The sequence below is a fragment of the Heterodontus francisci genome, chromosome 3 (assembly GCF_036365525.1).
Source record: "Heterodontus francisci isolate sHetFra1 chromosome 3, sHetFra1.hap1, whole genome shotgun sequence".
Classification (NCBI taxonomy): domain Eukaryota; kingdom Metazoa; phylum Chordata; class Chondrichthyes; order Heterodontiformes; family Heterodontidae; genus Heterodontus; species Heterodontus francisci.
Window position 1 is genome coordinate 111,102,644 of NC_090373.1, and position 544,233 is coordinate 111,646,876.

Here is a 544,233-nt window from a genome sequence, read left to right on the forward strand (position 1 = left end):
GGGCAGGTTGTTCAACCTTGCCCGTCTAAGAGCGAAGTCCAAAGTACGGAAAGTCCTCATCAGAGAACTCCTCTTTGCTGACGATGCTGCTTTAACATCTCACACTGAAGAATGCCTGCAGAGTCTCATCGACAGGTTTGCGTCTGCCTGCAATGAATTTGGCCTAACCATCAGCCTCAAGAAAACGAACATCATGGGGCAGGATGTCAGAAATGCTCCATCCATCAATATTGGCGACCACGCTCTGGAAGTGGTTCAAGAGTTCACCTACCTAGGCTCAACTATCACCAGTAACCTGTCTCTAGATGCAGAAATCAACAAGCGCATGGGTAAGGCTTCCACTGCTATGTTCAGACTGGCCAAGAGAGTGTGGGAAAATGGCGCACTGACACGGAACACAAAAGTCCGAGTGTATCAGGCCTGTGTCCTCAGTACCTTGCTCTACGGCAGCGAGGCCTGGACAACGTATGCCAGCCAAGAGCGACGTCTCAATTCATTCCATCTTCGCTGCCTTCGGAGAATACTTGGCATCAGGTGGCAGGACTATATCTCCAACACAGAAGTCCTTGAAGCGGCCAACATCCCCAGCTTATACACACTACTGAGTCAGCGGCGCTTGAGATGGCTTGGCCATGTGAGCCGCATGGAAGATGGCAGGATCCCCAAAGACACATTGTACAGCGAGCTCGCCACTGGTATCAGACCCACCGGCCGTCCATGTCTCCGTTATAAAGACGTCTGCAAACGCGACATGAAATCGTGTGACATTGATCACAAGTCATGGGAGTCAGTTGCCAGCATTCGCCAGAGCTGGCGGGCAGCCATAAAGACAGGGTTAAATTGTGGCGAGTCGAAGAGACTTAGTAGTTGGCAGGAAAAAAGACAGAGGCGCAAGGGGAGAGCCAACTGTGCAACAGCCCCAACAAACAAATTTCTCTGCAGCACCTGTGGAAGAGCCTGTTACTCCAGAATTGGCCTTTATAGCCACTCCAGGCGCTGCTTCACAAACCACTGACCACCTCCAGGCGCGTATCCATTGTCTCTCGAGATAAGGAGGCCCAAAAGAGAAAGAGAGATCTTCTCTCGAGTCCCTTTTAATGAAATGCTCTCTAAAAAAAAAATTGCATTTCCTTCTGCTGGGCGTGGAGGAGTCATGAAGACCGCCACCTGCCTAGAATGAGGCATATTAATTTCAATGGGCTGAATGGCCTACTTCTGCTCCTAATTCGTGTGGTCATATGGTCATATGAACATTAATTTTAAACTGTTGCTGGAGTGAAGAAATGACTTGTTTTACAAGAGAGCACCAGACACTTGGTTGGAAGGATATTTGCATACTAAGAGACAGTGCTTGGTCCCTGGTATTCCCTGGTCCAATTGACCCAAATGGATTTTGATCACCAGACATTGAAGGTGTAAGGAAACTCGTATTCCAGGATCTGCTGAAATGATAGACTCCACAAATGCAGCAGTGGTTAAACTAGCTGGTCACATAACTAACCGGTTGGTCCAGACTTTTTCAATTAGACACAGGACAGTGTGAAGACACAGACTGCAGATTGTAACTGAACCTGGAACAAGGCAGCCTCTCTCCTGGCTGGCTCTCTCTCACTTTCTCACAAGCCTCCGGACCCACTGAAGACATGTAAACCTCAAAAGAGAAAAGACACCTACATCGAAACAAGTTAAAGCATGCACTGGGCCCCAATGAACAGCAAGACTTACCGGCAACCAAAGACTCAACATCAAACCCAAAGAACTGTAACTACCAGATATTGCCTCAAAATGTTTCCCTTTATTCCTTCTACTTTTTCTGTCTCTATCTGTGTGTGTGTTTATTGTGTGTGCATACTAGCGTGGTCATGTCGCGTACTTGTAGTCGTTAGCCGAATTAGAGTTTAAAATTAATAAACTTCCATGTTTCTTGTTTAAATCTAAGAAAACCTATCTGATTTCTTTGCCTTACAAGTGGTGAACAAAGAATCACTGAGGGGGAGCAAAAACATGGTGTTTTAAAAATTAAACCCCGTTATGGTTAGACCAGGCAGAGGCTGAGAGGGAACTCCTAGACCCCTTCTCACCTGGTCGTAACAGACAGTAATAGTCGAGGATTTTAGCTACCCCAATATTAACTGGGATCGTTTTAGTGTGAATGGAATTGAGGGAGCAGAATTCTTGAGGTGCATTCAGGAGAACATTTTTGGCCAGTATGTAGCAAGTCCAACAAAGAGAGGGCACAATTTTAGACTTAATTTTAGAAAATGATGATGGGCAAGTGGAAGGAGTGGCAGTGGGACAGCATTTTGGTGGTGGTGATCATAATTCAGTCAGTTTTAACTTAATTATGGAAAAGGACAAGGATAGAACAGGAGTTAGAGTTCTCAATTGGGGCAAGGCAATTGTATTAAGCTGAGGAGTGATTTAACACAAGTGGACTGGAAACAGCAACTTGAAGGTAAATCAGTGTCAAAGCAATGGGAGGCATTCAAAAGGAAGATTCAAGGGGTTCAGAGTAAACATGTTCCTACAAAGAAAAAGGGTGGGACGGTCAAATCTATGGCCCCATGGGTGTCAAGGAGCTTACAGGGTAAGATAAGGCAGAAAAGGAAAGCTTGTATCCGACACCAAGAACTCAATACTATCGAAAGCCAAAAAGAGTACAAAGAGTGGAGGGGTGAAATCAAAAAGGAAATTACGAAAGCTAAGAGAGGGCATGAAAGAATATTGGCAAGCAAAATCAAGGTGAACCCAAAGATGTTTTATCAATAAATTAAGAGTAAGAGGATAACTAAGGAAAGAGTCGGGCCCAAAAAAGACCAAAAAGGTAACCTATGTGTAGGGGCGGAGGATTCTGGTGTTGTTCTTAATGAATACTTTGCATCTGTCTTCACAAAAGAGGGGATCTATGCAGGTATTGTCGTTAGGAAGAGGGATGTGAAGTATAGGATGTAATAAACATAGGGAGAGAGGACGTATTAATGGAATTAGCATCCTTGAAAGTTGATAAATCACCAGGGCTGGATGAAATGTATCTCAGGCTGTTAAAAGAAGCAAGAGAGGAAATAGCGGAAGGTCTGACCATCATTTTCCAGTCCTCATTGGATACAGGTTTGGTGCCAGAGGATTGGAGAACTGCTAACATTGTACCTTTTTTTAAAAAGGGAGCGAGGGAAAGACCAAATAATTACAGGCCAGTCAGTCTAATCTCAGTAGTGGGAGACGAGGAAAAATGTTTTCACCCAGAGGGTGGTGGGGTCTGGAAGTCACTGCCTGAAAGGATAGTTGAGGCAGAAACCCTCATCGCATTCAAAAGGAGTCTGGATATGCACCTCAAGTGCCTTAATCTGCAGGGCTACGGACAAAATGCTGGAAGGTGGGATTAGAATAGGTGGATTGTTTTTCGGCCAGCACAGACACGATGGGCCAAATGGCCTCTTTCTGTGCCATAAACATTCTATGATTCTATGATAATTAATGAGCTCATTGAGAGCTCATAGAGGATCAGTTTGGGATTTTGGTGTGGATGCATGGGTTGCACACTGGATCAGGGAAGACGAGGTGCATGAAAGCGGTAACATGGTGGGGAGTCAGTCATGCTCACTTATTCAACCTAGGTGGGAAGCATGGCTGAGACGGACTCTCAGCCATTGGCACACAGGTTCCATCAGTTGTGCACAGGTTGCGGGGAGAGTGTTCTGTACATGCTTGGGTAGTGTGGTCACACGGGGGCATAAGAGGAGGGGTAAGGCTTCCAGACATTATAGGGAGTCCAGCTGAGCACAAGGAAGGCAAAGTTGGCAATGGGAACACAACTCTCAGATGTTGATTCTCGCGGAGATGAGGAGAAACACCTTCAGCAGGAGAGGCAGAAACCCAGGCTTAAGGAGGGCAGCAGGGAGGGACAAGGGGCAGGAAGGCAATGGAGGCCACACCCTCAGCACAGGATCTACCACCGAAGATGGAGCTGCCTGGAGATATCAGAGAACCAGTGCCGCAGGAGAATGCGCCTATCCAGGCAGATAGTCAATGAGATTTGTGCCCTTGTCATGGAAGGTCTCACAGCTCACAGGCACTGGTCACCATGCCCTGCCAGTAGCCGTCAAAGTCACTGTGGCCTTCAGCTTCCTTGCCACTGGGTCCTTCCAAAATCAGCAGCAGATCTGGCTGGGCCTGGCACAGGACTCGAGAGTCTTGTCAGGATGCCGTCAGTGTCAGGGATCATCTGATCCAGGTATGTTTCAGCTGAGCCCTTGTAACCCAGGAGGATGCCATGGGCTGGAACTCACTTCCATCTGTCTGTGAGAGCACTTCCATTGAAGATGCAGCCTGGAATAGATCCAGTCTAACCACTCATGAATGATGCACATCTATCCAGAGGTTTCACTGTCCACATTCAAGAACCCTTGTTCCCCTTCACCATTTCATCCCTCTATTCTTGTTCCACCACTAAAAAACATGAAAATTCACATGTCTGGCGTTATGTGCCGATATTTACATTGTGTTGAAGAATAGGAAAAGTGCTCAGTTACTGTTGAAACAAACCCCAGTAAACCACTCAGTGCTCTGTCCAACACAGTGGCCTCCGCTCTCGGATACTTCTACAAGGTGCTGTTCTTGTGGCCTCAGATGAGATGGTGCCAGCTTGCTTACTTGTCTCGGTTTGCAACTGAGATGCACATGGCAGTTATCCTCATAGTGGAGGTGCAAATACGACACCTCGAGCGGCTGCTTCACCATGTCATTGCACAGGCAGCCTCTGTCGCTGAGCCCTGCTGCACAGATACTCCCTCAGTCAGAGGGGCCAAGGAGGCTGTTGATGGTGATAGCTGCCTGTGAGAACATTTCCACTGAAGAAGCAGCCTGGAATAGATCCACTGTCACCACCAATGAATGATGTCCAGAGGTTTCACAGCCCCATTTCAAGGACCCTTGCTTCCCCTCACTGCCTCTTCCCTCTTTTCCACTGTTGCCATTAAAGAATGGAAGCTCACATGTCTGGTGTCATGTGTCAATATTTACAAAATGTTGAAAGAGAGAGCGAGCATGCACATTTACAGGTGGGGCAAATCCCAGTGAAACATTCAGTGCTCTGTCCGATGCCGTGGTCTCTGCTCTCGGCCACTTCTGCATGGTGCTCCCCCTCGTGGACCCGGATGAGATGGAGGCAGCCTGCTCACTTGTCTCTGCTTGTGGCCGAGATGCACATGGTGGTCATCCTCGTCGTGGAGGTGCCAGAGATGTAGTGCTGAGGCTTCCCACTGTAGCTGAGTCTTTGGCATGTTGGCGGATGGAGAGAAGTGCACTCCACCCTTTCCTCTACAGATTGCAATATATTTCTACCCTCTCCACCAGCAATGCCCATCTTGCCTTCCCTGATTTGCTCCTGGGGCGCTGGTGGGGGTGGGGTGGGGGGGGGGGCGGTGGGGAAGGGGAGGGTCACCCTGGCAATCTCCATGGCTCCCTCCTCCATGCAATGCCCTTTCTCCTGAAAGGACAAAAGAGAGAGAGAGAGAGAGATAAGGCGCTGCTGACCTCTATGGCCTATGCCAGTGGTTCATTGACATAGGAAACTGCTGGCAGGTCCTCAGTAGTGCTATGGCTCTGAGCCTTGCTGAGGGGTCAGTACGTATCCTGGGAACACATTCCTCCCATTTCCAGGAGCAGCATGTGCCCTGAGGCTCCTCAGCTGGAGTGTCTGCTGGAGGTTGAATGCCCAGAGGCCTGTCATGAGGATTTGGCATTGCACTGACCTTGCCAGACTAAAGTCATTGAACCTTGTGCGGCATTGAACCCAGTTCATCCAGATCAGACTTCAACTGCTGATGTTCTCATAAACATCAATCCATGCCAGCTTGGTTTTGGAGGGTGCCCTTCTCCTGCCACGCAAGGAAAGAAGATTTCCTTCCTCGCCCTCACTGCCTCAACGAGGACCTCCAGGCCAGTGTTGGAGAAGCAAGAGGCAGCCCTGCCCCATATTCTAGCCCTATGCCTTTCTTCTTCCATCACTGGTGCATCTATTCCTTCAGTCAAAAGGTAGCCACAGTAATAGCTGCCATAATGTATTTAAATTGGTCCAGCACTTCTTCAGTCCCACCTCCATTCCCAACTGCGTTGCCACAAATTAGCTACACAACCTGCCCTTCAGCCAATTAGCAGCCTGTCCCTGTGAAAATTGAGAGCTATAACTGCTTCCTCCCAAGTGATGTCGGGACCAAGAAATGGTCTCGACATCGGTTTCCTGACCCCGGAAGGAACAGCAGGCCTCTGGTCTTTGCCATTTATCTGCCAGTTGTGGTGGAAGGCTGATGGAAGCCCCCTCCCCTGAGAAATTATGTGATGACTAGCAATAATATTTTCTTATCAAAGGTAAGGTTTGAAGGGATATTGCTGCATGAAATGGTATTTAGCAAATCTTACTTTGTTTGAGGAGAAACTTAGTATGAATGAGGTTGAATGGCATTGAAAAAGTAGGACCCATTTAATAAAAAACAACTTAGCTCTAAAGAAGTCCACCAACAATGCAGGGCCCCCTTAAATTATAACCAAAAAAATTACCTTCGCTGAGGCTATTGAGGAGAAGGGCTGAAATCTATGTTAAAAAAATTATTCTAATCCCTGAGACTCTGGAACAGTGAGATTGGATTTTAGGCCAGTGGGAGGATTTACAATTCGGAGCTTGGGTGCAGGGAGATTCAGCAGCTATTGGATATATATTACAGCACAATCAATGACAGTACAGCAGGCTGAAGAGAGAAAGAGGTGTTACAGCATCACCACTACTGGCAGCTAGGATTACAGCATGACAAGCTTGCATTGGCAAAGCCCACTAAAAAGGGTAAAAATAAATTTATAATGAGAAAGTGCTCACATAAATATATGACAATAAAAGACAAAAAGGCATCAAGTGTATGGACTGGAAGGTCTTACTTACACTTAAAAGGGCAATAATTCCTTACTTATACTTAAGGGGGGGGTGTGGCATCCATGGAAGGTCCATGGGGGGAGGAGATAGAATTTGGGGTGGAGTTCAAATTGTCTGGTTTCCACACTGTGTAATAACCAACATAAATTCTAGACAAGGAAAGGAGTGGGATAGTCTTTTATCCATTCCTACCACATTTAGAGACTGTTTTGGAAACAGGTGGCCTTTCTTCCCAAGTTACCTTGGGAATTCTGCAAATTATGCTCTCCCGAGGCCCAATGGAACTCATATCTGTAGAGATCCAGCATCTGTTGTGGGGATAGCAAGACTGTACTAGAGAAATGGAACAGTGTCTATGAGATCTCTTCCTCTATTTCCCCTCAGTTCATCCTACCCAGCTGATTACAATCATACTCTCCTCTTCCTGCACCTGTGCTTTGCTCTGAGGTGTGACTGGAGAAAGCTATCTAGAATTCCTCCCCCTCTCTTATGTGTCAATGTGTCTGTAAATACTCACACTCCAGGTCAAAGACTCTGAGCTGGATTTTACATTTCAGCAGTGGATGTAAACAATAGTGGTCTGCCTGTCCGGACTGCACACCATGGAGTCGCCGTGATATTAAACTCATTTAAATGGCCGGGGCAGACTACACCCCCCCACAATGATGGGGAGGGGGTGGGCGGTTCGTCCCCAGCAATGGCGTCAGCCGCCTTTGTGGAGGCACTGACGCCATTTTCAAAGGGCCTAGAGCCCTACATTTCAATTTAAGTATTTAAAAGTATACTGAATTTTAAAAATGAAATAAAGTGATCATGACCCTATCCCACACCCCCAATAAGCATCGGAGTAATTACCTGCCCTCTCGCCCCCCTCCCAAAACACTTACCTTGCACTCCGCATTATCCCCCCCAAAAGTTCATCAACTATAAACTTTACTCCTTCCCACCACCAATGAAATGACTCTGACTCCACTCACCCGTCTCCCGCACTGAGAAGCTTACCTGCTTCCGCCTCCTCACCAGTGTTCCTCCTCAGATCCCTGGACAGGGATCCAAGGGTGCGGGAGTGCCGGCCACCAGCACCAACATCGTGCCGGGATGGACAGTGGGAGCGGGTAAGTAATCAATTTGTTTATTTAAATACATTTAAATAATTAAATTGGGCTTCAATCGCTGAGTGGCAGCTCACAGCAGGCCTCTGCCGGAGGCATTTTCCGGCCCCCTCCTCCATGACCCTTGATGTCAGGGGGGCCGTAAAATTCAGCCCTCTGAGTGGAGTGTCTCAAGGGAGAGACATTTCCTGCAGATGTGGCAATCCAGAATAGTCTCATTGTCCACAAACAGCATAGTACAGTCACGACACTGCTTTTTCTAGTTCTTTTTTTATTTGTCAGTAGTAATTTAATTCTAGATATAATAGAATTACTTGAGACCTAGATTATATTTAGTAGAAGGATTTAGCTTGATTTCAGATTAATTCCTAACAATTGGAAGAGCTAAAAATCTTATTATGAGCCTTTGACTAAACATTTAAACACAGTTTTGAGTATGTTTAATCCATCACTAGTAATCCCTGTTATAAGTAAATCACATTATCCAATGGTAATTATTAGGCTTTTATCAGGCTTTTTGTAGGAGGACAATGGAAAAACAATAGCGTCTTTACCAGCCCATACAGTTTGGGGGCTTTCTCAGATGAAGATAGATGCCTACTGGTGGAAAATGTTTTGTCAAAGAATAGACGACACTGCTTAAAATGACTGAAAATTGCAAAGCTCTATTCGTAAATTATGTTGATAGGATTATATGAGCAAAGAAAAGCACTATCTCAATCCTAAGCATCACCCAACAAGGTTTGAAATGTTTACACTTCCCAAGCTTGATAGAAAATAAGCATTCCTGGCATGCAAAATTAAATTATCTGTTCTCAGACATGTAGAAAGGGATCAGTTTTACAACGACACCTAAGTCGATATGACAGTGGTTGCTATCAGTGCTCTTCAGCATGGTTAAGAATGCTTTTTATGGTCAACTTACTCATGCATGGAGAGACTGTTAATAACCAGCAGATGTTAGTGGCGTCAGTAAATGGAATTAAAGAACAAAATAAGGCACAAATAAGGCTTGAAATTATGTGAATATTAGTATTTCAATGCTGAAAGCATTCATATGAAATTCCTCTGTCTGTTATTTTGAAGAAGGCTTTAAACAAGTTAACTTCACATTTGACTAATTTCAAGGTCTTAAAAGGATGAAAGATACGAAAAAATGTCAAGAAATCTTAAGCATGTATGATGTTGTGTAGGTATTTTAAAATTAGTTTCAAGACCGAACTACCATCTCTGAGCTTCACAATGGCTTTGCTTATGCCTAAGGTATTTATTATATCTCCCATCTTTCTTTAAACCAATTCAGGATAGACCTCTTGCTCAATCTTTATAAACAAAGATGCTTAAAGTATTTCTCCAACTCACATTTTGCTTTACTAATTCACTATCGGCTCCTTTCAAGGACCCCACCTCACACTTAATAATTCTCTCTTTGTAGAATACTGTACTGTTCTTTTAAAAAAAAAATTCAGATTTCTCCTCATACTCCTTCCTTTCTTTATCCCTCTCTGATGTGCTCGTCTAATTTTCTCACATTCTCTCTTACTTGAATTATTTTTAATCATACTCACATGCTCCATATACCCTTCACCTCAACTTTAGTTTGTTTCTATCTATTTAAGCTCTATTTATCCACAATATCCAGAAACTTGAAGTAGTCTCATTTTTGGTGGTATATATTTACTCTGCACCCTTGCAATCTCAATTTTAATAATATCCTATTATTAATCTAATTCTTTACCCTTAATTTCTTTTTATACAAGTGAACACCTTATTCATTTACAAAAGTAAAATACTGGAAATCTGAAATGAAAACAGCAAATACTCAGCAGTCAGGCAGCATCTATGGAGAGAGAAACAGAGTTAACCTTTCAGGCCAAAGTTCTTCTGTCTGTAAAAGGGGCACAAACCGTAGCAATTTAATAGAACAGCCAGTGTCTAATCTGTTCAGGTGTTGGTTTACTGCTACACTCATGGGGCCTTTTTTTAGATGCTCCCATGGTTGCCAACTCTAGGTAATTAACAAAATTATTTAGAAAACAATCATTCTGCAGAGCCAGGAGCAGCAGCAGTATTTTTCTAACTCCATAAGTGTCATGATCATCCCCCACTTTAATTCATTCCAATTACTCATACTGGGACTTACCTCAGGGCTGCTGTTTTCAAGGCTTCCAACCCAACATTGCTGTCTTTGCTTGTGTGAGCTGCCTGTGGAGCTCAAAATCTATTCTCCAGTTTGCCTCTCTATTGAGTTTTGGCATGCACACCGGAAGTGTGATGATACAAATTATGGACTAACACCGAAGAGTTATGAAAAACTGATATTGTCTTTTAAAAATGAACCTTTATTTTAGAAAATGAAGAATGGTCCAAAGTGGCTGCCTTTGTGCATTTAAACTGTGTGACAAGAACAAAGGACAAATCTTCAAAGCTAAGAGGTGTCAATTGTACTCCATCCTAAAACATTCCAGAATTGAATGTCTTATTCGGAAACACAGAAGGTGTGGTGTAGCCATGTCCTGAGCCATTCTGCAATCACCCATGGGGAAGAGATCAGAATGTCTCCTACTAGGAGTGAGAAGTAACACAGCTTTATCTTAAAAAAAAAGACAGCCTAAAGAGAGAGACGCCAGAGAGAAAGAGAGAGAAGCAACATCCAGCGGTGTGTTTTCCAACAAGCCAGAAGGCACGTGCCCTGCTGTAGAATCCGACATCTACATTAGACAGAAGTGAACTAGAAGTGATCCATAATCTTCAACTGAGCTTTCAATTAAGAGAAATCTAAAATCAACTCAGGCTTGCACCTATCGAGAACTTGATTTCCAAGAGAATGCAACAGGTTTATTGTGACCTCGCACCCCCCCACTAAAAAATCACTTTCCTTTTTTCCCTCTCTCTCTGTCTCTTGTGTGTGTGTGCAAGCGAATGCATGAGTGAATGCTATTGTGACAATTTCGGGATAAGGCGTATTGATAAATAAACAATTGATTTTCTGTTTTTCTAAACCTACAAGAAAACCTGTCATTGTTTATTTGAAAAATAAAACACAGAGGGGTTAACCCCTAATAACAAAAACACTTGCTGTGGTCAGGTGGGGAGTTGAACAGTGGGAACCACCCACATCGCACCATGTGGGCATAACAGTTTCCTATTACTGCTACATTCCTTCTGAATTGCTAATCCCCCACACCCACCTTAAGCCATCTGTTTTTTTTTGGTGCCATTATAGTCCATTTGATGGGACTGCCAGGAGTCATCATTGCCCCCACAGAAAGCCAATGTTTCGAACTCATTGGAGAGGATAATTCTTTCTAGATAATCCTGTGCTAGCCTGTGCTTCTTCACTTTCCCTCACCAGTGGAGTGTCACCACTCTTTTCTTTATCACTTCAACTCCCAATCTTAGAAGGGTGAATACTCTGTGAAACTCTGGCTCCAGAAACCTCTCTTCCATTTATCTCCAAAGGCACCTGAAGTTCTGAGATCAGTTGGAGTTACTTCCTTCAAATATGTTTGACCAAATCAATATCTGCTAATCAAAACTTTCACATTCTGCAGGAACCACTGGCCATCACTTTGTGTGCTATTATTACTACAAAAGCTATTTAAATGATTGTTAAGATTACGTTTATATCCTGCATCCACTAATCACTTCAACTAACTACTCTGCTTTTTCTTCATTGCAGATATCAATGCAGCATTTAACAGCCTTCACTAGCTATTGTTCACTTTGAGCTTTATAATAATAAAATAAAATATGCATTCCTGGTTTTGTGATTCACAGAAATTAGAGTCTAACAGGAAAGGGTCCATTTATTTGATGCTAACTTATTCAATTAAAAAAGGAAATTGCATTTACATAGTGCCTTTCAGAACCTCAGGACATCCCAAAGATCTTTACTGTCAGTGAGGTACTTTTGAAGTATAGTCACTGTTATAAATAAATTAGGTGATGGTTATTGCCACAGTCATATAGGGGCAAGAAAGGCTCATATGTTGTCATGTTCTAGGATAGACACTGGATTGAGAGATTATTCCTTTATTTGAAGAAGGGATTGAAGGAAATAAGGGAGCAGTATCAAAGATAGATTGTGTTAAACAGAAGAGAGACTTCAGTGATATGATGTTCTCTGATGCCCTTTGCAGCAGTCACTGAGGAATCTTCTGAGCAAAGGTCAGCATACATTCCACTTCACATACTTCTGCCCAAAAAGCAGCTAGGCTCTTTTGTGTGGCAAAGCTTTTTTTTATTCTTACACGGAATGTGGGCATCGCTAGGCCAGCATTTATTGCCCATCCCTAATTGCCCTTGAGAAGGTGGTGGTGAGCTGCCTTCTTGAACCACTGCAGTCCATGTGGGGTAGGTACACCCTCAGCACTGTTAGGGAGAGAGTTCCAGGATTCCAAGACCCAGCAACAGTGAAGGAACGGCAATATAGTTCCAAGTCAGGATGGTGTGTGGCTTGGAGGGGAACTTATAGATGGTGGTATTCCCATGCATCTGCTTCCCTTGTCCTTCTAGGGGGTAGAGATCACGGGTTTGAAAGGTGCCATTGAAGGAGCCGTGGTGAGTTGCTGCAGTGCATCTTGTAGATGGTACACACTGTTGCCACTGTAGATCGGTGGTGGAGGGAATGAATGTTGAAGGTGGTGGATGGGATGCCAATCAAGTGGGCACAGCAGGCTACCATTGAGCATGACATATGAGCTGGAGTACAATCCTTCATGATAATGACATACAAGGTATATCCACAGGGAATGCCATACCCACTGCCTGAGAATCCCTCACTGTGGATTGGAGGCTGGAAGTGGGGCGGGTGGTGTGGTGGGAGTGGGATATCTCCTGATTGCATCACACTGCAAATATTATAATCATTCACAGGAAGGGATCAAAGCCAGCAAGAAACCACCACCCCACACCGCCCTATAGGTGAGACTTCTTCTTTTATCGAGACTTTCTCACTTATAACTCTTGTCCCGACAAGACTATGACCAATATGGTAACAGGATACTACATGTAGTAATTCTGGAAAACTTTATTCAGAAATAACAAGTCATACTTAATAAAATTTCAGGTAGTGACTTTACAGCTCTCATGGTTGCGCTTTCTGATTGAGTTTTGGTTGCAGATGATGGGAAGACCCTTTCAGTTCTTCTGTGCTTTCTTTGCCATGTGCTGCAATTTTTCTACTCTGTGCATCCTCTTGGGAGTCTATGCAATGAGGCATTGTGGACCCTGGCTTTTAACCCTTTTTGACTCTCAGGCCACCTTGTGCTTGGCCTGATGTTGGTTCAGACCCTGTGATGTCAGTTGCTAGCCTACTCTAATTAGGACTTAAGTGATAGGATACCCGTCAATAATTATGAAAAAAAACTATGAAGGGCTCTATTCATTTTAGTTATTATCTTCTTATGCTGACAATGTGGAATTTGTACAAAAACAGATTCTTTGTTAACTTTAAGCTGTTGAATGTTATCAGTCCACAATGCCTTTTTGTTGACATTTGTGTTACAATGAGTTATAGAAAATGATTTTTAAAATATTTTCATTATTAAAACTACGTAATTAAATCAGACATAATTTAATACATGTAAAACTCATATAACTCAATCAAGATTCTAGGATTAATTGTGCCTGACTGATCACTTTTAATGGATTAGCGTAAAATATAAAATATCCTGTCACAGTCAGGTGAGGAAGGGGTCTCAGACTCCCCTCTTGCCCTTTCTCTTATTTGACCACAATAGGGTTTATTCCTCTGTAAATGGTGGTTGTGATTACCACCTCAATAAGTGTTTTACCTTTTACTTTTAATGTAAAAGAACCAATTGGACAGGTTTTCTTGAGTTTAAACAAGAAAGTGGTGCGTTTATTACACTTAACCAACTAAACCCGATCTAAAAAAATTAATAAAAATACACTACACATTCACTCAGACATTCTCACGAGTATCATACACACACAAATAGATTACAGAGTGAAAAATAGATTTTGTGGTTGGATTAAAGTCCAGACTAAATGGAAATTAAACACACAGTCTGTGATGTTGGATGATTCGGTGGTCTTCCGGCTGAAGTTGTGTTCTTGAAGTCTTTGGCTGGTCAGAGTGTACTGGCCCACTTGGCTCAGAATTTTCTTGGAGGCAGACTTGTAGGTGGCTCTCTTCCCCTGGTTTCTAGTCTGTAGCAATCTGTAGACTTGGAGGATCTAAATTCGCAGATGGTTTTCAGACTTGTAGTGTTATCTGGAGAGAGAGAGAGAGAGAGAGAGAGAGAGAGAGCGGGGAGGCACACAACCTCTCTGCTGCTGCACAGTCTGAGTTACTGGATTAACTCCTTGTTCAAGGAAACTCCCAGCTTTCATAGAGAGGGACAGATGGTCAAATGACTGCCTCAGGGTATTCTCTGGAAACTTCTAATGAGATTCAAGGTTCAGAATTGGCACCCCAGGTCTCAGAATGCCAATATTTGCACTTGAAGGGGTTTGCTCCTTCAAAGTCAAGGTTTTAGGATTGCCTTGAATGCCATGCTAATGAAGCAATTTTAAGTAATTCAATCACTTAGAGCAAGCCATTGTTCTGGGTCCATGTTCCTCAGACCTCTGTCTCCGGTTGGCACCTTCGAATGTGAAAAGGTGTTTCAGATGTAAATAGTGGTGGCCATCTTGGCTGTCAGTTTTTTTAAAAGTTAACTGCAGGATTTTTTCCATTAAAAGTTTAATGTAAGTTTCCAAATGATGAATTAATATTCCTTATTTGGCATGTTGTTTTTCCTGACAATCCATTAACTAATGCGCTAGTATCAGATGACAGGATGAAGTAAAGCTAATTCTACCTACCCCAAAACTAGCTATAGCTACCCCACCCACCTACAATAATTATTTACTAGTTTCTTTGTTTCCCATCATATTAATTTCTAATGATCTGTCCAAATCTCAATATTGTTGCAAAATCTCAATCGCAACAACCTGCCATCTGACGAAAGGAAGCAAATAGTGGAACTCATATTAGCACATCTGGCAGCTTTATTTTTCACCATCATAGGCTTAATGGATGCTATCAAAAATTATATTCTTTTGTTAATGATATCACCCTTTATAGACCAGTTAATTCCCCCATCTGAAAAGCAACCAGCATACACGTCATTTCATTCAGATTGTTACGAAAGTGCATCCAATATATAATTTTTTTTGAGGACTTGTGTTAAAACTGAAAAGATTCCATGGATGTGGTTTTTTTTCACCAAGTTCACTGAAAGGACACTTGAGATGTTGTTTGAAAACAACCTGTGCTGGAAATCATGTGGTTTAAGCTCAATAAACATCAGAAATCTTGGTCACCTGGGGAAGACGTTTACAGAGAAGCCACATGTCAAGATTTATGAGGCTGACTTTCTGTTTGGGGAAGGTATTGTTTTCAAGTCTGCTGGAGTGTGAACTGGTTAGAAACAGTATGTGTTTTGCTTGTGAAGGAAAAAGAAACCACCCAGCTCACGTCTTTCTCTCTTCCTTTGAAGAAACCCTGCAAATATCCAGTGTGGGAGAGGTAAAATCCCTGATGCTGCATCTCTCCTGAGAAGCTGGAAAAACCTGCCAGATTAATTCTCAATGCCGCCTGAAAAGAACTGCTTTAGAAAATATCCCAGTGACTCATCTCCGTATACCCAGACACCAGAATAAAAGGGCCAACTGACTTCCTTCCATATCTTCCTTTTCTTCTTCAAGAATTAGCAAGTATTTGGCCAAATACTTTTTGTCTTTTTTTTTGTAACAGATCGCTGCAGAGAGAATTTCTGTATTTTTTCAAAGCATGTTTGTGTGTGCATGTGGTGGGGGGAGGAATTTTAAAAAGGGAACTTTCATATTTCAATCTGTGTGTTAATGCTTTGCTTTATCACTGGATAAGTCTTGTTTGATAATAAACTGATAATTTTGTTTTTCATTAAAGAGACCTGGTTGGTGTATTCTATTCTGGGATAAAGAGTAGAGTATATGATTGACCAAATCGGTAACTGGCTAAACATTTTTAAAATATATGTTGTGACCTGCGGAAAAGCGGGACTAGAAAAGACAGTGCACTCCTCCCACCTCAGTCATAAAATATAATTGGGGGCTTTGTGTGGGATAACCCAAAAGCCGATGACATGCAATTGTAAGTGGGGGAATAATAATTGCACAGAGGAAAAGTGAAAAACCAGGTTTCTTGTGCATTAGAGTAACGTTTACACTACCAGAATGTCTTTGTCACAATCATGGGATTCATCATATGACTCATCAGATGGTGAGTCAGGTGATTGCTTTGTTTTTTTCTCTCTCCTGTGTGTGTGATCCAATAAGCAGCAAGACATACACAGCTCCTGAAACTTCTGCAAATTAATTTATTTTATATATGTAAATAAAACGATGATACTCTTTATACCAACTTGTGGCTATCCCTTCCATGTAAAGAGGTAGTGACATTAAGTGGCAGCTGTGGTAGTGATTGTTTAAAGCAACTTTTAATATTTTGGTTGTCAACTTGGTGGCTGGCAAGGTTTTTAAATTTACATAAAAACTAAAGTGTGTACACAATGGCATCGGGACGTGCTCTACCACAATCTCAGGCTCTCGAAATCCACAATGCGAATGTTGCAGAGAACTGGAAATGATTCAAGTGAGCCTGGAAATGTTTCTCTTTTGTGATGAAACTTGATCAGGAGATGCAACGAGCATTGGTGTTGACAGTTCTCACAGTGCCAACTCCACAAGAATGTTCCTTTCAGGAGATATAAATTCAACAGGAGAATAGTACTGGATGCTTGTCAACTGTATGACCAGTATCATACAACAGTGTGAAAGGTTACTGAGGGGTGATACCCAGAGACTGACTTTTATTTGGAATTACCGACTTGAGGGTATGAGAAAGATTACTTTGAAAAGTTAATCGAACCGTAAGACAGAAGAGATCTATCCTGTGGTTGTAAAACATGTTTGAAGCAACTTAAAGTTATCGGGAAGTTGAAATATCAGAATGTGAGTGTGATACTTAAAACCAGGGAAACTCCAAAGCATGACAGAGGGAAAATTCGGGTCAATGCTGGAGAATTCCCAAGGAATTGTGAGTGTTGGAACTGTGGAAAAAAACATGAGTTGCAGAAGACAAAGCTTTGCCCAACCTTTGGAAAGTTGTGCAACAAGTGCGGAAAGAACAAAATGCCTTGGAAAAGAATCACCTGTACACAGATAGCTAGAGCAATAGATGAAAAACCAAGATCAAAAGAAATCTTTGTCATCCTATTTGCTTTGGGTGACTTGGAGTGCATTGCACTTAAGCTGGAGTCAGGAAACTACCTAAGATTTCAAATTGACATGGGTGCACAATGTAATGTAATTCTGCATCACCTAAGCAAAAAAAGCAACAAGAGATTTAAAGCTTGCAAAGGTGGAACCACCTAAGTCTTCAATTATAGCTTATGGTGGGACAAGTCTCCCCATTAGAGAATAAGTATAAATTCTGATCCAACATGTTGACTATGGGCTGAATTTTATGGGCCTCCCTGAGATGAGTTCAGAGGCAGCAGACCCATAGAATTGCAATGGGTGGTGGTGGGGGGGCGGGGGGAAGTGGGTGGAGGGGGGCTGGGCGGAGGGCCCATCGCCCCCTGTTGCAATGCAATTTTGTTGGCAGCAGGTTAGGGCGACAATGGCCTTCCCACTCAGAGGCCAATTGAAGCCCTTAAGAGGCTTATTAACAGAGAAACAAGGCAGCCTCCCTGTGGGTTTGGGGGGGCCCTCCGTTGAGGGCAATTCCTCTCGGCACTCCCTCTGTACTCAATGCCCACCCTCCCCCTTTCCAGCTCCCATTGCCAGGGCCTTCTGCACTGACACCAGCAACCCCACATTACTTACCTGAGGTTCACATTTCCAGCACTGGGCTTGGGTCCGAATCCTCTGCAGTACTGGCAGTGGCCACCGCTCCCGGTGGTGCTGCCAAAACAACTGAGCTGACAGCCCTCTGATTGGCCAGCAGCTCTTGGAGGCGGAATCCCCATCTTTAAAGGGAGGGAGATCCCGGTGCCAGACTCTTAATTGGACCCACGCTGTAGAATTGCTCTGGGGGGGTGGGGGTGCTGCAGCTGGCCGAGGCGGGACTCCCCCCACCTTTTTGGCCCAGTGCCAGGAGTCGTGCCGTGGGCAGAAAATTCCATGCTATAAATGTAAGCTGGACTGTAGGCTCATTGAGAGCATGACTGTATGATCTTTGGTGGGTAGAAAGCCCTTCATAGGCATGAACATCATTAAATACAATGATAATGATGAAATTAGCAGAACAACAACTACTGGAATAATGCTATATGCAATCAATGATTGCAAGCCACTAATCAAGGAGTGTTAAATACTGAATCATCCTCAGCTATTCGGTGATGGAATAGGACAAGGTGAGAGAGAATGCTGAATCAGACTCAATAATGCAGTAGATCCAGCCTAGTGTGTCCTGTGATGTGTACCAGTGCTTTAAGGAATAAACTGGAGGAACCCGAGATAGTCTGGTCAGTCCATTGGTAGTCATATCTAAGAAGGATGTCACTCTATGCATCTGCTTAAATCCTAAAGACTGAAACAAGGCTATTAAACATTACCATTGTCTTCTACTTACTGTTGAAGATGTAACTGCACGCCTAGACAGTTGTTACAACCAGGTGAGCTAGGGGTGTGTCTAGGGGTCATTTGCTATCTTTACCTGGTCTTATTGTAACAGGGTTTAATTGTAAACACACTGTGTTTTGCACTCCCCTTTTTGTGAATCCTTGTTCACAGTTTCCACTTATAAGGCAAAGAAATGAGCACACACAGACTTTCTTTGGTTTAAAGCAGAAAGAGGAAATTTATTAAAACCTTAAACTCAAACTCTAATACGGTGCACGCCTATGGATATACGACATGCTCACGCTAGCATGTAGACGTGATATAAGCATGCAGATAGGAATAGAAAAGAGCAGAAGAAAAGATAAGTAGAACAGTTTGAGGCAATATCTTGTTACTGATTCTGGAGCTCGCTGCAGTGCTTGATTGAAGATATGGTCTTGCGATTCGGTGGGGCCCAATAATCTTCTTACAACTTTGTTCACGTGGCAAACCCTTCTCTCTTTGGGTTTCACATGTTTTCACAAGATTCAGTTCTGTGGGAAGAGACAAAAGCAGGCAGACAGGACAGGCAGGAGAGGAGATGCTCTCAGGCCCAGGAGAAGGTGGTCACTCCATGAGCACATGACTTGACTGGCAATTCCTTTGTTTGGGAGTTCAAAAACTCTGCAACAGCCAGTCAGTCATGTGATCAAAACTGGTCTGACCACTTCTGTGATTTGGAGGAACAGGGATTGGCTTCCTTTGTTTCCACATTGTCTGGTACTACGCAAATATTCTTCCAGTCAGAGATTACAATTTTTAAAGTTTTAATGTTCATGTGACAAAATAATGTGTACCTCAATCTTGGCAGGTGGGGTTTGCCTGACACCTCCACACCCAGGGGAATGAAATGCAAGTTGAAGAAAATGGTGCATTTCATTACAGAGTTTGAGAGAAATATAAGAAAACAATTCTCTCATTCATTTCCATTCATTCACCAGTCTTGAAACTCATTAAGGTGGTCTGTTCTGGGAGGGGCCAGGGCTGCTTTAATTTTCCTCTTTTTCTTCCTCCAGGATAGTTAGTGGGGGTGGGCGGCTCTATCCTGAACTCCCTGATTCTTGCAAAGACGTTTGGCTTCAGGGGATGGATGGTTCCCTTTCCCTCTGACTGTGGGGAGGAGTCTCTGCTACTCTCACCTTTGTTCTCTGGGACACACCCACCTGCAGGTATTTGTGCCGACTTAACTACATTCTCCGGTGACTCTTTGACTAGCTGAGGCATCGCCCTCATGGTTTCTCTGCCCCCTAGGGTTTCTCTTTGTCTCTGCAGGTTCTTGTAAATGCTGTTAGAAACTCTGGTGGGGTGCTCCTAGAGTCCGCATTTACATAGGAGGGTGTGGAGTCTAACTTTTCACCTTTTTCGGGGTCGGTTGACCGGGCGGTAAGGGTTTTCATCCGGGATTCTTCTCGGACTTCCTTTAACCTGCCCTCTGGGTCATTTTTTCCCTTTCTCTTTCTAAACTTTTGCCAGCCTTGTGCCTGCCTGTCCCCATTTGCTCTTAGCGGGGGTCCCTTACAGTTCACCAGCCCTCTGCTGGAGGGTCCTCCTAACACCGGTACAGGACTTAGGGGTGCAGGTTTCACTGTAGGTTGGGATTTCCCCGCAACCTGGCACATGTGGCAACTCCTACAGTACTCCACCACATCCTTCTGGAGTTTTGACCAGTCAAACTGCTGCCTTATGCGAGTTTTGGTCTTTCGTAAACCAGCATGTACAGCTACTCTAGTCTCATAGGCCCTTCTTAATATTTCTCCCCAGTGCCACTGTGGCACCACTAACTGGTGAACTACTGTCCACTCCTTGCTCTCAGATCAGTGAGGAGAACTCCATTTCCTCATCAGTACCTCATTCTTTAAAAAGTAGCAATCAGGGACTCCCTCTGCTTCACTTTCAGGTTGAGCAGCCTGTGCTAACCCTCACAATACTGGGTCGACTCGCTGAGCCACATCTAGGGAAAATCCATTTAATTCATTCCCTGGGTCTTCTAACTTTCCAAAGAAAGTCTCAGACAGACGAACCTCGTGGTTATCTGCCTGCAGTGCCAATGCAGTCTCCTGTGAGGAAGCTGGTTTGATCATGGCCAACCCCCTACACATTCAGGGACTCTGCAGGAGACTGTCTCCCGCCACTGCCCTATCTCTGTGACCTCCTGCAGTCTTTCTTTCACTACTAGGGGAGCTACCACTTTCCCCCCATCAGATCATTTCCTAGGAGCAAGTCAACCCTGTCCACAGGCAAACTAGGGACAATCTCTACAGTCACCGGTCTTGAAACGAGGTCGCACTCCAGGTGCACCCTGTGTACAGGTACAGGCATACACTGCCCTCCAATACCATTCACCACCATTTTGGTGTCCACTGCACTCTCTGGAGGAAAGGTCAGGCCTTTTCCCAGTGAAAAGGATCTAGTGGCCCCTGTGTCCCTGAGATTTACTATGGGCTTGCTTGCCCCACTTGAGGGGTATGGGGTTACTCTCCCTTCAGACACAAAACCCTGATAACCCTCAAGAACCCTATTAAATTTTCCTGCACTTGCAGCATAGACTTCCTGGGTCTCACTCTTACTGCAGTTAAAGCCACAACTTGTTCTGCTGTGATTTCCATCAAGTTTGCTTCTTCACAGTGTGTGTGTGCCCTGATTAACCCTACAGGGTTTCCCTTTAGTTTCCAGCAGTCAGCTCTTAAATGTCCTGCTTTATTACAATGGAAGCACACAGGTCTCTGAGTCTCACTCTTGCTCACAGCACCTTCCTTTTTGGCTAGAGGAGAGCTCCCTGTGTCTCTTGCTTTCCTTTCTCTCCCAGGACTATTTAGGCTCCTATCATCTTTGTCCCTTTCAGATTTGTGGGGATGACTAGGAAAGGTTCTTTCCTGGGAAACCGACTTACAAATTAAAGCAAACTCATCGGTCAGGACAGCTGCTTACCGGGCTCTCTGGACCCGCTATATGGGTCTTTATGGAGAGTGGGAGAGAGTATTTAAATTCCTCTAGCAAAATTACTTCTCTGAGATTCTCATAGCTGAGCTGTATTTTAAGAGCCTTCAGCCACTGGTCAAAAGCCAGCTGCTTACTTCTTTCAAACTCCAGATGTTTGATTAGCTTGCTTCTTGAGGGTTCTAAACTTTTGACAATAGGCTTCAGGTGCTAATTCATATGCCCCGAGGATAGAATTTTTGGTCAGTTCATAATGTGATGAACTCTCATCTGGCAACAGAGAATAAACCTCATGGGCTTTTCCTGTTAGCTTGCTCTGTAGTAAAAGAGGCCAGGTCTCAGCTGGGCATTTTAGCTGCCTTGCCAGTTTCTTAAAGGACACAGAAATTCTTATACATCCTCCTCATTGAATTTTGGAATTAATTGAGCTAGTTTTAACAATTTTGTACCCAGCCCTGAATTATGCTCCTCCATATTGGCCATGCTTTCACTGGGATTACTCTGATGCCCCCTAGTTAACTCAAGCTGCTTCATCTCTCTCTCTTTGCATTCCTTCCAGAATTTTCTTTCTCTCTCCCTCTCCTCAAATTCAACTTTCCTCTGCTCCAATCATATCTTTGCTAACAATACCCTGTCGGAATTTGCTTCTAACCCTGTTTCTGCTTCTTCAGATTCAAGGGAAAAATGGTTGGCCACAAGTCTTAGGAGTTCTGACTTCTTAGTCTTGCCACATACAGTGACCCCACACTGCTTAGCCATTTTCCTCAACTCCTCCATAGACAGTGCTTTTAACTTATCCCATTATACTTCATCCTGGCTTGGAGAGCTACTAGCTTCAGTCGCAGACATGTTAGTATTCTAGCACACACAACCACAAGAAAACCTGTATTGAAGTCTTGATTTTTTTTGCTTGGGAACAATTTGGCTTCCTGCTTCCAATTTCTCTCATTTATCTGTGGGTAAAATCCAGGACAGTACACCCAAACTTCTGTTAAAACCTGGTGAGAGAGAGATCTTGGGTTCCCTTTCAGCCTTCACCTGGTCTGACTGTAACAGGGTTTAATTTTAAACACATCGTGTTTTTAGCTGCCTTTTGGTGAATTCTTGATCACTGCTTTCCAATTATAAAGCCAAGAAACCAGCACAAACAGGGTTTCTTAGGTTTAAAGAAGAAAAGTTGAAATTTATTAAACTTAAACTCTAATTCAGTTGATGCCTACAGATACATGACGTGCCCATGCTAGCATGCATATACGATACACACATGCAAATAGAGACAGAAAAGAGCAGAAGAAAAATAGAGTGGAAAGATTTGAGGCAATATCTGAAGAGTTTTTTGTTATGGTTCTTCTAGCTCACTGTAGAGTCCTTGATTTTAGGTAGATCTTTCTTTTCGTTGGGGCCCAGTGTTCTTCTTAAACCTTGTTCACTGTAGGACACTTTTCTCTCTTGGGGTTCATGTGTCTTCAGTGGATTCAAAAGCTTGTGAGAAAGGGAGATGGGAGCAGACAGGGGAGAAATCTTCTCAGTCCAGGAGCAAACAGCTTTCTTCCCAAATTGTAAGTACAAATTCAAAAAAACTCAGGTTGCCTAGCAGGTTAGTCATGTGACTAGCTGGTTTGACCATGTCCATTTGTGTATTCGGCCATCTTAGTAGTCAACCTGGAATGCGAGCGCCCCTACCTTCAATGTCTAGTGATCAAAAGTCCATTGTGGGTTGAATGTGTTAGGGAATGGCTGCTTTGTCCTTCCAAACACTGTCTGTTAATATGCAAATATCTTTCCATCCACGGCTGATCTGTTTAACAAGTCCTTTCTTAACTCCAGTAACAGTTTCAAATCAATGTTCATGACAAAATTAATGTGCCTCATTCTTGGCAGGTGGGGGACTAGCATGACAATATATGCAATTCTCAAACAAATGCAGAGGTTTGGAGCTTACTTTTACAGCCTGTGGGTTCTCTTTAATCTCTGATCTATTTATTTTTGTTCCTACACACCACATACTGTAACTGTTATTTGAATTACCCCTGAGGATTCAACTTACGGATAAAAACTGCACCGAAAATTTCAAGGTTTTGGACCAGAATTAGTAAAAGACTGGGCTTAAGTTACATTTTTAATCGTTCAGCATATTCGTAATAATACAAAAAGGATACATTTTTTAAGATTAGTCAAATCATGTTTGTTGGAGATCAGCAAAGGCTTTAGTTTTTGATACTGGTGTTTGATTCCTGCAAAGCCCCAAAGTATCCCAGCTGCATGCTACATCAACTCCAACTCATCCTCAGCTTGTGTCCCATCCCAGGGATAATCCCTACAGGTTCCTTCCTCCGTAGTGCATCAATTTTGAAATCCTAGATCCCATTTTAACTTGCTCCTTTTGGGAGAACGGGGCAGTAGTGCACTGAAAATCACAGTGCTGTACTTACCAAACTGTTCCTGCCCCAATCATGCCCACTGTTACTTTTCTCTTTTCTAGGATTGACCAGGTATTGCCTGAAGCAGGCAGGAGCCTCATTTAAGTGCTTAAATCAGGGTCTAACTATGATAACAATATGACCCTGATGCCATTTTCACTTGTGTTATGAATGCTGGACTTTTTAACATAACTATGTTTTAAAATTGTGTTTTTTAAAAAGTTTAAGATGGAGGTTGGTCGGTCAAGTTACTTCACATTCACTCTGCGAAAGAACAAGACAGAAGTCTTGATTACCAGGACAACAAAGAACACAGATCAAAGATCTTTTTTTGAAAAAAAACAGAGACTGCAGGGTTAATACCTGAAAAACAGTGGGTTTCACCCTCCCAAACCTTTGGGTCATAAAACTAAGATGCAAATGTACCAAGCAGCTGTTAACACCTGGGAACAATGGAAGGCCCACGTGGCTCAATGAAACCAGACTTCTGGATTTTGCATATTGGAACAGATAATAAACTATTGACTTTTGAGTCCAGATAAATTTAACAGATTTTCTGAAGGCAGACTAGAGAAGAAGCCAAGGCAGGCTGTAAGAAGGGAACCCAGTGGTTGCAGCCTACAAACAGGCTGTAAGGAATACAACCAGCAGTTGCAGCCTAAAGAGGAAGAGAAAGGGGACACCCTACTAAGGTGCTGTTACCTGTAACATGTTGCAATCTAGAAATGTCCCTGTAGCAGCAAAGATGTATAGTTATTGATTAAATGGATGGCTGGCTCACCAGAAAATTTTTCCTGTGAGTAGGTGGCGCTGTCTGTCACTGCTGGAAACATGGCCAGCCTGCCCATCAAAAGGGTACTTGCCTTAGGCTGATGACATGGACGGCAGACTCAATGCCCGAAAGCCACTTACTGTAAAAATCAGTCTATCTTACTCTAGTCTTCAAATTTCCTCATAGCATCGGTCTACCCTTCACATACCGTACCACCTATACTCCATTCTTCCAGCTCTGGCTTGCTATGTATTCTCTTCCCTACCCTGGCTACAGGACCACAAAGGCAAAGACATTAGTCATCATGCCCTTGCACTCTGTATTGCTCCTCTAAATCTCTCTGCCTTCCGACCATCCTTCAGCTCCCTCAAAACATTCCTCTCACCATTCTTTTGGGCACCTCCCCTAACTTTTTCCCTATTTTCTACTCAATATGCATCATTCCACTTGGAAAATGTTGTTACATGAAAGCATACATTACTAGCTGCATCTGAAATATTTTTATATCGTTTTCTTTCCTGAAATTGTTGACTCCTGCCGTGGTATGATCTACAGGTGCTAACAGCTCTCAGGTACCTCACTTCATGCCAATTCTCCATTCATAAGTTTGACAGTGAATATTGTTAGCATATTCGACCCTGGGCAATATCACAGTTGAATCAAATTGTGCCCTGACCCAAGGTCTACACACTTATATACTTCCTGTGGTAAGTGTCACTAGAGTAAATATCACTCCCGCCCATGCATGGATAGATATTTCAGCATTAACACGGTGTACTATCTTTCCATCTGAAGCAATCTTTCAAGGGATGTGTTATTGCAAATCTTGTAAATTTCTTCTGCTCCTCTAGGTGCTTAAGGGTTTTGTTGAGAAGTCACTGTTGTTATGTAGGCAAAAACAATAGTAAATACTCTCACAGCAATGTCCCACTAACAGCAGATGAGTGAATAACTGGATCATTTCTTTTTGATAGTATTAGTTGAGAAAGACATGTTGAATTGGACACCAAGAAAATTCTCTGCCCTTTTTATATAGTTTCGTCGGATCCTTTATATTCACATCAGCAGACCGATGGGGCCTTGATTTAGCATCTTGCCTGAAAGACAACACCTCTGACAATATGGCATTTCTTCAGCATTGAGTTGGAATCTTGACCTAGATTTTGTTTGTAGTGGAGTTTGATGCCATCACCTTCTGGGATCGATTCTGACTTTGTACAATAGTGTAAAATGGGTTCTAGCAAATAATTAAATAATTCAATAATAATTACTGTTCAATTCAGCATCAAGCAACACTTTCGAGAAAAATCATCACAATTCAACATCTTTAGGCAGAAATACAGAGCAGAGTACAGGATCTATTCAGTTCATTCTGACCAAGAAGATCATACAAGTCCACATAGATGATCCTGTATCTTGGTCAGAATGAACTGAATAGATCTTGTACTCTGCTCTGTATTTCTGCCTAAAGATGTTGAATTATGATGATTTTTCACCAAAGTGTTACTTGATTGCTAATTGAATAGTAATTATTATTTAATTATTTGCTATAACCCATTTTACACTATTGTACAAGGTCAGAATCGATCCCAGAAGGTGCTGGCATCAAACTCCACTACAGCCTGTTTAACATCTCTCCTGATTTAAACCATGGATGTATTTCGACACTTCTTAATGCAATCACTGGCCTATAGTGCTAGTTCCACATTTCTGAACAATATTAAAATGGATGTTATAGGTTGTGTTGTCTTACAAGATATCAGTTACAGATTTAATAATTCATATTACATCTGTGAAGCAGTACTAAATTATTACTAGAGTTGGATAGTGTTGACAAATTCAACAGTGAATGATGAATGTTTGGCAGAGAGAACAATTAAATCGGATATGAACTTTGGGACTGACCAGATGGTCTCCATTGGCAACTTTTGGACCTGCACATTCCTGCTGCTGGGCTAAGCCAGCTTCATTGACTTAATAGCTTATCTCACTCCTTGAGGAATTTTCAAGCTTACAATCTGTCAATGAACATATCAGACCAGAGAAAATTATTCTTTTGCGAAGTAATACAGTGTCTTGTGTTCCCATAAAACTCCATTTCATTAATAGAAAAAAATTAAATTATAGAGTCAACCAGCATGTTAAAATTTGAATGATCTTTGAGGAACTGTGCTTTATTAATATTTCTGGTTGTATCTTCAGTACTTGTGAGTTACCTATTCAGTTCATTCTGATCAAGAAGATCATACAAGTCCATGTCGATGATCCTGTACTCTGCTTCTGTATTTCTGCCTAAAGATGTTGAATTATGATGTGTTGCTTGATGGCAAATTGAACAGTAATTATTTAAGTATGATGACCTACACTGCAGTCATTTATTTTTAAATTTGATGAGATACTAGAAAATGGCTCCAATTACATATGTCAGTAATTGCAATACTCTTGAAGTGACTACAAATCACTAAGTTTTAGGTTTGGTGTATTCAGTTAGGTTGGGGCATGCTCAAAGAATACAATATAGCTTTAAAACTACAGACTGAAATTGTATTCTTTTGATAATAGGATCACAGACTCAATGGCAGCACTCGCAAACCTGAGTCGAAGGATTGTGGGTGTAAGCACCATACCAGGGACCTGAGCCCATAATTCAGGCTAATAGCTCAGTGTAGTACTGAAGGAGGGCTTCACTGTTGGAGGCACCATCCATTGGTTGAGATATTAAACAAAGAACCCTGTTTGTCTTCTCTGATGGATTTTTAAAAAATTCATTCATGGGATGTGGGCATCGCTGGCCAGGCCAGCATTTATTGCCCATCCCTAATTGCCCTTGAGAAGGAAGTGGTGAGCTGCCTTCTTGAACCGCTGCAGTCCATGTGGGGCAGGTACACCAACAGTGCTATTAGGAAGGGAGTTCCAGGATTTTGACCCAGCAATAGTGAAGGAATGGTGATATAGTTTCAAATCAGGATGGTGTGTGACTTGGAGGGGAACTTGCAGGTGGTGGTGTTCCCATGCATTTGCTGCCCTTGTCCTTCTAGTTGGTAGAGGTCGCAGGTTTGGAAGGTGCTGTCGAAGGAGCCTTGGTGCATTGCTGCAGTGCATCTTGCAGATAGATCACACTGCTGCCACTGTGTCTTGGTGATGGAGGGAGTAAATGTTTGTAGATGGGGTGCCAATCAAGCGGGCCGCTTTATGCTGGATGGTGTCAAGCTGCACCCATCCAGCCAAGTGCAGAGTATTCCATCAAACTCCTGACTTGTGCCTTGTAGATGGTGGACCGGCTTTGGGGAGTCAGGAGGTGAGTTACTTGCTGCAGGATTCCTAGCCTCTGACCTGCTCTTGTAGCCACGGTATTTATATGGCTACTCCAGTTCAGTTTCTGGTCAATGGTAACCCCCAGGATGTTGATAGTGGGGGATTCAGCAATGGTAATGCCACTGAATGTCAAGGGGAGATGGTTAGATTCTCTCTTGTTGGAGATGGTCATTGCCTGGCACTTGTGTGGCGTGAATGTTACATGCCACTTATCAGCCCAAGCCTGGATATTGTCCAAGTCTTGCTGCATTTCTACACGGACTGCTTCAGTATCTGAGGAGTCACGAATGGTGCTGAACATTGTGCAATCATCAGCGAACATCCCCACTTCTGACCTTATGATTGAAGGAAGGTCATTGATGAAGCAACTGAAGATGGTTGAGCCAAGGACACTACCCTGGGGTACTCCTGCAGTGATGTCCTGGAGCTCAGCCGATTGACCTCCAACAACCATAACCATCTTCCTTTGCGCTAGGTATGACTCCAACCAGCGGAGGGTTTTCCCCCTGATTCCCATTGACCTCAGTTTTGTTAGGGTTCCTTGATGCCATACTCGGTCAAATGCTGCCTTGATGTCAAGAGCAGTCACTCTCACCTCACCTCTTGAGTCCAGCTCTTTTGTCCATGTGTGAGCCAAGGCTGTAATGAGGTCAGGAGCTGAGTGGCCCTGCCAGAACCCAAACTGAGTGTCACTGAGCAGGTTATTGCTAAGCAAGTGCCGCTTGATGGCTCTGTTGATGACACCTTCCATCATTTTACTGATGATTGAGAGTAGGCTGATGGGGTGGTTATTGGCCGGGTTGGACTTGTCCTGCTTTTTGTGTACAGGTCAGACCTGGGCAATTGTCCACGTTGTCAGGTAGATGCCAGTGTTGTAGCTGTACCGGAACAGCTTAGCTAGGGGCACAACAAGTTCTGGAGAACAGATCTTCAGTACTATTGCCGGAATGTTGTCAGGGCCCATAGCCTTTGCAGCATCCAGTGCCTTCAGTCATTTCTTGATAGCACGCGGAGTGAATCGAATTGGCTGAAGTCTGGCATCTGTGATGCTGGGAACTTCAGGAGGAGGCCGAGATGGATCATCAACTTGGCACTTCTGGCTCAAGACTGTTGCAAATGCCTTATCTTTCGCACTGATGTGCTGGGGTCCCCCATCATTGAGGATGGGGACATTTGTGGAGCCACCTCCTCCAGTTAGTTGTTTAATTGTCCACCACCATTCACGACTGGATGTGGCAGGACTGCAGAGCTTAGATCTGATCCATTGGTTATGGGATCGCTTAGCTCTGTCTATTGCATGCTGCTTATGCTGTTTCGCACGCAGATAATCCTTTGTTGTAGCTTCACCAGGTTGACACCTCATTTTGAGGTATGCCTGGTGCTGCTCCTGGCATGCTCTCCTGTGCTCTTCATTGAACCAGGGTTGGTCTCCTGTCTTGATGGTAATGTTAGAGTGGGGGATATGCCAGGCCATGAGGTTACAGATTGTGGTTGAGTGCAATTCTAATGCTGCTGATGGCCCACAGCGCCTCATGGATGCCCAGTTTTGCATTGCTAGATCTGTTTGAAATCTATCCCATTCAGCACGGTGACAGTGCCACACAACACGATGGACAGTATCCTCAATGTGAAGGCGGGACTTCGTCTCCACAACGACTGTGCACTGGCCACTCCTACCAATACTGTCATGGACAGATGCATCTGCGGCAGGCAGATTGGTGAGGACGAGGTCAAGTATGTTTTCCCCTCTTGTTGGTTCCCTCACCACCTGCCGCATACCCAGTCTAGCAGATAGGTCCTTTAGGACTCGGCCACCTTGGTCAGTCGTGGTGCCAGCAAGCCACTCTTGGTGACGGACATTGAAGTCCCCCACCCAGTGTACATTTTGTGCCCTTGCCACCCTGAGTGCTTCCTCCAAGTGCTGCCGGTGGGACAGGACAAACCCGGGATTGTGATGGTAAAGTCTGGGACATTGTCTGTCAGGTATGATTCCATGAGTATGACTATGTCAGGCTGTTGCTTGACTAGTCTGTGGGACAGCTCTCCCAACTTTGACACAAGCCCCAAGATGTTAGTAAGGAGGACTTTGCAGGGTCGGCAGGGCTGGGTTTGCCATTGTTGCTTCCGGTGCCTAGGCCGATGCTGGGTGGTCCGTCCGGTTTCATTCCTTTTTATTAACTTCGTAGCGGTTAGGTACAACTGAGTGGCTTGTTAGGCCATTTCAGAGGGCATGTAAGAGTCAACCACAATGCTGTGGATCTGGAGTCACATGTAGGCCAGACCAGATAAGGACAGCAGTTTTTCTTCCCTAAAGGACATTAGTGAACCAGATGGGTTTTTACAACAATCAACAGTGGTTTCATGGCCATCATTAGACTAGCTTTTTTTAATTTCCAGATTTTTTTTTTAATTAATTGAATTCAATTCTGCTGTGGTGGGATTTGAAACCATGTCCCCAGAGCAATACCCTGGGTCTCTGGTTACTAGTCCAGTGACAATACCACTACGCCAATGCCTCCCCCAAAACAGTTCCCATATAAAAGATCCCATGATACTATTCAAGGATTAGTTGGGGAGTTCTCCTGGTGTCCCTGCCAATAATTATCGTTCAACCAACATCATTAAAATAAAACAGATTATCATGTCATTATCTCTTTGCTGTCTGTCTTATGATGGTCAAATTGGCTGCTGCATTTCCTACATTACACTAGTGACCTGACTTCTAAAGTACTTCATTGACTGTAAAGCGTTTTGGGACAATCTGATGTCATGAAGGGCACTATATAACTGCTAGTTCATTCCTTCCTTCTTTCAAAGGATGGAATTGTTGGGTATCTGCATATAATAGATTACAGGACAATATAGATGGGCTGGAAAGATGGGCAGAGCAGTGGCAAATGGAACTTAATCCTGAGAAATGTAAGGAAATGCAATTTGGGAGGACAACAAGGCAAGGGAATATATAATAGATGATAAGATCTTCGGAGGTACAGAGGGTCAGAGGGACCTTGGTGTACTTGTCCATAGATCACTGAAGGTAGCAGCACAGGTAGATAAGGTGGTTAGGAAGGCATATGAGATACTTGCCTTTATTAGCCGAGGCATAGAATATAAGAGCAGGGAGGTTATGATGGAGCTGCATAAAATGCTAGTTAGGCCACAGCTGGAGTACTGTGTACAGTTCTGTCACCACACTACAGGAAGGATGTGATTGCACTGGAGAGAGTGCAGAGGAGGTTCACCAGGATGTTGCCTGGGCTGGAGCATTTCGGCTATGAAGAGAGACTGGATAGGCTAGGGTTGTTTTCCCTACAGCAGAGAAGGCTGAGTGGGGCGGGGGACCTGATTGAGGTGTACAAAATTCTGAGGGGCATAGTTAGGGTAGATAGGAAGAAACTTTTCCCTTAGCGGAGGAGTCAATAACCAGGGGGCATAGAATTAAGGTAAGGGGCAGGATGTTTAGAGCGGATTTGAGGAAAAGAAATTTCACCCAGTGGGTGGTTGGAATCTGGAACGCACTGCCTGAAGGGATGGTAGAGGCAGAAACCCTCACAACATTTAAGAAGTATTTAGATGAGCATTTGAAATGCCATAGCATACAAGGCTACAGGCCAAGTGCTGGGAAATGGGTTTAGAATAGATATGCTTGATGGCTGGCACGGACACGGTGGGCCGAAGGGCCTGTTTCTGTGCTGTATAACTCTATGACTCTATAATAGGCTTGCCGGCGAAGTTGAAGCCCATGGAATAAAAGGGACAGTAGCAGCATAGATATGGGCGGCACAGTGGCGCAGTGGTTAGCACCGCAGTCTCACAGCTCCAGGGACCCGGGTTCGATTCTGGGTACTGCCTGTGCGGAGTTTGCAAGTTCTCCCTGTGTCTGTGTGGGTTTCCTCCGGGTGCTCCGGTTTCCTCCCACATGCCAAAGACTTGCAGGTTGATAGGTTAATTTGCCATTATAAATTGCCCCTAGTATAGGTAGGTGGTAGGGAAATATATAGGGACCGGTGGGGATGTGGTAGGAACGTGGGATTGGTGTAGGATTAGTATAAATGGGTGGTTGATGGTCGGCGCAGACTCGGTGGGCCGAAGGGCCTGTTTCAGTGCTGTATCTCTAAACTATGAAGTTGGCTGAGTGACAGGAAACAGAGAGTAGTTGTGAAGTTGTTTTTCAGACTGGAGGAAGGTATACAGTGGGGCACCCCAGGGGTTGGTACTAAGACCACTGCTTTTCATGATATATATTAATGACCTAGACCTGGGTATACCTGGGTATACAAACTTTTCAAAGTTTGCAGATGACACAAAACAATTGTCATGAAAACCCGATATGCCAAATGGGAAATATTAATTTCATTGGTTGGAACCTTAGACTTTTAATAGAAATATCCTACAAGTAATGTGCTTATAAAACTGGCAGACAAGATGACCACTGCAATTTACATTTGAAACACTAAAATATTAAACTGAAGATGAAAAGTCTCACCCAGCTGAGCCAGAACAATGATTGGCTCTCAGTGATTGAATTACCTAGAATAGCCTTATCAACACGGTCGTCAATGCCATCTACACCCATTGACTTTGAAAGAGCCAACCCCCTCCAAGTCAGACTGGACATATTGAGGCATGTAGCACCTTGAATCTCAGAGAAGTTTCCAGAAAAAGCCTAATTAAAAAACAAAGGGGCTTGATAGAGTCATGTGACTGCCTGCACAACTCTGGAGAAACTTTAAGCTTTGTCACACAGGCATGCAGGCATTAACTGAAAAGCCATCAACGAAACTGGTCTCTCTCTCTCTCTCTTTCTCTCCCCAGAAAGTATCAAGAGAAGCTCCGGCTGTGGCAGGCAACCTCCTCAAGCCTACAGACCACCACAGCCAGCAACCAGGGGACGTGTATCACCCCCTTTTCTGCCTTCAGAAGCTCTGAGCAAAGCAAGCCTACCACCGTGCACGTGGCCGTGCGAGGATGTCAGGAATACAATTGCAGGTGAGAACTATTGGACTCTCAAACTGTATTTAAATTCTATTTATTCCAGACTTTAATCCAACCACCAAATCTATTTCCCTCTGTAATCTATCTGTGTGTGTGTGAATCTCATGTGAATGTGTGTGTGAATGAGTCGTGTATTTTTAGTATTTTAAACCGGGTTACAGTGTTAAGTGTAATAAACTTACCTCTTTCTTGTTCAAACTCAAGAAAACCTGTCTGATTGTTTCTTTTGCAATTACATTAAAGGAACAGGAGCAAGCGCTCACTGAGGTGGTAAGCCCAACCACTGTGTTAAAAAAGGATTAAACCCTATTGCGGTCAAGCAAGAGATGGGATGAAAGGGGAGTTTGTGACCCCCTCCTCACTTGGCCATAAGACTATTCTGAATTGTGGAGGATAGTGATAAACTTCAAGAGGACATAGACTGGCTGGTGGAATGAGCGGATACATGGCAGATGAAATTTAATGCAGAATAGTGTGAACTGATACATTTTTGAAGGAAGAATGAGGAGAGGCAATATAAACTAAAGGGTACACTTCTGCAGGGGGTACAGGAACAAAGAGACTTGGAGATATATATATGTACATGTTGTTGAAAGTGGCAGCATGGTTAAAAAGGCATATGGGATTCTGGACTTTATAAGGGGCATAGAGTACAAAAGCAAGGAATCTATAATGAATCTTTTCAAAACACTGGTTCAGCCTCAACTGGAGTATTGTGTCCAATTCTGAGCAGCACACATTAGAAAGGATATAAAGGCTTTAGAGAGGTAGCAGAAATTCCAGAATGAGGGACTTCAGTTACCTGGATAGGTTGGAGAAGCTGGGGTTGTTATCCTTGGAGAAGAGAAGGTTGAGGGGAGATTTCATAGAGGCGTTCAAAATCATGAGCGGTCTAGATAGATAGAGAGAAACATCCCATTGGCGGAATGGTCGAGAACCACAGGACACAGGTTTAAAATGATTGACAAAAGAACCAAAGGCAGCATGAGGAAAAGCTTTTTACGTAGTGAATGATTATGACCTGGAATGCACTGCTTGAGAGTGTGGTGGAGGCAGATTCAATCTTGGCTTTCAAAAAGGAATTGGATAAGCACCTGAAGGGAAAAAAAATAGCAGGGCTATGGGGCAAGGGCGGGGGAAAGGGACTAGTTAAATTGCTTTTGCAGAGAGTTGGCATGTACATGATGGGCTGAATAGCCCCCTTGTGTGCTGTAACCATTCAATGATTCTATATTCCAGTTCCTAAAATTTACCTGTTAAGATGGGCAGGTAAATAATTTGCTTCTTAAAATTATTGCAGTTGGTAACACTACCCACGATGCATTAAAGAGAAAGTAATGTACAAAAGGCTTTAAAACATTTCCTGGTATATCTGTTTAAGAGGGATCTAGGCCACAGTTCAAAACTAGCGAGCAGTGATTAAACTATATGCATCATTTCTTAAAATAAAATCCTTTAATTTTCTGACTAATCTATGGTTTAATCTGGTTTGCATCAAATCTTTGTTGATTAATTCCACTTGAATATCTTCCAATAATGCTGCAACTAGGATTTATAGAACATTTTGTATTTTATTTTTAGTAATTGTAATTTTGTTTCTTCCTTTCCCCTGTTTTATATATTCATGGTCGTAGCTATTTGTCTGCATACATTTTTATTTAACTCGAGTAAATAGTCCTCCTTCTACAAATTGCCCTTGTTGCTCTGTGTTTCAGCTAACAGAGTTGCATTTATTATGGATGAAAGAATTCCATTTACATGTGGTTGGTAGACTCAAGTGTTAGCTGTCATTGGAGATTGAATCTATAAAGGCAATGATGTTCAGTGAGAACCTCAACTGTAAAAGTGATACTATTCTGAGGCTGTTAACAACGAGTAACAAATCATTCGATTAACCAAAAATATAGCTAAGTGCTCACATTTTACACAGATAAACACATTAGCCAAAAATGCACACGGACGGCAGCGCCCTTTGAACTCAGCAGAGCGCCCTCCCCATATTACATGGGGTGAGGCGAGACATTTGGTGCAGTGAGAGAGTTTTTGACAGTTGTGCAGCAGGTGCTGGGGTCCTATTTAAGGCGCCCCAGCACCTGCTTCCTGACAGCTCTCAAAGAATACTTACCTGACTGCTGAAGAGTGGGGCTGCTGTCAGATCTGGCAGCAAAGCAGAAAGTCCTGCAGAAATCCAGAAGGTCAAGCAGCATCTGTGGAGAGAGAAGCAGAGTTAACTTTTCCAAGTTCACAGACCTGAAAGATAACGCTGTTTCTCTCTCCATAAATGCTGCTTAACCTGCTGAGTTACCCCAGCACTTTCCGCTTTTCTGCCACATACTTACCCTGCTGTATCCCAGTGTCCTGTGAAGTTGCAATCCTCTTCTACCACTCAAGTGGGGCGGCACAGTGGTGCAGTGGTTAGCACCGCAGCCTCACAGCGCCAGGGACCCGGGTTCAATTCTGGGTACTGCCTGTACAGAGTTTGCAAGTTCTCCCTGTGACCGCGTGGGCTTTAGCCGGGTGCTCCGGTTTCCTCCCACAGCCAAAGACTTGCAGGTGATAGGTAAATTGGCCATTGTAAATTGCCCCTAGTGTAGATAGGTGGTAGGGAATATGGGATTACTGTAGGGTTAGTATAAATGGGTGGCTTGTGGTCAGCACAGACTCAAAGGGCCTGTTTCAGTGCTGTATCTCTCTAAAAAAAAGTGTAACATTCCTTCTTGTAGGTGTGCCACACCTGGGTGAATAATCTTAATTTTGTACATTCCAGGACATGAGACTTAAATAAACCATAAAAGGTGTTATATATGTATAGTGTTATACTATCGTTAAAGTGTTAGGAACTAATTTGCTCGGAACTAGTTGTTATGTGTAAGTGTTCCAGTAGGGAGCCACATTCACAGTTGCACTGAGGAGTCATGTTATGTGTAACACAAGAATCAGGCTCTATAGCACAAAGCATGGTACCGTAATAAACCAGATTAACACCAGCCTTTTCCAAATTTTAAAGTTGGATTCTTTACAATGTCTGGGAACCAGAAACAGCATAAAGATGAAACATGGTGGCAGCAGTGGGATTTACCATATTTGTTGAAGTGTTGCTCTCCTCTTACCTGTGCTTCAGTGAGTTGCCGTCTCACTTCCTCCTGGTCACTTGAAGGATGTATTTTGCTTTGCAGCGTTGTCTTATATTTTCTTCCATTCAACAGCTCTGCAGGTGATTTAATGTCAGCCTTGAGAGGTGTGAATTGGAGTGACAATAAGGTGTGGGTCTTCCTTCATCTCTTGGCATTTCACAAGTGTTCTTTTGACCGTCTGGACGTGTCTTTCTATAAACTCAGGTCCCCATGGGTAGTGTGGTGATTAGGTGATGGTGTTGAACCCATACTGGTCAGCGAATTCCTTAAATTTTCTGGATGTAAATTGCATGCCATCTCACCATTGAGAGCAACAAATGCCAAATCTACAAGATGGAGGAACAACATCTTACCACCCAAGCGAGACCATGAATAATATTTTTTAAAAATTCATGCTATAAAAGACTCTAAAAAGGGGTTCAGATTATTTCCACAAGTCGGATGATAAACTTTTTTATTGATATTGACAGTTATATTGATATAGGGGCATTATGTTTTAAAGAAAGAGGGATGTTATATATGTACATAGTGTTATACTATCGGTAAAGTGTTAGGAACTAATTAGCTAGGAACTAGTTGTTATGTGTAAGTGTTCCAGCAGGAGGCCACATTCACAGATGCACTGGGGAGTCATGTTATGTGTAACACAAGAATCAGGCTCGACAGCACAAAGCATGGTACTGTAATAAGCGAGACTGACACCAGCCTTTTCCAAGTTTTAAAGTATGATTCTTTCCAACATCTGGGAACCAGAAACAACATGAAGACAAAACAAAAGGTATTACAGATGTTTACAGAGAACACACTAGCACAAATGGGAATGCACGGGTGTCACAGCAATGTAAATACATCTTTCACTAAATGTTCCTAAAGAACATGTGTCCTTTTCCCTGTGTAAATGATGTGTGCCAGCATGTAGTGCCAATGTCACATCCCTTTGCACTGTTGGCCCTTCAGGAGAGCCAACTTAGGCAATAACAGCATTGCCATGCCACCATTACACATGAGCGTCTCCATGGACTCAGTGACATGGACATTGGCTCAGTCAGCTGCACAGGGATGCTGTAGATGTGGACTGGTGCACAGCAGGTGAGCAAGGGTGATGTGTGGCTTTCAGAGCTCATGTCGGTTCCTATGGAGCAGAAAGCCTTTGGCTGATAAGCTACTGCCATACATCCCTAGCTCACTGCTAGCCCTGCGTGCAGAGCCTGGGTGTCATCTGCCCTCCCATGCGTCTTTCATGTTGTAGGTCCTCAGCGTCCTCATAGTCCGAGGAGAAATCCTGTTGTCATCTCGCCTCATCATGCCAGGCCTGGCCCCTATTGGGTGCATAGCTGTGCAGAGCAGCAAAGAAAGGAGCTGGCCTTTTTGGCCCGTAGTACAGGGCATCATCCTATCCATACAGACATTGGAGGCGCTCTTACAGCATGCTGATCTCCTGCTCAATGGTGGCTCATGTAGCTCAGTGGCTGGCGCTGTATCTCTCCTCTGCAGCAGTGGTGGAGTCTCTCACTGGTGTCGGGAGCCATGTCTGCAAAGGATAGCCCTTATCTCCAGGAAGCCACCCTTCCGTCTGAGCCAGTTCAGTGAACAGCGGTGACAGCCGGGACTGGGGCAAGACCCAGGTGTCATGGCAGCTGCCTGAGAAGCAGTCATACATTCGCTGCAAACATCTGCAGTGTTCACATACTAGCTTCACCTAGATTGAGAGGGCTGCTTTAATGGTGACGTCTGCAGGTGGTAGCCTGGTAGTAGGCCTGATGGACACATGAGTGCAGTCTATGAACATTACAATCTATGGTTCTCCAGCAATGGTGCCAGAACCAATGGCCCTCTGGGCCTGGCTGTGAGAGTCCGTCCTGAAGCGGACATCCTCACTGGTCCTCCGGTGCAGGGCACTGGTGACCTCCCTGATGCAGCTGTGCACTGCTGACTTTGTGACCCCACAAAGGTCTCTGGTGGGCCCCTAAAAGGCTGCAGAGGCATCAGGCTTGAGAACCACTGCCTCAATGAGGAACAAAGGCATGGGATGTCGGCCGGAGCCCATGGGCTGCAGGTCATCCTCGAGCAGGGCACAGAGACATAGCACCACCCTCTTAATAGGCGCAATCTCCTTTGACACTGGTGCTCTGACATCAGATGGCATGTCATGTGGGGCCTGTAGATGCATGGCAACCGTAATGGGGAGCTCCCCTTGGGGGCTGCTGCTCACGACCGGGGGCCTCTACGTGAATTGCACCTACTTGTTGGTATTGCCTCTGGTGCATACGGATCCTCATGTGCAGAGGATCACACAATATAGGATGAGCCATACCTATTTCCATGTGATAAATAAAGTTTAACTCTGCATGTATTCGAAGGGTCCTAACAGGGCAGGGATTGGTGTTGAGAGGTACATCAGCTGCTTTCCTGGATCAACTATGTGGCGTGCCTTGGCATTGCCCATCTTGGTCAACACTTAGAAAGGCACAGCATGACCACATCAAGATCTTACCAGTTGAATCGATTGCCCCCACCATCCATAAAACCTTAATGCTCTTGTCCTTTCTGGCAACCTCCCCTCACACAGGGTGCCTTTTGTGCCATTGGTCCCTCACAAACGCAGAGCATACACTGTTAACCGAGATGGTAATGGTACCTCCCTTCATGCCAGCACCGCTTTCTCTCCAGTACTCCCAGACCCCCTCCCTTTCAGAATGCAGAGTGCAACCCCTGTGTATCCCCCCTCCCTCATTCCTTTAAGGATGCAGAGTGAGACCCCTGCATATCCACCTTCCCTCCTCCCTTCCAGAATGCAGTGAGACCCCTGCATATCCACCTTCCCTCCTCCCTTCCAGAATGCAGTGAGACTCCTGCATATTCCCCCTCCCTCTTCCCTTCCGTAATGCAGAGTCAGATTCCTGAATTATACAACTTACCTTCGCTGGGGACAACGTCTACCTCTGTAGACCCGCCAGCTTTTCAGATCGTGAACGGGACGGCACGTGACGGCCGTCCGCTGTACGAAAATCCAGCAGTGTCGTTGGAGAGGCAGTGGGCTGCAAAATCAGCAAGGTTAAGTAATCATTACCATATGCTGATTGTGGTGCCACCGCCGTGCGGGGGGGGGAGGGGGGGTGGCGGCATGTCCCAAGGTCCCGCCGCCGCCGGTAAAATGCAGCAGACCCTTCTCGACATCACGGGTCAAAGTGGGCCTCTCCCTGCAGCATTTTACTGGCCCCCGCACCACGACCCGTGGCGTCGAGGGGCCAATAAAATTCAGCCCCATGTATATTCACACTAACATTTTGTCAAATTAGCAATTGTCCATAAAATCCAATCATGAATCATGGTAATTTCTATTGTTTAGTTGATGTAAATTACTGTCAGTTGCAGTTTTAATAAGTAAACACTGAAAAATAATGCCCACTGCCTATTTTCCTAAAACAGATTTGTTGATTGATCATTGCAAGTACTGGACAGGAGCCTGTGTTGTGATATTATATTTCATAAAGCATTTATTTGAAAACATCATACAGGCATTACATTGCCACAGCCAGTCCATAAAGAGCATGCAGATATCAAAAAGATAAAGGGCTTCTTTCAGTTGAACTGTGCAGTTTTTGGTTTGTTTTCTTGTAATGGTGTTGAGTTTAACTGTATTACATTATTATCTTTTCTTTATTTATTTAACAGTAGAATTCTACCCATGGGGTACAGTCCATACTTATTGTAATCTAACTGTGAAGAAGACTAATTGTTAAAGCAACACAAAGGTACTACACAACTTGTCAAAATGTTAACAGCACAAGTTAGCAAATTCTAAACTATACAATAGCCCATCCTAGAATGACACAGGTTCAGAGGTCATATAATGGCATTTCATATAGAAAGATAGCATCACCCTTTAAATGACTTCTTAGGTGGCCTTAACATGGATACATTTATGTGCAAAAAGATGGGAATGACTGAAAATGAGAAAAAATACAGTGCATATTTAAACTCGGTTAAAATCCCCTTATTCCCATACAGTGGTAGTGATATATAGACTATATTATAAAAATGTTTTAGATGGCACTTTTTAAACCATCAATTGATTGCAATCCACTTAAAAACTCTTAGTCAGTGAACTGACACATTAAACCCAATTGTTTCAAATAACAATTTACTAAACTCTACAATTAGTAAAAAGAATTCTAGAAATTTGGCTTGAAAAATAAATATTAAAATGTAGTCAACCAAAAGTAGGGGGAATGAGGTGAAGTAAACAAAAAAAAATCCAGGAATGCAAAATAAAGCCCACTGAAGTGCCAAGGAGCATCTTCAATGCCTCCTCATGAAACTCGGACATGAGCCTCCTCCTCAGTCTCCTGTCCTAGGCTGGAATATGTGACCGATGGCTCCAGTTGTCCAGTGGTTGGTATCTCTACAATAGGACCTGTTGGGTTACGAAACTGCTTGTATACACGTGGATCTTGGGCCACGTATGTCGAAGTGGAAGAGTAGAAGATTAATCCAAGAATGATTGTGAAAAAAGACAGAAGGTAGAGTCCTGAAAACTAAACAAAGAGAAAATATTAGATCATTAATAGTTAATACTAGGATGTGTGCACTATAAGCATTGAGAAAATAGCAAGCAGCTCACTCGACTAGAAGATTTACAATGTCTTAGCGTAACTGTGTTGCAGTACAGAATGAGCTTAGTATCTCAACAATATATCTTGTAATAGATTTTAAATTGTGTTCTGTAAGACACATAGTCACAGAAGTTTAACCATATATCTACAGCCAAATTCACAATATATTTGGTTATTTGCACCAGTAAAAATGCCAACTGGATTTCAAATTTATCATTTTGAATCAACTGAATGTTAAACTCACCTTTGTTGCCCTTGTGAATGTTTTGTCAAGAAGACTGTGAACCACTTACATTGGCTGCAAATCTTATTCATTCTCTTTACGATGGAGCCCAGCAAGATCCAATCATCTTTCAAAATTGCAAAATCCTCATTTTGTATTACCTGTTTATCTGAGCTTTTGTTCAACTTACACTGAAAAGTTATCCAATATATTTTAGGGATTTAGTTTACCAACCATTTTCCAGTCCACAAAGAATCGGAAATAGATCAACTGATTTCCACATCTCCTGTTACAGGCCTCACAACTCTGTGGCAGTTCACTGAATGCAATTGCAATATTACTTTCCAGCTGTTGTTGACCCAGAACAAAATCTCCATCATTTAGATTGCATGCCTGCAGAATCATGAAAATTTCATTAGAGGTAAAGTGTTGGCCTGAGTGGTACAACTTGAAACCTCAAGATCGTTTCTTTCTCCAGATGTTGTACATCTATACAACATTTTCTATTTTTATTTCTAACATAGATCAGAGTAGTGCAAATCCTTAGCCTCAATTTATACCTAATCCGATCGGGTGAATTTAATCAGTACTCCTCTGGCCACATAAATGAGTCTATCTCAGGACAACAAAATCTGGCCTTATCGTAAACCTAACTGATGGATGCTTGCTTTTTCCAATAGGACACTGAAGAGCAGCACTGCTAAAAGTCATGGAAGGATCTGTGACACACTCTATCTTGCCCTACTAGGAAGGGGAAAGATCATGCTACTAGGAGGCAACAATTTAAACTTAAAGATGAAAATAAAGGGAAGATTTTATAGGATCATAGAATGGTTGCAGCACAGAAGAAGGCCACTCAGCTCTTCGTCTCTGTGCTAGCACACTGCAAGAGCAACTCAGCTAGTCCCTTGACCTCGTCCAATCCCTGTAGCCCTGAAAATATTCTATCTTGAGATAACTATCCAATTCCCTTTTCAAAACCATGATTGAATCTGCCTCCACCTTAAAGTCACCTTAAATAGGTGCCCTCTAGTTCTTGATCCTTCTGCCAATGGGAACAGTTTTTCTCTGTCCACTCTGTCCAGATCACTCATCATTTTGAATGCCTCTATCAAATTTCCTCTCAACCTTTTCTTCTCTAAGGAGGACAGCCCAACTTCTCCAATCTATCCACGAAACGAAAGTCCCTCATCCCTGGAACAATTCTCGTGTATCTTTTCTGCACCTTCTCCAAAACCTTCACATTGTTCCTATTGGATACAATGGCCGGGATTTAACCCTGGGCGGACGGGAGTCGGCAACCGACTGAAAAGTCGTCGGCGAACCCACTTCCGCCTCGCCTGGGGATCCAACCTGTATTTTGCGGGTCGCCGGGCTTTAATTGGTGTGAGGTGGGATTTCCGCCCGCTTGACGTAGGAAGTCCCGCCTGATGAAGCTGCTGGGAGCAGTGGGCACTGCTGGGAATACAGCCCAGCTTCACAAAGAAGATGTCGGGGACCCCGGAACGCAGGTAAGTTTTGGTTGCTTGGCTGGGGGTAATCGGGCGGGCCCCGGTGAGGCACGGGGGTTCGATTGGGGGGATGGGGGATGTGTTGGCTGTTGGGGGTGGTTGGGGGATCGGGGGCAGCCCTCTGTCAGGCACAGGGTGCCCGATCATGAGGGCCCCCCCCCACCCCCAGGAGGTCAGAGAGCCGCCGGCTTTTAACAGGCGGCTTCTCTTGGCCCTCGGCCGCCCGACATGCCACAAATAAAATCCCCGTGGAGATGGGTGAAGGCCCTTAAGTGGCTGTTAAGTGGCCACTTAAGGGCTTTAATTGGTCTGGGGCGGGCTGCCCGTTTTTCACCGCCGCTGCCTTGCATAAAGTGGTGGCGGAGGCGGGAGCGGTTCAGGAAGGGCTCCCAGATCGTCCCACTCCATTTTACACCACCACCCCACACTCCCCACCCACCGCCGCCACTATCCTGCTCTGTTGGGTCCGGTGTAAAATTCAGCCCGATATTGCAGTTAAGGTAGAACCAGTGTTTTATAAAGGTTCACCATAACTTCCTTGCTTTTGTACTCTATGCCATTATTTACAAAGCTCAGGATCCTGTGTGCCTTACTAACTGTTTTCTCAACCTGCCCTGTCACCTTCAACGAATTGTGCACATAGAACCCCCAGGTTTTTCTGCTCCTGCACCTTTTTACCACTGTATCCTTTGCTTTATATTGCATCTCATTCTTCCTACCAACATGTATCAGTTCACACTTCTCTGCATTAAATTTCATCTGCCAGGTGTTAGCCCATACCACCAGCCTGTCTATGTCCTCTTGAAATCTATCGCTATCCTCCTCACAGTTCACAATTCTTACCAGTTTGGTGTCATCCATAAATTTTGAAATTGTGCCCTGCACCCCCAAGTCTAGGTCATTAATACAGATCAAGAAAAGTAGTGGCCCTGGCACAGATCTCGGAGGAACCCCACTGTGTACCTTCCTCCAGTCTGAAAAACAACTGTTCACCGCTTCTCTCTATTTCCTGTCACTCAGCCTACTTTGTATCAAAGCTGCCATTGTCTCCTTTATTGCATGAGCTTTGACTTTGCTGACAAGCCTGTTATGTGGCACTTTATCAAATGCATTTTGGAAATCCATGTACACCACGTTAACCGCATTACCCTCTCTGCTACCTCAATAAAAAAACTCAATCATTTAGTTAAACATGATTTGGCTTTAACAAATCCATGCTGGTTTTCCTTAATTAATCTACACTTATCCAAGTGACTGTTAATTTTGACCTGGATTATTGTTTCTAAAAGCTTTCCCACCAATGAGGGTTAATTGACTGGCCTGTAGTTGCTGGCATAATCCTTACACCCTTTTTGAACAAGGGTGTAACATTTGCAATTCTCTAGTCCTCTAGCACCACCCTTGTATCTAAGGAGGATTGAAAGATTATTGCCAGCGCTTCTGCAATTTCCACCCTTACTTTCCTCAGTATCCTCGGATGTATCTCATCTGGTCCTGGTGACTTATCAACATTTAAGTACAGCCAGTCTTTCTTATACCTCCTTTTTTTAATGTTTAGCCCATCCAGTGTTTCAACTGCCTCATCTCTCACTATGACCTTGGCAGCATCTTCTTCCTTGGTAAAGACAGATGCAAAGTAATCATTTAGTACCTCAGCCATGATGCCTGCCTTCGTGCATAAATCTCATTTTTGGTCCCTAATTAGCCCCACCTCTCCTTTTACTACCCTTTTTACTATTTATATGCCTATAAAATACATCAGAATTTCCTTTGATGTTAACTGCTAGTCTCTTCTCATACTCTCACTTTGCTTCCCTTAGTTTTTTCACTTCGCCTCTGAACCTTCAATATTCAGCCTGGTTCCTACTTGTATTATCAATCTGACACCTGTCATAGGCACCTTTTATCTTTATCTTAGTCTCTATCTCCTTCGTCATCCTCGTCATCCAGGGAGCTCTGGCTTTGTTTGTCCTATTTTTCCCCCTCATGGGAATACACCTCAATGATACCCAAATCATCTCCTCTTTAAAGGCAGCCCATTTTTCAGTTGTAGTTTTGCCTGCCAATCTTGATCCCAATTTACCTGGGCCAGATTTGTTCTCATCCCACTGAAATTGGCGCTCCCCCAATTAGTTGTTCTTACTCTGGATTGTTACTTGTCCTTTTCCATATGTCATGCAGGCCTCCACCTGCCAAGAATGAGGCACACTTATTTTGCCACATGAACATTAAAATTTAAAATTGCTGCTGGAAAGAAAAGCGGGCCTATCACAAGAAATTGCCAGGCCCCTTGCCGGAAAGACCTTTTTTGCATACTACCAGACAGTGTTGGAACAAAAGACCCAGTCTCTGCTTCAACAACGCACAGAAGACCTGGTCAGACCAATTTAGTCACATGACTAACTGGCGGCTGGAGATTTTTGAATTTGAACTTGCCACAGAGAATTTGAATTCAGAAAGCTGTTTGCTCCTGGACTGAAAAGATCTCTCTCCTGTCTGCTCCCATCTCTTTCTCACAGAACTGAAGACCCATTGAAGACACATGAACCCCAAGAGAGAAAAGTCTCTTCCAGTGAACAAGGTTTAAGAAGAATACTGGGCCCAAACAAAAGCAAGACTACCTACAAAAGGACTACAGTGAGCTCGAAGCACAGTAACAAGAAACTCTTCTGATATTGCCTCAAACCTCTCTATTTTTCTTCTGCTCTTTTCTGTCTCTATTTGCATGTGCGTATCATGCATGCATGTTAGCGTGGGGCATGGTGTGTATCCCTAGGCATTAACCGGATTAGACTTTAAGTTTACGTTTTAATACATTTCACCTTTCTTCGTTTAAACCTAAGGAAGCCTGTTTGTGCTCATTTCTTTGCCTTAGAATTGGAAAGTGGTGAACAAGGATTCACCAAGGGGGAGCTCAAAACACAGTGTTTAAAATTAAATCCTGTTACAATAAGACCAGGTGAAAGCTGAAAAGACCCCTAGACACCTTTCTCATGTGGTCGTAACACATAGCTCACCTAACCTTATGATACGATGATCACTGTCCCCTAAATATTACCTGACTGACACTTAATCCATTTGACCCAGCTCATTCCAGATCTAGCAATGCCTCTGTCCTTTTTGGGCCTGAAATATACTGTTCTAGAAAATTCTGAACACACTTTAGAAACTCTTACCCATCACTGACCTTTACACTATTACTATCCCAGTATATTAGGATAAGTAAAGTTCCCCCATTTTAACTATTCTATTACTTTTGCACCTCTCTGTTACTTCCTTGCAAATTTGTTCCTCTATATCTGTCCCACTGATATAGGTGGCCTATAGAATACATCCAGTAGTGTAATGATACCTCTATTATATCTTATTTCAAACCAAATAGATTCTGTCCTTGACCCATCTAGAATATTTTCTCTCTCCAGCACTGTAATATTCTCCTTAATCAACACTGCTACCCCTCCTTCTTTATTTCTTTCCCTCTCTTTCCTGAACATCCTGATTCCAGGAATATTTTGCATCCAGTCCAGCCCTTTTTGAGCCAGGTCGCCATTATCGCCACAACATTATATTCCCTGGTGTCTATCTGCACCTGGAGTGCACCAACCTTATATACCACGCTCTGTGTATTCACACACATGCACTGTATATCTAATTTAGACATTATTGCTTTCCCTCTTACTCTGACCCACCTCATGCCTTACTGATTCTTACTCTAGTGCTATCTGCCTTTACCAATCCTTTGTGCATCTTGTTTCTCCTTGCTTATGTTGCAACCTGGTTCCCGTTCCCGTGCCAAGTTAGTTTAAACCTTCCCCACTAGCACTAGCAAACCACCTCACATGGACATTGGTCCTGGACATTGTTTGTGTAATCGATCCAATCTTGTTCCCTCCCCTCCTGAAGGCATTAATTCATGCAGAGGTACAGTCCCACAAACACTATCATCCCTCCAGCTTCTTAACTAAGTGTCCATTCTTCATATGTTCGTCTAGTCAGTGAGTGCAGTTGGACTACTGAACCGTGGGTCGCTTCAACCAAGTGTGATCCTGTCCTTATCCCACATCAATACACAAAACTGGCAGTGGTTGATCGGCTACCCATTATACACCCCACCCAATTATCCTCTCCACTGACTTTCAAATCGCATTCACAGGGTTTACGTCCCCACCATAGCTGAATGTTATTTTCCCCATGCACTTCCCAGCAGTCACTGGAAAGCAAACAAGAGCAGGAATATTGGCTGATTTGAACTCTTTCTGGCTTGGAGTGGCTGGGAACCAACTGTGGCACTTCAACCAATACACTGGTTGGGATCAGCTAATTAAGCATGGACCAGAGATCAAACCTGTCATTGTCCTGGCCTGTAAGGCTCTGTTCACTCACCCACTTACTGGGCAGTGCACTTACCCAATAAGCTATTGAGGGAACTCAGCATAAAAGAATTAAAACCAATAACATATGATAAAGACAAGTAACAAACTTGTTAACCAAATAAATAAATAATAGTCTGTGTTCAATAGTTATATCTAAATATTTGCAGTTTTTTCTTACACTCAATGTGAACAACAATACTTTTCCATCTATTCAGTTTAAAATACTGCAAAAACTAGAGATTTTTGTTTAATTTTCAAGAACAAATTACAAATACCATGGAGGGCTTCATATTCCAAATAATGAAAGGAGCTTTGTTCAAAATTTTGTTTAATGTATTGCAAGTATGCGAGCTCTCCACTCCCACAGAGTGCGTTTCACTGATAATTCATCTAGGTAATTGAAGCTGAACGGGGCTCTCTTCATCTAGTTAATCTCTATAAACCACATGCTTCATTCCACCTTGAGTTTTTCTTTGTTCTGAATTGGAATAAATTGAAGAAAGAATGTATTAAATGAAAAGTGCTGCCCTCAGGCCATTTTGAACTGAAAGTTGTTTAATCAATCATTACCTTTGTGCTTCAAGCCAATGCATTTTCCTACTTATTCTACAAGTACTCATCTCATTATCGGTCAGGTACGCTACTTCTAATTAATCCTTGTGTATCACTTTGGCCTCTAACTTTCTCTTAGTTGAATATTCTGCTGGTAATTCAGCTTTTTACCCAAACACCCATTCTTTACATAGGCAATGAGTATCAGTAGATTATTTGACAATGCGGTATCACAATCGAGACAGTGGCCCTGATTTTAAATGCCCCCACTTGGGAAAGTTAAAATAATGGGTGTTAGTTACCCGCATTGATCTCACTTCCTTCCTAGTGTATCCGCCTATGAACCTGCTGCTTCAGCAGGCGAGCAGGATACCCGCAGGTAGGAAGCGGTGTCCTGTTTTAAATATGCATACAGGGTCTAGTGATGTCACAAGGATCCGATCTGCAATATTAACTAGTGGATTGAGCGGTATCGGGGGGTCGGGGGGGTGCAGGGAGTGGGGTGCAGGGGAGTAGGGTGCGGGGTATGGGGCAGGAGGGTGCAGGCTGGGATGGGGGGGGTGTAGGGTTGTTGTTGGCATCACAACAGGTAAAACCTTGAGTCAAGTTTAAAATTTATTTTTCGGGCTTTCTTGTGGACCAGGGTCACAGGCAGACACCCACAATCCCCACCGTCTACCACCACCAATTGCAAACAGACATCATCCCTGGCCCCGACTGCACACACACAGTACCATCCCCCCAGTGCCTGATCACGCAGACAGACATCCCAACCACCCTCCCGACCCAGATACAGACAGATACCAGCACCCCTGCCTCCCCCACCAGCTCCAATCACAAATGGACATACCCTTGGCACTGATCACAGATCTCCACAAAAGTACATTTTTCAGCAAGTCACGGGACAGCAATCAGAGATGAGAATCTGGGCTGGTCATTTTCCTTTGAATCACAGAGATTCTGAGGCTAATAATAATGTCCATTTACTTCTCAAGCTGTAATCAGTTATCTCAGACAGATCCCGGATTGAACCTGACACTTTTAGCTCAGTACCAAACCATATGGTTTATTTACCACAGAGCCATCAGCAACATTTTCCCTTTCCCCATTCTCTCCGATTGTAGGTCATGTTCAGTGCCAGTTGGAAATGCAAGAAAACCTTCATTAAAAAACAGCTAAAGGAATCACATGGATTTGGTAACTGCTTCCCTCTCCCTTTAACTCACAGATGCCATGTCTCAACTCCATTTGCCAGATTAAAAATACATCTGAGTCTTATGCACATGGCAGGCCAACCCTAAGACTCAAATCTCACAAACACTTGGATGGAATTCCAGTGTTAAACAATTTGACTACCATGTTCCCCCAGTATGCCATATTGACATATTTTCTCTGTGCAGTGGAAGAATTGTAATTGGAAGTGCAATATTGGGGTGGTTGTGTACAGTACATTGAAGTAGGTCAATATTGTGGCATCTGAGGTCAAACATTTTATTCAGTAGGCATATCCCACAGATAAGAGATGAAAAAACTAGACTCACAATACACTTTATTCATACTTAATCAGCATTTGTCATGTCAATTTAAAGTGATTTGAATGGGTTTAGTAAAATCTAATTTGACTTTAAATTACATGGACCTTTATGCAATAGAAAAATTCAGATTAACTGGAATTATTAGATTTTTCTTTCGGGACAGAGTAGCAGCAGGGGAGACTTCCATTTGCCCTTCTAACTTTGCCCTCAGCTAACCCATTTCTCCAGGTTTGGAATTATCACTGATTACTATCACTATCCAGCAGGATGCCTACTGCCAAGAGGGAGTCGGGCAGCACTCAACTTCAAACTTCCAGCAGTATTGCAGTGGGATCACTGCTACAGCACCAGTAAAGGAGACTAGAGCTTGAAAGGGGCAGAAGAGCTGTGAAAGGGAAATAATGTTTAACCAATTTATTGGAGTTCTTTGAAGAAGTAACATATGCTGTGGATAAAGGGGAGCTGGTAGATGTACTGTACTTAGATTTCCAGAAGGCATTTGATAAGGTGCCACATCAAAAGTTATTGCAGACATAAAAGCTCATGGTATACGACCATATGAATTAGGAGCAGAAGCCTGTCGAGCCTGCTTTGCCATTAAATAAGATCATGGCTAATATGTTTGTGTCTCGAATTCCACACTCCCAACTATCCCCAGTCTACTCTCAAGGCACTGGATTCACCTCCCTCCCCATTCCCAGTTCTCCCTGCATTTATTCCCAGCCCAGTTCCCCCTGTATTTATTCCCCTGGTTCCCCTGTATTTATTTCCCCACCCCCCCAGGTTCCCCTGTATTTATTTCCCCACCCCCAGGTTCCCCTGTATTTATTTCCCCGCCCCACTGTTCCCCCTGTATTTATTCCCCATGCCCCATGTTCCCCCTGTATTTATTCCCCCCTCCCGTTCCTCCTATCCTCCTGTATTTATTTTCCACCGGTTCCCCCTGTATTTATTCCCTCCTGGTTCCCCCTGTATTTATTTCCCCCTCTCAGTTCCCCCTGTATTTATTCACCCCAGTTCCCTCTGTATATATTTCACCCCCCACTGGTTCCTCCTGTATTGATTTACCCCTCCACCCGGGTTCTCCCTATATTTAATTCCCCCTAGACCCAGTTCCCCTGTATTTATTCCCCACCCACCCCCCAGTTCCCCCTGTATTTATTTCCCACCCACCCCCCAGTTCCCCCGGTATTTATTTCCACCCCCCAGTTCCCCCTGTATTTATTTCCCACCCACCCCCCAGTTCCCCCTGTATTTATTTCCACCCCCCAGTTCCCCCTGCATTTATTTCCACCCCCCACCCCCCTGTATTTATTTCCACCACCCCTCCTCACCCAGTTCCCCCTATATAGGGGATAACATATTGGCATGGATAGGAGATTGGCTAGTTGACAGGAAACAGCAGTAGGCATAAATGAGTCATTTTCTGATTGGCCAAATGTAACGAGTGGTGTGTGCAAGGTTCAGTGCTGGTGCCTCAACCTTTTACAATTTATTTCAATGACTTGGATGAAGGCACCGAAGGTATGGTTGCTAAATTTGCTGATAACACAATGATAGGTAGGAAAATAAGTTGTGAAGAGGACATAAGGAGGCTACAAAGGGATATAGATAGATTAAGTGAATGGGCAAAGATCTGGCAAATGGAGTATAATGTGGGAAAATGTGAAATTGTCCATTTTGGCAGGAAGAATAAAAAAGAAGCATATTATCTAAATGGTGAGTGATTGCAGAGCTCTGAGATGCAGAGGGATCTGGATGTCCTAGTGCATGAACTGCAGAAGGTTAGTATGGAGGTTCAGCAAGTAATTAGGAAAGCTAATAGAATGTTACCATTTATTGCAAGGGGAATTGAATACAAAAGGAGGCAGGTTATACCATGCAGGGCATTGGTGAGACCACATCTGGAGTACTGTGTACAGAATTGGTCTCCTTATTTAAGGAAGGATGTAAATGCATTGGAAGCAGTTCAGAGAAGGTTCACTGGACTAATACCTGGAATGGTGGGTTGTCTTATGAGGAAAGGTTGGACAGGCTAGGCTTGAATCCACTGGAGTTTAGAAGAGTAAGAGGCACTTGACTGAAACATATAAGATCCTGAGGGGTCTTGAGAGGGTGGATGTGGAAAGGATGTTTCCTCTTGTAGGAGAATCTAGAACTAGGGGTCACTGCTTAAAAATAAGGAGTCTCCCATTTCAGACAGAGATTTGGGAAGAAGCTACCTGTTTGGTGAGTATCTTGTAAGTGACTAAAGCAAGTAAAGTAAGTAAAGTGGGTTCGCAACTAAAGGAAAGAGAAAGTTAAGGTCTACAGTTTTTTTTATATATAGTAAGTAGTGTTTTTTTAGGGAATCAAGGTACCTAGTGTAAATAATCTCTAATTTTTCAGTAATTTAAGGGAGTAAATTAAGGGTAAGTCATAGCAGGGCAGCTCGGCAGCATGGAGTGCTCCTCCTGTGCAATGTGAGAAGTCAGGGACACTTCCAGTGTCCAGGGCGAACGTGTGCAGGAAGTGTCGCCAGTTGCAGCTACTCAAAATCAGCGTTTCAGATCTGGAGCAGCAGCTGGAGACACAGTGGAACATCCGCAAGGCTGAGATCCTTGTGGATAGCATGTACAGGGAGGTGGTCACACCACAGGTAAAGACTGCTTAGGCAGAAAGGAAATGGGTGACGGCCAGGCAGCGTAGAAGAACTAGGCAGGTAGTGCAGGAGTCCCCTGGGTCCATCTCCCCCTCTAGCAGATTTTCCGCTTTGGATACTTTTGGGGGAGATAGCTTCTGAGGGGAATGCAGCAAGAGCCAAGTCTGTGGCACCACGGGTAGCTCAGCTGCACAGAAGGAGAGGAAAAAGAGCTATAGTGATAGGGGATTCTTTTGTAAGGGGTACAGATAGGCATTTCTGTGGCTGCAAATGTAACTCCAGGATGGTATGTTGCCTCCCTGGTGCTCCGGTCAAGGATGTCACGGAGCGGCTGCAGGACATTCTGAAGGGGGAGGGTGAACAGTCAGAGGTCGTGGTTCACATTGGTACCAATGGTGTAGTTAGAAAGAGGGATGAGGCCCTGTAACAAGAATTTAGGGAGATAGGCAGCAGATTAAAAAGCAAGACCTCAAAGGTTGTAACCTCTGGATTACTCCTGGTGCCACATGCTAGTGAGTATAGGAATAGGAGGGTAGAGCAGATGAATGCGTGGCTGAAGAGATGTACAGGAGGGAGGGCTTTAGTTTCCTGCATCATTGGGTCTGTTTCTGATGAAGGTGAGACCTGTACAAGTCGGACGGGTTGCACCTGAACTGGAATGGGACCAACATCCTTGCAGGGAGGTTTGTTTAGTGCTGTTGCGGGGGTGGTGGTGGCGGGGAGGGGAGGGAGGGTTTAAACTAATCAGGCAGGTGGATGGGATACAGAGTGGAGGTACAGTATGGGGTGATGCACAGCCAAATATAGAAGAGAAACTGAGTCAGTCTGGAAGGCAGAGCAAATATAGACCTGTTTAGGCACAAAGAAATAATGCAAGGCTGGATTGCATCTATTTTAACACAAGGAATCTTACAAGCAAGGCAGATGAATTGAGGGCGGTGGATTAACACATGGGAATATGATATTATTGCTATCACAGAGACATGGTTGAGGGAAGGGCAGCACTAGCAGCTTAATATTCCAGGGTATAGAATCTTCAGGCGTGACTGGGGGCTGGGGGGTGGGGGGGGGTGTAAAACAGGAGATGGCATTACTCTATTGATCAAGGAGTCAATTACTGCAGTAAGGAGGGATGATATTGAAGGTTCCTCAAATGAGGCCATACGGGCAGAAGATAAAAACAAAAAGGGGGCAATCACTTTGCTGGGAATGTACTATAGGCCTCCAAACAGTCAGGGAGAGATAGAGGAGCAGATATGTATGTAAATCTCAGAGAGGTGTAAAAAATAATAGGGTAATAATATTAGGGGATTTCAAGTTGCCCAATATTAACTGGATAGTCTTAGTGCAAAAGGCTTAAAGGGGGCAAAATTCTTAAAGTGCATCGAGGAGAGTTTTTTGAGCCAGCACGTAGAAAATCCTACAAGAGAAGGGGCGGTACTGGATCTAATCTTAGGGAATTAAACCAGACAAGTTGTAGGAGTGTCAGTGGGGAAGCATTTCGGTGATAGTGACCATAACTCTAAGATTTAAGGTAGTTCTGGAAAAGGACAAAGAGGGACCGGAAATCAAGGTACTGAATTGGGGGAAAGCTGATTTCAATATGATAAAACAGGATCTAACCAAAGTGGACTGGGAGCAGCTACTTGTAGGAAAGTCTACATCAGACCAGTGGGAGTCATTCAAAGAGGAAATAGTGAGAATTCAGAGCCAACATGTTCCCGGTAAAGGTGAAGGGTAGAACCAACAAGACCAGGAAACCCTGGATGTCAAGGGATATAGAGGATTGGGTAAAGTAAAAAAAGGAGGCTTATGGCAGATTCAGAGGGCTGAAAACAGCAGAGGCCCTAGAGGAGTACAGAAAGTGTAGGGGGGGGGGGGGGTACTTAAAAAAGTAATTAGGACAGCAAAGAGGTGGCATGAGAAAACACTGGCAGGCAAGATAAAAGGAAAATCCCGAGGCATTTTATAAGTATATTAAGGGCAAGAGGAGAACCAGGGAAAGAGTAGGGCCCATTAGGGACCTAAGTGGCAATCTGTGTGTGGAGCTGGAGGACGTTGGTGAGATTTTAAATGATTACTTTTCATCTGGGTTCACTATGGAGAAGGACAATGTAGCTGTAGAGATCAGGGAGGGGGATTGTGATATACTTGAACAAATCAGCATTGAAAGGGAGGAGGTATTAGCGGTTTTAGTGGGCTTAATAGTGGATAAATCTCCAGGCCCAGATGAGATGTATCCCAGGCTATTATGTGAGGCAAGGGAGGAGATTGCAGGGGCTCTGACACAAATTTTCAAATCCTCTCTGGCCACAGGAGAGGGGCCAGAGGACTGGAGGGCAGCGAATGTGGTACCATTGTTCAAGAAGGGTAGTAGGGATAAACCAGGTAATTGCAGGCAAGTGAGCCCAGCATCAGTGGTAGGGAAAATATTGGAAAAAAATTTGGAGGGTACAGGATTAATCCCCACTTGGAGAGGCAGGGATTAACATAAGAACATAAGAACTCGGAGCAGGAGTAGGCAATTCAGTCCCTCAAGCCTGCTCCGCCATTCAATACGATCATGGCTGATCTCATCTTGGCCTCAACTCCAATCAAGGATAGTCAGCACGGCTTTGTCAGGGGGAGATCATGTCTAACAAATTTGATTGAATTTTTTGAGGAGATGACTAGGTGTGTAGATGAGGGCAAAGCAGTTGATGTAGTCTACATGGACGTCAGTAAGGCTTTTGATGAGACGCATGGGATATTGGTCAAGAAGGTAAGAGCCCATGAGATCCTGTGTAATTTGGCAAATTGGATCCAAGTTGGCTTAGTGGCAGGAGGCAGAGAGTGATGGTCGAGGGTTGTTTTTGCGATTGGAAACCTGTGATCAGCGGTGTACTGCAGGGATTGATGCTGGGACCTTTGCTGTTTGTAGTGTACATTAATGATTTAGACATGAATATAGGAGGTATGATCAGTAAGTTCGCAGATGACACGAAAATTGGTGGTGTTGTAGCTAGTGAGGAGGATAGTCTTAGATTACAGGACGATATAGATGGGCTGGTAAGATGGGCGGAGAAGTGGCAATTGGAACTTAATCCTGAGAAGTGTGACGTGATGCATTTTGGGAGGACTAACAAGGCAACAGAATATACAATGGATGGTAAGACCCTAGGAAGTACAGAGGGCCAGAGGGACCTTGGTGTACTTATCCACAGATCACTGAAGGCAGCAGCACAGGTAGATAAGGTGGTTAGGAAGGCATATGGGATACTTGCCTTTATTAGCCGAGGCACAGAATATAAGAGCAGGGAGGTTATGATGGAGCGGTATAAAACGCTAGTTATGCCACAGCTGGAGTACTGTGTATAGTTCTGGTCGCCACACTATAGGAAGGATGTGATTGCACTGGAGAGGGTGCAGAGGAGATTCACCAGGATGTTGCCTGGGCTGGAGCATTTGAGCTGTGAAGAGAGACTGGATAGGCTAGGGTTGTTTTTCTTAGAGCAGAGAAAGATGAAGGGGGACATGATTGAGGTGTACAAAATTATGAGGGGCATAGATAGGGTAGATAGGAAAAAACTTTTTCCCTTAGCAGAGGTGTCAATAACCAGGGGGCATAGATTAAAGGTAAGGGGAAGAAGGTTTAGAGGGGATTTGAGGGAAAAAAATTTCACCAGGAGGGTGGTTGGAATCTGGAACACACTGCTTGTAGGGGTGGTAGAGGCAGGAACCCTCACAACATTTAAGAAGTATCTAGATGTGCACTTGAAATGCCATAGCACACAAGGCTACGGGCCAAGTGCTGGAAAATGGGATTAGAATAGATAGGTGCTTAATGGCCGGACAGACACGATGGGCCAAAAGGCCTGATTCTGTGCTGTATAACTCTATGACTCTATGAGATGAGGATAAATGTTTTTTCTCAGAGGGTCATGAGTCTTTGGAACTCTCTTCCTCAAAAGGCGATGGAAGCAGAGTCTTTGACTATTTTTAAGGCAGAGGTACATAGATTCTTGATAAGTAAGGGGGTGAAAGGTTATCAGGGGTAGGTGGGAATGTGGAGTCAAGGTTACAATCTGATCAGCCATGATCTTGCTGAATAGCGGAGCAGGCTCAAGGGGCCGAGCGGCCTCCTCCTGCTTCTAATTCGTATGTTCATATGAGCTCCGGAGATCAAGAGAGAAGCAGTCTTGTAGGCCTTGGCAGATACTAAGGCCGAAACAGGTAACTGAGTCGGAGTCTATACTGCAGATATCGGAGTAGGTCCTGATTCTCCGATCTACACTCCCATTAAGTCTAATTCTGCACCAGAAATGCAGTTTCCAAAACAGTCACCTGTATCAGTTTGCAGACCACCACCCACCACTTCTCAGGACTGCCACCACCCTTCCTGACCACTACTACCATCACTTCCACATGATGGTTCTGGTTACAGGAAAAAATTAGGGTCAATGGGTGAGAAGTAGGCCCCCCCACTTCACCAGCATTTTCATGCAATGGGTGAGAAGGGACAGCCAGCAGCAGTCTTGACGGGGGCACAGAAGGGAAATTGAGGCTGACGAGATTTGGTGATAGTTGGCTTCACAGCCTGCTTTTGCCTCATTCTCAGCCATTATTGCATGATATACAGGTTATTGGCATAACTGGTCTATGCCTTTTCCTACTGTAATTACCTCTTCCACCCTGTCCCCATATGATTCCCTTCCCTTTTCCTTCATATATACATTAAGCCTCCCCATAAATGTGTGAATGCAATCTATTGCAACCTCTCCATCTGGCAGCAAGTTGCACATTCTCACCTCTGTGCAAAGAAATTCCTCTGTTAATGAATATCATCTATATCAAGCGATTGTTGCAAAAACCCATCTGGTTCACTCATGTCCTTTAGGCTGCTGTCCATACCTGGTCTGTCCTACATGTGACTCCACATCCACAGCAATGTAGTTGACCCTTAAATGCCCTCTGAAATGGACTTGCAAGCCACTCAGTCACATCAAACTGCTACAAAGTCTAAGAGAAGGAATGAAACAAGATGGACCACCCGGCATCGGCCTAAGCACCGGAAACGACAACAGCACACCCAGCCCTGTTGACTCTGCAAAGTCCTCCTTACTAACATCTGGGGGCTTGTGCCAGTCATAGAATCAGTCATAGAACAGGACCTTTGGCCCATCGTGTTTGTGCCGGCCATCAAGCACCTACCTATTCTAATCCCATTTACCAGCACTTGGCCCATAGCCTTGTATGCTATGGCGTTTCAAGTGCTCATCTAAATCTTCTTAAATGTTGTGATGGTTCCTGCCTCAACCACCTCTTCAGGCAGTGCATTCCAGATTCCAACCACCCTCTGGGTGAAATAATTTTTCCTCAAATCCCCTTTAAACCTCCTGCCCCTTACTTTAAATTGGGAGAGCTGTCCCACAGACTAGTCAAGCAACCGCCTAATATAGTCATACTCACGGAATCATACCTTACAGACAATGTCCCAGACACTGCCATCATCATCCCTGGTTATGTCCTGTCCCACCCCAGGACAGATCCTGGTATACAGTCAGGAGGGAGTTGCCCTGGGAATGCTCAACATTGACTCCGGACCCCATGAAGTCTCATGGCATCAGGTCAAATATGGGCAAGGAAATCTGATGATTACCATCTACCGACCCCCGCCTCCCCCCGCATCCCCCCAGCCCCTCCCCTCGGCTGATGAATCAGGGATTCTCCATGTAGAACACCAATTGGAAAAAGTACTGAGGGTAGCAAGGGCACAAAATGCACTCTAGGTGGGGGACTTTAATGTCCATCACCAAGAGTGGCTCGGTAGCACACTACTGACCCAGCTGACCGAGTTCTAAAGGACATAGCTGCTAGACTGGGTCTGCGGCAGGTGGTGAGGGAACGAATAAGCAGGAAAAACCACCTGACATCATCCTCACCAATTTACCTGTCGCAGATGCATCCGTCCATGACAGTATTGGTAGGAGTGAGCAGCGCACAGTCCTTGTGGAGACAAAGTCCCATCTTCACACTGAGGGTACCCATCATCATGTTGTGTGGCACTACCATCATACTAAATGGGATAGATTTCGAACAGATCTAGCAACTCAAAACTGGGCATCCATGAGGCACTGTGGGCCATCAGCAGCAGCAGAATTGTATTCAACCACAATCTGTAACCTCATGGCCGGGCATATTCCCCACTCTGCCATTACCATCAAGCCAGGGGATCAACCCTGGTTCAATGAAGAGTGCAGAAGGGCATGCCAAGAGGAGCACCAGGCATACCTAAAAATGAGGTGTCAACTTGGTGAAGCTACAACAGAGGACTACTTGCATGCCAAACTACGTAAGCAGTAGGCAATAGACATAGAGAGATACAGCACTGAAACAGGCCCTTCGGCCCACCAAGTCTGTGCTGACCAACAACCACCCATTTATACTAATCCTACATTAACCCCGGATTCCCTATCACATCCCCACCTTCCCTCAATTCTCCTACCACCTGCCTACACAGGGGCAATTTATCATGGCCAATTTACCTATCAACCTGCAAGTCTTTGGCTGTGGGAGGAAACTGGAGCACCCGACGCAAACCCACGCAGTCACAGGGAGAACTTGCAAACGCCGCACAGCCAGTACCCAGAACTGAACCCAGGTCACAGCTGGAGCTGTGAGGCTGCGGTGCTAACCACTGCGCCAGTGTGCCGCCCAATAGACAGAGCTAAGCGATCCCATAACCAACGGATCAGATCTAAGCTCTGCAGTTCTGCCACATCCAGTTGTGAGTGGTGGTGGACAATTAAAACAACCAACAGGAGGAGGAGGCTCCACAAATATCCCCATCCTCACCGATGGGGGAGCCCAGCACATCAGTACAAAAGACAAGGCTGAAACATTTGCATTCATCTTCAGCCAGAAGTGCCGAGTGGATGATCCATCTCAGCCTCCTCCTGAGGTCCCCAGCATCACAGCTGCCAGTCTTCAGCCAATTCGATTCACTCCATATGATATCAAGAAACGGCTGAAGGCACTGGATATTGCAAAGGCTACGGGCCTTGACAACATTCCATCAATAGCACTGAAGATTTGTGCTCCAGAATTAGCCATGCCCCTAGCCAAGCTGTTCTAGTACAGCTACAACACTGGCATCTACCTGGCAATGTGGAAAATTGCCAAGGTATGTCCCCTGTACAAAAAGCACAACAAATCCAACCCGGCCAATTATCGCCCCATCAGTCTACTCCCGATCATCAGCAAAGTGATGGAAGTGGTTGTCAACAGTGCTATCAAGCGGCTCTTGCTCAGCAACAGCCTGCTTACCGAAGCTCAGTTTGGGTTCCGCCAGGGTCACTCAGCTCCTGACCTCATTACAGCCTTTGTCCAAACATAGATAAAAGAGCTGAACTCCAGAGGTGAGGTGAGAGTGACTGTCCTGACATCAAGACAACATTTGATTGAGTATGGCATCAAGGAGCCCTAGCAAAACTGGAGTCAATGGGAATCAGGGGGAAAACTCTCTGCTGGTTGAAGTCAAACCTAGCACAAAGGAAGAGAGTTGTGGTTGTTGGAGGTCAATCATCTCAGTCCCAGGACATCACAGTAGGAGTTCCTCAGGGTACTGTCCTAGGCCCAACCATCTTCAGCTACTTCATCAATGACCTTCTCTCCATCATAAGTTCAGAGGTGGGATGTTCGCTGATGATTGCACAATATTCAGTACCATTCGCGACTCCTCAGATACTGAAGCAGCCCATGTCCATATGCAGCAAGACCTGGACAACATCCAGGCTTGGGCTGATGAGTGGCAAGTAACATTCATGCCATACAAATGTCAGGCAATGACGAGTTCCAACAAGAGAGAATCTAACCATCTCCCCTTGATGTTCAATGGCATTACGATCACTGAATCCCCCACTATCAACATCATGGGGGTCACCATTCATCAGAAACTGAACTGGACCAGCCACATAAATGCTGTGGCTACAAGAGTAGGTCAGAAGCTAGGAATTCTGCTACGAGTAACTTACTTCCTGACTTCCCAGTGCCTGCCCACCATCTACAAGGCACAAGTCAGGAGAGTGATGGAATACTCTCTACTTGCCTGGATGGGTGCAGCTCCAGCAACACTCAAGAAGCTCGACACCATCCAGGACAAAGCAGCCTGCTTGATTGGCACCCCATCCACCACCTTCACTCCCTCCACCACAGACACGCACAGTTGCAGCAGTGTGTACCATCTACAAGATGCACTGCAGCAACTCACCAAGGCTCCTTAGACAGCACCTTCCAAACCCGCAACCTCTACCACCGAGAAGGACAAGAGCAGCAGATGCATGGGAATGCCACTACCTGCAAGTTCCCCTCCAAGCCACACACCATCCTGACTTGGAACTAGATCATGGTTCCTTCACTGTCACTGGGTCAAGATCCTGGAACTCCCCTCCTAACAGCACTGTTGGCGTACCTACATAGAAACATAGAAATTAGGAGCAGGAATAGGCCATTCGGCCCTTCGAGCCTGCTCCACCATTCATTATGATCATGGCTGATCATCCAACTCAGTAACCTGTTCCCGCTTTCACCACATACCCTTTTATCCCTTTAGCCCCAAGAGCTATATCTAACTCCTTTTTGAAAACATACAATGTTTTGGCCTCAACTGCTTTCTGTGGTAGCAAATTCCACAGGCTCACCACTCTCTGGGTGAAGTAATTTCTCCTCATCTCAGTCCTGAAAGGTTTACCCCGTATCATTAGACTATGACCCCTGGTTCTGGACTCCCCCACCATCGGGAACATCCTTTCTGCATCTACCCTATTAAGTCCTGTTAGAATTTTATAGGTTTCTATGAGATCCCCCCTCACTCTTCTGAACTCCAGTGAATATAATCCTAACCGACTCAATCTCTCCTCATGCGTCAGTCCCGCCATCCCAGTAATCAGTCTGGTAAACCTTCGCTGCACTCCCTCTGTAGCAAGACCATCCTTCCTCAGATAAGGAGACCAAAACTGCATACAATATTCCAGGTGTGGCCTCACCAAGGGCCTTTATAATTGAAGCAAAACATCCCTGCTCCTGTACTCGAATCCTCTCGTCATGAAGGCCAACATACCATTTGCCTTTTTTACCGCCTGTTGCACCTGCAGGCTTACCTTCAGCGATTGGTGTATGAGAACACCCAGGTCTCATTGCATATTACCCTCTCTCAGTTTATAGCCATTCAGATAATAATCTGCCTTCCTGTTTTTGATACCAAAGTGGATAACCTAACACTTATTCACATTATACTGCATCTGCCATGCATTTTCCCACTCACTTAACTCATCCAAATCACCCTGAAGCCTCTCTGCAACATCTCTACACCCAAAGACTGCAGCCGTTCAAGAAGGCAGCTCAGTACCACCTTCTCAAGGGCAATTATGGATGAGCAATAAATGCTGGCCTAGCCAGTGATGCCCACATGCCCTGAACAAATAAAAAATAACATCCCATTGTTCTGGACTCACCCATCCAATCCACCCTAGCAAATCACTACAAAATTTTGAAGATTTTAAATAACTTAAAGATCGCCATTCCTCTCAGCTCAGACAAGTGTAGATTAACAGAGGAAAGCCAGCACAGGTTTGTTTAAGTTAAATTGTGTTTTACTAATTTGATTGAGTTTTTTCAAAAAGTAACAGAGGGGTTTGATGAGGGTAATGCAGTTGATGTGGTGTACATGGACTTCCAAAAGGCATTTGATAAAGTGCCACATATTAGGCTTGTCAGCAAAGTTGAGGCTCATGGAATAAACGGAACAGTGGCAGCATGCATATGAAGTTGGCTGAGTGACAGCAAACAGTAGTAGTGAATGGTTGTTTTTCGGATTGGAAGAAGGTATAGAGTGGGGTTCCCCAGGGATCAGTACTGGGACCATTGCTTTTCTTGATATATATTAATGATTTTGACTTGGGTGTACGGGGCACAGTTTCAAAATCTGCCAATGACAAAAAGCTTGGAAGTATTGTGAACAGTGAAGGAGAATAGTGATCGACTTCAAGAGGACATAGACAAGCTGGTGGAATGGGCGGACAAGTGGCAGATGAAATTTAATGCAGAGAAGTATGGTGGTACATTTTGGTAGGAAGAACGATGAGGGACAATATAGGTGCTAATAGAAATGTTCAAAGTCATGAGGGGTCTGGACAGAGAAGATAGAGAGAAACTGTTTCCATTGGCAGAGAAATTGAGAACTAGTGGACATAGATTTAAGGTGATTGGCAAAAGAACCAAAGATGACATGAGAAAACATTTGTTAGGCAGCGAGTGGTTCGGATCTGGAATTCAATCAAAAGTGAATTGGATAAGCACCTGAAGATAAAAAAATGTGCAGGGTTATGGGGAAAGGGCGGGGGAGTGTTACTAGCTGAATCGCTCTTGCAGAGAGATGGTGCAGACTTGACAGGTTGAATGGCCTACTGTAACCATTCTATGATTCTATCAAAGATTCTCTTTTCCAGTGAAAAGAGATCCAGCCTGCTTAATCTTACCTGATAGCTGCAGCATCTCAATTCTCATCCCTGTAAATATTTTTCCAGTCTGAGAAACATCCCATTAATTCCCTCTGTCTGATATTTTGCAGCCATCTTTCAATTACTCTGGTCCCTGACTCCATAGACCCTGACCTTTATTCTGAATCTCATATGGCACTTTATGGAAGGCCTGCAGAAAATCCTTGTATACCACATCCACTACATTGCCCTTGATCACTGCTATTTCTTCAAAGAATTCAATAAGATTGATTAAACATTACCTTCCTTTTAGAAATCCATAGTAACTTTTTTTATTATACTCTCCAGCTCTAGATTTTTTGCTGCCTGATCTTGAAGGTTCTAGGATCTTTCCTACCACTGACATTAAGCTAACTGATCTACTGTTCCCAAGGTTAGTTCCAATTCCTTTTCTGAAGATAGGAATTACAGTCCTCTGGTACAATTCCTGTTTCTATTGATTTTTATATATGGATACTAACTACAGCTTCTGCATCTCCTGCCTAGTTTATTTCATATCCACTGCTGCAAAACACATAGATCTTGTCCTCAACTTTTTTGCCTTCTACTGATACTTCCTCTCTGGTAGCCTCTTCAATGAAAACCTGAGGCAACATTCAATATCTTTGCCATTTTTGTATCATTTCCTGTGACTTTATCATTTCTTTTATTCAATCACAGGATGTGGGCAGTGCTGGCAAGGTCAGCATTTATTTTCCATCCCTAATTGCCTTTGCAGTGGTTTTGATACAACTGAGTAGCTTACTAGACCATTTACGGAGGGCAGTTAAGATTCAACCACATTGCTATGCTTCTGGAGTCATATGGAAGACAGACCAGCTAAGGATGGCAGATTTCCTTCTATAAAGGACATCAATGGATTTTTACAACAATTCAATCGTTTCATGATCAATATTACTGATACAAGCCTTTTAATTACAAATTTATTGAATTAACTGAATGTAAATTCCCTAACTGCGGTGGTGGGATTTGAACTCATGTCTCCAGATCAGTATTCCAGGCCTCTGGATAACTAGTCTAGTAACATAACCACTATGCTACATTATCCCTGATCTCCAGTCTATATCATGCTCATCCTTCAGTGGCCCTATTGTAAGACCACTGTGCTTTGATATTCCAGAAAATATGTGCCAAGTTTTCAGGTGAATCCTTGCTGACCTTCTCACTAAGGAACCGTCTGGAATTTTACAACACAATTTTAGGTCTAGGAGTAAATGATGCCTTTGTTGGCTTGTCGAACTGTTACATTACTTAGTTTGGATTGAACTGAGTTCAGCTTACCAACATGCAATGAGGATACCCACAGCTACTGAGTGAATGAATTAAACCTTTCTGGCCAAATCGTCAAAAAAGTCAGATCATGTCAAATTAAGTAGCAATGGTTGTAAAGGCAAATTAATCATGAGACTAATTCAGCACGAATGGAATCACTGACTATTAAGACATAATTAAGATCAGTGTCTGACACTATTGCAAATTGGTGATATTACTCTAAGAGTAGCTCAATAGACAGCTGACAAGTTAAAGCCATGGACAGCCAGTCTACTGGATAAATTAACACCTAGATTCTGGTGGTTAGCAATGGTCTAGAGCTTATACAATTTTATCCATATGAGCAGCATGGTTGAGTAAATCTATTTCCTTATCTGGGATGCCAGCATTCTGGAGTGTTGAATTAATGAGCTACTTTAGCAGTGAGGTTTCAGTTCCAGTTGATTGATACTTCAACTGGATCACAGTCTTATGGCTAAAAATTTGATAGCTCCCCTTTTCAGGCACAGGGGTCTTGTTTTGTGAGCAGCCCACACACAGTCCCATTGAGGCAAACAGCATGCAAACTTCATGCTGCCTCCTCATTTCAGTGGTTGTAGTATTCAGCCGAGTGTGACCCACACACCTGGGTGGCTGAATGCTCAGCAGAGAATTAGCAGTATGCCCGATGGCCAGCCTGCATTCCAGCTAGCCTGCATCACTTCAAGGCAACCTGCACCATTTCAAGGATGCTGCTGCTACTGACTGTCTGTAGTGCAAGTGGCTGCAAGCAGCAGCTAATCAAAAGGAGCACCAGGTAAGAGAGAGGCTCTGAGGTTCACAGATGCAGCACTGCAGGCCTTATGACAGAGGTCAACAAGAGGAGAGAGACCATGTTTCCAAGTGGAGCCAAGAGACTCTGAAGGAGCAGCACGAGAAGGGAATGGGATCAGGTGGCAAGGAAGGTCAACTCTGGGAGTCTGGCACCAAGGACCTAGCAGGAATGCAGCAAGAAGTTCAATGACCTCATAAGGGTGGTCAAGGTCAGTGAATACATCTTCAAAGGATGCTGCATACCAACTGCACTACCAACCTCTCCTGCTGCTCAATGCACCACAACTCCATCACTCACCCCTCAGCAATCTCCACAGTCAGGACTCAGGCAGAACATTCAGATGCTCCACCTCACGCTCACATCCACTTCTCGCTGCCTCTGCATACGTGCAACTAGCTGTTCAGCTATGGCAGGCACATCCCCAAACACAGTGCAACACAATCACTGACTTTCTTCCCTCTCTCTCGCAGGACAAGATCACACAAAATACAAGACAGCAATACAAGGCTAGCAGGGCAACAGCCATGCCTGCAGCTCCTGAGCTCTATGGAGGAGATGGTGCTCTGCATCATGGGGCAGAGTGCAATAGAGCCTGTTGCTTCCAGCATCACTGAGAACATTGAGGATGATGGTATGTTAATGCCTGATGTCCCTTCTCAACTCCCACATTATCCTCATCCTGCTCTCTGGCATGAAGCGTAAGCTGCAGATGGTGTGGCCATGGATCTCTTGCATTCAATCTCTCCGTGCAAACTCTCCTCTTCCAACTTTCTGCTTTCAGACATGCAGGAACAGCCACGTGCTCAGTTACAGAAACTTCAGGAGGAAGGGCGAGAACAACACCAGGCCTCTGATGAAGAAGCACTATCAATTGATCTGACACTGGCAGCCACCAGCTCAGATATTGGCACTGAGTGTATTTTAGAGGGTAGTTTAGAGTCAGGATCAGCACAACTGGTGAGACACTGAGCACAAGAGGACTGCGGTTAAGCCAGAGGGTAAAGGATAGTTTGTGTGCCAGCATCTCAGAGGATGAGATCTCAGATGGGTTCTAATACAGGGGACTCAGATGAGGGCCTCAATAGGGAGGCATACAGGAAAACACTGATGAGTATGCACACTTGGATGCTGAGTACATTGGCAGGTCTGCCAGACAGCCTCTTGTCACTGTCAAGGAGTATGGAGGAGTATGGCTCCAATGTGCCACAGAGCATCGCTCAGAATTCGGAGCTCATCCTTTCCAGCGTGGAGGTGTTGGCTGACTCCATGACAATAGTTGTGGATCCACCCATGATGCAGCACCTGGTGACCGCTGTCTCAGCTTCCATTGCAGCACAGATGGAAGACACTCAACATCTCAGTGCCTGCAGTGGAAGCTCAGACTGAGGCCATGAGATCCATCCTTGCTGCCATGAAGGCTCAGACTGCTGCCATCATGGCTGCGAGATCTTAGTGCTCAAAGAGGCTTGCAGGCTTAAGAGCAGTCCAGCAATCTCCAGTAGTTTATGCGTATTGCTGAGGCGCGTTCCAGTAGGAGTGGCAGTGGTTCCGTGGTGCACAAACCTGCCGTCCTCTCTCAGGATGACAGCATTCTTGCTCCCACCACTGGCACTCCGTCAGTGCCCCTGCTATTGGTCATCAGCCAGTCTCGACTGCTGCCACCCTTGTCAAGGTGATGCGGTCCAAAGCTGGGCCCTTATGGCCCAGAGCTACTCGTGGGTGTTCACCAAGGTCATCTTCAGTCTCCCCCACTGAAAGTCAGCAGCCATGGGGTGGCACGGCATAGGAGCACTAGGCTAGATAAAGACTCCCACAAGACACACACTAAGGGAATGCATAAGAGTGAATAGTTCATTTATGTTTGTATAATTGGATCTGTTGTTGGATAAAGGTGCTCTGGAAAGTTTTTCGTTGGTGGTTTTTATTGCAGGACTTTGGCCAGGGGATGCTGTGATGGGTTGTTGATGATGGATGGGAAGGTGAGGAATAGTGGAGCAATGGTGATGAAGCAATGACAGCCCAAGGGAACTGGAGTCTCAGTAGCCACACACAGACAGCCCATCCAAAGTGAAGGGGTCCCTATGCCTTTTCCCTGCCTCCTCCTCTTCCTCCTTCTCTACCTCTTGAAGAAGCCTCCAAAGGCCTGCTGGCAAGGGATGTGCCCTCACTGAGGATGCAGCAGACCATCATGAATTTGGAGACATGCTCTGGAGAGTATTATAATGCTCCCCCTGAGCAGTCCAGGCAATGGAACAGTTGCTTAAAAATGCAGATGGTTTGCTCCACAATGTTTCTGGTGGCAGCATGGCTCTTGTTATAGGTGTGTTGTCATTGCCTGGTTGGGTGGCAGTGAGGGGTGTTCATCAGCCATATGTGCAAGGGGGTATCCCTTGTCTCAAAACAGCCAGCCTCTGGTTCTTTATGCCGGCGTGAATCCAGTGGGTAGGGCCGACTACCTCAGTATGAAGGCATTGTGGTTGCTGCCAGGATAGCGGGTATTCACCAACATCACAGTGCGCTCATATTTGCACACCAATTGCACGTTAATTGTGTAACCTTTTGTGGTTTGTGTGCCACTCTTCATTGACATGTGGGGCCACAGAGTCAAGTGTGTGCAGTTGATGGCTCCCTGCACTGTTGAGAATCTTACTAACCTGACAAAGCCACATGCCTGCTTCATCTGTTTCTCTCTGGTTCGAGAGAAAATGATGAACTCACCTCTCCTGGCGTACAGGGCTTCCATTACCTCTCAGATGCAGCGATGGACAGAGAACTAGGATATGTTTGCAATGTCGCCTGCTCCCATGTGGAAGGATCCGTTTGCATAGAAGTTGAGAGTGATGGTGACTTTGACAGCCACTGGCAGGGCCATCCTCACCCTGCTGTGAGGCTGCAGGTCCTGTTGAAGGAGGTGGCACAGTCCTGTGACCACCTCCTTGGTGAATCTCGGGTGCCTCAGGCATTGCTCCTGGCTGAAGTTGAGATAGAAGTGCTCCCTGAAAACCCTTAGTGGATATGGCCTTCAGTGGAGAACTACTCCTCCACTTCCCTCTGTGCAAAGATTCCCCTCTCTGCAGCCTCAGCTCCATTACCGTACCTTATTGCAGACCTAGAGACACAGCAACTACATCCCTCATAACTGTTGCAGCCTTTCTGTGGGCAGGTTAAAAAAACTCCTCTGTACTCCCTGTGAGGATCCAGCACATGCCCTGTCAAATCCAGCAATTCACCACAACACTTCCAAAAACACTCCACAATACTTCCACAAACTTTGCCAAAGCAGAAGTAGCTCAAAATTACCTCAACTGCAAATTGGACGACTGGCCCTTTAAATAGTGCGAGTGGAGGGATTCCTCGCTTGTTTGGCTGAGAGTGACCAGCACTGGATCTGCACAGTCCAAGTTTCCAGAAGATGCTTCAACTTAGCTGGAACTCCTGTTTGAAGTCATGATCTTCCGACTGCGAAAACTTCCGGCGTATGCATGGCATGCCCACACTGGCACCTTTCCCAGCATGGGGTGTTGTGCAGGCAGTGCGGGAAGTGTAGAGAAGCGTGGTGCCCACCATTTTTTCCCACTGGGGCCTCTGTAGTACCAGCACCAGCAGTGCTATGGTTCTCAATTTCATGGCCTCAATTCTTTAACGAGAGTACTGTCAGTACTTTTTGAGTGATTTTGGCTGTACCTTTCTATTGGATTACAGACCATACATTGTAGGCAGTCATTAAGGATTACTATAATACAATGTACAGATTATGACTTTTTGTTATTTTAATAAGTAGCATTGATGACAGCTGGCATGTTAGATGTTGCCTGTCATGAACGCTAGACTTTGTAGTAGGGTTCTGTTTTAAAAACTGTGATCTTTAATGCCATGTAAAACAGACAATCGGAGGAACCATGTGACCTTACACAAAATCTTCTCAGAGACAAGTCAGGGGTCTTGATTACCATGAGAAGAAGGAATCCAGATCAAACACCCTTTTGAAAACAGGGTGCAAGTTTGTAACACCTAAAGGACATGGGTTTCGCTCTCCCAGACTCTTGGATCATAAACAGGGAGCCAGGGGCTATAAAATGCAAATTCGAGTTGCAATTTTTAACACCTGGAAACAAAGTAAGGCCCACGTGGCTTTGTTTTGGTTGGACATATGGTCTGTGAGAATTGTCAAAGGCAAACGACTATTGACTTTTGATCTGGATAAATTCGAGAGGCTTTTCTAGGTCTGGAGGCTGAAAGGAAGAAAGGAAGACCAGCAGAACTGTGCAGCCAAAGAGAGAGAGAGAGAGAGAGAGCGAGCACTGAGCCATTTCTGGGGAGGCAGCTGTTCTCAGATCACAGATACAGTGAAAGGCTGCTAAGAATTGAACCCAGTTCGAAGACTTGAGGTTTGCGGAGGAGAAAAGACCAACAGGGTCACCAGAGATTGTTTTATTAACAGAAGACCAATAGAATGCGCTCAGAAAAAGTGAGCAATGAGGACACTGGCTTTGAGAAGGACACAGGGCGGTCCAACCAATTGCAGCTGGGAGGAGTTTGGGACTTTTAACTGCAAGGATACCTTTTCGATGAGAACACTGTAAAGTATGAATGTGGTGGGGTTTTTGAGTGTGTTAATAAGTTAATGGGTCATACCTTTCTCTGTAATTTAATGTGTTAGCTACCTACTGATTACTGTTCAGTTAATGCTGATTTTTTTTAGTTTAGTCATTACAGTAAAAGTTTTAAAATGTGAAATCTTGTCTGGGATGGTCATATCTCTTGTTTTAAAGTGAGCGGTCTCTACTGAGGTTGTAGCATTGCCAGATGGCTTAAGTAAAGTCACATCACTGATGTAGGAGCTTACAGATGTGACTTTCATGACGTAGGTGTTCACAGAACACTTGCTTATTATAGACACTGAATTATACAAATTGCTGTCTGTCAACTAAAGGAGCTATTATTAGATTTGATGACAGAGACACCTTTATTGTTCACATGTTTGAAAAGCAGAATCTATGTTACTGTTGGCTGGTGCAAAGCATCAAATTATAGACTTCAAGGGCTAAACATTGGTTATGGCACATTTTCAGGCACGGAGTCGCAGTTTGCAGTCTTCCCGTTGCCGTTATCATGAGGCAGGCAGCAGACAAATTTGGTGCTGTCTTCTCATTGACCTGATTGTAGCATTGCTCCAAGCGGGGCCTGTGCTGCTGGCAGACTGAGTGCTTGACAGCGGGCCGAGCAGCATGTGCAGATAGCATGTGGTGCAGCTGGCCTGGTCCTCTTAAAGGAAAATTGCACTCAGTGGAAGGGAGCTGTTGCTGAATACCTGTTCTGACACTAGCTGCATGTAGGAGCTGCAAAATGGAGCACCAGGGAAGAGAGAGGGTCCTAGGTTCATGACTGCGGCACTGGAAGTCATTGTGGTGGAGGTGGACAAGAGAAGAGCCACCATGGGCGGTATTTAACGTAGACGACGGCGATCTCACTCACCGGCTAGAGAGCTGGCGAGAGCACTACGTCACCTCCTTTTAGGAAGGCCCGCCGAATTAAGTGCCAATCAGGCACTTAAGTGGACAACGGCAGGAATTTCCTGAGATCAAGGGCCCTGGGGCAGAAGTCCTGCCCACCGAGAGCTGCTGGCCAATTAGAGGCCAGCACCTCTTTTGCTCAGCAGTACCACCAGGGAAGCAGTGGCTATTGTGAGAAGGACACCCACCAGAGGCCCTGGTTGGCGGTGGATCCCAGACTCAGGTGAGTAACGGCGGGATGGGTTTTGCGGGTTGGAGGTCGCAGGATAGTGGGGGTGGATCTCAGTGGGCCCCCCTTCCTGATGTTGGGACCCTCAATCAGGCACTAAGTGCCTTTGAACGAGGGACCCCCCCGTCCCCCGCCCCTGGGAGCCAGCAAGCAACCCCGCACAGATTTGCATGTCGTGCTCCTCGTTTGGCGATAGGCCTGCCTGCCATTGGATTAATACCAGTCGCAGCAGGAAGAAGCCCTTAATTGGGCAATAATTGTTCCTTAAGGCCTTCAATTGGCAGTGAGGTGGGAAGGCCGTCCATGGGCCTTCTGGCAACAGACTTAATTGGGGTGGAGATGGGAAGCTGGGAGGGTCCCTATCCGCCGCCCACCACCATCTCACCTGATTAAATACCCTCTCTGCTTCCAAAACTCACCACAAGGGAGAGCATAAAATCCAGCCCCATGTTTCTGTCTGTGGGGGAGGTGGTCAGGAGGCCCTCCAGGACCACCATCTGAAGGGAATGGGGGCAGGATCTCATTCTGTACAGAGTTAGCACTCAAGTGTTCCAGCGTATGTTGGTTTCAGCACTTCTGAGTTAGGGAGGAAAAAGAAATTGGCCAGGGTCTGTCTGACTGTTGTCCACTAAGCCATGCTAAAAATGCATGCCTGTGACCACCAGGTGATGTAACACATGAGTGAACAACATGTCAAGTTTTCACTGACTATTCTCACAAAGAATGGTAAATGTGGATGACGTACCAAAGGTAAAAGTTTCAACAAAGCTATAATCCAAGAATCAATTAAGTCACAAAAGGAGGACAGTAGAAATAAAGAATGATAAAAAGATAAAGGGGGAAAAATTTGATCAGACCCGATACTAAGTGTGGGAATCACGATGCACAAGTCCCATTGGGGCAGACAGCGTGCAAAGTTAGTATTGCCTGTTCATCAACATGATGGTAGTGTGCAGCCAAGAGCGAATGCGCTGCTGACAGGCTGCATGCTCAGCAGGGGTCCCAGCAGCGTGCATGATTAGCATTGCACACAACTAGCCTGCACAACTTTAAGGCAGCCTACCCCTCTTAAAGGGCAGGTGCACTCAGGCTGCAGCAGCTGCTGGAAACGTATCAGGGAGGCTTTTGTGAAATGAAGAAGACAGGTAATGAAGCAGCAAAACAGAGAGTTCTCAGGTTCTCAGATGCAGCGCTGGAGGCCTTAGTGACAGAGGCAATAGGAGATAAACCATGCTTCCAAACGGAGCCAGGAGGTCCTAAAGACACATCCTGTGAAGGAAATGGGAGCAGATAGTCAAGGGTGTTCCTGCCTTATGCTCCTTCACAAATTGTACTTCACCCTCATCCTACTATCAGGCCTGAAGTGCAAACAGCAGATAGTGTGACTGTGGACCTCTTGCTTTCCACCCTTCCCACTACCTTCACCCTAACCCAAGATTTACCTCCTGCCCAGCCAGTGCAGCCTCACTATGTAGGTCAACAGTAACACCAGACCTCTGATAAAGAAGCACCCTCCCTTGATCTGACAATCGGAGCTACCAAGTCAGATACTGGCACTGCACATACCTTAGAGGGCAGTATAGAGTTGTGATCAGCATGTGGTGAGTCGCTAGGCATGAGTGGGATGCAGCTAGGCCGGGGGAAAGGACAGTCCGTGTACCAGCTCATCAGTGGGCAAGACCGCAGACGAGTTATGCTGCAGAGGACACAGATGAATGCTTCAATGGGGGCAGCGTACAGGAGAATGCTGATAGGCTCGCACACCAAGATGCTTGGTGCATTGGCAGAGGGCTTCTTGCAGAGCTTGGAGCTCATCCTTTCCAGCGTGGAAGTGGTGGCCAACTCAGAGACATGGATCCACCCATGATACAGTGTCTGGTGGCCAATGTCTGAACGTCCACTGCAGCACAAGCAGAAGCCATCCAACATCTCTGTGATGCAGTGGAAGCTCAGACTGCGGTAATGGGATCCATGCTTGCTGCCAACATTGCTGCAGATCGCAGTGCTCAAAGTGACCTGCAGGGTATCATAGCAGTCCAGGAATCTATCTTCCAGCAGGTTATTAAGATTGCTGAGCCACTGCCCTGGGAGAATGGCAGTGGCTCCATGGAGCATGAACCTGCTGCCCTCTTTCAGGATGACAGCATTTGTCACACTGCCAGTGCCCTGACTGATGACTCTCAGCTAGTCAGCGCAGTCTGCTGCCACCCATACTGAGGTCTTGCAGTCTGAAGCCTGGACCCAAGACCCAGAGCTGCTCGAGGGCGTCCTGCAAGGCCACCTGCAGTTTTCCCCATTGAAAGTCAGCAACCTTCCAGCAGCCATGCTGCAGTGACTGGGGTAACACTGCGTAGGAGCACTAGGCCAGGTAAAGCACCACAAGACAGGCACTTAGGAAAAGAACAAAAGTGAATAGTACAATTTTGTATGTATTATTGGAAATGTTGTTGAATAAAACTGTTCTTGAACAGTTTGTTGGTGGTGGCTTTTATTTCAGGTTTTTGGTCGAGTGATGGTATGCATGTATGGGATGGTATGCAGCAGATAGATTGAAAGATGGAGAATTATGGATCAACAGTGATGTGGCGATGAGATCTCAGGGAAACTGGTATCTGAGAATCTGCTCATGGGCAGCCTGTCTGGAATGAAGGGATCCTGGATGCCTCCTCTCTTTCTCCTCCTCCTGAGGTGACCTCCTGAGGTCCTATGGCAAGGGATGTGCCCTCATGAGAGTGAGGCTATGGAGGACACAACAGACCATGACGATCTTGGACTCATGCTCCAGCAAGTATGGACGGCTCCCCCAAGTGGTCTAGGCAGTGGAACATTGGTTGAGAACACTGATGGTTTGGTCCACAATGTTCCTGGTTGCATATGGCTCTCATTGTGGGTGCACTGTTCATGTGTGGTCAGGTAGTGGAGGGGAGTCATGAGTCAGGTGTCAATCAGATATCCCTTATCACCCAATAGCCAGCCTCTGGTTCTGCGTGGGGGACCAAAGATGGCAGAAATGCCTGCCTGGTACAGGATAAATGTATTGTGAATGCTGTCAGGATAACAGGCATTCACCGATTCTGGGTATGATTGCACACAAGTGGCATGTTAATGGAGTGGTAGCCCTTGTGGTTGCGGAACATCCCTTGTTGATATCTGGGGCCCGCAGAGCCATGCGCATGCAGTCGATGGCACCCGGAACCATTGGGAATCCCACCAACTTGGGAAAGCCACATGTTTATTCCTCCTGCTTCACTCTAATAGGAGACAAGACAATGAAATCTCCTCTCCTTCTGTACAGGGCTTCTGCCACTCTGAAATGTTGCTAAAATTGCCTGCTTCTGCATGGCGTGATCCAGGAAGGTGTAGAAACCATTCCCGCCCCGCTGTACGGTTCGAGCTCTGATCGTAGGAGGTGGCACAGTTCAGTCGTCACCTACTTGAAATGTAGGCACCTCGGACACTGCTTCCGGCTGTGGTGTCGGTAGGAGAAGTGCTCCCTAAAGACCCAGTTGAAAGCCTTCCTCTTCTTCCTCTGCACATAGCTTCTCCTCTGACTGTGCTCCATCACCAAGTCATGTTGGCAGCCCAAGAAGACTGCAACCATAGCCATTACTGAAGCAGGCTTTCTCCTGGGAAGCTTTCCAACTTCTCTGACCTCATTGTCAGAATCCAGCACCACTCCCTCATGAATCCCAAAACTTCTGTCCACTCCTCCAATAACAGTGAACATAGTACTTCCACCAACTGTGCAGCAGCAACAGGAAGTCAAAAGCACCTCACCTGAAAGTTGACTGGTAATCCCTTTAAGTAGCGCTGGTGTTGGGGGTTGTGGGAGGTCCCTTGTGCAGCTGAATGCAGCTGGAAGTAATTAAGAGAGGGCATTAACAGGACCTGTGAAGCCCAAAATGGTAGATTGGGTGCCAAGTCAGCATTAAACGCACTCTAGAAGGCATGTCTGCACTAGCCCCCTTCCAGTCAGGGTGCGATGTGGGCCACGAATGGAAGTAGCCGGAAGTATTTCAGCTAACAGTTTCCGAGTTTCGGGCTTCGCTACAGAGTGGAATTTCCCAGCCTAAAATTGAACTGCTGGCTTGTAGAATTTAAATTCCTTTTACTGTCAGCTATAGTACTCTCACACAGACTGAGATGTTCCCCTCTGAGAACTCTTTAAAACACAAATATTCCCAGCAAGACAATGAAAATATATGGGTCATATCTCAGGGTAATTACTTGCCATTCAGAGTACTCACCTCTCGAGCTACCTTCCCTTTTAAGGAGCTGAGGATATATTATTGACACGGGCTGACATCCAGTACTGTACTTGGATGAATAATTAACAGATTAACATTTAAAATAATGAGAACAGGTGTAAAGATTGGAATCAGAAGGCAGACTGGAGATTTAAACCACTGAATAACCTCTGTAACCAGTGTATGCATTTCTCATTTAAAATAGAGAATGCAGTATTTATTTATTTATTGGGTTAAATATGTATTTCAGTAAATTAAAATACACTTCAAAATTCTAGAGTGTTACCGCATAAAAAAACAGGCCATTTAGCCCATTCGAGGTCAAATGAGCCACCTAATCTAAAAGCACTTTTCTTCTTGCTTCACATACCTTTTAATAGTCCTCTTTCCAAACAACCTTCCATTTTATTTTTAAAAGGATTTATCGACTGTACTTAAACAAATTTATGGTTGAAAATTCCACAATATTACCACCCCCTATGTAACTTTACCTTTATTTATTTTCTAAAAAATGTTTAGATTTACGCAGTTTCATCATTGTCTTGCCAAACCAGCAGAAGCAGTCTGCTGTTTACCTCATTATAACCCTTTACAATCAGAAAGGCCTCTATCACACCCTCCAAAAATATCAGCCCCAATGAGTTTAGACACAAAACCAATTTATCTACGTGCAATGCGACTTTTTAACAACAAACTGTGTCTGCACAATTAATACTTTACTCCATTTTACTTTATTCCATTTAAGGTGCGTTTTGTTTTGCTATTCGTTCTTGTCAAATGTATTACATCACACTTTTGGAATCTCAACTGCCATTTGCCTACCCATTCTGCTAGCTTATTTTTGTCCTCCTGCTGTCTTTCACAATCCTCATTACAATTTGTCATACTCCCAAATTTGACACACCTCTCCTCGCCATAATAAAGACTTCCACTTCTATTACATCACTATTTCCGCCCCTACCTCAGCCCAGATTCTGCTGAAATTTTCATCTATGCCTTTATTGCTGATATCCTATCCTTGCTTTCCTATCCTCTCTGACCTACATAGGCTCCAGGCCATCCAACACCTTATGTTCAAATCTCTCCATCGTTCTTCCCTATCTCTTTACCCTCCTCCAGACCAATACTCTCCACGACCCCCTGCTGCCACCCTCCTACCCCAACATATTCTCTGTTCCTCTGACTCTGGCCTCTTATGCATCCAGCCTCCTTTTACCCCACCATTGGCAGTTATACTTTCAGCTGCTAAGTCCCACTGTCTGCAAATCCCTCTTTAATCTATCCATCTTGCTTTTCTCCTTCACGACCCTACCAAAACCCTTCCCTCTTAGCAAGCTTTATGGTCATCCCTCGTAAGCTTTCCTTTTTTGGCTTAGTATCCATTTCCTCTACACCTCTGAAGTGCCTTGGGGGGTATTTTTCTACATTAAATGTACAATGTAATGTTGAAATCATTTCAATTTTTGTTTCTTTAAATCATTCATATATATAATTAATGCAGACTTCTGTGGGGCACCATCACCAGATGCTTCATATTCAAGCAACTTCTATTTACTCCTCAGCTTTGCTTCCTGCCCTCTAACCGTCCCTCTATCCATGTGACCACGTCTTGAATTCCATTATCTTTGGCCTAAGTCTCCTTTGAGGTATCCTCTTGAAAGCTTTTTGAAAATCCTTATAAAACATATCCACTGTATTTCCTCTCTGCTAGTTCATCCAAGAAATCGATAAGTTTGGTCCAGCACAATGTGCTTTTCAGCATTCTATGCCATCTGGATTTGATTAAATCCTGTTTCTCCAAGTGCATTATTATTTCATGCAGTAGTATAGACCAAGGGGACAAATTTTCATGTATTGTTGTAAGCACATCTGGTTGTTTTTGTTCCACATCATTTTGGAAAATTGTCAGAGCCTTTGCTGTTTCTTCCCTAAGTTCTGTCAAGACCCAATGATTTATCTATCTTATATTTGAGTAATTTCATTAATACTATCTCTTCCTGAATAATAAACTCCACTAACTATTTTTTGTCCTTCTTGGATGGTTCCATAATCTTAATATATACATTTTCTGTGACAGTATTACTGGATATCCCTCATCTTGACTGTAAGATTTTCTCCTTCATCTGTTAGCAGGCCTACACCGACCGTGACTATCTTCTTACTACCAATGTACCAATAGAAAGCCTTTTCATTGCTCTACTTAGCTTTTATTAATTCTTCCCTTGGCCTTTCTAATATCAGATTTTCTTACTTTTGTATAAATTTTCTGTTTGTCCACTATGGTGAAAGGCAACACAGAGAGAGGCCAATGTAAGAATGCCTACATTATTGTGGAAAAAAATGAAAGAAGGATAGAATCCTTTCTTTCTTTGGCCTCCTTATCTCGAGAGACAATGGGTAAGCGCCTGGAGGTGGTCAGTGGTGTGTGGAGCAGTGCCTGGAGTGGCTATAAAGGCCAATTCTAGAGTGACAGGCTCTTCCACAGGTGCTGCAGAAAAATTTGTTTGTCGGGGCTGTTACATAGTTGGCTCTCCCCTTACGCTTTTGTCTTTTTTCCTGCCAACTGCTAAGTCTCTTCGACTCGCCACACTTTAGCCCCGCCTTTATGGCTGCCTGCCAGCTCTGGCGAACGCTGGCAACTGACTCCCACGAATTGTGATCAATGTCACAGGACTTCATGTTGCATTTGCAGATGTCTTTAAAGCATGGACATGGACGGCCGGTGGGTTTGATACCAGTGGCGAGCTCGCTGTACAATGTGTCTTTAGGGATCCTGCCATCTTCCATGCGGCTCACATGGCCAAGCCATCTCAAGCGCCGCTGACTCAGTAGTGTGTATAAGCTGGGGATGTTGGCTGCCTCGAGGACTTCTGTGTTGGAGATACGGTCCTGCCACCTGATGCCAAGTATTCTCCGGAGGCAGCAAAGATGGAATGAATTGAGACGTCGCTCTTGGCTGACATACGTTGTCCAGGCCTCGCTGCCATAGAGCAAGGTACTGAGGACACAGGCTTGATACAGGATAGAATATGTGAAACAAATGCACATAATCTTCATGTATAGCACAATTCAGCATGGTAAACTGAAAAATATACATTGATCACTGCAGCCCTTACATCGTGTACAGATTAGTTTTCTCACTATTGGAGAGGCTGTGGACAAAAGATTACACTTCTTTGCAAGTCCTAGTCATGCTCCAGGAACTTTGGGGAGCAAGCTGGAGATGACAAAAAGCACCACGAGCTTCGTAATCCCCACACCCCATGCTTACACCCCACCACACCACCCCATCCCAAAACCTACTCATAGGTTTGCTGGGCACACTTGCCACAGACTATGAACCCATGATCACAGTAGAGAAGCACAGTTCTCATTGTTGGGAATGCAAAGATGTATCTTTATGATAAGTAAAGTACAACTGGTCCCACAACAAGCAACAGCCTTTACTTACTGCTAACTTCTCTTGTGCCAGTCATATGTGGATAAAGCACCTGTGGGATATATGGCAATCGGAAGTTGAAGCTGGGAATATACTGGGTAAGCTGATTATTCTTAAAGAATCTTGGAATAGTTGCAGCACAGAAGGACGCTATTCAGCCCGTCATGTTCGTGTCAGCTCTCTGTAAGAGCAAATCAGCTAGTTCCACTTCCCAGCCCTCTCCCTGTAACCTTGCAAATATTTACTTTTCAGGTACTTATCTAATTCCCTTTGAAAGCCACCCTCTCAGGCTGTGCATTCCAGATCCTAACCACTCACTACATAAAAAAATCTTCATATCGTCGTTGCTTCCTTTGCCATTCACCTTATATCGGTGTCTTCTGGTTCGTGACCCTTCTGCCAATGGGAACAGTTTCTCCCTATCTACACTGTCCAGACCCCTCAAGATTTTGAACACCTGGGTGGCGCAGTGGTTAGCACTGCAGCCTCACAGCTCCAGTGACCCGCGTTCAGTTCTGGGTACTGCCTGTGTGGAGTTTGCAAGTTCTCCCTGTGACCACCATGGTTTCTGCCGGGTTCTCTGGTTTCCTCACACAGCCAACGACTTGCATGTTGATAGGTAAATTGACATTGTAAATTTCCCCTAGTGTAGGTAGGTGGTAAGACAATGGTGGGGATGTGGTAGGAAATATGGGATTAATGTAGGATTAGTATAATTGGGTGGTTGTTGGTCAGCACAGACTCAGTGGGCCGAAGGGCCTGTTCCAATCATCCATGTAACTGAAGTTCCTCATCCCTGGAACCATTCTCATAAATCTTTTTACACCCTCTCTAAAGGTTTCACATCCTTCTAAAGTGTAGTACCCAAATTGGACACAATATTCCAGTTGAGGCTGAAACAATGTTTTCTTAAGGTTCATCATAACTTCCTTGCTTTTGTACTCTTTGGCCAGGTTCTTGTGGAGGTGGCGGGGCTCCCGGCACCGGGCCGAAAAGCAGGGGGGACCCCGCCTCAGCCTTTTTGCGCCTCCTGGCATGATCCTCTGTTGTTCCAGAGGCTAAGTTTCTGGCGCTGGGATCTCCATCCTTTTAAAAATGGGGATCCTGCCTCTAATTGCTGCCAGCCAACCAGAGGGTCAACAGCTCAGCAGTATCGGCATCACCACTGGGAGATTGTGGAGATTGAGTCAATCAGGGATATTGAGCTAACAAGCACATACTCCCTCCACAGTGTGATAGTCAGCAATATATTCAGCAATCTCAAGCACAATGCCAATAATGCAGACAAAGTCTTGTCGATACACTTAATGTGGTTTTGGAAGGTATTGTTGAAGTACTCAGTAAACACAATACAAACTGGATGCGCTTGATAGGTAAATGTATGTTTAAAAAAGTTAATGATTTTTTCTCTGCCTGTATTTTTCAAAAACCTATGATCATAATTGTAATGGTGCAGTGAACTGACAGTATCATCAGGATCCAATATGTAATTTCAATCAGAGGCCTGAGTGGGGAACAGTGGAACAGTGTTAGCTTCATGTCAGGGAAAACTTGCCAGGAGATGGATCTTGGGCCACAAAAGACCCAGCACATTAAATTTTGAATTTATTTTGAAGCCCTGGGCTCCCTTGAATTAGGTTACCCACCCTCTACCTCCCTTGATAGAGGCCAGATGCCCTCCCAACCCCACCAATTACGGTCAGACCCATTCCCTCCAACTCCTTTGATTAAGGCCAGTGTTTCCCCATCCCTTGATCATGGGCAGACTCCTCATTAACTGCTGGGGATCATTCCCATAGGTTTCTTGTTGTAATTTCCCTGGTACAGACTGCCAGCCAGGCTGTGAATCTGGCCAGTTTTGGTGCAGTTTCTGCATTCCTTTATTTAAATGACATCTTGCTTGATGGTCAGCAAGCCCTTCTCTGCCAATGGGCTCCAACACACCTTCCCCATCTCTCCATTATCAGGACCATGATGTTAGGTTCCACATGCATGCTAATGACAGCCAGCTCTCCCTCACTATTTCCTCTTTATACACCTCCATTGCCACTGTGTTGTTGGCCTCCTTGTCCAACATCCAGCTCTGTTTGAGCAACAATTTCAAATAAACATTAGGAAGACCAAAGTCATTGGAGCAAATTTTACAGACCTCCTGATGTCAGGGGTTGTGGTGGGGGGGGGGGGGGGAAGCTGGAAAATGCCTATGGCACAGGCCCATTACAGGCCTCGACGCTGGGAAGGCCTGGCCCAATATTGCCGGCGGCAGCAAGACCTCGTGGCGGCCCAGCCCACCCCCGCCGTTCTGTGGTGAGAGCAAAATTTAAATATGTAAATAAATTTAAATGAAGGAATAAGTTACCTTCTTGCTTTCGCCATCCATCTCGTTGCAATATTGGTGCGGATGGCTGGCACTCCCATGCCTTCGGATCCCCGTCTGCGGATCCGGGGCGGAACACTGGTGGGGAGGGGGAGCAAGTAAGTTTTTCAGTGCGGGAGGGGTGGAGCGGTGTCAGAGTCATTTCATTGGTGTAGGGGGTGATGGGAAGAGGTAAAGTTTAAAGTTTATGAACTTTGAGAGGGCAAGGTCAGGTGCACGAGGTCAATATTTTGTGTGGAGGAGAGGGCAAGGAATTAAATCTATGGTTGTTGGGAGAGGAGGTGGAAGAGGGACAAGATCAATTAATTTCATTTTTTAAATCCATTCCCCTTTAAATATTTAAATGTAATGATGAGGCTCAAAGCCATTTAGAAATGGCATCAATGCCTGCACAAAGGCAACTGACGCCATTGCCGAGGATGGATAACCCACCACCTCCATGTATTACCCGGCCATTTAAATAAGCTCCACGACATGCAGGCGGACAGCCATTGTTTACATCCGCCACCATAATAGGCGGCGGCACCATAGATTTCAGCCGATTGTCTTCAGTCCCCAATCACAAACTTCCTTCCCTAACCACCAATTTAATTCCTTCCTCCTGGTCACAGTTTCAGGCTGAACCAGACTGTTTGCAACCTCTGTGCCCTATCGGACCCTGATCTAAGCTTCAGACCCCATATTCTCTCCATCCCAAAGACCACCTACTTCTCTTTCCATAGCGTCACCCATTTCTGCCCCTGCCTCAGTTCATCAGCTGCTGAATCCTGATGCACGCTTTAGTTATCTCAAACGTAGCTATTTCAACACTGTCCTGCCCTCCCATTTTTTATCATACACGAACTAGAGCTCATCCAAAGCTCTGCTACCCATATCTTAGCCTGCACCTTCACATTCACTCATCACCCCTCTGTTTGCTGACTTACTTTGCCTCCTGATCCACCGATGCCTCAAATTTAAAATCTCACCTATATGTTGTAATCCCTCCATGGCCTTGCCCGTCCCAATCTTTGCAACTTCTCCAGTCCTATAACCCTCTGAGAACTCTGTGTTCCCCCACGGCATCTTACAAATTCACCCACTCTATCTGCACCATCATTGTTAGTCATGCCTTCAGCTTTCTAGGCACTAGGCTCTCCACCCCTTCACCCTTCTCTCGTTCTCAAAACCTACCTTTTTGAACAAGCATCTACTCAATTCTAAAATTCCCTTCTTTGGCTCAATGCCAATTTTTGACTGCATGCACTCCTGTGAAGCCTTTTGGGACGTTTCTCTACATTAGAGGCACGATAAATGCAAGTTGTTGTTATTGTTGAATCATAATTTAATGATATTCTCCAGAACAAAAGTATAGATAGAACCACAGATATTACTGCTACCAGCAGGAAAGGCCGCCTGACATCTTAAGACGAGCAAATAGATTACATCGGGTTCTATTTTCTCTAATCACTGATCTTAAAAAAAAATAAACCTGAATATAAAGTAAAAGGGCAAAATACTGTGGATGCTGGAAATCTGAAAAAGGAACAAAAAATGCTGGAAATACTCAGCTGATCAGGCAGCATCTGTGGTGAGAGAAGCACAGTTAACGTTTCAGGTCTGTGACCTTTCATCAGAAGGGAAGATTTGTGATAGGGTGGAAGACAGAAGAGATTAAAGGACAAAAGGGATGATGGTGAAAGGCAAAAGGAGATGATAATGGAACAAGTAAAGAAACAGAAGATGGGTCTAAAGGGAAACAGGTAAATGGAAATAGCAGAATCATTAACAACAGCTGCTGTCGGGAAAAAGAGGCACAGAGTGTGTGATTCAAAGTTGTTGAATTCAATTTTGAGTCTGGAAAGCTGTAAAGTGCCTAATCAAAAGATGATGCCCTGTTCCTCAAGCTTATGTTGTGTTTCATTGGAACAGTGCTGGAGGCCAAGAACAGTGAGATCAGCCTGGGAATGGGGCAGAGCCTGTCATTTTAATCCTCTGCCAATTAAAAGAATTTTGTGATTGAAGTACAACAGTCTGGTTGCATGTACTAGAGTTGAATGCCTTAGTGCGAAGAAATTTCCTATAGGAAACCACTAGCTCAAATTCACAAGCTGAGATTCCTAAATCCTGGGCATCTGGTCTAAACGATTTTCAAACATTAATGGCTGAATTTTATTCGGGCGCCGCACTGCGCAGCGGCGCCCTTTCAACTCAGCGCGGCACCCGCATTTAGTGGCCGCCACACAGCCCCCGCGATATTATGCACGGGGGCTCATTAGCATCACTGCACTGAGCCACCCACTTCCCCCCCGACATTACATTGGGAGAGGCGGGACATTCGGCGCAGTGAGGAACCCTTTGACAGCTGTGCAGCAGGTGCTGGGGCCCTATTTTAAGCGCCCCAGCACCTGCTTCCTGACAGCTCTCAAAGAAATACCTGACTGCTGAAGAGTGGGGCTGCTGTCAATCTGTCAGCAAAGCAGGAAGTGCTGCAGAGATCCAACAGGTCAGGCAGCATCTGTGGAGAGAGAAGCAGAGTTAACTTGTCCAAGTTCACAGACCTGAAAGTTAACTCTGCTTCTCTCTCCACAGATGCTGCCTGACCTGCTGAGTGACCCCAGCACTTTCTGCTTTGCTGCCACATACTTACCCTGCTGTGTCCCAGTGTCCTGTGACTCTGTTGCGATCTTCTTCTCCCACGCAAATGTAACATTCCTTCTTATAGGTATGCCATACCTGGGTGAATATTCTTAATTTTGCACATTCCAGGACATGAGACTTAAATAGACTATTAAAGATATTACAGAGGTTTACAGAGAACACACTGACACAAATGGGAATGCACGGGTGTCACAGCAACGTAAATACGTCTTTCACTAAATGTTCCTCACCAACATGTGTGTCCTTTTCTCTGTGTGAATGATGTGTGCCAGCATGTAGCGCCAATGTCACATCCCTTTGCACCGTTGGCCCTTCAGAACAGCCAACGTATGCAATAACATCATTGCCATGCCACCATTACACATGAGCATCTCCACGGATGCAGTGACATGGACATTGGCTCAGTCAGCTGCTGTCTCTAATGGTTTACACAGGGATGCTGCAGATGTGGACTGGTGCACAGCAGGTGAGCGAGGGTGATTTGTGGCTTTCAGAGCTCATGTCGGTTCCTATGGAGCAGAAAGCCTTTGTCTGATAAACCACTTCCATACATCCCTAGCTCACTGCTAGCCCTGTGTGCAGAGCCTGGGTGCCATCTGCCCTCCCATGTGTCTGTCATGTTGTAGGTCCTTAGCATCATCATAGTCCGAGGAGGAATCCTGTTGATGTCTCTCCTCATCATGCCAGGCCTGACCCCTATTGGGTGCGTAGTTGTGCTGAGCAGCAAAGAAAGGAGCTGGCCTTTTAGGCCCGTAGTACAGGGCATCACCCTATCCATACAGGCATTGGAGGCGCTCTTTCAGCATGCCGATCTCCTGCTCAATGGTGGCTCATGTAGCTCAGTGGCTGGTGTTGTATCTCTCCTCAGCAGCAATGGTGGGGGCTCTCACTGGTGTCGGCAGCCATGTCTGCAAAGGATAGCCCTTATCTCCAAGATGCCACCCCTCCATCTGAGCCAATTCAGTGAACAGCGGTGGCAGCCGGGACTGGCGCAAGACCCAGGTGTCAATGCAGCTGACTTAGAAACAGTCATACATTCGCTGCAAGCATCTGCGGTGATCACATACCAGCTTCACCTAGAGTGAGAGGGCTCCTTTAATGGTGACGTCTGCAGGTGGTAGCCTGGCAGTAGGCCTGATAGCCACATAATTGCAGTCTATGAACATTACAACCTATGGTTCTCCGGCAATGGTGCCAGAACCAATGGCCCTCTGGGCCTGGCTGTGAGAGTCCGCCCTGAAGTGGACATCCTCACTGGCTCTCTGGTGCAGTGCACTGGTGACCTCCCTGATGCAGCAGTGCACTGCTGACTGTGTGACCCCACAAAGATATCTGGTGAGCCCCTAAAAGGCTTCAGAGGCATCAGGCTTGAGAACTGCTGCCACTATGAGGACCAAAGGCATGGGATGTCCACCAGAGCCCATGGGCTGCAGGTCATCCTCGAGCAGGGCACAGAGACGTGTCACCACCCTCTCTATATGCGTAATTGCCTCTGACACTGGTGCTCTGACATTTGATGGCATATCATGTGGGGCCTGTAGATGCACGGCAAACGTAGTGACGAGCTCCCCTTGGGGGCTGCTGCTAACGACTGGGGGCCTCTACGTGGATCGCACCTGCCTGTTGGTATTGCCTCTGGTGCATACGGATCCTCATGTGCAGAGGATCACACAATGTAGGATGAGCCATACCTATTTCCATGTGATAAATAAAGTTGAACCCTACATGTATTCAAAGGTTCCTATCGGAGCAGGGATTGGTGATGATGGGTACATCAGCTGCTTTCCTGGATCAACTATGTGGCATGCCATGGCATTGCCCATCTTGGCCAACACTCAGAGTGGCACAGCATGACCACATCAATATCTTACCAGTTGAATTGATTGCCCCCACCATCCATAACCCCTTAATGTTCTTGTCCTTTCTGGCACCCTCCCTTCACACAGGGTGCCTAGTGTGCCATTGCCCCCTCACAAACACAGAGTGTACACTGTTAACTGAGAGATGATACACGGTTGCTCCCTTCATGCCAGCACAGCTTTCCCTCCAGTAATCCCAGACCCCCTTCCTTTTAGAATGCAGAGTGAGACGCCTGCACATCTCCCCTTCCCTCCTCTCTTCCAGAATGCAGAGTTAGACCCCTGTGTATCCCCCCTCCCTCCTCCCGTCCATAATGCAGAGTGAGGACCCGCTGGCTTTTCAAATCGTGAACGGGACGGCATGTGACGGCTGCCCCTTCAACAAAAAATCCGGCAGTTTCGGTGGAGAGGCGGCGGGCTGCATAATCAGTATAGGTAAGTAATCATTACCATAGGTTGATTGTGGTGCTGCCACTGTGTGGCGGGTGGGCCGCACCAAGGTCCCCCCACCGCTGGTAATATGCGGCGGGCACTTCTCGAAATCGTGGGTTGAGGCAGGCCTCTCCCCGCAACATTTTACTGACCCCCACACCACGATGCGCCACGACCCATAGCGTCAAGGAGCCAGTAAAATTCAACCCCAAGTTCAAAAGCACTGGCTTTACATTATTGAAGTAACTAAGGCTTGATGCTACGTTATCTTTTAACTATCAGTCACAGAAAGCTTTGTTAGTTTCTTCTATTTATTGTAATTAGTAATATGTAGGATGTTTTAATTGTTGGTCTAAAGCAAATGATAATCAGTCCCCTATATTCCTGTGAACCTTATCTTATTTATACTTCCCAGAAAAACAAAAGCTACACCAATCATAAAATTCAATCTGTGTCTCCACACAAATGTAATCTGTATATCTGAAATATTAGAAAACCATTACTATGTCATTTAAGTGACTCCTTTAATCTGAGTGAAATATACTGCTGTCAAGAACAGAAAAGCAATTGATTGTGCATCATCTGATTTAATTTATGTACCACTGTAATTGCCAAAAAATTACAGCAGTCACTCTTGCACAAATAAAAGTAGCCCTTGATGGCTTGAATCTGAAATTTTGAATCCATATTCTGGGCATGTAGCAGGAAAACTGACAGAAGACATTACATCTCCCAGGTAATGACTGAAAGAGCTTTGTTATCTACCTTTTTTCCCTCAATACTTGGTTCATGCTTGTTTTCAGCCTAGGCAGCTTATAGAGTTTGCTTTATTACAACAGCCATTTTGTTTCAAAATAATGGGTCAAATCTTGTTAAACAAATAAAAGCATATTAACGACACACTCCATTATTAATTCACAAATCGGCCAGCAAGTTCAAGGGTCTATGAAATACACCATTAATTGCAAATCTCCATAACTTGTTGGTCAATTTATCCTGCTCTGCCATTTGCCTCGCACAAATGATATCTTGTGCTTAACTGCTCCATCATTTTTACGAACCTGCTGGATTTGCACATTAATTGACCATTAAATTCACCACAGAATGTTCGGGCTCATAATTAGTAGAGTAAGTACTTTGTTAGCAATATGATAATTAGTCATTTGGTAGTACAGAACTTGAGTATAGCTGAAAATAGAGACATGTTGTCGAAACTTTTCATCTTGCACTCATCAGAAAAAGTTTCAGCTAAACAAAATAAGTGACAGCCATTCGCTGGTTCATTCCTTAGGGCAATGCCTTGACCAATTAGAATCAAGCTGCCTGGTTTAAATTTCAAACAAAGCTTGGCAGTTAACTGTCACTGTAAACTGGTGCATTCTCCATGGCAACGCCTCTACCAATCAGAGTTCACTTGCCAACCAATCAGCACTCTCTTCTCATACAGTATAAAGTTGTTGTTTCCCTTACATTGGTATTCTTGCAGATTGTCCTGATGAGTGCAAGACGAAAAGCTTCGACAACATGTCTCTATTTTCAGCAAAACTCAATATGATAATTGTTAATCCAATGCCAATCAATCTCACTGGCCCAGAAAGGAAATGATTTAAACTTTTGGGTCTCATGTAGTAAACTGTTGTTAGAGATTTTTAAAAATATATAAATTTATACTATTGGAGGACAGCCATAAAGGCGGGGCTAAAGAGTGGTGAGTCGCAGAGGCTTAGCTGTTGGCAGGAAAAAAGACAGAAGCGCTAGGAGAGAGCCAACTGTGTAACAGCCCCGACAACCAATTTTATCTGCAGCGCCTGTGGAAGAGTCTGTCACTCTAGAATTGGTCTTTATAGCCACTCCAAGCACTGCTTCACAAACCACTGACCACCTCCAGGCGCTTACCCATTGTCGCTCAAGACAAGGAGGCCAAAGAAGAAGACGATAAATTTAAAATTTAAAGAAACTTATTTTTTCTTTGTGTCTTTTTTTCTCTCTCTCCTAGTCCAATATTTCCTTGTCTTCATTTCTCATTCTGTACCTGATTTGACTTTAATTCACTCTCCTTCTCCATCATTCGTGTTTTGTTCTCAAACCTTAAATCTCATTGCTTAAGGAGATAGACTGTTGGTCCCACTGTTCAAAAGACCCCAGAAACCCCCTTACCAGCTCACACTTCCAGGAAGTTATGGTGGGAAAGATTTTCAAGCTGAAGGGTGCAGGAGAAATTCTGACTAATGAATGCAGGATGGGTGAAGTCCCACTCCAACAAGATTTGACCCAAGGTCTGTGATCATGCCAAAATATAAAGTCTTGCAGAAGTACTTATATTCTATAGGTAGCATAGTGCTTTTCTGAATGGAGGGATGTGACCAGTGGTGTTCCGCAGGGATCAGTGCTGGGACCTTTGCTCTTTGTAGTATATATAAATGATTTGGAGGAAAATGTAGCTGGTCTGATTAGTAAGTTTGCGGACGACACAAAGGTTGGTGGAGTTGCGGATAGTGTTGAGGATTGTCAGAGGATACAGCAGGATATAGATTGGTTGGAAACTTGGGCGGAGAAATGGCAGATGGAGTTTAATCCGGACAAATGTGAGGTAATGCATTTTGGAAGATCTAATGAAGGTGGGAAGTATACAGTAAATGGCAGAACCCTTAGGAGTATTGAAAGGCAGAGAGATCTGGGCGTACAGGTCCACAGGTCACTGAAAGTGGCAATGCAGGTGGATAAGGTAGTCAAGAAGGCATACGGCATGCTTGCCTTCATCAGTCGGGGCATAGAGTATAAGAATTGGCAAGTCATGCTGCAGCTGTACAGAACTTTAGTTAGGCCACACTGAGAATATTGCGTGCAATTCTGGTCGCCACACTACCAGAAGGATGTGGAGGCTTTGGAGAAGGTACAGAACAGGTTTACCAGGATGCTGCCTGGTCTGGAGGGCATTAGCTATGAGGAGAGGTTGGATAAACTCGGATTGTTTTCACTGGAACGACGGAGGTGGAGGGGCGACATGATAGAGGTTTACAAAGTTATGAGCGGCATGGACAGAGTGGATAGTCAGAAGCTTTTTCCCATGGTGGAAGAGTCAGTTACTAGGGGACATAGGTTTAAGGTGAGAGGGGCAAAGTTTAGAGGGGATGTGCGAGGCAAGTTTTTTTACACAGATGGTGGTGAATGCCTGGAACTTGCTGCCGGGGGAGATGGTGGAAGCAGGTACGATAGCGACATTTAAGAGGCATCTTGACAAATACATGAATAGGATGGGAATAGAGGGATGTGGTCCCCGGACGTGCAGAAGGTTTTAGTCTAGGCAGGCATCAAGATTGGCGCAGGCTTTGAGGGCCGAATGGCCTGTTCCTGTGCTGTACTGTTCTTTGTTCCTTGCTTAAGTTCCTTTCTAATGTCTTTATATTCCTCAAGGGATTTGTCTGTTCCTCGCTTCCAGCCCTTACGAATGCTTCCTTTTTCTTTTTGACTAGGCTCACAATATCCCGCATTATCCAAGGTTCCCGAAACTTGCCAAACTTAACCTTCTTCCTCACAGGAACATGCTGGTCCTGGATTCTAATCAACTGACATTTGAAAGACTCCCACATGTCAGATGTTGATTTACCCTCAAACAGCTGCCCCCAATCTAAATTCTTCAGTTCCTGCCTAATATTGTTATAATTAGCCTTCCCCCAATTTAGCACCTTCACCCGAGGACTACTCTTATCCTTATCCACAAGTACCTTAAAACTTATGGAATTATGGTCACTGTTCCCAAAATGCTCCCTTACTGAAACTTCGACCACCTGGCCGGGCTCATTCCCCAATACCAGGTCCAGTACGGCCCCTTCCCTAGTTGGACTATCTACATATTGTTTCAAGAAGCCCTCCTGGATGCTCCTTAAAATTTCTACCCCATCTAAGCCCCTAGCACTAAGTGAGTCCCAGTCAATATAGGGGAAGTTAAAATCACCCACCACTACAACCCTTTACCTTTACATCTTTCCAAAATCTGTCTACATATCTGCTCCTCTACCTCCCGCTGGCTGTTGGGAGGCCTGTCGTAAACCCCCAACATCGTGATTGCACCCTTCCTATTCCTGAGCTCCACCCATATTGCCTCACTCACGACCCCTCCGAGGTGTCTTCCCGCAGTACAGCTGTGATATTCTCCTTAACAAGTAATGCAACTCCCCCACCCCTTTTAAGTCCCCCTCTATCCCGCCTGAAGCTTCTCAATCCTGGAACATTTAGCTGCCAATCCTGTCCTTCCCTCAACCAAGTCTTTGTAATAGCAACAACTCTCTTCCCTATTGCTCCATTTGTGCAGCTCTTGCTTGTAGTCAATGTCAGTAGAGGCAGTCAGCAGCAGCTCCCTTCCAGGAGTGAATCCCTTTTATTGAAAGCGGCTTCAATGCTCTAAGATGAGGCAAGCCCTTCACCACAGGGGCTTGTCAGAGGCATGCCTCTGACCTTCTTTTAACCCTTTAGAAAGAAGAACCCTGCTTTTATTTATTTAATTCCTAATTCATAGGAAAATAATTTTAAACGTGTAACCCCTTATTAGAAACGGATTCCTTCACAATGAAAAGCTATTTCTGAAAGATATGTATATCCAGATCATTACAAGTGAAACAAATCTATGTTGCAGGAAATAAATAAATAAAAGAAAAACTTGCATTTCTATAACATGTTTCACGACGTCAGGACATCCCAAAGTGCTTCTCCGCCAATTTGCACACAGCAAGCTCTCACGAGCAGAAATGTGATAATGGCCAGATAATTTGTTTTGTGATGGCAATTGAGGGATAAATATTGGTCAGGACACCAGGGAAAACTCCCCTGATCCTCTTCAAAATAGTGCCATGGGATCTTTAACATCCATCTGAGAGGGCAAACGGAGGCTCGAATTAATTTCGCTCTTTGCCCCTCTTATTTCCTTTCTCACTTCCCCTCTGAACTTTCTATATTCAGTCTAGTTCTCACTTGTATTTTCAACCTAACATCTATCATATGCAATAATATAAAAGTAAATGTAAAATACTGCGGATGCTGGAAATCTGAAATAAATACAGGAAGTGCTGGAAAAACTCAGCAGGAGAGAGAAGCAGAGTTAATGTTTCAGGTCAGTAACCTTTCATCAGAATGTACTTCAGTTGTACCCAAAGCATATGTCTTTAAAGGGATGGTTCAGGTACAGTCGAGGTACATTCCCATGAGGGGGAAAGGTAAGACAAACAAAACCAAAGCTCCCTCGTTGATGAAAGAGAGAGAAAGTGAGATGAAGCAGAAAAAGAGTGTGTATAACAGATCTCAGGTTGATAATACAAGTGAGAAGCAGGCTGAATATAAAAAGTTCAGAGGAGAAGTGAAAAAGGTAATAAGAGGGGCAAAGAGAGAGTATGAGAAGAGACTGGAAGCTGATACAAAAGGGAATCCCAAAGTCTTCTATAGGCATATAAATAGTAAAAGGATAGTAAGAGGAGGGGTGGGGCTAATTAGAGACCAAAAAGGAGACCTACAGATGGAAGCAGACGGCTGGCTGAGGTACTAAATAAATATTTTGCATTTGTCTTTAATAAAAAAGATGCTGCCAAAGTCATAGTGAAAGAGGAGATAGTTGAGACACTGGATGGGCAAAGAATTGATAAAGAGGAGGTACTACAAAGGGTGTACTTAAAGCTGATAAATGCATGGGATGCATCTGAGGATACTGAGCGAAGTAAGGGGGGAAATTGTGGAGGTTCTAGCCATTATCTTCCGGTCCTCCTTAGATATGGGGATGGTGCCAAAAATGGAAGAATTACAAACAGTGGCGCAGTGGTTAGCACCGTAGCCTCACAGCTCCAGCGACCCGGGTTCAATTCTGGGTACTGCCTGTGTGGAGTTTGCAAGTTCTCCCTGTGTCTGCGTGGGTTTCCTCCGGGTACTCCGGTTTCCTCCCACATGCCAAAGACTTGCAGGTTGATAGGTAAATTGGCTATTAGCAATTGTCCCTAGTATAGGTAGGTGGTAGGGAAATATAGGGACAGGTGGGGATGTGGTAAGAATATGGAATTAGAGTAGGATTAGTATAAATGGGTGGTTGATGGTCGGCACAGACTCAGTGGGCCGAAGGGCCTGTTTCAGTGCTGTATCTCTAAACGAAACAAATGTTACATTCTTGTTCAAAAAGGGATGTAAGAATAAATGGAAGAACTACAGGCCAGTCAGTTTAACCTTGGTGGTGGGACGGCTTTTAGAAATGATAATCCAGGACAAAATTAATAGCCACTTGGATAAGTGTAGATTAATTAAGGAAAGCTGGCACAGATTTGTGAAAGGCAAATTGTGTTTCACTAACGTAATTGAGTTTTTGATGAGGTAACAGAGAGGGCTGATGAGGGTAATGTGTTTGATGTGGTGTATATGGACTACCAAAGGTGTTTGATAAAGTGCCACATAATAGACTTGCCAGCTAAGTTGAAGCCCATGGAATAAAAGGGACAGTGGTGACATGGATATGAAGTTGGCTGAGTGACAGGAAACAGACAGTAGTGGTGAATGATTGCTTTTCAGACTGGAGGAAAGTGTACAGTGTTGTTCCCCAGGGGTCAGTATTTGGGCCATTGCTTTTCTTGAAATATATTAATGACTGGGTGTACAAGGTACAATTTCAAAATTTGCAGATGACACAAAACTTGGATGTATAGGGAACTGTATGGACGATAGATTTCAAGAGAACAGAAGCTGATGGAATGAGCGGACGTGTGGCAGATGAAATTTAATGCAGGGAAGTGTGAAGTGATACATTTTGGTAGGAAAGGCAAAACAAACTAAAGGGTACACTTCTAAAGTGAACACAGGAACAGAGAGACCTGGGGGTATATGTGCACAAATCATTGCGGGTGGCAGAGCAGGTTGAGAAAGTGGTTTAGAAGGAAAGTAGGATCTTGGGCTTTATAAATAGAGGCATAGAGTACAAAATCAAAGAAGTTACGACAAATCTTTATAAAATACTGCTTGGCCTCAGTTGGAGGACTGTGACCAATTCTGGACACCACACTTTAGGAAGGATGTGAAGGCATTAGAGAGGGTGCATTAAAGATTAACAAGAATGGTTCCAGGGATGGGGGGCTTCAGTTACGTGGATAGATTGGAGAATCTGGGGTTGTCCTCCTTAGAGAAGGTTGAGAGGAGATTTGATAAAGGTTTTCAAAACAATGAGGGGTCTAGACTGAGTAGAAAGAGAGAAATTGTTATCATTGGTGGAAGGGTCGAGAACCAGAGGACACCGATTTAAGATGATCGCAAACAAACCAAAGGCGACATGAGGAAAACACTTTTACACAGCGAGTGGTTAGGATCTGGAATGCACTGCCTGAGGAGGTGCTAGAGGCATACTCAATCGTGGCTTTTAAGAGAATTAAATAAGCATCTGATTGGAAAAAAAATTGCAAGGCTATGGGAAAAGGGCAGGGGAGTGGGAATAGCTAAATTGTTCTTGCCGAGAGCTTAACAGGCTCGACAGGCCGAATATCCTCCTTCTGTTCTGTAACCATTCTATGATTTATGATTCTCACATCTCATCTAAATGACAGCACCTTTAACAGTGTTGTACTCCCTCAGTAATACACTGAAGTATGAGCCTAGATTTTTGTGTTCTTGTCCCTGGAATGGGACTTGGATCCACAAACTTCTAATGTAGAGGCGAAAGTGCTACCAACCGAGCCATGACTAGCACCAACAGGAAAATAAAGTGTGAAACCAGATAACTCGCAGGAAATGTGTTGGCACAATATGACGTGCACGAACACAGTGTGCCACAGAGTTGTTCGATGCAGTCCCGATGCCTTATACAGCTGAGATTATTGTCTCATTAGCAGCAGGGCTTAGAATAGCCTAGCACATCCCTACAGAATAGACTGAACCAGAGTTCAAGTTATTGTTAGGCTGCTCTTGCACAAAGCTCTGAAATACACCTCTGGGCTTTCAATACCTTTACATACATTTTTTTTTAGATTAGAGATACAGCACTGAAACAGGCCCTTCGGCCCACCGAGTCTGTGCCGAACATCAACCACCCATTTATACTAATCCTACACTAATCCCATATTCCTACCACATCCCCTCCTGTCCCTATATTTCCCAACCACCTACCTATACTAGTGACAATTTATAATGGCCAATTTACCTATCAACCTGCAAGTCTTTTGGCTTGTGGGAGGAAACCGGAGCACCCGGAGAAAACCCACGCAGACACAGGGAGAACTTGCAAACTCCACACAGGCAGTACCAGGAATTCAGAAATAAAACATAATACAGTGTCTCTCTGAAGCAATAACTGCAGAGTACACTGAATAGTTTAATTCCTGATATTGTGCTGCTGAAAAGCTTCTCAACACTTGCAGTAGTTGTCACGGAATATCATATACCTTTAAGCACTGTGTAACTATCACCATTCATCTTTCTTAAACATCTGGGGTGTCCAAGCTATTTGCATGGGGGGGGCCATATTACAATTTTTGTCTTACATAGTGTGCCGGTGAGACAATTTTGGAAAGATAAAAGCATTAAAAATTTATCTTAGTATTCATCAAAACAACAACAAATGTGCATTTTTGTGAAGCAGCTTTAAATGAGAAGATTAATTTATTGATCTATTTTCTCGCCACTATGTTGGACAAGTAGTCAATGCCTGCCTGCATACTCGTTGTAGCAATGTGGAGTATTCCAGATTGGAGTGACTCGTGACAATGCAGAGCATGCGCAGAGCAATCGCAAACGTCATCAGTGCGTGCAAATATTGCCAGCTTGTCAGTACGAATGCGCACATGCACGTGCTGATGTCACCACGCAATGACATTCTCATCCCTCGATAGCCGTCATAGCCACCTCAATTCCCCCAAACAATACCCCGCTCCCTCCCATCATCCCAGCCTCATTAGCCACTTTCAATTTCCTGCTCCCGACTACTCACCACTCCATCCCGCCTCGCTGATCGCCCCCGTCAGCTGCTCACTCCCCGCCTCGCAGCTTCCCCCTTGGCCATTTCCTCAACTCTTCCCCCCCCCCTCGACCGCTCGCTCCAGGCCTTGCCACTTCCTCCCCTCTGCCGCTCGCTTCAGGCCTCGTCGCTTACCCCCCCACCCCCCACCCAGTTGATCGTTTCCCACCACGCCACCCGAAGAAGCAGCGGGGGGATGGGGGGGGGGCAGGAATGAGGAACGAGCCACTGAGGCTCAAGGTGAGGAGTGAGCAGCTGAGGGGTAACGGGGCATCATGGGAGGGAGTGGCCGAAAGGAGGGAAGTGGCAAGGCCTGGATCGAGTGGCCAGGGAGTGGGGGGAAAGCTGGAAGCGAGCAGCTGAGGTGGGGAAGTAGCGAGGCGGGGAGTGAATGCCTGAGGGGAGGCAGCAGCGAGGCGGGGAGCGAGCGGCAAGCAGACGGGTGAGGGTGGGAGCAGCGAAGAGAAGCATGATGGCAGGAGGGAGCGGGATACTGTTGGGGACGGGATGGAGATGGCGCTCGCAGCCATTAAGGGAATTTAGGTTTAATTTGTTTTTTGTGTCAAATTGAGCAGCGCCATCTTTATTACTGGCAGCTGACTGAGACATCGCAGATGGTGATGTTTCAATCAATGAGGCTGCACTTACGCATGTGCCAGTACTGAGCCACCTAGTGGTTGCGTTGTCAGCAAATGCAGCCATTCCGGATAGATTCCATCTGTCAGGAGTGATCTTGATCGCTCTTTCTCCTTCCTTTTTCTTTGTGTGTCTCTCTCTCCCTCTCTCTCTGTGTCCCTATTCTCTGTATTCCCCCCTCTCTGTATTCTCCCCTTCTCTGTGTCCCCCCCCACCTCTGTATTGTTCCCGCCCCCTCTGTGTCATTTCCCCCTTCTGTGTGTCACCCCCCCTCTCTGTGACCCCAGTCTCTCTGACCCCCTTTCTCTCTCTCTCAGCCCTCCCTTTCTCTCTCTCTCTCTTCCCCTCTCTCTCTGCCCCCCTCCCTCTCTGCCCCCTCTCTCTCTGCCCTCCTCTTTCTGGGCAGCCCCCCTCCCCCCACTGACAAGTGCTGAGAGCAGGAACAGCGGTTTCCAAACTTTGGACAGATACTTGGTTTTCCGGCGGGCTTTAAAAGAAATATCAGAACCCATCGGAAAACCCTGACAACTTGCTGGGAATGGGAACAGCAGTTTCCGAATTCGGACAGATTCAGGATTTACAGCGGTTCCAATTTTTTTTTAATGCCCACCGGAGAACTCCAAATCTGTCCAAAGTTCAGAAACTACTGTTCCTGCTCCCAGCACCTGTCAGTTGTGAATATGGAGAGGAGTGTTCTTTCTGAGCTTAGAAATTCCAATTCAGCTGTGAAACGGACAATGCATTTTTTTTTTTTAAAACAGTCTGGACAGAAAGAAGAGGCCAATGGGAGATGTCTCATCTTTGAAATTACCAGTCACGGACCCCTGGCGAGGATGAGGAATGGCCAAGTACAGTTTACATCTGCGGGCTAGATAGAAAACTTTGGCACACTGGATCCTGGCAAGTGGGCCGTATGTGGACAACCCTGTTGTACACTATGCTGCTCTGCTGCATACAATACGTCCATTGCATAACAAACATTTTAATATATATGAATAATAAACAGCTGTCAGTGAATTTAATATAATAGCACAACTCCTGGGGTCTTCTTGACATTCACAGAGCTTGAATAATCTAAATATTATTGGAGCTGTGTAAATTATCGGCACATATTTAGGTTCAATGAATAAAAACTGTACATTCAGACGAAACATTCTGCTTCTTTTCATTACACCTCAATTCTGATTATAAACAATGGGCTCAATTTTGTGGTCAGTGGTAAAGCAACAACACTCGCCACTGACCTCGTAGAAAGTCGTCTGCAAAGATCTAGCGATCTCTGTGGCGTGGTTTCTTGCTTCCCAACTGCAGCTTGAATCTGGCACTATAGTCAAGGGGATCTCCAGACATCCAGCAGTGATGTTAGCAATCAGGAGAAGTAGCCAATCATATTGAAGTATTCTCATCAACAGCAAACTAGGAAGTTAAAAGCACTCAATCCCTTCACTTTTAATTTAAATATTTCAGATAGTGAAATAAATGATTAACATTGGATTAAGATAGAAGTTAATAAGATAAAAAAACATTAAAATGTTTGTATCATACTGGAGAAATTTGACAAATATAAACTTAGCTTTTCAGGGCTAGTTGATTGCTCAGCAGCAATTATGAGCTTAGCACTTTGTTAAAAACCCAGTCACACCTCATTCAACAAGGTGCAACTTTTTCAAGGATTTGTACAGACAGAATAGAATTTCTCATCATTTCAATGATTTTTAATTGATTGTGGACTGGGAGATCTTCAACCATGCACCCTCTGGAGAAGCTTAATCTCACCGACAGCAACTTCTGGATTTCTATGCTATTTTGCACATGTGCGGACCCCCAAAATTGCTGTCACTTTCACTGGAGTAATGACAGACAATGCTTACAGTTTTGCCGTCGTTACCACCACAAAATCCAGGCAGAACAAAACAGTAAGTTTATAAACTTGTCTAATACAATACCATTTTGTTTTGCATGGATTGCAACGTATAGATGGTGAATCTCTGCGACATTTATCCCAATATCCTAACGTTCACTGGCAAATCAGCAGAAATCCTGGAGAAAAGCTGTAAAAGGGTGTTTTCAGTCATCAATCCAGTTTCTCAGGGGGTGCCATGACTTCTTGCCAAAGTTAAGGCAAGAGATAAAGAGAAACCTGGCAAAATTCAAAGCCATATTATTAAACTTTTTTTCAACCATTTGGTGTTGATGACAAGAAGCCAGAAATCCTTGCCTTTGGCCACGAAAACAGACAAAGATTACATTTCCATGGAGGTTCTCCTGATCTCCTGCCACAACTTCAACAGAAGATTGGTGCAAGCCTTGTAGAAGTGGCCTAAGCAGTCATTTATGCCATTTCTCTGTGGTTGCTGTCAATCTTCCACTGAGGCTAAGGCAGTTTGAGAGAAGCCCCACAGAAATTCTATCTCAAAAAGACAAAGGACGTTTCTTACAAGTCAAAAGTGCTCAATTTTAGGTTATCTGAATATATAGATAAAGAATGGAAAATATTTTGATTTTGAGAGTCCACTAACTTGCCAAGAAGAACAGCACAGATTTAAAACAGGGCTGAGGCAGAAGATGAAGAGTAGCAGTGAACAGACATGCGGAAGAGATGGGAAAGGAGAAACCTTGCATAATTAGGACAGGGCACAGTTTGGAGGGGGAAAGCACAGACCTAACAACTGAGCCAAAACAGCAGAAGCAGTGTGGATCAGAGATAAGACACAGGCAGCATATGAAGGTTGAAAAAACAGAAAATGTTAGAAATACTCAGCAGGACTGACAGCATCTGTGGAGAGAGGACTGTAACCTTTGATCAGGAGGATATTGTTCACCCAAGACAGGGCAAGAAAGGGCAGCATGAATCTGAGACAGAACCGAGATAGGAAACGAGAGAGAATGGGGAGTAGAAATAAAAAAGAGCCCAACTAGTAAATAATAATGAAGATTTTTGATATAATAAAATATCAAATACTAGCCAGAAGTGAAAAAGATACTAAAAAAATTAATGAGCTTCAGATAATGTATAAAAACTACTGATTTTTGCCAACTCACCCTCCATCACATTTTCATCTATCGTGAACATATAGATCACAAGATAATTACAATGAGGAAATTATTTGACCCATCTTCGTTCATCCATCTAATTCATGTGAAGTCCCCTCACTGCAACATCCAAATGGCTGTCAGCTAATTCTGGGATTTTCACCTCCACTACTCTATCTCAGAATGTAGTCTAACTCCTGGGTGTAGGAGAACCTCATGAAATCAGTCTTAAATTTGTCTTTTACTGGTTTGAACCTGCCAGCCCTGGGAACACAATTAAAACCATTTTCTGGATTTACTTTTCCATAATGTTTGCAATCTTATATACCTCTATAATGTCACCTTTCAAGGAGGAAAGCCCAAATGTTTGTATTTCCAAAATTGCTAACTAGTCTATTAATCTACTCCTTGAGGAGCATAGTGTTTAATAATTGCAAAATTATACTGATAGATGAAAACTGCACGGACGGCACAATGGCGCAGTGGTTAGCACCGCAGCCTCACAGCTCCAGCGACCTGGGTTCAATTCTGGGTACTGCCTGTGTGGAGTTTGCAAGTTCTCCCTGTGTCTGCGTGGGTTTCCTCTGGGTGCTCCGGTTTCCTCCCACATGCCAAAGACTTGCAGGTTGATAGGTAAATTGGCCATTAGCAATTGCCCCTAGTATAGGTAGGTGGTAGGGAAATATAGGGACACATGGGGATGTGGTAGGAATATGGAATTAGTGTAGGATTAGTATAAATGGGTGGTTAATGGTTGGCACAGACTCGGTGGGCCGAAGGGCCTGTTTCAGTGCTGTATCTCTAAACTAAACTGGATTTTTTTTAACACACAATGGTCTGCTCTGAGAATGTTTTCACCAGTCTTCATCCTACAGTCCAGAACTGCCAGACATTATTCTTGGGCACAGTTGGTGGTGGAAATGTGATATTAATGATACTACTGTCAACAATGACCATTAAAGCTGGCAGGTCCTCAAAACTATACAATTTAAAAGGAGTAAAGTGGATTAATCTAACAAAGATGAAAAAAGGTAGAGCAACAGTAATGCATCCTACAGCTATGCAGCAGCAAAAGAATTTGCATCAACGGATTAAAGCGCATCCTTATATGGGGGATGGTAACATAGGGGTAATGTTGTTAGACTAATACTATGGAAGCTGGAACTAATACTCCAGAGCCATGAGTTCAAATCTCAACATGATAGTTTTTTTTAATTCATTCATGGGATGCTGGCGTCACTGGCAAGTCCAGCATTTATTGCCCCATCTCTAAATGCCTTTGAGAAGGTGTGAACCGCTGCAGTCCATGTGGAGTAGGTACACTCACAGTGCTGTTAGGAAGGGAGTTCCAGGATTTTGACCCAGTGACATGAAAGAACGGCGATATAGTTCCAAGTCAGGATGGTGTGAGGCTTGGAGGGCAACTCACAGGTGGTGGTGTTCCCAAGCATCTGCTGCCTTCTAGTAGGTAGAGGTCGCGGGTTTGGAAGGTGCTGTCTCTGGAGCCTTGGTGCATTGCTGCAGTGCATCTTGTAGATGGTACACACTGCTGTCACTGTGTATCAGTGGTGGAGGGAGTGAATCTTTGCGGATGGGTTGCCAATTAGGTGGGCTGCTTTGTCCTGGATGGTGTCGAGCTTCTTGAGTGTTGTTGGAGCTGCACACTCCCAGGCAAGTGGAGAGTATTCTATCACGCTACTGACTTGTTCCTTGTAGATGGTGGACAGGATTTGGGGAGTCAGGACGTGAGTTACTCGCCACAGGATTCTTAGCCTCTGACCTGTTCATGTAGCCACGGTATTTATATGGCTACTCCAGTTCAGTTTCTGTTCAATGGTAACCCCCAGGATGTTGATAGTGGGGGATTCAGTGATCGTAATGCCATTGAATGTCAAGGAGAGATGGTTATATTCTCTCTTGTTTGAGATTGTCATTGCCTGGCACTTGTGTGGCATGAATTTTACTTGCCACTTATCAGCCCAAGCCTGGATATTGTCCAGCTCTTGCTGCATTTCTACATGGACTGTTTCAGTGTCTGAGGAGTCACGAATGGTGCTGTGCAATCCTCAGGGAACATCCCCAATTCTGACCTTATGATTGAAGGAAGGTCATTGATGAAGCAGCTGAAGATGGTTGGGTCTAGGATACTACCCTAAGGAACTCCTGCAGTGATGTCCTGAAGCTGAGATGATTGACCTCCAACAATCTCAACCATCTACTTTTGCACTGGGTATGACTCCAACCAGCGGAGAGTTTTCCCCTGATTCCTATTGACTCCAGTTTTGCAAGGACTCCTTGATGCTGTACTCAGTCAAATGCTGCCTTGATGTTAAGGGCAGTCACTCTCACCTCACCTCTTGAGTTCAGCTCTTTTGTCCATTTTTGAACCAAGTCTGTAATGAGGTCAGGCACAGAGTGACCTTGGCGGAACCCAAACTGCGCATCATTGAGCAGGTTATTGCTAAGCAAGTGCCACTTGATAGCACTGCCCAAGACACCTTCTATCACTTTGCTGATGATTGAGAGTATACTGATGGGACGGTAATTGGCTGGGTTGGATTTGTCCTGCTTTTTGTGTACAGGACATACCTGGGCAATTTTCAACATTGCCGGGTAGATGCCAGTGTTGTAGCTGTACTGATACAGCTTGGCTAGGGGCGAGGCTAGTTCTGAAGCACAAGTCCTCAGTACTATTGCCGGAATGTTGTCAGGGCCCATAGCCCAAATCCAGTGCCTTCAGTCATTTCTTGATATCACATGGAGTGAATTGAATTGGCTGAAGACTGGCATCTATGATGCTGGGGGCTTCAGGAGGAGGCCGAGATGGATCATCCACTCGGCACTTCTGGCTGAAGGTTGTTGCAAATATTTCAGCCTTGTCATTTGCATTGATGTGCTGGGCTCCCCCATTGTTGAGGATGGAGATATTTGAGGAGAAACCTCCTCCAGTTAGTTGTTTAATTATCCACCACCATTCATGACTGGATGTGGCAGGACTGCAGAGCTTTGATCTGATCTGTTGGTTGTGTAATCGCTTAGCTGTGTCTATCGCATGCTGCTTACGCAGTTTGGCATGCAGATAGTCCTGGGTTGTAGCTTCACCAGGTTGACACCTCATTTTGAGGTATGCCTCGTGCTGCTCCTGGCATACCCTCCTGCACTCTTCATTGAAGCAGGGTTGGTCTCCTGGCTTAATGGTAATGGTAGAGTGGGGGATATGCCGGGCCATGAGTTTACAGATTGTGGTTGAATACAATTCTGCTGCTGCTGATGGCCCACAGCACCTCATGGATGCCCAGTTTTGCATTGCTAAATCTGTCTGAAATCTATCCCATTTAGAACTGTGGTAGTGCCACACAACACGATGTTGGGTATCCTCAGTGTGAAGATGGGACTTCGTCTCCAGAAGGACCGTGTGGTGGTCACTCCTACCAATACTGTCATGGACAGATGCATCTGCAACAGGTAGATTGGTGAGGACGTGGTCAACTATATTTTTCCCTCTTGTTGGTTCCCTCACCACCTGCCGCAGACCCAGTCTAGCAGCTATGTCCTTTAGGACTCGGCCAGCTCGGTCAGTAGTGGTGCTACTGAGCCGCTCTTAGTGATGGACATTGAAGTCCCCCACCCAGAGTACATTCTGTGCCCTTGCCACCCTCAGTGCTTCCTCTAAGTGGTGTTCAACATGGACGAGAACTGATTCATCAACTGAGGGAGGGGGGTGGGGCGATGGTTGGTGATGAGGGAATCAACAAGAGGGAAAAACCAAGAGGACACCCAGGATAACTGCCTCCCGACTGTATACCACTGTGCCGCCACCTCTGCTGTGTCTGTCCGGCCGATAGGACAGGACAAACCCAGGGATGATGATGGTGGTGCCTGGGACTTTGTCTGTTACTTTGGTACAAGCCCCCAGATGTTAGTAATGAGGACTTTGCAGGGTCGACAGGGCTGGGTTTGCCATTGGCATTTCCAGTGCCTAGGTCGATGCCAGGTGGTCTGTCCGGTTTCATTCCTTAGTGACTTTGTAGCAGTTTGATACAACTGAGAGGCTTGCTAGGCTATTTCAGGAGGGCATTTAAGAGTCAACCACTTTGCTGTGGGTCTGGAGTCACATATAGGTCAGACCAGGTAAGGACAGAAGATTTCCTTCCCTAAAGGACATCAGTGAACCAGATGGGTTTTTATAACAATCGACAATGGTTTCACGGCCATCATTAGACTAGCTTTTAATTCCAGATTTATTAATTGAATTGAAATTCCACCTTCTGCTGTGGTGGGATTCAAACCCATGTCCCCCGACCAATATCCTGGGTCTCTGGATTACTTGTCCAGTGACAATATCACTACACCACCAACACCCCCATGGGAATTTAAATTCAATTAATAAACCTGGAATAATAAAAAAAACTACTGGATTGTTGTAAAAACCTAAGCAAACTAATGCCCTTCAGGGGAGGAAATCTGCCATCCTTACCTGGTCTGGCCTACATGTGACTCCAGATCCACAGCAATTTGGTTGCCTCCTAACTGTGCCACACAGTTGTATCAAGTTGCAACAGGGGAGAAAAAAACACTGTTGATGTACATACAACACTTGGACTGCAGTGGTTCAAGAAGTTGGCTCAACACCACCTTTTCAAGGACAATTAAGGGTGGGCAACAAATGATGGCCTTGCCAGCGATGCTCACATCCGAAGAACAAATATTTTTAAAAATTCTATTTTCATGACATGCTTATGTGAGGCATACAGCATTTTCCAAACATTTCTCATATTAAAAGCATATTATTAAATAATAAAGGGATTTTAATTGTGTTCAATTTTCCAATTCATGTCCTTGTTTTTTCCATTATAAATGCTAATATGTACAGTAATGGATGCTTGTATAAATGACATAGTTTAAGTTTCTTAAAAAGTGAAGGAAATTCTGTCTGAGTAATTATTAAGTAATTACCCAGAGCTGTGGATCATGTATCTATTTATTCATTAGATTGTTTTAAATGTAAAAATAAATTGCATTTAAGAGCTCCTGTGACCATGTTAGCCATTTCTCCAGTCAAACAGCAAACAAAGCAAAAACTCAGCAGTGACTGGGATAATTAAATATTGAATAAATAACTTGCAATTAGTTTCTAAGCAAATTTGAGACACTGGTACAATTTTCCTTCAGCTGCTATTTGCTAGGAAAAAAAATGACAAAGCAAGGAACACCTCTGTCACAATAACGTCATATTGCAATTCGAAAAGTATTGTTTTTTTAATAATTATTTGGAAGATTTTAGTGGTAACTTTAATTTGTTACTAATGACTGAACACACTCTGCCTAAATGGAACATATAAATCATCTGAATCCAGATTCTGACCATCAGTGCTCATTACTAAATCAATAGAGCACTGCAATTTCTTTTTCTCTGATACAGGCAATTGCAGTCCATGGGGATATGTAAAATGAGAACACGTTACAGGAGAAACGTTAGTGCCTTAGTGGTCAACAAGCTTTTTGTACTAGGTCATTCCTTACTTTTGATCTGGAGGGAAGGTAGCTCACAGTGTAAACAACATTGTAGGGATAGATTATTTCCAGAACGATCAAATACCCCAATTTTGCAGGTAAATTTCAATCTTCCCCACTGTTCAAACCATGCTGTATTTTTAAATCTATGCAGCAGCTAAAATTATTTCTGCAGCTATTGGATTTTGGGAGATTCACCAAGTTTGAAATGCAAAATTTGATTTGTTGACACTTCTGAGGTATTAAGGGCCCGATTTTTAAAGCCAGCTGGGGGCAGGACCGATGCATGTGTGATTTGAAGATTGTGTTCTTGGAGGTTGGCACTGGGTCCCGCTGCCTCTGGAATGCTAAGCCATTTTTAAAGGGATGCGGGAGGGAGTGAACAGCAAGCATGCACGCCTGCAATTAAGTGCCTCATTATGGAGTTCATTAACAGGCTTGTCAGCAGCAGTTTGGGATTTTCAAAGGAAGAGCACAGGGAAAATACCATGTCTGGACCATGGCAGGGTTTGGAAGACATGAACAATGCTGAGGGCCATGAAGGCTATGGGAAGGGATGATTAAAATAATGAGATGCCCAAAATAAAGCTCAGCTGCTCCAAAGGTGCCATGGTGTAGCCATTACTGGAGCTGTAAGACTTGCTTTTCTCAGTGTTGAGTGTTAGGAATCTGGAGAGGGTCATGAGCCCATTGGCATAAATGGGGCAGCTGGGATTGGCGGGGGAAGGTCTTGTGAATGTACAAAGCACAGCTGAGGGATCAGATAGGAACAGGCTACTCTGATATTGGACAGAGCAGCCAGGATGAGCTTCAGCAATGCAGCCTCCTGGACAGCAGGAGACCAGAGAAGCACAGCAGGGGGCTGCAAGGGGAGGAAGGCACTACCCAAAACATTGGATCTACTGCCCAAGAGTCAGCTAGCTGCAAATGACAGAGCGCCAGTGCCATAGGAGCCTGCGCTTATCCAGGCAAATGGTCATGGACCTTTGTGCTCTGATCCACAATGACCTAAGGCCTTGCAGCTCCCTACCTGTAATTACCAAAGTCACCGTCGCGTTGAATTTCTATGCAACTAGGTCGTTCTAGGGATTAGCTCGGACCTAGGTGGCATCTCGCAGTTGGCAGCTCATCAGGCCATAAGGCAGATCACGGATGCCATATTCAGGAGAGCAGGGACCACATCCAATTTGACACAGGTGGGCCTGCGCTGGCACAGAGGGCACTGGGTTTCATCGATGGATTCCCCCAGGTGCAGGGCATCATTGATTGCGCCCATGTGGCCATCAATGCACCGAGTGACTGGCCAGTGAGATCCATCAACAGGAAGAGCTTCCACTCCCTCTATGTCTAACTGGTCCGCGGCCACAACAAGTACTTCCTCCGTGTGTGCGCTTGCTTTCCTGGCAGCTGCCATGACTTCTTCATCCTGCGCCAGTCCAGGCTGCCTCGGTACTTCACTCCATCCCCCAAAGTGCATGGATGGATCGGGTGACACCCTCCAATACCCTCCTGCAAGGTCCTTCTGGTGGTCTGCTGCATTATCCAGGGCCCTCCAGAGAGGTGTGGACCTTGAGGACAGTGAGTCCCTGGAAGGAGGCAGCTCATTGGGGGTGGATCAGGAGGTAAGAGAGGAGAAGGAAGAGGAGGTGGAGGGGCTAACACTGAACAGAGAGGTGCCCCTGCTGCACAATGAAGTGGCCTCCTCCTGCCGCCCTCCGTGAAGAGGATCTCCTTCCTCTCCCTCATGGCTTTCAGTATTAGATCCAGGTTCACATTGATGAAGCAAGGGTCTGCCATGCCCCTGGTGCTGGGCCTCCAGCTGCCCTGTGACATCTCACTTCCCTGTTGTGAAGTGGAAGGCTTTGGCACAAAACACAGATCTCTCCCTCAGGACAACCAGCAGCCTCAGTGATGGCTGCTGTGGGGTGTCTTCCTGAGTCCCACACATCATCTGACCCACCTCCATTCCTGGCTCCAAGAGGGCAGGAAAGCCATCTCCATACCAATTAAGGGCCTACCCATTTGAAAATCTGAACCTGAATCAGTTTCCCACCAGAGGCAGATTTCTAACCCAAAACCAGACCTGGCTCCTGTTTCACACCTCCATGGTGAAAATACAGTCCTATGTCTTTAAAGAATTCTAAAAGTGCCTTGTAACTCATAGCATAGGTGTAATTTGCCCTCTGCATTGGCACATTAGAGAAGGCAAAACTGGCACAGGTATAATGTTCTTAACAGCTTCCTTCTGTCCAGCAAATTCTGTTTCAGTAAAGCAATGGACTATTGCAATGAAGATTTTGTGCATATCTAACACATATTGTTCTAACTTACTATTCAAACAGATTACTAAGCCGTATTTAATATTTTATCCATTTTCATTTTCTGCTATTTAAAAGATTTTTTTTTGTCCTGTGCCAGCAGACTGCATTCTTGGACTAAAATAAAAATGGATAAGGGCTTCCAAGTCTCACCAATGCACTCTATAACAAAACATTGAGATTTGTGTGAAAATATTTGGAACTTTCAACATCAGGTCAACAGCAACAGAAACCTGCATTTATATCAATTAGATCAGATCAACTCACGTCTTCCAGGAAAACAACCTAAACTGTGCCAACTGAATCAAAATCATGAATTTGTGATTTGGAAAATCATAGATAAACTTGCCATCCCCACTGTGCCCATCATTGCATGTCACCAAACAATTCCATGACCAATAGCTATTTCAAAATCATCCTGGTATCCTTTTACATTTCACCAATGTGTGTACAATCACTTCATTCAAATTTATAAAATAGCTTTTAAAATGATTAACATTTATTGCATAAAATTTAAGGGTACAAATTAGATTGGGCCTGATATCCAACACCGATCATTAAGTGCGATTATGCTATGTCCGATCCCATTGAGGCAGACAACACACAAACTTTGTGCTGCCTGCTCATCAATATAATTGCAACATGCAGTTCACCATGGAGCGAGCTGCTGGCTGACTGCACGCTCAACAATGGACCCTGCAAATGTGCATGGCTAGCACAATGCACAACTAGCTAGGACCTCTTAGAGGCAGCCTGCCCCACTGATTGGGGGGCTGCATTCATGTTACAGGAGCTGCTGCAATAGTGTCTGGAAGGAAGAGGATAGCAAATGGATGTGTCGCTGGAGGCCTTAGTGACAGAGGTGGAAAAGAGGAGAGATGCTATGTTTGCACAGAGAACCAGGAGGCCTGCAATGAACACCCTGCAAAGGGAATGGGAGCAAGTGGTCATAAGAGGCCAATTCCCAGACTCTGGCCCCAAGGACCTGGCTGCAGTGCCAGAAAAAGTTCAAAGACTTCACACAGGTGGTCAAATTCAGTGAATGCAATTTCAAAGGATATTTCCTATCCAATGCACCACCAACCTGACACTCTGCTCAATACACCACTACACAGCCTCATCATTCACCCATCAGGACTCATGCCTAACCTTCAGAGACTCCACCTCATCTTCACACACTTGCCAATGCTGCCAGCCACACACCTGTCTCTTTCTGCTTCCACATACTTCCACCTATTCAGCTGTGGTAGGCACATCACCTAAACACATTGCAACACACTCACTGACATTCTTCCCTCTCTCTTGCAGGACTAGGTTGCCTACAACCGCAGGGAGCAGCAGAGAATCAGCGGGGGACAGGCATGGATGCATCACCTGAGCCCTTTGGAGGAGATGGTGCGAGGCATTATGGACTGTGATTGAGGCCTTTGCATCTGGTGTCATTGTGAACATTCAGGATGAAGGTCTGCTCCTGCCTTATGTGCATCCTCAAATCCTGCTTCACCCTCATCCTGCTATCTGGCATGAAGTGCAAGCTGCACATGGTGTGACCATGGGCCTCTTGCTTTTTACCCAACCCCCACTTCCCTCACAGCAACCCTCCCTTCTGCATTTCTGCTTTCAGATACACAAGACCTGCTGCCTGCCCAGTCAGTGCAGCCTCACTATGAAGGGCAAGAGCAACACCAGACCTCTGATGATGAAGCAGTCACTTAATTTGACAAACACAGCCACTAGCTCAGATACTGGCACTGTGCCAGTTGCAATCAGCATGTGGTGAGTCATCAGGCATGAGTGGGCTGCTGGGGGAACCAATAGTTCATGTGCCAGCTCAACAGAGGACGAGGTCGCTCACGAGTTCTGGGGCAGAGGATACAGATGAGGACATTAATGGAGCAGTGTACAGGATAATGCTGTTAAGTATGCACACAGAGATGCTTGGTGCATTGGCAGGCCTGCCAGACAGTCTGTTACCACTGTCTAGGAGTATGGAGGGGTCCAGCTCCATTTTGGCATAAGGCTTCATGCAGAGCTTGGAGTCCATCCTTTCTCACATGGAAGTGGTAGCCAACTCCACAATAGCATTTGTGGACCCATCTGTGATGTAGCATCTGCCGCCAATGTCTCAGCTTCCATTGCAACACAGGGAGAAGCCACCCAATGTCTCAGGGTTACAGTGGAATCTCATACTGAGGTCATAAAATCTCTGCTTATTGCCATGTAAGCCCCACGTGGTGCCATGCAGGCTCAGACTGTTGCCATCATGGCTGTAGATCTCAGTGCTCAAAGGGGCTTTCAGGATCTCACAGCAGTCCAGCAATCGGTCTTCCATCAGATTATTAGGATTGGTGAGACACTGCCCCAGGAGAGTGGCAATGGCTCCATGGTGCATAAAACTGCTGTCCTCTCTCAGGATGACTGCATCCATGCTTCCACCATTGTCACTCCTCCAGTGCCCTTGCTGTTGCCTTTCAGTGAGGCAGCCCAGAATGCTGCCACCCATGCCAAGGTGGTGCAATCCGAAGCTGGGCCCTCAAGGCACAGAGCCACTCAAGTGCATTCTGCAAAGCCATATGCAGTCTCCTCCACTGAAAGTCAGCAGCCTTCCACCAGCCACTGGGTTAGCACTGCATAGGAGCACTAGGCCAAAGACACTTGCAAGACAGGCACTAAGGATTTGCACAAGAGTGAATTCAATTTTGTTTGTATTATTGGAAATGTTGTTGGATAATGTTGCTACAGAATTTTTTTTGTTGGTGGCTTTTGTTTCAGGATTTTGACTAAGAAGATGCAGTGATAGTACGGAGTAGAGGGATTGAAAAGTGTGAAACAGTGGAGCAACTGTGAAGTGGGATGAGATCTCAGAGAAACTGGAGTCTGAGTATGCACTCACCAACAGCCCAGATGCTGCCTCCTCTTCCTCCTCCTCTTCTGTCTCTTCCTTCTATTCTTCTGCCTCTTCCTCCTCCTCTTCTGCCTCTTCCTCAACCTCCCAAGATGCCCTGTAAAGGCCTGGTGGCAAGGGCTCATGTATAATAGCAAGATTGTGGAGGATCCAGCAGACCATTACGAACTTGGACACGCTCTGGCAAGTACTGGAGAGCTCCCCCCTTGCGGTCCAGGCCGTGGAACAGTTGGTTCAGGATGCCGATCATTTGTTCCATAATGTTCCTGCTTGCAGCGCGGTTCCCGTTGTAGATACACTGTGCATGTATGGTCAGGTGGCAAAAGGTAGTCATGAGTCAGGTGTACAGTGGGTATCCCTTGTCACCCAGCAGCCAACCTCTGGTTCTTTGTGGTGGGCCAAAGATGGCAGGAATGCCTGACTGGCACAGGATGAAGGTGCCGTGGCTGCTCCCAGGATAACGGGCATCAAACAACAGGATCTTCTGGGCATGGTTACACACCAAATGCACTTTCATGGAGTGGTAGCCCTTGTATTGTGGAACATTTCCCTGTTATAACTGGGGTCCGCAGAGCGATGTGCGTGTAGTTGATTACATTTGGAATCTCACTAGCTTGGCAAAGCCAGCTGCTCACTCCTCCTGCTCCTCTCTGGCAAGTGAGAAGGCGATGAAGTCCCCTCTCCTTCTCTACAGGGTCTCTGTCAGCCCCATGATGCAGCAATGCCTGGTGTTACGGACAGGTGGGAAATGATAGGGGTGGTGTCCTTTTTCACTTCTCAACTGACCAAAGAGTTTTTTGTGAAATCTTGGTTGTTCCCCTAGGACGAATATTTAAAGTGGTGCAGGTCTGTTTTCCTTTTTCTGATTCACTGACGTCAGACGTTGGAAAGTTTCTGGTGGACGGATGCTCTGCTGCAGACTTCTTTGCTTAAATCTCAGTCACAATTCAACGGCAGAAATCCTTTTACAATTTCTCAGGTAGGGAGATTCAAGGTCACCTTTCGTCTCTGCCTCTAGGTCATTTAAAGATGGTATTCTGGCAGAGTCCTTCTTCTTGCTGGGATGGGCCTCTCTTTCTTCCGGCTTTCTGACTTTTCACAGAAAATGTGTCTTATTAAAAACTCCTTATCAGGGACTTGGCTTCTATCAGGTGACCCAAGTTTCTCTCCCATTGTGTTTTCATAAATGGTGTTTGCTGGTGTGGCCATTGTCAGACAATGGAATTGGATGTTGCCCATCTCCATGCCATCTTGATAAAATGGTGTTTTTCCACACCCATTATTCTGAGTTTGAGTCTGGACACTCTGGGCTGGATTTTACCAGCCCCCCAACATCGAGGGTCATGGCAGGGGGGCCCAGAAAATACCTCAGGAGAGGCCCGTCACGGGCCTCGACACCAGGAAGGCCCTGCCCCATTTTACCGGTGGCGGCGCAGCCTCGTGGCAGCCACCCCGCCGCTTGGCAACGTAACCTTTATTAAAATATTTAAATGTATTCAAATTAATGAATTAATACTTACCTCATCGTGATGGCCGTCCCGTTGTGATATTCCAGTCAGTTCGGAGATCTGAGGCAGAACGCTGGTTGGGAGGAGGCAGCAGGTACGTTTGCAGGGCGGGTGGGGGGGAGTGGGGAAAACCCGGAGGAGGGGAGGGTGGGAAGGGGTTGAAGGTTAAAGTGAAGAAAGTTTGGGGGGTGGGAAGGTCAGGATTGCAAGTTTACTTTTTTGAGGGGGAGAGGGCAATTAATAAAGTGGGTAGTCATTGGGGGTGTGGAGAAGGGACTGAAACTTTTAATAAACTTTTCCTTTTAATTTTTCAAATCAGGTAATTTTAAATATTTAAATTTAAATGAAGGGCTGGAAGCCCTTTAAAAATGTCACTGGCATACGTGCAGTGGCACCTGACACCGTTGCCGGGGGCGGAGGGCCTGCCCCCTCCATGTCATCAGGGGCGGGCATTCCAACCCCTCCATGTAAATGAGCTGCCGCAATACTGCAGAGCGAATCCCACGCATGTGCACCGCTGCTTTTGAAACTCTGGAAAAGTTCCAGCCTCAATGCCAAGCCATTGTTATCCCAACTTGTTGAAGACGGGTAGCCATTAACATTGAATGGGCCATTTACATTTCTAATGCTTTCTTCAACACTTAACCAGACATGACGATTTGTTCAGGGTTCCAGCAGTTACCATGTGTATTCGCAGTACAGGAGAGGTCACCTGACCTCTTACTCCATCCTGTTTTGCAGCAAAATGTGTCCATTTTGAGTTCAATTCCTCAGTTCATTTTATAGTTCATAATTTCTCCGTGAATGAGCGTGACAATGGCAAAGTGTGAAATGTTGGCAGTGTCACTGGCTCCCACCTGCTAGGATCAGCTGGTATAGAAATTGAAGGCCACAGTGATCTTGATGGCCACAGGCAGTGCCGTTCTCGGCCTGCCAAATGGCTACAGGTCTGATTGTAGGAGGTGGCACAGCTCAGTCACCACCTCCTTAGTGAAACGTAACCACCTCAAACAGTGCTCCTGGCTGAGGTGGAGGGAGGAGAAGTGCTCCCTAAAGACCCTTGGTTGGTGGGGTCTTCTATTCAGAGCCCTCCTCCTCCTCCCTCTGCATACTGCTTCTCCTCTCTGCTGACTGTGCTCCATCTCCAAGTCATGCTGCAGCTCAAGAAGACTGTAACTATAGCCTCCAGTACTGAAGCAGGCTTTCTCCTGAAAGGCCTTGCAACTCCTTTGACCACCTTGTCAAAATCCAGCACCACTCCCTTGTGAATCCAAAAAAATTACGAAACTCTTCCAATAACACTCAACACAGTAGGTCCACTGACAGTGTACCAGCAAAAGAAAGTCAAAAGCACCTCACCTGAAAGTTGAATGGTTGGCACCTAAAGCAGTGCTAGGTGGTGTTCAGTTGTAAGTATTTATGAGGGGGCATTAACAGGACCATGTGCAGTCCAAAATAGCAGATCGAGCACCAACTCAGTATTAGTGCTGTTTGACATCATGATCCACCCACTCTGAATGTTTCTAACGCACACACGGCATACCTGCTCTAGTATCATGGGGGCCCCGTTGAAAGTGTCCCGAAGAGTTCTGCCTGACTTCTTCTCAGTTTCAGGGCTTCTGTAGCACCTACAACAGTGTCACTAGGAGCTGTACTGTGCAGCCTAGGACTCAATATATGGAAACGCGATAAAAACTTGTTACATTGAACTTTATCTATCTCTCCAGAAAATGTTATTGAACAATGGGATTGATATGTGTGTTAAACAATGGTAAAACTAAATAAGGATTAAGATTGGAGCTCAGAAAATATGATTTCACAAGAAAAGAATTTTTGCGCATTTGTGCACAGTAAATGCATAGTTTAATAAGCTTGTTTTGACAGAGAGCAATATTGCTGAATATTATCTTCAGTTTGATGGATGGCATGGTGATGTCACTGCTTGCAAGTCCATCATCTATTTCAATGACAAGCAGAGCCCATTGAAAAATTCTACCTTTGACCAAATGGAAGCCAGCAGCATTGCTTTATTTATTTAGGTACTTCTAATGTCCATTCACACTAGACGATTTTTCTTCCAAGGTTTAAGAGAAATGTAATGACAAGTGAATCTGAAAATTGTTTTTCAATACTCCTACGAGAAATTGCAAGGATGGCAGAAATTCTAAGGATGGACTTAAAGGCCAAGATCTTCTGCTTGACTGTAATGCTGGTGGAAGTGTGTTGGGGTTGCATTTCTGCATATTGTAAGGATGTGCACTGCACCAGCAGTGTTTCTTCATCTCCACTCGACAGCCACCTTCAACAGTTGGCGAATATTTGCAGCAAACATACACCCTTGCAATGGTGCAAATCAGGATTGCACCAATCTTCCTTGTGCCCTGTGTTTCTAAGCCACATAGGTATAAAATCACATAGGTATTATAAGATGTATCCCTGTCAGTGTTAGTCTTGTGTGGTACTCCTGGGCAGAAGATAAGGCATGGAACCTCCCCCTCCCCCTCCTACTCACATATTGAAATACTTGTGCCACTGCATAGCCTAGAGGTCTCTGTCCTCATGGCCTGGGGCCATGGGCAATTTCCCCAGTTGCTTTCCACTAAAGTTGGTACAGTCTGCATCTAACTAATATATTTGCCAATAATCTTTTGGACAAATTATACATCAGATGTTGCTTCTTGTGGAAACTACAGAAAATGGTGGAGCAAGGAGGGAGCTGGCAGAGCAGCTCTGAAAAATTTACTTGCACACTCTGCTCAACTTCTGCTTTAGAGTTGATTTAAGTCAAGGTCACGGATTATATTAACAAACTGCACCCCTATACCAGATTGTGTTCAAATGTAAGAAGGTTGGGAATTTTTTTTTTCAACACTTTTCAGTGTTCTCAGGTATGCAGTGATCCAGATTTTATGGTTAGCCGCAAAGTGATGGTACTTGTCATTGACCTTGGAGAAAGCCTCCACAAAGACCTAACTAGGTATGTGGTGAGGCTTTCACCTTTCCTGATATTAATTGCATTCTGGTGCCATTTATAGGGCATCTCTGGCGTCTGGCAACAGTGATCTCATCAAGCAGGCTAAGCAGGCAATCATGTTGAAGAATTCTCAGACGCAAACCAGGAAGTAAAAAGTACAGATTATCCTTCACTCTTTAAACATTTTATACATAGCAAAATAAAGATTGAGTTTACACATGAGATTAAGGTAGAAGCTGACTAATTTCAAAAGAATACATTTTTTTTTATTAATTTTAAATATCGATGGAATGTTTATCATACTGGAGAAATTTGACATTCCACTGAAATAAAATTAGTTTTTCAGGGCTAGAGATGTTGTTCAGCAGTAATTATGACTTACTACATCATTAAAAACCCAGTTACACCTCATTCAACAAGGCATAGCTTTTTCAAGGGTTTTTACAGGGAGACTAGTAGTGTAAAAACTGGAAGTTCACATCAATTCAAGCAATTTCTATGATTTCTAGCCATGAGGACTTCAACAGTGCACCCTGGAGGAGTGGAGGAGCAAGGAATCACTGACATAAACTTCTGCAGTTCTGCATTTATTTGTGCACGGGCAGACACCAGGGCCAGAATGTAGCGTGAATGATGAAGGCCTTGATGGTAGCAGCGGAAGTGGGTGCCATTGCCGTATCAGTGAAATGCAGCCGGCTGGTTATGATCATGCGGCGGCCAGCCAATTAAGGAAGGGGATGCGTGGTGCCCATGCAATCGAACACCAGAGGTGGGAAACAAGGAGCTGATGGCAGTGTCATCTGACTCAACAGCAGGTGCTGGCGCCATATTTTAAGCGCTGCCTGCCCTGCATTCACTCCTGCCTGCTTTAAAGGAGTTCCTTCCTGAGTATCCTGAAGAAGCCTTCTGCTGCCTGTGCTCCCCTAAGAAGCCTGCTGCTACCTCTACTCCCTCAAGAAGCCTGCTGCTGCCTCTGCTCCCTCAAGAAGCCTGCTGCTGCCTCTGCTCCTTGATAGGCAAGAAGCTGATCACAAGCCTGCAGTGACCATGGCTGAAGGAAGACCCCTGGTGGCCCCTTGTTTTAGTGATGCATCCCTGAAGATTCTGCTCCAGGTTGCAAGGGAAAGTCGGGAGGTTCTTTTTCCCAGGGACAGGAGGAGGATATCTTCCTGCCTGACAAAGCACGCCTGGTTAGAGATAGAGGAGGAGATCAGCAGCTGTGGGGTCACTCCCAAGACATGGATCCAGTGGAGGAAGCAGGTCAACGGTCTGATCCACCTGCTAACGTGAGAATTCCAAACACTTTAGACCCTTTGGGCATTGCATGTGACTAGGCGAGATGGAGTGTTTGGTGGAAAGGGAGAAGACCACCCAGTCGTGTGTTTTGGGGAAGTGCAGGAGGACATGCTGCCTGAGCCTTGGCTGCATCTTGGTGAGAAGTGCATGTCAGTCACTATATAATGCACACAGTTCCTTGGGAAGGACCACATGCAGGAGGCATATGTGTGCCCCCATCATGGATCGCTAGACTATCACTATCATACTTATTGAGCTTGTCCCCACTGGGAGACTAACTTTGTTCATCATTGTGACTGAAGGAGAAGACAGCCCACAATCAGAAAGAGTGTGCCAAAACTAACGGTGGAGTGCCTTATCTCCATGTCTTGAGCCTGATAGAGGAGGAGGCCATGGAACTGACAGGGCAGTAAGGTGGCCGCTCCATGACTGATGGCGAGACAGGGTGCCTACCAAGAGAGTGAGTGAGCATCTCCTGGGCAAGTTATGCTGATCCTTTATAAAGCTCTGGGGTTTGGCCCCAACTAGAGAATTGCATCCAGTTCTGGTCACTACACTTTAGGAAAGATGTGAAGGTCCTTGAGAGGGTGCAGAGGAGACTTATCAGAATGGTTCCAGGGATGGAGGATTTTAGTTACAAGGTTAGGTTGGAAAAGCTGGGGTTTTTCTCCGTAGAACAAAGGAGATTGAGGGGAGATTTAATAGAGGTATACAAGATTATGACCGCTTAGATAAGTTAGACAAGGAAAACCTGTTACCATTAACTAATGGTACAAGGACTAGGGGATACAGACTGAAAGTTTTGGGTAAGAGAGGCAGATGGAATATGATGAAGCACCTTTTTACGCAGTGGGTGGTAATGACCTGGAACTCACTGCCAACATGGATGGGGGAAGCAGAGATGATCAATGACTTCAAGATGAAGTTGGATGGGCGCCTGGGAGAAATAGACTTGCAGGGCTATGGGGATCGAGCCGGGCAGTAGGACTGACTGGATAGCTCCACAGAGAGACGGCATGGACTTGATGGGCCAAATGGCCTCCTTCTGTGCCGTAAATGATTCTATGACAAGGATGCATCTGCTACAAACGAGCCATGCTGCTCATCTGTTCACCACTGCATCAATGGAGCTGCAAAGTAGGGTTGGCTGGAATGTCGCGATGGGCAGCTCTTAACCCTTCAATGTCTCTGTTCTCTCATGCAGGTTAAGCTGAACAACAGGAACAAAGAGCTGGAAAGACTGCGGGACAGCCGACCACCTCTGAGGAGGAGGAGGAGGAGGAGGAGGAGGGAGACTCAGAAGGTGCACTGTCCCATCATTACCCCACACCCTACACTAGCTCCGATATTCTCATGTCGCTGGATATCCGGTGACAGTTAGATTCCGTCACACAACCTAGTGAGCACATCACAGTCGTGTCTGAGCAGCAGATGGAGGCTGTGGCAGCCAAGACCACTGACAGCCTCTGCTGAGCTCCAGGCTGATGGTGTGCCTCTGCTGTCATTGGCAACACGGGAAATACTGCAGCTGCAGCGAGAAGTTAAACAACATCTGGCAGAGGTGCCAGAGGCTATGATCACCCAAGTGCGGACCATAGCGTCATACAGTTATACAGCACAGAAACAGGCCCTTTGGCCCATCATGTCTGAGCCGGCCATCAAGCACCTAACTATTCTAATCCCATTTTCCAGCACTTGGCCCGTAGCTTTGTATGTTATGGCATTTCAAGTACTTCTTAAATGTTGTGAGGGTTCCTGCCTCTACCACCTCTTCAGGCATAAAGGTACAATTTTATTTTGGCAGCCACCAAAGGTCATAAGAAACATGAAAGTATAAGGGCATCCTGAGCCTCCTTTGTGCATATCTCATGGCGCCTTTCTTGCTGTCCCTCAAGGCCTTCATCTGGCAGTGCATGGGCAGTGTCCTCCTCCGCATCCTCATCATTAGAGGAGGCACTGCGATCCACAATCTGGACAATGTATTCTCCCCTTCTACTGCACCATGTTGTGCAGTGCACAGCAGGCCACCAGAATACGCGAAACCCTTGCTGAGGCATACTGAAGGGATCCACCGAATCGATTCAAGCAATGGAATCTCATCTTCAGGAGACCAATGGCCTTGATGGTGGCTTAGGATGTCCTGTGGCAGGTGTTGTACCTCTCCTCTCCATCCGTGCATGAGTTCCTCACAGGTGTTAGTAGCCATGTCATCAGTGGGTAGCCCTTGTCTTCCATTATCCATCCCTGAAGGCGCATGTGGGGATGGAAACATTCTGGCACCTTAGACTGGCCAAGTATGTACATATCGTCACTGCTTCCTGTGAACCGTGCACAGAACTGTATGATCCTTTTGCAGTGGTCATAGACCAGTTGCATATTGAGCGAATGAAAGCCTTTCCTGTTGATGAAGGCTGTTGGCTGGTTTGTGGGAGCCTTGATGGTCATATAGAACCATAGAACCATCGAACAATTATGGTACAGAAAGAGGCCATTCAGCCCATTGTGTCCGTGCCGGCCGAATAAACTATCCGCCAAAGCTAATGCCACCTTCCACCACCTGGTCCGTAGCCTTGCAGGTTACAGCGCTTCAGGTGCATGTCCAGGTACCTTTTAAAAGAATTGAGGATTTCTTCCTCCATCACCATTCCTAGCAACGAATTCCAGACACCCACCACCCTCTGGGTGAAAAAGTCTTTCCTCATGTCCCCTCTAATCCTTCTACCAATCACCTTAAATCTCTGTCCCCTAGTAACTGACCTCCTCGCCAAGGGAAACAGGTCTTTCCTGTCCACTCTATCTAGGCACCTCATAATTTTTTACACCTCAATTAAGTCTCCCTCAGCCTCCTCTGTTCTAAGGAAAACAACACTAGCCTATCCAATCTTTCCTCATATCTGTAACCTTCAAGCCCTGGCAACGTTCTTGTAAATCTTCTCTGTACTCTCTCCAGAGCAATTATGTCCTTTCTGTAATGTGGTGACCAGAACTGTACGTAATACTCCAGCTGTGGCCTAATCGGCGTTTTATACAGCTCCAGCATCACATTCCTGCTTTTGTATTCTATACCTCGGCCAATAAAGGAAAGCAATCCATATATCTTCTTCACGACTCTATCTACCTATCCTGCCACCTTCAAGGACCTATGGACACGCACTCCAAGGTCTCTCACTTCTTCTACCCCTCTCAATATCCTCCCGTTTATTGTGTATTCCCTTGTTATATTTGCCCTCTCCAAGTGCATGACCTCACACTTCTTTGGATTGAATTCCATTTGCCACTTTCCCGCCCACTCAACGAAACCAGTGATATCATTCTGGAGTTTACAGCTATCCTCTTCACTATCAACTACATGGCCAATTTTTGTGTCATCAGCAAATTTCCCAATAATGCCTCCCACATTTAAGTTCATAGCATTAATAAATACCACAAACAGCAATGGACCCAACACTGAGCCCTGTGGAACACCACTGGAAACAGCTTTCCATTCACAAAAACATCAGCTGACTACTACCCTTTGTTTCCTGTCCCTAACCGAATTCTGGATCCAAGCTGCCACATTCCCCTGTATCCTATGGGCTTTCATTTTACGGACAAGGCTGCCATGCAGGACCTTGTCAAATGCCTTACTAAAATCCATGTAGACCACAACCACTGCACTACCCTCATCAATCCTCCCTGTCACTTCTTCAAAAAACTCCATCAAATTAATAAGACATGACCTTCCCTTAACAAATCAATGCTGACTATCCATGATTAATCCATGCCTTTCTAAGTGGCAGTTTATCCTGTCATTCAGAATTTTTTCTAACAATTTACCCACCACCGAGGTCAAACTGACTGGCCTATAACTATTTGGCCTATCCTTCGCACCCTTTTTAAACAATGGTACAATGTTTGCAGACCTCCAATCGTCTGGTACCTCTGCTGTATATAGTGAGGATTTGAAGATGATCCTCAACACGTCTGCTATTTCCTCCTTGACGTTCATGTGTGTAGTTGATCACACACTGTACCTGGGGAACTCCAGTGATGGCCCCGAACTCTATAGCCCTTTTGGCTTGACTGTTCGGACTGATGCAGTCACCTGCGCTCTTGAAAAGTGTATTGTTGGCATTCTTGAAGCATTGCAGACCACGAGATCCCACACATACCTCCAGTGCCATGGTGACCACCAAGACCCATGGGGCTCAGCTTGTCCTGCATCATGGTGCACAGAGCAGTGATGGCCTCCCTGGAGAGGTGGAGTCGTCATAGGCACTGCTGCTCTGAAATATGCAGGTCATTGAGCCTTGATCAGTAGACCCTGTCTGGAGAGTAGCTTCTTCTGTGTGCAGGACACTGTTGGCTTGTCCCTCTACACCCTTCCCCAGCATCTCGACCACAAAATTGGCTCTTCTGGGGGCCCCGAGGATGCTGATGTCCTGCTGCTGGTGCCCAGACTTCCCTCCCTCTCTGCTGCTGCTCCTCATCGATAGGGGTCTTCAAACCAGGATGAATGAAGCCCATGACAGGTTGCCTCTTCCTGAGTGCAAGGCCTTCATAGCCAATGACCCCACTTCTTCCCCTCAGTTGTTGCCCCGGAGGACGGTGCACTTGCCTGATGGCACCCTAGTATGCCACTCCCGCAGTGCTGGAACCTTTGCCCCCACTCCTCAGACTGATTCCTGATGTCCTCCCTCCTCCACCCTTCCTGGCTGCCTCACCCGATGACTTCCCTTTGCAGCCAAAACTGAGCTCCCACCTCCTTATCACCTTCTTTAAGTAGCTCAGTCTCCAAAGGCCCTGGGTTGCCATGTGCCATTAACTAAATGCAAAACAGAGAATAAAATTGCTGCCAATTGGGCTCTTAACTACCTTAATTATCTTCCCACTGTGTGGTTGTACGAAGTCTGCCCTCCATGTTGGCTGCTGATAGTAAGATACGAATGGGTGTCCCGATCTGTGGCGCCCCCCCCCCCCACCCCACCGGACTCCGTTCCCAACGTTCCCATAAAATGCAGCCCCAGAAGTTGCTATCAGTTACACAGAGTAATGACGGTGAACACTGACAGTTTCACCATCATTACAATTACAAAATCTTTTATTTCTGTCTTTTAATATCATTACTAATCCAAATGCAGACAGGGGAAAATAAAAATAAATTCCTTTGAAACCAAAAACTTCATTTGTATGTCGATGAAACGTATAAAGATGTGGAAGATAATGAATATCTAATTCTTTAATAGAGAAAGGCAGAGAGATACATACCCCATTTATTGGGATATTTCTGTGATGCTGTACTCCCAGTGGAGATGCAAGAGACTCAGAAAAATAAGCAGGGAAAACACGTGCACCCTGGAGACTGACTGAGGAGACTGATCCTGAGCTTGATGGCAGGCCGTGCACCTCCAATGCAGAATGAGCACACGTGCAAGATCCTGAGGCATCTGTTTTCTACATATGCATGTGCGACATGATCAGATTTCTAAGCCCGTATCTTCTTATGCTCTCCTGACTTGTGTTAGAGTATAACTCAGATGGGAGCTTTTTGGTATTCTGCTCTGGTAGTCACTTTTCATCTATGTTGGCAGACTATTCAACTGTGGAATTCATAACAGTTGAGCCCCGTCATCTGACATCCAGAGATGTGCATTTCCAACACAAGTCAAAGGTTAGCCATCAGAAACAGGGTCCCTTGCTAATTAAGTTCCCACCCTAGTCAAGGGGCCCCTTAGTGACTTCATTGTTTCCCAAACTAGGACTTTCATGAGTTGTACGGCTTATTGTTACAGCACAGAATATAATTCCTTCAGGAAATCTCAAGTCTACATTATTAACATGAAGGCAGATCTGTGGAATTAAGCACCGAGAACTCAGTTCTTAAATCTCTGGCGTCTCCTTAGGTTATTCATGGTCTCAGAACAGTGTAAGGTCTCTTTTTAGCTGCAATAGGCACTGATATCAGACAGATCCCAGAAGCTTACATTACTACAATATGTGTTCAGTAAACTCACAATTAACACAGCCCAGTTGCTTTAATCATTAATGTGGATTTCCCCCTGGATTATTTTCCATCCTTTTGCAGTCGTTCTATGCTACAAGAGTGGGGAGTGATCTGCTGGTAGACACCTCTCAGTGCTACTCTTAAACTAGTCACTTGGGATGAAATTTCTCTTTTTACCCCCACAAAAAAGAGAAGTCAGTTTGCTTTGTAACTAATGATCCGCTAATGAATTCACATGGAGGTGCAGTTTGGAAACATGTTGTTTTGAAATGTGCAATTTCTAGAAAACAATTTCATTCCAATAAATACAGAAAAAAATCAGATATTGTTCAGCTTACATTCAAGTGTTTTACTCCACTGAGCAAGAGTGACTTATCTAATGCTTTCTCTTTTTGCCCTCTGAGAAGCTGCTGATTTCAGCAGAGAATCACAAGGCACAAAGCCATATCCCACCACTTGGTTTGCACGATGTGTTGGAGTGGCAGTTTCTTTTTTCCCCACTGGATTTCTTTTTTTCCTTTCTGAAGACAGTGAGTCACACGAAGGGACAGTATTACAGGCTCTGGCTGTTCTACAGTGCCCTGTCCAATTTATGAGCTTAGATGTTAAGTGTCACAGATTATTTGACAGCATGAGGCATCATGGTTGTATCTTATCCTTCCTCATCTGTCACAAGTATGTAGGCACTTTTCAGCAATTTGTTGCAGCAGCGATTAACTGATTTTCGCTCTCATTCAGCTAATGCTGAGGCTAATTGCACTGCCCTAACCACTGCCTCGGCTGAGATCAGCAGTTAACTCAGCATCAAGCCGAGATCATAATTTGGATCTTGGAATATTTAAAAATATAATGAGTCAATTACTAAACTTGAGAACACTTGATCTGACAGCAACAATGAGAAATGGATTCGCAATATTGCATAATGTAAGTCATGTTTCACACAATAGAATCTCCTGCATCTTCCAGTAAAACAAAGTTGACAGTGTATCAATGTTCAATTTTGTGCAGAAAAATAACCTTTTGTATTTTTAACAAAGCTATCAAACACACAGTTCACAAACACTTTTCAGTAAAAGTTCAGATTATCTCCTGTTACACCTCCCAAGATAATGTGGCCTCATAACATTTTAAATTTGATTAACATACCTTGTATTGGAAAAGGAATAACCCACAAAACAGACTGTAAATATCTGCTGTTAATAGGGAGAGGTTGACAGCGGTGGCACTGCTTCGTTTAATGACTACAGGCATGAAGCTGTACAGACCGAACATACAGGCACTGAAACCAACATAGAGCAGCCCTGGAGAAAAGAGCAGAAAAGGCATTAGGAAGTTTTCCAAAAGAAAAGGAAACACAATTGGTACAGTTTCAAAGCTCTTTGAAGGCAGCTAAAGCTGTCAGTTTCAATAGCCTATTCAGTAGGGTGTTCTCAGACTATTCAGTTCCAATCTGAATGATTATAATCATCAAACAAGGCCATGTGGGTGGAGCTCAGAAATAAAAAGGGGGCAACTACATTACTGGGAGTGTACTATAGACCCCCAAATAGTGAAAGAGAGATTGAAGAACAAATATGTAGGCAGATTTCTGAGTGCAAAAACTTTAGGTCAATAATAGTTGGGGATTTCAAGTACCCCAATATCAACTGGATACAAACAGTGTGAAGGACACAGAGGGGACAAAATTCATGAACTGCATTCAAGAGAACTTTTTTAGCGAGCACGTAACAAGCCCAACAAGAGGGGGCGCAAATCTAGATTTAGTCGTCGGTAATGAAGCTGGGCAAGTGGATGAAGTAACAGTGAGTGACCATTTTGGAGATAGTGACCATAATACAATTAGTTTTAGCATAATCACGGAAAAGGACAAAGATAAAATAGAAGCAAAGGTTCTAAATTGGGGGAAAGCAAATTTTACAAAACTGAGAGGTGACCTGGCGAAAGTGGACTGGATACAGCTCCTTGAAGGAAAATCAGTGGCAAACCAGTGGGAGGCATTCAAGAGCGAGATACTACAGGCACAGTGTAGGCATGTCCCCACAAAGACAAAGGGTGGTACTGCCAAATCTAGTGCCCCCTGGTTAATTAAAAGCTTACAGGGTAAGTTAAAGCAAAACAAGAAAGCTTATGACAGTCACAAATACCTTAATACTTAAGAACGCCAAGAGGAGTATAGAAAGTGCAGGGTGTAGTAAAAAAGGAAATTAGAAAAGCAAAGAGAGGACATGAAAAATTATTGGTAGGCAAAATCAAGGAAAACCCGAAGATATCATCTTCAAATCCTCACTAGTTACAGGCGAGGTGTCAGATGATTGGAGGTGTGCAAACGTTGTACCATTGTTTAAAAAAGGTGCGAGGGATAGGACAAATTATTATAGGCCAGTCAGTCTGACCACGGTGGTGGGTAAATTGTTAGAATCTATTCTGAGTGACAGGATAAACTGTCACTTAGAAAGGCACGGATTAATCAGGGATAGTCAGCATGGATTTATTAGGGGAAGGTCATGTCTTATTAACTTGATTGCGTTTTTTGAGGAAGTGACAAGGATTGATGAGGGTAGTGCAGTGGATGTGGTTTACATGGATCTTAGTAAGGCATTTGACAAGGTCCCGCATGGCAGACTTGTCAGTAAAATGAAAGCCCATGGGCTACAGTGGAAGGTGGCAGGTTGGATCCAGAATTGGCTCAGTGACAGAAAACAAAGGGTAGGAGTGGACAGATGTTTTTGTGAATGGAAAGCTATTTCCAGTGGTGTTCCACAGGTTTCAGTGTTGGGTCCCTTGCTGTTTGTGGTATATATTAATGATTTGGACTTAAATGTGGGTGGTATGATTGGGAAATTGCTGATGATACAAAAATTGGCTGTGTTGTTGATAGTGAAGAGGATAGCTGTGGACTCCAGAATTATATCAATGGTTTTGCTGAATGCGCAGAAAAGTGGCAAATGATATTCAGTCCAGAGAAGTGCGAGGTATTGCATTTGGAGAGGGCAAATAAAGTGAGGGAATATGCAATAAATGGGAGGATATTGAGAGGGGTAAAAGAAGTGAGAGATCTTGGAGTGCATGTCCACAGGTCCCTGAAGGTGGCAGGACAGGTAGATAGAGTCGTGAAGAAGATATATGGATTGCTTTCCTTTATTGGCCGAGGTATAGAATACAAAAGCAGGAATGTGATGCTGGAGCTGTATAAAACGCCGATTAGGCCACAGCTGGAGTATTGTGTGCAGTTCTGGTCACCACATTACAGAAAAGACATAATTGCTCTGGAGAGAGTACATAGGAAATTTACAAGAATGTTGCCAGGGCATGAAGGGTGCAGCTATGAGAAAAGATTGGAGAGGCTAGTGTTGTTTTCCTTAGAACAGAGGAGGCTGAGTGGTGACTTGATTGAGGTGTACAAAATTATGAGGGGTCTAGATAGAGTAGACAGGAAGGACCTGTTTCCCTTGTTGGGGAGGTTAAGTTATCATGGGTCACAGATTTACGGTGATTGGTAGAAGGATTAGAGGGGAAACTTTTTCACCCAGAGGGTGGTGGGTGTCTGGAATTCGCTGCCAGGAATGGTAGTGGAGGCAATGACCCTCAATTCTTTTAAAAGGTACCTGGACATGTACCTGAGGTGCTGTAACCTGCAGGGCTATGGACCAGGTGCTGGAAGGTGGCATTAGCTTTGGCGGATAGTTTATTAGGCCGGCGCAGACACGATGGGCTGAATGGCCTCCTTCTGTGCTGTAATTTTTCTATGGTTCTAATCCAAAGGACATAACCAGTATAACAACTCAGAAAAATATCTCAAGTCCTGAATCCATATTGTGGATTGCAATGGGACTATTTCAATTTTAATGAGGGAAGAATCGCAAAGAAAAATTGTTTAATTTTGCTTTTAAAAGTTAGAGAATTTTTCCCATAACATTTTGCATGCTTGGATAATTAATGCCATGACTCATTATTCAGAGTCACTTTTGGAACATATTGCCTCCCAAATGTTTCCAGCTTTATTCTATCTGTTAGCTTTCCCTTGTTTAACAGAAGAACTGGCACAGCATTTCACAAATAGTGTTTGCTACTGGGAAGGCAAAAGCACAGATGGAAGGTAAATAGGTCATTTGCTCATTTATTTTCATAGAAATGGATGACAAACTGACATCAACATTAAAATTTACACTCTTGTATCAGTGTTCATATTTATGTATGACTGTGCTTGCAAGGAATGCATATAAAGCACTTCTATTGTGAGAGGTAAAACTTAGAAATAGAAAAGAATCTGAAATAAATAATTTCTTCCATTTCTAATTTTTAATTTTGAGAAATGAAATTTCTTAGAAATTTACATACATGATGATGACTATCAAAGAATACACCAAGGCTGTTTATGTGCTCAATATTATTTGGATCCAGTCAGTAAAACAGGGAGAATTATGACTTCTTTGCAGCTCTATTAAGTTACTGTAGGAGAACAGTCAATTTTTAAACAAGAGATCCGAACAACATTTTCAGACAGAGGAGAGGTGACCCTCTTGGTACCTTAAAGAAATTTCCATCACTTTAGTTTGTAATAACAAGAGACTTGGAAACTGTGTGGCACAATGGGTTTTCACTTCTGGGACATGACCTTGTAGAATCATAGAGTCATCGAATGGTTATAGCACAGCAGGAGGCCATTCAGCCTGTCATGTCCATGCCAGCTCTCTGCAAGAGCAACTCACCCAGTCCCTTTCCCCCACCTTTTCCCCATAGCCCAGCAAATTTTTTCTCTTCAGATAATTATCCAATTTTTTTTGAAAGCCACGATAGAAATCTGCCTCCATCACACTCCTGCAGTGCATTCTGGATCCATCCATTTGCTGCATAAAAAGGTTTTTCCTCATGTCGCCTTTGCTTCTTTTGCCAATCACCTTAAATCAGTGTCCTCTCTGGCTCTCGATCCTTCTGCCAATGGGAACAGTTTCTCCCCATCTACTCTGACCAGACCCCTCATGATTTTGAGCACCTCCACCAAATCTCCTCTTAATCTTTTCTTCTCCAAGGTGAGCACACCCAACTTCTCTAATCTATCCACATAACTGAAGCTTCTCACTCCTGGAAGCATTCTCATGAATCTTTTCTGCACCCTCTTTAATGGCTTCATATCCTTCCGAAAGTGTGGTGCCAGAACCGGACACAATACTCCAGTTAAGGCCAAACCAGTATTTTATACAGGTTTATCATAACTTGCTTGCTTTTGTACTCTGTCCTTCTATTTATAAAGTCCAGGATCCCATATGCTTTATTAACTGTTTTCTCAACCTGCTTTACACCTGCCAGTGCACCTGATCACCGGGGCCTGCCTGCCTGGCCCAGGCTTCCCCCAACCAAACTCACTACTCTTTGAGGGTGCTTCGCCATTGAGGTACCCTCATCCTGGAGCTGCAACCTCAGCACTGGCCACCAATAGCGGTGGAGGTACTGAGGCTGTTGTGCTGGCCTCCCTCTGATTGGGCCGTCAGCTCTTCGGGATAGGCCACAGTCTTCAATCGGATGGCAGCCCCAGCAACAGCCTGTTAATTGGCTGCTGCTGGCAATATGCCACCCCATGGTCCCGCCAACTGCCGAAGCAGGGTCGCCTCCCACTTTTGTCCCCGGTGGCAAGACTTTCAGGTAAGCCAAGAAATTCAGCCCTCTGTCATAGTAAGCATGGACCCACAAAACAGTGCAATTTCTAATTTGGTAATCTTATTTGGGATGTGATATGTTGGAAAATGAGGAACTGTCATTTTGGTACAGAAGGGAGAGCCTTCCTGAGACAGAGTTGAACATGATGCACATTGTTGCAACAGGAGTATATGTTTTTCATCCAATTGTTTTATACCTGAGCTGAGAGCGCTTGATGCTTGACACAGCCGGTAGGATTTTCCCTGCGGGCTTCTGAACCCCACTGCCACGCTGAAATGTGGGTCAGAAGCCGCACTGTGTGGGAAACAGTCACTCATTGTGATTTTGCCAGGGCAACCAATTAATGGCCATAGGGCGGGTTCGCTGTCCAATTTAGGATGGTGGGTGGTCTCTCAAAGCTGAAGGGCCAATCAAAAGCCTTCCAGGTTGAAAGCAGCAGCAAGCTAGCTGCATTGACAGCTAAGTAAGCGATAGGGCACTTCAAAATAAAGGTGTCCTCTCTCCAACTTTTAAAAATTTATGTTAAAAAATGGCATTTGCAACCAGGCCACCATTGTGGGGTGGCGGGGGGGGGGGGGTCAGGTGGGGAGAGGGGTGGACCCTCTACAGGGTGGCCTGTGGTTTCTGCAGCACCTATGCAGGCTGTGAGAGCCTCTAGGCCTGCCCAGAGCATTGTTCCCCATCCACCCCCATCCCACCTCCACAAAAAGGGGTGGGATGGGAGCCAGGGAACCTGCAGGCGTCCGATCCCGACGCTGACAGGGCGAAAAATCAAGAGTACTTGAAATTCCCTACATTTACAAAGCACAGTTTTTACTTCTTTTAAAATCCAATCCTGATTTATAATGATTTTGTAGTTATTGTCCTCCCTTGGGTTTAGCATGTGAAAGAAGTGCTCAGACTGTAATTCAAAACAGAAAATGCTGAATATGCACCGCAAACTGATCAGCATTTGAACGAGAAACACAGGCTAGCATGGGGCCTTTCATGCGAACTCACCTGAAATGTTACCCTGGTTTCCCTTTCAGGTAGTGCCTGACCTACTGTGCATTTCTAACATTTTCAGTTTTAGTTTCAATAATTAGTTTTCCTTAGTATCTCTGCTCAAATTGTGGGCTGGCAGAATGGCTTATGGGCTCTTCGCACAATAAAAATTAAGTAGGATACGTAAGGGTAAATTGTCATCTTCAGCACTCAGGAAGAGCATATAAAGATTCAGGGGGCATGGTCCCATGGTTGTCCTTCAATTTGGCAGATAGCGGAAGAAATTAGTTCCGGCTCATTTTTGGGTCTGAAATGGCCAGCGCACTCACAGCATGCGGCAGAAAATGGAGGCCTGAGGCTTGGCTGAAAACTGACCTCTAGCCTCAGCTGCCCTGCAGCCTGCAGCAATCTACAAGTATCTGTCGGGTGCCCTGAAGCAGCTCAACTGTTTCTACTGGACTAATTTGGGCCAGCTTGATGGAAGTTTTGGTCCTCATGGGGAGTGAGACAAACAGCAGAGGATGAAAGTGGGCCGGTAGGGACCAGCAGTAGTGCTGTTGAGCCAAAAGGAACAGTGACTGGTAAGGTAAGTTAAAAAAAAGAGAAAAACCTACCTTTCTGTCGTTGGAGTCAGCTTTTTGGTCAGCCCCTTTTTGTTTGACCTTTTTTAAGGATTGTTAATTAGACCACAGAAGGAACAAGAAAAACTGAGCAGGGCATGTCCTGGATATGTTCTGCTCAGCTTCTGACCAATTTTGGAGTGGGGTCCTTAAATGGGTACAGGGCCCCAGTATAGCATATTCAAGGGCCTAACAACTTGTAAAGATGACAGCCAGGTACACCTGTATATTGCCCAAGCCAATATGGCATTGGACAAATTTCAGCTGCCCTTGGAGTATGGGACATAGCCCTGTGAAATTGATATTTTTGTCCTGACAGATGGATAAAGCGAGATTCTAATTTCTCTGTACTACTAAGAAAGAAAATTTACCTCACAATATTTTATAAACACATGTTGTTCTCCCTTTTTTCTCTCTTTTGTGTGATTTCTTATACACTCTGAGATCTCACTCAGCTTCACATTGTTCTTCCATGAGGGGTTGGCAGGCAGACAGGCAAACTGGTCCCAAATATCCGCCAGTTCAGCTCTTGATCTGATGGCTTGGATGTGCATGAGACCTGCCTGCAGTGACTTGCCTTACACGTTTCTCATCCTTCCCTATGAAGAACTGCTTGGCCTACAATTGGTGTCTCCTCCTGACAACACTGCTGACATTGGAAATGTGCTTTGTGGGCAACAGTGGACAAAATCCCACATTCTGCCACTTGGTGGCACAGGGTATTAATGCCCTTAGTATACTGCATCACTGCACTGTGATGCCTCGGTTTCATTCATCACCTCATAAGTATCTGAATGCAGCAGATTTTTGTCAGCCGTCAGGGAAGGTGAAGTAGTTCATATGTTATTGCACTGAATGATAAATTCAGTGTCACATTGAAGTTTAACATCGTCAATTTGACTGGTAGAATTTATCAAAACACCTGTTATATAAAGATGGTCACTGAGTATTAGTTTCCATTAGTTATCATGTCACCTTGATGATGTGGCAATTGACATAATCCACTGCACTGCCAAAACGTAATCATGATCTTATCTTACTAACATTATTCAAGGGCATTCGTAACACACCAGTTATGTGCTATTTTCACATGAAAATCAGAATAGGGAATGTGAAATTAATTTTCAAAGCTGTTCTTTACATTTTATAAAATTACTGCACATAATCACTAATATGCATTGGCACAACCAAAGGTAACACACTAATAACTTGTACTAGTTTGACTTAGATATGTAATAAAGGAACATGCAAGATTTTTTTTCACTAGACTTGAGATGGGAATTGAACGCTAAATTAATAATGGCCAAACCATCACTTTTAAGTGATAGTGGATTATGAGGTACCAAAAAATAGATATTTTCATGATGCTAACAGTCAGAAAGACACAGTCAACCGTCACACTGCAGTGAATTTGGAATACCAATATTATTTTGTAGCCTTGAATAATCCATCTGCGCAGTGCTCTCTGGGCAGGCTCCATTTGCTGGATGCTACACTACCTTGAACTAAATACTTTACATTTTTCATATTCATATTCTCCCTTCTGTTTACACACTTGGGACTTCATGGTGAGGGAAGGGTTCTAAGTGGCATATCACTGGAATAACAGATAGTACTGTGTGATACTGTTTCAGCCTCTGATATACTTCACTTTTCTGTCTTGTTTTATGTTATGAATTTTACTTTAGAGATATAAAGCTCAGTGGGTTGAAGAACTAATATGACCACTGAAAAAATTATGTTACATGTGATTGCTTCTGTTTGTCATACAATGTGAAATTTTTAAGAGGTAGTGAAGTGCACTCACTGTTTGCATTTTCTGTTTATGAATTGATTGCTGTTTAGTGATTTTGAAATTTGAGGCAATCAGCATACTTCATGCCCTACAGACATGTCATTCTATGGACAGGTGCCGGACACAAATCTTTTGCTATCAACGTAAAAAAAAGATACGACAACACACTCTCTGGACTGAAAATTCGCCTGCAACTATTTTCGGATGTGGGGTTCAAGATCCGCCCACGCCCTGTCCCGTTCAAGCAGGCAGCACCCAAATTTCATGCTGCCTCCTCATTTGCCTGATTGTAGCATTGAGGTGCAAGGTCTAGTATGTGAGGAGTAGTCCCTTTGTTTCCTTGTCAGTCACACATCCATGACAGCATGGGTGTGGACAAGGATCACTGGTCTCCCACTGCTATGCAACTCTTACATATGCCTCCAAGGAGCTGGTAGTGCACACCAGCGGGCACACCCTGGGACCTCACCTTGGTTGGCGTGCAAGACTAAGTAAGGGGCAACAGCAACTTCACAAGATTCTGTACAAGGGGTATCACCCTTTTCAAGTGCAGAGTAACAGTGGCAGAAGAACTCACTACTCTGAGTCAATGGCTCAGATGGCGCAACAGCAAAATGTGCGACAAATCTAGGGCAGAGTCATGATGCTTAAGGACAAATGGCCAGTCACCTTGGAAGAGTCAGGGTACTCACCAGGTATTTACTTATAGTTAGTCATGGAATCTAGTTTAAACAGTGGTAGTGATATAGGTGGACCTGGGCCCTCTGCGGAGACATCTACTGTAAATAGGAACAGGGAAGAAGAGGACTTGCTAGGAAGTAGAAATAGCCAGGTGAATGACGAGGGCAGCCCAAACTTGGAAGAAAGGCTACCATCTGATGATACTGCACTCAAACCCAGACAAAACTCTTGAAAATCAGAACATGGATTGTGAGGGCACTCTACAAAAGTGGTAAAATAGACTACTGCATGAAAGAGATGTTAGGACTCAACATTGACATTTTAGGATTGGCAGAAGTTAGATGGATGGAATCTGGGAAAATAGATAAAGGTAAGCAGGTGATGATCTTCTCAGGTGGTAGAGAACATAAGAATGGAGTTGAAATAATGATGACAAAGAAGGTAGCAAGAACCATGCAGGGATACTGGCCAATATCAGAGAGACTGATCATGGCAAAATTTAAAGGGAAACCAATGGACATTGTGTGTTTACAACTGTATGGGCCCACGCAGAGTCACAGTGATGAAGAAGTGGAAGTATTCTATGAGGAGGTGGAAAAAGCATTGAAGCACGTGAAGAGTGGAGACATCTTGACACTCATGGGTGATTTAAACGCAAAATTTGGCGGAGAGAAGCATGGAAGTGTAGTAGGAGCTTATGGACTGGGAATGAAGAACAGCAGAGTGAACACCTGATACAGTTCTGTGAGGAAAACTACTTGGTCATCATGAATACACTCTTTAAACAACATCCAAGAAGAATGTACACCTGGAAGAGTCCAGGGGATGTTCACAAAAATCAAACAGATTTTCTGATAATCAATGAAAGATACAAGAACAGCATCAAGAATGCCTTCACTTACCCAGGTGCAGACATCAGTTCAGGTCACTGCCTGCTTCTAATGAAGATGAAGATCAGGCTGAAAATCCCAAAAAAGGAATCCCATGAAAGATCAAGCCAACTCAGACAGACTGAGAGAGGAAGATGTGATGAAGAAGTATGCTGCAGCGGGGGTTACTATCAAGTATGAAGTTTTACTTCAGGAAGGGACAGTGCAAGATCTTAGTGAGAAGGAAACAACAGAAAGGCATTGGGAAAGGTTGAAACGGAGCAGGAAATACGTAGTAACTGAGACGGTCCCGAAGAGAGGAGGAAACATCAAGACTGAATGACTGATGAAATACTAGATATGATGGAGAAAAGGAGACAGAATAAGAACAACAAAGAAAAACATGACAAAATAGAAAAGCAGATAAGAAAAGCATGTAGGGCGGCCAAGGTAAGGTGATATGAAGACTGCTGCAAGGAAATAGAAGAACTGGAGAAAAGGCATAATATGAGAGCATTGCATGAGAAAGTTAAAGAACTGACAGACAAGAAGAAAATAACCACAAATAGTGGTTGTATAAGGAGCAAGGAAGGTGAACATCTCTTCGAAAAAGAAAGGGTAGAGAAATGATGGGCGGAGTACATTAGTGAGCTGTATGACGATAAAGACAGAAATGAATTGGTGTCACCAGAGGGAAGAGAAGGATCAGAGATAATAGATGTAGAAGTCAGTGCAGTGAACAATAAGATGAAAGCAAAGAAAGCACCTGGAGAATGGCTGAAAGCCCTGAATGATGTTAGCATTGGGAAACTGACTGAGCTCTGCAACAAAATTTACAGAACAGGATTCATCTTATGCAGTCAGTGTTCATTGAGCTCCAAAGGAAACCAAAAGCCCAAGAGTGTTCAGAGCACAGGACAATAAGCCTCATGAGCTATGTGATGGAAATGATTTTAATAATCATTTTGGAAAGAAATGACCAGTCTATAGAAGCAGAGATAGATGACAGTCAGGATTCAGACCAAAGAAAGAAACAAGAGAGGGCATCTTTAACTTGAGAGTAGAGATCAAAAGAAGTACAAAAGATCAAAGGAGGTACAAAAACCTGTGCATATATGCTTTATAGACTGTGAGAAGGCATTTGGTCGAATCAACCATCAGAAAATAATGGAATGCTTAAACAAACTAGAAATTGACAAATGATAAAAGGATAATTCAGAATCTATATTGAAAGCAATCAGCGGTGATGAGACCTTATAGCGGCTTGTCAGTCAGTTTCCCAATCAAAAGAGGAATGTGTCAGGGTTGGGTTATGTCCCCAGAACTGTTCAACCTGTACACTGAAACTATCTTCAGAGACATAGAACATTTACCTGGTTGCAATATTGGTGGGGTGAACATCAACAACTTGAGATATGCAGATGACATTGCACTGATTGCAGAGTCAGAAGAGACACTAAAGGAAATTGTGAACAAAGTGAACGCAAGGAGTGTGGAATATGGATTAAGGATGAATGTGAAGAAAACCAAGACAATGGTGACAATCAGAGACCTAACCCCAGAAGTGAAAATTGAAGTAAATGGACAAATCCTGGAACAAGTGAAAAGGTTTACATACCTTGGGCAGGTTATCACAGATGATGGGAGATCCGAGTGTGAGATCTGAAGAATTAAGATAGCCAAGACCAGCTTTGTCAGAATGAAGGACTTGTTAACATCAAAGAAACAGACTGTGAATCTTAGGGAAAGAATGCTGAGTTGCTACATTTTGTCATCCACGTTATATGCCTCAGAGACATGGACAACAAAGAGACTATTGATAAGCTGAATCCATTCAGGATATGGACATATTGGAGGATATTCTGCATATTCTTCACAGACAGAAAGACTAAAGAGGAAGTGCTGGAAATGGTTGGAGGAAAGAAGAAATTAGTGCATAATATCAAAGAGAGAAAAATACAATACTTCGGTCACATCATTAGAGCAGAAGGTAGGCAGAAACAATTATTGGAAGGAAAGATCGACGGAAAACATAGGAGAGGGAAGCAGAGAAGGAAATGAATGACAGATATAAGGGCTGGATGTAGTTGACCTATGCAAAGTGTGTAAGGACAGCACAGGACAGACAGAAGTGGAGATCCATGACAGTAACCTTCTGGAAAGAAGATGATACCAAGAAACGAATGAATAAAGCATTCAGTCAAGCGCAACCAATGCTGCAACAGGAGGCCTAACAGCATGTGAGGCCAGCATGTGTTGCATCTAGCCTCCAGCTCTTAAAGACAGTATGTCGCTCTTAAAGGGAAGCTACACTGAATGAAAGGAAGCTGTGCTGCTTACTGCTAGTTTTGCAATTGTCTGATACTGGAAATGAAACAAATGGAGCACAAGGACAGAGACAGTACTCTCAGGTTCAGATGTGGTGCTGGAGGCCTTAGTCATAGAGGTAGCTAGGAGAGAGGCCATGTTTCCGTGGAAGTCAGGAGGTCATCAAAGAATCTCCTCCTAAGGGACTGGGAGCAGATGGCCAGGGAGATGCAAGGAGTCTGTCTCTGAGGACCTGGTAGCAGTGCCGGGAAAAGTTCAATGACCTCACATTGGGCGGTCAAGGTCAGTGAATGCATCTTCAAAGGACATCTCACACTCACCACACCACCAACCTCTCACGCTGCTCATTGCACCACACCCCCATCACTCACACGTGAGAAGTCCATAGTGTACAGGACACTGGTATTCAGTTACTCCACCTCATCTTCACATATCTTCCAATGCCCCACACCAATCTCTCACTGCCTTCACATACCTTCAGATATTCATCTATGGCAGGCACATTACCCAAACACAGTGCAACACAATCAGTGATGTTATTCCCTCCCTCTTGCAGAACAAGATGGCACACAATAGAAGGCACTAATGCAGAAAAGGTAGGGAATAAGGAAGCCTGTATCTCCTGATCCCTATGGAGGAGATGGGTTCTCCGTATCATAGATCCAGCTAAGACAGAACCCATTGCATCCAGCGTTGCTGAGAACATTGAGGATGATGGTACGTTACTGCCTTATGCCCTTTCTCAATCCCAACCTTCCCCTTCTGATTTTTTGCTTTCAGAAACCTAAGAACTGCTGCCTGCCCAAGCCACAGCAGCCCCAGAAGGAAGAGAGAGCTGCACCATCTCTTGATCTGACACTTGCAGCCACCAGCTTAGATATTAGCACTACACAAACCTATGAGGCTAATATAGAGTCAGGATCAGCAGCTGGTGAGACACTGGGCATGAGTGGGCCGCTGTAAACCTCGGGGGAAAGATAGCATGTGTGCCAGATCATTGGATATCGACATTAATTCTTGGTTTGAGAGGAATGGAAGGTGAAAGCAGACGGAATGGAGTGGTACAATCCTAATCACATCCTGCAACCCAAAAACATTTTTTGTTGTTCAATCGTCATGTTTTAGAAGCCTGGTTGGCAAAAACAAATGAATTACTACTCCTGGGTAAAACTATATGAAATATAAACTCTCACCTATCTGCCAATCCCATGGTACCTTTAACAGTTCCTTATGTTCCATTATAGCCCTGTAATAAAAATAAAATTAAAATGATTCATGTTTTTGCACTTCACTCAAAAGGAAAATTGGTGCATACCTGCCCCTGGAAGAGTAATTCAGAAGCATAAACATTCAACAAATAGTTCCATGAGCAATAGTTAGGTAATTATGCCACAGCGTCCTAGAACATCAGCACTTGTGGTAATTAAGCAGTACTTGACATGTTATCCATCATTTAGCAAATGTACGATTCCAGTGTCATCAATGCATCAGGTAGTAGAATTGCTTCAGAATTAATTAGGAATTCTATGTAGACCCACATAACACATTTTACAATTACTTTTCATAAGTAACTTTGCTATATTGTATATTGTGTAATGTACATTCTGTAACCACACACTGCAAATAATTTTCTGAATAATGTACAGTAAATATATCCCTATAGGCAATGGTAACTTTCTGTTAAAATCATATAACACTGAAGTGGAGCTTTTGAAATGACAAAAACTAGACAGTGTTCACAAAATCTTGGCAGGTGAACAGAGAAATTAACTTAAAATAATGAAAAGAATGAAATTACAGGAAATAAATTGAAAGCTGTATTCTAATCCTAGGGTTCATGTGCTTTTTACTGACTATTTCAGTTTCATTCTAGTATCATTTAGCCCCGATTAGGTTGCAATATTTATTTTTCTATACTTAGCTCATCAGTGGAAATTCAAGTTCCTCCATACATACTTACTCCAGCTCAAGGAAACTGTACAATAAACATTATGGGCTGGATTTTGTGTAGAGGCGGGACTCCCGACGCCAGGCCAAAAAGGCGAGTGAACACTGCCACTGCATTTTCGCAGCCCTCTGGCGCGATCCTCCAGTCTTTTTAAATGAAAGTTTCAGGGGATCCCGCCTCCAAGAGCTGCTGGCCAATCAGAGGGCTGGCCGCTCAGCAGTATTGGCAGCGCCACTGGGAGTGATGGCCACTGCCAGTACTGCAGAGGTTTCAGACCCAGACCCAGACCCAGCGGTGGAGACCCCAGACAAGAGGTAGGTGAGGCGGGGTCGCTGGGACCAGCATGGAAGGCCCTGGCAATGGGCGGCTGGGGGGTGGTCATGCGGTCCAGGGGGCGGGGGGTGGGAGGGGGGTCCCAGGGGGTGAATTGGTACCTGGTGGGGGTCCTCCATGGGCCACAAATTGCCCATGGAAGAGGAATCCCCCCCCAAAACACGCACGGAGGGCATCTTGTTTTACAAGGCATCCCCCCTGCCGCTGGTAGAAAGAGGCCCCTAATTGGCAGTTAATAGGCCACGTAAGGACCTCAATTTGCCTCTGGGTGAGAAGGCCATCAATGGACTCTCCTGCCCTGGGAAGATGTTATGTAAATACAAATTGTTGTTGTATAGTACTGGACATCATTAAGCTGCTTTTGTCAGTATTTTCACTATAAGGGCGGCACAGTGGCGCAGTGGTTAGCACCGCAGCCTCACAGCTCCAGGGACCCGGGTTCGATTCTGGGTACTGCCTGTGTGGAGTTTGCAAGTTCTCCCTGTGTCTGCGTGGGTTTTCTCCGGGTGCTCCGGTTTCCTCCCACAAGCCAAAAGACTTGCAGGTTGGTAGGTAAATTGGCCATTATAAATTGTCACTAGAATAGGTAGGTGGTAGGGAAATACAGGGGCAGGTGGGGATGTTTGGAAGGAATATGGGATTAGTGTAGGATTAGTATAAATGGGTGGTTGATGGTCGGCACAGACTCGGTGGGCCGAAGGGCCTGTTTCAGTGCTGTATCTCTAATCTAATCTAATCTAATCTTTCTAGTACCTGCACTGCAAAGGCACAAATAATGGGAAATATAATGTATGATGCATTCCTGCCATTTACATCTTATTATAATATACCTGCCTGTATTTGGACACACTTATTGTATATCTGATGTCACTTTCAGTGGAAAATGCCAGATGAGATGGAAGCAAACAGGAGATGATGGCACGGCTCCTTAAGAATTTTGTTCGGGAGCCAGCATATCTCAAGTGTAAAATTCTGCCCAGTTTCTTTTTCTGTATTTGATAGACAGTGTATAAAATTTGGGACAAGTTGAAAATGTTTTCCAAGGGTCTTTTTTATATGTTGCTATGGCTCCTCTGGGCGCTGCAAGGAAAGCTTAAGCCTCCACTGTTAGTGGGTGGCCTCCAGATTTGATGATGTCCTCGTGCCCATTGTGGGTGGGACATTGGCTGTTGCGATTTAAATGAGGTCCAGCCGTTAACATTAACCGAACCGCATTCTGCTGTGAGCAGGGGAGAAATTAACTCTCTGGCATGGATTCTTGCCAGAAACCTGCTGGCAGATAAAATCCAGTTCCCTGACACATTTATGTGAGCAGTATAGCCAGCCACTTCAATATAGACTTCAATATGTATCTGATTATTTTAATATGGCATCAGTCATAATTTTTTGTTGCTTTTTCTCATTGACTTAGTACTTTGACCTAAACTAGGTAAAACTAATCTGTTCTTCTTACCAGCCAACTTTGGACACAAGACGCAGCATAATGAGTAGTAGCATATAATGTACCATAAACAGCTTTCAATGCCTACACACAAGTGCATATGGACGGACACACTGCCAATGGTGAAGTAGTGTACACGGAAAAGAAACTAATTGGATTATCTTGGAACAGCTTATAAAATGTTTAATTATATATTTATTACTTACATATAAATTGGCATATAATATTTACAGGCTGTACTATTCACCTGCTTTATGTAGTTGAATAAAACCTAATCTAATTCCATTTTACATCATTTAATATTCTACCACTTCAATTCAAATCACATGATTCAATCACTGAAGCCTATAATCCATCAATGTCTTCCATGAGGGTGGGAAAGAAGAAGGAAAATGAAATAAAGACTTGTTGAACTGCATGCATTAACCTTTTATCGAAGGTCACAATCCCCACTATTATTTTGCTCAAGGATCACTTGAAGGAAGGCTGCACGATAGATTAATGGGACACTGGACTGTGCCTGTAATGCCTCATTTGGTGAGATTCATCTATCAGTCATGCCACTGTGGTAGTTGCCAACTGAAGGCCAAGGGCTTCATCACAGGAACCTCCAAGACAAAAATTGTATTAAGCAACTTTACTTTAAATAGGAAATTTCATTTGCTGTATAACAGCAGGAGTAACTCTGCCTCCTAATCGCATTATTCTGGATTATTTTATGGGAGATCAAGAAAGGAGGGAGCTGTATTAAATCCTAGCTCTGACAACATCCCAGAGCCATGCAGATTATGAATTAAAGCCCAGAGGCACACATAACAACAAATCTTCTACGATCTACCAATGAATTAGGGAGAAGCAGGAAAGGTGCAATGGCCTGCAGGTCATATTACAACTCGTACAATTTTAAGTTAAAAACAGAAAACATTAATAACACTGAGCAGGTTAGGCAGCATCGATGAAAAGAACTGAAGTCAATATTTTGGGTATATATTGCCTCAGAACTGATAACATGGGTTAGATTATATTATATGGCGGTGCAGAATCACAGGAGTAGGATTATATTATAAAGCTAGTTTCACTATCGAAGTCTGTGACATCTTTTATCCCTTCACTGTTTTACTCTCTTGTAGCACTGAAGTATATATTTGACCAGCATATATTTTTGCCAAATCTAAAAATGTTACAACTGCATATAGATTTGCATTTGAATAAATTCAGTCCACTTCATGGGAAATGCATAATTTAGATCATTGTACTTTATAGTAATCTGTTATTTTCAATGTAAAAGAGCATGCCTTTTTTCTGTGCAATAAATAACAGCTCATGGCTGGAAGTGTATGGTGCTAATCAACTAAATCGACTACTCTTGCAAGTATCCTTAGCCCCTTTTCTAGTATAAACCTATATTTAGCTTTAAACAAGCCACATGCCTCCTGGATAGAATGAACGTGTATCTCTCTTTCTGTCAGTACTGTTCAGTAATGTTAATACTGTGGAATTTTGGAAACAACTGAGAGAAACCAGCTTTACTCTTTCCAGTTTCTGTCCTGTGCAATGGGTCCTGCATAAAACAACAATAACCATACATTGCCTTTAACATTAAGGGCTAAAAATTTGATAGCCTCGGGAAACGGGTGCAGGGATCGTGATATGCGATTAAGTCGTGCCCGTTCAAAGTAATGCAGGCAGCATGAAACTTTTGCTGCCTGCTAATTTAAATGATAGTGGTGTGAAACCTACTGTGGAACATGTTGTTAAGTCGCTGCACATCTAAATAGGGGGTCCAAATTCATGTGAGGCTAGCACCACTTAAAGGTAGACTGCACCTCTTAAAATTGAGGTACATTCTGGGTGCAGCAGCTACTGGAAGTCAGTGGAGACGAGTGTCTGACCTACAGAAGAGTAAAGATGATGCATCATGACCAGAGCAGGTTCCAGATTTTCTGATGCAATAATCAAGGACCTTGTGCAGGAGGTTTACAGGAGGGGAGAGATGCTCTTCCCTCAGGGGCCAGGTGGCCCTCCAGATAAGTGATGAGAAGGGAATGGGAGAAGATAGCCACGGAAGTCAATGCAAACAATATCGTTTGAGGACCTGGATGCAGTGCTAACAGATATAATGACTTCACATACATGGTCATGGTCAGTGAATTCATCTTCAAATGCCATATCCTTACAACTGAGCCAGTAGATGCACACACTACTCAATGCACCACACCCCCCCTCACTCACCTACCAACATTTTCTATCAAGCACAACTCATATCTTACATTCACAGCACCATTTCCCTCTCTTACACTGAGTACTGCTGCAAGCTTCACACCTACATCTCACACCTCACACACAGTGCCACCTCTTTAACTATGATAGTCACATCCCCCAAATGCATTTCTCCACACTCGCTGGCATGCTTCAACCTCTCTTGTAGGACGAGGTTGTACACAACCAGAGGCAGCAGCATCTAACTGACAGAGGACAGGCATGGCTGGATGTCCTCACCCCCATGGAGGAAACACAGAATGAAAGCATCATGATGCTGCCAGGATAGCGGGCATTCAACAGCATTCCCTCGGCGAGCAACCTGCCCTCTTATTTGCTGTCTCTGCACCATCTCCTTTTCATGCTGCACCTGAAGGGGAATTGCAACTACAGACCCATGACTGGGAGCAAGTGGTGTGCCCAGATACCGCATTAAATAGCACTGGTGGGTGGGTTCTTCCTGCTGCTGAATGCATGTTTAGCTGTGTATGTTTAAGAGAGGACATTAACCAGAGTGGCAAGGTCGAAATGGCAGCACTCGCATCAAATCAGCTTTACACACTGACTGACATCACAATCTGCCTGCTCGGCACTCTTCTGGCATATGCTCATAATGCCTGCACTAACACCTTCACCAAGATGGTGTTTGGCGAGGGCCACGCTGGAAGTGTGTTCATGCAGTGCAGCCACCATTTCCATAACAACATGGCACCCATAGCACTGAAAACTGAACCCTCCCCTCAGATCTTTCCTGCACACCTGGAATCTCACCACCTCCGCACACTGTCCTTGAGGTGGCTGTGGTGGGGAAGAAACAGTTGCCCACCTCCTCTGGAATGCGCCTTTGCCAAGCAGGTGTGGAAAGAGATGCAGTGGTTTTTGTCAAGGTTCATCCCGAGCAGCTCTGTAACACAGGAGTCTGTGCTCTCCGGATGTTCCCAGGGATCCACACCTAGATAAACATCAATTGCTGCTGGAGGAGCATCAACTCGGTGAAAGACGCTCTTTGGTCTGTCCGAAACTTGCTGGTCTTCCAGTGCAAAGAGTTGTTCACGACTGAGTGTTGCAGACTGGCACATTCCAAGGTCCAGGACTGAGAGACGTACTGAAGCTTGGCGCTGCCGCCGCAAAGGCTCAATGGGGAAAGGCCACTGTATAAGGTCCTCCTGCCATAGTGAACCGAGGCGCTGGAACCCGTGTAAAACTCCTTGGGCTGTATGCAGCAAACTGTTTTTTACTATGTAATGCCAATGTACATTGCATTCAAAATGGAATGGCAAGGATTGTGAGGCACTTCATGTTTTTCTGTATGGAAGAAATCTGATCTCTACTGTACTTTCGGGAATGAGAAATATGAACTGTTTTGAACTGTTTGGTAATGTATTTTTGCAAATTTTTATGAATAACGTATATTTTTTGAAAAATAATCTACGGTTGCTATGGAGCCCAATCATGTGGCCTAAATCTTTATATGGTGCCTGTATATCAGCGCACAGATGCCAAGGGGGAGTAGAATCTAATGCACAGTTCAGAAAGGTAGCTTTTGAGGAATCTTTTAAAGGCAGGCAGGGAAGTGTAGGTGAAGATACTTAGATGGGAGTTCCAGACCAGAGGACTTAGATAATTGAAGGCATAAGATTAAGAGCTGAATTAACATCAGTAGAGCTAGTATTTAAAAGAATAGTTTAGAATTATGCTTGAATATTCATGTAGAAAAAGGTGTCTTCCTCCTACCTAATTAAAACTTGAATTAGAAATAAGTAATTCATTAAATTTACCAAATAAAATCTTATAATGCAGCAGCTGCCTTCTTTGTACAAAAGCAAAATACTGCAGTTGCTGGAAATCTGTTGAAAGGTCACAGACCTGAAACATTAACTCAGTTTCTCTCTCCACAGATGCTGCCAGACCTGCTGAGTGTTTCCAGCATTTTCTGTTTTTATTCCAGCCTTCCTTGTGTTGTTTGTGATGCTAGATAAAAAAAAAAGAAACAATTTGCATTTCTATTGCGCCTTTCAAAACCTCAGGATACCCCAAAGTGTTTCACAACAAATCAAGTACTGTTGAAGCGTAGTCACTGTAGTAATATGGGAAACAAATGATGTGGCCTGAACACTTGTGAGCTCACTCTGCTGCTGGGATTTTGGTGGAGTGGGACTTATGATTCGCTGTGACATCCAAACTTTACTCGAGATGACTCCCAAGATCATGCAATATGCATATTTTGGAAGTTTCCCATATCATTATTGGAACCTCTGGAATACAAACCGGTTGGGGGTATGGTGGGAGAGAGAGAAACAGAAAGGGAAATACAGTGTTGACCAGCCACTTGTCTCAAAGACAGCAAGCCTGACTGGAAGCTTTGAATACACTTCAAATTGGCCACTTTACAAGAAGACCTATTTCCATAGGACCAACTGTGCATGTTTTAAATGTTACAGCTCATGATGCAGCTAGTAGTTATAGTCATAACGGCACAGAAGGAGGCCATTTGGCCCATTCAGTCCATGCCAGCTCTCTGCAGAGCGATCCAATCAGTTCCATTCCCCACCTCTATCCCCGTAGCCCTGTAAGGTTATTTCCCTCATGTTTAAATTCCAGAAAGCTTGTTGTGGAAGTATGATACTGGAGGAGCATGCTTGTGGGACCCACTTCTGCCCGCATTTTATTGGCATACAATTCTTTAGGGCCACTAGAGACAGGACTACAGGGTATTCCTCTTTTATTGGCACTAATTTTATTGTGAGCAGCAAAGGAATGACTTTCGCCATTCATTTCACGTACAGTTGCCCACAAACCTTTAGTGGGCTTGTCAGTAGGGACTTCCAGTCATCTGGTGTATGTTTGAATTCAGCGCCCTTTACCAGGGATCTGTGGCATCTGTGAGCAGGTCAAATAGCAGCAAGGCTTTTCAACCAACCAGATTGAAGAATACTCACTGATACATGCAGACTGCAAAGCAGGAAGTAAAAGAAACAGGAAATGTAAATTACATTTAAGTCATTGAACAGGAAGCGAAATAAAGATTAGAGCATACACATGGAATTAAGGGAGAGATATAAGAGAGATAAACAGAAAAACTATTTTAAAAAATTCATTTTAAAACCCTGCAACCTCAATTTTCTTCTGAGGAAGTGTGACTCCACTGATGTAAAATTAATTTTTCAGTGCCAGAAAGGTTATTCAGCAGTAATTGTCACTTACTATGCCATTAAAAACTCAGTTACTCATGATTGTACAAAGCCTAACTTTTCATCTGTCTTTAGAGCAAGACTAGTGGGTAATTAACCTAAGTTCCTGCTATTACAGTGATCTCTATGCAGATTCCATTGGTGAAGTCTGCAAACGCACAGGCTGTGAAAAGTAAGGTATCTCTAACAGCAACTTCTGGATTTCCGCATTTAACTATCACGTGTGGATGCCATTTGTTGCTGTCAGGTTTATCCTGTAATAACAGCAAGTACCATCGGCCTTGCCATTATTTGCAAAGCAAATTCTGGGCCTGTCTGACATCCAGGCATGGGTTCACTTATAACCCATCCCCACAGGAAATGCTGGTGTTCATTTCTATGGGGCAGAGACCCAGAATTACCAGACCCCTCCCCACTGCCCCAACTACACGGACAGTCAGACCTCAATGTTAAGAAAATTTGGAGCTGTGTGCTTATCTTTTCCTCCCTTTGCCTTTCAATGCTCCATCAAAAGCAGCACTCAGCATCTTATATTGGGAGCTGCATCTTAGTTTCAAATTCCAATTTCCTAGCCAAAAGACCTATGGAAAAATGGCTGCCCAGTTCTAGAAGTCAATTGCTTATTTGAAAATATTTATTTTAATTAGAAATAAGCTTTTTCATTTCAGTTACATTTAAAATCAACTTTTTGCATAAATACTTGAGGCTGCATACGTTGTAATGCCATATTCTACAATATTTCTTAATGTCAACCTAATCCAGTGATTGCCTCATTTCAACACTGCATGCTAATTGAGTTCCTCTGATTTTCCAGGCTTGGAGCGGGAATTTACCAGCCCTCTGGAAACGGGTTTGGAGGTGGGAGGTCACGTAAAATGATGACGGAAGACACTGGGAGAGGAGCCACCACGGGATTCTCTCAGCAGCACGACCACCCACCGACCAGAGCAGGCAGCCAATTAAAACAATGAATTGCCCAATTACCGGCCACTTCCTGCCCCTTGGGAGGGTCTGCTGCCATGTGGGAAGACCGCCAGGTAAACCGTGGCGGCCTCCCAGCGGGTTCCCGGGGGAGGAGGGTCCCTCCTTTATGGCTGCTCCATGCCATGGAGGAACCTCTCGGCAGCAATGCCAGCTCCCACGGTTACGGTGCTGCCACTGGAGGATGCACCCCACCAATCGCTGCTGCCTGGCATCTTAAATTAAAAATATTACCTCGCCTTCGAGGGCGCCTCAATATGGAGGCGCCATCGTCTTCTTTATGCAACCTCAGCAGCGGCTACATTTACTGGCTGCTCTGGAAGGTGAGCCACCTTCCTCAAATGGAGTGTGGTCCCGGCAGCAGCCTCTTAATTAGCTTCCACCAGTAAAATGCCACCCGGATCCCGCTTTCGGTCCCGGAAAATTGTGCACCTCGCATGACCAAAATTCTGATATGAACTTTGGACAGGCATGTGCCCCTGTCAGGTGTGTAATGTCAGCAAATTGCCCTTATATCTTTTAAAGTCAACAAAAATAGATTAAATATAAAAACAATGCTAAAGATAACCTTAAAAAAATGTAATCCATATAGTTGCTAATAATTACAAGCATCACCATCTGTACCCCTTTTAAAGGGAGAGTGACTAATAAGTCAGCTAGTATTCCCCATAATATAACCTATAATCAAAGAGTCCAACCTCCTCTGAGAACATGTGGACCGTAAATCTTTTAAGATTACTTCTAGATCTCTTCACTCCCCAAAGAAAGGATTTAATTTTTCTCTCTATCTTTTGAAAATATGTTTCAGCTACTGAAAATCATATGGAGTCCCATAGTAATTTAGTCTGGAAAGCTCATTCGTTGTAGTTGCCTTAAGTCTTTCCCCAGAGGGGCAGTGAGAGGGAATTAACGTGGCACAAGTCACTTGGTATTTCCATCTGAACAGATTCTAAATTGTCATCTACAATTGAATTTACAGCAGGATAACAAAAAAGATATCATGTGCTTACAGGTTTTGGAAAAGGTAAGTTTGTCTGATTTTGCAAGGTATGAGGGCCCATGAAAACTGTGCTCAGAAGGAGACCTGTGACTTTGAAGTGTCATTCTCTCCTTTTACTGTCCCTGTGTGTGTCCAGTCCCTGTTGGAGGACCAACAAAAAAAGGCACTTGCTATCCTGAACTGATGCTCTCAGGCCACACCAAAAGTTGAGTTCCATGCACCATGCCAACTAGTTCTCTTCATGTTATATTGTGCTGTCCGTGGGAGGAGCACTGTGTTTCTGCACTGCTGGTATATAATCAATTCAAATGTACCTTTGGAGTACATAATCTTGACAAAGGTAATGCTTCAGACCTTCTCCACTTGGTAGTCTGATAACCGTCACAAATAGACTACTATTCTAACAGACACGAATGGAAATAATAAACAGAATACCTTGTGCATGCAGTGGCTAATTTTAACGCCACCCCCCGCCCCCCCCCCCCCCCCAACAAAATGGGTGGGTTTGAGCTTGGTGAGGTTAAAGGGCTAAAAATTGGATAAGGTCTGTTCATGGGCACAGGGATCGCGATGCGCAATTACCCCGCGCCTGCTCAAGGTGATGGAGGCAGTACGCAAACGTTATGCTGCCCACTCATCTCTATGATTGTGGCATTCAGCCCAGCACTAAATGCAACTGCTGACTAGCTGGGCAATCAGCAGGGGGCCCAGGTTCGTGTGAGGCTAGCATGGGTTAAAGCTAGCCTGCATGTCCTAAAGCCAGCCTGCACTTCTGAAAGGAGAGGCGAATTCTGGCTCTAGCAGGGGTTGGAAGAGACCTTATGAGCAGGAAGAAAGCTGAGAAATGGTGCAGCAAGGCAGAGAAAGGGCTTTCAGTTTCACCGATACAGTGGTGGAGGCTTTAGTGATGAAAATGGAAAGGAGGAGAGAATTCACCTTTCCACATTGGGCCAGGAGACCCTCCTGACATACACTTCGAAGGGAATGGGACCATGGTGGTCAAGACTAGGAGTCTGGCTCAGAGGACCTGGTTACTGTGCCAGAAAATGTTCAGTGACCTCACATGAGTGGTCAAGGACATCTTGTCATCTTCCACCCACCAACTTGACACACTGCTCAATGCACCCACCCCATCACTCATCCATCAATAATCTCTAGCATCTGGGTCTCATGCCTAACATTCATGTGTTCCACCTCATCCTCACACATTTACCACTGCTGATAGCCTCACTCCCACATCTCACACTTTCCACATACTTTCAACTATGAGAGGCATATCACCCAAACACATTTTAACATACTCATTGACACTCTCCTGGCTCTCTTACAGGACATGATGGCATATAACTGGAGGGAGCAGCAAAGAACTGGATGATAAAAGGCATGGAGGAGACAGTGTTCCAAATTATTGACATGGCAATCACTGAGGCCACTGCAACCTGTGTTGCTAAAATCCTCTTATGCACCTTCTCAAATCTCATTTAATCCTCTTCCTGCAATCCGGTATGAAGTACCAGCTGCAACTGGTGTGATCATGCACCTCTTGCTTTCCACTCACTCTATTTTCCCCTCAATTCTGCATTTATGTTTTTATGTTTTCAGATTTCTAAAAAGGAGCACCTAGCCGGTCAGTGCAGCCTGACTATGATGGGAGTGAGCGAGAGCACAGGTCTTATGAAGAAGCACTGTAACAGTAACCTGATCTGACACATGCAGCCACCAGCTCAGAAACGGGCACTGTGCATACGTTGGAGGGTAGTGTAGAGTTGGGATTTGCACGTGGTGAGTCATCAGGCACAGGTGGGCTGCAGCAAGGCCAGGCGAAAGGATAGCATGGGTGCCAGCTCCCTGGAGGCCGTGCTCGCAGAAGGGTTCTGCTGCAGAGGACTCAGATGAGGACTTTGATGGGACGGCATGCAGGAAAAGGCTGAAGGGCATGCACACTGAGATGCTCGGTGCATTGGCAGGCCTGCCACAGAGCCTCTTGCCACTGTCAAGGAGCACGAAGGAGTCTGGATCCAACTTGGCACAGGGTTTCGCACAAAGTTTGGAGCCCGTCCTTTCCACTGCGGCAGTGGTGGCCAACTCCATGACAGCACTTGCAGACCCACCTGTGATGCAGTGTCTGATGGCCAATGTGTCAGCTTCCATTGCAGCATAGGGAGGTGCTACAGTGGAAGCTGAAACTGAAGTCATGAGATCTTTACTTGTTGCCATGCAGGCTCAGACTGCTGCCATCATGATTGTGGATACCAGTGCTCAAAGGGGCTTGTAGGCTCTCACAGCAGCCCGGCAATCTGTGCTGCAGCAGATTACTAGGATTGTTGAAGGATCACCCGGGAATGCCTCTGTGGTGCACAAACCTGCTGTCCTCTTTCAGTGCCCTTGTTACCTATCAATCAGCTATCCCAGAGTGCTGCCACCCATGCAAAGGTGGTGCAGTCTGAAGCTGGGCCCTTAAGGCCCAGAGCTGCTCGAGGACATCCTGCAAGACCATCTGCAATCTGCTTCACTGAAAGTCAACAGCCTTCCATGATCCATTAGGGTAGCACTGCATAGGAGCACTAGGACAGGCAAAGGCACCCGCAAGACACGCACTAAAGGAAAGCATAAGGGTGATTAATTAAATATTGCTTGTATTATTGGAAGTGCTGTTGGATAAAGCTGTTGTGGAATATTTCGTTTGTTGTGGCTTTTATTTAAGGATTTTGGCCAAGAGGACACTGTGATTGTTCCGAACAGAGGGATCATAAGCTGGGGTAATGTGAAAGGTGATCTAGGGATTTTTTCATGCGTACTGGAGCCTTATGAGATGCTCATGGACAGCCCATCCGGAGCAATGATGGCCTGAATGCTTCCTCCCTTCTTTTTCATGAAGTGGTAGCTAAAGCCCTGATGGCAAGGACTGCACCCTCACGATTGCCAGGTTGTGGAGGATGCAGCAGACCACTACAAATCACGGGACATGCTCTGGCAAGTACTGGAGGGCTGCCCCTGAGCACTCAAGACAATGGCACCTTCACTTGAGGACACCGATGGTCTGCTCCATGGCATTCCAAGTTGTCACTTGGATCTCATTGTAAGAGCACTGGGCACATGTAGTCAAATGGCAGAGGGAAGTCATCAGCCATGTGTAGAGTGTATAACCCTTGTTGCCGAGCAGCCAGCCTCTGGTTCACCATGGTAACTTGAAGATGGCAGGAATGACTGACGGGCACAGGATTGTGACTTTTTCCAGGATTTCAGGCATTCACTGGCATGATGTTCTGTGCACGGTCGCACATCAACTGCACATTCAAGGAGTGGAACTCTTTGCAGTTCCGGTGAACCCCCGCATTGAAATGTGGAACCCGCAGCGCCATGTGTGTGGAATCAAAGGCTGCCTGCACCATTGGGAAGCCCACTACCCTGGCAAAGCGACAAGCTATCTCCTGCTTTTCTCTGCTTAAAGAAAGGACAATGAAGTCCCCTCTCCTTGCGTATAAGGCCTCGGTTATCTCCCTGATGCAGTGATGTATAGTGAACTGAACAACATTAGTGATGTCAATGGGTCCGGTTTGGAAGGATCCTGAAGCATAGAAATTGAGGGCAACAGTAAACTTGATGGCCAATGGCAGCGCCATCCTCATCCTGCAGTGAGGTTGCAGGATCGGTTGCAGGAGCAGACACAGTTCAGTCACCACCCCCTTGTTGAAGTGTAGCTGCCACAGACACTGCTCTGAGCTGAGGCAGAGGCAGGAGAAGTGCTCTCTGAAGACCCTTGTTGGGTATGCCCTTCTGCTGAGAGTCCTCTTCCTCCTCCCTCTGCTAGCAGCTTCTCCTTTCTGCTTCCTCTACTCCATCTTCCTGTCATGCTGCAGCCCATGAGGGACTACAACTATTGCTACATGACTGGCTGCAAGTTTTCTGCTCAGAGGTCTTTCAAATCCACAGCAGTCCTTGCAAAGGTCCAGCACCACTCCCTTCCAGCTGAAAGAACTTATGTGAGCTCCTCCAACAACAAAATACATAGTACTCCCACTAACTCTGCAACAGCAAAAGATTTTGGCCTCAAAGTTGCATGATGATCCCTTTAAATAGCACTGGTGGAGGCAGAGGTGGGGGTGGGGGTGGGGGGGGGGGTGCATGCAGCTGAATTAATGTTTAGCTGTGTGTGTTTAGGGCAGGGTGTTGACAGGACCTGCAAAGTGCAAAATGGCATGTCGCGCATAAATTAGCGTTCGAGACTGAATGACATCACAATCTGCCCACTCTGCTTCTGGCTCATGCATGCACGGGACGCTCGCACTATCTCCCTTTCTAACATGGTGATGGCGTGGGCCAATGCCATTTTTTGCAACTACAGGTTCCTGGAGCACCAAAACCAGAGGCCACTGCAAGAAAACTGAAGGACTTCCAGGAAACACGTATTTCAGGGTTTCTCATCTAGCCTTACCCTCAGCACCAAATCCATGACCCCGTAGGCACTGGATTCATATGATTCAGAGCAAACATAGGCCCCTGAATTTATGAATGTTTGTTTATAAAGATTCCAAAATAACATACATAGCAAAAGGGACAAGGATCAAGCATGTGAAGTCTTTCTGGTAAGTTATACTGAAGTTGACAGTCAGCCACCAAGATTCTGATCTCCATATTCAAGATATAAACCTATTTAAGAAATCTTTCCCCAAATCAAAATTTTTGAACCATACAACTGTCATAGGCTTGTTGCACATACTAAAAAGCATTTCCATGTGCTGTGCATGTTAAAATTAAAGTTAATTCAACATATTGTTAATCTACCCAAACAAACCTCACCTGGAAATTAAACAGGGCTAGTCTAACAGTCAGCATCTTTCAGACTGTACTTATCTAAAATAGGGGTCTGTAAACTTTGGTGCAGGCTAGATCCTTACCGTCCTTAAGAAGGATACTGTTAGTGTGACCTAAGATCTTTAGGTAACATCTATCTCTCTAATGCTTCTTTATACACATTCAAGAAAATGGAGACAATCAGTGCTGCACACAATTTATCAAATTCTCCAGACACCTATCTGGTCCAGGGACTGTCATCAGAGGCAGTGATCAGATTGCCTCCAGGATCTCTTTAATCATCAGAAGATATTCTATTTGTGTGAGTGCATCACATACCCTTACTCACTTTGGACCGAATTTAGGGTAAAATTAAATAGGAGGTAAAACCAGCGGGTCCTCTCTCCTCTCCAAATTTTAGCCCCTCCCATGAAAGAGATCCACTCCATTTGCATGCTACCAATTCACTGGAATTTTAGGGTCATTTGTTGCAGCATTCAAATACTTCGATTTGTTAAATTTAAGTTGCATATGAATTTTTTTTTTCTGTGAGTAAATTGCAATATTATCACTTTACTCTTCCACAGAGATTTGACTTGACACGTTCCAAATTAATTTGTCTCGTTTGATCTGTTCTATCCAAATCTGCATGTATGAATTGCATAATTACTGAAAATAAACTCGCCTTCCAAATGTGTGACAAGTCATCCAACCATCTGTTCTTGTTTAGAATTGCTCAAAATGGTAGTTCTTTAATATGCATTATGTAATGACATCATTAAATACATGCTCCACGATTAATATACCACATTACCAATATCTAAGCCTATAATTTGTAATTTTAACATGCAGACATTTTTGGGATGAAGTGCGAATTTTCACTCTGTTCAGCAAGAAATGGAGTGGGCAAGTAGTAAAAATAAGGAGACTCTATTTCCCACTCAGTTCCTGACTATTTCTGATTTTACCACTGCTGCTTTGGTGACAGATGAGGCACCTTCCAGTCTCAGTCTGGTGCTTCATGAATTAATGCAAATCAGGACATCAATGGAATCTGACCACATTTTAACCCAGGCCTGAGCATGAAAGGCATTACAGCTTTCCCACCAGGTAAAACCAGATCACCAGCCATCGGGAGAATGAAATGTGGGGCGGCACAGTGGCGCAGTGGTTAGCATCGCAGCCTCACAGCTCCAGCAACCTGGGTTCAGTTCTGGGTACTGCCTGTGCGGAGTTTGCAAGTTCTCCCTGTGACCACATGGGTTTCTGCTGGGTGCTTCAGTTTCCTCCCACAGCCAAAGACTTGCACGTTGATAGGTAAATTGGCCATTGTAAATTGCCCCTAGTGTAGGTAGGTGGTAGGAGAATTGTGGGGATGTGGTAGGGAATATGGGATTAATGTAGGATTAGTATAAGTGGGTGGTTGTTGGTCAGCACAGACTCAGTGGGCTGAAGGGCCTGTTTCAGTGCTGTATGACTCTATGCCCTCCAAGCAAAGTTAAAAACTTTCCTTTGTCAAGCCAGGAGGAGCAGGAGTGCCCTTCCAGGGCCCACAAGGGTTTCATGCCCTCCCCTGACCTGGACTCCCCCACTACCTTCCCTCCCACAAGATCCTTCAACAACCCCCTTCCTGCTGCTTGCTGGCGAGCCTTTCTTTGGTGCTGACTGTAGTATAATGTGATGTAGCTTGTTGCTAGGTAGACATGTAAATAGACTGTAAGGATCATTACAGGATGTGATGTCACAGATTGCACAGAGCCTTGCATGAGGGGTATTGTCGTGGCAGCCATAGATGCTAGATATTTGTAAATAAATTCCAGTTACCTTAACCCTACCTTTATTTGGTACAAAGAGTATAGTACACAGATATTACATGGTGGCAGCGGAAAAGTGGTCATAGAAGAGAAGAAATGATAACATCAAAAGGAACATTGAGAAAACAGAAGAAGATGAAAAAGTCATTGTCATTGCCCTTGCCAGAGGCCTTTGAGCGAGTAACAGGTACGAAGCAAGCCGAAGTGTTGCCGAAATGGGTCCAGAAGTTCAAGAGGTACTGTTCTGCATTGGGTTTAGCTTAGAGGCAGACTAAAAGCAGGACAGTACATTGTTATATGCCATGGGGGAGTGTGCAGATGACATTCTCATAACCCAAGAAATCAATGAGAAGCAGACTATTCATGCTGAAGTCATGAAAGCTACAGAAGATAGAATCCGATCTCAAAGACATCAGAGTCAGTTGATGTTGTGAATAAAATGGAACGGAAAGTTGCCAAAAAGCCTGAAAGGTGGGAAAGGCATTCAAAGGCGAGAACACTGAATTGTAGAAGGTGTGGCTGAGAGAGACATTGGTGGGATACTTTCCCAGCCAGGGAGGTAAAATGTTTCCTATGTAAAAGAAAGGGATATTACTGATTGATGGGCTGAATTTTATGCTCTCTGGAATGCGAGCTTTTAGGTCAGGGGCAGAGAATATTCCGGCAATGATGCTGAAGACCTGTGCTCCAGAATTTGCCGCGTCCCTAGCCAAGCTGTTCCAGTACAGCTACAACACTGGCATTGACCTGGCAATGTAGAAAATTATCCAGGTATGTCCTGTACACAAAAAGCAGGACAAGTCCAACACGGCCAATTACCGCCCCATCAGTCTACTCTCAATAGAGTGACGGAAGGTGTCGTCGACAGTGCTATCAAGCGACACTTGCTTAGTAATAGCCTACTCAGTGATGCTCAGTTTGGGTTCCGCCAGGGCCACTCAGCTCCTGACCTCATTACAGCCTTGGTTCAAATGTGGACAAAAGATTTGAACTCAAGAGGTGTGGTGAGAGTGACTGCCCTTGACAAGGAGGCAGCATTTGACCAAGTATGGCATCAAGGAGCCCTAGCAAAACTGGAGTCAATGGGAATCAGGGGGAAAACTCTCTGCTGATTGGAGTCATACCTAGCGCAAAGGAAGATGGTTGTGGTTGTTGGAAGTCAGTCATCTCAGCTTCAGGGCATCACTGCAGGAGTTCCTCAGAGTAGAGTCCTGGGCCCAACCATCTTCAGCTGCTTCATCAATGACATTCCTTCAATCATAAGGTCAGAATTGGGGATGTTAGCTGACGATTGCACAATGTTTAGCACCATTCGCGACTGCTCAGATACTGAAGCAGTCCGTGTAGAAATGCAGTAAGACCTGGACAATATCCAGGCATGGGCTGATAAGTGACACGTAACATTCGCGCCATACAAATGCCAGGCAATGACCATCTTCAATAAGAGAGAATCTAACCATCTCCCCTTGACATTCAATGGCATTACGATCACTGAATCCCTCACTATCAACATCCTGGGGGTTACCATTGACCAGAAACTGAACTGGAGTGGCCATGTAAATACCATCAGAGCAGGTCAGAGACTAGGAATCCTGCGGCAAGTAACTCACCTCCTGACTCCCCAAAGCCTGTCCACCATCTACAATGCACAAGTCAGGAGTGTGATGGAATACGCTTCACTTGCAAATCCAACAACACTCAAGAAGCTCGACACCATCCAGGACAAAGCAGCCCGCTTGATTGGCACCCCATCCACAAACATTCACTCCCTCCACCATCGACACACAGTGGCAGCAGTGTGTACCGTCTACAAGATGCACTGCAGCAATGCACCAAGGCTCCTTAAACAGCATCTTCCAAACCAGCGACCTCTACCACCTAGAAGGACAAGGACAGCAAATGCATGGGAACATCACCACCTGCAAGTTCCCCTCCAAGTCACACACCATCCTGACTTAGAACTGTATCGCCATTCTTTCACTGTCGCTGGGTCAAAATCCTGGAACTCACTTCCTAACAGCACTGTGGGTGTACCGACCCCACATGGACTGCAGCGGTTCAAGAAGGCAGCTCACCACCACCTTCTCAAGGGCAATTAGGGATGGGCAATAAATGCTGGTCTAGCCAGCGATGCCCGCATCCCATGAATGAATAAAAAAAAGAATTGGCATGGAGTCATCTGCCACAGAACTTGAGGCTGTAATACTGTGTTTTGATTCTGTCAGAGGTGGCAAAGTGCTGTGGCAGCACTTTCGCACTACCATGACGGCATTGGCATTTATGTATGTTAAACACTCTTTAGCATACGTCTGAGTGTAATTAATAGCAAGCTTACCAGGCATTTGCAATTCTGTGTTGAGCATGTGGCACTCACGTGCCTTCAGATTCACATCTTTATAAAGCTTGCAGCATTGAGGTGAGTGGAAAGGGTAATTTACTTTACCGCTGCTATCTAGGGGTAGTGGTTGGTTGGAAGAACTCAGCAACTGCATTGTCTGTCGGTGGTGCGGCTGGGGGAGAGGGATGCTATTAATAGAACTCTGCAAGTGTAGAGATAGTTTTCTTTCAGAAGGCCAGTGCAGGGCACTGAAATGTTGTTGGTTTGCTCATGATGGCTTGCACTTTTGGAAATGTTACGGGTCTAACATCAATCCAAACAATGGAGCTAATGTAGGCTTCCCGTAAACAAAATTCTAACATTTCTTTGCACAGATAGGTAAATTTAACCTTTGAAAGAAGCCGAAAGTCCAAGGAGGGTAGAGATGGGTATGATTCATCCTGTTTTCTTGGATCCCCGTGCTGTGCTTCAGCGAATCCGCCGAAGGCTGGCCGAAGAGGCAGCTGCAGCGGAAGAGGAGCCTCCCAAATGTGAGTAGCAGTAGCCAAGAATGTAACAAAGAGCACAGAAAAAGCAGTAAGTATATAGAACTCGTGTGACATACCTGCAGATGTCTGAGCGGAACTGCCAGCTGTCCAGAGAGGCTGTCACAGACCTCTGCGCACTGCTCAGTGACAAGTTGCAACAATGGGTTTTGACGGTCACCCTATGCCTGTGGCCCTGAAGATTACCATGGCCCTAAATTTTTATGTCTCTGCATCATTCCAGGGATCCACCGGGGACATAAGTGGGGTCTTTCACTCCGCAGCGCACCATTGCATCAAGGAGGTCACCAATGCTCTGTTCAGGAGGGCTACGAGGATTATGTGCACTACAGGACAGATCCTGAGAGTCAGGCCAAGAGAGCCATTGGATTTGGGGCCATTGTGAAATTCCCACAAGTCCAAGGTGTGGTCGATTGCATGCATATGGCCATCAAGGCTCCCACAGACCAACTAGCTGCCTTCATCAATAGGAAGGGTTTTCATTCCATTAATGTGAAACTTGTATATGACCACACAAAGCACTTCCTACAAGTGAGTGTCTGCTTCCCGGGATGCTGGCATGATTCAATCATACTTCGGCAGTCCCAGAAGCCACAGCTTTTCACTCCCCCCGCTCGCCTTCAAGGGTGGATTCACGGGGATAGGGGCTACCCATTGAGGACATGGCTTCTGATGCCTGTATGGAACTTCAGCAATGATGCAGGAGAGCATTACAACACCTGTCACGGCTTCACCAGAGCGACCAGTGAGCAGGCCATTGGTATGCTGAAGATGTGGTTCCGCTACCTTGATAGAACTGGTGGAGCCCTTCAGTATGCACCACAGAAGGTTGAGCATTTCATTGTGGTCTGCTGCGTTCTATATAACATAGCACTACAGAGGGGAGAGGCTTTGCAAGAGGAAGACATGTGGGAGTATGAAACTTCCTCTAATGAGCAGGACACAGAGGGCACACAAGGTTAAGCAGCCATGGAAGATCCTAGCAGAGTGATGGAGGGCAGACATCTTGAGCAGCGTGCAAGGGAGGTAAGGCAGAGCCTTATCATGGAGTGTTTCCAAAATTAATGACTTGCAATAAATATACTTCTGCCCAAATCTCACTCTGATGCATGTAGTCAAGTTTTCTGCCTCCATACTATCTTGCCCTCTAGCATGAAAGGCAACAAGCAATTCAGCCAGTGCCCATGTAACATCATTTGAGTACTGAAACAATCATGCTCAGTGGCATGTTATTGACGTCAGTGGTCACTTTGCCAATGCAGTAAAGCTTTTGAATGGTGGAATGCGGTTATCCATCAATAAAGTCTGAAGATTTGCACCAATGAACTTTTAATTATGATAAACATGAGATATCTGTTTCACCTGTGAATACCCATGTGTGTCAAGCTGTCTTTTTTATACGTTTGTGTGTGCTCTTGCATGGTACAACCCCTGCGACAGCAGCTGGACTGGAGGCAGGCAGCTGACCATGATGCCCCTTGGCTTGGCATGATTTCGGCGGCTGTCCTCTGGGTGCCTGAGGCCTGGGGGCCCCGGCTGCCTAAAGGATTCCTGCACTGGTGCAGGAGGGCTCTCAGGAGTCGCAGCTGCTGGAACTTGGCTCACTGGCAGAGGGGATGAGAAGTCAGTGTGCACACGAATTGCCCTGAAGGGAGACCCAAGATGTGGAGTGCATCTTCTCCTCCTCTCTCTCGTTGGAGCCTCCCTGCTCACCAGAGAAGGACTAGGAGCTGGAACATTCTCTGGCCTCCTGGTCCTTCTCTCGTCCTGTCACTGTTGAGTGGACCTCATGGCCAAGGAAGGGTCTGCAGGTCACTGTGCATCTGTGAAATGTGGCATTCCAAGAGGGTCGCCATCCTCTCGATGGATGAATCCATGCGTCACATGCCTGGGACATGGCAGCAGTCATGGCACAGATGGACCCCCACACTGTCCGCTTAAGGCTATGCATGGCCTCTGGCATCTCTGCCAGAAGTTTCCTTATCTCCCTCTGCAACTCCAGCATGTCCTGTGCTGCCAAAACCAGAGGCTCATCATCAGCCTGGGGCTCAGCATGGGCCTGGCCACCCATAGTCCTCTGACTGTCAGAGGCCTCGGCTGTCTCAGCCAGCCTCTCAGGTGCGTGTGTTGTGCTCGCACCAGATTGTGACCCTGATTGTAAAGCTGAGTGGATTCCTACCAAGGTGAAAGCATCTGCACTGGTCAAAGGTGCAGGAAAATCGTGGGATGGTGCATCCTCTGTGTGCTCCTCATCCTCAGAGGATGTCATTGGTTTCTTGGGGTCTGCGGTCTCCTGCGAATGGCGACCTGCAAGATACAATGAAAGCAACATTGGCTGGATTGTGTGCTGGAGGTGGGGCACCTGGCACCAGGTTGAAAAGGCTTTAAAGGGATGGGGATCCTGCCTCCAAGAGCTACCAGCCAATCAGAGGGCTGGCAGCTCAGAAGTAGCGGCCGCCACCAGGAGCGGTGACCGCTGCTGGTACTGCAGAGGCCTCGGTCCCAGGCCCTGTGCTGGAACCCCGGAACAGAGGTAAGTGAGGCGTGGTTGCCGGGACCAGTCTGAAAGGCCCCTGTGAGGTGGGGTGGGAGGGTGGTTGTGCAGTCCAGGGGAGGGGGTTGTCCAGGGGTAAAGTTGTCCTGGTGGGGGTCCTCCGTTGGGCCACAAATTACCTATGAAGGAGAGACCCCCTCCCAAGCCCGCAGGGAGGGCACCTTGTTTTACAAGGTGTCTTCCCCTCGCGGTGGAGGCCCTTCCCCCCCCCCCCCCCCCCCCCCCCGACGCCACTGTTAAAATCCCAGAGGCAACGGGAAGAGGCCCTCAACTGGCCATTAATTGGCCATTTAAGGGCCTCAATTGGCCTCTGGGCAGGAAGACCATCGTTGGCCTATCCCGCCCCAGGAAGATCGCCGGGTAACAGGCACTCCGCCCCGCAGCACCACCCCCCCCCACCCCCACCACCACCGCTACCCGTTGCAATACTCTGTGACATCCCTCACCTCTGACCCTGCCTCCCGGAGCCTCACAAAATCCCAGGGACAAATCATTTAAACAAGAGAATAAATAAGTTACAAGATGAGCAAACGATTGAAACTCCTTTCTTAGGAGAAATACAAGGAGCAAATGAAAATTGCTAGTCAGCAGATATCATGATAGGAGAAAATAGAATTAGCTTTAAGTTAGACACAGGAGCAGCGGTTTCTGTTCTATCAGATAAGGAACCATGGCTAAAAAAGGGAAGCTTTAGAACAACAAACAAGAAGCTATATGGGCCTAGAGGCATAGAGCTGAAACTTATAGGGGAACTGAGAACGACTTTAAGATACAAGAATAAAGAGATTCCCAAACACTGTATATTATTAAGAATCAGAGTTGTTCATTACTCAGGAGGAGGGCGTGTGTTGACCTACAACTGATATGTCGGGTAGAAGAAATTAAGGGACAAGAGAATCAAATGAGAGATTATAGGGAAGAATTCCCGAAGCTATTCAGAGGATTGGGAAAATTAAAGACAGCATATCACATCACTCTGAGAAAAGAGGCAGTGCCTGTGTGTTTACTCACAGTGAGAAAGGTCCCGCACTCACTCCTGGAAAAGGTTAAAAAAAATAGAAGCAATGGAGAACCAACGAGTCATATCTGCAGTAACTAAACCAATCAGATGGTGTTCTGGTATGGTTCCAGTAAAGAAACCAAATGGATCCATAAGAATCTGTGTAGACCTCATTCAACTTAATAAAGCAGTGGAGAGAGAGATCCACCCAATGGCATCAGTGGCTGAAAGTTTAGCAAAACTGGAAAAAAGCTCCAGATTTATGAAATTAAATTCAAACAGTGGATTCTGGCAGTTACAGTTGGACAAAGTCTAAATTGTTGACAACATATATAACACCATTTGGGAGATTCTGTTTCAACAAGTTACCATTTGGTATTACATTGGCACAGGAGATCTTTCAGAGAACAATGTCAAGAATCCTAGAAGGCTTAGAGGATATAGTCTGTCACATGGACAATCCTCATTCACAGAGCAAACCAGAAAGAACACGACACAAGGGTAAGAGCTGTATTACAAAGACTAGAAGAAGCAGGTCTCACGTTAAATGAGAAATGTGTATATTCACAGACAGCAGTGAGGTTCCTTGGTCACATAATTGATGGGTCAGACATCAAGCCAGATCCACAGAAGATGAAGGCAATAAAAGATTTCCCAGAACTGAAGACCATAACAGAACTACAAACATTCATGGGAATGGTGAATCAGGTAGGGAAATTCTTACCAAATTTAGCTACTATAAATGAGCAGTAATATCTGATGTTAGGGGGAAAGCCAGAAAAAATCCTTTGAGAAAATTCAAAGAAATGTTAACTTTGTTAGAGGTGTTAGCACACTATGATCCAGAGCTAATGACCATAATTGTGGAAGATGCATCAGCAACAGGATTAGGTGTAGACTTGTTTCAAGTCCAGAAGAATGGAAGATGTAGGCCTGTGTATTTCGCTTCTCGTTCGTTAACTGGAACCTAACAGAGATATGCAGTTATTGAGAAGGAAGCATTGACAGCAACATGGGCATGCAAAAACTTTTTGGATTACATATTGGGTCTTAAGTTCAAGATTGAAACCAACCACAAACACCACTCGTGACGTTGTTGAATTTGAAAGAGCAAAGTTACCTCCAGAGTTACAGAGGCTTTGACTAAGACTAATGACGTAGCATACAATGACTGAATATGTTCCAGGGAAACAGCAGATGCAATATCAACAGCAACAACTGAAAGACCTGAAGAAAGAGATGTCTTATTTCTGGAGTAAGTAGAAATCTTTGCTTTAACAATAAAAGAGAATTTACTGGCAACTGCTAAAAAATTGAGTGAAATCAAAAACTTGCAGCAAGAAAATGAGGTATGCGATAGAATAACAGAATGTTGTCAAAATGGTTGGCCAGCATATATGCCGCATAACCCAGTTTTAAGGAAATATCATCTGAGTATTTTGGATGATTTTCTAGTCTACGACAAAAGATTGGTCATCCCAAGCGTTTGGGATAGCTTGGAGAAATTACACCAAGGTCATTTAGGAATCACTAAATGTAGAGCAAGAGCCAGAAACTTAGTATAGTGGTCTGGTATATCAAAAGATATCAAAGAAATGGTATCCAGAGGCATCACATGTGGTACTACCAGACAAGAGGTGAGAGAGCCACTCATGTCATCTTGTTTCCATCCAGACTATGGGAGCATCTAGGAATGGATTTCTTTGAGCATAAAGGGAAGATGTTCCTTATTGTCATTGACTATTACTTGAGATGGGTTAAAGTTAAGCTACTACATGGCCAGACTTCAGAGGCTGTGATCAAATCTTTAAGAGAACTTTTTTTCGACACACAGCATTCCAGGTATTATGAAATAAAAACAAGAAATGCTGGAAATACTCAGCAGGTCTGGCTGCATCTGTGGAGAGAGAAGCAGAGTTAACATTTCAGGGGTATTGTGATATCTGACAATGGGCCGCAATTTGTGAACGAAAGTTTCAAAGAGTTTACTGAAACATACGATATGTTCATGTCACCAGTTCACCGAGGTACCCGCAGGCCAATGGAGAAGCAGAAAGATGTGAAGATGTTATTGCAGAGAAATGAAGATTTTCAGCTGGCACTGTTAAGCTACCAATCTACGCCACTTCAAATGGGTTAGCCCATGTGAATTATTAATGGGAAGAAGATTGAAGACACAACTTCCTATTCTCTCAAGTACACTAAAGCCACAAATTAGTGCAGAAAACTTGAAAAAAGTGAGGGAGAGAGAGGATAGAGAGCAGTCAGTTCAAGCTATGAGTTATGATAGACACTACAGAATGAGAAATCTGTCAGTCATCCAACCTGGAGAATTGGTTTGGGTTAAAGACCAGAATAGATACCGAGAAGTGATTGAGAAACCACCATATCCAAGATCATAATTTGGCCAGACTGACTAGGGGATGATAAGAAGGAACATAAGATTATTGGTATCAGTTCCACAGAAGAAACAAATGGAAGAAATGCAAGAGAATCAGTCACTAGAGAGAGTTGGTGAACTGATGATATGAAAATCAGCAGACAACCCAGAGGACAACCTAGAGAACTAGAGTCATTGAACAGTTCCACTCAAAATCAAGAAAGTGAAGAAGAAAAACTAAGAGACTCTAAAGCCCAAACTTCTTCAAGTGAAAGGAGAACGCATTGTGGTGGAATCGTGAAAACACCACGACATTACTTAACCTGATCAGTGAAGTCATAGACTTGATGGGGGGAGATGTAGTATCATGTGATGTAGATTGTTGCTAGGTAGATATGTAAATAGACTGGAAGCATCATTACAGGATGTGATGACACGGATTGTACAGAGCCTCGGGTGAGGAGTATTATAGTGGCAACCTTAGATGATAGACATTTGTAAATAAACTCCAGTTACCTTAATCCACAGACTACGCTCTATATTCAGTGCAAAGAGTATAGTAACCCAAATATTACACTGACCACTGGCCTCTGATAGCCGAAACATTCACATCTGCCTGCCAGACAGCTGCCAGAATTTGCTGACAAAAACACATTTTACGATGATGTGTGGAGTGAGGAGAGGCTTGGTAATGCAAGGTAAGAAGGGTTGGAGGCATGGAGCTGTTTGTGGCAAAGTAAAGAGTGTTATGAAAGTACTTCAATTTTTTTAATATTTTGTGAGGACTCATGTTTTAAAATTGTGGAAATGGATTCCTTTGGAAGGCTGCAAAGATTACATAGATGCTGGACTTTTTTTAAAAAACAGGTCACTGGAGGGATGTTGGGACTTGGTTTAGAAATACACTTACTGGAAGTCACATTTCTTCAGCTAAGTAAACAGCAAGCACCTTGGTGACTAGGGAGAGTTGTTTACAGAGAAGTGACATGTCAAGAGTTGGTTTCGTTTTGGATATTGTTTTGAGTCAGTTGGAGGTCAGCCTGCTAAGAGAGAAGACACCAGCTCATCCTTTCTCCAGAATCCAGTGTGATAGCTGAAACCCCTGATGCTACATTACTCCTGGAAATCCTGCCAGACTAAGCCTCGGCATCACCTGAATAGAACTGCTCCAAAAAGATCCCAGTGACTGCCGTCTACGCGTATGTAGACACCAGAATTATGGGACAACTGACGTCATCCATAGCTTATCCATTTCCTTCAAGAATTAACGTATTTGGCCAAAGTATTTTTTTGTCGTTTTTGTAAAGAGAGCTCTGCAGAGAAAACCTTTTTTTTTTTAACTGGTTTGTGTGTGTGTTTGTTGGGCTAATTTTAGAAGGGAACTTTTATATTTCAATCTGTGTGTTAAAGCTTTGCATCTTTACTGAATAATTTCTGTTTTATAATAAATTAATAATTTTATTGTATATTAAAGAAACCTGGTTGGTGAATTTTATTCTGAAATAAAAATAGAGTATATAATTGACTGTATTGGTAACTAGGTAAATATTTAAATATATGTTGTGACCTGTGGAGAAGTAGAACTAGAGAAAGACATTGCACTCCTCCTACCTCAGTCATAACAAGAATCAATAAAGTTGTCTATTAACTTTATAAATCTGCCCTACATATAAAGCAACTAAAAATGTAGCAATGCAAAGTCTTTTATACGAACATATGAATTAGGAGCAGGAGTAGGCCACTCGTGTCTAATCTGCCATTCAATAAGTTCATGGCTGAACTTATTACTACACATTTCCACTTACCCCCAATAACCTTTCACCCCCTTGCTTATCAAGAATCTATCTATCTCTGCCTTAAAAATATTCAAAGATTCTGCTTCCACTGCCTTTTGAGGAAGAGAATTCCAAAGATTCACGACCCTCTGATAGATTCTCCCACAAGGGGAAACATCCTTTCCACATCCACCCTATCAAGACCCCTCAGGATCTTATGTTTCAATCAAGTCACCTCTTACTCTTCTAAACTCCAGTGGATACAAGCCTAGCCTGTCCAATCTTTCCTTGTAAGACAGGCCGTCCATTCCAGGTATTCGTCTTGTAAACCTTCTCTGTACTGCCTCCAATGCATTTACATCCTTCCTTACATAAGCAGACCAGTACTGTACATAGTACTCTCGATGTGATCTCACCAATGCCCTGTATAGCTGAAGCATAACCTCCCAACTTTTGTATTCCATACCCCTCGCGATAAACAATAACATTCTATTAGCTTTCCTAATTACGTGCTGTACCTGCATACTAGCCTTTTGCGATTCATGGAGTAGGACACCCAAATCCCTCTGCATCTCAGAGCTCTGCAATCTCTCACCATTTAGATAATATGCTGCTTTTTTATTCTTCCTGCCAAAGTGGACAGTTTCACATTTTCACACATTACACTCCATTTGCCAGGTCTTTGTCCACTCACTTAACCTATCTATATTCCTTTGTTGCCCCCCTTATGTCCTCTTCACAAGTTACTTTCCTGCTATCTTTGTGTCATCAGCAAATTTAGCAACCATACTTTTGGTCCCTTCATCTAAGTCATTTATATAAATTATAAAAAGTTGAGGCCCCAGCACTGATCCCTGCGGCACACCATTCATTACATCTTGCCAACCAGAAAATGACCCATTTATGCCTACTGTCTGTTTCCTGTTAGCTAGCCAATCTTCTACCCATGCCAATATGTTACCCCATACACCGTGAGCTTTTATTTTCTGCAATAACCTTTGATGTGGCACCTTATCAAATGCCTTCTGGAAATCTGAGTACAATACATACACCAGTTCCCCTTTATCGACAAGACATGCAACTCCCTCAAAGAACCATGCTAAAAAAAAAACTGAATGCTTTACAAAACAACTGCATTATCACTCTTGCATTCTATCAGCAGTAGTATTTTATTATGTTTAAACATTCTTGTAAATTGTTTAAATTATATTTAGCTAAACTTTGTACTAATGGATGAATCAATCCATAGGTACAGATAATTCACTCTATTAACAAGAGCTAATAATCTCGAGTAAAACTAGTAAATGTGCTTGTTAGAAGAGGAATCTTACCTCCTGAACGTAACTAGATAATATATTTTTAGTGATGTTGGTTGAGGGATAAATAATGGCCAACACATTGAATTTCAAGTTCACCTGAGGACACTTTGTTTAACATTGCATTTGAAAGACAACACCTCTAATTAATGTAGCATTCCCTCAGTATTTTACCGGAGCATCAGCCTAGGTTATGTAATGACATCACTGGAGTAGAGCTTGAATTTGTGACCTTATGATTCAGAGATGACAGTGTTACCACTGAGCCAAGTGAGTGGAAGCAGCTTTAATCTGTATCAAGCCCACGATTTTAAATTGAAAATAAAGTCTCAGGTATACATTCTGATAGTGTACTATTTGCAAAGGAAAAATCTATATACAAAATAAAATGTTATGTATGAAGTTGCACATTAGGTGCCTATTATGGAAATAGTTATAGCACTTGACATGTGAGTGTCTGATTTGGGACACTGGGTGACAAGAGTTGAAAAACATTGTTGCAGCACAAAATCAATCAACTTAATGAACACTAAAATAATATAAAACTAAAAATGCAACAAAAGTAATTTTCTATCCATTTGCTTCAGGCAGGAGGCCTTGGCTGCTGGGAGCGCATATCAGAAATTCAAATGCGTCATGCACTATTTTACATAAAGTCAGAAAATTAACCCCTCGTGTGTATAAAAGCAAATTTCCTGAACTGTTTTCCAAACAAAGAATAACTTGCATTTATATAGCGCTTTATCACATCTCTGCACAGCATCTCAATGCAGTTTGCACAGTGAATTACTTTGAAATGCAGTGACTGTTATATAGGAAAAAGTCCTGCAGTTACATTGCTATAAAAATAAATTGAATCTGGCTCCGAGTTAATTGGGTAGCCACACATTATAAAGTGGGGAAAAGAACTCACAACTGTATGCCACTGAAGAAAGAGCCAAACAGTCCAATCATTCCTAGAAACTCCACCCGACTTAAGTTCTTCACAATGAATTCCTCACAGACGTTGGAAATTCCATATAATGTAGCTCCTGCCAACACTAGCAAGTCTCCAAGCAGCTTATTATCACCTGGCCAAAAGGGGACAAAAAAAATCAATTATAGTATTAGTTTTAGACATATGTTAGAAAGCTTTCTGAATACTTATTGTCATCAGCCCACAACTTTGGCAATCAATTTTTCTTTCACATATAAAACTGCATTGGAAATTATTAATGTTAATTTTCTCACTGGCCTGACACATTAATATGTATATCATTTGTTCAGAAAATACTGTTATGTTATAAGAATAGCATTGAAATTTAAAACCAGAAGAAAACTGTTAAAAAGGAATTTTATTCAAGCCGATATACAGTTGAGTTTTGTACTGAACTTTAGGTCCTCAATGGAATTTTTGCCAGCTGAGAGCTTGAGAGAGTTCTGTTGGGCTGAATGGGGACATGTGGAGGAATAGTGATCTGGAATGCATCACCAGAAAAGGTGGTGGAAGCAGATTCAATAGTAACTTTCAAAAGGGAATTAGATATGTACTTGAAAAAAAGAAATATGCAGGGCTATGGGCAAAAAGCAAGAAATTGAAACTAATGGATAATTTTTTCAAAGACCTGGCATAGACAGGATGGGCAGAATGGCCTCCTTCTGTGCTGTATGATTTGATGAACCTTTGAATTCAACGGGTAGCCCTGGAACACTACCAGACACACCTCCTTTACATTGGTGCTCCTCCCATCAACTGAAATTTCCAACGCTTTTGGTTTGGGCAGAAACCCAGTAGGCCAAGGTTCCATCCCAAATTTGAGACAGTTGACAAGACTTTAGGGACCTTTATGCCTTGCAATGCTACATTTCATCTGGCAGCAGTGGCCCCAGTTTCTCAGGATAGTTGGCAAGTCCCAACCACCATTTAGCCCAGGTGAGCTATATGGGTCAGTGTATGATGTGAACCATGCCGGTTACACCCCTGCCTAGGAGATTTGAAGCAGGAAATGGGTGTTAGAAGTGTAAAGGAAGTGCTCCATTCTGCATCATTACATCTCCAATCTTCATGAGCACAGGAAAAAAAGCACACTTTAATTTGGCTTGATGGCAAAGAGGTTACATTTTATATTATGGAATCAATTATGAAATTATACTGCTTGTGGGTACTTTCCTGCCATGATCATATAAAGAAAATTAAGATGCATATCCTCCATAACTTTTAGTCATTATAATTAATGGACAGAAAATCATGGAGAGAAGTGCCTGAATATCCCAATATTTACTTGGCGCCCATTAAGAGCACACTTCATAAACTTGGTCCCGATAACAATAATGTAGAAGAAATTAATAAAAATGTGTGTGTGTATGTATATAGTTATATCTGTTTAGACAATAATGAGGAGCAGGCAGCAGGCATTACTGTATTTGCTGATTAACCACACTGTATATCGTTTTGGCACAAAACACAGCTGAGAACTAAAAGGGTGCTAAAAACCTGATTATACAGAACAGTTTGGAATTCATTATCACTATGAGATCCCATACTGAACAAAGGCTGGGTGCTTTTCAAACCTAATAAACCACAGATGAGTTAAATGAGCATCAAACAGAGGCAGGATCTTTATTCAGAGGATTCACATACATTTTTAAAAGCGACATTCTGACACTTAATACTACATGCTTTACAGTGGTGTGTCAACCAATCCAATCTCAGCCCCAATTTCATGTTAATTAGTGCATATTAGCTCCAATTGAGATCGGTCGTAGCGGCGAGGCAAGGGTAGTCGTTTGGGGGGGTGGGCGTCTTGGGTCCCGGGGGTGGGTTGAGAGGCAGGGACAGCCCTCAATCGGGCACCCTGTGCCCGACTGCCATGGCACCCCCCTCCCCCCCTCCCGGTGCACAGAAAGGCCAGCAGCTATTGCTGGGCTGCCTTTCATGTCCCCAGCATGCCTGCTTGCCACGGGTAAAATACCTGTGGAGGCGGGCAAGGGCCCTTAAGTGGCCATTAAGTAGCCACTTAAGGGCCTTGATTGGCCTCGAGCGGGCCGTTTTCCCCTGCCGTCCGACTGCCGGAAAGCTGGCCAGAGGCGGGAGCCAGGCGGGAAGGCCTCCCGGAGCCTTCCGCTCAATTTCACGCCACCCCCACGCCACCATCCGACTCTCTGGGTGGCATAAAATTCAGCCCCACGTGTTTGATTTCACCATGAAGTACATATACATATATGTGCTTTTCAATATCATTTTTATCATTGTATAGTGACTTAAAACATAAAATGTTCATATATGACCAACAGCAATCAGACATGGTCTAATGTCTGCACTCTTTTATTCGAGTATATGATTCAGAGTATAATTCACATCATCAGATATTGAGTAACACCAATTATTGAACTGACATGATGGGGCTTTTTATGAATCGTAAAAGAGTAAGCCAGTGCTAATGCAGTGCAATGTATTAATTCTATATGGGTTTTATTTTGTATTGAGATAGTACTGATCTTTGAAGTGAATGTAATTTTAATATATTGACTTGGTTTGTCCATTTATTATTTTTAATATGTATAAATATCATATTTTTATCCAGGTGCATTTTAACAGCCAAGTCGGATGGGAGAGTCACCCAATAGATGTTGATTCTCCCTGTCTAATTTTGAGGCGTGCACAATGTTTACATCTACTCACAGCCATCCAGTACCATAGCAATTCAGGTGTAATGTATTGCAAATTCTGGTGCAGTTTTAATACAATGATAAATATTTGTGTCGTGGATATAAACTTAAACAGGAAAGATTTGCAGGGCTACATGGAAAGAGCAGAGGAGTGGGACAAATTAGACAGCTCTTTCAAAGAGCCAATGGCCTCCTTCTTAGATTTAGATTAGAGATACAGCACTGAAACAGGCCCTTCGGCCCACCGAGTCTGTGCCGAACATCAACCACCCATTTATACTAATCCTACACTAATCCCATATTCCTACCAAACATCCCCACCTGTCCCTATATTTCCCTACCACCTACCTACACTAGTGACAATTTATTATGGCCAATTTACCTATCAACCTGCAAGTCTTTTGGCTTGTGGGAGGAAACCGGAGCACCCGGAGAAAACCCACGCAGACACAGGGAGAACTTGCAAACTCCACACAGGCAGTACCTGGAATCGAACCCGGGTCCCTGGAGCTGTGAGGCTGCGGTGCTAACCACTGCGCCACTGTGCCGCCCTATCTGTGCTGTATGATTCTATGATTTAGCACTGAAAGACTAAACAACCCAATTGGCAATGGGGGGGTGGGAGGGGTGTGTGGAGCTATTGGTGGGGGTAGATGTAATTAGCCTAAAGCATGAAGTCAAGTAAGTTTAGTAAAGTCACAACTTCCACTAAATGGCACGTGGACCAGACCTTAGTAATGTTAAGCTTACTGGTGCATAATTATCTAGAGTGCCTTATTCTCCCAAGTTTGAAAGCTGTATGAAAGCGCAAAGTCTGTTAACATGCTGTGTTTCACCTTTCTGATGGTTTGGACACATATTACAAAGTGGTTCATTGTATTTTCTGATGATGGAAGTAATGAGTAACTCACCAGTTCCTTGATGTCTCCCAACAAGAACATCAGCCCCCACCATACATCCCATCCCCAGCAGACACACCCCGACTCCAATGAAGTGAAGAGCCTTGTATCTCACCAGCAGGAAGAACCAGGACAGCAACAGTACCACTGGGATAACAAAACAATCTAACAGCTGCAACACAAAAAAGAAAGGGCAAAATAAACCATTACTGCCATATAAACAACTTCAGGGGGCAACAAATCAAAAAACATTAAATGTGTGATGCACAGCTCTTTTAGTTTTGACATAGGATGCCTTAAAAAAAAACCACTTCATTGCAGACACACTGGCCTCACTGATTTTGTCCTGGGTGATTCAAACAGGGACCTGTGAACTTCTGTGCACTGTTCAATCTAATTTACTTTACGATCTGCTGCTGTCAATGGGATGCTTACTGGAAGCCAGCTGATCAGAGGTTCAGGGTGTGCCTGACAATAATCATATCAAAGCAAACAGAGTGGGCCTGGCAATCAATCTAAATTTTGCTTTCTACATCTGCACGCTTGCATCACCATATGAAATCACATTGCAAACCAAGAACTCAGACACACACAATACGTTCTGCATCGATTCGTCAGCCCACTATTTGGCAGCAGCAGGATTCAACTTTAGAAACTATGAATTTAGATTTTTTTAATGCAAGGTTACTGTAGAACCATATTCATGTTCCCTGTTAATGTCCAAAATATTACTTTCCTTCCAAAAATGGGCAAAAAAACATTTAATTCCATTTTAAAATTAATGGGCTCTTTGCCTTTTGGACATCGCTCACCAGCACCCACAACAAAGAAGTGGCCACGATTTACATCAGGCAAATAGGCTTTGATGAGCCAAATGGATGCCCCATGCAATTTGCCAGGTTAAGGCTGGCCGTTATAGAATCATACAGCATAGTCATACCTGTGCCAGTTCTTTGCAAGTGCTGTCCAAATAGTCCCACCCCCTGCTCTTTCCCCATAGAGCTGCAAATTTTCCATTTCAGAGGCCCCCCTCCATGCTCTCAGGTGGATATAAAAGATCCCATGAAACTATTCTGAAGAAGAGCGGGGGAGTTATCCCCAATGTCCTGGCCAATATTTATCCCTCAAGCAACATCACTAAAACAGATTATCTGGTCACATTGCTTCTGTGGAGTTTGCCATGTGCAAATCGGCTGCCTCATTTCCACATTACAATAGTGATTACACTTCAAAAATACTTCATTGGATGTAAAATGTGGAATGTTCTGAGATGTCATGAAAGGTGCTATATAAATACAAGTCTTTATTTCTTTCTTTTAAGTATTTATCCAATTACCTTTTGAAGGTTACTATTAAATATGCTTCCACCACCCTTTCAGGCAGTGCATTACAAAACAATGTGCAAAGAAAATTTCTCCTCATCTCTCTCCCTGGTGCTATCATCATGTTGGACTGCTGTAGCTGCCAGCAAGGTAATTAAGTGGGAGAGAGGTGGTGGGGGGAGGTGGAGGTTGTTAGGGGTCAGAAAGAGTGACAATTCCTTGAGCTTTGGAGGCCCAGATTATTTTCCCGCAGCCCAGAAGAGCACTCATTAGCACATTAATCAGTTCCAATATAAAATTGTAAACAGGATCCGAGGACTCCAATTTTGATATTAACAAGGGCATACCACCTGAAACAGACAGGATCTTTGGGTGCCTAGCAGTAGGTACTTTTCAAATGTCGCCTGCTGCATTGTCAGAGTTAATGAGCTAGTGAGACTATCCACTCCATTTTGAGGTTATTATCATTCCATTAATGTCAGGCAAAACAAGTTAAAATCAACTCAAATCACCTCAACTGTCTTTCTGAAATAACTGAGTAAACCAGTAGAGTTTCAAAAATAATTACATTTGGGATTTGTATGGATTGAGTGACAGTTGAGATAATTGATTTTTACAGTAACTTCCCCAAAACACTTTTCAGCATAAAAATAATTTCGACTCTCTCTTTTAAAGATGTTGAAAGCTATGAATGATCTTTTAGTAAACAGAATTTATATATGCTGAATTCTGTAGTATTGATTTTGTTCAGGAGTCAAACTTGAACTTCAATCAAACTGAGAAGATCAAATAATGCTCTGCTTCAAAAATATCAAGGACTTTCCTAGGATTAAAAACTGGGAATGTATAAATAATTCATCCCAGCAGGACTTTAGAGACACTACCTTCCCTAACCTGCAATTCACAGATGAACCATATATCAGTCTAATAATGTGTTTAGAATTTAATTTTAGTTTTAGATAAAGACATCTTAGGGGTAATTTTGACTTTCAGTGATAATGTAAAAAGAGTGGCATCAATTCAGCCATCCTTAATTTATCTTTCTCAATTTTCATTTACACGGAAGTCAAAATTACTCCCCCCAACTTATTACAATTAGTTTATGCTTAAAGGCAGAGCTGGGAATCAATGGAGAGCTGGTTCAGTATAAATATGTGGATGTGTCATGTTGCAAAAGACTAAATTAAGTAGTTAAATGAATTTCAACAAATCAATTCATTAATACATTTTATTAATATCGCATAGCAAAATTTCACCCCAATTCTGAAAATGTAAAATCTAGATTTCTTACTAAATTAGAACACCGTGTCCCATATGCAATGCTAAGGTCTCACCTGATCCATTTGAGGAAAAATGCAGAAGGTTCAATTAATTTCCATCAAATATTTTTCCAAGATTTGTAACAATGAACAGCAGTATTCAATCCCAAGGAGACCCTGAGAAGAACTTCCGAGCACATATTCTGAGCATAGGGCTCAGGCAGCTGAAGGCATGGTAAATAATGGTGGAGTGATTAAACTGGGAAGATGCCAGAATTAGAGAAGTGCAACCATCTTGGAGAGTTATGGGGCTGGCATTGATTACAGAGAAAGGGAAGGGTGAAGCCATGGAGAGATTTGAAAACAAAGATGTGAATTGTAAAATTGAGGTGTTGTTTAATCAGGAGCCAAGCACAGGGGTGATGGGTGAACAGCACTTAGTGCAAGTTGGGACATGGACAGCAGAGTTTTGGATGACCTCAGGTTTACAGAGGGTAGAATTTGGGAGACCAGACAGGAGTGATTTGGAATAGTGAAGTCTAGAGGTAACAAATGAAGGAAGGATTCTTCAATCTGTTTGCTTAACAAGATGCACAGTTGTTTGCCCTGTTCACACAGGTTCCATATCCCCTGTAGAGGGCACCACACTGTTTTGGATTTATAGGGCTGAATTTGTCCTGCTGTCGGGACTGCAAGCAGGAGCTGACCCCGCTTCGTCGATGGTAGGACCTTGGTTGGCATATTGCTGGGGTGGCAGCCAATTAAGATAGTCACCATGGCTGCCATCCAATTAAGGACAGCAGCCTGCGTGAAAAGCTGCTGGTCCTCCTCAGCAGTGCCACCACTAGCGGTGGCCATTGCTGAGACTGCAACTCCAGGATGAGCGCGCTTCAATGCTGGGATGCCCTCAAAGACAGGTCAGTGTGTTTGGGAGAAGCCGGGGCCTGGCAGGCAGGCTCTGGCGATCTTGGGGTGGTTTGTTCGGGGTTGTGGAACACTGCCGGCGCTATTGCTATGAGCATGGTCATTGCACTGGGGGGCTCCTTCCCTCCATGGGACATGGAGCATCCATCAAGGAGGGCCCACCCACCCCCGGGTTTACCTGGCAGTCTCCCCACTCAGCGGCAGCCTCTCCTAATGTGGGCAAAATGCCACTGAAATGGCTCAATTGGCTGCCCAGCGGGTGATCAAGCTGCCAAGTTTCACGCCACTGGACATTGAGCTCCCCTCCCAATGCCAGCCCTCCCGTCTTCCAGCCTGTCACCAATGGGCAGAAAATTCAGCCCATAATAACTGCAAGTCTGTGGGCATGAGTAAGTGTAATGAAAGTCTAGCGCTGTTTGTTCGTTGCTGGCCCACAAAATCCGGGCCAAAAGAGAATCAATTGATTGCATTGCTGAGATCACCTTTTAAATGTTAAATTCCTCCTGAAAGCCCACAACAACTTTGGATTCCAGGAGTGCACATAAGGCCCACTCTGACCCGAATATCTGACTGGCAAAAAAGGGGGTGTTGACTTGGTATAACTGGGTAGCACCCTGAAATCTGCCCCAGCCACCCCGAAAGTGCTCCACCTACAGCACCCGGGCAACAGAATTTCAGATTTTGGAGCCAGGATATTTATCTTTTGCATCAAACAGCTCAAGGGAAGCAAAAATATATTTTGTCATTTGTGATTGTTTCGAACCTGATTATTATAGACTTGGTATTGACTCAGTCTGGAATGCTTCCTATTAGTTTTGTTGTTTGTTGGCAGGACTCTGCAGACTTAGATCAATTTATACCTTCAGGAAAATGTTTATTTCCTATGTCACCTATCAGTTTATGAGTATAGTTCGGTGTCGATTTTGAATTTTGGATGGTCAGTCACCAAAAAGTTGAGTTTTTTCTTTTGTTTACAGCATTTTCCATTTTCATTTGAGATTTTGACTGGGAATTTCCTCAGAGTGCTCCCACTCCAGTGCCATATCTTCACATCGGAAGTGTGGTGGGATCCCAGAGGGTAAATTGAGTTGTGGTACAGATGAACCATGATCTCATTGAATGGCAGAACAGGCTCAAAGGGCTGAATGGCCTAGTTCCTCCTGTTCCTATATTCCCATTTATGCATAATTGGAGCTTCTGCTGCACTTCCAACTTTGGAGCAGGAGCAGCTCCCAGGAAATTCCCAGCTTTCTTTTCTATCTTCATCAAAGGGTTAATTGAACCTTCTGCATAATCAATAAATTACCCAAAGCATAGAAATGAAATCACTCAATTGCTTTCAGTTAACATCCTGGACTTACGGCACCACATACACTTAACAGGAATCATTCAAAATCTCTTTTAGAGTTGATCCTGTTTCAATAACTGACTTTTAAGAAAGATAAGAAGTTTACCGCATTTTCTCAATTTCAGTGTGACACATAACATCCGAACAGACAGGAGCTTTATAGTGGCACCATTATTTGCAAAAAGTTACACCTCAGATTAGTATCAGTTACATTTTGCCATGGGCATAGCGACATGCTACTGTGATGCATCCTGCTTACATGTCAATTGCCTTTGAATCATCATCATGTTTTTTTGCATTCGTACACTGGGATTGTGGTGGACCTCGGAGAAGGGAATTACCTCACGTAACACAACAAAATAACAACATTCTACTTGAGCTAGGGAACCTACAAGGAATATACATTAAAAAAAATTACCCAGCACCACAGCTCTTGATCCACTAAGGATCAGAAAAATGGAAACTGAAAAAATAAATTAAAATAAAATCATTTATATGGGCTTAGGAGAGTCTCCCTCTGAATTTACATGAGCAGGGGTGAAAAATGCATGAGCCTCTAATGATCATTAGAACCACAGCAATGCTGGACTGAGGAATGCCTGTATAGAACAAGTGATCTGTGTGGCTTGGTCCAGTAGAGGCCTTTTAAAAATTAAAAGGCTCACCACAGGGAGTTCATTTGATCAATGGGTGATTAAACTCGCATTCCTGTCCTAACTCTTCACACGGGATCTGCCAGAAACCAGATTCTCAGTCTGGAGGAAGACAGCCCCTTTAGTCTGCTGCAGCGTCAGACTGCTTCAGCATTTTCTGCTCTCCTAGCCCCGCTTCCCCCAGCAGGCCTCCTTACAAAGACAGAAATCCCACTGGGAGCCTGCCAAATAAATTTTAAATTCTGACGGAAACAGTGTGGGCGGGAAGTTATCATTAGGGCAGCAATTTAGCATGTGATTCCACTGCCTTCCTTCTGGCTCCTGATATTAACCTGCTCTTTTCAGCATGTGAGAAGGACAGCCGCAGAAAGGAAGGTGTACCATGGGGCATGAGAGGTGAATGCAAGAAAGATTTATAAACATTTTAGAAGATTTTCCTATGAGCCAGGATGATCAGGAGTGCTCCTCAGTGCCTCACATAGAAACAATGCTACCTTGCTTCCCTCCTGTCCCATAATCATGATGACCACTCAACTGATTGCCAGGAACAGTTCCCTTGGCTGCAGCTTTCTCCCTCTCACTTGCCGGCCAGGTAGCAGGTAGGTGTTAGAGGAAATTTATTGAAATTAGGCCTGAATATTAAACTCAGCTGGGCCTTGACGTTTCAATTTTACCAGGTATGCCACCTACTTCAAGGCTTAAATGGCTTATTTTCACTCGGACGTGGGTTGCTGCAAAGTGTTTTTATTTTAAAGTAGGTGCTGCTTAGCTTGGTGACTACATGTCAAAAATGGAAGATCTTAAAAATGTGTTACTTGCCATTCTTCAGAGCTTATATTTAATATTCTGTAAAATGCTGTGCTGTTTCACAAATACACATAAAGCATATTCTTCAAAGCAACTTATTCCATTTAATCCACAACTTAAAGCAGGCTATTGTTCTTCTTTTGGGCCTCCTTATCTCGAGAGACAATGGATACGCGCCTGGAGGTGGTCAGTGGTTTGTGAAGCAGCGCCTGGAGTGGCTATAAAGGCCAATTCTGGAGTGACAGGCTCTTCCACAGGTGCTGCAGAGAAATTTGTTTGTTGGGGCTGTTGCACAGTTGGCTCTCCCCTTGCGCCTCTGTCTTTTTTCCTGCCAACTACTAAGTCTCTTCGACTCGCCACAATTTAGCCCTGTCTTTATGGCTGCCCGCCAGCTCTGGCGAATGCTGGCAACTGACTCCCACGACTTGTGATCAATGTCACACGATTTCATGTCGCGTTTGCAGACGTCTTTATAACGGAGACATGGACGGCCGGTGGGTCTGATACCAGTGGCGAGCTCGCTGTACAATGTGTCTTTGGGGATCCTGCCATCTTCCATGCGGCTCACATGGCCAAGCCATCTCAAGCGCCGCTGACTCAGTAGTGTGTATAAGCTGGGGGTGTTGGCCGCTTCAACGACTTCTGTGTTGGAGATATAGTCCTGCCACCTGATGCCTATTGTTCTACCTATTGTTCTACAGTGCAGATATAGGACACACATAATGATTTTCTATTTGGATATGGTTGCTTAACATAAAAGTGTGCATTACTAAATACAGCAGCAATGACTAGAATAAATAGGGTGGTGCGACAGTGATGAAAGATGAGTGGACAGTAAAGATGCTATTTAATCAACAGGGTGTTTAAAAACATGGCTAAGTAAATATATATTTTGTAGTAGAGAAAGAAACATTACTGAGCAAACACCGGAGGCTAAACATTGGATAAGATCCATTAGCGGGTGCAGATACGTGATGTGCGATTACTTTGTGCCCGATCAAGGTGATGCAGGCAGCATGCAAATTTTGTGCTGCCAGCTCATCTCCATGTTTATTGCATGCAGCCGGCACAAAATGCATTGCTGAGAGGTGACACGCTCAGCAGGGGGCTCAGGTACTTGTGTGGATAGCACCAATTAAAGCAAGCCTGCACTTCTTAAAGGGAGCCTGCAGCTCTTATAGGAGAAGCATATTCTGGCTGCAGCAGGGGCTGAAACAGACTATGAGCAGTAAGAAAGCTGAGAACTGGAACAGCAGGCCAGAGAGAGAGGGCTCCTAGGTTTTCTGATGCAGCACAAGAGGCCTTAGTGGTAGAGGTGGAAAAGAGGGGAGAGCTCATCTTTCCACAGGGCCCTCCAGACATCGAAGGTGGCGTCAACCGTGCTATCAAGTGGCACTTACTCACCGATGCTCAGTTTGGGTTCCATCAGGACCACTCGACTCCAGACCTCATTACATCCTTGGTCCAAAAATAGACAAAACAGTTGAACTCCAGAGGTGAGGTGAGAGTGAAGGCCCTCAACGTCAAGGTAGCATTTGACTGAGTATGGCATCAAGGAGCCCTAGCAAAATTGAAGTCAATGGGAATCGGGGAAAAACTCTCCCATAGTTGGAGTCATACCTAACACAAAGGAAGATGGTTCTGGTTGGTGGAGGCCAAACATCTCAGCGCCAGGACATCACTGCAGGAGATCCTCAGGGTAGTCTCCTATGCCCAACCATCTTCAACTGCTCTATCAATGATCTTCCCTCCATCATAAGGTCAGAAGTGGGGACATTTGACCGAGGACAAGTTTTCCGCTCAGAGGCCTTTCAAATCCACACCATTCACTTCTGACTGAAAGAACTTGTGTGAGCTCCTCCAACAACACAGTAATTCTATTAACTCTGCAGCAACAAAAGAAAGTCAGAAACCTCTCACCTAAAAATTGCACCGTGATCTCGTTAAACAGTGCACGTGGGGGTTGGGGGGAGGGTCCCTTTGCAGCTCAACATGCATGTTTAATAGGATCTGCAAGGTCCAAAGTGACAGATCAGGCGCCAAATCAGCATTAGACACTGACTGACACCACGATCTGCCCCCTCTGCATTGTTCGGCGCACATATGGGACGCCCGCACTATAGCCCTTCCTAACATGGCTCGTAAACCAGCGGCGCTACGGAACCAGATTTCACTGCATAGTTCTTTCTGTAATGCAATAAGACATCTCTAAGTAATGTCAACAAAAAACAGAAAACATCAAATTTGAGGGAGTAACTCATGCCTTTCTAATCTACTGTAATTCACAGAGGAGGTAACAAAATTATTGAACAAGGGTTCTCTGGTGGTTAAGATATTATGGAGTTATCAGGAAACATTTGATAAAGTTCTTGTTTTGCAATTGGTGAAACGGATGCAAATTGTGCCTAAAATTGTGGCCATTTTTGAAAAGTATTTTTTCTGGAGTTTCTGCTCAAACTCATTTGCATATCACCAGCACAAAGTCTACTAATGAACCAGTGCAATCAGGCTGCGTTTTTACATGTACTTTCCTGAAAATAAAGTTCCTTTAAAAAATATTCCTTGATATATTTAAGAGTGGTAAACTTGGTGAAGTTTGATTAGTACGGCTAAAAATGGGTTCATCATGAAAAAAGCATTTTAAATTACCATGTAAATCCACCACCTATGCTTGACCTGATTTTTAAATGACTGAAAATTACCCTTAAAAATATACCGAACCATTGACTAGCTATAGTGGGGTACAGTAGTCAGTGTTTTAGTGTATGAAAACAATTCAATAGCATTGAAAAACTCCAATTAGCGTCCTTGTACCCAAAAGAACCAACTTAATTGTGAGTCTCCATGGAGACTTGCAGACGGGTGCAATTAGCAGAAACTCCCATTGGTGATTAATTCGATCTGCGAGTATGGCCAGTTTTGTGGGGGGAGTCTGCTTCTTGTGCAAAGTTTTTAAACTAGTGTAAAAGATTGCAGAAACTCAATTTCTGCTGAATGTAATTTGCACCAAAAATTCCACAATCCTTTATGCTGATTCTGCCAATTTCACTTAGAGCTTGGATTAGTACTTGGAAATATGATGTTGTTGCTATTACAGAGACTTGGTTGAGGGAAGGGCAGGATTGGCAGCTAAATGTTCCAGGCTTTAGAAGCTTCAGGCGGGATAGAGGGGGATGTAAAAGGGGTGGGGGAGTTGCATTACTGGTTAAGGAGAATATCACAGCTGTACTGCCGGAGGACACTTCAGAGGGGTCATGCAGTGAGGCAATATGGGTGGAGCTCAGGAATAGGAAGGGTGCAGTCACGATGTTGGGGGTTTACTACAGGCCTCCCAACAGCCAGCAGGAGGTAGAGGAGCAGATATGTAGACAGATTTTGGAAAGATGTAAAAGGTAACAGGGTAACTTCCCCAATATTGACTGGGACTCACTTAGTGCGAGGGGCTTGGATGGGGCAGAATTTGTAAGGAGCATCCAGGAGGGCTTCTTGAAACAGTATGTAGATAGTCCAACTAGGGATGGGGCCATTCTGGACCTGGTATTGGGGAATGAGCTCGGCCAGGTGGTCGAAGTTTCAGTGGGGGAGCATTTCGGGAGCAGTGACCATAATTCCATAAGTTTTAAGGTACTTGTGGATAAGGATAAGAGTAGTCCTCGGGTGAAGGTGCTAAATTGGGGGAAGGCTAATTATAACAATATTAGGCAGGAACTGAAGAATTTAGATTGGGGGCGGCTATTTGAGGGTAAATCAACATCTGACATGTGGGAGTCTGTTAAACGTCAACTGATTAAAATCCAGGTCCAGCATGTTCCTGTGAGGAAGAAAGACAAGTTTGGCAAGTTTTGGGAAGCTTGGATAACACGGGATATTGTGAGCCTAGTCAAAAAGAAAAAGGAAGCATTTGTAAGGGCTGGAAGGCTAGGAACAGATGAAGCACTTGAGGAATATAAAGACAGTAGGAAGGAACTTAAGCAAGGAGTTAGGAGGGCTAAAAGGGGTCATGAAAAGTCATTGGCAAACAGGATTAAGGAAAATCCCAAGGCTTTTTATACATATATAAAGAGCAAGAGGGTAACCAGGGAAAGGGTTGGCCCACTCAAGGACAGAGATGGAAATCTATGCGTGGAGCCAGAGGAAATGGGCGAGGTGCTAAATGAGTACTTTGCATCAGTATTCACCAAGGAGAAGGATTTGGTGGATGATGAGCCTAAGGAAGGGAGTGCAGATAGTCTCAGTCATCTCATTATCAAAACGGAGGAGGTGTTGGGTGTCTTGCAAAGCATTAAGGTAGATAAGTCCCCAGGGCCTGATGGGATCTACCCTAGAATACTAAGGGAGGCAAGGGAAGAAATTGCTGGGGCCTTGACAGAAATCTTTGCATCCTCATTGGCTACAGGTGAGGTCCCAGAGGACTGGAGAATAGCCAATGTTGTTCCTTTGTTTAAGAAGGGTGGTAAGGATAATCCAGGAAATTATAGGCCGGTGAGCCTTACGTCAGTGGTAGGGAAACTATTAGAGAGGATTCTTCGGGACAGGATTTACTCCCACTTGGAAACAAACAAACTTATTAGCGAGAGACAGCATGGTTTTGTGAAGGGGAGGTCGTGTCTTACTAATTTGATTGAGCTTTTTGAGGAAGTGACGAAGATGATTGATGAGGGAAGGGCGGTGGATGTTGTCTATATGGACTTTAGTAAAGCCTTTGACAAGGTCCCGCATGGCAGACTGGTACAAAAGGTGAAGTCACACGGGATCAGAGGTGAGCTGGCAAGATGGATATAGAACTGGCTCGGTCATAGAAGACAGAGGGTATCAGTGGATGGGTGTTTTTCTGAATGGAGGATGTGACTAGTGGTGTTCCGCAGGGATCAGTGCTGGGACCTTTGCTGTTTGTAGTATATATAAATGATTTGGAGGAAAATGTAGCTGGTCTGATTAGTAAGTTTGCGGACGACACAAAGGTTGGTGGAGTTGCGGATAATGATGAGGATTGTCAGAGGATACAGCAGGATATAGATCGGTTGGAGACTTGGGCGGAGAAATGGCAGATGGACTTTAATCTGGACAAATGTGAGGTAATGCATTTTGGAAGGTCTAATGCAGGTGGGAGGTATACAGTAAATGGCAGAACCCTTAGGAGTATTGACAGGCAGAGAGATCTGGGCGTACAGGCCCACAGGTCACTGAAAGTAGCAACGCAGGTGGATAAGGTAGTCAAGAAGGCATACGGCATGCTTGCCTTCATCGGTCGGGGCATAGAGTATAAAAATTGGCAAGTCATGTTGCAGCTGTACAGAACTTTAGTTAGGCCACACTTATAATATTGCGTGCAATTCTGGTCGCCACACTACCAGAAGGACGTGGAGGCTTTGGAGAGGGTACAGAGGAGGTTTACCAGGATGTTGCCTGGTCTGGAGGGCATTAGCTATGAGGAGAGGTTGGAAAAACTCGGATTGTTTTCACTGGAACGACGGAGGTGGAGGGGCGACATGATAGAGGTTTATAAAGTTATGAGCGGCATGGACAGAGTGGATAGTCAGAAGCTTTTTCCCAGGGTGAAAGAGTCAGTTAGTAGGCGACATAGGTTTAAGGTGCGAGGGGCAAAGTTTAGAGGGGATGTGCGAGGCAAGTTTTTTATACAGAGGGTGGTGAGTGCCTGGAACTTGCTGCCAGGGGAGGTGGTGGAAGCAGATACGATAGCGAGGTTTAAGAGACATCTTGACAAATATATGAATAGGAAGGGAATAGAGGGATATGGGCCCCGGAAGTGCAGAAGGTGTTAGTTTCGGCAGGCATCAAGATCGGGGCAGGCTTGGAGGGCCGAATGGCCTGTTCCTGTGCTGTACTGTTCTTTGTTCTGGCAAAATGCACTGAATCAAATAATGCAACCAAGCAGAAACTCCAGGACTTTATGTGAACGACTGAAAAAAAAAATTCTCCCATAAAATATTGCCAAATTTGCCAGCTGGGTTAAAAACTGAGGCAGCAATAGGAATAAAGAGATGAATAAAGAGGAATAAAGTGATTCATGAATTCTGAAGGCGCCTATTTGAGGTTCGCAACACTAATAAACAATATGGAAAATTATTCTCAAACACTTTTTTTAAGGATAGCTGAATGTTGCTAGGGTGTAGGAATGACAGATAAAATTTATCAGGATATATGTGTCCAGGGATCGGCAATAAATGCTGACCTTGCTAGCGATGTCTAAATCCCAGAATGAATTATAAAATTATATATGTAAAATAATGCACATTGGGAAAAGTAAATGAAACACATTTATACAACGAATAGTTATTCATTCTGAAAGAGGTGGAGAAAAGATTTGAAGATAATTATTAATCATTGACAGTATTAATCCAAGTTGAAGGTAACACAAGGATGTTGTCAACAATGCCAATCATGCAATGGGCTGTATCAAGGTAATCTGCCGGCATGTAGGGACCAAATCACCACCTCTTTTCCAGCACACTCCTGGGTCCTCGCCCACAAGGGTGGGGGACAATTTTATACTCACCGCCGCAGCAACTTTGGAGGTAGAGAGAGCATATAATTGGGAGTGATGGTGGCCATGGGACACCGCCACCTTCCCGCCTCCAGCCAAGTTAAGTCCAGGGCAGGGAGGCCTGTGAACAGCCAATTGAGGCCATTAAGTGAGGAATTACTGCCCAATTAAGGGCCTCATCCCAAGACTATCAGAATTAGCCCAGCGACAGACAGGCCTGTGTGCAGATTGGTTTACCGGCCACAGGGAGTCCCTTGTTAAAAGGCGCCTAGTGCATGAACAGGGTTCCAGCATCGGAAAGGGGAAGCCAGCTGACAGCCAACCCCCTACAACCCCTCTCTCATGACCCCACCCGGTGAAACCCTTCCCGCCCTGACTTACCTGTGGCCTGGTTCCAGTGCCTCTGGTGAGCCCAGTACCAGCAGCAGCCATCACCTCTGCAGTGGCCCTGCTCAGTTAAAGAGATGCCAGCCTCTGATTGGCCAACAGCTCTCAGAGAGCAGGACGTCTGTCACCAGGGTCCTTGATCCCATGGGAAGGCCTTTTGCTGTCCACTTACATGCCTAATTGGTACTTGATTTGGCAGGTCTTCCCCAGAGAGGTGACACAGGGCTCTAGGCGGTGCTTTAGCCGGTGGCCGAGACCCCGGTTGCCCAAATAAAATCTTGGCCACCGTGAATGGCCTTGTATGGGACAAAGCATCTAACCACTCTTTACACAGCCAATGATATGGAGGAGACCAAGCTGGGGCAGGGAATCCTTATGTTGGGAGTTCCTGTGACCTCAAATGATCAAGGAATCTTTAGAGATTGTTACATCAAAAGGAAGAGGTGTTATGACTTTTTCCTAGGTGGACGAGGCAGACGACGGAGTTCACCTGGAACGCTCAAAATTAAAATGTAATGTATTTGGGGTGGGGGGGAGGGGGTACAATAGAGGTGATTCCCCTCCCTGGGCCTGGGCAGTGAAGCCTTAAGTTAGAAGGACAAGAACAACTAGATCAGCAAATCACCTGCAGTTTTAGTCTCCCTAGAGCCAAGGGAAAGCCATCTATAAAATGCAACCAGTTTGACATTTAATAATTCATATATGAACTTTTGATCTGTGGACAGGAGAAATCTAAATTAAGTTATTGTAGGAGCAATAAATGAGAAGAAAGGGGTAAATAAACATTACAGCTGCAGACCAATGTTGTAAGAAAAGGTCAGTTTGATTTGCCTGAACCAACTCTTGAAGACTACCATCTTTGCCTTTCAGAATGCCTATAATTATAATTAAACAACTACTAAATCCATTTCAAGAGGCCTGTTATCCTGATTGTGAGAGGATTGTAAATTTGACAAGAGACATTTTTCTAATGAAGAAGATAATGGAGCTGCTGACTAATCGCAGTAACCAGAACACATAATTTGCACATAAGGGCAATTTTATGGACTTTAATGGCCAGAAAATCCTAAGGGGCCTGTTGAGCTCTGCATCCAAATTCTCTGTACATTCTCTAGTGAGGAAAACCTCACCAGGAGCTCACATTTATACAATTTACCTCCTAAAATAAATCCAATTAACTCCAGCGGTTAATTTTGGGACTGTAATTGCCGAATAAACAGTTTGATCAGCATTAAATGGTAAAATTGATCTTTAAATAGGAAATTGTCACAGATGAAATTTATTAACGTGGTTGATTACATTTCCCAAACTGAGGACTGCACTTTATGTCCTATCTTTGCCAATGACAGTAGGGCTGATGCCGACAGCAACAATGTAACGAAAATGAGGTAGTACTGTTGTCTTCCAACCCACACAAATTGACTTAAAGCAATGGTTGATGTTTTAGCCAATAGTTCAGGGGGCAGCAGCATGATGATAACAATATAAATATTATAAATCTTGCCTACAGTGATGCAAGATGTCATTTTTGTCTCTGTCCAAATGGCAGGCTGAGTAACTGTCCCTGACTGAACAGACCAGCAATGTGATTTCCTGATTGCTTCCCTGTGTGAGGATTCCTCGGCCACGAGGGAAGATAAAATGGGCAAAAGATAAAATTGAAAACTACGTGCACGTATAAGTTGCTTGCCTAATTCTGTGCTATTATACATCGAGAGGATTTAATGGTAGTAGGAGCTTGTGGTGTTATCAGAAGATGATATTGTACATATTACATGCCAAACACAACCACAAAACACTGAATTTTGATCACTCACAAACAGAACAATCTAACATTTAATTGTCAAAGGCTAATACTGATTGAGAGCATTCCTTTCAACTTGTGGGTCATTATCAATCTCCAGTTCTCGGGGTCCATACCCTGAAGCATGACGTTGAACAGGGAAATGAGGTGGAAGGCTGAAATGCCCCATCTCATCCCATCAATATAGCTCCATCGGGCCTGTACCGACTACAGACAAGACCACACTTCACCTTCCTGGAAAAGCCCCAGAAATCCCAGGTAATGTAGCGATGCAAAAATCCAAATTGCATCCAAAAAAACTGACTGCTAAGGAATCAAATAAAATGGCAAGATGGTGAGCCTCAAAATTGTTATATGATTTATGTTTCTGAAAATTATTGGAAATCATTTTCAGATCCAAGTGTGTCATCCCTTGCACTTTCTTCCCTTACATCGCCCATGGCTCTTTCTCTCTCCTCAAAGCACTACCATTGGATCTTCCCTCTAGTTTCAGCTTTTCTTTTTCTTTTCATTTGTTAGACTCAGAGTTCACTTTACTGTTGTTTCAACAACGATTTCCATTTGTATAAGCACTGTCATGCTTGGCCCTAACCTGCCAAGAATGAGGCACATTAATTTTGTCATGAACATTGATTTTAAACTGTTACTGGAGTGAAGAAAGGACTTGTTAAACATATCAGCCGTGGCTGGATTATACATTTGCATATTAACAGACAGTGTTTGGAAGGACAAAGCAGCCATTCCATGACATTCAACCTACAATGGACTTTAGATCACCAGACGTTGAAGGTGGGGGAACTCACATTCCACGTTGACTGTTAAGATGGCCGAATGCACAAACAGACATGGTCAAACCAGCTAGTCACATGACTAAGCTGCTAGGCAACCTGAGTTTTTTGAATTTGTACAAACACTTTGGTTTGCTCTTGGACTGAGAAGATCTCTCTCCTGTCTGCTCCCATCTGTTTCTCACAAGCCTCTGAATCCACTGAAGACACATGAACCCCTAGAGAGAAAAGTGTCCTACAGTGAACAAGGCTTAAGAAGAATACTGGGCCCCAATGAAAAGCAAGATCTACCTACAATCAAGGACTCTACAGTGAACGCAAAGAAACATAACAGCAACTCTTCAGATATTGCCTCAAGCATTTCCACTTTATTTCTTCTGCTCTGTTCTGTCTCTATCTCCATGTGTGTATCGCGTATGCATGCTAGCATGGGCGCGTCGTGTATCCGTAGGCATCAACTGAATTAGAGTTTAAGTTTAATAAATGTCTACTTTTCATCTTTAAACCTAAGAAAGCCAGTGTGCTGGCTCTTTTGCCTTATAATTGGAAAGTGCTGAACAAGGCTTCACATAGGGGGAGCTAAAAACACAGTGTGTTTAAAATTAAACCCAGTTACAATAAGACCAGGTGAAGGCTGAAAAGGAACCCTAGACCTCTTTCTCACCTAGTTGTAACAGCACCTTTAACACAGGTTAAAGAGGATCTTAAAGGAAGAAAGGGATGTGGAGGTTAGTTGTTAGTTGTTTGTGTAGCGTGTCGAGGGGGTTTTAGAGAATGTCGGAGACTCCAGTAAAGGTTAACTAACAACTCTATTATTTACATTTACTATATACACACTCCACAAGCCACCTAAGTGAGCATCATACGTTCTGCTCCTTGTTCTCCTCCAGCCTATCTCATGTGACTGTGACACCATCGCTCACACAGTGGGAAGGGTCTCTCTCACTAGCTTCAATATTAACTATATTATTCATTATAAGCCTACCGACTCCCACAGCTGACTCGACTACACTTCTTCACACCCTGCCTCCTGTAAGGACTCCATTCCATTCTTCCAGTTTCTCTGTCTCCGATGCATCTGCTCTGATGATGCTACCTTCCATGACAGTGCTTCTGATTTATCTTCCTTTTTCCTCAATCAAGGCTTCCCCCCCACTGTGGTTGACAGGGCCCTCAACCGTGTCCGGCCCATTTCCTGCACCTCTACCCTCACCTCTTCCCCTCCCTCCCAGAACTGTGACAGGTCTCCCCTTGTCCTCATTTTCCACCCCACCAGCCTCCACATCCAAAGGATCATCCTCCGCCATTTCCGCCACCTCCAACGTGATGCCACTACCAAACGCATCTTCCCCTCCCTTCCCCTGTCAGCATTCCGAAGGGATTGTTCCCTCCGTGACACCCTGGTCCACTCCTCTGTTACCCCCACCACCTCGTCCTCTTCCCACGGCACCTTCCCCTGCAATTGCAGGAGGTGTAATACCTGCCATTTTACCTCCTCTCTCCTCACTATCCAAAGCCCAAAACTCTCCTTTCAGGTGAAGCAGTGATTTACTTGTACTTCTTTCAATTTAGTACGCTGCATTCGTTGCTCACAATGTGATCTCCTCGACATTGGTGAGACCCAACGCAGAGTGGGTGACCACTTTGCAGAACACCTCCACTCAGTCCGAAAGCATGACCCCGAGCTTCCGGTTGCTTGCCATTTCAACACACCCCGCTACTCTCATGCTCACATCTCTGTCCTGGGATTGCTGCAGTGTTCCAGTGAACATCAACACAAGCTCAAGGAACAGCACCTCATTTACCGATTAGGCACACGACAGCCTGCCGGACTGAACATTGAGTTCAATAATTTCAGAGCATGACGGGCCCCCCTTTTTATTTTTATTTTGTTATTTTTTTTCTGTTTTCTTTTTTGTGTTTATTTTATTTTAGTTTGTTTAGTTTGTTTCTGCTATGCCTACCCACTGTTTTTTTCATGTTTGTGCTTGGGGCCAGGCTGCTCAGTTTTTTGTCCATTCACACCCTCTCTGTACTAATGCTTTGTCTTTCACCACACCATTAACATACCGTTTGCCTTTGCTCCATGACCTTCTGGTCAGTTATTCTCTGTTACCTTGTCCAATCAACACCGTCTCTTTTGTTATCTCTCGCCCCATCCCAGCTTTACTTGCTTAAAACCTTTTACATTTCTAATATCTGCCAGTTCTGATAAAGGGTCACTGACCTGAAATGTTAACTCTGCTTCTCTCTCCACAGATGCTGCCAGACCTACTGAGTATTTCCAGCATTTCTTGTTTGTGTTTCAGATTTCCAGAATCTGCAGTATCTTACTTTTATTAACCCTTTACATTAGTTTCACTGTTGGTCTGTCGAATAGTTTTCTCCATTACTTCTGTTCAGCTTGGCTGAATTCATTCAATTAATCTAGTTTTACCCTTTTATTTTGCTTTGCCAACTCTTTCACCGCAAGAGAAAAGTTGGATGATCAAGAGCCAAACATAAAATATAATATAGATTGATGATGATGATGAATTGAAACAGCAACTTTGCTTCAGGAATGCATTTCATATGGATATGCAAATCAGAAGCAAGGTTGCAGTTCCAATTCATCAGATCAGATCATCACAATCACAAAAATTGTTGAAAGATTTGTGATTGTTATTGCAGTTAGATTTCTGGCTGATGGATAAGACAAGAAGGTATTAACTAACTTGCAGAATGGCATGTAAATGGCTAATGAATTTCAATATAGATACATGGTAGGAAGGATTTGGATTCTGGAAAGTAAATCTGGATTATACCGTGGGCTTCAGGACCCCGACGTTGGGATGAAATGTGGGTCCCGAGCCCATATTTGCCAGCAGTGGGACCGGCTCTCTGATTTTACTGCAGGTGGCCTCCAAATTGGCTGCCTGCAGGCTTACTATCGAAGTAAGGATGGTGGGCAGGTCCTCGATGCTGCCAGCCGAATTAATGCCACCAGGAGAAATGGACGCTGCTGAGGCAGTTCAGAGCCCTTGAGGGGCACCTCAAAGTAGAGGTAATTACAAATTAAAATTCAAGAAGGCCGAGGGGGAAGGCCCTTCAATCGCATTGTTGGGGCCATGGGGGTTGCCTTTCCTGCTGGTGGCCCCCTCTGTGGGCCATGGAGCCTCAGGCTCCGATGGTCCCCGGACTGCCATAGGGAGGCTGCCTCCCTGAAGCTGGCAGCCTCCTCATGTAGCATGGGACCACCCTGCCAGCGGCAAAATGCCGTCGGCCCCAAATCCTTGGAGTGGGAAGGTGACCTGCCTCGACTCCCATTGCTGGGAAACTTTCCTGGTGACGAGACTGCATGGGGGAACCATTCTGATACAGCTCCCTGCTATTTTACCTGTCCCACCTCCATTCCTGCCAATTGGCAAACAGTAAAATTCTGCCTTTAAAAGTCTAAATATGATAAGTGCACAAAGGGAGCAAGGAGTATTGTTTCACAAATCATTAAAAGTAACAACACAGGTTAATAAAGCCATAAAAAGTGCAACCAAAGCATTAGGATTCATTTCTAGAGGAACAGAATTAAAAAGCAGAGAAGTTATGTTAAACTCATTTGGAACCTTGGTTAGACGACACTTATAGTACTATGCACAGTTCTGGTCACATTACAAAAAGTATACAGAAACACTGAAGAAAGTGCAAAAAAACTTACAAGGATGATATCAGAATGGAGATTGTATAATTATTGGGAAATACTGGACAAGCTTGGGCTCTTTAGAAAAAAGAAGACTAGGAGGTGACCTGATAAAATATTTTAAAACTATGAAGTATTTTCATAGGGCAGACATAAAGAAGATGTTTCCACTTGTGAGGGGGTCCAAAACCATGAGGCCAGGAATATAAGATAGTCACCAATAAATCCAATAAGGAATCCAGGAGAAATGTCTTTACCCAGAGACTAACAGAGTCATTTGAGACCTCAGGGGGGTGGTCATCCCTGCTCTTTTATGAGTTGCCCTAGGAGGCCCCGGTAATGGTCCCATGCTTTGGGTTACGAGCCATGGCCAATGGTGGAAACAGCAAATTTTCACTGGTGATGGTAGAAGAGCTAGAATCTCGAGGGACAACAGCTGCTTACCGGCTTAGGATCGTTCAGGATGAGGACTTGTTAAAGCACACACGAAGAAGGCAACAAGAAGCCATATCATGTGTTTTTTTCCTAGTCATATTGCTCACTTCTCATGGAAGTTAAAATAAGGCTCTTATTAGCAACTGAAGAGGAAAGTGGAAGACTATGAGGCATGGAGAAGTGAGTAGAGGACCTACCTTTGGGCAGATCACCAGTAATACTGGTTAGAATGTAGAATTCACGATCACATGGGATGAAGCAAATAGCATAGATGCATTCAAGGGGAAGATAGATATGTTAAAGAGGGAGAATGGAATAGAAGGATATGTTGATAGGGTGAAATGAAGCAAGGTGAAAGGAGGCCTATGTGAAGAATAAATCTCCTAGACTGAATGTCCTGTTTGTGTGCTGTACAAAAAAGGAAATAATTGAATATTAATCTGCATATATCTTTGATAGGTAAAATATGTATTGGATCAGTTAAATCACACTGAGCTATCAATCCAGCAATAAACAGCTATCCAGTTTCCTTTCAAAGAGCTTTATAGACACAGTGTTCCATTAATTAAATGGTAACTTATTCTAAAATGGCACATGAGGGCATTCAAGAAGAAAGTAAAATGGAAGAAATTTAAAGAGCAAAGAAGGCAATCCAGGAACATACTAAAAAGAGACAGTGTTAGTAAACAGACAGTGGACATACTTGCTCTCAGGATATGTGCAATAGTGGCCTATAAACAGGAAAAGAAACATAATTCATTGTAAGAGAAGCAAGACGAAAAATAGAAAACTATGGAAAGGAAGATACAGAAAATTATAAAAACAATTTTTTAAAAATCTGTTTGGTATCTGGAAAAGCAAAAGAGCAAGGGTAGGCACCGCAGGCATTTGACAAAATTATTGACTCAGCCATGGACATGGGGGCACTTAATCTATATATAAAATATATAGCCAATCTAATGCCATCAAAACACAGTCCGATTTAAAACACATTTCTACCCATAAATAAAGTAGCTAAGCATACAAACATCAATGGAGAGCAGCACAACTATATTAGCAAGCTAGCAAACAAAATAGTATGCAATGCCAACACAAATTACTTTTGTTGACAGACTACAGCTAGCTACACCATGTCATAGGGTGGTAAATGGACCTTATCAGATCACCTCTGTGGATTTACACCATGCCAGGAGTACATATTCATCGAATAAACCATAAATCTCAAGGAGAAGATTGTTATTGTGGTCATTGAGGTGAGGCAGGAGAAAAACCAGCAATAGGAAAACGGACTATTTCTCACACTGCTGTTGTCACAAGAAAATTTAACCCATGACGGTCAATGTTTATGCAACTTTTCCACCTGCTTGTAATATGTGTCTGAAGACAGGGCAGCCAACAAAAAGGCAGTGATCTCCAAATCAGGAGAATTTTATAGATGGAGCAGATAGTACTTCAGAAGAGTCATGTAAAACAGTAAAGCAGAGAGGGACAGGAAGGGACAGAGATTAACAATAGGTAGCCAAGACTAGGTCCTGGATTCTAAAATACAGAATTTTGTCTTCCCCGACAGTTTTTAAAAGTGCAAGTGCAGCATGGATTTTGTTAAGGAATCATAGGCAGTTCGTCATAGATTAAGGTTTATTAAAGCTATCTGTTACATTGCATGTACTAACTATTGTATATGGGTCAGCAGCATCCTGTTTTTGCCAATATCACTCGGCCCCATTATGCCATACTCTTGTATTCATGAGAAACCTACAGTGCTGACCTTTGGAGATTCCTTGGATTTTCTTGCCTGTTTTCCCCTCAATACAAATTCTGGAACAATGTGATTCCAAATCAATAGCAGTGAACATTTATATAGAAGTAAAAGTCCAGCAATTTTCAACATGTCACTGAGCATGTCTCCCATGTGAAAGTAATGCATGACAGAGAGTAAAAAGTAAGACATTCCGTAAGTGACTTGTGCCTAATTTTAAAATTAGGTTACGCTACATAAGCCTTTAAACTTGTGTTTGAAAATAACCAAGCTGTTAGGTTATTTTAAAGCACAAGGTTAAAGGTTAGGAGCAGGGGTGTTCAAACTTTTCATGTGGGGGTGCCACATTACAATATTTGTCTTACATAGGGAGATGGTGAGGCAATTTCAGAAAGATGAAGGCATTAAAAATGTATCTTACTATTAAGCGAAACAACAATAAATGTGTAACTTTGTGAAGACACTTTAAATGAGAAGACTAATTTATTGACTTACTTTCTCATCACTGTGTTGAACACTGATTTAGTGAAATACCTGGCATTTTTTTTTGCTTGCACAAGTAGTCAATGTCTGCCCACACACTTGTAGCAATGCTCGATGTCCATCTGTCAGGAGTGATCTTGATTGCTCTCTCTCCTTCCTCTCTCTGTGCCTGTCTCTCTCCCTCTCCCTCTCTGTGCCCCCCTTCTCTGTGCTCCCCCCCCCCCGTGTCATCCTCCCCCTCTGTATTGTTTTTTCCCCTCTCTCTGTCATTCCCCCTCTCTCTGTCGTTGTCCCCTCTGTGTGTCATCCCCCTCTCTCTGTGATCCCCCCCAATCCTCCTCTCTCTCTGTCCCCTCTCTCTCTGTCCTCTTTCTCTCTTCGCCCTCTCTCTCTGCCCCTTCTCTTTCTCCATTTCCCCTCTCTCTCCCTCCACATCTTTCTCTGCCCTTCTCTCTCTGCCCTTCTCTCTGTCCCCCTCTCTCTCTATCCCCTCTCTCTTTCTGTTCCCCCTCTCTCTCTATCCCCTGTCTCTTTCTGTTCCCCCCTCTCTCTCTCTGCCCCCTCTCTCTCTGTGTCCCCATCTCTGCCCCCTTCTCTGCCCTGTCTCTCTCTGCCCCCTCTCTCTCTGCCCCCTTCTATCTCTGCCCCCTTCTATCTCTCTATCCCCCCTCTCTCTCTCTCTCTGTGCCCCCTCTCTCTCCATCTCTTGCTGCCCTCTCTCTCTCTGCACCCCCCTCCGCCCCACTCTCTCTCTGCCCTCCCTCTCTCACCATTGCTGAGAATGGGAACAGCGGCTTCTGACCTTCATACAGATTCAGGGTTTTCCGGCGGGCTTTTAAAAAAAAATCGGAACCCACCGGAGAACCACAAATCTGTCCAAAGTTCGGAAACCGCTGCCCCCGCTCTCAGCACCTGTCAGTTGTGAATATGAAAAGGAGTGTTAATGAGCATTAGATAAAGATCTCAGCTTAGAAATTCAAATTCAGCTGTGAAACTGACACTTGCAATTTTTTTTTAAAACCAGTCCGGTCGAAAAGAAGAAACCAATGGGAAACTTCTCATCCACGAAATTCCCAATCACACACCTCAAACTTTTTTTACCACAGACACCGGTGTCTGTGCATGGATATGTTGCCGACCCCGACTAAAGAGCTGATTCCTCTGACAGTAGCTCCAATTTACAGGGAGCAAAAATTAGGAATAGAAGGATCATTGACTGTAATGTTCAAGCGGTACATTTTAAAGCATCTTTATGTGATAGAATGGGGCCCAGGACTTATCCTCCTTTGCTCACTGCGAATGCCAGCCCATTCTGATAGTGTCCAAGCACAGCAGCAATGCTATAATGAAATGAACTGAAAGGAGAGCAGGAAAAGACGAGGTAAATTACACACTGAGAAAAGTAGAAAAATAATTTCAGCTAGCTCAAACAACAGCATCAATAATTTCCATTAACGTAGCATTTACATATTCCCCCTACATTTCTGAGTTAATTCTTGAATAATTGAGTAAAAATGTTATCTTAGAGGGAAAAAAGGCACCGCTTGGTAATTAATTACAATATTGCTTCTGGATGTGAATAGTGATAATGAACTAACAACAGACCCTGTTGCAACATGCAAAAATCCTAATTAAAAGCTCCATCAAACAAGAAAACATCTATTTGGCTGTATTAGGTGATAACTGTCTATTGTCCAAGTTATCTTGACAGAAACAAGTTGAGGCATGATCATATATTAATATTCTAAAAATGACTAATGTTAAATGAAAACTAGTAAAAGGATCATCTTTGACTAGAAATTCTTCTGCAAACAAAATATCTTGATGGGTGCTTTATGAACTTATAACAAAAACAGAAAATGTGAGAGTTTGGATGCACATGACCTTTTTTTTATTCGTTCTTGGGATGTGAGCGTCGCTGGCAAGGCCAGCATTTATTGCCATCCTTAATTGCCCTTGAGAAGGTGATGATGAGTCACCTTCTTGAACTGCTGCAGTCCATGTGGTATAGGTACACCCACAGCACTGATGGGGTGCCGATCAAACGGGCTGATTTCTCTTGGATGGTGCCATGCTTCTTGAGTGTTGTTGGAAATGCAAGTGGAGAATATTCCACCACATTCTTGACTTGTGCCTTGTAGAGGGTGGACAGGCTTTGGGCAATCAGGAGGTGAGTTACTTGCACAGAACTTCCAGCCGCTGACCTGCTCTCAGAGGGTTGTGCGACTTTGGAATTCTCTGCCTCAGAATGTGGTCAAGGTGGGCTCATTGAATATTTTTAAGGCGGAGGTAGATAGATTCCTGTTAGGCAAGGGATTCAAAAATTATCAGGGGTAGATGGGAGTGTGGAATTCGAGACACAAACAGATCAGCCAGGATCTTATTAAATGGCAGAGCAGTCTCAACGGCCTGACACGCCGACTTCTGATCCTAATTCGTATGGTTGTATAGTCATGGTATTTATATGGCTGCTCCAGTTATGTTTCTGGTCAATGGTAGCCTCCACGATGTTGACAGTGGGGGAGTCAATCATTGTGATGGCATTGAATGTCAAGGGGAGATGGTTAAATTCTCTCTTGTTGGAAATACTCATTGCCTTGCACTTGTGTGGCATGAATGTTACTTGCCACTTATTAGCCCAAGCCTGAACGGTGTCTAGTTCTTGCTGCACGCGGGCATGGACTGATTTAGTATATGAGGAGTTGAGCAGAACTGAACACTGTGCAATCATCAGTGAACATTCCCACTTCTGACATTATGATAGAGGCAAGGTCATAAAAATATCAATCAATGGAAACTATATAATCCCTAACTATATAATTAATCAAGTCTTAATGACACTTGCACGCTAACAAGAATCTTTTTTTTTATTCGTTCCTGGGATGTAGGCATCGCTGGCTGGGTCAGCATTTATTGCCTATCCCTAATTGCCCTCGAGAAGGTGGCAGTGAGCTGCCTTCTTGAACCGCTGAAGTCCATGTGTGGTAGGTATACCAACAGTGCTGGTAGGAAGTAAGCTCCAGGATTTTGACCCAGTGACAGTGAAGGAACGGCGATATAGTTCCAAGTCAGGATGGTGTGTGGCTTGAAGGGGAACTGGCAGGTGGTGGTATTCCCATGCATTTGCTGCCCTTGTCCTTCTAGTTGGTAGAGGTCGCGGATTTGGAAGGTGATGCCTAAGGAGCCTTGATGCAGTGCATCTTGTAGATGGTACACGCTGCTGCCACTGTGTGTCAGTGGTGGAGGGAGTGAATGTTTGTAGATGGGGTGACAATCAAGTGGGCTGCTTTATCCTGGAAGGTGTCGAGCTTCGTAAGTGTTGTTGGGGCTGCACCCATCCAGGCAAGTGGAGAGTATTTCATCACACTCCTGAATATGCCTTGTAGATGGTAGACAGGTTTTGGGGAGTCAGGAGGTGAGTTATTTGCTGCAGGATTCCTAGCCTCTGATCTGCTCTTGTAGCCACAGTATTTATAAGGCTACTCCAGTTCAGTTTCTGGTCAATGGTAACCACCAGGATGTTGATAGTGGGGGATTCAGCGATGGTAATGCTATTGAATGTCAAGGGAAAATGGTTAGATTCTTTCTTGTTGGAGGTGGTCATTGTTTGGCGTGAATGTTACTTGCCATTTATCAGCCCAAGCCTGGATATTGTCCAGGTCTTGCTGCATTTCTACACGGACTGCTTCAGTATCTGAGGAGTCACGAATGGTGCTGAACATTGTGCAATCATCAGCGAACATCTCCACTTCTGACCTTATGATTGAAGGAAGGCCATTGATGAAGCAGCTGAAGATGGTTGGGCCTAGGACACTAACATGAGAAACTCCTGCAGTGATGTCTTAGAGCTGAGATGCTTGACCTCCAATGACCACAATCATCTTCCTTTGTTCTGGGTAAGACTCCAACCAGTGGAGTTTTTTCCATGATTACCACTGACTCCAGTTTTGCTAGGTCTCCTTGATGCCATTCTCAGTCAAATGTTGCCTTGATGTCAAGGGCAGTCAGTCTCAACTCACCTCGAGTTCAGATCTTTTGTCCATGTTTGAACCAAGGCTGTAATGAGGTCTTGGTGGAACCCAAACTGAGTGTCAGTGAGCAGGTTATTGCTAAGCAAGTGCCACTTGATAGCACTGTCAACGACACCTTCCATCACTTTACTGATGATTGAGAGTAGACTGATTTTATTTTTTATTTTATTTAGAGATACAGCACTGAAACAGGCCTGTTGGCCCACTGAGTCTGTGCCGACCATCAACCACCCATTTATACTAATCCTACATTAATCCCATATTCCTACCACATCCCCACCTTCCCCTACCACCTACCTATACTAGGGGCAATTTAGAATGGCCAATTTACCTATCAACCTGCAAGTCTTTGGCTGTGGGAGGAAACCGGAGCACCTGGCGAAAACCCATGCAGTCACAGGGAGAACTTGCAAACTCCGCACAGGCAGTACCCAGAATTGAACCCGGGTCGCTGGAGCTGTGAGGCTGCGGTGCTAACCACTGCACCACTGTGCTGCCCACTGATGGGGCAGTAATTCATCTGGTTGGACTTATCCTGCTTTTTGTGTACAGGACATACCTGGACAATTTTCCACATTGCTGGGTAGATGCCAATGTTGTAGCTGGACTAGAACAACTTAGCTAGGGACGTGGCAAGTTCGGGAGCACAGGTCTTCAGTACTATTGCCGGAATTTTGTCAGGGCCCATAGCCCTTGCAGTATTCACTACCTTCAGTCATTTCTTGACATCATGTGGAGTGAATCGAATTGGCTGAAGTCTTGCATCTGTGACGCTGAGGACTTCAGGAAGAGGCTGAGATGGATCATCAACTCGGCACTTTTGGCTGAAGATTGTTGCAAATGCTTCAGCCTTGTCTTTTACATTGATGTACTGGGCTCCTTCATCACTGAGAATGGGGATATTTGCGGAGCCACCTCCTCCAGTTAGTTGTTTTATTGTCCACCACCATACTAAACTGGGTGTGGCAAGACTGCAGAGCTTAGATCTGACCCGTTGGCTATGGGATTGCTTAACTTTGTCTATCCCATGTTGCTTCTGCTGCTTGGCATGCAAGTAGTCCTGTGTTGTAGCTTCACCAGGCTGATATCTAATTTTTAGGTATGCCTGGTGTTTCACCTGGCATGCCCTCCTGCACTCTTCTTTGAACCAGGGTTGGTTCTCCCGGCTTAATGGTAATGGTAGAGTGGGGAATATGCCTGGCCATGAGGTTACAGATTGTGGTGGAGTACAATTCTGCTGCTGCTGATGGCTCACAGCGCCTCATGGATGCCCAGTTTTACATCGCTAGATCTGTTCGAAATCTATCCCATTTAGCACGGTGGTCATGCCACACAACACGGTGGAGGATATCCCCAGTGTGAAGATGGGACTTTGTCTCCACAAGGTCTGTGCAGTGGTCACTCCTACCAACGGTATCATGGACAGATGCATCTGTGGCATGCAAATTGGTGAGGGCAAGGTCGACAATTTTTTTTCCTCTTGTTGGTTCCCTCAACAACTGCCGCATATCCAGTCTAGCAGCTATGTCCTTTAGGACTCGGCCAACTCAGTCAGTAGTGGTGCTACCGAGACAGTCGTGGTGATGGGCATTGAAGACCCCAACCAGAGTACATTCTGCTCCCTTTTCACCCTCAGTGCTTCCTCCAAGTGGTGTTCAACATGGAGGAGTACTGATTCACCAGCTGAGAGGGGGGGGGGTGGGTGGTGGTAGGTGGTAATCAGCAGGAGGTTTCCTTGCCCACGTTTGACCTGCTCCCATGAGATTTCATGGGGTCTGGAGTCTGGAGGCAACTCCCTCCTGACGGTATCCCATTGTGCCATCACCTCTGCTGGGTCTGTCCTGCTGGTGGGACAGGACATACCTGGGGATAGTGATGGCAGTGTCTGGGACAATCTTTTCTCAACTGTAATTTTTGTTATTCATTCATGGGATGCAGGCATCACTAGTAAGGGCAGAAATTATTGTCCATTCCCAAATGCCCTTGAGAAGGTGGTGGTTAGCCTCCTTCTTGAACCGCTGTAATGCATGTGATGTAGGGACACCCACAGTGCTGTTAGGTGGGGAGTTCCAGGATCTTGACCCAACGATGATGAAGGAATGGCGATATTTTTCCAAGTCAGACTCAAGTGTGACTTAGAGGGGTTCTTGCAGGTGGTGGTGTTCCCATGTGCCTGCTGCCCTTGTCCTTTTCGGTGTTAGCAGTCACGAATTTGAAACGTGCTGTCAAGGGACCCTTGGTGAGTTGCTGTAGTGCACCTTGTTGATGGTACACACTGCTGCCACTGTGCGTCGGTGGTGGAGGTAGTGAATGTTTAAGGTGGTGGTTGGGATGCCAGTCAAGTGATCTGCTTTGTCCTGGATTGTATTGGACTTCTTGAGTGTTCTTGGAGCTGCACTCATCCAGGCAAGTGGAAAGTATTCTGTCATATTCCTGACTTATGCCTTGTGGATGTAGACAGGCTTTGGGGAGTCAGGAAGTGCGTCATTTGCCACAGAATACCCAGCCTTTGACCTGCTCTTCTAAACATGGCATTTTTATGACTACTCCAGTGAACTTTCTGATCAATAGTAAAACCCATTATGTTGATGGTGGGGGATTCAGTGATGGTAATGCTATTGAATGTCAAGGGGAGATGATTAGACTCACTCTTGTTGGAGATGGTCATTGCCTGGTTCTTTTGTGGCACAAATGTTACTTGCCATTTATCAGCCCAAGCTCGGATGTTGTCCAGTTCTTGCTGCATGTGGGCATGACTGCTTCATTATCTGAGGAATTGTGAATGGAACTGAACACTGCAATCATTGGCACACATTCCCACTTCTGACCTTATGATGGAGGTAATATCAGGTTAACACTGTAATCTTCATCGACCACAAGGAATTACATGGAAAATTCCATCCCTTTCCAACAACATATTGGATTAATACAGTTGACAGCAAGGTCCACTTCTGTCGAAACTGTTTTGAGTCTCTTATATTCCACCTTGATCATTTTAAACAACTTCATTTCCGGAATGTCATGTATTTGTTTATTCATTACAATCCCACTCCTACATCATTGATGTGCAGTATACAAGCTTCCTTACAACTAGATTTTTAAAACACGTCAACTTAATTTCTACAGGTCTACTAATTCTGCGCCATTTATAAGATTGGGATCTCAGGCACCACCCCCCACCCCCCACCTCCAAATACACGAGGATGATATAATTCTGAATCTGGTGATCATGATATTAATTCACAACATTTCTCTTACTTTTTCATGCTGGATGATTACTGGAATGACCTAGCTTTAACAACAATAGTGAAAGTCCACTATTAAAATTATAGCTTCTCGGGTCACAGGAATAGGCCATTTAACCCCTCAAGCCTATTACACCATCCAATGAGACAGAACATAGAACTAGGACATAGAACAGTACAGCACAGTACAGGCCCTTCGGCCCACGATGTTGTGCCGAACCTTTAACCTACTCTAAGATCAAACTAACTACCTACCCTTCATTCTACTATCATCCATGTACCTATCCAAGAGTCGCTTAAATGCCCCTAATGTATCTGCTTCTACTACCACCGCTGGCAGCGCATTCCACGCACCCATCACTCTCTGTGTAAAGAACCTACCTCTGACATCTCCCCGAAACCTTCCTCCAATCACCTTAAAATTATGCCCCCTGGTGATAGCCCCTTCCACCCTGGGAAAAAGTCTCTGGCTATCCACTCTATCTATGCCTCTCATCATCTTGTACCCCTCTATCAAGTCACCTCTCATCCTTCTTCGCTCCAGTGAGAAAAGCCCCAGCTCCCTCAATCTTTCTTCGTAGGACATGCCCTCCAGTCCAGGCAGCATCCTGGTAAATCTCCTCTGCACCCTCTCTAAAGCTTCCACATCCTTCCTATAATGAGGCGACCAGGACTGAACACAATATTCCAAGTGTGGTCGAACCAGGGCCTTATAGAGCTGCAGCATAACCTCGCGGCTCTTAAACTCAATCCCCCTGTTAATGAAAGCCAACACACCATACACCTTCTGAACAACCCTATCAACTTGGGTGGCAACTTTGAGCGATCTATGGACATGGACCCCAAGATCCCTCTGTTCCTCCACACAACCAAGAATCCTGTCTTTAAGCCTGTATTCTGCATTCAAATTCGACCTTCCAAAATGAATCACTTCACACTTTTCCAGGTTGAACTCCATCTGCCACTTCTCAGCCCAGCTCTGCATCCTGTCAATGTCCCGTTGCAACCTACAACAGCCTTCCACACTATCCACAACTCCAGCAACCTTCGTGTCATCGGCAAACTTGCTAACCCAGCCTTCCACTTCCTCATCCAAGTCATTTATAAAAATCACAAAGAGCAGAGGTCCCAGAACAGATCCTTGTGGAACACCACTGGTCACCGAGCTCCATGCTGAATACTTTCCATCTACTACCACCCTCTGACTTCTATGGGCCAGCCAATTTTGTATCCAGACAGCCAACTTTCCCTGAATCCCAAGCCTCCTTACTTTCTGAATGAGCCTACCATGGGGAACCTTATCAAACGCCTTGCTAAAATCCATATACACCACATCCACCGCTCTTCCTTCATCAATGTGTTTTGTCACATCTTCAAAGAATTCAATAAGGCTTGTGAGGCATGACCTGCCCCTCACAAAGCCATGCTGACTGTCTCTAATCAAACTATGCTTTTCCAAATAATCATAAATCCTGTCTCTCAGAATCCTCTCCAATAATTTGCCCACTACCGACGTAAGATTGACTGGTCTGTAATTCCCAGGGTTCTCCCTTTTCCCTTTCTTGAACAAAGGAACAACATTTGCCACCCTCCAATCATCCGGCACTACTCCAGTGGACAGTGAAGATGCAAAGATCATCGCCAAAGGGGCAGCAATCTCTTCCCTCGCTTCCCGTAATATCCTTGGGTATATCCCGTCTGGCCCCGGGGACTTATCTGTCCTCGTATCATTCAAAATTTCCAGCACATCCTCCCTCTTAACCTCAACCTGTTCAAGCATATCAGCCCGTTCCACGCTGTCCTCACAAACGACCAGGTCCCTCTCACTAGTGAATACTGAAGCAAAGTATTCATTTAGGACCTCCCCTACCTCCTCCGACCCCAAGCACAAGTTCCCTCCACTATCCCTGATCGGCCCTACCCTCACTCTGGCCATCCTCTTGTTCCTCACATAAGTGTAGAACGCCTTGGGATTTTCCTTAATCCTACCCGCCAAGACTTTTTCATGTCCCCTTCTAGCTCTCCTAACTCCATTCTTCAGTTCCTTCCTGGCTACCTTGTAACCCTCTAGAACCCTGTCTGATCCTTGCTTCCTCAACCTTAAGTAAGCTTCCTTCTTCCTCTTGACTAGCTGTTCCACATCTCTTGTCATCCAAGGTTCCTTCACCCTACCATCCCTTCCCTGCCTCATCGGGACAAACCTATCCAGCAGTCGCAGCAAGTGCTCCCTAAACAACCTCCACATTTCTGTCGTGCATTTCCCTGAGAACATCTGTTCCCAATTTATGCTCCCCAGTTCCTGCCTAATAGCATTGTAATTCCCCCTCCCCCAATTAAATATTTTCCCATCCCGTCTGCTCCTGTCCCTCTCCATGACTATAGTAAAGGTCAGGGAGTTGTGATCACTATCACCGAAATGCTCTCCCACCGATAGATCTGCCACCTGGCCTGGTTCGTTGCCAAGCACCAAGTCCAACATAGTCTCCCCTCTAGTCGGCCTATCTACATATTGAGTCAGGAAACCTTCCTGGACACACCTGACAAAAACTGCTCCATCCAAACTATTTGCACTAAGGAGGTTCCAATCAATATTAGGGAAGTGGAAGTCACCCATGACAACAACCCTGTTACTTCTGCACCTTTCCAAAATCTGCCTCCCAATCTGTTCCTCCATGTTTCTGTTGCTATTGGGGGGTCTATAGAAAACTCCCAACAAAGTGACTGCTCCTTTCCTGTTTCTGACTTCCACCCATAATGACTCAGTAGACAAAGCCTCCTCGACGACCTCCCTTTCTGCAGCTGTGATACTATCCCTGATTAGCAATGCCACTCCCCCACTTCTTTTACCTCCCTCCCTATTCCTTTTGAAACATCTAAACCCCGGAACATCCAACATTCATTCCTGCCCCTGTGATATCCACATCTCCGTAATGGCTAATTTTTGATCTAACTCCATATACCCACCTTTCCCCCATATTCTGTAATACCTTTGGTTAACAAAAATCTATCAGTCTCAATTTAAAATTTAACAACTGATCTAGCATCAATTGCAGTTTGCAGAAAAGTGTTCCAAACTCGTAGCACTTCTTTGCATTTAGAAGTGTTTCGTAATTTCACTCCTGAAAGGTCTGTCTTTAATTTTTAGATTATGCCCCCTAGTCCTAGACTCCCCAACCAGTGGAAATAGTTTCTCTCCATCTACCCTATCTGTTCCCCTTAATATCTTGAAAACTTGGATCAAATCAGCTCTTAAACTTCGAAATTCTAGGTAATACACCACGATGCTGAGGCTCAAAATGTCCCCTAAGTGGGGTCTTAATTTGGGCTAATTTTCTGCCTGCCTCCAGGGAGCGGGCAGCCAATCCAGTTCCCAGCTCACCCCTCGGAAGGTCCCCAAGAGGAGGGAAGGCATCAGGGAGCCTTCCCAATGCAGCTCCCCACTATTTTCCTAGTCCCTGCTCCTCCACCCTGTTTCTACAGGGCTGGGAAAATCTAGCTCAGTGTATGCAGTTTCGGTCTCCTTACCTAAGAAGGGCTCTACAGGATTGCAACAAAGGTTCAGTAGACTGGTTCCTGGGATGAATAGGTGGTCCAATGAGGAGAAATTGAGTAAAGTAAGAGAATATTCCCTGGAGTTCAAAAAAATGAGAGGTGATCTAATCGAAATGTACACAATTCTTAAGGGGACTGACAGGATAGATGCTGAGAAAATGCTTCCCCTGGCTGCAGAATCTAGAACATGGGGTTACTGTCTCAGAATAAGGGTTGGTTAAGACTGAGATGAAGAGAAATTTCTTCACTCAAAGGGTTGTGAATCTTTGGAATTCTCTACTCTAGAGAGTTGTGGATGCTCAGACATTGAGTGTATTCAAGACAGAAATCGATAGATTTTTGGGTACTAAGGGAATTAAGGGATATAGGGATAGTGCAGGAAGGTGCAGTTAAGACAGAAGATCAGCCATGACATTGTTGAATATTGAGAATGCTCAAATTGTCTCATGGCCGATTCCAGCTCCTATTTCTTAAGCTCTTATGAGTCCGGGTATCATTGTGGTAAATCTGCACTGCACTCTCTCCAAGGCCAATGTGCCCAGAAATGCTCACAGTGCTCCAGATGTGATCTAACCAGGGCTTTGTACAGCTAAAGCATGACTTTTACCCCTTGTATTCTAATCCTCTTGATATAAAGGCCAGCATTCCATTAGCTTTTTTGATTATTTTCTGTACATGTTCATGGCATTTTAATGATCTATCTACCTGGACTCCCAAGTCTCTTTGGACCTCCAATGTTTCTAACTTTTCACCATTTAGAAAGTGAATAACCTCACATTCACCTACATTGAAATCCATTTGCTACAGGTTTGCCCATTCACTTAATCTAATAATATATCTTTGTAATTTTATGCTTCCATCTACACAGCTTAAATGTTGCCTATTTTTGTATCATTGGTAAACTTGGATATGTGGCTTCCTATCCCATCATCTAAATCATTAATAAATATGGTGAATAGTTGAGGCCTCAACACAGATCCTTATGGGATACCATTTGTCACACCCTGCCAATTAGAATACCTGCCCATTATCCCTACTTAGCCAACTCCCTAACCAGCTCAATAATTTGCCCTCAATTCCATGGGCTTCAGCTTCAGTTAACAGTCTCTTGTGAGGGACTTTATCAAATGCCTTCTGGAATCCCATATAAATAACATCCATATTCATTCCCCTGCCCACTATTTTAGTCACTGCTTCAAAAAGTGTAAAAACCCTTTTACAAATCCATGCTGGCTCTCTCAGATCAGCTGAAAATTTTTGAGGCGTTCAGTCACTCTATCTTTAATTATAAATTCTAATAATTATCTGACAACATGTTAAGCTAATAATTGGTTTAAAATTCCCTGGTTTCCCTTTGTCACCTTTCGTAAATAGTGGGGTGACTTACAAAATTTTCCATACTAAGGGAACAGTTCCTGACTTAAGAGAACCTTGGAAGATTATAGTTAACGCATCTGCAATGTTCTCACCTGCTTCCTTTAAGACCCTGGATGGAAACCATCTGGCCCTGGGGATTTGTCACTCTGTCGTGCCATTATTTTCTTTGTTACTGTTACTTTGCTTATGTTAATTTTGCTGAGTCTCTGGTTTTACACTGCCATGACAGAAAGTCACACGAGAACCAGTGGTGTAAACAGGGTGGGGTTGCAGTGGTTTATTAAAGCTTCACCTTAAATTTCTTTTTTTTATTGGACCACTCCCTTTTTCAAAAGAACGTGGCTTTGATCAGTTGATAGAATACGGAAACAATGAGTGTTCTTCCAGAGCTAGTCAGTTCCACAACTCAACCAGTGAAAATCGATTAATTGGGTGGTGCTAAATATTCACTGGGATATTATCGTGACTTGTAGTGAAGTTATTGAAAGGAAAGTAATGCATAACTGGTGCTGTAAAGTTATGGGGATTGATATTAACCCCCTCATGGTGGGCTGCGGAGAGTCAGGGGGTATTAAAAATTACATAATGCGACTCTAATCCTCTCAATGATATTTCAAAGCAGGTAAATTTCCAGCATTTGACAGTTTGCAAATTCTGGAGAGGTGGGACAAATCTGATCAATTCTGTTTTGCCTCCATGATTTAATTTGTTCCCCAAATTTCTTTCCTCCTTTCCCTAATGTTGAATACATTTAAGGCTCGGATAGACAGATTTTTGGTCTCTCAGGGAATCAAGGGGTATGGTAAGCGGGCAGGATAGTGGAGTTGAATCCGAAGATCAACCATGATCGCTTTGAATGGCGGAGCAGGCTTGATGGACCATATGGTCTACTGCTGCTCTTATTTCTTGTGTTCTTGTGTGTAATATGCTGGCTTTTGCTCGTGAACAATTTCATAGGCAGAAAGTGCTGGAAATACTAAGCAGGTCTGGCAGCATCTGTGGAGAGAGAAGCAGAGTTAACGGGCTGAATTTTACCAGCCCCTTGACATCGGGGGTCGTGGCGGGGGGCTGTAAGATACTTGCGGGAGAGGCCCGCCACGACCCCTGAGGCTGAGAAGGCCCCATCGCATTTTACCAGCGGCAGCGAGGCCTCGGGGCCTTCATTTACATATTTAAATACATTCAAACAAGATGATAATTACCTTTCCTGCTCCCAGCAGCCGACCCACACTGATATTACGGGTGCCGGCTGCAACTCGCGCGCCTTTGGAACTCTGTTTGGACTTGCGAGGCGACACATTGGTGGGGAGGGGGGAAGGAATGCAATTATCAGGGATGGGGTGGGGAGCAGGGAAAACTATTCCTATTGGTTGTGGAGATGGTGGGAAGCGATTGAGGGTCAAAGGTGCTGAAGTTCGGGAGCATAGTTTGGAATATCAAAAAGTGTTTTTTTGGGGGATAGGTCAATTTGTTTATTGAGTACTCAGTGGGAGTGTGGGAGAGGGGATTCAAAGTTAAATTAAACTTTTATTGACATTTTTATCAAAGTGGAACCTTTAAAGATGGAAAAGTGACTGAAGGGCTTGATGCCCTTTAAAAATGGCACCGGCGCCTATATGATGACGCCAAACGCTGCTGCCTGGGACACAGCGACCACCCCCTCTACGTCGTCGGGGGCGGCCGTTCCACCCCCTCCATTTAAATGAACCCCCACGCGTAATATCGTGAGGGCTCAGGGACGGTGTATCCACGTGGGATACACGCTGCAATCAGAGTGTGCCGCCACAAACTGCGGCGCACTCGTAAAGTTCAGCCCAACGTTTTAGTTCTGTTGAAAGATCACAGCCCTGAAATGTTAACTCTGTTTCTCTCTTCAGAGATGCTGCCAGGCCTGCTGAGTATTTCCAGCACTTTGTTTTTATTCCAGATTTCCAGGATCTGCGGTATTTTGCTTTTAATTTGATAGGCAGTCTGTGACATTACACAAACCATGATGCAAGCACAGACAGTGGGCTGAATTTTGTTTTCCCGCTGCCGGGGACAACGGTGAGTGAACAAAATGGCACCCCACACGCACGGGCTTTGTGCCGCCACGCCGTCATGATCCTGAGCGTGGTGGCTCATTTAAATTTGCAGGGCAGCCGCCCCCACTCCCCAATTCTGTGGCAGGGCAACCTCGGCAACACCATGAACAGCATCAGCTGGCTCTGTGCAGGTGCTGGCACCATTTTTAAATGTTTGTCCTATTCCCTGACCCCCCACTGCACTACCATTGCAGAGTGACTCCTTCTGCCCCCAACTGCACAAAGTGCAGAATTCACCCCTTCCCCACCACACACTAAAAATGCAGAGTTGACCCTGTTCCCCCACCACCACCCCACCACCCCTCCTCCCACCCCACTACACTAAAAATTCTGGGTTCCCCCTTTCCTACCCTGGTGGTGCCAGCTTTCCCTGGACTGGAAAGTGAAGGCGCACGAGTGCCACCGTCGCACTGTAGACCTGGATCTGCCGGTATGATCACTGCGGGTTAGGTTTTAATGCATGCAAACACCCCATTTAAATATTTAAAGTCAGGTCCCATTGCTGAGCAGCAGAGGGGCTGCCATGGAGCCTCGGTGCCACCGGGAAGATCGTGTCCAGCAATCCTGGCACTGGGCTCCGTGACGGGCCTCTGCCACTCCAATCTTCCAACCCCCCCGACCACCGCCACCGAGACCACATTGGGAGCTGAACAAAATTCAGCCCAGCATATGCTGGCAAATTTATTTTATCATGCAGGGCATCACAGCAGAGCCTGGTACTGTTCTCATCTGACAGCTACAAGCATGCACATTCAGCAGACAGCCCTGGGATACAGTTAGGAATGGTACTCCAAGACTGCTGAGGTCAAATATAGCTTTCCTGAAATTAGCTAACAGCGCAGACCAGGGATCAAACCTTGGACCATCTGGTTTACATAACTAAGTGCTACACTGTTCAATGCTTTTGTCTAATAAGTCAATAAACTTCAGAATTTTAAAATCTTTATTGAGGTAGTGAAACAGACTTTTATTTTGTGGCTTGTGCTTACCAGCTATAAAATTCAGTGTAGATGTGCAGAATCAGAATTTCAAAGCCTTGAAAGTTAAAGTCTGAATTAATCCAAATTCTCTTTCATTTAGTTTTTAATGACATTGACTAAAAGCTGCCGATCTCTTTATTTTCAAAGCAAACACTGTAGCTGATACAAACCATTTATTTATAGGACAAACTCGAAATTAATGAAGGGATAATGCTTATAAATTGATTAACAGAAAGAAGTTATCATAATAGAAACTGTACTAAAGTACCTTTTTAAGTAACATTGAAGTTTGAAACCTCACCAACTGAAGTTTACAGAATAGTGTCAATTCCCTCAATTTCCTCACCCTCCCTATCTTTGTAACTTTCTCCAGCTCTACAACCTTCCAAGAAGTGTCCATTCGACCAACCCTGGACTCTTGTACATCCCTCACTCTCTTCGCCCCAATTCCTCTATCCGAATTTTAACAGAATCATTAATTAATTTTGAAAAAAGAATCAGGTGATTATTTCCATTAACTAACAGTCAGAGGAATTTCATATGAATATGCAAATGAATCTGCACACTAATATTACACAGTGATTTCACCCAAAGGAAACAAATGGAAGTATGATTTTCCAATAACTTAGAAGAAGTATAGAGACTGAAGCTTGAATCTTAAAGCAGCCCACCCAGTGTGAACACAGAGGAAGGAGTGTTAAAATGGCAACTGGGTTCCTCTGAATTCCTGACACATTTCTGTCCCCACCATCTTAAAACAGACAGGGGATGGCTGCCTAGCCCTGGGCAGGTGGAGGCCAACTTTACATTCTTACCTTTTGATGTATTCAGCGTTGTGATGCAACTCAACTGAAAAATTTGGAAGGGTTGAGTGGGTCTGAAACCCACAGCCAAGAGCGGTGGGAATCAGCGGAGTGGCCGAAAGAGGCCAGGGTAAGTATTTTAACTTTTCCGATGATTCCCTTGGTCCAGGAGGACAGGAAGTGCAGGAATCCTTGCCCCACCCCCACCTTATCATCCCCCGCTCCCCCCACCACCCACTACCCCACCTGACCCCACCTTGTCTCTCCCTCTCAGTTCCTCCTTTTGCCCGTTGGCCATAATGTCACTCCCTCTGGTTTTGGGAGAGAGACAGCTCTGCCACATGCTAATGAGGTATGTGAGTTAAAATCAGGGCTTCAGTTATCAGCTTTATTTACTACATTGCTTTTCCTGAGCTAGGGGATTAAATGTAACATTTCCAAGTTGGCAGATGACACAAAACTAGGCGAAAGTGTGAGTTGTGAGGAGGATACAAAGATGCTTCAAGGAGATTTGGAAAGGCTAAGCGAGTGTGAAAAAAATCTGACAGATGGAATACAATGTGGAGAAATTGGTAGGAAAAACAGAAATACAGAGTATATCTTAAATGGTGAGAGTCTGGAAAGTGTTGAACTTCAAAGGGACTTGGGTGACCTTGTTCACGAGTCACTGAAAGCTAACATGCAGGTACAGCAAGCGATTAAGAAGGAAAGTGGTATGTTGGCCTTTATTACAACTGGTGCACAGGGAATGCTAACATGGCAATCAACCCAAACCCAAGAAGCTGAAAGCTTTGCGACAAAGAACTAATTTGTGACAATGTTTTTTTTATATCCTTGCTGTTTGAATTTTGTGAACAGTAGGAGAGATTTTCATCTTCACAGTATTTTCAGTTAATAGATTGAAAATCCGTCAGGTTCTATAAAGTGCTTGCAATCTGCCCTGCCAGATTACTGCCTGGGCAGTAAACATAGAAATCAACCCCAGTGCATTTACATGCCAACAAAACCAATAGAACCAGAATAGATGTGATAGTATATCTAGCAACATTATATTCTGCATCTACATTTCAGCTGAAAGTGTAGTTCATAGCAAACCTTTGTGCACTTACCTGCACACTAGTCAGGGTTGTATACTGGTAAGCTTTTATTACAAGGTAGTTGGCTTCTATATCTATTACTCCCAAGATCATGTACTTCCACCATCTTCTTTTTAGTATTGCCAATAGATTCTCTTCCCCTGTGCAAAGAAAAGACAATCAGGTTACAAGTCACAATGAAGAAATTGTTGTGGAAGTGAAACATTGTATTAAACAGATTATATATATATATATAAATAATAGCATAAAATGAAAATATTAAACTATTTGAACATTCATGGCACTCAGCAGTATCAAATGTCACTGATTTGGGATACTTGTCCCTGCTCTTCTGAGCCCAAGGCCGTAACTTTACAGCCCCCCAACACAAGCAGGTTGCTGGTGGGCGGGGGAGCATAAAATTGAGTCGGAGGCGGGGTGTGCTGTTCCTGCACCTTCCTGCCCCCGCTGCAATTTTACACAGGGCAGTGGCAGCGAGAAACGGCCCACCCGCCCCAGGCCAACCAAGACCCTTAAATGGCCAATTAACTGCCACTTAAGGGTCTTCTCCTGTCGGCGTTGGTATTTTACCAGTGGCGGCTGGAGACAAAAGCCCCCAAAATGCTGTCTTTCTTGCAGGCTGTAAAGGGCCCTCAGGCACCCTGTGCCCCATGGACGGCTCCCCCCTTGGCCCAACCACCTGACTGGACAACACTTTCCCCCCTCCCCCCACTCCTAAGCAATCCCCCCCCCCCCCCCCTTGCCTGGGTGGGGCCCAGCTGACTGTTCCCAGTGAGGCCTCAAAAACTTACCTTGGTTCCAGGGCCATCGTTCCTCTTGCTTCTGTTGTCTGGGTGCAGTCCTAACAGTGGCCAGCGCTTCCGGTGGGGATTCTGGGAATAACAGTTTCCAGCCAACTGACTGGCCAGTCACTCTATTAGGCGGGACTTCCTGCCTCAAGGAGGTGGAAGTCCTGTCCAAGGCCAATTAAACGCCTGGGGAGCAAAAAATCCCGCCGTGGCTCCCCAGGCCTGGCGGAGGCAGGCTCACCCCTGACTTTTTGGCCGATAGGCGGAGCCACCCAGGCAACGTAAAATTCCGGCCCAAGACTCTAATTTTGCAGTATGAGCCTATGCAAGTCATCAGGATCAGAAGAAGAGGAGAAAGAGAGAAAATTGAAAAGAAACATACCCATTGAGGAAATTCTAAACACAATTGTTTTTATTTATTTGTATAAAATTCAGTTAGCCCTCAAAATGTAATTTTTAATTTAGAACTGCAGAATTTAGTCTGGCAATGAAGGTACATCATCTTGGAGATTTAAGATGTTGCACTCTGTTGCCTGTACATGCAATAAGTCCCAAGTTTTTGATGTTATTGTTCAGCTTGATTTTTATCTAATCCTCACGTATTTCTTTCTTTTGGATCCGACATTGATTGGTTTAAAGTGTCGGCATTTCACTTGCTCTCAGTCGACCTGTTCAACTTCAGGTCAATTTCATGACGTCAGAATCAACCAGCCAATGGCCTCTGCATCAACTAAATCGCTCCTTCTGTAAATACACATTGCTATGAAATTTGGATAACCTTTCAAATAAAAAGTTGGAAATAATGATAGAAATTCTAATAAGATCAAAGTAGCTTTAAATGCTTTCTCCTGTGCAAAAATACATCATGGGAAATAATTCCAAAACTATATGTTGATGTTGAAACATTTTTATGTAGAAAATACTTTTTTCAATAAAATACTTTTATATTTGTAAAAGCATGATTGTTATCTACTGGCTTTAAGTTGTACTTACATTTTTTAAAAGTTTTTACGATGATCTAAGTAATCTTAAAAATGTATGTAATTAAAATTGAAAACCAGGTTATATTTTAAAGACATATTAATGGAAAAACAGAAAGTGCACATTGTAAACTCAATGCAGCAGAAATTGAAGGCTTTGTTATCAGCACGGAGCCTTGTCAGATATGAGAGCAGGTAGGAAATATGTCGACGACAATGCAGTCAAAAAGTCTGCATCCCATGATTCTGTCTAACAAGGCTCTGCATTGGCAAGGAAACCTCACAATTTCTACCCTAATGGACCAGCATTTATACCTAAAATGGTAGCAGATCATAATTTAACCACAATCACTTCAATAAAAGACCTGAGTTCATGAAGCATCTTATGATGCCTTGGAGCAACATTTCCTCTCAAAGCAGTTCATTTAATATTGATTATTTTTAAGTGCAAAGAATGCTGTTATGTAGCCAATTACCATATAGACCAACCAGGAATACTAACAAAGGCTGACCAACAGCTTGAGTTGACACAGCCCCTAAAAGCTAACACCCCAAGAATTGCCAGACTAATATGGTGTGTTAAGACAAAGGGGATACTTTTTACTTTGGACGCAGACAGAAAGCTGGTGTGATGGATCAGCCGCCCAGTATACACCCTGCCCGGATTTCCTTTCTATTACCGTCAATATGCACTACTACCCTGCCAGTTTTTCACCACCGCTGAAAATGAAAATGACTCCAGAACAGTTTATGGCCTTTGTAACTTAAACTGTCGGTAATGGCAACATTCCTTTGCTTGAATTGAAGTGAAAACTGTTGCGGGTACAACATTGGTGATGTTTTTCTGGGTGCATTTTCCACAAGAAGAGTTTGATTCCTTGAATTAAATGTAGTCTGGTTCATTTTAAGCAATTTTTATTGTACAATTTGTAACCTAAAAGGTAAAAACAAACAGAAATTTAAGAGGAACCTGCAAGGCTACGGACCAGCTGCTGGAAGGTGGGATTAGATTGGGAGGCTAGATTTTTCGGCCGGCGCAGACAAGATGGGCTGAATGGCATCCTTTTGTGCCATAATTTTTCTATGGCTCTATTTTTAACAGACCAATCAAACTATCACTTCCCCAAAAGTTTTATCAACAATCGCTTCCATAACCAACTTCCGTACCCAATTCACTGCCATTCTGCTCCCTCCAGACCCAGTTTACAGTGAGAGTATACTCTGTCCAACTCCCCATCATTTCACTGGGACACTCCTCTAATCTTCCCAGTTCCAAGAGCTACTCTTCACTTTCTCACAATTCAGTTTGGCATTCCTTTTCCTCTCCAACCCAGTTCACGGTGACACTTCTGCCCCTGTTTATGTTAAAACTTTTGCCACCTCCATTAATGCTGTAATTTTCTCTCCCAATTCCCCTCTGCTAATGCTGGCATTTTTTTCCCTCACCCCAACCCAATGTTAGTGTTTGCTTCCTTCCCCCTTCAGCCTCAGCCGTCTAGGGCCTATGCTCTGGATTTCCCTCGGTAAACCTCTCCAACTTGCTACCTCTCTTTCCTCCTTTAAGACGCTGCTTGAAACCTATCTCTTTGACCAAGCATTTGGTCACCTGTCCAAATATTTCCTTATGTGGCTGAGTGTCAAATCTGTTTCTTAGTTGCTGCTGTGAAGCTCCTTGCGATGTTTTACTATGTTAAAGGCACTATATGGGCTGAATTTTCTGGCAAAGGTGGGACTCCTAGCATTGGGCCGAAAAGGTGTACGCCGCCCAGGTAATTAACAGCCCAGCACAGGGATACCCCTTTTAAAGATAGGAATCCTGCCTCCAAGAGCTGCCAGCCAATCAGAGGGCTGGCAGCCCAGTAGCACCATTGAGAGCAGTGACCACAGCTGGTACAGCAGAGGCCTTGGACCCAGGCTCAGCACTAGGGTCCCAGACCTCAGGTAAGTGAGGCAGGGTCACTGGGACCAGTCTGGCAGGCTCCAGTGAGGTTGGGGGGAGGGTGGGAGTTGAGTACAGGGGGAAGAAGGGTCCAGGGATGTGGGTTGATTGCAGGCAGGGGTCTTCTGTGGGACACAGATTGCTCATGGAGGAGGGCACGTATCACCTCTCCCCCACCCCCCACGACTAAAGCCAGCAGGGAGGTTACCTCATTTTACTGGGCAACCTTCCCGCATGGCAGAGGCTCCACCACCCTGCTGCAGGCATTAAGCCACCGGCAGGGGAAAGAGGCTCTTAAGTGGCTGTTAATAGGCCTCTTAAGGGCCTCAAGTGGCCTCTGGGTGGGAAGGCCGTCTTGGGCCTATCCCACCATCGACAAAATTGCGTTGCGACGAGACGACAATGGGCCCTCTGCCCCTGCCTCCGAGTGCAATTCTATAGGCCCCTGCCTCATAAAATTCAGCCCTATAAATGCAAGTTGTTGTTGCTGCAATCAACCAGATAACTCTTGAGTAGTTCCGATTGATGTTTGCCAGGGTAAAGCTTTCAGGACTAAGATGAGGAGAAATTTCTTCACCCAGAGAGTGGTGAGCCTGTGGAATTCGCTACCACAGAAAGTAGTTGAGGCCAAAACATTGTATGTTTTCAAGAAGGAGTTAGATATAGCTCTTGGGTTTAAAGAGTTCAAAGGGTATGGGGCGAAAGCCGGAACAGGTTACTGAGTTGGATGATCAGCGACGATCATAATGAATGGCGGAGCAGGCTCGAGGGGCCGAATGGCCTACTTCTGCTCCTATTTTCTATGTTTCTATGTTTTGCCATGAGGATACTCATTCAGATTCAAAATTACTTAAAATGATGTAGCATAGTCGTATCATCGTGTTGGACACTTCCTATGGACAAATGCTTAGGACATTGGAAAAATGTTAGCAGATAGCGATTCATGAATGGAGCGTCAGTCTGTTCTCAAACCCAACTCTATTTAAGCTTAAATACTGCAGATGCTGAAAATCCGAAATAAAAACAGAAAGTGCTGGAAATACTCAGCAGGTCTGGCAGCATCTATGACGAAAGAAGCAGAGTTAACGTTTCAGGTCTGTGACCTTTCATCAGAACTGACAAAGGTTAGAAATGTAATAGGTTTTAAGCAAGTGAAGGGGTTGGGTGGGGAAGAGAACAAAAGGAAAGGTGTGTGATAGGACAGAGGGCTGGAGAGATTAACTGAAAAGGAGGTCGTGGGCAAAGGCAAAGAGAGTGTGCTAATGGTGTGGTGAAAGACAAAGTATTAGTGCAGAGAGAGTGTTAATGATAGAATGATGAACAGACATAACCAAAAGCACAAACATGAAAAACCCAGTTTAAGGCAGGCACATGGTAAAAAAATGATAAAGCAAAATAAAATAAAATGATAATAAAAAAGGAGCCAGTCATGCTCTGAAATTATTGAATTCAATGTTCAGTCCGGAAGGCTGTAGCATGCCTAATTGGTAAATGAGGTGTTGTTCTTCGAGCTTGCATTGATGGTCACTGGAACACTGCAGTAGGCCAAGGACAGACATGTGGGCATGAGAGCAGGGGAGTGTGTTGAAATGTCAAGCAACTAGAAGCTCGGGATCATGCTTGTGGACTGAGCAAAGGTGTTCCGTAAAGCGGTCACCCAATCTGTGTTTGGTCTCCCTAATGTAGAGGAGACCACATTGTGAGCAGCGAGTACAACATACTAAATTGAAAGAAGTACAAATCACTGCTTCACCTGAAAGGAGTGTTTAGGGCCTTGGACAGTGAGGAGAGAGGAAGCAAAAAGGCAGGGATTATACCTCCTGTGCTTGCCTGGGAAGATGTCATGGGAAGGGGACGAGGTGTCGAGGGTGATGGAGCAGTGCACCAGGGTGTTGCGGCGGGAACAATCCCTTCAGATTGCTGACAGGGGAGGGGAAGAGAAGATGTATTTGGTGGTGGCATCACGCTGGAGATGGCAGAAATGGTGGAGGATGATCCGTTGGATGTGGAGGCTGATGGGGTGGAAACTGAGGACAAGAGGAACCCTGTCGTGGTTCTGGAAGGGAGGGGAAGGGGTGAGGGCAGAAGTGCTGGAAATAGGTCGGATATGGTTGAGGGCCCTGTCACCCACAGTGGGGGGGGGGGGGTGGAATCCTCGGTTTAGGATAAAGGAAGAGATATCAGAAGCTTCTCTCTCCACAGTTGCTGCCAGACCTGCTGCGTATTTCCAGCACTTTTTGTTTTTATTTCAGATTTCCAGCATCTGCAGTATTTTGCTTCTATTTAAGCTTGATTGAAACTGCACGTTTTCCCAGAAAGTTCCTCCAGTACTTTCAGACAAATAGGATGATAAGCAAGGTAGAGTCAGGAGAAAAACAAGACATTTCCTTTTTAAAAGAGTAGATATGAATTTTCCTAATGAATAGGTATGTTTACAAAGAACCTTGATGCACATTAAAGATGTGATTTGAGTCATAACTCGAGTTGAGCATTCACAGCTTGTTTCTCTCAGCCTTTTGTGTTTTTTATATATCTGTAGCCGCTAGGAAGGTAGACAGACATCTATTTATGATGCAGTTTCTTGCCACATGGTTCTATAAGTGACTCACGTCTGCAAGCAAATGGCAAAATTACATTTAGCCGTCGCTAACTGTTCTGAGATGCTTGCAGCTGCTTTGGAATGTGTGTCTCATGAGCTCAGCTACCGTTATCGGAACATATCAAACTATTGCTCTAGAGCTAGTCTGTTCTGCAGGCTGTGAAAAGAACATCTTTCCAACTAATAAAAGCCATCGTTAATTATGCAATGGTAAACATTCAATGTAGGTCTATAGACTTTGATTTTCTTCTTCAATAGCTTTTTATTTGCTTAATTTATTCTGGTGTGATGCGTAGGGCTTGTTTCTTATCCACTCAATTCCCAAACGTACCTTAGGCAATGCTCCAAAAACACCTTTCATAATTTGTCATGCGCCTCACTTATGTTTACTGAGTGACTCATTGGTTCTGAAAATAAAAATATATTTTAAAACTGACATGTCAGGAAGGAAATTAAGCAGGATGTACATCATTGACAGTTAGTGCAGAGTTGTCAACACTCGGCAAATCCTCGGTGTGGGATTGGCAGCTGTGAATTTACAGTCACATGCCTGAGGTGCCAACGCATGGTGAAAACATAAATATGGTTAGAAATAGGAAGCTCCATCTATTACATAGGATAGATTCCAGCATTAGCTCATTAACTCACTCTCGGCTCTGAGTGAGTTCAAGCCCTACTACAGATACTTGAGTATTAAATCTCGATAGATACTCCATTGTAGTACTGAGGGTGTGCTGCTCTGTCAGAGCTGTGTCTTAAGGATCAGACATTAAACCAAGCATGCCTGCCCTCTCAGGTGGACAGAATAGATCCCATGTCATTATTCAAAGAAGAACATGGGAGTTTTCCCTGGTGTACTGGCTAATGGCTTTCCCTCAACAAATATTACTTAAAAAAACAGATTATTAGATCACATTGCTGCTTGTGGGATCTTGCTGTGCACAAATTGGCTGCCTCATTCCATCAATGACTACACTTCATTGACTGCCAAGCACTTTGGAATATCCTGAGGTCTTGAAAAACACTATGGAAAAAAAAATTAAATGACCACTTTTTTTTTACAGTGCTCTTTGAAACAAATTTGCTACCTTTTCACCAATGATGCAAATGAACAAAAATTAAAAATCCAATTCCATTTCTATTCACATCTTTCAAACAGCAGGTACTGGTAATGAAGGATGAGAGCCATGGGGGGCTGGGGGGGCAGCGGTGGGTGGGGGTAGTGAGTAGAGGACGTATAGGCTGGTGCTTGGAATGGGGATCCTCCATCAGTACGCAGCCAGCAAAGTGATCTGCAACCCTAGCATTTACCAGCCTAACTTCCACCATGTTCCCAGGCCATGAGAGTCTTCTTATGCTTCCTTCCGCCTCTTATATATTGCAGTAAACATTTACTCCTCCCCTGTGCCCATCTTTTGTTTCTATAATCTCTTTGTCACCTCCTTTGGATGTTCTGATGAAAGGTCACAGAGCTGAAATGTCAACTCTGCTTCTCTCGTCACAGATGCTGCCTGACCTGCTGAGTATTTCCAGAACTTTCTGTTTTTATTTTGGATTTCCAGCATCTGCAATATTTTGCTTTTATCACCTCCTTTTGTCTTGTAGCATCACTTGTGTCATTTAATCACTTCTGCCCTACACCCTATCATATCCTCAGAATTTACTTTTACTTCCTCATTTTCAAACTAGTTTTCACATCTGATCCCATGTTTTCCCAGTTTTCTATCTATCCCATTTTCTCACGTTTCCCCAGGTCTCCTATTTCTTTAATTCTTTCCACACCATTTGGGCTGAATTTAGTGCGGACATTCGGAAAGGGAATGGTGGTGTGGGGGATGCCGGAGAATCACAGCGGGAAAGTACCAAGGTGGCCTTACTGCCCCAACATGACGGAAATGCGATTTAAATTGCTGAGCAATTAGTTTTAATACATTAGCATCTAAGTCATTGTGACTCAATGCGGGGCTTAGAATTAAGTGGACGATGGGTGGCCCTCACCTCATCATTGAACGCAGCTGGCATCGAGACAAGACTTCAGTGCCGTGACGGATAGGCAGCCATGCCCAGCACTGCTTGGGAATGAGCAGGGAGGCCATGGTGGGGGTGGGGGTGTGGTGGGGGGCCATGGTCTCGGCTGGTATGCAAGGGAGAGCTTGGTCGCAGGTGGGAGTACCAGCTGAGCAGGGTCTCTGTTGGGAGTACCGGGTGAGCAGGGTCTTGGGTGGGAGTGCCGGGTGAGCAGGGTCTCGAGTGGGAGTGCCGGGTGAGCAGGGTCTCGAGCGGGAGTGCCGGGTGAGTAGGGTCTCGGGTGGGAGTGCCGGGTGAGCAGGGTCTCGGGTGGGAGTACCAGGTGAGCAGGATCCCGGGTGGGAGTGCCGGATGATCAGGGTCTCGGGTGGGAGTACCGGATGATCAGGGTCTCGGATGGGAGTACCAGGTGAGCAGGGTCTCGAGCGGGAGTGCCGGGTGAGTAGGGTCTCGGGTGGGAGTGCCGGATGATCAGGGTCTCGGATGGGAGTACCAGGTGAGCAGGATCCCGGGTGGGAGTGCCAGATGATCAGGGTCTCGAGTGGGAGTACCAGGTGAGCAGGGTCTCGAGTGGGAGTGCCGGATGATCAGGGTCTCGGATGGGAGTACCAGGTGAGCAGGGTCTCGAGTAGGAGTGCCGGATGATCAGGGTCTCGGGTGGGAGTACCAGGTGAGCAGGGTCTCGAGTGGGAGTGCCGGATGATCAGGGTCTCGGGTGGGAGTGCCGGGTGAGCAGGATCCCAGGTGGGAGTGCCTGATGATCAGGGTCTTGGGTGGGAGTGCCGGGTGAGCAGGATCTCGAGTGGGAGTGCCGGGTGAGCAGGATCCCAGGTGGGAGCACCGGGTGAGCAGGGTCTCGGGTCAGAGTACCAGCTGAGCAGGATCTCGAGTGGGTGTGCCGGGTGAGCAGGATCCCGGGTGGGTGCACCGGGTGAGCAGGATCTCGAGTGGGAGTATCAGCTGACCAGGATCTCGAGTGGGAGTACTGGGTGAGCAGGGTCTCGAGTGGGAGTACCGGGTGAGCAGGGTCTCGAGTGGGCGTGCCGAGTGAGCAGGATCTTGGGTGGGAGTACCGGGTGAGCATGGTCTCGAGTGGGAGTGCCGGGTGAGCAAGATCTCGAGTGGAAGTACCAGCTGAGCAGGATCTTGGGTGGGAGTGCCGGATGATCAGGGTCTCGGGTGGGACTGCCGGGTGAGCAGGATGCCGGGTGGGAGTACCAAGTGAGCAAGATCTTGGATGGTATGCAAGTGGGGGAGGGGTGGGGGGCTTGATTTTGGGTGGCTGTATTGGGTGTCCAAACTGTTGAGTGAGAGTATTGCATGGCCATACTGCTGGATGAGAGGTTCAGCTATCAGCAAGGGTGGACACTGAAGGCCATCAGGGATTCTTCCGGAGGAAGTAGCAAAGGCAGAACCGACAAGGCAGGATCCTCTCTGCATTGTCAGTGCTCTGGAAGCCCACTGATCACCTGGAAAGGGTCTCATACACTCTGTCTTTCTGGAGCTCCATGGTGTGATGCAGTGCCTCTGATGGAGGGAGGACCAGTAGGTAGCTGTGCCTGCCCATGAAGCTCCATGACGAGTGCAGCAGCAGCTAGCCATGCCAAGAAGTGCCCACCTGCACCAGTGTACCGGACTCGAATCAGCTACCTCCAAATGTCCAAGACTACGGCTCTCTAAGGAGGCTGTCACTGACTTATGCGCCCTGCTGCAGGACTAGTTGCGACCTATGGGATTCAGGGGTCACCCTATGCTGGTGGTGCTGAAGATCACGTCGCACTAAACTTCTGTTTTTCTGGATTATTCCAGCGATCCACCGGGGACATTTGTGGCGTCTCCCAGGCAGCATCACACCGTTGCATCAAGGAGGTGACCAATGCCCTGTTCAAGAGGACAGTGACTATGTGCGCTACTGACTGACCCTGACAGTCAGGCCAAGAGGGCCATTGGATTCGGGCCATCACCGGATTCCCCCAGGTGCACACATGTGGCCATCAAGATTCCAATGGACCAGCCAGCTGCCTTCATCAACAGGATGGGAAGGGCTTCCAGTCAATCAATGCTCAACTGGTCTGCGACCACTGAAAGCATTTCCTGTAGGTGTGTGCCCACTTTCCAGGAAGCAGCCACAATGCCTACATACTTTGACAGTCCCAGGTTCCACAGCTTTTCAATCCCCCTGCTCGGCTCCAGGGATGGATTTTCAGGGACGAGCCACCCATTGAAAACTCGGCTACTGACGCCTGTGAGGAACCCTCGCAATGCAGCGAAGGAGAGGTACAACACTTACCACAGCTCTAGCCGAGCAACCAATCGTGCAGGCTATTGGGCTACTGAAGATGACATTCCGCTGCCTAGATCGATCTGGTAGAGCCCAGAAAGATGCCCCAGTGAGGGCTTTGCGTATCGTTGTGGTCTGCTGTACCCTGCACAATCTAGCACTGCAGATGGGGGAGGCCTTACATGATGAGGACATGATTGAATGCCACTCCTCCCCCGACAAGGAGGACGTGGAGGAGGCTAATGAGCAGGTAGCACTCGATGTTGAAGCCCTTGCACCGGGGATCAGGCAGATTGAGCGACGGGCCAAGGACGCACGAGACAATCTCATACCTACCCGCTTCCAGCCACCATGGTGGCCACTCAGGGTAAAATCAATAAAGATTCACCTCAATGCATGAAGTCTGTTGCCTCCTTTATTTGTCTTGCATGCCTAGCACCCAGCTGAACCATGCGCTATGGACCACGGGACACCCTATTCAAATGAAGGTTGTGTCTACATCAACATCCAGTAAGGGGGAAGGGTGAAGTTAGCAGCTCACAATTCAGGTCTGACAGAATAATCACTTTTACACAATGAAAGTTAATTGCAAGAACAAAAGAATTGTATATAAGGAAGCAAATGTCAAATTTCAAACACCTGTGAAGCTCCAGATGGTTTTCTTTATACGCTTACGAGTGCTTCTACATGGTGTGACCCCTGCATTAGCAACTCTGCTGGAGCCAGGCTGCTGATCAGGCTGTCACTTGGCCTGTGGTGACTTCAGTGGGTGTCCTCTGGCTGCCTGAGGCCTAGAGGGCCCCGGCTGCCTGAGGCTTTCCTGCACAGATGCATGACTCTCCTCCGGCGTAACAGCTACTGGAGTTGGGCTGACTGGCGGGTGTCTGAGGAGCCACTGCGCACACTCAGAACGATGTGGGGGGAGCCCTCATCTTTGGAGGTCAGCCTTTCCTGCTCCCTTTCGAGACTCACTTGAACCTCCCTGCTGACCAGAAAAGGATGAGGAACTGGAGAAGACTCCAGGCACCTCATCCTTCTCTCACCGTGCCGTCATATTTAGTTGTAAATAAGGATTCACATCCTAAACTTTAAGATGTCTGTTTTCTTTACAAATGCTAACTGACCTGCTGCTGTGTCTTTTTAAGTGCCACTACAAGCCAATATATATGTTTTTAAGATCCTGCAAGTTTATAAATGAAATGAATTACTCCTGTGAATCAGAATAATTTAAAAAAGAAAAATTGCAGGCTAGTTAATGAATACAGGTATGATGAAAGGTCACAGAACTGAAACATTAATTCTGCTTCTCTCCACAGATGCTGTCAGACCTGCAGAGTATTTCCAACATTTTCTGTTTTTATTTCAGATTTCCAGCATCTGCTTTTATTTCATTACTGCAAGAATGGCTATAAAACAAAACAATCCCATTTGTTATGGAAGATCTGCATCAATCTACTCAACTTCCTGAAAAATAAATCACTTGCAGATTATTAGTAAATCCTTTGTATCTTGTTGTATAACAGCCCAGATAGGTGACCTTGGTTTATGTAATCAGTTTTGATAATACAAGTTTCTATTGTATGTTTGGTAATTGTTGTTACAGACTGGATCTTACTGAGGTTATAAAGTTAATTTCTGTGAACAGAAGGAAATTTAATTCTACACTCTCCCTCAATCCTCCCTATCACCATCTCCCAGTTTAATTATTCAGCAAATTAAACTGCTAAGTAATTATGCTCCACTTTCGAACATAACTGAAAGCTATAAAGGGTTAAATCTATGAATTTGCACTTCTGACATAGAGCCTCACACACTGGAGGTGAACATAAGGGATTAGGTGCCCCCATCATCATTGCCTTATTCATTAATTTTGATAGATGGAAGACTGTTCAAGACATAGGCCCATATTCCCAATAGGCACAGTTTGTGCCAGCAGCACAAATCCATTAACTACCAATATACTGCTTTTGTGTTTTAAGGTTTATTGCCAGCCTTTGGGAGCCTCGTAGTTCAGACTTATCCACCTTTTGCCTGGCTTACTTTTGTAGAAGTAACAGGTTTACCAGCAGAGTATGGCATAAGGTCTGCTAGTTATATGGAGCAAGTCACATGTATTTTATGGGTGGATGTGTTTTTCTTAATTTGTTCTCTGGATATGGATGACACAGGCAAGTCTGCATTTATTGCCGATCAGTAGCTGCCCTGAGAAACTAATGGCTTGCTAGGTCATGTCAAAGGGCATTAGAGAAAGGAAGAACTTGTATTTTAGGGATAACTTTCCAACTTCACACTGTTAAGGGCACTTAGCCTGCTGATAGTGCATATTGGAAATTCAGATGCACGTTGTGCACAGTGTTCACATGATTTTCCTATACACATGTATTACCTATATACTGATAGTAGGTGTGATGGAAACCACACCTGCCAAATGGAAACATATTAATTTCATCATATGGAACACTATTTGAATTGTTACTGGACCTTGAATATAACTTGTTTAAAAAGCAGTGGCTGAAAACATGGCTGCACATTTACATTCTGAGAGACAGTTACCTACAGAGACAATGGGAGTGGTCCCTGATTCAATTAGCCAAATGGGTTTTGTCAATAGTGATGATCAAAAGACATTGAGAGTCATTGTCTGTGTAAGAGCCAGCATTCCACCCCCCACCGAGTGTGTCTAGTAAGCTTTGAAGAATCAACAAACCTCGCAGGTGATGCTGTATCAAACAAAGCTAGTCACATGACTAACCTGCTGGCTAACCTGGGAATTGATTGAATTATGCATCACAGTAAAGTTTTGGCAGACTGCAATTTGGAAGACCAATGTCAGCAAATGACAAAGTTTTTGCCAGTGTTAGAAATCTTGATGAGAGAGACTACAATCTGATCTAGTCGTGAAGGGGAATAGGCTTGTATTGGGCAGATATCATTTAATGTATATAAATGGACATGGTAGGGTTAACATCAAGAATGTATACAGAATGTATACATAATGTTTGATACAAATTTGAAGGTACAGTACGAGTCCCTGAAGGTGCATGGTGCCAAAAGGCTACTGCAAAGGCAAATAGAGTAGTACCTTGTAAAGCAAAGACAATCCAGTATAAAACAAAAAGAATCATAATATCCTTGTACATGACCCTGGTTAGGCCTCACCTGGAATACTGTGTTTTGGTCCCCTCAGATGATAGGTAATATAGAAACTCTGGATAAGGTTCAAGACAGGATCATTAGAGTGATCCCTAGTTTAAAAGCTCTTAGTTATCATGGCAGGCTGAGAGAGTTGGGTCTTTTAACACTAGCCTACAATATGTGGACAGAATATTCAAACATACATTAGGCAAAATGATGCAGTCTTGCATACACACTACCTAAGTATAAAACTAGTTTTGATGTCAGGAGGTTTCTTTCTTTTTACGCAGAGGGTTAATAACACTGTGAGATAAGTTATCAGTTTATGTGGTGAGTCAGGATGAACTGCAAGAGTTCCAAAAAGAGCTAGGTAAGTTGTTGCTAGGTGCTCTGAAGGGGTGGCATCAATGATTCTTTGCATTTTTAATAATCCAGGTAACCTGTTAGTAGTGCTGCAACCTTTTGAGTTGTTGCTTCCTGTCCATCAGGAAAGTGACTATAGTGTTAACTCAAGCAAATGAGGCTGCAGTGAGTGGTTTGGTGCATTAGTGTACAGACTTACGCGACGAATGTCACCAGCAAGGGCTTAAAACAGACCATTGGATTAAAAGTTCAATGCAGTGGTGACTTTGACCACAATGGGCAGGGCTATCCCTGTGCTGGATGTAGTATGGGCAGGCACCTGTAAGGGGCACAACTCAGTGACTGCTTCGCTCCTTAATTATAAACAACTTGTCAGAGAACAAAATCAGACATTGTACTAAATGTTGCATGGAAGTACTTCTACAGAGACTTCGACACACAACAGAGTTAATGGTCCAACTTTCTATTCCCAGCAGGGAAGCTTGCTCCTCAGGACCACATGTTGTAAATTTGGACATTACTATTTTGTGCCCATTAACTTAAATGGCCAGATTAATCCTGTGTATTGTGCCTGAAGTTCTGATATGTCCTCTGGGTGGACAAGCCACTGAGAGTCCGAAATCAGAAAATGATTCATAATATATTCTGGACCAATCAGAGCTTGTTTTTTTCACAAGTACAGCAACTACAATTTAGAAGCAATGGAATATCAGAACAAGTAACAACAGCACACCTAATATTGGCAATTAGGACCAAAATAAAAATACAGACCCTGAACATTCACGGAGAGCAGGAATGACATCCAAGCTGGGATGTGCATAATAGTATGCAGAGTCAGGGAAGGATCCCACTTTACATATTCTGCATCACCTCAGGCATTTGCAGGTTGGGATGGAGATTATCTGCTAAGAGGTAAAGTGATACATCCCACAATGTCACCCATCATCCCCCTTTTCATGAAGACTGTAAAAGTAAAGGTTTTTAGCCAAATCTTTGGCAGGCCAGGCCAAGTGCATGGCTGGGGCTGTAGACGGGTCTCACTCAACCAGGCAACTTCCTCCTCTCACTGGCCAGCAGATTTCCAGGCAAGGAAACTCCAGGCCTGAAAGTCTCTCCCTCTGGCCATCCCCCTTCTGATGTGAGTGACCTTGTTTGTGACAGCTTAGGGGTAGCATAATAAAAACACATATTGTGTTGTGTCCATGATTATGTGTCAAAATATGCTGAAGACAAAATTTTCAAGATCACTGTGGAATGGAGGAAGCATACATGTTTTCAAAAGAATGACACCTGTAACATATTACTCCTTGTCCCACTTTTAAATAACAAAATTCCTCCAAACCTATTTCTTTGAGCACATCCTAGGCTGGATTTATTTTGCTGACGAGGGTCCCGTTGATGTGCCAGAAGTGGGGGTGGAGGGAACCCCGTCTTGGCTCTTTATCGGACCCCAGGCCAAATTCAATGGCGGGCAGGCAAGTAACTGTCCACAGTCAGGAATACCGTCCACTTTAAGGGACAATATCCCGCCCCAAGAGCTCCTGGCCAATCAGAGGGCCGGCAGCTCAGCAGTTCCAGCAGCGCCATCGGGAGCAGTGGCCACCGCTGGTACTGCAGGAGACCTGGGCAGCAGTCATGGAGGAGGCCCCAGAAGTGAGGTGAGTGGGTTCGGGCTCACCGGGGTCACTCAGGCAGGCCCCAGCGAGAGGAGGGTGGTCGTTACTGAGGGAAGGGTGGATTCTTTCAGCAGGGGGTGCCATCTGTGGGCCCCAGGGTGGACTAGTAGGAGTATTCCGCACCCCCCCCTCCCACCACACCCCCCGCGAGCTCACTAGGAGGCCGCCAGGTATCTCCACGCGGTGGCAGGCCGCTCTGACTTCAGCTAAATGCCAGTGAAGGCGGTCCTTATGTGGCTCTTATGTCGCTCAATTGCCTACTAGTGGACTTCCCATCCACCACAGTGCCCGCCGCAAACAAAATGGCTTGGGGGCAAGACAAGGTTGGGCACACTGCCCAATGCCACCCCACACCATTTTGTCTTCCCCCACCCCCTCATCTGCCTCCTAGCCTGTACCCAAGGACTGGATAAAATCCACCTGCATGAATGTCCTAACTCCTGCAATATATTTATTCCTTTACCTCTTGCTGAAATACTTTGAGATATTTTTTGACATTCAAAGCACCATACAAATGCAAATTTTTGTAGAAGTCACAAGCAGTTGACACAAGATAAGAAACTTAGAAAAATCATAAAACAATAATGAAAAGGCTGTTCAATTCATCAAGTCTGTTCTTTCACATTAAATGCTATTGAAGAAATACAGTTCAATGCCATTAAATAATTTACAATTCAAATAAAATAGCTAAAAGTTTTAGAAATGTGGAAACAATGTTTCAATGTCCTTTCTGGCATTTGCAGTTGCAATTACTCTGGACGTAAATTGATAAAAGGGTTTACTCTGCATCTATGTGGCCTTACACCAGTGGGTAATAGTTATGTTAGTAACCTGTCTAATTACAATGATTTTCTCTAAAGTTAGACTCTAAGGGCTGAATTTTTGACACGGAGGCGGGAAACAGGAGCCAGATTTGTTTTTGGATCAGAAACCCGCCTCTGGTGTGAAACTGATTAAAGTTCAGATTTTCAGTGGGGTAAGCCCTTAATTGACATAGAGAGAGGTTACAGCCGGTGGAGCAGGAATGGAGGTGGATCAGATGAAGTGTGGGACTCACATAGACACCCACAGCAGCCATCACTGAGGCTGCTTGTTGTCCTGAGGGAGACATCTTAAAATCAGTCCCTTGATGCAGAGTTTGATAGCGCATAGGGAAAGCAGCTACCACCTTTGGCCAACTTGCAAAATGCACATGGAATGAACTGATGGTTTATAAGGCTTGTGTTTTCAGCACCTTGCTGTATGGTTGTGAAACATGGGTGACTTAAAGCTATCAGGAAAAGAAGCTCAATAATTTCCATCTTCGCTGTCTGCAGCACAATATGGGTATATCCTGGCAGGATAAAATCACAAATGCAATAGTCCTCCTAAAGGCAGAGCTCCCAAGTGTGTTGGCACTAATCAAACAGAGGTGGCTTCGGTGGATCGGACACGTCTGCAGGTTGGAAGATGGTTGCATACCCAAGGACCCTTTGTATGGTGAGGTAGCCGGGGCCAGATGACCAGTGGTGCCCAAAGCTCCACCTCAAGGATGATGGCCCTAAATGTCGACTATCACACTTGGGAGTTACCAGCTGGCGAAAGAGGGAAATGGCGACACATCCTGGGGACTGGTGTGCACTACCACGATGACCAGTTGCTACAGCAGCTTAGCAACAGGTACCAACATCAAAAACAACAACTCACAGCGTCACCTAGAACCATAGAACCATAGAAAAGTTACAGCACAGAAAGAGACTATTCAGTCCATTGTGTCTGCATTGGCTGAAAAATCTAGCCACCCATTCTAATCCCACCTTCCAGCACCTCATCCATAGCCTTACAGGTTACAACACTTGAAGTGCAGGTCCAGGTACCTTTTAAATGAGTTGAGGGTTTCTGCTTCCGCTACCAATCTGGGTGGAAGATTCCACCCTATAGGTGATAATGTTTTTCCTCATGTCCCCTCTAATCCTTATACCAATCTGTGCCCTCTGGTAATTGAACTCTTTGCGAGGGGAAACAGGTCCTTCCTGTCTACTCTATCTAGGCCCCTCATAATTTTGTACACCTCAATTAAGTCACCCTTCAGCCTCCTCTGTTCTAAGGAAAACAACCCTAGCCTGTCCAATGTTTCCTTATAGCTGCAACTTTAAAGCCCTGCCAACATTCCTGTCAATCTCCTCTGTACTCTCTCCAGAGCAATTATGTCCTTCCTGTAATATGGTGACCAGAACTGTATGCAATACTCCAGTTGTGGTCTAACCAGTGTTTTATACAGCTGCAGCATTACATCCCTGCTTTTGTATTCTATACCTTGGCCAATAAAGGAAAGCAATCCATTCTTCACCACTTTATTTACCTGTCCTGCCACCTTCAGGAACCTGTGGACTTGCACTCCAAGGTCTCTCACTTCTTCTACCCTTCTCAATATCCTCCCATTTATTGTGTATTTCCTTGCTTTGTTTGCCCTTCCTAAATGCATTACCTCACACTTCTCCGGGTTGAATCAATTTGCCATTTTTCCGCACACGCAACCAAACCAGCTTCACATGCAGCACTTGTGTCAGAACCTGCCTCTCAAGGATTGACCTTCACAGCCATTAGCAAAGGTGCACCAAGAGAAGACACCCCACCTAAATGGATTGTTTGCTGCATGTCGATCATCTTTCGTAGATGGGAGGATGCCAACCAGACCAGCTTACTATTCTGAGCTAGATAGGTAGGAGAGATACGAAAGTGAATGTCAGAGCTGAGGAAGGTCAGGGAGTAATTTTTACTTGCAGGAGAAAGTGGGTTTGGGTATGGGTGGGAGAGTCAAATGCTAAAAGTTAAAAGTTCCTGATGTCCCGACAGCACATCAGGTAGCAGGCTGCAACCTGCCAACTTCTGCATTTGACTGCTGAGTGTTAAGCTGCAGGTGAGCAACCCCCTAAGGAGAGATGCTCCGTTAATGAACGATAAACACATCAAAATTAAGAGCAAATTCAACATGGACTTTGAGATTTAACTGTGGGTGGGGGCATGGGTTTCCCAGAAGTGCCGAGAAAGTAAGGTGAGAACACAGTGATAATCAAGGGGGCTGAAGAAATGCCAGTCAAAAATTCCTATAAGTACTGAAAACATTCCAGCAATAGTACTGAAGAGTTGTGCTCCAGAACTTGCCGTGCCCCTAGCCAAGCTGTTCCAGTACAGCTACAACATTGGCATCTACCAGGCAATGTGGAAAATTGCCCTGGTATGTCCTGTGCACAAAAAGCAGGACAAATGCAACCCAGCCAATTACTGCCCTTTCAGTTGATTCTCAATCATCAGCAAAGTGATGGAAGGGGTCAATGATAGTGCCATCAAGCTGCACTTGCTTAGCAATAACCTGCTCAGTGACGCTCAGTTTGAGTTCCGCCAGGGCCAATCAGCTCCTGACCTCATTACAGCCTTGGTTCAAACATGGCCAAAAGAGCTGAACTGAAGAGGTGAGGTGAGAGTGAATGCCCTTGACATCAAGGTAGCATTTGACTGAGTATGGCCTCAAGGAGCCCTAGCAAAACTGGAGTCAATGGGAATCAGGGGGAAAACTCTCCACTGGTTGGAGTCATATCTAGCACAAAGGAAGATGGTTGTGGTTGTTGGAGGTCAATTATCTCAGTCCTAGGACATCACTGCAGGAGTTCCTCAGGGTAGTGTCCCAGGCCCAACCATCTTCAGCTGCTTCATCAATGATATTCCCTCCATCATAAGGCCAGAAGTGGGGATGTTCACTGATGATTGCACAATGTTCAGGACCATTCGTGAGTCCTCAGGTACTGAAGCAGCCCATGCCCATATGCACCAAACCTGGCCAACATCCAGGCTTGGTCTGATAAGTGGCAAATAATATTCACGCCACACAAGTGCCAGGCAATGACCATCTCCAACAAGAGAGAATCTCACCATCTCCCCTTGACATTCAATGACACTACCATCGCTGAATCCCCCACTATCAACATCCTGGCGGTTACCATTGATCAGAAAGTGAACTGGACCAGCCACATAAATGCTGTGGCTACAAGACCAGGTCAGAGGCTGGGAATCCTGCGGTGAGTAACTCACCCCCTGTTTCCCCAATGGCTGTCCACCATCTGCAAGGCACAAGTCAGGAGTGTGATGGAATACTTTCCACTTGCCGGATGGGTGCAGCTCCAACAATACTCAAGAAGCTCAACAATATCCAGGACAAAGCAGCCTGCTTGATTGGCACCCCATCCACCACCTTCAACATTCACTCTCTCCACCACTGACGCACAGTGGCAACAGTGTGTACCATCTACAAGATGCAATGCAGCAACGCACCAAGCTCCATAGACAGCACCTTCCAAACCCACAACCGCTACCACCTAGAAGGACAAGGGTAGCAGATGCATGGGAACACCACCTGACTTGGAACTATTTCGCCGTTCCTTCACTGTCACTCAGTCAAAACCCTGGAACTCCCTTCCTAACAGCGCCGTGAGTGTACCAACACGCCAACGACTGCAGCGGTTCTAGAAGGCAGCTCACAACCACCTTCTCAAGGGCAATTAGGGATGGGCAATAAATGCTGGCCTAGCCAGCGATGCCCAATCCCATGAATGAATTTTAAAAAAATCTCAGCTGATGTTTTGCCTAATTGTGTGACAGGCTTTTGCTTGCAGGACTTGTTCTGAGATGTTACCTTCACTACTTTACAGTGACTTTCACTACTTTGGAGGTTACTTTCAGTATTTGTAGGTTTGTGTGTCTGAACTCCACTTTGCAGCTGTGATGCTGTATTAACTTGGAACCTCAGACAAAGACCAAGATGATGAGCAGCAGCAGCAGGAAGAGCAGCAGCCTTCTCCTCACAGACATGCTGCTCCACAGGAGACAGGGAATGGGCAAAGAGGGCAGCTCCTCGACCGGTCGGAACACCAATGTCTCAAGAGGCTCAGGGTATCGCATCAGGTGGTAGCAGACATTTGCCATGGAGCTGCTGGCCATGCTAGCTCAAAGTCACCGCCAACTGCAACTTCTTTGCCTCTGGCTCCTTCCAAGGATCTGTGGAGACATTTTTGGGATCTCACAGTCAGCCACCCACAAATGCATTACACGGGTGACTGATGCCATATTTGCCAGGGCAGGCAATTAGTTACACTTTGCCACCAAAGATGCCAGTCAAAATGAGCAGATGCTTGTGTTTGTGGTTCTGGCTGGCTTCCCACAGGCTCAGAGCATCATCGATAGCACACATGGCAATCCAGTCAACCCCAGACCACCCAGGAGCCTTCATCACGTGCAAGGGCTTCCACTCCATCAATGTACAGCTGGTGTGCAATCACAAAAAGAACTTTATGCAGGTGTACACCAGATTCCCGGGCAGCTGCAATGATGTTTGTGTCCTGCGCCAGTCCAACTTCCCTGAACTCCTTGCACCATAAAGCAGACTTATTGGCTGTATGCTTGGAGACAAGAGGTGCCCACTTAAATATAGCTGATGACACCTGTGAGGAAAGCAGGCCCTTATAACTCCAGCATTACATACAGGGAAGGATCAGTAAAGTGAGGTGCAGACTTGGAACATTGGGGTTCTATTCCGGCTGTTTCTTCTTTTGTTCTTCCACCTCCAGAATCCATCAACTGCCATCTTTGCAGTGTCCCTTTAAGTACTGGAGTTAAAATTGACTCATGCAGGTCATCATCATGGCTGCTCAACCTTATTTGTCAGGAAACCTAAAAGACAGATGCAAATGCATTAAAAAGCCGCTGACAGACACGCTGCATGTACTTCTGTGTTTCCCGCGCAGTAATGGATTTCCCCCTCCCCCGCTTACCCAGTGTATTTTTCAAGTTAAAATTCCCCCCATGTGGTGAAATTGCTGAGGGTTCACTTTCAGTGGGAGTGTGATTCGCAGAAGTGGAGGTCAACACATGTTTCGTGATGCTCCTGATTTTCCAGTCGTTAATTTTATGCTGTTAATTGAACACATAGAATTTACCAGATATGTTTGGAAATCTTGATACATATTTTTAATACTTAATGGGTTAACTTCTGTTGTAGTAGAGCAAGGAATTTGATAAAATGCAATAAGCATTTAAATTATACCATAGTGTAATATTCCTACTCAAGAGAGAAATGACTATGAAAACAAACTTCAAAGAAATAACAATAGCTTCAGATTTGTTGTCCACATTGGAAATAATTACTTATTTTGTGATGTTACAATAGCTATTGATATCACAGAAGTCTGTGATACAATAAAGTGCTCTATTATATCTCATTGTCATGCAGGCCCCCACCTGCCAAGAATGAGGCACACATTATTTCGCCACATGAACATTAAAACTTAAAATTGCTGCTGGGAAGAAAAGATGGCCTATCACAAGGAATTTTCAGGCCCCTCGCCAGAAAGACTTTCTTTGCATACTAGCAGACAGTGTTGGAATAAAGGACCCAGTCCCTGCTTCCCCAATACACAGAAGACCTGGTCTGACCAGTTTAGTCACATGATTAACTGGTGGTTGGAGTTCTCTGAATTTGAACTTGCCACAGAGCTTTAAAACTCAGAAAGCTGTTTGCTCCTGGACTGAAAAGATCTCTCTCCTGTCTGCTCCAATCTTTTTCTCACTGAACTGAAGACCCATTGAAGACACATGAACCCCAAGAGAGAAAAGTCTCCTACAGTGAACAAGGGCCCCAACAAAAAGCAAGACTATCTACAAAAGGACTACAGTGAGCTCAAAGCACAGTAACAAGAAACTCTTCTGATATTACCTCAAAGCTCCCTACTTTATTTTTTCTTCTGCTCTTTTCTGTCTCTATTTGCATGTGTGTATTTCGTATGCATGCTAGCATGAGGCGCGGCGTGTATCCATAGGTGTTAACCGAATTAGAGCTTAAATTTAAGTTTTAATAAATTACACTTTTCTTCTTTAAACCTAAGGAAGCCTGTTTGTGCTCATTTCTTTGCCTTATCATTGGAAAGTGGTGAACAAGGATTCACCAAGGGGGGAGCTCAAAACACAGCGTGTTTAATAATTAAACCCTATTACAATAAGACTAGGTGAAGACTAAAAGGGACCCCTAGACACCTTTCTCACCTGGTCGTAACATCATAGCTAGGGTCACTTGTTGATCACAACTATATAGTTGTTATAGAATTTGCAAATGTTTTCAGCCCCACAAAAATCACTCCTTCCCCTGTGAAGATCATCCTTTTTCACTCCCAACTGGCACCTTAATGCCACTCTTAGGGCTGAATTTTATATTGGTGACAGGGGTCCTGGTGACAGGCCAGAAGGTGGAAGGGGGGGGGGGCGACCCCACCTTGGACTTCCATTGAACCCCTGCTCAAATTCAACGGTGGGCAGGCAACTAACTGCCCGCCGTCAGGGACACGGTCCCTTTAAGGGACAAAATTCTGCCCCTAGACTTGCCAGCCAATCGAAGAGCTGGCAGCTCAGCAGTACCAACATCATCACTGGGAACAGTGGCCACTGCCAGTACTGCAGGATGTCCGGAGCAGTGAAGATGGAGGAGGCCACAGGACCAAGGTAAGTGGGGTCGGAATTGCCAGAGCCAGTCAAGCAGGCCCCGGAGAGGGGATGGAGGGGTTGATTGGTGAGTGTTGGAGGTGGGGCTCTGGCCCCTTGGGTGGCCATCACCTCTAGGGGGCCCTCCGTGGGTCACGGATTGCCTCCACACCCCAAGCTTGCTAGCAGGCCACCAGGTCTCACCTGGCAGTGTCTCTACTCGGCGGCAGGTCCCTCCGATGTTGGCTAAACGCCAGCTGTAAGTAAGGTTGGATAGCTAGATTTTAGCTTAACTTGACCATTTTCACACTGTATTCTCTGCAATAACTAACAAGGTCCAGTCAGCAATCTTAATACTAACACGTGACCCAAGAAGTCGTTTTTATGTCTTGCATCAGCAACAGCATTAATCAAATCAATGTATGAAGTAGTAACCCATCCAGAAACAATGATTACAAAGCAATTGATCTAGATTGCGGCGTAGTTAATGAATTAATAATCATGCTAGAAAAATAGGCTTTAATTTAAAAGTATTAAGTTTAAAAACAGTCTTAAGCTGTAACACAAAGTCAGCAGTAAAGGTATTGTCATGCAGACCTCCACCTGTCAAGAATGAGGCATATCAATTTTGTCATATGAGCATTGATTTTAAACTGTTGCTGGAGTGAAGAAATGACTTGTTTGGAGATCACCAGACACTAGGCTGGAAGGACATTTGCATACTAAGAGACGCTGCTTATAGAGAGAAAGGACTATTCCCTGCTCCAATTAACCCAAATGGATTTTGATTAACAGACATTGTAGGTGTGAGGAAGTGCATTCCAGCGACTGCTAAGGTACAATCCACAAACTTTGCAGGAGAGACTGTTCCAAATAAGGAGCTCGTCACATGACTAGGCAACCTGGAGTTTTTTTGAATTGTGCCACACTGAAAGGGTCAGACGGCAGTTTGAAACTGAAGCTGGAACAAGGCAGCCTCTCTCTCTCTCTTGCTTTCTCCCCAGGCCACCGGAACCACGGAAGACACGTAAACCTCAAGAGAGAAAAGACCACCTACATCAGAACAAGTTGAAGCGTGAACTGGGCCCCAACAAATTGCAAACTTACTGGCAACCAAAGACTCCACATTGAACTTAAAGGACTGTAACTACCAGATATTGCCTCAAACTTTTCCCCTTAATTCATTCTACTTTTTCTGTCTCTATCAGCGTGTGTGTTTATCACGTTTGCTTGTTACCGTGGTCGTGTCACATATTCATAGGCATTAACCAGATTAGAGTTTAAGATTAATAAACTTCTACCTTTCTTGTTTAAATCGAAGGAAACCTGTTTGATTTCCTTGCCTTACAATTGGAGCAGTGAACCAGGATTCACTAAGCGGGAGCCAAAAAAACTGTGTTTCTAAAATTAAACCCTGTTACGATTGAACCAAGCAAAGGCTGAGAGGGAACCCTAGACCCCTTCTCACCTGGTTGGAACAGAAATTTGGGGTCTAGCATCCAAGATTTTACTGACAGACAAATGAGAAATTGAAAGTGGGAAGCCAAAAAGATCCCAACAAAGGAGAAAAGATTTCAATACAAGCTAGAATGTGCTAGAATACTAACATGTCTGCGATTGAAGCTAGTAGCTGCCCACGCCAGGGTGAAGTAACTTGGGATAAGTTAAAAGCACTGTCTGTGGACGAGTTGAGGAAAATAGCTGAGATGTGTGGGATCACTTTATGTGGCAAGGTCAGGAAGTATGAACTCCTAAGACTAGTGGCCAACCATTTTTCCATTGAATCTGAAGAAGCAGAAGTAGGGTTAGGAGTAGACCCCTACAGGGTATTGCTGGCAAAGCTACAATTGGAACAGAGGAAACTTGAACTGGAGGAGAAAGAAAGAGAGAGACAGGAGAGAGAGAAAATAAGAGCCTTCCAGAAGGAACGTGAAGACAAAGAGAAGGAGGAGAGAGAAAGAGAAAGAAGCTTCCAGAAAGAATGCAGAGAGAGAGAGCTGAGATGACTTGAGTTAACTAGGGGGCAGCAGAGTAACCCCAGTGAAAGCATGGCCAATATGGAGGAGCGTAATTCAGGGGTGGGTACAGGATTGTTAAATCTTTTGCAATTAATCCCAAAATTCAATGAGGGAGACGTGGAAGTGCTTTTTCTGTCTTTTAAAAAACTGGCAAGGCAGTTAAAGTGGCCAGCTGGGGCTTGGACTCTGTTGTTACAGAGCAAATTAATAGGAAAAGCCCATGAGGTTTATTCCATGTTGCCAGATGAGTGTTCATGAACTGACAAAAAATGCTCTCCTCGGGGCATATGAATTAGTACTGGAAGTCTATTGCTAAACGTTTAGAACCGTCAAGAAGAAAGCTAATCAATCTTAACTGGTGTTTGAGAGAAATAAGAGCTGGCTTTTGAGGGCTCTTAAAGTACAGCCCAGCTATGAGAATCTCAGAGAAGTAATTTAGTTAGAGGAATTTAAAAGCTCTCTCCCGTTCTCCATAAAGGTACATGTGGAGGAACAAAAGGCTCATAAAGCCCAGAAGGCAGCAGTCCTAGTCCATGAGTTTGCTCTCATTTATAAGTCAGTTTCCCAAGGGAAAGCCTTTCCTAATCACCCCCACAAATCCGAAAAGGACAAAGGGTGGGAAGGTGATAGGAGCCCAAGCAGCCCTGGGAGGGAAAGAAAAGCAGGAGTCACAGAAGGCCCTCATCCAGCCAAAAAGGAAGATTCTATAAGTAGGAGTGAGACCCGGAGACCTGTGTGTTTCCATTGTAATAAAGCAGGGTATTTACGAGCTGACTGCTGAAAACTAAAGGGAAAACATGTAGGGTTAATCAGGGCACACCCGCTCAGTGAAGAAGTGACCCTGATGGAAAGCACAGCAGAACAAGCTGTGGCTTTAACTGCAGTAAGAATGAGACCCAGGAAGCTTACAGGTGCACATGCAGGAAAATTTAATAGGATTCCTGAAGGTTATCAGCATTTTGTGTCTGAAGGGAGAGTAACCCCATACCCCTCGAGTGGGGCAAGCAAGTCCATCGTAATTCTCAGGGACACAGAAACCACTAGATCCCTTTTACGGGAAAAGGCCTGGCCTTTCCCCCAGAGAGAGCAGTGAACACCAGAAAGGTGGTGAATGGTATTGGAGGGCAGTGTATGCCTGTATCTTTACAAAGGGTGGACTTAGAGTGGAACCTAGTTTCGGGCCAGTGACCGTAGGGATTGTCCCTAGTTTGCCTGTGGACATGGTTGACCGCTCCTAGGTAATGATCTGACGGGGGGAAAAGGAGGTAGTGTCCCCAGTAGTGAAAGGGAGACCGCAGGAGATCAGAGAGACAGGGCAGTGGCAGGAGACGGTCCCCTGCAGTTTCCCTGAATGTGTAATGAATGAGGCCATGATCAAACCATCTCCCCCAGAGGAGAGTGAATTGGTACTGCAGGTAGATGACCATGAGGTCTGTCTGTCCGAGACTTTCTTTGGAAAGTTAGGAGACCCAGGGAATGAATTAAATGGATCTTCCCTGGCTGAGGCTCAGCGAGCTGATCCAGTATTGAGAGAGTGAGCACAGGCTGCCCAGTCTGAAATTGAAGCAGAGGGAGTCCCTTATTACAACTATTTAAAGAATGAGGTACTGAGGAGGAAGTGGAGTTCTCCTCACAGACCCGAGAGCAAGGAGTGGACAGTGGTTCACCAGTTAGTGGTGCCGCAGAGGTACCAGAGAGAAATAGTAAGAATGGCCCATGAGATTACTGTGGCTGTACATTTCGGGATACAAAAAACCAAAGCCCACATAAGACAGCAGTTTGACTGACCAAAACTCCACAAACATGTGGTGAAGGACTATAGGAGTTGCTACATGTGCCAGGTTGAGGGGAACCCCCAACCTACAGTGAAATCTGCACCGCTAAGTTCTGTAGCGGTGTTTGGAGGACTGTAAGGGACCCCCGCCGAGAACAAAAGGGGACAGACAGACTCCAGGCTAGCAACAGGTTAGAAAGGAATGGGGAAAAGGGACCAAGAGGTCAGCTTAAAGGAAGTCATGGAAGAATCCCAGATGAAAACCCCTACTGTCTGGTCAGCCAACGCCGAAATGTTGGAAAAATTGGACCCCACATCCTCCTATGTAAATGCAGACACTAGAAGGGCCACACCAGAGTTGCTAACAGCATTTACAGGGACTTGCAGAGACAACAAAAGTCCTCAAGAGGGCAGAGAAACCGTGAGGGTGATGCCTCACTAGTCAAAATGCTGCAGGGGAGTGCAGTAGAATCTGGACAAATACCTGCAAGCAGGAGTGTTCCAGAGGACAAAGGGAAGATTAGCAAAGAATCAACCCCCACAGTCAGGAATAAAGGGAACCAGCCATCCCCTGAGGTGAAAAGCCCTTGCATAACTCATCAAAGCACTGAAGGGGAGGTCAGAGTGGAACCGCCCGCCCACTGCCGCAGCCCCTGAGCAGAACTCTTGTGAAAGCTGTAAAGTTATATCCCCTAGTTTACTATGTATATTCTACTTTCAATGCTTAGTATTATTTTACTTTCAATAAACTGAATTTATTAATCAAGTATCCTATTGCTTCAATTGGTTAAACCTTGCCTGAATTTGGGTCCTCAAACAGGAAGTTCACAGCAGAGGCAGGAGGCAGCCCTCAAGTGGCCCTTAATTACACCTAAATTTGCACACTTTGGGCAGAATTTAATGCGGCCTGTTAAGATGAGAATGGTGACGTGGGGGAATGGAGAATCACATCACAGCCATTAGCCTAGAAATCCTGCGTCATGATGTCAGTTCTGGATTTTGCCAGTGGAGGTGGGAGGCAGCACTTTAATGGCATAATTGGCCTCACAGCAGATTTTCCATCTGCTAAAGTGCCCGCCGTGGACTAAATGGCATGGGGGTAGGACAACATCTGACATGCCACCCGACACCACCCATGCCATCTTGTGTGTCCATTCAACCACTTCCCAACCCGTCTCCAAGAGCCGGACAATATCCAACCCATATTTTTGCAAATTTAGGAATTTCTGCCTATAGTGTGCAGCAGGTTCAATGCCCTGCAGCTGCAGCAGTATCAGATAAGTGCTGGGAATGGCAGATCAATACTGGAGCTGTGAACTGAGAGAGGGAAGGGAGGAGGGGGAAAACAGTATATCTAGGATAGAGGTGAAGAGTGCCAAAGAGGGAATGGGGAAAAAGATTGATGTGTGAAGGGAGAAGAGATTATTCTACAATTTTAAAACAATTTAACATTTAAAAGACAAATTTACAATCAGATTAGAAACAGGAAGTACCATTGTATGTTCAACAAAGCCTAGAATTTCTCTGTAAGAAATGAGAGAAAAATCCCTAAGGAGTTTGTCAATATCTTTTGCAGCTTTCCAGTGAGCCTGCATTATTCAGTTCATCCCAACACCTAATGTATATGATTTTGGTTGCATTACTGGCCTTTAGAATATTACTATTCTACATTGCACAACATTTGAATCTACTACTTTAATTATTTGACTTTGCCAATGTATTTTTCTGCTTATTATCATGATATCAATAGAAGACATGGTGTAAATAGGTTCTTTGTGAAACAGGCTTACGATTTTACGACAAATAGATAGATGAAATCTACCCCGCGTTGTGCATTTATTTAAGTAACCCAGTGTTCAACCAAAAAGCAGACCCAAGTATTTTTCACAACACAGGCTGGAGGTTTAAGTTCGCAGGAAACTCTATCTGCCATCAGCACAAACAAATACGTGGAGAGAAAGCCTGAACTATAATACTTACCTTGCCTTCTATTTCGTGAAGATGAGGATGATGTACAAAAATCACAAGACTGAGGCACCTGAGATTATGAGATCACCCCTCAGAAGTGAAACACAAATGAGTCAGTGTTTTATACATTCTCTACTTATCCTCTTGTTATTTTTACAATGATAACTTGTTAGTTTTTTCCTGTCTTTAGTTCTGTCATGACGCTGTAAAGTCTTAAAATTAATTCCTCCTTTTTTTTAAATTTGGTCATGAGATGTGATGTGTGGGAGCCACTGGCAAGGCCAGTATTTATTACCCATCCCTAATTTCCCTTGAGAAGGTGGCAATTAAGGATGGGCAATAAATACTGGCCTTGCCAGTGACACCCACAGCCCACGAACAAATAAAAAACACATTGAGGGAATATATTTAACCTTTTTAATGGGATATAGAAAAGCATTACACAGAGATGTATTCATAATTCCAGTACAGGCAGTCAAAGTTATGGAAGTGCTGTACATTTTTTTTTGTAGCAAATAATACAAAATGCATTTCACTGCAAATTTTCAGTGCAAGTAAGCATGTGCTATTTCAGTGTTTAAATGCTGAATATTTTTGGCATGGCACAAATGTAAAAGCAATGCATGAGATGGGCGGCTGGGGGGGGGGGGGGTGGGGTAGGAAGTAAGTTAGTATTATTATCTGAAGAAAATGGTTTTATTTCCTATTTGTAATAAAGCTGCTTCTTTACATCTAATCAATAACAACAACAACTTGCATTTATTTGGCACCTTTATTGTCAAGAGACATCCCAAGGCACTTCGCAGGGACACAAGCTGAAATAAATAACAGATATTAAGCTTGGTTAGGACGAATACAAGGCAGATAAGTCGGGAGTAAATTTTATGAATTAGGTTGGAAAGTCATATGAGAGTCATTGGTCTCTGTGTCTGAAGCTTCAAATATGTGGTCATGTTACATGAAACTCTACACTTGGGGCATAAATTGGTAAAATCAATCCCCATTTTGTACAAAAATTTGTACACTTTGAGAAAAATGAATGCAGCTGTTGAAAGCAGGTATGATGGTGTGGGGGGAGGAAGAATCGCATCAGAGCCATCCACCCACAAATCTGGCGGTTTGGCGTCAGTTCCGGATGTCGTCAGCGGCGGGAAAACACCATGGTCGCATTGACGTCCCGATGCAACAAGAAGCTATTTTAAATTGCTGAACTGCTCTTTTAAATGCATTTAAATATAATTACTTCCAATTTAATGATTGACCCTCGATGTTGTGAACGGCGCGTGGCACTCACGCGCCTTCGGGTTATAATGATCGTTAAAATTTGGTGGCACCGAGGCGAGAGGCCACATTGCCACGACGGATAGGCAGCCTTGAGCATTGCTGCATAGAGGAAGAGGGGGGTTCGGAGGGCATTGTCAGACTGTGTTGCTTTATACTCTCAAAGGGGTTCAGGTTCTCGGGGTTTCTGCAAGGGGGTTCAGGGTCTTGGTGTCTCTGTCAGGGGGTTTGGGGTCTCAGGGGCTCTGCAAGGGGATTCAAGGTCTCGCAAGGACTCAGTGTGGGTGTAGGGGAGCAGTATTGAGTTATCAAACTGCTGTGTGATGTGGTTGTTTGGTCGCACTGCTGAAACTGAGGCTGGGCCAACAGCAAGGTTGTGCTCCAAGGTCTATCAGGGACTCCTCCAAGAGAATTGTCAAAAGCTTAGTTGCCACAGCAGGGTTGTCTCTGCATTGACAGCGATCTGCAGGCCCACAGGTCACCTGGCATGGGTCTCATAGACCCTGTATTTTTGGACCCCTGTGACATGATGCGGTGCCTCCGAGGGAAAGAGGGCCAAGAGGCAGCTGCACCTGTTCATGAAGCTCTATGATGAAAGCAGCAGCAGTCGACCAGGCCAAGTAGGGTCTACGTATGCCAGAGAGTGTACCGGACACCAATCAGCTACCTTCAAATGTCCGAGCGCCATTGACAATGAAGACTACGGCTCTCCAGGGAGGCTGGGACCAACTTATGCACCCTGCTGCAGGACGAGTTGCGACCTCTGGGATTTGGGGGTCACCCTATGTCAGTAGCCTTCAAGATCACAGTGGTACTAAACTTCTACACACCTGGATCTTTCCAGGGATCCACCAGGGACATGTGTGGGGTCTCTCAGGCAGTCGCACATCACTGCATCAAGGAGGTTACCAATGTCCTATTCAAGAGGGCCAGCAACAATGTGAGCTACCAGACCGACACTGACAGTCAGGGCTATCGGGTTTGGGCCATTGCTGGACTCCTCCAGGTGCAAAGCATTATAGACTGCATGCATGTGGTCATCAAGGCTCCTATTGTCCAGTCATCCAACTTCATCAATAGGAAGGGCTTCCATTCCATCGATGTTCAACTGGTTGGCGACCACCAAAAAATTTTCCTGCAGCGTGTGCCCGCTTCCCGGGAAGCAGCCACGATGCCTATATACTTCAACAGTCCCAGGTGCCTCAGCTTTTCTGGCCCCCTGCTCACCTTCAGGGATGAATTCTCAGGGACAAAGTCTACCCATTGAAGACTTGGCTTTTTACGCCTGTGAGGAACCCTCGCAATGCAGCAGAGGAGAGGTACAACAATTGCTATTGCTCCACTCAAGTGACCATCGAGCAGGCCATTGGGCTACTGAGGATGAGGTTTCACTGCCTCAATCAATCCAGTAGAGTCCTGCAGTATGCCCCAGTGAGGGTCTTGTGCATTGTAGTGGTCTACTGTGCTCTGCATAAACTAGCACTGCAGAAGGGGGAGGCCTTACATGATGATGAGATGTCTGAGCGACACTCATCCACTGACGTGAAGGACGCAGAAGAGGGAGAGGGGCAAGCAGCAATGGATGACAGCCCTGCGCAAGAGGCTTGATGGGTTGAACGACGCGAAAAGGAGGCAAGAGACAACCTCATAATTACCTGTATTCAGCCACTCTGATGTCCACTCACTGAGAATCCAATAAAGACTCACCTTCATGCACGTAGTCTGTTGCCTCCTTTCCAATGGTGTTCCCTGATTTGTGAGCAGCTGCAATCTGCACTCGTGCCCATGGCAGAACATATGTTAATGAGAGCTGTGGTCACATTGGCATTGCACTAAGGCAGAAGGGGGAGGTCAGCAGTTCACAATTAAGGCATAATCGAACATGGCTTTCAGACAATGACAGCTAAAGATTTGCATAAAAGAAAGTAATCACTACATTACATATTTCCTACACCCGTGAGACCCTAAGTGTGGTTAGGTGGTCTTCTTAATACATTTGTGCTTGCTCCTATGCAGTGTGATCCCTGTGATAGCAGCTGGGCTGGAGGCAGGCTGCTGATCAGGCTGCCCCTTGTCCTGTGATGACTTTGGCAGGCGTCCTCTGGCTGCCTGAGGCCTGGAAGGCTCCAGCTGCCTGAAGCTGTCCTGCACAGGTGAAGGACTCTCCTCATATGCCAATGCTGCTGGAGCTGGGGTGACTGGCAGAGGGGCTGAGGAGCCTGTGTTCGCACTCGGATCGCTTTGAGGGGAGCCTCCAACTGTGGAGGGCAGCCTCTTCTCCTCGCTTTGAAGGCTCACTTGAACCAGTGGGTGGTCCTATGGCTGCTGACATCATCTACGATCTCCACCCAGGCTTGCTTGGTTAGGCGAGAGGACCTCTTCTTGCCATTGCTGGGGAAAAGAACCTCCCACCTTTCCCTTGCAGCCTGGAGGAGAATCTGCAGAAAGCCATCACAGAACTGTGGGGCTACTCTGTGACTTGCCTCAGCCATCCTGTGCTGTCCTCTTCAGAGGAGTTGGGGGTTCCAGGAACCAGTCACACAAAGTTTAAAGCTGCACAAAGCTGTCGATGACACTAAGGCAGGAGTGAATGCAGGACTGGCAGACTTTTAAATCTGGCAGCAGCACCTGCACCAGAGTCATCTGATCCTGTAATCTGCAACTTGCATCCCACCCCTGACATGTGATTCGGGGGGACAGGCATCTCCAGTACGCAAAATGGTCACCTGCACCTGATTGCGATGGAGCAGCCACCCACGTGACAGATGGAAACATTAAATTCAACCCTTTAGCAGGGAACGCTTGTCTCTCACAGAATTAGTCCAGAAATACTCAAACTAGGAAAGGGAGATCAATGATGAAACATAAGGGGTGCATTTTTAGGGTCTCACTTGATGGAGGTTCAGAGCAGGGAATCAGGTGTAGAGGTCAGAAACATTTATTTCATGTTAAATCTAATTCAAACGGCAAAATTATTCCCAGATTTTGGAGCTAATGAATCATTCTGTGCATTAAAGCTCCCTCTATATAAACACATGCATACTGCTGAAGGAAGTTATTTGTGATATCATGAAAACGGCCTTGGTGCATAATGATAGGAGTTCTGTTGCACCATTTATCCTGTGCAGACTAAGTGATCACAACGTGAAGGTGAAGGACAATTTTTGTTACACAAACACAAACAAGTGATAAAATCTTGAAGCTAAACAGCCTATGATCCTTTTTAAATGATAAGAGGTCAATCCTCATCAGATGGATATGTTATAAAATATGATGAACAAAACGCAAGTAAGCTAGTATCTTTGCTTGTCAGAAACCACATAAGATGAATAGTCTCTTCATAAAAAAATCCATTTTGTACAGTAATCAGTACACAGCACTAATGCAAAATAATGTTCAGACTGTGATGAACCTCCAGTCAAAATACCAGAGGCAAGTGATGGATTTCATATTCAGATTTCTGTTATTTAAAATGAATAATTCCTCTTTTCCCGAACAGGACTTTTAAATAATAGCTGTTTGAAGAAAGATGAACCATTTTCCATAATGCCCAAGGGTGGTAATCACAGTTGTGACTGGCACATCACTAAACATCATTGCTGCTCTTTGGGGTGCACAATTTTTCACAGGAATGAAAATAGAAATCCAAAAATCTAAATCAGAAAGGAATAATAACTGTCTTTTATAACCAGCTTTATTAAACAAGTTGTACTATAGTTATTGGTAAAATAAATGATACAACAAAGGTGCATACATCTTGCAGCACATCTGAAAACCTGATTGGACGGTGGAGAAAAGATTTTAAAATGATACCTACTCACCTGTTTATTGTACATAGAGATTGCTATTTATTGATGTATAATTGATTATTGGAGCATTATTGGGAAAAAGGCTTATTATAATTGACTATCCGTGATCTTCAAATCTCGAGTATAAGATTTTTAAAAATCTCTATTTATCTTCACTGGACCGATACTTGAGTTGGCCATTTTAAAGTCATTAGCCTGTCACTGAATTAATGGTGACATCATTAAGCTATGTTAAACAAGAATTCACTTTCTCTACACATTACACAACCCAAATAGCAAACCAGTCATGTTTGGTATTTTTTTATTCGTTCGTTCATGGGATGTGGGCATCGCTGGCAAGGCCATCATTTATTGCCCATCCCTACCTAATTGCCCTTGAGAAGGTGATGGTGAGCCACCTTCTTGAACCGCTAAAGTTCTTGGGGTGTTGGTACACCCACAGTGCTGTTACGAAGGGAGTTCCAGGATTTTGACCCAGCGACAGTAAAGGAACAGTGATATAGTTCCAAGTCAGGATGGCGTGTGGCTTGGAGGGGAACTTGCAGGTTTTAGTGTTCCCATGCATCTGCTGCCCTTGTCCTTCTAGGTGGTAGAGGTCGCGGGTTTGGTAGGTGCTGTTAAAGGAGACTTGGTGAGTTGCTGCAATGCATCTTGTAGATGGTACACACTGAATGTTGATGGTGGTGGATGGGGTGTCAATCAAGTGGGCTGCTTTGTCCTGGATGGTGTTGAGCTTCTCGAGTGTTGTTGGAGCTGCATCCATCCAGGCAAATGGAGTGTATTCCATCACGCTCCTGTCTTGTACCTTGTAGATGGTGGACAGGCTTTGGAAAGACAAGAGCTGAGTTACTTGCCACAAAATTCCCAGTCTCTGACCTGCTCTTGTAGCCACAGCATTTATCTGGCTGGTCCAGTTCAGTTTCTGGTCAATGGTAACTCCCAGGATGTTGATAGAGGGGGATTCAGCGTGGTAATGCCATTGAACATCAAGGGGAGATGGTTAGATTCTCTCTTGTTTGATATGGTCTTTGCCTGACACTTGCGTGGCGTTGTAATGTTACTTGCCACTTATCAGCCCAAGCCTGGATGTTGTCCTGTTCTTGCTTCATATGGACATGAGCTGCTTCAGTATCTGAGGACTCACGAATGGTGCTGAACATTGTGCAATCATCAGTGAACATCCCCACTTCTGGCCTTATGATGGAGGGAAGGCCATTGATGAAGCAGCTGAAGATGGTTGGGCCTAGGATACTACCCTGAGGAACTCCTGCAGTGACGTCTTGGGACTGAGATGATTGACCTCCAACAACCTCAACCATCTTCCTTTGTGCTAGGTATTACTCCAACCAGCAGAGAGTTTTCCCCCTGTTTCTCATTGACTCCAGTGTTGCTAGGGCTCCTTGATGCCATACTCGGTCAAATGCTGCCTTGATGTCAAGTGCAGTCACTCTCACCTCACCTCTCGAGTTCAGCTCTTTTGTCCATGTTTGGACCAAGGCTGTAATGAGGTCAGGAGCTGAGTGGCCCTGGCGGAACCCAAACTGAGCGTCACTGAGCAGGTTATTGCTGAGCAAATGCAGCTTGATGGCAGTCGTGACAACCCCTTCCATCACTTTACTGATGATCGGGAGTAGGCTGATAGGGTGGTAATTGGCTGGGTTGGATTTGTTCTGCTTTGGTGCACAGAACATACCTGGGCAATTTTCCACATTGCCTGGTAACTACCAATGTTGTAGCTGTGTTTGTAGCTGCCAGCGTTTGTCAATTAACTGATATACATGTAAGTAAATATATTTTTTAAACTTAAATACGTCAATAACTTTTTTTTTAAAAAGGCAGTCCACATAGTTTTTGTTCCTTTTATTTTATTTTTGGCCTATAGTTTTCTTCAATTTACCCTTCACTTTCTCTGCTGTTCCCTCCTCCCATTTCATTTAAAGGTGGGACACTTCTAACCCATTATCTGTTCATGCTGACATTCCTTCCCATCCTACCTCATTATAACAATAACAACAACAACAACTTGTATTTATATAGTACCTTTAACATAGTAAAACATCCCAAGAGGCTTCACAGGAGTGTTAACAAACAAAATTTGACACTGAATCACATAAAGAGATATTAGGGGTAGATTCCTAAAAGCTTAGTCAAAGAGGTAAATTCTAAGGAACACCTTCAAGAAGGAAAAAGAGATAGAGAGATGGAGGAAGTTCGGGAGGGAATTCTAGAGCTTAGAGCCTTGGCAGCTGAAGGTATCGACACCAAGGGCAGAGCAATTAAAATCGGGAATGCTCCAGAGACCAGAATTAGAGGAGCACAGATATCTCGGAGCATTGTAAGGCTGGAGGAGATTACAGAGATAGGGAGGGGTGAGGCCATGGAGGTATTCGAAAACAATAATGAGAATTTTAAAATTGAGGTGTTGCTTAACCAGGAGCCAACATAGGTCAGCGAGCACTGGGGTGATAGGTGATAGGGACTTGACGCAAGTTAGGACATGAGCAGCAGAGTTTTAGGTGGTCTCAAGTTTACAGAGGGTAGTATTTGGGAGGCCAGCCAGGAGTGCATTGGAATATTCAATTCTAGAGGTAACAAAGGCATGGTTGAGGATTTCAGCAGCAGATGAGCTGAGATTGGGGCAGAGTTGGATGATGTTACAGAGATGGAAATAGGCAGTCTTAGTGATGGCCCAGATATCTGGTTGGCAGCTCATCTCAGGGTCAACTATGACACCGAGGTTGCAAACAGTCGAGTTCAGCCTCAGAAAGTTGCCAGGGAGAGGGATGGAGTTGCTAGCAACAACTGATTTTCTGACATGGACCGAAGACAATGGCTTTGGTCTTCCAATATTTAATTGGAGCAAATTTCGGCTCATCCAGTAATGGATGTCAGACAAGCAGTCTGATAATTTAGACAGTGGAGGGGTCGAGAGAGATGGTAGTGAGGTAGAGTAGGGTGTCGTCAGTATATACATCCATCAAGTGAGACTCCAATCCAGGGCTATGAACCCATCTTGCAAACTCACAATATGACCTAGATAAGGAAATACTTAGAACCATGCAAGGATAGGTGAAAATCCAGCAGGCTGGGATACCTATAAAAAGACTACAATGGAAACAAACAAAGTAAAAACACAAAAAGGAGGTATGAAAAAACTTGCAAAAGACATCAAAGCTAACTAAGTTTACTGAAAGAAAGTAGTGAGGGGGAATGTGGGTCCATTAAGAATTGGTGCAACTGAGATGACAATACAGAAATGGCAGATTTATAAGATGATTACTTTGTATCTCACAGTTGAAGATGAGGACAAACTATCAGCAGTATAAAGGAACCTAAAAACATGTCAAGGGGAGGATCTTAGTGAATTTAATATAATGAAAACAATGATAATGGAAAAAATAATGGAAAATGGAAAAAAATGGGGCTTAGGTTAGACAAATCTCCAGAATCTGATGGTTTCCATCCAAGTGTTTTTGAAGAAACAGATGGGGAAATCGTAGATGCATGTTTCATAATTTTCTAAAGCTCTTTAGATTCTGGATTGGAAAATAGCAAATGTCACTCTATTGATTTAGACAGGAGGAAGAGAGAAAGCAAAAAACTGCAGACCTTTTGATTTAACATCAGTTGTAGGGAAGCTACTATAATCTATCAGGGACTCAGGGCTGAATTTTGACACCTTAGTTTTTAAATGGGAGGCGGCTTTATTTCCGCATCTGTAACCTGGAGGCGAAAGTGGCACACCTTCCTTAATCTTACAGAAGGCTTCCAATTAAGAACCCACTGTTGGGATTTCTGTCCAATTAAGGACAGCAGGCAGGTTGAAAGAGATTGGAGGGCAAATCAGCCTTCACTGTGGCTGCAGTGAGTGCTGCTAAAATGAATGACAAAAAAGAGAGAGGAGCAAAATGGATGAGAGATGAGACTGAAGGAGCCAACAGACATTTCCTCACCTTGAGTAGTATCCGTGACAGCAGTCTCAATTTTTTTTTATATTTCCAAAATATACTTTATTCATAAAAATCTGTAAAAATTACATTCCCAAACAGTTTAAAACAGCATCGTCAAAAAATACGAACAGTGCAAAGATGATCAGTTTCCTTCTATACAATCATGAGTTGCCTCACAACCCTTCCATTTCATTTTCATGCCATATACATTTTTACATTTACAGCACACAAAATTTTCCCAATACAGTTCGAGGGGTTTCCCATGGATCCAGCCCCTCAGTTCAGCTTGGTGGGGGGACCTTACACAGTGGTCTTTCCCCATTGAGCCTTTGCTGCAGCTGCCCCAAGCTTTAGTGCGTCCCTTAGCACGTAGTCCTGGACCTTGGAATGTGCCAGTCTGCAACATTAGGTAGTGGACAACTCTTTGCGCTGGAAGACCAGCAAGTTTCGGGCAGACCAAAGGGCATGACAGCAGTCTCAATGAGATACTACTACAATGCAGGCCTCTGCCTACAGATGACCTCAGGCTTGCCGTTTTCCCCATTTAAAGTTCAGACTGCATATTACTATCATGCTGCTCCTTTCACCCACTGTGCACTCACTTCCTGTGAGTTGGCGAGTTACAGACCTTGGGCTGAATTTAGTCGTGCCGGTGGGGCTCTCGGCGCCAGGATGAAAAGGTGAGGGGAACCCCACCTCAGCCTTTCAGAGGTCCCCAGTGTGATTCAACAGCGCTCGGGCATTTAAGTGCCCAACACTGGGAAACCCGTCCCGTTAAAGACAGGGATCCCGCCTCCAAGAGCTGTCGGCCAATCAGAGGGCCAGCAGCTCAGTAGTATCGGAAGCGCCACCAGGAGCGATGGCCACTGCCAGTACTACAGGAGGCCTGGGACCAGAGGTGAGTGAGGTGGAGTCACCAGGGCCAGTCTGGCAGGTCCCAGTGTTGTAGGGGACGGATGGGGGGAGGGAGGATGCGTGATGAGGGCAGGAGGGGTGTTACCAGAGGGGCGGCCTTTGCCGCCGGAGGCCCTCTGTGGGCCACAGATTTCCTACGGATGAGGTCCCCCCACCGTCCAAGCCCGCAGAGAGGCTGCCTTGTTTCACTGGGCAATCTCCCCGCATGGCAGAGGCTCCCTGCGCTGCTTGTTTAATTCCAGTGGCGACGGCAAGAGGCCCCTCAATTGGCCACTGGGCGGTAAGGCTCCGACTTAATTGTGGTGTGACGGGAAGGCCTCCTGTCCCAATTCTCTGGCACACCCCGCACTCCCCACCACCATCGCTGCTTCCAAACCTGTCTCCATTAAAATTTGGCCAATGTGTGCATCCCATGCGCTGCTGGTAAGATTCCATTGTCCTAGGAAAATGGCTGGCAATTGCCTCATTAATGTTCAATTGGCTTCCCTCTGCTGCCAGGCGAGTTGCTGACATCATACACAAGCTGCCTCTGGGAAAAGCAGAAGGAGGCGGGAACACATCAGAGAACCAGCCCACTGCCTTTTTTTCCTATTTTCATGGACTGCCTGCATTCAAAGGCTTGGGAAAATTCCCCACTAAGTGTCTGAGCAGTTGAACAAGTATGAGCTCATCAAAAAGAGTCAGCATGGATTTGTGAAGAGTAGGTCATGTTGGGACTAAGCTAGTTGAATTTTTGAGGAGGTCATTAACAAGATAGATAGGGCAGTGTCTATGGATGTTGTCTATATAGTCTTCCAGCAGGCACTTGATATGTTCTGCACAAAGATGAGAGTGCATTGAATTTGCCAACAGGTAGAAGACAGAGAGTAGAAACAAAGCTAATCTACTCTGATTGAGAGACTGTGACAGGTGGTGTTCCCAGGAATCTGTATTGGGGCTTCAGCTTTCCACTACCTGTATCAATGACTTTGATGAAGGAATAGAGAGTTGTTTGCAGATGACACTAGACAAAACTATGGCAGATGGAGTTCAATGTGGGGAAGCGTGAAGTGATCCACTTTGGATCCAAGAAAGACAAAGTGGAATATTTTCTTAGTAGTGAGATACTAGAAACTGTGAAGGAGCAAAGGGATTTGGCTGTCCAAGTACACAAATAACTAAAAACTAGTGCTTAGATCCAAAAAGTAATGAAAAAGACTCATGAAATGCCAGCCTTTATCTCAAGACAGTTGAAGTTGTGCATTCCCTTGGTCATCTGGTGTACTGCATTCTCTTCTGGGCACTGCACTTCAGGAAGGATATATTGGGCTTTGAGACAGAGAGAGAGATGGTACAGTGCAGATTCCCAGAGTAATTCCAGAGTTAAAAGGGTTAAATTATGAGCACAGGTTTCATGAACTTTGGTTTAGCAGGTTGAGAGATGATTGACTTTAGGTAATAATGAAATGATTTGATAGAGTAGATACAAAGAAACTATTTCCTCTGGTGAGAGAATCCAGAACAAGGGAGTAAAATCTTAAAATTAGAGCTGAGCCATTCATGAGTGAAATTAGGAAGTGCTTTTTCACACAAAGGATAATGTGAATGTGGAATTCTCTCTCCCCAAAGGCTGTGGATGTTGGTTCAATTGTGATCTTCAAGACAAAGATCAACATATTTCATTAGGTATGAGTATCAAGGGATATCAATTAAAAGTGGGTAAATCAGCCATGATCTAACTGAAAGGTAGAACAGGCTGGAGGGGCTAAATTATCTACTTTTGTTCCTATGTTTCTTGTGCAACCAGGGTGTTACATGAATTTTTTTCCATTTCTATAAGCCCTGGAATTTGTGAAACATCAGTCCTAATAACCCAGGCCTCCTCAGACAGTCAAGAAGTATCATCCACTAGATGCACACTATATCCAACAAGATGGCCAGGGAAAACAAATACACCAACCACCACAATTACTGTACATTCGTCACTGGAACACAAAAAGCTCAGGCAAAGTTTTTTGCAGGTAATGGATCTTTCCTCTATCTTTCCACTAGATTGCCAGATATGATTTTTTTATTGTTGAAAAACCACTGATTTCTGATTCTGTGAGATACTGACTATACATCTACAAAGGAACATTTAATACAATGGCAGGTTTCACAACATGACATGGATCAGTACTTGGAGCTACGATGTTGTGGCCATTACAGAGACTTGGATATCACAGGGGCAAGAATGGATGTTGGATGCTCCGGGGTTTAGATGTTTCAAAAGGAATAGGGAGGGAGGTAAAAGAGGTGGGGGAGTGGCATTGCTAATCAGGGATAGTATCACAGCTGCAGAAAGGGAGGTCGTCGAGGAGGGTTTGTCTACTGAGTCATTATGGGTGGAAGTCAGAAACAGGAAAGGAGCAGTCACTTTATTGGGAATTTTCTATAGACCCCCCAATAGCAACAGAGACACAGAGGAACAGATTGGGAGGCAGATTTTGGAAAGGTGCAGAAGTAACAGGGTTGTTGTCATGGGTGACTTCAACTTCCCTAATATTGATTGGAACCTCCTTAGTGCAAATAGTTTGGATGGAGCAGTTTTTGTCAGGTGTGTCCAGGAAGGTTTCCTGACTCAATATGTAGATAGGCCGACTAGAGGGGAGGCTATGTTGGATTTGGTGCTTGGCAACGAACCAGGCCAGGTGGCAGATCTATCGGTGGGAGAGCATTTCGGTGATAGTGATCACAACTCCCTGACCTTTACTATAGTCATGGAGAAGGATAGGAGCAGACGGGATGGGAAAATATTTAAATGGGGGAGGGGGAATTACAATGCTATTAGGCAGGAACTGGGGAGCATAAATTGGGAACAGATGTTCTCAGGGAAATGCACGACAGAAATGTGGAGGTTGTTTAGGGAGCACTTGCTGCGACTGCTGGATAGGTTTGTCCTGATGAGGCAAGGAAGGGATGGTAGGGTGAAGGAACCTTGGATGACAAGAGATGTGGAACAGCTAGTCAAGAGGAAGAAGGAAGCGTACTTAAGGTTGAGGAAGCAAGGATCAGATAGGGCTCTAGAGGGTTACAAGGTAGCCAGGAAGGAACTGAAGAATGGACTTAGGACAGCTAGAAGGGGACATGAAAAAGTCTTGGCGGGTAGGATTAAGGAAAATCCCAAGGCGTTCTACACTTATGTGAGGAACAAGAGGATGGCCAGAGTGAGGGTAGGGCCGATCAGGGATAGTGGAGGGAACTTGTGCCTGGAGTCGGAGGAGGTAGGGGAGGTCCTAAATGAATACTTTGCTTCAGTATTCACCAGTGAGAGGGACCGGGTCGTTTGTGAGGACAGCGTGAAACAGGCTGATATGCTCGAACAGGTTGATGTTAAGAGGGAGGATGTGCTGGAAATTTTGAAAGACATGAGGACAGATAGGTCCCCGGGGCCAGACGGGATATACCCAAGGATATTAAGGGAAGCGAGGGAAGAGATTGCTGCGCCTTTGGCGATGATCTTTGCGTCCTCACTGTCCACTGGAGTAGTACCAGAAGATTGGAGGGTGGCAAATGTTATTCCTTTGTTCAAGAAAGGGAATAGGGATAACCCTGGGAATTATAGACCAGTCAGTCTTAGGTCGGTAGTGGGCAAATTCTTGGAGAGGATTCTGAGAGACAGGATTTATGATTATTTGGAAAAGCATAGTTAGATTAGAGACAGTCAGCATGGCTTTGTGAGGGGCAGGTCATGCCTCACAAGCCTTATTGAATTCTTTGAAGATGTGACAAAACACATTGATGAAGGAAGAGCGGTGGATGTGGTGTATATGGATTTTAGCAAGGCGTTTGATAAGGTTCCCCATGGTAGGCTCATTCAGAAAGTAAGGAGGCATGGGATACAGGGAAAGCTGACTGTCTGGATACAGAATTGGCTGGCCCATAGAAGACAGAGGGTGGTAGTAGATGGAAAGTATTCAGCCTGGAGCTCGGTGACCAGTGGTGTTCCGCAGGGATCTGTTCTGGGACCTCTGCTCTTTGTGATTTTTATAAATGACTTGGATGAGGAAGTGGAAGGCTGGGTTAGCAAGTTTGCCGATGACACGAAGGTTGCTGGAGTTGTGGATAGTGTAGAAGGCTGTTGTAGGTTGCAACGGGACATTGACAGGATGAAGAGCTGGGCTGAGAAGTGGCAGATGGTGTTCAACCTGGAAAAGTGTGAAGTAATTCATTTTGGAAGGTCGAATTTGAATGCAGAATACAGGCTTAAAGACAGGATTCTTGGTAGTGTGGAGGAACAGAGGGATCTTGGGGTCCATGTCCATAGATCGCTCAAAGTTGCCACCCAAGTTGATCGGGTTGTTAAGAAGACGTATGGTGTGTTGGCTTTCATTAACAGGGGGATTGAGTTTAAGAGCCGCGAGGTTATGCTGCAGCTCTATAAAGCCCTGGTTAGACCACACTTGAAATATTGTGTTCAGTTCTGGTCGCCTCTTTATAGGAAGGATGTGGAAGCTTTAGAGAGGCTGCAGAGGAGATTTACCAGGATGCTGCCTGGACTGGAGGGCCTGTCTTACGAAGAAAGGTTGAGGGTGCTAGGGCTTTTCTCATTGGAACGAAGAAGAATGAGAGGTGACTTGATAGAGGGGTACAAGATGATGAGAGGCATAGATAGAGTGGATAGCCAGAGACTTTTTCCCAGGGCGGAAAGGGCTATCACCAGGGGGCATAATTCTAAGGTGATTGGAGGAAGGTTTCGGGGAGATGTCAGAGGTAGGTTCTTTACACAGAGAGTGGTGGGTGCGTGGAATGCACTGCCAGCGGTGGTAGCAGAAGCAGATACATTAGGGACATTTAAGCGACTCTTGGATAGGTACATGGATGATAGTAGAATGAAGGGTATGTAGGTAGTTTGATCTTAGAGTAGGTTAAAGGTTCGGCACAACATCGTGGGCCGAAGGGCCTGTACTGTGCTGTACTGTTCTATGTTCTATGTTCTATGACACCGTACATGTAAATAGACACATTGTTGATGAGTCAAAATTGATAAAAATTTGTGCTTATTTTTCTTAAAATCTAAATGGGTATATCTAAACCAAAATTGGACTCAGATTGGCAAAAGTGTGCTGTAAATGTAAATCGGCTCAATGCACACCCCATTGGGCTTTCAAGTTCCTGGCATCATATCTTGACAGTAAAACTTTAACGATGTATTGAATGCACCTAGTACCCTGTGTTTATTGTGCAGCTTCCAGATGGTGTAGCGGCTGAAGGTTTGGTCTTCAAGGCTGTCTGCCATTCGAGTCTGTGAGCCACAATTAGGATGAATTGTCATGTCTTGACTGAGCACTTTGTTCTGGAGAACCATCACCCCTCAAGAAAAGAGAACCTGAAAATGCTCAAGGTGACCTATTTTCAATTCACCTCTTGCAAAGACACACTCTAGCAATGATCATGGGAAAGTTCATATGAACTTTGTTGCTGTCCTGTTCTCATGGGGGACAGGATGCCCTTTTTAGAACTGAGTAAAATCAGAAACATGTTTCTGGTCGAGAAAGGAATGCGAATATTATCAATATAGATGGGGTGGCATTGCTCATTGTCTCCTGACATGCAGAGCAGAACCTTCTGGTGTGTGCATAAGTGCAATTATTACAATTCATATGCGTCACATTAACCAGGCAACAATAAATAAAAAGACACAAACACACACTATATACATAAAATCAGTTTTACCAACTCTGTGATAGTGTTGGCATGATGTACAGTTGAGCACTATAATGAACACTGGCATGGTAATAACTCTGATATATGCACACCTTCTCATTTATTGTTGCGTTAAATCATTTACCCCATCACTGGTCTGTGAATAAAAATCAATTTCTATTTTAAAATTACAATGTTCGAAGGAATGGAATGGGAGAAAAATATGGTTTTCAAGAAAAGTTTATATTTGGAATGGCAATCACAACAGAAGCAGGCAGAACCTTTATTAGGTAGCCAACTAATTAAAATTCTAAAATCAAACCCTCTGAGTAAGTGCACTGGGGTTTACAATTCTGTAGCAGGCAATAGCACAATTGATATGAACCCTCTGAGGACCTAATTTCTCCATAATATCTTTATTTCCTATTAGATGGGGAAAATGCATTCTCAAATAAGAATTTCAAGGCTCAGTACCTTTTAGAAACTTATGGACAAGTCTTGAAAGTTTCCTTGAAGTCTGAATATTGAATATTTTGTTCTTGCGCAGAACAAAATGGATAAGGCTTAATGATCTTGAACAAATTCACAACAAACTTGCACCCATAATATTTAGACTTGTTCTGTTGGCTTTGATAAGCTAAGTAGCCACTTTTTAAATATACTTCTGTTGCAGCATACACATTTTTTTTTGTTTTATTACCAAAAGCTGTATTAACAAAATGTTACCTAATGTACACAATCCGCTAGCCTGGCAATTATCTCTTTGGCATGCTTAATGGATCAAAATGTTTTTTCCCTCTTTCTCAACAGCATTCAACAAATATTTTCCCCAACTGTAAGTACTGAATTATCAAATTCTGATTCAAACAACCAAACACTGAACATTTTCCAGAAAACAGAAGCCATGGCAGATGTCTAACTAATAAGATGTGCATAATGATTATGTGTGAAGATATATAATGAAGCCCCATTTCTGCATTAGTGGAAGTGTTTTATCTCTGTGCAGACTCATAAACAGCTTGGCAGACAAAGTAAGTCTGAAGGCGTTGCAGCGGATGGTAACAAGCATATCTTAGCAACGGATTTATCTTTGTATTTGAGTACCATATACAAGATGCATTGCAGCAACTCACCAAGGCTCCTTCGACAGCACCTTCCAAACCCACAACCTCTACTACCTAGAAGGAGAAGGGCAACAGATGCATGGGAACATCACCACCTGCAAGTTCCCCTCCAAGTCACACACCATCCTGACTTGGAACTATATCGCTGTTCCTTCACTGTCTCTGGGTCAAAATCCTGGAACTCCCTTCCTAACTGTACCTACACCCCAAGGACTGCAGCGGTTCAAGAAGGCAGCTCACTACCACCATTTAGGGATGGGCAATAAATGCTGACCTAGTCAGCTGCACCCACATCCCCGAACCAATGAATAAAATAAATTGCACAGTAGCAATTCTAATGCACCATTCAACCTCTAAATACATATTTGACTCTATTGCAGAAACAACAGAATCCACATAGGTGGGTTTGTGCATCAGAAGTCCTGATGTATGTAAATTGATGGCAAGTCCCAGTTTGGCTGCTTAGGAAGCACTGTGAAATCTGATACACAAGGGGTGCCTTCACGCATAACTTTATAACCTGCGAATCTGGAGACAAGAATTGTGGATTAGCTCAAGATATGTTTCGTCATTCGAACTTGCTGTTTCATTTTCTTGATAGTTTACTTGTCCTGTTACACACAAGTCTGATCAAAATTAACTGTTTCATCCATCCTGACTTTTTACAGGATGTCATTGCATTGTTTTTTTTAAGATTTCTCTACATCCTCAATTTTCTCCTTTCTCTTCTCCTTAAGGCACTAGGGGTTAAAATTTGACTTGGTCAGTAAGGCAAAATGGGCTACAGCAAATCAGCAGCTCATTCTACACTCCATCTGATGTCTTTATCATGGAAATCAATACATAAGCTAATCAGACAACATGTAAAATGGGCTGCCGATGCACTATCAACTGTCTTACACAGTCGCCCAAGGCGAATTTCACCTGGCCGCCGAGCACTATCTGCTTTCCCACCACTGAGAAAATCCTGCCCACCCATCCCATACGCGTAGAAATACATAGAAGTTACAACACAGAAACAGGCCATTCAGCCCAACCAGGCTGTGTCGGCATTTACCCTCCATGAGACTAATATTTCTAATCACAATTACTCACCCTGTTCCCATATCCCTTCTACCCCCTTTCCTTCGCCCACCAAGTTGATCTAATCTTGACTGTTGACACAACATAGTGTCTGCCTCAATCACTAACCCTGGAAGTGGACTCCACGTCCTCATAATTCTCTGTATGAAGATGTTTCTTCCGCCATCTGTCTAAGACTCTTACACTTAACCTTGCATCTATGGCCCATTTTTTTGACCCCTCAACTACTGGAAACTGTTTGCTTAAATCTACTCTATCCCATCCTTTCATAACTTTAAACACTTTATAATTATTATTATGGGGTGGTAGATTAAAAACCTTTTTCAATTCCTTCCTCAAATTAGGGAGCATCCCAGTGAATCTACATTATACCTACTGTTACCGTCAAATGAGGAGGGGTTGAAGGGCTTCACTCTTTTCCCTCTTCTTGTTATACCACAACAGGTTTAATTCTTTCTGAAAGTGGATGTACTGGCTAATTCTATAGGTGTTTGATTACTTACTTGCTATGATTATAACAAGAACCAATCGGCCAGGCTTTCTTGAGTTAACAAAGAAAGCCTTTATTGTACCTAAACCAAATTGATAAAATAATAAGCAACGCGCCATCTTTCACTCACACACACACTAGAGGTTTACACATACACAAATAGGTTACAGAGTGAGGAAAGGCAGATTGGTTGAGGTAGAGTCCATAAAAAAAGGTATACAGTCTGTGGAGATCGGTAATTCGGCTGGCTTCCAGCTGAATTCAGTGGCCCTAAGGCTTTTAGTTTGAAGAGGTAGATGATTGGTTTGGTGAGTCTCTTGGAGATAGCAATGCAGATGATTTCCTCCAACGGGTTTTCTGATTGTAGCCGGAATATGCAAAAGTGGTCAGTCAACAAGCAGGATTTGAGAGCTTTCAAGCTGGAATGTAGAGAGATAGAGTGGGACAGCCACTTAGGGTCTGCTTATGTCAGAGTCCAAAAGCTTCTCCCTTTGCTGCAGAGAAAATACCAGCTTAAAACCACAGATGGGGAGGGGCTGGTCACATCACAGTCACTCAGTCAGTCAAACATAACAGCAGTATTTTTCTGCTTGCTGAGACAACAGGTAGTTCCTTTAAACTTTCTGGGTCTTGGTTCATGCTGGGATATTGACAGACATTTTGTCTCTCTCCTCACAAGCATTGCAGTGTAGGATTCAGTATTGTAAATTAGGTGATCATCTTAAGCTGAAAGGATGACTTTGCTGGCAGCTTGTCTTTTTAATATGCCTGTTGTAAGATTGCCTTTAAGAGTGATGTCCCTTTAAGATCATAGTATGCTAATGAGCTAATATCAGAATGTAGTCATGTGACTCTGCAACTGTAACATCTAGAGGAAGGTTTTATAAATAGTTTGCTCTGTACTGTATATAATTGTTTAGCTGTAATAAACCTGTTTGTGTATAGCTGGACTCCATTTGCTTTTGTATGGTGGGAGGACCAACAGCATATGTTTGAGTCTCTCAAGTAAGCATTGCCAGCAGAAACTTGTACCCAGCAGTACTACAATCCAAGGAATAAGACAATCCTAGAAGTTGACGCCTCACAGAAAGGGCCAGGAGCATGCATCCTGCAGGACGGCAAATTGCTATCAGGTCCAAATGTTTATCACCAGCACAATCTAATTACTCAAACATAGAGTGTGAAACATTTGCTCTGGTGCTTGGGATCACAATGTTCTATACCTACCTGTCCGGTCAGCACTTCACAGTGGAAACTGACCACAAACCACTGGAGATGATCTGGCACAAGCCATTGACAAGCGCACCACTTCAACTACAGCGACTCTCAGTAAAAGTACAGGGGTATAACTTTGACGTCTGCTACAAACCAGGTACCAAAATGGTCACCTTGGATATGCTGAGCAGATTGCTAAATCCGAACAAGAATGATGAAGTTCCACTGGATCTACAGGTAGACAGCATGGACATCGAGGTGGAAGATGTGCTCAAAACCGATTTATTGCATTTTGGTCAGCACAAATGTGACCAACTGCAATCAGAAACAGTCAATGACTCACAACTGAAGGCAATGTGGAGAGTCATCATAGAAGGTTGGCCTGACATGGTAAAAGAAGTGCCAGAAACCCTCAGATGCTTTTGGCTTTATAGAGATGAACTCGGTATCTCAAGAGGCATAACCTTCAAGGGAAAACAAGTGATAGTGCCCAAAGCTCTCCGACAGGACATCTTGTCACAACTTCAAGGCCATATGGGGATAGAGCGAACAAGAAAACTGGCACGCGACACTGTTTATTGGCCAGGGATCAACAGTGACATCGAAAGATTAGTGAGGATGTGCGAGGCATGCCAGAGCCACCAGCCACGCAAAGAACCTCTACACCCTCACGAGATTCCGTCAGTCCCTTGGTCCAAAATCGCCATTGACCTGTTTTCTGTTCATGGGGATGACTTTATCTTAGTCACTGATTATTTCTCCAGATTTCCAATTGTCACTCGGGTAAAAGACACTTCAAGCGCGGTTGTCGCAGACACAGTGAGTGGTATATTCAGTCTATTCAGTGCACCTGATAAAGCTATTTCTGACATTGGCCCACAGTATATGGGCAAACCTTTCAGAGATATGTGCACCAAATGGGGCGTAAACCATGTGACGTCCTCACCACATTACCCTAGATCTAATGGTCTTGCGAGTGAAAGGTTTGCACAGTCAAAGCACTTATTCTGAAGTGTAGGACAACGAAATAAGATTTCCGTGTTGCCATGCTCCACCTCAGAGCTACACCTACGGATATGGGCTTACCGTCACCAGCAGAGATCATGTTTGTCAGACAAGTGAGGATGACTCTACCAAGCCACCATCTGTCCAAATTTTCCAAGATATAGGAGACACTGCTCGAAAAACAGGAGAGAATGAAAGTGGTGTATGACCAACACGCAGGGGCCGAACTACACGTAGGACAAAAGGTCCGGGTCATACACCCCACAATGAAAACATGGTTACCTGCAGAGGTATCCAAAGTATGCAGTCCTATGAGATTACATCTAGAAGAACAGTGTTGAGAAGGAACCGAAGCCAATTGAGAGAAGTGTGCAATACTGCTATTGCGCACAGCAGACTCGAAAGAACACAGTCTGACGATGAGGGTGTGATGGAACAACAGCACAACAACCAATACATTGACAACATGTCTGCAAACCAAAAACAGCCAAAGGTGAAATCCACATCCCCATAAGGTTATTAATGATTTGGACTTAAATGTGGGAGTCATGATTGGCAAATTTGCTGATGACACAAAAATTAGTCGTGTAGTTGATAGTGAAGAGGATAGCTGTAGACTCCAGAATGATATCAATGGTTTGGTTGAGTGGGTAAAAAAGTGGCAAATGGATTTCAATCCAGAGAAGTGTGAGGGAATGCACTTGGGGAGGGCAAATAAAGCGAGGAAATACACAATAAACGGGAGCATATTGAGAGGGGTAGGAGAAGTGAGAGACCTTGCAGTGCATATCCACAGGTCCCTAAAGGTGGCAGGATAGGTAGATAAAGTAATGAAGCATATGGAATGCTTTCCTTTATTGGCCGAGGTATAGAATACAAAAGCAGTGATATATTGCTGCAACTGTATAAAATACTGGTTCGACCACAGTTGCGGTATTGTGTATAGTTCTTGTCACCACATTACAGGAAGGACATAATTACTCTGGAGAGAGTACAGAGGAGATTTACAAGAATGTTGCCAGGGCTTGAAAGTTGCAGCAATGAGGAAAGATTGGATAGGCTAGGGCTTTTTTCCTTAGAACAGAGGGCGCTGAGGGGTGACTTAATAGAGGTGTACAAAATTATGAGGGGCCGAGATAGAGTGGACAGGAAGGACGTGTTTCCCCTTTCGGAGAGGTCAATTACAAGGGGGCACAAATATTAAGGTGATTGGTAGAAGGATTAGAGGGGACGTGAGGAAAAACCTTTTCACCCAGAGGGTGGTGGGTGGCTGGAATTCAGTGCCAGGCATGGTGGTGGTGGCAGAAACTCTCAACTCATTTAAAAGGTACCTGGACATGCACTGAAGTGCTGCAACCTGCAAGGCTATGGACCAGGTGCTGGAAGGTGAAATTAGATTAGGCGGCTAGTTTTCGGCCGGCACGGACACGATGGGCTGAATGGCCTCGTTCTGTGCTGTAATTTTTCTATGGTTCTAAATTTTTCTATGGTTCTATTGTTCTATGGAAGAGTTGTCAAACCACCGAAATGATATAGGGACTCTTTAGCTTCTATACTTGTAAATTTTATAATCTATATCCCGCATCACTAGTTTTGATGTTATCTAACTTTATGGCCGGAATTTTACTCTCGATGGACAGGAGCCATCCACGGAACGAAAAGTCGGTGGCGATCTACCTATGCCAGGCTTGGGGATCTGGACGGCATTTTACAGTCCCTAGGCCCTTAATTGGTCTGAGGCGGGACTTCCACCTCATTGAGGCAAGCAGTCCCACCTAATGAAGTTCTGGCCAATCAGCGGGCCGGCAGCTCTGACTCCCGGCAGCGCCGCCGGGAGCAGTGACCACTGCTGGGACTGCAAACCAGCTTCAAAATGAAGAGGAAGGACGGCCCTGGAAAAGAGGTGAGTTTTTGGGACCTTACCGGGGGGTTACCGGTCAAGCCCCAATGAGGCAAGGGGGTTTGATTGGGGGGGGGGGGGGGGAGGGGGTGGGCTGTGTTGGGCATTGGGAGTGGTTGAGGCATCGGGGGCGATCCTCCATCGGGTACATGGTGCCTGATCAGGAGGGCCCCCTCCAGGCCGTCAGAAGGTTGCCAACAAAACACATTGGTGTAACACTTCCCTAAAGCCTCGTTATCCTTCCAGTAGTGTGAAGCCCAATACTGCACACAGCTGCCCCATCGCACTTCAAGACAATTGATGGTGAAAACCAAACTAGCACCCTTCTATTCTTGCACCATCATTCTCATACACATACCCATTCCTCCCTCTACCATTTAGCAGCACAAAACCACTGGTGCCTAAGGAATTACGACTGCATGGGGCAAACTCAAATGACCATCTGGTCTTTTTCTGACCATCATTTTTATATGTTCTTTTTCTGATCTGTGTCCATAAGGAGACCCCAGAGTTCACTATCCACTATCCTGTCTCCAGCACTTCACAGCATCCTATCTGACTCATTTCAACAGTGGCAAACATCAGCACATTCATTCCAGGGACTTTCATTGATGAACTGCCAGAGGGAACACTGGGTGAATTGCAAGAGAATAAATGAGGAAGAGAAAGCAAAGGTGGCAGTGGAGGAGCAGAAACCTGCTGGTCAGGAGCCAGCTTGAGTCTTCCTTCAGCTGCTAGGCACCGCATGGAGTCTACCTACAAAAGAAGTCCAGTTTTGAGCACCAATGTTTTAAGCATTCATAAGAGCAGCCAGAAAAGTCTGGAGCAATTATGGGAAAGTACATTAATCACATATGTGCAGTGATGTTTGACTATAGGGTACTATGGATATCGTGGCCAAACTAGCAGATCCCCTAATGACTGAGATCCTAAAATCAAGCACAATTTCTCTACTGAATGCACTGACAGGGGGTGTAGATTGGCATTTTGGTAGTTTCACTAGCTGAAGGATCGATTGATGTTGGCGTAATGCAGATTTTCAATCATTTTGTTATTACACACTTTTCTGGTACAACACAAATTACTGGATTTGCTGGGGAAATGTCCATCTATAAGGGGATGGCAGAGGCTGGCATGCTGAATGGAGCTGCCTCGCAGGACAATATGACATCTGCCCTGACAAGCCTCCCTGCTCAAATGACACATGACAACAGACAACATGCAGATACAGGTAACCACTTGTTGCAGGACAAGAACTAGATAACCTCTGTCTTAAGAATCAAACACTGACACACAGCAATCAGACGTCACACGTCCTCCACCCACTGGGTAATCACTGAGATTTGGCATTAGGTCACTAGGTGCTTAGGAGACATGCATCACACATTTTTATAAATGATCCAGATAAGACACACTGATGAAAATGTTCCTCCTTACTGTGTCTTTAGATAGGTATTCCTGTTTGCTGCCTGATTTTTCAGCTCCAACATTCAGCTAGGACAACAAGCCACAGACTGAATTTAAGGAACTGCTGAAAAACTCTAAAAATGCAAAAACGGAGGCCACAACTAAAACCAACAATAAATGCAACAAAAAAAACCTAAATGAACAATGCTGCAGTGGAAAGTTCCCAGATAAAAAGGCACTCCTTTTTACAAATGTGACATCCAGATAGTTAGAGTTGGCTTTGAAGCATTGCCTGTTTAAATTGACATTGAATGACTTTGGCATGAAACAGCATCAACTGGCAATTTATATTAATTAGCAAAAATTCTAAAGGCAATGGGAAGAAATGTATAATTATCATCTGCTCCTGAATCATGGCAAGAAACAAGCCCAAGTCCTGTTAGCCCAATAATACGCAGCTCGCTCATCTAATCTGCAGCAACGTCCAGCGTATCTGATTGCATTATCAACCTTATTGTGTGCAATTTTAAGCATCTTATGTTCAAAACAATATAATAACAACTTGGATATATATAGCACCTTTAATGTAATAAAACATCCCTCGGCACTTTACAGGAGCAAAATTTGACACTCAACTACATAAGGCAATATTAGCCCAGATGGACAAAAGCTTTGCCAAAGAGGTAGGTTTTAAGGAATATTTTAAAGGAAGAAAGAGAGGTAGAGAGTCAGAGAGGTGTAGGGAGGGTATTCCAGAGCTCAGGGCTGAGGCAGCTGAAGGCATGGCCACCAATGGTGGAGCAATTAAAATTGGAGATGCTCAAGAAGCCAGAATTAGAGGACTGTTGATATTTCGGAGGGCTGTGTGGGGCTGGAGGGTTTACAAAGATAGAGAGGGGCAAGGTCATAGAGTTATAGAGTCATACAGCACAGAAACAGGCCCTTCGGCCCATCATGTCCATGCCGGCCATCAAGCACCCACCTATTCTAATCCCATTTTCCAGCACTTGGCCCGTAGCCTTCTATGCTATGGTGTTTCAACTGCTCATCTAAATACTTCTTAATGTTATGAGGGTTACTGCCTCTTCCACCTCTTCATGCAGTGTGTTCCAGATTCCAACCACCCTCTGGGTGAAATTTTTTTTCCTCAATTCCCCTCTAAACCTCCTGCACCTTACCTTAAATCTATGCCCCCTGGTTATTGACCCCTCCACTAAGGGAAAACGTTTCTTCCTATCTAATCTATCAATACCCCTCATAATTTTGTATACCTCAATCATGTCCCCCCTCAGCCTTCTCAGCTCTAAGGAAAACGCTAGCCTTTTCAGTCTCTCTTCATAGCTGAAACGCTCCAGCCCAGGCAACATCCTGGTGAATCTCCTCTGCACCCTTTCCAGTGCAATCACATCCTTCCTATAGTGTAGTGCCCAGAACTGTACACAGTACTCTAGCTGTGGCCTAACCAGCGTTTTATACAGCTCCATCATAACCTCCCTGCTCTTATATTTTATGCCTTGGCTAATAAAGGCAAGTATCCTGTATGCCTTCCTAACCACCTTATCTACCTGTGCTGCTGCCTTCAGTGATCTATGGACAAGTACACCAGGATCCCTCTGACCCTCTGTACTTCCTAGGATCCTACCGTCCATTATATATTCCCTTGCCTTGTTAGTCCTCCAAAAATGCATCACCTCAGACCTCTCAGGATTAAATTTCATTTGCCACTGCTCCGCCCATCTTACCAGCCCATCTATATCGTCCTGTCATCTAAGGCTTTCCTCCTCACTATTTACGACACCACCAATTTTCCTTTCATCTGCGAACTCACTGATCATACCTCCTATATTCATGTCTATATCATTAATGTGCACTACAAACTTCAAAGGTCCCAGCACTGGTCCCTGCGGTACACCACTGGTCGCAGAAACAATCCTCGACCATCACCCTCTGCCTCCTGCCACTAAGGCAGTTTTGGATCCAATTTGCCAAATTGCCCTGGATCCCATGGGCACTTACCTTCTTAACCAACCTCCCATGCGGGACCTTATCAAAAGCCTTACTGAAGTCCATGTAGACTACACCTCATCTACACATCTAGTCATCTTCTCGAAAAATTCAATCAAGTTAGTTAGACACGATCTCCCCCTGACAAAGTCATACTGACTATCCCTAATTAATTCCTGCCTCTCCAAGTGGAGATTAATTCTGTCCCTCAGAATTTTTTCCAATAGTTTCCCAACCACTTGCTACCCTTCTTGAATAATGGTACCCCATTTGCTGTCCTCCCATCCTCTGGTACCTCTCCTGTGGCCAAAGAGCCCCTGCTATCTCCTCCCTTGCCTCACACATAACAGCCTGGGATACATCTCATCTGGGCCTGGAGATTTATCCACTTTTAAGCCCGCTAAAAAAGCTAATACTTCCTCCATTTCAATACTAATATGTTCAAGTATATCACAATCCCCCCTCCCTGATCTCTACACCTACATCGTCCTTCTCCATAGTGAACACAGATGAAAAGTAATCATTTAAAACCTCACCTATATCCTCCGGCTCCACACACAGATTGCCACATTGGTCCCTAATGGGCCTTACTCTTTCCCTGCTTATCATCTTGCCCTTAATATACTTATAAAATGCATTAGAAATTTCCTTTATCTTGCCCACCAGTGTTTTTTCATGTCCCCTCTTCGCTCTCCTAATTACTTTTTTAAGTACCCCCCTACACTTTCTATACTCCTCTAGGGCCTCTGCTGTTTTCAGCGCTCTGAATCTGCCATAAGCCTCCTTTTTTTAATTGATCCAATCCTCTATATCCCTTGTCATCCAGGGTTCCATGGACTTGTTGGTCCTGCCCTTCACCTTAACAGGTAAATGTTGGCTGTGAACTCTCACTGTTTCCTCTTTGAATGACTCCCACCGGTCTGATGTAGACTTTCCTACAAGTAGCTGCTCCCAGTCCACTTTAGCCAGATCCTGTTTGATCATACTAAAATCGGCCTTCCCCCAATTCAATACCTTTATTTCCGGTCCGTCTTTGTCCTTTTCCATAACTACCTTAAATCTTACAGAGTTATGGTCACTATCCTCAAAATGCTCCCCCACTGACACTTCTACCACTTGTCCAGCTTCATTCCCTAGGATTAGGTCCAGGACTGTCCTTTCTCTTGTAGGACTTTCTACGTACTGGCTCAAAAAGCTATCCTGTATGCATTTTAAGAATTCCGCCCCCTTTAAGCCTTTTTCAATAAGACTACTGTACTCCAGGGAGAATGCTGTCACTGAGACTGCCCTCAATGCAGCCCAGCCTCTACCAGTCATGGATGAGCTGGACATACAGCCAACCAAATCGGAACTCAGTGATGCCATTGATTCCCTAGCCAGCGGAAAAGCCCCTGGGAAGGACAGCATTACCCCTGAAATAATCAAGAGTGCCAAGCCTGCTATACTCTCAGCACTACATGAACTGCTATGCCTGTGCTGGGACGAGGGAGCAGTACCCCAGGACATGCGCGATGCCAACATCATCACCCTCTATAAAAACAAAGGTGACCGCGGTGACTGCAACAACTACCGTGGAATCTCCCTGCTCAGCATAGTGGGGAAAGTCTTTGCTCGAGTCGCTCTGAACAGGCTCCAGAAGCTGGCCGAGCGCGTCTACCCTGAGGCACAGTGTGGCTTTCGTGCAGAGAGATCGACCATGGACATGCTGTTCTCCCTTCGTCAGATACAGGAGAAATGCCGTGAACAACAGATGCCCCTCTACATTGCTTTCATTGATCTCACCAAAGCCTTTGACCTCGTCAGCAGACGTGGTCTCTTCAGACTACTAGAAAAGATCGGATGTCCACCAAAGCTACTAAGTATCATCACCTCATTCCATGACAATATGAAAGGCACAATTCAACATGGTGGTTCCTCATCAGAGCCCTTTCCTATCCTGAGTGGTGTGAAACAGGGCTGTGTTCTCGCACCCACACTTTTTGGGATTTTCTTCTCCCTGCTGCTTTCACATGCGTTCAAATCCTCTGAAGAAGGAATTTTCCTCCACACAAGATCAGGGGGCAGGTTGTTCAACTTTGCCCGTCTAAGAGCGAAGTCCAAAGTACGGAAAGTCCTCATCAGAGAACTCCTCTTTGCTGACGATGCTGCTTTAACATCTCACACTGAAGAGTGCCTGCAGAGTCTCATCGACAGGTTTGCGTCTGCCTGCAATGAATTTGGCCTAACCATCAGCCTCAAGAAAACGAACATCATGGGGCAGGACGTCAGAAATGCTCCATCCATCAATATTGGCGACCACGCTCTGGAAGTGGTTCAAGAGTTCACCTACCTAGGCTCAACTATCACCAGTAACCTGTCTCTAGATGCAGAAATCAACAAGCGCATGGGTAAGGCTTCCACTGCTATGTCCAGACTGGCCAAGAGAGTGTGGGAAAATGGCGCACTGACACGGAACACAAAAGTCCGAGTGTATCAGGCCTGTGTCCTCAGTACCTTGCTCTACGGCAGCGAGGCCTGGACAACGTATGCCAGCCAAGAGCGACGTCTCAATTCATACCATCTTCGCTGCCTTCGGAGAATACTTGGCATCAGGTGGCAGGACTATATCTCCAACACAGAAGTCCTTGAAGCGGCCAACACCCCCAGCTTATACACACTACTGAGTCAGCGGCGCTTGAGATGGCTTGGCCATGTGAGCCGCATGGAAGATGGCAGGATCCCCAAAGACACATTGTACAGCGAGCTCGCCACTGGTATCAGACCCACCGGCCGTCCATGTCTCCGCTATAAAGACGTCTGCAAACGCGACATGAAATCGTGTGACATTGATCACAAGTCGTGGGAGTCAGTTGCCAGCATTCGCCAGAGCTGGCGGGCAGCCATAAAGACAGGGCTAAATTGTGGCGAGTCGAAGAGACTTAGTAGTTGGCAGGAAAAAAGACAGAGGCGCAAGGGGAGAGCCAACTGTGCAACAGCCCCGACAAACAAATTTCTCTGCAGCACCTGTGGAAGAGCCTGTCACTCCAGAATTGGCCTTTAAAGCCACTCCAGGCGCTGCTTCACAAACCACTGACCACCTCCAGGCGCGTATCCATTGTCTCTCGAGATAAGGAGGCCCAAAAGAAGAAAATCCCAGTTGATATTAGGGAAGTTGAAATGATCAAGAGTAGACCAATAGGGCCGTAGTTGGCCTGGTTGGATTTGTCCTGCTTTTTGTGGACAGGACATAATTGGCCAATTTTCCACATTGCCAGGTAGATGCCAGTGTTGTAGCTGTACTGGAATAGCTTGGTTAGAGGCTAGTTCTGGAGCACAAGTCTTCAGTACTATTGCCGGAATGTTGTCAGGGCCCATAGTTTTTGCAGTATCCAGTGCCTTCAGCCATTTCTTGATATCATGTTGTTACGGGCAAGTGAGGAGGGGTCGAAGACTTCCCTCTTTTCCCTCTCCTTGCTTGACCACAGCAGGTTTAATTCTTTCTTAAAGTGGATGTACTGGCCAGTTCATTAGGTGTTTGATTAGTTAATTGCTATGATCATAACAAGAACCAATCGGACAAGTTATCTTGAGTTAACAAAGAAAGAGGTTAACTTTATTGTACCTAAACCAAGCTAATAAAAATAATAAACAGCATGCCAACTTTCACTCACACACACGCACTAGAGGCTTACACGCACACAAAGGTTACAGAGTGGGGAAGGCAGATTGGTTGAGTTGGAGTCCATAGAAAACAAAGGAGTATACAGTCTGTGGTGTTTGGTGATTCGGCTAGCTTCTAGCTGAATTTAGTTTGAAGAGGTAGATGACCGGTTGGTGGGTCTCTTGGAGACAGCGATGCAGATGATTTCCTCCAATAGACCCACTTAGGGTCTGCTCATGTCAGAGTCCAGTTGCTTCTCTCTCTGCTGCAAAAAGACCCAAGCTTAAAATTACAGATGGGGAGGGGCTTGTCACATGACAGTCACTCAGTCATTCAGGCATAGTAGTTAGCAGTATATCTCTCTTGCTAAAAAGAAAAAAAAACAAGTAGCCTCTTTAAACTTCCTGGGTCTTGGTTCCTGCTGGGGCATGAGCACACATTTCATCTCCCTCCTCACAAGCATTGCAGTATAGGCTACCATGTTGCAAATTAAATGACCATCCTAAGGTGCCAGCAAAGTCATCCTTGTAACTTTTCTTTCTTCAATATCTTTAAAAAAAATTCAGATATCCATTCAGTGGACTAAAGAAAATTATCATTCAACAAAGCACATTGGTGTAACAACGTGGAGTGAATTGGATTGCCTGAAGACTGACTCTGTGATGCTGGGGACCTCAGGAGGAGGCCTAGACGGATCATCCACTTGGCACTTCTGGCTGAAGATAGTGCAATTGCTTCAGCTTTGTCTTTTGTACTGATGTACTGAGTTCCCCCATCATTGAGGATGGAGGTAGTTGTGGAGCCTGTTAGTTGTCCACCACCATTCGTGATTGGATGTGGCAAGACTGCAGAGCTTAGATCTGATCTGTTGGTTGTGGGATCGCTTCGCCCACTCTATTGCATGCTGCTTCTGCTGTTTAGCATGCAAGTAGTCCTGTGTTGCAGCTTCACCTGGCTGATACCTCATTTTGAGGTATGCCTGATGCTGCTGCTGGCATGCCCTCCTGCACTCTTCATTGAGTTGGTCCCCCGGCTTGATGGTAATGGTGGAGTGGGGGATATGTCGGGCCAGAGTTTACAGATTATGGTTGAATATAATTCTGCTGCTGCTGATGGCCTTGTTCTTGGGAGTTTTGAAATGCCAGTCATATTCAAAGACACCACAACGAATGTTACAATCTGTGTCATATATGGAAAACATCAGTTTCCACACAGCAACATATCTGCGCATGATTGCAGTTACATACACAGTTCCTACGAGTACCAACAACATTCTTCAACTGTATGCTGACTGCTTAACGGGTATCCGCAAACTGAAGGGCGCTAGATGCAAGCTGCATGTAGATCCCAAGGTGCGTCCAGTCGTGCATCAACATAGAGAAATATCGTTCCGTGTCAGAAAGCAGACAGAGAAGGAACCACAGCGACTGCTTGACCTCAACATCATTGAGAATACTAGGGATGAACCCACCGAGTCTCACCAACACAAGTTGTCAAGAAACCCAAGAGCGAGAACAAGATCAGACTCTGCATCAATGTACCAAGAAATATGAGAAAGACATTTGACACCAACAATTGACAATATCATAGAGTAAGTGAATGGTGCCAAATGTTTTGCTAAACTTGACTTCAATGCAGGCTACCATCAACTCAAGTTGCAGAAGAATTGAGAGGGTGCAGGAGGACAGAGTCCTGGATGTACATGTGCATAAATCATTGAACATGGCAGGACAAGTTGAGAGTGGTTTATAGAGCATTCAGCATCCTAGGCTTCATTAATAGGGGCATGGAGTACAAAAGCAAGGAAGGTATGATAAACTTATATAGAACACTGGTTCGGCCTCAACTGGATTATTATGTCCATTTCCGGGCGTCACATTTTAGGAAAGATGTGATGGCATTGGAGAGAGTGCAGAAAAGATTCATGAGAATGGTTCCTGGGATGACGCACTTCGGTTATGTGGATAGATTAGAGAAGTTAGGACTATTTTCTTTGGAGAAGAGAAGGTTGCGAGGAAATTTGATAGAGGTGTTCAAAATCATGAGGGGTCTGGACAGGGTAGATAGGGAAAAACTGTTCCCATTGGTGGAAGGATCAAGAACAAGAGGGCACAGATTTCAGGTAATTGGCAAAAGAAGCAATAGTGACATGAGGAAAAACTTCTTCACACAGCAAGTGGTTAGGATCTGGAATGCACTGCCTGAGAGTGTGGTGAAGGCAGGTTCAATCAAGGCATTCAAGAAAGAATTGGATTGTTATCTGAAAAGGAAAAATGTGCAGGACTACAGGGAGAAGACGGGGCAGTGGCACTCGGTAAATTGCTCTTTTGGAGAGCCAGTGCAAACACAATGGGCTGAATGACCTCCTGTTCTGTAACGTGTAACGCGTGAACTGTTACGAGTTTTAAGACTCAAATAGAATAAATAATGACACTGGCAAAGGTATAGGATTACAAAATTCTCGAACAAACTTTCTTGAACTATGCTTCAAAATCACAAGGATATAAATAGCACACTGATCGCTGAAGAACAGATGAATCGCACCATGTAGGACCTATCAATGGAAAACAAAACTCACAAATGGACCTCTTTCAATTCAGTTATGTCCTCAATTTGTAAACACCCCACAGAAGCTGAATCTTTCCAATCCACAGTACAACTGGTCTGTCTTAATTTAAACTGAGATCAAAGGTTTACACAGTGGCGCAGTGGTTAGCACCGCAGCCTCACAGCTCCAGGGACCTGGGTTCGATTCTGGGTACTGCCTGTGCGGAGTTTGCAAGTACTCCCTGTATCTGCGTGGGTTTTCGCCGGGTGCTCCGGTTCCCTCCCACATCCAAAGACTTGCAAGTGATAGGTAAATTGGCCATTGTAAATTGCCCCTAGTGTAGGGAGGTGATAGGGAATATGGGATTACTGTAGGGTTAGTATAAATGGGTGGTTGTTGGTTGGCACAGACTCGGTGGGCCGAAGGGCCTGTTTCAGTGCTGTATCTCTAAATAAATAAATAAATCCAGTTATCTGGATCATATCCACAAAGATGAATCATCCACACCGTCCCTAGCCTTACCCTTCAATTTCGTTAACTCAACCACAGAAAACTTGCACTTCCCCTCCAGCTCTCCACTTTAACTCAACCAGGAGATTAAAGGGTTACACGTCCCCTGAATGATACTCACAAGCTTTTCTCTTACGCAGCCCAGCTGGTCCCTCTAATCTCTGTTTGCACCTGGAGCGCTGGTCAGATGTCCAGTGGAAAAGATGTAATTTCTGACACGTTAGCCAACAGTCCGGCTGTACAGCGAAGAACAAAGGAAGGTACGTCTTTCTTACACCGCTCTGTGCAGGTATTCAGAACCTGTGGCGATCAGGGATTGGCTGCTCCCTGCATGGTCAGCCCTGTGAGTGGTCAAGGGTGACATTACCTCCCATGGACAGAGTCCCTACTAGATGCTAGTGACAAAGACAAAGTAGACGGCCTCTGTTGCCAACCATGCTGCGAATGTCTGTCCCTCTCTCAATCACCCAGGTGTCTTCCTTCACACTGTTTCAAGGTTCCTCGCTCCCCTGACAGTAATGATGACCATTGAACCAGAAGAAGTTACAAGATTCCCTTAATGAGATTCATCAGGCCCTTTCCATATAAGAGGCTCAACTTTCGAGTCAACTCAGCAGCTGAGGTATTTCAGCACATGATTCAATCTGTACTGCAAGGAGCTGAGGACATGCTGAATATCAGTGATGACATGCTTATCGACAGATGTACTGCAAGTGAACTTCAGACATGCCTACATCATCTCAGAGAATGCAACCTCACCCTGAACAAAGACAAGTGCCTGTTCAATGAAAGCAGAATTGAATTCTTCGATCATGTGTTCAGCGGTGAAGGAGTGTCACCTGATCCACAGAAAGTCAAAGCCATTGCAAACGTTGCAGATCCTGCAAACGTGCATGAAGTCCAGAGTCTGCATGAGCTGATCACATACTGCAGTCAATTCATTCCTGATCTTGCCACAGTATCTGCCCCTTACGTGATCTAACAAAAGAGACCACCAAATGGGAGTGGACTAAATTGCACAAACAAGCTGTACACCAGATCAAACAACGTTGTCAGCAAGTTGCACAAATGCCTACTTTGACCCTGAGAAAACCACCCAGCTAGTCGTGAATGTGAGCCTGGTTGGTTTGGGTGCAGTTCTGGTGCAGAAAGACAAAGCAGGTCACCCATCAATTGTTGTGAAGGCAAGCAGATCATTAATGCATATAGAACAACAATATTCACAAACAGAGAGAGAAGCGCTCTCAATCACATGGAGCATCCTACACTTTCATGTTGACTTGTATGGAAGCAAGTTTGAAGTGATAACCGATCATAGGCTACTAGTGACCTTGTTCAACAATCTGCATAGCAAGCCATCGACTTGAATGGAGTGTTACATATGAACTTATGAATTAGGAGCAGAAGTAGGCCATTTGGCCCCTCTAGCCTGTTCCGCCATTCAATAAGATCATTGCTGATCTGTTTGTGTCTCGAATTCCACACTCCCATCTACCCTGATAACCTTTGATTCCCTTGCCTGACAAGAATCTATCTATCTCTGCCTTAAAATTATTCAATGACCCTACTTCCACCATCTTCTGAGGTAGAGACTTCCAAAGCCACACAACCCTCTGAGAGAAAAATATTCTCCTAATCTCTGTCCTAAATGTGTGACCCCTAATTTTAAAACAGTGACCCCTAGTTCTGGACTCCCCCACAAGAGGAAACATCTTTTCCACATCCACCTTGTCAAGAGCATTCAGGATCTTATATACTTCAATCAAGTCTCCCCTCACTCTTCTAAACTCCAGTAAAAACAAGCCCAGTCGGTCCAACCTTTCCTCGTAAGACAACCCGCTCATTCCAGGCATCAATCTAGAAAACCTCCTCTGAACTGCCTCCAACGTATTCACATCCTTCCTTAAATAAGGAGACCAAAACTGCACACAGTATTCGAGATGTGGTCTCACCAATGCCCTATATAACTGAGGCATAACATCCTTACTTTTATTTTCAATTCCTCTCGTAATAAAGGATAGCATCCCATTAGCCTTCTTTATTACATGCTGTACCTGTATACTAACTTTTTGTGACTCAAGCACTAGAACACCTAGATCCCTTTGCACCTTGGAGTTCTGCAGTCGTTCTCCATTTAAGTAATACTCTGCTTTTTTATTCTTCCTACCAAAGTGAACCACTTCACATTTTCCCACATTATACTCCATCTGCCAGACTTTTGCCCACTCACTCAACCTATCTATATTGGTCTGCAAGCTTCTTATATCTTCTTCACAACATACTTTCCTACCTATCTTTGTGTCATCTGTAAATTTAGTTACCATGTCATTTCTCCCCTCATCTAAGCCATTGATAAAAAATGTAAAAGGTTGAGACCCCAGCACAGACCCCTGTGGGACTCCACTCGTCACAGCCTACCAATCAGAAAAGGACCCATTTATGCAAACACTCTGTTTTCTGCCAGCCAGCCAATCTTTTCTCCATGCTAATATGTTGCCCCCTACACCATGAGCACCTACTTTGCACAATAACCTTTTATGTGGCACCTTGTCAAATGCCTTCTGAAAATCCAAGTACAGTACATCAACAGGCTCCCCTTTCTCCATGGCACATGTTACTCCCTCAAAGAACTCCAATTAATTGGTTAAACATGATCTCCCTTTCACAAAGCCATGCTGACTATTCCCAACTACCTTGAGTTTTTCTAAGTGCCCATCTATAACTTCCTTAATGATCGATTCTAACACCTTCCCGATGACAGACATCCAGCTAACTGGCCTATAGTTACCTGTTTTCTGCCTCTCTACCTTCTTCAATATGGGGGTTATATTTGCTACTTTCCAGTCTGATGGAACCTTTCCAGAATCTAGCGAGTTTTGAAAAATTAGCACCAACGCATCTACTACCTCATTAGCCACCTGTTTTAAGACCCTAGTACCCGGGTACTTGTCAGCCTGCAGCTCCATCAGTTTGGTCAGTACCATTTCCCTAGTGATTGTAATTTCACCAAGTTCCTCTCTTCGTTCCACCTCCCGGTTTACCAGGGAATTGTCAAAACCAAGCAACTTCTTCAGGAAAATGTCTGGTTCCGGGGAATTGAACACACGGTGGAGTACAAAATCAATCAGTGTTTGCCATGTCAAGCAACTGTAATGTCAAATCTTCGTGAGCTGCTCAACACGTTTGAACTACCTGCAGGCCCATGGATTGAAGTTAGCATAGACTTGTGTCATGAAGACCTCCACCTGCCAAGAATGTGGCATATTAATTTCGTAATATGAACATTAATTTTAAACTGTTGTTGGAGTGAAGAAATGACTTGTTTAAAGAGATCACCAGACATTTGGCTGGAGGACATTTGCATACTAAGAAACAGTGCTTAGAGAGACAAAGCAACTACTCCCTGGTCCAATTAACCCAAATGGATTCTGATCACCAGACATTGATGGTGTAAGGAAGCTCGCATTCCAATGTCTGCTAAGATGGAGAATCCACAAACGCAGGAGTGGTTAAGCCAACTGGTCACATGACTAACCTGCTGGCCCAAGCTTTTTGAACGAGGCATAGAACAGTTTGAAGACAGATTGCAACTGAACCTGGAACAAGAGAGCCTCTCTCCTGGCTGGCTGTCTCTCACTTTCTCACAAACCTCCGGACCCACTGAAGTCGCTTAAACCTCAAGAGAGAAAAGACTCCTACATCGAAACAAGTTAAAGTGTGCACTGGGCCCCTATGAAAAACAAGACATACCGGCAACCAAAGACTCCACATTGAACTCAAAGAACTGTAAATACACCCAGCTACTGCCTCAAACTTTTCCCCTTTATTCTTTCTACTTTTTCTGTCTCTATCTGCATGTGTGTTTATCGTGAATGCATGCTAGCGTGGTTGTGTCACGTATTCATAGTCGTTAACCGAATTAGAGTTCAAGATTAATAAACTTCCACCTTTCTTGTTAAAATCTAAGAAAATCTGTTGGGTTGATTTATTTGCCTTACACTTGGAAAGTAGTGAATAAGGATTCACTGAGGGGGAGGTAAAACATGGTGTTTTTAAAATTAAACCTTGTTACAGTTAAAACAGGCAAAGGCTGAGAGGGAATCCCTAGACTCCTTTCTCACCTGGTCGTAACACTTGGCAGACCTGCCCACAGATGAGCACTTGCTTGTTGTCACTGATGACTACAGCATGTTACCAGTCGTAGAAATAGTTATGTTTACCTCAGCTAAAGCAGTTATCCCAAATCTTGACCAGATTTTTGCTTTGTTTGGAGTCCCTCAAATGGTGAGAAGTCACAATGGAACCCACCCACCGCCCCTACCCCCACCCCCCCCCCATTCAACAACGATGAGTTCAGTACATTTGTGAGCTACATTGACTTCATTCACTGAAAAAATACACCCTATTGGCCAAGAGCTAATGGAGACGTTCAGAGATTTATGCAGACCTTGAAAAGAATGATCCGTACTGCTACTGCTGAGAGCAAGTTGTGGAATTAGGAGTTGTATCATTTTCTTCTCAATTACAGAGCAACTCCCCACTCGACCACTGGAAAGCCTCCAGCTACGTTTCTCTTCGCAAATCCTATGCGCAGACATCTTTCTGAGCTACCCCACAGAGCTAATGATAACCACATATGTGAGCGTGGTCAAGGACAGAAGGATCACATGAAAGCAAATGCAGAGCGAAATATGAAATTCAGAACTACACCTCTAAAGCCAGGAGATAAAGTGATGGTTATGTTGGAAAACAAACAACCCCTATGACATCCAGCCATTTGTTGTGACCAACACAAAAGGATCACTGATCACTGCTAAGCGTCGTTCATAAATCATCACATATAACCCATCACTCTTCAAAGTGTTGTAAACACCATCTGCAAGCATTGCATCCAATCCAGACATCGACATTTCAGATGAAGCATATGAGTTAAATGAGACAACACTTGATGTCAATTGTTCGTGAGTGGAAAAGTTTACCATACGTAAACAATTAGATTACAAACTGAAGAAATGTCTAAACAGAATAATGTAAGCAAACCATTGGAACTCTCATTTACCAAGAAGAGGAGGGCTATAGGGTATTGTTCATTCGGTATGTAGTGTATTGTTCATTTGATGCCATCATGCATGCTTGACGTAGCATGCAGAGTGTATCACTATAAGGAGTCGATAATAAAAATTCAATTTACTGCAGCAATCCAAAAAGTGCTGTGTGTTTCTTCCAGAGATATACAGTAGCAGATCTACAATGTGAGATCTTACATTCTCCATCATCCAAACTGCCTACCTGCACCTCCATAATATCGCCTGCCTCTGCCCCTGCCTCAGCCCATCAGCTGCTGAAACCATCATCCATTCACTTTGTTACCTCTAAACTCAACTATTTCAACATTCCCCTGACTGGCCACCCATCTTCCACCTTCTGCAAACTTGAACTCATCCAAAACTTTGTTGCTTGTATTCTAACCCACATCACATGCTGTTCCCCCATCACCAGCAACTCCTCAAATTTAAAATTCTCATCCTTGTTTTTAAATCTCTCCATGGCTTCACCTATCTCTGTAACCTTCGCCTGCAATACAACCCTCCAAGAACTCTGGTTACCTCTAATTCTGGTCTCTTGTATATCCTCGATTTACTTCATTCCATGATTAGCAGCCATGCCTGCAGCTGCCTAGGCCCAAGCTTTGGTACTCCCTTCCTAAATCTCCTTATGTGGCTTGGTGTCAAATTATGTTGAATAATGTTCCTGTCTCACTCCTCCTTTAAAACACTCCTTATAACCTACTTCTTTGACCAAGCTTTTGATCACCTGTCCTAATATCTCCTTATGTGGCTTGGTGTCAAATTATGTTGAATAATGTTCCTGTGAAATGTCTTGGGACATTTTACTATGCTGTATACATGCAAGTTATTGTTGTTCTGGAATCCCCCACCAGAGAAAATAGTGCCATAGGCAGCATTCCACCCTCAATCAAATGCAGATTGAATGGTTATTCGCTGTTTGTGTGGTTTTGCAATGTATAACTGGCTGTATTTGCCTTCATAACATCTGCTGCACTTCATAATAATTCATTGTATTTGATGACAAAAACCTACATAAATGTAAGTTTCCATGGGATTTGATTGATTCATCATTTCCCTCCTGTTTGTTATAATACCAATGTAGAAAAGACAACTTAAATAAATAATAGTTTCCAAGTACCAAGGGGTGACTTCTGATTTTGCTTTCCCATGATCTGTAAGCCAGCAAGAGAAAGGAAATCTCCTATCCACTAATAGTTCCAAACCTCCTACCTCTTCTTTATACAAGATAATAAAATGATTGTATCATGGTTCCCTGGCATTGGGCTCCAATTATTAAATGTTGATCTCTATTGGAGAAAAAAAAAGAATATTTTCTTCCCATAAAGTTCCAGAAAACACAAGGAATCACCAAACTGTTTAGTTATTGCAATATTGTTGCAACAGCAGTATGGGAAGCAGCAGGAAGGGTTCGGACAGTTAGGTATGTTTTTGATCACTATCTTCTCTCGTTGTGGGTCTATTTCTCAAGTAATTTTGCACTAAAAATATATGGTTAACACAATAGTAAGAGCAAAGGAACAACAGCAGTTTGTTCATAGTGAGTGGTGGCTAAAGTAGTTTACATCCATTATTGAGCACACAAGCTGGACTTAGTAATGAATTCCTTCTCAAAAGGTGACAGTTGGATAAATGTTTTATTACTTTCTTACTGGCACAAAAAAATACCTCATTATTATAGCACAGAAGATACTATTGTAAACATGTTCACAGTCAGTTTGAAACAATTGTCTAATGAAGTTTTTTATTTTTTTTATTAATACAGCACTGAAACAGACCCTTCAGCCCACTGAGTCTGTGCCGACCATCAACCACCCATTTATTAGAACATTACTTTAGAACATTACAGCGCAGTACAGGCCCTTCGGCCCTCGATGTTGCGCCGACCTGTGAAACCATCTGACCTACACTATTCCATTTTCATCCATATGTCTATCCAATGACCACTTAAATGCCCTTAAAGTTGGCGAGTCTACTACTGTTGCAGGCAGGACGTTCCACGCCCCTACTACTCTCTGAGTAAAGAAACTACCTTTAACATCTGTCCTATATCTATCACCCCTCAACTTAAAGCCATGTCCCCTCGTGTTTGCCATCACCATCCGAGGAAAAAGACTCTCACTATCCACCCTATCTAACCCTCTGATTATCTTATATGTCTCTATTAAGTCACCTCTCCTCCTCCTTCTCTCCAACGAAAACAACCTCAAGTCCCTCAGCCTTTCCTCGTAAGACCTTCCCTCCATACCAGGCAACATCCTAGTAAATCTCCTCTGCACCCTTTCCAAAGCTTCCACATCCTTCCTATAATGCGGTGACCAGACCTGCACGCAATACTCCAGGTGCGGTCTCACCAGCGTTTTGTACAGCTGCAGCATGACCTCGTGGCTCCGAAACTCGATCCCCCTACTAATAAAAGCTAACACACCATATGCCTTCTTAACAGCCCTATTAACCTGGGTAGCAACCTTCAGGGATTTATGTACCTGGACACCAAGATCACTCTGTTCATCTACACTACCAAGAATCTTCCCATTAGCCCAGTACTCTGCATTCCTGTTACTCCTTCCAAAGTGAATCACCTCGCACTTTTCCGCATTAAACTCCATTTGCCATCTCTCAGCCCAGCTCTGCAGCCTATCTATGTTCCTCTGTACCCTACAACATCCTTCGGCACTATCCACAACTCCACCGACCTTAGTGTCGTCCGCAAATTTACTAACCCAGCCTTCTACACCCTCTTCCAGGTCATTTATAAAAATGACAAACAGCAGTGGCCCCAAAACAGATCCTTGCGGTACACCACTAGTAACTAAACTCCAGGATGAACATTTGCCATCAACCACCACCCTCTGTCTTCTTTCAGCTAGCCAATTTCTGATCCAAAGCTCTAAATCACCTTCAACCCCATACTTCCGTATTTTCTGCAATAGCCTACCGTGGGGAACCTTATCAAACGCCTTACTGAAATCCATATACACCACATCCACTGCTTTACCCTCATCCACCTGTTTGGTCACCTTCTCGAAAAACTCAATAAGGTTTGTGAGGCACGACCTACCCGTCACAAAACCGTGCTGACTATCGCTAATGAACTTATTCTTTTCAAGATGATTATAAATCCTGTCTCTTATAACCTTTTCCAACATTTTACCCACAACCGAAGTAAGGCTCACAGGTCTATAATTACCAGGGCTGTCTCTACTCCCCTTCTTGAACAAGGGGACAACATTTGCTATCCTCCAGTCTTCCGGCACTATTCCTGTCGACAATGACGACATAAAGATCAAGGACAAAGGCTATTCCTACATTAATCCCATATTCCTACCACATCCCCACAATTCCCCTACCACCTACCTATACTAGGGGCAATTTATAATGGCCAATTTACCTATCAAACTGCAAGTTTTTGGCTGTGGGAGGAAACCAGAGCACCCGGCGAAAACCCACGCGGTCACAGGGAGAACTTGCAAACTCCGCACAGGCAGTACCCAGAATTGAACCCGGGTCACTGGAGCTGTGAGGCTGCAGTGCTAACCACTGTGCCACTGTGCCGCCCTAACAAATAAAAATTAAAAAAATTTTAAAAGTAGTTAATCTCGCATTATCAAATCTGCAATATTCTAGACAGGGCCAGGGTTTGACTTTTATCTGTTCTGATTGCATAGTTTGAATTGAAAAATCCTTGTCAGATAAACTAAACAATGTCAATTCATATCTTGAAAATTCAACATTTATTGTTGCATTTCTAATCCGCTGGTTTCTCCTGTGTACAGCATATAAAATACTGACTCAGAGGCTTAACGACATTCTCTGAAGAATGGAACACCTGAGTATTTGGTCCCCCATCTTGCTGCTTTCTTCGTGTGATCTTACATGATTTCTTTTACTTTTATTCTCCAGCAAGAGAGGGAAAACACTCCGGAGGCATAGCTCCCACCAGCATTGCAAATTAACTGTTGAAAGGAGCTGGCAAGATAATGAGTTTTCTTCTGTTGTTAAGCTGTAATGGTGATAGATCTGGTCATGGAAGTCAGTTTTCAAATTTCAAATTTGCTTTTATGCTGAGCTTAGCACTAGCTGCTTTTATGGCAATACCCATCTTTCTTGATGTGAAACCACTTGTTCAAATTGGCTAATAAAGCTTCTTTCCACAGTTCCCAGGAAACGTGATGGTTGCTCTAATGATAATTGAAGAAAATAAGTGCTTAAAAGTGGCAGCATTAGTGGTATGCAGCAGAGGATTCAGATAATAGCAGACAGATTGTCTGTCCTCTGTGGTCTAGCCTCTTAACACATCTGTGTTTTTGGCACGAGGTGGCACCTCAGGTATAATGTTGACTTTACACTGAAAATTCAATGTTGGCAGCTCTGCTGACTGAAGAGCAAATTTCAAAATGGCTTGCACCATTAAGATAGAAGGATAGTTAAAGAACATGGGCTGAATTTTATGAACGCGCCGCAAATTGCGGTAGTGCACTCGGATCTTGGCAGCATGTTCGTGCGTATCGGCCACCACTGAGCCCCCACTACATTATGCGCGGGGGCTCATTAACATAGCAGTGAGGTGCAGCACCACCCCCTCCCATACTATGTTGGGGGGAGCAGGACATCCAGCGCCATGATGAACATTGACACAGCTAATGGTCATGTGCTGGGGTCCTATTTAAAGGGCAGCTGGGACATCAGCTATTCCTGCACCCACAGTAGAGACAGAAGCAAGCAGCAGTTGGACTACAGAGACCGATCCATCAGTGAAAAGAGAAACATATCTGCATGGAGACAGAGGGGCATGCCAGGTGGCACCAAGGTTCAGTGAAGCCTCCCTGCTCACTCTCTTCCAGGCTATGTGGGCAAGGCGGAAAGTCCTCTTCCCCAGCGATGGCAAGAACAGGCCCTCCCGCCATACCAAGGTAGCCTGGCTGGAGGTGGCAGAGGAGGTCACGAACCGTAGGGTGCTGGTAGGGTGTTGAATGAATACTTCACATCTGTCTTCACCCAAGAGAATGATGATACAGATATGGAACTTAGAGAGAGAGACTGTGAGGTTCTTGAGCAAATTGTCATAGGGAGTGACAAGGCATTGGAGGTTTTGGAAGGCTTAAAAGTGGACAATCTCCAGGTCCGGACGATTTGTGTCCCAGGATGCTGTGGGAGCTGAGGGTGGAGATTGCAAGGGCTCTGACCCTAATTGTTAATTCCTCTCTGGCCACGGGGGAGGTGCCAGAGGACTGGAGAACAGCTACTATTTAAGAAAGGTTGTAGAGATAAGCCAGGGAACTACAGACCAGTGAGTCTCACGTCAGTGGTAGGGAAACTATTGGAGAAAATTCTGAAGGAGAGAATCTATCACCACTTGGAGAGGCAAAATTTGATTAGGAATAGTCAGCATGGCTTTGTCAGAGGGAGGTCATGCCTAACAAATTTGATTGAATTTTTTGAGCATGTGACCAGGTGTGTACATGAGGGTAGTGCAGTTGATGTAGTTTACATGGATTTCAGCAAAGCCTTTGACAAGGTCCCACATGGGAGACTTATCAAGAAAGCAAACGCACATGGGATACAAGGTAACTTGATAAGGTGGATTCAAAATTGGCTTAGCTGTAGGAGACAGAGAGTGATGACAGACGGCTGTTTTAGTGACTGGAAGCCAGTGTCCAGTGGCGTACGACAGCGATCTGTGCTGGGTCCCCTATTGTTTGTCATTTATATATACGACATAGATGATTATGTGGGGGGTAGGATCAGTAAGTTCGCAGATGACACAAAGATTGGCCGAGTGGTTAACAGTGAGGTGGAGTGTCTTAGGTTACAGGAAGATATAGACGGGATGGTCAAATGGGCAGAAAAGTGGCAGATGGAATTTAACGCTGAAAAGTGTGAGGTGATACACTTTGGAAGGAGTAATGTGACACGGAAATATTCAATGAATGGCCTGACACTGGGAAGTTCCGAGGAACCTTGGAGGAATGCCAAAGGGACCTTGGCGTGTTTGTCCATAGATCTCTGAAGGCAGAAGGCCAGGTTAATAGGGTGGTGAAAAAGGCATATGGGACACTTGCCTTTATCAATCGAGGCATAGATTACAAAAGCAGGGAGGTCATGTTGGAGTTGTATAGAACTTTGGTAAAGCCACAGCTGGAGTACTGTGTGCAATTCTGGTCGCCACATTATAGGAAGGATGTGATTGCATTGGAGGGGGTGCAGAGGCGATTCACCAGGATATTGCCTGGGATGGAACATTTAAGCTATGAAGAGAGGTTGGATAGGCTTGGGTTGTTTTCGCTGGAGCAGAGAAGACTGAGGGGTGACCTGATCGAGGTGTACAAGATTATGAGGGGCATGGACAGGGTGGATAGGGAGCAGCTGTTCCCCTTAGTTGAAGGGTCAGTTACGAGGGGTCACAAGTTTAAGGTGAGGGGCGGGAGGTTTAAGGGGGACTTGAGGAAGAACCTTTTTACCCAGAGGGTGGTGACGGTCTGGAATGCCCTGCCTGGGAGGGTGGTAGATGCAGGTTGTCTCACATCCTTTAAAAAGTACCTGGATGAGCACTTGGCACGTCATAACATTCAAGGCTATGGGGCAAGTGCTGCCAAATGGGATTAGGTAGACAGGTCAGGTGTTTTAATGCATCGGTGCAGACTCGATGGGCCGAAGGGCCTCTTCTGCACTGTATTATTCTATGATTCTGTGATTCTGCTTCTGAACCGTGGGGCTAACCGCCAAGACTGGGTCCAGTGTCGCAAACGGGTGAATGACCTGCTGCGAACCACAAGAGTAAATGCAACTTTACATCAGGGATCCATTGAAACTGGGTGCCACTGCCATGCCGATGAAAGGGAGGTTGGGCAGGGAGGAAAGGCGTGACACGAATGGAGAAATGTATGATAGAACTTTCCCTTGTCTGCTGCTCAGAGAATGGCACTTACATGAGTGGCTCACTCAGGAGTGCACACCGAACATCCCCCACCTTTGTGACACGTGTCGTGCTGATAAAATGCCATCCATAATAGCTGCCTCCTTGCTCCTCCAAGCGAAGCGGACCGCCAAGGCCAGGGAAGCCGCCCGTACCGGTGGAGGTGGCTGACAGATGCTGAGGACGAGGCCCTGGAGATATCAGCGAGTTGACCCGCTCATCTGGTGAAGTTGACGTTGGGGACCATGGTGAACATACTTTCGATCAATATGAGCAATGATCAATGTGGAATTGCAGTTCTGTGATGCAATGCTGTTGTAATTGTGAAATGTACTACAACGGAACTGATAGTGTGCTCTTCCCATTTTGTCTGTCAGCTCTGAGCTGACCCCAGCCGCACAGGACCCCACCCACACCTCAGAGGAAGCATCGCCCTCCGAGGAAGCAGCATCCCATGACACTAACGCACCTTCCACCAGCGCAGATACTGTCACATCGGTGGGAATCCGTTCGGTCTTACAGTCTGGGTCACAAGCTGGCGAGAGCACTGCACACACGCCCAACAGCTGACTAAGACTGAGACAGCCGAGGCCACCGACAGTCAGAGGGCAGTGGTATTCTAGGCCCATGCTGAGCCCCAGGCTACTGATGACCCTCTGCTGTCGACATCACAGGGCATGCTGGAACTGGTGCAGAAGTACCGGCAACAGCAGGCGGAAATGCCACAAGCTGTGCGCAGCCTTGAGCAGACAATGGGCAAGTCCATCCAGGCCATGACTGCTGCCATGTCCCAGGCATTTGAGTGCCTGCCATCATCTATTGAAGGGGTGGCCCTCCAGATGAGCCAGAATCAATTTCTACGTGCTGATCTGCACTCCCTCGCCATGGCCATGACATCCAATCAGCAGTGGCAAGGTGAGAGAGGGACCAGGGGCATAGAGACTGTCCCTGCCCCTGCTCCTTCCCGGGAGAGCAGAAGGGTTCCAAGGAACCCTGAGATGGAAGATGCAAGCCTGCACGACGCATCTGGGGTCCCCCCCAAAGGTGATCCCAATGTGGACGCCAGCCCCTCCTCCTGTGACAGCTGAGGAGAGTTCTGCTCTGACACAGGATCCCCCCAGCCAGCCAGGGCCCTCCAGGCCTCATGCACACAGAGGATGACCGCCAAAGTCATCCACAGCTCAAGGGCAATCAGATCAGCAGCCTTCTTCTAGTCAGGCTGCTAGTGCTGAGGTTGCACCGAGAAGCACTTAAAGAAAACACACTGACACAAGAGGGAATGCACAGGTGTCACTGCAATGTAAATACATTTTTCACTAAATCTTCTTCACTAACATGTGTATCCTTTTTTCTGTGTGAATGAGGTGTGCCAGCATTTACCGCTAATGTCTCATCCATCTTCATCATTGGCCTTTCAGGAATGCCAATGTATGCAATAACATCATTGCCATGTCAGCATTACTCATATGCATCTCCACGGATGCAGTGACAAGGACAGGAACCGCTGTCACTATGAGGGCAACAGGCATAGAATCTCCACCGAACCCCATGGGCTGCAGGTCACCACAGAGCAGGGCACAGAGATGTGTCCACCTCCCTCGACATCCACAGTCACCTCTGACACTGGCGCTCTGACATCCGCTGGTATGTCAAGCAGTACCTGTGGATGCACGGCGTTCTATAGTGGCGAGCACCCCTTGAGGCTGCTGCCCATGACAGGGAGTCTCGACGTAGTCTGCATCTGGCTGTTGGTTCAGCCTGTGGCACATATGGATCCTCAGGAGAAGCGGATCATGCTATCTCGGATGAGCCATTGCCACCTCCACGTGCCAAATAAAGCAATGGCCTTCACTTTTTCGAAGGTTCCTAACAGGGCAGGCATTGTTGCTGACGGGTACATCAGATGCTTTCATGGATGAACTATGTGGCCTGGCACAGTATTGCCCGTCTTAGCTCCCACTAGGAGTGGCACAGAATGATTACAGGAAGATTCCACCAGCTGCATCGATTGCCCCACCAGCCAGATAACCTTTACACGCCTACCATTTCCAGCACCCTTCCCAAGTAAAGGGTGACTAGTGTGCCATTGCTTCTTCACACACACGCACAAACAAACAATGCGCAGAGCAGCCACCATTTACGGAGAGGTGTACACAGTACCTCCCTTCATGCCTGCAGAGCTGTAGCCCCAGTAATAACATACCCCCCCACCTCCCTTCATGTCTGCAGAGTGGAGACCCCGATATTGCCACAGCCCCTCCCACCTCCCTTCAAGAATGCAGAGTGGAGACCCCGATATACAGAGACTGACCTGCACTATCTCCAATTGCTGCTCTTCTGCTGTCTCGCCAGCTCCTCTCATTTGTGAACAGGACGGCACGTAACAGTCACCCGTTCAGCAAAAAATGAGGAACTGAGGAGAGGCGAGCAGCAGGATGCATAATCAGGCAAGGTCAGTAGCGCTTAGCATATGTAAATTAGGGTGCCGCTGCCGAGCGGCAAGGGGGCTGCACCGAGGTCCTGCTGCTGCCGGTAAAATGTGGTGGGGCCTTCACAGCATCGGGGTTGTGGTGGGCCGCTCCCGGAAGAATTTCACAGGCCCCCCTGCCACAACCCCCACCATTGGAGGGCCAGTAAAATTCAGCCCCATAGGTACATTTGAGAGCTAGAAATGCTAAACTGATAGCACCTCACATGAGCACACTGACTACAAAGGCCAGAGTTAACAACAAGGCAATAAGAATGGTGGGACAATGGGCCTACAGCATTAGACAAAGTTCAGTCTTTTAAAGATATTACTAAGGTTTGGTGGACCTGTTCAGGAAATGTTTATCTGTTGTGTAATCAAGCCTATCAAATTAGAATGAAGCTATTTAAACAAATCAGGACTTTGAGATTGATTTTTTTTGACTATGTCAAGTCCTGGGAATTTCACTATTGGAGAGAAAGTTACACTTACATTAGAACATTACCAATAAAAACTGGAAAATTTTATTTGCACAAATATATTTCTACATCTGCTCGCACGCATTCAGTACTAATGCTGAAGTTCTAAAAAATTCACTGGAACTTCAATAACAACAAAATTCTTGTTTTTTTTAATCTGCCAGGGTGCATTCTGCAGACAATATTCACATCAAATTTACAGATAATTTAAACCAAAAATAACAAATAAAGCTGTCAGAAATAATATGATGGCTCTTCTTTCAAAACCTCTTGAATTTACTCCAAGTCTGACTTTCTTTCTCAATTCTGGCAATAAATTCATCACAAAATTGTAACTTGAGAAATGTACTTGTCTCAGTTAAAATAATGAAGTATTTCTGTAAACAATGTTACGGTCACTTGAAGAGGGAATGAAGGGCTTCCCTCTTTTCCCTCTTCTTGTTTGACCACAACAGGTTTAATTCTTTCTTAAAGTGGATGTACTGGTCAATTCAGTGGGTGTTTTATTATTTATATGCTATGATCATAACAAGAACCAATCAGACAGGTTTTCTTGAGTTTAACAAAAAAAAGGTTAACTTTATTGTACCTAAAATGAATAAAATAATAAACAACATTCACTCGCAGTCCCGCACACACTAGAGGTTTACACACACATGTAGGTTAGAGTGGGGAAAGGTAGATTGGTTGAGGTAGAGGCCATAAAAAAGGTATACAGTCTGTGGAGTTTGGTGATTTGGCTGGTTTCTAGCTGAATTCAGTGGTCCTGAGGCTTTTAGTTTGAAGATGTAGATGACTGGTTTGGTGGGTCTATTGGAGATAGCGATGTGGATTATTTCCCCAACGGGTTTTCTGATTTTAGCCGAAGTATGCAAAGGTGGTCAGTCAACAGGCAGGATTTGAAAGCTTTCAAGCTGGAATGGAGAGAGAGAGAGAGAGAGAGGGACACCCACTTAGGGTCTGCTCATGTAAGAGTCCAGTTGCTTCTCTTCTGCTGCACAGAAAGCACCAGCTTAAAACCACAGATGGGGAAGGGCTTGTCACATGACAGTCACTCAGTGATTCAAACATAGCAGTTAGCAGTATTTCTCTCTTGCAAAAAGAACAAGCTGTTCCTTTAAACTTCCTGGGTCTTGGTTCTTGCTGGGAAATTAGCAGACATTTTGTCTCCCGCCTCACAAGCTTTGCAGTATAGGATACAGTGTTGCAAATTAGGAAGCCAACTTAAGCTGCCAGCAAAATCATCCTTTTAGCTGGTCTTTTAAAAATGTACTTTTTAAAAAACATATAAATTCAGATCTCCAGCCAGTGGATTCAAGAAAATTATCATTCAACAAAACATATTGGCGTAACACCAATAATAGATACTAACAACTCAATTTTCCAGAATGTGGTTCCACCTGTCTTGCTGATGAGTTCCTGAATTTTGCACAATTATTGGGTTATTTCTATTTGCTCAGAAAGTTGCACAAGCTGCTTATATATCTTAAATAATGATGCTAATAAGTGACTTACTGTTTTGTCATGTACTGAAAATATATAACTTATATTGACAACACAAACAGAACTGAATATTTCCCTCAAGGTGGGCGAAAGAGCACATTCTAATCTAGTTGTCTTGTACCCAGAGTAGTTGTACTCGAATTTACACCAGTTGTAAATTCATGAATCCCATTTAAAGAAATTTCATTTCCCTCCCAGTAACTGGCCAGATCGACTGGCTAATTGGTTGCCGGGCAGCAAAGCCTGTTTTAGACAGTCCCGGCAATCAGCAAAGATCGAAGGCCATAAGGATGGGGTCAGCAAAGATTAGAACATTAGAACATTACAGCGCAGTACAGGCCCTTCGGCCCTCGATGTTGCGCCGACCACAAGGCAGGATTGGTAGGAAGACAGCCAATTGCAGCAGAAGATTTGCTTGAGAGGCCGAGGGGAGCACTCCTTATCCTTCTAGCCCACAATCAGTGCTATAAAAAAGCTCTTACCTGCTTGATCTGGCTGCTCCTGTCTCCATTTTGCTGCCAGATTTCCTGAGCCTGAGGATAAATTTAATCAGCCTTCTAACTGTATTGTGGGAGCCTGATTTAAATATTATAATGAGGTGTCCAAACTCAAGAGTGGGACACAGACACAATTATTGGGTTATTTCTATTTGCTCAGAAAGTTGCACAAGCTGCACAGACAACCTAACAGCATAAAAGGTGCCAGCAGGTGCAGACAAGGCAGTTTGGGATCACGATAAGCAATTTTTAATTTTTAACTCCTCCCCCACTCCCATTGTGAGGGCGGTTAAAACTTCCCCCTAGAACTCTATTTGTGGCAACAGCACAGTTGTATTTTCTATCCACTAGAATTCCAGTGAGCCTAGAATCTACCATGGGATATTGCTGAAAACTACCAAGAAATCTCATTGTAGACAAATAGTATAGGCTGTGGAAAATCATGCCTCACCATTCGAAAGAGTAATAAGTTCAGTGAATCTCTCATCTACCCTGGAGTGCACATCTGGATAAAATCCACCAGCTCATGTGCAAGGTCCAGGAGAAGCTGGGAGGTGAAATTTTATGCTAAAGGGAAATGATTTCAGGGAAGGAACATACACCATCCTGACTTAAAGTCATAGAGTCATTTACGGCACAGAAGGAGGCCATTTGGCCCACCAAATCCATGCTGGCTCTTCAAGGAGCTATGCAGTCAGTCCTACTCCCTGGCTTGATACCCATAGTCCTGCAAGTCTATTTCTCTCAGGTGGCCAGCCAACCTCCTCGCTGTTTTCTGTCCTGAAGCCAAGTTCTTATCCAATTGGACACTGACCCTCCTATTCCTTGAGCGTCAATTTTGTTAACCAGCCTATTATGTGGTACCTTATCAAATGCTTTCTTAAAACCCATATAAACGATGTCCACCGCATTCCCTTCATCAACCTTCTCTGTTACTTCATTAAAGAATTCAATTAGATTAATCAAGCATGATCTGCCTTTTGCAATCCATGTTGGCTATCCTTAATTAATTTGAACCTAAGTGTCCATTGATATTTTCCCCAATTATTGCTTCCAAAACCTTAGCCACCACTGATTTTAAACTAACTGGCCTGTGGTTGCTAAGACTGTCTTTACACCTGTTATGACCAAGGCCGGAGGAGTGCACTGTCTTTTCTAGTTCCACTTCTCCACAAGTCACAACATATACTTAAATGTTTACCCCAGTTACCAATACAGCCAATCCTCTACTCTATTTTATATTCCAGAATAAAATACACCAACCAGGTTTCTTTAATAAACAGCAAAATTATTAGTTTATTATGAAACAAGACTTAACCAGTAATGAAGAAAAGCATTAACAAAGAGATTGAAATATGAAATTTCCCTTTTGAAATTCCCCAATTACACACACACACACTGGAAAAAATACAGAAATTCTCTCTGCAGGGGTCTGTTACAAAAAAAAAATACATATAAGACTACTTTGGCCAAATACTTGCTAATTCTTGATGAGAAAAAAAAAGATATGGAAGGATGTCAGTTGTCCCTTTTTTGGTCTGGCATCCGAGTATACGGAGACGAGTCACTGGGATTATTTCAGAAGCAGTCTGTTCTGGAGATGTCGAGAATTATTCTTGTCGGCTTTCTAGGAGAAATTAGGCATCCGGGTTTTCCGCCAGGACACACTTGAGTCGCAGGATTTTTTTCCAGCTTCTCAGGAACAAAGAACAAAGAACAGTACAGCACAGGAACAGGCCATTCGGCCCTCCAAGCCTGCACCGCTCTCGATGCCTGCCGAAACTAACACCTTCTGCACTTCCGGGGTCCATATCCCTCTATTCCCTTCCCTATTCATAGATTTGTCAAGATGTCTCTTAAACGTTGCTATCGTATCTGCTTCCACCACCTCCCCTGGCAGCAAGTTCCAGGCACTCACCACCCTCTGTGTAAAAATACTTGCCTCGCACATCCCCTCTAAACTTTGCCCCTCGCAACTTAAACCTATGTCCCCTAGTAACTGACTCTTCCACCCTGGGAAAAAGCTTCTGACTATCCACTCTGTCCATGCCGCTCATAACTTTGTAAACCTCTATCATGTCGCCCCTCCACCTCCGTTGTTCCAGTGAAAACAATCCGAGTTTTTCCAACCTCTCCTCATAGCTAATGCCCTCCAGACCAGGCAACATCCTGGTAAACCTCCTCTGTACCCTCTCCAAGGAGAGATGTAACACCAGGGATTTTAGCTGTCCCACACTGGATCTTTGCAGGATTTCTTCAAAGAGGTAGAGAAAGAGGTGAGCTGGGTGGTTTCCTTTTCCTTGGCAGGAAAAGCACCAACTGTCTTCAAACAGTTCACATCCCAACTTAACTGAAAACAATTTCCAAACCCCAAACAGACAGTCGACCTCCTGACTTCCATAAACTTTGACATGTGGCTTCTCTGTAACCATTTCTCCCCAGGTCACTAAGGGTTCTGTTGTTTACTGAGCCCAAAGCACATGACTTCCAGCACAGGTGGCCCTCAAACATCCCAAGTGTCTCCCTGGAGAACCTGGCAAAAAAACCACATGCATGGAATCCTTTCAGTTTTAACAGAATTCCTCAAAAAAAAATTTAAAAATGGAAGCACTTTCATAACACACCCTTTCTTGAATAAGGGTGTCACATTTGCCATTCTCCAATCCTCTGGCATCACCCCGTATCGAGGGAAGATTGGAAGATTATGCCAAGCCCTTTCACAATCTCCATCCCCACTTCCCGTAGCAACCTGGGATGCAAGCCATCAGGACCAGGTGACTTATCAACCCGAAGCATAGCCAGCCTTTTTAATAACTTCTCCCTCTCAATTTTTATCCTATCTATTGCCTCTACTCTCTTTGCTTCTACTGATATTTTGTCAGCCTCCATTTCCTTAGGGCCTGGATGAAGCAGGTGGCAATGAGCTGATGAGGAAACTCTGAGGCATGGGCTGACAGCTGCTGAAAGACATTATCTGCGGGCTGATAATCAGGTTGAAGAAGGGCAAACAGCTGATGCTGAATTCTGCATCTCCAACTGGAGGAACTACCATTCAATGGGATATGTGGACCCATGCTTTGTTCAGAAACATGATGATAATGCACTTACATAATTAATGGGAAATTGTTCTGATCACTATTGGGATTCCTCAATATCTGCTATCACTCTATGGTTGATACAAACCCTGCACTAGTTAGCTGTCTCAACAAACTAGCACACTCTTTCAAACCTGAAATTTTAATCCCACTTTCTTCTCTCCACTGTTGCCTGACCTGCGAGTGTTTACAACAGTGTCTGGGTTTTTTGTTCGGTAAACAATTTGATTACCTCTAGCTTTAATAATTCTTACAGCCTTCAGTAGCATTACTAAGCAGATCCTTGCTGTCAGCATGACAGACTGCAAGGTGGTATATGGAGGAACCAGAGGATAATTTTAATTGTGGATCCTTTCAATAGGGCTGAGCAGACTCAATTTTGAAACATATTAAAATGTTCTGTTCACATATTTTTAATGTTACTAATTGCACAAAAATTCCCATCAGATGCACATTTCAAGACATGGCATAAATTATTAGCTACGATGTTGTCTTTTACAGATAGTGTCTCTTGGGTGATTAACTGAAACATTTTCAATTTTCACTAAAAGCCTTCACAATTTAGAATTTATTTTGGGTCCAAAAAACATTAGGGATTATGATGACAAGCCACACAGTGTGACCCAATATTCAGAAAAGCAGTTGTGACTTTCGTGCAAAAGAAAGAAATCTTCAGTTTCTTGGTTCAGTTCTCGTTTGTGCTAAATATTTAGCTATGAACATATTACCTCATTCTAGGGTTAGCAATTGGAAAATAATCAGACAGTACTAGGGGGGCTGAATGTGATAGCCTCGGAAAACGGGTGCAGGATTCGCAATTAACCCACACCCGTTCAATGTAATGCAGGCAGCACACTAACTTTGTGCTGCCTGCTTTTTTAAATGATTTCATCATCCAGTCAGCACTATCCATGTTGTTTATTGGCTGGAAGCTTCAGCAGGGGAGCAAACATCATGAGTGGCTAGCATTGTTCAAAGCTAGCCTGCACTGCTTGAAACTTGCCTGCACCCCTTAAATGGGAGAGGCATCGTGGCTGGAGTTGGTGCTGGCAGTCATGCAGTGTGAATCTGACCTGTGAAATAGTGAAGAATAGCACAACATGGGAGCGATCAGGCTCCAAGGTTTTTAGACACTGCACTGGAGGCCTTGGAGAAGGAGATGGAAAGCAGGAGAGATGCCCTATATCTGTAGTTGAAAAAGAGCCCCTGCAGACACACACTCAGAGTTACTAGAGGCAGATAGCTGTGGAGGTCAATACAGTAGTAAAGCCCTGAGGATCTGGATGCAGTGCCACACGAATTTCAATGGCTTCACACAAGATGTCAAGGTCAGTGAATGCATTTTCAAATGTTATATCCTACCAATTGCACCACTAGCCTCACACACTGCTCAATTCAACACACCCCCATCACTCATCTACCAAAAATCTTTATCAAACAGGATTCATACTTAGCATTTATATACTCCACCACATCCTCACACAGTTAGCACTCATACAAGCCTCACAGTTGTACACACTGCCAGCTATTCAACCATGACAGCCACTTCACTGAATCAAATTGCACCACACTTCCTGACACACTTTCCTCTCTGTTGTAGGACAAGGTTACACACAACCAGTAGCAGTAGGAGCTAACCAGAGGGCAACAAAAGCGACTGTATGTCCTAACCCCAATGGAAGAGAAAGTGGTGGCCATTATTGGGACCCAATTGCTGAGGTTATGGCCAGTGGAGGGCCTGAAGCCATCAAAAATGATGGTATCCTCATGCCTAATCCTTCTTCTCACATTCCACCTCCCCCTCTTCCCACACTCTTCTGATTTTAAAAATGCAGATGATGTAAGCAAGCTTCTCTTACTTTCCCCCCCTCTCCCCACAGTACAACATTGTGCTTTTCTCCTGTCAGATATCCAAGGAATGCAATCTGGCCAGGCAGTGGAGGAACAGCAAGAGGACAGTAATGATGAAGTACATCATCACTTGATTTCACACTCTCAGCCACCAGCTCAGATACTGGCACTGCCTGTAATTTAGAGGATAGCTTAGAGATGGGACCTGCACGTGGTGACAGACCAGGCACAAGTGGCCTGCAGCCAAGGTAGGAGTCAAGGATAGCACAGGTGCCAGCTTTCCAGCGGGCGAGGCCATACATGAGTTTTTTTTTTGTTTTTTTTTTATACATGAGTTTTGCTGCAGAGGACTTAGATGAGCACTTTGATGGGGCATTGTCAAGCTTGCCAGAAAACCTGCAGTTAATGTCAAGGAGCTTGGAGGAGTCCAGCAGAAACTTGGCACAGGGCTTTGCCCAGAGTTTGGAGCCTATCCTTTCTAGCATGGAAGTGGTGGCCAACTTCATAACTTGTGAGTCCAACCATGATGAAGTGTCGCATGGCCAATGTCGACGCTTGTCCTGCAGCACGAGCAGCTTCCAGCAGAAGTCTGAGCACTGCTGTGGAAGCTCAGACTGAAGTCATGCAAGCTCATACTGCTGCCATCATGGTTGTGGATTACAATGTGAAAAGGGACTTGTGAGATGTCACAGCAGTCTAACAAGCTGTCCTTCAACAGATCACTGTGATTGCTGAGACGTCCCACTCTCCACAACCCCCGCCACCAACCACCACCCGGAGTTTGTGACAGTGTGTTCATGGAGCAGCGGCCTGCTGTCCTCTGAATGACAGCATTCAGTCCCACTGAAAGTCTGCTAATGCCCTTCCTGTTGCTTGTCAGCCAAAAAGCCCAGACTGCTGCTGCCCATGGCAAGAAGCTGCAGTCTGCAGCCAGGCTTTCTAGCCCTATAGCTGTTTGAGGTTGTTCTCTAAGGCCAGCTACAGTCTCCTCAAATGAATTTTAGCAGCCCTCCACCAGCCATGCTGCAGTCTCTGGGGCAGCAATGCGCAGGAGCACTAGGACGGGCAATGGCACACAGACGAGGATTCTGAGAGACAGGATTTATGATTATTTGGAAAAGCATGGTTTGATTAGAGACAGTCAGCATGGCTTTGTGAGGGGCAGGTCATGCCTCACAAGCCTTATTGAATTCTTTGAAGATGTGACAAAACACATTGATGAAGGAAGAGCAGTGGATGTGGTGTATATGGATTTTAGCAAGGCGTTTGATAAGGTTCCCCATGGTAGGCTCATTCAGAAAGTAAGGAGGCATGCGATTCAGGGAAAGTTGGCTGTCTGGAAACAAAATTGGCTGGCCCATAGAAGTCAGAGGGTGGTAGTAGATGGAAAGTATTCAGCATGGAGCTCGACCAGTGGTGTTCCACAAGGATCTGTTCTGGGACCTCTGCTCTTTGTGATTTTTATAAATGACTTGGATGCGGAAGTGGAAGGCTGGGCTAGCAAGTTTGCCGATGACATGAAGGTTGCTGGAGTTGTGGATAGTGTGGAAGGCTGTTATGGGTTGCAACGGGACATTGACAGGATGCAGAGCTGGGCTGAGAAGTGGCAGATGGATTTCAACCTGGAAAAGTGTGAAGTGATTCATTTTGGAAGGTCGAATTTGAATGCGGAATACAGGCTTAAAGACAGGATTCTTGGTAGTGTGGAGGAACAGAGGGATCTTGGGGTCCATGTCCATAGATTGCTCAAAGTTGCCACCCAAGTTGATAGGGTTGTTCAGAAGGCGTATGGTGTGTTGGCTTTCATTAACAGGGGGATTGAGTTTAAGAGCCGCGAGGTTATGCTGCAGCTCTATAAGGCCCTGGTTCGACCACACTTGGAATATTGTGTTCAGTTCTGGTCGCCTCATTAAAGGAAGGATGTGGAAGCTTTAGAGAGGGTGCAGAGGAGATTTACTGCCTGGACTGGAGGGCATGTCCTACGAAGAAAGACTGAGGGAGCTAGGGCTTTTCTCATTGGAGCGAAGAAGCATGAGAGGTGACTTGATAGAGGGGTACAAGATGATGAGAGGCATAGATAGAGTGGATAGTCAGAGACTTTTTCCCAGGGTGGAAAGGGCTATCACCAGGGGGCATAATTTTAAGGTGATTGGAGGAAGGTTTCAGGGAGATGTCAGAGGTAGGTTCTTTACACAGAGAGTGGTGGGTGCGTGGAATGCGCTGCCAGCGGTGGTAGTAGAAGCAGATACATTAGGGGCATTTAAGCGACTCTTGGATAGGTACATGGATGATAGTAGAATGAATGAAAGGTGGGTAGTTTGATCTTAGAGTAGGTTAAAGGTTCGGCACAACATCGTGGGCCGAAGGGCCTGTACTGTGCTGTACTGTTCTATGTTCTATGTTCTATGTTCTAATACAGGCACTCAGGGAATGCACAAGGGTGATTAGTTGGCATTTGTATGCAATATGGCATGGTTTGATTTGTAAATTTGGTTTGGAATGTTTATTTTGTGGTGGCTTTTATTTTTGCATTGTGGCCATTGTGCTGGTCAGTGACAGAGGGAAGGAAGGTTTGGGATTGTTGATGAATGGGGAATTGGGGTTGCAGTACAGTAGTGGATGGCAGATTTCCATGAGGACTGATTGTGCACACATTGTTCCTTGCTGAGGTTCAGGTAGGAGAACTGCTTGCTGAAAATCCTAGGCAAATATGGCCACCTGCTGAGAGCCCTTCTCCCCACTCTCTTCCAGCAGCTTGTCCTGCTCTGTGTGACCTCTGTTCATTCTCCAAGTCATGCTGTAATTTGGGGGAAATGGCTACTTTTACTTCCATGTCTGGCAGCAACCCATTTGTGCAGAACTCTTAAATTCAGTGTTACGACCCAGTGAGAAAGGTATCTAGAGGTCCCTCTCAGCCTTCATCTGGTCTTACTGTAACAGGGTTTTAATTTTAAACATTTCATGTTTTTAGCTCCCCCTTGGTGAATCCTTGTTCACTGCTTTTCAATTATAAGGCAACGAAACCAGCACAAACAGGCTTTCTTAGGTTTAAAGAAGAAAATTTGAAATTTATTAAACTTAATTTGGTTAACACCTACAGATATACGACGTGCCACATGCTAGCATGCATACGCAATACACACATGCAAATAGAGACAGAAAAGCTGAGGCAATATCTGAAGAGTTATAGAGAGATACAGCACCGAAACAGGCCCTTCGGCCCACTGAGTCTGCGCCGACTATCAACCACCCATTTATACTAATCCTACATTAATCCCATTTTCCCTCTCACATCCCAACCTTCCCTCAATTCTCCTATCACCTACCTGCACTAGGGGCAATTTTTTTTACAATGGCCAACTTACCTATCTTTCTTGCAGTCAAAACATTACAAATGGACTGACCAGAATGAATGGAACCTGAATGGAATGTCAATGAAAGTGTTGTTCAGTTTATTTTTTTAAAAATGGGCTCATTGATAACACTGGGACAGTAATCCACAGGTTAGGTTCCAAGTGTTGTTGAACCTGATAACTATCAGAAACAAATCTACCTAACAGTCATCTTAAATAATATAAAATCAATGTTACACATTTTCATTGAGATAGGAAGCTAACAAAAAAACTCACAGGGAACTGGAATACATAACGGCCCAAATTTTCTGGTCAGTGGCAAAAGAATGACACACACCATTCGTTATGCTTAAAGCAGCCCACAGACGTTTTGCAGGCTTTTGAGCGGCAAAACGTTGTCACCAAACTTCCGATAGTGTCCTCTGCAGGGGATTTGTGGAATGTGTGAGCAGGGCGAGCGAGAGTGTATTGCTTCAACCAATCAGATTAAAGAATCGCCACTGAGACATGCATAGTCTGAATCGAGAAGTATAAATTAGAATATTTAAATCATTGTAAATTCATGTACAAAAAAAAAACTAAAGAGAGGGGAAAGATGGCATTGTGAGAGAGATAAAAGAGACAGATAAAGTAAAATATTAAAAAAGTCTCCAACAATAATTAAATTCTGAAGGACTGACAGTCCACACTTATTAAATTCCATTTTCAGGACCACAGAAGTTGTTTAACAATAATTAAGACTTATCATCACAGAATCACAGAATAATACAGTGCAGAAGAGGCCCTTCAGCCCATCGAGTCTGCACCGATGCATTAAAACACCTGACCTGTCTACCTAATCCCATTTGCCAGCACTTGGCCCATAGCCTTGAATGTTATGACGTGCCAAGTGCTCATCCAGGTACTTTTTAAAGGATGTGAGGCAACCCGCCTCTACCACCCTCCCAGGCAGGGCATTCCAGACTGTCACCACCCTCTGGGTAAAAAAGTTCTTCCTCAAATCCCCCTTAAACCTCCCGCCCCTCACCTTAAACTTGTGACCCCTCGTAACTGACCCTTCAACTAAGGGGAACAGCTGCTCCCTATCCACCCTGTCCATGCACCTCATAATCTTGTACACCTCGATCAGGTCACCCCTCAGTCTTCTCTGCTCCAGCGAAAACAACCCAAGCCTATCCAACTCTCTTTATAGTTTAAATGTTCCAGCCTAGGCAATATCCTGGTGAATCGCCTTTGCACCCCCTCCAGTGCAATCACATCCTTCCTATAATGTGGCGACCAGAATTGCACACAGTACTCCAGCTGTGGCCTTACCAAAGTTCAGTACAACTCCAACATGACCTCCCTGCTTTTGTAATCTATGCCTCGATTGAAAAAGGCAAGTGTCCCATATGTCTTTTTCACCACCCTATTAACCTGCCCTTCTGCCTTCAGAGATCTATGGACAAACACGCCAAGGTCCCTTTGTTCCTCAGAACTTCCCAGTGTCAGGCCATTCATTGAATATTTCCGTGTCACATTACTCCTTCCAAAGTGTATCACTCACACTTTTCAGCGTTAAATTCCATCTGCCACTTTTCTGCCCATTTGACCATCCCGTCTATATCTTCCTGTAACCTAAGACACTCCACATCACTGTTAACCACTCGGCCAATCTTTGTGTCATCCGCGAACTTACTGATCCTACCCCCCACATAGTCATCTATGTCGTTTAGATAAATGACAAACAATAGGGGACCCAGCACAGATCCCTGTGGTACGCCACTGGACACTGGCTTCCAGTCACTAAAACAGCCATCCATCATCACTCTCTGTCTCCTACAGCTAAGCCAATTTTGAATCCACCTTATCAAGTTACCTTGTATCCCATGTGCATTTGTTTTCTTGATAAGTTTCCCATGTGGGACCTTGTCAAAGGCTTTGCTGAAATCCATGTAAACTACATCAACTGCACCACCCTCATCTACACACCTGGTCACATGCTCAAAAAATTCAATCAAATTTGTTAGGCATGACCTCCCTCTGACAAAGCCATGCTGACTATTCCTAATCAAATTTTGCCTCTCCAAGTGGTGATACATTCTCTCCTTCAGAATTTTCTCCAATAGTTTCCCGACCACTGACGTGAGACTCACTGGTCTGTAGTTCCCTGGCTTATCTCTACAACCTTTCTTAAATAGTGGGACCACATTAGCTGTTCTCCAGTCCTCTGGCACCTCCCCTGTGGCCAGGGAGGAATTAAAAATTAGGGTCAGAGCCCCTGCAATCTCCACCCTCGCCTCCCACAGCATCCTGGGACACAAATAACCTGGACCTGGAGATCTGTCTACTTTTAAGCCTTCCAAAACCTCCAATACCTAGTCATTCCCTATGACAATTTGCTCAAGAACCTCACAGTCTCTCTCTCTAAGTTCCATATGTACATCCTCTTTCTCTTGGGTGAAGACAGATGTGAAATATTCGTTCAACACTCTACCAATGTCCTCTGGCTCCACCCACAGATTTCCCCCTTGGTCCCTAATGAGTCCTACTCTTTCCCTGGTTATCCTCTTCCCATTGATGTACTTATAGAATATCTTGGGATTTTCTCTACTTTTACCAGCCAGAGCTTTCTCATATCCCCTCTTTGCTCTCCTAATTGCTTTTTTGAGCTCCATCCTACACTTTCTGTACTCCACTAATGCTTCCATTGATTTGCTCTCCTTGTATTTGCTAAAAGCCTCTCTTTTCCTTCTCATCGTACCCTGAATGTTTCTGGTCATCCATGGTTCTCTGGGCTTATTGCTCCTACCTCTTACCTTAGAGGGAACATGTTGGGCCTGTATCCTCCCCATTTCCTTTTTGAATGCGCCCCACTGCTCTTCTGTAGATTTCCCGACAAGTAACTCTTTCCAGTCTACCTTGGCCAGATCCTGCCTTATTTTACTAAAATTTGCTCTCCCCCAATCCAAAACCTTTTTTTGCAACTTGTCTATTTCTTGCTCCATAACAAGCTTAAATTGTACCATGTTGTGGTCGCAACCACCAAAATGCTCCCCCACCAACACATCAACCACCTGTCCGGCTTCATTCCCCAGAATTAGGTCCAGCACTGCACCCTCCCTTGTTGAATCCTCTACATATTGAGCGAAATAGTTCTCCTGTATACATTTTAAGAACTCCACTCCATCTAAACCCTTAACACGATGACTATCCCAATTAATGTTGGGAAAGTTGAAATCACCTAATATAATTACCCTATTATTATTTTTACACACCTCTGCAAATTGCGCACATATTTGCTCCTCAATTTCCTGCTGACTGTCTGGGGGTCTATAATAAACACCTCGTAATGTGGCGGTCCCTTTTTTATTCCTGAACTCTACCCATAAAGCTTCATTTGATGCCCCCTCCAAGATATCATCTCTCCTTACTGCAGTAACTGACTCCTTAACTAATATTGCAATGCCCCCTCCTCTTTTACCCCCTCCTCTGTCTCGCCTGAAGATTCTATATCCTGGGATACTGAGCTGCCAATCCTGCCCCTCCCTCAACCATGTCTCCGTGATGGCTACTATATCACAATTCCACATGTCAATCATTGCCCTTAACTCATCCGTTTTACCTGCAATACTCCTGGCATTAAAGTAGAGGCCTTCCATCCTGGTCTTACTCCCTTGAAACTTACTTCCGCTGTATTCCCTCTGACTTGTTTGCTTTCCTGTGTTTAGCTGTGTCCCTATTCTGCTAGGAGTCTGCATCCCCTCCCCCTGCCAAATTAGTTTAAATTCCTCCCAACAGCACTAGCAAACCCGCCAGCAAGGATGTTAGTCCCCCTTTGGTTCAGATGTAGACCGTCCCGCTTGTACAGGTCCCACCTTCCACAGAAATGGTCCCAGTGGTCCAGGAATCTAAAACCCTCCCTCCTGCACCAACTCTTAAGCCACGCATTCATCTGTGCTATTCTCCTATTTCTTTACTCGCTAGCACGTGGCACTGGGAGTAATCCAGAGATTACAACCCGAGAGGTCTTGCTTTTTAGTCTATTGCCTAACTCCCTGAATTCTTGATGCAAGACCTCATCCTTCCTTCTACCTATGTCATTGGTACCAACATGTACCTTGACCTCTGCTTTATCACCCTCCCCCTTCAGGATGCCCTGCAGCCGTTCAGTGACATCCCGGACCCTGGCACCAGGGAGGCAACACACCATCCTGGAGTCACGTTGATGGCCACAGTAGCGCCTATCTGTTCCCCTGACTATAGAATCCCCTATTACTATTGCTCTTCCTCTCTTTCCCCCTTCCTGTGCAGACAGGCTGCTTGCGGTGCCTAAAGCTTGGTTCTGTCCTAACTCCCTGGAGGAACCAGCCTCATCAGCCTCCAAAATGGAATACCGATTTGCAAGTGGGACCCCAGGGGACTCCTGAACTACCTGCCTGATTCTCTTGGACTGCCTGGTGGTCACCCATTCCCTTCCTTCATCAAGTCCCTTCAGCTGCAGTGTGACCACCTCTCTATACGTGCTATCCACAATGCTCTCAGACTCACGGATGCTCTACAGTGTTTCCAGCCGCCGTTCCAGCTCTGAAACCCGAGCTTCCAGGAGCTGCAGCTGGACACGCTTCCTACACACATGCTGGTCCCGGGGACTGGAAATGTTCCCGGATTCCCACATGCAGCAAGAGGAGCAAACCATGGCTTCAAGCTCTCTTGCCATGACTAAACCCTTTAAATTTAAATTTTAGAAGATTATAATTTTAAAAACTTGCTAAAACAATGACTTACAATTCAATCCACTTTGAAAAATACCCACCAGGACTTACTCACCAGTCAGCTGTGCTCTTTGGAAACTTTCAGCTCCCCTCACTCTGAGGACAGGTAGGAAATGAAAGGAACTCCTCGCTCCATCCTCACCGAACTTCCTCAGTCACCAAACTCCCACTTTAACACTCTAATGCAGCCCAGGTCAGCACTGCAGTGCAAACGAAGTCAGCATTGTAAGATGGCCCACTTTTATACTGTCTGACTCTAGCCCCTGAAAACTGGTTTAAGCCAGTTTTCTAACTAACAAGGTGCAGCTGCAAGCAGAGCCTGAGTGAACTCTGTTTAAAGCTGGTCTAAAACTCACCTTCTCCAACCCAAACAGCAACTGTTATGTTAATCTGCTAAATAAAAGACAGACTAGACTTAAGATAAAATTAACCCTTAATTATCCTCAGTCATCAAACTTCCACTTTAACACTCTAATGCAACCCAAGTCAGCACTCCAGTGTAAACAAGGTCAGCACTGTAAGATGGCCCACTTTTATATCATGCCATTAAAAATTCACTTACACCTGAATCCACCAACCCTAACTTTTTTTGTTGTTTAGTGGGTAACTAGTGGGTCAATACTGCAACTTCACACCCTTATATAGATTCCAATGCCGAACCTAATGGCAAGGTACCAGTAGAGCATAGTCTTTGTGGGAACAGGACAATTTGAACTGCAACTTCTCGATTTCCATGTTTAACTGTGTATGTACAAACTCCAGAGGTTGCTATTCCATTTATTCCATATAAACAGTGAGCGCTGACAGCATCACCGTCATTCTTAACACAAAGTCCAGGCCAACATAATGCAACACAATCCCCTTCTCCACTCTATTTTCAAGATGGTTAAAATAAGTGAGAGTATCATCTGTAATTATTCACTTAATTGGAGAAGTAACACCCAAAAATACCATTATACATGACAAAAAGGTTTGATCAAGACGTTAGGAAGAGCCAGTCAAAATGCAGTTCAAAAGTGATGGGAAAGTAGACAAGTCATGCGAGTGAAATTATGAACAGGAAGGCCTATTTGAAGCTTTGTTTTCTTTGATTTTTACAATGTACACCATGAGCAACTTCCCGACCTCATAAAGTGATCACACCCAACAAGATTTGTTCAGCTGCATACTCAAAGCAAATCTGCAGGATGTAATTTCAAATGGAGATAGAGAATTTTCTAGTATTAGTGACAGATTGGATTAACATACTGTCATGTTCAGGTGCAGAAGATTTGCTAACGTGCAGCACAAGCACAGGCTTGACATTCTCTAACACACACGTAATCATTAAAAATAGGTTCCAACTTTAGGCTGTCTACATTCACTACAGCTTGATTTTTCTAAAACTTGAAATGGTTTAGCACTCAAAGGGGTAACACAATTTATCAATTCAAGTGGTCACAAAAAAAATCAATGGCACTGTACACTCAATGCATAAATGGACCAGAACAGGGTGGTGCACTTAAAATTAATAGGCCACTAAATTGAAACTGTATTGCCAGAATTTTTTCTTTGGTGCCTTTGGTGTTTTCCCAAGATCAATGCATGTTACAAAATGGTGCGATGGCTTTTATCTCGAGTTTGGGTTTGAATACATCCCACACTAATATGGAATAAAAGCATTTTTTCCTTTAATGACTGCAATATTTTAATTCATTTCACAATAACACTGTTTGAACTACTACTGAATAGAACATTTTATAAGTACTGGGTGGTGCGATTGGCTTAGACACATTAACCACTGCAACCAAGATTCTTGCTCAAATTGAGAGGCTTGGGTGTCTTCTTTCTCAACTGGGTGAAATTAATCTGGGTAGATTCCGCACAATTTCTAAAGACTTTGTGTCCATTGCATAGACTTGCCATCATGTGTTAATAATTGATACTAAACTGTTCACCTCACTCAGTCAGCCAAAAAATATTAATGTGGGAAATGATACAGTAGTGATGCCCTTCTAAATTTATTATTAAGGCATGTTGTTAGGGTACAGTAATGGAAACTTTATTTCGCATCTGTCTGTGCTACCCATGCCTTAATTCTGACAAAAAGTGGGAAACTTTTCCATTTCCCAAATCCTCTTTTCATCAATTTGTTCTTAACACAGCTGGCTGAATCACAATTGAGATATTCTAACAGGCACTCAAGCCAATTCAGGCTATCAAAGGTGCTGAAAATTCAATCATCGCCTGACTTAATCAATCCAGTGATGTAATGAGAGTAAATTTCTATCTACAATCTCCTGAATGGCTGAAAGGTGGTATTAAACTGATTTAGGTTTGTTGTATTGGGTCTCATATCAATATGAACTGGAGGATTGATAGAGGGAGATAATTGCATAAAGTTTACAAGCACAAAAACAGGCTGCTTGGTCCAACAAGTCTATGCCAGTTTTTATGCTCGACACAAGTCTCTTTCCATCCTCCACTTCATCTAACCCCATCAACGTGTCCTTCTATTCCTTTCTCCTTTATTTCATCAATTTTCTGCCTGTTCATCTTCAACATCAGAGAGAATCCCAATCCCATACTCATTAAAAGTCCGCAAGTACCATTAAAAGTCACTGGCATTGGAACTTTATGGTCTGTATGATTTTGTGTGATTGTGTCACATATCAGCATCCACTGTGCTTCCACAGCAGTAAAGGAATAAAGAGATACTGGCATCTGTCATTGACCTCCACCATCAGGCTGGCTGATTGTGACACTGTCTTATGTTATAAATCTGTAGTACATATGCATTTCAAGAGTACTGTGAAATCTTAATTTAAAACAAATTAATAAGCTGCTTTTTTCAAGGACACTGATTAGACCTTATTTGTCACAAAGGAAATCATATTCATACCCTGAGGAATAGCATCAGTTAAATTCCATTAAAGCTGAAATGTTAAGACAAGCTGACTAATAGATCAGAATAACATTTTCATGTTATGTCATTTTGAGGTATTGTACCAGTTTTATCCCTTTGAGTATTACAACTTCTGAAGTTTTAAAAATACACATTTTGTTTTCAAATTTCTCCAGCTCCCCTATAGGCCCATTGCATTTACCCAGCTGAGCCACACAGATCGAGAAGAACCAAGACCTGGATTTTGCATGGGTTTGCGATGGCAAACTGTGTCATTACGCCTCTGAAACTGACCAAAACTTCAGGATTTAGCGCATGGGAAGATCAACATGGAAATCCTGACATTGCTGTCTGTCTCTCACTGCTCCACCACAGGCTATGCAGTGAACCCCCACTTCCCAACCCCCACTCGAGCCAGCAATCAGGAAAATCAGTTGTTGCGGTGAGAACCTCCCCTTTTCCACTCTCACATCACTGTTAGGAACACCATAAAAAGTTACACCTTGTTCAATCAGGTGTAACTGGGTTTTTAACAGCGATCTGAGTAATATCTATTGCTCAACAATAGATCTAACCTAGAAAAAATAATTTATCTTTGTGGAGTGTTGTTAAATGTCTCCATTATGATTAGTTACTAGATGTTTTAAATTAATATTTTTTTAATTAAAATTAATCATGAAATTTCAGATCTCCCTTCGCCCCATGTCTATGTCCCAATCATTATTTTGCTCTATTGTTAGGATCCCCATGGAGACCACCAACAAAACAAAATAATCAAATCCACCGACTGACCCCAGTTTAGGAAACAAAAAACAGACAAGATTTCACTTTTATAAATTTTAACACTCAAACTAAAACCAGCACAAATTAAACATGAACTAACAGTTAAATCACAGTCAATTTATATGTCTTAAATGATACATATTAATTATCAGATGCAACAAGGACATATCTCACAAGTCCTTTGGTAGTCCTATCAGTAGGATGATATCAAATTGTCCTTCAGGTCTTTGAACTTTTCAAGTAGATCTCCAGATCCTGTCTCCCAAGATGCAAATGTCATTTTCAATTGGTGGCAGTTTCTCTGCAATCGGAACCACACCAATACCATCTCCACCAAAAGTGCACACCCTTCCAGAGCTGCCATGGTTTTGCTCACAACAACCCTGGTGGCTTCACTGGCCACACCTTCCGTAACTCTTTCAGACACCAAAAACAATGGTAGCAACTTGTATTTTCCAAGGATCAGCTCTCAGAAAACAGGTTCCAATTCAAAGGGCTTGTCTTTTTTAAAACCAACAGCTCCTGGCTTGTTTCAGTTCAGCAGCTCTGTGAAACTTTTTAAAACAATCCCCAGTTTTGAAGTTGGCTTCCACCCTCCAAAGTCATTTTGTAAAACTGAAATCGAAGCTCCAAGCACCTGTCTCTGGTTAAAAAAAAAACTGTTTGTTTGTTTAACCTGGTTTTGTCCTCTCAGAACATTGAGGCTTTTGGTTTCATTTTCAAATCAGGGTCTGTCACAAAAAAATACACATTGAATCAAAAGTCATAAGACCCAACACATCAGCTGCACAGCACGCAGTCCGTACATGAGGACTCCATCACACGCCCCCTTGGGGAAATGAATACCTTACCATAGTAAGGTTTTCTTTCAAACAATTCAGAAATACAGCAAGTTGTTAATATCATAAACATTTTTAACAAATAGCTTATTGTATACTGTACAGGTAATATCTTCCTATGTTACAATTACAAATATTGGGCTGAATTTTATTGGGGCGCTGCTGTCTGCAGAGGCACCCTTTGAACTCAGCTCGGCACCCGCATTAGTGGCTGCCGCAGAGCCGCCGCGATATTACACGCGGGGGCTCATTAGCATCACTGCGCCGAGCCTCCCCTGCCCCCGATATTATGTGGGGAGAGGCAGGACATTCGCCACAGTGAGGAACCCTTTGACAGTTTGCAGCAGGTGCTGGGGCCCTATTTTAAATCCCCCAGCACCTGCTTCCTGACAGCTGTCAAAGAATAATTACCTGACTGCTGAAGAGTGGGATTGCAGTCAATCTGGCAGCAAAGCAGAAAGTGCTGCAGAAATCCAGCAGGTCAGGCAGCATCTGTGGAGAGAGAAGCAGAGTTAACTTGTCCAACTTCACAGACCTGAAAGTTAACTCTGCTTCTCTCTCCACAGATGCTGCCGGACCTGCTGAGTTACCCCAGTACTTTCTTCTTTGCTGCCGCATACTTACCCTGCTGTGTCCCAGTGTCCTGTGAAGTTGCGTTCCGCTTCTCCCACTCAAGTGTAACATTCCTTCTTGTAGGTGTGCCGCACCTGGGTGAATAAGCTTAAATTTGAACATTCCAGGACCTGAGACTTAAATAGACCATAAAAGGTATTACAGAGATTTACAGAGAACACACAGACACAAATGGGAATGCACGGGTGTCACAGCAATGTAAATACTTCTTTCACTAAATGTTCCTCACCAACATGTGTGCTGTTTTCTCTGTGCGAATGATGTGTGCCAGCATGTAGCGCCAATGTCACATTGCTTTGCACCATTGATCCTTCAGAAGAGCCAATGTATGCAATAACATTATTGCAATGCCACCATTACACATGAGCATCTCCACGGATGCAGTGACACAGACATTGGCTTAGTCAGCTGCTGTCTCTAATGGTTTACACAGGGATGCTGCAGATGTGGACTGGTGCACAGCAGGTGAGCGAGGGTGATGTGTGGCTTGCAGAGCTCATGTCAGTTCCTAGGAGCAGACAGCCTTTTTCTGAGAAGCCACTGACGTACATCCCTACCCCACTGTTAACCCTGCGTGCAGAGCCTGGGTGCCATCTGCCCTCCCAAGCGTCTTTCATATTGTAGGTCCTCAGCATCCTCATAGTCCGAGGAGGAATCCTGTTGACGTCTCTCCTCATCATGCCAGGCCTATTGGGTGCATAATAAAAACAAGAAATGCTGGAAATACTCAGCAGGTCTGGCAGCATCGGTGGAGAGAGAAGCAGAGTTAATGTTTCAGGTCAGTGACCCTTCATCAGAACTGGCAGAACCAGAAATGTAATAGGTTTTAAGCAAGTAAAGAAGTGGGGGGAGGGGGGAACAAGAGATAACAAAACAGAAGGTGTTGATAGGATAAGGTCACAGAGAATAACTGACCAGAAGGTCATGGAGCAAAGGTAAATGGTATGTTAATGGTGTGGTGAAAGACAATACCTCCGATTGGGTGCATAGTTGTGCAGAGCAGCAAAGAAAGGAGCTGGCCTTTTAGGCAGGGCATCACCCTATCCATACAGGCATTGGAAGCGCTCTTTCAGCATGACGATCTCCTGCTCACTGGTAGCTCATGTAGCTCAGCGGCTGGCATTTTATGTCTCCTCTGCAGCAGTAGTGGAGTCTCTCACTGGTGTCGGGAGCCATGTCTGCAAAGGATAGCGCTTATCTCCAAGAAGCCACCCCTCCATCTGAGCCAGTTCAGTGAACAGCGGTGGCAGCCGGGACTGGCACAAGACCCAGGTGTCATGGCAGCTGCCTGAGAAGCGGTCACACACTCGCTGAAAACATCTGCGGTGCTCACATACCAGCTTCACCTAGATTGAGAGGGCTCCTTTAATGGTGACATCTGCAGGTGGTAGCCTGGCAGTAGGCCTGATAGCCACATGAGTGCAGTCTATGAACATTACAGGTAGGGGGGATTGTGATATACTTGAACATATTAGCATTGAAAGGGAGTAAGCATTAGATGTTTTAGCTGGCTTAAAAGTGGATAAATCCCCAGGCCCAGATGAGATGTATCCCAGGCTGTTATGTGAGGCAAGGGAGGAAATAGCATGGCCTCTGAAACAAATTTTCAAATCCTCTCTGGCCATAGGAGAGGTACCAGAGGATTGGAGGACAGCGAATGTGGTACCATTATTTAAGAAGGGTAACAGGGATAAGCCAGGTAATTACAGGGCGGTGAGTCTAACATCAGTGGTAGGGAAAATATTGGAAAAACTTCTGAGGGACAGGATTAATCTCCACTTGGAGAGGTAGGGATTAATCAGGGATAGTCAGCATGACTTTGTCAGGGGGAGATCGTGTCTGACTAACTTGATTGAATTTTTTGAGGTGGTGACGAATTGTGTAAATGAAGGTAGAGCAGTTGATGTAGTCTATATGGACTTCAGTAAGGCTTTTGATAAGGTCCCTCATGGGAGATTGGTAAAGAAGGTAAGAGCCCATGGGATCCAGGGCAATTTGGCAAATTGGAGCCAAAATTGGCTTAGTGGCAGGAGGCAGAGGGTAACGGTCAAGGGTTGTTTTTGCGAGTGGAAGCCTGTGACCAGTGGTGTACCACAGGGATCGGTGCTGGTACCCTTGCTGTTTGTAGTGTACATTAATGACTTAGACGTGAATATAGGAGGTATGATCAGTAAGTTCGCAGATGACACGAAAATTGGTGGTGTCGCAAATAGTGAGGAGGAAAGCCTTAGATTACAGGACGATATGGATGGGCTGGTAAGATGGGCAGAGCTGTGGCAAATGGAATTTAATCCTGAGAAATGTGAGGCGATGCATTTTGGGAGGAATAACAAGGCAAGGGAATATACAATGGAAGTTAGGACCCTAGGAAGTACAGAGGGTCAGAGGGAACTTGGTGTACTTGTTCATAGATCACTGAAGGCAGCAGCACAGGTCGATAAGGTGGTTAGGAAAGCACATGGGATACTTGCCTTTATTAGCCGAGGCATAGAATATAAGAGCAGGGAGGTTCTGATGGAGCTGTATAAAACACTAGTTAGGCCACAGATGGACTGCTGTGTCCAGTTCTGGGCACCACACTATAGGAAGGAGGTGATTGCACCGGAGAGGGTGCAGAGGAGAATCAACAGGATGTTGCCTGGGCTGGAGCATTTTCGCTATGAAGAGAGACTGAAAAGGCTAGGGTTGTTTTCCTCAGAACGGAGAAGGCTGAGGGGGGACATGATTGAGGTATACAAAATTATGAGGCGCATTAATAGGTTAGATAGGAAGAAACTTTTTCCCTTAGCGGAGGGATCAATAACCAGGGGGCATAGATTTAAGGTAAGGGGCAGGAGGTTTAGAGGGGATTTGAGGAAACATTTTTTCACCCAGAGGGTGGTTGGAATATGGAATGCACTGCCTGAAGAGGTGGTAGAGGCAGGAACCCTCACAACATTTAAGAAGTATTTAGATGAGCACTTGAAACGCCCTAGCATACAAAGCTACGGGCCAAATGCTGGAAAATGGGATTAGAAAGTTAGGTGCTTGATGGCCGGCACAGACACGATGGTCCGAAGGGCCTGTTCCCGTGCTGTATAACTCTATGACTCTATGCTTCACTGCTAAACTACACATGACCTCTTGACCTGACAATAAATTTGATCCCTGGTCCGACTGAATTTCTTTTGGCAACCTATACCTATTGAAAAACTGGACCAGCTATTCAATCACAATTTTCACTATCTTTTTCAAGGGTATCGCCTCCGGAATCGAGTGGCCAAATCTATAATGGTCAGGAGATACTTATGAACCGACTTAGTCATGGGTAAGCGTCCAACACAATCCACAAGAACCCTACTAAACAGTCATCAAATGCAGGTATCGGTATTAATAGGGCTAAGTTAATCGAAGGCTGTGGCTTCATCTGACATGCATGACATGTCTCACAGAAGTCAATCACATCCCTGTGCAGTTTCGGCCAGTAAAAATGCATCACTACGTTAGCCTGAGTCTTCCAAATACCTAAACGCCTGCAACTGGAATCTCATGGGCAATTCTCAAAATTTCACTACAGTAGGAAGGAGGGACAACAATTTGATGAACGACATCCCAATCACCATTAGCGGGGAGGTCTCCACTTCCTCATCAAAATGTTATTCTTAACATAACAACACTCAAGGATCTTTTCAGCTTCTGCCTCAGAACATGCCATCGGAGACAAGTTTCTTAAGTCAGTGTCTACCTGTTGTTCCTCAATCAAGGATGATCTGTGAAACATTCACCATTTGGCCTTGGAGCCTTTACCACCAACATCCCCATCAAAATCCTTGAAAAAGGTTTCAGCTAACCCAAAACCCGAATCGTCCTCCACAACAACTGAGTCCTTCTCATCTTGTTTAACCCTATGAGCCTGGGATCTAGTTACAATACAATCTGGAAATACTCCAGGAAATTCTTCCTGTAAAACCTCAGTTTCAGCAACATCAACTGGCTTTTCCAAAACTACTGGGCATGCCACCACATCATCCCCAGTCAACTAATTTCCTTACAGAAAATCTACACCCTCAATCGGTAAACTAGAAATTACACCAACGGTAACAGGACCAGTGACCAAGTCACATTTTAAATCAACACGATATAAGGGAACAGATATATAGGTTCCATCTATCCTTTGGATTACCACCTTCACTTGCAGCGAAGTACAGGGGAAGAAATTCATGTCACATAAAGGCTAATGTCTAAAGCCAACTTTACAGAATAAGTAGTATCACATCAGAATTCATCCTTTTTTCACCTCGTCTACTAAATAATTGTTGTTGCATTCGAACAGATGTGTATAAGGGACATAGAAAGATGGTGAGTTTTACACATGTTGGTACTAGTTGATGAGATAAATCATTATTACAATGCTTTCTCTTTTTTTTTTTGCATTTAAACATGATGTTTGTTTCCCACGATTTTACTTGACCAAACTACTGTAAAATGAGCTAATCTTCCCAGGGATCTGTACCTCGGACAGTAAAGGATATTACTATTAACAGCAATGTTTATATAAGATGTCTTTATGTTGTAACATATAAGTAACATATACATAGGATGAGTACTGTGAATAGTAAAAACTTGCCTCTATAAGGGTAGTGAATTTATTTGACTTCTCTGTTATAACCTTCATAGAATTTTACAACACAGAAGAAGGCCATTCAATCCATCATGGATCACATGGACTGATGGAAATAGTTTTGCCTGATTCATCTTATCAAAACCCCCCATAGTTTTGAACATCCCTATCAGAGCCTTCTTTGTCCAAATGAAACAAGGCACAAACACCATAGACTCTCCTCATAACTAAGCCACTCATTGTTGATATCATCTTAATTAGATTAGATTAGATTAGAGATACAGCACTGAAACAGGCCCTTCGGCCCACCGAGTCTGTGCCGACCATTAACCACCCATTTATACTAATCCCATATTCCTACCAAACATCCCCACCTGTTCCTATATTTCCCTACCACCTACCTATACTAGTGACAATTTATAATGGTCAATTTACCTATCAATCTGCAAGTCTTTTGGCTTGTGGGAGGAAACCGGAGCACCCGGAGGAAACCCACGCAGACACAGGGAGAACTTGCAAACTCCACACAGGCAGTACCCGGAATTGAACCCGGGTCCCTGGAGCTGTGAGGCTGCGGTGCTAACCACTGCGCCACTATGCCGCCCTCAATTCAACGTTTAAACAGTGGAAGGCATGTCTGGATGACATAAGCCAGTAGGAACCCCGTTAGAGATTTTCTGCTTTGTATCATTGATTGTACTGTGGTATTCCATTTTCACATCATTTGTGGAATCTCTTCTTTTCAGTGTCTAGTGAATGCTTAATGGAATGCAGACATAACTATTTGTTAACAATTTGTATGCAGTATTCCTATTCTTTTGGGCCTCCTTATCTCGAGAGACAATGGATACGCGCCTGGAGGTGGTCAGTGGTTTGTGAAGCAGCGCCTGGAGTGGCTATAAAGGCCAATTCTGGAGTGACAGGCTCTTCCACAGGTGCTGCAGAGAAATTTGTTTGTTGGGGCTGTTGCACAGTTGGCTCTCTATATACACATACAATTGTCATGTTTGATTTGTAATACAGCTTTTTGTTCTCTGGAAGCAGTGATTGCAAAACCTTGTTTTCTGTAAATGTTTTTACTGATTATTTCCATGTCACAATTTCAAAAGAGCTATTAGTTGCTGGGACTCTCCTATAATCTCATTGGCCACTTTATTTGTTTCCATCTGCTTAACTCCCCGATTGTGACCACAGTCAGACTTTGCAAAGCTTAGGTTAGATACCCATCTGAACCTCGGTCCCGATTTGAACTTGGGAAGGGAATGGAACCGAGTAAAAAAAGAATAGAATAAAAGGAGAGAAAATAAGAATGGAGATGAAGATAATGTGTAAAATAAAGGATGAAGGCAAAGAAAAATAAAGTAGCAAAAGTATAAAATACAAGGAGGCATTAAAAATATGGAAGTGCAGAAAGAATGGAGAAAAATAAGGCAAAGTCTTGGAAGAATATAGTGAAAGAAGATAAGTGTAGACTTTACGAAGGATGTCAAGGCCTTAGATAGTGTGCAGAGGAGGTTAACTTGAAAGGCACCTGGGATACAAGACTTCAGTGAACTGGAGAAGCTGGGATTGTTTTCCTTAGAGCAGAGAAGGTTAACAGGCGTAAAAACAAGAAATGCTGGAAATACTCAGCAGGTCTGGCAGCATCTGTGAAGAGAGAAGCAGAGTTAATGTTTCAAGTCAGTGACCCTTCAGCAAATCTGGCAAAGGTTAGAAAATGTAACAGGTTTTAAGCAAATAAAGTGGGGGTGGGGCAAGAGATAACAAAAGTAAAGGTGTTGATAGGACAGGATCACAGAGCATAACTGACCAGAAGATCATGGAGCAAAGGCAAACGGTATGTTAATGGCATGTTGAAAGACAAAGCATTAGTGCAAAGAGGGTGTTAATAGATAGAAAAATGAACAGAAGATTTGACAGAGGTGATCAGGATCATGAAAATGTTTTGATTGAGTAAATAAGCATAAAATGTTGCCAGTGGCAGAAGGGTCAGTAACCAAAGGACACAGATTCAAGGTAATTGACAAAAGAACCAGAAGCGAGGTGAGGAGATTTTTTTTATGTAGCGAGTTGCTACAATTTTGAACATACTGCTTGAAAGGCTGGGTATGCAAATTCAATAATAACTTTCAAGTGTGAATTGGACACTTGAAGGGGAAAAATTGCAGGGCTATGGGGAAAGAGCAGGGGATGGGCCTAATTGGATAGGTGCTTCAAAGAGCTGGCAGAGGCATGATGGGCTGAATGGCCTTCTTATATGTTGTGTAATTCTGTAGTCATAGTGCTATAGTCAATGTTCCCATATATGTGTAAATATTGTCATGAAGACCCCCACCTGCCAAGAATGAGGGATATCAATTTCGTCATATGAACATTAATTTTAAACTGTTGCTGGAATGAAGAGATGACTTGTTTAAAGAGATCAGCAGTGGCTGGAAAAAATTTGCATACTAAGAAACAGTCGCCTAGGAAAAGGCAATGGGAACTGCACACTGGTACAATTAACAGAGATTAATCTGGACAAGGGTGATCCACATCTTGTCGGTGTAAGAGATAGCACTACAACCCCCACCCCGCACACCCCCCCTCCACCGAGAGCTTTGTAATCCACAAACGCAGGGCTTTGTTCAAAAAGCGAGTCACATGACTAACCTGCTGCCCCAGGTCTGGTTTTGAACTGCTCACAAGACAGCTTGGGTCAGACTGCAGATTGCAACTGAACTTGGAAGAAGAGAACCTCTCTCTCTCTCTCTCACAAATCTCCCGATCCACTGAAGTCACTTAAACCTCAAGAGAAAAAGACTCATCGAAACAAGTTTTAAAGCAGCACTGGGCCCCAACGAATTGGCAAAACTTACCTGCAACCAAAGACTCTACAATGAACGCAAAGAAGTGTAAACAGATATCAGCTATTGCCTCAAACTTTCCCCTTTATTCTTTCTATTTCTGTCTCTGTCTGCGTGTGTGTTTATCGTGTATGCATGCAGGCATGGTCACGTCGCATATTCGTAGTTGTTAACTGAATTAGAGTTTAAGATTAATAAACTTCCACCTTTCTTGTTTAAATCTAAGAAAGCCTGTCTGATTGATTTCTTTGCCTTACAATTAGAAAGCAGTGAACAAGGATTCACTGAGGGGGAGCTAAAAAAAACATGGTGTTTTTAAAAATAAAACCCTGTTACAGTTAAACCAGGCAAAGGCTGAGAGGGAACCCCTAGACCCCTTTCTCACCTGGTCATAGCAATATGAAAAATGCAAATTATGAAGCAATATGATAGAAGTGTTATAGAAGAGTTTAAAATTATGAAATTATAAAAATTATGGGAAAGAGTAAATAGAAACAAACTGTTTCCAGTAGCTGAGGGGTCAAGAACAAGAGGCCATAGATACAAGATTAAAATTAGATTCATAGAAAGTTACAATACAGAAAGATGTCAGTCAGCCCATCATGCTTGTGCTGGCACTTTGAAAGAGTTTTCAAATTAGTCCCATTTCCCTCAAACCAGTGAATTTCTAGGCCAGTATATCACACTTCCAAAAGGCATTTGACAAAGTCCCTCTTAAAAGGTTATTAATCAAACTCAACCCGCAAGTATTTTGGGTACACCCTAGGAATAGATGGCTCAAGAGTGGAAAGTAACAAGTATTTGTTGGAAGAGTTATGTTGGGTTGGCAACAAAACAAATTAGGTGTCTCAGACCCTGGTGTTGGGATCATCACTGTTTCGCATTTCCATAAATGACCTGCACTCAAAAACACAGTGGTAAGATCCACTAATGATACGAAATTGGGAGGACTCTGGAAGGAGAGGAAGCAGCTCAGAAAAGATATAGTGAATTGGACAAATTAATTCCATGGCCAAATCAATGGTGCATGCAATTTAATGCAGATAATTGCAAATTATTGGACATAGGATGGGAAGATAAGCAAAGCATGTACTCCATAATAGCATTTAAGTAGCTGAAGATGAAATGAAAAGAGACTGAATAGACCTGGTAGATTGAACACTAAAGATGGCCAACCAACGTAGAGCAGCAATCAGCAAAATCAATAAAATGTTAAACTACAAAACAGTCAAATATATTTCAAAGCAAGTCATAATTAAACCGTACACTGCTCTGGTAAGACTGCACCTTGAGTAATGTGTCCACTTCTGGTTGCTAAGATGTGAAGAAGATATTCAAGTGCTGGAAGCAATGCAGGGAAGAACTACAAGCCTGACATTTGTTGTCAGGAATCTCGGTTTTGAGGAAAGACGAGAGACTCAAGCTTTTTTAGCCTGGAAAAATGGTATCTGAGAAACGATCTCATAGAGATAGTATATTACATAGAAAAGGTAAATCCGGAATATTACTTTAAATTAAATTGCGGGTATAGAATAAGAGAACATAGGTTCAAACTAGTAAAAGGTAACATTAAGACTGATATCAGGAGGTTTTTTATCGAAGAGTGATCTACATTTGGAATGGGCTTCTCAATAGAGTGGTGGGAGCAAAAACCCAGAATGCATTTAAGAAACAATTGGATGCTGCAATAAGAGGCTGTAAGGTGCTTCTGCACGCATGGGTCAAGTTGTTTTCCTCATCTATAATTATGATCTTATGACTGCTGGGTGAATATGGGCTATAGATTGCAAAAATGGCTTATGCTGTCTTCACACAATGGCTTCACTGGAACCTGGGTATCGTAGACAAATACTGGGCTAATAAGATATTATAAAAAGCAGGGATAATAGTATTGACCCCTGAGTAACAACATTAATTGGCAGCAAAACAACTGATTAATTGATACTTTCTTCCTCCAAGTTGCTACAATGAAATATCTGCCTTGTGCTGGTTATGATGATGTCTGTCATATTTGCTTTTTCAGTCCTGCTTTGCACAGCCACATCCCTCTGAGATATCTGCACTCATCGAATTCTAGCCTATTGCACATTCCCGATTTTAATTACACCACCATTGGTGGTTGTGCCTTCAGCTGCCTAAGCTCTCTGCCTCTCTACCTCATTTTCCTCCTTTAAGATCCTCCTTAAAACCAACCTCTTTGACCAAACTTTTGATCATCTGACCTAATATCCCCTTATGTGGGTCAGTGTCATATTTTGTTTATTAATGCTCCTGTGACGAGTCTTGGGACATTTTATTATGTTAAAGGCTCGAGATAAATATAAGTTGTCATTGTTGCATCTTAATAATCCAGCAATATGAGCATGTGCTGATATCTTTAGGTGTTTACAGACTAGGCACAGACTACATAATGTTTTAGCTAGAGCCAACATTTACATCATGCTTACTACTATTCAAATTCTTCTGAATGTCATTTACCAGAGTGTGCGAACTACAATGAGTGAAAAGGTATGTTTCACGTGCAAAGATTTATATGTAACATATTGGAAATGGGTATCATCAGTGAATAGGAGAAATCCATTTATTGTGTGTGGTATATTACTGAGTGTTAATTGTATATTAATTGTATCTAATTGTATGTGGATGGAGGGCATTAACTGGGGATTCACCTGTACCCCTACAAAAAGGAATAGACTGCAACTGTGGGTGTTGGTTGAGGAGGTGCATGGTTGTAATGTATATTTCTGTAATTAAATGCTTATAAATGTTTGTAAAGATTTGTTCTAGTTGTATCCTTCTGGACTATAACACTGATCTTTGTGCTCCTAGTGCTTCTTCTCAAAACTGTGCGTCCTAATCTACTTCTATGTGCTGTAGTCTCGAGGGATGTACCAGGAGCTAATAGCAGTGAAATACCCTATTTCTGTAGAAGCAGAAGTCCTATGTACCTCTAACAGTGAGTAATCCTGCTGCAATAATTCAAAATATTCCTAAGATGTTGTCATCCAGAAAAACAAGAGGTTAGAGATGTGTTCCTGTGACACTTGTGCTGAGATTTGTGTTCTCATAGGACTGCTACTTACATGACAGCCAACTAGTCAACTCCACATGGTGCCTCACCTCACACTGCCCATAATGTTTACATATCTACAGTCACCAGCCATGTTCAAATTTATTCTGCAAAAGGTATGAATAAATGAACACATCAAAATCATCAATCTGATTCAATCACAAGATTAAAAAAAACACTTTTGGTAGTCTGGGCCGACTAGTGCTCACTACCATCTTAGATTTAAAGAGACTAACTTGATATATATTTCAAGGCCTCGAGGGGCAAAAATTGGTTTTCTCAGAATTTCTTGCTAAATTCTTTGATCCATTTCTGCAGAGATACAGAGCTTCAGATCAACATTAAATACAATCAAATAGTCCAGTACTACTTTTTATCTACTGGTACTTGTGCCAGCTTTTAATCATCTCTACTCAGGGATGTAGTGGAGGATATGTAGATCATAGCGACTTTCTGTTTTTGGAGGTAAGAATATGCCCACGTTTTAAGCAGCATATAACTGAAGGTATACTGAGTAGACACAGTTTTTATTTTTAATTTCTTCAAAAGTACAAAATGGCAAATAACACAAGGTCGATGTGAGACGGACAGCCATCTTCTGATGAAGGTTGAAAGGCTCTGCAGCAATTACTTTAATGAAGGTCTATTTTTTTACATTGTATGTTTAGATTATCAGTGTTTTATTTAGGAGCTAAAGCCTGGAGATTATCATTGACGATATTAGTGGATGAAGACTTAGCGCATTCGCATAACGTTACTTTGTTTTTTTAGCTGAGGGTTATGTTTACCCATTTAAAGTAAATGGGGTAATGCCTGTGTTAAAATAGTGGAAACAGAACTAGCAAACTAATATCACTAACAGTAACTTTTGCATTGAAAATATGTGATGGTATAGTAAGAAATAAGTATATAATCTTGTCAACAATAGATGGCCATAATGATTATGACTCAGTTCTAATTTTCAGTCAAGCACCATGGGATAGATTCTCACATATGAAGTAGTAAAGTGATCAAAAAAAGTTACATGTAAATAAAATATTGACAGCCAAATACTGGAAATACCCCAAACAAAATGACCCCTTTCACCCTGCCACCAAACAATAAATATTGTACATGTATTACAGTATACCCCTCTAAAATTGCCACTCCACTGTGTTTACTTTCTTGTTAACATTATCCAACAGAGAAAATATGGTCATGCTGTCAGAAGTGACTGTTCAGGCTATATGCGGTATTGAAGAATGGATGTTACTAAGAATAAAGTGTAGAAACTCCAATTTCACACTGCCATTACCATAAACATTCCAGCCTCACTCCACTATAAATATACTAACCTTACACCACTATTACCAAGACACTAAAAATTCACATAACCATGAACATTCCAATCTCAGCCTGCCATTGACATACTAATCTTCCACCAATACTAGCATGTTTTCCAACCTCATATCTCCATAACTACAGATGTTCTAGCTACACACTGCCATTATCATAGACATTCCAACTTCACTCCCCATCACCATAAAAACTGTAACCATGCACCGCCACCTTTTTCCCAGATACTCCAAGCTCACATGCCATAAAAAGGAAAGGAATCCGACACATGCATGGTTATAATGCCACAAACAATGGAAACTAATTGAACTGACAAAACATGTTTTTTGTTTAAAAGTAATATTGCTGTAATTATAGTTAATGAATGCCTACAGAAAGTATTTGGAAATAATATGTTACTTGAAGTATTTCCTACACCTAAGGAGAAAGCAAATTTGTTTCTGATATTTTCTGCGAAGCTGTGAGAAATTGTTCTTCAATAGCTTATTCTACAGGGGTAATTTGCTGACTTTGTGCTCCTGGCAGGGAAATCTCCTGCCGAGTGTGCATATTGAAAATTCTCGCACATGCTGCACACAATTTTCCAAGCATATTAGAAAATGGTGTGCCGTACATACTGGAATTTATGCGTGCTCTTGCAGAGAGAGGTTCCCTGCTGACAGTGTAAAGTAAGAAGATTGACCCTTATTTATTAATTCTTTTATTTTTCATTCTTACAGTCAAAAAACATTCACGGGATTGCTAAGGAACAACACTTTTTTCCATCATTGAAAATAGTTGTATTGTTAGACCTACTTGTTCTGTTCACTTGGTCTAGATAATTGTTCTGCCATATCCTATTTTATATTTGGACTAAATTAAATTACTACAGTATGGATGGAATAATAAAGTGAGTATTACAATTTCTTTAAGAATTAAATGTTGTAATAATTTCAAAAAACACAAGTCATTTGTATGCAAGAACTTTTTTCTAATTAGATCATATATCCTGTTATTTTTCCATAGGATGTGGCAGAGTAACTATCCAGACTAATTCAACAGAGCATTTAGGTTTAACCATACAACTGTTTCCAATCATGGAAATAGTGTTACTTATTAGCAATCTTGTGAATGTTTTTTTGACTGGATTAATGTAAAATAAAGGCATTAATAAGTAAGTGGCAATTTTTTTACTTCCCAGCACCAGAACTCTCTCAGTAAGCGTCCCAATTTGGGATAGACAATGTTAAGAACATAAGAAATAGGAGCAGGAGTAGACCATAAGTCCCTAACTGCCTGCTCCACTGTTTAATAAAATCAGGGTAACCTTCTACCTCAATTTCTCGTTGGCACCCTATCCTTTGATTCCCTTAGTGCCTAAAAATCTATTGATCTCAGTCTTGAATATACTCAATGACTGAGCATCGACATCCCTCTGGGATGGACAATTCCAGAAGTCACAACCCTCTGAATGAAGAAACATCTTTTCATCTCGGTCCTAAATGGCCAACTCCTTATCCTAAGACTGTGACCCTTAGTTCTAGATGCCTGTTAGCATCTACCCTGTCAAGCCTTCTAAGAACGATATGCATTTCAATAACATCACATTTAATTCTTTTAAACTCCAGAGAATATAGGCCCAATCTACTCAATCTCTCTTCATTGGACAAATCTCTCATTCCAGGAATAAATCTAGTATGCCTTTGTTGCACTCAGTCTTAAGTAAGGAAACCAAAACTGTATTACAGTACTCCAGGTGTGGCCTCAGCAAAGCACTATGTAATTGCAGCAAGCCTTCCCTACTGCCATATCCAATCCCCTGGCAATAAAGGCTAACATATCATTTGCCTTCCTAATTGCCTGCTGTACCTGCATGTTAACTTTGTTAGTTAAGTCCACAACTGATGACAACTGCTCTATGGTGTTTTTAATAGGATTTTGCATCCATGTGACAGCCTTTGATTCAAGGATAATTTAAGGATATCTTTGAATCTTCATGTAGTTCCACACTCCAACCAATGAGTGACACTGTGGAGTAGTAAATTCCACAGCTCCCAAATGGTATCTGGATTTCTACCATCTTGGAGTCTTACTGTTGCATGTAAATTCTCTAGTTTTTAAGTTTTAACTTTTCACTTAATAAATGCAAATAACTTTTCTTATTTATCTTTAGCATGTGACATTTCCCCTGAAATTTACTTTTGTTTCTACTAGACCTGGACTGTGTTTCTTCACACCTGTCATGGAGTTAAACTTTCTACTGCCACTATTTCCTGTCTCTAAATAGGAGCCTTGTTTCTCCCCTACCTCACATGCGACTGTACTATTTTTCCAAAGGTCAAAGTAGGATTGTTAACCCTCCCACTTTACTTGGGAGTCTCCTGGAATTGACGATTGATCTCCCAGGTGCTGCTGTTGACGACCTGGAAGAGAGATACTTTGTATGTGCAGTTTGCGCCAATGAGTCTTTGTAGTCTACACGCTCATTCCTGCCTCACCTTATCCTTGTAGCTCCCATCCCCAAGGCTAACCCTAACCCTGAACACAACCCAAGACTAAGCCTGCCCTCCAAATTAATCAAATTGAATCAGAGCAAAATATCCTGGTTCACCCCCTAACGGACCTTGATTAGAGCCCATCACAAGACCTGCATTTTAAAATATTCAGTTACATTTAGGTAGGGTTAACTCCCAATTTCACAGAGCTTAAAACTCAATAGGAGACAAATTTGGTCATGTCTACTGGCAGAGACACTTCAAAATATTGGAAGAAAACAACCTTCACAGCCCTGATGCTGTCTCTGGTGCTGATGAAAATTCCTTAGAAACCCCTCTACTGCTTAAGATACAAAAGGAACCAGAGCTCAACTGATAAAAGATAAGTTCAGCATGAAACTCATGCAATAAGTAATAACTGGAATGGTCTTCCAAGTTGGATAGCGAAATTAACAACTGGCTCTCATTCAATCAACAGTTAGTTTCTGTAATGGGGCAGCATCATTGGAACATTGAGTTGAATATGATAATTCTTGAAACAATTTAGCTATGTAGAATGGGAGTATAAAAACCTATGTGGGACCAAGGTACGTGCAAAAACATTTGCGGCAAATGTCCTGTGATCAAACATCACATGCTCGATAATCACATGATCAACACTCCAGGATAAGACCAACCAGAGTTGGCAACCCTAGGTGAAAGCCCCAGCTCCTTCATTTCCTCCCTCAATCTTGGTCCCTCTCTGGAGCATTGCCTGTCTGCCTGACTACTCCCACTCACTCTCCTGGCTGATCAACCCCTCTTTCCATGAATTTTACATTTTATTCATGGACCCATTGTCACTCCTTTCTGCCTTAGATATTTACTTATTTACAGCTGTAACCATTCATGCCCTTTTATTTTAATTTAACATTTTTTCAACCATGACTTCTACTGCTGGCAACAATGTTTTCTCTCCATCTCTTCACTGTCTTCCCATGATTTTTCCTTCTTTCAATTACTCCTGCTCCCCTCCCACACTCCTATCTCTTCTTTGTGCTATCTCTATTTCCTCCACCACCTCTTAACTTTCCCTCACATATTAACTCTTCCTCATTTCAATTCCTTCTCTTCCCTCCCTCCTACTTACCCCTCCCATCCCTTTCTCCTCCTGTCCTACATTTTCTCTTTCCACTTTACCTCAGAACAACAATTTGTTTTCATTGCCCAAGTGCAACAGAATGCGTAATGGGCACTTTTATCAATTTTTTTTTTTATTTCTTTAACCTAAAAGGTCATTCAAATAATCAATTTTGTTCACCTGCTGCTAACATAGAAAATCTATATCATTGGAAAGGAAGAGATAATGGCATGGAATTTTGATTCCCTTGATTCCCTTAGTATCCAAAATCTATCAATCTATGTCTTGATTATTCTCAATAACCAAGCATCCACAGCTCTTTGGGGTAGAGAATTCCAAAGATTCATGACCCTTTGAGTGAATAAATTTCTCCTCATCTCAGTCCTAATTGGCTGATCCCATATTCTGAGATTGTGATCCCTAGTTCTAGACCCCCCAGCAATCAATACTATCAAACCCCTTAAGAATTTTATGTTTCCGATTAGATCACTTCCCATTTTTCTAAACTCTAGGAAATATAGGGTAGTCTACTCAATCTCTCATGAACGGGCAATCCCCTGATCCCATGAAGTCTAGTGAACATTTGTTGCACTCCCTCTAAGGCAAGTACATCTTTCCGTAGGTAAACAGACCTAAACTGTGCACTGTATTCCAAGTGTGGTTTCATCAAAACCCTATGTAATTGTAGTAAGACTTCTTTACTCTTACATTCCAATCCTTTACATTAAACGCTAACATACCATTTGCTTTCAGCATTGCTTGCTGTACCTGTAGAATTTGCACCAATCTTCAGTCAGAAGTGCTAACTGGATGATCCATCACGCCTCCTCCTGAAATCCCCAGCATCACAGATCCCTGCCTTCAGCCAATTCGATTCATTCCGCATTAAATCACTAAACGACTAAATACACTGGATACTGCAAAAGCTATGAGCCCTGACAACATTCTGGCAATAGTACTGAAGACCTGTGCTCCAGAACTTGCCACAGTCCTGGCCAAGCTGTTCCAGTACAACTACAGCACTGGCATCTACCCAGCAATGTGGAAAATTGCCCAGGTATGTCCTGTACACAAAAAGCAGGACAAATCCAACCCAGCCAATTACCACCCCATCAGTCTACTCTCGATCATCAGTGAAGTGGTGGAAGGTGTCATCGACAGTGCTATCAAGTGGCACTTGCTTAGTAATAACCTGCTCATTGACGTTCAGTTTGGGTTCTGACAGGGGCACTCAGCTCCAGACCTCATTACAGCCTTTGTTCAAACATGGACAAAAGAGCTTAACTCAAGAGGTGACGTAAGAGTGACTGCCCTTGACATCAACACAGCATTTGACTGAGTACAGCATCAAGGAGCCCTAGCAAAACTGGAGTCAATGGGATCGGGGGAAAACTCTCTGCTGGTTGGAGTCATACCTAGCACAAAGGAAGCTGGTTGTGGTTGTTGGAGGTCAATCAACTCAGCTCCAGGACATCACCGCAGGAGTTCCTCAGGGTAGTGTCCTAGGCCGAACCATCTTCAGCTGCTTCATCAATGACCTACCTTCAATCATAAGGTCAGAGGTGGGGTTGTCCGCTGATGTTTGCACAATGTTCAGCACCATTCGCTCAGATACTGAAGCAATCAATGTAGAAATGCAGCAAGACCTGGACAATATCCAGGTTTGGACTGATAAGTGGCAAGTAACATTCGTGCCACACAAGTGCCAGGCAATGACCTTCTCCAACAAGAGAGAATCTAACCATCTCCCCTTGACATTCAATGGCATTACAATTGCTGAATCCCCCACTATCAACATCCTAGGGGTTACCATTGACCAGAAACTGAACTGAAGTAGCCATATAGATACCATGGCTACGAGAGCAGGTCAGAGGCTAGGAATCCTGTGGCGGGTAACTCACCTCCTGACTCCCCAAAGTCTGTCCACCATCTACAAGGCACAAGTCAGGAGTGTGATGGAATACTCTCCAGTTGTTTGGATGGGTGCAGCTCCAACAACACACAAGAAGCTTGACACCATCCAGGCCAAAGCCACCCACTTGATTGTCACCCCATGCACAAACAGTCACTTCCTTCACTACTGAGAAACAGTGGCAGCAGTGTGTACCATCTACAAGATGCACTGCAGCAATGTACCAAGGCTCCTTAGCACCTTCCAAATCCACAACCTCTACCACCAAGAAGGACAAGGGCAGCAAATGCAAGGGAACACCACCACCTGCACTTTCCCCTCCAAGCCACACACCATCCTGACTTGGAACTATATCGCTGTTCCTTTACTGTTGTTGGGTCAAAATCCTGGAACTCCCTTCCTAACAGCACTGGTTTCACTCATCAACCCTGCTAGTTGCCACCTCAAAACAAAACTCTAGCAGATTTGTCAAACACAATTTCTCTTTCATAAATCATAAAAATTTGACTCTGCCCAATCATATTATGATTTTGATATGGCCCTGTTACCACGACCCTAATAATGAATTCTAGCATTTTCCTTACTACTGATGCCAGGCTAATTGGTTTATAATTCCCTGTTTTCTCTCTCCATCCTTTCTTAAATAGCCAAGTTATGTTTGCTACCTTACAATTCTTGGGAACTATTCTGGAATTTAAGGAGTTCCAGAAGATCAAAACAATGCATCCACTATCTTTATAGCCACCTCTTAAAACCCTAGGATGCAGGTCGTCATGTCCAGGAGGTTTGTTGAGTTGTGGTCCCATTAATTTCTCCAGTACTATTTCTTTACTGATATTAATTTCTTTAAGTTCCTCATTCTTGCAGGACCCTTGGTTCGCCACTCTTTTTTAATGTAATTTCCCAATCTATATTAGGCAACTTGCCCATCTCGCCTATGTTGGTTGCTTAGATCATATTTAAGACCCTAGTTTCATACTTAATTAAATCACTCTCAAAATCAATAGAAAATTCAATCATATTATGATCACACTTCCCCAGAAGTTCCTTTACTACGAAGTTATTAATTCACCCATCCATTTGCATAATACCAGATCTAAAATAGTCTTGTCTTAGTTCCTCAGCATACAGATCTAGAAAACTATCTTGTGTACATTCCACAAACCCATCTTCCACACTATTACTGCAAATGTGGTTTGACCAGTCTATATGAAGATTAAAGACCCCATGTTTACTGTATTACCTTTGTTACATGTGTAGTATAAGGGTCTGAAAGGGTTAATCTTGAGAGTGTGTAAAGAATACATCCTACTATGATGATGTAAGAGATCACATGTGAGATACACTCGAGAACAGATGCAGCACGGCTCTGGAATGAGCCACACAGGCTACTGAAGAGTGTATATAGTTATTATGTAAGAAAGATTAATGTTTAACTATTACAGACTAAGAATCTCTCTGGCTATATTAAATAAGGTGGCAGTGTACCAAAACCAACATATAGCAATATGCACCTTTAATTTCTTGAGTTGTACTCTGCTCAACTCTACAACTATGGTTGGGGGGCCTATAAGTTACTTGCACCAATGTTTTCTACCCCTTATTTCCTTGCTCCACGCAAACTGATTAAATATTGTGATTTCCCAAGCTAAGATCCTTTCTTTTTACTGTCTTTACCCCATCCTTTATTATTAGGGCAACCCACCCACTTCCTTTTTTATTTTGCCTAATTCTTCTAAAAGTCAAGTATCCAGGAATTATTAGCTCCCAAGCTTAGTCATTCTGCAATTATGGACAGCAACAGAGGCAGGCCAGGGACAAAAATACCAGTGCTGTCTGGCGTGCCGATTTCCTGGCGCCAGCGAATTTCATCAGAGCAGGGGGAGGTCAGCCCCGCGATCCTGTCTAATCTATTAACCGCCAATTGACAGTTAAAGAGCTCATTGACAGCTCGTTAAGGGGAATGTTCTGATTTTGATGAGGGAGTACATGGGCTGCAAGTGCTGTCTGGCATAGACCAGGTGAATGGAGGTGGACACACAGCAGGGAGACAGTCCCGGCCGGCTCAGGGAATTAGGTGCGCCTCATGAAAGGGTGAATGGTGCAGAGGGGAATTCAGCCATTGGTGCACAGGTGCCTTCAGGTCAGCACAGGTTTCAGGCAGTAAATGCTCAGGCAGTGCAGGAGGTCGTCAACCTCCTGGCATGGCGGGGGCTTAAGAGGTGGGGACAAGGCTGCCAAAACACAATTGAGGAGGCACCTGAACACCAGAAAGACAGCAGCTGACAATGGGGGCATGACTCTCAGATTTTAGGTCCAGTAATGATGAGGAGCAACACGTCTGCAGGAAGGCCACAGTCCCAGGCATCAAGAGAGCAGAAGAGAGGACTGAGGGGCAGGAAGGACACAGAGGCCATACACTCAACATAAGACCTGCTGCCAAAGATGAAACTATCTTGAAATGACAGAGAACCAGTGCCGCAGGTGACTACAACTCTACAGGCAGATGGTGTCATGCTGGGCCCCCACCTGCCAAGAATGAGGCACATTAATTTTGTCACGAAGACTGATTTTAAACTGTTACTGGAGTGAAGAAAGGATTTGTTAAACAGATCAGGCTGGAAAATACATTTGCATATTAACAGATGGTGACTGGAAGGACAAAGGACCATTCCCTGACACATTCAACCCACAAAGAACCTTGATCAATAGGTATTGTGTGTAATGGGAGCATTACAGAGACTGCTAAGGTGATACAATCCAAGATGTGGTCAGACCAGTTAGTCGCATGACTAGCCTACGTGGCAACCTGGATTTTTCTGAATTATACAAACTGTTTGAACTCAGAAAGTCTGTTTGCTCCTGGACTGAGAACATCTCTCCTGTCTGCTCCCATCTCTTTCTCACAAGCCTCTGAATCCACTGAAGACAGATAAACCCCAAGAGAGAAAAGTCTCCTACAGCAAACAAAGTTTAAGAAGAATACTGGGCCCCAACGAAATGCAAGATCTAACTACAATCAAGGACTCTACAATGAGCTCAAAGAACCATAACAAAACCTCTTCAGATATTGCCTCAAAATTTTCCACTTTATTTTATTCTTCTGCTCTTTTCTGTCTGTATTTGCATGTGTGTATCGCGTATGCATGCTAGCCTGGGCGTGTCGTGTATCTGTAGGCGTCGACCGAATTAGAGTTTAAGTTTAATAAATTTCAACTTTTCTTCTTTAAATCTAAAAAAATCTGTCTGTGCTGGTTTCTTTGCCTTATAATTGGAAAGGGCAAAACAAGGATTCACCAAGGGGGAGCTAAAACTACAGTGTGTTTAAAAATTAAACCCTGTTACGGTAAGACCAGGTGAAAGCTGAAAGGTACCCCTACAGACCTTTCTCACCTGGTCCTAACAATGGTCACAGACATCTATGCCCTAATCACCAAAGACTTCACACCTCACAGCACTGGTCCCCTGGCTTTGCTCGTAGCTGTCAAAGTCACTGTGGTCTTGAACTTCTCGCTTCTGGCTCTTTCCAACAATCAGATGTGAACCTTGGTGACATCTCACAAACAGCTGCACATCACTGCATCTCACAGATCACCACTCATACCCTATTTGCCAGAGCTGGAAGGTACACTGAATTTCAGGCAGATGCAGCCTCACAGACACAGAGGGCAGGGGGTTTTGCAACCATTGCTGGTGTCCCCAAGTACAGGGTATCACTGATTGCATTCATATGGCCATCAAGGCACCGACTGACAGGCCAGACAGATTCATGAACAGGAAGGGCTTCCACTCCCTCAATTTTCAGCTGGTCTGCTACAAGAACTTCCTCCATGTGTATGCTCACTTCCCTGGCAGTTTCCATGACTCCTTCATCTTACGCCAGTCCAGGTTGTTGCAATTCTTCACTCCACTCCCAAACTCTGGATGGATTCTAGGGGACAAGCGAAATCCCTTGAAGAGATGGCTACTCACCTCTCTACAAAAACCTGACCCTGAGGTACAGAGGAGATACAACTGAAGACATCTGCTGACTAGGACAACCACTGAGCAGGCCATCAGGCTTCTGAAGATGCGATTCCAGTGCCTGGACTGGTCAGGTGGTGCCCTGCAGTACACTTCTGCAAGGGTCTTGCTAATTGTGATTGTCTGCTGTGCTCTCCATAACATGGCCTCCAGAGAGATGTGAACCTTGAAGAGGGTGAGGCCCTGGAGGGACACAGCTCATTGGAGGAAGAGGAGGTACAGGACATGGAAGAAGAGGAGGAATAGGAGGCGGAGGGAGAAGCAGCAGAACACTGAGGTGCCCTGGCTGCAGAGGGACATGGCGGACCCAGTGCGGGGCTTGAGGGTTCCGTCAGGATGCCATTAATGTCAGGGATCATCTGATTCAGTCACGTTTCAGCTGAGCCCCTCTGACCCAGAAGGAACGGCATGGTATAGAACTCACTCTGAGCTGCCTGTGTTAACACTTCCATTGAAGACAAGGACTGGAAAATGTAAACTCTTAACACTAATGAAGGATACACATCTGCCCAGAGGTTTCACCGTCACCATAGACGGATCCTTGATCGTCTTCAACACTTCATACCTCTTTTCTCGTCCTGCCATTAATAAAAGGAGGCTCAAATGTCTGGCTTCATGTGTCAATATTTAAATTGAGCTCATAAAGGGAAAAGGAGCACAGTTACAGGTAGAAGACACCACAGTGGTTCACTCAGTGGTCTGCCCAAAGCAGTGGCCCCTGTGCTTGGCTTTCAAAAGAGAATTGAAGAATTATCTGAAGAGAAAAAATTTGCAGGGTTGTGGAGAAAAGGCTGGGGAATAGGACTAGGTGTGTTCCTCTTGCAGAGAGCTGGCATGGACACAATGTGCCTGTGACTGAGACACACGTGGCAGTCATCCTCCTCCTGGAAATGCCAGTGGAGGAAACTCCAGAGGCTGCTGCACCTGCATCATTGCAGTGGCATCCTCTGTCACTGGGTCCTGCTGCACAGATACTCCCACCATCAGAGGGACCAAGGAGGCCGATGATAATGATGATGATAAAGCCCCATGAGAGGTGGCACCCTTATCCTGCTTGGTGAATGCCTCAGCCCTTAGATGGAGCTCCGAATGGCTGGAGGGGAGCACCAGTTGGGGCACAACTGGCATCCTCTCAAGACATCCCTACACCATCAGTGCCACTGAACAGCCAAGGCTACAGTGTGGCATGCATCCTGTGAACCTCAATGCGCAGTTCCTGCATGCAGTCCAAGTGCTGCCGCATATGGCTCTCCCTGAGGTTGACCAATCTCTCAACGGACGAGCTCATGCTCTCGAAGCCCTGAGCCATTGTGGCACACATATGTTGGATGGGCTCCTCCATTCTCAGTCCGTGATCATGCAATGCCTCACAAAACTCTGACATATGGGAGCACATCTGTTGCTGCCAGTCTAGGTAGAGCCTCCTTTCCTGTGACTCCTGCATACCTGCATCTGTGCCCCGCTGACTAAGGCTGTGGCTGTCCTCTATCCTCCGAGCAGTACTGCCCACAGATGCCCCAGCCTCTGGTACCTCCTCCTGCACACTAGTGCCATGCTCATCACCCAGTGCCACCCTATCTAACCCCGTGCGAGGACCCACTAAGGTGACTATGTGTGTGTTGGTGGAGGGTGTGCTTGTCAGGTGTGATGCTGCTTGGTCTGAATTCTGCTCCAGCTGCGCCTGACCCAGTGATGGTGAGAGAGCTGGTCTTATTGCCTCGACATCTGCAACTGTGGGAGACACGAGAAGAGATCATGAGAAGCAGCCTTGGAGAGCAGAAGCCTCTGCAGTGCTGAGGCTTCCCAATGTAACTCAGTGTTCAGTGTGCTGCTGGATGAGGTGGAGTGCAATGCACCCCCTTAATGAACGCATTGCACTCTCTAAACACCATCCCCACCGTGAATGCCCATCTCACCACACCTGACTTCCTCATTGTCCACAACCCTGGTTATTTCCACGGCACCCTCCTCCATGTTGGTGATAACATGAAGGTAGGGAACTCCTCCCCCGATCTGGGCCCTCTTGCAGGCATTCTGGGCCCCTTTATGTTGAACTTATATAAGACACTTGTTCGAACTCAGCTGGAGTACTGCGTCCAGTTCTGGGCGCCGCACTTTAGGAAAGACATGAAGGCATTGGAGAGAGTACAGAAAAGATTCACGAGAATGGTTCCAGGGATGAAGAACTTCAGTTATGAAGATAGATTGGAGAAGTTAAGACTGCTTTTGTTGGAGAAGAGAAGGCTGAGAGATGATTTGATAGAGGTATTCAAAATCATGAGTGGTCTGGACAGAGTAGATAGAGAGAAACTGTTCCCACTGGTGAAAGGATCGAGAACGAGAGGGCACAGATTTAAAGTAAGGGTAAGAGAAGCAAAACTGACATGAGGAAAAGCTTTTTCATGCAACAAGTGGTTAAGGTCTGGAATGCGCTGCCTGAGAGTGTGGTGGATGCAAGTTCAATTGAAACATTCAAAAGGGAATTAGACTGTTATATGAAAAGGAAGAATGTGCAGGGATACTGGGAGAAGGTGGGGGATTGGTACTGAGTGAATTGCTCGTTTGAGTGCCGGTGCAGACACGATGAGTCGAATGGCCTCCTTCTGCACTGTAACAATTCTGTGATTCCGTGATTATGTGATTCTGTTTCTCCTGCAAGAACAAAAGAGATTGAGATCAGGCACTGCTGTACTCTATGACTAATGTCAGCTGTTCCTATTCAATAGAAGCTGCATGTTTCAGTGCTGGCAGCTTCTCAGCAGCACTGTGGCTCTGAAGCATTCTCAGGGTTCAGCAAATGCTCTGGGCACTGCTCCCCTGTTCAGGACCCGCATACAGCCTCAGGCTCCTTAGCTGGTGTGTCTGCTGGAGGGTGAAACTCAGAGGCCTGCCCTTAGGGTTAGGGGTTGCACTCACATTGCCAGAGCATATCAGGTCATTAAACATCTTCCGACACTGGATCCAGTTTCCGTGCATCACACTCCTTCTGCTGACTGTGTCAGCTATCTCCATCCAGGCCTGTTAAGTCTGGGTGGATGGCCTCCTCTTGCCACCTCCGGGAAGAGGCATCCATGAATCGAGCGGCTGCTCTGCCCTGGGTTCCAGGCCTCTGGCTCTCCTGAGATATTCGATGATTTGATGATTCAATGATGTACAACACTGAAGGTGAAGCAGTGAAACAGCAGCACTGGTCTGTTTAAATCAGACCCACACTTGAACAGTCCCGTTTCCGTTCTTGCCCCTGTGGCTGCTAATTGGCTGCCAAACCCAACTGCAGGCTAATTAAGGGGGTGCCCCTGGGAAAATCAGGGCCGTGACTGCTTCCACCCAGGGGCGAGTTCGGGACCTGGAAAGAGTCCAACTTCCGTTTCCTACCCCCGGAAAGAAAATCCTGCCCCATGCTTCATTAATGTCTATTAGATTAAACCATTAATTTCCATCTGTGCTATTTACTTACCTATTTTGTTGTGAGTGTTTTGCACATTCAAATATAGTGTCTAAAGTTTTCTACTTTTCCCTGCTGTCACCTTAGTCACTAATGTCCTATTACCTTTGTTAAGCTCTCTGTCTCTTCCTGAGTCACTCTGCTCTACCACCTTGACATTTCTCTTACTGCTTTCAAGTTTATTCTTTCCTGAATCCTCCTACCCTTTGCTCCCCACTTCATCAATTTAAAGCCCTATATACTGCCCTAGTGATTTCGATTCACCAGGACACTCGTCCCAACATAGTTAATGTGGAGCCTGTCCCAACAGAACAGCTCCCTCTTTCCCCAGTACTGCTGCCAGTACCTCATGAACCAAATCCCCTGCCTCTCACATCACTCTGAGCTACACATTTAATCTTCTAATCAGTTTGTCCCTATCTGTTTGTAATCTGTTTGTTCAGCCGTGGCTCAGTGTGTAGCACTGACCTCTGAGTTAGAGGTTGTGGGTTCAAGTCCCACTCCAGGATGTGAGCACAAAAATCAAGGCTGGCACTCCAGTGCACTACTGTGGGATTGCTGCACTGTCAGAAGTGCCATCTTTCAGATGACACATTAAAACCAAGGCCCCGCTTGCCCTCTCAGGTAGACGTAAAAGATCCCATGGCACTATTTTGAAGAGAAGCCAGGGAGTTATCCCTGGAGTCCTGGCCAATATTTATCCCTCAATCAACATTACAAAAATAGATTATCTGGTCATTATCACATTGCTGTTTGTGTGCACTTTCTGTGCACAAAGTGGCTGCCACGTTTCCTACAAATGACTTCACTTCAAGAGTACTTCATGGGCTGTAAAACACTGAGGGACATCATGTGTTTCTGAAAGGCACTATATAAATACAAGTCTTTCTTTTTTTCCTTTTGCTATGCCAATTTGTGCATGGCTCAGGTTACAATCCAGAGATTATTACCTGTGCAGTTCTGCATTTTAATTTTGATCCTAGCTCCTTAAACTCTCCCACCAGAACCTCATTCCTAGTTCTATCTATGTCTTTGTTTCCTATGTGGACCACGACAACTGGATCATCCCCCTCCCACTTCAAGTTCTTTTTCAGCCATGAAGAGATTTTCTTAATCCTGGCACCAGGAGGCACAGAGCATTTGGGACTCTGGGTTGCAGCTGCCGAGGCAGTCTCTATCCCCCTGACTATACTGTTCCCTACCACTACCACATTCCTTTTCTCTCCCTACTTGAATGTCAGAGACACCCTGCTCCTCCACAGTCTGTTGCAGTCTTCGCCAATGGAATCATCACAGAAATCACCGTTAGAGTGTGAAGTGCCACCCCAGTAGCAGCAGTATGGCTGGCGGAAGTTGGGGAGACAGCAGACTGCCTTGCATGAGAACCTCGAATAGCTCTGGGCCTAGAAGGCCCACCTTTGGCCTGCACCACCTCAGTATGGATGTCAACAATCTGTGCTGGATAACTGAAAGCCAAAAACAAGGGCACTGGTGGAGTGGCAGGGTGGGAGAACAAATGTCATCCTGAGAGAGAGGACAGCAGACTCATTCTCCATGGAGCCACTGCCACTCCCTCAGAATGGAGACTCCATAATCTTAATAAGCTGCTGAAGAACAGATTGCTGGACTGCTGTGACACCCTGCAAGTCCCTTTGAGAACTGGTATCTGCAGCTGTGATGGCAGCAATCTGAGAGTGCATGACAGCAAGCTGACCCTGCATGGCTTCAGTCTGAGCTTCCACTGCAATTCTCAAACTTTTGGTGGAAGCTGCTTCTGCTGCAATGGAAGCTGAGACATCGGTAATCAGATGCTGCATCATGGCTGGGTCCACAACTGTTTTCATGGAGTTGGCCACCACTAGCAATCTGGAAAGGATGGGCTCCAAGCTCAGTACAAAGTCATGTGACAAGTTGATGTTGGACTCCTCCGTGTTCCTTAACATGGAACACAGCTTTTCTGGCAGGCACACCTGTCTCCCTCTGTTTAGTTCTGCTACCTTTGGTTGTGCACTGCCTTGTCCTGCTAGAGAGGGAAATGTGTCATTGAGTGTAGTGCAGAGTGTTTATGTGATGTGGCTGTGATGCTTGAATATCTGGCAGTGTGTTCAAGCTGTGAGATGTGGGTGTGAGGTTTGCAGCAGTGCTGATTGTGTGAGGATGAAGTGAAGCATATGCATCTTACATACGAGTCCTGATTGACAGAGAATGTTAGTAGGTGAGTGATAGGTGAATTGAACAGAGTCTGAGGCCAGTGGTATAGTTGATATGATATAGCATTTGAAGGTGCATTCACTGACCTTGACCACTCATGTGAGGTCATTAAACCTCTTGCAGCACTGTATTCAGGTCCTCAGGGCTAAACTCCTGGCATTAACCTCCCTGGCTCTCTGTTCCCACTGTCTTCTCATCATGTGTCGGGAGGGCCTTCTGGCCCCCTGTGGATACAGGACACCTCTCCTCTTTTCACCTCTTGACCAAGAGCACAGTGTGAGAAAACCTGGGTGCTTGCTCTCTCCCATGCTTAGCCATTCCTCTGTCTTTCTGAGGTCAGATTCAGCTCACACAGGATGTCCATCATCTGTTCCAGCCACAAAGCAGCTCCCCTTTAAGTAGTGCAGGCAAGTATTAAGTAGTGTTAGTAAATATTAATTTTAGGCCCCCAGCTGATACGTGCAGCCAATCAGCAGCAAAGTTAACTCTGGATGCACACAGAAACCATGTAAATCAGCAAGCAACAGAAAGATGACATGCTGCCTGCATTACATTGAACGGGTAAGGATTAATCATGAATCGCAATCCCCACACCCATTTTTGATGGCTATCTAATTTAGCCTCCCTTGTGTCTGCTCATTTGTGTACTGTTTGGAGCAGGCACTGCCATAAAACCCATGTAAAAGGAATATAAGTAGCTGGACTGAATGGAAACTCCTGCAACCTTTCAAAACACTGTTCAGCCTGCATACATCAAAAGCAGACTGAGGCCAAACAGATATGAAAAGAACAGTGCTTGTCTCTTTCACTTCAAGCAATTTCACTGAATGTCTTATCAATAATTTTTATCCTATTTTTCAAGAACTCTCTCCTTCTTCCTGCACAGGCCTGTTACTATGTTGAGTCCAACTCCTACTGTCCCTGTCTCAATCACTTTATCTTGCTTGCTCTACCAATGGAAGAAAACAAACCTTTAAAGATTACCAGTATTTGTTTGGTCTTCATATCACAATTATGGCTTCAGTGATGTTATGTTATGACCAACAATGATACAGGAGCAGCAGTTGCTTTCCAAGGAGCAATCGAACAAAGGGCAGAGAATTACAACATTGCCATTGATGTTCAGTATCAACTAGCAGGCACTGAGTATTTGTAGCTTTTTAATAGAATGAAATCCATTAAATTACCTCCTCTCCACCCACCAAACCTGCCATAAGTTGCATTAACCAGAGCTTTGTCAAGGAACACAGATCCATGAGAATAATCATTTGAATAGTACTGGTTAATGAAATTGCCAGAAGATGACACCACAATCTCACAATTCCTACTGGCAGATAAATTACCTTAAGAGTAACATACATCAAGTTTTTAATTTGATACAGGAATATTAAACGAATTGCAACAGCATGTTGGATGAATAATTTTTTTTTTCATCCTTCACAATTAAAAAAGGAAGATCTTGTGAAGTTAAGTGTTGCCTACCTTGTCGTACTGCCAACGTGGTTGTGTAAACCAGGAACAGGAGGATGTAGTTGAGAAAGCTCTGAAACACTGGAGTGTTGGCATGGAAGTCCTCCACCAAGTACTTGCTAGTCAGGCCTATACCACAGATCAACAATGACAGCACCTGGCCCAGTGCCAGCGACAGCAGCAGCTCTCTAAAAGAACAAGTGATCTGCATATTAGGGCACAGTCAATGATCAGAGACAAGTTCTTTCACTGATTGAGTGGCAACACAGATAGCACCCGGAGGGAGCCATTTTTACAATTAAGATGGATATAAAACTGTAAAGATTTACAGCCTACCGTAATATTTAACTGTTCACTAACTGATTTTATTTTTGCCATGTTTAAAATTTTCAGCTATCGTGTCTGAAAGATAGAACAGTCAGCTGTCAGAATGACTGCTTTCACAGCCCAAGTCCCATGGGTAGAATTGGAGTGTAAATTGAAAGGAGCTGTGTTTTCTGGCAAATGACTTGTCACGCCATCCTTCTGAATATAACCAGTGAAAGGAAGGTTCTTGACCTGCAGTGATAATTTCACTCATGTTAGATACTTCATCTTCTAAGAGAGGGGCCTCATAAATTAAAGTTTCAAGAAAGCCAAAGTTTATAATCTACTAAAAAACCGCTTGTTTTAATCATTGCAGTGCACTGTATCATTTCCTGTGATGTGGGCTTCATCTTTAGAAAGAAAAAAACTATTCTAAAACTTATGCGCATTCCATACACTTCTGCATCACAGATCTATTCTGGCTCATATTTGTAGATTTGCACTGTATTCTCAAAAGAACTTATATTACAAAAGTAATACTTGTAATATCTCTTTCCCAGAGCAAACTACTCATTATTGGATCTGTTAAGATTTCACAATTAAGGTATCAAAAAACTGATCATCAATCTACTCATCACTGCACTTTAACATTAACCTCAGGAGACAAGGAAACACTGGTTACCGAATTCTGTGTTTATGAAAATGATATAGCTTCTTAGGAAGTAAATCCTAAACCTTTAAGAATAGCTTGAAAATTAACCATAAGACACAGTATATTAATTTTTTAGTTAATTACTGACATTTTTTCAACAGAGCAAAGAACATTGATGACCTATATTCATCCTCTAATTTTCTGTTTTTGTATTTTTCCTGAATTTGGTTTATAAAATGGCATCATACTGGCCACAAGCAAATTCATGTTTTTTCAGGTCACAAATGAAATAAAAATGTAACAATTTAACTTTAGATTTGATCAGCAAAAGTCTTGAAAAGAAACAAGATGGAATATTTTCAACAAAACAATTTAAAGTAAATAATAAATGTTTTCAGAAACTATAACAATCCTTCAAATGAGAAGGTAAATGAAGGGTCTGTCTGCCTGTTCTGATGGTTCTGTGAATGTTAAAGATTCCATGGGATTAATCCTGATTTCCTGGTCAACATTCCTCACAATTAACACTACCAAATGCAAGTTAACTAGTCATTCCTCTCATTACTGTTTGTGCAGATTTGCTGTATTAAAATGGTAGCTGCAGTTCCCTACATAACAAGTCACTGCAGTTCAAAGTCTTCTTCTTCTTTGGCCTCCTTGTCTCGAGAGACAATGGGTAAGCGCCTAGAGGTGGTCAGTGGTTTGTGGAGCAGCGCCTGGAGTGGCTATAAAGGCCAATTCTAGAGTGGCAGACTCTTCCACAGGCGCTGCAGATAAAATTGGTTGTCGGGGCTGTTACGCAATTGGCTCTCTCCTTACACTTCTGTCTCTTTCCTTCTCTTCAACTCGCCTCTCTTTAGCCCCGCCTTTATAGCTGTCTGCCAAAGTAATTCATAGTATATGAAGTACTTTGAGATCTTTCTAAAACATGTGATTACGCACTATATAAATGCAAGTCTTTCTTCGAATACAAAAGGAATTGACATGGATCAGTAACTGCATCCTCATATTCTCTCACTCCCCTGTGAAATTTTGTTCAGCCTTCAGCACGTGATGCAGGTAATAAAAGGTGTATTGTATGTTAGTGCTTACTATTGGAAAGAAAATGAAGTGCTCCCTGTGCCATATAAAGTGGCTACATGTGTCCTATGAGAACAGACAGAAACACACACATATTTTGTTTAAAAGTTGAGCTCTTTCAAGTTCTGGAGTTCTATCATCAAAGGCAGTAATGAAATTCATGATCATCACCAAACGTCAGTATAAAATAGGCACACTTGCTGACTGTCAGAACTGAGTTCATTGCAACTGATTCCATGAGTAGAATGGGCATTCTTTTAGGAATTTGTTGCTCTCATGGAGGTAAAGGTCAAGGCATAAGCAAACAGAGATCCACTTACAATGAATGGAGAGTTGCACATTTTCATCAGTGCTGAATTTAGGCCTCTCTCAGGGGCCAATTTTATAAAGTTCCATTTTCCTGTTTCCTCCACAAATTAATTAAATCTTTCTGCTTTTGATCCCCCATAACCTTTTTGAATGTTATAATCAATTTAGTATCAGTCCCCACTTGTAGTAAAATATTCCATATTCTGAAATGGCCCTCAGGGAGAAATAGCTGGCGGGTTTCGGGGCGGGGGAGGGGGGTGGTACTATATGAAAAGCTGTACTTCCCAACATTTCTTGAACATGCCCAAGGTTTATGCAAAAGGTTAGTATGCAGGTACAGCGAATGATTAACAAGGCAAATGTATTGTCATTTATTGCAAGGGGAATGGAATATAAAAGTAGAGATGTTTTGCTACAGTTGTACAGGGCATTGGTGAGACCACATCTAGAATATTGTACGGTTTCGGTCTCCTTCCTTAAGAAAGGATATAATTGCATTGGAAGCAGTTCAGAGAAGGTTCACTCAACTGATTCCTGGGATGAGAGGGTTATCTTATGAGGAAAGGTTGGACAGGTTGGGTCTGTATTCATTGGAGTTTAGAAGAATGAGAGTTGATCTTATTGAAACATATAAGATCCTGAGGGGATTTAACAGGGTGGATGTTGAAAGGATACTTCTCCTTGTGGGAGAGACTAAAACTAGGGGGCAAGTTTAAAAATAAAGGGTCTCCCATTTAAAACGGAGAGGAGGAGAAATGTTTTCTCTCGGCGGGTCATGAGTCTGTGGAACTCTCTTCTCTTGAGAGCGGTGGAGGCGGGGTCATTAAATGTTTTTAAGGCAGAGGGAGACAGATTCTTGACAAACAAGGGAGTCAAAGGGTATTGGTGGTAGGCAGGAAAGTGGATTTGAGTCCACAAACAGATTAGCCATGATCTTATAGAATGGTGGAGCAGGCTCGAAGAGCTGAATGGCCTACTCCTGCTCCTTGTTCATATGTTCATATGCACGTTCGTATGATTTCTTACAAAATGCCAGACTTTAGATTATAGTTCTTCACTTTCAGCAGTAACAATCACTGGATTGGTGAAAGATGTCAATCAACAGGTCGGAAATTATTCTGCAGGAAGATTATTACACTTGTGATCAAGGTTAAAGTTAAGGTTTCTGAGGAGTGTATAAAATTAATTTTCAAAGCCAATTTGGCAGATGCGGCCTTCAAAATCACATTCTACGTAATTTGTAAGGAGTGCCCAAGCTGGGGCTTTTATCTATAGATTTTTTTAAAGGAGTAAAAGTTGTCAAATTTCAATTACTTGAAAAAAAGGGAGGAGAGATGTCTTTGCTTCTGGGCTCCCAGGATCTGCACAATAATGCAATGAATTCATGTCCCAGCAGGTCACGAGAAGAGAATAGGATGTATCAGGATTGTCTGCCTCGCTTGATCATAGCTGTATTCTTCTCTTCACAACAATTTCTAGTATTCCTTACATCCTAAAGCCCCAGTCACTAATATTGGACAAAATCTTAACATGAAAGGAGGTATGTAATTTCTTTAAAGTACTACTACACCTATCTGCCATCTCATCCCAATCATTTTCTGAGGATTTCCATGGCGTAATTTTTTTTATTATTCCATTTTTACTTCGGTGACATGAGTAAGTTTCAGCCACGTAAAAGAGACAAGAAAGATTATCTTAACATGCTCTACAAGCTATACAACTGCCATAGAAAACACATGCAAGCGCCAACTAAAATCCTGCATACATTTAACGCCACCCAGTATAACCTTACCGCAAGGTAAGTGATGCAGTATCAAATGCATGTGGGAAGGTTTTGTACAGTATCTAGTAATTCCAATCTTCTGGACATGTCTGAGAGTCCCACCATATTGAGCATGTCACAAAAAAAGCTAAATCCATTACATTTAGCTAAACCAACTCTGTTGCTTCCTTACACTCATGCTAGGGATTCCCACTTGACCCTAATATGGACTGATTATTTGATTTACTGTTCTACACTACAGAACAGTGTGTATCATTCAAGTAGTGCCAGCCAGCATTAACAATGTGATCATCTGGATGCACATGCTCTGGAAGATTGCCAAATCTAAGAGAATGGTACATTCTCATAGGCTGAGTGTGGAACAATTCCTAATTCCTTTCATGGTTACAGTGAACAGCTGAAAAATACAAGATTTCCTGGAATCCTTCCAGTTAGGTCTGGAGTATGGTCAGTTGGAATGTGATCCTGAAGACATCTGTTCCTAGCCAGCCTACAGAAGACATCAATGATCCCTCAGACCGCATCATACACTGATCACACAACAAAATCAATTTGTAAGAAATCATTCCCTGTTCCACGTTCCTCCCTGTCAATTCCTCAGCTCTTAAAACTGTGGCACTCTCCTTCCTTCGACCTGGAAGGGTAATCTTTCTCTAGATTCCCTGGCTAACCATGGACAGCAACATCTTCCCACTAACACTTTTTCACTGGGCTGAAGTTAATTATCCCGCGTATGCAAAATGTCGGCGGTCCCGCCTGTGACGTCAGTGGCCGCACCACCGCGATTATGTAGTGGGCAGCCATTTAGTATAACGGAAACGGCTATCCCCCCCCCAATCACATGGTGGAGGCGGCAGTGAATATGCTGTTCACGCTGTCACCTGATGTTGGAGCAGGTGCTGGCACTATATTTAAAAGGCTGCCAATCCTGCATATGCCACCTCCATTCTCCTTGGACCTTCGGTTTCCTCAAAAACTAAAGTAAACCTGTCTGGGCAAAGAAGTGCAAATTTTGGTTCTGTAGGATGCCTGCAGTAGCTCTATAGTATAGATTAATGTTGGTCTGCCAATTTTTCAATAAGTGCAAGTCATCCTTACCATAAAAAAAACCATTTAAACTACACTGTAATGCCCCCTGCCCGACGAACACAGCCTATACATTCTCAGAGATCCCCATCTTCAAAAACAATTTACTTGCAGTGTTCCACCAACCCCTCTTCAAACACAATCCACTTGCAGTTTTCCATCACCACCTTGACAAATAATCCCCTTGCACAGTCAGCATATCAGCAATGTCTGCTGCAAACCCCACTTCCCCTACATAACTCCGGTAAAGTTACCTTCCCTCTCAAGGCACCGAGTCCTCTTGCTGGCACCAGCTTTTGAAAGATGTGAAACTGAAGGCACATGAGTGCCACATGTCAAGCAGAACAAAATTGAGAACCCCTCATTGAATCATGGTGAATGACATTCAAATGTATGTAAAACAGTGTGTAAAACATTTAAATACTGATGCCGTTGAGTCAGGGTGGCAGTGCCATCACAGTACTTCGCCACCTCCAACAAAATCAAAAACAATCATAATTGCGCCAGGTTACATGGTGGATGGCTCTGCAGAGATTCTCTTGCCCTCCCACCAATGGTCCTACCTTCAACAGGCATGTAAAATCCCACAGAAACGAACATTGATGCAAATATCATGGGAACACATTATATGCATCTTATTCAGAAACAGGAATACTCAATTGTTATAATTTCTATCTAATCTGATATCTATGGGCTGGATTTTCCCAAGAGCATCAGGACCTCGATTTCCAGACCAAATGGGATGTAACTTGCCAGCAGTGAGACCTGCAGCACAATCTTCTGGGAGGTAACCTCCTAATTGGCTGCCTCCACGCTCACCATCCTATTATGGAGGGTGGGGGTGGGCTCTTGATGCTGCCAGCCCATTCGAGGTCCAGCAGCTCTGGAGCCTTGGCAGCCCCACCAGCAGAGGTCGGCGCTACTGAAGCAGGTCGGGGACTGTGAGGGCATCTCACCCTGGAGGCGCCCTTGGAGAAGTGGAAACAATTCAAAAATAAGAGGGCCGGAGCAGTTAAGCACCTTGGAGCAGAAGAGAATTCCTTCCGGAGGAAGCATCTGGGTTGCAGGTGCAGCCTTTACTGCCCGCGGCCCTGTGATTGGGGTATGGAGCCTCCGTCATTTCCTGATTCAATCTTGTCAAGCAAAAAGTGTATCAAAAGAATGAAGCATCACCAATCCAGTGGAGATATCCACGAGATTTTACAGAAGGAGATCAAATACACAATTAATAACAACAAAATTGATATTGTCATTAATATGACATTGACTATCAGTCTTGGTACAGTTGGGAACTAAGACTGCAAATCCTCGTTACTTTACTCATGATTCCTTCCACAAAAAGTGGAGGTTTGGGGGCTTTAAAAAGAGAATTTCAATAGTTTTACATCACTTTTTCTACAGTCTGCTCAGGCTTCTGAATAAATTTTCCTTTGTTTCATGGCTTTCCGAACAACAGCATGGCATCCTTCATGGCCTGACTGCTTCCACAAGTGATATGAATGTAAATACCGTCAAAAATGAAATTAGTTGACTGGATAGCAGAAATAGCTTGGTTCTATATTGTAGATCATTACAAACCAGCTCCATTTTTTATTTTAAGATATGTATTATTATATGCACTCCCTTCACCACCCCCCAACCATCCCCACCATCCCCCCACGCCCCCCACCCAAACCCAATCAATTTTTCTTTGCTTTCTGGATACTTCTCAAAATGGCATATCCTGTTGGATGGGACTGTGCATGTTTCTCCAGAGCTAGGATTTGGCCAGCATGATTTAGATGATGTTGCCTCCAGAAAATGTTCCCATCATGGCCAAGAACTAATATGGTACAGAAGATCACAAACTCATTAAGCAGGGAAGATTTTAGGGACTGAATTCAAAACCTTCTGCCAGTGAATATACTGCAAAATTATTTCCTGACTCTAACCATTACAGCCTTTTAAAGGAAAACAGCAACTCTAAGTAACAATGGCAGGACAGGTGTTATGTTGCAGCTGCGGTATGTGGAAGCTTTTGGATGCCAAGACAATGCAGGGCAAACATGTCTGCAGAAATTATAAGCAGCTAGAGGAATTCCGGATCAGGATTATTGATCTGGAAGTTGAACTGCAAACATTACGCAACATAAGGGAGGGGGAGCAATACCTGGACATTATGTTCCAGAAGTCGGTCACACCTCTTAGAACAGGGTCAGCTGTTTTGGTCAGGAGGATGTGACCATGAATGAGGCAGGTAAAGGAACCAAGCAGACAGTAGTGGAACAGCCTCAGACTTTGCAATTGTCAAACAGGTTTGAGGTGTTCGCAACCTGTGTTGACGAAAGCGAGGTCTGCAAGGTGGATGAGCAGACTGGCCATTGCACTGTGGTACAGGAAGCCAGTCAAGTGGGGGGAGCAAAAAGGAATGTAGTGGAAGTAGGGGATAGTATAGTGAGGGGGATTGACACTGCTCTTTGCAGCCGAGAGCGTGAGTCCAGAAGGCTGTGTTGCCTACCTGGTGCCAGGGTTCGGGACATCTGCTCAGGGCTGGACTTGGAGTGGGAGGGGGAGGATCCAATTGTCGTGTTCCATGTAGGTACCAACAACATAGGTAGGACTAGGAAAGAGGTTCTGCTTAGACAATATGAGGAACAGATCTAACAAAGCAAAATTGGGCATCCATGAGGCGCTGTGGGCCATCAGCAGCAGCAGAATTGTACTCGACCACAATCTATAACCTCATGGCCGGGCATATCCCCCACTCTACCATTACCATCAAGCCAGGAGACCAACACTGGTTCAATGAAGAGTGCAGGAGGGCATGCCAGGAGCAGCACCAGGCATACCTCAAAATGAGGTGTCAGCCTGGTGAAGCTACAACAGAGGACTACTTGCATGCCAAACTGCATAAGCAGCATGCAATAGACAGAGCTAAGTGATCCCATAACCAACGGATCAGATCTATGCTCCACAATCCTGTCACATCCAGCCGTGAATGGTGGTGGACAATTAAACAACTAACTGGAGGAGGTGGCTCCACAAATATCTCCATCCTCAATGATGGAGGAGCCCAGCACATCAGTGCAAAAGATAAGGCAGAAGCATTTGCAGCAATCTTCAGCCAGAAGTGTCGAGTTGATGATTCATCTTGGCCTCCTCCTGAAGTCCCCAGCATCACAGATGCCAGACTTCAGCCAATTCGATTCACACCTCGTGATATCAAGAAATAACTGAAGGCATTGGATACTGCAAAGGTGATGGGCCCTGACAGTATTCCGACAATAGTACTGAAGACCTGTGCTCCAGAACTTGCCTTACTCCGAGCCAAGCTGTTCCAGTACAGCTACAACACTGGCATCTACCCAGCAATATGGAAAATTGCCCAGGCATGTCCTGTACACAAAAAGCAGGACAAGTCCAACCCGGCCAATTACCGCCCCATCAGTCTACTCTCAATCATCAGTAAAGTGATGGAAGGTGTCATCAACAGTGCCATCAAGCAGCACTTGCTTAGCAATAACCTGCTTAGTGACGCTCAGTTTGGGTTCCACCAGGGCCACTCAGCTCCTGACCTCATTACAGCCTTGGTTCAAACATGGACAAAAGAGCTGAACTCAAGAGGTGAGGTGAGAGTGACGGCCCTTGACATCAAGGCAGCATTTGACCGAGTATGGCATCAAGGAGCCCTAGAAAAACTGAAGTCAATGGGAATCGGGGGAAAACTCTCCGCTGGTTGGAGTCATACCTAACGCAAAGAAAGATGCTGGTGGTTGTTGGAGGACAATCATCTGAGCTCCAGGACATCACTGCAGGAGTTCCTCAGGGTAGTGTCTCAGGCCCAACCATCTTCAGCTGCTTCATCAATGACCTTCCTTCAATCATAAGGTCAGAAGTGGGGGTGTTCGCTGATGATTGCACAATGTTCAGCACCATTCGCGACTCCTCAAATACTGAAGCAGTCCATGTCGAAATGCAGCAAGACCTGGACAGTATCCAGGCTTGGGCTGATAAGTGGCAAGTAACATTCGCGCCACACAAGTGCCAGGCAATGACCATCTCCAACAAGAGAGAATCTAACCATCTCCCCTTGACATTCAATAGCATTACCATTGCTGAATCCCCCACTATCAACATCATAGCAGCTACCATTGACCAGAAACTGAACTGGAATAGCCATATAAATACCGTGGCTACAAGAGCAGGTCAGAGGCTGGGAATTCTGTGGTGAGTAACTCACCTCCTGATTTCCCAAAGCCTGTCCACCATCTACAAGGCACAAGTCAGGAGTGTGATGGAATATTCTCCACTTGCCTGGATGGGTGCAGCCCCAACAACACTCAAGAAGCTTGACACCATCCAGGACAAAGCAGCCTGCTTGATTGGAACCCCATCTACAAACATTCACTCCCTCCACCATCAACGCATAGTGGCAGCAGTGTTTACTATCTACAAGATGCACTGCAGCAATGCACCAAGGCTCCTTAGACAGCACCTTCCAAACCCACGACCGCTACCAACTAGAAGGACAAGGGCAGCAAATGTATGGGAACACCAACACCTGCAACTTCTCCTCCAAGTCACACACCATCGTGACGTGGAACTATATCGCTGTTCTTTCACTGTCGCTGGGCCAAAATCCTGGAACCCCCTTCCTAACAGCACTGTGGGTGTACCTACCATACATGGACAGCAGGAGTTCAAGAAGGCAGCTCACCACCACCTTCTCAAGGGCAATTAGGGATGGGCAATAAATGATGGCCTGGCCAGCGACGCCCACATCCCATGAATGAATAATAAAAAGGAGCTAGGCACCAAATTGAAGAGCAGAACCTCAAGGGTAATAATCTCTGGATTATTACCTGAGCCATGTGTCAATTGGCAGAGAGCACATAAGATTAGTGAAATGAATATGTGGCTGAAAGACTGGTGTGGGAGAAGTGGGTTTCAGTTCATGGGGCACTAGCCCCAGTATTGGGGAAAATGGGGGCTGTGCCATTGGGACAGTCTGCATCTGAACCGTGCTGGGACCAATGTTCTAGTAAACCGTATAGCTAGGGAAGTAGAGAGGACTTTAAACTAAACAAGGGGGGTTGAGGGATCAAGCCTGGGTAGATGTAGCAAACCAAGTGGTAGAGTCAAGGCAGGAGAACAGAATAGTAACATGGGAAATGAAGGTCAGAGAATGGCAGGAAGGGACAAAGAACAAAGAACAGTACAGCACATGAACAAGCCCTCCAAGCCTGCGCCAATCTTGATGCCTGTCTAAACTAAAACCTTCTGCACTTCCGGGGACCGTATCCCTCTATTCCCATCCTATTCATGTATTTGTCAAGATGCCTCTTAAACGTCGCTGTCGTACCTGCTTCCACCACCTCCCCCGGCAACAAATTCCAGGCACTCACCACCCTCTGTGTAAAAAACTTGCCTCATACATCCCCTCTAAACTTTGCCCCTCGCACCTTAAACCTATGTCCCCTAGTAACTGACTCTTCCACCCTGGGAAAAAGCTTCTGACTATCCACTCTGTCCATGCCGCTCATAACTTTGTAAACCTCTATCATGTTGCACCTCCACCTCTGTCGTTCCAGTGAAAACAATCTGAGTTTATCCAACCTCTCCTCATAGCTAATACCCTCCAGACCAGTCAACATCCTGGTAAACCTCTTCTGTACCCTCTCCAAAGCATCCACATCCTTCTGGTAGTGTGGCGACCAGAATTGCACGCAATATTCCAAGTGTGGCCTAACTAAAGTTCTGTTCAGAGGACAGAGAGAACATACCTAATAACACACCAACAGTCAAGACTAGATGTTACAAAGATAACAAAAAGACAAAACTAAAGGCTCTGTATCTGAATTCACATAGCATTCATAACAAAGTGGATGAACTGATAGCACACATTGAAGTAAATAAATATGATCTGATAGCCATTACGGAGATGTAGCTGCAGGATGACAAGGATTGGGTCCTGAATATTGAGGGGCATATAACGTTGAAGAAGAATAGGAAGCTAGCTAAAGGTGCAGGGGTAGCACTCTTAATCAAGGATGGCTTTGGTGCAATAGTTAGAGCTGACCTTGGTTCAGGAGATCAGGATGTAGAATTGGTTTTGTGGAGACGAGGAATCGTAGGGGAAAGAAGTGACTAATGGGAGTGGTCTACAGGCCCCCTAACAGTAGCCATAATGTAGGACAAAGTATACAAGAAGAAATATTGGGTGCTTGTGACAAAGGGACAGCAGTAATCATGGGTGATTTTAATCTACATATAAACTGGAAAAATCAGATTGGCAATAGTAGCCTGGATGTGGAGTTCATAGAATGCTTTCAAAATAGTTTCTTAGAGCAGCACGTTCTAGAACCAACCAGAGAGCAAGTTATATTAGACTTGGTATTGTGTAATGTGACAGAAATAATGAATGACCTCAGAGTAAGGACACCTCAAGGTAGCAGTGACCACAATATGATTGAATTTGACATCCAGCTTGAATGGGAGAAGAGTGAGTCTCAGACTAGTATTTTAAACTTAAATAAGGACAACTATGTGGGCACGAAAGTTGAGCTAGCTGAAGTGAACTGGGTTACTTGGCTAGGAGATAAATCAATAGAGAAGTAGTGGCAGACATTCAAGGGGATATTTCAGAATACTCAATATAAGCATATTCCTACTATAAAGAAAAATTCCAAGGGGGGGACCCACCATCCGTGATTAACTCAAGAAGTTAAGAAAAGCATCAAACTTAAGGAAAAGGCATATAATTGCATAAAGATGAGTGGCAGGTCAGATGATTGTTCAAAATATAAAGAACAGCCGAGAACGACTAAAAGGTTAATCAGGAAAAAGAAATTAGAGTATGAGGAAGCTAGCTAGAATTGTAAAAATGGATGGCAAGAGCTTCTACAGGTATTTAAAAAGGAAAAGTGTAAGTAAAGTGAGTGTTGGTCCTCTGGAGAGTGAGAATGGGAATTTAATAGTAAATAATAAGGAAATGGCTGATGAAATGAATGAATAACATGCTTCTGTCTTCACTATAGAGGATACAAAAAATATTCCAGTAATAGCTTTAAATCAGGAGGTGGAAGGAAGAGAGGAACTTAGTGAAATTACAATCACCAGGGAAGCAGTACTGAGCAAACTGATGGAACTGCGGGCTGACACGTCTCCAGATCCTGATGGACTTCAACCTAGGATCTTAAAAGAGGTGGCTAATGAGGTAGCAGATGTGTTGGTGTTAATTTTTCAAAATTCGCTAGATTCTGGAAAGATTCCATCAGACTCGAAAATAGCGAATATAACCCCTTTATTGAAGAAATGGAGGGGGGAGGAGTGGGGGAGGCAGAAAACGGGTAACTATAGGTCAATTATCTTTATGTCTATTGTGGGAAAGGTGTTAGAATTAATCATTAAGGAGGCTATAGCTGGGCACTTAGAAAAACTCAAGGTAATCGGGAATAGTCAGCATGGCTTTGCGAAAGGGAGATCATGTTTAACCAATTTATTGGAGTTCTTAGAAAGAGTAACATGTGACTTACTGTACTTAGATTTCCAGAAGGCATTTGACAAGGTGCCACATAAAAGGTTATTGTGCAAAGTTGGAGCTCATGGTGTAGTGGGTAACATATTAGGAACATAGGAACTTAGTCGGCTATTCAGTCCATCGAGCCTGCCCACCATTCAATATGATCATGGCTGATCTTCCACTTCAATACTTTTTTCCCCACACTATCCTTATATCCCCTTTTGCCATTTGTATTTAGAAATCTGTCAATCTCTGCTTTAAACATACTCAATGACTAAGCTTCCATAGCCCTCTGGGGTAGAGAATTCCAAAGATTCACAACCCTCTGAGTAAAGAAATTTCTCCTCATCTCTGTCCTCAGTGGCTTCCCCCTTATTTTGAAATTGTGTACCCTGCTTCTAGACTCCCCAACCAGGGGAAACATCTTAGCTGCATCTACCCTGTCTATCTCTTTATGTATTTTGTAGGTTTTAATTAGATCACCTCTCATTCTTCAAAACTCTGCAGAATACAGGCCCAGTTTCCCCAATCTCTCTTCATAGGACAGTCCCGCCATCCCGAGAACAAGTCTGGTGAACCTTCATTGCACTCTCTCTATGGCAATAATATCCTTCCTAAGATAAGGGGACCAAAACTGCACACAGTACTCCATGTGCGGTCTAAGCAAGGTTCTAAACAATTGAAGCAAGACTTCACTACTCCTGTACTCAAATCCTCTTGTGATAAAGGCTAACATACCATTAGCCTTCTTAATTGCTTGCTGCACCTGCATGTTAGCTTTCAGTGACTTATTGACAAAGACACCAAGGTCCCTTTGTACATCTACACTTTCTAATCTCTTTACCATTTACTCTGCACATCTATTCCTCCTACCAAAGTGGATGATCTCACATTGTTCCACGTTATATTCCATCTGCCACGTTCTTGTCCACTCACTAAGTCTGTCCAAATCCTCTTGAAGCTGCTTTGCATCTTCCTCACAACACACATTCCCACCTAGTTTTGTGTCATCTGCAAACTTGGAAATACTACATTTGGTCCCCACATCAAAATCATTGATATATATTGTGAACAGCTGGGGCCCAAGCACTGATCCCTGCAGGACCCCACTCGTCACAGCCTGCCAATGCGAGAATGACCTGTTTATTCCTACTTTCTGTTTTCTGCCTGTTAACCAATCCTTAATCCATGCCAGCATATTACATCCTATCCCATGTGCTTTAATTTTGCTAACCAACCTCCTGTGGCGGACTTTATCAAAAGCCTTCTGAAAATCCAAGTATACCAAGTCTACTGACTCCTCTTTATCAATTCTGTTCATAACATCCTCAAAAAACTCCAATAGGTGCGTCAAACATGATCTCGCATTCATAAATCCATGTTGACTATGTCCAATCAGATCATTAGTATCCAACTGTCCATTTATTACATCCCTTAGTATAGATTCTAGCATTTTCCCAACGACTGATGTAAGGCTAACCAGTCTGTAATTCATTGTTTTCTCTCTACCTCCCTTCTTAAATAGTGGAGTGACATTTGCAACCTTCCAATCTGCAGGAACCGCTCCAGAATCTATAGAATTTTGGAAGCTGATCGCCAGTGTTTATCTCCATAGCTACCTCTTTCAACACTCTGGGATGTAGAATATCAGGTCCTGGGGACCTATCAACCTTCAGACCCATTAATTTCTCCAATACAACCTTCTTACTAATACTAATTTCCTTCAATTCCTCATTCCCCCAATCCCATGGATCTCTAATTCTAGGAGATTTTTTGTATCTTCCTTAGTGAAGACAGACACAGAATAATCATTTAGCTTTTCTGCCATTTCTCTATTCCCCATTATAAATTCTCCTCACTCTGTCTGTAATGGACCCACATTTGTCTTAGCCAAATGTTTCCTTTTACGTACCAATAGAAGCTTTTACAATCCATTTTTGTATGTATGGATAGAACAAAGAACAAAGAAAATGACAGCACAGGAACAGGCCCTTCGGCCCTCCAAGCCTGCGCCGATCCAGATCCTATATCTAAACATGTCGCCTATTTTCTAAGGGTCTGTATCTCTTTGCTTCCTGCCCATTCATGTATCTGTCTAGATACATCTTAAAAGACGCTATCGTGCCCGCGTCTACCACCTCCGCTGGCAACGCATTCCAGGCACCCACCACCCTCTGCATAAAGAACTTTCCACGCATATCCCCCCTAAACTTTTCCCCTCTCACTTTGAACTCGTGACCCCTAGTAATTGAATCCCCCACTCTGGGAAAAAGCTTCTTGCTATCCACCCTGTCTATACCTCTCATGATTTTGTACACCTCAATCAGGTCCCCCCTCAACCTCCGTCTTTCTAATGAAAATAATCCTAATCTACTCAACCTCTCTTCATAGCTAGCACCCTCCATACCAGGCAACATCCTGGTGAACCTCCTCTGCACCCTCTCCAAAGCATCTACATCCTTTTGGTAATGTGGCGACCAGAACTGCACACAGTATTCCAAATGTGGCCGAACCAAAGTCTTATACAACTGTAACATGACCTGCCAACCCTTGTACTCAATACCCCGTCCGATGAAGTATGCCTTCTTGACCACTCTATTGACCTGCGTTGCCACCTTCAGGGAACAATGGACCTGAACACCCAAATCTCTCTGTACATCAATTTTCCCCAGGACTCTTCCATTTGGCTGGCTGGCAGAAAACAGAGAGTTTGCATAAGTGGGTCCTTTTCTGAGTGGCAGGATGTGATGAGTGGAGTCCCACAGGGGCTGGGGCCTCAACTTTTACAATTTATATCAATGACTTAGATGAGGGGAGCAATGGCATAGGAACTAAATTTGCAGATGACACAAAGATAGGTAGGAAAGTATGTTGTGAAGAGGACATAAGGAGTTTGCAGACCAATATAGATAGGTTGAGTGAGTGGGCAAAAATCTGGCAGATGGAGTATAATGTGGGAAAATGTGAAGTCATTCATTTTGGCAGGAAGAATAAAAAAGCAGAGTATTACTTAAATGGAGAACGACTGCAGAACTCTGTGGTGCAAAGGGATCTAGGTGTTCTAGTGCATGAGTCACAAAAAGTTGGTATACAGGTGCAGCAAGTAATAAAGAAGGCTAATGGAATGCTCTCCTTTCTTATGAGAGGAACTGAAAATAAAAGTAAGGATGTTATGCTTCGGTTATACAAGCATTGGTGAGACCACATCTCGAATATTGTGTGCAGTTTTGATCTCCTTATTTAAGGAAGGATATGAATGCATTGGAGGTGGTTCAGAGGAGGTTTACTAGATTGATACCTGGAATGAGCGGGTTGTCTTATGAGGAAAGGTTGGACAGACTGGGCTCGTTTTCACTGGAGTTTAGAAAAGTGAGGGGAGACTTGATTGAGGTTTATAAGATCCTGAACGGTCTTGACAAGGTGGATGTGGAAAGGATGTTTCCTCTTGTCGGTGAGTCCGGAACTAGAGGGCACAGTTTCAAAATTAGGGGTTGCCCTTTTAGGACAGAGATGAGGAGAATTTTTTTCTCTCAGAGGATTGTGTGACTTGGGAACTCTCTGCCTCAGAAGATGGTGGAGGCGGGGTCATTGAATAATTTTAAGGCAGGGGTAGATAGATTCTTGTTAGGCAAGGGATTCAAAGGTAGATGGGAGTGTGGAATTCGAGACACAAACAGATCAGACATGGTCTTATTGAATGGCGGAGCAGGCTCGAGGGGTGAATGTCCTACTTCTGCTGTTAAGTTGTATGTTCGTATGTAGAAATCCTCAACATAATATGTAAAATAGTCCCTGCACCTGTGCATTTTTTGGTGCACATATATATATAATAGAGGATCACCCATGGCATTGTGCACAAGGAATCAAGTCCAATATTCACATCAAGCAGTTTAGAAGGTGGATGTAAAACTGGAACCAGCTGAGTTAGGGGCTGGGGAAGAGAGGAGACAGATGGGAGATGGCAGAGTGGGTAACAAGCAGGGCAGAGACAGAGGAGGGAAGAAATGTCGGGTCAGGGAGAGGAAGAAGTGGAAGGTGTTTGAATAAATACCTTTATACACTTTGGCTTGCCATACACACATGGCCTCTGATGTCAATTTATGCTCTTGCCATTTCGATGCATCACATGAAACACAGGGGGAATGGGGAGGTGGGAAAGGAGGAGTACAGGGCAGGAAAGGGTGAGATGAAAGTTTGCTTATTGGGCGGGGGATGTGTTACTGTCCACTGGAGATAGATTCAAGTGGAAGTGGGAAGGCAACTTTCAGTTCAGCCTGGTGTGGGGATTTGTTCTCAGCAGAGGAAAGGAGAAGGTCTAGTTTGTGCTAAGTGTGGACTAGATGGTTTAGTTTGTCTTCAGTTGAGGAAAAGTGGGAAGATTCTATTCAATGGTTGGGTGGCATGGGTAATGTCTTTTTCCACAGTTAGAATGGGTGAATAGCTATTCTCACTGGGGGGGTGGAGAGTGGCAGGACTTTGGTCCTCAGCAGGGTGGAAGGAAGGTTGAATTTTTCCTCAGTGGGATGAGCTGCAATGAATTTCTGCTGAGGAGAATGGATGTTAGTAGCAGTTATCTGTTCAATGGGGTCATTTGCTGGTGGCATTACTGCTCAGTGGTGGCTGCAGGAATGCAGGTTTGCTGTTCAGGTTGTTGGACTTCTTGGGAAGGGTTGTGACTGATTTCTGCTCAGTGTTGCGCAAGCACCTAGTCCAGCTCAACGAAACAAATGGACACTCAGAAAAACAGGCTGTAAATGGTTTTTGTGGGATTAGCAGAACCTCCCCCATGTCCCTCTCTCAGAATCACTTCCCTCCCTTGAACTTCCCCTAGCAAAGCACTGCAATGGAGCTGCTAGGTTTTCATTCCCTCCCGAGCTGCTCCAAATTACCTCAGCAGCTGACCAACGGAATGATGTTGAAGCTTGCCTATGAAAAATAATGGGGCCTCAGGCTACTTCCATCAACCAGGTGGTGGGTTTGCTTTGCCCAGTGTAAGCAGTCATGCAAAAAGCCAGGTGGAAAAAAAATTCTTTGCTTCACATAACTGTCATGTTCTGTCACCACTACATCTCAGATTACTTAAACACTCTGCACTCCATCTTTCATACCAGGTGAAATATAGACTGGTGCCTGGGATGACCCATGTTACATACAAATGTTGAAAGCATCTCTTGATTTGTTTTTAAAGGAGTAGCTGGACAGAGCACCATGACAAATGTCACAGGTTTTAAGTTTCAAGGTAACCTCTCACAATTAAGGATGGGCCTGAAATTACTGAGGGATGGGATTCCAGCAGTTAAGCTGGGATTGTGTTCGGCACAAAATGTGCAAAGTCAATTGGAGGTTGCCCCATTGACATCAATGGCCTTGCTTGGGATAGACGGAAGCTAAATCTCCAAAAAAAGGCCACAAAGCCACAGGATACTCCAGCATAATTATGGCACCCAATGAAGGTAAATTTGCATGAGGCTTCTCTCGCTCGTCTACTGTAACTTCAACAGGAGAGCTGCAAAAACCCTGGAAATTAGCAAAATGATACCAAATGAGCAGGAGAATCTTAATTGAATTAATGCCTTCAGCCGTTGAGCCCCTAAACTCTGAAATTCCCTACTTAAACCTCTTTGCCTCTCTTTCCTCCTGTAAGATGCTTCTTAAAACTCCTGGACCAAGCTTTTGGTCATCTGCTCTAATATCTCCTTATACGGTTTGGTGTTACAGCATTTGCTGTATATGCTGTTCCAATTTTTCCATGAATATTTAAAAATAGGATTGATTACTGTTTTTATTAATACAGGTACCTATTAAATCTTTATAGCAGTTATTTGTGGACAGTTATTTTTGGTGATGTCACACAAAAAACTTCCATCCCTCTATCTGTTACAAAATATTACAAAGTATTGACACTGCAGTAACAGACCATTTGGTGTTTATGCTCCACAAGAGCCTCCTCCCACCCCTCTACACCTAACGCTATCAGCATATCCTTCTGTTCCTTTCTCCCTTACATGCTTTTCTATCTTCCCCTTAAAAGCATCTATGTTATTCGCCTCAACTACTCCTTGTGGTTGCAAGTTCCATGTTCTAACCAGTCTCTGGATAAAGAAGCTCCTCCTGAATTCCTTATTATTTTTCTTCGTAACCATCTTATATTTATGCCTGATTTATGCAATCTATCGAGGCTGAAAGCGAAGAAAAAAACACATCACGTCCTGATCAGAGAACTCTGCTACGCTGATGATGCTGTGCTAGTTGCTCACACGGAAACTCAGCCACAAAGACTCATGGACTATCTCTCCTGTGCCTGTAACTTGTTCTCCTTGGTCATGGGACAAAGTGTTGCATCTCTGCCCCTGATCACACTAAATAATACCCCACTGGAAGTGGTTAGCAAATTCTGCTACCTTGGGTCCACAGTGACAATCCGTCCCTTGATGTAGAGCCCGATACACGCATAGGAAAAGCAGCTACCACCTTTGGTTGACTTGCAAAACGTGCATGGGATAACACCAAGCTGACCCTTAGGGCCAAGCTGATGGTTTATAAGGCCTGTGTTCTCAGCACCTTGCTGTATGGCTGTGAAACATAGGCGACTTACAGCTGCCGGGAAAAGAAGCTCAATAATTTCCAACTTCACTGTCTATGGTGTATTATGGCAGAACAAAATCACAAATCTGGCAGTCCTCTCAAAGGCAGAGCTCCCAAGTGCGTTGGCACTAATCACACAGAGGCAGCTTCAGTGGATCGAACACATCCGCAGAATGAATGACAGTCACATACACAAGGACCTTCTGTATGGTGAGATAGCTGGGCCAGATGACCAGTGGGACGCCCAAAGCTCCGCTTCAAGGAAGCTTGCAAGCGTGACATGAAGGCGCTAAATGTCGACTCTGGCACCCGGGATTTACTAGCTGGTGAAAGAGGGAAATAGCAACACATCCTGTGGACTGGTGTGCACTACCACAATGACCAGTGGCTACAGCAGCTTAGCAACGGTTGCCAACATCAAAAATAACAACTCACAGTGTCACTTGGTAGCTTTATGTGCAGCACTTGTGGCAGAACCTGCCTCTCAAGGATTGGCCTCCACAGCCATCAGCAACGGTGCACCAAGAGAAGACACCCCACTTTAATGGATTGTTTGCTGCGTGACCATCATCTTTTGTAGATGAAGGGATCTTACCTGCAACTGGAAACATCTTTCTATTACTACCTTATTAACCCTTTCATAATTTTAAAGATTTCTATCTAAAGATTTTTCTAGAGAAGAGAACCCAAGCCTGTTCAATCTGTAGTTCAATAATCTGACTTTTTTATTGGAGAATTCAATGATTTTCAGTATCAAGTGTTGCCAAGGTTCCTGCAATGACAGCTGTGTTTAACAAGCTTTGGAAGTGGTTCTGATCAGCTTGACAGATTTTATTTAGAGTAATTCTAGAATGCAGTTTGTATACACTATCAGTTAGGGGCACCATCTGACAGAAACTTACTGTCTAATCTAGGAATGTCAACCTTCCAGAATTGGCCTGGAGCCTCCAGGAATTGAAAGGACACTAACAGGATTCATCCTGGAGAAAAAGCATAGCAGCATTTTTTTTTAAATGCCTTTTTCATTTTCTTTGAATAGTTCTAGTTAATTGTTACGAAAATATTGGAGATAGACAAAAAAAGGCTGTTTGACTGACAGTGAAGAATTGTCGTCCTCATCGGCTGTCCCTCAATTCGAGGATGACATCTGCTCAAGGTCGCGAGTTTTTGCATGGGTCTTCAGATGACTGAACAGGCTGATTGTCAACCCGCAGATTTTTGGGCACATGGTGCAAAATGTCTCATGAAGTAGTGGGATCCGGAGTGCAGGGTTTTCTTCCTTCTCTTCCCTTCTCTGCTGCTGATCTTCCTCATCATTGAGGCATTTGGACTCAAAGCATGATGCAGCTCGATGGACATGTTGTCACCATTTTGAACAATTGGTAGCAAGCTCCTCCCAGTCATCAAAGTCAATGCTGCCACGCTTCAAATAGAGCTTCAGAGTGTCTTTGAAGCAGCTGATCTTTGATGAGGTGAATAGCCACTGTCAGGTAGACTGTAAATAGTATGGGGGCTATCACACAGCCTTGCTTGACAACAGTCCAGATTTTGAACGTTTCTGTTTCAGATCTCCCACTCAAGACAGTGCAGTCATATCATCATGGAGTAATTGCAGGATTGTGATGAAGTTTCTTGAACGTCTAAATCTTTGGAGCACAATCCACAGAGCCTCATGATTTACTGAGTCAAATGCTTTGGTCAGGTCGTTGAATGCAATGAAGCGTTCCTGGTGTTGCTCTCAACATTTTTCTTGGATTTATCAGGCAACAAAGACCATGTTGGAGGTCCTTCTGAAAGGTCTAAAGCCACACTTTATCTCTGAAAGGATTTCCTCAGCCACAGGAAGTAGGTGATTCAGGAAAATGCGTATCAGGACTTTCCCTGCTATGGACAAGAGGAAAATACTTCAATTTTTTCACAGCATGATTCCACATCCTCCCTAAGCCCGCAGGGAGGGCGCCACCCCACCACAGGTAAGATCCCAGCAACAATGTGAAGAAGCCCTTAACTGGTTGCTAATAGACCACTTAAGGGCCTCAATTGGCCCTGGGTGGGAAGGTCGTCGTCAGTCTATCCCGCCCCTGGGTAGATCAGAACTGGAAATCCTGTGTTAGGTTCCATGGCGGGCAGTTTCGCCCCAATTCTCCGGTCCCCCCACTCCCCCCAACCCCTGCCAAAAAACCCAGCTTCCAGATGAGCACAAGATCCGGCCTAGGTTTGTGTTCCAAGGAGCCACAGCCACTTCTACGGTGTAGCGCCTTAGCAACCCTATCAATGTGTTGGAGGACGGAATGCTGAACTGCAATGTGACCCTGCAAGCCACTTTGAAAGCAGGTATCTGGAGCTATGATAACAGCAGTCTGAGCTTGCATGGCAGCAAGCTGAGCTTACATGACTTCTGTCTGAGCTTCCACTGTAGCACCCAAACTTTAGATGGCTTCATCTGTGCTGCAATGGAAGCCGAGACATCAGTCATTAGATGCTGGATCGTAGATGGCTTTGCAAGTGTTCTCAGGGAGCTGGCAACCACATACATGCAAGAGTGGATACTCTCCAGCTCTCCACAAAGCCTTTGCCAAGTTGGTGCAAGACTCCTCTATGCTCCTTGACATTGTCAGCAAGCTAAAGCACCAAGGATTTCAGTGTACATACCCATCAACCTTCTTCTGTCAGCCGCCCAACAAAGTCCTCATCTGAGTCTTCTGCAGCAGAATGCATGTGTGACCTTGCCATCCAGTAAGCAGGCACCTGTGCTACCCTTGTCTCCTGACCTAGCTGCAGGCCACTTATGGTTGTGTCTCAACACATGCAGATCCTGCCTCTAAGTTACCCTCTAAAGTGATTGCAGTATCCGTGCTGAGCTGGTAGCTGTGAGAGTGAGAGGGAGTAACAGTGTTTCTTCTTCATCATTGTCTTCCTGCTCTTCTACCTCTTGCTGTTTCACCACTGACTGGCCAGGTGGCAGCTCTTGGGTATCTGAAAGGAGAAAGGCACAAGAATAGGGTTGTGAGGGGAGGAGGGAAAGTAAGGAGTTCATGTTCACACTGCCAGCAGCTTGTAAATCAGAAGAGATTGTGGGATGAGGGGAAGTGGGATGTGAGAAAAGGATTAGGTATGAGCATACCATCATCTTCTATTGTTTCAGCCCTGCCACTGCCCACAAAATTCAGCAATGGCTGACCCGATAATGGCCAGCACTGTCTCCTCCATGGCTGTTAGGACATGCAGGTGCACCTGATCGCCTCCAATTAGCTCCTGCTATCTCCAGTTGTGCATCACCTTGTCCTTTCAGAGTGGAAAGTGTGTCAGTGAGTGTGGTGCAATATGTTTGGATGATGTGCTAGCAGTGTATGCAAGATCTGAGATATGTGTGTCAAGCTTGCAGCAGTGCTAAATGTGTTAGTGTGCAGTGGAGCATGTGAATGCTTGGTATGTGTTCTGATTGATAGAGATTGTTGCTGAGTGAGGGATGGGGGTGTGAATTCACTAACCTTGACCATTTGTGTGAGGTCATTAAACCTCTTGCAGTACTGCATCCAGGTCCTCGGGGCTGCACTGCTTGGTGCCTTTTCAGAGTTGGGAGGGCCTCCTGGCTCTTGTGGATAGAGGGGATAGCTTCTTGTGGATAGTCTCCTGTGCACCTCCTGCACCAAGGCCTTCAGTGATGTGTCTAAGAACCCACTCTCAGTCCTGTTGCACCATTAGTTAATCTTCTTGCTGGTCAGACTCTCTTCACTAGCCTCTTCCAGCACCTGCTCCAGAATGCACGTCTCCTTTAAGAGGTGCAGGCTGGTTTTAAGTAGTGCAACTAGCTTTAAGTGGTGCTAACCCCACACAAACTTGGGTTTCCTGTGAGGCGTTCAGCCACTCAACGGCGCATTTAGTGCTGAGCTGCACACAGCTATGATTTAAATAAGTAGGCAGCCCAAAATTTGTAGGCCTCCTGCATCAGAAGTATTATGCACAGGTTAATTGCGTATCACGATTCCTACACCTCATTTCAGGGACTATTGACTTTTGTCCCCTACTGCTGCCCCATTGCACCATTTGCAAAGCAAGTAACTCTAAAATGTAGTTTAAGTTCAATGAGCATACCAGCCACCTGACTGCTCCACTCAGCAGATTTTTTAACTAAAGTATCATCTATGCAATATTTATCATAATCTATTCTTTATGTATTAACTTGTATTTGATGCAGAGATGCTACTGCAGTGCACAAAGGGTTATTACAACACAATCCATCAGATAAAGAATTGTTAATATACTGTTAAGGGGAGTTGTGGCCCAGTAAGAAACAGAAAGTTGAGGGAAAACTAGCAAGACCGGACTTATGTTTACGCTGGGTTGCTGGATATATTATGTTTATCTGATTTATCTCAGAGCAATGCAGATGCACTTGTATTAAATCACCAAATGGTTTATTTTACAACACTTTAAAATATCTCAGCTGTACTAGATCTCAGTACAATGTTTTCTTCAGAACAGTGTGTTTTTCTGTAAAACATTCTAGTCTTGCCTTTTTTGTTTCAGTTTCAACGCTTCAGCTCCACCCATAGGCTTAAGCAATCAAACATAGTGAACACAGATAAGTGGACAGACTAATACAATCAAACCCAAATCAATCAAACACTACACTGACAGGAATCAACAGACAGTGACAACCAGCGCCCTAAAGTAGAAGAAAAATTAAATAGATGAACACGCTTTAGCAGCTTGGATTATCACTCATCAGGCTGCAAAATGATCACAGTATTGATCAACCCTGCAAATCGACATTCCTAATGCTCATGTGTAACATTTCTGAGGCCCTGTACATTATGGATGAGCAATCAGGCACTCCAGTGGAGATTGATTTCAATTCACCTGGGACTTTCATCTCATTTACCATCAAAGACATTTTGTCCTCATCCAGCAGGCCAATCAAATCCCTTCTTCCTGTGGTACAAGCAGAATGATTGAAGCTCTGCTCAATAGTATCCTGAGAAGACCAGGGCAGCTCTCTCTTTCTGCATCAGGTAATGCCAGACTGGAGGGCAGCATTCCGAATTAACATTCGGATTCAATTGTTCCCACATTCAGATCTCAACTTACATGCACAAAGCAACTGAATGTAGCTTTACAAATAACAAAGTAACATTTTATAATGGTGATCCAAACTTTGGTCATGTTTCTATTTCTCTATGAGGTTAATAGTCCTATTGTAGAAATAAAAAGTAACTTTTTTTTAAATAGTGGCAGTAAAAAAAGAAATGTCAGAATTTTGAGGTTACCCAATTTGCATCTGAAGAAAAAAGCCCTTGTTATTTTAGCACCTAAGTGTATCCAGAGAGTGTTCATATGAATGAAACGTTCAATTAAAAAAGTTCCAAATCACCATCAGTTCAAGGGTGACACTATCACTTTTGAATAATCATTTTCACTCTCATACTATCATATGTTACCTCATCATCTTACTTGACAGGCATATTTTGAATTGAACAAATCAAATGAGGTGTCTGTGACCTGTCTTGGTTCTTTTGATGATGGTACAACTAACAAAGCGAATCGCAGGCTGCTTGTAATTATGAGCCGCATGTGCAACTTTCTTTCACTCCATCTGCTCTTCTGAACATCTATCAAATCAAGGCCAGGCTCCACTATGGTTAGCACATCAAACCTTGCCAACTGCAGCAGCACAGAGGCAGGGCACAGAGCTGAATCACCAGCGAAACAACAAGTAAAGGGGGGAGAAGTTTCGCTGTCAAAGTCAGACTTTGGCTGCAGACGGTGTTGTGCAAAGTTTTACTGCGCAGAGTAAAAAGGGAGAGATGCATCTCAGAATTCCAAATATGCCTCCAATTGTATGTAAAGTCATCGAGACGTCAAAGCTTCTGGGAACTCAAAAGCAGTTCCTGAATCCAGCAGATTTATCTACAGTTGTTGCCTTCAGAATTTGGCCTTAATAGTATTTTCCTAGGTCTGCAAGGTTTCTAATCAATCAGTCAGACAGTGAATTGACACTTAGGAGGGAATTTTATGCTGGTGGCAGAGGTCTCAACACTGGGGGAAACTGATGCCAAGATCCCCGCACCATCTTTTGTATGGAAGGCCCGCCGAATTTAGTGTAAATCAGGCACTTAACTTGACAGCAACAGACCTTCCATAGGATTTAGGACCCAGTTGCTGGAAGTCCCAGCCTTGCAGAGCAGCCGGTCAATCAGAGGCTGGCAGCTGCAGCACCACCAACGAGGCGGTGCCTGCTACAGTAGCTGCACCTATCGGAGGCTGAGGAGCGTCGCTGGAACCAGGCCTCAGTTAGGACAAGGCGGGGAGGTTTCATGGGGTGGGGGTCTCGGGGGAGGGGGGGTTAGACAGCAAGAATGGTGGGGGTGGCCCGCAGCGGACTTCCCCCTTCCTGATGCTGTGTGCCTCATTCAGGCACTACGTACCAGGAACTAATCGGACAGGTTTTCTTGAGTTTAACAAAGAAAGAGGTTAACTTTATTGTACCTAAACCTAACAAATAAAAGAATAAACAACACACCAACTTTCACTCTCACACACACACTAGAGGTTTACACACACACACAAGGAGGTTACAGAGTGGGGAAAGGTAGATTGTTTGAGTTAGAGTCCATAAAAAGGTATACAATCTATGCAGTATGGTGATTCAGCTGGCTTCTAGCTGACTTCAGTGGTCCTGAAGCTTTTAGTTTGAAGAGGTAGATGTCTGGTTTAATGAGTCTCTTGGAGATAGTGATGCAGTTGATTTCCTCCAACCAAATTTCTGATTATAGCCAGAGTATGCAAAGGTGGTCAGTCAACAAGCAGGTTTTGAAAGCTTTCATGCTGGAATGGACCGAGAGAGAAAGAGAAAGAGACAGAGACAGAGAAAGACGAACCTTTACTACAGGTCTGCTCATGTCAGAGTTCAGTTGCTTCTCCTCTGCTGCAGAGAAAAACACCCAGCTTAAAAACCACAGATGGGGAGGGGCTTGTCACATGACAGTCACTATGTGATTCAAACATAGTGGTTAGCAGTATTTCTTCTTCTGGCTGTGAGAACAGGCAGTTCCTTTAAACTTCCTGGGTCTTGGTTCTTACTGGGGACTTAGCACGTATTTCATCTCTCTCCTCACAAGCATAGCAGTGTAAGGTACAGTGTTGCAAATTAGGTCATCATCTTAAGCTGAAAGGATGACTTTGCTTTCAGCTTGTCTTTTTAATATATCTTTTAAAAAATATATAAATTCAGATCTCTAGTCAGTGGACCAAAGAAAATTATCATTCAACAAAACACATTGGCGTAACACTACCAACTGCATCACTACTCTCAGACACTATTCAATTCACCATACTCACCTACCAACAGTCTCTATCAATCAGAACACCAAGCAAACATGCACATACTCTACTGCACCCTTACACATAATGCAAGCTTCACACCCACATCTCGCAACTTACACACACTGCCAGCTATTCAACCATGACATCACATCACCCAATCACATTGCACCACACTCACTGACACACTTCCTTCTCTTACAGGACAAGGTGGCGCACAACTGGAGGCAGCAGAAGTGAACTGGAAATGGCAGGTGCACCATTGAAGATGATAGCATGACACTAAAATGTGCTATATCAAATGATTTTTTTTTGAGGCTGGAAACTTGAATGAGATGAACTACTCAAACCTTGCAAGCTTTGAACTCTTCCTGCTGACTGTGACCACCAAGGCATTTACCCTGCTGCAGACTGTAGTATTCAGTGGTTTAATTGATCTGTGTTTGATTGTTAGTCTGTTCACCGATCGATGTTCACTGTGCTTAATTACTTAAGCCTGAGAGTGGAGCTAGAGAAGGTTCTGGAAAGAACAGACAGAGACCCCCATGAAGGAACTCAGTCACACTGCTGCCTCCCAGAGAACCACCAAAACAGCCTTCCACATCTTCAAAATAGAAGCCTTAGGGCCACTGAATTCAGCCTGAAGCCAGCCAAATCGCCAACCTCTACAAACTGTATACCCCTTTTATTTCTCTGGACTCTAATTCGAACAATCTCTTCTTCTCCACTCTGTAACCCATTTGTGTGTGTGTGTGAAAATTGGAGGGTATTTTATTATTTTATTTAATTCGATTTAAGTACAATAAAGCTAACTTCTTTCTTTGGTAAATTTGAGAAAACCTGTGTGATTGGCTCTTTTGATGATCACGGTGCATAAACAGTTAAACTCGCACTGAATTGGCAAGTATATCCACTTAGAAAGAAATAGACCTGTTGTGGTCAAACATGAGAGGAAAAAGAGGGGGACCCTTTGATCCCTCCTCACCTGATTGTAGTAGTATCCTCACACCGAATCATCACTCTCACCTCCCACTTCCCCATCATCCCACAATCACTTCTGATTTACAAAGTGCTGTAAACATGCACCTCGTGTTTACCCTGCTCCCCTCACCACAATCCTATCCTTGTGCCTTTCTTCTTTCAGATACCCAAGAACTGCAAACTGACCAAGAAGTGGAGGAACAGCAAGGAGACAGTGATGATGAAGATGACCCATCACTCCATTTCTCACTTGCAGCCACCAGTTCGGACACTGACACTTTGTGCTGAGACACCGCGCGTAAGTAGCGTGTAGACAGGGCAAAGGGAAAGGACAGCACAGGGGCCAGCTCACCGGAGGGTAAGGTCACACACAATTTCTGTTGCAAAGAACTCAGATGAGTTCTTCAAAGGAGGCAGCCTACAGAAAAACTCAGATGAGTTTGCACGCTGACATGCTTGGTGCATTGGGAAGCCTGAAGTCAATGTCAAGGAGATGGAAGAGCCTGACAGCAACTTGGCACACAGTTTTGAGCAGAGCTCAGAGCCCATCCTTTCCAGCATGGAAATGGTGGCTATCTCCGTTGTGGTCGCTTATGGATCCAACCACGATGCAGCATTGCATGGCCGATTTCACAGATTCTGCAGTGGAAGCTCAGACACTGCCATAATGGGTGTGGATTACAGTGCACAAAGGGGCTTTCTGATTTCTCGGATTGCTGAGGTGGTGCCCCAGGGGGTAGCAGTGGCTCCCAAAGAGCATAAACCTGCTGACTTCTCTCAGGATAACTGTAGTCATCCTCCCATGACACAGCACCATGAAGGGCCAAGTGGCCTCTTTCTGTGCCTTAAACTTTCTATGATTCTATGACTGCCACTCCACCAGTGCCTCTGCTGTTGCTCACTAGCCAGCCAGCCCAGAGTGGTACCGCCTATGCTGCAATGGTGCAGGCTGAAGCCAGGCCTCCTTTGCCCAGAGCCAACTACAGTCTCCCCCACTGAAAGTCAACAACCTTCCTTCATGATGCAGCCACTGGGGTAGCACTGCTTAGGAGCAATAGGCCAGCAAAGGCCCTCAAAATGCACAAGGGTGATTAGTTGACGTTTATATGCAATATGGAATGATTTAGTTTATAAATTTGTTTTTGAAAGGTTTATTTTGTGGTGACTTTTATTGTTGTATTTTGCCCAAGTGGAGACTGTAATGGTCAGTCACAAAGGAGAAGTAAGGTATGGGAAGATGGTGAATGGGAAAATGGGGGTGCGATCACTGGTATCATACTTAGCTGAGATCTTCACAGACAGCCTTGGCAGAAAGGATCTGTAAAGGTTGCCCTCTCCCTTCCTCTTCCTCATCCTCATGCACATATGAATTAGGAGCAGAAGTAGGCCATTCGGCCCCTCTAGCCTGCTCCACCAGTCAATAAGATCATGGCTGATCGGTTTGTGTCTCTAATTCCACACTCCCATCTATCCCTGATAACCTTTGATTTCATGGCCTAACAAGAATCTATCTACCCCTGCCTTAAAGATATTCAATGACCCCGCCTCCGCCATCTTCTGAGGCAGAGAGTTCCAAAGTCTCACAACCCTCTGAGAGAAAAACTTTCCCCTCACCTCAGTCCTAAAATGGCGACCCCTAATTTTAAAACAGTGCCCCCTAGTTCTGGACTCCCCCACAAAAGGAAACATCCTTTCCACATCCACCTTGTCAAGACTGTTCAGGATCTTATGTACTTCAATCAAGTCTCCCCTCACTCTTCTAAACACCAGTGAAAACAAGCCCAGTCTGTCCAACCTTTCCTCAGAAGACAACCCGCTCATTCCAGGTATCAACCTAGTAAACCTTCTCTGAACCGCCTCCAAAGTATTCACATCCTTCCTCAAATAAGGAGACCAAAACTGCACACAATATTCGAGATGTGGTCTCACACTGTATAACTGAAGCATAGCATCCTTACTTTTATTTTCAATTCCTCTCGTAATAAAGGATAGCATTCCATTAGCCTTGCTGTACCTGTATATTAACTTGTTGTGACTCATGCACGAGAACACCTAGATCCCTCTGCACCTCGGAGTTCTGCAGTCATTCTCAAGAACAAAGAACAAAGAACAGTACAGCACAGGAACAGGCCATTTGGCCCTCCAAGCCTGTGCCGATCTTGATGCCTGCCTAAACTAAAAGTAATAAGTAATACTCTGCTTTTTTATTCTTTCTGCCAAAGTGAACAACTTCACATTTTCCAACATTATACTCCATCTGCCAGATTTTTGCCCACTCACTCAACCTATCTATATCGTCTGCAGGCTTCTTATGTCCTCTTCACAACATACTCTCATAGCTATCTTTGTGTCATCTGCAAATTTAGCCACCATGTCATTGCTCCCCTCATCTAAACCATTGATATAAATTGTAAAAGTCGAGGCCCCAGCACAGATCCTTGCGGGACTCCACTCGCCAATCAGAAAAGGACCCATTTATGCATACCCTGTTTTCTGCCAGCCAGCTAATCTTCTATCCATGCTAATATATTACCCACTACATCATGAGCTCCTATTTTGCACAATAACCTTTTATGTGGCACCTTGTCAAATACCTTCTGGAAATCCAAGTACAGTACGTCAACGGGCTCCCTTTTATCCACAGCACATGTTACTCCTTCAAAGAACTCCAATAAATTGGTTAAACATGATCTTCCTTTCAAAAGCCATGCTGACCATTCCCAATTACCTTGCGTTTTTCTAAGTGCCCAGCTATAGCCTCCTTAATGATCTATTCTAACACCTTCCCTATGACAGATGTCAAGCTAAATGGCCTATCGTTACCTGTTTTCTGCCTCCCCCCCACCTTCTTCAATAGAGGGGTTATATTTGCTATTTTCCAGTCTTACAGAACCTTTCCAGAATCTAGCAAATTTTGAAAAATTAGCACCAACACATCTACTACCTCATTAGCCACCTCTTTTAAGACCCTAGGATGAAGCACATCATGCCCGGAGACATGTCAGCCAGCAGCTCCATCAGTTTGGTCAGTACTGTTTCCCTGGTGATTGTAACTTCACCAAGTTCTTCTCTTCCTTTCACCTCCTGATTTACAGCTATTACGGGAATGTTTTTTGTATCCTCTATAGTGAAGACCTGCTGCTTTTACTCTTCCTCATGCTCCTGTTCCTTAGCTGCTCATCATATAGCTGGTGACAAGGGCTATGGCCCTCATGTTGTGCAGCATGCAGCAGACTACGACATCTCTTAATACTTGCTTTGCCAAATACGGCAGGGCTCCTCCAGAGTGGTCCAGGAGCGGAAGTGTTATTACAGCATGCCAATCATCAGCTTTATCACATTTAGCATGTCAGCATGGCTTTCATTGTATGCATGTTGCACGCATACCCATGGGTTGCACATTGGAGTCATCAGCCATGTCATCAGTGGATAGCCCTTGTCACCAATAGCCACCCTTTACTTTGTGTGGTAGCTGAAATGCAGTTGGCACATTGAACCGCTGCAGAAGGGAGGTATCATGACTGCTGCCAGAATACCAAGCACTGATCTGCATGAGTCACTGCCTATGGTCATACACCAGCTGGATGCTGAGGAAATGGAATTCCTTTTGGTTCTGGTGTAGGGCAATGTTGACTTGCGGCACCTGCAAAGTGATGTATCTGTAGTCAATTGCATCCTGCAGAAGCTTCCCATCCTCACAAAGTCACGTGCTTAGTCTGTCTGCTGATCCCTGGCAAGACAGAATGAAATGTAGTCAGCTCTCTTTGAATAGTGAGCCTCAGTGACCACCCTCACGCAACAGTGAATGGCAAAATCTGAGTTGTTACAAATATCTCCAGCTCCAGCCTGGAAGGTGCCAGATACATAAAACTTCATCACTACGGTCACCTTCACAGCCACTGGCAATGTCATCCTTAATCTGCTTTGAGATTGGAGCTGTGACTGCTGCAGGTGGTAGATTTCAGTGAGGATGTTTCCTACAGAAGTGCAGAAATCGCATACATAGTTTCTCACTGAGGTTCAGGTAGGAGAATTGCTCCCTGAACACCCTGGCCTCCTGCTGAAAGCCCTTATTCTCCCCCTCCCTCTCCCAGCAGCTTTTCCTGTTCTGCATGGCCTTGGGTCATTCTCCAAATTTTGTTGTATTCCAAGGGGAATGGCTACTAGTACAACTAAGTCTGGGAGCAACTGGTTTGTGAAGAAGCCTTGAAGTCAGCATAAGCTCCTTCAGCACCTGCCACTCCACTACCTGTAGACTACTGCAACTTTAAATAACTATCGAAAGCACCAAACACTTGTTGAATCATAGCAATAGCAGGAGAAATGAAACAGCAATTGACCTGTAAGTAGTTGATTGTCCCTTTGAATAGTGCTGGTTGGGGGGGTGAGGCGGGGGGAGGTCCTTCCCACTACTGCATTTTCAACAGTGTGAGTTTAACAAAGGACATTAGCTGGACTGTTGAGCTCCAAAATAGCACTGCTGGCATCAAATTAGGATTGCACACTGATTGGCGTCATGATCTGCCTACTCGTGTTTACTGCGTGAGGTTTAACACCCTCACCAATAAGGCATTCTGCGCTACTCACCCCAAAATTCTGCACGTGTGCCACAGCCGCCATTTTGAAGGTCTAAGGCCACTAAGATGAGATGATTAAAGAAGCTTGTGGGGTATGGAATTAGCAGAAGCTAGAAAACTTGATTAAACATTGGTTTAACATTGGTTAACATTGGTTAGAAGGAAGAAAACTGAGAGTAGGATTTGAGGGATCAGTTTTGGAGCAGTTGTAATTGAGTGGTGGTGTCCCGCAGGGTTTAGTTCTGGGGTCACATCTGTTCCTTGTATATATAAATGATTTGAATATAGTCTTAGAGAAAGTCATGTTGAAATTTTCAAATGATAGCAAAATAGAAGTTGTAAGTATGTCTTAAGAAGACCAAAGAAAGCTATCAGTGAATATTGATTATGATAGTGGAATGGGCTAAAAAGTGGAAGATGATTTCAATGTCAGTAAGTCATAGAGTCATAGAGTTACACAGCACAGAAACAGGCCCTTCGGCCCATCATGTCTGTGCCGGCCATCAAGCACCTATCTATTCTAATCCCATTTTCCAGCACTTGGCCCGAAGCCTTCTATGCTATGGCGTTTCAAGTGCTCATCTAAATACTTCTTAAATGTTGTGAGGGTTCCTGCCTCTACCACCCCTTCAGGCTGTGTGTTCCAGATTCCAACCACCCTCTGGGTGAAAAAATGTTTCCTTAAATCCCCTCTAAACCTCCTGCCCCTTACCTTAAATCTATTCCCCCGGGTTATTGACACCTCCACTAAAGGAAAAAGTTTCTTCCTATCTACCTTATCTATGCCCCTCATAATTTTGTATACCTCAATCATGTCACCCCTCAACCTTCTCTGCTCTGAGGAAAACAACCCTAACCTATCCAGTCTCTCTTCATAGCTGAAATGCTCCAGCCCAGGCAACATCCTGGTTGAATCTCCTCTGCACCCTCTCCAGTGCAATCACATCCTTCCTATAGTGTGGCGACCAGAACTGTACACAGTACTCTCGCCATGGCCTAACTAGTGTTTTATACCGCTCCATCATAACCTCCCTGCTCTTATATTCTATGCCTTGGCTAATAAAGGCAAGTATCCCATATGCCTTCCTAACCATTTTATCTACCTGTGCTGCTGCCTACAGTGATCAATGGACAAGTACACCAAGGTCCCTCTGACTGTCTGTACTTCCTAGGGTACTACCATCCATTGTATATTCCCTTGCCTTGTTAGTCCTCCCAAAATGCATCACCTCACACTTCACAGGATTAAATTTCATTTTCCACTGCTCTGCCCATCCATATCGTCATGTAATCTAAAGCTTTCCTCCTCACTATTTACGACACCACCAATTTTCATGTCATATTCATGTCTAAGTCGTTAATGCACACTACAGAAGCAAGGGTCCCAGCACCAATCCCTGCAGTACACCATTGGTCATAGGTTTCCAATCGCAAAAATAACCCTTGACCATCACCCTCTGCCTCCTGCCACTAAGCCAATTTTAGATCCAATTTGCCAAATTGCCCTGGATCCCCTGGGCTCTTATCTTCTTGACCAATCTCCCATGCTGAACCTTATCAAAAGCCTTACTGAAGTCCATGTAGACTACATCAACTGCTTTACCCTCATCTACAGACCTAGTCACCTCCTCTAAAAATTCAATCAAGTTTGTTAGACATGATCTCCCCTTGACAAAGCCATGCTGAATATCCTTGATTAATCCCTGCCGCTCCAAATGGAGATTAATCCCGTTCCTCAGAATTTTTTCCAATTGTTTCCCGATCACTGATGTTCACTCACTAGCCTGTAATTACCTGGTTTATCCTTCTTGAAGACTACCCTTCTTGAATAATGGTACCACATTCGTTGTTCTCCGGTCCTCTGGCACCTCTCATGTGGCCAGAGAGGATTTGAAAATTTGTGTCAGAGCCCCTGCAATCTCCTCCTTTGCCTCATATAGCATAGTGTGAGTACGGTTTTAAAAAAAGCAATAATTATACCCTAAATGGAAGAAAGCTCAGTGTTGTGAAACAGCAGCTAGATTTGAGGGTTCAAATTCACAGAACATTAAAGGCAGCACTTCAGGTTAATAAAGCTGTAATAAACGTCTGACAGAATTCTAGATTTTTATCACAAAATGTAGAATATAAAAGGCAAGCGGCATTGAGCCGAAGTAAAACCTCAATTCGTGTTTTATGTATAGTATTGGGGTCTGCCTGGTATGGGGAATTTTAAATACAAAGAAAGACTTGGAATATTTGCTCTTTGAGAGAATAATAGATTTCAGGGCAATTAGGGTAGATAAGTCACCTGGTCGGATGGCTTTCAGTTCTGATGAAGGGTGACTGACCTGAAATGTTAACTTTGTTTTTCTCTCCACAGATGCTGCCATACCTGCTGAGTTTTTCCAGCATTTCTTGTTTTTATTTCAGATTTCCAGCATCTGCAGTATTTTGCTTTTATTTTAGAATCATGGTAAATGGTTGCTTTTCAGACTGGAGGATGGTAGACAGTGGTGTTCCCAAAGGTCAGTGCTGGGACCACTGCTTTTTTTTTGCTATATATAAATGAATTGGGTCTTCGACTACAGAGTAGAATTTCTCAATTTGTCAATGATACCAAACTTGGAGATGTGGCAGACAGTGAGGATGATACCAATCAACTGCAACAGGACATAGATAGGCTAGCAGAATGGGCAGACAAGTGAGAGATGGAATTTAATGCAGACAAGTGTGAGGTGATGCATTTTGGCAGAAGGGATAGGGTGAGGCAATATAGAGTTAATAGCACAGTTCTAAAGAGTGTGCAGGAACAGAGGGACCTGGAGGTGCATGTGCATCAATCTTTGAAGGTGGCAGGACATATTGCGAGAGCAGTTAGCAAAGCATATGGGACCTTGGACTTCATAAATAGAGGCACAGAGTAGAAAAGCAGGGAAATTATGCTGGACCTTTATAAATCTCTGGTTAGGCCCCAACTTGAGTATTGTGTCCCGTTTTGGTCACCACACTTTAGGAAGGATGTGAAGGTCCTTGAGAGAATTCAGAGGAGATTTACCAGAATAGTTGCAGGGATGGGGAATTGTAGTTGCAAGGTTAGGTTGGAAATGCTGGGAGATTAAGGGGAGATTTGATGGAGCTGTACAAGATCATGACAGGCTCAGATAAGTTAGACAAAGAAAAACTATTGCCATTAACTGATGGTACCAGGGCTATGAGACACAGATTGAAGGTTTTGGGCAGGAGATGCAGGGGGAAGGTGAGGAAGAACTATTTCACGCAGTTAGTGGCAATGACCTGGAACTCGCTGCCCACAAACATGGTGGAAGTGGAGACAATGATTTCAAGAGGGAATTGGATGGGCACTTAAAGGAAAAACACTTGCACGGCTACGGGGATCAAGTGGGGGAATGGGACTGACTGGATTTCTCCACAGAGAGCCAGCATGGACTCGATGGGCCAAATGGCCTCCTTCTGTGCTGTAAATGACTCTATGACAATATTAAAATTGTTTAAAATTTTACAGTTGATTTTAATCCCCAGCATGTTTTGTGTGGGGCAGGGACAAATGAAAAAGGAATTAACAGCGCTAAAGTTGAGGCCTGGGATATTTTACCTCATGCATCTCAACCGCGGACTAATGGTCAGCTATCTGCTCAAAATGGGAAAAAAGCAGTGGTTGAGCAGTGGGTGGGAACAGGCATTTGAATGCCACTCTTGCTCCTCTTAGCCCCACAAAGGAAAGAATTTCACTTGCCTTAGAGGTCTGCTTTATCCTCCCGATCTGTCTTCACTTGATGGGAAAGCCATAAAAACTCTTCCACTCAGGCCCAGGTTAAAATGTAACTGGGGTTCCACTGACATAATGGGATCTCAATTTGCATAAATTTAGGAGGTTTTTGGTGAGCGCCATAGCCACCTGACTGCAGTGAGCAAAATGGTGGCCAGCGTGAATAGGGTGGTAGGGGTGAATGCTCCATTTTAAAGCCCTGTTTCTCTCCCCATTCCTGTCAAGCAAAGTGGGTTAAATTTCTCCTTTTTCAGAAAGGAGGAGCTGGGGCAGTGTAGATAAAAGCAAACTATTTCCAGTAATTTGGCGTTAAGGAACAAGGGGCCACAGATAAAAGTTTAAATGTAAGGGATTTGGAGAGAGCAGAAGCAACACCGTTACACTTCCAGGGTATGTGGTTAAAGTATAGAGAGAGGGTGGGAGTGGGGCAATGTGTTTGCAGGGGCGGTGGGAACCCTGAAAGCGGAGGTGGAGATCCTGCTAAATTTAATGGCGGAACCTCATTCTTGTATTTACCCCGTATCCTGCCTGGCAGATGGCCAGATGGACAGGCTAATCAGCTGCAGGGAAGGAACATCAGTGGTAGAATGCTGCAATGGGGACCATTCTGGACAGTCCCTAGCAACCAGGAAAGATTGGGGATTGGTGGGGAGGTTGAGGTGAGGGTAGGGGATCAAAGATATTGCATGGCAGAAGGGAGATTTCAACCAGCAATTGGGAAGAAGGTGGAATCATGAGAGATGGTGGGGCAGAGGTTAGAGGGTGTTGAACCAGTAATCAGGAGGGACAGATCACAAGACAGAAGTCTTGGGATCGCAGGTTTGGACAGGGGGATAGCTTATTGCCATAGAATATTTGCTGAGCAGGCCAGAGAAGCAGTCATGCTCCTCCTGGCTTACAAGCAGTGCCTTATCCAATTGTCCCCATCTCCGTTTTGCTGCTGGGTTTCCTGAGCCCTGAGAAACCCAGTTGACCAGTATTAAAAATGTAATGAGGTTTCCGGCCTATGGGGAAGGAGTCACAGAGATGCCACACAACCCATCACCATAAAAATGGCGGCAATGCATGTACGTGGTGGATTAGGGTCAATTACAAGAATTTTTATTTTTAACCCCTCCGACAAGCCCTTCTCCTGCCTGACGTGATGGGGTTATTAAAATTTCCCCCTCTATCAACATTCAAGATTGGATTGGTGGATGAAAGAGAGAGGCTTGAAGGGAAATGGTAGCAGAATGAATAAATGTGATGAGAACTATTTACTCGTGCGGAGGGTAAACGCCAACGCAGACTGTTTGAGCTGAATGATCTGTTTTCATGTTGTAATTTCTATGTATATATGTATCATAAAATTCATGTTTCTAATCAAATTGGAATCCAGTTAGTTTCACCTGATGATTTTATCCATGTTTATCTTAAAGAAACAAAATAGTATGAGACCCTGCCCTATCGTGGCAGGCAAGACAGAAAGTGAAGTGGGACACAGTTACACCAGGTTTCTGCCCTGTTAGTCCTGAGCCAGGAACTGCCATTGACAAAAAGGGAAAGTAATTTTTTCATCACCCACCTAAATTCCTACATTCCTGTCTTTGATTCCTTCACTGCAAAATATGTCTGCATGAAACAGCCATATATTTCTTGAAGCTGGAAGAAGTGGGATCCATCAATGTAAAAAAAAGGCTCTGGTTTCCTGAAAGCCGATGGTCACAAAACCAGATTTCCAGCAGAGGGATCCATTGGTTGTAAATGTTTTCAACTTCTGCCAGGCCTGTGACACTTGCAACCCCTGCTATTCTACTCACTCTGGAAATTCTTTGCGATCAGGCATGTAACTGTGAGGCATAGAAGTCCTGCTCCATCACAATTATGACAGCGGACTAGGATTACGGATTTTCTGCCCTTTCTATAGTTATGTAACTATCAGAGAAACTAGTTGTCAGCCGTCTGAATTGAGAAACATTCATTAACAGTTCCACTGAAAAGAACAGAAATTAATAGTCATGTTGATTAAATCGAAGCTTGTTGTGATCATATGGACTATCGCGCCTGATACAGGTAGAAAACTATTTTGAAAAGTCAGAGCATTTTTAATTCAGTAAAACGCTTCACAGGAGCAGAATCAGACAAAATTGGCACTGAGTCAAAGAAGACATTATGGCAGGTAACAAAGAGCTCGGTCAAAGAGGTAGGTTTTAAGGAGGGTCTTACAGGAGGAGAAAGAGATAGAGAGGTTCAGGGAGAGACTTCCAGAGCTTAGGGTTTAGGCAGCCAAAGGCATGGCTGCTAATGGTGGAGCGATTAAAATTGGGGATGCACAGATGCCAGAATTGGAGCAGCGCAGGTATCTCGGAGAGCTGTAGAGCAGGACATAAGGAGGGGTGATGTAATGGAGGGATTTGAAAATGAGGATGAGAATGTTAAAATCGCCAGCCCAAGAGCCAAAGTAGGTCAGCAAGTACATGGGTGATCAACGAATGGGATTTAGTGTAAGTTAGAATCCAGACAGCAGACTTTTGGATGAATCTTAGGCTGGATGATGGAGGACGGGTGACTGGCCAGGAGAGCATTGGAATAGTCAAGTCTGGGGGTAATAAAAGCATGGATGAGGATCTCAGCAGCAGGTGGGCTGAGGCAGAGTTGGAGATGAACAACATTACGGAGGTGGAAGTAGGCAGTCTTTTAAAGAAGGTTTGAGTGTAATTTTTGCAGCCATCATTAAGAGCCCTTTCGGAATGGTTGAGGTTTGACATTACTACCAATTTATTTGATTGAAGGGGAAGGTATTCCTTGGAATGTTGCATAATTGTAAATGCTATAAAGTGAGATTGCTCTGGCAACCGAATAGCTTGGATACAAGGTTCCCAAGTTTTAGTTCACTGGTTCATGAGGTAACATCAGATTTTTATGTGCACTAGTCTAACAAAGTCATTAGCCTGCTTAAAATAATTCTGCAGAAAACATGGGAATTTGAATTGAAAGTCATAACCAGCATGTTTAAAAATAATGTATATAGGATTCCAATATCAATGCCAATTAGCAAAAACACAATGCAAAACAGATTCATGCAGACCAAATTCAATTCCTTGCCTAACTAAGTTAACTGAGCTCAGATAGCCAGGAGTTGGGTCAATAGAAATAGCACCAGTAACCTGGACGAGAAAGGTTGTAAAAATCAGCCCATGATCCCATTTGTGATTGCTGATAAATGACCCCTGATGGAAAGTATTTGTATCCTCACTCAATGTCTGCATACAATCAAGCACAATCAAATTGCCTGCTGTATTTACATGAAGAATTACTACTTGTAGACTACAGAAAAAGACAGACTTACATTTATATAGCACCTTTCATGACCTCAGGACATCCCAAAGCACTTTACAACCATCAAAGTGCTTTTGAAGTATAGTCACAGTTGTAACATAGAAAATGCAGCAGCTAATTTGCGCACAGCAAGCTCCCACAAATAGCAATGTGATAATGACCAGATAATGTTTTCAGTGATGTTGACTCCTCCTTTTGGGCCTCCTTATCTCGAGAGACAATGGATACGCGCCTGGAGGTGGTCAGTGGTTTGTGAAGCATCGCCTGGAGTGGCTATAAAGGCCAATTCTAGAGTGACAGGCTCTTCCACAGGTGCTGCAGAGAAATTTGTTTGTCGGGGCTGTTGCACAGTTGGCTCTCCCCTTGCGCCTCTGTCTTTTTTCCTGCCAACTACTAAGTCTCTTCGACTCGCCACAATTTAGCCCTGTCTTTATGGCTGCCCGCCAGCTCTGGCGAATGCTGGCAACTGACTGCCACGACTTGTGATCAATGTCACACGATTTCATGTCGCGTTTGCAGACGTCTTTATAGCGGAGACATGGACGGCCGGTGAGTCTGATACCAGTGGCGAGCTCGCTGTACAATGTGTCTTTGGGGATCCTGCCATCTTCCATGCGGCTCACATGGCCAAGCCATCTCAAGCGCCGCTGACTCAGTAGTGTGTATAAGCTGGGGGTGTTGGCCGCTTCAAGGACTTCTGTGTTGGAGATATAGTCCTGCCACCTGATGCCAAGTATTCTCCAGAGGCAGCGAAGATGGAATGAATTGAGACGTCGCTCTTGGCTGGCATACATTGTCCAGGCCTCGCTGCCATAGAGCAAGGTACTGAGGAAACAGGCCTGATACACTCGGACTTTTGTGTTCCGTGTCCGTGCGCCATTTTCCCACACTCTCGTGGCCAGTCTGGACATAGCAGTGGAAGCCTTACCCATGCGCTTGTTGATTTCTGCATCTAGAGACAGGTTACTGGTGATAGTTGAGCCGAGGTAGATGTTGACTGAAGGCTAAATATTAGCCAGGACACTGGGGAAAACTCCTCTGCTCTTTGAAATAGTGCCATGGGACCTTTTACACCGACCTGAGAGAGCAGACGGGACCTCGGCTTAATATCTCGACCGAAAAGTGCCTGCTGCTCGTGGAATAGTATCCTAATACAAATTGGCACCTTCAATAGAGAAGAGAACATTGGAAAAGGGAAACTGTTGTTTCTGTATTTTATGCTTTCAAATGTCAGATTTAGGGAGTCTGGAAGCAGACATAATCAGCTGAATTTCTTCCCCAATAACATCATGAATTAAACATGCTCTCCACAGTTCTCCACCTATCTCATAAAGTCTGTTAATGAGGGAAATTCTACACAAAATGTCTGTCCCCAAGCTGCTTCTAACCAGCAGTTTAAAACCATAAAATTTGTAAACAAGGGAACACGACGAAACACTAGGAAGCATATTTGTTTTTCCAGTTATAACATTTAGAATTGTCTCACAATTCCACAGAATATTCTTTCCCTTTAAACTTATTGCAGCTATGGTAAAAATGATTTATTAAAGCTTGATTTAAGTAACTTTTATGCAAATTTCATTTTTGAGCATTAATCTACATTTGCAAACTATTAGCCAACATAGTAAAACATTTTGCCATTTACCACCTAGTAGAAATTTCCCAGTTTATGAAAGAAGCTATCAAGCTTAACTGATAATTACATTATTCGCATTTCTAGCTACAATCTGTTATGCAATATTACTGGAAATGGTAGCATAGTGGTTATGTTACTGGACTAGTAATCTAGAGGCCTGGACTAATGCTCTAGCGACATGAATTCAAATCCCAACATGGCAGCTGGGAGAGCTTAAATTCGATTAATTAAATAAATCTAGAATTTAAAAGAAGGGTATGATTTTTGCCCCCAAATGGCGGCAAGTACAAAGGCAGGCAGGTGTGAAAATGTACTTATACCAAGCTTCCAGCTTCCAGGCAGATGGCCTAGTCCCTGACAATAGGCCTTAATGGGCCATTTACCCTGCATAATTACCCTGCCAAACCCCATCCCACCTCTGGGAAAAGCAGGGAATGAGCATCTTCAACAGCAGAGAGACTAATCATCTCCCCTTGATTTTCAAGGGAAGAAATTGCTGGGGACTTGACAGAAATCTTTGTATCCTCATTGGCTACAGGTGAGGTCCCAGAGGACTGGAGAATAGCCAATGTTGTGCCTTTGTTAAAGAAGGGTAGCAAGGATAATCCAGGAAATTATAGGCCGGTGAGCCTTACGTCAGTGGTAGGGAAATTATTAGAGAGGATTCTTCGGGACAGGATTTACTCCCATTTGGAAACAAACAAATTTATTAGCGAGAGACAGCATGGTTTTGTGAAGGGGAGGTCGTGTCTTACTAATTTGATTGAGTTTTTTGAGGAAGTGACGAAGATGATTGATGAAGGAAGGGCAGTGGATGTTATCTATATGGACTTTAGTAAAGCCTTTGACAAGGTCCCTCATGGCAGACTGGTACAAAAGGTGAAATCACACGGGATCAGAGGTGAGCTGGCAAGATGGTTACAGAACTGGCTCGGTCATAGAACACAGAGGGTATCAGTGGATGGGTGTTTTTCTGAATGGAGGAATGTGACTAGTGGTGTTCTGCAGGGATCAGTGCTGGGACCTTTGCTGTTTGTAGTATATATAAATGATTTGGAGGAAAATGTAGCTGGTCTGATTAGTAAGTTTGCGGACGACACAAAGGTTGGTGGAGTTGCGAATAATGATGAGGATTGTCAAAGGATACAGCAGGATATAGATCGGTTGGAGACTTGGGCGGAGAAATAGCAGATGGAGTTTAATCCGGACAAATGTGAGGTAATGCATTTTGGAAGGTCTAATGCAGGTGGGAGGTATACAGTAAATGGCAGAACCCTTAGGAGTATTGACAGGCAGAAAGATCTGGGCGTACAGGTCCACAGGTCACTGAAAGTGGCAACGCAGGTGGAGAAGGTAGTCAAGAAGGCATACGGCATGCTTGCCTTCATCGGTCGGGGCATAGAGTATAAAAATTGGCAAGTCATGTTGCAGCTGTACAGAACTTTAGTTAGGCCACACTTAGAATATTGCGTGCAATTCTGGTCGCCACACTACCAGAAGGACGTGGAGGCTTTGGAGAGGGTACAGAGGCGGTTTACCAGGATGTTGCCTGGTCTGGCGGGCATTAGCTATGAGGAGAGGTTGGAAAAACACAATGTTTTCACTGGAATGACGGAGGTGGAGGGGCGACATGATAGAGGTTTATAAAGTTATGAGCGGCATGGACAGAGTGGATAGTCAGAAGCTTTTTCCCAGGGTGGAAGCGTCAGTTACTAGGGGACATAGGTTTAAGGTGCGAGGGGCAAAGTTTAGAGGGGATGAGCGAGGCAAGTTTTTTACACAGAGGGTGGTGAGTGCCTGGAACTTGCTGCCAGGGGAGGTGGTGGAAGCAGATACGATAGCGACGTTTAAGAGACATCTTGACAAATACATGAACAGGAAGGGAATAGAGGGATATGGGCCCCGGAAGTGCAGAAGGTTTTAGTTTAGACAGGCATCAAGATCGGTGCAGGCTTGGAGGGCCGAATGGCCTGTTCCTGTGCTGTACTGTTCTTTGTTCTTTGTTCTGTGTTCAATGACATTACCATTGTCAAGTTTCCAATGATCAATTTCCTGGGGGGGTCACGAATGACCAGTGAGTCAACTGGACCAGTTATATAAATTCTGTGGCTATGAGTTCAGAGGTTTGGTATTCTGCAGCAATTGACTCACCTCCTGACTGTACACCACCTACAAAGCAGAAGCCAGGAGTATAACTGAATACTCTCCACTTGTCTGGCTGGCTTCAGTTGCAACAACACACAAGAAGCTCAATACCATCCAGGACAATGCTTTGTCCCTAACCACTAGCCTACAAATCCACCATCAACATACCATAGCCGCAGTGTACATTATCTACAGTATGCACTGTAGCAACTCACAAAGGCAGAACCTCCAAACTCCGCCATCTAGAAGGACAAGGACACTATCACCTCCATCCTGACTTGGAAATATATTGTCGATCCTTCCTCGTCACAAGCTTGAAAAACTGGAACTCTTTACCTAATAGCATTGTAGGACCATGTTCAGCACATGGTCTGAAATGGTACAAAAAAAGGCCTACCACCACCTTCTCAGGGGCACCTAGGGATCGGCTATAAATGCCAGCTATGCCGGCAATGCCCACATCCCGAGAGTGAATAAAATAAAATTCAAAGAAAAGCTTGAAGTTCTTCTCGTATCTGGGCCAGTATTCTTCCCTGATCAACAGAATCTAAAAACAAATTAACTGGTCATTTATCTGATTGTAGTTTGTGGGATTTTGCTATGCACAAAACAGCAGCCCCTTTTACTGATGTAACAAGTCATTGCACTTAAAAGTATCTCTGTGCGTAAAGTACTTTAAGAGATTTGATTAGATGCTATATAAAGGCAATTTTTTTCATTCTTTCCCTCCTGTCCCATGGTGTGGCTGAGTCTGGAAACTCACTTTATTGGGAATTTGTACGCGAACCCTATCATACCCTCCAAGGCTCAACACCAATTCAATATATCACAGTCCTACCCAAGTGAAAGCATCTTTATTCCTACTTTTTCTACCAAATTTCTCCCGTCCCTCTCTTCACTTAAATATAGGATGCATTTTCGAGTTGTTACAGGGGCATAATTTCTTGAGCACATAAAATATTTCAATAGCAGATCTCCAGCCAGTTACCTCTGCAGTAATCAAACACTATTCTTACTGAAACCCAGTAGAGGAATGGCATTAATACAGTATTCATTCCTAAAACTGTTGCATGTCCTGTCCAAAGTTCAAACTCTGACCCTGAGGTTTGAGGCATGAATGATTAATTCATAGAACCCTGATATTTGAGGAGAGAAGGTCATCACTGTGGTAATCACAGCTGCCGAAGAATATGTAACAGCATTTGATTAATAAAATGTAAATATTGCAATATGAAAGAAAACAGAAAATGCTAGAAATCCACAGCAAAATATTTCACTAAAAAACATCTATCTCCTGGAAGTGATAACTGACTTGCTTTGTATTTGGAGCATTTTTTGTGGTTTTCTTAAATATTCTGACAGCAATCGGTACTTTCATAATCAAAAGCTAATGGACGATTTCCCAACAGCTGACAGCTATCTCAGTGATGAGGAGGCACAAGCAGAAGACAAATAACCAGATGAGCATATGTGCCCTTTGAAAACATGAAAATACTTATTAATAGCATTTAGATTATCTTTGACACAACTGCATTAAAACAAAAATTACTTCTGCCGAGGTAAATGTGGTATCCGTTAATTTTAACTGTAACACTGCTGACAAGTTTATTCAATTCATATTCCTAACCTTATTCCAAATCAAATGTAGCTGTTAGAGCTATTTTGTGTGGTCACAGGAATGAAATTAGTCCAAAAGTTCTTAAGATGCCTTAATAAATAGAATATGCCGCATATGAGAACCTAATCTACAAAACCGATCAGACACATTCCTATTAACGACTGCCCCCCCAGATGTTTTTGTCTGGGTGGATTGGCCATCATTAATGACATTTGTAAAAGGACCTAGGGCCCAAAGAGGTTCAAGACACCTGCCTGCCAGAGAATGATGGAACTGTTTGTTCCTAAAAACTAGTGTCAAGCTGATCACGGAAATCCCTGTGTGATAGTATCAAGGTGGATAGGTATTTGTTAAAAGGTAAGGCTCTTCACATTATTAACAAGCAGAAACTTGGGAGGGACTGGAGGGGCAGTGGGAGGGGGCGTCAATACCTCAAGGCAATTACAAAGCTGCTGCTGGATCTGTCTGATTGTAACACCCTCCGAATAATGAAACATGTAGAGAATATCTGTTGAATTTATTGTTCCAAACATTCATTAAGACAAAAGCAAAATACTGCGGATGCTGGAAATCTGAAATAAAAACAAGAAATGCTGAATATACTCAGCAGGTCTGGCAGCATCTGTGGAGAGAGAAGCAGAGTTAACGTTTTAGGTCAGTGACCCTTCTTCAGAACTGGCTGTTTTTATCATTAAGACAAACTGGGCTTCATTTTATTTTTCTAATATGAAAGTTTTTAAAATAATGAATAAACCACATACAAATTTTATGGTATCATTTGGGCTAATACATATTTAAACGTCACTTTGTAATTGTTAGAAAGGCTGGCTGTACTTAAAGTACCAGATGAGATGCATCCAAGGATACTGAGGGAAGTAAGGGTGGAAATTGAGGAGACACTAACCAGACTCTTCCAGACTTCCTTAGATACAAGTGTGGTGCCAGAGGACTGGAGAATTGCAAATGTAACAACCTTGTTCAAAAAAGTGTGTAAGGACAAGCACAGAAACTGCAGGCCAGTCAGTTTAACCTCAGTGGTGAGAAAGCTTTTGGAAATGATAATCCAGGACAAAATTAATAGTCATTTGGAGAAATGTGGACAAATTAATGAAAGCCAGCATGGATTTTTTAAGGGCAAATTGTGTTTAACTAATTTGATCAAGTTTTTGATGAAGTAACAGAGAGGGTTGATGTGGTGTTCATGGGCATTCAAAAGATGAAGTGACACATAACAGGCTTGTAAACAAAGTTGAAGCTCATGGAATAAAAGGGGCAGTTGCAGCATGCATACAAAGTTGGCTGAGTGACAGAAAACAGTGGTGAAAACAGTTGTGAATGGTTGTTTTCCGTACTGGAGGATATTTTGTCAGTATTAGGACCACTGCTTTTTTAAAAATCTATATCAGTGACCTAGACTTGGGTGTACAGGGAACAATTTCAAAATTTGCTGATGACACAAGCCTTGGAAATATTGTGAACTATGAGGAGGATAGTGATAGACTTCAAGAGGACATAGACAAGCTGATGGAATGGGCAGACATATGGCAGATGAAAGTTAATGCAGAGCAGTGTGAAGTGATACATTTAGGTATGAAGAATGAGGAGAGGCAATATAAAATAAAGAGTACAATGCTAGAAGGTGTGCAGGAGCAGGGGGACCTGGATGGCAGGGCAGGTTAAGAAAACAGTTAATAAGGCACATAGGATCCTGGGCTTTATGAGTAGAGGCATAGAGTACAAAAGCAAGGACATTATGGTGAACCTTTATAAAACACTGGTTTGGCCTCAACTGGAGTATTGTGTCCAATTCTGGACACCACACTTTAGGAAGGATGTGAAAGCATCAGAAAGAGTGCAGAAAAGAATTACGAAAATATTCCAGGATGACAGACTTTAGTTACATAGATAAGTTGGAGAAGCTGGGGCTGTTCTACTTACAGAAAAGAAGGTTGAGAGGAGATTTGACAGAGGTGTTCAAAGTCATGAGGAGTCTGGACAGAGTAGACAGGGAAAAACTGTTCTCATTGGCGGAAGGGTCGAGAAATAGAGGACACCGATTTAAGGTGAATGGCAAAAGAACCAACGGCAACATGAGGAAAACTTTCTTAAGCAGCAAGTGGTTAGAATCTGGAATGCACTGCCTGAAAGGGTGGTGGAGGCAGATTCAACTGTGACTTTCAAAAGGGAAGTGGATATTTATCTGAAGAGAAAAAAATTGCAGTGCTACAGGGAAATGGCAAGGCAGTGGAGCCAGCTGAGATGGTCTTCCAGAGAGGTGGCATGGACATGATGGCCCAAATAGCCTCCTTCTGTGCTGTAATCGTTCTATAATTCTATGATAATTCTATTTGTGATAGAAGTACTGTGCCCTACCTCTTTTACATTCGTTATACTTCAGGTATACCTTAATAAGTTATAAGGACAAGTCAGTCTGAAAGCTTTTATAAGCTTATTGAACATTCCTATTTTTGGAGAGTGGAGAAAGCCAGATTTCCACCTGGGAGGGTAGGAATTTTGGGTGAGGCCTGATTTTGCTAGGATTCAGCCTTGTTTGGATTGAACCATGGGTCTGAAATTCTATCTGGGCTCTGGGAGCCTCTGCAAGGAAAACATTGGAATAATCAAGGGGTTTCAGCAGCAGGTGATTCTTTGCACTCAGAAATGTGCAGCACTCAGTCACAAATCAGAAAATAAAAGAGTGGCTGCCCACAGTGCCGACAGCAGACAGAAGTATTTAAATGAGGTGGGCATGATGTAACAGTTGTCCTACTCCATTTAGCTCCCCTGGGCAGGTGCCCATTAGAAAAGGGACCCAGAAGACTAACAGCCAAAAGGTCAGGAGCAGGTAGAATTTCAGTCTCCCCACTTTTTTAAAAACAAAAAAACTCTGCATATTTACATGTGCAAATAATGTTATCTTTTTAAAAAAATGTATACTTCATACAGCCAACCATTAAATGAAGTTAATCCTGGCTCAATTACACTAGTCATTTACCAGATTGCTTCCTTACTGCTCTGTTTTCTTAAGGCAGCACTGATTTTTATGCACTGATTTGGCCACTTAATATGATTTTTTAAAACTGACCTCCCATTCGACAAGAAATATGCTGCATTTCAGGTATATTTTTTAAAAATCAACATAATAGTTAAACTTTAATATTAAAGCTTTGCAGTTTTTTTATCCTGTTGTTTGTGACTGCAAATAAATTGTAACTTAGGTGATTCTGTCTATCTGTCTATGTCTTACCAGCCTTGACTTTCTGATATGAGTGCTGTTTAGTCCAGAATGACTAGAAACAAATACAAAGCACATCTTAGTGCAGTGTGCTGATTGCAATAAACTTTCTGTGATTAACTCATTATTATAATTATACATCGCTCCATGTGCAGCCTAGGCTTGCTACAAGGAAGTAGCCTAAAGGAGGGGATGGGAAAATTTTAATTCAGGATGTTGAAAAGTACATGGCAGAAATGGGGGTAAGAATTTCCGGAAGGCTTAAAAAGGCAACTTAATCCATTGGCAACCTTTGCCAAAGTTGATGCAGAAAAGGGGGAAGAAGTAAAAACAGAGGTCAGGCAGCATCTGTGGCGAGAGAAGCAGAGTTGATGTTTCAGGTCTGTGACCTTTCATCAAAGGGGGGGGAAGAAGTGATATGGTTTCTTTCCACTTCATTTTCTGCTATGAAGGCAGAAAACAGAATCTGCAGGGAAGTGATAGAATAGCCCGGCACCCAACTCCATGTTTATTCAAGATTGAGAGCAATATATTTTTGGACACTAACAGAATCAAGGGATTTAGGATAGGCCAGAAAAGTGGAGTTGAGGTAGAAGACCAGCCATGATCTTATTCAATGGTGCAGCAGGCTTGAGGGGCTGGATGGCCTATTCCTGCTCCTATTTCGCATATTTGATGGATGGTTAAATGCAAGTGGTGTTGCATGAGTTGATTTTGTCATTTCTGGGCACCATTTCCAAAAGCCGGTGTTTCAGCTTGCCAGGAAGAAGGTGGATAGGAGATTGGAAGCTGCAGCTGACCACTGCTGTGCCAGCCCAATGTTACATGGTAGATGTCACAACTCCACATCTGCTTGTCTGCTGATTCAGCTCTTGTAAAGACATTCTCCTGCGATTGCTGCCATGTAGGTGTGCCAAGGCCTGCAAATATGATTATTGGCACCTTGAAAGGTGTGACAAATCAGGGTCTGCTAGCTGCCAATCACCCTGGAGTGTCTTTTCATGCAATACTTCAGAAACCGTTTTTTTTATTAATGCTCAAAGTATGAGCATCTCTGGCAATTCTGCCATTTATTGCCCATCCTTCGTTGCCCTGAGAAGGTAGTGGGTCTTCTTGAACTGCGAGCAGTTCGATACAACTGAGTGGCTTGTTAAGCCATTTCAGAAGGCAGTTAAGAGTCAAATATGTTGGTGACGGATTGTGTCACATGTAGATCAAACCGGGAAAGGGCGGCAGGTTTCAATCCCTCAAGGCCATTAGTAAACCAATTGGGCTTTTACGATAGACAGTTTCATGGTCATGTTTAGTGATACCAGCTTTTCAATATCCACTTTTTTTTAAAATTGTATTCCAATTCTCAAACTACCATGGTGAGATATGAACCATTTAGATTAGTTGGTCCAGGCTTCTGGATTACTAGTCTTTTACCACTTCAATCATGAAATGCTATGATTGGGGTACTTTAAAAGTAAACCCTATCATAAATATATATTGACTTGCCAAAGGATGCCTCTATCTCTTTAAGAGCTCCATTTTGCGCTTTAATGTGGTGTTCCTTATTGATGTGCGGATGTTTGTTTAATGAAGCACACACACAGAATGCGCTAGAATGCTGGCTGCCAATGTTGAAGGCCACCAGAAATTTGCACAGCGGAATATCAAGCAGGAATCAGGTGAATTCTTCAAGGTGAGATTTCCTGATGGCCACATTCCAATTAGCACCAGTAGGAATGCTCCTATTGATTGGTATCTTAATGTGAGTTATTAAATCAAAGATGAGCATTACAGTATAAATACAAGCATTAGTTCATTATAAGTATGTCCCAGTGAAAGGATTAAGGCCCAATTATGTACAGGGATGTGATGTGTTGAATGTAAAACATTTAATCATTGACTAAAAATTCTATTTTTATGCATTGTATTTTAAACTATACAATGGACTGTTTATATCTGACCTCAAAATGAATTCTATGCCACTACTAGCTAACAATGTGACAAATAAAAACCCTAATATCCCTGTTCCAGTTAGTAGTACTAATACAGCTGCTAACACCATAGCGCTGTCCAGGTTAGCTGACTGTGGTAAGGCATTTAACACTTTTCCATTTTCTTTTATCATTTTTATATATGTTGTCAGATGCCAAGCTACATAGTGATGATGGACTATGGTGCAAAATTTGGAGACAGGCTTGCACTATTAACATTTTAAAATCAGTACAGTACCTTCTTTTACTTGATGATGCTGAATAACTGCAAGACAATCCTGCCCCTTTGTTTGAAAAAATAATTCACCCAGAAATTAGAAAGCTGCCAGTGTATAAACATAGAAATGAGAGAAACCATAGTACATCTTGAATACTTGCCTTATGTCATACGCAATAGCTTCATATAATGAATTACTACCGGAGTCCAGTGACTTGTTATGACGACAGGAACTTGCATTTTCAAAGTCTCATAAACAGCAATGACCAATTAATCTGAGTCTTATTAATGCTGTTGATTAAGGGAAGAATGTTGGCTAAGACACTGGCTGAACATTTGACTTTTTTTCTAAATAGTGCAATCAAATCATTGATGTCCACCTAAATAGGCAGATGGGACATTGTTTTAACATTTCACCCAAAAGATATCATGAGATTCATTTGTAATGAGGTCAGTCAGCGTCAAAATGAGTCATGCACCAAAAAACATCTCAATCATTAGAAATTTGGAATTTTCTCTTTCCATTTGCTCAAAGTTCTTTTTGGTTCCTGCTTGCACCTGTGTACTTTTGGTTCTAACTACATCAACCTCCCTAGCTGTCCTCTCAGGTCAAACCCTGTGAGACACAATCTAAGTGTTAACTTCACCTCCAAACTGTCACCAAGATCATATTCTTCAACCTCCACATATTGCTCCCTACACTCAGGCCTCTCCCCACTACTACCAAAACCCTAATCCACACCTTCATTACCTTGAGAATTGATTTCTCAAATGCATCTATCGCTGGTCTCTTCTTCACAGATAACAAATTTGCAAACCTTCAGAAACACATGGGTAATTTTAAATGTCGGTGTTACAACCAGGTGAGATAGAGGTCTAGGGGTTCCTTTCTGCCTTCACCTGGTCTTACCATAACAGGGTTTAATTTTAAACACACTGTTTTTAGCTCCCCCTTGGTGAATCCCTGCTCACTACATTCCAATTATAAAGCAAAGAAACCAGCACAAACAGGCTTTCTTAGGTTTAGAGAAGAAAAGTTGAAATTTATTAAACTTGAACGTAAACTCTAATTCGGTTAACGCCTATGGATACATGACGCGCCCCACGCTGGCATGCATACGCGATACACACATGCAGATAGGGACAGAAAGAAAACAGAAGAAATAATAAAGTGGAAAAGCTTGAGGCAATCTCTGAAAAGGGGTTTTGTTACCGTGCTTCAAGCTTGCTGTAGAGGCCTTGATTGTAGGTAGATCTTGCTTTTCGTTGGGGCCCAGTATTCTTCTTAAACCTTGTTCGCTGTAGGAGACTTTTCTCTCTTGGGGTTAATGTGTCTTCAGTGGATTCAGAGGCTTGTGAGAAAGAGATGGGAGCAGACAGACAGGAGAGGAGGTCTGCTTCAGTCCAGGAGCATTCTGCTTTCTCCAGGCTCTCAGTTCAAACTGTACAACTCCCAGGTTGCCGAACAGGTTAGTTATTTGATTAACTGGTCTGACCATGTCTTAGCTCTGTGCATTGTATGTCAGGGAATGGTCTTTTGTCCTTTCCAAGCACTGTCTGTTAATATGCAAATGTATTTTTCCAGCCAAATTCTGGCAGTCCTTGTAACAGGCCTTCTCTGCTTGCCAGCAACAATTTAAAATTTAATGACCATGTGGCAAAATTAATATGCCTCATTCTTGGCAGGTGGAGGCCTGCATGACGGATGGCAATTTTGTAAAAGAGGGGATACCAGATTCATTGATGTCCAGCTAAACAGGCAGATGGGACCTTGTTTTAACATCTCATCAAAAAGATATCATGACTTTCATTTGTAATGATGTCAGTTAGCTTCAAAATGAGTTGTGCATCAAAAAAATCTCGATCACCGCAAGAGATTTTCTGTTCCATTCACTTCAACAAAAGCAAAATACGGCAGGTGGGTGTGTATAATGCGGGCGGTGGGGCGGGGTGATGTGATCTAATATACATTTTATACATAAAGTCATAGATTCAGAGAGTCATTATGGCATAGGAGGCCATTCGGCCCATTCAGTCCATGCTGGCTCCCTGTAGAGCAATTCAATCAGTTTCTTTCCCCCACTCTATCCCCGTAGCCCTGCAAATTTATTTCCCTCAAGTGCCTATCCAGTTAATTTTTGCAATCATTCGTCATCTCTGCTTCCACCACCCTCATAGGCAGAGTTCTAGGTCATTACCACTTGCTGCATAAAAAGGTTCTTCCTCACATCCTCCCTGCATCTCAAAACTGGACACAATACTGTAGTTGTGGCCTAACCAGGTTATAAAGGTTCAGCATAACTTCCCTGCTTTCGTACTCAATACCTCTACCTATGAAGCCCAAGGTCCCATATGTTTTGCAAACTAATCTCTCAGTATGTCCTGCCACCTTCAAAGATCGATGCACATGAACTGTTAGGTCCCTCTGTCCCTGCACACTCTTTACAAATGTGCCACTTAGTCTATATTGCCTCTCCATATTCCGTCTGCCAAAATACATCACCTCACACTTCTCTGTATTAAATTCCACCTGTCACTTGTCTGCCCATACTGCTAACCTATCCTGTTGCCGTTGTTTGGTATCACCCTCATAGTCTGCCACATCTCCAAGTTTGACATCATCGACAAATTTTAAAATTTTACTCTGTATTCCAATATCCAAGTCATTTATATATAAATCAAAAAAGCAGTGGTCCTAGCACTGAACATTAGGGAACACCACTGTCTACCATCCTTCAGTGCAAAAACAATCACGCTGTTTTCTGTCCTCAAGTTAATTCTTTTATCCGAGGTGACACTGACCCTTCTATTCCATGAGCCCCAACTTTGTTAACCAGCCTTTTATGTGGTACTTGTCAAACGCTTTCATTCCATTCCCTTCATGAACATTATCTTTTACTTCGTCAAAAAATTCAATCAGATTAGTCAAGCATAATCTGCATTTTACAAATCCATGCTGGCTCTCCTTAATTAACTCAAATCTTTCCAACTGCCTGTTGATCTTTTCCCTGATTATTGTTTCTAAAACCTTACCCATCACTGATGTTAAACTGACCGGTCTTTAGTTACTAAGAACGTCCTTACACCCTTTCTCCAATCCTCTAGCATCTCCCCCATATCTAGGGAAGATTATGGCAAGCCCTTCCATTATCTCCACTCCCACTTCCTTTACCAACCTGGGATGCAAGCCATCCAGGCCAGGCAACTTATTCACTCCAAGTATAGTCAGCCTTTCCAGTACATCCTTACTATCAATTTTCACCCCATCCATTACCTCTAACATTTCTGCTTTTACAAATATTTTGTCAGCATCCTCTTCCTTAGTAAACACCGATACAAAGTACTCATTGAGTATTCTAGCCTTACCCTGCACCTCTAAGCATATATCACCCTCTCTATCCCTAATAGGAACCGCCCCATCTCTTACTACCCACTTATTATTTACATGCCAGTAGAAGATTTTTGGATTCCCTTTTATGTTAACTACAATCGGCAAAAGTTAAGATTGCCTGCCATGGTCTATGTTCTGTTGCATATTCTTGCACAGTTATTCTTGCAAACCTCTAATAGACCCCTGCATCTCAGGAAATCAGCATCATGATCCTTGTACTTATTTCCAGATCCTGTTGAGTGATCTTCTCCAGCCATACAAACTGCTCACACCCTCTCCTCTAACTCAAGATAATTCACTCTCTCTTCCATTATTGGGAGCTAATCCTTTAACCAGTACCCTTTGAAACTGTTCCCATTAACTACTTTGCCTTGCTCCCTCCCACACTTCAAATGTCTTCAAAAAAAATTATTTATTTGAATGTGCTTTCAGTCTGTCCCCTATCTTTCTTCTTTTCCTATTTCTTGTCATCTTTCTGACTGTGGATGCTCAGATTTTGAGCCTGAGATTCCACAGATTGTGACCTCAATGGTTGTGTCAATCTCACACTTCTCATGCCCTCCAACATGCACTGCTGTTAGGAAGTTGCAGGTGAAATGAAAAGGTATCTCATTGGTATGGGGTTGGTATGTGCATTGTGACAGAAACCACAGCTGCCAAATGGAAACATTAATTTTATCATATGGAACACTATTTGAACTGTTACTACACCGTGAACATAACTTGTTTAAAAAGACCACAGGGTAGTGGCTGAAAACATGGCTGCACATTTGCATTCTGAGAGATAGTTGCCTAGAGAGACAATGGGAGTGCTCCCCTGATTCAATTAGCCAGATGGGTTTTGTCAATAGTGATGACCAAAAGAAATTGAGAGTCATTGTCTGTATAAGAGCCACCTTCCCCTCCACTGATTGTGTCTCGTGAGCTTTGAAGAATCAACACACCTTGTAGGCGATGCCATCTCAAAGAGCTAGTCACATGACTAACCTGCTGGCCAACCTGGGAATTGATTGAATTGTGCTCACAGTAAAGTTTTGGAGGCAGACTGCATTTTGAAGACCAAAGAGAAGCAAGGCCTGTCTCTCTGTATCTGTCTCTCTCTCTCATGCAAAGTTCCAGGGACCCACGGAAATAACTTAAGCTTCAAGAGAGAAGACCCCTGCAGCCTTCTGGTACCAGTGAAACAAGTTTGAAAATGTGCACTGGGTCCCAGAGAGAACTGCAAGTCTTAACTCCAATCAAAGACTTTACACCAAACCCAAAACCAGTAACTGAATTCCATCTACTACTTCAAACCTTCCCCCTTTAATTCTTTCTCCTCCTCTGTCTCTATTTGCATCTGTGTTGATCACGTATGCATGTGAGCTTGGTTGCGTCATGTATTTTTAGTAGTTCTAACTAAGTTAGAGTTTTAAGGTTAATAAGCTTACACATTTCTTGTTTAAACTGGAGAAAACTTGTCTGGTTGATTCCTTTACAATTACAATTAAAATGCAGTGAACAAGGACTCACTGAGGGGAAGCTAAAAAAAACAGTGTTTTAAAAGTTAAACCCTGTTACGGACAAACCAGTAAAGGGCCGACAGCGGAGCCTGAGACCCCTTACTCACCTGATCGTAACAGCATCTTAAATGCCTATTTGTTCCATGCACCCAGAAACCTGGACAACTGCCTCTCACAGCCCATCCACTTCTCCCCTCAACACTCCCAAATCAATGTTCCCTCTAGGCTGTACAGCTGCACAGCAACCCAAAAGTTCTTGTGCAGGCCACGCACAAGTTGGCCCCCTAAAGTGACCACGCAGGCGTGGCTGTGCAAAAAAAATTAAAGGGGCTACAGATTTAAACAAATTGCCCACGCACTCCAAAAAAAATTAGAAGGTACGTTGCCCCAAACCCTATCACGAGTCTAATTGAGCCCCAAATCAGGAACTTATTACGTTAAAAATAAAATTCCACTTCATGGGTCAAGGCCTCCTTCTCTTCCTCATCTACATAGTTTCATTTGGCAACATCACCTGCAGACATGTGGTCACTTTCTACATGTAAGCTGGTACTATATATTTCTCTCTGTCACCTCTCAACACCTCCATGCTGTCAGAATGCCAGCTAAGTCTTGGGTAAGTTTCAATATTCTCTAGCCAAAATTTGGGAAGGACCAAAGTCCCCACCACAATTGCTCCACCCTTGCCTACATCTCCACGCCCTCTTTTTGACCACTGCCTCAGACTGAACCAGACTCTTTGCAACCCTCATCCATTCCTTTGTGACTTTCTCACTCAACAATTCCAATGCTCTCCTGCTGCATTATATCATAATTAAAATCTAGTTATTACTTCCATGTCACATCACGCCACTCATGACATGTATAAGAGTACAAGAGACATGGTCTGTTTATGGAAATTGCTTTTCTGCCATGAGCTCACATTAAATGTGTTGAGAGAAATCCGAAATGTTAGAGTTACCATACCGTAAACATTTGACTTTTCATTTAATACCTTTCATAATTTACCTGACAAATATTTATATAATGCCCTAAACTCAACACTTATGTGTGGCTCTTAAAAATGAGACAATGTTAAATGCTTTGCAAGAACATACTTTCAAATAAAGTTTTCTCACAGCAGATTTACTTTGATATGTTGTACACTAGCACATTTATTAAACTGAAATTTCAGTGAGTAATTTATCCATTGCCTCAAATAATGGATGGTCAATACTGTAAATAGAATTATACAATCATATCCAGTCTTATTTTCTTTGGCTAGCAATATGAATATAGGCTGATTTCATTGTACTATTCACACTAAAACTGTGCTTGATTAACTTGATTGAGTTTTTTGGTGAGCTATCTGAGAGGGTGGATGAGGGCAGTGCAGTTGATGTTGTGTATGTGGAATTCAAAAAGGCATTTGATAAAGTACCACATATTAGGTTTGTTAGCAAAACTAAAACCCATTGGATAACAGGGTCAGTAACAGCATAGATACAAAATTGGCTAAGGGATAGAAAATAGAGAGTTGTTTTTTGGACTGGAAGGCGATATACAGAGAAATTCCCCAAGATTCTGTACTGGAGTTCCTGCTGTTTCCAATAAATATTAATGACTTGGACTTAGGAGTACCAGGCACAATTTCAAAATTTGCAGATGACACAAAATTTGGAAGTGTACTAACCAATGAGGAAGATAGTAATCGGCTTCAAGCGGGCATATAAATGTTGGGAGAATTGGGTGGACACATGACAGATGAAATTCAATACAGAAAAATGTGGGGTGATATATTTTGAGAGGAGGAATGAGGAGAGGCCATATAAAGTAAATGGTAAACTTTAAAGGTGGTGCAAGAACAGAGAGATCATAGGATGTTTGTGCAGAAATCTTTGAAGGAGGCAGGACAGGTTAACAAAGCAGTAAATAAAGCATATGCAATCCAGGGCTTTATAAACAGAGGCTCAGAGGACAAAAGCCAGGAGGTTATGCTAAACATATATAAAACATTAGTTCAGCTCCAGCTGGAGTATTGTGTCCAATTCTGGGCATCACACTTTAAGAAGGACGTAAAGGCTTTGGAGAGGGTACAGAAGAGATTTACCAGAATGGTTGAGGGATTACAATCATGTGGATAAATTGGAGAAGCTGGGTTGTTCTTCTTAGAGGAGAAAATGAGGCTTGATGGAGGTGTTTAAAATCATGAACAGTTTACATAGAGTAAATAAACAGAAACTCTTTACCATGTTTGAAGGTCTGACAACGAGAGGGCACAGATCGAAGTGACTGGCAAAATAGCCAGAGGTGACATGAGGAAAAACTTTTTTTATGCAACATGTGGTTAGGGTTTTGAAACCATTGCCTGATAGGTTGTCAGATATAAATTCAGTAAGAGCCTTCAAAAGGAAATTAGATAAATACTTGAAGGAGAAAAAAAATTCAGGGATATGGGGAAAGAGCAGTGGAGTGGAACTATTCTTCAAAAGAGCCAGTGCAGGCTTGATGGGCGAATGAACTCCTTCTGTTCTATGATTCTATGATATCTTTTGTTTTGAGGAAAGAGCGGAGAAAATTACAACAAGTCATTGGCTGCCGAATAATGAGAGAGAGATAAAAGAGCAAATCTGCAGGGAAATCAGAGATGTGCAAGAACTACACAGTGGTGATATTGGTGGACTTTAAAAATCCAAATATCAATTGGGATAAAGTTAGAGTAAAAGATAAAGAGAGGGAAGAATTTTTGAAATGTGTTCAGGAGAACTTTCTCGACCAGTATGTTCTTGGTCCACCTAGGAAGCAGACAGTGCTGGATCTGGTGCTGTAGAATGAGGTGGGCCAAGTGGACTATGTTTTTTTTACTCATTCTTGGGATGTGCGCATTACTGGCAAGGCCAGCATTTGTTGCCCATCCCTAATTGACCTTGAGAAGGTGGTGGTGAGCTACCTTCTGGAGCTGCTCCAGTTCATGTGGGGTAGGTACACCTACAGTGCTGTTAGGAAGGGATTTCCAGGATTTTGATCCAGCGACAATGAAGGAACAGCAATAATGTTTCAAGTCGGATGCCGAGTGACTTGGAGAACCTGCAGGTGTAGGTGTTCCCATGTGTGGGAGACAGAGAGTGATGACAGACGGCTGTTTCCAGGTGTGGCCTCACCAAGGCCCTGTATAATTGCAGCAAGACATCCCTGCTTCTGTACTCGAATCCTCTCGCTATGAAGGCCAACATACCATTTGCCTTTTTTACCGCCTGTTGCACCTGCATACTTACCTTCAGCGACTGGTGTTACGAGAGCACCCAGGTCTCGCTGCATATTCCCCTCTCTCAGTTTATAGCCATTCAGATAATAATCTGCCTTCCTGTTTTTGCTACCAAAGTGAATAACCTCACATTTATCCACATTATACTACATCTGCCATGCATTAGCCCACTCACTCAACTTGTCCAAATCACCCTGAAGCCTCTCTGCATCCTCCTCACAACTCACCCTCCCACCCAGTTTTGTGTCATCTGAAAATTTGGAGATATTACATTTAGTTCCCTCATCTAAATCATTAATGTATATTGTGAATAGCTGGGGTCCTAGCACCGATCACTGCAGTACCCCACTAGTCACTGTCTACCATTCAGAAAATTTAATACACAGAAGTGTGAGGTTATGTATTTTGGCAGAAGGGACAGAGAGGGAATATAGACTAAATAGCAAAGTTCTGAAGAGTGTACAGGGACAGAGGGACCTAGGGGTTCATGTGGATTGATCTTTGAAGGTGGCAGGACATACTGATAGAGTAATTAGCAAAGCATATGGCACCTTGGGCTTCATAAATAGAGGTATTGTGTACAAAAGCAGGCAAGTTAAGCTGAGCCCTTATAAAGCTCTGGTTCGGCCACAACTACAGTATTGCGTTCCGCTCTGGTCACCACACTTTGGGAAGGATGTGAGGGTCCTTGAAAGGGTGCAGTGGAGATTTACGAGATTGGTTCCAGGGATGAGGGATTTTAGTCACAAGGTTAGGTTGGAGAAGCTGGGGTTGTTCTCCTTGGAGTAAAAGAGATTGACGGGAGATTTGACAGAGGTGTACAAGATTATTACCGGCTTAGATAAGGCAGGCAAAGAAAGGTTGTCCCCATTAGCTGATGATATATGGACTAGGGGACACAGCCTGCAGGTCTTACACAAGAGATGCATGGGAGATGTGAGGAAGAACTTTTTTACACAGTGAGTGATAATGACATGGAACCTATTGCCTACAAGGGTGGTGGAAGCGGAACCAATGAATGATTTCAAAAGGAAATTGGATGGACACTTGAGGGAAATAGACTTGCAGGGCTACAGGGATAGAGTGAGGGAATAGGACTGATTGGATTGCTCAACAGAGTGTTGACATAGATGGGTCAAATGGCTCCCTTCTGTGCTGTCATAACCCTATATAATCCTTTCAAGACCAAACTAATACAGCAGTTACTAAGATCATACATTTTCAGGTGGAAACTGGGTAAAATCACAGCTAAAACATTGATTTAAAAAATCCTGAAAATGATAATAAACTCTTTTAATGAAAATGCAATTTAACTTATATTGTCACCAATAAGTCAGTGGTCATGATATCTATTCAGGATATATTTGCACTGGTTTAATCCATGTGTCATTAGTACGTATGCTTGGAGTTATTTAATTTATTCTGAACCTAAATTATTGCATTTTGCAAAGTTAATCTATAAACCTCTGCTTCAGAATTTGAATTAAATGAAATAAAAAAAAACAGATTTTCATGATTTTTGCCTATTTGATATGAAATTGCAATTAACTCCTTTCACCTGCCAAACTGATCTGCTGCACTCAATCACTATGTGATTACATGTGTGCCTGTAATAACAACTGAGCAGTTAGCATTGCTGCAAATAATCGCTTTGATCAATTAAAGCCCACTTAACAGTATGCACTTAAACTGGCTGCACACAATCACGAGAATGAATTAAACTGACTTGAACCACATTCATACTAGTGCTTGTTTCGGTTGGATTCTGGAAAATCAACATCCAGAAGCTAACTCCCTGCCATTTATATTAATAAATCCAACACCTTTACACTGCCTAGCCAAGCCCATAGAGTCATACACCAATGGAAAATTACACCAGTGACTCTGTTGCTGCCATAAGGGTACCAGATTTAGTTGTGTAAATGTTGTGAGCCTGCTCACATATGTCGATCTCCCAGAACCCGACCTAAGCTAATAGTTGTATTGAAGGAGTTTTACTCATGCTGAACTGTCGGTTACAATTATTTTCAGGGAATGTCGGCACTGAAGTGTTTAGTTAAATTGTAATGGGCCATTATTTGCCATTAAAATAATGGTAAGGCTAATGGTGCACGTTGTTATTTATGTGCAAATGATACAGCAACTTCAGGCGAGGGACAGATGTGCAATTAAAGACAAATATCCAAAAGTTGCTGTCCAAGTTGCACAGCTCTGTAGTTAGCTCCATGGAAATGGCATCTCATTGTTTGCCTCACCATTGAAATTCATTCAGAGGCATGAAGTTGCTGTATTTGTGCGGTAGATATGAACTATATGTGCCACAGCAATTTAGTCCTGTTATTACAAGCGTAAGCACATTTTAGCAATGTGGTAATTGTTGTTTATTGCCAACCAACCTTTCTAACACTGAAAATTAACTATTACAAGTATAGACCTGCATTTCTTCAAGTGTTAATTGTTGTGGGAGATTTTAGGAAAGTCAAATTTAAAATTAAAACATGGAGCTAAATTTTGTGCGGCCCTTGGGATTGGGAACAGAGGTTCGGGGGGGTCATAAAATCTGGATGGGGATACATCATACAGGAAGTCTGATGTCATGACGGTCCATCCTGATTATGTCCCTGGCAGCAAACATGGAGGGCAGAGATCAGACGGCGCCGCAGTGGGCAGGTAATTTAGGTATTTAAGAGGCCTATTAACAGTGATTTTTTTTTTTGTGGTTTTAAAATTTATTAATGGCGCACAAGATTCATAGGGCTGCACAGACTCACATGCTTCAAGGTGGCGACATGGAGGTGGGAGCTCATTGTTGGCAAAGGGAGGCGATCGGGAGAGGCAGCATCAACTTCCAGGCAGGGTGGAGAAGAGATGGCATCGGGCATTGTCTGAGGAGTAGGGGCATAGGTTCCAGAACTGTGGGGGTGCCATTCCAAAGGGGGTCAATGGGCAACTGCCACCTCATCAGAAGTGACAACTAGGGGGAAGGAGGGGGGCCACTGGCGGGGAAGGAATTGTACATAGGGAGAGGCCACCTATCATGGGCCTCATTCATCCAGGCTTTGCAGACCCCATTGAAGTGGAGCTGCAGCAGAGCGCGAGGGAGTTCCAGGCACCTGCAGGGGCACTGCAATGACCTGTGAGCCCACAGAAGGGGCAGCAGTGGCCTCCAGAGGGTGGAGAAGGGCGCAGAGAGGAAAGATAGGTGGCTTCCCCACACAGAACGAGGTACCCTTCAGACAGAATCTACAGGTCAAGGCTCAGCTACTTACAGATGGCCAAGAGGCAATGCCAATGAAGACTCCGCCTCTCCAGGGAGGCCGTTACTGATTTATGTGCTATGATGCAGGACGAGCTGCACCCCAAGGGACTTTTTGGAAATTCAATGTCAGTGGCGCTGAAGGTCACCGTGCAACTGAACAGCTATGCCTCTGGATCATCAGGGATCCACTGGAAATACGTGTGGGATCTCACAGCCAGCATCACATCAGTGCATCTAGGAGGTCACTAATTCCCTTTTCAGGAGGGCCGGAGACTATGTGCGCTTCTGCACAGATCTCAAGCTGAGAGGGCCATCGGGTATGGGACAATCACTGATACCTTGGACCTGGGGGAATCCGTCGACTGCACGCATGTGGCCATGAAGGCTCCTGAACACAAGCCAGTGGCCTTCATCAGGAATGACTTCCACTCCCTCAATGTACAACCGGTCTGTGACCACTGTAAATGAATCCTGCAGGTCTGTGCACACTTCCTGGCAATGCCGGCATTTTGAGGCAGTCCTCGGTGCCAAAGCTTTTCCAGCCTCCCTCATGCCTTCAGGGATGGATCCTTGAAGACATTGAGAACATGGTTACTGATGCCTGTGAGGAACCACCTCAAGATGCAGAGGAGAAATACAACTCCTGCCACAGGACAACACGTGTGACCAGACAGCAGGCCATTGGGCTGTCAAAGATGATATTCAGGTGCCTAGATCATCTGGTGGAGCCCTCCAGTATGCCCTGCTGAGGGTCTCACATATCGTGGTAGTCTGCTGTACACTGCACAACCTGGCACTACAGAGGGGGGAGGCATTGAACAATGAGGATAGTATGAGTGCAATGCCTCCTCAGATGATGAGGATGCAGATAAGAAAGATGGCCAACCATCGCCAGATAAAAGACCCCAGGGACAACAGGTGAGACGCCATGAGAGATACACAAGGGAGGCTCGCAACGCTCTTATACATACACGTTTCCTTTGATCCTTACTGCCAGTTGTACGTTGACCAATAAAGATTTACCTTTTTGCAGCCCTGGTGTTGCTTTCTTTCCTCAGGGAACAAATGCTCGTTGATAGTTGTGCAGCATTGAGCTGGCCAGGCTTCAGACTGGACCCATCGGAACAGGATTCCTCGCCTTGAGCCTCTTCACAGAGGCAGGGTTGAAATGGAGTGCTAAAGGCCATATAGAATTGGAAAGAGATCTTGTTTGTTGGAAAATATTCTTTACTGACCATGACAGCAAGCACTACCCTTTCCATCTGCAATACACAATCACCTGTGAATACCCCGTGCATCTTAGTGTGCTTCTTCATTCTTTTGCATGCAGTCCTATGATGTGCGCCCCCTGTGCTGTCAGCTGAAGAGAAGGCAGGCTGCTGACCTTGCTACCCCTTGGCTAAGGATGAACTTGGTGGTCATCTTCAGGTAGCCTTAGGCCGAATGGGCCCTGGCATGTTGGGGTCCCCCTGCACAGAAGCAATAGCACCCTCTGTTATCAGGGATGCTGAAGGCTCTGCGTAACTGGTAGAGGGGCAGAGGAACTGCTGGCCGCACCAGGTGCACCCTGAAAGGAACACCCAGCAGCGGTGGGCAGCCTCTATGCCTCCCTTGCAAGGCAAATTTGTGCCTCCCTGCTGACCTGAGGGTAGAGGACCTGGTGGTGACTCCAGGTCCCCTGCCGCCTCTCATCTTACCACTGCTGCCTTGAGCTTATAGTCAAGACGAGGGTGTGCGGGTCTGCATGAATGCCCTGCAGACACCGAGTGCTCTGATGGATGTGGCTCTCCAGGAGAGCCGCCAATCTCTCAATGGAGGATGCCACTGGTGCACCAGAGACAATGCAAACACTCATAGCCTGGACAGACTCCTCCATCATCCGCTCATGGACATGCCTAGTCCCAGGCATCTCGGCCAGATGTTGCCTGACCTCTTGCTGCAGCTGTAGCATTTCCTGTGATGCTGGCAACACCAGAGGCACATCATGAGCCTTGGGTTCAGCATGGGCCTTGTTAGGGCCTGAAGTTCTGTTAATGGATGATGAATACCTGGTAGTTCAAGATAATAATGTCATGCAAACCCCCATCTGCCAAGAATGAGGCATATTAATTTTGTCACATCAACATTGATTTTAAACTGCTGCTGGATTGAAGAAATGACTTGTTTGAAGATCACCAGACACTAGGCTGGAAGGACATTTGCATACTAAGAGATGCTGCTTGTGGAGACAAAGGACTATTCCCTGCTCCAATTAACCCAAATGGATTTTGCTCACCAGACATTGAAGGTCTCAGGAAGCGCATTCCAGAGACTGCTAAGGTACAATCCACAAACCTTGCAGGACAGACTGTTCCAAATAAGGAGCTAGTCACATGACTAACCTGCTGGGCAACCTGGGGTTTTTGAATTGTGCCATAGAGAAAGAATCAGAAGGATGTTGTGAACTGGAACCTGGAACAAGAAAGCCTCTCTGTCCGAGCTGTCTCTCTCGCCTTCTTCCAAGCCACCGGACCCACGGAAGACACGTAAACCTCAAGAGAGAAAAGACTCCTACCTCGGAACAAATTGAAGCGTGAACTGGGCCCCAATGAATTGCAAGAGTTATCTGCAACCAAAGACTCCACATTGAACTTAAAGGACTGCAACTACCAGATATTGCCTCAAACTTTTCCCCTTTATTCCGTCTACTTTTTCTGTCTCTATCTGCGTGTGTGTTTATCGCACATGCATGCTAGCGTGGTTGCATCGCATATTCGTAGTGGTTAACTGGATTAGAGTTTAAGATTTAAAAATTTCTACCTTTCATGTTTAAATCTAAGGAGACCTGTTTGATTTCTTTGCCTTACAATTGGAGCAGTGAACAAGGATTTACTGAGGGGGAGCAAAAAACAGTGTTTCTAAAATTAAACCCTATTATGGTTAATCCAGGCAAAGGCTGAGAGGGAACCCCTAGAAATTTGGGGGCTAGCGTCTGAGATTTAACCCACAGACAAACAAGAAATTGGAATTGGAAAGTCAAATTGATCCCAAAGAAAAAGAGAAAAGATTTCAAACAGGTTTTCTTGTGGTTGTGTCTGCTTGAATACTAACATTTCTGTGACTGAAGCTAGTAGCTCCCCAAGCCGGGGTGAAGTAACTTGGGATAAGTTAAAAGCACTGTCTATGGAGGAGTTGAGGAAAATGGCTGAGCAGTGTGGGATCACTGTACATGGCAAGGCTAGGAAGACTGAACTCCTAAGGCTAGTGGCCAACCATTTTTCCCTTGAATCTGAGGAAGCAGAAACAGGGTTAGAAGTAGACAGGGTTTTGCTAGCAAAGATACAATTGGAACAGAGGAAACAGGAATTAGAAGACAGGGAAAGAGAGAGAGAGAGGAGAGAGAAAGAGAAGGAAACTTCCAGAAAGAATGCGAAGAAAGAGAGCTAAGGCGGCTTGAGTTAACTAGGGGGCAACAGAGTAACCCCAATGAAAACATGTCCACTATGGAGGAGCATAATTCAGGGCTGTGTACTGAATTGTTAAAACTTTCCCAACTGATCCCAAAATTCAATGAGGGAAACGTGCAGGCTTTTTTTGTGTCTTTTGAAAAACTGGCAAGGCAGTTAAAGTGGCCAACTGGGGCTCGGACTCTGCTGTTACAGAGCAAATTAGTAGGAAAAGCCCATGAGGTTTATTCCATGTTGCCAGATGAGTGTTCATCAAATTATGAACTGACAAAAAATGCTCTCCTCGGGGCATATGAATTAGTAGTGGAAGCCTATCGCCAAAAGTTTAGAACCCTCAAGAAGCAAGCTGATCAAACTTATCTGGAGTTTGAGAGAAATAAGCAGCTGACTTTTGACCAGTGGCTGAGGGCTCTTAAAGTACAGCTCAGCTATGAAAAACTGAGAGAAGTAATTTTGTTAGAGGAATTTAAAAACTCTCTCCCGCTCTCCATGAAGATACATGTGGAGGAACAAAAGGATCATAAAGCCCGGCAGGCAGCAGTCCTGGTCCACGAGTTTGCTCTCATTTATAAATCAGTTTCCCAGGGGAAAACCTTTTCTAATCATCCCCACAAATCCAAAAAGGACAGAGGATGGGAAAGTGATAGAAGCCCAAGCAGGCCTGAGAGGGAAAGAAAAGCAGGAGACACAGGGGGCCCTCATCCAGCCAAAGGGAAGTTAATGTAAGCAGAAGAAGTGAGACCCGGAGACCTATGTGCTTCCATTGTAATAAAGCAGGGCATTTAAGAGCTAACTGCTGGAAACTAAAGGGAAAACCTGTAGGGTTAATCAGGGCACACCCGCTCTGTGAAGAAGTGAACCTGATGGAAAGCACAGCAGAACAAGCTGTGGCTTTAACTGCAGTAAAAGTGAGACCCAGGAAGTTTACGGCTGCAAGTGCAGGAAAATGTAATAGGATTCCTGAGGGTTATCAGGGTTTTGTGTCTCAAGGGAGAATAATCCCATACCCCTCAAGTGGGGCAAGCAAGCCCATAGTAATTCTCAGGGACATAGGGGCCACTAGATCCCTTTTACTGGGAGTTCAGTAAACTCCAGAATGATGGTGAATGGTATTGGAGGGCAGTGAATGCCTGTACCTTTACATCAGGTGCACTTGGAGTGCGACCTATTTTCGGGACCAGTGACTGTCGGGATTGTCCCTGGTTTGCCTGTGGATGGGATTGACCTGCTCCTAGGTAATGATCTGGCGGAGATGAAGGTGGTAGCTTCCGCAGTAGTGAAAGAGAGACTGCAGGAGGTCAGAGAAACAGGGCAGTGGCAGGAGAAAGGCCCCTGCAGTTTCCCTGAATGTGTCGTGAATCAGGCCATGATCAAACTAGCTCCCCCAGAGGAGACTGAATTGGCACTGCAGGCAGGTGACCATGAGGTCTGTCTGTCCGAGGCTTTCTTTGGAAAGTTAGATGACCCAGGGAATGAGTTAAATGGAGCTGAGACTCAACTAGCTGACCCAGTATTGAGAGAGTTAGCACAGGCTGCCCAGTCTGAAATTGAAGCAGACGGAGTCCCTGATTGCTACTATTTATAGAATGAGGTACTGATGAGGAACTGGAGTCCCCCTCATAGACCTGAGAGCAAGGAGTGGACAGTGGGTCAGCAGTTAGTGGTGCCGCAGAGGTACTGGAGAGAAATAGTAAGAATGGTCCATGAGATTGCAGTGGCTGTACAGGCCAGTACACAAAAAACCATAGCCCGCATAAGGGCGGCACAGTGGCGCAGTGGTTAGCACCGCAGCCTCACAGCTCCAGGGACCCGGGTTCAATTCCGGGTACTGCCTGTGTGGAGTTTGCAAGTTCTCCCTGTGTCTGCGTGGGTTTTCTCCGGGTGCTCCGGTTTCCTCCCACAAGCCAAAAGACTTGCAGGTTGATAGGTAAATTGGCCATTATAAATTGTCACTAGTATAGGTAGGTGGTAGGGAAATATAGGGACAGGTGGGGATGTTTGGTAGGAATATGGGATTAGTGTAGGATTAGTATAAATGGGTGGTTGATGTTCGGCACAGACTCGGTGGGCCGAAGGGCCTGTTTCAGTGCTGTATCTCTAATCTAATCTAAAGGCAGCAGTTTGACTGGCCAAAACTCCACAAAGATGTGGTGGAGTACTGTAGGAGTTGCCACCCGTGCCAGGTTGAGGGGAAACCCCAACCTACAGTGAAATCTGCACCCCTGGCCTGTATCAGTGTTTGGAGGACCCTCCAGCAGAGGGCTGGTGAACTGTAAGGAAACAAACAGGCAAGCACAGGGCTGGCAACAGGTTAGAAAGGAACTGGGAAGAAGGGACCAAGAGGGCAGGTTAAAGGAAGTCCGGGAAGAATCCCGGATGAAAATCCCTACTGTCTGGTCAGCCAACCCCGAAATGTTTGAAAAATTAGACCCCACATCCTCCTATGTAAATGCCGACACTAGAGGCACCCCACCAGAGTTGACAACAACATTTACAGGCACCTGCAGAGACAAAGAAAGTCCTCAAGAGGGCAGAGAAACCACGAGGGTGATGTCTCACCTCGTCGAAGTGTCGCAGGGAGTGCACTAGAATCTGGACAAATACCTGCAAGCAGGAGTGTCCCAGAGGACAAAGAGATTAGCAAAGAATCCGCCCCCAAAGTCAGGAAAAAGGGAACCAGCCATCCCCTGAGGTGTAAAGCCCTTGCATAAATCATCAAAGCACTGAAAGAGAGTTCAGAGTGGAACCACCCACTGCCGCTGCCCCTAAACAGAACTCTCACCTAGGGATAATTAAACCTACCCCTCCCCCTGCAGACCTCAACAAGAACAAAGACCCTGTTGGCAGTCATGGAAATGTGCAAACTGAAAAAACCTCTCCAAAAGAAACACATGTTTATTGGGATGCCAAAAAGGGCCATTTAAAGCAGCACTGCTAGCAAGATGTGCGACAACGCGACATGCAATCCTGTGACATTGATCACAAGTCGTGGGAGTCAGTTGCCAGCGTTCGCCAGAGCTGGCGGGCAGCCATAAAGACAGGGCTAAAATGTGGCGAGTCGAAGAGACTTAGTAGTTGGCAGGAAAAAAGACAGAGGCGCAAGGGCAGAGCCAACTGTGCAACAGCCCCGACAAACAAATTTCTCTGCAGCACCTGTGGAAGAGCCTGTCACTCTAGAATTGGCCTTTATAGCCACTCCAGGCGCTGCTTCACAAACCACTGACCATCTCCAGGCGCGTATCCATTGTCTCTCGAGATAAGGAGGCCCAAAAGAAAAAGAAAGCAAGAAAAGACAGGCTGCAACAATTGTTAGGGTTCTGAAAGAACGAGAGAGATACATATGTGTGTTCCTGTCCTTATCTTCTCTCTCGTCCCTTTCAATGAAATGCTGTTTTTAAAAATCGTATTTCATTCTGCTGGGTGTGGAGGTGACATGCAGATCCCCACCTGCCAAGAATGTGGCACATTAATTTTGTGACATGAGCATTGATTTTAAAGTAAAAGCAAAATACTGCAGATGCTGGAAATCTGAAATAAAAACAAGAAATGCTGGAAATACTCAGCAGGTCTGGCAGCATCTGTGGAGTTAACTCTGCTACTCTCTCCACAAATGCTGCCAGACCTGAGTATTTCCAGCATTTCTTGTATTGATTTTAAACTGTTGCTGGAGTGAAGAAACGACTTGTTTGAAGATCACCAGACACTAGGCTGGAAGACATTTGCATACAAAGAGACGCTGCTTGTGGAGACAAAGGACTATTCCCTGCTCCAATTTACCCAATTGGTGTTGCTCACCAGACATTGAAGGTGTAAGGAAGTACATTCCGGAGACTGTTAAGGTACAATCCACAAACTTCGCAGGAGAGACTGTTCCAAATAAGGAGCTAGTCATATGACTAACCTGCTGGGCAACCTGGGATTTTTTGAATTGTGCCTCAGAGAAAGAATCAGAAGGCAGTTGTGAACTGGAACCTGGAACAAGAAAGCTTCTCTCTCCTAGCTGTCTTTCTCGTCCTCTCCCAAGCCACTGGACCCACGGAAAACACATAAACATCAAGTTGAAGCATGAACAGGGAACCAACGAATTGCAAGACTTACCGGCAACCAAAGATTCCACATTGAACTTAAAGGACTGTAACTACCAGATATTGCCTCAAACCTTTCCTCTTTATTCTGTCTACTTTTTCTGTCTCTAACTGCATGTGTGTTTATCACGTATGCATGCTAGCATGGTTGTGTCACATATTTGTAGTCGTTAACTGGATTAGAGTTTAAGATTAATAAACTTCCACCTTTCTTGTTTAAATCTAAGGAAACCTGTTTGATTTCTTTGCCTTACAATTGGAGCAGTGAACAAAGATTCACTGAGGGGGAGCTAAAAATTAAACCATTACGGTTAAACTAGGCAAAGGCTGAGAGGGAACCCCTGGACCCTATCTCACCTGTTCATAACAATAGGGTGGACAGGTGTTGGGTGTTAATTAGTTAATTGTATTCAAGTGTGTATATATAAAGAAGAGCCAGACAGCCCTGGCTGGAGGTGATTGGAGAGCAGATGTAAGCTCTTGGTGAGCAATACAGAATTGCTATCAAAGAGTCCCAGTCCCAGTCCCAGTCCCAGTCCCAGTCCCAGTCCCAGTCCCAGTCCCAGTCCCAGTCCCAGTCCCAGTCCCAGTCCCAGTCCCTTAATCACAAGGAGGCTTGGAATTTCTCTAACAGGCCTGGCCTCTCACATTCCTCTGACTGTCAGAGGCCTGGGCTATCACAGCCTCCTTAGCTGCTCAGGTGCATGTGTGTTGAGCTCACCAGGTTGTGTGCCTGAATCTGTGAGTACATACCTACTGACATGTGAGTATCTACACTCGTGGAGGGTGCAGGGGTATGAGGTAACGATGGACCCTCTGAAGCTCTGTCCTCCCCCTCAAAGGTGATAATCCCACAACCTCAGGGTCTCTTTCAAGTAGGTTCCATATGACCTGCATAACAGAACAGAGACATTGAAGGGTCAGGGGTCTCCCTTGACATTACCCTTACATTGGAGATCCCTGTAGGCACCCAATGCCTCAAGAGCAGCATGGCTCCATTGCTGCGGATGTACCCTTCTGCCTCATGGTGACCTTACTCCTTGGGAAGGTGCCTCTTACTCTCAGTTACCTGGACACTGTGTTTCAGGAGACAGTCACACCCTTAGATTAATTCCATTCAATCTGGGCTGTGGTCAGGGACTGGGGAAAGAGAGAGCTGTTCCATTGGGATGGGCTTCACTTGAACCATGCTGGGACCAGTGTCCTGGTGAATCGTATAACTAGGGTTGTAGATAAGGTTTTAAACTAAATAGTGGGGGGGGAGGGTTCAATTGAAAGGATGTTTAAAAAGTCAATAAATAATGAGAGAGCAGAGGTGCAGGGTAGTGAAGGGGCATACATCAATCAGGGTGTGATAGGAAGGAACAGAGAATGCAAGCATTAAGAGTACAGCAGAAATTAGAACCATAGTAGGTAAAAATGGTAAAAAGTCAAAGCTTAAGGCTCCTTATCTGAATGCACGTAGCATTTGTAACAAGATAGATAAACTGACGGCACAGATAGCTATCAAATCATATTGATATTTTTCTATCACAGAGATGTGGTTATAGGATGAGCAGGACCGGAAACCCAATGTTCAAGGATATATGACAATCCGGAAGAATAGGCAGAAAGGAAAAGGAGGTGGGGTAGCTTTGTTATTAAAGGAAGAGAATCAGTGCGGTTGTGAGTAATGATATAGGTGTAATAGATTGGGATGTAGAATCAGTTTGGGTGGAAATAAGGAATAGCAAGGGAAATAAATCACGGGTGGGAGTGGTCTATAGGCCTCTGAGGAATTGCCTCTCTGTAGGACAAAATATTAATCAGGAAATAATGGAGACGTGAAAGAAGGACACTGCAATTATCATGGGTGATTTTAATCTGCATATAGACTGGACAAATCAAATTGGCAAGGGTAGCATGGAAGATGAATTTGTAGAGTGCATCAGGGATTGTTTCTTAGAACAATACGTTGCAGAACCTACCTGGGAACAGGCTATTTTAGATATGGTAATGTGTAATGAAGTAGGATTAATAAGAGATCTCGTAGTGAAGGATCCTCTCGGGGGAAGCGATCATAACATGGTAAAATTTCAAATTCAGTTTGAGGGTGAGCAACTCTGGTCTCAAACCAGTGTCTTCAACTTAAACAAGGGTGATTACAGAGGTATGAAGAAAGAATGCTTCTCTCTCCACAGATGCTGCCAGACCTGCTGAGTATTTCCAGTATTTCTTGTTTTTATTTCAGATTTCCAGTATCCGCAGTATTTTGCTTTAATATCGGTATGAAGAAAGAGTTGTCGAAAGTGGGCTGGGAAAATAGACTACAGGGGAAGTCAGTCGAGGAGCAGTGGCAGACTTTTAAGCAGATATTTCATAACACTCAGCAAACATTTATTCCGGTCAGAAGGAAGGACTCGATGAGAATGATGAACCACCCGTGGATAACAAAGGAAGTTAAGGAGAGTATCAAATCAAAAACAAAGGTGTACAAATCGGCAAAAGCTAGTGGTAGGCCAGAGGATTGGGAATTTTTTAGAAACCAGCAGCGGATGACTAAAAAGCTAATAAAGAGGGAGAAAATTGATTGAGAGTAAATTGGCAAGAAATATAAAAACAAACAGTAAGAGCTTCTATGGGTATATAAAAAGGAAGAGAGTAGCTAAAGTAAATGTGGGACCCTTGGAGGATGAGGAATTAATAACAGGGAACAGGGAAATGGCAGATAATTTAAACCAATATTTTGCATCGGTTTTCACGGTGGAGGATACTATAAACATCCCAACAATAATAGATGAGCAAGGTGTAAATGGGAGGGAGGAACTTGTAACAACCTCCATCACGAGTGAAAAGGTATTGGACAAACTGATGGGACTAAAGGCAGACAAGTTGCCAAGACCTGATGGCCTGCATCCAAGGGTTTTAAAAGAAGTGGCTGCAGAGATAGTGGAGGCATTGGTCATAATATACCAAAACTCACCGGATTCCGGTAGGGTACCAGCAGATTGGAAAACCGCTAATGTGACGCCCCTATTCAAGCAAGGAGTGAGACAGAAAGCAGGAAACTATAGACCAGTTAGCTTAACATCTGTCATTGGGAAAATGCTAGAGTCCATTATTAAGGAAGAAATAGCAGGACGTTTAGAAAAACATAATGTAATCAAACAGAGTCAATATGGTTTTATGAAAGGGAAATTATGTTTGACAAATTTGTTAGAGTTCTTTGAGGATATAATAAGCAGAGTGGGTGAAGGGGAACCAGTAGATGTAGTGTATTTGGATTTTCAGAAGGGGTTCGATGAGGTGTCACATAAAAGATTATTGCACAAAATAAGAGCTCAGGGTATTGGGGGTAATGTGTTGGCATGGATTGAAGATTGGCTAACACACAGAAGGCAGAGAGTCGGAATCAATGGGGCTTTTTCAGGTTGGAAAGCCATAACTAGTGGGGTGCCACAAGGACCTATCTATATCAATGACTTGGAGGAAGGGACAACGTGTAGTGTATCCAAATTTGCTGACGATACAAAAATAGGTGGGAAGGCATGTTGTGATGAGGACACAAAGAATCTGCAAAGGGATATAGATAGGTTAAGTGAGTGGGCAAAAACTTGGCAGATGGAGTTCAATGTGGGAAAGTGTGAGGTCATCCACTTTGGTAGGAAGAATAAAAAGGCAGATTATTATTTCGATGGAGAAAGACTGCAAAATACTGCAGTACAGAGGGATCTGGGTGTTCCTGTACATGAAACACAAAAAGTTAGCATGCAGGTGCAGCAAGTAATTAGGAAGGCAAATGGAATTTTGGCCTTTGTTGCTAGGGAGTTGGAGTTTAAAAATAGGGAAGACTTGTTACAACTGTACAGGGTGTTGGTGAGGCCACACCTGGAGTATTGCGTACAATTTTGGTCCCCGTGTTTAAGAAAGGATATACTAGCATTGGAGGCAGTTAAGAAAAGGTTCACTAGGCTGATTCCTGGGATGAAGGGATTGTCTTATCAAGAACGACTAAGCAGGTTAGGCCTTTATTCATTTTTATTTTATTTATTTATTTTTATATTTTGAGATACAGCACTGAAACAGGCCCTTCGGCCCACCGAGTCTGTGCCGACCATCAACCACCCATTTATACTAATCCTACACTAATCCCATATTCCTACCACATCCCCACCTGTCCCTCTATTCCCCTACCACCTACCTATACTAGGGGCAATTTATAGTGGCCAGTTTACCTATCAACCTGCAAGTCTTTTGGTGGTGGGAGGAAACCGGAGCACCCGGCGAAAACCCACGCAGACACAGGGAGAACTTGCAAACTCCACACAGGCAGTACCCAGAATTGAACCCGGGTCGCTGGAGCTGTGAGGCTGCGGTGCTAACCACTGCGCCACTGTGCCATTGGAGTTTAGCAGAATGAGGGGTGATCTGATTGAAACATATAAGATTTTAAGGGGACTTGACAGGGTAGATGTTGAGAATATGTTGCCACTGGTGAGGCAATCTCGAACTAGGGGACATAGTTACAGAATAAGGGGGCACACATTTAAAACTGAGATGCAAAGGAATTTCTTCTGTCAGAGGGTGGTGAATCTCAGGAATTCTCTACCTCAGAGATGTGGAGGCTGGGTCACTAAATGTATTTAAGGAGGAAGTAGATCGATTTTTGAAATCTCGGGGAGTCGAGGGGTATGCGGAGCAAGCCCGAAAGAGGAGTTGAGGCCTGGGACAGATCAGTCATGGTCTTATTGAATGGGGGGCAGGCTTGAGGGGCTGAATGGCCTACTCCTGCTCCTATTTCTTATGTTCTCCATCTGCAATGCTTCTTCCATCCTGTGGTCCAGCCAGCTCCATGGTCGCCTCCTCCATCGGGCTCAGGACATGGAGATTTGGCAGTCCACCACTGGTCTTGGCCTGCTCTCTCTGATTGTGTATAATCTTCTCCTGCAGACATGAGGATGAATGCTGTTGGTTTCCCAGCAGGAACAGGCCCAAGACATAGCCTGGTATTTGTCCATCAGTTATGGATGGGGGCACATAGATGCCTCCTGCATCCGGCTCCTTTCCAGAGACCTCATGAGGGTCTCCAATGACAAATGGTCTCCTTTCAGAGCCATTTTGCTGTGCCTCAGGCAGTTTGCCTGCATTCCCTGACTCTTTGCCCACATCTGGGTGGGCACCCCCTCTCCACCCAATGCACCCTCCTGCTTTGCAAGGCCCAAGAGCTGAAAGCTTTAAGAGCTACTCACTTTTGCTGCCTGGATGAGGTCATTGAACCGCTTATGGCACTGAATCTAGGTCCTTGGTGTGACCCCATGGCTGGTGACCTCCTCCACAATCTGTAGGTTGGCTTGCTTGGGCAGGCTCCCAGCACTATCCTTGCGTCCCTAGGGAATATATCCTGCCTTTCCCTGGCAGATTGAAAGAGCACCCTGAGGGAGGTATCACTGAAGTGTGGGACCTCCCGAGGTCTACTTTCTGCCATCACGCTGCAGCCTTTCATAACTCAGCCACTCCTGATCACCGCAGACAGCAATATTTAATGCTGGTCTGGCAGCCCTTTAAAAATAGTGCCATCATCTGCGGCGGCATCAGCTGATGCCAACATCGCCGCCTCTGCCACCACCACTGACCGCATAACTGGTCAGCTCTTGTGCCTCAATTCCCTTAATTGGCCAGCCACCACTGGATTGTGAGTGGCCAGCTGCTGATGGCCCCAATGTGGCATGCACCCACTGCCGGTACTGATGGCGGGACAGGTGTCTATCAAACAAAATCTGGCCCATGTTCTTTAACTTTTCCTTTCTGTCTCTTTTTCTCTATCTCTCAATCCAATCTTTCTCTTTCTGTACCTGATTTGACATTGAATTCACTCACTGCAATTTGCACTTACAGCTTCATGCAATAGCTGAATGCTTTAATTAGCTCCAGGTCCCTTCTTTCAGATTTAAACACTACAGCCATTAGTAGATAACTCAATGCATAATCCAGTTAAAAGAATGTGTAGCACTGTTTTTGTATCATAATGAAGTTCACAGACATTAGTATTCTAAAGGAATTACTGTGTGCTCAGCAGCCAATTGGATTCTGCTTTTTTTTATTTTAACAACTATCAACTAATAAGGTTTAATGCAACAGCTGTGGCATCTCTTGTGCTAAGTATATCCTGTTTATTTAACATACTGGAAACTCAGAAATTTATTAACACAATGGAAGGCAATTTCACACGCTGAAAGGATGGACCACTCAAAAACTTCAAGCATCATTTAGAATAAATGAGTAGAACTGTGACAAAGCATTGTTTTAGTCATTTCATAAATCTATTGGGTATCATGCCTGTTCCTTTGAATAATTTCATTACAGGAATTTAATAAATGGGATCAATTCAATTTTCTTTGAATGTGGTGACATGGAGGCAACATTCTGCCTCTCATTATTTCAAATTATTACTAGTAGTAGTATTATCACCATTCTGTATTTTCCGACAGCAGTTTACCACAAAAGTAAAAAATCACAAGATAGGTTGAGATTAAAAAAGTCAGTTCATTCAATTTCATTCTTCTTAAAAAAAAAATCTACCCTTCCCATAAGAGTTCTTGCTTAAATAAATCCAACCAGTTGCAAGTGTCAATCATCTGCCATGTAAAGGAATATTTTCTGAGTGCATAAATGGGGTTTTCGCTGTGAAGTAACGCAGGCAGAGTTGGAACAGCTCCGAGGAGTTTCCCAGACGAAATTTTGGTTATAGTCAGCTCTAATTGGTCATTATTGCCCAATGGTTCAGATATTTTAACTGCTTGAATACTGTCGAAAGAACCAACTTGAGAAGAGCGATCCCTTTCATGAGCTCCCTGATGCATTGAGTCAGGAAGCAGCAATGGAGCATTGACAATTTTTAAAGTGGGTCAAAAACAATATTTTTTGAGGAGAGATACTGTGTGATTCCTCAAACATTTTTGATTTTTCACCCTTTATTTGATGCATTTTTCAGAATTCTGGAGTGGACATTTCGTAAACATGTAAATATTTTCTAATGTGTTTACTACATCCTATGAGCAAACATACGCCACTGTGCTGGATCTTTAAATTAGAACTGGGAGTTCCATACACGTTTTATAATTCTATTAGTTTTCTAATCCTGTGTCCACTGTTTCAACACAGGCATTACTCCGTTTATTTTCAATGGATAAGCTAAAATAACAGACAACAGAATGTTTACTGAATATGTTAATTCTTCATCCACTCATATCGTCAACATTAATTTCTAGGCTTTGGTCTCGAATGACTTATAGTAGTACAAGTTAAAAAAAATTGCTCTTCATTCCATGTAATACTGCAACAGGGAATCTTGTAATTTGTGATACCTGACATGCATACTTCCTCTGTTAATGGTACTGCCACATTCCTAGGATAAACTGATTCTGTGGTTGAAGGAAGCAGTTTCTAAAAAACCGTAGGAATGCATTGCCTGATTTTCCATCAATACCTGAACAATTTCCCCCTACATTCCTATATTTTAAAAAAATCTACGGGATCTGCTACTAGCTGTCGTGCTTCAATGAATATCTCCATTCTGATTTAAAAAGTTATATTTTTTCCTGTATTCACCGCATCTGTTGAAAGTTAATATTTCTTCCCTTAAGATTAAATAAATGAATTTTATCTACTTGCTGCTTGCTCATATTTAAAAATTAATACTTTGGCTTTGCTTTAAAAAGTAATTCTTTCACCACTGCTCTCTATCTTTCCTGAAAATTATTATCTGTCCTGCTGCACTTTCAAGGTTTTGCATGCCTCTCCTGATATAAATTGAACAAATATTCAGACGTAACTCATTGCTACAATGTTTGTGAGTTAATTTTTGTCATGGTGATTGTGTGATGTGTGTTTGGCACATTTTATTTTGTCTAGCTTGAGTTTTGCTGCTGATGATATATAGCGTAAACAGAAAAAAAGGACACATTTGACAGTATTTAAAATTGTATTATTAAATATTGCAGGAGACAAGCATAACTCAGCACCAATCTGCAAATTGTAGTTAGGAGGGGACAACACTTTTTCTGCCCTCACCACCACCTCCATGCCCCCAACATCCATTACATTGTTGAAGTATTCTGGGGACATTTAAAGAGCATTCTCAAACAGGATCCATATCTCTTGTGCAAAGGTGTCTCATGGGTTGAAATTTCAACAATGCACATGACATGGTAATTGAGCCCACTGGGATTACCATTATCAACAGGGCCATCTGCTCACCAGAGGAACTTTTAAAAAGCCTTTCTGGCTTTGTGGGCCTTAACTATATATGACTTTCTTTACCTATGTACTTTATTTTTATTCCTTACTGTAAACATAACTGAAAATACATTGTGATGGCCAAAACAATTACCATCCACACACACACTCATATACTTACATATATATAAATTCAGATCACCCATGATCTAACACTGCAGTCCTTATATAACAGAATATTATTCAACTTAGCATAACTAACAGAATGTTATAACATACAATGCACAACACATTATTTTGCTGCTAAGATAGAACTGTTGTCAGAGATCAAGAAATAGTAAAAGAATCAATTTTTTTACAAAAGAATTCATTTATATTAAGATCCATTTTATATTAAGCTCTCTAGTTGAAAATCGAAGACTGAGAGATGGCAGAACTGCAAAATTGTCTGTACAAAGGTTAGCTACAGCCTGCTTTGAGGCCTGCTTGTGTATGCTTACATCTAGAGTCGCTTTATCAGTCCAAACTGGAGACTCAGTCAGACTCAGTTAGCCTCCCTAACATTAGACATTAATGATTTATGCACAACTTCGAGACCATAAGACATCAAATAGAGATAAATGTTTAGGGCCAGCAATTTCTTAAGAATGGTGAGAATTGGAGCAAAGTGCATCTAACATTATGTGAAATTAAGTCATTAGAAGGATATAAGAATCCTCACATAGTAAAATGAGGTTTGAAAAAGTTGGCTATAAGTCTGTTGATTTATTTAATCTTTAATAAACCTCCAAATGTTTTTGACTCCCGTGTCCAAAAATTCATTCTTGGCATACAGGCACAGTCCTGCAGTCATCATTTGTAACATTACATAGGAACATAGGAAATAGAAGCATGAGTAGGCCATTCGGCCCATTGAGCCTGCTGCACCATTCAACTAGATCATGGCTGATCATCTACCTCCACGCCATTTTTCCCCACTATCCCCATATTCCTTGATGTTATTAGTATCCATTACAAATATACACATTCTAATACTGCGTCTTTTTAAGGTCATAAAGTTTAATTTGTCAACTAAATTGAGCTTTAGATTAATCAACATCTGAAAACCCAAAATTCCAATCGGACTTTATGTGGCACTGGAAAGATCAACCCACAAGGGACTGGACAATGGGACAGAACCCGGTTCTGCAAAATTCCACCTAAGGGGGGAATTTTAACCACAAAAAAAGAGCGGTTTCAGGTCAAGTGGAGGGGTGGAGTGGGGTGGGTGGGGTGGGGAGGTGGCAGTGGATATTAAAGTCTTAAAAATCAGAATGCTCACATAAAACCCACCTCCAACCTGGCCACTTCTGGCTTTCACAGATCGAGAAGGTGGGTGGGCAACCAAAGCACTACAAGGAAGTTGGTTGGCAATTTAAATACTGTAATGAGGCTGCAAGCCTCATTGTTATTCTACTTTTGGAGCTAAACTATGGGTGGCCAGGTTTCCTGGCTCTGGAAACCCAGCAGCTACATCTAAGTGAGTAAATGTTACTTGATAGCACTGTCGACAACACCTTCCATCACTTTGCTGATGTTTGAGAGTAGACTGATGGGAATGCAATTGGCCAGATTGGATTTGTCCTGATTTTTGTAATCAGGACATAGCTGGGCAATTTTCCACATTCTTGGGTAGATGCCAGTTTTGTAACTGTACTGGAACAACTTAGCTAGGGGCACAACTAGTTCTGGAGCACAAGTCTTTCGTACTACACCCAGGATGTTCTCGGAGTCCATAGCCTTTGCAGCATCCAATGCCTTCAACCATTTCTGGATATCACATGGAGTGAATTGAATTGCCTGAAGACTGGCTTCTGTGATGGTGGGGTCCTCAGGGGGAGGCCAAAATGGATCACCCACTCAGTACTTCTGGCTGAAGTCTGGTTGCAAAAATGTTTGTGTTATCTTTTGTACTCATGTGCTGGGTTCACCCATCATTGAGAATGGGGATGCTTGTGGAGCCTTCTCCTCCCGTTAGTAGTTTAATTGCCCACCATCATTCTGGACTGGATGCAGCAGGACTGCAGAGCTTTTATCTGATCCATTGGTTGTGGGATTGCTTTGCTCTGTCTATGACATGCTGTTTCTGCTATCTAGCATGCATATAGTCCTGTGCTGTGATTTCACCAGGCTGGCACCTGGTTTTTAGGTATGCCTGGTGTTGCTCCTGGCATGCTCTTCTACATTCCTCATTGAACTAACGTTAATCCCCTGGCTCGATAGTAATGGTAGAGTGAGTGATAAGCCGGGCCATGAAGTTACAGATTGTGTTGGTATACAATTCTGTTGTAGCTGATGGCCCACAGCGCCTCATTGATGCCCATTTTTGAGCTGCTAGATCTGTTCTGAATCTACCTCATTTAGCACGGTGTTATTGCCACACAACATGATGGAGGGTATCCTCAGTGTAAAGACGGGACTACATCTCCACAAGGACTGTGCGACGGTCATTCCTACCAATACTGTCATGAACTGATGCATCTGTGACAGGTAGCTTGGTGAGGAATTGGCCAAGTAGGTTTCTCCCTCATTTTGGTTCTCTCACATACTCTTCAGGACTATGCTCACTCGATCAGTAGCAGTGCTACAGAGCCACTCTTTGTAATGGACATTGAAGTCTCCCACCCAGAGTACAATCTGTTCCCTTGCTACCCTCAGTGCTTCTTCCAAATGGTGTTCAATATGGAGCAGTACTGACTCATCAGCTGAGGGAAGGCAGTAGATGGTAATCAGCACGAAATTTCCTGCCAATGTTTGACCTGATGTCATGAGACATCATGGGATCCGGAGTCCATGTTGCAGACTCCCAGAGCCACTCCCTCCCGACTGTAGACCACAGTGTCACCACTTCTGGTGGATCTGTCCTGACAGAGGGACAAGATATACCCAGGGATGGTGTTGGAGGAGTCTGGGACATTGGCTGTAAGGGATGATGTCAGGCTTTTGCTTGACTACTTTGTGGAACAGCTCTTCCAATTTTGGCATAAGTCCCCAGATGTTAGTGAGGAGGACATTGCACGGTCGACTAAGCTGGGTATGGTCTTGTCCTGTTCCTCGGTCGATGTTGGGTGGTCGGTCCAATTTTATTCTTATTGTTTTTCATAATGGCTTGATATAACTGAGTGGTTGGATAGCCTATTTCAGAGGGCAGTTAAGTGTCAACCACATTGCTGTGCGTCTGGAGTCACAAAGTCCAGATGGGTAAGGATGGCAGGTTTCCTTGGATGGGGGAGGGGAGGTTGGCGATTGAAAATCATGTGATGACTTATCAAGGCAGAGTTGGCAATCCTCATCAGTACTGACAGAATGCTACACTGTTGGAGGTGCTGCCCGTTCATAGAATGAAAGAATCATAAAATTGTTACAGAACAGAAGGAGTCCATTTAGCCCAGCATGTCTGTGCTGGTTCTCTGCAAGAGCAACTGAGCTAGTCCCACTTCCCTGCCTTTTCCCCATATCTCTGTAAATCTTTTGTCAGCAGTTAATTATCCAAATCCCTTTTGAAAGTCACCATTGAATCTGCCTCCACCACACTCTCAGGCAATACATTCCAGCTCCTAACCGCTATTAGATAAGATGTTAAACTGGTAGCAAAGAAACGTCCACCTTCAATTTCCCCTTATGCACAATTTACTGCTGATGCATAGTCAGAAAATTTAAGCTAATAACAATTTGCATCAGCTGTTTGTGCAGTAAATAAGGAACAATTTTACTGCATGTTAATGGTTTGAATCTTGTCTATGCTGTACATCCTTTCCATAATGCACAGTGCAAATTACTGTCCTATAATATATGAGGAGGTATAATGTACAACATAAATCATTTCTTGCTATAATGCAAACAGAAAAGTACTGGCAAGAGTCTGGAGCTACAAGTTCCTGTAGACAACCTTGACAGTTTGAATTGCTGAGCTATTGCTTTCCATTCTACAGATAAAACTCACTTACAGATTAGTCTGAATGAGCTTGTGAAACCAAGTTTGATTAGAGATTAATATTCAAAACATACTGTTAACAGCTCCTATCCTTCAAACAGCCAACCCTGAACATTAACAGACATAAAACACCAGATTTAATATCACTTCATAGCAATATAACATAATTCTGTTTACAGTTAGATGTTTGTATTAGCCAATATATGCCCACACTGCTACTTTTTTGCAGAACCAAATTGTGCAGAATGTGATTTTTATTTTATTTTTCTGTCAAGGAAGAAAGGCAATTAATTGTTGGGTTAGCCTGGTATGCGACCAATTTTCCTTTCCCAAATTTTTCCACTACACCTTAAATTTTATTTTTTTCTTCCCTAAATCTAGAATTCAGAGACAAAAGAGCTGTGATACAGAAATAAATCAATTACACATATGTTTCAAGAGGATAAAAGGGCTACATTAGTAGGAATAGTAGATACAACATATTTCACTTGAGCCAAGATTTACCCCTGCCCCCAGACCAGAGGTGCAGATATATATATTTTTATCGGGATGATTAGACTGAAAGAGATGCTGTCTGACATCCACACCAGTTCCATATTGCACCATTCTATCAACAACAACTTGTATTTGTATAGTGCCTTTGAAGTAATAACCATCCTAAGGTGCTTCACAGGAGCATTATAAAACTATGTGTGACACTGAGACACAAAAGGAGATGATATTAAGTCAGATGATCAAAAGCTTAGTCAAAGAGGTAAGTTTTAAGGAGTGTCTTAACAGAGAAAAGCGAGTTGAAGAGGCAGAGAGGTGTAGGGAGTCTATTCCAGAGCTTGGGGCTTTGGTAACTGAAGGCGTGGCTACCAATGGTGGAGCGATTAAAATCAGGGATTCACGAGAGGCCAGAATTAGTGGAGCGCAGATACCTTGGAGAATTGTGGGGCTGGAGGAGATTACAGAGATAAGGAGAGGTAAGGCCATGGAGGGATTTGAAAACAAGGATGAGAGTTTTAAAATCAAGATGTTGCTTGACTGGGAGCCAACGCAGGCCAGCGAACACAGGGGTGATAGGGGAACAGGACTGTGCAAGTTAAGACATGGACAGCGGAGTTTTGGATGAAATTTTCTATCAAGTGCATATAAGAGTGATTTGCCAGTTCACAAAGCTTAAGGTTACAGAAAAATTGGTTGCTCAAAAAGGTCAACTGGAAAATCACAGTCAATGTTACAGTGTGGCAGATCTGGCTGCAAGAGCTCGTCCCAGAACCTGTTCATCTTGAATCGTTGTCCTTTGAAGTCAATGGGCAGTTTGCTGTGCTTGGGAGTCGGGCAGTTGGTGCTGAATCAGCCTTCAAGAATAGCCCCAAACTGCCGGTTTATTTTAACTGATCTGTTTATTAATATGTGACTAACGATCCTTCTCATCAGCAAGCTTCGTCTCTACTATGACAAATGGCTGGGTAGCAAAGCAAAAGCTCATTAGGCTATGTTACACTCTGAATCACGATTGATTATAGTTTCAACCAGCTAGTTCACTCTCCATTTGGAAGTAATGTTGCCTTGATCTAGTTATGACCCACTCCCCTGAAAGCGTTAAGAAAAGCACCAGCTGCTATATCTACCATCACTTGCTCTCCATTAAACCCTTCTGGTTTTGTGGTGACTGGGTAGTAGAGAGAGAAAACTGGCAGGTACCTGGGACCTGCCTCCTCTCTATCATCTATATGTGAGAGAGTGATCTGGGCCCAGATGGGTTATTTTCCTGCTGCGAGGGAGGGAGAGAATAGCAAGTTGGCAGTGTTAATGGCAGGACAGTTGGCCTCCCCAACCATTTTTCCTTCATTTGCCACCATTATATTGACTGATTTGGCAGGAAGATGCTTTTTCTTTTCCCACTAAAAGCAGGGCCACAAAAGATTGTTCAAAACTCTGAGTGTTTCTCTCCACGGAAATCTTTAGTAAAAGGCGAAAGATTTATCCGATCTGAAGAAAAACCAGAGTAAGCTGCCTATTGTGTCTGGCCAGGGTTCAGTTCAAGTACTAGTATTTTCTGTTTTTTTTTTGATTGGCGGCTCTTTTGGAGTTTCAATAGATACATGTTTAAATTTAGAATCAGGTCCCATCACTCATTTTCCAATTTCTTTTCTATACTGTCGTATCATCTACAACTGTTTCCTTATATATAGTGTTAGTTATCACTTGCTGAACTTGGGCTGCTGGAGTATGTATTATGCTAAGAGAAATGTACAACTTGCTCATTGATAGTTCAGTACAAATTTCTTCAAATCTTTTAAGCTCCTAGCAACCATTACGATCAATTCCCTCTGACGTTGATCCTAGTCACAGTTTTCTACAGCTGCAATCTGTCATTATATTACATTGTGACATATTCTATATATGCCAATAATAAAGAACGCTATACAATGAATGACACTTTGCAAAAATGCTCTGAGAGCAATCTTTATTTCAGCGATGAAGCCAGGTTTTGGGGAATATTGATGGTCATTAGAACTTACTATATTAGTGGATGATTACAATTAGTAAAAGCTGTACTAGTGGGTAGAGGTCATTGAGCTATTGTTGCGTTTGCTGACTAATGGACAGCTGCAAATGAGCAATCCATGGTTTTTAATGTCTCTCAACATTAAATCATCAACAGACTTGCCACAGCCATCAGATCTTTAGAGCAGTGGTTCTCAACCAGGGGTCTGCGAGAAGGTTTCGAAGCGTCCACCAAAATTTAGCTCATTGTCATATCCTTCTTGCCCATTCTCAATGCCTGTGTCATGTGTAGATGATGTCAAGTGGCAGCATGCTGCTTGGTTTCAAAAAAGAAAGTAAGTAATAGCATTTAATGGACAGATGCCTTTGAAGGGAGTTTGTAAAGGAAGTCTGTGTGAAAAGGTGATGGAAGAAGATGGGGAAGATGCGCTTCCCACCCCACCCCCACCCCCCCCCCTCCCCCGCCACCCCCCAACAAGATATGGGAGATGAAGCAGACAGTAACATGGATCCCGATGAGCTGAAGCCAAACATACCTCTGGGTCGGATGGGTTTGCCTCTTCATAAGAAGATAGCCAGAGGGTCAATGGATCCGGGAAGGATCGAAGGGGCGTTGCACAGCAACAAAGATCCAACACATTTGAGAAGAACAGGGTACGTAGCTCAACGGACCAGGATATATACATTTGGAGACATTGATGATCTCTCCATGTCTTGACAAAATTATTGATCAGCACCAGTGTCATGCACGGAAGGAGCCATGATGAAATAAACAATGAAATGGAGAATTCTGAATTTTTGTAAAAAAACTGTGAAACAAGGCCACTTGTATCACAATCAAAATTGAGTACTGGTCACATGATCCATTCTGTACTGGAAATCAGCAAACCTGTCTACAAGAATGGAACACATTAACCTCATCTGAAATAGTTCTGGGGAGGCCCCTATGAAATTGAAAAGAGCGTTATTCAGTGACCTAACAAAGGATTCTGGAGACCGACGGACTCACAGCATAAACCAAAATTGAATAGGTGTGAAATAGCATTGTGTTAAGAGAAGGGTCCCCAGGCAGGCATCAATTGATAGTCATGGTCTACATATCCTGGTCCGTTGCATAGTCCCACCAGGTGAGTGAACCATGTGTCTCCTAACAGAAACTCTAATGTGATGAATTTTTACCTTAAAAAGGTAACCCTTTGGACAGAGAAGGGGAGATTAAGCGAACCCCTTCCGAAAGCAGTCCAGCCAGAAGTGTGAAAGAGATCAAGTCCTGCTGCTAATTCTACACTTCAACTTGCTGCAGCAGAGAACTTCAAGTGACCAGACCTCCAGTCTGAAGTTTTAACCACCAGAAAAGCTGCAACACCTCAACAAGTTCAAGACTACAAACATCCAGAACCTGCACCTTTAAAACAGACTGTCCTCCTGAAAAGGTTCAACAGGTTTATCAAAAACCACGAACACCTACCTCACTTTGCGCTTTAAACTACTTACCCTTTTTCTCTTTATCTACCTATTCTTGTATATGTGTGTGTGAATGAATGTGTACGTGGGGGAGGTTGTGGCCATTTCGGAAATTGTGTTAAAAGACTTATCTATTTAAATTTATTAGAAAACCTATCATTTGTCTGTTTATCTGACCTGAAAGACAGTCAGGGGCTCATGCAGCATTTTTAAAAAACATAATTGCGGTCAGTTGGGGTGGTGAACAGTGGGAACCATCCACACCCCTTTCCACATGTCCATAACACCAACAACAAGATTCATATTAAGTAAGTGAAATACTTGTGTTACAGGGGTTCATGAAAGTTTTATAACATGGGATGGAGCATCAGAAGCAAAAAGATTGAGAACTCCTGCTTTAGAGCAAATGCAGACTGACAACATGGCTCACAGATCAGAAACTTTGGCCCAGGAATGTTCCTCATTTCTGGGCATCTGTTTTTACCTTGGAGTTATCACAGCTGTTAAACAATGAATTTAGTGTAATCCAATTCCTTAGCGTACTGCGCAATACTCAGGACTGGTATCCAAGTTACTGAACTGTAAAACAAACTCTGTTTTAGATCTGTTGAGCACAGCTGTTGAGTCATTTGAAGCACCCTGTTAGGGGAGTTGTATTCTTCCCGTGGACAAAAGAGCTGAACTCCAGAGGTGAGGTGAGAGTGACTGCACTTGACATCAAGGCAGCATTTGACCGAGTATGGCATCAAGGAGCCCTAGCAAAACTGGAGTCAATGGGAGTCAGGGTGAAAACTCTCTGCTGGTTGAAGTCATACCCAGCACAAAGGAAGATGGCTGTGTTTGTTAGAGGTCAATCATCTCAGCTCCAGGACATCACTGCAGGAGTTCCTCAGGGTAGTGTCCTAGGCCCAACCATCTTCAGCTGCTTCATCAATGACTTTGCCTCCATCATAAGGTCTGAACTGGAGATGTTCGCTGATGATTGCACAATGTTCAGCACCGTTCCTGACTCCTCAGATACTGAAGCAGTCCGTGTAGAAATGCAGCAAGACCTGGACAATATCCAGGTTGGACTATTAAGTGGCAAGTAACATTCGCGCCACACAAGTGCCAGGCAATGACCATCTCCAACAAGAGAGAATTTAACCATCCCTTGACATTCAATGGCATTACCATCACTGAATCCCCCACTATCAACATCCTGACCAGCACCATTGACCAGAAACTGAACTGGTCCAGCCACATAAATGCTGTGGCTATAAGAGCTAGAATATTCTCCACTTGCCTGAATGGGTACAGCTCCAACAACACTCAAAAAGCTCGACACCATCCAGGACAAAGCAACCCTCTTATTGGCATCCCATCCACCACCTTCAACGTTCATTCCCTCCACCACCAACGCACAGTGGCAGCAGTATGTACCATATACAAGATTCAGTGCAGCAACTCACCAAGGTTCCTTCAACAGCACCTTCCAACCCCACGACCTCTGCCACCTAGAAGGACAAGGGCAGCAAGCACATGGGAATGCCACCACCTGCAGGTTCTCCAAGTCACTCAGCATCCGACTTGAAACAGTATTGCTGTTCCTTCAATGTTGCTGGGTCAAAATCCTGGAACCCCCTTCCTAACAGCACTGTGGGTGTACCTACACCCCAAGGACTGTGGCAGTTTAAGAAGGCAGCTCACCACCACCTTCTCAAGGGCAATTAGGGATGGGCAATAAATGCTGGCCTAGCCAGTGATGCCCACATCCCCTGAACAAATATAAAAAACATTGTCTCTCACATGTGACATGTAGCATGCTGTCTTACGTAAATTTCTGTGTTACACTATGAAATTTCACTCCACTTCAATTCATTTGAATGACTGATATGCAAATTTACTATTCTGATAAAAGGTCACTGACCTGAAACGTTAACTCTGCTTCTCTCTCCACAGATGCTGCCAGACCTGCTGAGTATTTCCAGCATTTCTTGTTTTTAACGCAAATTCACTAATTTTGAATCAAATTTATTAAGTGCAATTTGGTTATATGCAAATTTCTTCAAAAGTGGAACATGAACGAAATGAGTCATCAAACTGTTCAAAACACTACTTGAAAAAATTGTTCACCATTTTTCTTCTGTATCTTCCAAAAGCCTGAGCTTGAAACAAATACTTTTGCTCAAAACTGTTAGTCTATCAGCTCAAGTTAGATCATACAGTCTGAACATTTGCAGTGTGCACAGTTTCCTAGCATGTATCAATAGCATTTAGTTGGCCACAATTAAAAATCTGAAATACATGAAAAAGTGGTCCAGTAAAGAGTGTATCTGAATTATCGCTATTTAAAGATAAAATAGATTTGTGCTTAAACACAACTCTGCAATGCCCATGTATTTATAATTTAAACCTATGTCAAGGAGGTGTGTCATTAGAGTTCCTTAGTTACACTGGCAGTTCCACCCTTTACTCCTTCTGAAAGACCCAGCAGAACCACACCAGCTGAGGCCTCACAAAAGACTTCCTGTAATAAGGGGATGAAATAACTTGGACAGCAGTCCCACTCACTCATATCAGAGCGGAAAAGGAACTTACTCTGAGTATTAACACCAGAAAATGTTGGAAATACTAAGCAGCTCGTGCAGCATCTGTGAAGAGAGAAACAGAGTTAAAGTTTCAGGTCAATGACCTCTCGTCAGAGCACTGAGTATTTCCAACATATTCTGTCTTATTTCAGATTTTCAGCATGAGCAGTATTTTGATTTTGTGTTACTCTTGAGAACTGTTGGGCCCTTTCTAGACCTCTGTTCTGTCCTTCGAACAGGACCCTGTAGCTCCAGTGCCCCGGCAGCTCACTGTGACAGGTGTTATAAAGGTTCTGGGCAGTTCTGAACCTTACTTGGGTTCTTGGATAAGCCAAACCAGTTGCAGACAGTAGTTCCGGTGCAACAAATTAAGAAGATTTATTAAGTTACAAAATTATACTTAACAACTAGGCGATTGTTTACAAGTCACACACAGCCTTTACTGTCCGGACGCTTGGACACAAGTCGATGCTAGTTCTGGCTCTTCTTACTTCTTTCTTCTTTCTTCAATAAAGCTGTGTGCCAAAGGCTACTGGGCATAGTCTTTTAACCCTTTCTTGGAAGTTTACACCCCTAATCAAATGACCCTCCCCAAGTTCTTTTGATTGGTCTCAGGTGCGCATGATCACTTTCTCAGTGGTTTCTTAAAGTGACAGACACCAAGGGGAGCGCTATCCATTACACAGCCCCTTTGTTCATTGGAGATAAGGGGTCACATCTTTTACAGGAATCCTGCTTATCACTGTAACTGAGAAGACCACATGATTTCCAGGAATACAAACTCTGAGGAGATCCTGTGGTTTCCAGAAAATGATCTGCACATCTCAGGTTGTCTTATAAATGACACTCTTAAAGACAAATAATGTTTTCAACCATGACAAAAGCAGGATGGTCTCAAAACTAGCTCAAAACTAAAAGCTAAATCATATAACACTAAGATGTATAACAATGGTGCATAAAAATATGGCAGCAAGATTTCAAATACACTCGACTGATACATGTGCATGGATAAATTAATCGGAACATGGTTCATAATCTTAGAGTCACTAATGCATCCTTTCTAGTGCAACGGTCCCACCCCACATGTACTAATGTCCCTGTATTCATAATTCATTCATTCAGATGAATGTAGGTTCACTCCAGTACTACTTCATCTATAGATTGGTCTTACTGGAATTGAAGACATTGTCTGATCAAAGTGTTTTAAACTGACAGTCAGTGTTTGAGCCCATAGAGAGGGAATTTTGACTTCTACCTGAAAGAGTGCTGTCAGTAGAAGGAGCATGCTGGCTACCTGAGGCAGCATCAGGAGGCCTGAAACATTTGTGGGCACGGGCCCCATTTGAATATAGGCACCAAGCTCATGCGCCACGGCAACTCAGAAGTCGTGGAAGGACGGAACATAGTCCAGCTCCCACAATTAGTCCACATATTAATCCACTATTATAGAAAAATGGAAACTGCAGTTTTCAGGCTATAAGCCTACTTTTTCCCCATTTGTGAAAGAAGCCTTAAGCTTGCAGTAATATTAAGCTAATGCAATAAATTCAATAATGTATCTTTCCATCAGCTGTACTCAACAATCCATTTTTATACGATATTTATGACATAACAAATGATTAAATCACTTGAGTTAGCTACAACTAGTCTTATTTAACATGCAAGTGCAGCTAACCACCTGCGCATTAGACCTATGCATGAATAGTCATGAGATTAACCCAATGATATTAATATGCTCATAACATTTCCTATGCGTAAAAACCCTTTAAAAGTTAACATTTCCATAATAGCATTTGGTAACAGAAAGAAGCATGATGTGTACAATCATATTACATAATCAAAATGATATCCCTTATACCGCACTGAGACATTTCTAGAACTCTCTCTCATCTTTACTTCACTATGTTCATATATATCTAACTGAGCTTATTTCAGCTAGAGAGCTACATCTCCGAGATTTGTTTTTCAAAAACAATTTTACTTAATAAACTTGGATGATAAATGAGAACAATAAGCAAGTATTGTACCCTTATGAGTGTAACAAAAAATGGTCATCCAGCTTAAAATATAGTACAGTGCTGAAAGTAAAAAGATTTCCTGTGATAGTGAAAGGGTACCTTTACTTCCAATGTCAAGCTTTCCCGCATGTCAGCTGACACTTTTAAATGATCCAGCTGGTTAGCTTCTTTAGAATGAGGAGTAGTTTCCAATTCGAGCAGTTGCCTCATTGTTCTGTATTTGTAAGGACTTCTATAAAAGGCATATTTCTAACAGGCCCTTATTAGAACTTGACAAAACTAGTCAAGAAATGGTAGACAGTGCACAGAAGCGGTAAGACTTATCATTCAAACAAACATTGTCGTCGACAGTGCTATCAAGCGGCATTTGCTTAGCAATAACCTGCTCAGTGATGCCAGTTTGGGTTCCACCAGGGCCACTCAGCTCCTGATCTCATTACAGCCTTGGTTCAAACATGGACAAACAAGCTGAACTCAAAAGATGAGGTGAGAGTGACTGCACTTGACATCAAGGCAGCATTTGACAGAGTATGGCATCAAGGAGCCCTAGCAAAACTGGAGTCAATGGGAATCAGGATGTTTTCGTGATGTCAGTCTCAACAGGGTTTGCTGAATGCTAGGGCTCAGCGGTGATATTCACTTCTTTAATATTTTACTTGCAGCCTTGGTAGTTTTCACAGCAGATTCCTTCTTAGTAACTGACTTGATCACACCTACAGCCACAGTTTGTCTCATGTCACGGACAGCAAAACATCCAAGAGGTGGGTATTCTGAAAAGCTCTCCACACACATGGGCGTGGTTGGAACCATCTCTACAATGGCTGCATTTCCAGACTTCACAACTTTGGGGCAATCTTCCAACTTTTTGCCAGAACGACGATCAATCTTCTCTTTCAACTCCCTAAACTTGCAGGCAATGTGGGCAGCATGACAATCCAGTACAGGGGCATAGCCAGCACATATTTGTCCAAGGTGGTACAGGATAACTCCTAATTTGTGCCTTGTAGATGGTGGACAGGTGAGTTACTCAACGCATGATTCCTGGCCTCTGACCTGCTCTTGTAGCCAAGGCATTTATATGGCTACTCCAGTTCAGTTTCTGGTCAATGGCAACCCCCAGGATATTGATAGTGGGGGATTCAGTGATCGTAATGTCATTGAGCATCAAAGGAGATGGTTAGATTCTCTCTTGTTAGAGATGGTCATTGCCTGGCATTTGTGTGGTGTGAATGTTACTTGATATTTATCAGCCCAAGTCTGGATATTGTCCAGGTCTTGCTGCATTTCTACACAGACTGCTTCAATATCTGAGGAGTCGCGAATGGTGCTGAACATTTTGCAATCATCAGCAAACATCCCCACTTCTGATCTCATGATTGAAGGAAGGTCATTGATTAAGCAGCTGAAGATGGTTGGGCCTAGGACACTACTCTGAGGAACTCCTGCAGTGATGTCCTGGAGCTGAGATGATTGACCTCCAACAACCACAACCATCTTCCTTTGCACTAGGTATGACTCCAACCAGCGGAGAGTTTTCCCCGATTCCTGGATGGGTGCAGCTTCTACAACACTCAAGAAGCTCGACACCATGCAGGACAAAGCAGCCTGCTTCATTGGCAACCCATCCACAAACATTCATACACTCCATCAAAGATGCACAGTGGCAGCAGTGTGTACCATCTACAAGATGCACTGCAGCAATGTGCCAAGGCTCCTTAGACAGCACCTTCCAAACCTGCGACCTCTACCAACTAGAAGGACAAGGGCAGCAAATACATGGGAACACCACCACCTGCAAGTTCCCTTCCAAGCCACACACCATCCTGACTTGGAACTATATTGCCATTCCTTCACTGTCGCTGGGTCAAAATCCTGGAACACCCTTCCAAACAGCACTGTGGGTGTACCTACCCCACATGGACAACAGCGGTTCAAGACGCATCTCACCACCACCTTCTGAAGGGAAACTAGGGATGGGCAATAAATGCTGGCCTAGCCAGCAACGCCCACATCCCCATAAACAAATATTTTAAAAATTCCTTCTGGTGATTCTGGATACCTGTTTGATGGAATGGATTTGCATATATTTATCTCCGTCATGAAAATGCACATCCAGCCAGATTGTTGGGATGAACTTCTCCTGCCTGTGGGCTGTGAGATTCCCATGTAAAATGAATTTTTCAGTCGTGGTCTCTAGTGGGTATGGAACCACAGCAAAAAACTATTTCCAAATTTGGTACTAAATTAGCACTCTCACTCAGAGAAACTATAAACTGGAGGCTGGTGGTGGAAAGGAAGATGTCACACAGATGCATAAGAAAATGGCCTTCAGATGTTGGAGTTCAGAACTGAGGCATATCGTTGAAGCTGAGCTGAGGGGGTTTTACATCGCATCTCACAATGGGACCTGGCTTGGGAGTGCTTGATGCTGACTGTTGGTGTCTAAACACAAAAGTTACATGGAAAAGGCTCTGTGTATGACACAATAAAATACAACCCAACATCAACACATTGCTGTTGCACAGCACATGGGATTGGGGGGAATATACTGGCATGGATTGGGAAATGGTTACCAGACAGAAAACAGAGAGTAGGAATAAATGGGTCATTTTCAGGTTGGCAGGCTGTGACTAGTGGGGTACTGCAAGGATCAGTGTTTGGGCCCCAGCTATTCACAACCTACATCAATGATTTAGATATGGGGATTAAATGTAATATTTCCAAACTTTCAGAAGACACAAAACTAGGTGAAAGTATGAATTGTGAGGAGGATGCAAAGACATTTCAAGGAGATTTGGAGAGGCTAAGTGTGTGGGCAAAAATCTGGAAGATGGAATATAATGTGGAGAAATGTGAGCTAATTAGGGCGGCATAGTGGCGCAGTGGTTAGCACCGCAGCCTCACAGCTCCAGCAACCCGGGTTCAATTCTGGGTATTGCCTGTGTGGAGTTTGCAAGTTCTCCCTGTGTCTGCGTGGGTTTTCTCTGGGTGCTCCGGTTTCCTCCCACAGCCAAAAGACTTGCAGGTTGGTAGGTAAATTGGCCATTATAAATTGCCCCTAGTATAGGTAGGTGGTAGGGAAATATAGGGACAGGTGGGGATTTGGTAGGAAGGTGGGATTAGTGTAGGGTTAGTATAAATGGGTGGTTGATGGTCGGCACAGACTCGGTGGGCCGAAGGACCTGTTTCAGTGCTGTATCTCGAAATAAAAAATAAAATAAAAAAAACTATATAATCCAATTTGGTAGGAAGAACAGAAATACAGTGTATTTCTTAAATGGTGAGAGGCTGAGTACTGTTGAACTTCAAAAGGACTTGGGTGTCCTTGTTCATGAGTCATTGAAAGCTAACATGCAGGTACAGCAAACAGTTAAGAAGACACATGGTATGTTGGCCTTTATTACAAGAGGATTTGAGTAAAGGAGCAAAGATGTTTTACTGCAGTTATATAGAGCCTTGGTGAGACCGCACCTGGAGTATTGTGTGCAGTTTTGGTCTCCTTATCTAAGGAAAGATATACTTGCCATAGAGGGAGTGCAATGAAGATTCACCAAACTAATTCATGGGATGGAGGGAATGTCCTAAGAGGAAGGATTAAATAAACTGGGCTTTTATTCACTGACATTTAGAAGAATGAGAGGTGATCTTTTTCAAACATACGAAATTCTTACAGGGCTCGACAAGATGCAGGAAGGATGTTTCCCCTGGCTGGGGAGTTTAGAACCAGGGGACATAGTCTCAGAATAAGGGGACGGCCATTTAGGACCGAGATGAGGAGGAATTTCTTTTCTCAGAGGGTGAATCTTTGGAATTCTCTGCCCCAGAGGGTTGTGGAAGCTCAGTCATTGAGTATGTTCAGGGCTTGAGATTGATAGATTTCTACATATTAAAAACATCAAGGGATACAGGGATAGTGCAGGAAAATGGTGTTGAAGTAGAAGATTAGCCATGATCTCATTGAATGGCGGAGTGGGCTCGTGGGGCTGAATGGCCCTATATCCTGCTCCTATTTATTATGTTCTTATCTGTAAGTACTTTGTAAAGCTGCCAGCAAATTCAATTTCACTTTCCTGCTTTGTGCACAAAGTATTTGATACTCTATTTATATTGCTATGTCTGTAATATAACCGAGGCAGCTTCCATGCTTTCAGAGGAAGGCAATCCTACCTATGGAAATTAAGTGCTACTGGTGGTACAGATAAATGACTGCTCCAGCATGACTGCAATTTAGTTCCAGTTGGTGAGCTGCGCCTCACAAAAAATCTGCTGTAAAACATCTCAGCTCCCAAAGAAGATATGGTGCTGCCTTTCAAGGATCCTATCCAGGATCATTTTGGAGCCTTAGGAAGGCCCATGACAGAATCTGTGCCTCTCCCAGCAGACATGGGCTGCATTCCGTCTATCTGCTAAAGCTTAGGATCTTTCACAGGCTTGTTACCCCGCCCCCCCCTACCACCCACCCTTGATGTGGTGAAGATAGACAGAAGATTTGCCTCCTGCCCGGTCACCAGAATTTCCTAGCCTATTCTTTTCACATAGTGGAATCCTGGCAGAAGCAGGTTCCACCCAAGTTCAAGCACCTTGCCAGCAGTTAAGCCAGAGATGCTTCCAGAAAGGAAGCTGAATACCAGACCCATAGGCCCCAATATTGATGGGAATGAGGGTGGGGGTTGGTGGTTGGGGGTGGGGGTGCTTGGTAAGCCTGGCGAGTGGTGTGGGAAAAGTTTTGGCCCGGAAAGCCAGACGTCCAGGGGTTAAACTTCTGCTCCTAGCATCTACTATATCAAAGGAAGCCGTACAGTACATTGTGCCTGTGTTGGTCTAGCTGTTAAACTGGAGCTGTACACTCTAATCCCACTGCCCTCCCTTTATCAAATATTCTTTTTATATTCTTTGTTTTGAAAAACTTATCCAATTCTCTTTTAAATGATGTTACAGATGTTATAGTACTCTCATGGTATTGCAGTGAAGGATTGAAGTTGTGCACACAACTTGTGAAATGGGGCTTAAACCCACAATTTTCTGACTCAGAGGTAAGAGTGCTACCAATGAACCAAGGCTGGCACTTGGAAATAACCATCTTGAACAACAGCAAGTATAACTATCTCTACCTGGCCTTCAATTATATCACATTGGTGCTACATCGCTGAGTCTCTTACAATCAACACTTTGGGGTCAACATGGATCAAAAGCTTAACTGGACCAGCTGTATCAACATCATGGCTACCAGAACAGGGCAGAGACTGGATACAAGCAACAACTGGATCTGGAATGCCCTGTCTGGGAGGGTGGTAGAGGCAGGTTGCCTCACATCCTTTAAAAAGTACCTGGATGAGCACTTGGCACGTCATAACATTCAAGGCTGGGGGCCAAGTGCTGGCAAATGGGATTAGGTAGACAGGTCAAGTGTTTTAATGCATCGATGCAGACTCGATGGGTCGAAGGGCCTCTTCTGCACTGTATTATTCTGTGATTCTGTGAACTGGCTCACCTCCAGAACCCTCAAAGCCTCTACAAGACTCAAGTCAGGAAAGCAATGAAATGCTTACCACTTGTCTGGATTAATACAGCTGTAATAACACTCAAGAAGATCATCACCAACCAGGATAGAGCAGTTTACTTGATCAGCATTACACTATTGGAATCAATATACACCATTGGCACACTGTGGTTGCAGTCTGTGTAATCTCGTGAATGACCTGCAGCAGCCCTACAAGGTTACTCTATGGAACCTTCCTCTACCAGAAAGATGAACAAGCAAAGCAACATTATAGGAATGCCATCACCTCCAACTTCCCCTCAACACCATATCACTATTCCTTCATCATGCTCAGTCAATATCCTGGGATTCCCAGCTAACACCATTTTGGGAACACCCTCACCAAAGATCTGCCATAAATATAAGAGAAAGGCCACCATCATTGTCTCAAGGCAATTACAGATGAGCAATAAATGGATCCTTGCCAGTGTCGAGGGTAATTTAAAAAAAAAATTCTGAGTAATGTAGGCACTACAACACCACCACTGGAATGAAAGGTGTGACAGTGTGACACGTTTACTTGGGCAGTTTCCATTATAAATGTGGACATAGGAATTTACAATGGAAAAGTTGACAAGAAATGCACACTGATGTAATTTTTTTATGTTATAGATAGACCAATCAGCAACATTGGAATATCATTACAGTACAGATGCACAAATACAAGATCTTTAGTATAACAGGCAGAATAAAAAAAATTAAAAATGGGCTTGAAGTTTTGAGCTGTGTTGAGCCATAGCCAAAGTAAGCTAAGAAACAAAAAATAATGGATCTTGATTATCTTGGCAAATGTTTCACAATGAGCAATTTATCAGTGTGGTTTTAGAGCAATAATGAGTTTTTTGAAAACCTTATGCGATGCAATGTAATGTAATCTCACTTACCGTTTTTATTGAGATGCAGACTATTCCCTCATTAAAATACACACCACAGCAGGAAACACAGTGGCACATTTTAAAAGATTCTTTAATCTTTGTTATTTTAGACAATTAAGAGAGCAAGTTAGGAGAACCTTCTTAATTGTAATTTTGGTAACAATGGCATCTGTGAAAAATATTGTTTTTGTACAGGGAAATAATTGTGTTCACTGCGTCAAATTCAATTTCAGTTAAATACTTAAGGGGTCAATAATTAACCTGGGCATGTTTCGGGCAAGGGGTGGCAGGCAGAGTGTGAAACTGAGTTTCAGGCCCAGAGGTTTTTAACTCCTAGGCCTCATTTAAATGCTCCCGGTTTGCTTCCTATAGATGGTAAGACAGCATAGAGAGGATGCTGGCGATCAATGGTCAGGTGGCTTTTAACCAACCACTGGTTCCCCGGCAAATGGTGGGGAGGTAGATTTCAGGAGGGTCTCACCGGAAGGTGAAGGGTGGGAAGCGGGTTGGAGAAGGAGTCTGGGCAGAGAAAGCCTGATCGTCCTGGCCCAACTCAGGGCATTTTCTGACTTACCTGGAGGGCCAATTTTTCCTTTACATCGGCTGCCAACTTTTTTCAGCCACAACAGCTTCCCTGCTCAGGCCCCAGTTAAAATGCAGTTGGGATTCTCTGGGTGTAATAGGACCCTGATTTGCATAACTTCATGAGGTTCCTGTCTTCATTCGGTAGTTCCTTCATCCACCTGCAGAAACCTGCAGGTTAATATCAGAGAGGGATGAGTTCTAAGTGGGTAAGTCACCTGCTGGTTTCTGACTTCCCACCTGCCTCGACTCCGTCAGGTGGATAGGGTTAAAATGTACCCATTCGTTAAATGCAAATTGTATAATAGGGTTATTTTTATCTTCTTTGCTTGGGCTTACTGTGTACATGCTCTTTCAATGTATGCTTGTTAGATGCCTGAAACTCATTTCAATATTAATGCAATGGGCAGATGAAAATTGAACTCTCTATGGTAACTGAAATAAGTGCCAAGGATACATAAAGAGTCAGAACTGGAACCTGGCTACAGTTTTATAGACAACATCTGATGACGGTTAGCTGCTTGTAGCAAGAAATGACTGCTGATCGGTTATTAATGAATATTAATGAAATTCAAAGTTCTCTTTGCCTGGCCACCCCTTGACCGAAATATGCCCAGGTTAATTATTGACCCCTTAAGTGTTTAACTGAAATTGAATTTGACCATACAATCTATTGATTCTACATACTGCAGCCTGACCTCATTCCCTAATTAGTGCAGGACACCATGACAACAGGAACACTGTATCCAATCACAGGTACCATCACTGGATGAAATCTGAGATGTGTTACTACTAATATCATATTTTTTCACTTTAATGAACAGAAAAGTGACTCTCCTTAAATTCATAACTTGGAATGATATCCCTGTGGTACAATAATCCCAGCATTCCAACAATAATGATATAAGTCTTCAGGAATCACTAGAATTGGGTGGCGCAGTGGTTAGCACTGCAGCCTCACAGCTCCAGCGACCCGGGTTCCGTTCTGGGTACTGCCTGTGTGGAGTTTGCAAGTTCTTCCTGTGACTGCGTGGGTTTCTGCCAGGTGCTCTGGTTTCCTCCCACAGCCAAAGACTTGCAGGTTGATAGGTAAATTGGCCATTGAAAATTGCTCCTAGTGTAGGTAGGTGGTAGGAGAATGGTGGGGATGTGGTAGGAATATGGGATTAATGTAGGATTAGTATAAATGGGTGGTTGTTGGTCGGCACAGACTCAGTGGGCCAAAGGGCCTGTTTTAGTGCTGTATCTCTAAATAAATAAATAAATTGTTTCAAACCTACTAATAATAAAACATGTGGATTTCCTAGAAGTTGCTCCTGTCCTGCACCATAACTTGGCTGGAAGTGCAGTGGAAACCCAGTTTGTACATGTAAACAGGGTTTCCACCACACTTTGGATGAAGTTACAGTAGCGTGGATTCCAAAGAAATCCCCAGCCTTAACAAAATTCTGAAGGTATTCCAGTTATTTAGAACATAAGAACTAGGAGCAGGAGTAGGCAATACAGCCCCTCGAGCCTGCTCCGCCATTCAACACGATCATGGCTGATCTCATCTCGGCCTCAACTCCACTTTGCTGCCCATTCTCCATAACCCTTCAACCCATTACTAATTAAAAATCTGTCTATCTCCTCCTTATATTTACTCAATGTCCCTGCATCCACTGCACTCTGGGGTAGTGAATTCCACAGACTCACGACCCTTTGAGAGAAGTAATTTCTCCTCTTCTCTGTTTTAAATCTGCTATCCCTTATCCTAAAACTATGACCTCTTGTTCTAGATTGCCCCACCAGAGGAAGCATCCTCTCCACATCTACTCTGTCAATCCCCTTAATCATCTTATATACCTCAATTAGATCCCCTCTCATTCTTCTAAACTCTAGAGAGTAAAGCCCTAAACTGCTCAATCTCTCTTCATAAGACAAACCCCTCATCTCTGGAATCAATCTAGTGAACCTCCTCTGAACTGCCTCCAATGCAACTACATCCCTTCTCAAGTAAGGGGACCAAAATTGTACGCAATACTCCAGGTGCAGTCTCACTAATGCCTTGTACAGTTGCAACAACACTTCCCTACTTTTATACTTTATTCCTTTAGCAATAAATGCCAAAATTGCATTTGCCTTCCTTATTATCTGCTGCACCTGCATACTAATTTCCTACCTTCCTTCTCATCCTCCCTTCCCATTCAGTACTACTCAGGCACAGCCTTCTACAGCCTTACTTCTTCTAGCAAGCAATCTTAGTCTTACACTGTAACCCTCGAACTGCACATATTGTTAATCAGTGAAGCTTCTTTTTAATCAATGGGACAAGTGGTACACATTAGAACAAAATAAAGTTAGATTGTTGCTTCACAGCATTGCAAGCTATTAGAATGATTCATGTACATCAATAGGTAAGTTCACTGTTGATGATAGCAATATTTGAATGTTTAGTTTAGAGATACAGCACTGAAACAGGCCCTTCGGCCCACCGAGTCTGTGCCGACCATCAACCACCCATTTTTACACTAATCTACACTAATCCCATATTCCTACCACATCCCCACCTGTCCCTATATTTCCCTACCACCTACCTATACTAGTGGCAATTTATAATGGCCAATTTACCTACCAACCTGCGAGTCTTTTGGCTTGTGGGAGGAAACCGGAGCACCCGGAGAAAACCCACGCAGACACAGGGAGAACTTGCAAACTCCACACAGGCAGTACCTGGAATTGAACCCGGGTTGCTGGAGCTGTGAGGCTGCAGTGCTAACCACTGCGCCACTGTGCCGCCCATCTGTGTAAATACAGCGTGGTATGGTGAGATAATCATATTGAGCCTTAAAATGATGATCACAATATTAGTTTTGCTAACTGTGTAAGATTCTTATTTATTAACCAGGGTAAGTGTTATGACTAGTTCCTTTGTCAGGACAATAAGATTACCCTTTCATAATCTACAATAGATCTAACAACAGTCATATTTCTTTCCTCCATTCTCAGCCAATTTTCTTTCCTCATCCACTCTTCTCCTGAAAGCAATGCTTCCTACTGGGATACAGTTCCAGAGATGCCAGTTGCCTCTCAGCACATCATTCTTCATATGTCAGTTTACTGAATGCCTGCAGGCTTTTCAATCACAGGGTATTGCAGCCAAAACCAATCTCCTTTTCACACAAAGCACCTCCAGCAGGGGTCGCTGGATAATAATCTTGCACCACCCTGCCTGGAATCAGCTAACCCAACTAACCTGAGACCTTCCTGATTTGTACAACTCAGCTATTAACTGTTTTAACTAGGTGCTGATAAGAAAATGTTTATGACAGAACTTTCACTACTGTTATGGATACTGCAATAAAGTCACCTCCATGGGTTTCTTTTGTTTCTCTTGTTCTCCAATCAAAGAAAAAATGAAAATAAACATATTCTTAAGTCTCTGAAATGTTAACTTGCCAATTCTCTCCACTGGTGCTGTGCCTGACTCACTCAGGGTTTACAACATTTTTGTGTTGTTTCAAAGCCCAAAGCCAGGAAGACTGAAGAGAGAAATATAGAGGAAAGGTGCTAGGGGAAAAAAGAGAGAAAATGAAAAGAAAAACGGGGGGAAAAAAGAGGAAAATGGAATTTGGACTAATTGGCAAATGCAGTTTGATGTCTTGCATCTAAGGATAGGGAACAGGCAGAGAAATTACATGATTCATGGCAAAATACTGACAAAGGATAGATCAGTAAAGGAATCTGGGAGTTAAAGGAGATAAATCTCTCAAGACATCATTGACGTTTTCAAATTAGTAAGGCTCAAGATGTAGAGGATCATTCAAGACTATTCAAATTGGTACAAGGTAGCAGAACAGGGGACATGAAGATAGGCTAAGGAGAGGTAGATTTAGGCAGGACGTAATGGTGGTTGGGTTTAAGGAACAGCTTACCAAGGGTGGTGTAGTGGTCACTAGCTGAGACTTTTTCAAGATAAAATTGGACAAATATGTTGAAGAGAATCCCATTATTGAGCACAGCTGCTGGAGCAACAGGAAGATAGACTAAATGGGGCTGGACTGTCCTAATCCCATCAAAAGGAAGTTACAGAGGGACTTTCCCCCATCACCTGGACTGCAACGTGAGCCCAACCCAGTTTCCTCCATCAGGCCTGTATAAGCATGCAAGGTGAGCTCTCAGCAGGACCTCCAACATCAAGAGGGAGCCTAGCACTGCAAGGAAGGATATCAAAATTTTAGAGATAGTGCAAAGTGACTTCACTATGATGCTGCTTCGTATAAGGAAATACGAAAACAGAGACCCTCGAAAAATTAGGTCTTTTTCCATTAGGACAGTGCAAATTATGGAACGGTATGATAGAAAATTATGAAAGGATGGGAAAGGGTAGATAGAAACATTCTGTTTCCAGTTGTTGGGGGGTCAAAAATTGGACAGCATAGATACAAGACTGAATGTAAGAGATTTAGAACAGAAGGCAGGAGTAACTACTTTATGCAGACTTCTGAGGCTGGTTACTGGGCTGTGGCAGAAATTATATCAACATTCAAGAATAGATTGGATAAGTGGATGAGGGAAGAGAATAAAGGGATATGAGAACAGTGGTTAAATATGATTATAGTTATTTGCTCACATGGACGGGTAAATGCCAACATGGACTGGATAGGCCGAATGGCCTGTTTCTGTATTGTTGCCTCGATGTATTTTAAGTAGAGTCTGCAGATTAGCAGCAGTACATTCTCCACAGCATCAGAAATGGAGGGATCCCTTTAAAGGGAACAGAAACACACAGAAGATTAGAAGATTGTGTTTTTCTGGCTTCCAATTAGGCAATATAGTGGAGAAAAATCCAGGCCGTGGTGTCGTCCAGCAACAAGGTTTTTCAAAAGTCTTTTATCAAAAATGTGAAAGAACTGCTGTCATTTATGTGCTAACCTCTAGAGAGGCTAGGGTAAAGTTTTGCCTCTATTTGACAGGGAATCTAAGCTTTAAAACAAAACAATAATGGTCAGGAAAGGGATGCTAGCTTCACATGAGCAGCTTTGCTTTATTTAGGATTTTCAGAACCTAATCAGAATGCCACAGCAATTGAGCTTATATGCAGCAGGTTAGGAGCAAAGCAGCAGGCTAATGGCCTGCTATGAAGACCACCCCTGTCAGTTCCCAGCACACCAGCTGGGTGGTGAAGGTCACTGCACTCTGCAATGGTCATTTTGGGTCACAACTGAATAGGTTCTGCATGGTTAAGTAATTATGAGACTTCTGCATTAAACTGCTTAAAATTCAACAATGTTAACTATGCGATGCAAGGGTCAGACTGAATGCAAAAGCCTTGCAATGCCCTATTGTATAATAGAGTAGAATCTCCCAAATCTATTAATGGGATCTGGTTTCTTGTATTGAATATTCAGTGTTGTTATGGAAGATACATATCTGTATGACAAGCAGTGTCAGTCAATTGACATAATCTTTCACATCTTTCATGGTAAAATCAAAGAGTAGTATCACAAAGGAGTGTCAAATATTTTCTGAGAACAACTTGTAAGCAAAATATAGGCCCATGGGATTAAAGGAACAGTGGCAGCATGAATACAAAATTGACTAAGGGGCAGAAAGCAAACAGAAGTTGTGAACAGTTGTTTTTCAGACTGGAGTGAGGTATATAATGATATTCCCCAGGGGTCGGCATTAGGACCACTGATTTTTTTGATAAATATTAATGGCCTGAACTTGGGTATACAGGACATAATTCAAAGTTTATAGATGATACAAAACTCGTAAATGTAGGAAACAATGATGAGGATAGTAACAAACTCCAGGAGAACATAGACAGGCTGGTGGAATGGGCAGAGACATAGCAGATGTAATTTACTGCAGAGAAGCATGAAAATATAAATTTTGGGAAGAAGAATGAAAAGAGGCAATATAAACTAAATGGTACACTTTTAAAGCAGGTGTGGGAACAGAGACCTGGGGCTGTATGTACACAAATCTTTGATGGTGGTGGGACAAGTTGAGAAGGCTACTGAAAAAGCAAAAGGGATCCTTGACTTTATTTATAGAGGCATAGAGTTCAAAGTGAGGACATGATGCTGAACAGTTATAAAACACTGGTTAGGTCTCAGCTAGAGTATTGTGTTCAATGTCGGGCACCACACTTTAGGAAGGATGTCAAGCCATTAGAGGCTTGTGGAAGAGATTTGCCAGAATGGTATCAGGGATGAGTGGGTGCAAATTTTCTTTTCTGCAGGTTTTAAAGTAGGCCTTAGGAGGCTGCAGGGAACATGCAGAAGTTTCTTCTTGGGTGGTTGGTGAAGACTCCCATTCAGCAAAATGAGAGAGAAAGAGATAATTGGCAAAGTTCCTGTTTTTGGCTACTATTATAACTCCCTTCCCAGTTCTGTGGAGTGTGACTGAGGAAATGCACTGCACATATGTCGAGACTAATTAGCATTAAATTATCAGCCTTACATTAGAAGGCTCCAAGATGGGCAATAGAACCACACAGCTACATTTGAAAAAGTTTACTGTGCCTGGGTGCCTGGTAAGTTTGATAATTGAAAATTGAAAATTGGATAGCACAATTCCAGTTTTTGATTCTTGTCTTTTTTTTTAAAGTGCTGTGTGCATCTGCAAGCTAACCCATTTCCTGTTCCATGCATATATAAAACATTATTTTAAAAAAATGCCTACCAGCTGTCCAGAGCTCTGCCCATGTCCTACCCATGTCCAGTTTTGTAACAGGAAAAGGGTGCAACTCTAGCTCTGTAGGAAATGTCACATTGCACACTAAGTTCTGTCCTTCTGAGTTTGGGGTTGAGGTTCACTATTAATGTACTGTAGAGGAAGCTTTATGCTACACTTGTTATCTTGTTTGCAGTAGCAAACTTAGAGCCCCATTCAGCTTTTGTTTGTCTGTAAATAATACACTTGCAGTGAGTATGGACTTCACTGTCCCAGTACTATAAATTGTGGTAGTGGAGGCAAAAGTGCAGTCGGCAGGAACCAAAGAATGTGCCATATTCCAGCTCCATGTTTCCTCTGTTTAACATTCTAAGACTGGACAAATTAAAAACATTTAAGAAAGAGATATAAGAAAACTCTGCAAGAAAGAGATATAAGAAAACTCTGCATGTGCTAGTCCTTGAAAGATTTCCTTTGCTGTACATGTTGAAATGGGATGGGTTGAAACAGGTGAGAAGCAGCCAGGCTGGCATGGCTGCCAAATTTATACAGCACAACACTTTTGTGTGTTGAATCCATTAATACATTTGCAGTCTTTTCCTTTGGCTGGTAACACAAAACTAAAAGGAGTGAAAATTTCATGGAATCATGGAATGACACAATACAGAAGGGGGCCATTTGGCCCATTGCACCTGTACTGCTCTTTAAAAGAGCTATCCAATTAGTCCCATGTCCCAGCTCAGTTCTCATAGCCTTGAAAATTTTTTCCCTTTAAGTATTTATTCACTTACCTTTTGAAAGTTATCATTGAATCTGATTCAACCACTCTTTCAGGCAATGCATTCCAGATCACAGCAACTCACTGTGTAAAAAAAAATTAAATTTCCTCATGTCGCCTCTAGTTTTTTTGCCTATCACCTTAAATCAGTGTTGTCTGCTTACTGAGTCTTCTGCTGGAAACAGTATCTCCTCCCTATTTACTCTATCAAAACTATTCATGATTTTGAACACCTCTATCAAATCTCCTCTTAGCTTTCTCTGCTGTACGGAGAACAACCCCAGCTTCTCAAGTCTCCCCAGGTGGGCCCCACTGTATCCTTTGACAGGGAGGTATGCCTGGGCAGGCCTCTTCAGATAAAGAGCAGGGAGTGGCTCTAATTGAATAGCTCTTTCAAAGGGCTGGCACAGGTATGATGGGCCAAATAACTTCCTTCTGATATGGTAGTGTCAGGCAAGCCCCCCCACCTGCCAAGAATGAGGAAAATTAATTTCACCACATGAACATTGATTTTAAACTGTTGTTGGTGAAGAAAGAACTTGGAGACTTTGGCTGGAGAGAGATATTAGCATATCCACAAATAGTACTTCAAAGGACAAAGGGGCTATTCCCTGCTCCAATTTAATCCACAATGGACTTTTGATTACTAGACGTTAAAGCATTCCAGATTAACTACTAAAATGGCCAAATGCACAGAAGAAGTGGTCAGACCAGATTGGTCACATGACTAGCAGACTTGGAATTTTTTGAATTTGAACTTCCAACAGGGAATTTAAAATCAGAAGGCTGTTAGCTCCTGGACTGAGAACACCTCTCTTCTGTCTGCTGTCATCTCGCTCTCACCAGCTTCGGAAACCATTGAAGACATATGAACCCCAAGAGGGAAAAAAAGTGAACAAGGTTTAAGAAGAATACTGGGTCCCAATGAAGAGCAAGACTACCTACAATCAAGGATCCTACAGCGAACTCGAAGCACAGTAAAAAAAAACCTCATCCGAAATTGCCTCAAACCTCTCCATTTTATTTTTCTTCTGCTCTTTTCTGTCCCTATTTGCATGTGTGTATCACGTTTGCAGGCTAGCATGGGCATGCCATTTATCTGTAGGTGTTAACTGTTTAGAGTTTAAGTTTAAGGTTTAATAAATTTCACTTTTCTTCTTTAAACTTAAAGAAAACCAGGTGTGCTCATTTCTTTGCCTTATAATTGGAAAGCTGTGAACAAGGCTTCACAAAGGAGGACCTCAAAACACAGTGGGCTAAATTTTACCGGCCTCTCGACGCCGCGGATCGCGGCACGGGAGCCGGTAAAATGCTGTGGGGAGAGGCCCGCCTCACCCATGACGCCGAGACAGGCCTGCCGCATTTTACCGCCAGCAGCAGGACCTCGGTGCGTCCCCCTCCCCCCCCCCCCCCCCCACCGACGTATGGCAGCAGCACCACAATTAGCATATGGTAATGATTACTTACCTATGCTGATTATGCAGCCTGCCGCCTCTCCACCGACAGTGCCAGATTTTTCGTTGAAATGGCGGCCGTCACGTACTGTCCCGTTCACGATCTGAAAAGCCAGCGGGTCCTCAATCTGCACTACGGAAGGGAGGGGGGATACACAGGGGTCTAACTCTGCATTCTGGAAAGGGGGGGGGAATATGCAGGGGTCTAACTCTGCATTCTTAAAGGGAGGAGGGGAGGAAACACAGGGGTCTAACTCTGCATTCTTAAAGGGAGGAGGGGGGGATACATAGGGGTCGCAGTCTGCATTCTGAAAGGGAAGGGAGCTGAGATTACTGGGGGGAAAGCTGTGCTGGCATGAAGGGAGGTACCATGTACCCTCCCTCCGTTAACAGTGAACGCTCTGTGTTTGTGAGGGGAAATGGCACACTAGGCACCCTGTGTGGGGAGGGTGCCAGAAAGGGCAGGAACATTAAGGTGTTATGGATGGTGGAGCAATCAATTCAGCTGGTAGGATCTTGATGTGGTCATGTTGTGCCACTCTGAGTGTTGGCCAAGATGGGCAATGCCATGGCACACCACATAGTGAATCCAGGAAAGCAGCTGATGTACCCGTCAACACCAATCCATGCCCTGTTAGGAACCTTTGAATAGATGCAGGGTTCAACTTTATTTATCACATGGAAATACGTGTGGCTCATCCTACATTGTGTAATCCTCTGCACGTGAGGATCCGTATGCACCAGAGGCAATATCAACAGGCAGGTGCAGTCCACGTAGAGGCCCCCGGTCATGAGCAGCAGCCCCCAAGGGGAGTCCGCCATTACAGTTGCCGTGCATCTACAGGCCCAACATGACATGCCATCGGATGTCACAGCACCAGTGTCAGAGGTGATTACGCATATAGAGAGGGTGGTGACATGTCTCTGTGCCCTGCCCAAGAATGACCTGCAGCCCATAGGCTCTGGTGGACATCCAATGCTTTTGTTCCTCATAGTGGCAGTGGTTCTCAAGCCTGACCCCTTTTAGGGCCCACCAGAGACCTTTGTGGGGTCACACAGTCAGCAGTGCACCGCTGCATCATGAGATCACCAATGCCCTGCACCGGAGGGCCAGTGAGTATGTCCATGTCAGGTTGGACTCTCACAGCCAGGCCCAGAGGGACATTGGTTCTGGCACCATTGCCAGAGAACCATAGGTTGTAATGTTCACAGACTGCTCTCATGTGGCCATCAAGCCTACTGCCAGGCTACAACCTGCAGACGTCATCAATCCAGGTGAAGCTGGTATGTGAACACCGCAGATGCTTGCAGCGTGTGTGTGACTGCTTCTCAGGCAGCTGCCATGAGACCTGGGTCTTGTGCCAGTCCCGGCTGCCACCGCTGTTCACTGAACTGGCTCAGATGGAGGGGTGGCTTCTTGGAGATAAGGGCTATCCTTTGCAGACATAGCTCCTGACATCGGTGAGAGACTCCACCACTGCTGCAGAGGAGAGATACAATGCCAGCCACTGAGCTACATGAGCCACCATTGAGCAGAAGATCAACATGCTGAAAGAGCACCTCAAATGCCTGTATGGATAGGGTGATGCCCTGTACTATGGGCCAAAAAGGCCAACTCCTTTCTTTGCTGCTCTGCACAACTATGCATCCAATAGGCTTGGCATGATGAGGAGCGACATCAACAGGATTCCTCCTCGGACTATGAGGACGCTGAGGACCTACAATATGAAAGACGCATGGGAGGGCAGATAGCACCCAAACTCTGCACGCAGGGCTAGCAGTGAGCTAGGGATGTACGGCAGTGGCTTATCAGACAAAGGCTGTCGGCTCCATCGGAACCGACATGAGCGCTGCAAGCCACACATCACCCTTGCTCACCTGCTGTGCACCAGTCCACATCTGCAGCATCCCTGTGTAAACCATTAGAGGCAGCAGCTGACTGAGCCAATGTCTGTGTCACTGCATCCGTGGAGACGCTCATGTGTAATGGTAGCATGGCAATGATGTTATTGCATACATTGGCTCTGCTGAAGGGCCAACGGTGCAAAGGGATGTGACATTGGCGCAACATGCTGGCGCACATCATTCGTACAGAGAGAAGGACACATATGTTGGTGAGGAACATTTAGTGAAAGATGTATTAACATTGCTGTGATACCCGTGTATTCCCATTTGGGTCAGTGTGTTCTCTGTAAACCTCTGTAATACCTTTTATGGTGTATTTAAGTCTCATGTCCTGGAATGTGCAAATTTAAGATTATTGACCCAGGTGCAACACGCCTACAAGACGGAATGTTACACTTGAATGGGAGAAGAGGATCATGACTTCACAGGACACTGAGACACAGCAGGGCAATTACAGCATCTATGGAAAGAGAAGCACAGTTAACTTTCAGGTCTGTGAACTTGGACAAGTTAGCTCTGCTTCTCTCTCCATAGATGCTGCCTGACCTGCTGGATTTCTGCAGCACTTTCTGCTTTGCTGCCAGATTGACAGCAACCCCACTCTTCAGCGGTCTGGTAAGTATTTCTTTGACAGCTGTCAGGAAGCAGGTGCTGGGGCATTTAAAATAGGGTCCCAGCACCTGCTGCACAACTGTCAAAGGGTTCTTCACTGCACCGAATATCCCACCTCTCCCAACGTAATATCGGGGGGGAGGCTCGGCGCAGTGATGCTAATGAGCCCCCGGGCGTAATATCGCAAGGGCTCTGCAGCGGCCACTAAATGCAGGCGACGCGCTGAGTTCAAAGGGCGCCGCCGCAGATGGTGGTGCCCCAATAAAATTCAGCCCAGTGTGTTTAAAATTAAAACCTGTTACAATAAGACAGGTGAAGACAGTAAAGGATTCCTAGACATCTTTCTCACCTGGTCGTAACAGTAGATTCTGCAATTCTATGATTGCAGGTCTAACAACAGCCTAGGAAATCCAACTTTTAAAATCCTAATTCTAGCCATGCACCCCTAACATCCATGGACACGGTTGGAGTGGGCAGAGACTTTCCTCAAAGGACCATCTACGAAACTGCAGTGTAGACGGGCCTAAAAATTTCCAGCTGTTCCAGTGTACTCCCAATAGGAGAATGTTGGAGCAGCTATAGATTTGCAGGGCCATAAATATACACTGCACCTTGTAAGTATACAACATGCAAATAAAAGTATAAGGCCTAAATCTCAATGTCTGAAGAATAGAAATACAGGGTTGGTGCACCAGAAATCCCTCCAAGCTTGTCATTTAATGATATTAAAACTTTATTTCCAACCTCCTCTAAACACAATTCACAGAAACTGTTGTGACTGCCAGCCAATACCTAAAGGAAAGAAAATGTACGCCATTGATTTCTGCCAGGGTTCTCCGGATCATCTGACATATCTCAGGCAGGAAAGCTGCAAACAGCCCAAGGAAAGGCAATAAACAGAGCTCACGTTATTCCCTTGGGGTTTCAGAGGATTTTTCAATGCAGTTACAGTGGACAATCGGGAGAACCCTTGAGAAATCCAAGGTCTCACTGGCACCACCACAGTGATGTTAAAAATGCATATTATTTAAGGAAATGCATTAACAAAGAAGCATTAGGTCCAGTTAACCCCGAGAAATAAAACAAGAATTCAAAATTTATTGCAATATTAAAATATCAACCAAAATATTGGCTGTTAAAATGTTCAATCAATAACCTGTGTCAATTTGAAAAATGGGTGATGCTGGTGAAAAACCAACCTGATGAAAATCCTATTTTTTCCCAATGTTACAGATATAGCAACATTGTCTATTGTTAAAACTGTGTACATGATTATTATGGAACTGACACCTAAATAACTATATCAGTTTTTGTCTTTTATAATAATTAACACACAACTATACTGTGTAATCCTTCATTGTTTAGCTATATATTATAATTGTATTACTTCAATATTCTGTATTTTCCTTTCTCATCTGTGATCTGTATTTGTGAGCATCATGCCCCAAGGCCCCACATTAAACTACTATTGTACTATTAAGCCCCCTGCTAAAAATTTAATTAATAAAAAATCAAACACCAGCAGGAAAATAATTGCAGTGCAGTGAACCTCGTTATTAGATACCTTCCCTTATAACAAATGTGTTTTCTTGGCTCCAGTGGGAACTCTACCAGAGTTGACAGAGGAGATCAAATCTGAAGAAGGTTAACCTTGATGAGAAGGACTATTGTGTTGGTCTCTACAAGTTAAATGCAATGAGGTTTAACTGCATATAACAGTCTTTTCCTTTTATTCTTCAATTTAATGGGCTGTATCCACATTCTTTAGGAAGAAATGTGTTTGCTGAATTTTTCCTTTTCCACTCTGGAGGCAGTGGGGCAAACTACAACTTGGATTGCGTAGCCCAGTGGAAATTAGGAGCTTTATGAAACTGGCGCAGAGCATTTACCCACTGACAAAATGTCATTGATTCCATGAGTAAATACACAATGCCAAAGATGCTACATTGTTAGGTCACTTCTGCCCTTCTTACTCCAGATTATTGCAGCTCTCATATCCAAGATTACTTTCTCAGGCATGTGCATACATTTGAGAAGCTCTATCCTAGCTTTATAATCGAGGTAAGCTTTCAGTAACATGCCAGGGATTGCAAACCCTTTTAATTATTTTTGAACTACTATAATTTATTCTATAACTCCACAGGATCTCTTTCCAAAGTAGTAAAGCATAAGTCCTCATTTTAAGTTTAAAACATTAAACAGATTTATTAAATAAACAAATAAAAAAATCTAACTGTGATTTTTTTTTGCAATTAGCCTGATCTTAACTCTGTGTAAGTGAATGGGTTTTGAGTGAGTTAAGATTGGGTTCTAAGTATCTGCATTAGAAAGTCTATTATCTAATCCCTTGAATTTAAAAAAAAGCACTGGCCTGCATTTAAAATCCTGCCAGAATATCCAATGACAGAGTAGGGTCATCTTATTTCAATACTTTTGGTGGATGCCCAAACTTGTATGGGCTCATCTTGGCCACCAACTGGTAAAAGGCAGTGATGACAAGCTGCTTGTGAGGCTCGCTAATAGAACAGGCTCTAAAGTATTTTTTTTTATTTTATTGCTGCCATTTAGCCTTATTTATAAAGGGGCCAAATGCCAGAGTGTGTCAGTACTTCTCAGGGGTGTCCAGTCTTGGACATGCAGTTGGCATCAACACCTGTCCTTACAATGACTAGGATTCTAGGTCATTCCTGATGTGCAGATGACTGGGCAGAAAGGAAGTGAGAACCAGAGAAACTCTAGCAAGGGGAAGTTGGTCCCACCTTCTCACCATATCATGATCCTTATAATTGGTTGGTGGAAGTTTCATCCCCCCCACCCCCCAGACCCCAAAGGAAAATCTCACTGGCCCTCCTTCTGAGCAAGGATGCAGAACTGTCAGATCCGACCAATTTTGTTCCCCTGCTAAACCTTTTCTACCATCTTTACCCCGAATTACACCTCAGGCCCCAAAGAAATTCAAGGGTCCAATTTATGGTGACTGGATTGTCCTGACCATTTAGCAGAGGAACCGGAAACTAGCCCAACACTCAATATACCAAAATGAGAAGAAAGACTATTGGTTATCATGGGTAACCTGTCTCTCGATGCAGAAATCAACAAGCGCATGGGAAAGGCTTCCACTGCTGTGTCCAGACTGGCCAAGAGAGTGTGGGAAAATGGCACACTGACACGGAACACAAAAGTCCGAGTGTATCAAGCCTGTGTCCTCAGTACCTTGCTCTATGGCAGCGAGGCCTGGACAACGTATGTCAGCCAAGAGCGATGTCTCAATTCGTTCCATCTTCGCTGACTCCGGAGAATCCTTGGCATCAGGTGGCAGGACCGTATCTCCAACACAGAAGTCCTCGAGGCGGCCAACAACCCCAGCATATACACCCTACTGACCCAGTGGTGCTTGAGATGGCTTGGCCATGTGAGTCGCATGGAAGATGGCAGGATCCCCAAGGACACATTGTACAGCGAGCTCGTCACTGGTATCAGACCCACCGGCCATCCATGTCTCCGCTTTAAAGACGTCTGCAAACGCGACATGAAGTCCTGTGACATTGATCATAAGTCGTGGGAGTCAGGTGCCAGTGATCGCCAGAGCTGGCAGGCAGCCATAAAGGCGTGGCTAAAGTGTGGCGAGTCAAAGAGACTTAGCACTTGGCAACAAAAAAGACAGAAGCGCAAGGAGAGAGCCAACTGTGTAACAGCCCGGACAACCAATTTTATCTGCAGCGCCTGTGGAAGAGTCTGTCACTCTAGAATTGGCCTTTATGGCCACTCCAGGCGCTGCTTCACAAACCACTGACCACCTCCAGGCACTTACCCATTATCTCTCGAGACAAGGAGGCCAAAGAAGACTGTACAATAATAGAGTAGAAATATGATTTCAGGGATCTAATAAATGCAATGTGATACTCAGAATATTATTTTAAAAAGATTCAAGGAATTGGCCAGTATTGTTTGGTTATTCAATTCTTAGGATTTCAGGGGAAAGCATTAAATAAAGAAGAACTGAAACTGCACTAGTTACAGACCTAAAAAGATGTCTTCAGTAAAATGTTCCTGGTAAATCTTTTGTTTGCAAAGGGAGAGCAGCTGAAACAAATAGATGTGTCAGCTTTAAATCAGTAAAATTGCAGGTTAAATTCCTTAGAGTTGATTTGTATTATTTGGTGTCCAGGGAATCAGACAGGTGAGAAAGGATATTTTGCAGTCAGTGTTTTTTTATTCAAGGACTCTTCTTTCAATACTGAATTCAGCTGGCTGCACACAACGGCTTCCCAATCTCCACTCAATCCCCACCCACACTCATTTTTTTGTTAATGCCGCATTGAATAGGAACCACACAACTGACCGGCATTAGTTACAGGCTTCCACGAGTTCATCCAGGTAGGTGAAATAACGTGATGTGCTGTAAATTCATTTGTAATATAATTGTTACTAATAAAGCATAGAAAGTCTAGTTGGCTGTTGATTTAATCAAGCAGTTGGATAATCACCAATTGATTAATTAGTTTTCTACTTCATTACAGTCCAATGTCCTATCTGCATCACTGAACATGTAACTGCAACAATAATATATCCATAGCCAGGCAATTCCTTATCGCTGCTCCTGCTCGGTGGGTGTTACTTCACTGGAAATATGACAGAAACCCTCTGTAGATAAGGGGTTGGATTTTGTTCCCCTCTCGACGCGGGCTCTGTGGCAGGGGAGGCAGGGTGGAGGGTGGAGTGGGGGGGGTTGATGGCCAGATGATCCGAGCGGCAGCAGCCCACCATGGAACCCGATGCCGGAATTGCGGGGCCCAATCTTCCCGGCGGCAGGGAAACTCCATGGCGGGCCCTCCGCCGCTCTGCGATGGGACCCAACTTTACATATTTAAATTAGCTGTTTGCATTTATTAAAATCGAATCCACAGCGATCTTACCTGCAGTTCCGGATCTTCAACGCGCTGACGGCACTCGCACGCCTTCACTTTCCCGTCCAGGAAAGCTGGCACCACTGAGGTGGGGTAGGAGGGAACTCTGCATTTGTAGCAGAGTCCGGGGGTGCGGGGGGGGGGGGGGGGGGGGGCAGTCTGACAGCGTGAACTCTGCACTTTCTAGAGTTTGTGGGGGGAAGGGATCAACTCTGCACTTAGTGCAGTTGTGGGGAGAAAGAGTCAATTCTGCATTGGTAGTGTAGTTGGGGGGGGGGGCGGGGGAACGGGAAAAATATGTATTTTTAGTGCAGTGGTGGGGAGGACAGGGGCAACTCTGCAGTTTCTGCACAGTGCTGGCAGCCCTTTAAAAATGGTGCCAGCGCCTGCGCAGATACAGTTGATGCCATTCGCAGCGTCGCCAAGGCCTCCCTGCCCCATGATTGGGGGGAGGGCAGCCACCCTGCATATAATGAGCCACCGGGCTCAAGATTGCGGCGGTGTGGTGGCACGCAGTGTATGCGTGCCGGCTGCCATTTTTTACGCCTGCTGCTACTGCCGGCAGCAGAACTACAAAATCCAGCCCAAGGTTTCTGCCACACTTCCGATTAAATAATGCTGGCAGAGCAGGAGCAGCTCTGAGGAACCTCCCAGCCTATATTTTAATTAAACTATGCCTAATCACACGTGCTAGTCTGGAAAGCTAACAAATGCTGATCAATAGCTTCAAAATGGTTGACGCAGTCTTAAAAAGCTCAAGAAGGTCCCTGTTCTAAGCCTATCACATGTGACAGCAAGTAGTACGATGACTTTGAAACTTAAGATGAAGATAGATCCAACATTCCTCAACTTGTATTGAAGGAAAAAAAGCAATGGGCTGGATTTTATCACCCTGGCAGGAATGCAGAAAAGAGAGTGACCAGCCCATTGGGAGTGGTAGCAAGGAGGCTTAATCAATTCCATTAGCCAGGCCTTGTTAACATGTTCACTGCCAAAGACCAGAATTCAGCAGGAGATAGCTGCTTGGCAGTTAAAATTAGGTGGCAGAACGCTGCTGCCAAACACAGGGAAAAGCTCCCTGCAGCTCCAGGAGAGGCATCTCGGTCACGGCAGGTCAAGACTTTGTTGTGCGTCCTGGAGAGCACTCCTGCTCCTATTGGCCCACGAGGAAACCAGTAAAATAAAAAATTAAAACTTATCTTACTGGGCCTCTTCTGGCTCTGGCTGCTGTTCCCAGCAGGTTTTGCCTTGTGGGGAAACTACTATTTTTTTCCCATTCGGACGCATAGGTTAAAATGGCAGGATTGGCACCAATTGTCAGAGCCTGACCTCCAGATTTAAATAGGATACCATTGGCTTGGGTCAGGATGTCCTAAATGCCTGCAATTTAAAATGCAGTTAGCAAGATTGGAGCGGAAATGGAGTGGGTGAGTTCACCAATGTATCTTAATTGTCTTCGTTTCCACTAGCTGGGGGATGTTAAAATCAATCCTAGGTATATATGAAAGGCTGAAAGATAAATACGAATGTTGAAGGTACAAAATCGGTGGCATATTTCAAGAAGAGTCCACAAGCAGTATGTCTAGGAAATATTGAGTTTTCACATGAACAATTATGCATAATGGTTAATTTTTTTTATGATTCGTTCATGGAATGTGTGCATCGCTGGCCAGGCCAGCATTTATTGCCCATCCCTAATTGCCCTTGAGAAGGTGATGGTGCGATGCCTTCTTGAACCACTGCAGTCCATGTGAGGTAGGTACACCCACAGTGCTGTCAGGAAGGGAGTTCCAGGATTTTGACCCAGCGACAGTGAAGGAACGGCAATATAGTTCCAAGTCAGGATGGTATGTTGCTTGGAGGGGAACTGGCAGGTGGTGGTGTGCCCATGCATCTGCTGCCCTTGCCCTTCTAGGTGGTAGAGGTCATGGGTTCGGAAGGTGCTGTCTAAGGAGCCTTGGTGCATTGCTGCAATGCATCTTGTAGATGGTACACATTGATGCCACTGTGCATCTGTGGAAGGAATGAATGTTTGCGGATGGGGTGCCAATGAAGCGGGCTGCTTTGTTCTGGATGGTGTCGAGCTTCTTGATTGTTGTTGGAACTGCACCCATCACTCTCCTGACTTGTGCCTTGTAGATGGTGGACAGGCTTTGGGGAGGTGGGAGGTGAGTTACCCGGCACAGGATTCCGAGCCTCTGAATTGCTCTTGTAGCCATGGTATTTATATGGCTACGCCAGTTCAGTTTCTGGTCAATGGTAACCCCAGGATGTTGATAGTTGGGGATTCAGCGATCATAATGCCATTAAATGTCAAGGGGAGATGGTTAGATTCTCTATTGTTGGAGATGGACATTGCCTGACACTTGTGTGGCGCGAATTTACTTGCCACTTATCAGCCCAAGCCTGGATATTGTCCAGGTCTTGCTGCATTTCTACATGGACTGCTTCAGTATCTGAGGAGTCGCAAATGGTGCTGAACGTTGTGCAAAAATCAGTGAACATCCCCACTTCTGACCTTATGATTGAAGGAAGTTCATTGGTGAAGTAGCTGAAAATGGTTGGGCCTAGGACACTACCCTGAGGAACTCCTGCAGTGATGTCCTGGAGCTGAGATGATTGACCTCCAACAACCACAACCATCTTCCTTTGCACTAGGTATGACTCCAACCAGCGGAGAGTTTTCCTCTGATTCCCATTGACTCCAGTTTTGCTCGGGCTCTTCAATGCCATACTCTGTTAAATGATCTCTTGATGTCAAGGGCCTCACCTCTTGAGTTCAGTTCTTTTGTCCATGTTTGAACCAAGGCTGTAATGAGGTCAGGAGCTGAGTGACCCTGGCGGAACCCAAACTGAGTGTCACTGAGCAGGTTATTGCTAAGCAAGTGTCGCTTGATAGCACTATAGACGACACCTTCCATCACTTTACAGGACAGACCTGGGCAAGTTTCCACATTGCCGAATAGATGCCAGTGTTGTAGCTGTACTGGCACAGCTTGGTTAGGGGCGCAGCAAGTACTAGAACACAGGTCTTCAATACTATTGCCGGAATGTTGTCAGGGCCCATAGACTTTGCAGTATCCAGTGCCTTCAGTTGTTTCTTGATATCACATGGAGTGAACCAAATTGGCTGAAGACTGGCATCTGTGATTCTGGGGAGTTCAGAAGGCAGCAGAGATGGATCATCAACACGGCACTTGTGGCTGAAGGTTGTTGAAAATGCTTCAGCCTTATCTTTTGCACTGATGTGCTGGGCTCCCCCATCATTGAGGATGGGGATATTTGTGGAGCCACCTCATCCATTTAGTTGTTTAATTGTCCACCACCATTCACGAGTGGATGTGGCAGGACTGCAGAGCCTAGATCTGATCTGCTCGTTATGGGATCGCACTTTATTGTATTTTATAGTTGATTTTAAACAAAAACGTGGGGGGCAGGGTGCAAAGTGGCAGTTAAATTTTGAACAATCCAATTAAACAAGCATTTCTTCAAAAGTTACCTCAACAGTCACATTCCCATGTTCCACCTGTCCTAGTTTGCAGAGACACTCTGCCCCCGTTGCACCCAGTTCGCTAGAACTGTACCTCACCAGAGACATTTTTACATCTCTTCTGATTTTTATAGACTACCAAAGGTTGGAGAGGTGGAGATATTGAGGAAGGGAATTCCAAAGCATAGTCTCTAAGAGGCTGAAGGCCTGGTTGCTGATTGTGTGATGCAAAAATCCATTTTCCCATAAAATGGATTCTCCACCCAATTTCCTCTTGAGGAATACCAGTGAAAGGATTATCCAATGCATTTGTATACTCAAAGTACTAAAATTGAACCAAATAGTTTAAGTGTCCTGTGAAGCAAGTGTTCCTCAAAATCCAACTAACTACTGGGTCTCGGCATGTTCATAACATAAATGTGGAGCTTACTCTCTGCCCCTGTTGATGAGGATGTGAGCGATAAGTGGCATATATGAATATGAATATGGATTGTGAATGTGAACAGAAAACTTTATTCGGATCAATTTAATCAAAGTCCAAGTATTTCGAAAGGAACTTCAAGTAGCAATTTTCCTGAAGCTTGCTTCATTCAACATTCTGGTAAGTATTCTTGAAATAATGTTTGTACTTTTACATCACATTTCACTCTGAAACATCTCAATATTCGCTACAAAATGAATTACTTTTGAAGTGCAGTGACTGTTGTCATGCAGACAAGTCCTGCACCATTTGTGCACCAGTAATGTCCCACAAACAGCCTTGAGATTAATCATCATCCAATTGGTTTTTAGGTGGTATTAGCTGAAGCCAAGACCCTGTTCCATTTTGTTATCTCTCACCTGATAGTCTCTTTGCCGATATCTGAGTTAATTCAATCGTCCGATATCATCACAAAAAGTGGCTGCATAGGAAAACACATAAACCTACAGTTTACCTTTATGCAAAGTGATGCTGCCTGAACCTGAACAGAAAGAACAACAATTTATATATATAGTGCTTTCAACATGTTAAAACATTCCAAGGCACTTCACAGGATCATTACAAAGCAAAATTAGACACCAAGGCACCTAAGCCAATATTAGGGCAGATGGCCAAAAGATTGGTTGAAGAGGTAAGTTTTATGGAGCATCTTAAAGGAACAAAGAGAGGTAGTGAGTCAGAGAGGTTTAGGGAGGGAATTCCAGAACTTTAGAAACAGTCAGAGTGGTAATGCCACTGTCGACACATTGCAAGCTTGGTAAATAAAAGCAAAAGATCTAAAAGTCTAATGGTTGTCTGCCTATTTATAAATGTTTATATGAATATATATATATATATATATATATATATATATATACACACACACAAATCCACACCCCTGGTCGTCCTTCCAAATATTAATGACATGCTTCTTTCCCTCCATCTCTGGGTCTTCAGGTTAAGTCTTAGCTTTTTAACTCTGACATAAGTTCAGCTTGCTCATGTCTAAGATTTTTGGACCAATCCATAATTAGAATTCTGACCTCATATAGTTACATTAATCTCTGATGAATCAGTCCTCAACATTTCTTTAGACCTTGAAAAAGGAAACTATCATTTCCTGGATGCCAACTGATCCTAAGTTTTTTTTCCAAGCCACAAACTAGGAACAAACACTATTTTTTATTTGCACCCATTTAACATTTTATTAGAATGCTCTAATCAATATATATTTGGGTATAGTGCTACAGAAGACTGTGGAAATTTAGAACAAACAGCAAATCACATATTTGTTGAGTTTCATCATCCATTGAAGAGACAGTACTTCAATTACTGTCACAAATAGCTGCATTCAAAGCTCATTTTTTCCATAAAATAATGGTACCATTCTCCATCCAACACTCACATGATGAACAGCGGTGAAAGGATTACCCAGTTTGTTCCACCAGTACTTTTTTCAATCCAAGTGTTTACTTGCTTCACAGCCTATGAGGAGGCAACAGGTTTGACTATACCCACTATTATATCATTAGCAAGAAGCCAGCATATCATATCACAACGTAATTGGGGTACCTGTAAATGGAATGCACTATACCATGACAATTTTTCAAAAGCTTAAGGCACAGGGACCCCGAAGAGACTTTTTCTGATGCAGAAGTTTGTTGATTGGTGACAGCAAGAATTCAGGCAGCAGACAAGGGAGAATGCAATGAGCATCAAGAAGCTGTGAGATCACCACATCATTAGTAAATTCAGTCTTTGTTCTTGTCAGAGACTAGGGTAGTATTTTCAGAGATCATTTTAGCACAATTACAGTCTTTCATTCACTGTGTAATAGAGAGCACTTCTCTTTTATATGTAAGGAACTGTAGAATACTACTGTACAATGTGTATCTAGTTATAGTGTGCTATGTAAGGTTAAATGCCTTAGGACAAGTATCATTCTTATCCTTGTAAATTCTTTGACCACTTTACACAAAACAGTAATCATTATGGAACAACAAGCACATCAATCTCTATTAATTCAGTTAAGAAATTAATGCAGACTTCAATAACAGACTGTGAGTGATCAGGAAATAGCGATTACTGCAAAACTATTTTTGCTCATTTTCAGCATAAATGGCATCATTGTGCTAGATTATCTGTGATATAGTCTGAATTATACTGCAAAACACTGGATGTTTCTACAATGTTGAAACTAAAAATTAAGCAGAAAACTGCTAAAATATTCTGGATTCAACATAATGCAAATCAATATATTCACTCATTCATTATTTAAAGAGACTTTTGCATGAATAGTCTCAAGGGCATCTTGTACATGGTAGGATGTTCACGTTGAATCTTGTGCAGAAAGGATTACACTTGCACTGACTTGATATACTGCATAGTCTACATTGCACAATCATAAGCACATCAGATATGTCACTTATGTAAAATAAATATTGTATTTATAACATCGTAAATGTTTTAGCACTTTGCCTGTTTTGAAAGGAGCTCAATGAAAATCTGGTTATAAAAGAGAATGAAGATTAAAAGGATAAACAGAGCGCAGAAGACTGGAACATTGCGGTAGATACGCCTGGGGCGGGGGGAGGGGGGTAAGACGGATCGAGCCCACCATCTACCCAATGGAAGTGTTCTGAGGCTCATACCATTTTGATGTTTGTGCCTCATCAGCATTTCTACATGAGTAGTACTTACAAAGATAATTTTCTCACAATTTCATATGCGTGTTTGGAGCAGCTTGCTGATCAGAGGGGACAGAAAATCTGATGGTTCCATCACAGAGCCTGGCTGGGGCAGGTAAGTTAAAAGCGGGAGGCAAGATGGTCTTGGGGGAAAAGCCACAAAGGATGAGTCATCAGGCAAGTGTCAATTTTTTGGATTCTGTTTCTGATTTCCTCAGTTCTGGTCACAGACCTGAAACATTAGCTCTGTTTCTCTCTCCGCAGATGCTGCCAGACCTGCTGAGTATTTCCAGCACTTTTTGTATTTATTTCAGGTTTCCAGCATCTGCAGTATTTTGCTTTTTATTTTAATGCAAAGTGGCAATGGGCTGAGAATGCAATGGTACTTCAAAATTTCACCAGAGACCCCAATTTGCAAGTACTAATGAGACTTCTGCCTGTTTCTGGCAGGTACCCAGGCCATCCATTTCAAGGCCCCCAGTGAAATGGTGGAAACCCTAATGTCAGTACAAATGGGATAATAACTGCTGCACTGCCAGTTTGACTGCGCCACTGCCCTGTCCCTCCCTAACAGAGAGGGTGGAAATCGACCCGATTATATCCATTCCTGTTGGGCACCATAGAATGTATTCAGTCAATGGGGATACTGTTGGATTAATATCCTAAATCTGCAAATTACACTTTACAGGTATTACTGCCTTCATATGAAATTCCTTTGTCTACTTTTTAAAGGGAAGGAGCCTTTAATCTATTTGAAATAAATGAGTTGAAATAACAAACAAGGAAATTGCATATATAACCAAAATTTACATTTTTATAACACGCTTCACATCTAGAGAAACATCATTATAGATAAGTGGGCAACCAGTCGATTCCAAGCAGTGAAAGAAGCAGACAGGGTAAAGTACAATCATAAAGAAGGATCTTTAAGAGGTTTTTGAAGGCAGGGAGGGAGTTGATAAGGCAGAAATGGAGAAAGAAAGATTACCAGAGTTGGGGTTGAAACATATTTGAAGTATTTTTGGCTTGTTTTGCTTTAGTCCCTGTTCCTTTGAATCCAGTCACAGTACATAGGCAGTTTAAGATAAATAACTGCAATTCAGATTTCTATACCAAGCTTATTTTGATACAGCATTGCAAGTTTTGCCAAATAACAGGCTTAAGAAAAGAATCATTCAAACTTGAACAATGATGTGTGATTAATTCAGCATATACATGACTGTCATTTCCTTTTTAAATCTAACTGCTGGGATGTTCATAATCCAGGAAGCTCTGATAATTCTTTTATTGTGGATATAAAAGTCTGATTCTGAATCACTTTGAAAGAAAAGAGTAAATTGGAAAATCTCGCCCAAGGAGATTTCAAGCAGCCAGCATAGGCTTGATAGGCCGAATGCCCTCTTTCTGTGCTGTATCATTCAATAATTCTTGATGATTCTAAGGAACCATAGAGTTTGAAACTCCTGACAGAGAGAAAAATTAATTGGCATTTCCAAGAACAGTTTGGATTACTATAAGCTCCCATACTGATAAGAAATTCAAGGAGAAAAAGAACCACTGTTTATATTTAAAAGTTATTTGCAAAGTGTTAGCTTAGTTCTTAGACTTGCAATCTTTTTATTATCTTGTCCACTTAAAGGGACAGTTGGAAGGTTCTCTTCAGTAAATATAATTACATTATATGATGGTTAATTAGTTAGGTTAATTTTTTGTGAAATATATTAACTTACTATTTTTAATTTAAAATGAGGTCTGAAGTTATAATCTATCACTTTTGAAGACTAAATTGAGATTTTATGAAGATATGGCAATTATCTGACAGGGTTTGCTTTTTATTCTTGGGTATGTTACTACAAGCTTACATAGGCTTTATGGCAAGGATTAATATTCTGGAAAGTACTGTGAATTTGGCGACGCACTTAGGAATAGCCTAGATTGCAAGACCTAAAACAGTCTGGATTAAAAAGCTTAGAAAACTCCCAAATATTTAACAGACATCAAGCTGAAGAAGCAGTTGCTAATGCTGGAACAGAGGGACTAAGGAACAAGAAGCAATTTTGTGCCTGAGGGGAAGAAGGAGCGCACAGGGACATCGAGCTCAGGGGACTGTGGAGGTAGGAAGAGCTGAGGCCTTTGAGAATATCAAAGGTTGGTGAAACTGGCAATGGAGAATGGAGAGCTAGAGGTGAGTGCAATTGGCATGCATGTGAAAACTGGCACTTTGTTTCTGGATGATGAGGTAGCAAGAAAATGATGACAAATGTGACACCAAGGATAGAACCCTGGGATACATCTCAGGTGATAATGTGGCCCTCAGAGGAAAGGCCATTAGAGGTGATGCAGATGTGTGCTTTGACAGCTCTTAGTGAACCCTTGAACTAGCAGTGCCACAGGAGGCAACAATAATGAAAAATGTTTGAGGAAGATGGAGTGGTTAATGGTATCAAAGAGAGTTGAGAGCTAAGGTGAGACAATGTTCCATAATTGCAAACACAAAGGATGTTGCTGGTGAGTTATTGCTATGGGCAGGGTGAAAATGTGATAGGAGGGCTTGGAGGATGGTATAGTGGGAGCATAGTTATGAAGCAACAAGAAAGAAAGAAAAGATTGAACATGGGGCAATAGTTGGACATAGAGAGTAATCACAGACAGTTTTTTTGAAGAAGGGGCTTAATGATGTTGACTTTGAAGTATGTAGGGACTATGCCAGAAGACAGACAGCTTGATTATGCCAGCAAGCATGGAACTGTAGGTGCAAGTTGAAAGGAATGACTTCATGGACCTGATATCATCTGTGACAAAAAGGTGAGGGGACAAACAGAAAAACAATGAAATACAGGATAGTGGTGCTTTGACAGAAAGAGAGCAAGGTGAGGCCTGAAAGGCAGAGGAGGATGAGGCAGCAAAATGAATGCTCTTCATTTTAGGCACAAGAAAGTCAGGTCATTGAATTCAAGTTTGCAAGAATGCCAAAAGAAGGTCAAGCTGGAATATAATATAGGCTCAGTCTACAAGTAGCTCAGGAGAGAGTGTACCAAGTTTTGCAATGGAAGTCTCTTCCCCTAATTTAAATAGGCTACAGCACATGAAAACCTTGCTCAGGGATCTTTGCCTGAATTTGGTGGGGCGCACAGCTCTTAAAGGGCTACACCTTGCCATTAAAGGGTAAGTTGTGATGGTGGCAGAAAAATGCCCTAATTGTTCACAGTGTCACAGAAGACACATGAACAAAAATATTACCTTTTATGCTGAAAGGCTGGAGTTCCACTAAAAGAGAGGATCCCAATTGGGAGATGAATAGTTGAGTCAATTGCTTATAAAGTGCACTCAAGCTTACAGCCAGCAGATTTAAATCTTGGGGTAAAAACAAAAAATGCAGATTTCCAGCATCTGCAGTATTTTGCTTTTATTTAAATCTAGGGAAATGGCTTTTGTATGAGGAAGGTAGTGTGTAAAGCACTTGCATGCTAATATTCACACAATGGATTAAGTTTTCATCTATGATATCACAAATCTGACTATAGCTACATAATGGACACCAATGGACTATGTGCTGAATAGATGGTAAGAAGTGCAACTGTTTGACGTAATAGCCAGACTTTGTAGTTCCCATCATTCTGTCCATAAGTTACATTGTGCCCATGAGTCTGCCTTGTATCATGCCATAATAAAAAAATTAAGAGATATGAGAAAAACAATGGTGACTTTGTTATTAAACTGTTTTATTTTATATACAGTTAAACAGTTAAACTAATACTTCAAAAATTCCTGAGGAACTCCTTTACTTATTTTAAGTAAGCCAATCATATTTCCCCATGGATTATACACAAATAGTTTGAGAAGTTTAATTTCACTAATTAAATTCATATACTATGTTTGTAGCAATAATTTGGCTTTTATAATGTACCAATAAGTTTGATCAATGCCCTCTAGGAAAATTCACACTTAAACCAAAATGCTTCACCCCAGTGTTATGCATCTCAAAATCCCTTTTTTCTGGTACAACCCAAATTTGAAAGAACAAGATGTATTTTTATTGCTGGATGTTCAGCACATTTCAGTCAGACATAGTATAGAAATTTTATATACCAGCCACTACACAGCACTAAAACAATGAGGAAAGAAGTTTACAGATTTCAGTGATAACACAATTGTAGGTTTTACAGTAAAATAAGCATTTCTTCATTTCAGTGACAATGCCACCAGGCTGGCGAAAACATTTGTGGGAATTATCTCAGACGTTCTTGAAATACAGGTCACTTCCCAAGAAATCTGATGTTTGGTAAAGTGAATGGCAATTTTTCTATGATTTGATGCTGTGGGTGTCATCAGTTACTTGAAATAATAATAAGCCTAAACATGCCTACTTTCCCAAAGTACTGCGAAGTTGGTCAAATGTGAAGACATACCATTCCCTGATAAAAATTGTCCTTGCTGATTTCAATGCCATAAGCAGCCAATCATTCTCTTTGCACAAACGATTAGATGACATACAGATGTCATTTGCAATCTTGCTAATGCAGGTAAACAAATTCTCATTTATTATTTGACCAGAAATGACGCATGACATCATGCACCTGCAAACAATTCAAGCTTTGAACATTTATAACCATTGCTGCAAGAAAATATTTTATTTTGTCTGTAGATGATGCACTTTACTGCACGATCTATTATACTTGATATTTTTTGTTCGTTTTTAAATGATTTATTTTGTGTGAACTATGAGAGGACTTTTGGTTTATGCCCTAGGGAAATAGATTAAGAAAATAAGAAATAGGAGCAGGAGTAGACCATTTGGCCTCATGAGCCCGCTCCACCATTCAATAAGATCATGGCTGATCCGATTGTGGCTTTAACTCCATTTTCCTCCCTGCCCACATAACCCTTGACTCCCTTGTAGATCAAAACTCTGTCTAACTCAGCCTTCAATATATTCAATGACACAGCCTCCGCTGCTCTTTGGGGAAGAGAATTTCAAAAATTAACAAGCCTCTAGGAGAAGAAATTCCTCCTCATCTCAGTCTTAAATGGGGGACCCTTTATTTTGAAACTGTGGCCCCAAGTTCCAGATTCCCCCATGAGGGGAAACATCCTCTCAGCATCTACCCTGTCAAGCCCCCTCAGAATCTTATATGTTTCAAAAAGATCACCTCTCATTCTTCTAAACTCTAATGAGTATAGGCCCAACCTACTCAACCTTTCCTCATAAGACAACTCCTTCATCCCAGGAATCAGCCGAGTGTACATTCTTTGAACAGCTTCCAGTGCAAATATATCCCTTGTCATGCAGACCCCCACCCACCAAGAATGAGGTCACCTTCCAAGCCCACGACCTCGACCAACTAGAAGGACAAGGGCAACGAATACATGGGAACAGCACCACCTGCAAGGTTCCCTCCAAGTCACACACCATCCTGACTTGGAACTATATCAACGTTCCTTCACTGTCGCTGGGTCAAATTCCTGGAACTTCCTTCCTAACAGCACTGTGGGTATACCTGCCCCAAATGGACTGCAGTGGTTCAAGAAGGCAGCTCACCACCACCTTCTCAAGGGCAATTAGGGATGGGCAATAAATGCTGGCCTGGCCAGTGACGCCCACATCCCATGAATGAATAAAAAAATATATTAATTTTGTCATATGAACATTGATTTTAAACTGTTGCTGAGTGAAGAAAGGACTTGTTAAAAAAATCACTGGACACTTGGCTGGAAAAACGTTTGCATACTAACAGACAGTGCTTAGAGAGACAAAGGACTATTCCCTGGTCCACTTCACCCAAAATGGACTGTGATCACCAGACACAGAAGGTGAGGAATCTCACATTCCGGGATGACTGCTAAGATGGCAGAATCTAGAAACAGAAGTGGTCAAACCAGATAGTCACATGACTAACCTGCTGGGCAACCTGGGGTTTTTTGAATTGTGCCACAGAGAAAGGCAGAAGGCAGTTGGAAACTGAAGCTGGAACAAGGAAGCCTCTCTCTCTCTCTCTCACATTCTCCCAAGCCACCAGACTCATGGAAGACACGTAAACCTCAAGAGAGAAAAGACTCCAACCTCGAAACAAGTTGAAGCGTACGCTGGGCCTCAACGAATTGCAAGTCTGACCGGCAACCAAAGACTTCACAGCAAACTCAAAGGACAGGAAAGTAGAAACTCATCTATTGCCTCAAACTTTTCCCCTTTATTCTTTTCTACTTTTCTGTCCCTATCTGCATGTGTGTTTATCGTGTATCCATGCTAGCGTGGTCACGTCGCATATTCGTAATTGTTAACCGGGTTTCCTTTCTTTTGGGCCTCCTTATCTCGAGAGACAATGGATACGCGCCTGGAGGTGGTCAGTGGTTTGTGAAGCAGCGCCTGGAGTGGCTATAAAGGCCAATTCTGGAGTGACAGGCTCTTCCACAGGTGCTGCAGAGAAATTTGTTTGTTGGGGCTGTTGCACAGTTGGCTCTCCCCTTGCGCCTCTGTCTTTTTTCCTGCCAACTACTAAGTCTCTTCGACTCGCCACAATTTAGCCCTGTCTTTATGGCTGCCTGCCAGCTCTGGCGAATGCTGGCAACTGACTCCCACGACTTGTGATCAATGTCACACGATTTCATGTCGCGTTTGCAGACGTCTTTATAGCGGAGACATGGACGGCCGGTGGGTCTGATACCAGTGGCGAGCTCGCTGTACAATGTGTCTTTGGGGATCCTGCCATCTTCCATGCGGCTCACATGGCCAAGCCATCTCAAGCGCCGCTGACTCAGTAGTGTGTATAAGCTGGGGGTGTTGGCCGCTTCAAGGACTTCTGTGTTGGAGATATAGTCCTGCCACCTGATGCCAAGTATTCTCCGAAGGCAGCGAAGATGGAATGAATTGAGACGTCGCTCTTGGCTGGCATACGTTGTCCAGGCCTCGCTGCCGTAGAGCAAGGTACTGAGGACACAGGCCTGATACACTCGGACTTTTGTGTTCCGTGTCAGTGCGCCATTTTCCCACACTCTCTTGGCCAGTCTGGACATAGCAGTGGAAGCCTTACCCATGCGCTTGTTGATTTCTGCATCTAGAGACAGGTTACTGGTGATAGTTGAGCCTAGGTAGGTGAACTCTTGAACCACTTCCAGAGCGTGGTCGCCAATATTGATGGATGGAGCATTTCTGACATCCTGCCCCATGATGTTCGTTTTCTTGAGGCTGATGGTTAGGCCAAATTCATTGCAGGCAGACGCAAACCTGTCGATGAGACTCTGCAGGCATTCTTCAGTCTAACCGGGTTAGAGTTTAAGATTAATAAACTTCTACCTTTCTTGTTTAAAATCTAAAGAAAACCTGTCTGAATTGATTGGAAAGTGGTGAACAAGGATTCACTAAGAGGAGCTAAAACACGGTTTTTAAAAAAAAATTAAACCCTGTTATAGTTAAACCAGGCAAAGGCTGAGAGGGAACCCCTAGAACCCTCTCACCTGGTCATAACACCCTCCTTAAGTGAAGAGACCAAAACTGTATGCAGTACTCCAGGTGTGGTCTCACCAATATCCTGTACAGTTGTAGAAAGACTTGCCTACTTTTATACTCCATCCCCCTTGCCGTAAATGCTAACATTCTGTTTGCCTTCCTAATTGCTTGCTGTTCCTGCAGGCTGACATTTTTGTGATTCATGTACAAGGACACCCAGATCCCTGAGATTGTTAATAGTTGAGGCCCCAGCACTGATCCCTGTGGCATTCCACTAATTACAATTTGCCAATGCAGCAAGACTTGGACAATATCCAGGCTTGGGCTGATAAGTGGCAAGTAACATTCGCGCCACACAAGTGCCAGGCAATGACCATCTCCAACAAGAGAGAATCTAACTATCTCCCCTTGATATTCAATGGCATTATCATCGCTGAATCCCCCAGTATCAACATCCTGGGGATTACCATTGACCAGAAACTGAACTGGAATAACCATACAAATACCGTGGCTACAAGAGCAGGTCAGAGGCTAGGAATTCTGCGGCAAGTAATTCACCTCCTGACTCCTCAAAGCCTGTCCATCATCTACAAGGCACAAGTCAGGAGTGTAATGGAATACTCTCCACTTGCCTGGATGGGTGCAGCCCCAACAACACTCAAGAAGCTCGACACCATCCAAGACAAAGCAGCCCACTTGATTGGCACTCCATCAACAAACATTCACTCCCTCCACCACCGACACACAGTGGCAGCAGTGTGTACCATCTACAAGATGCACTGCAGCAACACACCAAGGCTCCTTAGACAGCACCGCATCCTCACAGCTCTAGGGACCCGGGTTCGATTCTGGGTACTGCCTGTGTGGAGTTTGCAAGTTCTCCCTGTGTCTGCGTGGGTTTTCCCCGAGTGCTCCAGTTTCCTCCCACAGCCAAAGACTTGCAGGTGATAGGTAAATTGGCCATTGTAAATTGCCCCTAGTGTAGGTAGGTGATAGGGAATAAGGGATTACTGTAGGGTTAGTATAAATGGGTGGTTGTTGGTCGGCACAGACTCGGTGGGCCGAAGGGCCTGTTTCAGTGCTGTATCTCTAAATAAATAAATAAACCCGCGATCTCTACCAACTAGAAGGGCAAGGACAGCAAATGCATGGGAACATCACCACCTGGAAATTCCCCTCCAGGTCACACACCATCCTGACTTGGAACTATATCGCCGTTCCTTCACTGTTGCTGGCATCCTGGAACTCCCTTCCTAACAGCACTGTGGGTGCACCTACCCCACATGGACTTCAGCGGTTCAAGAAGGCAGCTTCTGAAGGGCAATTAGGGATGGGCAATAAATGCTGGCCCAGCCAGCGATGCCCACATCCCATGAATGAATTAAAAAAAACACTGGTGGTGGGGCGGGGGGGGGGGGGGTGGGGGGGGGTGCGGGGCAGTGGGGGGGAGACGGTGTCAAATAAACGTGAGAATAAACAAAATTCAAATTGACCGACATGGCTGGCAGCCCTTTAAAAAAGGGCGCCAGCGCCTGCACACAGGCAGCTGACGCCATTGCTGGGGATGAACAGCCCGCCCCTTCCACATGATTGGGTGTTGGGGGGCACCCAGGCTATTTAAATGAGCCGCCGTGCGGGAGATCGCAGCGGCTCTTTGGCGTGCAACCTGCGTGTGTGGGCCGCAATTTTTTGAACTCACCACTAAGATCGGCAACAGGCTCTTAAAATCCAGCCCATTATCTCTGCAGCCATATCTTTTAGGACCCTAGGCTATAGGCCATCAGGTCCAGGGGACTTGTTAGACTCCACCCATTAGTTTGCCCAGTATTTTTTCTCTAGTGATAGTGATTATTTTAAGTTCCTCCCTCCCTTTTGCCTCTCGATTTTCTGCTATTCTTTGGATGCTTTTTGTGTGTTCTACTGTGAAGACAGATTTAAAATACTTGTTCAAAGTCTCTGCCGTTTCCTTGTTTTCCATTATTTATGCCCAGTCTCATTCTCTAAGGGACTAATGCATACTTTAGCTACTCTCTTCCTTTCTATATATTTTTAGAAGCATTTTACTGTCTGTTGTATATTTCTTGCTAATTTACTCTCATACTCTACTTTTGTTTAGTCATTCTCTGCTGGTTTCTAAATTTTTCCCAATCTTCCGGCCTACGACCAATCTTTGCAGCATTGTATGCCTTTTCTTTCAATTTGATACCATCCGTAACTTCCTTTGTTAGCCACGAATGGTGCATCCTTCTCATGGAGTCTTTCTTTCTCAATGGAATATGTCTTTGTTGAGAGTTATGAAATAACTCCTTAAATGTCTGTCACTGCTTCTCTACTGCCTTACCTTTTAACTTACTTTCCTAGTCCACTTAGCCAACTTTGTCTTCATACCCATTATTTAAATTTAAGACAGTAGTTTCAGACCCAAACTTCTCACCCTTAAACTGAATTTGAAAGGCTATCATGTTATGATCACTCTTGCCTCGAGGATCCTTTACTATGAGGTAATTTGTTCATCCTGGCCGGGATTTTATTTTGCCGCTGCCATAATGGGCGTCTGCCGTAAAAGATGGTGGCCCGCATGCACGGGCTTTACTCCACGGAGCCCACCACGATATTATACTCGACAGCTTGTTTACATGGCCGGGGCGGACCACCACCACCACCACCTCCCCCACCAATGATGTGGGAGGGGGTGGGTGATCCATCCGCGGCAATGGCATCTGGCACCACTGTGCAGGTGCCAGCACCATTTTTAAAGGCATTCCAGCCATATTATTGAATTTCAATATTTAAAGGAATAGGCACATTAAAATTTATTTGAACAATTAAAGAAATGTTTCCATCCCCTCTCCCACTCCCCTGTTATCCATTTACTTCATTCCTTGCCCTCTCACCCTCCAAAATACTTACCTTGAATACCTGACCTTCCCCCCCCTACCCAAAGTTCGGTAACTTTTACCTTCAACCCCTACCCACGATTCCCTCCACCAATCAGAATCATTTTCCCCGCTCCCCCCCAGCACTGAAATAATTTCCATGTTTCCCCCTCCCCACCAGTGTCCCGCATTGGATCTCCAAACGGAGATCCGACAACGCAAGAGTGACGGCCGCTGCCTCCAATATGGCAATGGAATGGACAGTAGGTACGGGTAAGTATTTAATTCAATCATTTTCATATCTTTAAATATTAACATTTTGGCGACGGAAGGCCGCCATGAGGCCTCGCTGCCGCTGGAAATATGGGGCCGGGCCTTCCCTGCGTCGAGGCCTGTGGAGGGCCTGTGCCGGAGGCATTTTCTGGGCCACCCTGCCATGACCCCCAAGGTCAGGGGCCCGGTAAAATCCAGCCTCTGTCTCATTACTCATTACCATGTCTAAAATAGCCTGCTCCTGGGTTGTTCCACAACATAATGTCCTAAGAAACTATCCCTAACACACTCAATGAACTCCTCCAGGCTACCTTTGCCAATTTGATTAGTCCAATCTATATGAAGATTAAGATTGCCCATGATTATTGCAGTTCCTTTCCTACAAGCCCCAATTACTTCTTGATTTATATTCTGTCCAAAGTGCAGCTACTTTTAGGGGGTCTATAAATTACTCCCACCAGTGACTTCTTTCCTTTGCTATTTCTTACCTCCACCCAAACTGATTCTGCATCTTGATCTTCTGAGCCAAAATCATTTCTCACTACTCTACTGATCTCACCCTTTATTAACAGAACTACCCTTGAGGAATATAAAGAAAGTAGGAAGGAACTTAAGCAAGGAGTCAGGAGGGCTAAAACGGGTCACAAAAAGTCATTGGCAAACAGGATTAAGGGGAATCCCAAGGCTTTTTATACGTATATAAAGAGCAAGAGGGTAGCCAGGGAAAGGGTTGGCCCTCTCAAGGACAGAGAAGGGAATCTATGCGTGGAGCCAGAGGAAATGGGTGAGATATTAAATGGGTACTTCGCATCAGTATTCACCAAAGAGAAGGACTTGGTGGATGATGAGCCTAGGGAAGGGAGTGCAGATAGTCTGGGTCATGTCGTTTTCAAAAAGGAGGAGGTGTTGGGTGTCTTGCAAAGCATTAAGGTAGATAAGTCCCCAGGGCCTGATGGGATCTACCCCAGAATACTGAGGGAGGCAAGTGAGGAAATTGCTGGGGCCTTGACAGAAATCTTTGTATCCTCATTGACTACAGGTGACTCCCAGAGGACTGGAGAATAGCCAATGTTGTTCCTTTGTTTAAGAAGAGTAGCAAGGATAATCCAGGAAATTATAGGCTGGTGAGCCTTACGTCAGTGGTAGGGAAATTATTAGAGAGGATTCTTCAGGACAGGATTTACTCCCATTTGGAAACAAATGAACTTATTAGCGAGAGGCAGCATGGATTTGTGAAGGGGAGCTCGTGTCTCACTAACTTGATCGAGTTTTTTGAGGAAGTGATGAAGATGATTGATGAAGGAAGGGCAGTGGATGTTGTCTACATGGACTTCAGTAAAGCCTTTGACAAACATGGCAGGCTGGTACAAAAGGTACCACACGGGATCAGAGTTGAGCTGGCAGGATGGATACAGAACTGGCTCGGTCATAGAAGACAGAGGGTAGCAGTGGAAGGGTGCTTTTCTGAATGGAGGGATGTGACTAGTGGTGTTCCGCAGGGATCAGTGCTGGGACCTTTGCTGTTTGTAGTATATATAAATGATTTGGAGGAAAATGTAGCTGGTCTGATTAGTAAGTTTGCGGACGACACAAAGGTTGGTGGAGTTGCGGATAGTGATGATGATTGTCAGAGGATACAGCAGGATATAGATCGGTTGGAGACTTGGGCGGAGAAATGGCAGGTGGAGTTTAAACCGGACTAATGTGAGGTAATTTTGGAAGATCTAATACAGGTGAGAAGTATACAGTAAATGGCAGAACCCTTAGGAGTATTGACAGGCAGAGAGATCTGGGCGTACAGGTCCATAGGTCACTGAAAGTGGCAACGCAGGTGGATAAGGTAGTCAAGAAGGCATATGGCATGCTTGCCTTCATCGGTCGAGGCATGGAGTATAAAAATTGGCAAGTCATGCTGCAGCTGTACAGAACTTTAGTTAGGCCACACTTGGAATATTGCATGCAATTCTGGTCGCCACACTACCAGAAGGACGTGGAGGCTTTGGAGAGGGTACAGAGGAGGTTTACCAGGATATTTCCTGGTCTGGAGGGCATTAGCTATGAGGAGAGGTTGGATAAACTCGGATTGTTTTCACTGGAACGAGGGAGGTGGAGGGGCGACATGATAGAGGTTTACAAAGTTATGAGGGGCATGGACAGAGTGGATATTCAGAAGCTTTTTCCCAGGGTGGAAGAGTCAGTTACTAGGGGACATAGGTTTAAGGTGCGAGGGGCAAAGTTTAGAGGGGATGTGCGAGGCAATTTCTTTACACAGAGGGTAGTGAGTGCCTGGAACTTGCTGCCGGGGGAGGTGGTGGAAGCAGGTACGATAGCAACGTTTAAGAGACATCTTGACAAATACATGAATAGGATGGGAATAGAGGGAAACGGACCCTGGAAGTGCAGAAGGTTTTAGTTTAGACAGGCATCAAGATCGGCGCAGGCTTGGAGGGCCGAATGGCCTGTTCCTATGCTGTACTGTTCTTTGTTCTTTGTTTGCTCTTTGTACCCCACCTCCTTTTTCTTTATTCCTATTCTTTCTAAATGTCAAATACCCTTCAATATTTATTTCCCAGCCTTGATCACCTTACAAACCACTGCCCTGTGTTGGCTATAATATCAAACCCATTTATTTCGATTTGTGCTATTAATTCATCCATCTTGTTATGAATCCTGCAAGCATTCAGATAAACAGCCTTTAGTTCTGTCTTTTTACCATTTTTCCCTACTCTGACCTTATTTGCTGGTGCACTCTTATGTTTGTGTGCTCTGTTCCTTCCTGTCACACTCTGGTTATTATTACCTATGTTGCTACCCTACACTTGTCCTTTTTCATTAATTTTCTAAATTTCCCTTCACCTGAATCCTCCCCCCGCTATTTAGTTAAAACCCTCTCTAGAGCCCTAGTTATATAATTCGCCAGGACACTGGTCCCAGCGCGGTTCTGGCGAAGACCGTCCCAACACTACAGCTCCCTCTTTCCCCAGTACTGGTGCCAGTGCCCCATGAATCAAAGCCCATTTCTCCCACACCAATCTTTTAGCCATGCATTCAACACACTGATCATATTTACCCTATGCCAATTTTCTCATGGCGCAGGTAGTAATCCAGAGATTATTACTTTTGTGGTTCTGCTTTTTAATTTAACCCCTTGCTACTCATTCCTCCTCAGCAGAACCTCTTTTTTAGTCCTACCTATGTCATTGATACTCACATGGACCACGACAAATGGATCCTTCCCCTCCCACTCCAAGTTCCTCTCCAGATTGATAGTATCTAAATTCAATTTCACTGGGGAACATTGACAACTGTCAGGGAGGAGCCTTTCATCCAACCTGTCTTGGCTAAATTCAAGTCCAAGTCCCAGAGGTAAAAGTACCAGGGAGCGACACAGTCCTTTCCCCACACCCACTTCCCCCGCCCCCCACATGTATTTGTTTCTTAAGGATAATTCCTAAATTGCTAAATATATATATCCACATGTTAACAATAATATGCACATTAAACCAATTTCCATAATGCTATTTCTAAGATCATCTCACTTCAGGTCACTTACTGCATTGCCAAGTGCAAATGTATTTTCCAAAGGTGTCATTTTGTTCTTTGATACTAGAGATCCTATAGGGATGTGCTTCATACTTTGCTAAATAATGATAGTACAGAAAAGTTAGTTGGTGGTGGGATGGAAGCAGGTCAGGAAAATAAATGAGAAAATGTTGCTAAATTAATTTGGGAGGGAAATCATCCATTTACAACTGACTGAAGTATGAGATTTAGTTCAAACAAATACTTATTTTGTTAGTTTCTGTGATATCCTGCAAATACACAAACTAGAATGCCTAAAGAAAGAAAAACTTGAGTAATTTTATCAAAACAGCTAACCTTTTGCCTTTACAAATCAACATTGTACTTTGCTTTATGCAGTGTTTATGCAGGACAAAATGCACCCCCAATTAAAGTTAGTAAAACAGTGAGAATGGACCATTTTACATTCTGTTTGACAACATGTTTAGCATATTAATGACCTGCAGCAGCTATCCTGCTATTTTTATCAGACAGTAATTTGACCATGTTTGATTATGTAATCAATTACATCAATCATTTTGCAGGTCAATTACCTACAAAATAGCCACTTCCAGTGTGGAGTAGGCCATTACTGTCAGAGTAATATGATTGATTGATTTATTATTTTATATTCAAGATAGAAGAGAACCAAAGGCCAAATTTAATAATATACTTTTTAAGGTTGTTTAACTGAAGTATTTCCTTGCTACAAAACAACATTAAATTATGGGGGGAGGGAATTTTATTCTAATCACCATGAAGATTATCAGTACTGGAGAATGGAACACTTTTCTGCCCAACACCACCAGATGAAAAGTCCAGAAACGTTAACTCTGCTTTTCTCTCCCTAAATGCTGCCTGAGAATTTCCAGCATTTCTGTTTTCATTATCACCAGACGCAATCCTAGATCAGGTATAGTATGGTTTAAATACAGGGTAAAATTCTTTCTACGCTTATGCAGATGGACCCTCTGTAAATGTGATTACAGTTTGGTGCCAAGCTGCAAGGGGGTAGATTTTCCTGTTGCTGTGCCCAGGTGGATGGGATAGAAATCGGGCAGGCTCCCTTATGTGCTTGCAAACCTCGCCATGCAGGAGTCCTTTCGGGACTGTGCACAAGCAATTCAATACATCTAGGCACAGGAACAGGAGAATTTCCTCCATATAATACAGAAAATGCTGGAAATACTCAGCAGGTTAGACAGCATCTGTGGAGAGAGAAACAGACCTGAAACATTGGGCTGGATTTTAACAGCCCTTTGGCAATGGGCTGGGAGGCGGGAATGCCGGTAAAATGGCATGGACAAGTGTCGGGGGATATGCCCAATGCCTTCCCGGTGGTTGAAAAGGTGGCAGAGCCCAATTGAGCCACTTAAATGGCCAATTAAGGGCCTCTTCCCGCCTCCGTGGGCATTTTGTCAGAGGGGGTGGGACTCACTGTCGCCTGATGAGACCACCCGTGAAACCTGGCCGTCTCCCAGCAGGGTGGGAGGAGGGGGTTCTGGCAGGCTTCCTTTTTGGGCATTGCACGGCCCATGGAGGGGCCCCCCAGTGGCAATGACTGCCCCCACACCAATTGCCAGGGCCTACCTTCAAGAATACGTACCACTGCTCGAGGGCGCCTCTACCATTGAGGCATCCTCTCCTCACAGCTGCAGCCTTAGGAATAGCCACCACTAGCAGTGACGCTGCTGAGGATGCTGAGCTGCTGGCCCTCTAATTGGGCTGGCAGCTCTTGGCGGCAGGCCACTGACCTGAATAGGGATGATGACCTCAGCTGCAGCCAGTTAATTGGCTACTGCTGGGAAGATGCCCCTCTGGGTCCCGCTTTTGACCCTGGTGGCGTGACCTCAACCATTTGGCAAAATTTCAGCTGTTAACTCTGTTTCTCTCTCCACAGATGCTGCCTGACCTGCTGAATATTTCCAGCATTTTCTGGCTCTCTTTCAGATTTCCAGCATCCACAATATTTTGCTCTTGTATTACTATTTAATTCACTGCCACATCTCTTCCAGGAATGCCCACCTTGAAGAAGTTTTGCTCTTCTCTCTGATGAGATTTCTGTTTGTCTCTTCGACCTTGTTCACTTTCATTGCTTTCTATTCCCCTTTGATCAGTTATCTACCAAAACTCGTTTTCACAGCAACATCTCCTTCCTTAGCAACAGTCTCCGGCTCCAACTTATTCCACGTGGACGCCAACTGATATTCCACCCTTCGTATTTCAGATTCACTCACGATTCCAGATACCCCCTAGGCATTCAGCATTCTTCAAACCATTATTCTCACCGCATCCTGAGATCCATACTCAACACCATGCCCCATCACTGCACACTCTCGACCTCTCTCTTAAGCATCACTGACTCAGTCTATCTCAAAGCCGTCATGGTCCAGTTCTGATGAAAGGTCACAGACCTGAAACTTTAACTCTGTTTCCCTCTGCATAGATGCTGTTTGACCTGCTGAGTATTTCTCGCATTTTCTGTTTTTATTTCAGATTTCCAGTATCCGCAGTATTTTGCTTTTGAATCTGCCTCATGTAGTTTTGATATATTAACTCATAGCTTTCAATGGGACTAAGGTCAGATTACCCAAATTAAGTTTAGTCCAGAACCTTATTACCAACAGAGAGAGAAAATGTTAACTCTATCATGATGGGTTGGATTTAAACTTGTCTTCAAAAGTTGAACTATCAAGAAACTCACCACACCACTCAGTCCTATTTTCCTACATAAGTAAGGTCCAAAGACAAGAAAAGGTTACTTAATCCATTGAAGCTCATTCCTCTTGCACACTAAACCTCCCATCTCAGCAGAAACTAAATTTTAAAGGAGACTCTGTACTGAGAGAAATAGAGGTAACATTTCAGGTCTGTGATAAAAGGTCACAGGCCTAAAACATTGAGCAGGACTTTGGTTTCCAGGTGCCGATTGCGTTGTCAGGATGAAATGCGGGTCACAACCCCTAAATGTTAAGTGATGGGACCCAGAGGGAGGTTTTGAGCAAACGGCCAATTATGTGTCCGCCTCCGGGAGCCCTGTTCGATGAAGCATGGTGGGTGGGCTCCAAAATCTAGAGGGCCAATAGGATGCCGTCCATCTGCAGCCCCACCATCAGAGGTGGGCACTGCTGAAGTAGGTGGGCAACTGTAAGGGTACCTCAAGATGGAGGAGCCTCTGAAGACTTTTCAATATCTAAAAATAAAATGTGGCCACAGCTGCTAGGCCAGCATTGTGGAGGGCACTGCAGGAAGTCTGCCTCCATCCATCAGCCAAGCTGCAGCTTAGCGTGGGACCGCCTGCCATCTGGAAAATTTGTTTGATGAGTGCCTTCAAAAGGCACTTTTATTGGCCTAATTGGCTACCCGCCCCTGGCGAGTGGATAACCATCACCAACCGCACCCCGTCTCCAACCACACACCCCCACACCCAAAGCAGCCTCCATGAAAATACACTGGAGTCAGGAAGATGCAGGCAGACCAGCACACTGACCGGTAACACAAAATTGCTGGCATGCCTTCCTCTGGTCCTGCCTCCTCAGCCAAACAGAAATTCATCCCGCTAACTCTGTTTCTCTTTCCATGGATGCTGCCAGACCTGCTGAATATTTCCAGCACTTTCTGATTTTATGCAGATTTCCAGCATCTGCAGTATTTTGCTTTTATCTATTATAAATATAAGTTGTTGTTATCAGCAGCATAACAAATTTTCATCTTCTTATGTATCCAGGTCATTTATATAGATTAGTAGTCCCAGCTCAGAACACTGTGTAGTTCCAGCTACAACCTCCCTCAGTCTGACTAGTTTGCTTCCTATTATTTAGCCAATATCTTCTCCAGTCCCATGTTATCCCCTGGAATCCTATAGTTTCACTTTAATTCGATCTTTTTTTTTGGCTTGGAACTTTATCCAAAGCTTTCTAAAATCCCCCCTGCTTTCCTGTCTTAAAGTTTTTGACTCTTTACTGGACTAAGCTTACATGGACACTGGTACTTTGCCCTAGTGGGCATCATTCATGTGTAATTTTTGACAATGAGTGTCAGTAGTTACTGAAACAATGAGTGGAGGATGAAAATAGATCCCGCCTTGTCATTACCCAATGTTGACACATGCACACTTCCAAAAGTGCATGCCAGTTTTCCCTTTGCTAACCTAGTGGCACAATGTTCCCAGCTGTGATCAAGAAACTTATCCCAGACTGCAGTTGGAACCTGAGCTCTTCTTATTTCAGCTTGACTCAGTTTGTACAGCCCCTGGGTCAGAAGGTTATAGATTTGAGCCCCTCACAAGGTTTGCGATCATAAATTAAGTTGACAATCTAATGCAGTACTGAGGGAATGCTGCATTGCCTTATGAGACCATTCTTCAAATGAGAAATAAACCAATGACCTGTTGGCTGTTCCAGTGGTTCAGATAGAAGTTAAAGATTCCATTGCATCATTCAGAGAGAATCTGGGAGTTTTCTCAATGTCTTGCCAGCATTTAACTCTTAACCAATAATCTAAAAACAGGTTGACTGTTTATTTGCCTGACTGCGATTTGCAGAACATTGCTGGCACAGAATTTGCCCATATAATAACAGTCACTGCACATCAAAAGGTAATTCATCATTTCAAGTGCTTTCAGAGACTGTAAAGTACCTTGGGATGTTGTTATATTCTAAAGGTTCTGTATAAATGCAAGTTATTTTTGTTTCAATTCAATAAGATAATATATAAATGCAACTATTATTATAATTCTTATTCTTCTTCCTGTTCCGTATGGCTCAGCTATTCACTGGATAAATTCAGCACTAACTTGTAATCTAATATTGTACAAGACAGAATAACCTACACCTTATCCTCTCAATCACAAAGACTGACTTCCAACTCCCTTACTCCATCTGCCTCAACCCAAATGCTGATGAAGCTCTCATCCAAGCTTTTGTCACATCAAGACTCAATTATTCCAATGCCTTCTCCTTGTCAGCCTCCAATTCTTCATGCATTGTAAACTTCAGCTCATTCAAAACTCTGCTGCCCCACCTTTCCCCACATCACGTGCTGCTCACCCATCACCTCCGTCCTTAGCTCCCAGTACCTCAACCTCTCCAATTTAACATTTTCATCCTTGTTTTCAAACCCCTTCATGGTTTTGCTTTTCCCTTTCTCTGAACCTCCTCCAGCCCTACAACCCCTCACCAGAACTCTTAGTTATTCTGACTGTGGCCTTTTGTGCATCCACCCTCCTTTCACTCCACTGTCCATGGCTGTGCCCTCAGCAATCTAGGCCCCCTGCTTTGGAGTTCTCTCCATCTGCCTCTTCACCTTAAAACCCACCTCTTTGACCAAGCTTTTAGTTACCCCCTGCCCCTCCACCAATATCTCTTGGTGTCTATTTTTGTCTGACTGCACATCTTTGAAGTACCTTGTGACAGTTATCTTTGTTAAAGGCACATATAAAACATGCGAGTTGTTGTGGTTGTCATGGTCACCAGTTGGGTAAATCTTTGCCAATATGTTGTTAAGTAAAATGTTAACGATGGAACTTTCCTTACATAAGTTTTCACATGTTGCACCCCTTCCCAGCACCATAGGAGATGAAAGCATACCTAAGAACTGAAAACACGATTCACGTTAGGGATAATACTGTATTATGCTTTCCTTTTATAATGTGGCATGTAAAATTGATGATAATGATGTGATTCTGACTTCTCTATCATTAGATTTTTAAACTGTAATAAACATGGCACCATTAAGAGGGTTCTGACAACTGTGGCAAAGACTTTAACTAGTCAGAAAAGATAAAACTTCCTCAAAAGTAGCAGAATTAATAGAACAACACGATACTGTGACACCGTTCATTGAAATATCATGACACTCTTTTAAATGTTAACCCATCCAGGCCTTTGATAAGGTCCCTCACAGGAGGTTAATAAACAAAATTAGAGCACATAGGATTGGAGATAATATACAGGTATGGATTTAGAATTAGTTAACAGATGGAAAACAGAGAGTTAGAATAAACGGGTTATTCTCAGGATGGTAGGCTGCTACCAGTGGGGTACCGTAAGGATCAGTGCTGGGGCCACAGTTGCTCACAGTCTATGTAAATTATTTGGATGTGGGGACCAAATGTAATATTTCCAAATTTGTCAATGACACAAAACTAGGTGGGAACGTAAGTTATGAGGAGGATGCAAGGAGGCTTCAAGGGGACTTGGACAGGCTAAGTGAATGGGCAAGAACATGGCAGATGGAATATAATGTGAATAAGTATGAAGTTATCCACTTGAGTAGAAAACACAGAAAGACAGAGTATTTCTTAATGGTGAGAGGTTGGGAAGTGATGATATCCAAAGGGACCTGGGTGTCCTTGTTCATGAGGCACTAAAAGCTAGCGTGTAGGTGCAGAAAGCAATTAGGAAGGCAAATGGTATGTTAGCCTTCATCACAAGGGGATTTGAGTACAAGAGTAAAGAAGTCTTGCTGCAATTGTATAGAGCCTTGGTGAGACCACACCTGGAGTATTGTGTACAGATTGGCTTCCTCATCTAAGGAAGGATATACTTGCCATAGAGGGAGTGCAACAGATGTTCACCAGACTGATCCCTGGGATGGCGGCATTGTCTTATGAGGAGAGATTACAGAAACTGGGCCTGTATTCTCTAGAGTTTTGAAGAATGAGAGGTGATCTCATTGAAACTTACAAAATTCTTACAGAAGGTGACAGGGTGGATGTGGATAAGATGTTTCCACTGGCTGGTGAGTCCAGAAGCGGGGGACACAGTCTCAGAATAAGGGGTAAAACTGAGATGAAGAGGAATTTCTTCACTCAGAGGGTGGTGAATCTGTGGAATTCTCTACCCCAGAGGGCTGTGGAAGCTCAGGATAGAAATCGATAGATATCTGGATACTAATGACATCAAGGGAGATGGGGATAGCACGGCAAAGTGGCTATGAGGTAGATCAGCCATGATCTAATTGAATGGCAGAGCAGGCTTGACGGGCTGAATGACCTACTCCTGTTCCCATGTTCAACCATCATACTGTAATATCACATGGTATTCAAAGCATTACAGGATCTCATCAGATCCAAACGTTTTGTTCCATTTGTAACTGCGAGAAACACAATGAGAACTTAATAGACGTTCATCTGAAGTAGGAATCGACTGAGGCGACGCTTTTATGAACAGCACACATTACCGCAGAGTTACGATAAGGAAGTTAACGAGGTTAAAATATCTAGTAAAGTACACGCCATTTTTGAGTGACCTTGGATAGACTGCTCTGAAGGGGTAGTACCATTTCAGGGCTTGCTTTTTTTGTCAATGAATTGAGAAAAATCCCGAGTATTGTTTCATCGTTGCTTAGCAAAATTGTGCTCCTTCAGAATGAAATCAGTTTACAAACAAAAAAAGGACAGAATATGTGGCTCACTAGGGAACTGCAAATAGAATACCCGCTGCATTGCAAATAAAATTAATTTCTTTATTCCTGTCTTTTATTTTTAAATCTTAAAATGTTACTGCAGTTTAAGCTCTAGGTTGTCTCTGCCCGACAAGCTAAAAAGGAGACTCCATCAATCTGGAACAAGAGGAAGATTAGAACTTGCAACAACTTCACAGAAAGAAGCGGCTCTCCCTCCCCTTGTACCTTTCACAATAAAGGTGAAACGGTCTTTCCCCTAAGAGAGATGTGCTGTATTAGAATGCAGATCACATCCTTGAAGCTATTGTTCGGCACGAAAAAAAGCTTCATTCATTAAAACTGCAGCAGATGGCTCCGCAACGGAGAGAAAGCAGCATGAAACGGGGCCGCCAGCTGGCAGTCGCTGCACCAGCAACATTCAACCGCAGCTGCACGTTTACTGCTCCTTTCACTCACCCGCATTCCTCGCCGTCACATAGCAGGGATCCCCGAATAAATTGATATGTGAGGGAGTTGACTCTGTTGCTCTCCATCACATGCTTTGCTAACTAGGAACTGGCCCACTCTCAGTCTTTGTCTTGTCCTCCCATCTCAAAAAAATAGCACTTCCCTCAAATCAAGGCACCAAGAAAAGAATATCAATTCAGTGTTAAAAGGACAATCTTTCTTTGTCACTAAACTATTGCATGGCACTTCAGCAAGTCATTAAAACATTATATGATATATTAAATACATTCTTTCTTTTGGGCCTCCTTATCTCGAGAGACAATGGATACGCGCCTGGAGGTGGTCAGTTAAATACATGATCGTTGTAAATCTGTGGCAGTTTGATGGTGTCCCCGTCAAGGATACATCCTTTATCGTTTAAATGTCAATGCTTGCCTTTCGATGGATTTATATTCTACATGTCATTAGTGTAGTTCAGAGCAACACATAAAGAAAGAAACAATGATAAGATCTCATGGGAGATGCTTTACTGTGTAATTCCTGTGCAGTTATGACCATTTAGAAATAGCATACAGCATGATGCATATTTTCATATTGAAGGCACAATACTTTGTAATCAGAACTAGAATTAAAAGCTGCAGTGGTCCATAATTGCATTTTTCCACACATTAAGTGTGAACTAAGCAGGCTTACCTGGTAGTAAGTGTTATCTGCTTCTGGCTGTTTTATTTTTATGTTTGCAGGAGGTTGAATATTGGTAACCCTACACCTTTTTTAAGCTAGCCTCTGCCCTTCTCCCCCTGGGTTCCTGCCTGCCACAGAGCTAGGAACCAAGGATAAAGAGCAGCACTCAGCAGCAAAAGTAAACAAACCATTCATTATTGATACCGATTCCCAGTGCAAGCAATTAAATATCATAAAAATGAATTGCTGGAGAAGGGAGGCAGGAAACTTTTTTCACATCTGTCTTTCTTCATCTTTACCTGTGAGTGGAAAAAATAAATAAGGATTCTACAGCTTTAAGTTTCAGTAAAGAAAGGTAGCTTTCTCCTAAATACCATGTGAAGCATTGTCCAGTTTCTGCCTTTTTGTATACAATAACAGCTTGCATCATTCTACCACTTATTTCATGCTCTGCTAACTTCAGTTAACATAAGTAACAACAGTTTCAATTTGATGCGTCATAATTTAAAAATTCTACTTTTGATTGAAGTGGAATCCATCCAACATTGCTATTTGTTAGGATGAGAAGTAATATACGAATTTATTAATTACTCAGGGCTTTCAACTTATCTGAATACCCACATTCTACCACAAACAAACCTCCCAAATCTCTGTTGTTGTAGATCGCCTTTGAATTACCTGTGGCAGGGGAGCAGGCAATGCCTGTGAGGGAGTAGGCATGGTTAAATGAACAGAAATAATGAGAAAACAATAGGGAAATTGTTATGAAATGTTAATGATGAAGTACATTTGCAGTAAACTGAACCTTTCACAGATTGCTGGAAGCACTCACATGCACTTTACATAACTAAATTGGTTACCCTACAGTCTCACAATCCTAGCATGTGGTCCCTATTGGTGCAGACACCCTACAATACACATCACAAGGTTTGATCATCAACAATCTATAATTTAAACTTGACAATAATAAATGGAAAGTCACACACAGATTGGCTTTATAACACACAATGAATTGTAGTAAAACCTAATGCTGCAGGTGTCCCGGGGGCACTTCAAACCCAATATATACATGACTTGGAGTTCATTCTTGTCACTGTATCCTGTGCTTCATCCTAACTGGAGATAGAAATAAATTATTGTTTGAAATGTTTGAAACTGTCTAAACCTACTACTTCAAAGCTTTTCAAGTGGAGTTGAAATTTTGAATGACAGCTAATCACACTGACACTGACAGAATCACCATGCACTAACTTGCACAGAATACGTAATTAACACTACAATCAATGTTCCAACTGAGTAAGTCAGGGATTCTACAGTAGATTTTAAGATGGTCAGGCACAGCACTTATATTAATTGAACAGTAATCTAATGGAGAGTGGTCCAACAAAACAAATGCTAAGAACATGGAACAAAAATGCCAATACTTCATCTAAGGTGACAACTGTTGTTTAAACATTTACAAATGAGTCACAATTCCCCTGTAATATGCTACTTTTCTCAAAGGCATTACAGGTGACACAAAAGAATTTTTACAGTCAAGGAACATTGTCATTTTCAGAGACAATTATGAATAATTTACCACAAAATAATCGCTTTATATTAACTGCATAAGAAACTCTAAGAAGCTGTTGTCACAGGGATGCCGTTTACCTTTTCAATCAGAGAATAGAAATGCAGTCTATGAAGACACCAAAAAAATTACGGTCCCTTCTCCTAAATACAATATGCTCATTATATATCTTAGTCTGATCAGCCTGCTTGCATATTTATAACAAGCCTGAATATTGTGCATTGGATTTACATCAACCTAAAGCAGGATTCCAATTTGGAATATACAAATGCTTAACCAATTATTTGACCACTGCAGGAAGGGACCAATAATCACAACATGCAAGTTTCCTTTTCATTGACTTGCATTGACAGTATGAGACAATAAGAATAAACAAAACCAATTTTGAAAGCTCTCTATATTTAAGAAACGCAAGCTTAGAAGAATCAAAGTGGATCCATATTCATGCTGTTTACTTTTGCATGATCAAATTACCTCAGTTTTCACACACACTTCCTCACTGACCTAATGCTAAGAAACTAGACTTGATTTAGTAACTTAATAAACACATTTATGCAGTTGCCCTTTTCACATACGTCAGTGATTTTACATATGCCACTGTTCTAACTTAAAGAATTATATATCATTTGTCTGTTCATAATTATGGATTTATTTGTCATATCCATGAAAAATGCAATCAAACAAGAAGATGAGCTCAATTTATAAAAACATTCACTTTCTAAAGAAAGAAGTCTATTTATGTTCCTCAGTCTTCACAATGAATGTCACTGAATCTCTGCAAGGAAGCTCAGGCTACATCAACGAATGGTGAGCCTGTATAAGTTTTTATCTGTTACAAAACAATACACTAAGAGATGAAAAAATCCAATGTAACATTAACACAAAGAAGGAAGTTTCCTTCTTGGTATTATCAACTGAACTGTCTATAGACCTACCATTCAATTAAAAATAATTCTTGACTGAGAAGCATGACCATAACCACTGCTCCCTTTCACAGATTCATGAATCAGTAAGTGACTAGTTTTGATACTATCAGTAACTGCATCCCAATAGTAATAGTGCTATATTACTCAACTGAGAGTTTCAAGTTTAAATACCAGTTATGATGGGCATTTGCACCAACGCTCCTCCAGAAGGCAAGTTTGCCAGTCTTAGCATGGTTGCCTGAGGAGGAGTCTTGGGAGGTCCTCCCATACTGCTCAAGTCTGCCTCCTTGAGGCTCGACCAAGGAGCAACATAATATCATCTGTGCAGATATGTTTGCAGGCAGAATCCTTTCAGCCACAGATGATGTGAGCACAGGGAACTATCCTAGAGGCAAGGGAAAAGGGAACATAGTAAATAAATTACAAGTTAGCATTTTTAATGGAAGGAAAAAGAAAAAAACAAGTAATCATTTATTCCCACAGAAAAACTCTCCACCTCATTCTTGACTGCTGAATGCAAACTTTAAAGATCAGAGCACCACAGAATTGCAGCAGATCTGTGCAAATATTAAGTATCTCACAAACATTTATTACATCTCTGTATATAAAATACTCTAGCCAAAAGGTTAAAGCTCCACTTGAAATATGATTTAGCAGCTATTAGAAACCCTGATCTCCAGGAATCTTGAACATCACAACAATCCATTCCAAAAATAACAGTGCTCAATTTAACTGGTCCAAATTCCTGAAATCATGGATATTTCTATGGTGGAGTGATAATCTATTTTTCAATTGAACAAGCAGACGGCAGGTTATTGCAAGTTAAACTCTCTGTTTTGGGAAACACATTTAAGTTTGAACTCCAGCTAATACCAGTCCATATCCAGTTTTTATTAACACTGGACATTTGGAAAGGAGCTGGTACAGAATCATCTTTATGAAACTTAGTGACAAGGGAGCTTGGAACACAGTTCAATGTCAACTAATTCTTTAGTGTGCATGTTTGGATAGAATAGATCTATTCTAATTTCAGTGCCTAGCCATGCTATCTGAAGTCAAATGTAAGACTGTCTATTAAAATAATAAATCAAACAGTTATCACAGTTTTTATGGAAAAATAAATACAATCAAAATGTAGGAAAACTATGGAAAAATGACCATTGAGGCAATGTTGAGACTATCATAAAACTGTGCTTTTGGAATGATTCCTGTAATACCCAGTGTGCTGTAAATGTTACCATAAATGTAACAAGCCTCATCATATCAAATAACTACACTGAACAATGGAGGTCTATCATAGACTGCACCATTCACAGATACCCCTTTTAGCACCAGTAAAATTTTATTTTTTAAGTGAATTAGACAAATGCATTCAATAGAATCACACTGATGTATGGTGTAAGAGAAATCTAGATTAGACAGTAGGTGCATTATTACATGATATCGCGGTTGCACTGAAATTATGATTGACTATTATTAGGAATATCACCATCATCTACTATTTCGTTGCTTTAGCAGGATTTGAATAATTTATTTTTTTGCTTTTGATTGTGAGGAATACCGGAAAAAAACTGATGGGATTCCAGGTCGAATTTGCTCAGATTTTTTTCAGGCAGGGAGTACCTCATTACTGCTTTACTAGCCCTGCCTCCTGGTGCACCCTTACAGAGCAAGAGATCTCAGCGATGAAAGAAAAAATCCAGCTCACAAAGAGCATTAGTGATCATTGCCGGCTTTGGGCTGCACTCCCACCTATGAGTTGAGGGAGGCTCATTAAAAGGAGGCTGGCGTTTCTAACCTCAGGTAAATCCACTGTAAAAGTCCCCAAAAAAATTGTCATTCAACCCACAAATGACTGAAATGCGGCTCAATTTAAACCAGAAATGTGTCAATGGATCTTAGATGAGTGCCCAGTATCAGTAAACGATATCTCATCACTGGTACATGATTAAGTGGGCTGGAGATATCGAGAATATGAATCTGCTGAAACGCTGTTAACTGGAGCGGCAATTTAAATAGAGCCCGATGCAACAGGATAATCAAGAAATGTGAATACATGGGGAGCATCTCTTCACATCTCGGTCACTCTAACTACCGTGTAATGTTATAAAATAAAACTTAGGGTGCGGGCGGATTAAAAAAAAAGACGTTCTCCACAATATGAGAAGGCGACAACTTTTTCCCCTATAGTAACGGTGGGAAGCTGATACAGCAGCTGTTGAGTACGAGTCTGACCACCTACATCGTTTACTGCGGTCTCTTTGAGACGGATTTTTGGGGGGGTGGGAGGTCCGCTCCGGCTGGACGGGAAATTTCTGGGGTGGGGGTGTCGGTTGGTCTCTTACCTTGTGAATACTTTCCTTATCCTCTGCAGCAGGGTAGGCGATGCGGTGATGGCTTCGGCTGGGATACTCTCGATGGTAGCAACATGATTGCGCTGCTCGGGGATCATTGCTGGATTAAAATGCAGGGAACATCCTGCACCGTGGGGACTGATGATGGGGAGCCGGTTACACTGAGTCCGCCCGCGACCTCTTCCCTGCCGAGCTGCTGCCTCTTCGATTCGAGCAGCGGATTGAGACAGAGACGAGGGGTTGAGGGTTTGCTGGCAGAGTGTCTGAGGCTGAGCAGCGAACACCTGCTCTGGACGAGCTGAGGTTCCCATTCTCTCCGGCAGGGGGAGAAGTGTCCTCTCCATCCGCTTCGTCCGCTGGCACCTGGGACATGTAGTCAGTTTCTGCTGGGTTGTCAGTTTCAACCACTCCCCTCCAGCAGAACACACCTCCCAACAAAATGGAAACCCAAGCTCCCAGCAATTCTAAAAATGATCTTCCATCAATACCCCGCCACCCCCCCCCACGTTACTTTGTCAACTGTGCAAAGTAAGAACTAATAACTAAGTCTTTACCTGCTAAACTGTCTTGTAGGGCAAATTGCTCAGTGATCCCAGAGGCTTCCCCTGTCCACAGCTGTTTCCTAGAAATATGTGTCTTCATTTTTCCACTGTGTATGTAAAAATGAAAATGCTTGCTTTCAGTTTCACAGATTTTCACTAACAAATTGTCAGATGTTAAAACTATTCCCAGTCAGTTGTGTTGATTTTGATTAAATATTGACATACCTGATAATTTGACCCGAGCGCTGTAAATTTTGTGAATCTCCGGAGAATTGGTTCTGGCATCACTTCCAGGTTCACATGAGGGTAGTAATGTCTCGGAACATTATCTCGTGTTATGACACATCTAGTTTTGGAGTGGATAGTTTATTGAATGAGACGTGTGGTTTTAAAAATGTAAACCTGACATGAAAGAATGACTTTTAAAGTATGACTTCCTGCTTCCTGCTTTGTTTCGTGATGTGGAGGCATTAGATGTTAAGGTCACTAAGGTTTTAACTAATTTTGCCAGTAAGACACCCCCTCCTCATATCTGCTTCTTTAGCTCAGTTTCTATTCTTTGATTACATCCCTGTGAAGCACCTTTTAAAGGTGCTGCATAAATGCAAGTTGTTGTTGTTATCTATATACTATTAATAGTTATGGGTCTTGCAGCCACTTCCTATTTGTCACGCTTAATTTTTTTCATATTTGGCTATAATACTGTAGAATTTCTTTTAAAATTAAGGTGCATTTTTGTTTTTGCCTTCAAATGTTTACATATCGAGAGCAGATACTGGAGCCATTTATTATACTGAGGTGCCCAACTCAGGTGCAGAGGGGGAAACGGTTCCAGTGCTTTGCTGCAGTGTCAAGGTGGCCAGCAACGTGAAAAGTGAAAAGAACTTTAACGTTTTTTAAATGTTTGCTTAATTGGACAATAGCGTTGTAACCATGCCCCCATGATCACCATGGCTCTAATAAAGCTGGATGCCAGGAATGCACCTTTGCTGCACAGACGCAGATGATAGGAAATATGTACCATAAGGTCATTCCATAATCTACATCCTATAATAAATGTCTGTCCTTTTGTGAGCAAGTGTATTATAGGCCTGATGTTATGTTTGGCAGAATACCCTGAAAGTGAAACTAGGCAGCTGGCAGAATGGATCCCTGCCTAATCTTTCCCCTGGTCTGCCCAGACTGTACTGATTTCCCATTGTAGCCACTCAAGAAAATCAGCCCATAAATTTGCATAGGCTTAAAAATTAAGGTTTGTATTTGAATCATTTTCTATACCTTCAGGCCCCCAAAGACTAGATGGAACTATAACTCCATAATACCACCTGCATCCCTAAGATCACCTGCTCTGACCATTGGATTTCATACAGCTTTTCCCTCACCCTGTTCCCAATGCTCCGCCATTCACTTCCCTGTTGTTTGTCATCTTCACCTGTTCAGGCCAATTAAGGAACGAAGGGAAGAGATGAAGAAGGCAGTGAGGGAGATGAGGGAAAGGTGAGAGAGGAAAAGGAGAGTTGAGGAAAAGAGAGCATATGAGGAAAGACACAAAAGGCAAAGTAAAAAAAGGAAGGGGAACCAAGAAAGGGGAGAAAGAAAAAATGGAAGGGCGAGTAGGGGCCAAAAAACTCTCATGGTCCGGTGAGAAGGTGGAGAGAATGCGGACAGAACATTCCTTATTTGTGGTTGAGAAATGTTCTGCAGTGGGGTGGGACCAGATTTCAAGGGGTAAATCTGGATTCCAGTTTATCAGAATAAAAGGTACTGCATAGGAATATAGGAGTGCTTTTGAGCAGAAAAGAATTTCCAGTCCATCAAGCAGGCCCAGAATTAAAACACAGAATACACAGTTCACTACCAGAGTGTGGAGCACAGAGTGATCAGGGAAAAGATTGCTTCATTTAACTGAGTGCTACAATCAGGAATTTGGTGCAAGGGGGAATTCAGTACAGAGGAGAAGCAAGTGCTGCTTTTTATTCTTTTTGTTTTACCTCCAGTAGCTGGTGAGTGTTGACCATAGCACCATGCCATTCAAGTGGGGGAATGAAAAGAAATGTGGTAGTGATAGCATAGTCAGGGGATTGGTATGTTTCTCTGCAGCCATGACCGGGAGTTCTGAAGGTTGACTTGCCAGAGTTAAAGACAGCTCCTTCCAGCTGGAGACAACCCTGGAATGGGAGAGAGAGTATCCAGTTGTCATGGTTCATGTAGAAACCAAAGACAAAGGTAGAACTAGGAATGATGTTCTGCTGAGAGAGTTTGAGGAGTAAGGCTCCATGTTAAAAGACAGAACCTCAAAGATAAACATCTCTGGATTCTTACCTGAGCCACGTGAAAATTGGCACAGGCTCAAGCAGATTAGAGAATCAAACACGTGGGTCAAAGAGTGGTGTGGGAAGAAGGGCTTTCAATTCATGGTGCACTGGCACCACTACTGGGAAAAGAGGGAGCAGTTCCATTGGGTTCCACTTAAATGGGGCTGAGATCAGTGTCCTGGCAAGTCGTATAACTAGGGCTCTGGATAGGGCTTTAAACTAAAAGAGGTGGGGGAGGGCTCAGGTGGAGGGAGATTTAAAAATGTGAAGACAAGAAAGGCAATGCAGCAGTGTAGAAATCTGGATAAAGACAAGCAGAGTGGGACAGGAAGGAACAGAGAATTTAACAGTAATGGTGCATCAGTGAATGAGGTCCATGCAAAGGACAGTAGAAAAAAAATTTAAATTAAATGCTCTTAATCTGAATGCATGAAGCATGCATTATAAAATAGATGAATGAGTGGCACAAATATAGATAAATGGTTTCGATTTAATCACGGTTACAGAGACATGGTTACAAGGTGTCCAAGGTTGGGAAATACATATTCTAAGGTACGCAAGATTTCAAAAAGACAGACAGAATGGAAAAGGAGGAGGAGTAGCCCTGATCGTAAAAAATGGCATAAGGGCAGTATCGAGAAAAGATCTTGGTTCAGAAGATCAGGAAGTAGAATCAGTATTAGGAATAAAAAGGGTCAGAAAACAATGGTAGGAGTATTTTATAGGTTTCCTAGCAGTAATTATGCTGTTGTACAGAGCATTAAGCAAGAAATAATTGAAGCTGTGACAAAGGTAATATAATAATTGTGGGAGAATTTAATCTTCATATAGACTGGACAAATCAAATTGACAAAGGTAGTTTTGATGACAAATTGTACAATGCTTTCCAGACAGTTTTATGGAACAATACATTGTGGAACCAATTTTAAAGCTAGTATTGTGCAATGAGGCTGGTTTAATTAGTAATCTCGTCGTAAAAGATCCTCTGGGGAAAAGTGATCATAGTACAATTGAATTCGATATTAAGTTTTTAAGTGGCATACTCCAGTTCCAAACAAGAATCTTAAACATAACCAAAGCTAATTACATAGGTATGAGGGGAGATCTGGCTAAGGTTGATAGGGTAAATAGAGGAAAAGAAATTGCTGTAAATACACAATGGGGGACATTTAAAGAAACAATTCAAAATGGTCAACAAAAATACATTCCATTGAAAAATAACTTAACAAGACAGATCCATTCTTGGCTTACTCATGAAGTTAAGAATAATATCAGATTAAAAGAAGAGGCTTATAATGTTGCAAAGAGTAGTATTAAGCGTCAAGACTGGGATTGTTTTGTAAAGGGCAAGTAAAAAGTTGATAAAATGGGAAAAAGTAGAACATGAGAGTAAACTAGCCAGAAACATAAAAACAAATTAGAGAGGCATAAAGTCATAGAGTTTTACAGCACAGAAACAAGCCCTTTGGCCCAACGCGCCTGCGCCGACCATCAAGCACCCATCCTAATTAATCCCATTTCCCCGCACTTGGCCTGTAGCCTTGTATGTTATGGCGTTTCAAGTGTTCATCTAAATACTTCTTGAATGTCGTGAGTGTTCCTGTCTCTACCACCTCTTCAGGCAGTGTGTTCCAGATTCCAACCACCCTCTGGGTGAAAAAATTTCTCCTCAACTCCCCTCTAAACCTTCTGCCCCTTAGCTTAAATCTATGTCCCCTAGTTATTGACCTCTCCATTAAGGGAAAAAGTTTCTTCCTATCTATCCTATCAATGCCCCTCATAATTTTGTATACCTCAATCAGGTCCCCGCTCAGCCTTCTCTGCTCCAAGGAAAACAACCCCAGCCCATCCAGTCTCTCTTCATAGCTGAAATGTTCCAGCCCAGGCAACATCCTGGTGAATCTCCTCTGCATCCTCTCCATTGCAACCACATTCTTCCTATAGTGTGGTGACCAGAACGGTACACAGTGCTCCAGCTGTGGCCTAACCAGCGTTTTATACAGCTCCATCATAACCTCCCTGCTCTTATATTCTATGCCTCGGCTAATAAAGGCAAGTATCCCGTATGGTACTCCCTAGGGTTCTACCATCCATTGTATATTCCATTGCCTTGTTAGACCTCCCAACTCACAAGAGCTTTTACAAGTATATAAAATGAGGAGGGTAATTAAAATAAACATTGGTCCCTTAGAGGCAGAGACAGCAAAAATTATCATGAGGAATGAGGAAATGGCAGAGACACTGAACAAATATTTTGTAACTGCCTTCACAGTAAGAAGACACAAATTACATACCAGAAATAATGGGTAACCAAGGGGTTAATAAGATAGAGGAATTTAAGATAATTAATATCAGTGGAGAACAAATATTGGAGATACTTAAGGGACTGAAAGCTGACCTGATGGCCTTCATCCTAGAGTTCTAAAAGAGGTAGCTGCAGAGATAGTGGATGCACTTATTATGATTTTTCAAAATTCCCTAGATTCTAGAATGGTCCCAGCAGATTGGAAATGAGTAAATGTAACATCACTATTCAAGAAAGGAGGGAGAAAGAAAACAAGGAATGACAGGCCAGTTAGCCTGACATCAGTTGCCAGGAAAATGCTGGAATTTATTTTTAAGGAAGTCTTAACAATGCACTTAGCAAAATCATAGTATGATCAGACAAAGTCAACATGGTTTTATGAAAGGAAAACAGTGTTTGACAAATTTATTAGTGTTTCTTGAAGATGCAACTAGTGGGGTAGGTAAAGGAGATACAGTATACTTGGATTTCCATAATGTATTAGATAAGATGCTGCACAAAATATTTATACACAAGATAAGGGCCCGTGAAGTTTGGAGTACTATATTAGCATGGATAGAGGATTGGTTAACAGACAGGAAGCAGAGAGTAGGGATAAACGAGGCATTTTCAAGTTGGCAGGCTGGAACTAGTGGAGTGCTGTAAGGATTAGTGCTGTGCCTCAGCTATTTACAATTTATATGAATGACTTAGGCAAAGAGATCAAGACTAATGTATCTAAGTTTGCTAATAATACAAAACTAGATGGGAAGGTAAGCTGTGAGGAGGACACAAAGAGGCTGCACAGAGATGCAGACAGGTTAAGTGAATGGGAAACAAGTTGGCAGATGGATTATAATGTGGGGAAGTGTGAGGCTTTAACTTTGGCAGTAAGAATAGAAAAGCTGAAAATGTTTTAAAATGCGTGAAACTTGGGTGTATTCGTACAAGGAGTACAGAAAATCAGCATGCAGATACAGCAAGCAATTAGGAAAGCATATGGCATTTTGGCATTTATTGCAAGGGGATTGGAGTACAAGAATAAAGAAGTCTTGCTACAATTGATACAAAACTTGGAAACATTGTGAATTGTGAGGAGGATAATGTAGAACTTCAAAAGGAGATAGACAGGCTGGTAGAAAGGGCAGACATCAACAGACACTTAGAGAGATTCGAGTTAATTAGGATAGCCAGCATGAATTTATAAAAGGCAGATCATGCATGACTAATCTAATTGAATTTTTTGATGAAGTAAAAGAGAAGGTTGATGAAGGGAATGCGGTGGATGCTGTTTATATGGATTTTAAGAAAGCGTTTGATAATGTACCACATAAAAGGCTGGTTTACAAAACTGAGGCTCATGGAATAGTAGGATCAGTGTCTAATTGGATAAAAAATTGACTTAAGGACAGAAAACAGCGAGTTGTAGTTTATGGTTGTTTTTCAGACTGGAAGATGGTAGACAATGGTGTTCCTCAAGGGTCTGTGCTGGGACCACAGCTTTTTTTCTGGAATACAGAGAAGAGTCTCAAAATTTGTTGATGACACCAAACTTGGAGAACTGGAAAACAGCGAGGATGACAGGAACCACCTGCAACAGGACGTAGATAGGCTAGCAGAGTAGGCAGACAAGTAGCAGATGGAATTTAATACTGACAATTGTGAGGTGATGCATTTTGGCAGAAGGAATATGGAAAAGCAATATATACTAAATGACACAGTTCTAAAAATGTGCAGGAACAGAAGCTCCTGGGGTGCATGTGCATCGATCTTTAAAGGTGGCAGTACATATTGAGAGAGTGGTTAGTAAAGCATATGGGATCTTGAGCTTCATAAATAGAAGCATTGAATACAAAAGCAGGGAAGTTATGCTGAACCTTTATAAAGCTCTGGTTAGGCCCCAACTGGATTATGGGGTCCAGTTCTGGTCAGCACACTTTAGGAAGGATGTGAGGAGATTTGCCAGAATGGTTCCAGGGATGGAGGATTTTAGTTAGGTTGGAAAAGCTGGGCTTGTTCTTATTAGAACAAAGGAGATTGAGGGGAGATTTAGTAGAAGTGTACAAGATTATAACAGGCTTAGATAAGTTAGACAAGGAAAAACTGTTTCCATTAACTAATAGTACAAGAACTAGGGGCACAGATTGAAGGTTTTGGGCAAAAGATGCAGGGGGAATATGAGGAAGAACCTTTTTATTCAGCAGCTGGTAATGACCTGGAACTCATTGCCACAAGGGTGGTGGAAGCAGAGACAGTCAATGACTTCAAGAGGAAGTTGAATGGCCACTGAAGGGAAATAAACTTGCAGGGCTACAGGAATCGAGTAGGGGAGTGCGACTGACTGGATAGCTCCATGGAGAGCTGGCATGAACTCGATAGACCAAATGGCCTCCTTCTGTGCCGTAAATGACTCTATGGGCTGGATTTTATTGTCCAGAGACCAGATGCAGTGGCGGGCGTCAAAAATGGTGGCACCGGCCATGTGCTGCCACGCCAATGTGACCTTGAGCCCGGCGGCTCATTATCATATGCAGGGCGGCCCACCCCACCTCCACAAGCATGTGGCGGGGGCGGCCTCGGTGGTGCGATGAACAGCGTCAACTGTCTCTGTGCAGGCTCAGGTGCCATTTTTAAAAGGCTGCTAGCCCTGCGTAGAAGATGGAAAGTTGTCCCTGACCCCCACTACACTAAAAATACATATTTGCTCCATTCCCCCCGCACCGCACCCCCCGCACCCCCTCCCCCACCCACCATAGAGTCATAGAGTTATACAGCACAGAAACAGGCCCTTTGGCCCATCGTGTCTGTGCGGCCATCAAGCATCTAACTATTCTAGTCCCATTTTCCAGCACTTGGCCCGTAGCCTTGTATGCTATGACATTTCAAGTGCTCATCTAAATACTTCCTAAATGTTGTGAGGGTTCCTGCCTCTTCCACCTCTTCAGGCAGTGTTTTCCAGATTCCAACCACCCTCTGGGTGAAAATGTTTTTCCTCAAATCCCCTTTAAACCTCCTGCCCCTTATCTTAAATCTATGCCCCCTGGTCATTGACCCCTCCACTAAGGGAAAAAGTTTCTTCCTATCTAACCTATCAATGCCCCTCATAATTTTGTATACTTCAATCATATCTCCTCTCAGCCTTCTCTGCTCTACACCAACTACACTAACAATGAGAGTTGACCCTTTCTCCCCACAACTGCACAAATTGCAGAGTTCACCCCATCCCCCCACCGTCCCACTACACTACAAATGCTGGGTTCCCCACTTCCCGACCTCGGTGGCGCCAGCTTTCCCTGGATGGGAAAGTGAAGGCGCTTGAGTGCCGCCCATCGCGATGAAGATCCAGAACCGAAGGTAAATCACGGGGAATTCCATGTAAATGAATGCAGAAAGATAATTTAAATATTTAAATCAGGGTCCTGTTGCATAGCAGCGGAGGGGCCGCCACGGAGCTTCCCATCACCGGGAGGATCAGGCCCGGCAATCCTGGCATCGGGCTCCGTGGCGGCCAACTGCCACTCCAAATCCAGTCCTATGACTCTATGACAAATGGCAGATGAAATTTAATGCAGAGAAGTGTGAAGTGATTCATTTTGGTAGGAAGAATGCGGAGAGACAATTTAAAATAAAGGGTGCAATTCTAAAGAGGATACCGGAGCAGAGGGACCTGGGTGTATATGTGCATAATTCATTGAAGATGGCAGGACAGGTTGAAGAGTGGTTAATAGAGCATACAGTATCCTAGGCTTCATTAATAGGGGCCGAGAGTACAAAAGCAAGGATGTTATGTTAAACTTGCACAGAACATGTGCTCAGTTCTGGTTATCACACTTTAAGAAAGATGTGAAGGCATTAAAGAGAGTGCAGAAAAGATTCACGAGAATGGTTCCAGGGATGAGGAACTTCAATTACGTGGATCGCTTGGAGAAGTTGGGACTGTTTTCCTTAGAAAAAAGAAAGTTGAGAGGAGATTTGATAGAGGTGTTCAAAATCATGAGTGATATTGTCAGAGCAGATAGGGAAAAACTGTTCGCAATGGGGGAAGGATTGAGAACATGAGGGCACAGATGTAAGGTAATTGGCAAAGAAGCAATGGCGACTGTTACAATCAGGTGAGGAAAGGGTCTCAGGCTCCACCCTGGCCCCTTTCCTGGCTTGGCTGTAACAGGGTTTAACTTTTAAAATACAGTGTCTTTAGCTTCACCTCAGTGAGTCATTGCTCACTGCTCTCTAATTATAATAGTAAATGTACCAATCAGACAGGCTTTTTTAGGTTTAAACAAGAAAGAGATAAGTTTTTTAACCTCAACACTCTAACTCAGTTAAATTTACTAAAAATATGTGACACCACCACGCTAGCATATGAGATAAAGACAGGCACAAATAGATACAGAGGAGGGGAAAGAATTAAAGGAACAGGGTTTGGAGTATTAGATAGAATTCAGTTACTATTTTTTAGTTTGGATGCAAAGACCTTGATTGGAGTTAAGTCTTTCAGTTCTCACTGGGGCCCAGTGCACACTTTCAAACTAGTTTTACTGGTACCAGAAGGTTGCAGGGGTCCTCTGTCTTGGGGCTTAAGTTGCTTCCGTGGGTCCCTGGAACTTTGAGTGAGAGAGAGACAGAGAGAGAGCGGTGCTTTCTTCTTGAAGTTCAATTGCAGTCAGCCCCAAACCTTTCTGTGAGGCACAGTTCAAAAACAGTCCCCAGGTTGACCAGCAGTTTAGTCATATGACCAGTTCTTTGTTTGAAACAGTATCACCTGCGAGGATTGTTGATTTCAAAAGTTCTCCAGTCACACTCAGTGGGGGGGACAGGCAGGGGAGGTGGGTTGCAGGGGTGGAGTGCTGGCTCTCACACAGACAATGACTCTCAATGTCTTTTGATTATCACTATTGACAAACGCATCTCACTAATTGAATCAGTGAGCTCTCCCATTGTCTTTCTATTCAACTGTCTCTCAGAATGCAAATGTGCAGTCATGTTTTCAGCCATTCAGCTCTATGGTCTTTTTAAACAAGTTATGTTCAATGTCCAGTAACAGTTCAAATAGTGTTCCATATGACGAAATTGATATGTTTTCATTTGGCAGGTGTGGTTTTGTCACACCTCCACCTCTCGTTGAATGAAATGCGACATTAGGAGGAGAATTTCATTATAAGCTAGAAGGAAGAGAAAGTACAAGAAAACACACATGCATTTCTCTCATTCATTCAGAAATCTTAGAATTGTTGCAGTCTGTCTTTCCTTCGTAGCAGTGTTGCTTTGGACTGCCCCTTTGTCCTTGAGGTGGATCTGAGATAGTTATGTGTTGCCCAAGGGGTTTAAAGTTTCTTCACTATCAGTCTGCAATACATTGGGAATGGGTATCCCAATAAACATGTGCTTTTTGGGGATGTTTGAAGTTTGCACATTTCCATTATTGTCTAGGGTGCCTTTCTTCCTGTTGAGGTCTGCAGGGAGATGATTAGATTTAATTAGGCCTGGTTTGGAGTTCTGATCATGGGAGTCGGCAGTGGGTAGATCCACTCTGACCTCACTTTCAGTGCTCTGATGAATCATGCAAGTGCTTTTCACTTTAGGGTATTGTGGGATCTCTTTTCTCCTGACTGTGGGGGGGGATACTTTGCTAGTCTTCTCTTTGTCCTCTGGAACATTCCTGGTGGCAGGTATTTGACCAGATTTTACTGTACTCCCCTGCAGCACTTCAACCAGTGAAACATCACCCTCACGGTTTCTCTGCCTGCTTGAGGACTTTCTTTGTCCCTGCAGGTTTCTGTAAATGCTGTTAGCAACCTTGGTTGGGTGCTTCTGGTGTCTTCATTTACATAGAAGGATTTAGGGTCTAATTTTTCCAACACTTCGGGGTTGGCTGACCGGACAGTAGGGGTTTTCATTAAGGAATCCTCCAGGAACTCCTTTCACCTGCCCTCTTGGTCACTTTTTCCCTTTCCTCTCTAACTTTTTGCCAGCCCTGTGCCTGTCTGTCTCCTTTTGTTCTCGGCAGGGGGCCCTTATAATTCACCAGCCCTCTGCTGGAGGATACAGGAATTAGGGGTGCAGATTTCACTACATGTTGGGGTTTCTCCCCAACCTGATACATGTGGCAAATCCTACAGTACTCCATAACATCTTTGTGGCGTTATGGACAGTCAAACTGCTGTCTTAAGCAGGCTTTGGTCTTTTTGTATACCGACATGTACCATTGTAATTTCATGGGTGATTCTTAATATTTCTCTCCGGTACCATTATCTGGTGAACTCTTTGTCCTCAGGACCGTGAAGAAAACTCCACTTCCTCATCGGTACCTCATTCTTTAAATAGTAATAATCAGGGACTCCCTCTACTTTCATTTCAGACTGGGCAGCCTGCACTAACTCTCTAAGTACTGGGTCAGCTCGCTGAGCTTCAGCTAGGGAAGATCCATTTGATCCATTCCCTGGGTTCTCTAACTTTACAAAGCAAGTGTCAGACAGACAGATTTCATGGTCATCTGCCTGCAGTGCTAATTCAGTCTCCTCTGGTTTGATCATGGCCCGATTCACTACACATTCAGAGGAACTGCAGGGGACCATCTCCTGCCACTGTCCTGTTTCTCTGACCTCCTGCATTCTCTCTATCATTACTGGGGAAGCTACCACCTTCATCCCCATCTGATCCTTACCGAGGAACAGGTCAACCCTGTCCACTGGCAAACTAGGGACAATCCCAATGGTCAGTCCCAAAACTAGGTTGCACTCCAAGTGCAAAGGCACAGATGTACACTGCCCTCCAATACCATTCACCACCATTCTGGTATTTACTGCACACTTTTTATAAATTTATTTTTTGAGATACAGCACTGAAACAGGCCCTTTGGCCCACTGAATCTGTGCTGACCATCAACCACCCATTTATACTAGTCCTACATTAATCCCATGTTCCTACCTTCCCTTAATTCCCCTACCTATACTAGGGCAATTTACAATGGCCAATTTACCTATCAACCTGCAAGTCTTTGGCTGTGGGAGGAAACCAGAGCACCCAGTGAAAACCCACGCGGTCACAGGGAAAACTTGCAAACTCCGTACAGGCAGTACCCAGAATCAAACCCGGGTCGCTGGAGCTGTGAACCTGCGGTGCTAACCACTGCACCACTGTGCCGCCACTGTCCCGCTCTGGGGGAAAGGTCAGGTCTTTTCCCTGCAAAAGGGATCTGGTGGCCCCTGTATCCCTAAGGATTACTATGGGCGTGCTTGCCCCACTCGAGGGGTGTGGGGTTACTCTCCCTTAAGATACAAAATGCTGATAACCTTCAGGAATCCTATTAAATTTTCTTGCACCTGCAGCAATATGTTTCCTGGGCCTTATTACTGCTGCAGTTGGAGCCACAGCTTGTTCTGCTGTGCTGTCCATCAGGGTTCCTTCTCCTTCACAGAATGGGTGTGCACTGATTAATCCTACCGGTTTTCCTTTTAATTTCCAGCAGTCAGCTTTTAAATGCCCTGCTTTATTACAATGGAAGCACACAGATCTCTGGGTCTCATTCCTGCTTGCAGCACTTTCCTTTTTGGCTGGAGGAGGGCCCCCGGTGTCTCCTGCTTTCCTTTCTCTCCCAGGACTTCTTGGCTCCTATCACCTTCCCACCCTTTGTCCTTTTAAGATTTGTGGGGGTGACTAGGAAAGGTTCTCCCCTGGAAAACCAACTTATAAATTAGAACAAACCCATTGGCCTGAACGGCTGCTTGCCGGGCTCTCTGGCTCCACTGCTCCTCTACATGGGTCTTTATGGAGAGTGGGAGAGAGTGTTTAAATTCCTCTAACAAAATTACTTCTCTGAGATTCTCATAGCCGAGCTGTATTTTAAGAGCCCTCAGCCACTGGTCAAAAGCCAGCTGCTTACTTCTTTCAAACTCCAGATAAGTTTGATTAACTTCCTTTTTGAGGGTTCTAAACTTTTGACGATAGGCTTCGGGTACTAATTCATTTGTCCCGATGATAGCACTTTTTATCAGTTCATAATTTGATGAACTCTCACCTGGCAACAGGAAATAAACCTCATGGGCTTTTCCGGTGAGCTTACTTTGCAACAGTAGTGTCCAGTTCTCAGCCGGCCATTTTAACTGCCTTGCAAGTTCTCAAGACATACAAAAAATGCTTCCACGTCTCCCTCATTAAATTTTGGAATCAATTGAGAAAATTTTTAAAACTCAGTACACAACCCCACACCACTTGTATTTTTCATGCTTTCACTAGGGTTACTCTGTCGCCCCCTAGATAACTCAAGTCGCCTCAGCTCTCTTTCCTCCTGTTCCATCTGGAAAGTTCTTTTTCTCTCTGTCTTTCTTTCTCTCTCTCTTCTCTCTCCCTTTCCCTGTCTTCTAATTCAAGTTTCCTCTATTCATATTTTATCCTTGCTAGCAATACCCTGGCGGACTCTATTTCTAACCCTGTCTCTGATTCTTCAGATTCAAGGGAAAAATGGTTGGCCACTCATCTTAGGAGTTCCGATTTCCTAGCCTTGGCACGGAAAGTGATCCCACACTGCTCAGCCATATTTCTCAACCCTTCCATAGACAGTGCCTTTAACTTATCCCAAGTTACTTCACCCTGGCTTGGAGAGTTCCTGGCTTCGGTCGCAGACATGTTAGTATTCTTGCACACACAACCACAAGAAAACCTGTATTAAAATCTTTTCCCTTTTTTGATTGGGATCAATTTGGCTTCCCACTTCCAATTTCTCATTTGACTGTTGGTCAAATCTGGATGCTAGCCCCCAAACTTCTGTAATGACCAGGTGAGAAAGGGTTCTCAGGCTCCCCTCTCAGCCTTTCCTGGCTTGGCTGTAACAGGGTTTAACTTTTAAAACACAGTGTTTTTAACCTCATATCGGTGAGTTCTTTTTCACTGCTTCTAAATAATAATTGTAAATGAACCAATCAGACAGGCGTTCTTAAGTTTAAACAAGAAAGAAGTAAGTTTATTAACCTTAAGACCCTAACTCAGTTAAAATTACTAAAAGTACGCGATGCAACCACGCTAGCATACATATGAGATAAACACACACAAAAATAGATACAGAGGAGGAGAAAGAATTAAAGGGGGAGGGTTTGGAGTAGCAGATGGAATTCAGTTACTGTTTTTTAGTTTGGATGTAAAGATCTTGATTGGAGTTAAGTCTTGCAGTTCTCACTGGGCCCAGTGCACACTTTCAAACTAGTTTCGCTGGTAACAGAAGGGGTCCTCTGTCTTGCGGCTTAAGTTACATCCATGCGTCCCTGGAACTTTGCGAGAGAGAGAGAGACAGGGAGAGAGTGCTGCTTTCTTCTCAAAGTTCAGCTGCAGTCAGCCCCAAACCTTTCTGTGACGCACAGTTCAAAAATAGTTCCAAGGTTGGTCAGCAGATTATTCAAGTGAGCTGCTCTTTGTTTGAAACAGCATCACCTGAAAAGGTTGTTGATTTCAAAAGTTCTCCAGTCACACTCACTGGGGGGATGGAGTGCTGGCTCTCACACAGACAATGGCTCTCAATGTCTTTTGATCATCACTATTGACAAATTCATCTCGCTAATTGAATCAGTGAGCTCTCCCATTATCTCTCTATTCAACTGTCTCTCAGAATGCAAATGTGCAGTCATGTTTTCAGCCATTCAGCTCTGTGGTCTTTTTAAACAAGTTATGTTCAATGTCCAGTAAAACTTCAAATAGTGTTCCATATGACAAAATTGATATGTTTCCATTTGGCAGGTGTGGTTTTGTAACAGTGACATATGAGGAAACATTTTTTCACATGGCTAGTGTTTAGGATCTTGAATTCACTGCCTGAGATTATGGTGGAGACAGTTCAATCAAGGCATTCAAGAGGGAATGGGATTGTTATATAAAAGGAAGAATGTGCAGAGCTACTGGGAGAAGACAGGGGTGTGGCACTTGGTAAATTGCTCTTTTGGAGGGCCAATGCATACATGACATGCTGAATCGCCTCCTTCTGTGCTGTAATGGTTCTGTAATTCTCTGATTCTGAATTATACAGGCTTTGGTGAGACAACATATGGAGTACTGGGCAGAATTTAATTCCCCCCTCAGCAGCGGGCTGGGAGGTGATGCAGTGGGTTGGGGAGGGGCGTAGAATTTGGAGGGAAGTTAGGGGGGAGCGGTGTGCCCATCACCTTACTGACTCAGGGCAGGAAAGGTCCAGAACGGCCTTCCCGCCCGGAGACCAATTGAGGCCCTTAAGTAGCCAATTAATGGCCACTTAAGAGCCTCATCCCACTGCTGCCATTTAGCCACCAAGTGGGGAGGCCATCCCGTAAAACCAGCTGCCCTCTCTGTGGGCAGGTCGGGGACCCTCCTGCTTCGCAATCTGTGGCCCATGGAGGGCCCCTGGTGGCAAAGACCGCCCCCACTCCAATCTCTCCCCCACTGCCCTCAACAACCCATCACTGCCCCACTCCTCACTGGGGTCTGCTCCACTGGCCCCGGTGAGTGCACCCCACTTACCTGCTCTCCGGGGCTCCTGGGTCTGGGCATCCTACAGTACCTGCAGTGGCCACCACTCCCTGATTGGCTGGCAGCTCTTGGAGACAATAACTCTGGTGTCAGGCAGTTAATTGTATGAGTGCTGCTAATGCAGCTGGAGTTTGCCAAGGGGCCAAGGGTGGGTTCCACTTGCCCTTCTGGCCCAGTATCGGGACCCCCGCCAGCTGCTTAAAATCCTGCCCACTGTGTGCAGTTTTGGTCACCATATTTAAGGAAGTATATAATTGCATGGGAAGCAGTAAAGCAAAGGTTCACTCGTTTTCTCCCTGAGAAGTGAGGGTTGTCCTATGATGAGTGGCTGAGTAAATTGGTCCCATGTGCTCTGGAGTTTAGAAGAATGAGAGCTGATCTCATTGAAACATATAATATTCTGAAGGAGCTTGACAGGGTAGACACTGAGAGGTTGTTTCCGCTAGCTGGGAAATCTGAAACAAGGGGGCATAGACTCAGGATAAGGGTTCAATCATTTAGGACTGAGATAGGGAGAAACTTCTTGACTCAAAAGGTTGTGAATCTTTGGAACTCTTTACTCTAGATAGTTGTGGATGCTCCATCATTGAATATATTTAAGGCTGAGATAGACAGATTTTTGATCTGTCGGGGAATCAAGGGATATGGGGAGTGGACGGGAATGTGGAGTTGGGACTTAGATCAGCCATGATCTTATTGAATAGCGGAGCAGGCTCGAGTGGCTGTATGGTCTACTCCTGCTCCTATTTCTTATGTTCTTTATCTTTCAGATAATATTCTTGCCAAATGTCTGTCCAAGAGCCCATTAAAATTATTGATGTCTCCCTGGGAATCCATTCCAAATATTCTCAAGTACAGATGGTATGGTTATCAGCTTAAAAACAACTTTGCAGCAGTATTGCAGGTATTTTCTGGTTGGCTATTCTGTGAGTTAACTGTAATCTCACACAGATTGAGATTGAAGGTAAAATTCAGGAAGCAGTGTAGTGATGTAGCATGCTGGTGCTCTGGAGCACTGTGGTTTGGAGAGCAGTTGCAATTCACTATGTGTGACTTCCTGATCTTCCTATTGAGAAACTGATAAATGGAGGCTAAAGTATATCAGACAGCATTAACGCAAAGCACACTCACACACACATAAGTGCCAGCTCAAGAATAGCATAGACCTGAGAGCAGAATGTCTGCCTTTCAGCTTCTCTGGGGAATTTTGCATGACACTGGAAGTCTGAGGCGAAGAAATAAGGTAAAATATAACTGTAGCACAAAAGGAGCACGATGACAATTTTCAAAGAATAATTCATATTAAAATTGAAGTACAGAATACATTTAAAACTACAATGAGAAAAAACTTAAAGGATTTGTTACAACCAGGATAGAAAGGGATCTCGGGGTTCCCTCTCAGCCTTTACCAGGTTTAATAGGGTTTAATTTTTTAAAACACCGTGTTGTTAGCTTCCCCTCAGTGAATCCTTGTTCACTGCTCTAATTGCAAGGAAATAAATCAACCAGGCAGGTTTTCTTAGATTTAAACAAGAAATGTGGAAGTTTATTAACCTTAAACTCTAATTCAATTAACGACTACAAATACACGATGCGACCACACTAGCATGCATACATGATAAACACACATGCAGAGACAGAAATGTAGAAAGAATGAAGGGGAAAAGTTTGAGGCAATAGCTGGGATTTATTTACAGTCCTTTGAATTCGATGTAGAGTCTTTGATTGCTGATAAGTCTTGCTGTTTCATTGGAGCCCAGTGCACACTTAAAAACTTGCTTCGATGTCAGAGTCTTTTCTCTCTTGAAGTTTAAGTGACTGCAGTGGATCTGGAAATTCATCAGAGAGAGAGAGAGCTAGCCAGGAGCGAGGCTCTCTTCTTCCAAGTTTAGTTGCAATCTGACCCAAACTGTGCTGTGAGTAGTTCAAACAAAACCTGGGCCTGCGGGTTAGTCATGTGACTAGCTGTTTTAATAAAGTCCTGCATTTATGGATGCTCCATCTTAGCAGACCCCCTGGGATGCTGGCTTTCTTATGCATTCAATGTCTGGTGATCAAAATCCATTTAGGTTAATTAGATCAGGAAGCTGTTCTATTGTTTCCAGGCACTGTCTCTTAGTATGCAAATGTTTCCCAGCCACTGCTGATCTCTTTAAACAAGCCTTCATTGCAGCAACAGTTTAAAATGAATGTTCATATGACAAAATTAATATGCCTCATTCTTGGCAGGCTGGGTCTTCATGACAGATTGCTGTTCAAATAAATAATTTTCTGTAACAATTGTTTTCAAATTGAATTAGTATTGAGATTTTTGATTCTTTGAAAATGAAACACATTTTTTATTCTGGATGATTCTGTGTAAAACTCAGTTTACAAAACTACAATTCTAGAATGATTTAAGTCTCACTTAGTCTCAGAAGCTGTACCTATTCTAAAATAGACAGGTTAATGATAGGCCGGCCTGCAAACTCTAACTGGCATCTTAATCAATGTAAAGGTTAGGGCTACACAGGGCATTGCTGATGCATCAGATTGTGAAGCCATTGGTCCCCTTCACAACTTTGCTGCCATCTCTAAACCCAACTCTCTTATACGGCAGTCAATGTTAAAAATCATCAGGAACTTTTGCAGACATACAGTTATTTGAGATATTTACACACTGAACAACTGGGAATTTTTTTGTGTTCCTAACCAATTTGATGAAATCACCCTTGATCGTAATAAAAGCAAAATACTGCAGATGCTGGAAATCTGAAATAAAAACAGGAAGTGCTGGAAATACTCAGCAGGTCAGGCAGCATCTGTGGAGAGAGAAGCAGAGTTAACGTTTCAGGTCTGTGACCTTTCACTGTATGAATACTTGAGGTGTTTGTATGAAATTTCTTTGCCCATTATCTTATTAGAGGTGTTCTCACAGATAATGAGAAAGAGAAGGATGATAATGAGCAGGAAAACAAATGGAACCTGTGCCTTGTGGATTCTGAGGGTGACAAAGGTGATGAAGGAGAGAGGAAATCAGGTCAGGTTCATCCATCGGTTCCTGCAACAACTATCTATTCATCTCCTCTGCCACAAGCCCCTCAATTTGACCCCTGTTTCACTTTCCTTTTCCCTGTGATGCATCTGCTCAAATACTTTCACCGGAAGTACAATAAGGGCAGAATTTTACCAGCCCCTCGACACTGTGGGTTCCGGTGTGGCAGCCAGTAAAATTCTGCGGGGAGAGGCCCACCGCATATTTCCAGCGGCGGGGGGACCTCGGTGCGCACTCCCCACCCCCACCGCCTGGCGGTGGGCCCTTCATCTGCATATTAAACTCAACCTTAATGATATTTAAATTAACTTACCTGCAGGCATCAGCTGTCCCATGCCAATTTTAGGGCTGCCGTTTGTCCTTGGCGCACCTTCAGAACTCAGTACGGAGTTCCGAGGCGAGAACCTGGTGGGGAGGGAGGAGGAATAAAGTTTTTGGGATGGGAGAGCAGGGAAATCACATTTTATTGGATGTGGGGATGGTGGGAGGGGGTTGAAGGGCAAAAGTCAGAAGGTTGAGGAGGAAAGTTTGGATAGGGAAAAAGGCATGTGTTGCTCATTTTGAGCATTGAAATAACCATTGGGTGGGGTTGAGGAAGGGCCTCCACATCTTTATTATTTGTTAATAAAAAATTTAGAATAATGTACCTTTAAAAATTAAAAGTAATTCTAAGGGCTTAAAGCCCTTTAAAAATGGCGGTGGCGCCTGTGCGGCAAACTGCAGTGCACTCCTAAAATTAGATAGTGTCCATGAGGAGAAGGTTACCATGTTAGTTTTAGAGTTATGCCACCTAGTTTGCATAGGTATCAAGTGGAATAAAAAAGGATCGCCGAAGAACTTTCCTTTCATGTGCAGGACGTGTGTTTAATGTTCAAGGATGTGTGGCAAGTGACACATGTAACTTGAGTCTATAACCTTCATTTGTGACAAAATCAAGAAAGCTTATTCTTCATTGCAGACAAGACTGGAGCTTCATTGAAATCCGCAGTACTTCCCCACGTAAGACACAGTCAGGGATTAGTTAGTGTCTCTACCTCCATGGGGATATGGTATTTTAGTGGTTATGTTCCCCTTCTGAGTACCACACCAGTGGGATGTGGGAGGTGATGCCACAGCTCCAGAGATGCAGCCAGCAACAGCTCCCTCACAGGAGCAAGCTGCCATGAGAGGAGGGCTATCTCAGTCACAGGAGCCTTTTGTAAAGCATAAGCAGTTAAGCACCTCCCACAATACTGATCCTCAGATCACACCTTTAATAAACGTGAATATAAGAGAAAGAAAGGCATGTTTCACCGTCTGAGGAAGCACAATGATAAGAAACAGACTTTGGACTTTGCTGTGTTAAAATAGAATAGGCACTTATGTGGTGCTTTGTTATTCATGAAGGTTGTAGTTATGCCGCACATACTTTGTGCTGATTTATTCAACCACGTATTGTTGACAATGTCACAGAGTTAAAGAGAGGTGGTGTGTTGTAATGCAATAGATTGGGTACTGGATTAAAGTATTTGTTCTTTATTTGAAGGTGGAGGAGAAGGACTTAAAGCTCTGGTGCCAAAGGTAGACTGTGTTGAATAGAAGAGGAAGCTTCAGTGATCATTTGTACTCTGGTGCCCCTTGCAGAAATAACTGACAATTTCTCTAAATGGTCAGCATGATGCTTTCCTTCTGGTACTTTTGTCTCCGACAATGCCCACGTCCAGGAATTTTTGTATAGTGCAGTTGTACAGGGGATAGGAGATTAAAACTATGTGAGACGCACAAGCTGAAATATATTGCAGAGCCCTTCCTGAACCATCAAGGTACCAGATGGTTTAAAGTGCAAATGCACCTGTCTTTCATGTTTCCTCCGATCCTCCCTAGAACGTGCAGACAAAAAAGGATGGCAATAGGGGCACCCAAATGTCCCATGTAGGCAGCATACAATGGCAATTTCCCAAGGAAAGTCACATATAACAGCTTTAAGAATCTCTGGCAATCGGCCAGGCAATCAGTATGTCTGAGTAACTATAGTTCTGGAAACAGCAGAACACCAAAAAAAAGCATTCAGATTGGTGCAAACAGATCAGCTACTGGAAACAGCTGTGAAACTATGAGATAATTTTGTAAATTCAGACCCCTAACTTCCTGAATTGTGCCATCAAAAGGCAATGTTCTGCAATAGGAATGTAAATTTGTTAAATTACTTCGTATGGGTACATTTTAAAAGCAAGGAGCCAACATGGTAAGGATTACTCCCATGCAGCACCTGTTTGAAATGGGCATTAAAAGTTTGGAGTGCTGTTCAGGTACTCTCACCATATTATCGGACTACGGCCTCTTTATCGTATGTTTTGTGTACTTAATGAACCTCGTGTACATGATGTGAACAGGCAGTCAGTATCATAGGCATGACCCCAGTGAACTATACAGTGTAAAGCACACAAGTGTTGAGTTGGCCTGACACCTTAGTGCCCAATAACTAACCAGTGCTACATGTGCCAATCATTGCTTTATCAGCCTCTGTAACTTGCAAGTGCTGACTGGACCTCAGTTAGGTAGTTGTCAGTTAACTAAGACCTTTTAGTTGGCTTTCAATATAATCCTTTCCCAGCTAGGTCCCATTCACTAGTCATGATATATCGGCACAAAGCCGACCTCTGTGCATGTGTGACGCCATTGTCTACATTACCTTCTGAAGATACTGGCCTTCAGATGCAGAGGCTCTGGAATTCTCTCGCTAAACCTTTTCACTTCTCTACTTCTCTCTTCTCCTTTAAGACATTCTTTAAAACCTAAAATAAAAACAGAAAATGCTGGAAATACTCAGCAGGTCTGGCAGCATCTGTGGAGAGAGAAACAGAGTTAATGTTTCAGGTCCGTGGCCTTTCATCAGAACTGAAAACCTACCTTTTAAAACCTACCTCTTTGACCAAGCTTTTGGTCACCTGTTCTAATGACTCCTTTGCGTTTTGGTGTTAAATTTTCTTTGATGATACTCCTGTGAAGTGTCCTGGGACATTTTACTACATTAAAGGTACATTAAAGAGCAAGTTGTTGTCATGACCAATTTGGTCAAAGCTGACATAAAACTGTTGCCAGTTCACCTTCCCCTCTGCCATCTCCCAAGCTACCTTCCCCTCATTACTCTTCCCATACATAGTTCCACCACCTCAGTTAATTGTCATTTGACATGATCCTTTCCCAGCTAGGTCCAATTCTCCAGTCATGATATATTGGTGTAAAATGCACCCCTAGGTACGCATGATGCCATTGTGTATATTACCTTCTGAGGATATTGCCTTTTTGCTGTAACACACTCAATCCTACCACAACTTTGACAGTGGGTTGGGATTGCAGAGACAGTGTGGAGTTGGTGAGGGGGACAGGGAGCCCAACATAATGCCTGTGATGTTTCAGGATGAACCGTATTTAAATAATTTGAACAGACTCTCATTGGGATTCTCCCCAAGCCCAGGATCTCTCCTCCAGAGGAAGTTAGGAATTGCTGCTCTGGATGCCCAAAGCAACAGAATGGGCCGAAGCCAGCCCAAGACATATTATGCTTTTTATAAAATTTACCTGGGAAGAGGGAATGGAATCAAGTGCGGTGTCAAATGGGCAACTGATAACTTGTTTCCCATTTTTAACTATTACTGAAGACCAACATCAGCACCCCTTTAAAGTCCAATATGCTACTTCCCATCTTCCCATTTTCCCATGGAAAATATGTTGAATATTTGGACTGATGTATTCAATGTCTGCCATCAGTTCTAACAGAAAATCCCAGACGTGGCAACAGACCACAGGGATCCAGCAGAACAGCTCCCTGCCTCAATTTCTACCCCTGTACATCTCAGATCCACTTGAAATCAGACAGGGTGAGGAATGCTGGCCCACAATTGTTTGAAATAGGCCAAATTTGACTCTTTGTCAAATTACCCTGAAATAATCCAAATCAGGCTTGTGGTTCAGTTCAGTACTCATCTTTCTTCAAAACACAAATGATAAATAATACATCTGTAATTAGTTTTCACATTTTTCCAGGATTATGAAGTAGCATCTGTTTGATGAGCACTGGTGCAGAGTCGACTGATCTAAGGCTGTTTGCAGATTGTTTAAAAAAAAAGATATTAATTCTAGCACCATTAGTATACAAATTGAACATGAACATTTGATGGATCATAAACAGTTGGTGCACCATCCTGATTGTTCAGGAACTTTTCTGAACAAACATCAAAGTTCATCAAATAATAGGCATCATTTCACTGGTGAAGAGTTTGATAAAGATCAATTCATCTCACCACATCAGCTTTCTGCAGTCTCACATACAATGTTGTGAATTTCAAATTTCTTGTTTCATATTTAATTAAAGAGCAGATGAAATCTTAGATCCTAGATCAGATTGATTCACTGATGTCATTTGCACATCAATGTAATAGAAGGATTTCTTATATTCTGAAAGAACTGATTGTCTATTGTGAATTTCTAGTTTCACTTAGCTAACAAACTTATTTGTCTGGAGATGTGAATTGAGTTGATCTTTGCAAAGATTGATTTTTCTACTGTATATGATATGAATAATGTAGATCTCCACAGTTGCCTCATATATTTTTTGCAAACATTTGTGTGCAGCTAGGTAAATTGTGTACATGAATATAATATTAAGTTGACCTGAAAACCTGACTTCAAAAAAACAAATGGGTTAAAGTTCAGTTTTAAACACTTCAGATCGAATTCTCAATTTAAGGGATAGAGCACAACTTAATGTACTGTTACAGAATTTTTTAAAGAGAAATGGAACTCACTAAATTCACCATGTCAGTATTCAGGATATTTATTTTTCTGCTGAAGAAGTTCTTATGAAAGGTAATTATCACATTTCAAGAGTTTCCACACTGCAGTAATTGTTTATTATAATTTGTGCATTTACCAAACTTTTGTACCCCATATTTCTTTCAGCTCGGAATGAAAACTACAAGATCACATTATAAAGTGTCAGTTCTGGCTCAGTGGTAGCACTCTTGCCTCTGATTCAGATGATTGTGGGTTCAAGACTGACTCTAGAGAATTGAGCACATAGTCTAGGCTGGGACTTCAGTGCACTACTGAGGGACTGCTACACTGTCAGAGGTGCTGTCTTTCTGACGAGATGTTAAACTGAGGCCGTTTTCCCTCTCAGATGGACATTAAAGATCCTTGACACTATTTTGAAAAAAAGAAGAGGAGTTCTTCTTGTTTCATGCTAGGTACCTCGCTATCAAGAATGAGGCACATGAAATTTGTCATGAACATTAATTTTAAACTGTTACTGGAGTGAAGAAAGGACTTGTTAAACAGATCAGCCGTGGATGGAAAGACATTTGCATATTAACAGATAGTGTTTGGAAGGACAAAGCAGCCATTTCATGACACATTCAACCCACAATGGACTTTTGAGCACCAGATGTTGAAGGTGGGGGAGCTCACATTCCAGGTTGACTGCTAAAATGGCCGAACAAATGGACATGGTCAAACCAGCTAGTCACATGACTAACCTGCTGGCAACCTGAGGTTTTTCAATTTGTACAAACAGTTTGGTCAAAAAAGCAGAATGCTCCTGGACAGAGACGATCTCTCCTGGCTGGCTCACCACAGCCTCTCCTGTCTGCCTGCTTCCATCTCTTTCTCACCTACTTCACATGGACTGCAACAGTTCAAGAAGGCAGCTCACCACCACCATCTCAAGGGCAATTAGGGATGGACAATAAATGCTGGCCTATCCAGCGACGCCCGCATCACATGAATGAATCAAAAAAAAGCCTCTGAATCCACTGAAGACACATGAGCCCCAAGAGAGCAAAGTCTCCTACAGCAACAATGTTTAAGAAGAATACTGGGCCCCAATGAAAAGCAAGATCTATCTACAATCAAAGACTCTACAGTGAACTCGCAGACCCATAACCAAAAACTCTTCAGATATTGCCTCAAACCTTTCCACTGCATTTATCTTCTGCTCTTTTCTGTCTCAATTTGCATGTGTGCATTGCATATGCATGCTAGGGTGGGCGTGTCGTGTATCTGTAGGCATCAACCGAATTAGAGTTTAAGTTTAATAAAATTCAACTTTTTTTCTTTAAATCTAAGAAAGCCTGTTTGTGCTGGTTTCTTTGCCTTATAATTGGAAAGCAGTGAACAAAGATTCACCAAGTGGGAGCTAAAAACACGGAATGTTCAAAATTAAACCCTGTTACAGTAAGATCAGGTGAAGGCTGAAAGGGAACCCTAGACACCTTTCTCACCTGGTCGTAACAGGAATTTGTGTGCTAGCATCTGGAATGTTACCCACAGACAAATGAGAGAAATTGGAAGTGGGAAGCCAAATTGTTCCCAATCAAAAAAAGAGCAAGATTTCAATACAGATTTTCTTGTGGTTCTGTGTGCTTGAATACTAACATGTCTGCAACTGAAGCTAGTAGCTCTCCAAGCCAGTGTGAAGTAACTTGGGATAAGTTAAAAGCACTGTCCATGGAGGTGTTAAGGAAAATGGCTGAGCAGTGTGGTATCACTGTACCTGGCAAGGCTAGGAAGTCTGAACTCCTAAGGCTAGTGGCCAACCATTTTTCCCTTGAATCTGAAGAAGCAGAAACAGGCTTAGAAGCAGACTCCGTCAGGGTTTTGTTAGAAAAGATACAATTGGAACAGAGGAAACTTGAATTTGAGGAGAGGGAGAGAGAAAGACAGGAGAGGGAGAGAGAAAGAATATTACAGAAGGAATGCGAAGAGAGAGTTGAAGCAGCTTGAGTTAACTAGGGGGCAACAGAGTAACCCCAGTGAAAGCATGGGCAATATGGAGGAGCATAATTCAGGGCTGGGTACAAAAGTGTTAAAACTAGCTCAACTAATTCCAAAATTCAATGAGGAGGATGTAGAAGATTTTTTGTCTCCTTTGGGAAGCTGGCAAGGCAGCTAAAATGGCCAGCTGAGACTTGGCCTCTTTTACTACAAAGCAGGCTAACTGGAAAAGCCCATGAGGTTTATTTCCTAATGCCAGATGAGAGTTCATCAAATTATGAACTGACCAAAAATGCTATCTTCGGGGCATATGAATTAGTACCCGAAGCCTATTGCCAAAAGTTTAGAACCCTCAAGCAAGCAAGCTAATCAAACTTATCTGGAGTTTGAAAGAAGTAAGCAGTGGCTGAGGGCTCTTAAAGTACAGCTCAGCTACGATTCTCTCAGAGAAGTAATTTTGTTAGAGGAATTTAAACACTCTCTCCCACTCTCCATAAAGACCCATGTAGACGGGCAGCAGGTCCAAAGAGTCCAGCAAGTGGCCGTTCTGGCCGATGAGTTTGCTTTAATTTATAAGTCAGTTTCCCAGGGGAGAACCTTTCCTAGTCACCCCCACAAATCTGAAAGGGGCAAAGAGTGGGAAGGTGATAGGAGCCCAAGCAGTCCTGGCAGTGAAAGGAAAGCAGGAGACACCGGGGGCCCTCCTCTCGCCAAAAAGGAAGGTGCTCTGAACAGGAATGAGACCAGGAGACTTGTGTGCTTCCATTGTAATAAAGCAGGGCATTTAAAAACTGACTGCTGGAAACTAAAGGGAAAACCGGTAGGGTTAATCAGGGCACAACTGCTCAGTGAAGACAGGACCCTGATGGAAAGCACAGCCGAACAAGCTGTGGCTTTAACTGCAGTAAGAGTGAGACCCAGAACCTTACCACTGCAAGTGCAGGAAAAGTTAGTAGGATCCCTGAAGGTTAACAGGGATTTGTGTCTGAAGGGAAAGTAATCCCATACCCCTCAAGTGGGGCAAGCAAACCCCCAGTGATTCTCAGGGACACAGTGGCCATTAGATCCCTTTTACTGGGAAAAGGCCTGACCTTTCTCCCAGACAGTGCAGTGAACACCAAAATGGTGGTCAATGGTATTGGAGGGCAGTGTATGCCTGTGCCCATACATCGGGCGCACCTGGAGTGCGACCTAGTTTTGGGACTGATGACCGTGGGGATTGTCCCTAGTTTTCCTGTGGATGGGGTTGACCTGCTCCTGTGTAATGATCTGGCAGGGGTGAAGGTGGTAGCTTCCCCAGTAGTGAAAGAGAGACTGCAGGAGGTCAGAGAAACAGGGCAGTGGCAGGAGACGGTCCCCTGCAGTTTCCCTGAGTGTGTAGTGGATCAGGCCAGGATCAAAACAGCACCCCCAGAGGAGACTGAAGTAGCACTGCCGGTCGATGACCAGGTCTGTCTGTCTGAGACTCTCTTTGGAATGTTAGGAGACCCAGGGAATGAATTAAATGGATTTTCCTTAGCTGAGGCTCAGCGAGCCGACCCAGTGTTGCGAGAGTTAGCACAGGCTGTCCAGTCTGAAAGTGAAGCAGAGGGAGTCCCTGATTGCTACTATTTAAAGAATTGGGTACTGATGAGGAAATGGAGTTCTCCTCACAGACCCGAGAGCAAGGAGTGGACAGTAGTTCACCAGTTAGTGATGCCACAGAGGTACCACAGAGAAATATTAAGAAGGGCCCACAAGGCTACAGTGGCTGCACATGCTGGTATATGAAAGACCAAAGCCCGCATCAGACAGCAGTTTGACTGGCCAAAACTCCACAAAGATGTGGTGGAGTATTGTAGGAGTTGCCACAAGTGCCAGGTTGAGGGGAAACCCCAACCTACAGTGAAACGTGCACCCCTAAGTCCTGTATCAGTGTTAGGAGGACCCTCCAGCGGAGGGCTGGTGAACTGTAAGGGACCCCTGCCAAGTACAAAAGGGGACAGGCAGGCACAAGGCTGGCAAAAGTTTAGAAAGAGAAGGGGAATAAATGACCAAGAGGGCAGGTTAAAGGAAGTCAGGGAGGAAGCTCAAATGAAAACCCCTACTGTCCGGTCAGCCAACCCCGACAAATGTGAAAAGTTAGACCCACATCCTCCTATGTAAATGCAGACACTAGAAGCACCCCACCAGAGTTGCTAACAGCATTTACAGGAACCTGCAGAGACAAAGAAAGACCTCCAGGGGGCAGAGAAACCATGAGGGTAACATGTCACCTCGTTGAAGTGCCACAGGGGAGTGCAGTAGAGTCTGCACAAATACCTGCAGGCAGGAGTGTCCTCTGGGACAAAGGGGAGATACGCAAAGAATCCTCCCCACAGTCAGAAAAAAGAAAACTATTCATCCCCCTAAAGTCAAAAGCCTTTGCATGACTCAGCAAAGCACTGAAAGAGAGTTCAGGATAGCCCCGCCCACCACTGACTCTCCTGAAAAAAAAATTACCTCAGTAGGAGCAAAGACCCTAGACAGCCATGGAAATAGGCAAACGGAAGAGAAACTTCCCCAAAAAAGAACCACATGTTTATTGGAATGCCAAAAAAAGGGCGATTTTAATAGGTTTGAGGATTTGTGAATGAATGAGAGAAATCCCTGTTTTTTTTCTGTATCTTATATTTTTCTCTCGACCCTGTTAATGAAATGCGCTTTTCTCAAACAGCATTCATTCCACTGGGTGTGGAGGTGCTATGGTGGGCCCCCACCTGTCAAGAATGAGGCACATGAATTTTGTCATGAACATTGAGTTTACAAAGTGATTCCTGACAACGCAGTCGGCCACTGACGCCATCAGGCTGCGCCAAGGTGTGCACTTGCGCAGACGGGCTCCTGCTCTCTGCGCGTGTGCTGCGTTCCGGCTTGCCAGGATTGGTTAGCACATGTGCCGATGACATCATCACGTGACGTGTGCATCTTCGGCAAGCGCCTGGTCAGCCTCTGCGCATGCGCTTTACGCGTACAGCAATGCAATGCTAACGTATTCACTCATGTGTCAAGCTCCGCTCCCCCCCTCACTGCTCTTGTCGGCTGCTCCGCTCCCCACCTCACTGCTCTTGCCGGCTGTTCTGCTCTCCTCCTCACTGTTCTCACCGACCACTCCGCTCCCCCCCTCGCTGCTCTCTCCGACCTCTCCGCTCTTTCAGCCGCTCTGCTTCCCCCCTCGCTGCTCTCTCCCCCCTTCACTGTTCTCACTGACCACTCCGCTCCCCCCTCGCTGTTCTCTCCGGCTGCTCCGCTCTTTCAGCCGCTCCACTCCCCCCCCCCCCCGTCGCTGCTCTCTCCGGCCACTCCGCTCTTTCGGCCGCTCCGCTCCCCCCCGTCCCTGGCCTGGTCCACTCCCCCGACCCCGGCCCGGTCCGATGCCCCCCCACCCCCTCCCCCTCATCCCCGGCCCGCTCGCTCACTCGCTTTCTCCCTCCCGCCATTGTGTGCTGCTGTGTGTTTAGGTCAGGTTGCCTTCGTGTGATTATTTGAGCAGCGCCATCTTTAGTCCTGGCAGCTGCCTGAAGTCACAAACTGTGACGTTATAATGGCACATGTTGCATTTGCACATGTGCCACTGCAGCACCACCTAGTGGTAGCATTGTCAGCAAACGCAGCCTTGAGTTTAAACTGTTACTGGAGTGAAGAAAGGATTTGTTAAACTGATCAGCCGTGGCTGGAAAGACATTTGCATATTTACAGACGGTGTTTGGAAGGACAAAGCAGCCAATCCCTGACACATTCAACCCACAATGGACTTTTGATCACCAGGTGTTGAAGGTGGGGGAGCTGGCATTCCAGGTTGCTAGATTACTTTTATTACTCTAGTAATCTTTAAAATACTTCTTTTTGATGCAGGGTGAGTGGCTAACTACATATTGGCAGCTGGTTACGTGCTGGCTGATTGTTTACAGGGTTAATGAGTGACTGGCAGAGTGGTTATTGTTGCCGCAGGTCTCTGCTTTCTATTCTGGTCATGGCAGATGCAGTCTCTGTTTCAACTACTGCTCTATGTCTCCTCTCTTACTCACAGCCAATTGATTATTTTCAAAGCTTTGTGTCTCAAGAAATGTTTACCAGTGTTTACACCACTTCTCCACAGGCTCTGCCAAGCTTTCACCAAAGTTATGGAAGGACATCAGGGAAACTCCTGCATACTTTTCTTGAGACATACAGATGTATATATCGCTTGTCACAGGACCTATATTCTCCTGCCGCAGAATTTATTTGAACCTGCTGTAAAAATTGTCTACAAAATTCTTGGAATCCTGGATATATCTCATAACAATCTCACACTTCTGACAGTTATTCATTCTATGATATGCTTGGAAATATTTTGACATGAAAGACACTATATAAATTGCAGTATCAGGATTCACTTACACCTTTGCACCAATGCTACAGTTGTGCAGTGTAAATCAGGTGCTAAAAACAAACTGACTCGGCTGTGAGTTCCTCTGCGATCAGTCCCTGATTCCAGATTTAGGTTGAATTATACAGAGTACAGTGGCGCAGTGGCTAGCATCGCAGCCTCACAGCTCCAGTGACCCAGGTTCAATTCTGGGTACTGCCTGTGTGGAGTTTGCAAGTTCTCCCTGTGTCTGCGTGGGTTTCCTCCGGGTGCTCCGGTTTCCTCCCACAGCCAAAAGACTTGCAGGTTGATAGGTGAATTGGCCATCATAAATTGCCACTAGTATAGGTAGGTGGTAGGGAAATATAGGGACAGGTGAGGATGTGGTAGGAATATGGGATTAGTGTAGGATTAGTATAAATGGGTGGTTACTGGTCGGCACAGACTCGGTGGCCGAAGGGCCTGTTTCAGTGCTGTATCTCTAAATCTAAAATCTAAAAATCTTGCAAGTTCTTACCTGCCACCAGTATGTATCAGAAAATCACAGGTATTTTGTCTGTTGTGTACAATAATCCAACAGATGCTGTCAGCGGGTGAGGGCTCAGAAAATCTACCCTTATAACTGCAAAACCTCTTTACACCAGTGCTAGTTGTAGTATATATGCATACTTATTTATTACAGAATGCCTTTGGTCTTCTGTTAGAATAGATTTAGATATAATGCATCTTGATGATAAAAGATTGGATATATCTGAGAACCATTGATACCACACACAGTTTTATTCTGATCACACAAAGTGATTTATAATCTGTCTTTGGGTGATTCTTAAAGGATCGTCAATTGCTTTCTGCAGCTGCCTTCGTCTGGCAGGTTGCATCTTTGCAGGACATTCATGCTTTAGCAGTACATAATTTTTCAAATAAATGAAAAATAAAATATGAATCTCTAGTGACAAACTCACCAGTTTCAGAAGTATACTTCCTCTTTTAAACAATGTCAAATTATAAATATTCCCAGCTTATGATAAATGTGGTGCCAGTTTCACAGAACAATCAATAATGAAGTGATGTTTAAAATCAATTCTCTCAACCATCACCTTAGAGGATTTTTTTCCACATAATTTACTAAAAGTAAATTTTTACACTCAAGAAAGTAAGAGTGATGACTCCCCTGGGCATTTATTTTCTGCGTAATTTTTTTTTTAGATTAGATTAGAGATACAGCACTGAAACAGGCCCTTCGGCCCACCGAGTCTGTGCCGAACATCAACCACCCATTTATACTAATCCTACACTAATCCCATATTCCAACCAAACATCCCCACCTGTCCCTATATTTCCCTACCACCTACCTATACTAGTGACAATTTATCATGGCCAATTAACCTATCAACCTGCAAGTCTTTTGGCTTGTGGGAGGAAACCGGAGCACCCGGAGGAAACCCACGCAGACACAGGGAGAACTTGCAAACTCCACACAGGCAGTACCCGGAATCGAACCCGGGTCCCTGGAGCTGTGAGGCTGCGGTGCTAACCACTGCGCCACTGTGCCGCCCCATAAATGAGACATAAATAAACATAAATGAGACTGCTTATTGCAAATTTTAGCACAGTAAAGTCTTTTAACGATGCATAGCCAAGAGTGATAGATAAAAATTCATGATGAAACAAAACATAGTTTGATGGTCGATACATTTTAAGATGAAAAGTAATTTTCAGTGAGCTGGAATATTTCAGCCATTTTAAGCGGTATCCATGGAGATTTATGCTGACTGGAGAAATGAAAGGTTTTAAATATTACTGACTTACCAAATGACTAAAAAGGCACAAGGAGATAAAACAAGATCAAACACAGCCTTTCCTTTCCCTCTGGAGTTAACAACAAAGAATACAAGAAAGATTTTCACAGATTGCAAAAAAACTGAACATGAAATCACTCATTTTATTTATTTAAAGTGAGTGTAAATCAACCAAGAAAGTTGAATATTAAGAACAGAAGGATTACATATAACTGCAGTCTACAGGCAACAGAGAATAAAATGATATTACTGGGAATCTTCATCACTAGGAGCAGTCGATAACATCAAAGTGCTAAATTGGAAAATGGACATTGTGAGATGGTGAGTGAGCATCAATAAATATCTTACAGAGCAAACACCAGCTGTTTTTTCCTAATTCAATAAAGAACAGAAATTGGCTGGTGGGTACAAAACTGTTACTTATTAAAATGTCTGCAAACAAAAGCATCAATCTCCAGCAATTAACATTATAATGGCGACATTCAGTACCAGTGAGCTGATAAAACAGAAAGCTTGCCTGCTGCAGCACCATAAAATGGGCAGCAAGATAGGTTAGCTCAGGCACCAGGCGAGGGCCTCAGGAGATTCCAGGGTGGTCGGGGAAGGCATTCGGGGAAGGGGGAGGGGACAACTGTAGGCCAGCACTCCTGCTCCTCCTGGGTCCCAATAAGCTAAGTAAAAAAGATTTAACTTACTTTTTTTGGTACAACGTCCAGCAGGCCCTTTAAGGGCTGCTAGTTTGGCTGCTGAACACCTAAAGAAACCATCCAAAGAAAGTGCATGCTTCAGTTATTTGCAGAACAATTTGTCAAAAGGCCCTGAAACAGCCGTTAGGATCTTGATTTGCATATGCAATACAGGAGCCTCTCTTTCAAGTGCAGACATTGAACATCTATTGAGCAGCACTGACCAAAATAGTGGTCAGTGCACTTCTACCGCAAAATGAGCGTGGCCACCTCCCACCATATTGGACATTTAGGTGCCCATTTCATGCCTGTAAAATGTGCACAGAACCATTTATTTTCTAGGTCAGAAACTGCAAAATGGAGGCATTAAGATTAGTTATAGGCTCATAGAATTTTCAGCACAGGAGGTTAATCAGCCCTTTGTGCCTATGTCAGTGTTAGCTCTTCAACTGGAGCTGAGGCTCTAATTCCAGTTCCCTGCCCTATCTCTGTGTCATTTAATCTCCTTCCTTTACAAATACTTATCTAATTCATTTTTAAATGATCTTATAATCTCTGTTTCAATAGCTATTTGTGGTAAAGCATTTCATATTATAATAAGCATTTGTGATTTTTAAAAAATATATCTCTCTTTCTCTTCTAGTAATAATCTGAGTTTAAGGCCCCTCCTTCTCAATTTATCAAATGGTGTAAGTAATATTTCACTGTTTACTCTCTCACTATTTACTCTTCTTCAGATGTATGAATTTTAGAGTGCAAGAGGCTGTCAAAGGTAGCTTTGAATCTTTGGTGGAAAAAGAGAGCAACATCAGGAACATCAACAGAAGCTTTCAGTATCCCTATGACACTTTGGAGTTCAGTTGCAGAATGTGGCAATGAACTGCTTATGCTGCTGGCTATCTGGATATAATGTATCGTTGAAAAAAGAGACATGCTGTTGAAGCTTTTCATCCTGCACTCATCAGGACAGATGCAAGAATACCAAATTTCAAAGGGAGCAACAATTTATACTGCATGAGAAAAAGGTGCTGATTGGTTGGCAAGTCAACTCTGGTTGGTTGAGGCTTTGCCATGGAGAATGCACCAGAGAATTATTGTCCCAACACCTTTGTTTAGTTCAAAAAAGGCGCAATGCCTGGACATGTTCCTTTTGCTTTCAGAGGACAGGTCCCTGCATATGAATATATGTAGCTTCTAGCAAGCCAAGTGAGCCACATTGTGAGCCTGACTGATAATCTTAAATTGGTTGTTAGCACATTCAGGATTGTTCAGTAAGTGTTGACCAATTGCGGAACCACATCTAACTTTATACATTGTGTTCTGAATTTTTGGGCTTACTGCATACGATAAATGGTCACATACATGTTTAAGTCACAAACTAACATGAGAATGTATTGTTTACGAATACGATGTAAAACACGTGTGATTTGACGCCATAAATTAAAAGTGTATACATCTGTGTAATTAACTTAACGTTTGATAATTTATGAAGCACTTTAAATATGAATAAATGATTATGCTCCATTTCATGTGATTGTTCCACCTTTCACAAACTTCAGCGATTCACAACTCTGTGGCTTGTGACTTGCCCATACACCCACTCGATTCAAGTCCCAAGGATATACATACATAATCAAATTAGGGTTGTTAGCAAAGAGGGAAAATAAAGATTTGCGTATGATTATTGGTTATTCAATGAAAATTTCTAGCCAACGTGAAGCTTTAGTCAAGAAGGCTAATCAAGTACCGGGGCTAAATTTCAAGACATCAGGGCAGCACTCAACTGAGTCTCGACTTTAAAATTCTCATCTTTGTTTTCAAACCCCTTCATGACCTGGCTCATCCCTATCTCTGTAACCTCCTCCAGACCCACAATCCTCCATGATATCTGCGCTCCTCTAATTCAGTCTCTTGAGCATCACCGATTTTAATCATTCCACTATTGGTGGCCGTGCCTTCAGCTGCCTAGGCTATAAGCTCTGAAATTCCCTCCCTACACCTTTCTGCCTCGCTACCTCATTTTCCTCCCTTTAAGGCACTCCTTAAAATCTAACTCTTTGACCAAGCTTTTGGTTACCTTATCGAAGATCTCCTTGTGTGCCTCAGTGCCACATTTTGTTTCATAATGCCTTGGGACGTTTTATTACATTAAAGGTGCGATATAGTGGTTAGCACCACAGCCTCACAGCTCCAGTGACCCGCGTTCAATTCTGGGTACTGCCTGTGTGGAGTTTGCAAGTTCTCCCTGTGTCTGCGTGGGTTTCCTCCGGGTGCTCCGGTTTCCTCCCACAAGCCAAAAGACTTGCAGGTTGGTAGGTAAATTGGCCATTATAAATTGCCCCTAGTATAGGTAGGTGGTAGGGAAATATAGGGATAGGTGGGGATGTTTGGTAGGAATATAGGATTAGTGTAGGATTAGAATAATTGGGTGGTTGATGGTCAGCACAGACTCGGTGGGCCGAAGGGCCTGTTTCAGTGCTGTATCTCTAAACTAAGATAAATACAATTTGTTGTTGTTGTTTGGTGTGGCTTCAAGGAGCCCTAGTTAAACTAAAGTCAATGAGTATCAAGGGAAAATGTCACCAGGTTTTTATTGCCCATCACTTAGTTGCCCTGAACTGAGTGCCTTCCTAGGCACTCCTTCAGAGGGTAGTTAAGAGTCAACCATATTGCTATGGGACAGGAGTCACAAATAGGCAGGTTTCCTTCCCTAAAGGACATAGTGGGCTGCATTTTAAGAATCCGCCGTCAAAATAGATTTCAAACACGGCAGCTCATTTGCATGGTCGCGGTGCCCGCCCCTCGCAATAACGTGGAGGGGGCTGGCAAGCCGTCGCCAGCAACAGCATCTGGTGCCAATGTGCAGGCACCATTTTTAAAGGGCTTACAGCCCTCAACATACATTTAAAATTTAAAGGTCCAGTTAATGTAAGGTTTTGCAAAAATTAGTAAAATGACCTTTCCATGCACTCTCTCACCACCCCCCATGACCCCACCCCATGACATATCACAACATTCCTGCTCTTTCCCCCTACCCGGAATACCTGCCTTGAAAATTTGACCTGCCCCCCTTCCACAGCATTAAAGTTTGGATCCTTTGTCCTTTACCCCTTCCCATCATCCCACCCACGACCAATCCGAAGCACTTTAACCCTGCTCCCCTCTCCCGCACAGAGAAATTCACCTCCACCTCCTCTCCACAGGTGTCACGCCACGTTTCCCAGAACGGAGATTTGAAGGCACGGCATTGCCATCTGCCAGAATAATGATTGGAATGTGGTGGCTGAATCGCTGCGGCCTGCATGGTAAGTAGGCATTAACATATTTTAATGTGGGTTCCGTCGCTGAGTGGTGGGGTGGCCGCAAGGAGGCCTCATCGCCGCTGCCGAGATCGGTACGGGGTCTGCCGCTGTCGGGGTCAGTGTCGGGCCTCTGCTGTACTGATCTTCATTGCCTCCCTGCCACCGTTCCCGGCAGCGAAGGGCCTTTAAAATCCAGCCCAGTGAATCAGTTGGGATTTTACAACAATTCATGGTTTACCAATAGCAGCTGTTAATTTTGAGGTTTTTTTGAACAATTCAAATCGTCAAACTGCAATGGTGGGATTTGAACTCATAGGGCTGAATTTCACCAGCCACTCAACGCCGCAGGTCACAGTGCAAGGCTGGTACCATTCTGCGGGGAAACTTCCACCATGACCCGCAACGTCGAGAAGGGCCCGCCGCATGTGACTGGCGGTGGGGGTGTGGGGGGGGGTGGGTTGGCGGTGGACCCTCCCTCAGCATATGCAAATTGACATTGACCATATGTAAATAAACTTACTAGTAGGCAGCGGCCTTCCCACGTCAATATTACCACCACCGTTTGTGCTTCATGCACCTTCAGAACTCTGCACAGAGATCTGAGATGAGAACCTGGTGGGGAGGGGGGAGGAATAACACTTTCAGGGCAGGAGGGGCGGAGGAGTGGGGAAATCAATTTTTATTGGATGTGGGGAATGGTGGGAAAGGGCTAGACACCAAATGTTAGAAGGCTGGGGGGGAAGGGAACAAAGTAATTTAAAAAAATTAACGTCACTTAAATGACCATTGTGGGGGTTAGGGAAGGGCCTCGACATCTTTATTAATTGTTAATAAAACATTTCAATTAATTCTAAGGGCTTAAAGCCCTTTAAAAAAAGGCACTGCCGCCTGCCCTTTGCAGTGGTGCCAGACACCATTGCCGGGGATGCAGCAGCCGCCCTCTACACGTCATTGGGGCCGGCTGCTCCACCCCCTCTATTTAAATGAGCCCTCGCGTGTAATATCGCGGGGGCTCCTCGGCAGCCACTGAATGCCATCTTTTCAGAATTATTAGTCCAGGCCTCTGGATTACTAGCCCAGTAACATAACTAATACATTAGTGTCATCACACAAAGGAAGATGACCTTCCCTCCATCATAAGGTCAAAAGTGGGAATATTCGCTGATAATTGCGCAATGTTCAGCACAATTCGCAACTCCTCAGTTTTGAAGCAGCCCATGTCCACATGCAGAAACATGTGGACAATATCCAGGCTTGTGCTGATAAATGCCAAGTAACATTCGCACCACACAAGTGTCAGGCAATGACCATCAACTAGAGAGAATCTAACCATCTCCCCTAGATGTTCAATGGCGTTACAATCACTGACTCCCCCACGATCAACATTCTGGAGGGTTACCATCGACCAGAAACTGAACTGGACCAGCCACATAAATACTTTGGATACAAGAGCAGGTCAGAGGCTGGGAATTCTGTGGTGAGTAACGCACCTCCTGTCTGCCCAAAGCCTGTCCACCATCTACAAGGCACAAGTCAGGAGTGTGATGGAATACTCTCCACTTGCCTGGATGGGTGCAGCTCCAACAACACTCAACAAGCTCGACACCATCCAGGACGAAGCAGCCCGCTTGATTGGCACCCCATCCACCTTCAACATTCACTTCCTCCACCATCGACGCACAGTGACAGCAGTGTGTACCATATACAAGATGCACTGCAGCAACTTACCAAGGCTCCTGGGCCATTTCTCGCTGCCACCACCCCACAGGGGTGGAAAGGTGTTGGGAACGGCACCCCCCACCTCCTACTCAATTTTACAGCTCCCCCCACCCGCTATGAGCCCGTTTGTGTGCACAGCCGTAAAATTCCAGCCATGGGGTGGCTTCCTGTTGCCTTCCTCATGTGTGCTTTAAAGGAAACACAACCCAAAGGATTCTCTGCCTGTAAGCAGCTTATGTCCCTTGAGGTTCTAGTTCTTCCGCCATCATCACCAAAAATTCACTTGTTCCACTGTCGGCCTTTTTTCATTTGTAAACAGAAAATTATTGGGGAGCTTGATAGAGGTGTTTAAAATTGTGAAGGGCCAGGACAATGTAAAAAGAAACAGGTTGTTTCCAGTGGTTGAGGGTCTAGAACTTGGGGTCATAGATATAAGACTAAATGTAAGAGATTTATGGCAGAGAGCAGGTGAAATGTTTTTACACAGAGGGTTGCAAGACTGTGGAATGCACTACCAGAGTTAATAATTGCAACAGAGACCATGTCAACATTTAAGGATAGGTTAGACAGGTGATGGAAGGAAATGAGAGAAAGGTATATGAGTACATGGTATAGGCACATAAGATTAGGATTATTGCTTGTGTTGAGGATAGACAGCAGGCCAAATGGCCTGTTTCTGCATTGTAGTTTGTATGTAATTCTATGTACGATCACAATTTCAGCGGCATCACAAGAAGTACTGATGCTTAACTTAGATCTCAGTTCATGCCAGAACACAATTACTATAGCACTTGCATCTCAATATTGCCTATACACAGAATATCATTGGGATGCGCTCTCAGATAATATTGTTTCCTGTAATGCTGTCCTCAGTGCGCTGAAGTTTAAATACAGCGGTATTCATCACTGGCTCAACAGGGGTGCTGGAGCATAAAATAAAAGTAATGATAAAGTAATAATTACTCAGACAGTGGGAAACAGAGAGAGCGGAGCCGGAGCACAAAGAGACCAGGAGAGAAAGAGAGAGTTCACTCAGACAGCGGGAAGCAGCGAGAGCAGAGCCGGAGTATAAAGAGACCGAGAGAGAGAGCAAGAGTTCACTCAGACAGCGGGAAACAGCGAGAGCAGAGCCGGAGCACAAAGAGACCGGGAGTGAGAGCGAGAGTTCACTCAGACAACAGGAAACAGCGAGAGCGGAGCCGGAGCAGAAAGAGACCGGGAGAGAGAGCGAGAGTTCACTCAGACAGCGGGACACAGCGAGAGCAGAGCCGGAGTATAAAGAGACTGGGAGAGAGAGAGAGTTTACTCAGACAGAGGGAAACAGCGAGAGTGGAGCCGGAGCACAAAGTGACCGGGAGAGAGAGAGTTCACTCAGACAGCTGGAAACAGCGAGAGCAGAGCCAGAGCACAAAGAGACCGGGAGAGAGAGTTCGAGTTCACTCAGACAGCGGGAAACAGCGAGAGTGGAGCCGGAGCACAAAGAGACCGGGAGAGAGAGAGAGTTCACTCAGACAGCTGGAAACAGCGAGAGCAGAGCCAGAGCACAAAGAGACCGGGAGAGAGAGAGAGAGTTCACTCAGACAGCGGGAAACAGCGAGAGCAGAGCCAGAGCACAAAGAGACCGGGAGAGAGAGAGTTCACTCAGACAGCGGGAAACAGCGAGAGCAGAGCCAGAGCACAAAGAGACCGGGAGAGAGAGAGAGAGAGAGAGTTCACTCAGACAGCGGGAAACAGCGAGAGCAGAGCCAGAGCACAAAGAGACCGGGAGAGAGAGAGTTCACGCAGACAGCGGGAAACAGCGAGAGCAGAGCCAGAGCACAAAGAGATCGGGAGAGAGAGAATTCACTCAGACAGCGCTGGAGGTTTGAAAAATAGTCAACAGTGATATCACAGAAAACCTGCAAGCTGATTGGTTGGTGAGTAACTGCTGTTAGGGAATATCTCTAAATAGCTGTGTTCGTAACTAAGGTAAAAAGAAAGGTCTACAGTTCTTTTTTAATATAGTAGGTAGTGTTCTTTTTTTGGGGGGGCAGTGGAATCAAGGCTCCTGGTGTAAATAATCTAATTTTTGGGTAATTTAAGGGAGTAAAAACAGTGGGAAAAAAAACAAAGAGTGACATTACAGGAAAGCTGTAAGTTCATTGGTTGGCAAGTAACTGCTAATTTGAATTACCTATTCTAAGTTGATTTCAGATTAACAGTGAATAGGAGAAATATTTTACAGATTAAAAATTAAAAACCAGTCGGAAATTTAAAAAAACAAATTAAAATCTAATTAAATAAAATAGAGATGCAGGGCCAGGTGATGTGTTCTACCTGCATGATGTGGGAGCTGGTGGACCCCATTGTGGTTCCTGGCGAACACATCTATAGCAAGTGTTGACTGCTCGAGGAACTCTGGCTCAGAGTTGATGAACTGGAGTCTGAGCTTCGGACACTGCGATACATCAGGGAGGGGGAGAGTTACCTGGACGCTGTGTTTCAGGAGACAGTCACACCCCTCAGATTAACTACCTTGAATTCGGCCAGTGGTCAGGGACAGGAGGGTGTGACTATGAGTGAGGCAGGTAAAGGGATCCAAGAGGTAGCGTTGCAGCAGCCTCAGCCCTTGTCCTTGTCGAACAGGTTCGAGATTCTTGCTCCCTGAGTGGACGAGAGCATGGACTGTAGGGAGGATGAGCAAACTGACCACAACACTGTGGTACAGGGAGCCATTCAACTGGGGGGAGAAAAGAGAAATGTCGTCGTAATCGGGGATAGTATAGTTAGGGGCATAGACATTGTTCTCTGTGGCCAGGATCGAGAGTCCCGAAGGCTCTGTTGCCTACCTGGTGCCAGGGTTCGAGATATCTCATCTGGGCTGCAGAGTAACTTGGAGTGAGAGGGGAAAGATCCCATTGTTGTGGTCCACGTAGGTACCAACGATGTAGGTAGAATGAGGTTAGAGGTTCTGCTGAGGGAATATGAGCAGCTGGGGGCTAAATTAAAAAGCAGAACCAAAAAGGTAATAATCTCCCGATTACTACCTGAGCCACGAGTAAATTGGCAAAGGGTCAATAAGCATAAAGAGGTAAATGTGTGGCTCAAAGATTGGTGTGGGAGAAATGGGTTCAAATTCGTGGGACATTGGCACCAGTACTGGGGAAGGAGGGAGCTGTTCCGATGGGACGGGCTCCACCTGAGTCATGCTGGGACCAGAGTCCTGGCGAATCGCTTAACTAGGGCTGTAGATAGGGCTTTAAACTAAATAGTGGGGGCGCGGGTTCAGTTGCATGGATAAACAGGAAGTTAAGGGTGCAGGTAAGATGCAGGTTAGTGGTGAGGCTGATTGATTCCAAACTGCAAGACGTATACTGGTTAAACCAGAAGAGAGAAATAATAAACAGGCGAATAAAGCATCAGTGCTGAGGGACAGGTTCGGGGATATAGCCCAAATAAGAGTTCTATATACAAATGCATGGAGTGTAAGGAATAAACTAGATGAGCTGCAGGCGCAAACTCAAATGGAAGATTATGGTGTGGTGGCCATCGCAGAGACTTGGCTGCAGGATGGTCAGGACTGGGAATAAATATACCTGGCTATAAAGTTTACAGGAGGGACAGGGAAAATGGCAGAGGGGGTGCAGTAGCCTTACTGATTAGAAATAATATCACCTCATTGGTGAGGGAGGATATAATGAGGGGAAAGCATCCAGTGGAGACCTTATGGGTGGAATTGAGGAACAGAAAAGGATCTAAAACTGTAATAGGTGTTGTGTACAGACCCCCTGGTAGCAGTTCTGAGGTGTTAGATTGTATAAATGCACAAATTAGGCAAGTGTGTATCAAAGGCAGAGTAGTATTAATGGGGGATTTTAACTTACACATAGATTGGGAGAGGCAGACTAGCACCTGTCAGAAAGGTAGTGAATTTCTGGAATGTGTACGGGATAGTTTCCTGCAGCAATATGTCCTAGATGTAACAAGGGGACAGGCAATATCAGATTTAGTTATGAGTAATGAGCCAAATTTAATTAGTAGCCTAACTGTGTGAACATTTATCAAATAGTGATCACAACATGATCGAATTCAAGGTAGCGTTTGAAAGTGAAAAGCACAAATCAGCTACTAGAATTTTAGACTTGGGTAAGGCTGACTTTACTGGGATGAGACAGAGACTGTCCACAGTAAACTGGGTAGATCTGTTAATGGGTCAAACGACTGAAGAACAGTGGAGAATATTTAAAGAAACATTTAATGAAATACAGAGCGAGTATATACCCCTGACAGGAAAAAGCTCCATGTCACAGAAAAAACAGCCATGGACAACTAAAGAGATTCGGGATAGCATAAAACAAAAAGAAATGGCTTACAAAAATGCAAAACGCAGCACAGATCCGGCTGAATGGGATCGATACAAAAACCAGCAAAGGGTCACAAAGCAGCTTATAAGAGCTACTAAAAGAGATTATGAAAGGAAACTTGCAAGGGACATCAAAATCAATAAGAAGAAATTTTATAGTTAGATAAAGGGAAAGCGGGTGGTCAAGAGCAATGTAGGCCCATTAAAAGCTGAAAATGGAGATATTGTCATTGATAATGGGGAAATGGCAGACATGTTGAACAATTACTTTGCCTCCGTATTTACGGTTGAAAAGGAGGATAACTTGCCAGAAGTCCCGAAAAAATGAATAGCCGATAAGGGACAGGGACTTAATACAATTAACGTAAGTAAAACATCAGTAACAAGGAAATTAATGGAACTAAAGAGTGAGAAATCCCCAGGACCTGACTGTTTCCATCTGAGGGTCTTAAAGGAAATAGGGGAGCACATTGTACATGCCCTAACTATAGTCTTTCAGAGTTCCCTAGATTCAGGAGTGGTCCCTGAAGTGCACATGTCACTTCACTTTTTAAGAAGGGTGAAAGGGGGAACCAAGGAAATTACAGACCAGTTGGCCTGACATCAGTGGTGGACAAGTTGCTGGAGTCTATAATCAAGGATAGGGTGACTGAACACCTAGAAAAATTTCAGTTAATCAGGGACAGCCAGCATGGATTCATGACGGGAAGGTTATGCCTGACAAATCTCATTGAATTTTTTGAAGAGGTGACTAAGGTAGTGGACAGGGGAATGTCTATGGATGTTATTTATATGGACTTCCAGAAGGCATTTGATAAAGTCCCACATAAGAGACTGTTAACTAAGGTAGAAGCCCATGGAATTGAGGGCAAATTATTGACATGGTTAGGAAGTTGGTTGAGTGGTCGGCGACAGAGAGTGGGGATAATGGGTAAGTACTCCGATTGGCAGGATGTGACTAGTGGTGTCCCGCAGGGATCTGTGTTGGGGCCTCAATTATTCACATTATTCATTAACAACTTGGATGATGGCATAGTAAGTCATATATCCAAATTTGCTGATGATACAAAGTTAGGCGGCATTGTAGACAGTCTAGATAATAGCATAAAATTGCAAAGAGATATTGACAGACTAGGTGAGTGGGCAAAACTGTGGCTGATGGATTTCAATGCGGGCAAGTGTGAGATTATCCATTTTGAAACAAAAAAGGATAGAGCAGGGTACTTTCTAAATGGGAAGAGGTTAAGTCCAGTGGATATCCAAAGAAACTTGGGGGTTCAGGTGCATAGATCTTTAAAATGCCACGACCAAGTGCAGAAAATAATCAAAAAGGCTAATGGAATGCTAGCCTTTATATCTAGAGGATTGGAGTATAAAGGCACAGAGGTTATGCTGCAGCTGTACAAAACCCTGGTTAGACCCCACTTGGACTACTGTGAGCAGTTCTGGGCACCACACCTGAGGAAAGATATATTGGCCTTGGAGGGAGTGCAACGTAGGTTTACAAGAATCATACATGGACTACAGGGGTTAAGTTACGAGGAGAGATTACACAAATTAGGCCTGTTTTCACTAGAATTTAGAAGGTTAAGGGGTGATCTGATTGGCTAGATAAAGATAAACTATTTCCACTGGTTGGAGATTCTAAAACTAGGGGGCATAGTCTAAAAATTAGGACCAGACCATTCAGGAGAGATATTAGGAAGTACTTCTTCACGCAAAGGGTGGTAGAGGTTTGGAACTCTCTCCCACAAACAGCAGTTGAAGCTAGAACAGTTGTTAATTTTAAATCTGAGATAGATAGATTTTTGTTAAGCAAAGATATTAAGGGATATGGGCCAAAGGCAGGTATATGGAGTTAGGCCGCGGATCAGCTATGATCTCATTGAATGGCGGGACAGGCTCGAGGGGCTGAATGGCCTATTCCTGTTCCTATCTTCCTATGTTCCTAAATTTTGAATGGGGGAAGCTAGATGCTATGGAAGAGCAGAGGGAGTTGGGACCTTGAGTTCACAAGTCCTTAAAAGCAGCACCTCATGCGGAAAAGACTATTTAAAAAAAAAGAATAGGATACTGGGTTTTATGGCAAAGATAGTCTGACAAGGTTCTGGAGATTTTAGACCCAGTACAATTTCTCCACATCTTTAACAGCAAACATCAACATCAAATTTGTAAAATCGTCTGTTGTTGTTACAGTTGTTTCCGGTTGCACCATTGTCAGATCATCTGATAAAGTAGAGGTATAAATCAAAGGCTGTTTTGCATTAACTCCAAACTTTGTGTACATTTTTTGTAGAGTTATGAAAATATTTCTCCAAACTTTTTCAGTACATATTTATTACATTAGAACAAATGCACTATGGTGCTCTACAGTTGGGTGTTGGTGTTTCTATTTATAGGTATTTTAGTTTTAACATACTTTTTAAGTTTTCCCAAAGTTTGTTTACGCTTCCATAAGCTGTTCAGCATCAGCATCTAAGTGCATGCTGCTGATAAAGCACACTTTGGCCACAAACTGTACAATTGTGATCGGAATTTGATCTATAGGGCTGAATTTCCCCAACCTTTTGAAGGCGAGCTGGGAGGCAAGAGAGCTGGAAATATAGAGAGGGATGGCATCGGGAGAGGAGCCCGTGTCTTCCCGCCACCATGGCATATTGCCATCGCTGGGAACTGCAGAAGTGTTGCCACACACTGGGCAACCAATTGAGGCAAGTAATTGCACAATTAAGGTCACCTCCCACCCCCACAAGCATTTTACTGGCATCGGGAGGAAAGGCTGCCATGTGTGGAGGCCACTTGATAAACCCTGGCAGCCTCCCAGCGGGTTCCTGGTGGGTGCCCTCCTCAATGGTCATTCCATGGCCTATGGAGGGGGTCTTTAATGGCAATGACAGCCCCTGTGCCTAAGCACCCACCGCCGGAACAACCCCCTTCCCACGATCGCCGGGGCCTGCCTGCCTGGCCCTGACTTCCCGAAAAAAAATCACCAGTCTTTGAGGGTGTCTTGGCATTGATGCACCCTTTCCTTCATAATGCAACCTCAGCAGTGGCCATCGCTAGCAGTGGCTCTGCCAAAGCTGCTGAACTGCTAAGCAGTCTGATTGGGCTGGCAGCTCTGAGGTGCGGGCCTCCGTGCTCAATTTGATGGAGGTCTAGCAGCGGCCTGTTAATTGCCGACTGCCGGCAAAATGCTTCCCAGGCGGCTAGACTTGATCTTCTTCTGTAAAATTTAGCCCATAGTCTCTGTATTGCCTCTGCACTTGCATTGACATTTGTTCATCTGAATTCGCTAATTGTTTTCAGAATGTTCCGATACAACTGTTATAATCTTATGCATTGTTGGGATTTGAATTGTCTGAGGTGAGAATTTTGAATTCATTATATATTTAAGGCTGCCTGGTGGCCTTTTGCTGGTTCTTTTATTACATCTACTTTTTTAATGTGTGAATAGTATGCCTTGAAAAGCATCAGCTTCACACTGATCTTTTGTTGCTGGACCAGAAGTAAAGTATTCAACATTTGCAAAATTGAGACACTTTCATCATTGCATTCAGCCTTTGACTGAACAGACATGTGCGATCACTTGAAAGATCCCAGTCTGGTATCTGCCTCTGTTGAAACTGAAATAAATCCTCAGATGTTTGATCAGATGTTCAGAAATGATTTGGAGTAGCAGCAAATATGTATGGCATTTCTAGTGCATAACTATGTCCAGTCCCATCATATCAAACTAATCGTTTTTAATTGGTGTTTCAGGATCATATACCAGCTCAGTAGTGACTAAGGGCCGTTGACAGAAATCTGCAAAGACTCTGACATGTTTGCTTATTTGAAGAATGACTCATTATCAGGAGAATGCAGAGCATTTTGTAGTTTAGATTATTAGCTTGAAAAGGTATAAAACCCTAGCAGTGTAATCAATAATGAGAAATTACACACTGACAGGGATCATCCATCAGTTTTCAGAGCTTGTCATAATACAAAGGATCCATATTTACATGTGGGCATGTAGATACATAATTTGTTATAAAAAAAAATTAGTGTTACATAAGAACATAAGAAATAGGAGCAGGAGTAGGCCATTCTGCCCCTCAGTTGTGTACACCTGTCACATCTATAGGTCCACAAACAGTTATTCTATAGAATGCTGCCTGAGACAATGGAGTGAATGAAAGATGATTACAAATAATGGAAATGTAGCTGGGAGAAGTCAACACTGTTAAAAGGCAGCAAAGGAGTTTGCCTTGAACCAGAATTTAATGTTAAAACAGAGTGGGCATGAATCTACAAGACTAGCCAAGTAAGTGAGAATTATTTTAATTCATTAACTCTAGAGAAACAATAGAAATGGAAGGGTCAGTGTTGAGATATGGCAGATATGTTTCAATGTGGATGAATGTAGGATATTGAATATAGAAATAGGTGAGAATAAATATGTGCATAACATGAAAGGGTCCTCTGACTCCATTGACAGATACTGAAGGAAATAGATTTGGGAGTGATTGTTCATTATACTCTAAGCATCTGGTCAGCGTGAGGCAATTATTAATAATGCAAGTCAGGGAGGTGGTGTCTAAGGCCATTGGACTGAGTGAGAATAGGTTATACTGAGCATTGTGTAGACCAATGGTGTGGTCAATGCTGGTGTAGAATGCAGCATCCTGTAGATAGCACACACTAGAGCCATGGTATACTGGGGGTGGATTTTTAGGCTGGTGATTGAAGTGCCAATCAAGAGCAGTGCTTTGTTCTAGATTTTGAATTATTGTTGCTTAAAGTTTGTCCTACATGAACGTTAGACTAACTAATAATAAAATGCATTTACAATAGCAGAGCAGTACTGTTACATTCCCTTTAACTATCCAATTGGTCACTTCTTCCAAAAAAAGTATTAAATTTGCCACACATGACTTGCCTTTAATATCAATCATTCGCCTATACATTTTCAAATGTTCACTAATTACATGCACATTCCAAAGAAGATCGGTAGTGATCATATGAATCCAGCAGAAAACTATAGATAGTATTCTTTCTGCCTCACTGAAGCTGTCCCACCCCATTAAATGTTTCACCCATCCCCCCTCCAAATTGTCATTATGGCAATAAGGTCCTCATTATAGATCCTAACTTGATCTCTTTGCTTATTCCATTGGCATCTTTTCTTCATTCAAGCACTTAATATTCATCTCTCTCTTCCCTCGTTCCTTAAAAGTTTCTAAAGTCTACCATCCTCTCAAACATTGGGTGATTGCTTTACTTGTTTTGCCTTCTTTCTCATGCTTAGCAACTCCTCATCTATCTATTTCAATGCTTACTCATTCTCACTGTATATATGATCTGTCCCATCCACACCAAAGACCACCCATTAACTTTGTACTTGTGAGGTGTTATCACTTCTTAGGCCTTGATCATTGACAAGACCATCTTGAATCACTTGCTTATCTCCTTCACCAACTCTGACCTCACTAACCTCTCCTTGTATTCCTGGAAGTTTATTTCACCCACCTTCTTCACCAGTACACCCTCCAACTCTTAATTCCACCTTCACTGGCCCTCCGCCTACTGAACAACCTGATAAACAGTTCCATTATGCTCTGCATTTAATCCCCACCAGCAGTTACAGTCTCCCATCCCTGCTGCTCCTCCAGTACAATTCCACCTCTGCCCCAACTGTAAGGGGCATAGATTCAGGAGCACTTTCTGCATGGAGTGGCCTAGTTGTCCACCACTAGATCTGGCTCCACTATCTCAAGCAATACTGTACCATTGCTCTACAGCCAGATTATCCTGCAACTCCTGAATCATCCTGATAGGTAAGGACTTTCTGACTAAGAAGCAAAGAACCTCCTTCTCCCACACCTCAAGTGCAAGGAGCTTATCAGTTTTGCTCTATTGCAACTATTCACATTTGCCTCAGTCACCACCTTACTTTAGATGCCACTGTCATTCTCTTACCCCAGCTTCATATTATTCCATTTCATCTCCTTCCTCACCAAACTGATAATAGCTATAAGACCCAGCTCCTACTCATTTGAGTCGATCCACACTCAGCTTCTGGCCACTCAACTACCCTTTTATGCTCCAATATTCACTGACATCATTTGGCACGGGCCTTGAAAACTCATTCTGCTTCAAAACTACCATCCCCAGTCACCCCATCTCAAAAAGCCCACCCTTGATTCTTCCAACCACCACCCCCAGCTCATAGAATTATAAAAATGAGACAGAAGGAAGCTATTCGGCCCATCATGGCTGTGCCGGCTCTTTGAAAGGACTATGATTCTTGAATTTTGGCAGCATAAATTCAATTGGTATATCTAACCTCCCTTTCCTCTCTAATATCATAAACATGTTAATGCTATGCGGATCCATCCCTCCCACATTTCTGTTTAGATCTAACTACCACCTCACTGAATGCAGTGGTCAAAGTCAAATAATATCCTGTGTGATTGAAACCATGCCATCCCTCCTTGATTTCTCCACGGATCCTTACAGTCAACCTCTCCACCCCCTCTACTTCATAAGCATTTCTGTGGGACCATCCTCCCATCATTAAACTTCGATTTGTCCCAAACTAGCTAGGCTATCTCCAACAATAGCTTTTCCTCCTACCCCCATATGGCACTCCACTGTACTCCAAAGTTCCCTCCTTTTTCCTGTTTACATGTTGCCTCTTTCCAGTATTATCCACAGGCATAAACTCAGTTTCCGTATGTATACTGATAGCCCCCAGGCCTATCTTTTCATCAATAACCTTGATCACATCATGTTTTCAGACTGTTTGTTTGATTTCAATGGAATGTATGCTGACAAAAGCTCCAGGATTATAGGAATAGGAAAAGGTCATTCAGCTCTTCAAGCCTGTTCTGCCTGTAAGGTCATGGCTGATCTGTACCTCAACTCCATTTACTTGGCTTTGCTCCGTACCCCTTCATATCTATTGATCTCAGTCTTGAACATTTTCAATTGATGTAGCATTCACAACAATTTGGGGGAGAGCACCAGATTTCTACCTCCTTTTGTGTGGAAAAAATGTTTCCTAATTTCACTCCGACAGGGCTTAGCTCTGATCTTAAAATTATCCCTCTTGTTCTGAATTCCCCCACTAGAGGAAATAGTTTCTCTGAATCTATCCTATCAAATGCTTTTATCATTTTAAACCCCATTATTAAATTATCCAACCTTCTAAACTCAAGGGAATACAAGCCAAATTTATGCCACTTATCATCATTATTTAAGCCCTCATATCATTCTGGTAAATCTGCACTCTACCCTCTAAGACCAATATATCTTTCCTGATATTTGTTGTCCAAACCTGACCACAGTACTCCAGATAAGGTCTGACCGCATTTCTATACAACTAAGTCATTGTAGGATCGGAATTCCTTCCCCCCACCGCCCCTGCCACCAACTGGACTTTAACACTGGACTTTGTGGAGCAGGGGGATGGAATCCCAACCCCCAAGGACAATAGTACTGTGAATGAGAGCCAAACCTCAACACAAAGCACACAGAGGCAGGTTGCATTCGATGGGTCAATTTCAAACATTCCAACATTACAACAGAACTGATACTGTTAAAGGACTGGAATTTGGGACATTATCGTAACAGTGACACAGGATAACTGCCATCATATTAAGTAATTGGGGAGGCCATTGTTAGAACTAACCAGCCCCAGACCACAGCATTCACTCCTGTCAAGACAGGAAAGAAACCTTTATCGTGTATATCAGCTCTGGAGCCTGGTCTACCTCACCTTGGTGGAGTTCATGGAAATAATATCAGCACTAAATGGATCTGTCTGGACCAGGCAGGTAACAGAGGAAAGAGCTTAAAAGGTGCTAAGTGCTGACCATCCAGCAGGATGACTTCAGGAGATGTGTTCATGATTTTTCAATAAGGATCATCATAAAAAGGACAAGATCGAAGGGTTTGGCGCTGCAGTTATGTGAAGAAGGACGGGGACTGGTCATCTCAGGTTCAGGCCGACAATCAACATTGGTAATGACCAACCGTGTGGATGAATGTAAGTTTTTCAGTTAAATCTTGAAGGGGTTTGTACTGGGGCTGCAGTCGGAAGAAGGGTCAATGTTGGTCATCTTGACTCAGGACCTACAATCAACACCAGGACTGACCGGCTGTATGAGTGATTGTAAGTGTTTTCAGCCAAATCGTAGTGATGTTGGTCTGAGGGATTGGGACAAAAGCGTAGTGTTTTTGCCCGTATTTGTGTTCAGCCAATTCGTAGTGATATTGGTCTCAGGGTTTTGGGACAAAAGCGTGGTGTTTTTGCCTGAAATTTGTAAGTTTGAGCCAAGTCGTAGTGACTTTGTTTTGGGTAACTGGGAAGTAACGAGCCAGTCATAGTGACTTTGTTTTGGGTAACTGGGAACAGCAGTCAAATCGCTGAAGGTTTCAGCTGGGAATTGGGGTGTCAATTTTAAGTTACTGCAGGAGGCTTTGTAGTGAGGACAGTTTTGTTTTATTTCTGTTTCAACTAACCATAGAGGTGTTTGTATTAGGGATATTATTGTATTAAATAAAACAACAATTCATGGTTAAGCCAAACCCTGCATCATATGCAATTTTGTTCTTGTAATTCCTAAAGTCCAAGAACTGCAGTAAGGGGGTACGGGAACAGAACCCCTTACAGCATCACTTCCTCATAATTGAATTCCAACCCCATTGAAATAAAGGCCAGAATTTCTTTAGTTTTTTGGATTTATTTTTGTACCTCTGCACTAGTTTTTAGTGATTTGTGCACTCGCACCCTTAAATCCGATTGCTTCTCCACAGCTCCTAGTGCCTCACCATAAAAAAGAATTCCAGTTGTCTTTGTCAGATCCAAAGTGAACAACCTCACAATTCTCACATTGAACTCCATCTGCCATGGTTTTGTCCACTCACTTGCCTGTGTCCCTTTGCAATTTCCTGCTCCCATCCACACAACTTACTGTCCCCCCTAACTTAATGTCGTCTCCAAGCTTGGTTATATAACTTTCTATTCTTTCAACTAAGTGATTGATAGTAAGGCTGAAAAGTTGAGGCTCCAGTCCAGATCCCTGGTCATCACTTGTCACACCCCACCAATCAAAGACTATTTCTTTTATCCATACTCTGTCTCCTACCTCCCAACCTATTTACAGATCTTGTCCCTGACTTCATCAGCTGCTGATCAGGCTAAACCATACAGCTTAGAACCTCTGTGCCATGTTCAGTTCTGGGCCAACTCGCTAACTATGTGGTCTGTTCACCTAGCCTGCTAATTTCCAAACCTGCAACATAACTTTCTTCTACCTCCATCTCACTCCCAGGGCTCTCAATCACACTTTAGTTCCAGTTGATTTTGACTTCTCCAACATCGTCCTCGTCAGTCTCCCGAAAATCGTCATACACAAACTGCAAATCAACCAGAATTTCACTGCCTGTATCTTGCCCCACTTAACGCCATTGTTTTTTGTATTTCCTGAAGCAGCTAACTCAAAATCCTTTATGGCCTTATCTTGTTTTCTTCTGCAGCTTCCATCAACCCTGTCTCAGTCTTCAATCTTCTGATTCCAGGTTCATGTGCATCCACTCCACCATTGATGGCAGTGCCTTTGGCCATCTTAATCCTACTCTTTGAACTGCCCCTAAACCATTATGCCAAGCAAATTCTCTCTCCAGCTTTAAAAGCCCCATAAAATGTTTCTTTTTGACCTTTCTAACCAGTGCTGGTAGCCATCCATTTCTGCTCTGTGAAGCATCTTGGGATATTTTTGACCTTTAAGGTGTTGTATAAATTCATGTTTGTTGTTATATCCCCTAGCTTTTCAGCATTTGCTTTTCTTTTCCATTATTCCTGGACTCACTTGTTTCCAGTAAGGTGACATGATTCTACTAAATCTTGTACACTGGTTGAAATTGCAGAAGGTTTTTCAGGATCAATATTCCACAATTCTTAATCTTATGGATTTGGAGGAAAAATTGCATTAAAAACAAGAAATGACCATTCAAGTACCACTGGATCAGAAATGATTTACTGTATATGACAGGTTTAAAAATTCAATATAATGTAATACACAAAAGGTGAAAGAAATGAATAACCTATTTCAGTTTCAAAAATGACAGGATGTAGTGTTCCAAATACTGTATGTGGTAGAAAGGTCTTTTCTTGAAATGAGAAAAGCTGAACAGACCAGTTTCAACAGATTAATTTTGACCAATTTTAACAAGATCTTTCAATTTTAAAATTAAGTATTTATTTGATTTAGTTCCCAAAAAGGAAGCAAAAACAAATCAACTGACATTTAATAATCTAACGTTCTAAAATAGTTTGCCCAATTTCCCTTGTTTTTGCAAACTCAAAAAGACCTATTTTCCTATTGAGTTTCATCGGCTGACTCAAGAGTCAGAATAGATATGCACTGATTCCTTCAATGTACCTGAGGCAATTACAACACAATTGTGGTTCATCTTTAAGTTATGTACTTTTAAAACCCATTTTGTAAACCATCTTCTCTCACTTACAGATTTTTCTTGTCATGAAACTGCTTCATGTGAATGTAAGGTTACTCATGGTAGTTAGTAGATACAAATGTTTTAGACATCAAGATACCAATAAAGTGTGAAATTAACTTCATTTGGGAGTGACTGGGACATGAATTCATCTTTTACTTAATTGTTTATTCAATCTTGGGCTGTGGGCATTGTTGGCAGGGTTAGTATTTATTGCCCATCTCTAATTGAGAAGATGGTATGGAGCCACCTTCTTGAACTACTGCTGTCTGCAAGGACAATCTGATGTGGTACTGACACTGTGCTGTCGGATAGAGTGTTTCAGGATTTTGACCCAGCAACGATGAAAGAACAATTATATAACAAAAACAAAATACAGCGGATGCTGGAAATCTGAATTAAAAACAGAAAGTGCTGGAAATACTCAGCAGGTCTGGCAGCATCTGTGGAGAGAGAAGCAGAGTTAACGTTTCAGGTCAGTGATCTTTCATCAGAACTGGCAAAGGTTAGAAATGTAATAGGTTTTAAGTCAATAAAGCGGGGTGGGGGAAAAGAGAACAAAAGGAAGGTGTTGATAGGACAGAGGGTCAGAGAGATTAACTGATGAGGAGGTCATGGGGCAAAGGCAAAGAGAGTGTGCTAATGGTGTGGTGAAAGACAAAGCATTAGTGCATAGAGGGTGTTAAATGACCGAATAATGAACAGCCCTAGCCAAAAGCACAAACGTGAAAAAACAGTGGGCAGGCACATGGTAAAAAAAAATGAAACAAAATAAAATAAAAATTTTAAAAATAAACAAATAAATAAAATAAATATAAAAATAAAAAAGGGGCCAGTCATGCTCTGAAATTATTGAACTCAATGTTCAGTCCGGTAGGCTGCAGCATGCCTAAAGGGTAAATGAGGTGTTGTTCCTAGAACTTGCACTGATGTTCACTGGAACACTGCAGCAGGCCAAGGATAGAGATATGGGAATGAGAGCAGGGGGAGGGGAGGGGGTGGGGTGGGGGGGGGGGGGGTGGGGGTGGGTGGTGGGGGTGGGGGTGTTGAAATGGCAAGCAGCCAGAAGCTTGGGTCATGTTTTCAGACTGAGCGGAGATGTTCAGCAAATAATATATTTCCAAATTAGGATGGTGTGACTCAGATAGGAAATTCCATATGCCTTCTGCCATTGACCTTCTAGGAGGTAGAGATTGTGGGTTTAGGAGGTTCTTTTTTAATTCATGGGATGTGGGTGTCACTGACAAGGCTAGCATTTACTAACTATCCCTAATTTCCCTTAACTGAGTGGCTTGTGTTATGAGAGAGTGCTTCTATTTCCTTTGTAAAATATGTTTTAAGGATTTATAGTTGTATTATGGACATTGATTCATCTGGAATCTTGAAGAGATGCTGAACTTCATGTTTTATTTAAAAGAAGTCACCAGAAGGTTCCTGGATTTGGCTTGTCAACAAGTCTTACTGGAAGGCACCTGTCTGTGGATAATCACCCAGCAGGGGTTGTTTTTGACTTGGGGAGATGTTTACAAAGAAATTAAAGGTCAAGATTTATAGATGTCAGGAGGCTTGACTTCTGGAATGTTTTTAGTTTCACTTTGAATTGTAAAATATACAGTTGGTTTTTGCCTGCCAAAGAAGACCCAGCTCTCTCTCTCTCTCGAAAAGAAATCCTGCACTCCAGTGTCAGATTCATTCACAGCGCTATAAAAAAAAATCTGTTTTCTTCTGCTAACCGGTATGTGTGTGTGTGTGTGTGTGTGTGTGTGTGTGTGTGTGTGTGTGAGGCTAAGATAAATAAAGGGCTTTAATAAATCAATTTGTGTTTGTATGTTTTACTTCATTATTGGTTAAGACTTGTTTTTATAATAAACTAATAATTTGTTCGTTATTAAAGAAACCTGGTTGGTGTGTTTTATTCTGGAAAAACAGAGTAAATGATTGACTGTAAGTGGGAAAATTTAAATATATGTTGTGACCTGTGTAGAAGTGGAACTAGAATAAACAGTACACTCCTCCCGCCTCAGTCGTAACACTTGCTAGGCCATTTCAGAGTTAAGAGTCAACTATATCGCTGGGGTGTGGAGTTACGCATAGGCCAAACAAGGTAAGGATGACAAATTCCCTTCCCTAAAGGACATTAGTGAACCAGATTTATGACAATCCAGTAGTTATATGGTCACCATTATTGATAGTAGCTTTTTTACGCCAGATTTTATTCATTAACTGAGTTTAAATGCTCTGATGCTATGGTGGGATTCATGTCAGCAGATCATTTGTCCAAGCATCTGAATTACAAGTTCAGTAACAACCACTATGCTACCATTCTCTCGAAGAAGCCTTGGTGAGTTGCTGCAGTGCATCTTGTAGATGGTACTCACTGCAGCTACAGTGCGCCAGTGGTGGAGGGAATGAATGTTTACAGTTATGGATGAGGTGCAGATCAAGCTTTGTTCCGGATGGTGTTGAGCTTCTTAGGTGATGTTGGTGTTGCACTCATCCAGGGAAGTGAAGAGTATTCCATAACACTCCTGATTTGAGCATTGTAGAAGACAGAAAGGCTTTGGGGAGTCAGGAGGTGAGCCACTCACCACAGAATACCCAACATCTGACTTTCTCATTTATATGGCTGGTTCAGTTAAGATTCTGGTCAAGGGTGACCACTCCAGGATGTTGATGGTGGGAGATTTGGCAATGGTATTCTGTTGAATGTCAATGGGAGATTGTTAGATTCACTCCTATTGGAGATAGTCATCGCCTGACCCTTGTGAGGCCCTAATATTACTTATCAAATGTCAGCCCGAGCCTAGATGTTGTCCAGGTCTCATTGCATGCAGGCACAGACTACATTGTTATCTGAGGAGTTGCAAATGAAATCAAATACTGCACAATCATTAGCAAACATCCCATTTCTGACCTTATGTTAGAGGGAAGGTCATTGATGACGGAACTGAAGATGATTGGGCCTAGGACACTACCCTGAGGAACTGTTGCAGCAATGTCCTCAGGCTGAGATGAATGTCATACAGCAACTATCTTCCTTTGTATTAGGTATGACTGCAACCAGTGGAGAGTTTTCACCCCAATTCCCATTAACTTCAATTTAACTAGGGCTCCTTGATACCACACTCAGTCAAATACTGCCTTGATGTCGAGGGCAGTCTCTGTCATCTCACCTCTGGAATTCAATTCTTTTGCCCATGGTAATTGGCTGAATTGGAGTCGTTCTTCTTTTTGTGTCAGGCCATAACTGGGCAATTTTCCATTTTGTCAGCTAGATTGCAAATTTGTAGTTGTACTGGACAGCTTGGCTAGAGGCATGGCTATTTCTGAAGCACAAGTGTTCAGCAGTGCAGCTGGGATGTTGTTGGGGCTCCACAGAATTTGCTGTATCCAGTTTGCTCAGTTGTTTCTTGATATTTCATGGAGTGAATCGATTTGCCTGAAGACTGGCTTCTGTGATGTTAGGGACCTCAGGAGGAATCCACGATGGATCATTCAATCAGCACTTCTGGCTCACGATGGTTGCAAACACTTCAGACTTGTCTTTTGTACTTGCATGCTGTGCTCCAACATCAGTGAAGATGGGAATGTTCATGGAGCCATTCCTCCTGTCATTGTTTAACTGTCCACCACCATTCACAATTAGAAATGGCAGGAATGCAGAGCTCTGTTGATATGTTGATTCTGGGATCACGTAGGTACGTCCAGCATGCATAAATCAGCATCCTGTATAATTTATTCTGAGCATTAGATTTCCTCTAAACTTGTTCCACTTGTTGCAATCACCTGGTTCATGGTTTATATTAATTTCCTAGAGGTAACTCTTAATTTAGGAATCAAATTTATTTTTAACGGAAGACAAATGAAAACACCTGTTTTGAGAAGCTGGCAAACAAACCTAGGGTGGTTAAAAATCAAAGCGTGGTCCCTGTTTATTTAGTAAGGTCATAATTGGATGCGTGAAGACTCTACGTAATGGGAACCTCTCTGAACTCCTTGATGGAGATGGTGTATCTGAAGCTGCCTCATTTAGTGGTTTAAATTATTCATATGATTTCCCAGAACAAAGAAGATTTGGAGTTAGAAATAATTAGTTTAAATTGCGATCTGGGACATCCCACATTGCTATGGAGATAGATGATACAGGGTTATCTGTTGGTTTTTTGATCTGTGTGCTTGCTGACACAGTCAGTTGGCTATTAGACAAGCAATTGACTTTTGGAATAGCAAGTTGGCTTTTGCAAATAAGTTGGACTCGGAAGCAAAGAAGCCATCAGGAATCGGGGGTGTTTGTTTTGTGGCAGGCCCGTGCTCAAACTGGGAAATCCAGATTTGGGAGGTCATCTCATACCTCAGAAGACATCTGAGAAACTAAGGAAATCAAAGAGAATTCCTAAGAGCTGTGATACACTTTGCATTGGTCCCAGGAGAAGAGAACAAACCGCCAAGATCCTATAACGTATAGGAAAATTCTTGGGGTGGAAGTAACAGTCAAATAGGAGTGTTCTGTTGAGATTCAGAGTTTGATGTATATGTCTTCATGTTCTGTTAATATTTTAAGATTAAAATGTTTCCCGTGTAGGAACATAGGAGCAGGAGTAGGCCATTCAGTCCATCGAGCTTGCCCTGCCATTCAATATGATCATGGCTGATCATCCACTTCAATGCCTTTTTCCCACAATATCTTCATATCCCCTTATGTCATTGGTATTTAGAAATCTGTCAATCTCTACTTTAAACATACTCATTGACTAAGCTTCCACAGTCCTCTGGGGTAGAGAATTCCAAAGATTCATAACCCTCTGAGTAAAGAAATGACTCCTCATCTCTGTCCTAAGTGGCTTCCCCCTTATTTTGAAATTGTGTCCCCTGGTTCTAGACTCCCCAACCAGGGGAAATATCTTGCCCTGCATCTACCCTATCTATCCCTTTAAGTATTTAGTATGTTTCAATGAGTTCAACTCACATTCTTCAAAACTCTAGACAATACAGGCCCAGTTTCCCCAATCTCTTAGTAGGACAGTCCCACCTTCCCGGGAACAAGTCTGGTGAACCTTTGTTCCACTCCCTCTATGGCAATAATATCCTTCCTAAGGTAACGGGACTAAAACTGCACACAGTACTCCAAGTGCGGTCTAATCAAGGTTAAATTGAAGTAAGGCTTCACTACTCCGGTACTCAAATCCTCTTGCGATAAAGGATAACATCCCTTAAGCTTTCCTAATTGCTTGTTGCACCTGCATGTTAGGCTTCAATAATTTATTGACAAGGACACCCATGTTCTTTTATACATCTAAAATTTCTAATCTCTTACCATTTAACAAATACTCTGAACATCTATTCCTCCTACCATAATGGATAACTTCACATTTTTCCACATTATATTCCATCTGCCATGTTCTTTCCCGCTACTGTGTCCAAATCCCCTTGAAGCTGCTTTGCATCTTCCCCACAACACACATTCCCACCTAGTTTTGTGTCATCCACAAACTTGGAAATACTACATTTGGCCCCACATCCAAATCATTGATATATATTGTGAACAGCTGGGGCCCAAGCACTGATCCCTGCAGTACCCCACTAGTCACAGCCTGCCAATACGAGAATGACTCATTTATTCCAACTCTCTGCTTCTGCCTGTTAACCAATCCTTAATCCATGCCGGTATGTTACCTCCTATCCCATTTGCTTTAATTTTGCTAACCAATCTCCTGTGGGGGACTTTATAAAAAGCATTCTGAAAATCCAAGTATACCACATTCACCGACTCCCCTCAATAAATTCTGTTAGTAACATCCTCAAAAAACTCGAACCTGTTCGTCACACATGATTTCCCTTCATAAATCCATGTTGACTATGCCCAATCAGATCATTATTATCCAAGTGTCCACTAATCAAATCCTTTAGAATAGATTCCAGCATTTTCACAGTGACTGATGTAAGGCTAACAGGTCTGTAATTCCCTGTTTTCTCTCTACCTCCCTTCTTAAATCCCCAGGGCCTGATGATCTACATCCTAGAGTACTAAAGGAAGTGGCCCTGGAAATAGTGGATGCATTGGTCATCTTCCAAAATTCTATAGACTCTGGAGCCGTTCCTACAGATTGGAGGGTAGCAAATGTACGAAGAACAAAGAACAGTACAGCACAGGAACAGGCCCATTCGGCCATCCAAACCTGCGCCGATCTTGATGCCTGTCTAAACTAAAACCTTCTGCACTTCCGGGGACCGTATCCCTCTATTCCCATCCTATTCATGTATTTGTCAAGATGCCTCTTAAACGTCGCTATCGTACCTGCTTCTACCACCTCCCCTGGCAGCAAGTTCCAGGCACTCACCACCCACTGTGTAAAGAACCTGCTTCGCACATCCCCTCTAAACTTTGCCCCTCGCACCTTAAACCTATGTCGCCTACTAACTGACTCTTTCACCCTGGGAAAAAGCTTCTGACTATCCACTCTGTCCATGCCACTCATAACTTTGTAAACCTCTATCATGTCGCCCCTCCACCTCCGTCGTTCCAGTGAAAACAATCCGAGTTTATCCAACCTCTCCTCATAGCTAATGCCTTCCAGACCAGGCAACATCCTGGTAAATCTCTTTCATCCCTTCTCCAAAGCCTCCACATCCTTCTGGTAGTGTGGCGACAAGAATTGCATGCAATATTCTAAGTGTGGCCTAACTAAGGTTCTGTACAGATGCAGCATGACTTGCCAATTTTTATACTTTATGCCCCCACCAATGAAGGCAAGCATGCCGTATGCCTTCTTGACTAACTTATCCACATTTGTTGCCACTTTCAGTGACCTGTGGACCTGTACGCCCAGATCTCTCTGCCTGTCAATACTCCTAAGGGTTCTGCCATTTACTGTATACTTCCCACCTGTATTAGGTCTTCCAAAATGCATTACCTCACACTTGTCCGGATTAAACGCCATCTGCCATTTCTCCGCCCAAGTCTCCAACCGATCTATATCCTGCTGTATCCTCTGACAATCCTCATCACTATCTGCAACTCCACCAACCTTTGCGTCGTCCGCAAACGTACTAATCAGACCAGCTACATTTTCCTCCAAATCATTTATATATACTACAAAGAGCAAAGATCCCAGCACTGATCCCTGCGGAATACCACTAGTCACAGCCCTCCATTCAGAAAAGCACCCTTCCACTGCTACCCTCTGTCTTCTATGACTGAACCTGTTCTGTATCCATCTTGCCAGCTCACCTCTGATCCCGTGTGACTTCACCTTTTGTACCAGTCTGCCATGAGGGACCTTGTCAAAGGCTTTACTGGAGTCCATATAGACAACATCCACTGCCCTTCCTTCATCAATCACCTTCATCACTTCCTCAAAAAACTCAATCAAATTCGTGAGACACGACCTCCCCTTCACAAAATCATGCTGCCTCTCGCTAATAAGTTAATTTGTTTCCAAATGGGAGTAAATCCTGTCCTGAAGAATCCTCTCTAATAATTTCCCTACCACTGACGTAAGGCTCACTGGCCTATAATTTCCTGGATTATCCTTGCTACCCTTCTTAAACAAAGGAACAACATTGGCTATTCTCCAGTCCTCTGGGACCTCACTTGTAGCCAGGATACAAAGATTTCTGTCAAGGCCCCAGCAATTTCTTCCCTTGCCTCCCTCAGTATTCTGGGGTAGATCCCATCAGGCATTGGGGACTTATCTACCTTAATGCTTTGCAAGACGCCCAACACCTCCTCCTTTTTTGATAACGACATGACTCAGACTATCTACACTCCCTTCCCTGGATTCATCATCCACCAAGTCCTTCTCTTTGGTGAATACTCATGCAAAGTACTCATTTAGTACCTCACCTATTTCCTCTGGCTCCACACATAGATTCCCTCCTCTGTCCTTGAGTGGGCCAATCCTTTCCCTGGTTACCCTCTTGCTCTTTATATACGTATAAAAAGCCTTGGGATTCTCCTTAATCCTGTTTGCCAATGACATTTTGTGACCCCTTTTAGCCCTCCTGACTCCTTGCTTAAGTTCCTTCCTACTTTCTTTATATTCCTCAAGGGCTTCGTCCGTTCCCAGTCTTCTAGCCCTTACGAATGCTTCCTTTTTCTTTTTGACTAGGCTCACAATATCCCTCGTTATCCAAGGTTCATGAAACTTGCCAAACTTATCCTTCTTCCTCACAGGAACATGCCGGTCCTGGATTCTAATCAACTGACGTTTGAAAGACTCCCACATGTCAGATGTTGATTTACCCTCAAACAGCCGCCCCCAATCTAAATTCTTCAGTTCCTGCCTAATATTGTTATAATTAGCCTTCCCCCAATTTAGCAACTTCACCCGAGGACTACTCTTATCCTTATCCACAAGTACTTTAAAACTTACAGACTTATGGTCACTGTTCCCGAAATGCTCCCCTACTGAAACTTCGACCACCTGGCCGGGCTCATTCCCCAATACCAGGTCCAGTACGGCCCCTTCCCTAGTTGGACCTATTGTTTCAAGAAGCTCTCCTGGATGCTCCTTACAAATTCTGCCTCATCCAAGCCCCTAGCACTAAGTGAGTCCCAGTCAATATAGGGGAAGTTAAAATCACCCACCACTACAACCCTGTTACTTTTATGTCTTTCCAAAATCTGTCTGCATATCTGCTCCTCTACCTCCCGCTGGCTGTTGGGAGGCCTGTCGTAAACCCCCAACATCGTGACTGCACCCTTCCTATTCTTGAGCTCCACCCATATTGCCTTGCTGCATAACCCCTCCGAGGTGTCCTCCCGCAGTACAGCTGTGATATTCTCCTTAACAAGTAATGCAACTCCCCAACCCCTTTTACATCTCCCTCTATCCCGCCTGAAGCTTCTAAATCCTGGACCATTTAGCTGCCAATCCTGTCCTTCCCTCAACCAAGTCTCTGTAATAGCAACAACATCACAGTTCCAAGTACTAATCCAAGCTCTAAATTCATCTGCCTTACCTGTTATACTTCTCGCATTGAAACAAATGCACTTCAGACCACCAGTCCCGCTGTGCTCAGCAACATTTCCCTGTCTGTTCTTCCTCTTAGTCTTACTGGCCTTATTTATTAGTTCCCCCTGAGTTATTTCACCTGCTGTCCTACTGCTCTGGTTCCCATCCCCTGCCACACTAGTTTAAACCCTCCCGAGTGATGTTAGCAAACCTCGCAGCCAGGATATTTGTGCTCCTCCAGTTTAGATGCAACCCGTCCTTCTTGTACAGGTCCCACCTGTCCCGGAAGAGATCCCAATGATACAGATATCTGAAACCTCCCTCCTACACCAGCTGTTCAGCCACGTGTTTAGCTGCACTATCTTCCTATTTCTAGCCTCACTGGCACGTGGCACAGGGAGTAATCCCAAGATTACAACCCTAGAGGTCCTGTCTTTTAACTTTCTACCTAACATCTTGAACTCCCCCTGCAGGACCTCGTCACTCTTCCTGCCTATGTCGTTAGTACCGATGTGTAACACAACCTCTGGCTGTTCACCCTTCCCCTTCAGAATGCCCCCTGTCCGTTCAGAGACATCCTTGACCCTGGCACCAGGGAGGCAACATACCATCCTGGAGTTTCTTTCACTTCCACAGAAGCACCTATCTGTGCCCCTGACTATAGAGTCCCCTATAACTATTGCTCTTCTGCACTTTGTCCCTCCCTGCTGAACAACAGTGCCAGCCGTGGTGCCACTGCTCTGGCTGCTGTTGTTTTCCCCTGATAGGCCATCCCCCCCAACAGTACCCAAAACGGTATTCTTGTTAGAGAGGGGGATAGCCACAGGAGATTCTTGCACTGACTGCCTGCCCCTTCTAGCGGTCACCCATCTATCTGCCTGCACCTTGGGTGTAACCACTTCTCTAAAACTCCTGTCTATGACGCTTTCTGCCACCTGCATGCTCCTAAGTGCATCCAATTGCTGCTCCAACCGATCCATGCGGTCTGTGAGGAGCTGCAACTGGGTACACTTCCTGCAGATGTAGTCGTCCGGAACGCTGGAAGCATCACGAACCTCCCACATCTCGCAGGTGAAGCACTTTACCCCTCTAATTGACATTTCTAACACTAATTAATAAATTAATTTAAAATAAATTATTAAACACTTATTAAGTCCTTGTGTGGAGTTTGCAAGTTCTCCCTGTGTCTGCGTGGGTTTTCTCCGGGTGCTCCGGTTTCCTCCCACAAGCCAAAAGACTTGCAGGTTGATAGGTAAATTGGCCATTATAAAAATTGTCACTAGTATAGGTAGGTGGTAGGGAAATATAGGGACAGGTGGGGATGTTTGGTAGGAATATGGGATTAGTGTAGGATTAGTATAAATGGGTGGTTGATGTTCGGCACAGACTCAGTGAGCCGAAGGGCCTGTTTCAGTGCTGTATCTCTAATCTAATCTAATCTAATCTATATGTCCCCTAGTGATGGATTTCTGCTATAAATATGAAATGTTAAATACAGTAATCTCCTCCCTGCGGTTTATTTATTCCTGTACTTATTACTTAGTTAATTAGGGTTTTAATCAATTTTAATCAATGTTCTATTTTCAAATTCAGTGCAGATTCCCTACCAGCCAATCAGGTCACAGCTTTCCTGTGACATCACTTTTTCAGTTTTGTTTTCCACCCGAGGTAACTTACCGATCCGGAACTCCGCCCTCCGAGTCTTCTCCCTGGATGTAGGCCGCAAATCCCCGAGGTAAGTTTTTTATACTTACCAGTCCGGAACTCCGCCCTCCGAGTCTTCTCCCTGGATGTAGGCCGCAAATCCCCGAGGTAGGTTTTTTTATACTTACCGGTCCGGAATTCCGCCCTCAGAGTCTTCTCCCTGGATGTAGGGATGTAACCCCACGACTTAAAAAAAGGAGGGACAGAAAAAACGGGGAAGTACAGACCAGTTAGCCTTACATCAGGAGTGGGGAAAATGCTAGTCGATTATAAAGGATGTGATAGCAGAACACCTGGAAAGCATAAACGGGATTGGACAAAGTCAGCATGGGTTTACAAAAGGGAAATCATGCTTAACAAATCTACTGGAGTTTTTTGAGGATGTAACTAGTAGGATAAGGGAGAACCAGTGGATGTAGTGTATTTGGATTGTTAGAAGGCTTTTGATAAGGTCCCACATAAGAGGTTAATGTGCAAAATTAAAGCACATGGGATTGTGGGTAATATACTGGCAAGGATTGAGAATTGGTTGACAGACAGGAAACAGAGAGTTGGAATAAATGGGTCGTTTTCCGGGTGGCAGGCAGTGACTAGTGGGGAACCGCAGGGATCAGTGCCTGGGCCCCAGCTATTCACAATATATATTAATGGCTTGGGTAAGGGAACTAAATGTAACATGTCCAGGTTTGCAAGCTGGGGGGTGAACGTAAGCTGTGAGGAGGATGCAAAGAGGCTCCAATGTGATTTGGACAAGTTGGGTGAGTGGGAAAACGTGGATAAATGTGAGGTTATCCACTTTAGTTGTAAAAACAGAAAGGCAGATTATCTGAATGGTGACAGTTTGGGAAAGGGGGAGGTGCAGCGAGACCTGGATGTCCTTATACACCAGTCATTGAAAGCAAGCATTCAGGTGCAGCAAACAGTTAGGAAGATGAATGGCCTTCATTGCAAGAGGATTTAAGTACAGGAGCAAGGATGTCTTACTGCAGTAATACAGGGTCTTGGTGAGATCACATCTGGAGTATTGTGTGCAGTTTTGGTCTCCTTATCTAACGAAGGATGTTCTTGCCTTGAGTGCAAAGATTTACTAGGCTGATTCCTGGGATGGCAGGATTGGAGTATGAGGAGAGATTGGATCGATTAAGCCTATATTTACTAGAGTTTAGAAGTATGAGAAGGGATCTCATAGAAACCTCTAAAATTCTAACAGGATTAGACAGGTTAAATGCAGGGAGGATGTTCCCGGTGGCTGGGGAGTCCAGAACCAGAGGTCACAGTCTCAGGATATAGGGTATGCCACTTAGAACCGAGATGAGGAGAAATTTCTTCACTCAGAGTATGGCAAACCTGTGGAATTCTCTACCACAGAAGGCAGTGGAGGCCAAGTCATTAAATATATTCAAGGAGATTGATATATTTCTTAATGCCAAAGGGATCAAGGGATATGGGGAGAAAGCGGGAACAGGGTACTGAATTAGATGATCAGCCATGATCTGTTTTGAATGGCAGAGCAGGCCCGAAGGGCCGAATGGACTACTCCTGCTCCTATTTTCTATGTTTCTATGTAAATAGTGAGGGTGACATTTGCGACCTTCCAATCTACAGGAGCTGCTCCAGAATCAATAGAATTTTGGAAGATGATCACCAATGCATCCACTATCTCCATCGCTACCTCTTTCAATATTCTGCGATGTAGAATATCAGGTCCTGGGGACTTATCAACCTTCAGCCCCATTAATTTCTCCAATTCAACCTTCTTACTAACACTAATTTCCTTCAATTCCTCATTGCCCCTAATCTCTTGGATCTCTAATTCTGGGAGATTTCTTGTATCTTACTCATTGAAGACACACAAAGTAATCATTTAGCTTCTCTGACATTTCTCTATTTTTTTTTTATTCATTCATGGGATGTGGGCATCGCTGGCCAGGCCAGCATTTATTGACCATTCCTAATTCCCCATTATAAATTCTCCTGACTCTGCCTGTAATGGACCTGCATTTGTCTTAGCCAAACGTTTCCTTTTTACGTACCTGTAGAAGCTTTTACAGTCCGTTTTTATATTTTTTTGCTAGTTTACATTCATTTTCTATTCTCCCTTTTTTGTCCTCCTTTGCTGTATTCTAAAATCCTCCAAATCCTCAGGTTTACTACTGTTTCTGGCAAATTTATAGGCCTTTTCTTTTAATCTTATACAATCCTTAACTTCCGTTGTTATCCACAATTGACTGCCTTTACTTTGGGGTTTTTTGTGCCTTGACGG

General features: G+C 43.9%; 1 protein-coding gene and 1 non-coding gene across 2 annotated transcripts; both read right to left on the bottom strand.

Moving 5' to 3' along the window:
* Nucleotides 1-39,763: 39,763 nt before the first annotated feature.
* slc35f1 (solute carrier family 35 member F1) lies at nucleotides 39,764-479,479 on the bottom strand. Its single transcript, XM_068018370.1, has 8 exons — nucleotides 479,174-479,479; nucleotides 331,930-332,105; nucleotides 206,686-206,813; nucleotides 167,370-167,529; nucleotides 163,724-163,880; nucleotides 134,335-134,387; nucleotides 121,356-121,510; nucleotides 39,764-40,804 (listed from the first exon to the last, which is right to left on the bottom strand). Exons 1-8 carry the CDS (start codon nucleotides 479,278-479,280, stop codon nucleotides 40,580-40,582), a joined length of 1,161 nt encoding a protein of 386 aa, XP_067874471.1. The 5' UTR covers nucleotides 479,281-479,479; the 3' UTR covers nucleotides 39,764-40,579.
* LOC137368121 (U5 spliceosomal RNA) lies at nucleotides 415,024-415,137 on the bottom strand. Its single transcript, XR_010974350.1, has one exon. It is a non-coding gene; the product is annotated as a U5 spliceosomal RNA (small nuclear RNA).
* Nucleotides 479,480-544,233: the final 64,754 nt, after the last annotated feature.

Coding starts and splice junctions, on each gene's coding strand:
- slc35f1 (XM_068018370.1), bottom strand. CDS start 479,280: ATGATCCCCGAGCAGCGCAATCATGTTGCTACCATCGAGAGTATCCCA. Junction 206,814..331,929: donor CACGTTGGCAGTACGACAAG/GTAGGCAACACT, acceptor TTCTTTGCACAG/GGGAAGAGAATCTATTGGCA. Junction 134,388..163,723: donor TTCTTCAGTGGCATACAGTT/GTGAGTTCTTTT, acceptor TTTTTATTACAG/GGCTATAATGGAACATAAGG.